Genomic DNA, 576,716 nt, shown 5'->3' on the forward strand with positions numbered 1-576,716 from the left:
GATTCTTAATGTATAGGGGATTCCAGTGTTTGAGATTACTGCCTGGATTTGCAATCCATTTCATAAAATGTTGAACAAGAAACAACAGCTTCCTCCCTCTTCAAACAATCAGTATTACTATCTTACTCAGTTTTTACTACAGCAGAATACCAGTGAGATCAGCCATTTACTAAAAAATATTTCATAAAACAGCTCAAACTAAAAATGAAGTCAGATAAAAAGTAAACTAAAATAAATGGTGAGCTTGCTATTTAAGCTGCTTAACAACTTGAATTAATCTAACTTTAAACTTCGTCTTGCTATTATCTTAAGTTGATTGAATGTACTAGTTAGAGTTTTCTAAGATCCAGATAGACCAGTAACTAATTGCTTAATTTCTTCAAAGCAACTTGAACTTTTAATAAATAATCATAATAAGTTACAGCAACCATTTATTCTCTGCTATATGCTAGATATTTTACTTGACTTATTTTTAATCTTTACTGTAACACATCTAGGCAAAATATTAATATACCTATTTTACAAAAAAGGAAACACACTCAGCAATTTTTAGGGACCCAGGAGCCAGAATTCCATTTCTTCCAATTTCCTTCAATGTGTTCACGATGTATCAAGTAACTCGTTCATTTAGTCAAGCAACCATTTTAGCTGATTTAGTCACCGATTCAACTAATAACATTTACTCATTGTCTTAGATTTGGGAGGCATAGCTTGATAGCTGCAAGGATTATGTTAAATGTCAGTGAAATAATGGAATGTGGATTGGCTCATTTCATCTTAAAGATCCTGCTCACAGGGCACCAAACATTAAACTAGTTTTAATAATTAAATTGATAGACATTTCCTGGAGCAAGAAGCTGTGGCTACATTCTGTAAGTTTGTTGGGTAATACAAAACATTGTGTGGGTGTGCAAAAATCAAGCACACACTGCTAATGAAATCATTATGATCAAGGCTGAAGAGGCTTCACAAAAGAAAAACAAAGCGTCGTTGAGTTACTGATCTGTCCAAGAACAGGATTGAACCAAAGTGGGGTGACCATTCTGTGACCTTACTTACTGTACCTTTTGTTGACCACGAGTAGATAGACCAAAAAGCTACCCTGTGTTGAAGATGACATTCCTTGTCCCCATTTCCTAATGGCAAAATTTTTCACTCAAGTCATAGAACAAGAAGTCTAATGTTACCATTTAGGAATGGCATATCTCTTTAAGCCCTTCTCAGTGGCTTTTATGGCAATGAAGAAACCAAACAGCACATTTTCCTTGCCATCTTACACGCTGTTTTTAGTCTTTATCTGGCAGCATGCCTAGAGTATAAGGGTTTGTCTCTAGATAGATCTTTAAGTCTTTCTCCTTGCCATTTACCATCACTCAAATACTCTCATTATCAGTGGATATCTTAAACTCTGGGTTACACCTCCTTTTTATTCTACTTCCAGAAGTAGAGCTTCTAAAACTGGTGCTTCTATTAATTATACCACTCAGCTGATCATTTGTCTGTCCCTAAAGACGGAGTTGAAAAGACAACAATTTCGGAAAGAAAAGGAAAGGTAAATAATCCAAAGATAGTTTTTATGTACAAAACAGCATTACCTCTACTTAATATAGCATAAAATTTAATGCTCTACAAAGGAGTCTAAGTTCCTAAAAGTAAAATTATTTGCATATTTCAATATTAGATTCCTTATTTTGCTTACACAATTTTACACAGGCCTCTCAGATAGTTGCAGTGTCTTTAATCTCATGTTTTCCTTCATGATACTCTCTCTAACGAACATCCCATAAGTTTCTCACTCTGCAATATTTCCATTTCTAGTTCTTCCAATTTTTCTAAGGCACAAGTATAGAAAAAAATGCTTAAAGGAAACTTAATAAGAGTTACCATATTTCTGTTAAGTTTCCTGACGACATGTTAATGTATATATGGGGAAATAATTTATATAGATGAAAGGGAGAAATCATATATTTCCATTATCCTTGACAGTATCATGAAGGGCTTCAAGAAGTAAGTGGCATTTGAGTTGACTCTTAAACTTGGTTCAGTGGTGGACCAAGACATTCCTTGTTTAATAATAAGATGAGTAAAGTCACGGGAGAAGAAAAGTGAATGGGTTATCGGTGGCCTGCTGAGTTCTCTGGTGGGATTTGAGTATCAGTGTATCTGATATAACTATATCTGATATAACTCACTTTTTTGCTCAAACAAGCCTTAATCAACTAATCAATGCCTTGGTAAGATGGCATAATTCATCCAGTCTCTCCATCCAGTCTCACTCTTACATGTGCTACCTGAGCTGCTACAGCTTTACAGCCACAAATCAGTCACTATGTTGATATTCAACCACAGAACTTTCCAAAGTAAACCTAAATGAAAAGGTGAGCTGCCTCACTTTCTTCTAGTCTGGAAAGAGAGTTGGCCTTAGACACAAACACCTGGAGGCTAAGTGGCTGGCAGCCAGGAAGAGATGGCAGGAATGGAGACAGATGTCATCTGGGATGCCCATTCTGGGATTCACCCATGACAGTTCCCACTGCTTTTTCTTTTTCTAGCTCCTCCTCCTTCTTGTTCTCTCCCTAAGAGAAGAAAAAAGATTAAAGAAGATATTTGTCCATCTGAAAATAAACTAGCTTTTTCTCTCCACTACTGCTCCTACAGAGGTTCTGTAGGACACAGAAGCCAACTGCATCTAGTTTGATGGAATGTTATGCTGCTGAGCACACAGAGGAATACATTACAGAAAAATTCATTTTGCATGGTAAGAACTGGCCATGGGCTGTGTCCATTGAAGTGATGTGTCATAAATCTAGTGGCATGTGGCATTTCACATCATGGAATACTCCCCACATCATTGCCAGAATTTCTGGTGCAGCTAGCTTGAATATTTCCTGTCTACTCCATTCCTACTTCTAATGCCTGGTGACTGAAATGAGGTTCTCTATCACCTCTTACTTGAAACACTGCAAGAATATCTCAACTGATGATGATGGTGATGATGATAGCTAACTTTCGTTGAGAGCTTTCGATGGGTCAGGCTTTTTTTCTTTTCTGCACATTCATCTTTTAAGAACTTTTACTTTGAAATAATTACAAATGTACAAAAAAGTTGCAAGAAGTATGCAGAACTCCTGTACAACTTTTTTTCCCAGATTCACCAATTTTTACATAAGTTTGCAATATTTGCTTTAGTATTCTCGTTCTCTTCTTCTCCATATTTTTCCTAAGCAATTAAGAGAGTTAGTTGTATAGATAATGCTACTTTACTCATTTACCTTTCAGTGTATATTTTCTTCAGTGTATAAATGTAGTACAGTCACCAAATTGAGAAAATTAACATTGATACTTTTTCTAATCTCAAGTCCATATTCGAATTTCATCTATTTCCCTGATAATGTCCTTTATAGCAAATTTGTCCACTACAGAATCCAGACTAGGATCATAAATCACAGTTTTCATGTCTCTTTGGTCTTCTTTAAGGTGGAATCTTTACTTGGCCTTTCCTTTGAAGCATACAGGCCAGATATTTTATAGACTGTCTCTCAATATGGATTTGTGTGATGTGTCACGTGACTACATTCAGGTTGTGCGTTTAGGGCTGGAGGACCAAGAAGTGAGAATGTGTTCTTTTCACAGTGTCACATTGGAGGCACATCGTCTTTATTGGTGATGTTAGTTTAGATCACTTGGATAAGGTATTGTCTGTTTTCTTCTCTGCATAGTTAATTTTTTCCTACTGTAATAAATAATCTATGATGAGATACTGCAATATCATATAAATATCCTGTTCTTCATCAACTTTGCTCCACTAAATTTAGCATCCATTGATGATTCATGCCTGAATCAATTTCTTTCTGTGATGTTGCAAAATGAGGATTTTCTTTTTTTCTTTTCTTTTCTTTTCTTTTTTTGAGACAGGGTCTCGCTCTGTCACCCAGACTGGAGTGCAGTGGCACAAACATGGCTCACTGCAGCCTTGACCTCCTGAGCTCAAACTATCCTCCCCGCTCAGACTCCTGAGTAGCTGGGACTACATGTGCACCCAGCTAATTTTTTTTTTTTTTTTGAGACAGAGTATCACTCTGTCAGCCAGGCTGGAGTGCACTGGCAAGATCTCGGCTCACTGAAACCTCCACCTCCTGAGCTCAAGCAATTCTTTGACCTCAGCTTCCTGAGCAGCTGGGATTACAGGCATGTGCCACCACACCCAGCTAATTTTCTTGTATTTTTAGTAGAGGCAGGGGTTTCACCATGTTGGCCAGGCTGGTCTTGAACTCCTGACCTCCGGTAATCCACCCGCCTCAGCCTCCCAAAGTGCTGGGATTACAGGCATGAGCCACTGTGCCCGGCCACATCCCGCTAATTTTGTGTGTGTGTGTGTGTGTGTGTTTTTCTTGTTTTTTTTTTTTTTTTTTTTTTTGCAGAGACAGGGTTTCACCATGTTGCCCAGGCTCGGGAAATGGTGATTTTTTTTAAACTTCATTATTCCCTCTATATTAGCTGGCTTACTACTGTAAAAGCAAGAGCTTTCTCTTCTTATTTATTTATCTATTTATTATTATAGACTCACGGATTCCTGTTCTTTTTTTTTTGGATTCCTGTTCTATTCAGTAGACAATAATCCATTACTTCCTTATTTATTTTGATGGAAGCCTCTTCAAGCTGGCTTCATGTACCTTTTGACAGGCCTTCATATTTTTGGGAGCACTTCCTCACTTTCAGGCACTGAAGATATTCCAAGCTCATAACTTTTCCTGCTCCAGCCATGAAATCTGTAGGGTATATTTTAAACACTTTATAAATAAATAATTTCCCAATAAACCTACAGGATATGTACTATTAGCATTCCCATTATACAGATGAAGGGATTAAGACACAGAAAGGTTAAATAAATACTCCTAAGTCATAGCCTTATTAAATGGTGAAGTCAAATTGTTATTGCCTCCAATCTTGTGCCCACTCTCACTCCCCAGCCCCAGCCAAATTTATTCTCCACAAAGTTAACAGAATGATGGATCTCAAATGCAAACACTGAATCTCTACCACGCAGCAATACCTTAGTACCTGGTATTCACGCATTAACTACTTGTTGAAGTGAATTGGTTTAAACTGACAAAGAACTAATGAATAAATCATATTCCCACTTTCTCCTTTGCCATCTTTCAGTTATCTGGCCCAAGGATCATAAAAGAAATTCCTAGAATGAAATGGGAAGAGAAAGTGAGGATGTTGTCATACCTTTTAGGACTGACGTAAAGATCCCTCTTTTGATATCTGTCACTATGGCCAGTCTGGATCTACTTATCCCCTCTGCATAGAAGAGGAAACTTCCACCTCTCCATCTGAAATGCTGATGTAACAATCTCTCATTATACTCTCCTACATTCTCCTAACTCTGAGAACCTTTAGCTTCTTTTCTCCAAGAAAATATATAGCCCTTATGTCCCTAAATTTACACTCAGCCTGTCACCCACTTTGTGTCTTCATTTCCTTCTTTATCTAACTTAGACCCAATGGTTTATTAGCTCAAATACTCCCAAACATGTAGTCTTAACTTCCAAACTCTTGTTACCCTGCAAACTCTCAGATCTAGAAGAACCCAAGCATCTCACTCCCTCACTGAAATTGCTGAGCACTTTTGGAGAAAATTACACAATGATATGGATGGTTGGCACCACAAATCTCCCTTGGCAAGGTTCAGCAATCTTATGACCTGATCTTGATCAGCTCCCTCTCCTATTCCCCTCAACAATGATTTTAAGCTTTTGCCTCTCTCTTTATGGCCTTTCCCTACCATCCCCTTTCTCTGAGTGCCTCCTACAACTGGGAGAAAATCCAGTGTATCAAGCAGCATCCACATTATTTTCTCAGCCCCACACCACCATTTAATCCATATGTATGCCTGCCTTTACTTTCCTCTTTATGTCTCATTGAGGAGGTGACTTTTAACTTTTATAGAACTTAGCTTATGCTCTAAATCCCAGCCTCTCCTACAACCCTCTAATATTCTTTCATTAATTTCTTTTCTCTTTTTCTATATCGTTAATCTCCATTAATTTATGTCTTCTATTTTATTGCTTTATCTTTAAATATATAAGCTCAGTTCTTTCATCTTAGAAAGCAAAACATGCCCTGATCCTACATCTTCCCTTTATCTACTGTCATATTGCTTTTTTTCCATGACTAAGATTCTTCAAATTAGTTTACACCCACTGCCTTCACTTTCTCACCTCCCTTTTGTTCCTAACCCACTTCAATCTTCATCTACCCATGCCTTGCCACTGAAACTGCCTTCTCTGAAGTCATCCATGACCTCTTAGTTGCTAAATCCAATGGGCATTTTTCAGGCCTTATATTTTTTGACTTCTCCCTCCCTCCCTTCATCTTCTTTTACCTTCAAAAATATTGGTTAGACATTGGGGATACCATAGTGAACCCAAGATACCAGACCTTGTCACCATGGAACACATAGTCTAGCTGGGGAAACAGACATTAAACCAATCATGACATAATTAACTATTAATGAAGTATAACTGTGATAATGATGCAAAGAAAATTTAAATGTTATTATGAGAATAGAGAATGTAGCTTAATCTAGAGGGGAAATGGTCAAGAAAAATTCTCCTGCAGAAGTGGCATTTAAACTGAGATCTGAGAAATGAATAGCAGTTAGCTAAGTTACAGATGGGGGACAGTGGAGGAAAGAAGAACCTTCCAGACCGAGGAAACAGAATGTGCAAAAGCTCTGAGGTAGGACGAGGCTATACTATTTGAACAATGTAATGGTGGACAACATGACTGGATTAAAGAGAATAAGGGGATTCCAGATGGGGCTGAAGATCGGGGGACAGAAGTGAAATCAGTCAAGGCCTTAGAACATTTTAAGAAATGTGGACTTTATCTTAAGAATGGTGGTGGGTTTCCATCAAAGGATTTTGAATAGGAATATGAAGAGATCAGATTTGGCTCCAGAACCCCCAATGGTGAAGTCCAAATAAAACTAGGGTGGTGGCAGCTGAAACAGAGAGAAACATATGGGTTAAAGATGCATTTAGGGGCATAATTATTAGGCCTTGGAAATTTATTGGATTTGATACCACTTGTGGAGGCATTGGGGATGAAGAAAAGAAAAATAAATATCAAGGATAAAACCCAATCTCTAGCACAAGCAACTGGGTGGATGGTAATACCATTTACCAAGACAGTGAACACAGGAGAAGGTGTTTCCTCAGGGGTGAAGATCACGAGTTTAGGGTGCCTCTTGACCTATAGAGATGTCTACTGGAGAACTGAATGTATAGGTCTAAAGCTCAAATGTAGGTTCTAGGCCAAAAATAGAAAACTGGGGAATCGTCAGCCAATGAAGGGTAACTGAAGCCAAAGGACTCTATAAGATTGACTGTGGGGAAATGGAAGAGTGAAGAGGGAGAAGTCACATGTCTACTCAGTCACACATACCCTCTGACCTCCAGCCAGGCTTAACTACCAGTTTTCTGTATGGCCTTATCTTTCTCTCTTTTTTGTTTTTGTTTGTTTGTTTGTTTCTTTACACATACTATTTCCTCCTGTCATGCCTTTCTCCTCACCTCTGCCTTAATTCTTATTTATTCCTCAAGACAGTTCAGGTGCCAGTTCCTCTACAAAGCTTTTCCTTCTCTTCCCCTGGTCACGTAGTTGCCTCCCATTCATTAGATGTTGCTTCTATCAGGTCTTATAATTCCCCAAAGATATCTGTAAAATAGCAGTTATTACACTGTAATGTAATGTTAGTCACCCTGCTAGACTGTAAATGTCTTGAACACAGAACTCTACTTATATCTCATTGAGTCTCAGGGCCTAGCACAGGGCCAGGCACATAATATTTCTCAATGTGTACTTGAAAGGAAGCAAAAAGATTCTTCTAGGAAAAGTTTCCTATGTGAGTCATAGAATTCCTGACTATTAAAGCCAGAATGGACCTTGGATATTTTCTACTCCAACCTATTTTGCAGGTGAGGAAACTGAGGCCCAATTACAGAGCTAATAAGTGGGAAACAATATTTAGAATCCAGTTTTCCTGGCTCTCAGCATAGTGGTCTTCCCATTACCTAATAACCAACAAACCCATTGAGTAAGCTATTTACTCAATGACTTGCCCATGAAAATGTATGCTGTGTGGGTCTTTTTCAAACATGGAATATTAAATGATAACTATACAGATGCGAATATACAAGCAATTAAAGTGACCTACACAATATAGAACAAATGGAGAATCTAAACTAACAGAAGTGTTGAATTCTTATATGATTAATAAAAGTAGAAGATGTTAAAATTTTATGAATTGTTCACATGAGGTCCTGTCTAAGCTTAGGGGTAGGGGTGGTATAGGATGTTAACTATCCCATTAACAATAATAACTGGTATTTATTGACTGCTCACCATGAGCCAAGTACTAGGATAAATTTCATCATTCATTAATTCCTTTGGTGAGCATGTGAAAGCCCTATGAGAAGTTTGGAAGTGTGAGTTTGCCTAGGGTCGTGTAGCTGATGAGAGGCTGAGCCAGCATTGCGACCCAGACTGTCTGACTGTAAAGTGATGTGTGAAGCTGCTGAGCTCTCCTGCCTTCATTATTTAAACCTGTGTGTACTCCCTCCACTTAGGCAGCTCTGGTTGCCACCTTCTTCTCTTTGCCAGTCTCTTTTAAAAAGGTTAAAAGGGGAAGAGTTGTCCAAAGTCATCCCTAGTTGACAGAAAATAAGTGAAATAAACTATTCTCTCTTTCCCAACCATCTACTTGGATCTGAAAAAAATATTTAAATGAAAAGATAAAAATGTGTTACACATTCATAAGCTAGGTTCCATTATATTTGGTTTTTTATTAAAAAAAAGAATATATCATGGTGCCCTTTCTATTTGTCTGTGTTTCCCTGTAGTTTTTGGTGTTGGTGCTCTTGGATTATAAACTCTAGATGGCAGTGATTAAGTTAAAGTTTTGTGCGGTCTCTGGACCATGGTATGTATATTGCATAATACATAATAAACACTATTTGTAATTATAATAAGGGTGAGTCTGGAAGCGGTAAACAAGGGTATAAAATACATCTTCCTTATGGTTATTATTCCATTTATATGAGAAGTCCACTAAATTCACTGAACCATATCAGGCCACATCTGTTTGAAAACCTACCAGTTTTTACGAACATTAAATAAAACTGGTTAGACTTAATGACCATTTATCATATTCATACAAAAATCATGAAATGGAAACTTAGCAGAGAGGAGGCCATTGATAAAGAAAAAAAGTTTTAAACACCAACAGGTTTGATATATTATTTTTTATATTTAAAAAAGTCAAGTATCGGCTATTTTTGCTCCAGAACTTTCTGTAATTGGCGGGTCTTTTACTTTTGCTGTTGTTTTCTTTCTTGCCTGAGTATTAACCTAAGTAGCATAGATTCAGAAAACATGCCCAAAATATTTATACATGTATTTTCTCATGAAAGTTAGATATTTGAACCTTAAGAGAAATAGCTTGGATGAAAAATTTTACCACAGGGAGAAACAGCAAACAGCCTTAAACAGAATCAAGATAAAGCTGGGGGAGGTGTTGGCTGGGAAGAGGGGGAGGTGACAGGAAATGAAAAAAGTTCTCCCAGTTTCATTTTATAGGTGAAGTAGATTCTACTTGGATTAGACCTTCTAAGTGACTATGACAGAGGGTAAAGAGAGGTGGAAAGGAAACTTTGAGTGACGTTTCTGACAGCAGGCTACAGAAATAACAATTTGACAGAAGGGGCCATCATAAATATAAGAACATCTCAGGCATGAATAGGACTTCTTAATGTAAAAAATATGGAGCATGTGTAGGATTCAATTTGGGGTGAAGAGAAGAGCCAGGTGGGAAGGTTACCTAGAAGCCAGCTATTAGTGTTGAAGTCAAGGAACTCTGGTATCCATTTAAATATTCCTGGTGAACATTTTTTGGAGATTTTGAAGTATCTTTCTCAGTTATTCCTATTTATATCTAGTTCTAGCTTGATTGACTGAGCTGACGTGTAACCAATAAATAGAGAAGTTTGGTATTTCTATAAATACAAAGTTTGTTTTTGTGCCAATACTGGCATCTATTTATCCTGCAGGTAGATGATAGATCTCGTTTTTGCCTAATTAAAACAGACATCACAGATCAAGAACAGATCTTCATGTCAGCAAACAGACCAATCACTCTCTTCTTGTTATTTAATAAGAGTTTCATTATCAATGTGCTGGAAGGAAAAATATTAGTAAAAATTCTGCATATAGTATTATAAATACTACTGTATTATAGAGGGCAGAAAATGGGAAAGCACCATATAATAAGAAAAATTGGCCTGAAGTTAAAAGCTTTGGGATGTTGTCAAAAACCAGAGCTAACTAGTTTTATGAATTGGACTAGTCAGTTGCCATCATTAGGCCTCCAATTCTTTGCTGGAATGATAAGAGAAGTTGTCCAAATTATTCCTAAAGTCCACCATTCAGCTCTGAAACTCATGACAAGTAAATATTCTATTTTGAATTTTCATTAGGTTAAGGATTTAACAATAAGCTGAAACAGGATGACTAACCCATAACATGTTCCAGAAAAATACGAAATGACATGTTGAAGAGCATTTAAATTGAACAAAACAGATTTGTGTGTGTGCCACTATTGATATACAAATGTTGAATGTGTTTTACTGTATCTACTGAATGTGATTGATAGGAGAGGCATCAATTTCAAGGTTTGTGAATTTAAGTAAATTGTTGTCAGTGGTATAGCTTCTTAAAAAAATTATATCTTTACAGTGAACAGACAAATTGAGACAGGATATACATAAAGCATCAATTTAGCACAAATATCCACTTACAATTGTGAAATATATATATATATGTAGTTGGGAGTTTTTCAGAAAATTTGAGGAGCATTTTTTAAATTGCTTATGCTTTTTAGAATGCTTAGCATTTCTGTTTTGAAAACAACTTGTCTTCCTTTTCAAAATGTATGTGCGAAGCTGGCTCTGATGTCAGAATGAACCATTTTCACAGGATTGGGTCAGCTCCCACTCAACATTTCTTTTACAGAAAAGAAGCCGGTGATGAGGCAGTATTTGAGCTCGTTAAATCTCAAACCCCCAGCGTCTTTTCCAAAGCACTACAAAACTCTTACATGTATAATCACGAGGAGGAAAAGAAGAGAATATAGTTTGTCTTTAACTAAATTATTAAATCCTTGTTTTGACCCTTTCCTTTCTACCTTGATGCTTTCTGCCTCCACCTTTCATTTAAATTTCCTCACTTTGGGATGAAAAAGCATGAGTAAGTGTGGTGCATAAAAAGGAAAACAAGCAAATAAATAGAAAACTTGTCTTTTCATCTCTCCCATTGCTGCTTTCTTTTCCCTCTCATTTCTCTCTGCATCGAACTTCAATTGTGTCTATTTAAATCCTTCCTATACCCAGGATATTTTAGGTTTCCAATATTTTTAAACGGAATAAAAATAGTTTAAAAAATGTTAAATGCATGTCACAAATATTTTACAGAAAAACTTGCTTTGAAACATAAGTGAATATCAAGTCGGGAAAATAAAAGTTTTCTTCACAAAATCTATAAGTGTCTTCCTTCACTTTAAAAGGTTTTTAAAGCTTATGAAGGAAGCCACTGGAAGCAAGTTCATGTTTAGCAAGACTAGCCAAAAAAAGAAAAAGAAAAGAAAAAGAAAGAAAATAAACTGATTTAATGGGAGCCCACCCTGGGTCTAATTTCAAAGTTTCCATTTATGTCATGTCAGATTTGGGGAGACTGAACCCTCATTGAATGCACTGGGCTGACTCTCTCCCATGCCTGATACCCAGGGTTCATGACTGCAGTTCCTGGCACAGTCATAAATATTCATACCTAGACTAATAATTTGCAAGCCAAATTCATTTGGCTTTTTTCACCTCATCAATCTTATAATTAATAAGGGTGGTGCTCTTGTTTCACTTTCCTCCAAAAGAAAAGATAAATGAAATAAAGAGTCATCCTGTAAATTTAAATAGGAGTGCCTCTCACTGATTAAAAGCTGATGCTATCATATAATGGTGGAAGGGGAGGCTTCAGCTATTTCTCTCACTGGTGGCTGGGGCGAGGTGAGGAGGTGGTGATGGGTAATGCAAAGGAAGCATTTCCAGATGTGGCAGCATGAGCCTTAATCTGAAGAGTTTGGTTATCTATTAAATAATGCATAGGAGAACGTTGAGATATTATGTTAGAAAAGAGTTGTAGGATATATATTTACAAATTGCACTCTTACCTAGTATTTTGATAGATGGACACTTAATGTAGCTGGACATTGAATGTAGCATGCCAATATCCAGAGAATTGGATTCTGAACAGCCTGCAGTTTCTGCCTGCAGTTTAGAAATTTAGACATATTTTAGAAAATTGTTAAAATTTGCTGATCTTTGAGTCTTCAAAGTAACTGCCTTTGAATTAGTATGATAGCTGTGTTCCTAAATCTAATTGGAAAGACATGGTTTCCTCAAAAACATTAAAGGAGGTATATATATATCACAAAATAATTTTACAAATAAATCACAGTACATACGACACAATGTAAATTGTCTGCTCCTATTGGATTTTCTAAGATCTTTTATAGCAAAGCAGGAGAATCAAATTGAACATAATTTTGAAATAAAAGTTTGATAATTGAGTTAAGCAGCTTGATCTTGTCAATCACCTGTGACCTTAATCTATTTACACTTCATTTAAACATTCAAAAAGTCCCAAGGCTCATGGATAAGCTTCAAAGTATGAACAACGGTCTTCACTCTGTTTTGGTGGGCAATATCAACCCTTTTGAGCAGATTATTTAATCTGTTTTAAAATTAAGAGACCTGGATAAATAAAGAAGCAGGAAAAGCTTAACTCTGCAGTTAGGTATTCACTTCTAACTTCTTTGAGGGTAACTTACTTTAAAGATGTGATTATCTGTTATTTTTGTGTATTGGTTAGTTAGCTTTAAGAACTGTTGATACTTGAGCTATTCCTGAGACCCACCTAATTTATGTAAAGGCAATGGAAGGGGATACTGGGCACTCTTCATATTCTTTATCTTTAAAGCTTGTATTTAATTGTTTCATTCTTTAAAAACCGACTGTGTTCAGGGCAGTCCCTCTTTAAACATGTCTAAGTGCATTTGCACAAAAGATATATTTTACTTCTTAATTCTATGTGAATGCAATTACACATGTGATTTACTGCAAAAAAAAAAAAAAAAAAAAGAAAAGAAAAGAAAAGAAAGAAAGAAAGAAAGAAGGAAAAAGAAAAACTGCTTTCCTCCGCTGACCTTTAAAAGAGGAGGGTAAATGAGAGAGAGAGAAGCAATACTGACTGACTGGGCCTCCTAGTGTTTCCCCGACCTGGTCTAGTCAGCGGCTTCCGGGATGAGAATGGTCTGAGATCCTAGAGGCCGTGGTGATCTGGGTAAGTGGCACAGGTGGGGACCCCAAGGCGCCTTTACAAGGAGTTCTCAGCTGGTGGGGGAGCTCCGTCCAGGTTTCTTGTAGAGGTGTGGAGGGGGCTAAGAGGGAACTATCTTGTCCTCACCCTCTGTCGAACCCTTCTCAACTTTGCTTGGCTGAGGGGGATCATCTTGGAAAACTCACGGTTAGGTAATAAAGTCTCTTTCCTCTCCTACTACTTTTCAAAAGCAAAATTAGACCCACTTAGAGCTTGTGGGTGTTTCTGGGTCCTTGCTATTGATCTCCCGGGTCACCAAAACAACTCAGCAGCTCCTGCAGGTGTGTCCTCCGAAGGCATGGGAAGAGAGATCTAGGAATGGCAGAGGCGCAGTGGGAGAGAAAGAGAGAGAGGGGAGAGGGGAGAGAGGAGAGAGACTGGCTCTGTCACCCTTTCTCCTGCATTCTAAATCTGGCTTGAGAGAGAGGAGAGAGAGAGGACAGAGGAGAGAGACTGGCTCTGACAGTCACTCGTTCTCCTGCATTCCAAATCTGCTTTTGGAGCCAGAGGCAGCCCTCCATCCTGGTGCCACCCAAATGCTAGACTGCTAGATTGGGCTGGGCCTGAGCACTGCCGAGCGAGCTTCTCTGCGGGCTGAGCGCTTCAGGAGTTCGACGCGGCCGTCCTCGGCGCAGACTTTCTCGCCGGCGGACGTGGGCTCTGGTGCAGTCACACTGTGGCAGCTCGGAGGCGCCCGCCCTACGCTGCTTCTCCAGGTCCTGAGAGTCGTGGGGTCCTGAAGACTGGATCTCTTCCTAACTCCATTCCCAAAAGCCCGCGAAGAGCGTGGGGGAGGGGGAAAGTGAAAAGCACCCTTCACCTCACCCAACCCCCACACCCTCTGTGAGAGGTGGCACTGCAAGGCCCACAGACGGGAGGAGCCTTGCTCCCTGGCCTGCTGCACCCCAGCTTCCTGTCTCGGGGGAGCCAGCTGTGCTCCTCCTCAGCCGGTGGGGGCGGGGGGGGGAACCGAGGGGGGTTTGCAAATGGATTTTTGCTTGTTTTAACGTTCTTCCCTTTTTTGTGTGAATCCAGCTGCTGTGGAGGCGGGCGCGGGCGGCGGGGTAGGAAGGACTGGGATAGGATCGGGTCAGGGAAGAGGAGACAGCAATTACAGAGCTTTGTGGATGTTTGTGAGCACACGTGCCTAGGTCACCGCATGCGTGTTTGTGTGTGTGTGTGTGTGTGTGTGTCTGTGTGTGTGTGTGATGGGGTGGGGGAGAAAGAAAGAGAATGTACAAAGCTAAGGAACCCTAGACCAAATCAGTTTGTGGAGCTCAGAGACACGCATCAAACCCAGCTACTGTCGCCTCACCTAGGGGTCTGGAATAGACACACCTATTGCTTGGGGTTCATTTAACCCTTTTTGTGCCTCAGTCCCAAGAACTTTCTTTGTTTTCCAGCACCGGGGAGAGAGGCTGTCGGGAAGAGTGGGGCTGGAGTGGCCGGGCAGAGGTTCACACTAGAGAGCTGGGCTCAGGGGTGCTGGGCTCTAGGGTGCTGGCTCAGCTGCCAGTGCTCACTCCTCTGGCCAGGCGGCCTGCCCTGTCTCCAACTCTTTCGTCCAGGTGAGAATGAAGGGCTTTCTTTGCATCGATTTGGGTTTTCTGTAAGAAGGGAAATTATGAGTTGTGATATTTTTATTTTTTAAAATGACGCCTGCTTGAGATTCTGTTCACCTGGCAAAGTGAAGAGTTTGAAGCTGAGAAGAGTTTGAACAAATGAAGCTGAGAAGACTTTGGACAACGCCAAATAAATACTGTGAATGATAACTTGTGTTAAGGCTAAAACTTTTGCACAGTGATGGGCACTGGCTCATTACTGGGATAGAAATAGCCCTCACAATACATTGTCTATGTATGTACACAGTGTCCTCAGTATCTTCAACATCCCAATTCTCTTGGGTTTCAAAAGGTGATTGGGCTGACACAGTCCAAGAGCCTACTTCTGTGTGTGTTTCAGAGAAATACTTTGGATTAAATGGATCAGCATGAAATACACAAAGACAAGCAAAATAGAGGAGGGGGAGAGGAAATTAACATTAATTCTGAGAGAGGTGAGGAGAAAGGGGAACAGGGAGAAAGAGAGGGAGAGGAGGAGCAGGAGGGAGGGAGGAAGAGAGAGATTTTTCACACGTGCAGACCAAGGGCTTTGAAGCCTTCGACCCTGACCCCCAAACCCAAGTGCATCTCACAAAACAGGTTCGGCTCATATTTCAGGCGGTCTCCTGGCCAGGCGTCCGCGGTCCCCGGGGCCTTAATTCACTCCTGCCCTCTCTGCACAATGACTTTCGAACCTGGGAAAATAATTGCATTAGAGCAGATTACTTATCCGTCTTTTTCTGTTCGACAGAAGTCTATTAAACTCAACACAGCCATTACCAGCTGAGCTCTAGAGCGCGCCTTCATTAAGAAAATTAAAATCATACTTTTGAACCTAAGCAACGCCTGCGCAGGTCTCAGGAGTCCGCGTCAAATCCCTGTATTTTCGAGAACTCGATTTTTCCGCGAATCAATGTCTGCTTTTTGGATACCGTAGATCAGGGTGTAAAGATTGAGTGTGATGACAATTTCTCGGAAGATAGGGACGTCTGAGCTCTGGAAGTACCATCTCTCTTCTCTATCCCTACCCCCTCCTCCAGCCGCCTCCTTTCCTGGCGTGGCTCTTTTCCCGGGAGCTTTCCAGTTAGAGGCTGCACACCTGTCCGGGCGTGTCCCGGGATTTGGGTAGCAGGTGGGGGCGGCTGAGGCGACATGGAGGGGATGGCGGGTTCAGGGCCTGGGAACCCCGGGGGTGAACTTCCTCAGGTGACGTCTGCGGCCGGAGGCCCGCACCGAGTGCACGTGTTTCACACACGCGCGCGCGCACACACGCACCAGAGCGCGGCGAGGAGACTGTCCCCCTCCATTGCGTTTCACAGCGGCTCCGGGACCAGTGTGGCCTGTGAGCCTTTTGTCCATCCGGGCGTGGGAGCCTGGCCTGGGAACAGGGCAGGCCGTTGCGTATGCCTCGGACCGGGAGCTTCGGTCCCTTTGGCGGGGTCTTTGGCCTCTAGGGGCCTATCTGGGTTTCCTTCTTGGTTTGGTAAGAGCAGCAGTAGCGCCAGGTACGCCTTGGAGACTGTAGGCGGAATCGCTCCAGCTCCTGCTCTCTCCCGCGCCCCAGCCCCGGGCGGAGGGAACAGGTGGGAACCGCGGGCTGGAAGGAGGGAGACGTCCCCTACCTCCACTCCGGAAGCCTCGGGGTAACGTCTCCCATTGCTCTAGCGGAGTTCAGATCTCCAATTCCAGTTTCAACTGGAACCCTCACCGGGTCTGTCTGCTCAGTTAGGAGGGGGTGCGTTTGCATTGATTTTTTGTGGCATCTGGAAATTTGCGGTGTTTCAGGAATAAATTTTAGCATGTTTTTCTTTTCTGTTAGCCACTGCCCTCCGTTTCTGCATTTTGTTTTTTAAAATATTAATGACTGTGTATGTCTCTGAAAGGTCCACCCAACTCAGGACTCTAAAGGAAACATAACGGCTTTTGCACATTTTGGGGGCGTCTTTCCTTAGGGGTCTAGGAGCAGAGAGGTGCTGCTTCCATTTTTGTCAGAATGCTCAGTCATAGAGTTCTCACCCCCTCTTTCTGTCTAATACGGCTTTGGGGGGTTTGTGAGGGGAAAATAGCACCCCCTCCTCCTCCCTATCAGCACTCAAATACAGGATTAGGTGGAGTTACCTGAAAGTGTATATATTGTTCCTTGGCAAGTGTTTAATTCTCTTTCTCTCCATTTCTATCTGGTACAAATGCCTACAAAACTCCATTGACGAAACTCAACAAATAGATGTGGACAAGAGAACATCTTTTACATCTCCACAGCTTTCAACTCGCTAATTGGTGAATATTAAAAATATTTTTCCAGGAAAAAAGAAAAACAAACAAACACACCTACACTGCTGTTGCTCGTGTTTTCTTCTCACCAAAGGTAGACACATCATTGGATTTCTTTTTCCTTTGTAGCAAAAGATGAGGAAATCAGAAATGAACCGCAGCCTTTTAACAGTAGCAATTCCAAGACTTTTGAAACAGTTTTCTTTGCTTCTGTTTTCCCTTCTTTGCCCTTAAAGCAAAACAAAAACAAAGACAAAAAAGGAAGAAACATCATTCTTAGTGAAGAGTTTATTTTGTTGCCACAATAAAGGGATGGGGGCAGTTAACAGCTACTTGAGATGGTAATGCTTAGTGATCCCATTCTTTTACTCATAATCTTCAAGTGGTTTAAGATTAATGGCAAGGGGTGTTTTCCGTCTCTTCCTAAGGACCTTCACATTAATTTACTTAGAACATTGACCAGACTGTCAATGTCTCCAAATTTCATTAAGTCAAACAGAGACAATACAATGAGATGATCATATTTCCTTTATATGTGAGAGAAATATTTTTATTTGGATTCAACTGCTATGAGGGACACCCCCTTTCTTGTCTTTATTATTTTGTTTTCTTTGTACAGATATGTAGATAGCTATATATAGATATTTTGTATATATACCCACATACGTATATACATATATATTTGAATAGACTCATATGGTCTGCAGATAACTTCCCTTCCACTTCTGAGCTTAACGAGGACCTTTCAAACAGTCAACCCCCGTTGCAGGCAGTAGATTCTGCTTCCCCAGAGCAGGATTTATATTTAAAATCAGTTTGAACCCAATGGACTTCCTCAAAACAGACCCCCCAAAATGATAACAGCTTGGAGTATCAATATTTAACTTTACCTCAATTGTCACACAATAGCCCCAGCAAATCTTCAAACACAATCAGACTGAGGCATCACTTCACTGGCCTGAAGACCGGGTTGTCTCCCACCTCTGCCTTGCCCTAGGAGCGCTGGTTCTAGGGAGTCACCGGGGTCCCTGTCCCCTCCCTGAGTGTCTCCAAAGATGGGAATGGGGGTTGGAGAAGGGGTGACACAGGGCTTCTGGGAAGAAGCGAAAGAGGAGAATGGATTTTTAAACCAGAAAGTCCTGCTACTCTGGCAAGAAATTAAAGTCCAGAGACACACCTTTCCCTTGCTGTCCTCCCTGCCCGTGTTCCTTCCCCCGCGCCTCATTTCTGAGCACTGTTTTAACAAAATCCCAAAATCCGGTACTTTGGAAAGCAAAACCAAAAACTCCCTCAGAAACAAAAGTCGTTCCGCGGTGTAGATTGACACTCGTTATGTGGGGGTCTGGTTGCGGTTGGAAGACTTATCCGAGTCAGGGCTGCATTGCCAGCGCCTTTCCCAAGAGTGGAGGTTGGCGGTGCAGGCGGTGCGGCTGCCAGCCTGAGATTGTTCCGGCTCTCGTTACCTGTGCGCCCTCGCGTTACATGGTGCTCATAAATCCCGCGGCAGATTAACTGGGAAACCAAGAAAATGCCTCTATGCACCGAACCGTTGAAAAAGAACCAAAATTCTCTCAAATAGTAGCAGTCTCACACCTTGCATTGGACGTGAAACACTATAGTAAGATCAAATGTCAAAGACATCGGTTATTTTGGTGCACTTCAGCTACCTTTTCCGTTTCCAGCAAAATTGAGAAGTACGACCCCAAAAAGAATAGACACACCCATGGAAAAGACGTGTGTGTGTGTGTGTGTGTGTGTGTGTGTGTGTGTGTGTGTGTAGCTATGGTGACAACTTTTAAACACTTTTTCTGCTTAAAAAAAAAGATTCGGACAGGGTCTGGTATTGCTTTGCGTTGCAGGAAAGGGTCATTCTGGACAAGGAACCGTCTGAATTCCGAAAGCTATCCCTCAAGACTTTTCTAAACAGTGCGAGTTTCCTGGGAGTTTAATTTTGTGAGGATGCAAAATATTGCTTTGTATTGGCCTCTTTCCCCATCAGATATCCATTTTTAAAACGTCTACAGCATCTATTAAAAACATTTCCTTGGACTCGGAATCTGCAGTTCTGCAGGAAAAACAAACTGTAGCGAAAACGCAGAGAATACAGAGATGTAGAAAAAGGAAAGGTGTCCTCTGCCAAGGCTTTTGATAGTTTATTCCCCAGAGGCCAAGCGAAGGTGGGGGGGTTCCTTCGCATTTTATTATTATTATTATTATCATTTATTCATTTAAATGTTCAGTCCTTGACAAGGTATTCCCCTGCCGCGGGGTTTTGCTGGAGAATGGACGTGGGGGCGGTGGAAGGAGTCAGTGAAAGGTGGGGTGCGCAGAAAAACAAGATTCGCTTCGCAGGGGGCTGACCCGCAGCGTTCTGCTCTAATTGCCAGCAGGGGGCGCTCTGATGTTAGCTCTGGACTAGACAGCAGAGCCACTCTGTGCTTGCAAGACAGGCTTGGCAGTTTCACGCAGCTGCAAAAGGAAAGGGAGGGGGGATTGTAGTTCCTAAATCCTCAACAGCTATTCCACTTGGGTTATTTACCCTCGGTTCGAAATGCTTCTACGTCTCACTTTACCTACCCATCCCGCTTATAGTGCATCCCGTTCCCCATCCACCTCTTTCTTTTCATCGGCATCTACGCACCACATGTATAATCTCTCTCTCTCTCGCCTTGAAATATACATTAATGCAACTTATTAAATGCGACGATGAATAGTCAACATTTTTTTCGCCTGTTGGTTCCGCTGATCCAAGCAGGATTTATTTGCAGATCTCACGTCCAGGAGCCATAATGCATGATTTTTTTTTTTCCTTAAATAAAATTGGTCAAATGTTGACAACCTTTGAGCCAATCTAACACTCAAGATTAGTGATGGGAAACTAATGAGAAAATATCAGATCGCCCAGCCTGAGGGCTGCCAATTAAATCTTCGCTGATTGAAAAATAAAAGCGGACTTGGGGTGTGAGCCCAGCTCAACTTCATCTATTAATTTAACATGTTACCGGGTTTATGCCTTCTCTTCTCTAAACAGCTTCCCGTAATACAGCTTTCTCCTCTTCATCCCTCAACCTAAAAGCCAAGTGTTATTTCTCAGAATATTTCAAGTGGTCCAAATCTGGATGATCATTTCTTACATGGTAAATATTAGGCCTTTAAGCAATATGATTTAACTAATTAGAAAATTTACATCATTAAGTCTCAGGGAGAGAAAAAAAAAGAGAAACAAATCTGCCAGTCATTTTAAAGGAGACAGGCACTATTGAAGTGTGAAGAAATCGGCTCTAATTCAAAAAGGCAATCGGGCAGAAAAAGCCCTCAACATTACCCTGCTAGTTATTAATCAGAAAGGGCTCTCTCCTCCCCACACCTCCTCCCTTCTAAGCACTGAGTTTAAGTTCGTTTTTTTGTCAGTGGCCCATGTCATATTTATATTGAGGTTTTGTCTGCTAAAGGATTAAAATTTGAAAATGTTTCAATAAGAGGCAAACAGAATCCTCAAAGCGAAAAATATCCACAGAATCACCTCTCTTCCAGACAAGTAAACTTGTAATAAACAATTCTCACGCCCCTCTTATTTTTTTTAATTCTTTCGTCTTTCTTCCCATTAAGTTCCTATTTTGAAACCTGCTTGGTGAGAACTAGATAAAGTCTTTGTGTTCTGCCCCCCTCCCCCTCCTTTCTTGCATCTCCTCCCTCCTCCAAAGCGAGAAACTTAGACTGAAAGCAGAAAAGTACAAATACATTAACAAAGCCCCACTCACTTGATAAAAAGGCCATGGTCTAGGCTTACATGTCAGGAATCTAAGGGAAGGGGGCTCCGTTGGTGGGTCTACAGACAGAAGGTGATGAACTAGAAATTTCCCCCACCTATGTGTACTATTCAATATAGTGTGTGGTTAGAGAAAAAGGAAGGCAGGTGGGTGAGAATTATTTTAAAGTGTATTGTGGTGTTGTGTGGCTTTTTCTTTCTTCTCCTCTTTTCTATTCAGCTTAAAACAGCAGCCTCATTATATCTAGGTGCCCCTTCCCATCATACTCTTACTTAAGCCCTTGGTACACCACACACATCGCCTTTTCCCTAGTCTTCTCATTCCCAGCAAATTAACAGAAGAAGGAACTGCAAAAGGAACTTTGTGAGTAGTTCCATTTGGAAACCCAGGCCCTTCCTGGCATCTCTGAGGATTTGTTCTTAAACGGATATTGGCCTCAAAAAATGTAATAGCAAGCCTTAGATATTCAATTTCCCTTCATTATTATTTCTTCTTAAATTATAAAGAGGTCCCAAAGGCTCATTTTTCTGCCTTGTCCTATTCTTCTCTAATTATGTTCCCTCCTGGCCTCATTTTCTTCTCCTCCTCTCTGCCTTACTTTCTTAAAGTTTCACTACCTTGCTTCCCATCAAGTCTCTGGGCCTTAGAATTCTCAAGTCTTTGGGCTTCTGCTGACCTTGAACAGCTCCCAGCATTAATTCAATGCCATATTCCTGGTTACCAGATTTCAACTTTGCAGGAGAGAGCAGTAGCAGACCTGGGCTATTAACACACCACAGTTAATTCTCTGCGGGAACTTTTACTAGGTGGGACTTGTGGAAGGAGAAAACGTCTGTAAACAGTGCATGCTCCTGAGGGTGGGGAATGATTTCTGATATAGAAGCCAGAACACATAAAATATGGCCATATTGGTGAAAGAGCCAGTTCCGAGTTAGCATTTGGTTAAATAAGGAGAGGGAAGAGAACAGGGGGACCCTGGGAAGAGTTTAGAATGCTCCCCAAATGCAGCTCCTTTTCTGACCATTAAAGAGCAGATGTGAGTCGAACGTGCTCCCCTTTGAGAAAGATTAGAGTAAAATGGACCCCTCCGTCACTTTCAGGAGGCAGGACACAGGGAGGTGAAAATATACAAGACAATGGCCTCTGGCGCTGGTGGGCTTCCTTGGCGGGCTCCCCACCTTTTGCCCCGTCCCTCTTACAACCCTTCTTACCTTTGTTGCTTCAATTTGATATGAAACCATGGGATGTTCCTGGGCTAGGTTCCTCGAGAGGAAAAAGACCACGAGAATCAACCCGTCTCCTGCATCTACTCCGAAGTCAAGAGCATTACAATACAATTTACAGCGCCTTTAACAACTCGCAAGTAAAGCATTAAAATTCGCTTTAATTGAGAAAATATTGATTTTTAAGTCTAGAAAAAGCGAAATCGTAATTTAGCTTCAAACTTTCAGGCGAGAATATAGCGTATTATGTCGCCGTATAATGGATCCACCCTTTCCGCCCATGCAACATCACATCTTTAATTGCTCTACTTTATGAAGTGATAAAGACAAAAGATAACCCGACTTAGGCAAACGCTTTTTAAAAAGAGGACCTAGAGGAATTTCTTTTACCAGATACTTGTAGAAAGAATTATCTCCTTTTTTGAAGCAGAAAAAAAAAAAATGCCCAAAGGGGAGGAAAGAAATAAAAAAGAAAAACCACAGACTAGTCTGAAAGCAACTCACATTAGCAAATCCGTTGACATGCTCTACCAAAGGAGGGATGAAGCCAACATTTAGAGAAAATGCATTCACGGACAGAATTGCATCCTCCTTTAAACGAAACAAACCTGGGTCTATTTTCTTACTTTACTCCTCCGTCCTTTTTTGGGGTGGGGTGGGGGGCGAGGGGAGTCAGAGGGGGCAGAATCCATTGGTGGACAGGGAAGGGAAAGAAAATCAGGCTTTCTATGTTATTTCTGTATCGGTTTTTGGTATTATAGAGGAGTAAAGAAGTTTTTGTGTGATGGTTTTTCATTGATCAGTCACTCTGAGCTAATGTAATTATCCTCATCAATAGGAGGCTGCAGAGAGAATCATTATGTGGGTGACATTGATAAATGATCGCCCAGGAACGGCCCTCTCGCGGGCAACCCCCACGTCTGACCCTCCCACACACACAATGTAGTCATAGAAACACCTAGAGAACCTCGAGCCCCGCCGCGGAAGAGGCAGGAGAGGGAAGAAAAGCCTCGGGCGGCCGAGGTGGGGGTGGGGGCGAAAGGGGACGGCCAGCCCCAGATCCAAACCAGTTCCAACGACAAAAACAGCCAGCGGCGGGGGGCGAGGGGAGAGGGACGGTCTCCCCACCCGGCGGCCAACCCTCCCGCGCACAGTTGCTCACAACAAAGTGAAAATCCGCCCTCCAGACGGACCCATTCCTCCACACCTTTTCCCATGTGTGACCTCACTACCAACAACATCTGATGTTTGACGAGACACATATTCAAAGGGGTCTCTCCAAAGGAGTTAAATAATTAGGTCACAAAACTTGTAGGCATCTAATTCTCACGCGAGTTTACCCCGCTCCCCAAACACCAAACAAACCAACCAACCAAACCCATCTGAAAGAAAACAAAGGCAGCATCTGGGCGACACCCCCCTTCCTGCGTTCCCCCCAGTTATTTACTGGGTGACCCCGTCCTTTCTCTTCACCTCCTCACCCAGCGCCTCGGATTATGAGATAATGGATTTTGCGATTGTTCTTGTCAGGGAAAAAAATCTCCACAGAACCCCACGTTTTCATCTTTCAACTGTTTTATTTAAGCCAATGGGAAGGTATTGAGGGCAGTAATTGATTCATAATGATCCATAAATCGATGTCGGAAAGCGGGGGGAGAGGGTGGAGGTGTACTAAGAGTATGGGGGGGTGGCGATGCTGTTTATTTCTAAAGCTTCAACTAAAGTAGCTTTGACACTGTTGGGGCTGGGGGGGGAGGAGCTGTTGGGCTCTGCCGGATCATCCATCATTCCTGTCACCCAGAGTCTGCCCGGAGGAGCCGTAGACGCAATCTCCCTTCTGTCTCTACACCGAAACTATTAATATTAAAACCTCCCTTCAAACACTGCCCCGACGGTCTCCATTCTCATCACAATCTGACCGGCCTCCCCCATCAGACCAGCATTTCCCCCGCGCGGCACTTTCTCCCAGCCCCGGCCCCGACGGAGGGGGCCCGCCCCGGCGCGCGACGCCCTGAGTTGATGACTGCAACTGTAACTGGGACGGGCCCCCCGTGCCCCCATAGTTTGCAATACGTTGGTCTAACTCTAACACACGCGCCCAGGGAAGGCCAGGTGAGGGCCAGGGTAGCCCTCTGCACGCCCCTCTGCCGCGGCCCAAGCCTCTGTCCTGCCTCCTCCTAGGCTCCAGGACGCACGTCTGCACCAACCCCGCTGGGTGGGCGGCGGGGGCTGCGGCCGCGAAGCTGGGGTCACTCCGCGCATCCAGACACCCGGACACCGGACTTTCTAACTGAGTGGCAACTTGTAGCGGAGGTCCAGGCTCCTTATCAAATTGCTGGCCTGCTAGCTAATGGAGAACTTGTGGAGGATCCCTGTCCAGTCCCTTTGAAGGAAGGTCCCTCCTTTGACAGCTGCTAGAGATATTAGCCACATTTCCCTTCCCAAATCTGCTCCGGGTTAACAGGCCCGCGGGGGCGGGAGGGGGTGAGGAGGCAGGAGGATCCTGGTGGACTCTAACGAGGGTGAGAGCTGAGGGGCGTGAGGGGTGCTGACCTAGGGGGTGGAAGAGAGGAGGGGTGGACGGAAGACACAGACTTTCCTGGTCTTTTCTCTCTTTTTCGTTTAAAATGTGGCTTCTTGCTCAATTCCCAACCCTTAACAGATGGCGACTGCAGTTCTCTCAGAATTTCTTAAAGAAAGGGAAACCTTTGGAATTTATTTCTGCTTTTGCTTTTTCATATAAATAAAAAAGTGTTTTTATATTACTCTTGTTTTGGAGAACATAAGCAATTTTATTCAGACTACAGTATTTCCTTTAACACTATATGGTTGTCAAAACACCATTCCCAGTTTCTTTGCTTTTGACAGCTGAGTCTTTCTTAAATATACCCAAATCGGAACTCTTTACACTAAATAGTAAACCCGAGATAGGAGCAAGTGCCTTCCGGGGTGGTGTAAAAAAAGCATTATAAAAATTGGACAAATCTATCACTTCTCTGTGTTATCATGGGGTTGGGGGTGGGGGAGAGCAAGGTAATGCAAACAAATATTACAATTATCATTCATCTCCAAATATTTAAGAAGGTTAAAGTTAACATGATAGGACGTGGGTTTGACGAATAAACTAAGCATGAGATGACTTTATTCATTAAAACCAAGAGTTGAGAGCTCTGGTCTCTAAACTTCAATGAGATAACTTGATAATTGCATAAAACACATCCTAAACACGAGCCAATTGCCAAGGAAACCCTTCAGAATTTACTGAGTGGAAAGAAAAAAAGGTTCTTTTTCCCACCTGATGTGAGAGTTGATTTATAATGGGGAATTTTCATAGTTTACATAAAAGTATTTAAAGTAAAAATAGGCAAATATTTAAAATTTACAAAAAGACTTCATGTAAAATAGAATAGCAAAAATGAGAGGGAAGCTATCTCTCTTTCCCAAGTGGCACTGAATTTCTCTATTAAGTTAGTTTGTGTCAGAAGCATTATTTCTATGTTTAAACAGCAACACAACACTTAAACTGAAATGTATTTGTAAAAATTCTACCTGACTAAATATAACACAAAACAATAGAAGTGTATTTCCTCGTTCATTTATATAGAACCTCCATAAATGCTGTCTGAAATGGAAAGATGGAAGAGCCCCAAATAATAACTATGGATTTCTTCCAAGTTTAAGTTTGCAGAGATGATGAATAATTTCCTTAGCCGGTTGACATCACATATCTAGCCAAAGTATATGACATTATTCTTTCTAAACAAAGATTCAAAATTTAAGAGTTAAAAAATTCCAGGATAGTATATTTATTTGAAAATTGAGGGGACATGCCTCACCCTTTTTGCACACTTTAGCAGACATTGTTTGTGCAGTATCAATAAGCTAATGGTATAGATTTCCAGGAATGTTGCATAAAATTTTGAAAATGGCATTATACCGTCCATTTTGTTTTGTTTTGTTTTCAGAAAAAAGTTTAAGTTTAGTTATCAAATCATCACACTAGCATCCCTGCACATGGATGTGTCTGAAATAAAAATATACCACAATATAATTTATAAAATATTAATGATTAAGTAATCTTTTAAAGTCAGAATTTCAAACTCCATAGAAGTTGTTTACTTATCTATGAACACCCATATGTAAATTTTCATTTACATATCCAACAATATTGTAGTAAGACAGGCAGAGGAAAAACACAGGCAGATAAATTACCTTTGAGCACAGACATTATTTCTTATGTTGTAAAATTAACCCTGAAAAGTCCTTTATTCTGGCAGAGGATGCCCATGAAAAGCTTTATCTGAAAGTATATATTTTTTAACGTCATGCATCTAAAAAGGAGGTTGAGCATGTTCAAGGGGATCTTTCAACCTGGCTCATCATGTACACATAGTTTCGTACCTTTAGAAGTTTTCTGCTGGTGGAACTTATAGGTCAAATAGACATTGAAAGGCTATAGATGATTACCTTAAAAATTATTGATGAGTTTAAAATATACTCAACTGCTGGGGGGAAAAACCTACTTTTAACACTGTATAGAGTTGGCATTGTGCAGTCTTGTCCTAAAACCATTAAAAACGCAAAAGCCTAACAAAAAATCAAAAATGAAATATTTATTACCGCTTTTTGTGACTTAACACCTTTTTTTTTTTAACATAACGTCACAGTCCTCATACAAGTATTTTAATGTAAATTTGACAAAGCTTAAAGGTAACAGCATTTTCTTCTAGTGAGGAACACGTGCTGAGAAAAGAAGAATTCATGGACATACAATACCAATTCCACAGCAGATCTGATACTAGCAAAAACATTCTTTTTTTTTTCAATTGAGGTAAACACATAGAATATCTAACATGAAACAATTAATAGACCGAACTCTGTACGAAGTTTGTTACAGTATTCTCTTGCTCCTTTTTATCCCCCAAGCTTTGAGTTTCTGATAAAGTCCTAGTTATGGTTCAATGACCATTAATAACTTTTTTTTGTGTTGAGGAAAGCTGCCCAACTTAAGATTGTTTTGTCCACAACCAAGGCTCAGAACTCCTGGAAGAAGCTCCTGCTCTGTCTTTAAATCTTCATTGGCAAGCTCTTTGAAGAAGAGTCCCCCAAAAATAATAATAAGAATTGGCTTATGAAGCACGAACTATAAAGATCTGTTTGAAACTAAAGGACACATTTATGGAGGAACAAAGGCCGGGCATGAAAACACATTCTTGAAGCTGGAGTTCGAGTGATGAGGTTCAGCCAAAAGTTCATCATGATCTCCAGTGTGGTTCTTTTCTCATTGGCCCAACAGGTTTAAAATATATACCACAGTCTCTCCTGGATGGTGAATTCACTGATGAACCAAAACAGTCATTCTTTTGGGAACAACACACATAGTGTGGAAAACAAGGATATATTTTTTTTTCTCTTCTAAAACTATTTGAGGCAACATAACGGCGTGATCAACAGAAATGTACAAGTTTAACTTAGTTCCTATATTTATACTACAGTAGTTATAACTCTCGGAGTCTTTTTCCAGAGGATCTTTACATGGACAGAATTGTCTCAGTCAGCCCATGATTTCACATTTGTGTTCTTGTTGCATTGGTCCTCTGTTGCTTGATGAAAAATGACAAAAGTAAAAAATAATCACAGCTGTCTGGAATTTCATATTAAGTGTCAACATCTGGTCAAAGTTCAGAAAGTCTTAAAATAGTTTTTGCGTGTGTTTCCTTTTCCCTTGAGTTCCCTTATACTATTGGGCATGAATGTCCATAACCTGTCCGCCAACATTGGGATCTACAGAATTTAACATTGTGGGGCTCTGTGCTGACATAGTCATTCCAGGGTGGGTAGGGGGTCCTCCGTGCATCATCATGGCTGGGTGGTGGGGATGGCTTGGCAAATATGAATGCATTGGGGGTCCATGTCTTAATTGAGTAGGGTGTGGGGTCATCTGGGGAGGAGTGTAACTTGGCTGTGCCATACTCATTCCCATAGGACCACCCTGAGAAACGTAGTCCCCTGGCATGCTCTGCAAACCTGAAAATAGAGAGGGAAAAAGAAAGCGGGTCAAATTCCTAAACATTTTTATACTTTACCCATCAAAGATGAAAAGAAAAAAAAAAAAAAAACAACAGACACTGCAAATCTTATACCTAAATTTAGCTGCAGATTCTTGCCAATGTTTGCAGACATTCAAATTGTAGTTTGCATTTAATTTCATCGCACAGCAGTATAATGCAACACAACAGAACTAAATATTTAATGCAACTAAATGTCATAAAGTGGAACTGTTTTTCAAAATGGTATTCAGTACATTTCTTTGATAAATGCAATAAGAATATAAATTTTGAGTCGAGTTTTATCAGTTAACTGTTGATAGATCATTTATTTTTCTGTGTTGCATTTGTAGACCTGGACAAAAATTGTAGATAGTAGAATAAAATAAAATTGACATCTTATCATATCTATATTTCCTCATGAAAAATTTATTACACAAAACATTACAGCATATTCATTTTGAAGAAATGAGCTTTTACGTGTATTTAAAATGAAGCCCCCTTTTTGAATTAGAGGCATTCCTATAGCAGTACACCCAAGAGATTGTAAAGGTCAAAGGTAAGAAGTCAATGTGAGGTCATATGACATGCCCGGTAGTTTATCTCTGAAAATCCCCCCAAATAATGCCTTGATATTAGGAATAAAATGTAATAAATGTAGAAATTCTCAATTGAGATATGCAACATTCAAAGTTATGAGTTAAATGGTGGGAAGTCAGCAATTGTAAGGATTCTGATTTCTCTTACAAGTTACCTGTTTATTGAATTAAGGTTATATTTACTGTTGCACATCCCCGGATCTAAAAGGACAGCTTTATTCACCTCTATTTAACCTCCAGTGCATACAGTTGAAAAGCTGAACAGATGTTTTTGACACTGTAAGCTGGTAATCTAAAGGCTTATATGCTGCAGTCATTTTGTTAAGTAGATCCGCAGTCCATTATTAACAGAAGTGGCAAAACCATCTAAAGACAATAACACAGCCTGCATAGTCCCAGCTCTCTGTTTATTCTACCACAGCAGCCTGCTCAATGGATGATGATAATTAAGTACCAAATATACCATATTGTGTGGCTGCATAATCAAATCAAGAGAGGATAATATTCTTCTGTATTAAGCTATTAATGTAATTGGTCATGAAGCATAAAATATGTTATGTAATTAAATAGGCTAGAAATTATATGGCCTATATTAAGAACTATCCAAGCTGAGCAAATGTTTTCTCTATAGCTGTTTTAGGGAACATTGCTTTCTACATTTTTTGACTGCATTAGTAAAGGAAGGAAGGAAGGAAATTGGCTTCATCAATGGTGTGCCGTGGTGACCCCCTGAGCTCCCCTATAAAATGTTGGCCTCTATTTACATATAGAGAATGATTTAATCAAGGTACGTGTTGTTATATTCAGCCTCATTAAACAAGGAAGTTTCAATGTTATATGAATTTTTTTATGCTCTGGTGTCTTCAGCAAAGGATATATCTTGTTGGCAGACTCTGAATTTTTTTCAGATGTCAAAAACACTTGAAGCTTTAAAGTCTAATGGGTTTCTTAATCCAACTGCAGCCATTCAGCCTCAGTGAAAAATCCATTCCTTCATATTCAGTTGCTCCTAAATGTCTTTCCCTTTAAATTTATTGACTGACTTTCCTGTCTTTCTGTCTCATGTCGGAAGTCAGTAGGCACATGTAAAAAATAATCAAAACACACCGACTCCCTAGTGAAGAATCAATGGTGTCACTGCTGTCATATATCTAGACTAGGCATAATGAACTGCAGCATTTCATCTTTGCATATAAGATAATTTGGGCATCAATCGTATTCTGACAGATTTATGTCACTCAAAGGACAGTTCTACTTTTCCTTTTTTTTTTTATCGCTTCATTGAAGCCTGCTTAATTTCTCTCAGTCAACTGGTGCCCCCAAGACATTATTTTTATTCTTAAATGTCCAATATCTGCCTGATGTCTGTGTTTGTGCACATTGGGGCCACAGTAAATAGGCTAAAAGGCAGTCCCACCTGCTTAAAACACACGCAGGCTTGTCAGTTGGCCTTTTCAAAAGTGCACATCAGTGTCATCTGTGACTTCAGAGATGGGTGATATATATTTAAAAACAGGTCCTTAGTTTGGAAAGGCATGCAGTTATGGGCAAGGAAAAATAAAATGGGGGCAAATTATAAAAAATAAAATAAAGTCTCTGAAGTGATAGTGAAGACAGATCGCACCCGACTGTACTTACTTCCCCCTTGCTTTGCGATTGCTTTACATGATGAAGGTTACATGTAGTGCCATTGCCCATCCATGCCCATATTCATGCCCATTCCACTCATAGGTCCTAGAAAGGAGATAAAATCCAAGAAGAGGCCGGAAAATCAGCAATAATTGATGGTGAAAAAATAGAAGGAAACTCAGATTCCTTTTCACTTATTGCCTTGGTTTAAAAAGAAAAAAGAAAAAGGATGTGTATGGGGCAGAGTATAATGGTACTGTGGTAAAATCTTTACTTTTTCAAAGAGGAATTTTTTCCCCCACCCAATGTAAAGAAAGCAGGCAGAGCAGGCAGCAGGCAAATGTTAAACCCACCATGACAGTGGGATAGTAGAGTGGATGGAGAGGCTGGTGGAGCAGGTGGCACTTCCCAGGGAAGCCCAGAGGCGGGATGAGCCAACCTACCTGCAGGCCGGATCCCCATGTGTTGCTGACCATCCAACACAAAGCTCCCCATGGGCTGACCCTCTGGACTATATGCTGCTCCTTGGCTCACTGAAGGATCAAGAAGAAAACCTGATTGTGGTCATTCGAGGACACAGAGGAGAAAGAAGAAAAGATATACCAAACAATCAGCAATTGTTCCCGCTGCAGCACTGAAACGTTATAGCAACAATGTGGTTGGCACTCTACAAATGGGGGTGTGGTTTGTCTGAGTGTCTTGATGACTGAGTGAAGGTGTGTGAGTAGCTTTAAAAATGTTCTGGAAGAAAGACTTCACTGGCCAGTTTCCCAGGGGGTTCGTCCTCTGCAGCCCTTGCTTTTTTACTTATCTCTTGATTAGGGGGACGAAGGCTGGAGAAGTTAGGGGTACCCCATATACAAATATTGCAATGTACCATTTGGTTGGGATTCTCTGAGGCTGCCATCTCTGGTGGCTTAATACAAAATGTTCATATTTTACACAAACATTTTAAACCTGAATACAATTTCACAAGGTTAAATAGACTCAATTAAAAGCTTGCCTTTTTATTCACACCAAGGAAATATAAACTTAGTAAATATAATATTTCCATTGTTTTATGTTCTTCTCCCTAGCCTCCAATAGTGGGAACATATTTTGGCGTTATTGGGGAAATTTTGCCAAAGGATGACTAATTTTCACAAATCCTTTAAAGCGAGGCCACAGGTAAAATCTCCATCAAGTTTAACACCGTTGTTAGTGGCAGCAGTCATCACCCCAAGGAAAACTGTTTTTCCCTATAAGCCTTATTGCAGGAGACCACAAACCCTCAGTAAACTGAGGAAATGTCTGTTTCAAAATAAAACGACTTGGAGTATACCAGGAGGGTTCTGATAGTACCATACAAAAACTGTTTTAGAGAAATTGAGAGAATTCTGAGAAAAGCTCACATGTATTTTAGCAGCATGGATGTGAAGCATTTTATACAAAGGTAATATTCTTTAATAAAAAATAATGGTGGCAATGCAGCAAGTCAGGCTTTAATAGGATATTATGAATAGCCAAAGCAAATGAATGGATACAATAAGTTTAACAGCAGATGCTACAGAAAGGAAAGCCTAGCATACACCAAGGAGCTGTGGGTAACAGAAAAATGAGAGTGTGCTAATGATTGGATGCAGACAAGCAAGGGGTAATGCCAGAGCTCACAAACACGCTGCTTGTGGCATTAATACCTGTGCCCAATTACCAATTCAGAAAGAAAATAAAAAGCAGTGTCAGTAGAGTCAGGGTGGGAAATCTCCAATTAGCACCACTTACTGAAGTTGCTTCCTTGAGTGGGATTCTGGGGACATTAAAAAAAAAAATCCAGAATGCCTGGTGGAAGCACTTATTTATCAGATGAGGAAACTACTGGAGTATAACTTGATGAGGATTTGTGCCTGTGGGACATAAATATAGATACTACTTGGAACTTGCCTGCTCGATTTGACTGGTCAATCATGGGCTGTACTATTCTTCTTCTGGCATTAATAAACCTGAAAGAGAACAGAGAAGTCCAGTCATCATACTCCGTTTCTGTACTCTGCGAACACCTTTGCATGAATGCTGAGGAGCACAAAATACAGTCAAATCTCTTCTGAAAATTATCTTTTCAATTTAAAGGTGATTTTCCCTTTCAGCGTTCAAAAATAGTTGACTGGGTAATCTCCGTCGTCACTGCGTAGTCAACTCCAAAACAACTTGCTAGAAGAGCTCAGGGACGGAATAAAGTTCTCCATGAGAAAGCTTCTATTAACTTCAAATTGTGCTTCTGCTTCTTGCACAAGTAGGAATCTGGTTAAAGTTCACAGGCTGGAAGACTTTCCCCCTTTCCCTAGACTCCCCGTGATAGGGAGACCCAGCTTCCCCTTGCAGCTGGTCATAAATGGAGACCAGGCTCTAGCACTCGGCTTTCACAAGGTATTGTTAGGTCAGCAAAGCCATCAATTAGGCTGTCTGAAGTTTTATCACCAACACAGCAGTAATAAGTGCTGGCCAGAAAGACTTCTGCTCTTCGGCAACTCCTGCAGTTTAAGCCTGTAAAGTTAGGGGTCATTCAGAGGTCAGTGCCAGCTGGGGGCAGCCTTTCCAGCCTAAGCTGGGACACCCAGGGCAGAGGATAAGGTAACTGCCAACCATAAACCCAGCCACCTTTCAACCCACTAGAAAGACAGAGCCTCAGGTACACATGTTTGATATTAGAGCTCAAGAAACGTTTGCAAATCAGGTGGTGGCTGAATCGCAGGAATGCAAAGGAGAAGCAGTTATTTCATCTAAGAAGCCTGGATCTAATTTTGTTGGAAATCCAAAAATAAGTGCCTACTTCATGTTACTTTAATGTTTAATAATGCCCATCAAATATTCATGTACAAACAGAGTAAGATGATAAGAAATCTCCTTTATTTCTCCAAATTTAATAAAAACAAAACAATTTTCTACCATTTGTGAGTTACCCTTGTCCCTGTGCACTTAACGACGTGTATTCCCCACACATTTGAGCTCATGCACACGATTCACTGACCACGCATTTCGGAGGAGCAGGGAGCATCCAGCTAGCTTCTCCCTAAAAATATACCCATTGATAACATCTGTCAATATTTCCAGTTTCAGATCTTAAGCACAGGGGGACTTCATGATTAATGAGTCCACCTGGGGCCACAGGCAGGAACTGAAAACTCACTCTTTGAAATTAGCCAGAAAAATTCAGTGTGTGCTGGCAGCTCTGTGTTCCGAGGAAGCTGAAGTCCCTTTGGAGGAGGACAGTCAGGCCCCACTCGGTCGGGCCTCCTGTGAGCACTCTGGTGGGAATACAATTAAGCTGAGGAATAATAGCTGGGAGAAAACCAAAGGAGTCTTTTGCATATGGTGTTTGTTTGCAAAACAATGGACTTCTTTATTACTTAAGAAAGTGTAGCTCAGTTGTCAAAAAAGAAAGTGATCAGCTATGTAGAGGTGAAAACAAAAGGAGAGTTGAAACTGCATCTTTCTTCCCACCTGTCACCTGAAATGTTGCTGAGGAATGAATATCTGACTAGATCACAAAGACTTCCAGAAGCATCCCTCCTCCAATCAGAAAAAGAACTTAATTATCTACTCTTTCCCCACCACTTTTACAGCAACCAAGGAGGACTGACCTGATATTTCCACCCCAGGAACCGTTTTTATCAGCTCACCTTGAAACCAGCAGAGATGCTCAGGAGGGTCAGAGAAGGCTCTTCTCCTTGAAGTTTCTAATAGAGGACAACACTCGGCAGGGGTTTTACCCCCTTTTATGTGCTACTAATCCTGGTTTTTGTGTTTTGCGTTTTTTATTTTTATTTTTTTTTCGGTATAGGCTAACTCTTCGGGTAAAACGAATTGCTATTTTTTTCCCTTTTTAATTTCACTCTTTTATTCTTTACATCTGGAGGTTGTTCCCTTATTTATGTCTTTCTCTCCAGTTCCCCCAAACACTCCCTTACTCACAGAGCTGCAAGGCATCATGGTTCTTAGTTCTCAGCAGGAGAACTCCACACTGTCTTCAAACAAATACTTACGGGGAAGGTTAGAGGTTCACTCAAAGGTCATTTCTTTGGATACTAGTCAGAATGTTTACATTAGTAAAAACGAGGTCCGCTCAAAAGGTTGTTCAATGGGGGACACACAACAATGCAGAACATTAAAAAAGCATTCTGTGAGCTAGCAGGTCTTTATAGAAGCACTGAACTTGGAAATGCCACTCCAGTATAACATTTTCAACTAGTTACCATGGCATGGACTGGATGTTCACTAGCAGTTATGGCAATGGCCTTTCTTTACCCACTTCTCCTAAGCAAATATGAATAGAAGCCTCTGAAGGTTTTCACTAGGTCCTTTTAAAAAGGGTCACAGAGATTTTGCTTTTTTCACTTGGGCACCATTTAGCCTCTCTGGATTTTTGTTCTCAAACAATGTTTTTGATCCATAGTGCTATTTCTTGACAGATTCATAATTCTACCACATTCTTTCAAATCACACAGAATTTTAAAAACATATGGGCCCCAAATTTTCAGAAATCTCTTAACATGCAACTCCTGCCAATTGTCAATTCCCCTGATCTTGGGATATTTTATTGACATCATAGATATTACTATGAAAATTAACAATTAATGAGCTGACTGTAAGAAAACCCTGACATTAAAAAATGAAATTACCGCCTCCTACCAGTACTGATGACTCAGAGGCCACTCTTAGAAAATACACTGACATACATAACATGGAGCCATTTAAATTATAGACTAAAACAAATCAAACTAGAAATAATTTTTATTTATTTAATATTTGTAAGATGAAATTTCCATATATGGTCTTTTCTCAAAATTACATGAAATAAATTTTTTTCCACATCTTCTAATCTATATTTTTTAGAATGACCTTTTTCAATGCTCAAGTAGTAAATAGAATATCAAGCTTTGATTTTACGTAAAATTTGAAGAAGCTAAGTTGAAAATCAACTCATCTTCAGTCTTTCAAGGTTCAGGCTCCATTCATATGGAAAAATGTAACTTGCTGGTTCAAAGACAAAAGACTTGTCTTAAAAAGACTCAAAAGGTTCCATGGATATTAAATGGGCCTTATAAAATAACATTTTGATGAGTTAAGTGTAAATGAATCAGACACATATGGATTAAGTTATCCTTGAATTTCACACGGGTTTAAAAAATAAGGGGAAAAGAGGGTCTTGGCAAAAAACATTTTGGACTTTGCCAAACCCAAAACATTTGAAAAATTGCTGAAGACATCCAACTAACCAAAATGCAGCAAGCTGCACCCAACTTTAATGAAAACCCCCACAAGTTATTTCCAATCCAAAGACTGTTAGATTTTTCATCTGTATCTGATATTAAAAAATTCTCTAAGTTTTAATGTCATACCAGAATGATTTCGAAGTTGCAGGCATATAATCTACTTTTCTATCGGTTTAAACAATTTAAGTTACAAAGTCTTCTTCAATATTAAACAGTTCTTAAAAAACATTCTGAGTTTTTTTACAACTTGTCCATAAAATGTACCAGTAAGCTTAGTGTCTAGCTCTATCTAGATTTCACTTAGAAAAAAAATTTTCATTAGCCTCATTGTGACTTTTTTTAAAGGGCTACACATAATTTCATTAGTGAGTCCTTAGGGAATGAATACCCTAAAGAGCCCTAGTTCCATTGATTTGTATTGAACACAAAGTTAGTATCCAGGCCCATACAAAAGCTTGGGAGAGTATCTACTAAGACTATCTACTTTTTCTCTAAATTTTACTTAAGTAGAAAATGCATGAGTATGTGTGATCCTTAAAAATTATATACTAAGACTGTTAGTTTAAAAATAACTTAATTATAGAAATAAATTCAATGATGTTCCAAGAATCACGAGGCCTTTCTGACTCAACTCAGAGATGAAAAAATACATTAAAACAAATAAACCCAAGGTAGCAAATATCACTGTAATCTCATCTTACTGCCTTGCTGAAGAGCTATTTCCCAGAGACCTCTCCTGTCCTCAGAAAGTCTAAACTTGGTAGCTTTGCATACTTTTCTACAACTGAACTCTGACCATCATGATTTTTCTTTAAAGACTTTTTACTCCGAAGTATGGTTCAGATTGATAGAAGTAGATTTAGGTGTCATTCCTGTTTGTTGTTGGTTTCTTTTCTTTATTCCTTTCTTTCTCCACCCCCCAATCTTTTTAAATGGCGGATAAATCCCTTCTTTCTGGTTCACTAACTTCATGCCACACCTGGTAACCAACTCCTTTTGGAGGCATTCCTTTTGTTAGAAAGTGCAGGCCTCCATGGAGTTACCTGGAAAGCTGCCATCCCTGAACACTCTGAGGAGGAATCAAGAATAGCTGGAATTGAAGATTCTGCATGGATTGCTTTGCGCAGGGAAGGGGACTGAACCGTTGAAGAGAGATCAGATCAACTGGGGAAAGGCGTAGGTAGCTCAGTGACCGGGGACCTGTTAAAACATGAAAAGGCCCTGCTTCCCTACTGTCCCCAGCCCTGGGACCCATCAGCCACAGTGCTTATTCACAGCACTTGCTCCTGGCTGGTGTTTCAAATGATGAAACTTCAGCCTTGGCAAGTCACTTATCAAATTTCTCCATGTTTTCTTACTTTACAAAAAAAGCAAGTATTTCTCTGTGCTATGGTTACAGCTGAGAGTAGGATTTTCTCAGTAAGATACATTAAAATGGTTAAATCAGTGAATAAGGCAAGCTTAATGCCTTTGAAGATGAACTTGGGCACGCAAATGATGGAGTCATGTCGCAGACATAAGTTTTCCACTGGTGACCAGACAATGGCTCCTTTCTCACAGACAACCGTGAGCAAAGTAAGGTAAATGAATGAGATTCATATGTTACTTAGGGACAGACTCATGGATCATAATGAATTTCCCTAAGCAATAGTTTGATTTATAATTTGATAGAATACTAGATTTGCCTACACCTTTAAAAACACATGAACTAAATACTAATAAATTTATAATATAAAAACATGATGTTAATCTGGAATCACAACATTTTGTACCTTTATGAATATGGCTTGAATAATGGAGTGTTCATGCTGACATAAAAGGCCCTGGACAAAATTATCAAGTAAGTGATGGCCTTCTACTGTCTTCTTTCAATATTCTTACTTTCATCTAATTCTTCCCTAAAGTTACAAGGGCTCCTGGAGGTTCTTTACTAAAATACTCTACTTTGAGCATGCCCTTCTCCATTATTGTTGTATACTCCAGACTTATGCATAGAGCAATACGGTGAAGAGCATGGGCTCATGTCCTCTGCCCTTTATTTGCTGTGTGAATTTGGACAGTTCTTCTTAACCTTCCCAAGCTTCACTCTGTTTCCTATCTGTAAACTGAGGAAATAACTGGGCCTGGGTGGTTTTGAGGATTGAGGGAGATTTTGTATGCAAGATCCTTAGCACAATGCCTGGCACATAGCAAGCTCATTAAATGTTAGCTTACAGTCAAAATGCACCTATCCAATGCTCCTAAATAGCTCTGTTCTCTCATAGATAGTAATTAGGAATAGGTGGGTGGCTGTTAAACAAATCTATGCTGGATTGGCCACAGGGTAATAACTGTGTTGTACTCCTACAGGTAGCGTGTGTTCATATCGCCGGATCTTTCTAAAAATCGGAGTTTAATCCAAATGTACAATGCTATGGTGGAGATTTTAGACACTGGGGCAGGCATCTGCCTGCAGGGGTGGGAGGTGGATAGGGGAGTGAGCTCTTTTGGAATCACACTCTCTGTATGGTTCTCTAGATCCTTGCTACTTTACATGTGTGCCATGGACCAGTAGCAACATCACCTTGAGCTTGTTAGAGATGCAGAAATACATTACCGTCCCCATTCCTGTGCTACTGAATCTGATTCTGCATTTTAAAAGATCTCCAAGGGATTTATGTACATTTAAGTATGAGAAGCCTTGCTCTAGATCACATATCAAATTCTAGTGCTCTGCTTAAGAATAGAAACTTGCAAAGATCAAGTTTTAATTGTGAATCTCAGCTGCAAAAAAATGCACATACTCTTCTCTTTAGGTATCTTAGATCTAAACAGCCTTTTACTCACTTGCCTTGGGCAATAAACACTTTATAATAATTTAATTTATTGTACTCCATCTGTACCTCTTAAAGGAAAAGCTGGGCCAGTAAAATGTTTTTGTGAAGACTGTTAACAGAGGCTATCTCTCAGGCATGGATAGGAGAATGGTAGATTTCTATCTTTTTTTCCAAATAATTCTGTACTGTTGGAGTTTTTAATAAATATAATTATTTTTATACATAAAAGAATTTTTAAAGGAGATCAAGAAAATTTGTTATCTTATTTGACTAAGGTTTATATGGGTAACTGTAGGGACCTTTTAATTAAAATATTTGAGAAATTTCCCCTCAGATAGGGAATTATCTTTTATTTCCTTTACAATATTGAGCAACAGTAAACACTATTCCATGAATACAATCACACTTGATGGCATGTAACAAAACATCCCAGCAGGTTACGATTTTGAAGCACTGTTACTCTTACAGAATGCCATCAGATTATTCATATGTAGCTATTTATCATGCACTATAAAAGTGATCTTTCAAAGCTATTTGAAAGCAAGGGAGGAGAAAACACTCAAACTTCCTTAGCTATTCACATCTAGGATCTATCCTCTTAAAGATAAAATCCTAAGTCAATAGACATAAGTTGTAGTATATTACCTCATCCTGTACATGATTTATTGCAGATGGAAGTCAACTAGAAACTGAATTACTTTGAAACTTTTACTACTGACATTAAAATTCCAGATCTGGATACCTACACACCTTACAGTGCTTCTGAAAATAACTTTTTGCAGACACAGAAGGTACACCTACAAGTTTATTTAACTCTATCAACATAAAAAGCAGGCACAATCATTTTCAAAACTACTGATTTCTAATTACCTATTCTGTATCTGAGCACTGTAGCCTGACCTGGCTTTGCAAATCAACCAGTCACTTCACAATCAGTTGCACACATTCTTAGCCAACTCCCATTATGTTCCTAGCCATTTTACTGTAAGAGGAAAAGATCCCAACAAATCTAGTAGCTTTTTAGCTTTCATGATCACCTTTGATTGAAGTATTAATTCTCTATCCTACTTCTTAATGGAAACCACCTAAGCATTAACTGGCCAAAAATGCACCAAGCTGTTTAGCAATTATGTATTAGATATGTTTGAAGAGATCAAGGTGCACTCACATGCCCTGTGCTATGGATATGTCTCTGATTAGCTTGTCATCTGCTCAGAAGAAGATGTAGGCTGATTCTCCCATACAGTCTAGCAGGCCAGCTGTTAGCTGCCTGTCAAGCCCTCAAGTGGACAAGTAGTCCAGGAGCAAAAATGTCACTCCTTTGATCTGGCAAGGAGCAGCTGCTGATTTATAGAGTAGGACTTTGTTCTTCCGTTCTATTTTACTTTCTTTCCTAAGGCAGAACCACAAAATCCAGGAGAAAAAAAAAGTGCCGTTCCCAGCAACATCAACAAGCTCTGACAACTGCAACAGGGTTTTTCTTGGCCCTAACAAAGCTCTCAGGCATCTCCTTTGACGCTCACCTTTCCCCCTCCCCTTCCTCCCACCCCCACCATTTTTTGCAATGCAGTAGTTATTGTTTAATTCAGCTTCTGTAAATGGAATGGACTGTGGCCAGCAAGCCTGGGGCATAAACACACCTGTATGAAAGAAGCCTTATTGTAGCAACCATCTACAAGGAAGCTCGCATGAACCACACGCTCCTGAGTTCAGAAAGAATGCTCCATTTTTTCTGACAGCAAATTTTACCCTAAGTGAGTTTCTATTTTTGGTGCCACCAACCTATGATGACCACATTTGAACTGCTTCCTTTCCAATGGCATTACACTCTTTGAATCAAAGAGATAAAAGGATTACATTTTCTTCTTTTTTTTTTTTTATCTGTGAGCAAACAGATCCATCAAAAATGTTTATCCACTGCCTGTAATATCAATCATTGAGAGCTGGGTAAACGTCCAGAAAGGCTTTAGCAAATGCATTATCAAAGATGCTATAATGTTGATTTCATTACCACTGATTTATATTGACATGACTTTCCCCGAGTAACTTACGAAGGAGAAAAAAACCAACAACAAAATCTACATAAGACATGTGCATTGTCTTGCTAAGAATTAAACTGGTTTCAAATGCATAATCCTGTTCTCAACAGATAAATCTGTCAGGCTAGAGATGCCCTATCAACCAAGTGGGACATGCAATAATGCTTTGAGATACACTGTGAGAAGTCATCAGCCACATGTATGTAGGTATATGTATGTGTATTGTGTGTGTGTGTGTGCACATGTACATGCATGGAAACACACACACACAGAGCAATAAACTTTGCCAGAGATGAATTCATTAACACCTGGCTCAGTTTTCTGTGCTGCTGCTGAAGTAGGGGTGATAAGGACACGCACAGACACATATACACACATACATACAGACAGAGTTACCAATTCTAGGATATTTAGACATATTACTGCATAGATCAAAGACAGGAATTTTGTCGGGGGGTGGGGAGGGGTGGAAATGCCAGAAACAAAGGAGAAAAGAATGGTTGCTAAACATTCTCACTTCTATTATACTCAATCATGCCATGTTCTAGTGTTTGCTCCCTTCCCCTCTATCTAGGGGAACAGAGATTTTTCTCACCCTCATTTCTTGCTTTAACCTACATCACCCTTTGGCCAGTCAAAAGTTACTAATCACCTACCTCCTCCACGTTCACAGAATTGTATTCATAGATGCTTTCTCTAGGGGCATGTGTGTGTGTTTCCCAATGAGAGACTGGGTTTGGCATGGGAAGAGGGCGGAAGGTAAAGCTAGGTATAAAGGAGCAGATATAATGTAAGGCTTATTTTCATCCTGTTTTAATCCTAAAAAAAATTAGACCAAATAATTTTTAAGGTCCATAGTAATCTATCTATGTGTCACACATTGGTAAATCTTCCATATTCTATACTTCACATAAGACAAATTTAATGACAGAATATAAGACAAAGTTATATATAAAATTATCAATACATACATATATAGTTATATGAGTTTCTTTCTCCATATATATGAAAATGCAAGTTATGCCTTTAAAGATTTTTATTTTCCACACCCACAGAAACAAACTGAAAATCACAATTGGAGAACACACAAATAATTACAAGTCAAAATAGTCCATAGTCAGTAAATAAGTGTCATGAAGTCAATTAAAGAAGTTAAAGATAAAGATTAATTTCAAATTCTTGGAGGAAGAAAGCTGAAGCAGATTAAAAGAACGTGGAATGTTGGAAGAAGAGAAAACAAGGAAATGGCATGCTGTAAAGCACCAGTCCAGACCGGGGCCGATGTTGTGCAAGGGAGGATAAAGGAATTGAACTCTGACTGGCTCCCAGCTTCGATCTGGAAAACATGGCTATGATTAACACGCAATCTGGTAGAGGTTCTTGAGTGATAAATTGAATTCTTGAAATTCCTAAATGGTAGAATGATAAAATATGGTGTTTGAGGAAGATCTTTCCAAGAGCTATGTATAGGATGAACTGAACTGATGAGAATCTAGAAGCTGAGAAGATGGAAAGTTCTTGTCCAATCCAGGCAGAAGAGGGAAACAAAACGAGCTCTGATTAAGGTGGTAGAAATGAAAAAGAAGTAGGGTATTTGGTTGGGAGAACTGCTGATAAATTAAACTTAGATGAAAAAGGAGAGATACAAATACAAAAGATATTAAGAGGATAAGTCTGAGAATTTATGTTTAGTATGTTACGGTGTATAGTTGATGAAAATTGGAAATAGATGAGAAATTCCTATTTGTTGTGGTGGGAAGAGGCAAACTCAATTTTTCAAATGTTACCTTTGGTTTGACAATAGGACTTTCAGGCTGACAAAGTATGTCAGCCACTCAAGAAAAAAAAAAAAAAAAAAAACAAGGACAAAAGAAGAGCAAAAGGTAGGGACTTAACTTCAAAACGTCTAATTTCTTCCTATTTTCCAAGCTACATGAATATTCCAGAGCTGCAGGAGTAGGTAACAGGATAAACTGCCTGCTGGCTACCTCCAAAAAAATTACTTCCTTCCTCTTCCAAATTATCCTGTAAATTTTGGGAAGTTCTTTATCTGACCATGACTGGCCAAGTCGATTGTTAGTAAAAACCTCTGTGGTCAAGGCCTTGTTTCTAATAGGACCAATTCGCTTTTTCTTTACATTTTGAGTTAATTTGTGCAACTAGATTTAGAGGCCAATGATAATTACATACATGTTACACTGGGTGTTGCTACACAAATTACGTTCCACTCCTTACTTAACGAAAGTAAGTTTAGTAATGGAACTTATCAGAGAGTTTTTAAAACTGGAATAGGAAAATCTATATAAAAGACTATGTATTTTTAAGCAATAGCATAAAACAATCAAGGGTGGGTTTTCTCCAGGTAGTGACAACTAATTTAGAAGAGAATTGATAGGACAAAGTGTTACATTTAAAAGGGCCTCCATTAAGTGTGATGGCTTCCAAATTGTGTCCTCCTTTCAAACCATATTTTTCTTTTTAAATGGGCTTTTAAGGTGAAAAATATAGCACTTCACCCAAAATGGTGTGGAAACAAATGGTTCTCAAGTCTCTATTCTTCAACTCAGGCCAAACCACCCCAACACACCGGCAATCTAAAGCCACTTGGAGGGAAGGTGCTGTGCATGTGAATGTCCCCGTGGGCCTTTCATTTGTCTGGGGATCTCTTTTTTCTAAAGCAGCAGGGGATACTTCAGAAGACCAGATTGGCATGCCAGAAGTGTTTGGATGGACCAGGCTCTTATCCTCCTCTCAATTCTCCTGCTGCTTTAAAAGAAAGGATGTGGCAGAGGACACATTTGGAAGGTGGCAACATTCTTAGGGCCCTTTATCAATACCACCGCTTTCTTTAAATTGTAGCTTGGTCTCTTGTTTGAGAGGCTGAGATTTTAGCACTTTTAAAGGGAACCATAAGTGAGAAATCTCCTAGGTGTTAAACTTTAGAGTGGCTTCAACCCAAAATATGAAAAAATGAGATTAAAACACAGAAAGTCAAGTAATATTAAGAAAAAGATCCAACAAACAAAATATCATAAATATGCATACGTATATTCTTTCTGTTTAAACCAAATGCTATTTAACCAGTTTATACTGGCATCTAGTAAAGGTGCCAATGGGGAAAAAAAAATCAAAGATCTAAACAATTTTAAAACTCACTTTAAATAAATTATAGTTCTAACAGCTACGCATCTAACAATAGCTTTAAAAATTATTATGAAAACATATTATATTATGTCAGAAAGCAAAAAAAAAATCTATTCATGAATACATGACTTAATATCCTCACATTTATGATGTTCACATATCAAAGACCAAATTCCAAATAAAATTTCCTGACTGCCTTTTCTTAATGACAAATTAAACATCTTTTACTTTGATTTGACAGCCGGGTGGCATTCTGTATCTTCTCCAGAGATGTTATACGCAGTCTTTCCAATGTGACGGTATTATTACCCCCAAAATTTTCGGCATCATCCCGTAATCATAAAAGACATAAAATATATCTTTATAAACCACAAGAGACCTAGCAAACCAGCAGTTATGCCACATCTGCTTTAGTCCTTAAATATTTTAGCTTTAGAGGGTTAGTTAGTGGATTTTCCCCCCGATTTGTGAGAAATAGAGACATCAACCTTTGATTCTGACATTACCCACAAAGCCGTCATCTACAACAGACAAAAAAGCAAACACACTGTACGGCAATTTGAAAGAATTTTTACAGCATATTCAGATTTCACATCTCCTATCAGAATTTCCTAAGGTGGTTTAACTTAATTTTTAGAAATAGAAATGATGGCATTTCTATTTTCTATTTCCACTTTCACAATGCAGATAAAGTAGCAACACTATCAAAAAATAACTTGGCTGGGCACGGAGGCTCACACCTGTAATCCCAGCACTTTGGGAGACCGAGGCGGGCGGATCACCAGCCTGACCAACGTGGAGAAACCCCGTCTCTACTAAAAATACAAAAAAGTATTAGCCGGGCATGGTGGTGGATGCCTGCAATCCCAGCTACTCGGGAGGCTGAGGCAGGAGAATCGCTTGAACCTGGGAGGCGGAGGTTGTGGTGAGCCGAGATGGCGCCATTGCACTCCAGCCTGGGCAACAAGAGTGAAACTCCATCTCAAAATAATAATAATAATAATAACAAAACAACAACAACAACAAAACCTTAATTTAGTACTTGGTTTAACTGCCACAGATTCTTTAGAGTCAGGTAACGTACAAATAAACAAAAAGCAATTAATACTTTTAAAGTTAATGTGCTAACTAACCAGGACAACACTATTCCTTTGGCCTGGGCTGGGCTTTCTGCTATGGCCATCTGGCTAACACACCCTTCAAAGTGCTTATCACAGAAATCTCTTTGAGGCAACTTCCCTGGTTCCAAAGTCTGATTAAGAAGCACTTCCTCAGTGGCACCGAGCTAATATGCCCAACACAGTACTTATTCACAATTGTGATTTACTCGTCTGACTTTCCTACTAGATAGCCTTAGAGAGCAGGGGCCACATCTTAAGTTTTATTATTGACACTGCGTCAGGAATATAGTACACCCTCAATAAAATGTTTGTGAGTGAATAACTAAATGAGTGAATGAAAATAGGGTTCCTTCATCTCGGATATAACTTAGAATTGAGAATAAAAGAGCCCTGAGTTTAAGGATTTTCTTGTTCTCATTTTATAAGAGGCACAGCTGAATCCTTGATGAAATGATTTGCCCTGGAGCGGGACAGAACTAAGGTGGGAAATAACTCAGGCTTTCTGGCACTGGTCTAATTATTTTTGTACTCACAAACAACTCAAGATACAGACTAGAGGTATTAGTTAAAGGTGCGAATCTATCTGGGCATTAGAGAGGCCAGGTAAATCGTGGGTGCAGATGTGACTTGGAAGAAATTGGGCCTCTGGCTTTTCTAGGCTGGCAGGCAATATGCACAGTCCGGGACATAACTGTACTGGGGATGATGGGGCAGTTGACTCAAGTGGAGAGGAATGAGAACTGAGATCAATGAGGTGTTATGAGTGTGTGTGTGGGGGTGGGGGTGGGGGGTGTTAGGAGAGAGGGATAGAGAATAGAAAGCGAAGGAGGAAGATTTGTGAGACTCAGAAAGGAAAGGAGACAAAGGAGAAATAGAGGCACTTTGAGAGGCCAAGGCAGGAGGATTGCTTGAGCCGCGCAGTTTGAGGCCAGCCTGGGCAACATGATGAAGCCCCATCTCTACGAAAACCTTAAGAAATTAGTCAGGCATGGTGGCTTGTATCTGTGTGGTCCCAGCTACTCAGGAGGCTGATGTGGGAGGATCGCCTGAGACCAGGAGGTGGAGGCTGCAGTGAGCCGAGATGGTGCCACTCCACTCCAGTCTGGGCAACAGAGCCAGAACTTGTCTCAACCCCCAAAACAAAAAGCTTTTTAAAAATATTTTTTTCTGATATCTTTGTAAGCACATTTTGCTCCCAAATGTGCTCTGAGGAACTCTAGTCAATAGGTATTTCCCCAGAATAGGGGCCTAGGTCAAAAAAATATGGAGAAAACAAATGTGAAGGTAATCAAAGTGAAGTCACTTTCTCTGCTGCAGATTGTGTCACAGCCTTTAATAGAGTGATATATATTACAGATCTCCAAGAGAAGGTGATGGTACAAATTAATTCCTGACTCTAGTTGTTCAGATTTTGAGGGGCACTCGGGTTCCAAGGATGTGAAAAGAAAATGAAGCGGCATCCTAATTTTTAACATAAATTATATTTTTAAGCCTTTTATCAACTTAAAAATAGGCTTTCTTTCCATCTTTAGATTTCCCCAAGTCAGATTCAGAGATGAAGAACCACTTGTAGGGCTCTTGTTTATATCTAACCTGTTCATAAGTACCCCATGACTACCCCAAATATGACACCTTGACCCCTAAAATGTGCTGTGGCTGAAAAGGTTCTTTAGAACTTTTCTATCTCTTGCTGGGCGCAGTGGCTCACGCCTGTAATCCCAGCACTTTGGGAGGCCTAGGCGGGCGGATCACGAGGTCAGGAGTTCAAGCCCAGCCTGGCCAACATAGTGAAACCCTGTCTCTACTAAAAATACAAAAAATTAGCCAGGCATGGTGGCGGCGCCTGTACTCCCGGCTATTCGAGAGGCTGAGGCAGGAGAATGGCTTGAGCCCGGGAGGCGGAGGTTGCAGTGAGCTGAGATCGCGCCACTGCACTCCAGCCTGGGTGACAGAGCGCGACTCTGTCTCAAAAAAAAAAAAAAAAAAAGAACTTTTCTATCTCAAAGGTAATTTGATTATTAGGGAATTATATTAGGCTTAAATGTTTTCTCTACCTTTTCCTTTCCTTACTTTTCTCATATTTTTCCTACTCAATGAAATATTTTTAAAAAAAAGATCATTGGGTATTTTACTATGCCTAAAATGTCTGCTTCAAAATAGCTGTTTGAAACCGAAGAATAATCTTAAGAATAACGTGTGTGTGTGTGTGTGTGTATGTATATATACATATATATGCATACATATCACATATATACATATATATTTTCAATACCTTCTGGATGTTTCATTAATCAGAACTGTGACTGAGCTGTGTGTGGCCATCTAACTTTAGCATGTCTGTTACATGTGTTGGAGACACATGCATGTAGAAGGTAGGAGGAGGTAGGGACAATGTTAAGAGGAAGGAGAAATGAGAAGAGGAAAGAGACAGGAAAAGAGGAAGTGCTGCTTTGGATAATGTATAGCAATGTACATCAAACACTCCCAATCAATTCTACTTTCTTGTTTACAGAGCTTACAAGTACAAAATCAGCTTTTACTTATAACTGTGTTAAACACCACCTGCCTGCCCTCTGAACCTCGCTGTCCCGAGATGAGGTCAGCCCGGCGAAGGGCTCTGGTTCTATAAGCAATCCTGTCATTCAGGCTAACAGCAGTGATTCACTCACAGGAGGCAAAAATGACTCAATTGTTGGGCTTATTGACTCCAGGGAGCACAGCTACTCTATTATTACCATGGAGTGCAAACACCCTGAGCTCTGTTTTGGTCCACTTAAAATTACTATTTGCTGTGAAGAATTGGCAAAGCAATTCTTAAAATGATGGGGGTGAAAGTCAGGCAAGCGCCATTATGGGCTTTTCCTTCTGTTTAAGCAGAAGTAAGCAGTACAGGACTCGTTCTGAGCCTGACCCACTTATTTAACCTTTTATTCACTTTGTTGTATTAACATATATTAACTGGCTATATAAGCCCTAGGGGGGATAAAAAAACCTCATGACCAAATTATGGTTCCATTTTCATGGGTAACCTCTCCTTGGGTGGAAATTAAACCCCAATATAAATACATTTTAGGTGCACACAAAAGTGAGGAGGAATGCCAAAAACAAATGCTGGACAACAGTCCTGCAAAGACCACAGCAACCATGGAGTGGCTGGGTAAATTACACACAAGAGGAACTATTTGAAAAACCAAATACATTTAATTAAATAAGTTACAAAATTATTTTCCTATCTCTTATCTACTCCCCTTGGTTAATATCCATGACATACTGATGTTGCATAATTGCTCTTATGGAATGCTGCAGCTTAGAGCCGTAATGAGCTGCCTTTGCACAAAGGCAGCAAAAGTGGTTTCCCTACAGAGTTATCTTCTCAATTATTTATACTTGCAACACTTTCACATAATGGCAGTTTTAAAATCAAACAAACAAAGCAAACTGTACAATAAAGGAAGGAGGCAAGAAGGTGCAGGGACCTTTTCCTTTCTTTTTTGAACACCAGAAGGGATGGGCAAGCCACATAAAGTCAATGAATTTGGTTCCTGGAAAAGTCTCAGGGGCCTTGCAATGAGGCGACATCAAAGCATTTGGAGATTGCCACCTTGGTGAGAGATTAAACATGCTCTGCATACCTGCTTTGCTTTTAATCTGTCATATCTAAATATATGAAGGAATGCAAACTTTATTTCTTCTGTTTGTAAGTTTGTCTTTGAAAATTCCTAATCAGAAGACTTGCTACTCACCCCCCACTCCTGAAAAAAAAAAAAAAAAGAAAAAAAAGGTGCTAAACTGTCAAAGTGATGTCAGTGTAAACAGAAAATGGTGCTGTGTGTTGTACCCGTCCCTCAGGCTGTGGAAGGGCTTGAAGGTTTTTAATAGTGCTTGTTTCCACTGTCCGCACCTGCCTTTGGTTAATCACTCAAAAACTTATATACAGCAGAAGAAAAACTCCTTGGCAGTTATACCATATATGGACATACAAAATAACACAAAGGGTATATTTAAATTCTAAGGCAGAACTATACTGTTGTTTCTAATATTTAAATTTGGTATACATTTGGAATGAGCTGCTTACTGCTACCATCCAACTCAGACTTACTCGGTTCTTAGCGCCTAGCTCAGTCTCCTGTTTAGAGTGGATGCTCAATAAATGTTAGCTATGTGATGTTTTCAAGTTAATCCATAGATGTGGTTGCAGATTATATTTTTATATTTTAAAAAATTAAAAGTGAAATTTGGACACACATTTTGGACCTGCATAACATTGATACTTAGTTTGATTCTCCATTAAACAAGCATAGATTTTGGCCTTTAGGAAACAGTTAACAGCCTCTACTTAAACAGGTATTCCACTTCAATTAATAGCCACTCATATATCTGTGACTTAAGACATTCATTAGCAATACCAATGAAACAAAGCTTTTACATCACCTACTGGCCGTTTCCAAATAACAGAATGTTAAAGCAACTATTTCCTTAAAGTCCTATGGGAAAGATTATAGAACAGAGTAAAAAAAATAATTTTAAAAACCTCAAAACTTATTTCTTACAATATGCCTACATGCACATACATTGAATTTACACACATATGCACCTATTTTTCACAAATGTGTCTTGTGACCTTAAATCCCACTTGACTTCACACACTCAGGGGGAGAAAAAAAAAAGCTTAAGGAGATTTTTTTCCTCCTAAGCACACAGGTCAGAAGGAAAAAAATACACCCTGGGGAAAAGAACTCAGACCATGATACACAACCCAGCTGAGGTCATGGAAGAGAAGCTCTTGGAACTGAGCTGGGATCCGCCATCTTGTTTTGCTTTGCCCCAAGAATCAAACTAAACTGATATCATATTGTGTCCACTTGCTGCCACTTAAAGTTGTTCTTCCTATGAAGAGCTAGGAATGAGCCATAGTTTCTTGGCCACTTCCTTTCTTCCTGCCATCCTCACCTCCAAGGTCAAAGCGATTGGTGGTATGGTGGGATCTGAGGGGTTGGCAACCTTGCAGCTGTGGCCCCAATTCTACTTATCAATATAAATTTACACCCCACTGTTGGTCTCTGAGCAGCACTAGCCACCAACAGTACTGAAAATGATCTTTCTGAGGATGTACATGTGTGGTTATGAACTGGACAAAGGAAGATGGAGAAGCGTAAGAATCCAAGGAGAACACAGATGATAATAAGAAAACTCTTGTGCCAGAGTATTCAAGACACATCTCTGCTGTAGGCAAATATAAATCGGACTGAACTTTGGCATACTGCAAATATGTCCCATGACATGCATAATATACTTTTCAAAAATGTTAATGCAACAACTGGTATGTGATTAATTGCTACGTGAAAGATTAAATACTGAGGTCTAGAAGAGAGTTGGGTAGTTTTTGCATTTTCAAATATGGACAGGTTCTGAAGGGAGGTCTCAGTTTCTGAGTTTCCCATTTGAAAAGTGCTCCCTCTGGCAGTAAAAACTGATGTGAAGGTTAGTAGAGGATGGGGGAAAGTGACTTGATTCTGAGAGGCCTGGAGAATAAAACCAAAAGCTGAAGTGGAGCCGAGAGGGTGTGGCTTTCATCCCTGGGAGGGCTCTGGCTGATGGGAATAGAAATTGCTATCAGTGGCTTGAGGGTAGTAAGATTATATGGCCCTCAATTCCCAAACGTGACAGAGTCATAAGAAACCTTAACCTCTATTTTTTTTTTCCAACTTTCCTCAACCGCAGCAACACACTCTTTCGCAGAAGGCTAGCCAATTAACCAAGCATTAAAAAACCCCACAAATCTATACCAATAGCTTTGCAGGACAAAAAGAAAGACGTGTGAAGTCAACACGTGTTGTTATAAACAACGTGAGCCAGGATGTTCAGGAGCCAAATAAATTGAAATAGGCTATGACTGAAATAAACAAACAAACAAATAATCAGAAGAAATGAAATCTCTCTCTCCTTTCCTCAAGTATCCTGTGTATGTTCTTTTGCATTTTAATTCTCAGCAACAGGCCTTCAGCTTCTCCGTGACTGGTGCAAATCTGATAAGGGGTTGGCACAAATATACTGAGCCTAGTTTACAATTTGTTTTGCAACTTCCCTTCCCAGATAAACATAGTCCAAGTACAACTTCTGGGAAAAAAAAAAAAAAAAGTTGTGTTTACTTGTCCTGTTATTAAGATTTTTATTTTTTTCTCCTGAATGTTCCCTCAGGATGCTGGCTTGAAACCTAGAAAAAGCTTGGATTTCAGTTTCAGTCTCCAAGGTATTCTACTGTTCAGCTGGGCTGTGTGCTAGGAGGGAAGCTCTCTACCTTGCTGATTTAATTAACAGGATTCTTTTCATTATTATGGGGATTTAGTTTCTTCTTGCCTTTCAGTGTTTGGGAAACACTGATTTATGTTTTATATTTTGAAGGAAAATTTATTGTTCTTTGACAGCTGAGGCTCTGTAAATCCCTGGCACCAAAAGGACCCCAGGGAGGTGTCACAGTTGCCTTGCCCTGCCCACCTATATGCTGTCATCTCAAGGGCCCCCTCCAGAAGTAAGGAGAATCGTCAGCTGCTCAGTGCCCAACCCACTCCTCCTCCCACTGATCATTATGCCAGCAGGGGTTGGCCCATTCCCATTTATGAATGGTGGTATCACGGATTCATTTAAGTGAAGCAAACAGTCCATGAATCTGACCTGGATTTAGTCTCTTGACTAAATAGGGCTCATTGAGTCAAGTGGAAGTATGTGCTGTACTTACTATGATAACCATGGCTGAACCAAAATTCAGGGCAAATGTTGTAAAGATGAGGATGCTTAGGAGGACAGCAAAACAAAATATTTAAAGTTAGCACTATAGAAAATCTGGCATAGATGGTTGTCAAGCTCTATTGGGTTATCAGTCTTCTAAACTACACAGTCCATCAAATTCTGACTTGGAGAAAAAGTGAAACATGTAGTGAAAACTCTGGTAGCTAATGTATATTTTAGGTGAAAAATTTCAGGTGTCAGTTAATGCTCATAATTTTATTACATTAAAGAAGTTTCCTTTTCTTCTTCTTCTTTTTTTTTTGTGGTAAGAGACAGGGTCTCAGGCTGGGCGCAGTGGCTCACGCCTGTAATCCTCGCACTTCGGAAGGCAAAGGTGTGTGGATCACGAGGTCAGGAGATTGAGACCATCCTGGCTAAAACGGTGAAACCCTGTCTCTACTAAAAATACAAAAAATTAGCTGGGCGTGGTGGCGGGCGCCTGCAGTCCCAACTACGCAGGAGGCTGAGGCAAGAGAATGGTGTGAACCCGGTAGGCAGAGCTTGCAGTGAGCTGAGACCGCACCGCTGCACTCCAGCCTGGGTGATGGAGCGAGACTCCATCTCAATTAAAAAAAAAAAAAAAAAAAGAGACAGGGTCTCACTTTTTTGCCCAGGCTGAAGTGCAGTGGTGTGATCATAGCTCACTGTATCCTCAAACTTCTGGGCTCAAGCAATCCTCCTGTCTCAGCCTCCCAAGTACCTAGAACTACAGGTGTGCACCACCACACCTGGCTACTTTTTAAATTTTTTTGTAGAGATGGTAGCTTGCTATGTTGCCCAGGCTGATCTCAAACTCCTGGCCTCAAGCAATCCTCCCACTTCAGCCTCTCAAACTGTTGAGATTATAGGTGTAAGCCACTGCGCACAGCCAACAAAATTTCCTTTTTTAAGGGGGCTTCATAATTCATAACTTGCTTTCATCCATATTATTATAATTAACATTTATTGAGCTAGACACTAAACTGAATGCATACATGTATCCTCTTATGAAATTCTCACAAAAACCCTATGGAGTGGATAACATTATCGGCATCCCCATTTTCTGGTTGGGGAAACTGAGAGTTAGCAAAATCTGATAATATGCCTAAATTCACCAGTTAGTAAGTGGCAGAAGTGGCAGTCAGATACACTCATGCACACATATGCGCACACACACATACACGCATGCGTGCAAATGATTGGGGGCTAGGAAATTAGGAATATTTAGGGTTGTTTTTCCTGTCTTGTCAGGAGAGGCCTGCAGCTGAAAGACCTTCTGGGAACCAACAGCAACCGGATCACAAGCTATCTTAAACCCAACAGACTCTTTATCCGCTATTTCCCAGTCAGATAGAGAAATTGAACCAATTATTAGAGCAGACACATAAAATGGAGCCTTGGAAATTACTTCATCTCTAGAAAAGTTATAGACCAGAACTTTTCACTTATCTAAATTTGAAAGCCAGTAGGTTCTAAGGAAGAATATAGAAAAACATAGAATGTGCATGGAATTCTGTAGTGGTTGGCATTTTAAAGTCTTCAAAATTAAGAGAAATTAGTGTGGGAATGTGGTCCAGCTGGTGAGGAAAAAAATAAACGAAAGTAAGCCTTTACTCTGAACCTGATTCAACAGGCCCATGCTAATTTTCTCATTCATCAGTTCTAAGGGTTATACATGAATAGTGCTTTTGAAATTTGAATTATCTTTGTTTATTCAGCCTGTCCATCAGGATCCTTAAATGCAGACTGTAACTGTCCTAAAAATTCCGACTTCTTGAATTGTCCTACAAAGGAAATCCTAAACAGATTTTTATCTCCAATCATACTCTAGGGAAACACCTGGGTAAAATGTCACCTAAGGGCACTAACTCATCATTGTACTGAACACAACCTAAAAGAGTTTCAGGGTCAATGACAGAGGGAAGCAAGAGAACACTTGAAGCAAATTAACACAATGGTGAGAAGTCCATACCAGAGACATGAGTAGGAATTCTTTACACACAGAGAGAATTTCAAAATGGTAGCCTCGCTTTGCTTATCTCATCTCTATTTCACCTAAAAGAAAATTTTCCATTATCTTCCTTCAAATGGTCTTCTGGTTCCCCTGGTTCATCTCCTTTCTCTTATTAATAATCTTTGATTGCCTGCAGAAATTCTAGAAGTCACAATTCTTGATCCCCTTTAACAAATATTTATTCAGTGTCTGCTGCCTACTGGGCATTGCATCAAGGACCTTATCAGGAAGTAAATAGAGAAGAGACTGTATAACAAGCCACATTTGTCAAATAAAAAAAGCACTAAGATTGGGATTAATTTCACATCTTAGGGATCTCTGAATTTAATTAAAGAAACAAGACATACAGCCCTCTATCCATTAAGTTTTGTGTGATGAAAGAGGCAGCACAATTTAATGAAGACTATGCGATTTGGAAATCTGGGTTTGAACTCTGGCTATATCTCTTACTGAGTGATTTTGGACAAGTTCTTTAACTTTTCTGTGGCTTAATCTCCTCAAATGTAAAATGAGAATAAATTATATAGTCTACTTCAAAGACTTAACCTGAAGATGCAATGTGAAGTCCAATTTGTATTGTAAAGACATCAGAACAGTAGGTGAGAATTACAAGGAAACATATTTAAAAAATTCTACAAATAAATGTTAATGCTTACAATCCTGTAGACACTGCAAGGCATACATGGATGAAGAAGATTTAGTCTTGCTCTCAGAAAGGTTGGAGTTTAGCGGTAAAGCAATAACCATGCAATAAGATGAAAGAGTCTCAATGCCAGAAGAGTGGCCATGGGTGTGCAGAAAAGGTGGAGATAACCTGGATGAGAGCGGGAGGAGGAGAGGAAGCTTTGGGCCCTTCCTTGAAGGATTCTGACAGGAGGGAATGGGAAGGACAGAAGGAGAGAGAACATACCAGATAGAGAAAACTACTTAAGTAAATGCACAGATAGAGCAAGTACTCCTAGTCATAAGCTTAGTAGAAAAGGTACCGGACTGAAGTTAGGTGGTAAGTTTGAATTCTGCTGGTGCAATTTCTCAGCTACATGACCTCTCTGACTCACCATTTCTCATCTGTAAAATGGAGATGATACCTACCTCGTAATTGTAAAGATTAAAGATTTTAGGCCAGGCACATTGGCTCATGCCTGTAATTCCACCACTTTGGGAGGCCTAGAGGCAGGAGGATTGCTTGAGTTTAGGAGTTTGAGTCCCAGCTACTCTGCAGACTGAGGTGGGAAAAATCACGTGATCCTAGGAGTTTGAGGCTGCAGTGAGCTATGACCATGCCACTGTAGTCCAGCCAAGGTAACAGAGGGAGACTCTGTCTCCAAAAATAAATAAATAAATAAAGATTTATCCAAATAATGGGCATATTTGGATAAATTTTTGGACAAATACTTGTACAAATATTATCAATGTTTTATGTACTTAAGAAATTTTGGAGGGACAGGCACGGTGGGTCACACCTGTAACCCCAGCACTTTGGGAGACCAAGTTGGGTGGATCACCTGAGGTCAGGAGTTTGAGACCAGCCTGACCAACATGGAGAAACCCTGTCTCTACCAAAAATACAAAATTAGCTGGGCGTGGTGGCACATGCCTGTAATCCCAGCTACTCAGGAGGCTGAGGCAGGAGAATCTGTTGAACCCGGGAGGCAGAAGTTGTGGGAGTCGAGATTGCGCCACTGCACTCTAGCCTGGGCAACAAGAGTGAAACTCCGTCTCAAAAAAAAAAAAAAAAATTGGAAACAGTAATTTAAAAAATCCTCAATATTACCAAAAGAATTCTGATTAGTGGCTAGTTTATGTGTACAGTGGTCCAGTCATAGCACTAATTTCTATAATCACCTAAACATTGGAGGATGAACATTAAAATTTGTGTTATTGACTTGCACTTGGTATTTTATCTACAATGACCCATTATTAGAATGTAGATGAAATAGAGCAAGTAATAAGTGAGATAGCCTGAATTTTAAGCTATCTTGCTAGATTTTGTCTTTCAGAGTATCATTTTCTCCTTCCACTGACATGGATGAGCATAAACACAATAGGTGGATCTTTATTTAGAGCTCACAAATTATTCGTCCAAATATTTAGGCACGTAAGAACAACATACCCTTCTAGTTATTGTTCCTTGAAGTCAAGGATGAAGGAAGTTAAACTACATAGTCATTGGAGCATGGATACTGATGCTGGAATAAGAAAAACAAGAAGAAATGGAGGCTGGAGATTAAAGTCCCAGCAACACTTAGCAACCTATACTGCTTTTATTTATTTATTTATTTATTTATTTATTTATTTATTTATTTTTATTTTGACAGAGTTTCACTCTTGTTGCCCAGGCTGGAGTACAATGGCTCAATCTTGGCTCACCGCAACCTCCACCTCCCGGGTTCAAGCGATTCTCCTGCCTCAGTCTCCCTAGTAGCTGGGATTACAGGCATGCGCCACCACGCCCGGCTAGTTTTGTATTTTTAGTAGACAGGGTTTCTCCACATTGGTCAGGTTGGTCTCGAACTCCCGACCTCAGGTGATCCACCCGCCTCGGCCTCCCAAAGTGCTGGGATTACAGGCGTGAGCCACGGCGCCCGGTCTATACTGATCTTCAGGTACCACCTTTTTCTTTTTATAAAAGAATTCTTAGAGATCTTAGAAGGCTAAAGGGGAGAATGATGCAGAACCTGTTTCACTGATAAATAAAAACAGGTCTGCTAAAAATCCTTTAAGTTGAGCCCACATGGGATGATGACTTACGGATCACAAATGTGGGAAAATGGACCTCCATGCTTCCTTTGGCAGATAACAATCTCTTATTTCTCATTTTCACCAAATGAAGACAGTAGGAATACAGTCTTGACTTAGTGTATGAGAACTATACTCTCTGAATCACCTGTGTTCTGAGGATAAAACAATAAAAAGTTATAAAGTAATCAAGTCCTTAAATTTAAAAAGAAAAACTACTATGGAAGTCATGTGGAATCTGTTGTTCTACATCCTTTACCTAGACTGGAACTGACCAGTCTGACAAATATGGGTGGAAGCTGAAATTTAACCAGCGCTCACGGCCGGGAGGTAACAGATCTTGTTTTCTATTGGTAAAAGCACACCCCAAAGGTTTCAGAAGGGCCAGGAAAAAACAAAAACAAAAACAAAAACAAAAAAAAACCTCTGTTGTTCATTTTTAACCTCGAAGAGCCAAATAAATCTAGTAAATTCTCCATTTGTTAATCAAACATGGCATATAAAGCTTTCTAGGATGCAGCCCCTGTAGAATAAAGCTGCCAAACCACCTTGGATAAATTTTTAATGAGATGTTTGCCTTGATGATAGGTATCACCAAGAAAAGGTATCTTGTGATGCCTGTGAAATATGTAGGATTGACCAGAGGCAGCCCATGTGACCCTGAGGATTACATCAATCACAGGACCAAAAGAAGCAGCATGGAAAAGAAAATGCGAAATGATCAGTTCCAATAGAACATGAAGCATAAACATACATTCTGTTCAAGGGACAGCCACCCAGCTTGTGTTAGAAGTCATTAACTATACTCAGACTCAGTTTTCCTGATACCGTATGCTATTTCATGTGGTTTGAAATAATTTCAAGGAAGTGATCTTCCTAGCATTTTCAAGGAAAAACACCAAAGCGCTTAGTAGTCTCTGATTTTAACTTTGGGAGTTGAAGGTTGCTTTCTGCCTCACTGTCGGTCTGTCTTCTCCTGATCCAAAGTGGGAAAGAATTTGGTTCACCCAAAGTGTGCCCCCACCTTTTGTGTTGTTCCCAGAGCTTGTGTTTCAGCACCACTTAGCATAACTCCATACTTAAAACACAGTGTGGAGCCTGATACGCTAGTGACCTCTTGGCATTGTTGAAAAAAAAAAAAATGAAATGTGAGTGGTCCTGTCAAGATGACTACATTTAGATAGTCGGCACTAAAACAACAAGAAACAAAGACTCAAGTGCTGGTTGGAAGGCTCGAGGAAGAGCAGCTATAAAGAGAAACCAAAGGAAGCCAAATGATGATTTAAACATCGACTTAGTTTGCCCTTACGTACGAGGGCTTCCGTGTGGGAAATCTCACCCTCCAAGGTCAGACATGATGAGATATTCCCAGAGTATCCAAGGACTTCCATGTTCACTGATGTGGACTGATATGGAAATGAATATGCTTAAATAACATTTTGGCTTAGGGATATCATTTTTGTCTGGCAAGTTTGCCTTCCCAATCTTAAAAAATTAAACTGAGCTCTTTCCACAGGATAACGCAGCACATAGAAAAGAACTGGAAGGAGTAGAAGGGAGAGCATTGGTCTGTTAGAACCTAAAGGTTTAGTTCCAGTCTGACCCCGAGGAGCTTTGCAACAGTGAACAAGCCCTCAAGCCTGGAAGAGTCTGTGATTCTTCATTTGTAAAAAGGGAAAAACCTTGTTCACTTCACAGAGCTGATGTGAGAATCAAGTGAGACAGCATATATAAAAGTGCCCCGAAAACTGTAAAGGGCTATAAAATATAAGATAGTGTGGTAAAGAGGTATTTTTATACAGAATCAAAAGGTTTTTTTGTGTGTGTGTTTGTTTGTTTTCACCTCATTTTACGTTTTAACTACTAAGATCCTTTTTTTTTTTAAATGTTACATTTTACGGGAGTTCATCTAAAAGGGCAGAAACAAACCAACAAAAAGTCCTTGAGGAGTATCTACCTCTACTCCTGTTTTCTGTATGAAATTCTGTAAGTCCCTTTGGAAACCTCAGTAACTTTCTTTCTTTCTTTTTTTTTTTTTTTTTGTGATGGAGTTTTGCTCTTTCTTGCCCAAGCTGGAGTGCAGTGGTGTGATTTCAGCACACTGCAACCTCCGCCTCCCGGGTTCAGGCGATTCTCCTGCCTCAGCTTCCCGAGTAGCTGGCGCATGCCACCACACCCGCCTAATATTTGTATTTTTTTTTTTTTTAGAGATGGGGTTTCACCATGTTGATCAGGCTGCTCTCGAACTCCTGACCTTGTGATCTGCCTGCCTTGGCCTCCCAAAGTGTTGGGATTGCAGGCATGAGCCACCGCTCCCGGCCAAACATAGTATAACTTTCTACGCAGTGTTTTTAGTTATCTAGAAGAAAGTCTCCTGCCATGTAAGTCTTTAATATAATCTGAAATTAATAATGTTCTCTGGAAACAAACAAAAAAATCTTGCCCACAGACAATATTTATTCTTATGAGTTGTCAATCTCCTTAGCAATAATATGTCACAATTTTGTCTGCTGCAACAGAAGAAAAACAAGCTGCACACACAATACAAAATGCGCTTAATTTCTGGAGGGCACAAAAGGTACTTGCAATGTCACCTGAATTAAGGCCATTGTACAATGAACCAAGGAGGAAGCAATGCAAGTATAGCAGTTTTCCAATGATCTTGATGTTTTCTAATTCTGGCCTACTTTCCCTTATTCTTTCTGATGATATCATCCTGTTCTAAGGTTCTGAGCTTTTTTTTTTTCTTTTTACTTTTTGTCATATATGTTCATTCTGCTAGGAAAACATGGCTTAATGTGTGCATTTGATACCAGGCTTACAGAATGCAAGCTTCCAACCAACTAGTCTATGGCCACCATACATCCTTCAGGAAAAGTCAAGCTATCCCTGATGCCCCATGATTCAAGCTGTGCAATGTCTTCCAAAGCATTCACTCTGAACTGAATGAACACCTCCCAAAATGCATTAATACAGTAATAATCCTCACAGAAACTGGTAGATCACCACTAGCTGAGATTCTTTAGTATGACCAGGAAGCATGTTGATATAGATCATGCGCTCTGCAGAGAAAGAGAGAGAAGAAAACACAAACAAAAGTCTTTCCTCACTGAGTCCTGTCAGTTTCCCCCAGCATGTAAAAGGTCCTGTCCCAAATTCCCTCCCATGCGTTCTAGAGGCTCTCCTTTTGTTCACCTTGACACACTCAAAAGGGAAGCACAAAATACCGTAGCTGTTTTAAACAGCAAGCCATGCCATGTCACCTCCCTCCATACAGGTTTGGCTGAAACATCTGTGGGAAAAGGGGCTGCAGAGAATTCAGTGAAACGTAAGCAATGAGAAAACCTTTCTATCCTCTTCAATTACTAAAAAATGGGAAAGGAGCATCATTTTCAAAGGAACAAATGCTACACAAGACATGCCCTTTAAATCCTTTTTAAGGTTCTGTGACCTGTGAAACTATCTGCAATATCAGCAGGAGAAAGCCCTTTCCAGAACAAATGCCCATGTTTTATGTGTACTGTATTTGCTAATCATTACTTCATAAGCAAGAGTAGATATACAGTGGGCTATAAATAATGGCGGGAATATAAAAGTGAATTGATCTGTCTGGCTATCTAGTAATACTCCTGGCACAAGACCAGTCTTGAATGGCTGCCAACTACCACAGAGCCAGCCAGTGATTTGTCTGGGGGTCCTGCCCTGTCAGGCAGAAAACAGTCTTAAAGCTGAACTCCCACCACTGTGTGCACGGCTGAGATCGCGGTCATGAACATTTCTTGCAGAGTTCCCTTTCACCAAATCAGTCCAAAAACCACTTAAAAATTTTGTCAGAAAAGAAAGCAGAGAAAACAATAGAACCAAACCAAAGTTTAAAATTCATAAAGACCTTAAGAATCCAAGCTGGGGTCATGAGAGAAAAATATGAAATACACATAGGCAGCCAACCTGAATTATAAAGGGCGCCAGTGAGGACTGGCCTGTCGTCCCAAAGGTTATGAGAGTTAACTACATAGACTTGCCGCGAACCTCAAAGCATACGAGGCACCGAACTTGACCATGACTGGCTGTGAGCTTACGGGAGCGGACCTGCTGGGACTTTCCCATGGAATCAATCCCTGCACAATTCTGGACATTTTAGCATCTAGGCCCCACAAATCGGGTCAGTCTCAACTCCAAATGGATGAGTTTCCCTGACAAAGAAGTGGGGTGTCTCCGCAGCAAGTGTGACAACCAGAAATATTTCTAATCAATCTCTCTTGCAAACGGAGATACAGTTATGGATTGATCATCACCTTCCTTAATTTCCTCTCAGGCTCCCACCTTCACCCCATCCTCCCTTCTGGAGTAGGTGAGTCTGATGCCAGAACTGGTGGCCTGAACTACTTCTTCCTGCGCATCAGCACTGCAAGACCGCCCGGGCAGCACACTCACCTCGGGACGCCTTGCAGGGATGCAGTGACTGTCTGGCACTGTTTCTTGTATCCCTCAAGGCTGTCTCCCAAGTTCTTTGTAAGGGCAGCCCTAGCTCAAAAAAACAAAAACAAAAACAAAACAGGAACAGAAAGAAAAAGAGAAAAAGAAAAGTAAAAAAGGAGAAAAAAAGAGAAAGTCCTATCAAATGATGAGCTCAATTCCAGCCTTGCTAGGTGCACTTGACTCCCAGCCTCAGGCAGATGAGGGCTCCGCCTGAGTGTTTATTATACATGGGCAACGTCCTTACGAAGAGATAAAGTAACAGAGAAGGCTTTCATGAAGATGGAGGGGCGCACCCTGTGAATCAAGAAGTTGCTAATTATTTAAGGATTGGCAAGTTGAATTTCCTCAAAGTGATGCACGTTTATGGCTCAGAGACCACACAAGGGTGAGGCGGCTGCTTTGTTTGGATATTTTTTCATTTTTTTTTATTGAATTTCATAAATACCAACCAAATTCAAACAAAACTGATTTAGATTTCACCTCGTCACTTAAAATATATTTTGTCGAGTACAGTCTGTGCAGTAATCCTCTGCTATACTTTAATTTGGTTTTAATTTTATAGGCCCTGTTTTAACTGCATATTTCCAGACCTTTATTTCTCTCACAGCTCTTAGCAAAATGGTAGCTCATAAACACAAGCTCTGCTGTATAGACTTTGCATTTCATCCCAAAGTATTTCCTTTTTTATAGCCGTGGTCTTTCCATCTTAGTGCTGTGAGCTTGGGTCACAAATCTCTCTGCTATTCCAGTGTGTGACATCTTCGCTCGTTTGCCGCTGCTCATTAACAAACAATACTGCTGTGAAATTGGTTTAATGACAAAGTAATAAAATTGCTATTCTGCTCACAGATTGCCTGAGGCACTTTGAGCTCCTACAAGGCTTACTGTGGGTGCCAAGATACATTAAGCTGCTTATTCGTAAAAACTGCATCATCCGTTTTTTCACAGGTTTTTTCCCTTTCCTATCCAGCCCCGCTTCTTTTTATCTTCAAATAAAAAGATATATTTGCTTATGTTCTTCCAGGCTGTCAAATTTTTACTTGCATGCATATTTCTGGAAAATGAAAGTATATTTCATTTCCTTTTTTTTTTTTTCTTGAAAGGTCACTCTGTCCCTACTACAAGGTTGTCCCTGGACAGAACACCTACTGCATACAACATTAAAGCAGACTTATTTTTGTACATTATGTAAGTCAGAGCCAGGGTCGTTGGAACCTATTTTGGGAGAGCAAGGGAATGAAACTATTTATGGAATGGTTTTACCTTTTCAAAAAAACAAGGTTTGGAGAATCCTTACAATTTCTCTCTTCACATTAAAACTGAAAATTTTAGATGAAAACAACCCACACGACTCTGGTGGTGACTATTCACATTAATATTTTATGAATAATAAAATACGTCTGCATTAAAGCAAAAATCTTCAGCAGGCACCTGTTTTCCATAATGAATTACATGTTCTGGGAAAGTAGCCTTTTTCCATTTGTCTAATGCCCATCCAGACCTGAAGATTTACTGCTGCAAGACAATGGGGAAATAACCCAATTGCGGTTTGACAGGTGGGCAGGTCTTGATAATTATGGCCAGACATCTTAACACTGTGCAACTGATGTAAATAAACATCCAAAGCACAGATCAATATTGCTTTCCTACTTTTGCATTTTGAACAACACATGCTAGCAATTTACATCCTTTCTCTCTTTCTGGCTGATTGGAAAGGCTGCATTCATTTAAACACATTGCATGCGTGCACACACTCCACATATTTCATTTAAAAGTATTCAATACACCCCAACAGCCAGGACTGTACTTTATAATCACATTATAGTCACCTGCTGGTATATTTCTATTAATTATGTAAACGGATATCTCAAGAGCTCCAAAAAGCATCTGAATTGGCCATTTGAATACCTGCAATACCTGGATGATAAATTTAAGGGAAACACGAACCAGGTTGGCAAAAATACAAACTGTCCAGAATTTGGGCATCTTTTCTTCCTACCGATGTGCTTGGCATTCTTTACAATTTCATGAACTGTAGGTGCTTCCTCTTCTACATGCATCTGACCTCATAAATCTCAGCAACTGGAGATTTTATTACAGCAGCCAAAAGATTTGCAAGGCCTGCCAATCCTGCTGAGAGGCTAGCCCCCCTGAAGATGAGAGAGGGTCTGATGAGTGATGATGGGGGGGTCTGATGTAAGGGAGCATATAAACCAGGGGTACAGAAATAAGTGGCCTGAGGAAGCAAGGTGAACTGTTTCCACAGAGAGGATCTGAGGGAGGCAGGTAGAGAACCTGGAAAAAAGGCAAGAATGGGCAGAAGGAAACGAAGGAAGGAAGGGCTCTGATGGGAAAATAAGGTGAAAGGAAAAAAAGAAACTAACGCAAAGTGGGATTACCATAAAATAACATCTACATGTTGTTTATTCTCATCTTCAGACCTTGTTAATCTTTGAAAGGAGATGTTATGTACTGTTTCAAGAGCCCTGTATGAGTTCATTAGATGTGTTGCTTCTCTCACAGCATCTTGACGTTAACACCTTTTTCTTTTTTTAAATCTTTAAGAAATATGACAGTCGGAGGGATGAGAAAACGTGTTTCTATTTTAATATAAGAAACAATAGACTATAGAGGAAGTGACCAAGGAAACTCTCTCTGGGATGTAATGTTAACTTAAATCTCTGAAAATAATGTCTGTTCCCTTCTCTACATGTGTTAGGATGTCCACAATAAGTCATTTTCTCTGTATTTAGAAGCCTGTAATAGATCCTGTCAGCTGTTTGTACCTCAATGGTACACATTATAAAACTCAGGTATTTAAATTTAAATATTTGATAAATAACATAAATAAACAAATGCTTAGAGGAAGGAAAAAATACTGCTGAAAAAAATATTTACAGCCGGCCAAGATTTCTGGTTTTCATGACCATTTTGCTGTGACATAAACCACCATCATTTAGAAGCCATGAAGTGCTCAAATTACCAGAGGCATTTGTCTTTATTTTCAGAATGCCTCTGTGAAAATACTCCAGCATCAAAAGCATTAAAAATCTTATGAAAAACAAAAACGTTGCATAATAGTAAGATGAACTATTTGCAGAAAGGGAGTATGAAATTCCTGAAATTCACTTTCTGTGCTATCTGTTAAATAATGCTATTTATTAATCTCCTACCATATGCAGAAAAATGTACAGGGTTTTTCCAGGAATAGACGGAGAACAGAAAATGTGACATAACAACAATTAAAACAACAACAGTAACAAGAGTTACTTTTTGGAGCTCCTACCAACTGTCATACAGTTCTCACAGTAATATTCTGAATCAAAATCATTATCCCAGTTTGATGGATGAGGAAGCTGAGGGACCAAGTTCAGGTCCAAACCGATAGTTAATAGTGAGGCCAGATGCAAACTCACATCCTTTATGTTCCAAAATCTCTCCTTTCTACTGTATCCTACTGCCTCTTCATAAGAAGTGATTTAAGAAAAAGTACCAAATACTACCTGTGTGTGTATGCAAACTATTCTTCTAAGTAATGTCAGAGAGTTTATGTACCCTCTGTTACCTAATCTTGTATATAAGTGGAGATTTAAAAAGATGTGACCCATATTTGAGAAGAGTCTTCTGAGGAACAATTAGATAACATAGAAGAGTACTTAGATATTTTTTAAAGAATGGTATGATTAGAACACAGTCAATATTGTTTTTCTTGGCTTAGTTAGAACCAATTGAAAATAGTATCTTCTATCTTCCCCTGTGGGCCAATTCCTTCATTCTGGATGGCTGAGGACTGCACCATTAACCCTCATACGCTCTTGGAAAATGAGTGGCACTGCTTATAAAAAAAGATCAAAAAAAGAAAGAAGGGAAAGAAAGAAAAGCAAAATAAAATAACTCACAGTTCATGTCTAAATGATCATAGATTATTCCATTATAAACATTTTAAATAAAAACAAACAATAACTAATTATATAACTCTTCTGTCTTCCTCAATAGACTGGAAACTCCATGAGGGCAGGGTTGCAACTCTGGTTTGCTGATGTCTCTCTAGCGCTTAGCATTATAAATATTTGCAGACATATTACCAATCAAATATTCATATCAATATAAGAAATCTCTCAACTTAAAGACATGTTACTTACATGTGTCTCATTCTTTTCAACAGCTGAATTTCACTGTAGTGAGTCAGTAAGATGAAGGAAGAAGTGGAGGAACCAGAAAGGAAAGAGCTCCCTTCCAAAGACCAATAAATATCAGCTCTGGCCAAGGCAGTCTGCTCTGACCTGTGGGTATGGAGTATAAACTTCCTTGTGCATGCAACTATTTTTCTCATTTTAGATTTTATTTTCTCCCCCAACTGTATGGAGTTTCCCTACATTTTGAGATGAAATTTGTACGAGAGTATTGTGTAGGCTTTTGTGGGCATGTTTGGGCCTCTGCATATAACTATAACATTAAACTTCAGGGAGAATACACTCCAAGTTCTAAACAACTGATGTAATAGTTTTGTACTTGTGTCATTTACATTTGATTCTGAACTGGAAGCACCATGAAGGCAGAGGGTCCGCTTTGTCCCACTTCTGAATAGACCTCACCTAGCACAGCTCCTGGCACCATGGCAGGTATTTATGCAATGGTAGATGCTTAAGGAACATTAGTGGGCAGACTGAATATGTGGTTTTGAAGGAGGCAGCAAACCTATTTCTCCAATTATACTTGATGTGGGCTAATATTAGGATTGGTTTGGATTTTCTAAACATACAGAGATTGATGACAGAGGTGACAACTCAGCAGAAAATATCGGTTGTCAAGAAGAAATCAGTTGAGGATTAAAAGTTATCCACAGAGGCCCGGTGTGGTGGCTCACACCTGTAATGCCAGCACTTTGGGAGGCCAAGGTGGGTGGATCAGCTGAGGTCAGGAGTTCGAGACCAGCCTGGCCAACATGGTGAAACCCCATCTCTACTAAAAATACAAAAATTAGCCGACTGCCATGGTGGGCACCTGTAATCCCAGCTACTTGGGAGGTTGAGGCAGGAGAATTGTTTGAACCCAGGAGACAGAGGTTACAGTGAGGTGAGATCGTACCACTGTACTCCAGCCTGGGTGACAGAGTGAGACTCAGTCTTAAAAAAAAAAAAAAAAAAGAGAGAGAGAGAGAAAAAAAAAGTTATCCACAGAGAATAAACCACAGAGATATGTAGAGCTGATTGCACAAGGAATGGTTATATAAAACATTAAGGGTCACCCAGAAATAAAAAGGAGCTGCCAAAGTACCACCAAAGAACTCCCAGTAATACCAGGAGAGGTCACTGAGGCTGGCAAGGGTCACTAAGCCATGGGTAAAGGCACAACCAAAGGCTCTTCCTTTATGCACTTAAAGCTGTAAGTTACGCTGACAAGGTGCAAACATATAGGTTTAAAGACCCTCGATGAGCGATATGCATTATCGCTCATTCCTCATTCCCATGTCCTCGGCGTCTAGGTTTTTAATTTATTTTGTTGTTTTGTTTCTGAGGTTATGTTTAGCACATTTAAAAGTAGCCCATTAAAAGAATTTCCAACTTGTTTCTGAAGTCATAAGCAAAAAAAATGACGAAAGCTTTGCCAAAATACCAAGGTTGTTAAAGAAGAGGAAAGATACAAGACTGGGACACTAACTTTAAATGTAAACATATACTGTTCATGTATGCTCATCATATATACGCACATCTTTCTATAAGTACAAACATGAGTTATTTTATCTATCACATTATATAGCAGGTGAAATACAAAAGTGAAATTAGACCTCTCTTTGTGGGTTTGATATTGTTTTTAATTACCCAGTTTCCACCACTCTGAAATAAACCACGTAGTTCGAAAGTTGCCTGAGTTACCTGCCTGGCAATGGTAGGCATCAAAATTGCAGTGAGTAAGTGGTTTCCTTCACACTCCCAAGTTTCCACATTTTTTTCTGTATTGGTTCAGCCCATTCCTAATGTCTATGTTTGAAAACATTCCTAGAAAATTTCCTTTCACTAGTTTTGATAGATTCCCTGACTTCATTCCAATAAAGAAAATATAACTCATCTTAAAGTAATTGTCGTGAAGGACAGTCAAATGATTAAAATTTGTCATCAGCCAAGAGAGGAGAGAAGAAAAAAGCCTATAGCAGCAAACTCAGTATATCATGGGGGAAGACAAACAAACAGTTAACATATTGAAAATAAATGCTGTTTTGTACAGAATAGCACAACCTTGATGGGTGTACTACTGTATCTGAGGCTGACATTACTTCAAGACAACAGAGTAAAGAATTTTTGCTACCAAGGCGTTTCTTTCACTTAAAATTCAAATCAGAATACAGCTTTTGTGTTGTAACTTTTAAAATATGGAATGGAATGAAGCAGAAGTTTGTTCAAAATAACACCAGCATAATCTTAATGGCATACAACAAAATTGAAACAACGTTGATGCTTGCTTTTTAGAAGCCACAAAGCACTTCTATTTTGTAAGGCCCTGTGACATTGTTGCACATTTGAAACAACAATGGCAATTAGGGAAGTGCCCCGGAAACCAGAAAAATGCATATGGGGTTGGGCCTATGCATCACAGAACAGAATCAATCTTCCTAATTAACGACAAATTAGCAATCCCAAAATGAGTGGGATCAACCTGTCTCCACTGGCCAAGAATCATGCTAAGTATAGAGCTTTCTCTAAGTGCCTCTAAATTACATTTACACCCATATAAAGTAACATTCTTTTAATCTAATACTACATTAGTGTCGCTATTCTTAAAGTTATTACACCGTTTAAAATTTCTATAGATAGGCGGACAGATAAACAAATTAATAGACAGATATGCAGATAATCAGACATTTCACAAAGAGGGACGCTAAGGTGGTGACAAATCACTGAAAGGCAGTGCACAAAATCCCTATTAGCATGAAGCTCACCAAGGAAGAAAAGTTTATGTGTAATAGTGATATTCTTTAAGATCTAATGGCTGTTTAGACATATACTATATTTTTTTTAACATACAGAGATAAACGTTAGGAAAAAAGTCACCATTTAGAGGAGAATAATTATAACCAAAGCAGACTTAATCGCTAATGACTGAAATAGCATTTTGCTAAAATTGATGTGCTGTTGGGTGGTGCCATTCAATATCCATGTGTTAAACATTGATAAGAGATGCCGAGTTGCATGACTCTGAAGGTGCTGATCACAGCGTTGTCTGTGCATATGATGCGCCCTGGAATTGTGCAGTGTACAGAGTGCTCAGGCCTCTATAGTGGCCCTGGCTGTACCATACAGAACAAACCAAAAGGTATTGCTCATAATTTTATGAATTTAAAATCTAATAAAGTGAGAACCATCTGTTGCCATTTTAAAAATTCAATTAATTTAAATTTCATCCACCAAGAAAATGAGGAATAGTGATTATGGTCTTTTTTTAAGATTAGTTAACATATTTCCACCAAACTTATTAGAATAGGAAGTTTCTTTGTTGTTGTTGCTGGCTTTTGTTCATTTGTTTTTGGATTTAATTGTTAGAGGGTCCATTGAAGGGCCCTAAGATTGTGGGCAAAACTGTATGTGTGCATGTGTGTGTGCACGTGTGTGTCTGTCTGTCTTCTGTCTGTCTATATGTACATATTCCTCTGGGGATATGTGGGTTTCATTACATTGTCAGAGAAGTCCATGACCCAGCAAAGGTTCAGAACTAGTATATTACAGCCTATTGTTAAATGAGGAAAAGCTTTGAGTGGTATGTTGAAGGTGGCTCCGAGTAGCCAAAAAGTGATGGACAAAGGAATTCATAGCCTCTTGCTAGAAAGAGATTATTCAAAATTTGGAAAAATTTGCTCTTCCAAAGATCAGACCTTGACTGAGGGCCCAAGTGAGTAAACAAATGAGAACTCTGAAATCTCTCCAGGGTAGCCCATTAGTTTGACATGAAACACACGCTATGTTTGGGCCCCCTTCTCTCAGCACCCACAGTGGACAATTTTAGAACAGACTTTAGGGTCTGATCTGAGAGGGGCGGGATAGTCTGTTGTACTCCAGAGTGAGTCTCAAAGCTGTAATCCTGCTGGGCATTTCCAGTCTGTGCTGCTAGTGAAAATTAGGTGGCTAGGCTCACTTTTGAACTCACTCTTGAACAAGTAGGAACACTATCTCAGCATCAGAGCAGTGCGGCTTTCTATAGGGTCTGTGGTCTAAGAAAAAAGCCCTAAAAATTAGAGGGTCTTCCCAAGGCCACTATTCACAAAGACTGGATATGTGTATACATACATACCCATACACATATATGTATAGTTGCCTGAGAATCTAGTCACTGAGGAAGGACATCTCCATCTACATCATGGAATTTTAATCTCCTCCATCAAGTCATTTTGCATTTTTACATAACCTGCATGGTTTAGAGACCATTGAGAAATTGATACCTCAGAAAGAGATAATCCTTTTTAATGAATCCCAGACTCTAGTGCCAAGTATTCTTCTTCCCATTTGTTTAGCATTTATGTGTATGTGTGTGTGTGTGGTGGGGGTGGGCGGGGGGCGGAAATTTGGAGACACAGATTTTTAACTTATTCAGAAGGGATTAACAGTGAAATCGTACTACCTGTTTCACATTTTGACTTGTGAATTGAGTATCCTAACGCTTTTTGTTTGACTCTATTTATATGACTTTCCAAAAGCCCCTGAGAAAACCACTTCAATTTATGCATTGGTTTACTTCTCTGTACAGAAGAGTAAGTAACTCATAAGGGTGTTAGGAAACTAAGTCTTGTTGGTAAAGTGCTCTTCTAATTGGTGCGATACAAGTGGTGATTATTATTAAATGGTTGTCACTGTCACCTCTGCCTGAAGCCACCCCTATCTTTAACATTTCTTTTATTTTTCAAACTTCCTCTTTTCAACATTAATAAAATATTTGTCAGCTATGCATATCACATAAATGCATTAGGGCATAAAAGCTAACATTTTCTTTTAATTTTAACAATGTGCATACTATTGGTAACGAATATTGAAAGAAATACAATGCGTAAGTAGATTTTACACCACATTAGAGTTGTCCAATTTCTCATGTTTAAAATTTTTCTGCATGACTAGAGCCAGGAAGAAATACATGCCAGCATAATTATATGAACAGTTGAAATTTAAACATATTGAAAAGGAGAGGAGAACATATCCACCCATTTGTGTTTTTTTTTTTCCTCCGTAACAATTCCAAAGATGAGTAATTTCTTTTCATAGAGTCAGGCTGAAGGCACAAAGCTTTAACATTCAAAGGAGGGAGGTAGGGGGAAAAGAAGCTTTTTTAAGTACTGTGCAAATCAATACACAAAAAATTCTCAAGATGATAGTTTAATTAAAACGTGCACAAGGCAATTCATCAGCCTCTTCCCTTGGTGTACTAGCCTCTAGAATTTGCCTTCTGCTTTCTGATCCCTGATGGTTTTAACTTGAAGGCATTTAAAATACCGTTCAACGGGCACCTTTCCACTTATCTTACATTCCTTGTTTTTCTTTATAAACAAGTAATTGTACTGGCTTTGTGATGTTTGTTATGCTTCATGCTTTTTCATCTCCTGTATGAGCTTTGCCTAGCATGAAATGCTGTCATGCAGTGAAATTTACCTGAGAGCTAAAGGGAGAAAGAAAAATCTTCCAAGTGTATGTGGTTACAAGTTCATAGCCAGCTAAATCACTGGCAATTTTATGCTACCAGTTATTTCAATTTAGATGTTTGTAAAAGTACATCTAAAAATAAAATAACCACTCCCATAGTCATCAAAATGAAAAATCTGCTTGGATTAGAATACATTGTAAGTTGTTTTAAACTACCATGTGGGAATGTTAATATTATTCAATTCCTATTATATAGTGTTCTAGGGATACCTTGGCAGAGACATAAAGCTACTGAACTCTTGGCTCCTTAATAGTTTGACTCCCATTGTAATTGCTTTGTTCACTCGCTGCCCTGGGTCTTCATAATTGGTTAGAGTCCAAGGTCACAGATTCAGTATGGTAGTGGGAGCCACTTAGCTGGTTGTTAAGTTTCCAATGGTAGCTTGTTTTCAGTTAGTATTATCTTTTTTCCAGATTGAGAAATTCTTTTTTCTTTTTTTTTTTTTTTTTAGCGGAGGAGAAATTCTTCTTTTCATTAAATAATCTAGGTATGTGCCTATGATGTTTTTGTTCAGCCTCCCTCCCCAACTTCTGCATACAGCAATTTTTAAGCCAAAAGCCATCCAGTAATATATTCAGCCCAAACCCAAACTAAATTTTTTGAAGACTTGTTGAGGTTCCTTAAATGTTGCATTTTTTTTTAATTACAAATATCCATTTGGATGGACTGTAAATATTTCATTTAATAAAATTTGTTTAAAACATCTCAATTCAGTGTCTTAGTTATTAATTTTTCAAAACATTCATGAACACAAAAATCTAATAATAATCAGGAAAGAGAGAGCTTTAACTTTTCTTAAAACCAAGGTTACAACAGCAATATAAAGTTACGTAGAAAAGAAGCTCATCATATGATCATACTGCATCCTTTAATGTATTATTTTTTTCTTTCTGAGATAATTTAACAATTGAAATGAAAAAACTTTGGAGGCAGTGTGTGGTGTATTAGAAATGACTCTGGATCTGGGGCCTTGATCTGTTTGACTATGGCTTTATCTCTAATGCCCTCAGAAAATCATTTTCCCCCTCTGTATCTCAGTTTTTTTTTTTAAATAAAATTAGAGTTTTAGGTTCAATTATCTAAAATATCTTTCCCACTTATAATTTATTTTATTTACATTAGCCAATATTTAGCTCAGTTAAGAGCTTCACTTTATAAGCAACTATTCAGAATTGACAGGAATATTATTTTACATTATGAATTCCCCATTACCTGCAAATAAAGCATTAGTACCATTGAACAGTTTTTGCTGCTCAGATAAGACCCTTTAGGGCATCTTTTAATACAGACATCAAATATTTTACTTGCTCTGTCTGCATTTATTCGATAAGTATTAGGTGAGTTTCCTACTATGTACCAGGCACTATGGCAGGCACCCAGGATCTTGGATGGCAAATCGACCACAGTTTCTGCCTGCAAGGAGTGGGAGGTGCATTTTCTTTCTTTTTTTTTTTTTTTGAGATAGAGAATTGCTCTGTCGCCCAGGCTGGAGTGCAGTGGTGCGATCTCGGCTCACTGCAAGCTCCGCCTCCCGGGGTTCACGCCTTTCTCCTGCCTCAGCCTCCCGAGTAGCTGGGACTACAGGTGCCTGTCACCACGCCCAGCTAATTTTTGGTATTTTTAGTAGAGATGGGGTTTCACCATGGTAGCCAGGATGGTCTCGATCTCCTGAGGGAGGTGCATTTTCTTAATGGAGCAAAACTTTTCTTCAGTTAGTTTGACAGTTTCTATAAAGTTGATGGTAAACAACCATTTCTCCTTTCCTGAGCACAGGCTTGTCCAAAAGTGAGTGCAATTGAGTTTTGGTAGAGGAATGTGTTCCTGAGAACCATGTGAAAGATGTATTATAAAATGTAGTTCTACTGTAATTATGAACTGACTATATTTGATATTGTATTCAATGCACTTCTTTAAATAAAGATTTAAGAGTCACAAAATAACATATTCTCATAAAATGACTCAACCTGTTATACTATTCCTTTTTATTATGAATGCCCAGTTTTCTGAGGAAATTGTACAATTTTCATGTATTTCTCCAAATATAGTCAGGACTGGATGGATAACAAGGATGATTCATTCATTGCATTCAAGGGGAAAAGATAACTGTTTTCAGAAGAATTTCAAACTCATTAAAAAGCATTTGTTTGAGATCCAAGGGTTCCTCTGTATTAGTGTTAACCAATGAGAAGACCTGACAAGGAATATGCTTATTTTTGAAAGACTTCTTGATACAGATGAACTTTGGCAATAACAATATGTCAACACAAACGGTGAACAAGCAACCCATGAAAGAGGCCCTTAGGAAATAGATTGTTTAGTGAGTGGGTGAAGGAAAGACTGATTAAACTGTGTTTTGAGGTGGGATATGATATTGGAGGTACACCACAAATGTCCCACTGATTTATATATTTAAATAGCAAAGGTATAGTGACTTGCAGATTCTCAAATTTGTCCCTCCCTTGTTGTTTGGTCAGGAATTAACAAAATAGACAGTCCTCAAAATATCAACGTCTAGAGTCACTCTAGACAACCTTGACAAATGAAGGTGACTGGGTGAAGAAATCATTTGGTCTGATCATCTCAATAATTCCAAATTCAATAGCTTTTTGTGAAACGCTACATGTAACTTTGACCTGGTATGTGAGTTTGTTTGCTCTTCTGAATAGGGGTATCTACCTTGCAAGAAGGGATTTAAGAAACAGCTTATCAAAATACCAGGATAAGGCACTGTGCACAGTTTCTACATAAAAGCTAAATAAGATATACTTTTTATAAGATGGTATTTCATTTTTCACTACTGCTGCCTTTTAAAAATTTATAAATTGCTATGAAAGTGACAAGCCAAAATTGTATGAATGGTCACTGTTGAAGCAAATTACTTTAGAGTGGAACTCACCCACAGCAAAATGTCTATGCTTTCCACAGCCAGATCAACAACATACTATTAGGAAGATTTTTGTTGTTGTTGTTTTGCTGTGGACCTGTTAGGGATCAGGATGCTACAAAGAGAAACAAACAAACAAAAAAAAACCATGATGTAATTCCACACTCTTAAAAGACTTTTTACCCTCACAACTATGGAAAATTGGGGGTTGTCTATTTGAGTCAAAATTTTTATGACACAAAAAGTTTACTCATTTATTATCCTATGTAAACTTGCAAGAGGAAAGGCAGGCTTCTTACTTTGCCTACTATTCCATTTTTATGAAGAATTTTGTGCTTTAAATAGATGTCAAACTTTTTTTTTCTCCAACCCTAGTTGGTCTTTCCACAGTTGGAGATTTTAAACGATGTTTGAAATTTGGTTCTATATAGCTTTCTGCCTTAGGAAGGTCCTCTATGCCTAGATATGGTATGTCCTTTTCAGGGACCCTCTAAATCAAAGTGTGGCTTTGCCCCTGCGACCCAAGCTCCTCCAAGCACCCGCTGTCACCAAAGCCTCCTCTCTTTTTCTGGATGAGCTCATCTGCTCCCAGGACTGCAATAACATCTATACCCTCAGACCTACCTTTCCCTCCCCTTGTGCGGTCCCACAGTGCTTCCTGTTATTCTGACCTCTTTCCCTACAGGGCTCATCTTTATTTTATGCTACCTATTGTGAAAACAAAATCATCTTCCCAGAGAAACCATCAGGCCCCACTCAGATCTGCTGTCATTGTGGAAAGAATCCCCAAGCCCCTGCTCCCAGGGGCCAGAGCCCAGAGTTGTAGCTCCTTTTTCTATTTTCGTCCCATGCTGAATTAGCCACCAAAACCTGCCACAGTTATAACAATAGAGATAAAATCGGTTTCTTTTTCTTCATTTTAATAGCTAAATCTCTGATTCAGGTTCTGTGTAAGTCACCTATCATCTACCACGACTGGCCTCTGCATCTCTTGTTCTAATCAATTCAAAATACAATGGTTAAAATCGTTTTTCCTCTCACTTGCTTTGGCTAGACTTTTATTTTCAGTTCACAGGCTTAGAATCATAAAATATTAGAATTTTAAAGATAGAAAGGACCTTAAAAATCACCCAGTCCCCATTCTCTTATGGACGAGGGAATAGACACTGAGAAAGGCTAAACTGACCAAGATCACACAAGTTGTTTGAGCTGGAATTAGACCCAAGCTGCTGATGTCCAGCCCGTTCTCTTTCACGCACCACACTGCATCGTCTTTTGTCAAACACTGAACCTTCCTCCATGCTGTCCCCGCTGCAGCTCTGTGGACAGGGGTGTCAGCCTTTCTCACTGGACCTCGTGCACTTGCAAATGTCTTTCTCTCATCAGGCAGAGCTGGTTCCTCCCAGACTCCTTTACTCAATTTCCCTACTTCCATGGTCTCTCGTACTATTTCCATATGACTACTAAAACAGTTCTTCCTGATTCAAAACTAACTTCCAATCTAATCTCCTCCAAGAAAATGCATGCTAATAGCTACCCTCTCACCTCAATAACTGGCTTTCATGCATGTTTACTTCTCCAGCCCACTCTCTAGCTTATTTGAATTCAACCCAACGAAAAGTTATGCATACCTACTAAGAGTTATACACTGCGGTTCTGAATAATCCCTTTGTCACATAAAAGGCAGAAAAAAAATCCCAAAGCAATCTGGCAATTATTTCAGATGGTCAACTAGTTTGGAAACAGAGCCAAAGGTCAGGGCTGTCACTCATAAAACACAACCTACTTTTATTCTGGTGTGATGTCTAGGAGAACCATTTTCTCTTTGGATCCATTTTGCTGTCTTTGCAAGTGTTGCTATTGGGCTATGGAAGAGTTTCTAGGAAGGTCTAGCAATAGAGGTCCTTATTTTTTTTTTTTAATTTGTTAATGATTTACTGGTGTTATTGGGAAAATCATACCATCTCCATGATGTGCCAATTTTCTCAAGAAATTGTACCTGTTTATCCTCAGAACAAATACAATTCATTGTAATATACTGCAAGGGGCTCGCCCACAATTGCTTAATAAAATTGTGTCATTAAAAGTATTATTTAAAATTAGTGAACTACTGCCTGGGCTGGAAATTTTTATTGTATAAAGATTTTCTGTTGTAATGGGATTTGACTTATTTATAATATCTAAAATTCTGAATTCACCTCATCACTAACTTGATGGTAAATTGGCAGGCATTACTTACTTAGGGTATGGGACGGGTAAGCTTTCCTTCTGTGGCCAAATTATTGGCAAGTCTTTCATTAATCAAGTGGAAGATAAATTGCGATGGCAGGATATTGGTTCCCATGGATAATCTAAGGACATGACACTCTTACATAGTAACAGATGCTCAAATCCCTAGGGATATAGCATCCTGAAAATGTTACCCTAAGTAGGAGCTACAAGTACTGGTTGCTGAGATGGAACCAAAGTATGGATGTGCCTTATCTGCAGAGCTTTGGAACTGGGGCATTTTTTTAGTCTGTGGGTTATGGCCCCATTTCCAGGAAAATCTATCTGAGCCTAATGTAACCTAGCAAATCTTTCAAATGAAATAGTCTTGCGGGAGGCAAGTTGTCAGTTTCTGACATATTATTTAGAGCTCAGTTCAGGTTTCCTTCTTTCTTCTTTCCCTACTTAAACCCCCTGCTCATTCTCCATAAGCGCCATTTTCTAATTAAGGAAAATGAAATTTGTAATGTGTAGAAGGGAGACATGACCTCCCTTGCCAGCCAGTCTCGCTCCTCCCTGCACACCATTAAAAATAGAATCCAGGGGTGGTTGTTTTTTTAATTGGTATCACTTTGTCTTTAGTGCAAAACACATGGCAATAATTTAGTGAACTCCAGTGTTTCTCTTGTGGCAAATTGATAGCATAATTTTATTATGAGTGGAACAATGACTTCTGGGAGCAGGAGAGATTCTCTCAGAACTACACATAACTCGGTTGACTAAATGTAATACTTGGAGAAGGTAATGAGAATAGAGCCAGGGCTCAGCAAGGACTAGAAGATTTCAGTTTCTCACTCCTGTCAAAAGGCTACTCAATAAATCATACCTGAAGCTTATTTAATGTCAGAAGCCAGTAAGCTGACAAAGTGCATTGGGGTGCTCACCTCAGAAAAGGCACACGGAGTCATGTGATCTCTGGTCCCTGGACTTGATGGGGTCATAGAATCCATCTATGGATTTTAATAAGTAACCTATTATGTTCCCTTTGGTGCTAATTATTTTACACATCACTTGTTTCCTGTTTACTGACATTGCTTCAGTAATTTCATTATGAAAAAAGAATCACAAGGAAAGTTAATCCCTATGACTTTTGCCATTCTATTCCACAGGCAGTTTCTGCTTTTCTCCCCCTCCATTCTTCTTCTGCAGCAACCCATTCCACCTAACACAAACACGGAAACACAGAATCCATGGGAACATCACAGGATAACAGGAAACCTGCAATGAGCAAAGCCAAGCAAAGAGCTACCCTGAGTTACACAGATCCAAGACTATCAGGATTTAGTAACTCACGGCTAAGAAAGTATTTGGAATTTACCCTAACTAACCCAGCCTCAGGTCACCCAGGAAACCTGTGACCAAATTCCATGGTGCTAATTTCTACAACCTTTATGAAAAGGAAATTTGCCCATGGGCACTCAAGAATCCCTGTGCATCCTTTTAACTGCATTGACAAAGAAAACTATGAGAATCAGATCAAAACAACAACCACAACCACTACCACCACCACCATGACTATTTTGCCCACCTCCTTATGCATTGTGTTGCATGCAGGTTGAGTATGCTTATCCATCAGACTACTGGAATCAGAATCTTCTCTTTTGGAAGAGCGTATTTTTCTGAATTTTAGAAAACCATGTGCAGAGATCAAGAAAGGTAGCATGTGTTTTATAATTTTTAAGTGAACTAATATCCAAAATCTAGGTTCAAAATATAAGACAGTTTGACTTTGAAATTACCAAAATGTCAATACTGGATAGGTAAAAGTATACAAACATCTGTGACCATCTCTGTAAAGGAGATCAATCTATCAATCACGGAAAAAGGATTTCTCTAGCAGGCATTCTTACAAGATACTCTTAGTCAAGGAAGACCCATTCCTTCCTCAAGAATTGAGTTGAAACCATTAAGCCAAGACCATTAAAGAGATTTTTCACGTGTGGGTTTTGAAGTAGATTTGAATCCAGATCTTTGGGGATTAATTCACTATTCCATCCACTCCTTGAGTAATTACTGCTAAAGTTGGTTGCTTATCTAAAGGCTTTAAGGAAGTTTGGAACTTAGGAGGTCGACATTAAACAGCCTGAAACCTCAGCCTGCAGGGACTTATCTAAAAGATAAAGTGTATCTAGAGACACAGGGAAATCTCATATCTCTAAATGTTTACCTTGCAAAGGAAAAAAGAGAAAGAACCTTGCATGTGTTTCAGCCTGAGTGCAGAATTAAGGATTCTGGATGAGGGCTGGGAGTTAGCTGAAAATCTCCACCGAATGATCAGTCAGCAATGACGATTCTGATTTATGCACAAAACCAAAACAAAACAAAACTGGAAACAAGGTTTTCTATTATAATTACAGTAAAAACAGTGAAGTAGGAAAAAGACTTGGAGAAAGCAATATTTTTTACAAAGTAAGGCTCTATGTATTTTTCTACCCAGGTTTCTAATAATTTTGCAGATTAGAAAATGATTTTCCTTATTTAGAGAATAGAGGGAACAATTCTGAGTGTCGCGAATTGGGCGGAATTCCTGGAGTAAGCACCAGGAAGCGCCACCTAACCGATGCTCACTCTCTTATACTTGAAAAATCCAACACAATGAAAACAACAGCAACAACAACAAAACAAGTCCTCAAGATCACGAGGTTAATAGGACCTACATTTACTCATTACCAGAGCAGATTCTCAATTAAGTAATTTTTAGAAGGCTGCTCTCCAGTGAATCAATGCATTGAATGAATGAGTGAAGTGAAAGAGGATCTGGTCTAAAGACTATTCATAAAGCACTTATTTCTCTGAGAGTGAATTTTTGGAAAGAACTTAAAGACTACTCAATACTGTGGGTAATGGAAGAAATGAGAAAAAAAAATTACTGGTAAAGGCACCACCATAGTAAAAAGGACTGAAGATTCAGAACCAGGCTATGGCCCCCAAGACTCTTATTTTTAAGAGTAAAAAAATTAGAGAAAGTAAACAATATGATATTGGTATATTCTGATCTATCTTTTTACCTTCCTTTCAATAGCTTCTAATTTAGGGGCTTGTTTAAATTTTGCATTTACAAGCCCCCTTTCTATTTTCTGCCTTCTAGAAAATAAGTTAGAGGGTAATTTGAAAATTCCTTTTTTAAAAAAATGTTTTTTTAAAATACAATTTTACTTTATCCATCTGTGACTGGGGCTAGGAATACTTACTGAATCAGTTGCTATGGGATAATTGTGTAATATTTGCAATGAGTTATCTTCAACTTTTTTCCTGTTTAAAAATAAGTAAATCGCTAAGTCAATATCATTCTTTTAAATCATGCAACCCACTGAAATATAGACTTTTGTTTCTGTGTTACTTTGAGAAACCATGTAGATCATGCCAATTGAGATGGATAAAGGACTTATTTGAGCAAACTTTGTCTCCCATCCAAATACTGGTATAATGAAGTGCAGAAGTAGGTAGAGGCTTGTGCCTAACACAGGACTTGTCTGGAGTTTATTGTCTCCATCAATGAAAGAGAGGAGGATAATTCTAAAAATCTTCAAATATCAAAAAGGGTCTACGTTTTTGGCCAAATTTCTTTCCATATTTAGAGACTCTGCAAAAAATGGTTACTTTCAGCATGAGAAATTTTATCTTCCAAAAAGTTCTCATTTAAATATTTTCTTTAAGGGGCATTTTTTGGAACTGTTTCAGAAACTTGTTGCATTCCTTTTTTGTTGTTTTGTGTTTTCTCTGTAGCACTGTACTTTCCTCTAAACTAGGAACTTTTTTTCTCCCCTTATTGGCATTCCAACCCAGCAAAGAAATATGCATCCTGAGATAATGCTGCCAGCTTGCTATGAAAACCATATTTCATTCTTTCTTTGCAGAGCAAAAGGGAAAAAGCACAAAGGAGCTGGTATAATTGAATGTAAAGGATTGCAGCAAACCTCCCCTTTGAGTCCCCTCGCTGGCATTCCCTTCCTTTATTTCCCCCTCTACTCCTTTTGTTTACCACTTTTAAAAGGCTCTTGCTGAGTCTTAGCTGCTTGCCCAAATTTGGTCTGAATCTAAATTTCTGGAAATGGTACTCCCATCTCTACAAGATAGAAGGGTGTCTAGAAATGCTGGTCTGACACCGCAATGGATTGGAGGCACAGCTGCCTAGGTACAATAAATACATCCAGTGTTCGGCTCAGTGTGGGAATTTCATGAATCTGCTGCAGGAAGTAAAATGGGAAGATACGGTAATGCTTCCTCTTATTCACAATTGGTATGCCATGTGTCAATGCCCTGGTTACCCCCAGTTACATTTCCTGTAGACAGAGCAAAATGAAACCCACTTAAATTTCAGGGCGATCCCTCTGGTTAAACATTAATAATGTGTGTTTTTCTTTTAACATCTTTTAATCTCTTTCCCCGCCTTCTTTTGGTTTTCTTCTCAGAAATAATTGTAGGTCTCCAAGAAATGATTATATGACCATGGAGACAGAATGACTGGAAACTGGACAGAGATGCAAAGAGATTAGAAACTCTACTGCTAACACAAGCCCAGTTATTTCAACCCATGAGTGACTGTCGGCAAGAAAATGCTCTAGTTTAGCAAAAGACTTCATGGGGCTGGTTGGATTCACACCCCTTGGCATCTCTGCCTCTTTCCACGGCCACTGATTTTTCTGGCATAGGAAGTGATCTGAAAGAGAAGCATTTTCACCTAGAGCTCACCAAAGCTTTTTTGTATTCATTTCATCAGCATCGGCAGTTTCAGCACATTAAATGCTGACAATGAATCTAGCACCTGGCAAATCTGACTTGAGATTCAAATGGATTTTTATTCAGAAACATAGATGTTACTTGGAAATAATCACTGAAGATGGCAGCTATGCGTTTAACAAATGGCCGCGGTGGAAATTGCTGAGCAGAGAGAGGATATTTAGTCCAGCAGGCTTGTTCCCTTTAGGTTTATCTCGACCCCACCTCCCTGGTTTATCACTCTATCCTTCAATCCTTTCTCTCTTGAGATAAAAGTGTCCAGCTGTCTCTGTACCTCATTTAGATTTCTTGCACCACTGGCCAATTATTCCATATGTTTACTATGAAATTATTTTCCTCAATTCCCAGCTTACTCTTGATGTCCTAATATCACAACATATTTCCTGGTGTCTGCTCTCCTTGCAGTGGAATGACAACATACACACCTTTGAAAATGACTTTTCTTTGCTGTAAAGAAGTGCAACCTCTTCTAGCACTTACCCTGCCTCCTACTAATTAGGCTTCAAATTGGGCTTGGAGATTCACTGACCAAGGCCTGAAACTGACCCTCTGTCTTGAAACCCACCTAGAACACTATTATTGCCCTTCAAGTATAAGCAGCAAAGAAAAGCATCTGGGCACCCAAATCTATCTGGGCTGATGGATCCAGGAGGCAAATGATTGCTTTCCTTAGGCTACCACTCAGTTCCTGTCCATATTTTAATCAGGGCTGAGAAGTTCTCCTAACAATGCTACCTTTTATTTTCAGAGCACTTTTAACCTACAACATGTTTTCACACACAAATTCTCCTTTTGTGTCAGCATCATTCCATTTCACACCTTAGAAAACCAAGTCACCTGGGTGGTTAATGAGCCTTCCTGAAGGGAAAGAGAAGAAGGCTAGAAAGGGAAACTGATTCTTTTCTCTCGGCACAGTCCTTTAATCGTAATTGAACAAGCTCCTATATATTCTTGAAAAATTCATCAATGGGGCCAAATGGAAACAGGTAAAGCAAAACTGCCACTTTCCATGAAGAAGTCATACAAAGTGGGTGTTGATTATTAAAAGCTGTTAGACGTAGAATGATTGTTGTGAGACCATTTTGATGGGAAGGTGGGGCAAACAGGACACAGGTATTTAATCTCAGCTTGAGAGGCCATTATACAAAGGAACTCTCTGAACCATCTTCAACTGGAAAGTTCTTTGAAATTTCAGTTTCATGCTTTTTTATCTGGAGGCCTGGAGACAGCCTTCTATCAAGAAAGTAAATCCTTTATTCCTAGTATACCTGTATACTGTCAATAAGTCACCCTGTGTGTTGTGTTTGTTGGTATACAACTAGGCTGTAATTACTGCAGTGACATGAGTTTTTAAAAGTACAGTATTCCTTCCTTTTAAAATTAATCTGGAAATAGGAACATTTAAGTTAATATTATAATTCTGATATAGCACTGAGAAAAGTTACATGAGAACATGGAGATGTCTTATAATTTTCCTTTGTAATTTTAGCTTAAAGGATTTTAATTGTCAAAGACTTTCCTCTATTTCAATGATTACTGTTACTAAAGATGTGTATAAATGCAACTCACCAAATGACTCAAGCAAGGATTTCCTCATTTAAAAAATAACCTTCTTTGTCTTTTGTCAATAAATGCTTATAAGTATGTCTCCTGAGAAAATACCAGAGTGTTAATATCCAGAACTTTCTTTCAAAACGCCTAACCTTCACAGTTATTTGAAGCCACTTACCTCCTACAGTTCCCTAATCTTACCTCCCTGCCATCAAAGAACTGTAGAAAAAAAAAAAAAAAACTATCATCTGAGAAGCTACAAAAGTCTATCTTTGTTTAATACAGAAGTTATGCACAGTAAGTTGTCTGCACTAAATTTTTCCCCCTTAAACATGCCTATTTACCCCTGGAAGAAATCTCCATTCCTATTTGTAAGCTACTTAATGTCTTCTTTATATCATTGTATGAAATCATGTTTCTCTTTCATTTTTACAATTACTTATTTTAACTATTTTAACAATAGCTATCTTACATGCCAGCACCATACTGACCACTTAGCATGCAGAGTTTCTTAAAGTCTTACAACTATATGAGATATATATGACCATTATCTCCATTTCACAGATGAAAGCACTAAGTCTTAAAGGGGTTTAGTAATTGCTGAAGGTCAAACATCTATCAAATGGTGGAACCAGGATTTTAACCCCACACGGTCTGATTCCTGAGCCTGACTGCTTACCCATCATGCTATATTACCTTTAGAGCTTTAATCAATATTCAGTCAAATTACACCATATTTGCTTTTCCATTGCAAGGAGGTTATTCAGGTTGAGGATATTTGGTTCGTTGCTATTCCTCTCTCCTAACGCGTGTACTTTGGTTGTTTTACAGCTGATTTGACTCTCCACCAACTGACCAGCATAGAAAGTGAGTCTTATCACTTGTGATTAGCTTTGACAGTGAGGTGCACACATTGAAGATCTGGTTATCATCTTTTAAAAGAAAGTCTTAATTAGGTGATTGATGATTTATGGACTTCCAAGAGTTAACTGTAGGAAAAAATGACTGAGTGTCATAAATTTCACTCCTTTCCTGAAGCACATTTGGATTTGGTTGCATCATCACTTTCTGCATACTCCCTACTGTAAATACACTGGAAAAGTCCATTAAGATTATTTCTAGCACTGACTGCAAAGACACAAGGCATCTTTAATTCTCTTAATTATCTCCTAAACTTCCTTTTTGCTTATTTCTTCTAAAGTTCATCATTACTGGCTGATATTAACAGGTCTGTTTTTATTGCTTATTGCTCTCATCAAGTGCGTGAAGCCATGTTCCATCGCTTGTTACTACAGATGTTATTTCTCAGTGCTGCTTAACTACCCTGACCTTGTGTGGCCTTTCTATATTAAGAGGTAAGTGAGAAGCAGAACCAGAACCGCAAGTCTTCCATGATTGTCTGATTTTTATGCTTTTTTACTGCTCTAATTCCTTGGGTGCAAATCTTGCAGCACACAAGCCTAATTTCCTGGTCTCAATCGGAGAAGTGGGCATTATTTCCTAGTATAGCTGACTGAATGAGTTTGTTTAGGAACTACACTCTGATCCCCTCTGCTTTTTGACTGAGCACTCTCAGGGCCTGGAGAAATAGTTTCTAGTCCACTCTTCTCATCTCTCTTAGTGATTACTTTGTAGTTAAGAACAGTGACTGTGAGGTCTTTTGAAAGTAGATTGAATAGCTTTCTCTGTTTTGAAGCTGACTTCATCAAGGCATTGGGCAAGTTCAAAATGCACTAAAATAAGTGGTGTTCACTTTCAAATTTCTTTCTGAAATCCCCAGAAGTTTGGGCCCTACATTAAATTCTTGGTAGTTTTTTAGAGGTATTTGCTATACTATCCTCATGAGTAACACCTTATTATCAAAGTTACGGTAGCCGTTAACTAAGACTTGGACCCGAGGGCAGGATTATAGGATTTTTCTGAAGGAAGTGTGAAAATTAGGAAGATGGAATTATTTTGTAGAGACAGAAGTGTCAACGTTTATGCTGTATTATGGGAAGTATGCTGTGTGACAGACTGTCACATCCTAACCCTTGGCATTCTGTGGCAAATATGGCTCAAATAATAGAGAAACAAGAAACCTAAACTCTCACACTCACTGAACTCCGTGTATATGCCTTGGGGCTCAATGGAATTCAGAAAGGAAGGGTGTTCTTTCCAGTTCCAGCCAGGTGTCTAATTGTGGGAAATGCTAGATTGTAGATTCTAAAAATTCTTCATTCTTCAGGTGCGAAGAGTATATCAAAAACTATAGGTAATGGATGATAAGGAACAGTATTTTCAAAAAGAACAAGATCAAATATCAATGCCAAATATCCATGCGGAAATTTTATTTTTCTCAGAAATTCCCATCACAAGCTCCCTCAATTGCCTCAAATGTACAAAAATTATGATTCTAAAGCAATGTTAACTGCGTCATGGACCAATGTGTATATATTAGCTCAGTCTGGTAATCAGTATGCTATAAAAGAATGTGCAGAGCAAACAAGTCTCCTGTAGTTAACAAAGAATACATTTATTTTACTGTTTCAGACCACTGATAACTTGTGCTAGGAACATAAATGAGAATATGTATGTTTACATATATATTTACACTATGAAGCGCCTATCAATGTATAATCACATACACATCCCCCTCCAGAGGGGGATGTACTGCCTTTATTCCAAGTTTTTGGTCTAAAGGGTGTCTTTAAATGTACACAGTTCCAATCTTTAGAAGAAAATTAAAGTGAATTCAAGTCTGTATTGTCTATCTTTTCTTTCTGCCTTTCTTTTCAGGTTAGCAGTTTATTTCTGCATTAATCACCCTGACAGAAGCAAGGCAACTCAATTTTCTGCTTCTGTAGGTAGGCACATCACTTTCTGTACAGCACTAGGCATGAAAAGGACTGCAGCTAAGCTTTGGTTACTGGTGTAATTGAAATGCTATCCACACTATAGGGTGCATTAAAGTCAGATAACGGCAGTTCCTGTGGCCAATTTAAGTAGCTTGACTTCCCTGGGAAAAAAAAAAATTGCCTGACAGATAAGGCAGACAAACTGGCTAATTCTCCAAGCATGTCTCTCATTGTGATCCTAGAAAAATGAGAAAAAAATGAATCACAGAACCACAAAATCAATTGACCCTCGGGTAGCTCATCAGGCAGCGAGCCTGATAAACCTAAAAGCTTTGTTAATGTCTGCCTGCCTGTATCCCACAGATAGAGCACTTTGTAAATGAACCTGCTTTGATAAATATATTAAGGAAAGCTGTGAATAAAGGCAGAGACTTCTCATTTGTAAATACAACCTCTGCTACATGGAATTAGAATGATAAAATGGAGTTCCATGTAATTAAGTTTGTATAAGGCCTGAAATCCGTGCAAATACTTTCCCTGAATTTTGAAAGAGAACTGTCAGTTCAATTAATCTGAACATCACCCCAAGAATGTACTGAACAAAATTAAGCTGCTGATAAAACCTGGGCCAGTATTTTGATAAGTAATTCCTATATCATTTCTTGGCCACTGTGATCATTTTATTTAATCCTCTGCCCCTCCTTTTCCTCAGTTACCCTCTAAGCCGTGTACAAAGGGTGGATGGTCCATACACCAGCACGGGAGTAATCTACCAAATCGCAAAAATGGAAAAACCTTTTCTCCTATTTAAAAAAATATTAGGGTAAATAAATTTCTATTAGGAGATACTAAAAAGCCTGTATCTACATCACCGCTCAAAGCCAAGACAAAAGAATCCTTTCCAGAACTGGTAACTCCGTATGAGGACTGTGCAAAAACCCGCGGAGTGACTACTTTCAATAGGAATGACCTGAACAGAATTTGTGGCTCAATTCGAGAATTTTAAAGCATCAGAGATGGGAAAAGTGAGGTGGAGAGGAAGAGTGATAGAGAAGAAGAGAAAAGAAAGAGGGAGAGAGAAAAAGAAAAGGAATAAATCCTACAAAAACCATTTCCCTAGGTTACCTTTTCCTCTCCCTAATCACCCCTTTCACACCTCGAGGTAGAAACACAGAAGTTATCCTCCTCGATTTCATTTGTTTTAGAAAAAAAAAAAAAAGAGAGAAAACCATTATTTAGAAATCTCATTTTAGCCATGGGAGAAAGACATTGATTTTTGGGTCACTCACCAGTTGTTTACTTGGAGAATTGTAAGTCCTGTGTCTTGCGCTAACTGTTTCTTCTGCTCTTCGGAAGGGTACGGATGCTAATGGAAAAACAAATGTTTTAAAAGATGGATCAGAAGTTAAGAAAGAGTCACTTACTTCTAAGAATAAAACCACCGTTGGTGATTTCTTTAGTCTATGGCTTGATTTTCCTACTTGCATCTTTTTTATCATGTGTTGAGAAATGTGGGCAGGGACAAGAACCCAGAAACCTGTATTAGCAGCCCCATGTTTCTGTCATACTCTGTAGGGCCAGCAGTAAAAAGCAAGGAGTTTAAGTTATGCAATTTCTTTAATCAGTCAGAATGCAAAGCACTTTTGTGATGGTGTCAGAATTTTGGTCATCTAACTCGCTTCTGTTGCACTAAAGGAACTGGTTTCAGGCCCCTTTTACTCTCCTCCCTAGACAGCCTATGTAAAGCCCTTATTCTAAATTATCTTTGTGAGATGGCTCAATATAATCATCCTTCTCTAGTTAAATTTGAGATTATTGACAGTAAAAGTTTAGAAAGTGAGGTAGTATATAATCACAACTATTCTTGTAAGCCATGGCAACTGATTCAATTACAACACAGTTTACTTACAGTATATTTATGTTGACTCCTTTATGGGACAACAGAAGATTCTTTCATTGTTACTGTTACTGCTCTAACAGGGTCACACCCAATGATCACACAGCAAAAGGAGCCAATTATGTGCAATACTTCATATAGAAATTTTACATTTTACCTTCAACTACAACAATAAGAGAATGAAGCCATAGGTTTTGGTGTTTTCTAATTCTTCACTTCCTATCGAAATTCACCAACATTTATAATGAACAGTTCTTCCATTATCAAGACACTTTCCTCTCTGATTCTAAAATCAAGGATTGTTAGTTTAGACCCATACCTTTATTTTAAAAGACACTGTACTGGGTATACATAATTATGAAATATGTCTATTAAATAGGTCCCTGCTCTAAATTCACTGATTTTCTTAAACAAAAAAGTAAACTTTTATCTAGCATGTCAAAGTCATTCATAAAGTAGAAAGCCTTTTGTAATAAATACTTCCCATCAACATTATTAGAGGGTGACATTAGGAACAACAAAGTATTCCATTCAGAATATTCTAATCATTCCAGTATTTGAGAGAGTGAATGTTTTTCAATCATCTAAGATTTTATTCTTCAGGTATTTCATCTTCTATAATAGCGTACATTATCCAAAATGCGCACAATTACTTATTAGCAAACCCAAATGCCATTAGGTTAAACAAAATCCCCTGTATAGCAAAAGGGGTTAACTAGATTTGTATTAATATAGAAGCCAGGCTTTTAATATTCTGCAAATGTTAACAAAGAAAGATGATAATGTTGAGTTAATATGGGTTAAGCATAAAATGAAAATAAATTTTTCTGATTGCGAGGTGTTGACACTTTTTTGGCTAGGGCCTCCAGCCTGTTCCTGAAAGCTGTGTAATTACAGAAGGCTTTTCCCCTCCTTTCCCCCTCCTGCTTCGAGTCTACCCACATTAGTAATGACCCCTTCACTGCTTCAAAAACCACTAATGGTCTTCAGCACGGGCAAGAAAAATGAACAGGATAAATTGGAATCCACAGTCAGTAATTTGCATCCTATGAGGCTGCTTTGGTCACTCACACTCATTCCTGGTCATCAATCGTTGCCTGTCAGGTGCTGCACTCTGCCACCATGACAAATACTCCTCCTAACACTCTGATTCGTCCAAACAATGTAATTGTCCTCCAGTCTCCTTTTGGTAATGGAGATAATGAATGACTGCACAAACAAGAAGGATTGCTCATCACTGACGCCAGTGTGGCTTCAAACTGGAAAAGGCCTGGAGTACAAATTTTAATGGACTGAAAACACTGGTTGGGGTGGGAGGGGCGGTGGCAAAAAAAATGTAAAAATCCTTTCTATTATGGCATTTTCCTGCCAAATTCAGGGGAGTTGCACCCTTTGACTTTTTGACCCTCCAAGATTTTTAGAGCCTAGGTTTATAGGTTATTTACCCAACAGAAATATATTTTGCAAATAGCACAAATTAAAATGAAAATAAGGATGCATCACAAGAGTATCTAGATCTGCATTGGTAATGTCTTCCAGTGTGCTGTTTCTTTATGCAGTGTTTTTGATCTTTTTTGTGTGTTTAGTCTTGCTCACTGTTCACTGTTGTGATGCATTTGTCCAAGGCAGTTTTGACAAAATGTGGGTTGTAGAGTCTGTCTGTCTGTCTCTCTCTCTGTGTGTGTGTGTGTGTGTGTGTGTGTGTGTGTGTGTGTGTGCATGTGTGTTTAAGCGAGAGAGAGAGAAGGTTTAGATGAAATAAAGGTTTAGGGTGTAAGCAGAATAGTTGAAATGGGAGATTACTGGAGAGCCAATTCCTTCAAGTTTGATTGTAAATTTTGTAAATTCTGATTGAATAACAATAATTCTTTCCAGTGTTTTATTAGAAATTTAGTCAAATGGCCACAGAATTACATAAACAGTGCATTTTATCTTGGGAATCCCTGAGCTGTACTTTCACTATGAAGGCAGTTGCAAATTCCATCCACAATCATTAAAAAAATTGGTACCTTACCAAAATTCACCTTGCACAGATGGCTTTTTTTTTAATTAATAGGGAAGACCATAATAACTTTAACTTATTTAAATAATGGTCTGTGGTTTTTGAACATTCATGATTCCATGCCCCTTTTATACATGGGGTGGACTGTTTACCTCAAAGTGCTCTGGCAATCAGCCACTATATTTCTAAAATTAAAAAGGGGATTGAAAACAATCAGCTTTCAGAGGAATTGGAACCATGACAATGTGTTTTGGATTAATTTACAAATATATGTATACATTTAAGGCCAAACTGTGGAACTAGAGTATTTCTACTACATGATCTATCATATGCATTCTTCTGCTTTATTAGAACAGACATCCTATTGAAATAATAAACATGGGAAGCCTTCACTTCTTCTTTGATGTATATTACTAAATGTCTGACTGGCTCAAATTTAAAATAAACTTTGGTATGCTTGCACTTGAAAACTGGAAGTAGACCACAAGCAATAATTTGTTGTCAGTTTCCATATTCTTGGACTAAAGCTATAGTTTAGTCTGTTCACTGTTGGGGGCCAACCCACTCTAGTCCAGTGGCCCAGAGGTGGCTCAACTTACTCATAAGAGCACACGTCATTGTAACCTGATAGCAATGATTAGGATTCCCCTCATCAAGAAAGAGCCAGCATAGGTTAAACTTTTTCACATCTCGAAAGAATTCTAAAGCCACTGTTGAATAGAAGTCAATCACAACAATCCTCTAACTTTGAATATCAACTGACAACTGTTCAAAAAGCTAAGAAGACATGTATGGCTTATGACTTCACGTAGATAGAAAATGTATTGTAATTACCATTCTTCTAAGGACTCATTTGAAAGCAAGCTATCTTTATTCAAGATAGTGACCTTAGGCCTTCTTCTTTTTAATTTTCCTTTTGGGGTTAACTAGGTTTGTCAAGTACATGGAAATAGATCTACAATATCCTTGGAATACATCACTGGGACTTTTTATGGGTGAACCACCTAATAGTCAACTTCTTTTGTGATTAACCCCTCTGTGATGATATCCAAACTGAAACCAATTTATCATAAACTTTATTCTGTGTTAAAAGAATTTATATTGATGTTTTGAAATTTTAAGTGATACCTCAAATCACCTCATAAATTAGATATGTACAATGAATGAAAAAGCTAGTATCTGGAAGGCTAAAAATTTGGAATTAACCTAAATGTCTATCAACTGGATGACAGTTAAATAAAATGTGAGGTTCTCATGAAAAGGTTGTCCCCATATATTATTGAGTAAAAAAAGCAAGTTGTAGAACAATATGTATCATTTATTTCTGATTAATAAATAAATAAAATATACACATATCTATGCTTGTAGCGCAAAAAAAATCTGGAAAAATATACACTGAATCATGTTGTGTAGGGCATCGAGTAGAAACTTTTTGTTTATATACTCCTATATTGTCTATGTGTGTACTGCTTTAAATAATTTTAAAAATATAATATCAATTTTAAAATTATAATTAATTGTAATTATATATAATTATATAAATTAATTATAAATTAAATATAAATTAACTATAATTTATATACTTCATATCTTTAAGAAACTATAGTCACTTAACTTTTTTATACAATGAGATATTCTCTTGCATTGTGGTAACTCTTTCATGGACATTTTTTAAAGCAAGACATCTCCAAGATCAGTTCTGCCTCTTAAGTTACCTTCCTACCCTGTAAGTCTGACTCACTTGCTGGTCTACAAAGCTGACCAGATGAGTGCTGACTGAACAATGCACAATTTGTCAAGTTACTTCTGTGATAGTGTAATACAATCATTTAGATAATGGTCAAGTAACTTGTTGGGTAGAGTCTTAGTTTGAGTACATGCGTGGAAACTGATCATTATGCATGGAAAGTGATCATTATGATGACCACTTCCTTTTCTTTGCTCCCCTCCAAGGCATATATTTTATAGAGTTAATCCAGGTGACCTTCATTTTGATGATGCCACTCATTCATGAAACCCTCTAAGTAATTTCCCTAATGTGGATAATAAAAATGCATTGGGCAGATATCATTTATTGATCTAGGACTATGCTTACTAAAATAGGGTACAGGCAGACATGCCAAGGACTTAAGCCCTGAATAAATAAACGCATCTTCCTGGAATGCCAAACTTATTCAATGGTCCTTAATTTAATACCTTTTTCTTTTTTTAATACCTTTTTATTCTGTAAACAAGAATTCCTATGCTATGAATAGAATATATATTTTCGTGAATTTTGAAGATAAAACAAGAAACAATTAAGATATTTTAAACCAATCCCATCCTTGTAGTGGAGGACAATCACCTTTCCACTAAATTCCCATAGCAATTTACTTGGTATTCATAATTTTTAGCTTTTCATTGTCATGCTTTATTTATATCTCTGTTAAGTATAACTTCCTCAAGGTAAAGCCTTGGGATTTTTAACTTTTGTATTTCTCCCCCATTCTTTCTCAGTGTCTCTAAATATTTGTAGAAAGAATGAAAAAAATTAGACATAAGTTCTCATTCAAGCTTTGTTACTTTAAACAAGACTGTGCTTGGGACGCAGTCTCTGTTATGGTAAAATGAGAGAAGGTTAACAAAGATATACATGGGATATAAAACACCTATAGAAGTTGTAATAACAAGGTTTGTGATGCTTAATTTTGAATCTCTCTGACTCTCTTTCTCTGACAAACATATACACAACCCTCTCAAGTTGTCTGAGCTTCTAGCCAGTACATCAGGATGTAGTAAAAATCCTTTGCTATTCTACTGCCAAGCTAACTCCTGTTTCTACCTGAAGCACTTCTGCATGAAACAGTATGTATCTCTTGATTTGTGTTTCTATATTCAAATTTCTATATTTTCTGGATGTCTCATCCTTGTCTCTAGCTGTTGAAATCAGAACCACAAAACATTAAGAGTCAAAAGATTTTGGGGCCGGGTGCGGTGGCTCATGCCTGTAATCTCAGCACTTTGGGAGGCTGAGGTGGGTGGATTAAGAGGTCAGGAGATCGAGCCCATCCTGGCTAACACGGTGAAACCCCGTTTCTACTAAAAATACAAAAAAAAAAAAAAAAAAAAAAAAAATTAGCCGGGCGTGGTGGCGGGCGCCTGTAGTCCAGCTACTCGGGAGGCTGAGGCAGGAGAATGGCGTGAACCCGGGAGGCGGAGCTTGCAGTGAGCCGAGCGACTCAGTCCAGCCTGGGCGACAGAGCAAAACTCCATCTCAAAAAAAAAAAAAAAAAAAAAAGAGTCCAAAGATTTTTGGACAGAACTTGATCTGAGACCTAATTTATGTAAATAAGGAAACCGAGGCTCACAAGGCTTAAATAATCTACATCAGGTCATATAAATTGGCTTTGGTAAGAGTTGGGATAACCACCTGCTATCCTAACATTTAGTGGAGGACTTTTCCACTCTAACATTAATATTTTTAATTGAAATACCACTTCCCCTTTCTTTTTGATAAGAGTGCCCTGATTTTAATTTAGGGATGTAATCAGTGGTGGCTAAGTGACTCAAGTTTAGCCAGTCAACACAGATAATCATGCTGTTTGCATTAAAGATGGAACCCAAGTTAGGTTAATGGGAGTCAGTTATGAAACTGTTAAAAGTGTTGTTTTTTCACTGGGGTTACTAAGTCAGTAAAATGTGTGCCTGGAGTTACTAATGGCTATTATTGTCACTGAATGAAGAGAACTTGATTGAGAATGAAGCTCATGCAGACAAAAGCAGAGCCAACAGATACAGAAAATATATTCCTAACATCGTTTCTACACCTATAAACTTTACCTAAAAGTAACCACCTTTTACCTTTCAGTCACTTCAGCCAATAAATTAGTTCTGAATAATAAACATAGACCGATTTGGATTATGTGGACCTTTTTCAGTTTATTCCCTTTTCCCCTCCAGCTAGAAATGATTGTTAAAAAAAAAAAAAAAAAAAAAGGAGAAGCATGAGGAGGAAAAGGAGGAGGAAGAAGAAAAAGGAAAAGAATAAAAAAGAAATGATTCATTTTGCTTTAATTTCTATAGCAATACAGATTCTGGTCAAATAGCAAAAACTTTAGAATTGAAGATTTTTTAAAAGTTTATCAGAGTAGTGATCCCAATAGATTTTTTAAATCATAAAATTTGAAAGATAGAGGCTTTAAGCATGCAATGTACATGAAAGTGTGAACATTTTGTATCTAAATTCGAAAAGCAAATGACAAGGTGGAATTTTAACAATGTTTCTTAAAATGACCATAGAGAGTAAATTTTAGCATGTTTTTTGTGTAAAGTTGAAACTCTAAAGTGAAATGAATATAAATTTGATAATCAAAATACCTGAAAAACACATTTAGACTCAATAACCTTACAGCAACCAAAGGCTGTGATAATGAAAAATAATACAAAAACTATTGCAATCATCTGGCTAATTTAGGGTTATTTGAATTCAGTAAAATTCCCTTACCCGGCTGCTGAAGGAGAGTATATTTCAAATGGTGTGGGATCAAAACATTCCCCTCCATTTCCACGATTCTGGCATGTCCAAGCCCTACTAATCCATCATAGTTCATTCAAACAGTGGAAAACCCTCCCAAGCCAGAAGTAGTCACTCCCCACAAACTTCCACAGTGCTTTCTTTCCTCCTCTCTTGTGTTTTTATTCACTTCATATTGTCTTTTATGTATACATGTGCACCTGTGTCACATCCCTCACTGGACTGCAAATCATTTGAGGGCAGAGTTAAAGAATTATTTAACCTCAAACTTTCTACAGCACTTAGCTCAGTATTTCCTACAGAACAAGTGTTCAATACATACTTGTTACTGAATGCATTAGTTCTGAAATTGGTGCTGTTTCCTGACAGAAAGGACTGGCTGTGCCACAGATAAGATGCATAAGTACTCAGATGAATATGGAGAGATTGAGACAATCATTTAACTGTTTTATGAACACAATATTCGGATATTTGAAAACATCTCTGAATTTTTTACTTTTCATCCAGATGTTTGGTGTTATGGAAATGCAGGCTTCACATTCAAATTAGTAATGTTTTTTAATTTAATGGCAGATGTATATTTGGGAGGAGGGGAAAGTGACCATTTCAGGAAGATTCACTTCCATTTGAGTTTACATGGAAGTAAATAGATTGAATTATAATAATAGCCTCCTATAGAATTCAGAAAAGGTTTGAGAGATGTTAATAATTGTCAGATCCTAAGAAATTAAAATGTTTGGTGGATACTGAGAGCCACAGTGGGAAGGCCTCATTAAAAAGAGCAAAGAGAAAAGCATACTCTCTTCTGTAGATAAGCTAAAGGAATACTGAATGAGCCTGATGGATTATCATCCAAAGATTTTAAGAACAGTTATTAAATTTATTATTAAGATGTAGATAAAATAGAAAAGCGGAGAAGGAATGTCTTAAGACACCAAAGTTAATGACTAAAAGGAAAAAAGGTGAGTACCTTAGGATAAGGAGAAACAAAAACATCTGCAAGGAGAAATGTTACATATACATATTCTAACAGAATCAAGTGAGTTTATATGAATGGCAGTGATGGAATTAAGTGATGGTCCGATACCACCAACACTCATTTTACCTCTAAACTTCCAAAAAGGCAACAAAAATATTGCAGATAAGATTCAGAATTTCAAGCATAACAAATATAATTATTTTCCTATTGACTGAGACTTTAAAGCTGAGCACAATCTTATTTTGAATATAACAGAAATATATTCCCAAGGCTAGAGAAAGATAATTTTTATTTAACATTTGTTAGGATGCTCCCATGAGCTGCTTGGCCATGCATGTTATGCTGCCTACATGGCTAATGGGTAATCTTACTAAATGAGCCAAAAGCCACAAATAAGGCCTTGACTCATTTAACAATCATTTCACATTTCCACACTATGACCAAATTAATATTTTATGGGGCCACTCAATTCTACGGCCAGACTACTTTTCCAAAAAATTGAATTTTGTACTTATTTATTTTATGGGTCATTTGTTGAAATAGATTTCAAAACAGGTTTAGGCTATTTAGATTTTTCAGTGAACTGCAAAAGAAAAACTCAGATTCAGAGTTTTAGACCTAGAGAGGATATTAGCGGTCATCTAACTCAAACTTCTTATTTTATGCCTAACAAAACTGAGGTTGACGGAGGCAAAATGGCTTGGCCAAACCTCGCTGGCTTTCCTCTCTTTTAAGATGTCCCTGATTTCTCCAGTGAAAACAAATTTCACACACATGATCTCAGAGAACACTCTTATGGAACATCTTGTTTCTACCTAGGAATTATAGATGCCAATATCCAGATTTTTTTCCTGCAAGTTACGTAACACCCATATCCTACGTCTTTCTTTGCCACCCTATCTTTCCCCGTTTGCCACACTGCATTACAAATGCTTGCCTGTTTGTCTGTCTTCCCTATTAGACCATATGTGCCTTGAGAGTAGAGACTGGCTATCCGTACTTTACTACCAGAAGCTAGTTCACTGCCTGGCATTTAAGAGGTAACCAATAAATACGTGTTGAACTAATCAAGTTTGAAAAGGTGACAAGTGAATTCTTTGCATCCCCAAAATACTATTTTAAAATTACAGAAAGGGAAGTTAGTGGAGGTAAAAGCCAGATAGAAAATGAGAAGGAAGATTTAGGAACACAAAGAGGCAGAAAATACCAACTTTTTATCCACATCAAAATTGAAATAGTGAAAATCAGCTCTTACTTAAAACAAGAATAAAACTTTATACATGTAAAGAACTGGGAAGAAATGGCAAATCCAGATGGTGACAATGACACACTATGGAAAAGAAATAAATGCATTGGACTTTTCATTAACATTTAATTTATTCATTTTAAATAGGCTAAGGGATTGCTTTAAAACAAGAGTCTGAAGTATGTAGCAGAGAGTTATATAATGTCTAGACAACTGAGATACTTGTATCTAATCTTATGACAACAATCCTACTTAACAGGTCCAGACACAGTGCCTTATGAGACTGAGTTAGAAGGAAATGAGGATTAGTGATTAGTCCATTACAACATTTCTTTAGTAACAGGAAAAAAAAGTCTAGGTGAAAAAAATCTGGGGCAAATATTAAGGAATTATTAAGCAACATTAAAAGCTATAATAAATAATTTCAGTATGTCCTGTTCAATTTTACTTGCACAGATTATGCTATGAATAATTTTGTCTGATTTACCATAAGAATGCACTGAAGGTCTAGTTGGACAACAGATAGCTAACATGGATTTAAAGAGGAAGAGGTTGTTTAAAGAAGCTGAGGGTTATCTTTTTTTTTTTCAAAAAGGTTATTATCTCTAGAGTAAGCAATGGAAATGTGGATAGTATCTTCTTTGCTCATCTCAGAGTATGGGATAACAGAATGGGGTTAATGATAAGTTTAAAAGTTATAAAAACAAGAAGGAAGTAGCTGTAAACTAATGACTTCTTGTGATAGACAGGAGTGGTTAAAAGGAGAACCTTCGTAGTGACTGACCATTTCTTGCACCATATTATGGAGAAAGTCTCAATCAGGAGGGCTAGGAAACACAACCCCTTAATAAGAGTTAGTTCTTTCATTTTTAAAGTTCACCAAGACAGAAAACTCTAAGGTATAAAACAACAGCATTAGGAACTTGGCTGAAAGGTTCAGAACTACTTTCTTTTTCTAACATACACAGAGAGCTTCTTTCTGCATATAAATGAGTGTTTCATACAAGTAGACACTTAGACGAACACCCTAAGAAAGGCAGGCTCAAAACAGCTGATATTTTTTCTGTTTAATTATAGTCTCATATTCTTAAAATGTTTCAGAATTTATCTGACTTTTAAAAACACATGAGAAGCATCATTACCAGTCTACCACAAAATATGACAAAGTAAAACAAGATATCACCCAAGTGTTTACCTTAGTTTTGTTCTGCATTGTACTAGTAAATAAAGCAATCAACTATAATAACCAACCATAATAAGAAAGCTCTTACCCAGGCCATCAAAAAAGGTCAGTTAGCAGTATTTGTTTTGGAACTCCCCACAGTTTTATCTTATCAATTTGTTTTTCCTTCCCTTTTTTTTAGAACAGCCTCTGCAGTGAAAGTTAAACTAAATCAAGATGGAGACAGAGCAAGGTACTGCCACAACATTGTCTATCTTTGGGCCCCATTACTATTTTACCTAAACTACAATGCATGAATACATTAAATATAAAGTATTTCTGAGCATATAAAAGAAAATCACTTTGTGAGTTTCTAATTTGTATATAGACGAAATCAACTGATTAGTAAATGGAGCACCTTCAAAATGTCTTTTCATCATACCTGTGAACATGTATTTTTCTGGTAATTATAAGATCATAAACCATCTAATCTACACCATAACCAACCCCCCCAAAATAAATATACATATCTTCATGATCTGGATATCTACGGACTAAACATTCACTCGTTCAAGACAAAAGTGATTAAATACTAAAATATCAAACCACTTGATAGTATTTAACCTTTTGCCACCATAATGGAATGTAATGCTGAGTAAATACAAATAAATTGGAAACTTACGGACTAAAAGAAAGTACAGACATAAAATTAAAAGTATTCTTGGCAAAAAATAAGGCTACATGCTGATAATATGTTTATAGTTTACTTAAATATTAATATGTGGCTTTTTTTTCCTAATTTGGACAAAAAAATCAGAAAATATTCAGAAAAGGCTTTTCTTAGCTTGGGTAAACAAGTTGACCTCAGCAGAAAATAGTCTAATCATCTCTCTACTATATTTGCTTCTATTCATCAACTGGACAAAAGAAAGAGAAATAATGGTGGACATATTTAAAATATAAACATGTGAAGGTATACACCAGCCATATTTTTTTAATCCATTTAAGCAGTAAGATTTGATAGAAAGCAATAGCTATTTCTTATTCCTCCTGATTTGTATATTAGAAATTAGTAGTATATCTTTATATTCTTAGAAATAAATAATTCTGTATTTGCAAAAAAATATTTCTTACAAGGATTTAGGAAGCCCTGAAAATGGCTGTCTCCACAAAAACAGAACCTTAAAAGGACAAATTTTTAATGCAGCTAAATTCAACTGGTATGAACCACTATGGCCAGCAACTGCTTTGATTAGTTGAGCATTCATTCTGACAGCTGGTGCCTGTTAAATAGTTTGAATTGTTGGTTGCTGTTAAACAATTGTTTTTCTGAATGATGGTCAAAACTCTCTAGCATTTCTGATGCCTGGTATGTTGTGGCTTTCGCAGAAGAACTTAAGTTTGACCCATATCCAGCATAATGTGAATGGCATTCATATATCAGAATAAGGTGAGTTAACCAGTTACCCATAGAGTATGATGCTTTTTCATCTGAAACAAGGTATCTGTGGGGGATTGCTTCCAGGACTCCCTCAGACACCAAAATCTGAGGATGTTCAAGTCCCTAATATAAAATGGTGTAGTATTTGCATATAACCTATGCACATCCTCCTGTATACTTTAAATGATCTCTAGATTACTTATAATTCCTAATAGAATGTAAATGCTATGTAAATAGTTATACTACACTTTTTATTTGCATTTTTTTTTTACTGTCGCAGTGTTATTTTTGTTGTCTTTTTTTTCATGAGTATTTTCAATATGCAATTGGTTGAGTCCCCAGATGTGGAACCCGCAGACATAAAGGTCCGACTGTAGCCTGAAGTACTGTTTAAAGGTATCTTGGCTACTCATGTGTTACTGACTGAATCATATACATGATTAAAATATTTAATTTAAATACCTTTATTTCAGTAATTGGAAATATAACCTCATGCAACAGAAGCTGAGTGGGTTTCATTCTCTAAGTTAGCAAAACACTTAAGGATTGCCACATGGCAAGAAATAAGCCAGAAATGGCCTTTAGACTCTAAGCAGAAAATCATTAAGCAAATCTAAGATACTATTTGTATGTATGTACCATGAAAATATTGATTATGCTTTATCTAAATGAAGACATTTACTGACAGGAGGTAAGAGAGGATAGTTTTTAGCAAGAGATTAATAGGAGGAATGAAAATTATCTCAAAGAGATCAAAAGTGTGGATAGAAATCACCATTCAACTCAGGACTCTGGCTCCCCATATAAGAGTGAAACTTGGCCAGGTGCTGTGGCTCACGCCTGTAATCCCAACACTTTGGGAGGCTGAGGTGGGCAGATCACCTGAGGCCAGGAGTTCGAGACCAGCCTGGCCAACATGGTGAAACCCCAAGTCTACTAAAAATACAAAAAAAAATTTAGCCGGGCATGGTGGCAGGCACCTGTAATCCTAGCTACCAGGGAGGCTGAGGCAGGAGAATCGCTTGAACCTGGGACGCAGAGTTTGCAGTGAGCCGCGATTGCGCCACTGCACTCCAGCCCGGGTGACAGTGCGAGACTCCATCTCAAAAAAAAAAAAAAAAGAGTGAAACTTGGATTTGACCTGGATACTGAGGAAACTATACTGACAAACTCTCCTCCATTTAGCACCAAGTCTGACCTAGCAGAAACTAAAGGAAAGACTTTGTCAGTTCAGGTATTTGTAGGTGTAAAATTTTCATACAGTGTAGAGCACAAACAGGAAATTAAGGAAGAAATGCATAAGCCACTATTTTATAAAGTCTTCATCTTCTTTCCAACCTAACTAGCCAATTTTGAAATGGCCTGGGAACATACTACTACAAGGAATGAATAAACCTATCTTCATTTTATTGTTGTGGTATTTGTACAATTCTACGAACATTGATGGATAGCTGCCTCATCCCAGGCGAGATCTTTAACAAGTCAGGTGACTGGAGCAATGTAGAAACAGAGATTGAAATTAGCATTTTGGCATTTGACTGGTTATGCTTTCTTTTAATTCTCTCCCATAAGTTCCTGAACACATTGTCTGTTTTCATTTTAAGTGAATGGAATGCTAAAGATGTTATAGAAGAACCTAGAACTACACTCTCTGGAGACATTACTTTCTTTTGGACATTTAGGACTATTAGCCCTAAGTTATTGTAAGCATAAAACCTGTCAGCAAGGGAATTCAACATAGACTGTGCTTTACTGAAGTAAATGCAAATTGAAATATCCTAAGTTGAATCATGAAGGGAATTTGCTGTTCGCTAAAGTGAGTCCTTTTGTAAGATAAATAACTTTCTTGCAAAACAATTAATACTCCCCAAAGGACGAATGCTTTTCTGATTTCTTTATGAACAAATCTAGATGTTTACAAAAAAATGCCAAATGAAACATTCTGGTGGATTTACTAATAAGCACTTGGATTTTCTCTTCTGTGTTCCGTTCATTGCTGTATGTCCAGCTTCTTAGGAAAAAGTCTAGGAGAGCAGTATAGCTCAATAAGTATTTTGTAAGGGAATGAATATTTCTTCAGTGCTTGACCTGAGTCTGAAACAGGGAATGTCTCATTTAGAGTGCACAAGGAAAGCAAGGGAAATGTTAGTCTTTACCGGTAATTCTCAAATTAGCAGTTAGAACCACTTAGTTGGGAGGAGACTAATGACAAGGGGAGGGAAAAATTCTGCATGTTACAGATTTAAAAGCATATTCTCTATCAATTCATTTACATTAATGAAAATCTGGATTTTTTTCATGAGAAATTATATATTTCTATTAGCCCATATTGATTCAGAAAGAAGGGGAAAAACCTGTAGAAAGCCCCATAGAACTTGTCATAATAGTCTGGGCAGAAGTACATGACTGTCATTCCAAGGCAGTAACACTTTCCATAATTTAATACCCTAGTGGATAAACATTTGAATTTAAAGTGTAGATACATTTTGGAAACACTCAACCAACTCAGGAAACACATGTGCTATGGTGTCATCAGGTCACACTTCAGGTGGAGCTCTGGGAAATTTTTTGGAAAATACTGGCAGAAATAGGTTGGAAGGAGGGAGAGAGAACACATAAATCCATTAGCAATTGCATTTATAGCTCTTTCCATCTGTCATTTTCAAAGCATTTTTCTAATATTAGCTGCTGAAGTTCTAAGTGCACATGGCTCATATCCATTGTCTCATCTCACTTGATAAAGGTAAAGAACCGAACGCAGGAAGCATTTGTGACTTATTACTTGTTTGTGATCCAGGCAGAATTAAATGCAAGAACTTAAGCTTCGAGTTCTCAATTTCTTTCCCTATGTTGAAAATCCATGAGGCTAACTACTTCCTAGGAATAATTATTTGTCTTTTAACAAAATCTTCATTCTTATTCTTCATATAGATTAGGGAGAAACTTTGGATATGAAAACATTGGTGATGTTACCCATTCTAATATAATCTATTACACTGAAGATTTGATTATACCAACTCAAGGCAAGCAAGGTCAACTTACAGATAAAATAATTATGTGATATTGGCAAGATGTGATTAATTATATGAGGTCTACAGTTGCCATCAAAACAATGCAAGGCAATGAATTTCTAAGGTATTTTAGTTTTGTGTAAGATTTAGTAATTTAACTAAACTCATACCTCTCTGTCCCTCCAGAATGTAAGTGATACTATATCTGCTCATGGACAACACAAGTGGCCTATAACATTTAACAAAATTGCCTAAAGAAATTAAAAGCCAATAACTGTAGGATGAATATGGAAGTCCTGAATAGTTCCACCATTAGGTCAGTTAATTTAAACTTTAAAATATTTATATGTCTCCCACCAGAACATAAGCTTCTTGAAGAAACTTGAAAGAAACAATTAGGAAAATTTCATGGAGCAAACTTTTCCCTAGCCCAGGCTATAGTTGCACAAGAGAGTTGGGGATCTAGAAACTTCTGTGGCTAATGTCTGCAACACACTGCGATAATGACCAGGAGACTAACTAGTCATTCAAGTGAGAAAAAGCTTTGACAAGTCCAAGAAAAAAAGAGCTCACTGTCATTCATTCTGGGAAATTAAAACAAAAACAAAAACTTATAAAGAAATTCAGGCTATATCTCACGAGGGGAAGAAGAAACTAAAAAAGATTAAGAGACAAAGTGAGCTTATACACATTAGAATAATATATGCTCAAATCTCTGGAGAAACTCTATTATATCACAATTAATGCAGAAACTGCAATCAAGCCAGGCTAATTTCAATAGATTCCAAGTTTTGAACAGTTCCTAGGCTATCCAAGTGGGAATTTGGCCAGGACGCTGGGGTTAATAATTCATTTTGAGGAGGGCTAATTCTTTGGGAAGCAGCCCACTCTGCAGGAGGAAACATTTGGCCCATATGAGCAAATTCGCTCTTTGAGATCACCATCTATTAGCTCCACAAGACACCATTTTTAGGGGGAGAAGGGGGAAGTAAGTTCACTTTCTCATACATATAGAAATATTTATCATGTTTTCAATAAATATATATTAATGTCAGAGAAATGGCTCAAGCATACACATTCTCAAGGAATAATTTTACAGTAACTTTTAATTACCATGATCTTAGTATCGCATCACCAGACGAGTATTATGGCTAAAAGTAGGGGCTTTGGAATCAGACGGTCCTGGCTTTTAATCTTGGCTTGGCAGATTACTTACTGTAAAACCTTGAAGGAGATACTGAATCACCCCAGGACTTGAGTTCTTCGTTTATAAAATAGGAAAATTAATGGTACCTACCTCATAGAGTTCTTATGAGGTTTAAATAAGTCATGTATTAATTGACCAAATGGATATTGAGTGCCAGGCACTGTTACAGGAGAGAAAAATCTCTGACCTCATGGAATTTATATTCTGGCAAGGAGTGAAGGTACTAAATGAAAAATACAGAATCTCTCTGGGGGTAACAAACTTCATGAAGACAAACAAGGCACTATACAGAGATAGAAAATAACTGGGGATGCTGCTCTTTTATGTAGGGTAGCCAGGGAGAGCATTTTGAGAAGGTGACATTTGATCATAGACAAGTGTAGTCAGAGCCAGCTAGGAAGGCAGGATGGCAAGGAGCCCAGAGCCCTACTGCAGAGTGAGAGGGGCTCAGTGGAAGGATGGGGGCTGGAGAAGTAGCTGGTGCCAGACCATCCTGGGCCTGTGGGTCATGTTAAAGGATGTAAGTACTAACATGGTGTCTGGCACATAGTAATTAAGCACATAATAAATAGTAGCTATTTATTTATTCATACTGGGTAAATACAGTCATAAATCAGAATCATTCCTTGTTTCCATTGCTCTGTCATGTAATGGGAGTTTTCTACATCAATCCTGTCATCCTCACATAGCGATATCCTAACACATTTTAAACGCTCATGATATCACTAGTATTTGTAAATATAAATATTTTGTGATGTGTGGTTATTCAGCATCTTATTTTCCTGTTGGTGGGTCTTAAAAGTGATTTTTTAAAAGGGTATGTTAATTGAATGAGGTGAGATAGGATGCAAAAAAGAATCTTCAGCTGGGACACACATAGAGGGAAGATGGATTAGGACAGTGTCCTTTGCATTTTCCCCAAGAACACCAGAATGCAGGTATTTTCCTTATACTAAGCTGATTTGGAAGAAAGTCTTTAACTGATCTTCATGTCTCTAAATTGACTACAAATTGGCCCCAGCAGTCACCACCTAGCAAGTACACAAGACATCAAATGGATCATTCATACACTTCCCAAAACCGGTATAGCTCCATGTCACCAATAAAACAGATTCTTGGCCTGCACTCTAAGGCCTTTCACAATATCCCAAACTATCTTTCCAAATTTATATCCCACTACTCTGCAACACAAATATAAAATCCTAACCAAACCACATTGTCTTCTCTATTTTATTCCTCTATTATTGCCACCAAAACCCCTTCCATCTTGCAGATATTCAAAATCTCACCATTCTTTCTCTCCTCCCCTTTTTCTATACACTGTGTTTCCCAGTCCCTCTATACCTCTCCTCCCCATGAATTGGGCATGACCATGCAACTGATCACTAGACAAAGGACTGTGATTAAGGGTATGTGTGCTATTTTGGGGGCTGAAGAATTCACTTGCTGCTATGAACTCCCCTAGCCCTCTCTATTGCCGCTGCAATCATGGAGGTACTTGTTAAGAGTGTGGTGTCACAAAGTGGAAGAAACTTTACATGCTGAGCTTGTATAAGGAGGACAGCCAGCCTCAGAGAATAGCCTGAACTCACCACTGATTTTGTGTGCCCAAGAAACAACTCTTTTGTGTTAAGCCACTGAGGTTTTTGGTGCTATTTGTCGAAGCAGCGTAACAAATCCTATTCTGATTGATATACATTTCTTCAAGATCCAGCTTCTTGATCACTACTTTGAAGTGATTTTTTCTTTCTCTGTGCTTCTAAAAAAATCATACGGAGAAAATTTTCTTTAGATGCTGGTTAGAAATTTCTTTGTAGGAAGAATCAGCTCTATTGAAAAGGATCTTTGATAAGCCTGTGGGTTGAAAAATAGGGGTTGAAATAAATCCCCCAGGCCTGTGTTTCTAATGGCAGGCAAGTTTCTTGTCAAAGCAGGAAGCTACTCAGCCTGAATTGCTGAGAAGCTGTGTTGAGAGCTGCCTAGGAGAAGAGGTGGAGAGGCGATTAAAGTTAAGAGGCGAGGCCTGGGAAGAGATTGCATAAAGGGAGTTTTTCAAGTGATACGTGTGCTATGTGATGTGACACTTCCCCTTGACACTAAAAGTCTTCAGCAAAACTAGAGAATTCACAAAATCCTTGATATGACTGGATTTCTTAAGGAAGCTGATGAAGTGGCTGAATTTTGCATCAAGGCTATGTTGGTTTAAAAGCAATTCACTTGTGCAGTCAAAGGAATCAGCTGATATCTGGGTCACACTTCATTTATATTATTCATTTAGGAGAGATATACATTATAGTACTTGCATTATAGAAACTGGGGGGTAAAGAGTAAGGTTCTCAATAAAATGAACCATATTTCACGCAACTCTTTAATTTGCATGTGCCTAGCTCAGAACTGTATAGTTGAGGATCTCAGTAAAAAAGTATCTATTGAAGAGATGATTGCTGCAGATCAAAACCAGTCCTCCTCACTTCGCTTTCTCATCTTGAAACGTAAACCGGCCATCATTTAGTTCTAGTTTATTTGGATTTTTTGTTAAAGACATTTGAAGAATATTCTATGACATTGCAGTCATTTTTACTTGTTAAGTGGTAGCAAGTATTTTAAGCCTTCATCAGCCACAACCTTCCTAATGGGACATTGTTGTATTTCTTCTCTTAGTTTGCACTCTTAACTGCATTTAATTATCTGAATTTTCTCAGGATGAAGAAAAAGAGCTCCCATAAAGGGTGAGAATTGAGAGGAAATGTAGATAAAAATGAATTTCACTATCTCACTTCCAGTTTATCTACTCTGTCATCAACATTAAAGTCCTGTTTTTGTCTCTTCAGAAAACCACATGACATTTGAGAATCTTCTCCTCTACTGCACAAATTTCAAAACCATCTGGAACACCTTCCTTCCTTCCTTCTCTCCACCTCCCTATTCGTCCATCCTTTTCTTCAAACACGAAAGTGTTTTTTCCTTATTTGGCTCACTCTTCCTATGTTTCTGAGCTCTTACATTCTATCTTAATTCTTTAGTTATTTAAAGGTATTGTTTATATGAGAACAAACTTATACATACATAGGAAAATTTGAAATAAATAATATTTACAGATAAATCCTCTGTAGTGTATATGAAAATTAAGAATCAACTTTTCTGACTTCTAATTTCAAATACTAATGAAAAGTAAAAGGGCAAAGATCAAACCAGTATATGTACACAGGAGGAAGCACTAATACAATACATATAAATCTACTTTTAAATTAGTATGTTTGCATTCTCAGTCAAGAAGACTCATGTCTGCTCCTTGTTAGTAAATTAAACTCACAATTACAATCTTTGAAGATCTTCCCATAATGAAAAACAATGTAAATTGCAGCTCCTCGTAACTTAAGACTTGAGAACAATGTCTTTTTGGCTTTTTTTTTCTTTTCGCAAAAAAAGTACAGATATAAGAAAACTATACAGGGCCCTTGTCTTCAAATATTTAATACTTCATTTACTTTTTATAGCTGGAGAATTCTGGATTATTGACACTGACTCTGTAAATAACCTAGCTATATAGACAGTCACGTTTACAAAGATTGAATGCCTGGTTAAAATGCTCAAATATAATATAGTTTTGTTTAAAAATGCAAACATTTGGTCAGGCGCGGTGGCTCACGCTTGTAATCCCAGCACTTTGGGAGGCCAAGGCGGGAGGATCATGAGGTCAGGAGATCCGGACCATCCTGGCTAACATGGTGAAACCCCGTCTCTACTAAAAATACAAAAAAATTAGCCAGGCGTGGTGGCGGGCGCCTGTAGTCCCAGCTACTCGGGAGGCTGAGGCAGGAGAATGGCGTGAACCCGGGAGGCGGAGCTTGCAGTGAGCCGAGATCGCGCCACTGCACTCCAGCCTGGGCGACAGAGCAAGACTCCGTCTCAAAAAAAAAAAAAAGTGCAAACATTTGTGTGTGTGTGTCTCATGCACACGCACACACACTCTGCAGGAAATTAAAGAGCGCCAATATTTGAAAAATCTCCCTACAAGAAATCAGAGAGTGCCCACGATTTGAAAGAAAATCTGGATTTCAACATTATCCTTTGCTGTACAAATCAGTGGAAGTGTCCACATTACTGTCTCCAACATAGCACAAGGAAAGTGATTCCCCTCCCAGACAAGAGGTTTCTGACACTTGTCTTTATTGCCCCATCATAAATTCATAAAGGGATGTCCGCTGTAACCAGTTGGCAAGTTCACTGCATAAACATCAACACCAATTTAATGACTGTGTACACATCGTAAACTAGAGAATCTTTATACAAAGAAATCAGATAAATCAAACATGAGCTGAGGCTAAGGAGAAAGCAATTAAAGCTTTAGGTTAAGGTGGCTGCGGGAGGGCACTGTGTCACGTTAGAGCAGAGAACAGAAAATGTGTTAATACAACTGCAGTATGTATAATTAAATTAATTAGTAATATAAAATGTGTTTAAAGCAACATCTCATCAACAGATTAATAGATAAGAAACTTTTAGAAGTTTTAATTTTCCCATTGTATGTGTTCAAAGAATAGGAAAAAAAAAACCCTCTGAAATTTCCTAAGGGGTTGATAAAAATAAAATTGCTGTGGTGGTGGGCTTGGGGGGGTGGGGGATGTAAAGTCGATTTACCTGCCTCTGGCTAGTAACAGGAAAAAGGAATAATCAGAACATAAAAACCTGTTTGGCCATATTTCATCTCCTTATAGCATATTGAAATGTTTTGGCGCCAACTCATCTCATTCTAATACCTCGAAGGCTGGTATAAAACACCTTTAAGGCACATTGTTTTCTGAGCAATTATTTAGAGTCAATGTCTAAGAAATGCTTAAGCATCACCTGGTAATACAAATTTTAAAGTTATATTTAAAACACCCAAGGAGGTTTTTACTGAACAAAAATTAGATTGCCTATATGCCAAAGCTCCTCATCAACTGAAAGCTGGAAGCTAAATTTGGCCGTAAGAAACTGGCTTGGAACTTCAGAAGTTCTGGGGCCAAATTCAGCCCTGTATTACTTGTATGCCTTGTTACATTAAAAAAAAAAAAAAAAAAAAAAAAAAAGGGCTGTTCCAGTGATAGCAAGCATTCCATTTATTCATCTCAAAAGCAATAAGATCCTAGAATGGAGCCTTCATAACACAAAATGCTTTTAAGTTTTCCCTGAGGGGAACACAATATACACAATTCATGTAAAAAGAAGAAAAATGAAAGCTAAGTATTTCAGTTAAGGGTCAGAAATCAATATTTCCTTAACAGCCTAAGCAACATGCATTACTCTTAATACAAATACTCAGAGACTTTACATTCTTCATAAAGGGAGATTTTCACATAATTGGGGTTGAAAGTGGCAGAATATGCTCTCCCAACTTAGTTTCTATTGCTGCAAAATGGAAAAGAATATATTTGGACAGCATTTCACTGATCCCTGTCATCCTCGGTTAAAACTTCTTACCTAAATGTCCAAGTGTGGAGCAACACGTAACTAAATTTTAATACATCTCAATGGAATATGATAAAGACATTGCAATATCAATAGGAGAACAATATAGTAACAGAAACTATAAATGTAAAACTAACTTTATTGAAGAAATGAGAATATGGTATTTTTCAGGTGGCAAAATTTTTTCATGATGTTCCGTTATGCTGTCAATAAAAAGTTTTAAAAAAGAAAAACTTCTGCCTGAGTAGCACAAAAGTAAGTTATGATAAGATGTAGTAGGAAGAGAATGAACCTTAAGAGATAAAGTGTAACTAAAAGGACTGAGTTTAAAAAAACAAACATCCTGACTAGCTGGTGAGCATTAACATTAGTCCTCCTTCTGTTCTCCAGAATGGAGCCAGAGTGATCCCTGCAAAGGACCCGTGTGATTTTGTCACTCTACTGCTTGGCATGCTTCAGTGGCTTTCCATTATTTTCAGGCTGAAGACGAAAATGTTTATCATGGCCTTCAAGGTACCCAATGATCTGGTCTCGAACTCCTGACCTCAAGTGATCCGCCCACCTTGGCCTCCCAAAGTGCTGGGATTACAGGTGTGAGCCACCGCACCTGGCCAATAGAAACTATTTTTAAAAATTCATTTATGTGTCTTATGCCTTTTAAAATATTTTTTGTCCTGTTTTCTCCTTCTTTCAATAGTGTACTCTGATATGATTCAAAGGAACCCCAGGGACCAACACCTCTCCTGGTTTCCAAAAGACCTTAATTTTACTACAGTTTAAGATTCAAGTGTATAACAAATTCTTTTTTTCTAAAGCAGAATTTAGAGGAATCAGTTGTGACAATTCATAGAGATACACTTTTTTTTTTCTGTGCATGAAAAGCAGTAAAGCCCCGACTCCTGATTTTGAAACCAATTTCTCATATCAAAAGTCTACACATCTGTTGAAACTGCCTCTATTGCTTAGGACTAAGAAACAATTTCTTTGTATGGGCTGACTGAACAACTATCTTTTAAATCTCTTAAGTATGTACTAGAATTAGTCTGTGTTTGCATAGACATCTTTTACTTGTCGATATACACCAACACAGCTGTGGAAGAAAGACTAAGCTTTAGTTTCCACTTGGCCATCGGAAACTAAAGTCACTTAATCTCTCTAAGCCTCAGTTTGCTCATCTATAAAATAGGACAATAATACCTGCTTTACAGGTATTTGGGAGGATTAAGTAAGAAAATGATAGAATCATGCTGGATAAGCTGTAGAGCATTTACAAATAGAAAACATAATCAAGATTCCACTTAGCTTGAGGATTCAGACACAGAGTTTTGCAGAGTGGCCAAGTCACAAAAGGGCTCTTCAAAGGCTTCTACTCTCTGGTGTGACACTGGCACAACACCTATTGCCCCGGTAGAAAGACCTTTATTTCAAAATGTTTCACTAGGAAACAGTTAAAAGCTGTTCTTTGGTTAAGCGCACTGACTCTTATTTGGATGCTGCTGCCTCTTTAAAGCTTAGATCTGCATTCTTCTAATGGAGAAAAGGAGAGTAGGCATAAAACTATAGAATAAAGAGCCTGGAACTTAGTAGGTGTTATAAAACATTGGTTTAAAAAAGAAAACATGAGTGAATAAACCCAAAGCGTTCATCTATTTTAAATTATCCGAATTGCCATGGTAAAATACAAGTTGTAATTAGAAGAATCAGGTTTGGTGCTTTGCACATAATAAGAGTTGAAAAAATAAAGAGGATGACTGGAGTAATGACGTTCAAATAAGAAGTTAAAATATTAACACTAAAAAACTGTAACTGAACTTTTAATTAAAAAAACCCTAAAAACTAATGACATTGTTTTCTTCTTATTTAAAAAAAAAAGCCAGTATTCCACTTGAAATGTTCGTGAGATATACAAATCCACTGATTTCCAAAATTAACCTTATGATATTTAAAGATGATATATGCCTTGTTGTCTATGGATACCTGCCAGAACTTGTACTTACGTATTTCTAAACACTTAATTCAGCAATATTTCACATCAATTTCCCCCTCGATTTTTCTAGCTATCATGCCTTGAGAGCAGTTCCTATCTTTGACCTTGAAAACTCTCAATAAAAATCAGTCACATTTCCATTTCCTAGAAATTCGAAGAGTGTCACCAAACTTTCAGGTACAGATAAATTCTTGTCTGGTTATCCTGTATTGTGAAATGCCAGCTCTTCATTATTTCAGAACATTCTATATCAGGGCTGATATTGAATCTATAATTTTGTGTTTTAAAACACCAAACATCATAGTGAAATTCAAAAAATGAATTTCAGAATTCTGAGTGTTCATATTTCAAGCTCCTACATAGTTCGTTTATTTTTTCTTTCCATCGAGCCACAGAAGTTGACCCCAGTAAGACCATTAAGTCCACTGATTTCATTAGTAATATTTTTGTTCACACTCCAAAAATCAAATTGTTCATATTCCAAAAATTAAATAATTTGGTTTATCAACATTTCAATGATTTTCCATATTCTCCCAAATTATTTGAGAGCTATGACATACCACGTTAACATTTACATATGAAAAACAGAAGCAAAAAAGCAATTTTCCTAATAGAAGGCATTTAATCACGTTGAAATAAGATCTTACCTTACAGGGCTGCCCCTCAGCCCACCTTATACTTTCTGGATGTTTAAGTCTGTGGCTTTGACTTACATGGGTTAACGTCCTCTGTAAGCTAAATCCAGTATCAGATGGATATGGCATGAGGAACCAGCCAGCATGAGGAACCAGGTCCTACTGTTAAATCTGCGTGCCATGTTCAGTTGAGAACAAAACAGTCTTTCCCTAGTCTCTGGTTTCTCTGGCGTTTTGGGGTGAGAAAATAACTGAGTTTAGGATAGACACACTCATCAGAATTGTTCTTGAAACCCTTTGCATTTCAATCAGTGCAAAATGCTTTTTAAATATTCCTGCTAACACGTGCCCAAGAGAGAAGAGTCGGTCTCATATTTTCCCAAAGATCAAAATATCAAGAGATGGGAAATCCCTCCATAGAAAACCTTATTATCAAGGCTAAGGCAAGCACCTGGGGAATTAATAGCTGACATACCTCATTTTAAACACCTACCATATGTTCATGGAAAATATAGCCACGTTACTTATCACTTTCTGTTTTCCTTTCATTGGTTTATGTTTTGCCTTGAATAAAAACTGCATGAAAACATAGTCTTATGTTACCAGGTATGTATCTCCTCCGTGGAATAGCTCAATAACATTTTTAGTGTTTTATTTATGCAAGCAAAAATGCTCCTCAAATCAGTGCAGCTTGAACTGCTTGAAGAATGCTTTTTGAATTCCAGAATACTGAAGTTTTTTCTAACATCACTCAGGTACAGATACTTCCCAAAAGGCCTGTGACTGCCTTTTCCCCTTTTTGTTTTTTAAATCCCATATCTGTGTTTCAGTTTTCTTTAAATTTATTCATAGTAGAATCATGAAACTTCTTAAGGCCAGGCGGTGGGTTTATAAAAAATAAGGGTTTTTTTTTTTTTTTCAGAGTTCCATGAATTTACTGAACGTCTACCATGTGCTAAGCGCTCCTCACATACACCTGCATCAATTTTTCCCTTCTTGACAACAGTCTGAGAAGGTAAGTGATGTGCTTAGGTCACAAAGCTAGTGAGTGGTGGAGCTGGGAATCTAACGAGGTTTTGGTTTTTGTTTTTACTTCCAACTGTTTGTTGTTTTGGCTGGCACACAATAGACGATGTTCATGTGCACAGCCACTCCCAGGGTGAGTCCAAGGTGAGATGACATTAAGAAAGCAAATGTGTAGGCAGGAGGAATAATTTCAAGAGATCTATCGTACAGCATGGTGACTACAGTCAAAAACAATGTATCGTATACTTGAAAATTGCTGAGAGCAAATTTTAAGAATTATCACCACAATAAAAATAAAGTATGTGAGGGAATGCATATATTAATTGGTGGGTTTAGCCATTCCACAATGTATATGTATTTCAAAACATGATGTACACTGTAAATATATACAATTTTTATTTGTCAATTACAAAATAAACAATTTTTTAAAGTTTCTACCAACACTTTATAAGTAAGGGAAATTAAAAGGAAAAGACAAGTAATTATAAAGAGTTTTATTTTATTTTTTTTTGAGACAGAGTCTCGCTCTGTCACCCAGGCTGGAGTGCAGTGGCGCGATCTCGGCTCCCTGCAACCTCCGCCTCTCGGGTTCAAGCAACTCTCCTGCCTCATCCTCCCACATAGCTGGGATTACAGGCGGCCACCACCATGCCCAGCTAATTTTTTGTATTTTTAGTAGAGACGGGGTTTCACCATGTTGGCCAGGCTGGTCTCGAACTCCTGACCTTGTGATTCACCCGCCTTGGCCTCCCAAAGTGCTGGGATTACAGGCGTGAGCCACCGCGCCTGGCCTATAAAGAGATTTTTTTAAAAAGAAAGCAAATGGAAATGTAAGTGGGTAAGAGTGGCTTCTTCTGGGCAGAACTATATCCATATGTATATTATATTATATTATTATATGTATATAATTATATTATTATATGTATACTTATACATATATATCATTGGAAACATCAGTTCTTAAATACTATGACACACCACAACTGACAGAGACTGAAGGCACAGGTGCTATATCTCTGTGCCTAGGAACCTAGACAAATAGCAGCAGATCTAAGGGTTGATACTGAATTGCTTATACATTTGCAGAAAAAAATTAACAGATTAATAGAAAATGATCATTTTTGTTTGTTTTCTAATATGATCAATGGAGACATGCAATTCAATATTTACTATCCACCTACTATGGGCAAGGACTGTAAAGAGGAGTAAAACACAATCCCTGCCTTCGAAAACTTAAAAACTCAAATAGGGGCCAGGCGCAGGGGCTCACGCCTGTAATCCCAGCACTTTGGGATGCCAAGGCAGGCGGATCACCTGAAGTCGGGAGTTCGAGACCAGCCTGACCAACATGGAGAAACCCCATCTCTACTAAAAATACAAAAAAATTAGCTGGGCATGGTGGCGCATGCCTCTAATCCCAGCTACTCAGGAGGCTGAGGCAGGAGAATCGTTTGAACCTGGGAGGTGGAGGTTGCAGTGAGCCACGATTGTGGGATTGCACTCCAGCCTGGACAACAAGAGCAAAACTCCATCTCAAAAAACAAAACAAAACAAAACAAAAAATTCAGGGGAGGTGTGGTAAGTGTATATATATATAACAATTCAATAATAAAATTTTAGAACCAAAATTCAGTTGAGGAAAAACACACTTTTCAAGAATGTTTTATATACTTATTTAAAACCAGGCTTCTCATAGCATCAATATTAAAGAAAAGGATTTAAATCAAATCCATGAAATACATAGCAAGAAATGAGACACACTGAAACACAAACTTAAAAAAAATCTTGTTGATTGGAAGGAATGGGGAAGTAAAGTAGCAAAGTGTTGAATAGCATAGTTTTTGACATCAAAGAGAATCAAGTTCAAGCTCCCAGTTGAATTTACTATTCATGTGATCTTGGGTGAGTCCAGGGATCATCACCTACTAGAAGGAATAATAATGCCTACAGCACAGAGTTGTCATATTAAAGAAGATAATTCCTGTAGTAAAGTATTTAATAGCATAGTGCCCAACACACAGTCAACTAATAATATTAATAAATATCAATAAATATTAACTTAGCCACAAAAGGTCCAATGTGTTAGTTAAACTACAACAGCTGACACAGAAAGCAGGAGCCTTTTATTTACAGAACTCCCTATCTCTAATTCCTAAAGATAAAACTTAGAAAAGGCTGGTTGATCTTTATCTTCTTGAGTGTTTTCTCTCAATAAGGGCTGTAGTGATCACAGGCCACCACACAGTGAAGGGCATTCAGCATCAAAAGTGTAACCAGAGGAGAGCCCAGGCAAACAACCTGAATTCCACTCCATTTACTGCTTGCTGAGCAACTACTATACACAAAATACCCTGCTTAGGATCTAAAATTACCCAATTGAAAACTTTCCTTGCTAGCCCTCTAGAAAGGCACATGTTCTACAAGGACATAACTTTAACCTGTGACAAGTTTTGATAAGCAGTTATTTTCTGGTGAAACCATGGATTAAATGTACCTCCTCTGCATTTGGTAAGATGATACATTATAAACAAAAATTTCTTAACAATTAATCCATGTTTCTTCTCAACAATACAAATTTGTTTCTGGTCTTCAGGCCAATTAATTTCCTTGGCATTTACAACAACAACAATAACAATAAGGATTAACCTTTTGTTAAGTGCACAGTATGTGCCAGAGACTGTGTGTTAGGTGATTTACATTTTTGCTAATCCCTAGAGCAATTTACAGATGCAGAATCTGAGATGTTAAATGACCTGCCTGAGGTAACACTGTCAGTAGTAGCAGAATCCAGATGAATTGAATGCAGGCCAGCCTGGCTCCAGGATCTGTGCTCTTATCGCTGTACCACACTGGTATTGTGCTACAGGCACTGAAGTGTGCTTTTTATTGTATCCTTGCTTCTTACATGGATTGTTTTATTTTAAAATGCTAAGAAAATGTACTAATTACCCAAATAATGAAGGTTTACTGTAGAAAAGTTGGAAAAGAAGGAAGAGCAAAAAGAAAACAAATTAAGTCTCAAATAATCTACCATCCAGAAAGGGCTAGTATTTTGTGTCTTTACCTCCCAAAACTTTTTCTTTCCATACTTATTTGAATTTGTATCTTTTACAAAAAAATCGGCTCATACTGCATATACTCTTTTCTAACTTGCTTCTTAAAAAGTTAATAAACATTTTTCCATATCAATAAAAATACATCTCTATTACATTTTGATGGCTGCATAATATTCCACAATATGGATGCACCATGATTTGTCAAATTTGTTTCCAGTTACTAGACTGACTGCTTTCAATGTTATGGCTAAAATAAACATCATAATCAATATCTACTTACATTTTTGTTTATTAGATCATTAACTTTTAAGAAAATTACTGGAGGTAAAAATAAAGGGCCAAAAGTATGCATTTTTTTAAAGATGTTTAATTCTTTGGAAAGGCTGTACAAACTGAGAATCCCTCTGAAAATCTGAAACTTGAACTGCTCCACAATTTGAAACTTTTTGAGCACTGACATGATGCTACAAATGAAAAATTCCACAGCTGACCTTATGTGACAGGTCTCAGTCAAAACACAGTGAAAATTTTGTTTTGTACATAAAATTATTTAAAACATTGTATAAAATTACCTTCAGGATATTTGAATAAAGTGTCTATGAAACACAAATAAATTTCATTTTTAGATTTGGGTACCATCCCCAAGAATACATATATTACATATATGCATATATTCAAAATCTGAAAAATTTTGAAATGCTAGGCACTTCTGGTCCCAAGCATTTCAGATGAGAGATACTCCATGTAAACACTCTTCAGCATAATATGAAAGTGTCCCTCTCCACATCTTTGCCAACATTGGTGCTTTGGCGTTTGCCAATATGATAGGTGAAAATGACATCGTATTTTAGTTTTTATTTCCTTAAGTACAAGTTGGGATAAACTTTTTTTTCATGGTTACTGATCACTTGCATTTTTCACTAATGAATTACCTAGTGGAGTCATGTCAGACGCATGTTTAATTTGATTGCATACACTCAGCAACATAATAACCTGTATGTAATTAAAATTACACTTTGCATACATTTCCATTATTATATATAATATATAAAAATATATATAATATATATGAATTACATTTTACATTTATTATATAAATATATATATAACATATATATATTACTCTAAAGGATTATATAAAAACCCCATACAATATAGATATTATTAGAAATTTAGGAGATTTTTCCTTAACTTTGAAAATTCTCCATTTGTCAGTTTATATAATAAATATATATAATAACACATATATATATTACTCTAAAGGATTATATAAAAACCCCATACAATATAGATATTATTAGAAATTTAGGAGATTTTTCCTTAACTTTGAAAATTCTCCATTTGTCATTTTATACTCTAATTCAGAATATTTATGAAAAAGATATGCCTTACTAAGTTTTACAAAAAGATGTGCCTCTATTGTATTAAACTCCCAATTCATTTTTGGGGTACTTTTTTCTAACTTATTTGTAAGAGTTCTTTACATATCAAAAATATTAACCCCTACTTAGTCACATGTTTATTGTGAATAATTCCCCTCAGTTTGTCATTTTTATTTTAACTTTGTTTATGATACTTCTTGCCATACAGAAAATTTAACTTTTTAATAGTTATATATATCTGTGTTTTTCATCCCTGACATCATGCTCTGAAAGACTGCTATATTAGTTCGTTTTCACGCTGCTAATAAAGACATACCCAAGACTGGGCAGTTTACAAAAGAAAGAGGTTTAATTGGAATTATAGTTCCACATGGCTGGGGAGGCCTCACAATCATGGTGGAAGGCAAGGAGGAGCAAGTCACCTCTTACATGGATGGCAGCAAGCAAAGAGAGCTTGTGCAGGAAAACTCCCCCTTATAATAACCATCAGATCTTGTGAGACTTACTATCATGGGAAACACCTGCCCCCATGATTCAATTACTTCCCACTGGGTCCCTCCCACAACATGTGGGAATTCAAGATGAGATTTGGGTGGGGACACAGCCAACCCATAACAATTTCTTAAACTTAAAATTCCATAACTAATATATTATATCCTACTAATTTTGTTCTTTTATTTCTTACACTAAAATTTTTAATTCATTAGGAATCAAATGACATAATCCATTTTGTTTTCTCCCATTTGAAATGTCATCTTTATTTTCAAATTAATTTTATGTAAATTTTGGTATGTGCCTATACTGTCTCTTCTGTTCCACTGACAGGCACCTTCATTTCAGTGCCTGTTTAAAGCTATCTTAATTACCATAGCTTTATAATATGTATTAATTAAAGTAGGACAAATATCTTAACTGCTCTTTTAAAAATCTTAGGCTACATTAGCACATTTATTCTTCAAAGTAAAACTTAGAGTACTTTTTGTCAGGCTTCTCCTCAAAATCTTCTTTTAAGATTCTGATGTGTAGATTGAGAAAAATTGTAATCTTTACAATATAGCCCTTCATTTTTTTCAAGTTTTCTTTTATGTTCCACAATTTCATTTGTAATTTACTCCAAATAGAAAATGAGCATTCCCTTTTAAAATTATTTGATATTATACACTTTATTGTGATTTTATCTTTTTATTACATTCTTTTATTGCTGATTAAAAAAGCTATTGATACTTGCATATTGATTTTGTAACCTAATAAACTCATTGTTTTGAGTAGTTTTTGTTTGATTCTTTTTATTTCATTTTGTTCTTTGTTCAGGTAGGCAATTATACCATTTACTAGTTATTTTAATTTTTTCTCCTTTCTGGTACTTACACTTCCAATTTTATTTTTTATTTTTTTCCTTTCCTGCATTGACTAGAATTTCCAGATAATTTTGAGAAAAGCTGAGAAACTGTAGCTCCTTATTTATAGGGAGACTAGGGGTTCCTTATCCGATATGATACTAGGTATTATTTAAGGTATACAGTGTGAGGCTTTGATATGTGAGTGGGCGTGTGTGTGTGCGTGCTTGCATGTGTGCATGCATGGTGAGAACATTTAAGATCTACTCTGTGATGGTTAATTCTAGGTGTCAAATTGACTGGGTTAAGGAATGCCCAGATAGCTGGTAATACATTATTTCTGGGTATGGTTGTAAGGGTAGACATTAGCATTTGAATCAGTCAACTGAGTAAAGGAATTCCACCCTCATCAATGTGAGCTGTCATCATCCCATCTGTTGAGGGCCCTGACAGAATGAAAAGGCAGAGAATGGGCAAATTCTCCATTCTTGAGCTGGGACATCATTTTCTCCTGACCTTGTATATCAGAACTGCTGATTCTTGGGCCTTCAAACTCCAAGACTTACACCAATCCCCCAAAACCCCCAAGTTCCAGTTCTCAGGCCTTACATGTTGAACTGGGAGTTACACCATGGGCTCCCCTGGTTCTCCGGCCTTTGGAATTGAACTGAATTATGCCATCACTTTCCTGTTTCTCCAACTTGCAGATGGTATATCATGGGGCTTCTCAGCCTCCATAACTGCACAAGCCAATTCACACAATAAATTTCCTCCTATATATATATCTCTCTATATCCTATTGGTTCTGTTTCTCTGGAGAATCCTGACTGATACATACTCTCTTAGTGAATTTCAAGTGTACAATACAGGATTACTAACTACAGTTACCATGCTGTACATTAGATCTCCAAACTTACTCATTCAGCATAACTGAAACATTGTACCCATTTCTCCCAGCCCATGGCAATCACTAATCTACCCTCTGCTTCTAGGAGTTTAACTCTTTTAGTATCCACATATGAGACCATGCAATATTTGTTTTTCTGTACTTGGCTTATTTCACCTAGCATAATGTCTTCCAGCTTCATCCATGTTGTCACAAATGACAGGATTTTCTTCTTTTTTAGTGCTGATTAATACACACATTGTAAGTTTGTATGTACAATCATTTTCTTTATTCATCTGTCAATAGATACTTAGTTTGATTCCACATCTTGGCCATTGTGAATAATGCTGCAATGAACATGGGAATGCAGATATTTCTTTGACATACTGATTTCATTTCCTTTGGATATATTCCCAGAAATGAGATTGCTGTATCACATGATAGTTCTATTTTTAATTTTTCTGAGGAACCTTCATACTATTTTCCATAATGGCTATACCAATTTACATTCCCACCAACATTGTGTCAGGGCTCCCTTTTCTCCACATCTTTGTCATCCCTTAACTCTTCTCTTTTGATAATAGCTGTCCTAACAGGTGTGAGGTAGTATCTCATTGTGGTTTTGATTTACATTTGCCTGATGATTAGTGACACTGAGAATTTTTTCATATACCAATTGGCCATTTGTATGTCTTCTTTGGAAAAATGTCTATTCCAGTTTTTGCCCATTTTTCTATTGGGTTATGTGTTTTCTTGCTATTGAGTTGTTTGAGTTCCTTAAACACTTCGGATATTATCTCATCAGCTGTGTGGTTTGCAGATATTTTCTCCAATTCCTATAGGCTGTATATTCACTCTGTTGATTGTTTCCTTTGCTATACAGAACCTGTTTAGTTTGATGCAATTCCATCTGTCTATTTTTGCTTTTGGTCCTTATGTTTTGGAGTCATATCCAAAAAAATCATTGTCCAGACCAATGTCAAAAAGATCTTTCCCTATCTTTTCTTCTAGTAGTTTTACAGTTTCAGCTCTAATGTTTAAGTATTTAATTCATTTTTAGCTGCTTTTTGTATATGTTATGAGACATAGTTCAATTTCACTTTTGTGCATCTGGAGTTCAGTTTTTGCAACACCATTTATTGAAGACACTATATTTTCCTCATTGTGTGTTCTTGCACCCTTGTTGAGGATTAATTGACTGTAAGTGCATAGATTTATTTCTAGGTTCTCTATTCTATTTCATTAGTCTATATGTCTGTTTTTGTGCCAGTATTATACTGTTTTGATTACTATAGCTTTGTAGTATATTTTTAAAACAGTCAATATGGTGGCTCCAGCTTTGTTCTTCTTGCTCCATATTGCTTTGGCTATTTGGAATCTTTTGTGGTACCATATAATTTTAGGATTGTTTTTTCTATTTCTAAGAAAAATAACATTGGAATTTTGATAAGGATTGCAATGAATCCATGGATTGCTTTAGGTAGTATGGACATTTTAACAATATTAATACTTCCAATCCATGAACACAGTATATCTTCCCATTTATTTGTGATTTTGTCAACTTCTTTCATCCATGTTCTACAGTTTTTTAGTGTACAGATCCTTTGCCTACTTGGTTTATTTTTTTCCTAAGTATTTAATTGTTTTAGATGCTATGGGATTGTTTTCTTAATTTCTTTCTCTGTTCCTTGTTAATATATAGAAACACAACTGATTTTTGTATGTTGATTTTGCATTCTGCAACTTTACTGAATTTGTTTACTAGTTCTAAAAGTTTCTTGGTGGTGTTTTCGATATATAAGATCACAAGTTTTGTACATATAAGATTATGTCATCTACAGAGAAATTTTTACTTCTTTCTTTTTGATTTGAATCTCTTTTATTTCTTTTTCTTGCCTAATTGCTCTGGCTAAGATTTCCAGTACTAGGTTGAATAGAAGTGGTGGGAGTGAGTTTCTTGTCTTGCCCTAATCTTGGAGGAAAAGCTTTTAACTTTTCACTGTTGAGTATTATGTTAGCTATAAGCTTGTCATATATGGCCTTTATTATGTCAACATATGTTCCTTCAAATACTTCTTCTTTATCTACTGAGATGATCATATGATTTTTATTCTTCATTCTGTTAATGTTGTATGTCACATTTATTGATTTACATGTGTTGAACCATCCTTGCATGCCAAGGATAAATCCCACTTGATCAGGATGTGATCCTTTCAATGTGCTGTTCAATTTAGACTATTTGTATTTTACTGAGGGATTTTTGCATCTGTGTTCACCAGGCATATTAGCTTGTAATTTTTTTCTTGCAATTTCCTTGTCTGGCTTTGGTATCAGGGTAATGTTGACTTCATAAGATGAGTTTGGAAGTGTTCCCTTCTCTTCCATTTTTTGCAAAAGTTTGAGAAGGACTGGTGTTAATTCTTCCTTAAGTGTTTACTAGAATTCACCAGTGAAGCCCTTAGGTCCTAGACTTTTCTTGTTCAGAAGTTTTTAATGACTGATTCAATCTCCTTACCGGTTATTTGTCTGTTCAGGTTTTCTACCTCTTCATGGTTCACTCTTGGTAGGTTATATGTTTCTAGGAATTCATCTCTTTCTTTTAGGTTATTTAATTTATTGGCACAAAATTGCTCATAGCAGTCTCTTATAATCTTTTGTATTTCTGTGGTATCAGTTGCAATGTCTCCTCTTTCACTTATAATTTTATTTACTTGAGTCTTTTCTTAGTCTAGCTGAAGGTTTGTCAATTTTGTTCCTTTTCAAAAAACCTACCCTTAGTTTAATTGAACTTTTCTATTATTTTTCTTCAGTTGAGAGAATTTGTGATTTTTTTCCCTCTTATACTCTTGACTATCACTTTTATTTTATTTGTACTTGATCTTTCTTAAGTAAGAATACCTATCTGTTGGTCCTCCATTCTCTGTTGTTCATATCATCACTTTCCTTCTCCTTTTCTTTCTATCTTTCTATCCTTCTCTGGACCATCATGGGAGATTTATTCAAATGTCTTCTTCCATCACGTTCTGATTTTCTACAGGATCAGTTCTGTTCTTGACTGTTCTCAATGAGTATTTTAATCTTGCTCTTGTGCCTTTAGCTTCCTTACAATCTTCTTTCATCTTCTTCTGTTTGCTTTTTATCTTCTTCTGTCCTTTACCTCATCATTTTACTTTCTATTTCATATTTTTGCCTTCTGATAGAGGCCTTGTTTTCTTGTAATACAGTATTCTGATGATCTTTTCTGGATCTTGAATTGGAGCATCCTCAGGTGTGTTATTTGCTTTATTCTGATTAGATGTAGCACTTAGAAAACTGAAATTCACAGTCCGCACTGCCAATATTTTTTCCCTTCTATGTCCCACTTCCCACACTGGCTTTCTTATAAGGATTGTATTTATTAGAATGCCCTGCACCACTGTTAACATCCCCCTACTTTCTGTTCATTTGCTTCCTGAGAATTTCAATATCTGTTTGTTATAGAAAGGTCACAGTTGAAGTGTCGGGAAAATGATAATCTCTCAAAGCAGTTCCCAAGAGCCAGAGAGGGGTTTCTGCTCAGATTTCTGGTTGGCACAATTCCTGGTTCACTAGGTCAGCAGGCAGATGGTGACAGAGTTGTGAAGCATATTCTTACCTCTCACCATACTAATTCTTTTATTCAATAAAGAGGTATGGTATGCTATGAGTGGAAGCTCTACATGCCTTATAAATAGGACCTATTTCTCCCAGATTCTATTGGTATTAGTTTCTAGCGCCACTGTAATTTTTTATTATTTCTTGTGTTTTCATGGGCATTGAGAGATAAATTATACTGGAAACTGCTAGTCAGATCAATTTTGATATGGTTCTTGTTGACCTAGGTTTTCACATAATTTTATTTGGGGGATGATCAAGTCCTCCTTTTCATTAGCAAAAATTAACCACTTTTGTAATCTTAGGTTTCATACCTCTCCCTAGTTAAACATAATCTTGCCTTCTGTATTCAGCTGTAGCATCCAGGTTAGCCTTTATTTAGCCAAAGTCTTTCAGCTCCGAACTTTCTCTTTAGTACTCTGCTTTCAGATGCTGAAACTGGGATACTACAAACTGCATTTCGCCTTTGCCCCAGGCTTCCTGTTAGACACTGCAATTAGGGAGCACTAGAGGAAGACTGGAAGGCAGGAGGAGGGAAAAAGAACTTGCTCCTTCCTGTGCTCTTAATGTTCCACCCACATTGCCTCAGCAATGGTACTTTACTCTGGCAGCTACACAGTTGGTTCCGGCTTCCAGCTTCCTTCAGTGCTCCCAGAGTCAACTTCATTACTCTCACGGGTATCACAAGTAGTCTGGCAGTTCTCTCCTCAGAGATCTGAGGCCCAGCTCCTGAGGTATCAATCCCAGCACTAGCTGGGTGGCTTCCTTTCTCAGAGGACCGAGTCCCAACTCCACAAGGCTCCTCCTCTGGCCTTCTAGGATCTGCTGACCCCCACCTTTTCCTTTTGTCCTCTCAGCCCTAGAGAAGGTAACGGCTTTCAAAAGCGTTATCTTGTTTCCATTGTGTTCTGTTTTGCTTTTTAAGATTACTAATGTCCCTTTCACCAAATGCCTATGTTGAATGCTCTCTGTGAAAATAACTAGTGTGATTTCTGTTTTCTGACTGGACTGTAACTATTACACAGGATGCTTTCACAAAATATCTGTGAGCATAAACATTTCAGGAAGCCAGGCCAAGGGGTGTGTGGAAGGTATGCTTGGAGATATGCTTGATGATGGTAAAGTGTGTACCCCAAGATTTAGATAAGAAAATAAAACTTTCTGGACTACAGTACTGCCAGATCACTCAGTGTGGGGTGGGGTGTGTGTGGTAGAGAGTACACACAAGGAAATGGGAGATGGTCAGGTGCCACGGCTCACAGCTATAATCCCAGAACTTTGGGAGGCCAAGGCGGGTGGATCACTCAAATCCAGGAGTTTGAGATGAGCCTGGGCAACATGGCAAAACCCTGTCTCTACAAAAAGTACAAAAATTAGCCAGGCTTGGTGGTACATGCCTGTAGTCGCAGCTACTTGGGAGGCTAAGGCAAGAGGATCATTTGAACCTGGTATGCAGAGGTTGCAGTGAGCCAAGATTGTGCCTCTGCACTCCAGTGTGGGCAACGGAGCAAGACCCTGTCTCAAAAAAAAAAAAAAAAAAAAAAATTGTAGATTTCAAAGGTAAACTTCTAAAACTTAGAAATTTTACCTGCAGCAAGCCCTTCTTGGGGTGAAATGACACTGGTTGTAAACTTTTCAAAGGGAAGTCAGAATCAGGTTGGAGTTCTTAAGAAGAGCAGTGTCTTTCATGGGCTGGGGTGAAATTATGATAAAATGAACTGGCTAAATAAATGGTCACTGAAAATGAGACCAACTCTATCATAAGACACTTAATAACATCATAACACTTTGATGGCAAAGAAAAGGCATGTCAGCTGAGGGGCTGAAAGTCCCTTAGTTCCTTTTCTGTTCACAGGGATCATCTTCATCTGATCTAAATGAATCTCAGCTATGACCAGTTTTTTTTTTTTTTAAACACTTGATTCAGTCACCAAACTGACCACTGGGATTAAATCAAAGAAGACGTAACACTCAGTTTCAATGTTGAGAATACTGTTTGCATTGAACATCAGATCTATACAAAATTTTGGTTCAGCTCTTTTACAATTTTTGATAGGTATAATATTTTACTTTAGAAATGCTCATTCATGTCACTGGAACAACATTTTAGACTCTTAAAAATGCCACAGAGTTGCAGTTATGCAGGATGAAAAAGTCTAGAGATCTAATGAGGACTATAGTTAATCATGTTGGATTGTATACTGGAAATTTGCCAGGAGTAGATTTGAGGTTCTCTTACCACAAAAACAAAGCAAAAATAAGAAAAGAAAGGCAACTATATGAGATGATGGATATAACAATTTGCTTGACTGCACTAATCACTATATATATGTGTATCAAAACATCATGTCATATACCTTGTATATAATAAAGCTTTTTTTAAAGGCCAAATACTTATTATTATCCAAATGAGTCACATCAGATTCTTTTTTGAGGGGAGGAAACTTTATCCTTTGGGGAACCCCAAATCAGTATGTTTTCCTTGTTTATCTATTTCTTAATTGTATTCCAAATACGAGTTCAGAGACAATGAATGTTAGCTGACATTCCTGTCACTTGGCTTGATAAACCCTTCAGACAGCAAAAATATTGTTATTTCTTACAAGGGTCCTCTCTAGACAATTGCTATGACTTTACTTGTTATAATAGATAACAGTCCTGAGGAAAATAGTTTGCCTTGGCCCAGGATAGAATACCTTAAGGCACACTGCATAAGTCATTACATAGTGGATTTGTAGAAAGAAGGAAAAGATTTATTAAAGCAGAAATTTACAATAAATACCCATTAGCTATGGAAATATCTTAAAACAATAACCATCAACCATTCTTTCATAGGAAGATAACTCTTTTCTGTCTCTTCAATTCAATGAGATGTTCAAGATTTGGCAGTTCCCCCAAACAATAATTTGCATTCATCTAAGAATTTCTGAAGCATTTTAAGAGGGTTAATTCATTATCTTTTATAATATAACCAAAACTTACTTATTACTAGATCATCTTATCCCTTCTGCATGGAACAAGACACGAAAGTAACATACAGAGGAAAATCTTGCATTAAGAAATGAAAAAAGGCTAGCAAGAAAAAAGGATGGGGTCCTGTTTTGTAGATATTGAGATCCACCAGTGATTACAAAGACAGCCAGCTTCTATAAACACATCTTTAATTAATCCTTTAACTGTCAGACTTCAAAACACCACCATTAAAATAATATTTCTTCTTATCTTCAGTGCTTGACATTTCCTTCATTTGCTGACTCATTAACCATCAGAAAACATGCTAAACACAAAGAGTCATGTTCTTTGAGAGTTAACAAGTCAGGACAGAACTAGAGAGGTTAAGTGACCAGTTAGACAATTTGGAGGAAGAACCAAACTAAAGCTCATGGTTTTCCTGTAAATTTTCAGCCCAGTGGGATTTCTGCTTGCACTGCCACTGCCCAGCTGCCACCTTATCATGCAAGTGACCTAACTCTGTCATTTATATGCTCATGACAGTATTCGCGTTTGAAAATACAAGAGGTTTAGGTTTGGTGTAGGTTCGGCTTGGGAGGGTAGTAATATTTGCCTTCAGGACTTCTTCTTTCAGCTTCAATTCCCTTGCATACTCGTGTGGACTTCTAGTCACACAGGGTCAGCTCGGACTACAACTGCCTTAGGCCCAGATATGGTCTCTGCCCAAGGTTCCTTTACTTCTCCCAAGCCATCAAAACTCTTCCCTGAGATCTTCTCTTTGAAAATGAATGTTAACATTGGTCCAATCACATAAATATAGCTACTATTACAACTCTAGCAGTGATACTGCACTTCTATTACTACGGGCTAACTCATGTTTACAGAACTATGTGCCACATTTCACATAATGGAATAGCTTAATTGTTGGTTTACCAGCACTTATTTGGCAGTTGCCAGATGTTTGTTGACCATTACATGACAGTTGTTTCTGTAGTGTAAGTACAGTGTAGCAACATGCCAGCTTACTTGTTGGTAGTCCCCATTAGGCTGTAGGTCACTTGAAGTGGGGGCATTGTATCTTCATTTGGAAGCAGTTTTGTTTGTTTGTTTGTTTGTTTGTTTTTTGAGACAGAGTCTCACTCTGTCGCCCAGGCTGGAGTGCAGTGGCACAATCTCGGCTAACTGCAAGCTCCGCCTCCCGGGTTCATGCCATTCTCCTGCCTCAGCCTCCCAAGTAGCTGGGACTACAGGCGCCCGCCACCACGCCCAGCTAAATTTTTTGTATTTTTAGTAGAGACAGGGTTTCACCATGTTAGCCAGGATGGTCTTGATCTCCTGACCTCGTGACCCGCCCACCTCGGCCTCCCAAAGTGCTGGGATTACAGGCATGAGCCACCGCGCCCGGCCTGGAAGCAGTTATTTTTGTACACACTCCCCAAAGAAAACAGTTTGATTTAAAGTTTAAATGTATTGATTCAATGAGTAAGTGAATCCACACTTTGTTGAATCTGCAGAAAAAAAAAAAACTTTGTCTAATATTAAATCAGCCAATAGAGCTAGTGTGGAAATTATAAATTTGTTACTATTAAAATAAATGATAATTTTGAGTGACTAAGCTGTGAATGGAGTCTCTTGTTCACTTAAATCATTTTCAAAGTACTTCCTTTTGGCATATCTGGAAACATTTTATTTGAAATTATTATTTTGGTTTGAATTTTTACCTATCAAAAGAACTAGTCAAAAAAGAAAGATGAAAGAAGGCACTAAGTATATACAGTTTATTGGTATAGTTTAGTGGGCTTTCTTTTTTTTTTACAGCTTTAAGATGTAATTCACATAACATACAATGGACCAATTTAAAGTGCACGATTTGATGTACTTAAGTATATTGTAGATTTTAAAAAGAAGCAAAAACTTAACATTTTTAGTACAATAATTTCAAGTGTGAGTGCCAGAAAGGGGGATAGGGCTTTTCAGGAAAAAAAAAAGACTGATATTGAGAGCTATTAGATAAATTTTCTTCTGAGGGAGGATTTGAACCTCTGAAAATCTAGGAAATGTAAATCCAAAATGTGCTAAACACAAGACTATTAGGCTTTTTCCTGAAATGAATAAATGAATGTGAGCTTTTGCCTCTTTATTTTCTGTGAGTCAAGGGCATGTATAACTATTTTTCAGCTTTACCTCATGAAAGCTCTGAGCTTTCCCTTCATGTTAAAATATATTATTTAACATTTGAGTATGTCAACACCACATTAGGCACTTTAAAGTACAGAATTAGCCATGCTTCCTACTCAGGGGACTTGTCTACTAAGCATCAGACTAAAGCAAAATGCTCTAGAATTCCCTCACATCAAGCAATCCATAGAGTGATATTTTCCCTTAATTCTTCTGTAAAATCAATGAGATTTTTCTCTCTTTTTTTTTTTTGTGCAAACTCAAAGGAACACTCTTTGATTTAACATATACCTTTAGAAGTTCTGTTTGGCACATTCCACATCTTATTCTTTTATCATGGGACAGAATCAGTGACTACATCTAAAATTAGGCCTATTAAATGTGGTTTCTGTCACAAAGCAAAAGGAGTTCCCATTTTCACTAATTCTGTCATCACCTACATTATTGTAGGTGGGATATTTAAACAAATGAGAGCTTATTTCTCTCATGCATCTTCATAGGGTACACTAACTTAATAAGGTTGATGGTATAATGCAGTGAGAGAGCCTGAAGAAAATAAATACAAAATGCTTTGATCTAGGCATACTTTTGCAGTGTAAAAATAGTTGGAAGTAAAATTTTTAATTATGCTATAGTCTAGGATGCTTTGTGAGCATTAGAAATATAAGGCAAGTACAAAGTATTAACTCTTAAAGCTATCAGGCTACACTCTTTAATCTAAGATGATTAAAAGTACATATTAAAGTGTTAATTTTCTTTTTTTTTTTCTTTTTTTTTTTTTTTTTTTTTTGAGACGGAGTCTCGCTCTGTCGCCCAGGCTGGAGTGCAGTGGCGGGATCTCGGCTCACTGCAAGCTCCGCCTCCCGGGTTCACGCCATTCTCCTGCCTCAGCCTCCCAAGTAGCTGGGACTACAGGCGCCTGCCACTACGCCCGGCTAATTTTTTGTATTTTTAGTAGAGACGGGGTTTCACCGTTTTAGCCAGGATGGTCTCGATCTCCTGACCTCGTGATCCGCCCGCCTCGGCCTCCCAAAGTGCTGGGATTACAGGCGGTGAGCCACCGCGCCCGGCCTAAAGTGTTAATTTTCAATCGAATAACTTGTTTAGTCACTGAATTGCTAGTCGGCTTCATTTATAGTTTTACCAGAGGCTCCTTAAACTTTTTGGTCTGCCAGATTAACTCTGCTTGGATAAATATACTATAATCAACTAGATTAATTAGTCAAATTAGCTTAGTATTTCTTCCTCAATACTTAGAAGTTGAAAAGTTCATAATGTTGAAATTAATAATTCAGCATCAGTTGCTAAAGTTTTTTTAAGACTAAATGTAATAGTGACAAGTGTTACAAATTCAGAAATATTGTAATTAAGCAAGCAGATGTACATTTTGAAATAGTGCCTCAATGAATATTAAAACATCCTGAATAAATTCTTGCTAGAGTTTAATTTGGTGATATAAATTGTTGAAAGAAATAATAAAATTATTAGCATACAGTGTTTTCTAAAAGATCTCATTGTCATTTACTGTAAATGGTGTTGTCAACATGCTAGTTCATAGATATATTTGGGAAAACTTGGCCCACATGGTTCTCTCATCGAATCTAGGGTGTTATTTCATGGACAAAAAGATCTTATCTTAAGATATTAGGCCTTGAAACTGGGTCTTTGAGTTTTTTCTACCAGAGAGTGTAGTAGTTTCTCAGAGCAAATACTCGTGAAATTAGATAATTTCATTTTGCAAACAATCTGGAAAGGATTTGGAGAATGAGGAAGAGGGGGAGAGAAGGGGGGCGATGAGAGGAATCTACTCAGGTTTTCTCGCACGGATTTTGAATTTTGCCTTGAGATATTTAGAATTGAAATAATCAAAAGGTAATCATATTACCTAACTTTGGATAGAAAACATAAACGAATCCCAAATTTCTAATACTTACCCTTCCTGCTAAAACTATGAGTCTTCCTAATGGAGAACAAATAATGAAAAGTTAAATACCCTGATTCCACCACTAATTCTTTTAAATTATCTGTAGCTGAGGATTGTTACACAGTCATTTTATCTTCAAAAAACGGCAGCAAAATGTCAATGAATAGGTAGTAGGAGGAGTTCTGGAAGGATGAGCACACCAATAAAATTATTAAAAACCAGAGGTAAGTGAATTATTACCTGGATTTCCTTTCATATGATTGGAAAGAAACCCATGAGAGTTTAATTCTAGAATCTTTTTCTATTTTATAAATATTTAAATGAGGCAAAAAGAAACTTCTAGAATTCCGGTATTTAACTAATTCTTCTACTGTACTTTCATTTAAAAAAAGTATTAATCCACTTGTCAAAGTCTCCTGGGGCATCATATCATTTCTTATAATTGTCCTTTATATTCTAAATGGTAGATGGATCTCTTAGTATATTTCTTCAAGGTGAAGAAAATAAAATGGAAGCATTTGTTTTTCAACCAAAAGATAACTATCAGAGGAATGATGCAAAGTTTGCAATCTGATGGTTTTTAAGGATAATTTTAAGCTCGTCTTAATCTTTGAGACTGGTTACCTCATTTGTAAATAAGGAATATCACCTCCTAGATCCCTAACAGAAAATATTTGTATATTAAAATATAAAGGCTGTGTGTATGTGCTGCACTATCAGGCACAACAGTTTGGGGTTAAGCATTTTCAGCAATCTTAAAAGTCAAACTCATGTAATCCATTATAACTGAATCTACAAATGTCTTCAGGTAAATTCAGAAGACTGAAGCAAAAGATTTTTAGCCCAAAAGGTACCTTCTACTGAGGTTCTTACAGAATGTCAGAGTGCTTTAAATTATGGTACTAATAGAGAGAGATTACATATATATAAATGTAGACATTTTTACGAACAAAATCTTACAATGATAGTCTTGTTACCAGGATCAAACAGAAGCTCAAACCAGCTACCTCCATAAGGTGTGAAGTTGAGATGATTTTCAGGGTCAATAAAGCCAAAGTAATTTTAGATTGAACGCTTTGTTTTCCAAAAGAAAAAAAAAGTATGCACATCTCTATTCATGATGTGTGTGTGGGTGGTATAGTTTTGAGAACTTGAGGAGAGTGGTGCTTGGTATAACCTAGGCAGCAAGGGAAAGCATTTAAAAATACTGTCAACGATTCTGGCAGGAAAGACTGTATAAATATACTGTAGACTCAAACATAAGTGAGCTGGTTAAAAAAAGAAAAGAAACTGCAAAGGAAAACTTCAAAACTTCTACCCCCATGATGAAATAAATTACATAAAGGAGGAAGTTATCAAGGGTTTTCATACCCACCATATACCTAATTTCAAAAGCCTAGTTCTTAAGGAATTTTCTTTTCAAATCTGAGGATTCAGTATTCAGCCAATATAATTGGTCGGATAGTCTTAGCATATTTTGTGAAATCATTTATAAGACTACCAAATGTCTTGGGAACTTTTCCCTCTAATCACTCCTGAATCCGTCCAAATTGGTTTTAAATTATTCCTTTCGTAATGGTAAATTTTTATTACAAACATGTTTTTTACTCCAATTTAAACACAGATATGTCAGTTTGAAGTTGAAATAATTAGATCCTACATGGTTTTTCATGCAGCACATTATTATATTATATCAAAAATCCTATCCCATCATGGAAAAGATGTGAAAGGTTTATATAAATTCCAAGTTAATTTATTTCATTAAATGGCTTATACTGTGCATGTAGGTGTGCATTTATTTTCAAGCACAAACATGCAAATACATAGAACCATGAATTATATTCCACAGCATCCCTTTTAAAGTGCGTTTTTTCTTTTAAAAATCTTTACATGAATAATATCCACCATCATGGACGTTGAACACTGATGATTCTGGCTAACGCTTTTATCCTTTGCTTGAAATTACAGGATCAGTCTAGCCAGAATTTATGAGAACCAGACCTCAGACCTCACATAGCTCACATATGAGACCATTAGGCATCTAACTACCTCTGAACAATTTCAATGCATTATCTCGCCTTTTCCCTGGGGCACAAACTTCACTCGTCCATACTTTTAATATATTTTGTCTGCATGAAGCAGATCGAGTTATTACATGCCAGTGGATCACAACTTACAGAAATTTCATTGCTTCCCAACGATGCAACAAACGTCTCTGTTCTCCTCCCTGATATATGGCTGAAGGGAAATGGTCAATACTGCAAATGTCTGTAAATTATCTGGCGGTTTTATGTAAAGTCTATTTGATATTTTTACTTAAACACTTTAAACATTTTCATGCATTCCCACCCATAGACACTTAACCAAGGAAGGCCATATCCATGCACTTTTTTTTTCTAATTGCATGCCACTTCAAATGAACTATGAAAGTGCCTAGATAAATGAAAACCACCTAACTTTTACTTTCTCCAGTACATTCCTGATTGAACATCTCTTGTTTTTACTTACATTTTGATTTGCAGGTTTGTAAGTCTTACAAGCCAGAAATTTATTTGTTCTTCAAAAAAGAAATTTAGTGATCTAAGATTTAAAAATTAATTGATCTCTGAACTCTCCTAAACCTTTTACCTGGATTAATGGCAAAGCCATTACGTTCTTTTCTTTCATTAGGGTTTTTTTTTTTCTTCAGCAAGGCTGAACAGGAAACAAGGGTGATCCTATCCTGTCCCTAGAGGCAGTTCATCAGCTAGCTCAGTTTACAGCTACTAAAAAAAAAAAAAAAAAAAAAAAAACAAAGAAAAGAAAAGAAAGAAAGAAAGAAAGAAAGAAAAAAAACCTAGAGGTAAGTAGCACTCAGAAATGTTGTGCTTTATCATGAGGAACTATTGCGGTAAGTGAGCACACAATAGGCATTTTTCTTGTTCGACTTGAATCTTTGTATTATTATTTTTCATTATCCATTCTGAAGTTAGGTTTCTCAGACTTCTGGGCTAGTTAACCATTTCCTCTAGTCTGAGATATATATATATATATATATATATATATATATATATATATATATATGTATATATATATACATATGTGTATATATATACACACACACACACATATATATATACACACACATATATATATATATATTTTTAAATATTGGTGAATAATTATGCTACTTAGGTTTTCCCAATAAAATAATTGGTAAAGGAAAACCAAGCTACTGTTATCTAAGACAATTTTCTCATTTAGTTCCAAACTAAAACAAACAGCAATGAAAGGTCATTAGTCTCACAGACTAAAATTGTTTTGATGAAGGCCAGCTTTCCATTCTGTTGACAAGCGTCTCAATTCTTTTCAACAGCTCTAGGTGTTCACACTGGAAGAATGTGGGGCAGCTTTGGGGCAGTCATCAGCCTCAGGGAACCAATGGCTCCTGGTGACAATTTGCAGAGCTGCCACTAGTCAAACTGTTCCTCCTCCCCTATTTTTTTTATCGAGATTGGGAAAATTAATAATGGAAATTTGTTCTTAGTGGCAGATTTGAATACAAACACTGCTTGAATTTCTGCTGCTGTATATTGTTGTTTAGCAATAATGAAGTCTCATCATAATTACGTGTTTCTTCAGAGTAAAGTCAAGGAATTTAAAGGGATCTGCAAAACTTCCAAGATTTCCTCCAAGAAGGCACTGTTTCTTTCTTAGTAGGTCAAATATCATGGCCCAAAATGGAATCAGTAAACAAGAGACATGGAGCAGATGGAACGGAAATGGAACCTCTGAGGATGACCTGACTGTCTCATAACTTCTATGCTGGCTTAAGAGCTGAGGGCTGACCAGCCTTATGATTAAAGGCCAAGACCTAAACTGCATGATTTTGTCCCATTGTCTTCCCAGCTAAAAATAAGAATCACCATTTCTTAACCAGAAATGGGAGTAACTCTCCATATTACATACTTGCATTCAGGCCTCCCCTTACCATTTACTCTGAGAGGTTTTACTTGTCAAGTCCTCTAACCTTTCCAAAACTGGATGTCAAACAGAGCTGTGAATCACTGAAAGGGAAGCCCTCAAGGGCTGGAAGGGTGAATTCAAACAGCCTCTGAAAAGTTCAGGGTAAAAAGCATTGTATAGGAATAGCTCAGGGATTTAGAAGTCGGGAAATATAGGTTCTATTTCGAGCTATGCCTTGAGCATGTTGCTCTCTTTACAAAAATTGCCAGATGTGAGAGGAAAGATTGCTTACTTTGTGGAGTGTTTAAGGAATTCTTAATCAGAGAATCTGATTAAAGTTAAGAATGAAACTCAGCTAATGGCTTTTTTAAAGCAAAACCAACAAACAAACACACTGGGCTGACAAGCTCTTTATTTTTCTGGGTTAATTTTTATTGTCTGCCCTCAAACTGAACTGCTTTCCACCTTTTTTGAGAAAGAATGAACATTTTGCTAACTTTGAGTTAGGAAAGGGAAAGGAAATCCCAGTGTCACAGGGTTGGAAGGGCCCATGGATAATACATAATTCAGTATCTTAGCCAATTCTTGATTTCTCTCTCTCTCTCTTTTTTTTTTTTTTTGAGACAGAATCTTGCTCTGTTGCCCAGGCTGGACTGCATTGGCGCGATCTCGGCTCACTGCAAGCTCCATCTTCTGGGTTCACGCCATTCTCCTGCCTTGGAGTAGCTGGGACTACAGGCACCTGCCACCACGCCTGGCTAATTTTTTTTGTATTTTTACTAAAGACGGGGTTTCGCCGTGTTAGCCAGGATGGTCTCGATCTCCTGACCTAGTGATCTGTCCGCTTTGGCCTCCCAAAGAGCTGGGATTACAGGCATGAGCCACCGTGCCCGGCCTTGATTTCTCTCTTTACCACAGGTGCCAAGGTACAAACGTGCATGGTTTAAGCAAATTTAGGAAGATGAAGCATACCACCTGCACAGGCAGTTCATTCCACATTCAGTTTACTGGTGCTTACAAAGTGCTGACCGAGGTCAGGCTGAAACCTGTGGCCCTGCACCTTCACTGATCCTTGCCCTATCCCCTGTCATATCACAGAGCAAGCCCAGTTGCTTTCTTCCACATGGAAATCCTTCAAACACTTAAGGACACTGTACTGTCCCTTTAGATGTTCTCTTCTTCAGTTCGAGCATGCACTCTTCCTTCAGGCCATTTTCCTCACGACGGGCTATAGGTTGTTCATGTCCTCCTTAAAGGTGGATCCCATAAATGGTACCATAGTTTAAAGCCAGTTTGATCAGCACAGACTACGACTTTTACCATTCTGGATATATTGTCGTAAAAACACAAAGTTTTTTTTTTTTTTTTTTTTTTTTTGGTCTTCCTTTGTCACCTAGGCTGGAGTACAGTGGTGCAATCACAGCTCACTGCAGCCTCCACATCCTCCCACCTCAGCCTCCCAAGCAGCTGGGAAAAGAGGTGCACACCACCACACCAGGCTAATTCTTTTACTTTTTGTAGAGATGGGGTCTCGCTCTGTTGCTCAGGCTGGTCTCAAACTCATGGACTCAAGTGATCCTTCCACCTCAGCCTCCCAAAGTGCTGAGATTACAGACATGAGCCCCAGTGCCTGGCTAAGGCTTTTCTTTTTCTTCCAAATCATTCCATGCTTACTGTCAGCTAAAATCTCTCCTCTGTTACATAGCTCCTGTCTTATATTTGTATAATTAAATTATGGTACTTAAACACTCTTTACATTTATCTTCTTTACAGTTTCATCTGGTTAGGTTGGCCCATTGTTTCAACCCATTCCAAACTATTTTCGGCCATAAGAAAGACGCTAAGGACTTCATAAACTGCTTGAAGCGTACTGCTCTGAGGGCTTCCGTATTACGCCAAACGTTTCATTCATGCAAGAGCCCTGTGAGGTAGAGATTCCCCTCCTAACTTAGTTGATGAAACTAAGCCTGGAAGATTAAGCAAATTGCTGATGGTCACACTCCAAGTGCTGGCTGAAACCAAGATTCAAATCTTAAGCATTCTAACTATACATGACTAGTTCTTGCCATTCTTCTGTGCTCTTTCTTAGGATTTCTTTGGATTCTGTTTCTGACATTTAACACGTTGGCTCTTTCTTCATCTTCAGGTAGAGTTATCAGTGTCCTCAATCAATTCATCATTTTGAAAATAATTGCGTATAACTGGCCTGAAGACAAAGCCAATTGAGCTCAGGTGCTAGCAATCTCTTTGTGCTGTCTTTCATTACAAAGCCATCCAACGAAACTCTCACTGGCCAGTAATTTTTCATTATGCTCACAAGGACATTGTTGGCTCATTTATTTAATATATAGAGTGTCTACTATATGCTAGGATCAGTGTCAGACACTGGGCATACAGCAAGGAACCAAACTGACATGGTCATCACGACAACCTTGTCAGAGGTCAAGATAGGTCTGGTTTAATTTACTCATAGTAAACCATGCTGACTCTTAGTGATCAATGCTTCCTCTTAGTATGGAAGGAACTGCCACAATGACACTTAGTTTGCCTGCCTAGGGGATGAAAATTAGTACTGAGCCCAGCAAAATGAGCAAGGTAAGGGCATGCAGAACAGTGCCATTAAGAGTGATGCTGCTCTGAGAATCATAGGCTCCAGCCTATGGTAGCAACTTGACCCATCCTGCAGGGAGTTTTCATTTTTAAGAACACAGGGCCAAGTTTTCATGTTTCCAGCTGCATGACAAGTATCTCCTTTTCCCTGTAACCATTCACTGACAACAAACGCACTTTTCCGAAGGCAAACACCTACAGAATTTGCTTAGAAGATAGTCTGTGAAAACTGATCAAAGTGAAATTTGAAAGATAACTGTGGAAAATAATTTAGCTTCCATTTATTGAGCAGCTATTATGTGCTTGGCACTGCATTTCACACTTTTATTTATTTTAGTCCTCATAGTAAGCCTACTGGGAGTGTAATTTTTAAACTCCTCATTTAAAATTTTTAACATGCTTTTTACACATGAGAAAATGGATGCTTGGAGTGATCATGGCACACAACTGGCAAGTCAAAGAGTCACCAGGCCTAGAACTGACTCCAAAAGCAATGTTCTTCCTACCTCCCACATGGAAACAAGTTGTACCCTTTTTATCTTTGAGTTATTAATATTCCAGCAAGGAAGAGTTTAAAATATCAGGAGAAAACAAAAGAGCAAATCTGGCGTGATAGCTAAGGCAATCACCTCATTATTATAGCCAATAATTTCTTTAGGCCTCAGTGTCTCAATTGGTTGAATCAATTAATAGGACCTATGTATCACAAGGTCATAATTAAGAATGACTACAAAGAGGTTTTTTGAGAAACAGAAGATTAGGGCTGCTGCTTTTAGGAGCCACTCTACTTCCTTCACTGTCTGCTTGATGGTATTTGAACTAAGCTAAATAGAAAATAAGGTCTTTACATCCTAATAAGGACTGGAGGTCTCTTTACCACCATTACCCAAGCTTGCCAGCCTCAACTGCAGTGAGAAGATTTACTCTTCATCTTTCTGCAACCACAACCCCTACACTGAAAATGGCCAAGCTTTTCATGTTTCCCAAGGAGCAAACCCCAGTCTTGATACTACTTGAAGATGATCTTACTACTTAAATGAAATAACCAAAGTCAAAATGAGCTTCCCCTTTTTTTCTCCTCTTCGTATCGCTAATTGTATTTACTCCCACCCACTGTCAGAGAAAGAGCCATTCTTCCACGTTGCCAAGGCTATTCTTCCTATGTGTGCCTTTGATTTTCCCCCACTTATTTTTCCCATCAATTTGCCCATATTCTCCCATCCCTTGAATTTTCAATCTCTTCACTTCTACCAGATCCTTTCTTCTTGTTTACAAACGTGCATGAGCATACCGTATTCTTTAAAAGAAGAGAAGCAAAAAACAAGCAACTTTTCTCAGCTCCGCTCCCTGCCCCCTCCCAAGCTAGGATCCTCTCTATTTTCACAGGTCTTGAAAGAAAAGTCCACTTCCGGACCCCCCACTCTGTCCTTCCCTTCTTGCAATCTGGCTTCTGCCCTTGTCACTCCACTGAGACTCTACAGACCGAAAGGTCACCAATGACTTCCTCACGACCAAATTCATTGGTATTTTCTCCCTTTGGTCCCCTCACCCTTCTCTGTCGACCTTGATCTGTTGATTATGCATTTCTTTTGCATTAACATTTATTTAGCAACTACCTGATGCCAATCACAGGGCTATACTGGGGGCTCAGGCTTCAAGTAATCTTTCATGACTAAGAGAAGAAGTATTTTCTCACTTATCTTCTTAGTTCTCTAGTATCTTCTTGGGCCTCTCTAGCTGCTGCCATTCCTAAGTATACTTTCCCAAGGATCTATCCTTGGCCCTCTTCTCTAGAGTCCTCAGTAACAATCTCACCACTTCAGCTACTACCTTGGACCCTTGAGAATCAGAGGCTGATTCTAAATCTCTTCCTACTCCAGCCCTTTAGTTCTGCATTTCAAATGCCTGGTACATGCTCATATACTGGACTCTCATTTTCTCATAAACCTACTCCTGTTTTATTTATTTGAATAGTTACTGGCATTCTAATATAGTCAGGCCCAAAACCCTAGCAGTATGTTGGATTGCTTCCCCCTCTTTCCCTGTTCACCACACTTAGATTGCCAGAATATGCAGATTCTTCCTCCAGACTATTTCTCATACTTATCTCCTCACTTCCATTTCCATTGCCCTAAGGTAGAAACTCATTAGCTTACACTTAGATCAGGCTTTTGCAACCTTTAGTCATTCCCCTAAGGCCTTCAAGATTTGGGAAATATGGGCAGATCACATGCACTATATTATTTATTTAATATTTTAAATTTACTTGACCTACATTGTTTTCTTTAGATTCATCCATGGCAATAGTTTATAGAATAAGAGGTTCGATATACAAATTATATTTTTAAATATGTACTTAAACCTATGTTATTATTAAAATCTGAATAGCACTTAGATTTGCCATACGTGCCACAAACCGTACATCATCCGTACTTTGTGAAACACTTATTTTTATTACACAAAAGCCTTGTAATGAGTATTCTATCTCATTTTTTTTGGCATTTCAACCCATCTGATTAAACTTTTCCAAACTAATTGTTCTGAATTATAACAATATTCTGTCTGTTTCTTGCTCAAAAACTCATTCTCCACCCAATTATATCTGAAATCCTTAACCAATGTGGTCTCTAGTCTGAATAGACCTGCCCTCCCAACATCATTTCCTGTTGCTCAGGCAGCCTTATCTCAGCCTTGATGGAAGCAATGCCTGCTAATCACTGCTTCCCATACATTCCCTGCACCGTCCTGCTGGCTCCAGCCCCCACCCCCACCCCATCACCTGCCTTCAAAGTTCTCCCTCCTCCTCCCCGCTTCTGCAGCCTCCTTAAAACATCTACTAATTTCTTCAGCTGGAAGTAATCTTTCCTTCCTCCAACTCCCATAGCCCTGTACCCATAGTTTTCTTTTGACACTTTTCACTTTTTACTTTTAATTTATGTTACATATTCACATTTTATCTCTCCTACATGTGTTTAAATTTCTTGAGGGCAGGCTGGGTTCTGACTCATCTTTGCATCCTCCTTTCACTTAGTGAAGTACTTGCCCGCAGAAGGAAAATAAAGACCACTAAATATTGGTGAATAAATGAATATACGGTCAGGCAACATTTTGGTTTAAGTGATTTTGATTAGTTTCCTCATCTAGTAGCATTTTTTTCTTAATAATTCATCTGTATTTTAGTGGTAGGGATTAATGAAGGGGGTGAAGGAGCTTCGTATATTTCACATCTTGGCCCACTTTTTCTTACATTTACTTTCATTTAAACGAGACAATGAAATAGATGTAATGAAGTATTTCCATTATATAGTTGCACAGGAAAGGAGGCTGTTTGGAGTGAAAACTAAAGTTTTTATTCTTTTTATTTTATTTGCTTTCAATTGGAAGATTTCTAAGAAGACAGTGCTACAACAAAATTTGTTTTATTTTTAAATTTATTAAGTGCACTGTTTTTATCAGAGCCATCCTCCCAATACCTAAGTAATATGGAAAGTCTATAAAACCATGTCTCCTGGAGGGCTCACTTACCTCCACAAAGATTTTTCCTTGAATGACTGACCACAGCTGCAGGACAGCCTTGAGCATTTAGTTTGGCACCCACAGAGGGAGCCCAGAGCAAACCAACCTGCTGCACAGTGAGACAGAAACACCCTCTGATTATTCTGCCCTTTTAGCAGAGACCCTCCCTCTAGCCTAAATGGACCTGCACATTCTGATTTCACTGGGCCATAGACTCTGCCATAGACTCTGTGTGATACTCCAGAAAATACTTCTCAGAAAGCTGAAAGCTTTGCATTCATCAGACACTCACTTTTGCTCAAATATGATATGAATAAGTCTTCCAGGGTAAACAACAACAACAACAACAACAAAAACACCACTGGCTAAATTTTCTGTTTTAAAATTGTCAATATTTTAGACTTCATACATTTTGATTTTTTTTAAATTTAGAAGAGAGGGAAGGCAAAGTAAAAAAAAAATCAATAAAAGGCAAGAGTTCTGTCACTTAGATACGAACATGTTGGACTCCATATGACACTTGCTGTAGCCATTAGTGAGAAATTAGTAGTTCTTACTAATATCAACAGGCCATTTTATGTACTAAGAAGTGGTCCTGACTTTTGAAATCTTCTTCTTTCTCCAAATTTCTTCCTAAAATATTGTTCCCCATGATACAGTGTGCTATAGACTGAATGTTTCTGTCTTTCCCAAATTCATATTTGGGGGTTGAAATTCTAACCCCCAATGTGAGGATATTAGGAAGTGGGGCCTTCCAGTAGGTGATTAGGTCATGAGGATGGAGCTCTCACAAATGGGATTAGTGCCTTTATAAAAGAGACCCTGGAGAGCTCCCTCACCCCTTCTGCCATATGAGGACATATTGAGACGGCTGTCTCTACACCGGGAAGTAAGCCGTCACCAGACACTGAATTTGCCAGCACCATCATCTTGGACTTCCCAGCCTCCAGGACTGTGAGAAATAAATGTCTGTTGTTTATAAACTGAATAGTTTATGGTATTTTGTTACAGCAGCCAAAAATGACTGAGATGAAATGTAAATGAGCAATTAAAATTTCCTTAACTGACATGAGAAATCTCAGGTTGGCTTTTGGGCCTCCACAACTACTGGATGACTTTAATTGTTGGTCATGCCTAGCAGTTTCTACTTACCATTCCAAAGCTAAAAACAGGGAAAAAAATACTTTTAAACAGGTTATGAAGTGCTCTTCCTGTACTCAAGAGAAATAATTATCTATACCAAAATCTTAGGATAACTAAGGGCTTTTCTTGCTCAGAGAGCACGTGAACTTGATAATTCTCTGCTAATAAGTGCTGCCATCTTGAATACAGTGCTAGAATCAGAATTCTAGCAATAAATTTCAACTGTGATGTTCAAGCACAAAACAGCCTGAGCAGGTGAGGCCCTTCATTGCTGTAGGCATTATCAGCCAATTCTCCAGGAAAAGGAAAATAATCTTCTATGATGTCAGGAAACGTCATAGACTCACAGAATAATAGAACTGGAAATGGCCTCAATAGATGATTCTGTTACACGTGTCAGCATGCCCCATGTGCCCCATGTGCTTCAGATTGAGCTGCTTGCTCTTTGTACACGTCCACATCTCTGCCTCAAGGCCTGTCATTAGCACTCTTGATACCGCAGACTGATAGTACCCATGGAGATTCCAGAACAAGACCCAGACTTGGTCAGACAAAGCCCAGCAGGATCCCTTGCATAACACTAAGATCATGCCTTGGTAGGCTTTGAGCCACATCAGCCAACAAAACACTACATGGCAGATAATGTTCCATCAAGATTATAATCTAGTGTTACAATCAAGATTATGAGGCATGTTCCCAACACAAAGAAAAGATAAATGTTTGAGGTGATGGATATCCCAATTATCCTGATTTGATCCTAACACATTGTATGCATGTACCAAAATACCACATGTACTTCCCCCAAATATGTACAATTATGATATACCAATTTTAAAAACACAAGAAAAAAGATTATGGGGCAGAGAAAGTCATGTTGGAGCCTCTGGTTGATTTTACCTGATGTTCTAAAAAATTCCAATTCATAAAAACCATGTTGAAACATCTACTATCAAAAGCTTATTTAACTTGCCTTTTCAACATCATGGCTACATGAGCACACTGTGAAAGAAGTCATGTTCATTAACGCATGCCCTCACCATGATGTTATCCAGCCACTCCTGGTGAAAGTGAGTTTTTCTGTAAGTTCGTAATGAAATATAAAGCTGATTAGAAAAGTCAAAGGACATTTTTAGGAGAAAGAGTAAGATGATAAAAAACGAATATGAGAAAAGTGAACAGTGGGACTTCAGCAGGGAGTCAGTTGCTCAGTTGACTTAACTGAAAGCACGAATGGAACAATCTAGGTCTCCAGTGAATCCTCTGAGGAGCTCAAAGCTTTCAGGTGTGGTGGCAGCAACACCTCCCTCCAGGGACCAGCATGTCACAGTACCATTCCTGCTGACGCACCACCATCCAGACATTATTTACTAACTAGTTTACTGCATTCTGTAGGCCAGTCCTACCCATCATGATGGAACTTTTTTTTTTGAGATAAGGTCTCCCTCTGTCAACCAGGCTGAGTGCAGTAGCGTGATCTCTGCTCACTGCAGCCTCCGGGCTCAAGAGATCCTCCGCCTCTCAGCCTCCCAAGTTGCTTGGACTACAGATGTGCACCACCATGTCCACCTAATTTTTGTATTTTTTTTGTAGAGAGGAGGCGTTGTCATGTTGCCCAGGCTGGTCTCAAACTTCTGAGCTCAAGTCATCCGCCCTCCTTGGCTTCCCAAAGTCCTGGGATTACAGGTGTACGCCACTGGGCCCATGATGTAACTTTTGACAATGAGTTCCCAACACTAATTTGATTCCTATAGAAGAGGAATTTAACGGCATGACAAGTTATTTCTACGTATGTAAGTGAATGAATCTATTACACATCTCTCAATGAAATGGGGGGTTCTGTAAAGCACTTAAAGATCCTTTGGGAGGTGGAGTACTGAATCATTTTTATTGTTATACAATTACTTATAATCTTCTTCCCTTGTTCTAAGTATTTGTTTACATAAACTCTGAAACAAATAAATCTTGCCTGTGCATAATACACATTTTTTTTGCACTATTTGGACCACTGATTTTTCCATTTATTTAATTTTTTGAATGCTGACTTTTGATAGTGATTCAGCATTGCTACTGTTTTTCATACCATAAAAAATCATTAAACTGTTGACAGAAGTAAAGATAATTAGCTATAAATAATTCCCAAATTAAGCCATGGCCTGGCAGTATCTCTTTCCCTCTGAAGGATACAGAATGTTTGGGTATCGTAACCATATAAATTAATTTCACTTTATGCAAATGGTTACAATTTCTATTATCTGGAGAAATTAAGATGTCAGCTTTTCTAACACTTTCAGGGGTGTGACCTTATATCTTCTCCATCACAGCTTGATCCATGGTCTATAAACTATATTGTTCACCTTCAATCTATGCAAGTCTACTTTAAATCACTCCTTCCTTCATTACCTATCTTGTCCCTGTTCTCTACTCACAAATATTTGATAGCTATATGCGTCTCTTAATCACTAGGGCTAGTGCCAATGAAATTTTTTCCTCAAAAATCTTCCCTCTTACAACTGACGTAGCTCACTAGAGATGCAGAACTGTTCGTTGTTCACCTGACAAAAACTTAACTTGCTTCTTCATGGATAAGCCAATAACCATGTTAAATGCCTGAATAAAAGTAAAAACAAACTCCTGTTGGCTAAGTTTTTAAAGCCATTCTGTTGTAGCTTCATGAAAACATGTACTGCTTCATGTACTCTTTCCAGGCCAGACCCAGTTTTGAATGTATCTTTTTTAGAAGGAAGGGGTTGGAAATTGTTAAATATATATGAAAAGACTAAATCTGTGTGTCTTACACTGATAGCCGAGGTTGTAGGATCGTCTGCCACCTTTTACTAGCTGAGTAAGTCTAGACGAATATATTTAATCTCTCTGGGCATTATGTACTTGCTTAACATGTGAAATGAGAATAATAACAGTGTATAAGGCTGACAGTAAGGAATTAAACCTCTTTTGAGCATCCTTCCAACTTTAAGGATGGGTCCAATTTGTCTGAGGGCAATCCGATTTCCTTGCCAGTGTGACCAACTTCTGGCCCACATGAAAAGACTTTTGCTAGAGGCTTCTGGGAAGCCTAGCTCTCAAAAGAGATCCAGCCAGGTATATTAGAGCACAGCTGTAATCTCAGCTATCCAGGAGGCGGAGGTGGGAGGATCAATGGAAGCCAGGGGTTCAAGACCAGTCTGCGCAACATAGCAAGGTCCCATCTCAATAAATAAATAAATAAATAAGAAAGAAAGAAAAAGAGAATTCACAAGAAGCCACTTGGACCTGAATAAAGTGGCCTGTAGCCCTGGCAGTCATGTTACAACTATGCAGAAACCCTCCCTGAGGGTGGTGCCGGCATGTGAACAAAGAGCAGCAGAGACACCCTGGGTCTCTGGGGACATGACTGAACCACTGACTCTTGGAGTCCACCATACCACACACCTTGGAACTTCCTCACTATCCTTTAAGCCAGTTTGTGAAATATTTTTCTGTTATTTTAAGGCAAAAACATTCTAACTAACACAGCTTCCCATCACCTTTTTGTGAATACACACTTGGGGACCACTGATTTAGAAAATTCTCTGTTCCTCATTCTGATTCTTTAAAACTTCAATTTTAAAAACGCCATCTAAGATTAATGTCCATAAGCCTTTGCTATGTTAATAAAGAGGCAGTTGGTATTTTTGATAAATATCCTTGATGTTTCATCAGTATGCTAACACCTAGAATAATGTTGTCTGCAAGAGGTCTGCAGACCTCTAGAAAACAACTTTTCAATATATAGCAAAACTTAATGATTTTAAAACCTAACATTCTCCTCTTCATGTAAGAAATACAAGGGTAGGCTGAAACGTCTGCTATCAATAAGGATACCTTTTTAAAAATGTTAAATCGAACGCAGAGAATTAAACAGTAGAAAAGTATTCATTTTAATGCTACCATTATCCTGAATATAGCCGGTCAATGAAAGAATGTTTAAAGAATATTTCAATTTTTTTCCACTAGATTATTTTTAGTTTAATCACCAACTGCCTACAGATTATCTAGCTGGCTTGCTAACTATAGTTATATTCGCTCTAGGACAATGAACTTGGCGTTACATTTTTGACTGATTTATAAATTAGTAATAAAATCAACCCAATTTAATAAACCCAATGTTTTTAAAATGTATTTCTACCTATTTCCCATAGTTGGAAGTTTTGCATTTGTTCTCAAGTTTCACCAATGACCTTTGAACCATTTTCATGGATTTGTAAATGAGTGTAGGTGAGTAAAAGCCAGCAAAGATAAAACACAAAATGAAGTCTGCCATTTGAGATCTTTCACAAGAGTCACTTTCCTTTCAGAAAATTTATTCATTTAAGTCTTCTTATTTCTATAATAAGTCACCTCCTCAATTTTCCTATAATATTTTAAGTACACGAAAAGTTGAGTGGGATCTTTAGATAAAGACTTTCACTCACTTTAATATACTGTCAAAGTGATTTTTAAATATTTCAGAAAGTTTTTAACTGCTAAAAGGTAAAAGTTTGCCATTTGCTAGAAAATTATCAAAACTATTTTAGCTTATTTGGAGCAGGCATTAAAGTTATTGATTTGGGGGGAAAAAGAAAGAGCTAAGTATTTTTAAGTGAAGCATCACATAAGTGCCAGAACGCATTATAGGAACAAACATAAGAAACGACATTTTGTGCTGCACATATTTAGGTATAAAGGAGAATTTTCAGGCTGAGAATAAAGCAGAATGGAACCCTAAACCAGTAAACATATCTCCCCCCTCTTAAATTATCACTTTTTTCCATTGATTGAATTCCTTAAGATAACCCATAAAAGTATGGTCTCTGTGACCATAAGAATTAAAATAAGGGTCAGGCGTGGTGGCTTACGCCTGTAATCCCAGCACTTTGGGAGGCCGAGGCGGGCAGATCACAAGGTCAGGAGATAGAGACCATCCTGGCTAACACGGTGAAACCCTGTCTCTACTAAAAATACAAAAAATTAACCAGGCGTGGTGGCGGGCGCCTATAGTCCCAGCTACTCGGGAGGCTGAGGCAAGAGAATGGCATGAACCTGGGAGGCGGAGCTTGCAGTGAGCCGAGATCGCGCCACTGCACTCCAGCCTGGGCGACAGAGCGAGACTCCGTCTCAAAAAAAAATAAAAAATAAAAAAAAATAAGATGTCAACTTGAGCATAAACCCAATATAAATTTGGTCTCATCTTCACATTAATACATTTGGGGTTCAGGTTTGTTTTGTTTTGGGTTGGAAATATTTATTTCATTGACAAACAATTCCAGAGTGCAAACATTTGTCCTGTTAAGCTGAAGCCAATGTTTATTTTAGCACTGCTAGGATACCTAAGTGTTGTGTAAATGGGAAAATACTGGCTGGAGAAACATTTACACAAAAGATTGTGTCTATTAAGACAATGAAAGTGTTTTAAAATATATCCTTTGGAGTGAGTTTATGGCAATGAAGAATTACGCTTCAAATATTATGAAGTCATTCAATTTGGAAAAAGTATTCTAGAAACTTGCTTCCTAGTCTCTCTGATACTTCACAAAATTATCCTTGGAAAATTTAAAGATTTCTTCACTTCTTCAGTCTGCTATTGACAAGGATCTGGAGATTGAAAAGGAGGGTCTGAAAAAAATTGATTTGGGTACAAAAAATATAAATGAATGTTGACAATTCTAACATGTGTCTACATAGATACACAGAGTAAATATGGATATGAATTAAAAAACTAAATCAGTTAAACTAGCACCTAATGTATTTAGTGGTTGTTCAATAAAAGCAGAATAAGTGAATAAATGAATAAGAACATTGAATTAATGTCCTTACAGTTAATGGAGGTAAGGGAGACACACCCCATTTGATGTGTTCTAACCCATGCTTTTCACAGCCTGAAAAATAATCCTGGAAAGCACTGTGGGTTTTTTTTGTTTTGTTTTGTTTTGTTTTGAGACAGAATCTTGTTCTGTTGCCCAGGCTGGAGTGCAGTGGCGCGATCTCGGCTCACTGCAAGCTCTGCATCCTGGGTTCACGCCATTCTCCTGCCTCAGCCTCCCGAGTAGCTGGGACTACAGGCACCCACCACCACACCTGGCTAATTTTTTGTATTTTTAGTAGAGACGGGGTTTCACCATGTTAGCCAGGATGGTCTGGATCTCCTGACCTCATGATCCGCCCATCTTGGCCTCCCAAAGTGCTGAGATTACAGGCATGAGCCACCACGCCCGGCCTATTTCTTTGTTTTCAGACAGGGTCTCCCTCTGTACCCCAGGCTGGAGTGCAGTGACATGATCTTGGCTCACTGCAACCTGTGCCTCCTGGGCTCAAGAGATCCTCACCCCTAAGCCTCTGGAGTAACTGGGACTACAGACGCATGCCACCATGCCTTCCTAATTTTTTTTGGTAGACAGAGGGTTTCACCATATTGCTCAGGCTGGCCCTCGAACTCCTGGGCTCAAGCAATCCACCCCCATCGGCCTCCGCCAGTGCTGGGATTGCAGGTTTGAGCCACGGCACCCGGCCAAAAGCACTGTTTTAGATGAATCTCCAAAGCTCCTTAGCGTTATTCAGATCAGCTGTTTAAAATGAATTTTAAAACTTAATTGAATGGGGGTTGAGGGTGGATTTATTGCTGATCTAGCTTTATCTCTTGCTCCTTCCAAACTCACATTCACATCTCTACTTCCCTCACCCAAGAAAAATGTCTAATTCACAATATTAATTGCACCCAAAATGATTTAGGGAGCATAAGACAAATCAGGTCCAAGTTCACAAACACCGTCATTCTTATCATATCTCCTTTTGCCCATCTCTCTGTATTTAGCTTCAGGTTTAGCCACTGTTCTCCAAATGAAACAAAACAATAGTCTATTGCTCCTTACGAAGACATGACAGGGAAAGATTTATTGAACTGGAATGTACCTGAAATGTCATGTAGTCTATAGACCGTCCTCCAGATGAACACATGTAAATAGCTCTGTATGTAAGTATATTTTGGGTTAGGGATATTATATCACACAGAGTAAAAGCTCACTTACTAAATTTAGATACGTAACTTTTCAAAGTAGTTATCTCTTGTCTCCACACAAAATTCAGTCATGCAAATCTTATTCATTTCCCAATTTGTCACCTTCAATGATGACCAATTTCAGATGCAGTTGAATTATATAAGAGTTGCTTGGATATAAGTCCAAGATAGTTGAAATTTTCCAGGATAGTTAATTATACGCAGACATTTCAAAATAGAAAAATGAAGTTCTTTATTAAGATACAAATGTATATAGATGCAGAGTCCAAAAGAATTAGCTTTCTTGATTAATGAAAGTGTGTATTACTGATAATATGATAGAAACTGAAAAAGAGACATGTGCGTTGTCAGTAGCTGCATTTGACTTAAATTCTGTGAGCAATATGAAAAAAGATTATGTTTACAGACCAGCATCTATCAGTGGTTTTTTTTTTTTTTTTTTTTTTTTTTTTTTGAGATGGAGTCTCATTCTGTCACCCAGGCTGGAGTGCAGTGGCCTGATCTCGGCTCACTGCAACCTCTGCCTCCCAGGTTCAAGCAATTCTTTTGTCTCAGCCTCCTGAGTAGCTGGGATTACAGGCGTGTACCACCACACCTGGCTAATTTTTGTATTTTTAGTAGAGATGGGGTTTCATCATGTTGGTCAGGCTAGTCTGGAACTCCTGACCTCGTGATCTGCCCACCTCAGTCTCCTAAAGTGCTGGGATTACAGGTGTGAGGCACTGCGCCCGGTGGTGGTTTTACAGTCCATAGATCCCTATGTGAATAAAGATAGTTGTGGCTTGATTCATTGCCATATGTTTATTAATACCAGGTTTTACCTTAGGCTATTGGTTACAAACCTGTGTAGCAGTTTTTATTCAAGACAGATTAACACTCCTGACAGAGGGATCTACTCATTGATGCAGTTTTGTGGCATCAACACAATTAACTTTCCTTCATTGCACATCAGTGGCATGTTAAGTTTTTCCTAACAACCTCTACGGATGCATATAATCTCATCACAATATATGAAGCATGTCCAATAAAAGGAACATTGATGGGTACTTTGGTTCAATATAGCAGCAAGATTTTATAGAGGCTGGACCAAAGCAGGTGAAATTTGATCATTAAAACATCTCCTTGTTCCTCAGTCCTTTCCCAGTGGTATGGCCATGTTAGAAACCATAGATTGCTAAGAAAGAAGTGAATGAAGAGATGCACTATTTGTTTGCAAAGAAAGCATGCTTCCGTTTTTATCACTAACTGAACCTCAGAATCTAATCATGCATCCTATTCATAGGCCTGTTACAAAGTAGTCCACAGGTGACGTGTGCCCACAAAAAGGTCCCATGAATTTCACTGAGAAAATGTTACAATTCTTCCCCTATTTTGCATAGGTTCTACCTTACCACACTTTGCTTGTTTGTGTGTATACATGCATGTGTGTGCATCTATATACGGCCTATTTTACATATATTTGTAATATCAATATGCTACCTAGGGTACTACTATATGGCCATTTTTGCCAGCATGCTAGTTAAGATTGCCCTAATGTGTACAAATTCAATTACATTAAATTCTTTATTAGAATATCTTTAAATAATTTACTATAAATCTAATTTGGATTTGCAAGTCATTGACTATATTTTTCAGGTGTACATATGAAAGGTTAGAATAATATTTTTTCAATGTGGCTTTTTTTGGCACTTTAGGTATATATTACAGTATATAAATTTGTCTACCAATGTTTACCTCCTGCAAATGCATATTTCAATCTCAGTGACCCTAAAAGCTTGACAGTATTTGGGTTTTAAAAGGCATGAAATTATTTAAACAGAAAAAAAGAAGGATGAGTTCTGGAGGAGGGGACCACACAAGAACGCAAGTCAAAATGTTGATTCTTCTTCCCTAGGACTCTAGAGGTAGTGATGAGAGAAAGGAAACTGGCTTGGAAGATTTCATGGAGTCCAGGAGAATCCTTCCACTGAGAGTGCCAGATGGCACCTTACAGCAAAGCTCAGCCTGGATGTGAGAATAAGGCCTGAAGAAACGAGAGAGAAAGGATCTTACTTCTGAGGAACACAGAAGAGCAGAAGAGAGGAGAGGAAAAAAGATGATTTTAAGGCCAGGCACCGTGGCTCACACCTGTAATCCCAGCACTTTAGGAGGCCGAGGTGGATGGATCACCTGAAGTCAGAAGTTCAAGACTAGCCTGACCAACATGGTGAAACCCCGTCTCTACTAAACATACAAAAAATTAGCTGGGCATGGTGGTGGGCGCCTGTAATCCCAGCTACTCCAGAGACTGAGGCAGGAGAATCACTTGAACCCAGGAGGCAGAGATTGCAGTCAGCCGAGGTCACGCCTTTGTACTCCAGCCTGGGCAACAAGAGCAAAACTCCAACTCAAAAAAAAAAATTATATATATATATAATATTGCTAATATATTACATATATATATAATACATATATATATTCTAGGAGGAACTCAAACAGCTCAATGAATTCAGAGCTTTGGCAATGAAATAAAATTAACAACTACCACTCCTTATAACAACTTCTGGGTTAAGCAAAATAGAAATGACTATACCCATTTTACAACTGAAGAAACTGAAGCTCAGAGAGGTGAAACAACTTGTCCATTTAACCTGGTTTCTTAACTGGACTAACCTGGGACTGATATTCCTGGCTTACTCCTCTTTCCAGTATAAGCAGGCCACCTTACAGTATACTTGTGACAGTAGAGACAACATTTCTGTAACTTCACACTTGAGCATACAAAATCTCCACTTGGTGAAGAATCTCAGGGAGGAAGATATGGGCAAGAACCCAGGGAAACAAAGTATCTAGAGACTTAATGGCAAGATGAAATTTTGGAGGCTTTGAGTGGTGGTGGTAGAATGTTAACAATAGCAGAACACCAGGAAGCCTGTTTAAGGGTGCTTTGGGTCCATTTTGTCACATTGCTTCACAAACTACTGTGATCTATTGCAAAGAACTTCTTAAACCCACTGCTTAGATATATGTGAAGCGTAGACCCAGTTACAAGACACAAAACCACAAGACCTTTATCTGCACTTCAAAGTCAGCACAAAAACAAGGGTCGATTATCTCCCAAATTGCCAAACTAATTCTCAAAGCCCAAATGCTTCCAATCCTAAGTGTGGATGCAGTACTATATCTGAGAAAAGAGAATGACTGTGTGGGGAAATGACATCATAACACCAAGATGATTGAGCCACAAATGGAAAAATGAGCTCTTCCCAAAAGAGAGAAAACAACTGATAAAATAGTGCCAAGGTTTGCCTAAAGAGACAAGAGAGAACATCTAAGAATGGGGGATAAAAATCTACATATGTTGTTTTGGTGTCTGACACAATCATCCTAAACCAAATGCATTTTGATTTGAACTTAATTCTGGAATTTTTTATTGTTTAGACCCAAGAGATTTCAATGGCTGATGACGGCACTCAGGCAGGTTTCCTGGACCATCCAATCAGAAGTCCTCTCAAGTTTGGTAACACAAAGTCCAGCTTCAGAGCACAGGTTACTTCAATTATCGTCTCCAACTGTCACTAGGTAACACTCAAAAGTTCTCTAAATGCCAAACAGGAAAGGGCCTTAGGGGGCATTCCTCAACGGATCACTCCCTTCAGGCACTTAGGTCATAGGTCTAAGGGTTTTTTTTTTTTTTTGCTCCTTATCAGCACCATAGATTTTTAACTATGGACCTGAACAGATTGGGATAAAAGGAAACACAACTGTACCACCAAACTCTCATTCTTTTTAATCATAAAAGTACTTAATTCAGAAACTTTAGGGGAAACAAATTCTTTTCTTTCCCAGAATCAGAATTGCACTGACATTGTGGCCCAACATGTGACTTGAGCTCAAGTATACACTAAAGTGAAAAGCTATTGTCAATATTTAGCGGAACGCTATGCCATGTCGGAGGCAGTATCAGCTTCCTAATACCAAAAGAAAATTCACGTATCACAGGGCTACTGAGAAGAAGTAACGTGCAGCCCCAGAGGGCACAGATTTCTGCTTTATGTAAATCAGAGCCTGTCACGGCATGCATGATTCACTGCTCAGGGTGTACTCTCCTGTGACGAATGAGTCCCGCTTAATTTGGCAGTGATTATGCGGGTTGCTGGCCCTCTAAACCCCTTTGAACTTGTAATTGCTGCTGGTTTAAATAATGAACATTAAGGGGAGTTGAATTCATAAAACTGTAGATAATTACATTTTTTTTCTTTTCCCCCTTTGTTTTGGTGCAGGAGTATATCCACACACACACACATGCACACACACACACAAACACACTTCTAAGGCCACCGATCACTGTATCATGCCAGGATGTTATCGAAATAAACTGCAGTCTTGTTCCAGGGTTGGTCAGGGAGGGCAGATTTGAGGTGGGGGAAGTGTGGGGTGGGTGGCAGGGGGAGCATCTGGGAGCTGTGCAAGAGGAAGATCAGAAAGGCCTGGATGCTCTAGGAAAGGAGGAGCAATGGCACTCATGAATATTCATAGCTAGTCACATCTGTAGCAGGCTTGCTTTCTACCTTTTTTTTCCCCCTGTGCAGTGCAACATAGAGCACCAGTGCAAACAAAAGGAGGGAATTTTGCAGCTTCACGAGGCTCTAGATATCCTCGTGGTGGTGAACTTTCTCCATGCTTTTACATTCTACATATGGATTTTTAAAGTATATAGTAGGAGATGTGTATATCCTTTCTTTCTATAACGAAAGAAAACCATCCTGTCCCCACATTTATGAAGTGGAAGAAATCACACACTCCCACAGCACATGGATGACTCAAAGCCAGTCCTCCTTTCCCCCTTCTTTCCCCAACCATTGGTAAAAATCACCCAGTATTCTTTGATCCAGGAAAAAACAAATTTTGATTTTATTTGGAGAAAAATGAAACGTTACTGATGGGAGGGGGCAGAATCCAAAGTTAGCCAAGTCAGCTAGCTCTTCCCCTCCCTGAAACAACAAAGAATGAATGATAAATTTAGCAGCCTCATGTTCAGTTTTCAAACAACACTGCTGAGATTTATAGCTTCACTGCTCCCATGGCAAACTAAGCTGCACACAGAAAGCTATCTGTTTTTGATTTCACTCTGTTTTCTCCAGTTTTTGTTCTTTTTTCTATTTGCAGTGTTTTTTTTTTTTAACTCTACATTTTCTTTTTCCTGGTGTGAGTCGAATATCAAAGGCTAGTGCTGTTGGTAAGCCTCCAGTTTGCGAGAGCCACTCAATGAGATGTTATTAAACCTGCGTCACAACATGGCAGACGGTGATTAATAGCAACTGTATCAACGGTAGCAACTTAAAAAAAAGTCCCTCCAGCAGCTCGAAAAGGGATCAGTGAAGTAAGAATAAGAAACGTCTGCCAGAACCCAGGGCCCAAGATGTTCTTAGAGAGTAGAGTACCCTGGGATTGTGTTTGACAGAAAGAAAAAAGAAATTCCTACTATTATGCATATAATAGGAACTTTTGCCTTTAACTAAGTCACTTATACTTAAAACAGCTACACATTATAAAACAGCTACACATTAATTTAAAATGAAGTCTGTGTACAGCTTAGGAATCATTTTATTGATGCAATGGTGTCCCCCAAAATAACTAGCAGATGGATTTCCACCCCCTCAATGAAACACTGAAACAAATTGCAGAATTGTCAAAATTTTATCGTGAAGGCACACACTCTATAAAAAGGTTGATTTAAGTGAATTGTAAATTTGCTTCATTGCACAATATTTTTCTAAAATTATAACCGGAAAGTATTCTCTGTTTAATTTTTTAGCATATCCTTTCACAAAACACATCTGCTGTGAAGTATTTCTAATTTGTGCTAACTGCTTTTTAACAAACACACACTTGTCACTATGCCATCTAGTTTTATTAGGGCAAAAAAGTACATTCCCCTCCAATCTCTTTGTAATAAGGATTTTGACCTGTTTCTGATGACGCAAACCGATAGAAAATAATAAAATTGTTTGAACATCAAACACGAGTGACACATAGGAGGTTAAAAAAATGAGGAAGAATGAAAATGCAGTCAAACCAGAAAGTCAAAGAGAACATGGTAAAGGAGACGAAATGGCTATAATTGTGGAGAAAGAATAATCGTCTACACAGAGTGTGGGCGGGGTTGGTGGCTCATCCCTGTAATCCCTGCACTTTGGGAGGCTGAAGTCAGAGGATCCGCTTGAGCCCAGGGATTCGAGACCAGCCTGGCCAACACAGCAAGACCCTGTCTCTACTAAGAGTAAAACATTTAGAAGTGAACTGGGTATGGTGGGTCATGCCTGTAGTCCCAGCTACTTGGAAGGCTGAGGTGCAAAGATCGCTTGAGCCCAGAAGTGCAGCGAGCTATGATGGTGCCACTGCACTCCAGCCTAGGCAACAGAGCAAGAACCGGCCTCACACACAAAAAAGTGCCTGATTATATCTCATTATGAGAAAGGTAATAAGCAGACTAAAAAAAGAAAAATACCGCTAACTAAGAGATAGACCAACCACAGCAGGGAAGGAGGACAGGATGCACTCTCACTCTGAGTGAAAATGGAGATCACCTAGCAACAGTACAAGTCCTCTTTTTATTCCTTCATTTATTTCTATCTCACACCCCTCTTTTGTGTTCCGTCAAGCAAAATGGGATTCTATGGTGTTTAGGACAGAGGTGAAACAATGACACCAAAAATTTTGAATTTATTTTACCTTCCAAATTATTAGGGAAATTTAAAAGTATTTGTCCCCTTAAAGGGCCAACATAGTGATTAAGAGCCAACCTCCCCCAGTATTTAATGCAGGCAATGTGGTAAGTGCCTGGCCCATCATTATCTCCTTTGTCCATCCTAACAACCCTAGGAGGAAGTATTATCATTATCCCTATTTTACAAAGATAAGAAATGGAGACTGTTAACAAGTTAAATAACTTGTGCAAGACAGCTCAGCTAATAAGAGATATTGAAGCTCCATCCAAGCTTTCAGTCACTCTATGATCACTGAATATTTTCTTTATATGTGGAATAAAAAATCCATATGCTCAAAATATTTTACATGTTAATCTTCATGGAATCATAGAGAGCAATAAGAAACAATTACTGGACCTTGCCGGCATCTAAATGATCCAAGGAATGTCTTCACTTCTTTACAGCATAGGACCTTGCGCATGTGCTTCAGAAGAAGGAGAAACGTGGCAATCTAGCCAGTAAGACCCACATCATCTCATCAATGTTTTAGATTTATTATATTATGCAACTTCAATCTATCAGGCTTATAATATACAATTTTTAAAGTAGTGTTGGTTTTTGTGGAAAATGTAAATAGTATCTATACATGCAAAACAAATTATTTCATTTATATAACTGAGTTATGAGAACAAAAATTATTATTGTGTAAGCTGATTTGGAGTCCGAGTATTAAAGGCAATGAATTTTACCACTAGAATTTAGACTTCTTGAAATACCTAAGAATCCAAGTAGATTTCTACCCATTCATTCATAAACAAGCAAATAAAAGAAAAAATTCCCTTATAATGTACCAGTACAACAGAAGAAACTCATGACATCAAGATGGAAAGATGATTATAATTTGATAACTCCACTAATGGCAGGGGGTAAGGCACACATAATACAAAACTTCCAATTAGCCTCTGCTTCTCTCCTTAAAAACAGGCCAGGGAATGGAGAAGTCTGGAGTGCTGTGGCCCCATCGCTAATGGTTAAACATACTCTGGGTAATGACAGTCCCAAACATCACCCAGCAGGCCAGGTCGGTCATTGATGGTCCCACACTACATTAACTCCAGCTTCAAGCCAAGAGGACTAGTCCCAGACCACCCGCAGCTATAATTTATGTCATGGGGTGAGGGTTGGAATGAGAAGAGAAAAAGTAATTATTGAGTACCAACCTTGTTCAAGAGAGATAGACTGTTTTACATATTCTATTTTTTTCAGTTCCACCCCACCCTGACAATCTGACCCATTTTACAGATGAAGAGTTAAAGATGTTAAATAACTCATCCAAATAAACAGCACTAGTAAGTAGCCTCCTGTGAATCAAACCAAAGTCGATCTGAGCACAAGTATTGCATGAGCTACTAAGAATTTCTACCTTTCTGTTTCACCCCTTGTGTAGAAGAGGCATAAGAACTGAAGGTCATGGGGCAAGTCACTGTCAAAACTTTGATATTTTTACATTCTTTTTGTCTACCACCCCTGTGCTTTCTCATTCATCTTCACCAAGCTATGTCAATGGAATATGCATTGTATCTGTAGTGCACAGATGACAATTTAAATGAGTATTTGGGAGTAGTATTTTGCTATAGAATCATGACGACACCACTTCTTCAATTAAATTGCAAAGCATTCAGGAACTTAAAGTAAATGACTCTCTAGATCACTCATGGGGATAAATTTAGAGCCCCAAAGAGAAAGCAAAATATCTGGTTTGTGCACATGCATATGGCCCGTAGAGGGTAGGGAGAGCATAGTGTGGGGAGGAAGAGAGCTGCACATGGTGAAACGCAGGGCCCAACAGCAGGCCCTGGTCTTAGGTGCTGCCAGGTTCATTCCAACTGCTCACAGTGTGGATTTCAAATATAATCCAAACAGAAGTGACAAAATCCAAAACCACAGGAGCAAGCACTGGCTTTCAAGTGCTGTGGGAACAGAGACATTTGTTTAAGTAACCACTGTTTTAAAATTGCATACATAGTAACACCAAAATAAACAGCTTGCGATGCTGTTTATTTTAAGATACACAATAGTAATGTAAAGTGTGGCATGCCCCAGATCCGGGGAGCTCGAACATAATTTACAGTTGTAGAGAGCCCTACGAGGACTCAGCTACACGCCAGGACTGTCTACTTCCTGATTAGATAACAGCGAAGGTCAGAAGGCATTGCTTTTTGTGCAGCAAAGAGCCAACAAGCCACCACAAAGACCCTGCTCCTCCTGCTCGCTGTGAATTATGAATCGGGTCCTGTGGAGAGCGGGGTTTGCCAAGTCTCCTCTACAAAGCGTGTATTAATCACAGGTCCTGAGGAGGGGTCAAGAGCACAGTCTGACAAACCGGGAAATGAGTCTCGTCTGCTGACCTCGCTTCCCTCAGTCCTTACCCTCCCTGATCTAAAACCCAACCAAAGAAGGAAAAGAAAGAGAGGAAAAAAATCCTGAAAATACACAAGCTGGTTGGGCGCCGAAGCATATGTAAAACTGAACTCTAAGGAAAAGCAGCTAGATCAAACAAACCTTACACATAATCAAAATAAGAACTCAATTTGTGGCTTATTTTAGCCAACCGAATAGTCCTCCCCACGCCTTCTTTGCTCCTCTTTCCTGCCTCCATCCAGGTGCTTTGAGGAAACATTTGAGGGATCTTTATCTCAGGTTCTCTACTCCAAGATAAGATAGTATTTTAGAGAGCTTTATTAGTGCCTGGGTCTAGCAAAGACCTGTAATCCTAATGGCATTACTCTTGGCATTCTGGTCTTTTTTTTTTTTTTTAATCTCACCACAACCTAAATTAACTTGCCTCGTTGCCCTCATCCTCACTGGCTGTGTTATGGGGGAAAAAAAAACCCATAAACCTTTGAACTTTTCCATACACATAATTCCATATCCTTGATTTTTTTTTAAACTTATGTTTGTCCTAAAATATTGTTAAGCTAAAAACTCTGCTCTGAACTGAATTAAGTCCTCCCAAATTTTGTGTGTTGAAACCCCAGCCTCCATATGATACCTATTTGGAGATAGGGCTTTTAGGAGGTAATTAAGGTTAAATGAAGTCAGAGGAAATGTTATGCAGGGACAGGGAGAAGGTGGCTGTCTGCAAACCAGGAGAGAGCCCTCACCCAACAATAACCCTGCTGCACCTGGCTCTTGGACTTTCCAGCCTCCAGAACTGTGAGAAAATAAATGTCTGTTGTTTAAGCCACCCAGGCTATGGTATTTTGTTATGGCAGCCCTAGCTAACTAATATACTCTTCTACTAAAATTATTCATTTTTCCTCCTTACCAGTACCTCTGGAATTAAGGACAAGAAACTAGACTGTTCTCTCTTCCCTTTCTTCCCTTATTGCCTGCTCCCAGCCCCTACCTAAGACTTTCCAGCCACTTTTCTCATGAAGCTCACAGCATTTGCTTTCTTTCCTCTTCACAGTTGTTGAGAGAAGAATGTTGACTTTTAAGCCACTCCCTCTTTCCCCTACGACTTATGTACATGCTAGAAAGTTCTCCATCCCATGGCTTGCCCCTACTTTTGAAAACTCCAATATGTATGACAAAGGCCTGTCTAATATCTTGCCTGTCTCATTTCCAATGTTATCCATCTCTACTTTATCAGCAGAAAATTCATCAAACAGAGATGTTGCACCTCCAAGATTACAAACCTAAAAATGTTCTTTCTCTGCTTCTCTGTTTCTCTCTCTTATTCTGCACCTGGACTTGCAACCCCTTGGTGGGTTTCCAGTGTTCCCAGTGTGTTACCACACTTTATTTCTCCCCCTTAGCCAACATGGTTCTTTATTAAAATAAAATTTATTATTCTGTATTATCAATGCAATACACATTACATAGAAACTTTCTAATATAAAAAGTAAAAATGTCACCTAGATCTCCCTACCCAAGGATAATCATTCATATGTTCTGTGCATATGTCCATATATATTTTCTCTAATAAAATTAAAATTATATCATAAATACTGCCTTACCCGGTTTACTTTGCCTAGCAACACATAGAGATTTCCCCTTATCTCAAAATACTTTTGGAATATAATTTTTAATGGTTACACAGTAGTCCATAACGCTCCATAACATTCCATATCTCCTACATTTGAGAATATAGGTGACTTTCAATTTTTTATTATAATAAATATCTTTATACATAATTTTGCATAATTTTTGTGTACTTTTAGAATTATTTCTTCATGACAAACTCCTAGAAATGGAATTACTAGATCAAAGAAGAGAAAATTTTTAGTTGTTTTCTTTTTTTAACACATATTACTAGTTTATATTCCAGAAAGACCATGTCAACTTTTATAGTCATTATTAAGTTAGATATTTCCTTCTACCCTGGACAGTGCCAGATATTATAATTTTTTATTCTCAGTTTCCACCAAATAAAAATCTCTTGTTGTTGATTTTTAAATTTATTTGGTCCCAACCTTGGCCTCACAAGTGGCTGGAACTAAAGGTGCACACCAGCACACCCAGCTAATTTATTTAACTTATTTTTATTTTTTTGTAGAGATGGAGTGTCACTATGTTCCCCAGGCTGGTCTTGAAATCCTGAACTCAAGAGATCCTCCCACCTCTGTCTCCCAAAGTGCTGGGATTACAGGCATGAGCCACCACACCAGGCCAATGCTGAACATTTTTTAAATGCTTACCAGTCATTTGTATTTCAGCTTTTGTGAATGGACCTATTCATCTTTTGACTTTTTATTCACTTCATTGTTTTTTCTTTTTTTTGAGACAGAGTCTTGCTCTGTCGCCCAGGTTGGAGTGCAGTGGCGCAAGCTCAGCTCACTGCAACCTCGTCTCCCAGGAGGGAGCAATTCAAGCAATTCAAGCAATTCTCCTGCCTCAGCCTCCCGAGTAGCTGGGACTACAGGCGCCTGCCAGAACACCCGGCTAATTTTTGTATTTTTAGTAGAGACGGGGTTTCACCATCTTGGCCAGGCTGGTCTTGAACTCTTGACCTCGTGATACACCCTCCTCGGCCTCCCAAAGTGCTGGGATTACAGGCGTGGTCCACTGTGCCCAGCCTGCTTCAATTTTTTTCTTACTGATTTGTACAATGCTTTATTTATTAGGGACACTAATCCTTTGCCTGTTATATAATGTTACATATTTTTGCTAGTTTAGTGTTTTTCTTTATTTTGTATATGCTGTTTTCTTGGCATTCAAAAGCTCTTAATTTTCAAATGTATGTAATTTAATCTATCACAGTTTTTCTTTATAATTCCTTTGCTTTTACTCTCAAAACATTTCATTAAACGAAGGAAAGAGAAATAGTCATGTCTACTTCAAAAAACTCTTAAATGTATATTTTGATGAAGACTACTGATGATTTTTTTCTCAACTGACTTGAAGTGATGCCTTTAAAATTAGTAAATTTCTTTCTATATTTGGGTTGATTTGTGAATTCCTATTTTGTTCAAATGATCATTGTGCCTATTGTGTCAGCCAGTGCCACGTCATGTAGCTTTATGATACATTTTAGTAATTCTCAGTGCACAAGCTCCCTCATTTTTCTTTTCCAAAAATATCTTGACTTTTCTTAGTTGTTTTATTATTCACATGAACTGTAGGATTATTTTTCTGTCCCAGGAAAGATTATCTCATTGGAATTCTTACTTACTGGTCTGTCATTTCAAAAACTGCTCTAACATCTTCCCTCTCCTCCCCTTGTTGATCTCACCCTTAGGTTTTTCCTGTTGTCTGCTTTAGTCCCTCTTGCTCTTTGGTGCTGAGACTGCCTGAGAAAGGATGAGATGATGTGGAGAGAGTCCATTCAGCCCGGCCCTTTTTGCTCCAAGTCTGCATTTCCGTGCCTTCCTAATTCACTCTCCATCACCCTCGCCACAGTTCCTAGTCATAAGTGAAGAGAAGCTTTTTCCTGACCTCCCTCAGCTTTCTTGCTATCTTTACAAAATGTTTGTTTCTTAGTACCTTCCCAGGTGTGCTTTGGTCCCCATCTTCACTGGCCTCCTTTTCTCTCTCTTTTTTTTTTTTTTTTTTTTTTGATGGAGTTTTGTTTTGTTGCCCAGGCTGGAGTGCAGTGGCACTCAGCTCACTGCAACCTCCGCCCCCAGGGTTCAAGCAATTCTCCGGCCTCAGCCTCCCGATTAGCTGGGATTATAGGCACCCAGCTAATTTTTGTATTTTTAGTAGAGATGGAGTTTCACTATGTTGGCCAGGTTGGTCTTGAACTCCTGATGTCAGGTGATCCACCCGCCTCGGCCTCCCAAAGTGCTGGGATTACAGGTGTGAGCCACTGCGCCTGTCCTGTCCTTGATCTTTCTACAGAATCCACTTCCTCTACTTTGAAACTCCTTTCCTCTTCACATGATCTGATTATGCTCCTACTGGTCTGATGTCTTTATCTCTGCTCACTACTTTCTTTCTCCACCTCTTCACATATAGTCTTCAAAAAGACTCAAACCCCGTTCTCTCTCTGCACTGTCTCTTATTTTAACCTTTATTCAGTGCCATGGTTTCAAGTATTACCTCTACAAAGATTAGCTCCAACTCTCAAACTATAGTGCCACCATTTTCAGCTTCCACAGAAGTTCATCCACCTGGATATCTGGCTGGTGCGTCTAAACCTAAGGCCTCTATATACCTTTAGAAGCTTTCCTCACTCTTCTCCCATTCATATTCTGTGCTTTCGTCTAACTGAGCTGTAACATCTGAAATCTCTGTATGTAGAATCAAAGAAAGCCTGATTAAGCATCCAGATTGAAACTGTCTTCAGGGGAAAAATAAAATTCCACTTATCACTTGCTGCAATGAGACAATTCTGTCTAGTACCAGACTTTGCCTTCCTTGGAATGGGCCTATGAGATCGCCATTTAGAGATGTAAAACAATTCTTCTCCACCAGCTTGACCAGGATGAAAAATGGCATGCTGATGGACAGTTAATTCTCAGGATGAAGAGTTTAGGAACAAAGAACAAAGATGCCCAAAGCCCCAACCAGCTTGCTCCAAAGCTGTAATAACACAAGTGACAATACGTTTATTGTGAAGTTAGTTTGCAGTCTTCCAGTTCTTTCTCTTAAGTTTGAGTGTACAAATTCCAAAAGTTACTTTGACTCATGCTGCCACATATGAATGGTCTGTCAGGTCTTTTGCCTTTCTCTTGCACATGTGCTATGTGTAGGATTTGATCCCCATTCCAGACTTAGGGCAAAAGAAACAAGTGCAATACTTGTCTTTGAAGAGTGTGTCACTCACATCCAAGTTCAGGTTTCATGGAGCTATGACAGAGCAAACTATTTCAATGGATTATATGAAAACATTAATAGACACCAGTTTACACTTGCACAGTATTTTGTCCTTCTCAGAAGGCTATTTCTAATCTTAGCTAACCCTCAAAACAATGAGGTAAGAAAACGAGCACTCAGATAAATTAAATAACTTGCTCAAAATAATCCAGGGAGCAAAAGGCTGTGCTAAGACTAGGACACTGGTCAAATCTTAATTTGGTCCTAACTCCACTGCTTCTGGTATATATATAACCTTATACATGGTAGAGATTTCTTTCACCGTGCCCTGAAATGTTTGCTTTTATCAACACAAAGAGTTAACAGATTGTCCTCACTATCTAAAGGTAGGAAAGTCACTTTTTTTTTTAAATGAATTACAGACATTTCTATTGTCTGCTCCAACCACAGAGGTCCAACCATAGAGTCATGAGAATTTAAGCATACCTCTTTTTATGTAACTGATTATATATACATTTTAAATAAGCATGGGGGTATTTGGAATAGCCATGGACAAACGGGTACAAGTACATAAGGACCAAAGAGCATGAAATCATTTTTCTGTCAAACTTGCTCTGCAAAAAAAAAAAAAAAATCAAAAATTTTAGAGGATTTCCAGACTGACAACAAAGGTCATATTAAAAACTAATGCCTTTTCACACGATCATATTTAATTACATTTAAGTGTTTTACTAGAAAACATAAAACCTTCAGGTCTAAGCTCTAAGAGGGGTTTTTATCAAAGTGCCATCAGGTAATCCATGAGATTTTGCTACACAGTTCTAAATTTATGGCTTCACAGAAACTAACAGAAAAACTGAGCCTATAATTGAATAATAATGACCCCATGTTCCCATGTTCTCTTACTACTTTAAAAAAAAAATCACTGTGAGGAAGGGTTTAAAACAAGTATAGCAACTCATGAGCTGCCTGCAGGTATCTTGAAACACTGAAATAGAACCTATAACTTTTCACCATGGGGAAAAAAAATAAGGTTGCTTTTAAAGAGAGTCCCAATGTGTCACCAAATCTACAGGGAATAATCTAGCATTCATCTTTTCTATTGATAAAAGCCTTTTTCTTTTTAAAAGACTAGTGTAGCACCACCCCGGTACACTTGGGTTGTTTTTTGTCAGCGTACGATGGGATCACACCATGTATTCTGGGTAAGAAAAAAGCCATTTTCCAATTCTAGTGTGGCCTGAGTCATGGGAATATACTTTTCCAAATTATTATAGAATTGCCAAATATTTCCAAGACAAAATTAATTCTGGAATATTTGTGATTGCAGGAGAATGATGCAAGAAGTCAAATAAAATCTAGACAGTTATATTATAATGTGATAACAGAGGTATTTAAATTAACAGCAGCAACAAGATTTGATGCTGGGATTAACAAGAGGAGATCTTCATTATCTGGCTATGTCAGGCAAACCAGATATCAGCAGATTTGGCGGGGGGAGAGTGGTGGCTGGAAGGAAACTAATTAGTGGCCCATGTTAATTTTCTATAATGCTCAGAATAACTAGATAATAATATTCTCTTCATTTCTTGTCATCGCAGAATCCCATGACAATATCTCTTGAGTTGTAATTTTTGTGTGTGTGGACAATCAAGTCAGATTCAACAAATATTCATGTTATCTATTATAACCAAGAAGTAAAACTATAGTTTAAGAAAAATTATCTGCCATTATATTGTGACTTGACAACTTATCCACTATTAGATAAAAACAACTTAAATTTGTTCTGGCAGATTTGGGACTTGGCAGTTCAGAATATGAATAGCAAATGTAAAAGCATGAAAATGGCATTACTATTATGTTTTAAGAGGATAATACACCTTTAAAGGGTGCCAGTGATTATTCTGCATACTGTAAACAACTGCTGCCAATCAATTTAGAAAGTGGCACACAGCACCTAAATGTAATAAGGCAAACTCCATTCAACCACCCTAATGCTTCCTACCTAAGTCACTATTTCTTAACAGGAGAAATGGGGCTGGATATCATCTTTACACTTCATAATCTGTTCCAAATTGCAAAAACAGACTACAGCATGGAGAAGGCAGGACATTTCCAGGAGTCCTCTGAAATCTGTGCAGTAACACTTTCTAAAATCGAAATTAGTCTTGAATGTTAGGGTCACTTTATGACCCTATCCTGCAGCAAAGCTGAGGGACAGTCAGTATTCTCATAACCCAGTCAACTTACCCTGTAATTCCCAATCACTCCACTTCTCCATGGAATACACTTGCAAACTGTGGTCATGTGGAACGAAGAAATGGAAATTTTCCCTATGATCTGAATGAATATTCAGGGATTTCACTAAATAGCATTTAATGGCACTCTATTCTTGGAGTTTTTAAATAGCTGAATATTCAATATGCACATGCCTTCTATGTTCCTTTATTCAAGGGTCCTCAATTCCCCATCTCCTTGAATTCTTTAACATATTTTTAAACAATTATACTTCGAGTGATATTTTATGAAATTGGGTGCTAAACTTTGAGCTAATAATTATTTTGGTTTCTTTTTGATGGTAATTTAATAAGCCTTTCATTCTTCAATCTTTTCATTCAATTCCTTTTTTTTTTAAGTAGACTTTATTTTTTTAGATCAGTTTTAGGTTCCTCAAAGCAAAACTGAGAGGAAGGTACAGAGATTTCCCATAAATCCCTGGCCCCACACATGTATAGCCTCCCCATTATCAACACCCCCTACCGGAGTAGCACATTTGTCACAACTGATGAACCTACATTGACACATCATAATCACCCAGAGTCCATACTTTCCATTAGGGATCACTCTTGGTGTTGTACATTCTATGGGTTTGGACAAATGTATAATGACACGTATCCACCATTGTAGTATCATCCAGAGCAGTTTGGCTGCCCTAAAAACTCTGTGTTCTGCCTATCAATTACCTATTTTTAAAATGTATCTGCCAGTTAGTAGCTCATAATCTGGGAGGTAAGTTTCTCAGTCTATCTGAGGTGAACCTCTTTTTAAACAGGATTGTCTGATGTAATTTGAAATATCTTGAAACGTCTTAAAATGTTTTTGCATTGAGGAGACTATGCATTTCATTACCCCCATGAAAAGCCATTGCACCACCACTGTACTGGCAACTTTACCACAATGTCACTCAGAACCATGTGAACAAAGGCTGCTGAATCCCAAACACATCAGTCTTTCCATGCAGAAGCCCTCATAATCCAATTCAAAACACCAAATTGGGACTACAAGTAAAAGGTTATGACATAGCAATATGCAATTTTTCCCCCTCAAGAGAGACAAAGTAAATTCAGTTGCAATTTTCTCTCTTCTAGAGGAGCTTCTAGGATCCAACACGACATTAAATTTTTGGCCTGTCTCTTTAATTTGAGAAATTGTAAAAACGACAACAGATGGCACACAGAATTGACTTATGTCCTCTATTCTTTACTGAAGAAGGGAGTGAAGAGAAACTTTGATAAAGGCAGAAGCTACAGTATGCAGGTCACTATTAAAATTATCTGGTGGCTCTTTGGACAGCTAGCATCAGAACACTCAGGCTTTCATTTTTAGACATTCTTTAAAACTAACCAATACTGTTGCAGGTTGCCACTGCTGATCACAGCCCCAGCACTCAGCACCCTCCCATCCCAATAAGGACATGACGGATGTGCCATTAGCTCTGAACCTCAGCAACCTCTGAAATTACCCTTCTGCCCACCCCTATCTCCCATCCCCACCCCTCAAAATCATTATGAAATAGGAAGAACACTCAAGCTTACAGTTAATTGGAAACATTGCAAAAGAAGAGGAATGCTTAGGACAGCATGTCCACGGGAAAATAAATCACCCAGCATTGTAATTTAATGCATTGTGACATCATTTCCTGAAATTAAACAGAGATGACACCAGTTCAGACGATCTCTAGTATAAGATTCCATTCAAATAATTCACAGATGTTTTCTCCTGGCAAGCAGGAAAACAATGCAAAGGCTAAGGCTAGGGGCGGCCCCACTATGCTGCATGTTTGTGGGAAGCTCTCTCTGCTGGTACTTTCAGCTGTGTGTTCTGCATGTGCATTTCCACATAAGTATTTCTTAGGAGACTCACTTGCATGCATGTGAACATTTGCAGCTCTGAATATGAGAAAGACCATCTCTTACTGTATAACTAAGGTCAACATTTCCTATTTGGTATTAATTTGGCTCATAGCTATTTGTATTATGTAGACCAGTCTCAGAATCATGAAGGCCCTAATTTCCAAGCAGAAATAACTAATGTCCATGAAATACTGGTTCAATTAACCATTCAAGATCCTTAAAAGATGTCTAATGATAGAAATTATCACAGTGTCTCCAGGGATACATTTGTGGAAATGGACAAGTGGAGAAATTGGGGGTGCAGGATGAAAGAGGTGGGTAGCACTACATCTCTAACCCTTGGTGATACATAAGCTCTGAGCGGCTTCAAGCAGCTAGAAAGCCAAGCACACAATCAGAAGACCAGAATACCTAACATCTGTGCAGCACGTTACAGTTTACAAATTGACTGCATCATTTGAGCCACACAGCAACCCAATCAGCTAAATAGGGCAGATAACTTTCATTTTGATGGTAAGAAATAGGTTCAGAGAGGTTGAATAATATCACAGAGTTCACACCTAAGGCTTCCAAGTTCACAGCTGGTGATCCCTTTTTTAAAAACCATTACCATGGCCAAGTGCTGTGGTTCACACCCATAATCCCAGCACTCTGGGAGGCTGAGGTGGGAAGATCAGTTGAGGCCACGAGTTTGAGACCAGCCTGGGCAACACAGCGAGATGCCGTCTCTACAATCAATCAATCAATAAAAAATAATAAAAACCATAACATGCTGTCTTGCAGACAGCCTAGACTTTCACACTCTAAGGAAGATAGCAACTCTATATTCTGTTCATATCCTGGAAGACAAATGGTGAAAGAGAGCATTCTCTCTCAAAAGTAGCCCCATTGGAGACATTCTGAACTACTCCATAGCCCATTTCTTCTCCACCTTCCACCCCATCCCTGAAAGTTCACTAGGATGCTCTGGCTTTCATGACACCAGGACTCTCTAATGCTATCACCTAGCTTCAACAAGCAGCCACCAAATGTTAATATGGATTTCGGAAGGCAGAATGTAGACCATGTTCTCTCCTACTGAGGGGTATTTCCATTTTTTTTTCTTTTTTTTAGGCTGGAGTGCAGTGGCACAGTCTCCACTCACTGCAACCTCTACCTCCCGGGCTCAAGCAATTCTTGTGCCTCAGCCTCCCCAGTAGCTGGGACTATAGATGTGTGCCCACACACCTGGCTAATTTTTGTATTTTTAGTAGAGACGAGGTTTCACCATGTTGCCCAGGCTGGTCTTGAACTCCTGGCCTCAAGCAATCCACCCCCCTTGGCCTCCCAAAGTGCTAGGATTACAGGCGTGAGTCATCGCCCCCAGCCTGGATATTATTATTATTATTATTATTTTTTCTTTGAGACAGGGTCTCACTTTGTCACCCAGCCTGGAGTACAGTGCCGTGATCATGGCTCCATGCAGCCTTTGACTCCTGGGCTCCACCTCATACTGCCAAGCAGCCAGGACCACAGGCATGCACCACCATGCCCAGCCAATTAAAAAAAAATTATAGAGATGGGGTCTTGCTGTGTTGCCCAGGCTGGTCTCAAACTCCTGAGCTTCAGGCATTCCTCCCACCTCAGCCTCCCAAAGTGTTGGGGTTAAAGGCATAAGCCACTGCACCGGCCATATTTGGGATTTGTTTGGCAAAACCTGGTCTCTACATCTCTACAATCCCAGGAACAAATGTGGTAACTTTGGATGCCCAGGTCCATTGGTCAAAGCCTTCTGCTAGCCATTTAACTGGATTAAAATAAAAATTATAGTTACTTTATATATGTACTTATTATAAGAATCAGGCACAGGGCTGAGTACTTTACATTATTTCACTTAATCCTTAAAATAACCTTACCAGGTGGAACTAGAATTATTCTTCTTCTGCAGATATGAAAAATGAGGCGCAGAGAGGGTAATGGCTCAAGATCAAAAATCTACTGTGTTGCAGATTCCAGGCCCTGTGCTCTTAACCTCGACATTGGACTGCCTCATTTAAGAAAGAAGCCATCTGGATCTGCACAAGATAAAGATAACTAGTCAAAGGGCAAAATAGTCTAAGTCTCTCTGTTTCTGTTTCTCTTTCTCCTTCCCTCCCTCTCTCCTCCCTTGCATATGTGTGTGTGTGTGTGTGTGTGTGTGTACATTACAATAACAAATTTAAGATGACTAAGTTTACGGTCATATGGTCTTGATGAACTCGGTGGAGAGACAGGTTTCTCTAACATCACATGGAACTGAATATACTTATAACTTGGGTGCACTGTCTCTGTAGGATGATATCCTTTATAGCACATTTTTATTACCAAACCCAGGCCTTGACAAAATCCCATAAGTCAGATTCTAATAGGCAAGTAGTAAAATGAGTAAACACCTGAGAGGTGGGCTTCACCCCTCTCCCCAACCCCCAGAGATATGAAGAGGGGACAAAGCATTTTGTCATGAACAAAAGGCAGAGGTTTTAGAATCTGTAGTTTCAAGGCAGCTGCATACATAATATTACATCACTTTGTGTGTGTGTGTGTGTGTGTGTGTGTGTGTGTGTGTGTGTGTGTCTGGGTTTCATTCCGTTGCTTAGGCTGGAGTACAGTGGTTCCATCCTAGCTCACTGCAGCCTCAAACTCCTGGGCTCAAATGATCTTCCCACCTTGGCCTACTGAGTAGCAGGGACCACAGGCATGTGTGCACCACACCCGGCTAAATTTTTATTCTTTTGTAGAGATGGGATCTCATTATGTTGCCCAGGCTGGTGTCAAACTCCTAGCCCCAAGCGATCCTCCCCACTTGGCTTATATCACTTTTAAAAGTAAAATTTGCTTCTGATTCTGTAACACACATCTTTGAAAGAAGTCCCACATCTGCTAAGTGTGAGCTTTATCCCTATGTTTTCAAATAAGAAGACCTTCAGCCAGAAACTGGTATGAGCAAGTAGTGTCTTTGTGTATGAGCACTTCCTGTTTCTAGTCCATGATCAAATATATTATTTGCAGCACAACTGGAGGAGCTCTTGAAGGTGGCAAGTGGAGGTGCCCGAGGGCCTAATTGAGCACATTAAGGGCTTCTTGGCGTGGAGGAGTTTTTTCACGTCAGCCTGGGTATTATTGCTTGCTGTTTCTTTCTTTATCTTTGAAGTCAAATAAAAACAGTTGTAATGGCAGGCTTACTTTTATGATATCATAGTCTCCATGTGCTAGCAAAAGGAATGTACTTCTCTAGGATTTCCCTAAGTTTTTGTCTGTTTGTTTGTTTGTTTTGCCATTGGGTACTTTCCAGCAAAGGCACACACATTTCCAAGAGATTCTTTCTTCAATCATCACTGGATTTCTTAGCTTGAGAAGTTAGGCAGTGCCATCAACCAACGGAAGAGGGTAATGGTATACAGAAAGTTTTTGCTAGTTGAATTTCTAAAAATATATAGATAGATTTATTCTGTTAAAATTATTGTGAATTTTTTTAGAGGGGATATTTGTAAGGGGCATTTTGAAAATAGGGTAGTTCGAAACAAAAAAATTGAGGCTAATTATTAATATTTAGCCCCAGATTAAGCAAATTCAGAATGCTTAATTCTGACTATGGAAACGGTTTATCAAATCACTTGATTTTTTAAATGCCACTTTGGACTTTGTTTAAATATTTTCCTCAGCGTAATCAATTAGTGCAAGTTTGTTACCTTTCCCCCTGAAGTTGGTGGTGCAAAGGAATTTGAGAGATTGTTTTAACTGTTACAGTTGGAGTGGAACTTGTTCTTCCAAGAAAACTGAGGGTGAATGATTTTTGTCATATTGAGACTAAGACTTAACAATTGCTACAGTTGGCCTTTGTTGAGGTAGGTTTTTTTCCACCTCTGGGCCTTTTGAGGTATTCAGAATAGGTGACAATAGCTTGCAGTTGAGAACATATGTAGAAAGACCCCTGTGGCTTATTGGGAAAAGTTGCTCCACGCTGGTTGGGTGTTTGGAAAAAAAAAATACAACCAGAGTTCTTTTATGTTCTGCTAGTTAATGAATGCATGAATGTCAAAATGGGCCAATGGCCCATTCAGGGGGCAAAGCCTTGGCAGCCCCCTTCTTTAAGAACACATCCTGAGATGCAAAATACATTTGCTTAACAAATTAAAATAATGAGATAATTCAATTAGCTTCTTTTTTAAAAAAGAAAGAAAAAAGGGTACATCGGGGATTATTGTAATACAAGAACAGGTCACACTGCACAAAAGGGAACAAACCAGTTTGAAATAATGTTAAAGAGACTAATAATGGAGAAATGCATATTGAATCATGCACTTGTAAAGAAATTTACATGAAATAATAATTTAGACTGCATCTACTTTCAGTGAGCTAGAGCCAACATTTCACTTTGAAAGTCGAAATTAATTAAATGACAGAAAAATATAGTGGGGCATCTCTAGTTCCAAGGACTTCCTCATGCCTGTTAGTGCATGTAAGAAAAGAAATCTAAATTAACATGTCGCTAGTTAGGGGTCTCTATTCTTGGTTTCTGAGCTCAGAATTACAGCTGAGTAAATCTTTCAGCTCATTAAAGATTGGAAAGTAAAAGTTTTACAGGACCATCCTCATCAAAGTTACTGAACCTCTTCTCTGCAGTGGGGTGAAGTGTGGATGAAGAAGGAAAACATTTTCAAAGAGCAAGCAGAGGAGAATTTCCTAAAGCTACAAGGGAGGTGCAGAAAAGGCAGAGGAGCGGCACAGAGAGAAAGATGGGAGACAAAGCTAGTGGGAGAAAGTAATGAAAGGGGCATGTTGTGAAGAAGGTCAGGAGAGAAATAAAGCAGTTAGTGAAAAGCAAAAGCAAAGAGAAAGGGGGAAAGAGAGGAAAGAATGACCCATGAGGCTGGGACCGGGCATTGCTCTGACTAAATGTCCTTGAGCAGAACCAAAACCTAGGAGCATGGGAAAGGAGCTTATCCATCCTGCAACGTGTCCCTCTCATTTGAAAAATGGGGAAACAGAAAGTCCAGGGAACTTAATGGACTTAACTGAGGTTCAGCCAGTACAGAGGATCACAGAGCATGAATGCAGACTTCCCAACTCCCCCAGCTTAGGCTATTTGAGTCCTCTCTCCCAACCTGGAGGACAGGCAGTCATTAAAAATTTGAGTCGGACAGAGAATTCTGCACAAAGCCTTGCATACATTCAACTAGATGAAAGCATTCTTGAGGTGACTACAAGCTCTTACTGTTAGTTCGTAGCACAGCAGAGGTACAACAAGTGCCCAGAAATCACCAGCCACCCACAACTCTAATCGGTGGCCATGGTGCATGCTGGGTGCCGCCCTGGGCAGGGAGGTGGGAGATAAGGTATTAAGGGCTCCTGACACTCCCATGTGAGATTCAACTCACAAAATACAGGTGGTAAGGCTTTCTATATTGGGTAACACGGAGCTTTCAAAACAAGAAAAGAAAACAGCACTTGGCTTCTCCGTATTTCTCCCTTGTGACTCTGAGCGTATTGATGGTGGAGACTGTGAGATTTCTATGCAACTGTTAAAGGTGATCGTCATTTTGGCAAAGTCATTGTAATGTGGAAAAATCACAGAGTTGGGGACTTGGAAGTCTCGGGCCCTTGTCTCAGCTTGACCTTCAGCTAGTAACTTCCCTTTTTGGGTCTCTGTTTCCTCATCTATAAACAGAGCAGCTGCATTCTCTAAGGTTCTACTGTTCTCTGACATTGGTTTTGATGACAGAGAGGTTGAAAACACACGTAGCTGTTTGCTTGGAAAGCAGCTGTTGAAGTGTTTATTTTCGACCAAGAAAGACCAAGCATGGAGGAGGACAGAGGGAGGGAACCAAACAGGTGAGCTGGTCAGGAGAAGGCAGCTGGCCTGTCATCCGCAGCTACACTGCCGTTCTTAGTTGCTACTCTAACCAAACAAACCTTCATTTAAAAATGAGAAACCCCTCCCCTCACAGTCACTCGACTTCCAAATTAAAAACATTTTACAGGTTAGTAAATCTCCAGCTGAGGTGATGTAGCAAAGAACAGCTGTGAAGTAATTTTGATAATGATGAGAATAATAACCACATGGCAAGGTTCAGGGCTTTGCTGTTGCAGCTTCAGTGCTCCTGAATAGATAAAAGTGATTAAATACTCCTGATTATCCCTGACCAATATGTAATGGATTTACAGCCCTTTCAATTAGTCAGTATTTGCTTAGGACTCATTATTTTGTCTTTGGTTAAGTAATCAGTCCAGAGACCGCATGTTCTGTCTAATTCCTCTGAGCCGAGTCAGTGCAGGGCCCTGACCTTTGAAATGGCCATAGCTGCAAGGCAAGAATAACCACTACCACAGCTGCCTCATTGGTTCTCCCAGCTAATCCTGACACCACAGGCCAGATCGATACACCTTAGTTTGCTACTAATGTCCTTACATCAAAATGGCCGATTTAGGAATGTGAATCTATCACTTTTCCCTCCCCACCACTGCTCCACCCCTTGCCCTTTGTAGCTCTGCAAGAAGAGCCCATCAGCAGCCACCACCATAAATAAAAGTGGAACCTTGTCCTGGACCCATGACACTGTAACTAATGTCATTCAGCATGGCAACACACAAGTTGGATAATCAAAGAAGACCTTCAGCTTTCAATGTGCTACTCTATTTTTAAGTATTAGCCTAAATAGAATGGCCTGAAAACAATATTATAGCAAGAAGCAACCTCTGAAATTTTTACTGGTTTCCCAGAATTTCCAAATGAACAGTAAAATATAAGCATGCCTAGTTTATCTGTAAAAATATATTGTAATTTTTTTGTCATAAGAGTCTTAGAGTCAACAGTATGTATCCACACATACAAGGATTGCAAACAGGAAGATAAAGATAAATTGTTACTTTTAAAATGTCTCACATAGTAAAACCGTTTCCAGAAGTGAACATGGTTAGCTTTTAAGATAATGGACTTGAGCAGCTAAAAAAAGAATCTTTAATGTCCACCTTGCAAACAAAGGCATTACAGCACCTATAACCCTTCTGAATTTGTCATATAAATACATGACATATTTGTAAACTGCTTCAGCAATTAAAGCTGCACCTGATATTGTGAGCTTGGACATGCATGTGGCAAGGTGCTTTTTTTTTTTTTTTTTTGGCCTCCTAGAGGAGACAGCTTTCGTTAACAGTGTAATCAGCAACGTTTATGGATTTGTGAGCTCCTTACAGCCATTTCCCTTGGTTGCTGTTGCAGTATCCGAAGTTGCTCTCATACTTTTAGCATAAATAACAAATTTACTTATATATGCTGTTTAGGGTCTTAGATCATTTTAAATAAAGTCCATTCCCAGCTTCTTAAAACAAAAACCTGCTACTTTCTAGAGGGTGCTCTTTGGATGGTAATAGTTGATGAAAAAAAAAACTTTAACTAGTCTGTTAGTCATCAGATTTCAAGAATAAGAAAATAGGCACCTTAGTTTAAAAAAAAATCAGTATGAGACCGTATAACTTGCTAGCAAAACAACAAAAACTATTTTTTTTTTCTCTTTCATCTTGACTTACTGTGAGATGCTGGAAGAGCCATGCTCTCATGATATTTGTTGCTACTTTGGGGAAAATGCCTCTTTTCTTCTGGCGTTTTTTGTCCTTATCCGGATCATCATCGTCACCTGTACCAGGTGAAGCTACACTGTTGTCTAAACCATCCCCTAGTAGAAAGAAATAAAAATACATTAGAGAAAACATCGCAAGGTGCCAACAACAAGTGCAGCTAATGATGAGCTCAGCTAAGCTTGTTGAAAGAAATCCATTAAGCGAGTATATTCTCTTTCATTAAAGTATAATTGGAGACACAAATATGTAAAAGACAAAATTAAACCAGGCCTCTTCAAATGTTAATTTTGTGTGTCTCACACTTGCCCATATCATTAATTCAATTATAACTGTGCACTTGACACAGTGCAGTAGCTCTTTGTCAATTATGGAATCCAATGTGGGAAAACCGCCATCAGAAAACCTATTCAGTGGAAACGCATCCCCATGCCCAGAGTGAACACATACTGTAGGGTAATCAAGTTAAATGTTCTGTAGTCTATATATTCTAGGCTGCCTGCATAGGTGACAGTAACTGTGTCACTGTTCGTTGCACATAACGCACTGCCTGCTCAGCCCCTCCTAGAGCTGTCACCTCCTAAGCACGCACATTCGCACACTTCTCATATGACCCTGCACTCGGCATTTGCATGACATGAAAACTTTTAGCTCTCTGCACCACTGATCATTATCATGAAAAAAAAAAAGATACACATCAAGGTAGGGTGCTCACTTAATCAGAAGTTTCTATCAACATCTTTCTCTTCTGTGCTTTTCTCTGGCATTAATTGTGCATTAGCAAAAATCATTTACTTTTAACAGTCATAGTTATTTTTTCTTGCCCTCTGGCAAAAATGCCTTGAAAGCCTGCCTGGAGGGCATCTAAATTATGTATCTGAAAAACTCTTCTGGCAAGGCATTGCAGGACCCCTACTTTCTTAAAATTCATACGAGCACGTCTTCCTGTTTTTGGGAAGGCATCAATCAAGAGCAGCAATATATGCCATATCCCTACATTAATATTTGAACTAATAACTTTAAAAAAAGGAAAGAAACAAGATCCGACTTGTGGCATAATCAAATGCAAAATAAATGAAGAATACGGGGACAGCACTGGGGCTTTATAGATGGCTGTGTTTTCCTTGCACATCATTAGCCTGGAGCCACACGAAAGAGGAAAACAGAGAAGTGGAGAGTTTATGCTCCCTGCTGGTGTTTAAGAAGCCAGGGTCCTGGAAGGACATCTGGGAATTGCACTGAGATGGGGGTTTTTGTAATTTAAGAATAGACATTCATTAGCAGTAAATGCCATAAATCCCATGCTAAGTAAAAACCTTGTCCAAGAAAGCCTAAAACAATAAACTCTGTGCTCAATGTAGCCTGAGCTGGATGCTCTGTAGCTTTCTGAGGAATACTAGAGATCCATCAGCTCATTCCCAGACCTGCTCCCTCCTCTCGGACTATGCTACAGCACAGCCATCCTGCCCACTGGGCCACTTGCCTTCTAACTTCTGGGTCTGCTCTGTGGGCTTCCCTGTACCTGTTCTTTTCCTTTCTTGCCAAAAAACCCTCAACTTTCTTTGACTAGAGAAGCAGAAAAGCCACAGCAAAGAGCTGGCAGATTAATTTTATTGACATTTCCATTTTCACTGCAATGCGATACCCTCCATCACATGGAAGAGATGACCCTCACTATTTACAGACTGACAGGCCACTTCATTACAACCACCCTGCCCCAAGGCAAAGCAGCTCCCTTCCATCTGCCCAAACACTAGAGCATGACCCCGAAGTTGCTGTTCTCTTTTTCTTTGCCTTCTGTTATGATAAGAAAAAAGGGACCCCATATAGTCAAAGACCGAATCAGTATACAGTGAAACAAAAGGCATTTGACTCTTTCAATACTGGATAATATACAGTCTAGTTTTCATCTGTCACCCTCCCTGCACACCCATGTACACCGGAGTGTCGCCTGGACAAGGAGACACACACACATACACGCACACCCAAGCTCGTGCAGGGACACGTGCACACGCTTTCCACCATGCCAAGGAACTGCTGCAAGGCAAATTCTCACCCACACTAATGGCTTCTGACTGCTCCTTGGCAACCCTAGCATTTTAACCTGGGTGGATGTGCTCTCCAAAATACAGACACTGGAGCGATCTCATCAGCTGTTCATGTGACACAGATGGAGAGTGGCTATTAGGAGCCAGGCAGTGGGCCTTGGGGATCTGAGGTGCTGTTCTGTAGCCTGAGGCAATTTTGAAAAGCAGTACCCGGAGATGAGGAAAAAAAATCCACACTGCAAGTGCAAGTTTGAAGTCAGTCAGTCTGTCTGTCTACCTACCATGGATAAAGATATCTTTGTGTGTAATATGAAATCTATGTAGGCTATCTGAATGTACATTTCAGATAATGTATGTATGGAATAACTCTTCCTTCAGTGTCTTCCAAATATAAAAACACACTCTGTAAACAATGCCTGTGTGTATATATTTCTTTCTAAGCACATATGGTTTCTGTGTATATGTTTAAGCTGAAATTGTCAGGATTTTGTTAAAATCTCATTTAGCTTTTTTTGATAGATTTTTGAATGCACTTATTTTAAAAGGTTAATGGCTTAATTGAAGGAAGTTCAATGAAAAAAGTCATTTGCCTTTTTAACCCAATCAATGACCTTAAAAATGAGAGACAGCATTTCCACAGTGCATCTTTTCTTTCTTAAAAGCAAAGAGGGCTGGTAACACCTTCGAACTTTATGATTCACTATATTTAGTGCAAGAAAAAATATAGCTAGATTGAGCATCCTTTGATGACTGACTTAAACTGGAGAAGACAGGAGCATCACATAAATTTTAATATAAAGCAACCCGTTGTATATAAATGTAAAATATTTGAATTTAGATCCAGTGTAACAAATAATTATAAACAATAATGTGTCTAGTTTTGTATTAATGACTACATACTAGACACAAAATTTTAAACTAATATATGTTTATACCTCTATAAAAAGAGGAATTTTCCTCTCCCAAACACAACAATAAATACAATTGTTTTTTCCTCCAATGGACTGTGGACCAAATCCAGCACAGAGAACTAACAACAGCATAACGAAAATTTTTGAAAGACAACTGCGTGAACTGCAACCTAAAATAAAATTTTGCAGCTGATGCTAGAGTTAGTAACTCAACATGGATATTGGTGTTTTTTTTTTTTTGTTTTAAGGCTGTGTATGTGTGTGTGTGTGTGTGTGGTTGTGTGTATAAGATAGTTGGCAATCCTTGGCACATGTGCCAAATGAGTTTATGTGCTGAAAAAGGTATGTATACCAGCACAAATGCACGTGCCAAATGAGGTAAGGAGATAGCATCTGAAGTTAGGATTCAAAATTGTGGAATCCTTGCGGGCAGTTAACTGTTTCTTGCTTATCTTTTGATTATGAGAAGATACCTCCATGCCTGACTCAGAACACATAACCAGTGATTGTTGGTTGGGTGAGTAAATGACTGAACTTATCAATGAGCTTATGCAAGGGCCCTCCCCACTTTTTGCCAACCCCCACGGTGGGGCAACTGCACACACTATATACCTAAAGGGTGAAGGTCTTGTTCCTCTGGAACAGCTGAGTGGGTTACGTATGTGCACACAGTAACTTCTAAACATGCCAGGAACAGAGCTTCTTTGAAGAGCTGAGTACCCACAGGGCTTTTTTGCAGAGCTAAACCAAAGGCCATTCCATCAGCATTGCCACCTCTGATGATGAAAGGCTATATAAAGAAATACTGGGCATGCTTCTTTTGAAAGGTTGCTAATCCCTTGACCAAGGGCATAGTCTAAGTTTTGGGTAAACATACTCAAAATAAATGTGCATTAGTGAAACATATTGTGTGTGACCATGGAAAGGAAGACTCAAGGCCTGTGGACAGATAAATCGGAAGTGGATTAAATGATCAGAGGAGATTGTTAAAAACACAGGTCCCCAGGCCTCATCCCAGACCTACTGATTCAAAATGTCCTAGGGCGGGAAAAAGGAATTTGTAATTTCAACAATTCCTTGGGTTTGCTTATGCAATCAGAGTATCACTGATGCTTTAACTGGCTTTGGGAAGCCACTGACTAGATTATCTAAATTGAAATGAGATGCAGCCTCAGGAACAGGTAGGTAATTAAAATCCTACTTTACTCCCATGAATGAGGTTAGCAGCCACAGTGAGTAACTGCAATCTGGCCTGGGCCTTATTCACTGTGGGAAAGCCATGGTGTTCTAAATCCCCATCCTAGTCTTCTGGTAGTAAGGGTTAAACAGAAAGAAAGAAGCTATAGAACATTGGCTCTGTGCATTGGCACTAGCTAAAAAATTGTGAGAAATGCAAATTCTCAGTCTTAGCTGAGACCTACTGAATCTGAAACTCTAGGTGTGGGGCCCTGTTAATCATCCCTGCAGGTGGGTCTGATGCCCACTCTAGCTCGAGAACCACTGCCATAAAGCACAGAGAACATCCCCTTGGTTTGCTGTCCTCCTTTGTTGCTGTCTGAAGGCCTGAATCTAATCCCTGGGTCCTCCTTCTGTCTTAAGACTCTGAAGCATTTTGAGAGCATCTCTAGCTGGATTTACACCTATGCTCTCAAGGAAGTCACGCATGCTTTCCTTAGCTGAGCAGATTATGCTCAGAACACAACATTGCTCTGGTAGGTAGCTCCAGCATACACCTACTTAAAAGAGCAATAATGAGAGTGTCTAACTGCAGGAAGCTAAATCCTGGGATACCATCGGCATCTGGGTGTAGGCAAATATCCATATCCATAGTTGTGTATCCACTGAATCAAGGAAGGACGTCGGCACACTATGAGAGGATCCTCAGATGATTGATTCTAAATTCTAGTTCTAGAATTGATTCTAAATTCTAAGTTCTAGACCAGGCTTAATAGTTAAATATGTTCATACAAAATATATGTGCACCTGGGATTACAAAAAGATTTAAAAAAAGCTTAAAAAAAAGAAAAGAAAATTCTCATTCATAAAATTCATGGTCATAAAAACTACCTAGGCAGGCTTGGCATGGTGGCTCATGCCTGTAATCCCAGCACTTTGAGAGGCCTGTTTGGGAGGATTGCTAGAGCTTGGGAGTTTGAGACCAACCTGGGCAACATAGTGAGACCCTCTCTCTACAAAAAATTAGCCAGGCATGGTGGTGAGCACCGCAGATTGAGGTGGGAGGATGGCTTGATCCCAAGAGTTCGAGGCTGCAGTGGGCAGTGATTGCACCACTGCACTCTCGCCTGGGCAGCGGAGTAAGACCCTATCTCAAAAAGAAAGGAAAAAGTCAACCATCCAGGCAAAAAGATTCATCTTTTGGCATATTGCTTTATTCCATTTAGCCAAAAATCTTTATTTTGAATATCAAGCACATGATTTGGAATGAAAAAATGATAAAAGCAGTGATGATGTGCTATGATGAGTCTGATACCACAGGGATGTGGCCTTCTTTCTCCTTGTCTTATCAGAAAAACATTGCAACAACCAAGACAGTCCTAGTCCAACTTCTTCTACTTACCCCATCCCTGCCAAAACTGACATTTACCATTGAGGAAACTGAAGCCAGGAGATTAAATCCTTGCCCAAGATGCCACAGCTACACATGGTCAAGGATAAATTGGAGTCCAGGCATGGCAACTTCAAGTCAGTGCTACCACCACTGGTATTCTCACATTAACACTGTAAATTATCTTTTACTTTTCAAAGCATCACCTTGTCTGAACACTGTTATCAATGGCAGATCCAAACAATGCTTGATTCTATAGGAAAAGGTCTAAGCACAGAGAACAGATTAGTTCTGGGACCCTGGGGTTGGGACTGAGCTAGACCTGGTCCAAGTTGGCTTCAAATAGAAATGTGCTAACTCTTCTCCAGAAGTCAGCCAGTTCCTGCAAGAGCTTTAATTATATTTGAGACTCAGAATTTTCATAACTGGTTTAACACAGTCCAAGTGAAGACTCTGACATGGAGAGCACCGGACTGACCCTCAGAGTCCAGAGATGCTACCAATATTTGAGCCTACTGTCCATGAAGTAGGATCTCATGGGCTTTGATGTCATCACTGTGCAGTACTATTAAAAACTTCATAGAACTGTGATTACAACGATATATTCACATCCTTTAAAGTCACTTTTTAAATAATAGAATAATGCTTCTGCGACATTTGGCACACTGTCAAACAAACACCTAAAACTGACCTCTCAGCCATGTCTCTTCAGAGAAATAAGACAAATTAATATGTATTTGGTTAACAGTACTGGTACTTCTTTTAGGGAACTTGTGGTACATTATTTAATTCTCATTTCTCCCTAGTTCTAGACCAGGTTTAATAGTTAAATATGTTCATACAAAATATATGTCAAGGAAATAAAGAATGATAGCTCATCTGGAGGAACAAGACTTTTTTTCTGTCTCTTTTTGTAGCAATAAAAATTTACCATATTCATTAACATTTTCATTTTGCACAATGTAAGTTCACTAATTTTATATATACACAAACATAGGTAGACAGATATCAATATTGATATCTTCCAGACAACCCATTTCCAGGAAGTAGGTATACTTATGAATATAAAGATACTTATATGTGTTATATGCTATTTTAAACCTAAATTTATGTAAATTAAATTGTCACTATTTAAAATACTTCAATTTGTGCACAATTATTGAAATATATTTGTAGATGAACTTAATGTTTTTGCCTATAGTCGGATACATATATACATTTACATATGCAAATTTCTATAGTTCGTAGGTGTTTTCAGTAACCAGTTCTCTATCTCTAGAACACCGTCCCCTCCTTTTTTTTTTTTTTTTTTTTTTGAGATGGAGTCCTACTAGCTCTGTTGCCGGGCTGGAGTGCAGTGGCGCAACCTTGGCTCACCGCAACCTCCACCTCCCTGGTTCAAGCGATTCTCCTGCTTCAGCCTCCCGAGTAGCTAGGATTACAGGCGCGTGCCACCACGCCCAGTTAATTTTTGTATTTTTAGTAGAGACGGGGTTTCACCATGTTGGCCAGGATGGTCTGGATGTCTTGACCTCATGATCTGCCCACCTCGGCCTCCCAAAGTGCTGTGATTACAGGCGTGAGCCACTGTGCCTGGCCCGTCTCTTCTTTATCCACACTGTTGTCACTTTCATTATGATCATTACCACAAGTAACTTCCATTGGGCACTTGCGATGTTCCAATCCTTATTTAATCTTCACAACAAATGAATAAAACCATCTCCATTCTACAGATAAGAAAACTGAGACTCAAAGAAATTAGATGACTTGTCAAAGGCCACACAGAAAGTGTCCTCCAAAGCCCATGCTCACCTCCTCTATTCCTTTCCTCAAGCTGCTGGGAGAAGAAGATGTGAAGGGTGAAGCTAAATTCTGGATTTGCCCTCTCTGCTAAAGAAATAAATGCCAAAAGAGAGGCCCTGTATGTTCACATTTATGTCCTAGAGAGACACGGGATGACAGTACACTTAAAATTAAATATGAACCGAGAAACAAGCATCTCATAATTTTTGCACAGATGAGTGTATCCAATATGAGCCTACCCTTTATCTACAGGCTTATGATTATTTCCTGTGGATCTAAAGCTCAAATTAAATATGATTTTGAAGCAGAAACATCTGCTGAATTTTAAAGACTTTTCTGAGCCAAGGGATCTTTCAAGATTCCATACCTTTAATCCTTCCTGTTGGCCTTGAATGCCCTTTCTCTTCATTTTTCTTTCCTCCTTTCCCATTCTTCTTTACTAGCAAACTCCTATTGAACCTTTAAAACTTAGTGAAAAAGGAATCTCCTTCATAAAGCTTTCCCCGGCTCCCATTAACAGAGCTAGTGTGCTATGCTCTCTACTTCTTCAACAGTTTGTTCTTACCTCTGTTATTTACTTTTCTTCTTGCAATTTATCTGTTTACTAGTTTGTCTGTGAGCTTTTGCTAGTTTGTCTGTCTGTGAGCTTTTGCGTTTCTGATTCCCAAGCCCTGAGAAAGAGTAAACACTCAAATGTTAGTGAAATGTACAGTTTGATATCAAGAGCCTCTAGATATATTAATTAGAACCTGATGAGAACAAATCTGCTTTGAAGAAAGCGCCCAGGAAAGAGATTCCCTGGCTTCTAGTAGTCACCAAGCCTTAGGTTCCCTCCCTCCACTCTCCCTGCCCTATCGGCACTAGGTTATCACCCACCCAGTGTTTCACTGTGTGCATATATGCAGAGATGATGTGAGACACATGTCATACACTGCTTATAGAAATGGTGCCCTCCACCTCAACTCTGCCCTATTCCAACAGGGAAGAGAGAGTGCTAGGAGAGAGGGAACTGCCCACTGCCCAGCTTGTTTGGGTTATTCAGAAACATTACAGTTAAAAATGAAGTATAATGTAGTAATGGAACTGCAACACACGGTATTTTATGGACTAATTTTCCGTCATCACTTCTTTATGCCCTTTTCCTCTTAAATATAGTACTTTGAAAACAGGATTACAACACACTAAGAGCCAAAAGGTATTTTCTTTCAGCGGTTGTCAGGGACTACCTTCCAGGAGTTTAATTTAGGGCACCCCACTGAGAAACCTGCATCAGGATTTCAAATGAGATTAAAAAAAAGAAGAAGAAGAAGAAGAAGCTTTTGCTTAATTCTGCTTTAGAATACAGCCTTGCAAAACTTGCTTTCCAAAAACCATCAGCAAAGTAAATTTTTTCCTACATGCAATTTACCTTTTTTTCACATCAGATCAGTTGAGGGGAGGGGGCTGTAGACCCAGAAACACGGGGAGGATGAGGGGCCAGCAGTGAGACCTGCTAATTACTGATCTCTTTTACTCTCCTGCTGTGCTTAACTGTCCGGACATGTTAAAGTGAAATTTTTCTGTGATTTTTCAAGTGATTAGTTCATGGCCCGCTAGCATGGAGGGAAGCAGAAGAGATGAAATGCTTTCGTTTACATGCAACATTTACTAACTGTGAGGGTTTTCCGACATTAAAGAGAGGACAGTGACCCAGGCCACCTTTTTCACACTCAAAAGGGCACTGAAAAAACAAGTCTTCATCGGCTTACCTCAGGCTTCCCTGGTCCTGAACACCCTCCCCCCGGGGTATGAGCAGAAAGGGAAAAAAAGAGGGGATTTTATGCTCCTTTCTCTTCAACTTTTCAGGCGGTATAAGCAGCATTTAGCAAATTCAGCCTCAAATGGCTCCAAATGCTCGGAGCTGCAGGGGCTCATTCTTTGTTATCCTCCCTCTATTTACACAGGATTTACGCAGGCTCTCCACTGAAGAGACCGAAAGCACTTCCATTCTCACTGGCTTGGCCAGCCCAGACTGTGGCTGCTGCAGCTCCACGCTGGCCTGTGATGGGAGATTTCTACAACCTGGAGAAGGCAACAAACTGCTCACTAACTCAGTGATCCCGAGACAACCTGGCTGGTACAGGCAGCTGCAAAGCAGACAGGCCTGCAGAGATGAGCTAACCTTCCAGAAGAGAAAGGAAAACCCAGCCAAGGCTGTGCAAATGTGCGTCCAGAGACAAATAACATGCACTTTAAAATATGCATCTATATGATATAATGGAAAGTGGTGGGTGAAAAAAAAAATTCAGACTGCAGCTTGGATGAAAACCACTTCACCCACTGGTTGGAAAAATAAAGTGTAAAAACAGACAGATGGACACATATGTAAATGTGGCTGTGTTTTAGGCTTTAGCTGGCAATGTGAGTGTCGTAGTATAGTTTTGCACGCCTGTATTTTCCATATCATGTTGAATCCTGTTAACTGTTGAACAGAAACATCCTCATACTGGTCCTTGACCAAATCAGTCCCCTCAATTTACCCGTTAGGAACCATAAAATGGCTTTGTTTATTGACTGGAACAGTCTAATCCTTTATAGCAGAAGAGAATGAAAGCTTCCAACACTTTTAGCCTATTCTTCACTAAATGTGGTTATTCTCGTTTAAAAAATATATATATATATATATATTTAATTCATTGTCATTTGAAATATATATATATATTGCTTACCAATTTTAAAATATTTAAGAAAGGATCTCTGTTCTCCTAAGTCTCCCATTGAATTCTCTAAAGGATACTGACTGACCCTAGTAGAAAAGTACATTCCTCTGCCATTATAATTCAGCAGATTGCTTAATCTCTGTGGTGCAGGATAAAAGAATGTACTTGTTACTCAGTTACCTGATAAGCACATATAAAAGTACAGAGTATGTTCTGAAGTTATTCACAGTACATCATAATAAAGCTCTTCTGGGCACTCTAATGATTCATTTTTAGTGATCTCTCAAATGCCCTTTTCCACAGTTAACACTCATATTTTATTAAGGTAGAAGGCAGGGACAAATGTCCACTCAAGTCCCAGCTCTCAAATTTGACTCAACTTGCACTACACTACCTAGAGCTAAAGCTTTTTTTAATGTTCTGTTCACCTCCCTAGAGTGGCATTTCAGCTAACAGAGTTCACAATCCTTCAGCCCTAAACACAGAAGGCTGCTATCTTCAAGTCATCCTAGGAATGTGCCAGATACCATCATTTCCCTCCTGTGATACAAAGAACCAGAAAGGGAGAGAGACCAAGAGAAGACCAACCTGATCAAGTTACCAAGAGCCCAGAATGCCCCTCTCAGGAGGTTAATCTTTGAACTGGTAAATGTTATAATTAGGAGCCTTGAAGTTGGGCTGAGGCTGGCCATTGAAATAAAGACCCTAAAAGAGAAAGTATGAATGGATCCCATCTCTTTCACCTAATAGTTTGACACAACGGTCATGGTTTTTATGGAAAATTATACAAAAATGAGTTGTTATGATATATGAGTCTCATTCTCACATCTCCTACAGAAGAAAAAAGGTGGTCGGAGGGATGTGTCTTCCCAATTTCACTTAGCTATGTTTCAGTACAAATTGTGAAAATTATGCAAATAACAATTTTGGCACCTTTGCTAGAGGAAAACATTATTAAATTATGCTCTAAGTATTTTGTCTGCTTTAGTAATTACTCTCATGTAACTGTAAATATAAATAGCTGTTATTCTGTTTAAATTTTTAATCATGCAAAATATTGTCACACAAAATGTCCTTCTGTTGCAGTCTAACTGGGATTTTCTTTTTTAAAATATCCATATTTAACTGAAGTGGACTATTTTTAGCGTTGTGAAGTGTTTTAGTAAAGATAGCTGGCTAACATCTCTGAATCAACAGGTCTTTCAAGGAAAGATATGGCCTTTATATTTGCAAAAAGAATTTCCTACAAAAGGCCGTTTATATAAAACACATTTTTAACATTTTAAACTAAAACTAGAATATAATTAGTCTGCTTCCAAAAATGTATTAACTACATCAAACCTATACTATATGTTTTAGTATAGATCAATAATAACTATAGGATTTTCTAACTTATTGTCTCTTTTATCATACTTTAATATTAAATGAAACATTAAATGTCAGCTAAGTATTTATCAATAATAAAATTTGTTGGAAGAAATAACAAAAAAGCAAAGTTCTATCTGTAACAGAAATTATTTCATTCCATTTTTAAGAGTCCTTACTTCATTATCAAATTTGCTATCTAAAACAAAAATAAGACAATACATTTTTATAACATAAAATGGTTGATCAGTTTTAATTCCTAAGATGATATTGCTCTGTGAATTTATATCAGCAGATATAATTTCAAAGAGCAGAACAACAAAAACGAAGGTTTTTTGAATATTTCTTCCACTTTGCCAACTATTGTAAAATGAAAACAAAAGAATATTTTAATAAAAGTGTAACTTCGAAACTTTGAAAGTTAGTGTGAAAAAAACCCACAATAACTCTTTATCTTAAAAGATAGCCGTCTCTATAATAATAATGTTAACTAAGATAACTAGTTAGAGATATGTATCAACATGCCCTTTATGAAGTTTTTAGGAAGCTAGTGATAGTTACCTATAGAAAAAATGAACAATAGTATTATGGAGTTGATGACTGGTTTTAGGTGAATACTTTTTAAACCATTAACACACCAAATTTGGAACATATTTGTTAGCTATTAGAAAACTATATTTTGAACATTTTTTCAAAGAACATTTTCATACAATAGAGTTTCCTAATCAAACTTTGAATTTTTGTTTAAGAAGTTTATAAATTAAATTGCTAGCACTTTAAAAGTAAAGTGATGCATTCAGATATTCCATTATGATGATTGCTTTAAATAAATGTAGTGCCATTATTTGAGACCAAGCAGATATGTTTTTGTAATAGAATGCAAATGAATATCTACAACATACACATAATAGCCCTAGAGAAACAAATACTGTGTGGCTGCTTAATAAGAATAATCTAGGATAGCACAAGTTGATCATTCTTCGTATAGCCTATACAGGAAAGAACAGCAGACACTGAGGCCCTATAAAGTACATGGAAAATGGAAAATGACTGCTAATGGGTGTGAGGTTTCTTTTGGGGTGATGAAAATGTCCTAAAATCGGCTGTGTTGATGATTGAACAACTTTGTGAATATATTAAAACCACTGAATTATAAGCTTTTAAGGGATGAATTGCATAATATGTGAATTATATCTCAATAAAGTTGTGGTTTTGTTTTTTTTGTTTTTGTTTTTGTTTTTGTTTTTTTTGGAGACAGAGTCTCACTCTGTCTCCCAGGCCGGAGTGTAGTGGCTCAATCTCGGCTCATTGCAACCTCCGCCTCTTGGGTTCAAGCAATTCTTGTGCCTCAGCCTCCCGAGTAGCTGGGACTACTGGTGTGCGCCACCATGCCTGGCTAATTTTTTGTATTTTTAGTACAGATGGGGCTTCATCACGATGGTCATGCTGGTCTCGAACTCCTGAGCTCAGGCAATTCATGCACCTCGGCTCCCAGTGTGCTGGGATTACAGGCGTGAGCCACCGCAGCTGGCCTTTTTTTTTTTTTTAAGACCAGATTTTGGCCTCCCACTACAAATAAGCATGCTGGAAGAAATGTAAAAGCCTAGTAGTTGAACTTGAAGGTATCCATAATTTTTTCTGAATTGCTTCAAACAATGTGATTTCAAGGCCACTTACTAATCTTGTCTTAGCACCTTGTGTATGGACAAATATATGTACTTGAAAAATTTGCAATAGATATTATGCTGCTTATATTACAAAGATATGCATTATAGAATATATTACAAAGATATGCATTATAGAACATATATTGACTTTCATACTAAAATTAATCCTTCTCCACTCTCAATTCTATTGCATCACAGCAAAACCCTAGCCCAAATATTTGCTCTTCCAAGGCTTACATTAACACTCAGAACTCCAGAATACTTCCACAAACAGATACACACACACACATCCCACATCCCATGCCTACATTTCTACCCAATTATTGAAAGCTCCTTCAAGTCAAAAACCATATCTCTTTTTCTCATATTCTTAGAACTTCATATATGTTATGGGTATAGTTTGTGCCTAGGCTTTTATTAAATGAATGGATGGAGGGCTCTCTTATTTCTTGAAATATGCTTTTATGCCTTGTGGGTTTATATCTAAAACTTGGAAACAGAAACTATCTAGAATGTTTGTCTCTAAGAGGTGTAAATTGGCCATAGAGTTGACGTGTCATAAATTTCAAAGGCATTAACTTGTAAGATACACTCCATGGAAGAAGCAACTTTATTGAAACAGACAATAGAGAACAGGGGCCCTAAATTAGGAAGAGTATCCGACATACTTTTCTAAATATCTGACATTTTTCTATTTCTCTGGGCAGTTGTACTACTTTGTTTGTACACTGGAGACTGGCTTCTGATGCAGTCCTTGTCCCTCCACCCTGCCCCTCCACTCCCTCCTCACATAAACACAGAAGCACGTACTCATGGGGGGAAATGGTGATGTGATGGAAGAAGCATGAGTTTTGGAATAAAACAGATCTTGTGTTGAATTTTCAGATCTATTTCTTATTTATATTTGTTAAGACTAGTCAAAGTGAAAGAGTGTGAGTGAAGAAGAAATGAAGAAACCTGTGACTGGTTTTAATCAATTAGTTGTAAACACCACTGCACTTGGACCAGCCCCAGATCTATTCCTTATTGGTTGAGTATGACCTCAGTCAAAAGATTAACCCTCTGAACCTCAGTTTCCTCATCTGTGAAACGGGAAAAATTACATATACCTGACAGGTTAACCATAAAAATTAAATGAAATCATGAGAGAAAGAGCTATTACTTATATTGTGTCCCCACTTTGTACCCAATGCTTTATACTTATTAACAAACTTAAGGACTTCATACACAACATCTAGCCTCATGTAGTACCTGAAATAGCAAAGGTGCATCAATAAATGTTAGTTATTTCTTTTCTTAAAACAAACCAGTTTGAGTGGATAAACAAACTGTGGTATATCCACACACTGAAATACTACTCAGCAACAGAAAGGAATAAACTACTGATACCCCCAGCATGGTACATTTTGAAATCATGCTAAATGGAGAAAGCCACACGCAAAAGGCCACATACTGTATGATTTCAAATATATTAAATTCTAGAAAATGCAAACTTATACATAATGACCAAAAGCAGATCAGTGGTTACTTGAGGACATATATAGAGGGAGGGAGTGATTAAAAGGAGTGTAAGGAAATTTTGGCGTAATGATGGAATCGTGTAGTATCTTGATTATGGTGCTGGTCTCGTGAGTGTATACAACTGCCAAAACTTATTAAATTGTACACTTTAAATGGGTGCAATTTTTGTATGTAAATTATACCTCAGTAAAGTTCATAAAAATAATAAGCAAAGTACAGTTAAATCATCAAAAACCTGTTATTTGGCATAAAACACATTTTGGTGGAAAGTACAGCATTCAATACAGAGATGCTGTAGTGGGAATTCTCCCAGTAACTGCAGCAAAGTTCTGGATGATTTGGGGCAGCATTTGAAAGAAGCTGTGAGGAGAAGCTCAACATAATATTTATGAATGTGTTGATTTATATAATTTTCTTTAACTTCATAAAGATGTAAGGTGGGTGGTCAGAATGCACTTGGCAGATTTTACAAAAAATATCTCCATTGTTCAAATGTCATTATAAGATATATTGTTAACGAAGAACTATCCAAGTTGCAAAAAAAAAATACCGATAATAACTTTGAAAGATAATAAAAGTAATTCTTAATAAATTGCTTTTTAAAACTTTCAGGAAATTCAGTCTTAACCCATTCCTTCTAAGTAAAATATCTCACACCACACTGGAGATCTTAGACAATTTCAGAGGAAAACCACATCATTCATGAAAGACTGAGCACTCTCAAGATTAAGAATTAATGGAAAATACAGAAATAATATTAGCCCTTGCCAGCCTGCTCCATGCCTTCAGATAAATCCCTGAATCCACCATATAAGGATGAAATGGAAGTAACATTTGTGGACTGTCTACTACATGCCAGTTTCAGCAGGCTGTATCTCAACCACAGGACAGTTCAGAGTTTGGTAGTGTAATTCCTATTTAATATAAGCAGAAACTGAAGCCAGACAGGTTAAGAAACTCGCCTAAAGTCACGTGGCTAGTTGGTAATGCAGCTGGGTCTTGAACTCTAAATCCTGAACTCAAGTCCATGCTCTCTACTCACCACACAGACTCTATTCTTACACAGAAATGGAATTCATATTTTTAAAGGGTGGGTGAAAGGTGGGGCAAACAATGCCTTATGGCTTTGAACCTGGATAAGCAGTCACTTACTATCGGCCAATTATGGCCAAGTGATCCATCTGACTTTTGAGATGTGTGATATTTGGCACATATTAGATAATCGATAAAGGTTAGTTCCATTCCATTCTCTTTTTCCTTCCTTCTTTCACTTATTCGAAAGACCCATTCACATAAGAAAAATGAAAATAGAGTCACCGCTGGTTGAAAAACACATTTGCTTTATAAAAATATCTTCTTCCTTATTCTTCCGAAACTCATATCTCAAAACGGCACAAAAGCAAAGGGTCACGTGTGCTACTACTTAAGTGGGAAACATTTTCATACCTGATTGTCATCCATCTTTTTCTCCTAGAAAGGTGAGGAGCTGAAAGCCATGTAATTATTAGTTTGCCAAGACATATCCCCATTCTGCCATGAAGAAAGACAACTCGAAGGGCACCAACACGGCTTTATTCAGATCCTGTTAGCTAATAAAACAGGAACTGTAAAGGTTTTTGTTTGAGAGGAAAAGTTGTTCAACCTTTTCCCAGGAAAGAAAGGAAGGGGTTTGCTTTCTCAGTAGGTTTATTCATATACCTGTGGTAAACCAGCCTATGAGAGAAGTAACATCTTTGCTGTAAGATCAGACCTAAGAGCTACCAATCAAATAGCAGTCCAACCTTAATATGCTGATACAGCAAATTTCCGGATCTTGATCACACTAGGCTAGGGAGTCATTCTTCTCAGTGATAAAGTTGGCGAATGCACTCTTGAGAAGATAACAAATTAAAAACCGGCTGACTCGACACCATTTGAGTGAGGAATTCACCGCTGACCCAGTAGAACACAATTTCTACCACCAGTCAGTAATCACTGGAGAGGGGCCAACTTCACTTCATAGCTGTAAAACTATTCCTAACAGAGGGTCTTGGCACACTTAAAACATAACTGTCCGATTTACCTTATGCACATCTACTGAAGTTGGTAATGACTTCCTCAACTATTTATATTCTGAGTCATACTGTGTGTGAAGGTTCAAAGATTCTCAAGCAAATTTCCCAAAACTGCTGTATTATTTGGGAGAAAAAATTCTCCCAAAAGTGCTGTATTATTTAAATGATAAAAAATGTGAAAACAACTATATAACCAAGAGAATGTTTTCATTTTGAAAATATATTTTAAAATCTATAGAATTTCCACTAAAATATCTAGTTTTTCTATATATATGATGGGAAATGAAGTTGATATCCTCTATACATCAACCACAAGACATGATAGGGAGATAACTATTGGATTAGTTATTGTGAGACTTATGTTCTAAACTTTGAAACATGTGATCTTGGATAAAAATGCCTCATATCTATATAATAATTTTTCAGCTGTCAAATAATTCTTTTCAATTATTGATTACCACAACCAAGTGTAGGGGCATAGACTGTTATCCGCATTTAACAGATAAAGCGAGTGAGGTCAAAGTTTTCCTAACTTCTTGCCTTGCCTGTAGCACTTTCCATTACTTATGGCGTATGATAATATTAGGCTGAACCAGCTGAAATCACTAATATTTGACTTTTTGATCTACCAAAATGGCAATTCCATAAAGCATTATTTCCAGCTTTACTAGCAATTGTAATAAGGCTTTTCTTTTGCTTTTTCTATTTTTCAATTTGCTTGTTTTTTATGTCTAGCCTCACTCTCACAATCTCCCTCAATTACATTCTCTTTCTGTATTGACCAGATGAAAAAGATAAAGTAGAAATAAATTCTAAAAATGGAAGCCCTGACCTATGAGAGGCCAGTGATTTTACACACAGAAAACTTGCCAATGAAAAATCAGGAGGTGGGGAGACTTTGCATGTTTTTAATTGTGTTTTGTTTTGTTTTGTTTTGTTTTTTGAGACAGGATCTCTGTTGCCCAGGCTGGACTGCCGTGGAATGATCACGGCTTACCACAGCCTCAACTTCCCAGGCTTAAGCGATCCACCCACCTCAGCCCCCTGAATAGCTGGGACTACAGGCATGTGCCACCACACCCAGCTGATTTTTAAAATGTTTCTGTAGCGATGGCGTCTCCCTATATTGCCCAGGCTTGTCTCCAACTTGTGAGCTCAAGCGATTCTCCTGTCTCAACCTCCCAAAGTGCTAAGATTATAGGCTGAGCCACCGTGCCCAGCATAACTTTGTGTGTTTTTAAAGAGGGATGTAGAAAGAAGCCTGTTTGTGATATTTAGAAAAAGGAAGTATTCCTGTCAATTCTAATTTCAAATTTCAACAGCAGTAATTAGCATTGAGAAATGATTAGCGTACATTCTATTATATGCCGCTAGAGAAATTTTCACTCTAAGTGTTTTCTAGAATAACGACAGCATTAATACAAAATAATATTTATTGAGCACTTACTCTCTTCCAGACACTCTGCTAAACACTTTATATGAATTCCTTTGTTTAATTCTCATCATCCTATGAGAGTTGACATTTTCCACATGAAGAAACTAAGGCTTAGAGAGGTGGAGCAATTTGCCCAAGGTCTTATAGGTAACAGTGCAGAAACAGGGATGACACCAATTGACTGCATCCTATGATGGCTATCTCTGAGAGCTCAGAGTCCATCTGTCCAGAATTTCCCATTCTCCTATAAAACCTCATAACATTTCTATACCCTATTGAGTAATTCATGCCAAGATTTTGTGGTTGATCAACTTAAGACAATAGGAAATATACATTCGACTATGAACGTAAGCATCCTGGGGACAGGCACTGGGGTTTTCCTATCCCTCCTTACTCCTAGCACATAGAACAGTGCCTGGCACATCATAGGCACTGATGAAATACTTGTTAGAAATAAAATAAATATAATTCTTCCCTGTGTGTGTGTGTTTTTCCCCCCACTTCCTAGAGCCTCACTTTCAACTGTTTTCCTCATGAGAATGTGGAGAGCTCTCAACATTAAACAACATTACTCGACTTCGGAAACCTTCCACCACTGCCACAGCCACCACCACCTTCAACCTTGCTGTAAGCAGTAAAATTGATTCATCTCACTGACAAAAATGTGATAAAAGAACGCCAACCACAGAGGTGGAGAAACCACTCCTTCTCCTTGAACAAATGCTGCTTTCTGATGCCCCTGATTGCTTTTCTTTTCTCGCTAAGGTTCACTAAGTACGGAAAGCTCGGCCCTGGTGAATATGGGTCAGGTTTGTAATGCAACAACTCCACCCCTTTCATTACCATGGAATCAGTTAACAATCCTGCTAGTTCTACCACAAAAAATAAAGTAATTGGTCCCAGTGGTTATTTAGGTGCTGCGGAAGTCTTAAAAACACTATTATCTCCCGTAGTGATTTGCTAGCCTTTCCATACTCCAAGCAGCACATTGGGACTTCTAAATTACATACCATAATTGACATAAAATATCTGTCCCATCAGTGAATATCTTTATTAGCATCAAAATCACTCACAACTAGTGTTCCTCAATGTTATTAAACATAACTTGTTCTAGGTGTTGCTTTACTAATTAGTCAGGATGAGCCCGAGGAAGAAAATCTGGGTCATGTTAAATTAATTGGAATGAGCATGAAAATTAGCAGAGCAAACTGCATCAATTTTCTATAGAGAGTCTTTCTTCATGTTGAGAATAAAAATGGATATTATGAGGCATTAACCAAACTGCCTTCTGTGACTGCCAAGAGGTGTGTTACAGTAGCCCAAAATATCATGCTCGCAGATTTTCAGAAGTTAATGAGACATTTCCAGGAATGGTAAATACATGGTGTTAAAATGGGTGTGCCTCTGATGGGAAAATGCCAAGTCATTTCATGTTTATTCAGGCATAACAAGCTCTTCAAAATGAGCATAATTTAAGAGGTGAATAGTGCAAAGAGGGCTAACATTCAACTAATTTTCCTTCAGAAAGAAAAGATTAAATTGAACAAAAAAAATGAATTAAGAGGTTTACAAATCAACAAGTCAGCCACCAGGACGGCAGCTTCGCCTGAGCACCGGCTCGGCAGCCCCCGCCAGAAAGTTTTCGAAACATGTCCCGGAGGCAGGGAACAAAGCGAGCAGAACTGATTACAGCCCCGCTCACTGCCTTGTGTCTCAACTCTGTTTGGCTTCCTAATGAGCTCACTAAAAACCTAATTCATCTCCCATAACCCTCCTCAGCCCTCCTTGAAATCCACCATTATGGAAATTATAGATGAAACATTTCCAGGCTGGGTTCAAACCAGTGTGTCTTCAACAGGCGGGGGCCCTGACCCCCACCCTGGGCACAATGGAGCAGGGTCCAGCTCCGAACCGCTCCCGCGGCAGCTTCCAGAATAAAGAGGCCGAGCTAGGTTAAGACTCTTTCTCAGGGTGACAATGATTTCCGCCTTAACGCCCTCCCTCCCATGAATGTGGGAATTTCGTGGGTTCCACAGTACATAAAATACAAATTGTAATGCAGAAGAGGAGAAATGAGTTGTACTAATGACAAATAGCTGAAACAGGCTAATGTGAATTCCCAGCCTGTTCATGAGGAAACTCCCCGGGTTCCTCATTACATGGAGTCAAATCCTCACGGCACCTAGCCTGTAACTGGAAGATTACCGAATTGATGGATCCTTAGTTTAAAATGCAGCTGTTTTATTCTGCTTTAGTAATTAATTCTTTTTCCAATACTCTATTGATTAAGCGTAGACCCTGATAAAGTTCAAACTGAGAAGAATCTCTCGTGGCGTCCTTAGTTGCTCGGGAGAGTCAATGAAAACTTCCTACAATTCCACCTGCCTCCTCAGAGTGCTGATCCAATGAACAGAACAGTTTTTTTCTCATAAATTAGTCAGGCCATGTGGAGCTGTATTAGCTGATCGTTGCTTTTGTCTCTCTACTTGCTGACTTGCTTTTCAGTTTTGCTGGCCTTTGTGCTGTCACACACAAAGTCGGAGTGCAGCTGCCATTCTGAACCCAAACCAAGGTAAAGAACAATTCATACAAACTACATTTTTCCCCCATTTTCTAAAGCGGCAACTCCCTGAGCAGTAAAGGGCTCAACGGGGCCTCCTGGGACCCAACTAGCTGAGAAATCAGTGCCAAAGCATGCAGACATATTGTGGAACTGAAAAAATAAATAAATAAATAAATAAAGTAACCTATTTTTTTCAAGGCTTTACTAGGCTTTTTTGTCTTTTTTCCCCCCGGTAGAGTTTGTGCTACCCTATTTTCAGCAATGTTAAGCTCTCTACTTTGTTTTCACAGAGAACATCACAGAATGACAGACGACAGGGTAAAGAGAGTAATCAAGAAGCCGAGGCTTGTATCCTGTGCTGGTCAGGTGGCATCAGAGAGTTAGAGAACGCCTATTAACCACACGGGCGTGGAGTGTAACCATATATAAATGGCCATTATAAACACAATGGTATTTAGTAATAAGAGGAATCACCAACATGGTGCTTCTTTTCAAAGGGTCACATGTACCGGGGATCAATGTTGGTGAGTAAAACAAGCACGATAACAGAAAGTTTCTCAGGTTACAGCCCTGTACAATGGATTTTTGTTCCTACGAAGATCATCGCTACTGGGAATGCTTCTACAGCAATGGACTCATTCTTTTCTCCCTACTCCCCCCACACCCACCTAAGGCCCCCAAAGGATCGTGCATGGGCTTAATTCCCTGCCTGAAAACAGGTCAAGATGTGGGTTCCAGCCCACGAGCTGGTAGGGAGAACAACTGATTTCTCAAGTCACCTGCAACACACATTTATAGGATAACTCATATTATTTTTCACTCTATTACACAGGGTGGGAGTAATAGTAAAGGTCTGGAAGAATTTTAGGAAACGCTCTCAAGTTTTTATCGTCTGATACTACAGTCAAAGCGAAAACCAAGCTAGATCCTGTGAGCAGAGAAGCTGGGGCTGTTTTCAACGTTCTCTCCTGGGCCAGGGCTGAGAGTACATTCCCACCTTCACAGCATTCCTTCCTAGGTCAAAAGGTCATCTCTCACAGACGTCTCCGGCAGACACTCAGTTGTCAAAAGGTTGTATCATGTGATCTGTGCAGTCACCACTAACAGAGCTCTTTCCTCAGTGGGCAACAAACTTTGCAGGTCTAAATGATTTCTGCATTAAAAATGTGTTTTCCTCTTTCTATTACCACTTGTCTCTTTAATTTCAAAACAATGAGGACAGCAGTGGCACCAAATTCATCAGCAAAGGCTCCACAGATCACCTGGGTCAAGATTCCACCACTTTTACTGGGCATATTATGAGGAAAAATAACTGCCAGAGGACATGTTGATTTCCTGCATTTCCAAAGAAAACAGAGGTGACCCTTTTCCAGGGGATTTCTTTCAAAAGGAAAACCCCATTTTTAAAGCAAACATACATATTTTGAATAAATACAAAATTACAAATAGAAAAAAATGATCTAAAAGAAAAGACTGTTCTGTAAGAATCATTAAAAAATTAAGATAACTTTTTGATTAATGCATATATTCACTTGTATTTAAATGACCAACAATCTACATAGTTTATGACAAGGTACAAAAACAAAAACGAGGAGATAAGTTTATTTGCCCAGTGCCCAGAACTGATGCAAAGTTTGCCCTCAGTGATCTGTAACACACAAAAGGTCCCAGTTACTAGGGGAGCAGACTGCTTTTTTATTTTTTTAATTTCCTGCTGCCCAGATGAATAATATAACAATTTTCTCATTGTCGTGGATTGTTACTTAGAGCAGCTTGAAGCTCTCACATGCAATCCAGAATGAGTCATTTATTTCTAGAAGGGAGTCAAACGAGTCTATCAACATTGCTTCTATTTATAAATTATATATTTAAGAGTAAAGTAAAATAGTCATGGCTGACATGTTACATATGGGAGATAAAGAATTACAGGCTCTTTCAAATTATTTGGCCTAGTACTAAGCAATAGAAGCTAAGGACACTGATAATTTCTGTACAGCTAAGCATTACGTGCACTTGTTTATTCAAAAAAGCTTAATTAAATAGCCTCAGAAATGGGATCCAAGTTATTACATGTCTTTAGGATACTGAGGCTTGCAGATAAATAAAATTTTCCTAAGTGTACTGCCTTCTTTTTTTTTTTTAATTAAAAAATGTACTTTTAGGCAAGGTGTGATGGCTTATGCTTGTGATCCCAGCACTTCGGAAGGCTGAGGTGGGTGAATCAGTTGAGGCCAGGAGTTAGAGACCAGCCTGGTCGACACAATGAAACTCCATCTCTACTAAAAATACAAACATAAATTAGCTGGGTGTGGTGGCACACACCTGTGGTCCCAGCTACTCAGGAGGCTGAGGCAAGAGAATCGCTTGCGCCTGGGAGGTGGAGGTTGCAGTTTGCTGAGATCATGCCACTGCACTCCAGCGAGAGTCTGTCTCAAAAAAAAAAATTCTTTTTTTAGAAACAGGGTCTCACGCTGTCACGCAGGCTGGAGGGCAGTGGCATGATCATAGCTCACTGCAGCCTCCATGAGCTATGATACGGTCCTCAAGTGATCTTCCTGTCTCAGCCTCTCAAGTAACTAGGGCTACAGGTGCATGCCACCATGCCTGACTAATTTTTTAAATATTTTGTAGAGCTGGGGGTCTTGCCATGTTGCCCAGACTAGTCTTGAACTCCTGGCCTCAAGTGATTCTCCCATCTCAGCCTCCCAAAGCACTGGGATTACAGGCATGAGCAAACTCTCTAAGAGTTACATTTTTCAAAATTCATTTTGGGCTTCAACATACCACCTTTTAGCTACCTTGGATTAACAGGAACTGACAAAAATACATATTCTTAAGAAAGTATATAGTTTTGTTTGGTGTAATCTACAAACTTTAAGGTCTCTGGTTCTACACACTTTTCTTAGGGTAGGTATTTCAGTGTTCTACAAACCGTATCATGGAGTGTTCAATTAAGCACATATTCTACATTGACACTTTAGTTCCAGGAAGTTATCGTGTACCACCATATTTGCCAGTTTAGTATCTGTAACCCCTGAACGTGTGCTCTATACGTTTCATGGGGTGTTTGGAAGGTAATTGAAAATAAAAAATTATGACACAGACTCAAAAAGAAAAAAAAACTACATGAGAGAAGAAATTGGTTTCTGAACTTTTCAAATAAGACTGGGTGGGACCCAGCTAAACAAGGTGAATAAAACACATGTTTATGATCTCGTAATGATTCTAAGCTCATCACCATTTCTGTTACTGTGAATCTGATGCTTGGCATTTGGCATCAGCTACAGAGTGCAGGGATTCGGTACAATTCTAACAATTGTAGAGAATGGCCCTAAAAATAAGAACTTGTGGGCTGGAATCATGTTTTATCTGCCAAGGGAATCTGGGAAGGAAAACAGGTGTTTAATAATGAAGTGGTATGAATTTAATTATCATCTACTTTGAGGGTATCACACACTTGGCAGCCTTATCAATCAAGGAAGGAAATTAATGAAAAAGTTAAGAACTCTCTACAGAGAATACATGATGCAGTTAGTAATTTTAAATAGGCATGGTTAGGTCCTGTACAGATTTGTATCTGATCCTCTTAGGGGGTGCGGCTACCCAAGGCTGCATTTTTCATCCTGTGGTATTACCTTACCTGAATATAGGACTCCAGCTCTAGATATCCCATCTATAAAGTCAAAATAAACCTTCTCACTGGGTGCACACAAATATTCTTCTAACTGTAGCAATGAAGAAGGGGTCAAACAGACGGAAGATGGGGATTAAAGGGATTGGGATGCCTTCTTGAAAGGCATCATGTTAAAGTGCTGCAATATACCAGGTGCCCTAAGAGAAGGTCATCGAGGCCGGCAGAAGTGTTTAAGGGCAGAGATAGCTAATTAAATTTCACCCAGGAAACAGACTAGTTTCTATAATCCATAAAATACTATACAAAACAATGACTGCACTCGTATTTATAAAATATCTTTAACATATAGGTCTTTAGGGTAAAATCACCAAACTACTAAGATGAGGGTTTGTAGTTGCAGAGGTAGCCGCACTAAAAATTTACACATTAAGAATATCTTCAGAAGCAGCTGGTTGCCATGTCTACCTTGTTAAGTCATTCATTAGGGACTTGAGCTAGCATAAAATCTTTCAATACTTGCCTTTAACACTTTAAAAAATCCTAAATGACAAAATTATTTCTTTGAAATAAATTATAAAAGGAGGCAGGAATTCTGGACTTTTGGGGAGATGGTTGTAGAAACTAAGATTTACAGTCACCAAACGAGTTTTTCTGAAACTTTTCAGAAGTATAGCATTTCCTCTTAACTTTCAAAATCTGGATATCTTCCTATAAATAAAATGGCAGCCATAAAACATCTTAAAATAACTTTTCAAAAAATCTTAAAACTGTTTGAAAAAAGCAAGCAGGATATTTTAAAAATTAATATAATTTAAAAATTTCAAAATAAAATGTTTTATTTCTTCAAGTAAATGTCTTAGGGGAAATTATAGCTAGACCAGAACTTGGAGCTCCTGACACACTAGTGTCAGTCATCAGCTCAGAAGCCTACTAAAGGTTTTCACGCTGCCTGAGGAGCAACAAGTTATAATAAAAGACTCAAGAACTTTCCACAGATTCAGGTGCCCAGGTAAGGCAGTGTGACCCATGACTCACAGCTCTCTGATCTCCAGGCCAATACTCTTTGCATGTGGCACTAACTTGACAAGCTAGTCCTCCCTCTTACTGATGCCCTTGGCATAATTTCAATGCCCAGCCTAGGAACAGCAGGGGCCTAAGTATCATTACAGTGTGACAGATTCTGACTTGTTTTCTTAGAGAAAAAGAAGGATTGCTAAAGTAGGCCAAGAAAATCATTTGTGAATGTCCCTCCTTCTATGTCAAAACTTGTAATAAGCAGTAGAAATCAATAAAGTTTTAGTTGCAAAAACATAAGGCCACAGAAGGGATGGTATACTCCAAGGATGTAGTCAAAGAGACAGAAGGAGAGATCTTTCACAAAGAAGACGGAAACGTACAACTTTACTGTCTTCTTGCTTTGTCAGTGATCTTGTCCTACGATCATGGAGATTGAACAGGCCAATATTTAAATCAAAACAAATATCCATGCTCATCCTCTACAACTTCCCAGGAGAAATTCCAATCAGATCCTTCACAAATTCTAATTTTATCCTAGTGAGGGCAACTGTATGGCATCAAATTTACATATAAGGACCCCTGAAGAATTTAACCAAATTTACCTTCTTCTGTTGAATTCTGTTATGTGCCATATGTTTTTGGAATGTATTTTTAAAAATTGGAAACCAGTGATTTCTGTGCCTTAATCATCATCCTGTTCATCAAGATCAGTAGCTTAGAAAACTTTGTTCACTTGACACTTGAAATGATGTCAGAGAAATGTTCATCTTCAAGGATGGGGTAAGACGTCTCTTCAGTATGGCAATTCCAAACTATCAGTAATTTTCTAAAACCATATATGGCATTACAAGCCTGTCACCAAATCAATACTTACAGGGTGGATTTTTAGAAAAGAGCTGATCTCCGTTACCATTATGACCTAGAAAGCATCAAAACAACTTTACTGAAATGTCCAGGCATATGATAGAAAATACCAAAACCCACCTGAAGCTTTCAGAATGAGGGAACATCTCTAGCCCATATTTTAGGTCTGACAACAGGTATCTAAGAGCATTTTGTTTTTTCTTTTAGAGATAAGGTCTCACTATGTTGCTCAGGGTGGACGCAAACTTCTGGCCTCAGGTGATCTTCCTGCCTCAGCCTCCCAAATAGATGGGATTACTGGCGTGCACTACTGTGCAGGACTGCTAGGTATCCGACATCATTTGACAACTTTTCTTGCAGACAGGGTGTGGTACCCTGGTTAAGTGTCTGGATTTAGGGATTAGATAGACCTGATTTACAATCTTAGCCCCACCACTTTCTAGATATTCCAGGTAAAGGGAAGTTTCTTAGTCTCTCTAAGCCTCAGTTTTCCCAACTGAAAAACCCACACAAGCTTATGAGGATTAAATTATACTAAACGTACAGCACAATGTTGGGCATAGAGTAGCTGTCAAGCATTAGCTATAATAATGATGATAATCTTGCTATTGCTGCCATATTTGGGTATACATATCATAGGTACTTTTCCTTGATCTAGCACTTTTTTCTGTCTATCAATGGTAATAATCAAATAGAACTGAGTCTCAGATTACGATAAAGCTAGTATCTGGAAAGATGGTGATTGAATTCCAGATGGCACTCTTTAAAATTTTTAAACAAGAAATTAGTTCACATATCACATTAGCTTTTCTCCTTCCTAATAGCATATGACACTATAAAGAAGCCATGAAAAATGAACTAATATAAAGAGAAAATATTTCTTCACCAATGGGTGTTAAGCTGCAAGATCTGTGTTGAAATTCTTGCTTAAGTCAAACAGTTCTTAGGCTAGAACTGGTCAAGATTTGAAACAAAACGATTTTTTTGTCCCATATATGAAAAACTTGATCAGAAGGATTTTATGGTGGGTTAAGTAATGATATGCGAAGACAGCATTTAGTCTGTAAAAGCAAAAACTAAATAGAACTTAAGGTCCAGTGATAACTTACACATTATCTCAACCAAAATAAAATAACATATTTTAAAACTTAAGATATCAAAAGAGAGAAAATACCTCATTTGTGTCTCCATACAATATATCAACTAAATAGAAAACTAGGAAATTAAAGACATCTGTGTACATATCCACTTATTTTCAGGACAGAAAGCAAACCAGCAATGCAGATACTACGTTAGTATATAATGCTGATAAGAAATCTCTATTTTTTCTATTTTTCTTTTGTATATTTACATAAAAACATATTTACAACGTAAATATGTAGTAATATATATGACCCCAATTGTAAACAAAAAACCATATCACTTATAAAAGTTTAAAATAAAAAGGACATTATGAATAATATTAGCAATCCTTACAGCAAATGATACAATAAAACATATTTGCACAGGCAAAGTGAATTGATTAGTTACATTTAGGCTAATTTCTTACTGCTATGCAAAATGGAATACTATTTTTGATTTTCATTAGTCAAAATAATTGAATAATTGGTCAACTTTCAAATTAATTTTAACTGTGTAGACACCATCGACATTGTCCTAGAACTTGAGCAAAGGAAGGTTATAAGAACACTTACGCATGGGAAAATGGATTGGATTGGAGTATCAAAAGCCATTGTCTTTAAGAAATCCTGAAACTCTATAGGTTTTAAGAAAGTCAGGATTAACTTCTCTTTAAACCACAAACCCAATCCAGTGAGTAAAAATCAACAAACAACTACAACATTTCTAAAGAGGGAATAAATTATCTATTGTCTGGTATCATTTCTTAGGCAACTAATTCCCATTGAAATGTTGAGCCAAAGATAACTAGATATTTTCAAAATGTGCTTTTTAGATCTTTAGCACAGAAAACTTTGAACATAGGATACTACGTGATTTTGAAATTATGCTGAAATATCATTCTCATTCCTATGATCACTCATGATGTAATATTTTTCAGAAGTTTTCAAGATCAGGTCAACTAGAGATTAGAAGTACTTACATAGTCTCAATTCAAAGTATGCCCTTTCAAAAGTGCATAATGTAAATTCTGGAAGCCCTTAGGTAGGTGGCAGTTTAAGCACTTTATATAGTGAACTGCTGGCAATGAAATGTAAGGTCACAACATCTAGACATGTGGCTTCATGCTTTTGACACTACTATAGGCACTGAGATACATTTCTGGAGATTTGTCAGGAACAACCCTGGAAGTCAAGAACTAAAGAGAGTGTCAAGAAATTCTTTAGAGGAAAAATACTGCCAAAGAGTTGAGAAAGCCCTGATTGGCTCTTTTTTATTTTGTAGTGGGGCAAAAATAACTCTCTCAGAATACTGAGGATACCTTTAAGTAATTTCGGAGCTCTGAAGAATTTGAACAACACGTGTGACTGACAACTGTGGTTTGAATACTGCAGAAGCACCTTTCAATTAAAGAGTGTGGTTTTATTTTACTGCTTCAATATTTCAAGCCAGATAAAAACAAGATGCTAAGCCAATTTATAACAAAAAAGAAATCAACTTGGCTTAATTTTTAAAGCCCATCTAGAGAACACTTCCAGTAGGTTACAGAGGTGATTAAGCGGTGTTGGTGAGCAAATTTAAAAGAAAATTGAAATGAGCAGCTTTGAGAAAGTCCTTTTTTATTCACACAAAAATATCTTTTAAAAACCCACGATATAAAATATTCACTAACTCTTCAGTTTTTTGATCCAGTTGAATGTGTTACTAATGGAATTGGCAGACTTTCTTGGGGTAGCAGATCTTATTATTCCCAAAGTCAGTGGAGGTTTGATGCAAAGAGCAAATGCTAAAACACAAATAAGCATTTTTACTTATATATAAGTTGATGACTATGACATAGGAGTTTTGGAAAGTCCCACAAGAGAAGTAGTCTCATTATCTTAGCCTTCAGCACCTCTTGTATTCTTTGCCATTTCTAAGAACAAGGAGAAGATAACTAACCCTTTAGAATTGCCAATTTAATTTCTAATGGCTCTCTTTTCTAATCAAAGTGACCCTATGGATCTAACCAATATAAATTGGAAAAATAAAAAAAATTGGTTTTTCAAAGTGTAAATCACTGATTTAAAAAATCACTAGCAAGAGGCTTATGATGGCTCAGGCTCCAGTTTAACTTGAAGAAATAAAAATAAAGGGTTGTAATAAAGAAATAATAGAAGCGTGGCAGCCTTTTGATTAGAGAAATGACATGAGGGTTTTAATGACTTTCTCAGGACAGTCACTTGCCTTAATTAAATTTTACATCATTTGTGAACTGAATACCTTTTATGCAAAAGGTAAAGAACAAGAAAATTTTAAATGGCTTTGTCTTCATTCTTCTGCTTCCTCTTTCTATCGTGACAGTCAAGTAACTGACCCTCTCCAAGGCCAAGCCACTTCATCTGGAAAATGGGGATAAATCTGAAAAATTCTGGGGGAATCAAACAAAAATTTATGTAAAAATGCATTAGAAACCTACATTAAGAAAGGTAACACTAAATATACAGTATTCCTTTGCAGACATAACTTGAGTTTTAAATAATATCATTTGAAAAGTAATAGATACAGCATGCTAGAGTTGGAGAAAACTTAGAAATCCCCTAACATCCTAATCACACAGAAATGTGAGTCCATGAGAGCTTAAAGAGATAATGATAGTATTAAGAGCAACTAACTTTATTTTTTGTAGAGATGTGGTCTCACTCTGTTGCCCAGGCTGGAGTGCAGTGGTGTGATCATAGCTCATAGCAACCTCAAACTCCTGGTTGATCAAGGGATCCTCCTGCCTCAGTCTCCTGAAGAGCTGGGACTATAGGTGCATGCCATTGTGCCCAGCTAACTTTTTTGTTTTTTTTGTAGAGATGGGGTCTTGCTTTGTTGCCCAGCCTAGTCTCGAATACCTGGCTTTAAGTGATTCACCTGCTTTGGCCTCCCAAAGTTCTGGGATTACATGAGTCACCATGCCCAGCCAGCAACTAACTCTTTTTTTTTTTTTTTTTTTGAGATAGGGTGTCACTCTGTCACCCAGGCTGGAGTGCAGTGGCATGATCTCGGCTCACTGCAACCTCCATCTCCTGGGCTCAAGCGATCCTTCTGTCTCAGCCTCCCAAGCAGCTGTGATTACAGGTGTGCACCATCATGTCTGGCTAATTTTTGTATTTTTTGTAGAGACAGGGTTTCACCACGTTGTCCAGACTGCAGTAACTAATTTTTAACAGATGGTTATAACGTGCCAGGTATACATTATCACCTTATGCCTTCCACCAAATTCCTTTACAAGGTAAAAGCCTAGTTTATAGGTAGTAAAGAATGGAACCTTGCCCAGGCTCTCCCACCCTTATGTCTGAGCCCATAACCTCCAGGCCTCCTAAAGCTGTCCCACGTCATACCTCCAACTGAATTGGGGCTAACTAGAAGGCCCACATTCAGACTCTGGTCTGCTGAGCTCACTTTCTTCTGGTCTTTAGGCAGAAAACAGAAATCAGAAATTAAAAAAAAAAAAAAATTAGAATGGGACAGCATTTGACTGAGTACCAAACCATGGTACACAGGAAACTGAGAATTTTGACCTCATACTTCTCCCAGATTTGAAGCCTTTTCCTGAGACTCCTTCTGCTCCAAACCCTGCCCATGTTTGTATGTCTGTGTTATAAAACAAACAAACAAAAAACAGAAGAAAATAGAGAAAGAAAGTGTCTTGAGCTATTGTTCTCTTGTTTTAAGAAATCATATTATACTGTATCCTGAAATAGAAATTTACAGAAAGTGATAAGTGATGTGGGCTTAAAGTTCAAGCTATGGAACCAAAACTAATAAAGCCGGTGGTCACATGCATATTATTATCACTTAATTGCTATTATTATTATTCACATTTATGGAGCATATTGTATTATAGATGCCCAACCCAGCACATAGATCTTCAAATATATTATCTAATTTCATTCTCACACCATTTCTATGAGACAGGCATGGTTAACTCCATTTTAGAAATGAGGAAATTTAGGCTTCGAAGAATTAAATCAGTCACCAGAGGTCACATTGCATGTGGGAGTCAGAATTCAGACTTAGGTCTAACTTCAAATTTCATGCTCTTAAGAACAAAGTTATGAGCATTTGAGTTTTGAATTATAATCTCTCTATAAAGTGTGGAATCACTTCCCTTAAGTTTGCAGGAGTTGGAGGAATCTCAAGCCATGACTTTGTATCCTGCTTTCTTCTACCTATGACTACTCAATTCTACCTAATAAATGCATCACAGATTTGGTGACTGACGCTTTGACAAACTCAACAAATTTTGGGAGTGCTAACATCCCTAATGAGGAACGAAACCCTATGTCAATGCTAGCAAATTCTAAGTTGTCACAAATTACTAGCTATTAACCAATCGTCAAATTGCAACAATTTATTCAACCAATGTGTATTTATCACAAACTAAGCACTGAGCACTCCGCACTCATTATGAGGGTGCTACACAGAGCTGACCTACAAAATAAGCACTAGATGAGTGGCCCTCCATAATCAAGATTGATTTTTCAATTCTTGTTTTCCTTACCTCCTACTGGCAAGTGTACCATAAAAACTAAGCAAATGTTACTAGACAACATGACTAGAAAGAGGTCAGGTTTAAGTAAAATCTTTTTTTTTTAGGAGTTACCTCCATGCACATGAAAAAGTTAAGTCACAGCTTCAGAGATTACTGTCTCTAGGGTAGAGATGTTATATAAGGTAGGAAGACGTCCATGAACTTCATTTTCCACTTTCACTATCTGCCTACAAAGCAGCAGGTTTCAAGGTCCCTATCAATGTTCAAAGGGAAGCTTCTGTGATATTTCTGCATTAAATGCCCAACATTTAGTATAACATACCAATGTATAAAAGTACCAATTTTTCCTCTAATTTTTAAAAAGTCTGACACATTATTTTTGCTGTAATTTTACGTTAGCCAGGGCCCAATTTCTTTTTTTCTTTTTTGCCAGCTGAAAGCAACTCATATTTTATACTGGCAGAAAATGAGCATCTAGAATTCCTTTTAGAACAAGAAATAGAGAGAAAACTCTCATCCATTTAGTGGCTAATAACTATGCTAGGATATGTAGTGCATGTGTGTAGAAACATCAGTCTGGTTGGATAAAGAAGAGAAATTCTGTTTCTACTCTCAGTTTTTTAAGGTGATTGATGATGTTAAAGGTCACTGATTCTCCCAATATGTCTATGTTCCTATGTATAAAATAGGAAGAACATTCTTTAGAGGTATTGCAGTTTTCTGAGCTAACTGCTATGAAGCGTTCAAAATCTTGCAGAAAGTCTCTTGACAAACAAGACAAAATCAACTTTTTCTCATCATATGGCAAAGATAGTCTTAACTGTACCACAAGCCTCTTCTTGGTCATTTCAAAATTGGAGAGACAAGGTATACCCAGCCTAATTCTCCTTCCCACAGCCAAAAGGGGGTGTGACACATCCAAGTGGGCAATCCCCCCACACATTACTGAGGGGTAGAATGTAGGAATGCAGAAGAGTTTCACCTCACTTGATAACCAAGAGGGACTGTAATTCTAGACCTCCTGAATGCCCCGATCATGACAAAAATACCTTCTGGGATCCTCCAACAATAAGAGAGTCAGCGAAAAATTTATGGACAGTAGATGCAACACCCATCAGTGGCAACCAGTTCTAATATTTGCTAAACCAGAGATCTAGGACAGTGAGATGTAGACAAGGTGGGGTTTTGCAGCTGTTTCCCAGAAATTTCCCATGGGTGGACAGTATATCCAGTCCATTGCTCACCACCTGCAGCAAGCAGAACCAAGCCATCCACTCCAAATGAGGAAAGATTGTTGTTTTCTCACCTCCTTCCTCTTTCATGGATTTGCCACCCAACCTCCAACTCAATGGCCGCTTAAAAAAAAATGCATCAAGCTAGTTGTTAATACAATTCATGTCAAGAGTAAAAGTCTGCTGGGATCCTCATTTATACATTTTAGAGGGTGTAACCAAATGTGCTTACTTTTAATGAAACACTCAAGGGATATTCAAGGCACATTGTTTGATTAATACAATGAAGAATAACTACATGGAGAGCTGGGTTAATGGAACATTCTGCACAAGTATAGTGGAAGTCCATGAGACTTCTGAATATAAAGGAAGTTATTTTTACACAATTACAATTGAAAATTGATCCTGAGCCCATGCTGACCCACCTCTTAAAAACAAGATGCAGGAAGACTCCCTACAAAATTAAACTCTATCCAAAGGTACTTCAATGAGAGAAGCAGAGTCCCGGACCACATTTTCCAGAGTGTGTTCTGAGAAAGACTGGCCCCCAGAGATAATGCATAAAAGCGTTTCAATGGTTAAATGAGTCTGGAAAGCTCTGTCTCTCCACACTTTGCAGACTTGAAATGCATATTAGCAAATTAGGGGATCTGAACATTCCTGTAGCAGAGGATACCCTGCTCTACTGCAGCTTTCAATCTATTTAACCACAAAGTTCTTTTTTGTTTCTGTTTGTTTGTTCATTTAAAGTAATGCCTATTTAAATATTCTTGGAACCATAGTTTTCTAAATATTGAAGAAGATATATTTACTCAATCCTGTTAAGTCATCCCTAGGTGTTAATAATTGCAACAATGCTAAAAAAATTTATAAAAATGTGCCCTTGTGCCCTGTCTACAAGTTTCTAGAATGGTGTCACATACATGGGATCTAAGGAATCACAATAATTTAAGTGCCTAAAGTACTTTAGAGAGAATGTCAAAGCTTTATTTTTTTTAAAGAGCTATTTGAAATTTGCTTCTTCCCTCAAAAGAATATCCAGTCTTTCAAACAGGCCGTATTTCAGGGAAGCATACGGGTCTGCTATTTTGACCATGGAGGACATAGCAGAGAATTTGTCATTGGTATTCAAAAGGAAGGCAATTATGTCACTACCCCCATTCAAAATTGTTCAATAGGTCCCTATTACCTAGCAAATCAAGCACAAACTCCCCAGTCTGCTATTCAATGTCCTTCACAATATGGACCCAATCTTCCTTTCAAAAAAAAATAATTATTATTGAAGGCCTCCTATATTATTGTAGCACAGTGGGGGCTAGAAGAGGGAGGAGATGCCTAAAACATAGAAACTGTCCTCAAGAATCTTACAGTCAAGCAAGATAATAAGTAAGTCATGTAACCAATTACTGTAGCACCAGGGGAACCTCGTGTGTCCGAAATGTGTAATCAGACTTCAGAGGAAAAGATCTGCTTCCAACTAGAAGTCCGGGCTTGGGGCTTGGGGCCAGGCTTAGAGTAGGTGGATGCTTTTCTAGCTTTACAATTCATAACTTCTCTTTTCCAGGGATTCATAACTTCTCTTTTCCAGGGATAAATGTGGGATTTCATTTTTAGTTCTTCATCATGATGTTTGTTGCATGGGGTCAGTTTTCAATTATTTTGAAAGCAACTTTTAAATAAAACATATTTATAACATTTACTTACTATGAATGAGGCATAAAATTACTATCATTTTACATAAATCACCTCATTTAATCCCTACTTTCCACTCCAAATCTATTAGATTAGGTATTATTTATTACCCTCCTTTTACAGATGTAAAGTGAAGGATGGGAGATTTGCCCATGATAAGTGACAGATCTGAGGATATAAAGGCACGTAGGCCAACACTAGAGGCCATACCTTTAACCACTATGCTACATTGCCTGTGAGTGCTCTATGCCCCAAAAAGAATCATTATTCACCCAACATGCATCAAGCGTTTCCACTTTGACAACTTTGCATGTGCAAATGAAATATTCTTCCTCCTCTTCTCTACTGGTTGGTAGATATGCATACTTCAAACACATGGCAGGGAAAAAGAAAACTACCTCGACTATGGTGCCTGCACTGAGGGAGAGACCTGCATGTTACTGTGGACTTTGTCCTCTTCCTTTCTCCCCACATGTAATGTCAGTCCTCTCCCCTCCAACTCTACTGCCAATACTTTCATTCAACACGCACCCACCTTCTAGACTATTAATCTATATTCTATATGGAGTCTTCTTTCTCTCAAATGTATTCTCCACATTCTACAAGAGTTATTTTTAAAAATGTAAACCCCATCATAAACTCCTTTTGCTTAAACTTCTTTAAAATGAGTTATTCACATCCCAGAACAGGGTTTCCCAGGCATATGGCCTGGAAAATCAGATTCCCAGCATTTCCCACTGGAAAGTCCTGGTTGTGTAATTCCTGTGGTCTGTGGTGTGCCAGGGAATCTGTATTTATATGCATCTGAGGAGCTACTTATCACCAGGAAAGTTTGGTAAACAGTGCTCTACAGGATTAAGCATAAGCTTCTTAGTGTGGTAAAAAAGGATCTTCATGTACGCACCCACTTGCCTCTCCAGCCTCTTTTTTTTCACCATGCATTCTCTCATACAAACAGCAATATCAACCCAGTTGTTGCTCCATGCACAATATACTGCATCACACTTATGCGCCTTCGCGCTGGCTGTTTTATCTGCTCCCTGCACCTTCCCTACTTTTTCCATTTGGAAACACCCACTGAAGGCCATCAAAATCTTTATTTATTTATTTATTTTGTATTATACTTTAAGTTTTAGGGTACATGTGCACAATGTGCGGGTTAGTTACATATGTATACATGTGCCATGTTGGTGTGCTGCACCCATTAACTCGTCATTTAACATTAGGTATATCTCCTAATAATATCCCTCCCCCCTTCCCCCACCATCAAAATCTTTTAAAACCTTCCGAATTTTGTGAAGACTTCCACAGATGTTTCAGACAGAAGTAATCACTCCCTCTTCTGAAATACCTTACAACCTATATGTTAAATGCAACATTAGAAGCATGTGTATTTATTCGTTTACCTTTCTGAGTTGCTTACTAAATATTACCAACTTGCTGAGGAAAGAGATCACATCTTGTTTGCTTCATACCCTAGAACCCAGGACAGTACTTGACACAATTATATGGTCCATAAATGTTCAATGAAGAGAATAATTTTGGGGCTCCACTATTAGTCAGTCACCAAAATGGACTTTTTAAAAGCAAGTGCTAATTTAATCCTAACAACTGCCCTATGAGACAGTTATTATTCCCATTTTACAGGTGAAGAAACAAACATTCAGAAATATTGCTGCTTGGAAGTGGCAGGGCAAAGAGGAATGTTCAGATCCACCTGCTTCCAAAACTGCCGTTTAATCTGCAACAAGCTCCCCCTATAACTGAGTACCTGCCATGTGTAAGAGTTACTTGCACATTTGTCATGGTACTCCCCCCACCACCACATACACACACAAACACACATCTTGGGAGAAGGTAAGCCGTTGAAGATAAGGACCCTTGTGATTTCCATATTTTTATTCCCAAGGTGCCTTGCTCAATGAATATCTTTGTGTATTAAATTTAAACAGCCTACACTAAGAAGAGGTCTTGAGAGAGTGAGAGCTCCCTGACTCCAGAGAGTGGTGTGCATCTACACATCAGCCCCAGTGTGTGACAACCTGTCAGAAAAGGACATCCATGAGGTAGAGTCCATAAGCTTCCAATAATCAATGATTTATCAACTTTTTTTCATCTTTCACATTTAGTACATGGAAATTTTGAAAGTTTTATTTTAGTGGATGGCATTTGTTACAAATGTTAGTTGGAAGAAGAGATATGAAATTTTACACTCCCAGTCTACTTTCGTAAATCTTCAAACTTATAAAAAAAGAATGATTGGTTTTGAGGCAAGAGTCATATCTCCAGCTGGAAGGGTTAAGGAATAAGTGTTTTGATTAAACAAATATTTCATTGACTAAGATAAGGTACTTATCTATATTTTATATGAATTTACAGTCTAAATAATTATAATTTGGCTAAATATATATGTAACTGTAAAATTCTCCTGAAAATTATTTAGGTTTTTTTCTGGAATGATTTGGAACATATTTCAGGAGTGGGTAGAATCTCAGCCTCTGTAATAATGATCGTTTATTGTTCCACTTGTGAAGTATAGAAAATTCCAACTGAGTGAGTTCTAATTAGATAATGGAGGATGGAGACGTTGCTCTGTGTTTTCAAAACACGCCTCATATTTTAGCAGATAGAACAGTCTATTGGTATTAATACTACCACCTTAGATGTCCTATATCTGAATTGTGGCATTCCACTATCCTCAGAAAATAAACTCTAATGCCTAGTCATATTTTTGCCAAACTGAGAAGAAAAAGGCTCTCCTGGCAACCAAAAACAAGAAACAGAAATATTACTTCACTGTGTATAATAAATCAAAAAAATTAAAAAGTTCATGTTATACCCCAGATGAAAAGCTTGTGGCCTCCCTTTATGTTAAAAGATAAAATGTACAAATAAAAATTAAGACCCATGAATGGAAACATTAGATTTCTGGAGCTTGGATTTAAAAGATCATCTAATTCAATCTTATTTTACAGGTGAGCAAAAGTCCAAAGAGATTAAAGGACACAGCCAAGGTCATATAGCTAATTAATGTCAGCATAGGACAAAGGGAAGAGAGAGAGTAATAAAGGAACCAACGGTTACTGGTTCCAGGCAATGTTATTTGCTGAACACATGGAATCTCTCTTAATATAAGTGAGATTATATTAAGCACTTCACTTTCCAGATGTAGTGACTGAATCTGGCAGATATTGAGTAAAACTGGGATTGGAACTCATGTCTCTCTGTCTTCTAGGTCTGTGCCCTTTTCAATGCAATCATGACTTTTGAGCATAGGTCTCGACTCATAGTTCAAGATTCTAGACAGTAACCCATGTAGATGAAAAAGAACTCACTACAAGGTTTTGCTTGCATCACCAAAAATAATTATATTTGCCCAAATGCAAACTATGAAAATCTGGAGGACATGTGTAGAAAATCGACAACAGGAGGTGGGGCCTAAAAATTCATGAAATACTTCCAGGCTCCTTTACCTGTGTGTGAAGACCCACCAATGACTTCCATGAGGTCAATCCTATCCTAAACAACACTTATTAGCAAAATGGATCCTGAGTCCATGAGAACTATTTGCCACACCAAGCAATTTTCCACTATTAGATATACCATTACATTTAAAGACATCCATCTATACATTTTGTATAGATAACATAATGAAATTGCATCTCCAAATTCTGACCATATGCACATAATATAAGACATTAAAGGACAAATAAGTCCCATTTTAAGTACTATCTTAAAGTAATACTTAAAATAGAAACCTAAAATTTAAGAACCTACCTACAACGAAATAATGCTAAGTTTGAGCTGATGGTCCATTGACATATTTAAGACAGTAATGAATACAACATAAGTTCAGTAAAACAAAATAATTTTTATCTCTTAAAGATGTAATGGAATTTGATGGAATATATCCATACGTTCCAAAGAGTTCATTTATGTTCAGGCACACATCAGTGAACCAATACACACCAAGTTTTGATCAACTTATACATCTTAAAAAAGGAAAAAAGAAAAATCTGTGGATTTTGTTTATTGCTTCAAAAATGGACATACTAATGCCAGATAATCGAAGAAGTGATAATCTGCACCTTGGAAAAGCAGGGAGAGAGAGAGAGACTAGGAATCAAATAATTACAACGCAGTGTGAAAGATGTTATAATAGAGGTAAAAAGTGCCATGGGAGTGCAGAGAAGGAGCCACGGCCTCATACCTGGGCAGATCAGGAAGGCTCACAGAGAAGATAATATCAGAACAGGATTTTCATCTGTACGAATTTCCAAGGCAGGCAGAAGAGAAGGACACACTCCCTCTAGGTCTCTTTCATTATTTTTTTTTTCGAGACCTTGTGTTCCAGCAAGCTGAGGAAACTTATTGCTGTATAGCAGGGATACTAAAGTGGTTCACTTTCATTTTAATGAGGAACTAGATTTCAGTGAAACCCCGTTGTTGCTTTTTTGCTGGTCCTCAGAAAGATAGTGAATAACTCAAGACTACCGAGGGATAAATTTGGTATATAAAAGTGGTGTATATTATTGTCTGCTGTGACATAAAATATTTTTAAAGGCCAAATTAAAAGCAAATTTCCACATGTGAAAATAAAAAGTGATTCTCCTACTACCCTCCTCCCCAGCAAAAAAGCAATAAGACTTTCAACAAACTCTCTGAGGGTAGAAATCGGAAAGAAAGAAGGGGAAAAAATAACATGGCGTCATCACAGACTATTCTTCTGAAGCAAAGTAAAGACAATGAAGGGAAAAATAGAACACGTGTATTACAATGTATAGCACCATAAGGCTGTGTTTGGTGCTCTGGAGGGCTTCAACAAGTACTGTTCAGCCAAAAATCAATTGAAAAATCAGCATGATAACAGAGCATGAGTTGCCCTATAATAGCCTTAAGACCCCCAAGGCTATGTGAGTCCCTTTCATCTGGCACACAGCACTGACTCTAGGGGACCCTCACTTCCCCTCCCTGAGTCCTGTGCCCATCTGTATTTCTTACCTACTGCTTTACTCTTCCTTAGAAAGCATGGCTGACAAGGAATGATGATGTTTTAAAGTGGTTTTTGAGAATTTTTTCTTTTCTGCTTTATTCTCTTCCTTGACATTTGCACTTAAATTTATCCTATAATATGAGTCATAGACTATTTCCACAATATTAAATGGTCAGCTGTAATCTCTGAGTCACCTAATGAGTTAATAGTCTTATGTTTTGCCTTAACTAAACTGCCCCTTAATAAAATCCCAGTTCAGGCTTATGCAAATGTGACATGTAAGCAATTCACAGCATTGTTATAAATATACATATATATTTCATTCCAAGATTTCATCTCAATATTTCTTCAATCACTTCCTCACAATGTCTGGTTTGTTCAATTTATATTTCTCCTTGGCATTTGGTGCAGACCCCCAAAGATAAGATACATCTGTCCCTTAGTCACAAATCTTGGCATTTTTACCTTAACTCAGTCGTGAAATGATTGGTTGAAAATTACCTTGCTTATTAGCAGGATTTCCTCATAATAAAACATTTTATTTCCAAACTTTCAAATTTGACACGAGATGTACTAACTCAGTAGTGACATATCAAAGCTCAAGGAGGACATATAAATACCCTGATCCGTGTGAGGAAAGGAGAAGCTAATTGGAAGTCAGCTTCCCTGTGATTATCAGCTTGTTTATGAGGAGGGAGGACTCTTCTGAATGGCACTGTAAACTCATCCCTGATTATGGCGTTAAAACCAGAGCTCATTTCTACAAGTTCCCCGAAAGCCCCCTACCCAATCCATTTTGTTTAGTTATAAAAGGGTTGTGCATTGCTTTCAGAGAATGACAGTTTTTCATGCTTTGATTTTCTCCAGTTTCAAGAAAAATTAATCAGTTGCACAAGCCAGTTGTCAGATTTCACTTCCCTCATGGCAGAAAGCACACATATTCATTGTCTGCTATAAGAATAAATTTTAGTAATTTTTCCCCATGTCAATATGAATATTAGACTGACCCAATTAATATGAAATGCTTCTATGGTGCTGGAACAGACAGTGCTACAGAAAGAGCCATTTGCACAACCTGTTCATGATTATGGGCCATAAGGACACAAAGATGGCACACACATTTGTGGACCATCTGAATTCTTATACCGAGAGGGGAGGGGGAAGGGGGCGCGGCATGACGTTAGCTTGACTGTCCTGGGTCATGTTTTTTAATCCAGAGTATTGGACATGTAACACAGCAACAAGAGCTGATCATTTTGTTTAATCACCTTTTGGATCTTTGCCAGATGGTCTCTATTGAGAGCGCTGCAAACAGAGAGAGATGAACTGCATCTAACACGCCACCAGAGCTTTCCCGTAAATGTCTGAGAACTGATTCCAACAAGAATTTAGTCTCAGAGCAGAAAGGGATACATTTAAAAACTATGTGCATTAACTATACTTTTCCCCATAGAATCCTCACTTGGCATGAATAATTTACCCACTCTTATGCTAATGGGATCATGAAAGTATCCCTCTGTCTTTAGTGCAGCTATTCTCAGCTTTCAGTAATTACCCCACCCAGTGAAAATAACATGGCTTCTGCATTGAACGGCTGACTCGTACCTGACAATTAGAAAGATCATGGCTGACAGTGGAAGAGTCTAGAACTGGACAGAGAAACCCTTGTAGCCCAAGGAAGAGCAGAGCCATAGAGTAACACTGGCCGTGAGTGGGAATGCATGCCGGTGAGAAGTGGCAAGAAGGGTAAAAAGAAAAATTCTCCACTGTCAAGCTTTTCTTTCTTTGACTTATTATCGAGATTTTACTTAAATAAAAATATGGTTCTCTTTCAATTACCAGATGTGAAAGACATTCATGACCAAATTAATTTTGAAAAAAAAAAAAAGCAATATCTAAGGAAAAAAACCATAGTTACCATTAAAGCACATCTCCATTAAATATCTATTTCACCAGAGTTTTAAAAAAATCTAAATAATGAAAAATCCTTTGCATTTTGCTTTTTGGAAGGAAAAAAGGATTGCCAGGAAAAAACAACCAAAAAAAAAAAAAAAAAAAAAAAAAAACACCAAAAAAGAAAACTCATTTTCTACCTCTGTCCACAAAACTCCATGTTAGGTAGTTCACTGTGTAAAAATTATCAGGCTAAAACATCTGGGAAAGAAAGCTATGAAACAGCAGGGAACGTGGCTGGTTTATTGTTTATCTTTTGTTTATGAGGCAGTATTCAAGTTTAATTACTACTCTAAATTAAACTCTAACTGGCATCAGGAGACATCCCTTTACATGACTCAGTTAAAAAAAAAATCTAGAAATCCCAAATCTGGGTTTCTCAAGTAAGTTGATACATATAGGAAGAAATTACTCAAAATTAACAGCAATTATAGAAACCTTTTAAGCATTTATGGGCACCATTACATGCTCCTAGAGCATTTATTTATTAGAAGAATTTAATTTTACTTCTAATGGTTACTACTCTAAAAAGTCTTGAGAAAAATCAACAGAAAATCTTTGGATGTTTGCTGATGGTTAAAGAATGGCATTATTTTAAATTTTATTTGGGGGGAGAAAAGAGAAAGAAAATGCAATGTAAATAGTCCATATACAACAGTTTATTCTATGGCAATGTTCAATTATCAATTATAGTCTCACAGAATTTTTTTGACACAATTAGGAGGACAGGAAGGAAAAAAAATGTCATTGTATTTATCATAACAGTAAGTGACCAGTTTTGGATGAACTTAGCTCTAGGAAAAATAAAAGTTAGAAGCAACTAGCAAAAGATTATGCCAGATGGCATCTGTCATATTGTATTTAGGGTTATTTTAAAGAGATTGCCGCCACTATGAAAACATTCCATTGACAGAGTTTTCCTAGACTGAATAAGAAATCCCAGTAGAACATATTCAGGACCCACAGTAAGTGGGTTTGAAGCCCCCTCCTCCTCTTTAAATATATAACTGGAATACTTTGGTGGGAAAAAAATACTATTTTATAACTATAACATGTATTATAAGCTCAAAAGTGCAATACTATCTTAGACATTTGCTTACCTATAAACACTTACATTCACTACTAAGGAGATATTTGTAGGTTTCAACACCATGATTGCTAAACAACTGTATAATACATAAATAAATATCTAGCTATGAGGAATTCTAGCCTCATCGCCTGGAAAATAGATGGGGACATCAACAGAGGGACGTGGTAGGTGGCAGAGTTAGGGAGAACTATGCTGGCTTGTACAGCCCTGTGTCCTGAAAGATTAGAGCAATATAGATTCTAGAATGCTAATGTATTTAGGTTAACTGGGTCTGGCAACAGTATGGTTAACGTGCGTGTGGTGTGCAGTGTGAGCTCAGCAGTTACTGGGCCAACTGTCTCGGTATTTCTGGGAATCCTGCCTATTCACAGTGCAGGGATTGTTCAATTGCTGCAAAATGTACAAAATGAATTTTACAAAAATGAATTGTAAGGAAGGCCCCATTACAACGATTTTACAGCAAAGATGTCAACATCAATTTTTCTTTCATGCATAGCTAATGATTAAAACAGCATATTCCATTTGCCTAAGACAATTTATTTCATATTGGCACATCAAAATATTGAAATACAAAGTTATCTTTACTCTACCCTTTTTATTCATTGCGGCTGAACCCATACCATTGTTCAAACCAGGAAAAATAAAACAAACTTGGCACGAAATACTTAAAACAAAGGCTCATCAATATTCTCCAATTTGTCAACATCTCAATTACAGCACTGGAAAAAATGTAAATTTCATGTGCTCTAAACACTGAGGGGTCTATTCTCTTGCCAATTCACATGCGTAACTCCCATCAGCGTTAATGGGAGCTACACAAACCCATCAATAATAATAATACTTTGTACATATATTGTGTCTTTCATCTAAGGCTCTCAAAGTGCTCTAGGAACAAGGGGCTGCTTCCTAGTCGTTACTCTGGCAAAATACACAGTGAAATACAAAGCAGCTTTTGACTCAGCAGGTACAGAATTAGGGATCTCTAGACTTATTATCAAACCCCATTTTACTGATGGGAAGCCAGACACAAAGAGGGCCAGTTACTTCCCCAGAGCCCCAAGTCTGCACCCTAATTCCATCCTTGAAAAACCAGATTTTCTTCCTCCGTCTAATGTGACTAACAAGACAAACTCCCTTCCTTTGGCTGCTTTTAGCAAGAGAAATCAGTGAATGAAAAGTCTGGTTCATATTTATATAGCTTACTGTTAGACATGTGCTCTTTGAAAGATAGTAAAGTCAGGTTTCACATTTTACCAAGTTTATTTCTTAAGATATTTTAAAAATGTGATATACATTTTTTCTCCTCCTTTTGGTTCATTGCTGAAACACTATGGAGGAAAAGATGAACTTTCACCTGTGTAACTGTAGCTGTTTCACTATCAGGTCATAAAACAAGGTATTTTTAGGTTCCAAAGTAAAGTTTCTATGAATCATTATAGTAAACATAATCACAAAAATTATAAAGCAACATAAATACATGTATTGTTTTATAGCATGTGGCTATTAAAGTTTAATTTAAAATGTGTATGAAAACATTGTATTTAGTACAATTCATCCCTATTTTTTGTGTTTATCATAATTTGTTTTGAAACTGAATCATTTTACAGTTTTCCATATGCCTGTTTTGCTAATAAATTCTGAATGCGAAAACTCTTTGCGAAACTACAAACTTGATTTCCAATGAAACATTATAATATATTTAATACTAAGGACATAAATTTCTCTCCCACGTTTTCCATTATACATCAACCCTAAGATTTAACCTAGGATAAGCATATGCGATTTCAGTCAATATCTCTGTTGACTTTGCCCTGAAGCAGATAATTAATCTTTCCCACTGAAACTACTCTGGACAATTCGGTGGGACAAAATATCAAAATACCTTGAAACCCTGTTTAAAAGACTAATATAGGCATGAGTATGACAACATACACTCAAGTCTGGCCTTCAAATTTTAAAGTCTGCTGTAAAAAGCCAGAATGCTCTTATATATGTGTTTTAATCACTGATGTGGTAAGCCAGGTAGGAAATTTTCTATGCCAAAATAGTCCCCATTTTATAGAAATCATACCTTTTTTTTCTTTCAAACTTCGATACAGTAAAATGACTGACTTCCTAGTACTCATACACATAAGCTACCATGTCCATTCTTTAATCCCGCAGAGACATGATTAAAGGAACAGAATCCTACAGGGATCAAATCCTTCAGCATTGGATAAGTGGGTGCATCTACCCACAGCACAGAAGTTTGTGTGATTGTTTTTACCTATATATCAGTCTCAGAATTCTTCTCTTTCCTAAAAAACAAAACTAACTAACCGAAACGCTAAAACTTTATGCTTTGCTCGTTATTACAAGTAATCCCCACTCCAAAACCTGGGTTCTTCTTTCTCCCACCTCCTCTTCTCTCTGGCCCTTTCTTGCTATCTCCCTTGCCATAACTCAACTAACCCAACAGAACCAGTCAGTTTTAAATTTCAGTTGGGACCTTGGTGACCTGTTAATGAATCTACAGAGAGGAGAAAAACTCACAGTGTTGAGTTATGCCTGGTGTTGCTAGCTGACTTGGAGTCAGAAATGCTTGAAGCGTTAACGTAATTGCAAGAATGTGAAAAATGAGGCGCTGGGCTCCTGAGCAAAGCGAAAGGTCAAAGTGAGCCTCACACACAAGAAGTCTCTGGAAGATAGCCTCATTAGACCATTAAGTCGGCTTCTCCTTTTCCCCTCTTTTATACAATGTTTAGAGTATTTTGTTTTTATTAATAGATACATTTCACCCTTTGTGTCGCCGCAATTTGGGGTGGTGGGAAGGATGGAGTCATAGAAAGCTTTCCAGATTTAACCATGCTGAGAAGTCCATCACTGTGACATGGAACCACAGTTAAGTCATTGCTTGCAGATCCATTGACCCTATGTACCAGTTACCTTGAAAATGCCTTATAATTTACTTATCTTTTATATAGAAACTAACTGGTAAAATAAAACAGTATATAAAACAGTATATATTATATAGGTGCAAGTTGCAAGTTCTTCCATAATTTGCCGTCTGATATGATTCATCGCTGTGTTAGTTTCAATTTGCTTAAACCTAGATTCTAATTTGGACCCATTCACAAATGAATGGCATCCTAGAAAGGACATTTTTCTAGACTCTTCTAGAACCTCAGAAATCCAAAATTCCTAGTCAGAAGCTTGGAGGACAAAAGGCACCCTACTTACATCAACACCCTCTTTTAAATGGCATATATAACTACAGCTCGAGCTGTTAAACTGTCCTCTACTTGGAAGCCTGTCTAAGACTTAAATATCGTGGCCATAAACACAGTCATAATAGAGATGAAATAGACCTAGGAGATCAGACACCATCTAATGTAAAATATTAAAAAGTAAAATCTATACACTTCCCTGGCCCACATTCAATAATGCATCTTCCTTTAAATTATCATTTTAGCCATAGATGAGTCATTCCTACCAATATATAATTGCTCTCTGTGCAATAGGTGAGTTTTAAATAGTAAAATTTATTCTAAATTGCACTAGGCTTCCTCAACATCTGCAGTTGATGTCCCCCTTGCCCTCTGATTATTCTAATTTTTAGGACTTGTGACAAAAGTCACCATGTCAGCTGAATGGAAATGGGGACAAATAATCCTCTAAGAATTTCAAAATCTACCTTCCCAAGATAAGATTCCATGTAAAATTCCACAATATTTCCAGAGCTAATAAGAACAGATTTTTAAATTTTATGTGCTTTAGAGGCATAATTGCTTGATTATAGAGAATGCTTATAGTTGATATTACAGGCAAAATATGCTATTTATAGCACAATTCAAGCTACTGCATCACAGCAGTAAAGCAGGCCTGTGATTCCACTTATACACACAGAAATAAAGTGTAGATAACCAAATTTGTAAAAGAATTGGCAGAACTAATCAATTGTTATTGTAATGCCTACTTAAAGATTAGACAGCTCACTTTGATTTCTTTTTTTAAGGAAAGTAAGTTAAGAAGAGGAAATACTGTCTCTTTAAATAGCAGCTGATTCTACTCCCTAACCTGCCACTCTCCTGTTTACATGGCGGCAGATGTACTGATATCATAAAATACTGAAGTTATTTTAGTCATGCCTACTTTGCACGAGGAAAATGTTTGACCTTTTACCTTGCTCACTGCTGTTGTCTCCGCTCTGGGAAGCATGGCCCCCACTGGAGGGCCCTGGGGTGCCTGCTGAGTGGGTTGAGGTTGCATCATCGTGGTCTCGCCAAGAAGAAGGGTTCTGATGTCAGGATACCAAGGAATTTTTCCACAGTTACCATTTCAGCCATCAATGAAGAACCAAAAGGAACGGCACAGAAAGAGACAAAAAAATGTATACATATTAGTATTTGTGGCAGTAGGCATATACGCATGCCATGTTATGGTGTGCTGTCTTTTTAGTAATAGGTATATAAAAGAAAAGATGTTCTAGAACTTGATGTGGTGATGGTTACACCAGTGTATATGTTGGTTAAAACTAATTTAAGTGTATACTTTAAATGGGTAAATTTTATTATATACAAATTTAAACCTAAACAAAGTTAATTTCTAAAGTAAAAAAAAATTATGAAAAATGTAAAAGTCATTTTTACTCTCGCTATCTTAATTAGGGTACATTCTACTAAGAAATAGGTCCCGATGCTCTTGGACACTCAATACTTCAGAACATTCACATCTGCAAAATTCAATGACTCCATTAAAAAAATTACAGGCTCCACAATGTATGGGACAGCCCTTGACATCTTTCAAATGCATTGCCCTAAAACAACCTATACAAACTCTCAAAATTATCAACTGATTGACTATATAACCAACAAAGGTAATGATATTAATCACTGTATCAATACCTAATAAATTATTGATTTTTGCTTTAATTTGTAGAAATAATTTAAAAAAAGGAAACATGTGTGAACTACTGTCCATCTAGTAAGCTAGAGAGGAGTTTCACTTGAGCTTCATGGAAGCTTGAAATTCACTGAGCAGTGCTTTTTCCTAGAAGAACTACTTGTTTCAAAGGACATGCAAGGCAAACCAAGAGTTATAGCTCATGCTACTTGGCTGAGTATATTCTTCTTCTGTTCCTCCTCCCTTTTCCTGATCATTCCCAATGCCCTGCTGTTGCTTAAAGGAAAACAGGAATTCTAATGTACAGGAAGGACTTTATCAGCACCACATGAAGGCAGGCAAGAGATGGAATTTCCTCTGGCAGAAACGGAGAGGAGGAACAGCATACGAAACAGTCCAGCCTTAAAGCCAGAGCTGTACACTTGTCACCTGCATATGACGACTTCAATTAAGCCCACAGACCTACTGGCAAGTGAATGATTTGGGGGCCAGAGGAAGGGGCAAAATAGTTCCTCAAAACCAATCAAAGTATACAAAGTATATACCAATCTAAGTATATACTGAAGTATACAAGGTATACACCAATCAAAGTATACAAATTTTACAAAGTATACACCAATCGAAGTATACAAATTATACACCAATCAAAGTATACAAAGTATATCACTAAAAAAACCAATCAAAATATACAAAGTATATCACTAAAAAAACCAATCAAAGTATACACTGTTTCTTACTAGAATTGGTAAATAAGAATTCAGACAGAGCCACGTGGGTATAGGCAACAAATAAACCTCTTGACCAAGGGAAAGTAATCTTGCCATGTTGCCATTATGTATAGTTCATCAAGAAAAGAAGTCAGTCTGTCATTTTTCTCAGCATCAACTCTACAGTGTACATATAGCATGGATGATGTTACCAAAATAAAACAAGAAACCAAGGTGAGAAAAAAATAGGGAAATGTTCTTATTTGGAACTACAAAACTTATTTTTCCCCCTACAGATCTGCAGCAAACTGACTGTGAATTAATATTTGGCATTTTTGATAGATTATGAAATAATAATCCAGAGCTCTATGGATTAATAACATCTATATAAAATAATGATACTGGCACTGCTATCAGGCAAGCAATTGATTCAAAGTGAAAACCCTGAGCAGAAATTTTGTGACTACAAATATGGCACAGGTATAGATCTCTAAAATAAGGATATGTTTGAGAAAGTAGATTAGGGAATGAAATTGAGTAGAATAAAATAAAAGTCAAGGTTTTCTGCTGCCTGTAGAAAGACAAAGTCATGCCTGTGAGCTCTCTTTTTAATCTAAGTTAGAAACCACTCCAATAGTTTCAAGCAAAAGGCAAACAGAATACAGGGGCTCCTCAAGCTTTGAAGCCTCTTCGTGTCAGCTGTTTGCCGGGCGGTAATGAGATAAAGAGCTAGAAGAATTACATGGAAAAAAAAAGAAAGAAAAGAAAAAGAAGCAATAGCATGGTGTGAGTTTAGTCCTGCGACAACACAGGCTAGAGGCTTCTTTTAGAAAATGCAATAGCTGCAACATATTCACCTAAGCTAAACTTTTCATTGTACACAGCAATGATGTTAATTTTATGCACTGCAGGCTTTTTATTAAGCTGGCTGCTATAAAAGCTCCTTACCCCTCATGAAAATTATAATAATTAACCACTAACACCTCAACTATGTTTTAAGGCAAATGTCATCCAATAGCTATTATATAATCGTTTATATGAAGCCGGAGCAAGTCTTTCTGTTTAGGTGCTGCATTGATTTGAAGGGATCACTCAGAAGGACTTCCTGTAACTGAAAACACTGGTTTGTCCCTATCAGCTAAACTGGTGCTGAGTTTTCAAGTTAGGCCTCATTCGTTTATAATTCAGTGTATTTCTTTCAATGGTATCTGAAGGAGATGTTTTCTAAAGTAAAGGGGTGAAAAATAAGCCACAGAAGCAAATATTACTTTTAAGAGCAGCTGGTTCTTCCAAATAAATTGGGTCTTTGGTTTTCTGCCCATTCCCAAAATATGCTTAAGTTCACTCTTTAACCTACCATTCCCTTATCTCTTCCCTCTTTTCTTTCTCACTCTTTAAAAATGCTCTCCTGAAAAAGTGTCATGTTTATTTCCCATAGAGTGTCTCAAGTATTATGGTCTTGTTTGAGAGACTGAACACCAACTAAGGACTATCACACGATAGTCATCTGATTTGAAAGAAGGAAGAACAGATAAATCCCTCTGGGGTTTCAAGGCTGAGGAGTTACCACAAGTTGTTTGTATTGAGCTACACAAGGTGGTGATGTGATCATATACAAATACAAATGTTGATAATCTGGTCAACAAAAAATTGTTCCTCCTTGGTCATAAAAAACTGTCACTGACATGGATGGACAAAACCTATTACTTTTAACAATTTGTTTTCCCTGAGATTAAAATATTTGTTTATATCACAACTCCTTTCTTCTATTCTTCCCCTTAGAGTTTACAAGTTTCCATCCTTCAAGAAAAATGGCATGGCTTTCTGCCAAATTATATGCAGAAGTTTAGTGAATCCTGAAACCAAAGTGACATACAAAAGCATGTAAAAACACATGATGCAAGTAGAAAAATAAAGAGAAACGCTCGCCGGGTGCCCGTGTATGACTGAGCATTCAGGTATATGCATGCCACAATATATGTCCTGTTCTCCAGCCAAAAAAATCATGAAGACACCCGAGGGCAAGGAGTGAACATGTTTCTATTCCCAGTGGCTTTGGTAATTGGGAGTCAAATATGGTACTCTTCTTGCTCTTACGTAATTGTGTTACAGAGCAGTGTTACCAGGAGAAAAGCAGTGAATACTGAGTGGAGCACAATAGAAGGAGATGGAAAATAGATACAAGAAGCTAGGTCTCTAGGGGCAGTATTTTCTATTTGCTGGGCTACAGACTCACAGCTGATAATGCAAGTTGTAATTAATATAAAAGCAGGAGACAATATGGGCAGAGCTTGTAGTAGTGGGGCCACAGGAGAGCGCTCTGCTGCTCTACTCTGTTTCTCATTTACACACAGCTTTCCCTAGAAAACACAATTGTGCCAGTGTTTTCTCCCTTGAAAGTTAAAAAAAAAAATTGATTTAGCACTATCATTGAATTTTGCTAAATCTAGAAAAGAGCATAGAGAGGACAGGAGTCTCTGGGCATAGGAAGCAAATCATATGTGTGCCTCTCTTGTTGAAGTTGCAGATACACTGGAATTGTAACATTTTAAACCATTATGGCATTTCCATGAGGGACCTACCTATAAGAGAATACTTAATAAGTCTCGGTGAATTGGTGTTATTTCCCTATTTAAATGATTCCACATGGCACATGGTTCTTCCATGGGGCCAGTGGGGTGAAATGTATAAAGTGTTTGTAAATAAATACAAAACTGAATGGAGAAGTAAAATGTATGAGGCTTCAAGGAGAAAAGCAAAGGCCATGCCACATACAAGTTCTATCTAAAATAATCTGAAACTCATTTTAGATCCCAAATGAAAAGGCAATGCAGTGGACATGGTATAGGAAAGAAAACATTAGATTGGAATTAAGATGCTGGCATGCCACCTCTCACCAGTCAGGTGAACTTAAGCAAGTGATGTACCTCATTTCTATGGGGCTCATTTCCTTTATCTCTTTAAAATTAAGAAGTTAGACCAGATAACTTCTAGAACCTACACAACTATATAACATCAAGAGAAAAATTACATGTAAACTTGGAAAATAGAATAAAGTAACTCAGGGTATGTGCTCATAGGTAGAGAGTAATAGTAAACATACATAAAGATATTTTAATCAGTAAATGAAGCATGTACAACTAATTTGACTCAATATATTTAAACAACAAAGGGAAGATATACTTGTATCAACATACATAATTAAATTACTTATTTCCCATAACTTTATAATGTTTTAACTCCTAATTAACATTATGCAAAAAATATTTTTAAAAATAAAACAAGGACTCCTATCTTGGGGTACTGAAGTCTACAAAAGTTAAAAATGTTAATTGTGTGGTTTGAACAAATGTTGGAATTTCAACTCCGGTGTTGTAAAGTTGACATAAGAAGTCAGGAGACCTATGTGTGCTTTCAGAACCTGGACTCACTCTTTAAAAATGTAAATAAAGCTGGGGTCCTTCCCTCACCTCCCCACTTCTACCTCTCTATTAAGCTTTGGGATTAATATGTAAGCAACTCTCACAGAAGTGGCAAGCACCCTTTGCAAATGATTTCTCCATTTAGTCGAGCAACTTTTAGAGAAGACAGAAATGTCTTGTATTGTTGGTGTAATGCCATATTATAAAATGCCTCTTAAAACTTTGAATTGTGTTGGGATATTCCATAGAACATTTAGTATTAAAAAAAGAAAATGAATTAAAGAATGCCAATTTTCAAAAAATCTGATAGGGAATGTCTATGTGGTTGTCAATTACAACCTTTGTTTAATTTCATCTCATCACAGTTACACTGAAAACATACTCCAACTGCACAGTCTAAATGATTTAAATAGTATAATTATTCTTAATGGGGAATTAAGAAAGCTAACAACCACCAGAAACCACGCAGCAGCAACACAACAGAAAATCCACGCACCCAGCCATGCTTCCTTGAGTTGGTGGACAGAGCTCAGAAGTAGAACTTTATCGGAATAGGCCCCAGAGGCTTTGAATAGCATACCATAAGGTCTCACCTTACACTAAAACATAAGAAACTAGCAAATAAAATAAAGCATTCATATTATTATCCAATTTCATTATTTCCCCCTTGATATTCTATAGAACAACCACTTGAACCTATCCCACCCCTCACTGTCACTTCCCTCTAATTTTTCAGGTAGTAATTGAATTTATCTAGAGTCACTTGCCCATATTCTATCAGAAATAAGATTCTGGAGAGTCTCCTCTCTGACCTAACCCATTTGAAAAAACAAACAAACAAACAAACTGTGTCAACATAAACTTGATATATTCAGAGATGCAAAAGAAAACACCAGAATATCTTCATTTAAATTACAGCTTTCAACATATAAATATACAATAAGTTTTCTTTTCTTAGTGGTGTTAGTAGATCCAGGCAATTTTAAGGTATCTGCTATTAACTGTTAACAGACATAATTGTATTTTCTTTCCTCTACTGAATTCTTTCAAATAAAATAAAAATGTAGCTCTTTATGACCACTAACTAGGAATAACAATATAATTGTATAACTGTATTTGCTTCAAGAAAATAGAGCTTAGCTCAGAGAATATACTTCAAGCAAGTAGATTTCATTTGTCTGAACTTTACATGTAATATCTTTACATGTAATATCTTTACATGTAAATGTGAGGATGTATTTTCTTTGTCTGTACTAGGTCTAAATATCTGATCTAAAATTGTGTAAAATAGATAATGTGAGTATCACCTGTTATTCAGGAACTCCACATGCTAGAAAAAGCTGGTCATTTCACAGCAGTTTTCAAGTTGAAACTTCTTTAAAAATTGTTTTTTAGACATATTTATTTTAAACATGATAAATTTGAATGTCTAGGAAACTAACATGAACTGCAGCTGGAAAACAGAGTTCTATTTCCTTCGACTATTATATATTTTTTTCTCCCCAATATTCCAAAAATATTGTAATAGCTCTTTCCTACCTATAAATATTATTATTATGTTATAGTAAAAGACAAAATACATTATAATATTAAAAACATAAGCATGCATTATAAATTTACTAAATACAACGAAATTGTAATCAATATTGCTTATTTTATTTTCTATTTAATTCCAAACTTCCTCTTTCCATTACACCCATCATATGTAAGTGTTAATAATAAATGAATAAACTCAGTAACCTCACTGAATGTAAGGAATGGAAAGCAAGAATATTATGGTTGTCTTCTTCTAATGCATCTGTTATATCAAATTATTTATATAACTTTATGAAATGTGAACAGGATTTACTAATAATATATAAAACTTATTCTTAAGTCTGCCAATATACTTGCTTTGAAGATATTTATATTTATTACTTTTATTTATTTACATTTTCAAATTCTTTTAAAGAATACTGAAACTATATTGGTACCTAATATTTTGCTTCTGATGCATTTCTCTCTGCTTTTCTCTCTCTCCTTGCATGTTCCTTCCTTAAACATGCACACACACGAGTATGCACACACACACACAATGAAGCTGGATACCACTTAATAAGAGTAGAGGTGTATGTGTTTTGGGGGTGTCAAACAGCTGTCACAAACTGTCACCTCCACAAGAGAAACCTTGGCATACAACAAATTAAACTACACTTCTTTTTTAGCTGTCATTATTCATAGCCAATAAGTTGAAATGCTCTCAGCATTTCATGTGCAAATAAAACCAAGAGGAAGCTCAGATCAGAATAGTGGGCCAACAGATAAAACAAGAAAACAACGCGCTGTCTGGGCCTTTCTGAAGTGGCTCATCATCACCCCTGCACCAGTGTTCACCAAATGAGATCCAGCCTGGGGCAATGTATTAAATATGCATATCAAAGCAAATGAAAAATAAACCTGAAGATTCAAATTGGGCACATTTACATGCTGAAAATGTCCCACTCACACCACTTTTCAGGTAGTGGTTCTTTGTTATTTTTACTTTGTGTTTGGCTAGGGGGTTGAAGGAAGGCAACTTTGTAGAAGAGGCTGAAAAGCATAAGAGGATTTGCTTTGAAGGGGGAAGCCTGGACATGAATACAATCAATACACCTATGGTACAAAAGTCTCAAAAATGGTGAAAACTCTCCAAGGTTTTCTCTCATGTCCCTGCATAAAATACAAGTCTGTGGCAAATCTCTCCGTTTTCTACTTGGTGTGCTGGTGGAACAAATTATTGCTTCCTTTCAAAACAAATAGCAGGGGGCTAAAGTAAAAATGTTATAGTTCAGATCTCTAGGAAATAAAAGGCTTTAAATTATGACACCCAATGAAGTGGCAAGCCCTCATGGGTTCAAAATAAATCAGTTGTCATATTTACTTGACTGGGGGCCTGAAAGGAGAGCAACAAATGTTACAGTTGACTCTTTTATCCAAAGATGATGATTGATAAATTATTAAAGCACTATCCTCTTAGGTACAACTTCCTTCTTGAGTGGATATTTAAATATTACAATAGTCTCATAAATTGATATTGTCTATCAGCCAATACTTTAAACAGCCTATTTTATCTTATCTTTTCTATGTAAACATCAACATGGTCTAGCTGTATACATCCACTGGAAAAAGAGTTGCCAAGAAACTGTTTTAGAAAACTAAGTAGTAGGTACTCCTAGAAATATCATGAGAAAAGCTTTTGGCTCCGAGAACTGTGAACCTCTCATTTTACAAACCATGTAAATAGATCCCTCCCCAGTCTCCCAATAATGTGAATAAATATAAATATAGAAACAGAAAACAATGAAAATAAACACACAAAAAACAACAAATGTAAATATTTCTTAGGTAGTGTCATGCCTCATGGACCACAACACACTGTGGAGCCACAGATCAGCAAATAAACTTTCCATAACCACTGCTGCATCCTTTTGATTTCATTACATTCACTCAATATACAAAGGAGATCACCAAAGATTCCCTCACCATGATGGAAAAAGGTAAGGGTAAAGAGATAAGAATAGGAGCCTTCAACACCGCAGTATTTATTCTGTCACAGAACTGGATATCCCAGACTGCGGTTTTCTTTTCTAGACTTTTTCTAACTTTTGTTCTTAGGCTGGCTTCCCATACAAGTGCAAAGGTTAATTATGAAAATCTATGACTGCATATTTTCAAAACTTTTGTCTGGAGCAGGGGAGAGAAGAACCTCATAGAAGGTTTATACTAAGGCATCCCAATTCATTTCTCATACCAGTCAGGAATTGGGATGGGAGGTAGGGACAAACTGCCTTCAAGCCTTAATGCCTGTTTAACTCACACGGAGTGTCAAATTAATATTTCGGCCACAAAGTTATTAAACTACAGCTTATATTATTTAGGCTGTGAGTTCAACTGAATGTAATCTATAGACACCCTGTCCCCCATTTCCAGGCTTGAGTTCCTATAAATAAAACTGCTGTTCACACCCACTCTTTAACCTCGCCACTCTTGCCTTTCCTACCAGCTGCAATCTTTCTTCTCTTTGCTTCTTTTTCAAATTTTCAGTCTCACTACATATGCTTTTTTTTTTTTTTTTTTTTTTTTTTTTTTTTTTTTTTTTTTTTTTTTTTTAGCATCAGACTCACTAGATTGGTTCCAAAATAGGATTAGAAACAGAGAGAATAGAAAGAAATCTCCTTTCCTGGCCTGACATACACAGTCATTTCTTACTATACTCTCCATCCTCATTCACCAACTGTTAAAGTGTTAAAATTCAACCACTAACCTATGGTTACTCAATCATAATTCCCTTCAGCTTTCTGTAATACATTGTTAATAATTGGTTCATCAAGGTTACTGTCTTTTATTATGAAGATGCTTCAGGCATTTGGCAATAAGTCCCTATTCTGACAATAAGTTTCTATAGCAAAAGCCCTGAGAATTGTAATGTGTTTGTTCACCCCTTTTATTTCGAATGCAGTGCAAGATTGCCAATAATTCTCAGAATTGTCATCTCTGTGACATACTAGGAAATCAGCACTCACTCAATTCTCTTTCATTCAGTCCTCTCTCTCCAGACCAGTCCAGCTAACTGTCTTGCTTCTTTCTATCCCTGCTGCACTGATTACACAAAATTAAGAAAGCAGAAAACACAGTGGTGACTATATCAAACAGAATTTGCGAACACCCAAGTCACCAAATCCAGAAAACTTTACACATTAAGAGCACAAATCACTCTATCAACTCTGGTTTTTTGGCTCTCAACATAAATAGGAGGGGGTCCAAGAAAGGAGAAATGAAAATGAAGGGTATGGCAGAGAAAGCAAGAAAGAGAAGAAAAGACCCCAAAAGAGACGGAGTCATTTAAAAAGAAAACTAAATCAGTGGAGCTAGATGTTAAAACAAGGTTAAAATAATGCTTTGCCCAGTGGCCTTAAAAGATTGCTAAAGGCTAGCAGACTTACATGGTCAGCGAGATTTGTGGAGGAGCCTGAAAGTTCTTCATGATCTGACTTGGAGCTGCCGTCTCTTTCATCAATGACGAGGTCGATGGGCATTTTCCCCTTCAAACAGCTAATGTATCGGTGGCAGAAGTTATCGCACAGTTCGTGGACCTAGAACGAAGGTCATGGTGGAGGGTTTAGCTCATGTTGTTGTTGTTGTTGTTTTGTTTCATTTTTAGAAAGGAAAAATACCAGGTTGCAAGGTTACATTTGCAAAGAGCAACAGTGTGATGTCTTCCAAACTAACTCTAATTAAAGGGTGTAATAGTTGAAGGCAAGGAAACAATAGAGTAATTGTTGCAGCAGATATTATTCTCCAGAGACTTCTCTGAGCAACAAGTTACAATAGAGAGAGAAAGAAACAGGACTGGAAATAACTGGGTTCAGAGTGGGAGTCCAGGGAATTAAATCTGATTTGATAATAACATCAAAACATTACAACATTGGAGCTGGGGAGAGCATTAACGTTTGTGATTTTATAAGCTAGGGGTTTCGTATGTTTCCAGGGGAAAGTAATTGAGCTGCAGAGCAATGTAAAGACACCCAGCAAGGATGATTCACTCTGCCTGCACCTAATGCAAACCCAGGGCCGAGGGTGAGCTGAGCTAATAAAGATGCAAGCAGGCTGAGTGTCCAGTAACATAAATGGTTTGCTGCATTTCAAAATAATCCTGAATGCCTGAGGGGAATATTGGGGAGGAGGAGGCTACTTTAAAGGCAAGGCTGTCCTGATTCACCCACCCTCTGAGCCCCTGTGTTGAGAAGCGAGTTGAAGGATGGACATGGTTACATGCTCAAAATCTCCAGGTGCTCAATCCCTCACACTAGAGGTTTGTTAAAAACATCCCAACTCAACTAGGAGAGGGAAATGGTTTAATCAACACGGGGAGCGTTATTTCCTGCTTACCTTTTCTAACTCCAAAAGATGAAACCTTAGTACTTGTATTGCTTGTATCATCTGAAAGAAAAGTTCAGGGAATGGAGTTAGAGCTCTGTGACTCTGAGGTCCTGTCTTGGGGTTGGGAGTGGGGTGAGGATGGTGGTGAGAAAGTTGGGCTGGGGAGAAGAAACGGGCAGGTGGCCAGGAAAAACTTAAACATCAAGAAATAGTCAGAAAAATCAAGTGATTACTGATCATCTCTGCCTCATTGGCCACGGGGTAGGAATCTGACTCAACCTGAGCATAAGCATTAATATCTTTCCCCCTGATGTTCACTGTGCTATTTGTAAGACTGCTTTCCTCGGGCCAGGCCTTTTTTCTCCTCTTAGTCCTCTTTAAACATCCCCTCCCTCGACCTCAGGACAACTTTTTTTTTTTTCCTTAAAAAAAAAAAAAAAAAAAAAAGGTCCCTTCTCAGGATAGAAAAAGCTTTTTAGAACAGCATACCCAGCGAAATCCTTCCTCACTAAAGAAGGAAATACTCAAGATGAATGCTGAGGCAGGGCCTTTGAAAGCGGATTTAAGTACTTTTAATATTGAAATCGTGCAAATTAGCAAAAGAATCGCACCTAAAAGTGGCCTGCGCTGGCCTGCCCCTCACCGCCCCCCAGCCCCCACCCCCAGCCCGCCCTCAGCCGTGCCAGTGGTTACATCCTTCGGGTTAGCCGCCCGGGGCTCGGCCGCCTGCCCCGGCAAACAGAGGAAATAACTCACTTCTCGCAGTTTACTCCTGGGGCCGAGACCTGGGAAACATCCCCTGCTCGCGCTCTCGGCGCTCGGTCTCCCGTTTCGGCCTCCCTGGGCTTCGCTCCCCACCGCGTTCATCCTGCTCCTCGCTCGCCAGCTCCCGTGCGGGGGCTCTAAGCTGCTCCCTTCCTCCCTCTCTCCCTAGAGCTCCAAAAGAGGGTTCTGTTCTAACTCCCCAGAGCTCCAGCAGAAAGTGGGTGCTTCTGGGCATGGGAGAGGGCAAAGGCTGGGGAAAAACAAGGAACAGAGAGCCTTACCAAATTGTCCAGCTCTGGATTTGAGGAAAAAAGTGGCTTTTCGGCGCGAACCTGTAAGAAACAGAGAGTCAACTTGAACGATCACCCCATTTAAAATAAGAAAGCTGAAATGTGAGAATGGGTACGGTGGAGGGCAATGGCGGAGAAGAGGAAAGGGGCTTTGGCAAAATACAAGAAAGAAACTGGTGCCTTAAATTAGTGGAGTCCCTGAAGAAGAATCAGGGCATTCTGGTCCTGGCCCCATTAAGGGGGACCTGGTACGACTAAGCTGTAGCCAGGAACTCAGGGTCGTTCTCAGGGCCTCGAGTTCCATATCCAGCAGTCCAAGAGGCTGTGGCTCTCCACTGCTGCCTGGGACCGCTCGGAGAGGCGCCCAGCTTCCTTGCCTCCCGGGCACTCCCGGGTCCCTCACAGCCCCTCTCCCCAATTCTTGTTCAAGTAGCTGGAGGCGGGGGAAAAAGGCCAAGCCCCAGATTAGGAGCAGGTCAACTTTAATTCGAGGGTCGACCCCTGTATTCCTGCTGGGGGGGAAAACAAACACCCATATTTATCTCCACTTCCAATTCGCCCCCAGGCTCAGGGATGGGGAGGAGGCGTAGAGAGCGGACTGGGCCAGAGGAACAGATAGGGTGTCCCTGGCCTTTCCTCCTTTCAAGTAAAGCTCCGAGGAAAGGGGAGGGGTAGTGAGGGACTGCCCGAAGTTGAGTGGATCAAGAAGGCTGGACCTGCTTGGCGAAGACCGCGATGTCCTCGTTGAAGGAGTCGGAGGAGCAGACGTCTCCGCCAGCCACTCCAGGTTCCCGGGGAGTGCAGGTCGCCAGCTCGCACTTCTCAAAGACCAGAGCTAACAGAGGAAACAACGGGTGCCTAACGGGCAGCGCCACGCAGAGACACACACACAGAGACGGGGTGCAGAGGGGAAGGAGCAAGAACTGTAATCAACAAGTTTGGAGGGTGTGGAGTCCTTCTTTAATACAACAGGCACGCACCACACTTTACAACCCTTCCTCCATCAGGCGAGCCTAAGCCAGAAACAGAAAGGGAAAAGGGCCTGGCCCTCTCCCGCAGCTCAGAGGTCCCTCAGATCTGGCCAGAGAAGACCCCGGCCACTGCAGCCCGACAAATAAAAACAGCCTCAGTTGGAACGTAATGAAACATCCGAGACGCTCAGGCAGTCTGGAGCCCGAGTCGATTCTGATCCACTCCCCACACTACGGAGGCCGCGGAACCAACCCCTGAGACCCAGCCCTGACCTCCCAAGAAGGGAACACTGTGTGAAATTGAAAAAAAAATAGTTTTAACTCTGCATTTTAATGGGCATTTCAGACGAGGCCAAAGGCTTCACCTACATACACACCGGAGTGACACTTCATAAATGCAAGAGAATGCTCTTTTAATCTCTCCACCTCCTTGCCTTATAAACTTGTTTGCTCCTGTTCTACTAAAGCCACAGTGTGGGGGCCAAAATAATAGGAAGGTTACACACTGGAGAGCTTCCTTCCAAAGACCACATTTCTCCCAGCGTTGCAGCAGACAAAAATAAATAAATCGTGTTTTAAAACTTTAAGTGTGCGTGCGCGTATGCCCTTTGTGTTCCTCCGGGCGGCTTAGCCACACTTCGGGATGCTTGCGGCCTCTGGCTTGGGGCTCAGTTGCTGTTTACCCACTGTCCCCTCCCCTCGGCATCCCGTCGCTTTGCCCACCTACCCTCAGCCGGAAGAGCTCGTGTGGTACACGTTAGGATCGTGCATCTCACCCCTCGCCAAGTGCTCTCAGAATATAAAATAATTTCCAGCCATCTTCCTTACTCCCCCTAAGAGCGGCTCCAAGCAAGCAAGAGTCCCTTCCACCTCGCTGCACTTCGAGGTCTGCCCCCTTTATTTACAGAGAATTAAGAAGTGGGTGATTAGGACTTCCTGGCCGACAGAAGCAGCCCTGATCCCAGCTCAAGCTGCTGTTAGTGACTCCCAGACCCTCAGTAGGAAACAGAAGAAAAAAAAGTAAAAAATAAAAAAACCCAAAGTTGCTTCTCATCGGCAGGAAACTTTCTCCTTCGTCAAGGCCTCTGTTAGGGAGCCTGAAACGAGCAGTCCTGCGTCCTTTGGCCAGGAATCCTGTCCTCGGGGAGAAGGCCCCGGCAAGATTCTGGGGACTCAGTCACTCCAGGCTGTGGGGTCTGGAGTGGTCGGGCTGTGAGAGCGAAAGAGGCTAGTTCTTCGGGGCTTTGACTCCAGGGGCAGAAGAGCAGGCCCCCTCCACGGTCCCTTCCTAAGGCAAGCGGCGCCCGCCCCCCACCATACAGAAGTAACTCCCCACTTAGTCGTCCACCTTCCCACCCCCACAGAGACAAACACACACTCTCACACTCACACACAGTAAGCTGGGTCCGGGGGGTCAGTTTACCCATAGATCGCGTCCTTGTCCCGCTTCAAGGCGTCGTTGACAGCGGATCCCATACTGGCCGGCATGACATTGGGGTGCGGGGCGTGCGCGCCGTAGTGCTGTGTGGCGTGGAGCGGCGGCCCGTGGTTCAGGTGGTGAACCGGGGGGATCGGCCGCGGCGCGTGAGGGTCTCCGTACATGGAAGCGGGAACCCCTACTCCGTCCATCCCGCCGTAATGGGGCAGCTCATCGTACTGTCAGAACCCGGGAAGGGGGAGGGGGCGCAGGAGGTGAGGGAGAACAGAGGAGGGGGGTGGAAAGGGAAAAAGAGCAGGGAGAAGAGGGCGAACAGAAAAGAGAGGAAGGGATAAAGATGAGAGAGAGGGAGGGAGGTAAGAGAGAAGAGAGGAGGAGGAGGAAAAGGAGGAGAGGGGGAGAGAGAGAGAGAGAGAGAGAGAGAGAGAGAGAGAGAGAGAGAGAAAATAAAAATAAAAACAAAGTCAGAAAGGAGAAAAGTACCGAGCACAAGTTGAGCACACAGAAACCAAACCAGCCAAAACAACGGAGTTAAAAGTTGTGAGGAAAAAATGTTATTAAATTTAAAAATGAAAAAGCATGAACCAAGAGCAACGTTTAGAGAAGGAAGAGGAGGCGGCGAGGCCGGGGATTTGAGGGGGCGCCGGGAGGCCCCGCTCCCGCCGGAGGCAACAGAACCGTAGCGAGCCAACGGAGGGAGAAGTGGAGTTAGTGTGAGGAGGAAGCCCCGGATCCCACCCCTAACCCCCCTTCGCCTCCTCTGAGGATCCAATAAATCAAAAGGCGAAATGAAACAAAATAAAGAGAAGAAAAACGCTAATAATCAGCACGAGAACGCCGAGGACTAGGAAAGACTAGGGCCAGTGCCTCCCCGGGGGCAGGGAGCGGAGGGTGGGGGGGCGAATAACGTGAAAGTTACCAGAAACATTATTTAGCAGCGGATTCCCTGCGTCCTTGTCAATTTCAGAGACAAAACAAGCAGCCCAGGCTAGTAGTCTAGGCGGCGGCGCAGCGGCTGCGGCAGCGCGGCCCCAGCGGCGGCCCCGGCGGCGGCTCCTACGCAGCCCGTGCCCGCCCCGAGCCGCGCGAGCCACGGCGGCAGCGGCGCAGCAGCGGCAGCAGGAGAACCGGGGGAATCGCGCTGCTGGGGTAAAAGCTGGAGCGAGGCGAAAGCGTGTAACGATTGCACACGCACACACACACACCACTCACACGCACTCGCCGCCCGCCCGCTCGCACAGCGCTGGAACACGCGCGCCCAGACACGCACACACGCACGCACACACACTCGCACACACGCAGAGGCACGGGAGGGAAAGAAGCCGATGAATAATTTTGCTATTTTTTAAAATACTGGCCGCCATCATCAAGCAGCGAGCAGCAGCAGAAGCGTTGAAGGGAGAGGAGGCATCGGGACAGGCCCCTCTTAGGAGAGGATTTATATCTAGGTAAGTGTTGGAGATTTAAACCTACCCTTTGCGCCATCAGTCTGCGCTCCAATAAACTCCTGGATGTGTCGTATATTTAATATCCCAGTCCGGATAAGAAAGTGATCTAGGCTGAAGATTCCTTTTTTTTTTTTCCAAACCAAAGAGACTTCTCCCAATTCTCCAATATGCTATTTTTTAGGGGGGAAAAAAAGCCCAGTCTAGACAACGAAGAATTTTTTTTTCTGTGATATTTCTTCTTTTTCTCTTTTTTCCTCTTCTTCCTCCTCCTCCTGATCTTCCTCCTCCTCCTCCACCTCCTCCTCCTCCCCCCTCCCCTCCTCCTCCTCTTCGGTCCTCCTTTCCCCCTCTTTCTCTTCTCTTCCCCTCAGTTGGAAAAAAAAAGAAAGAAAAGAAAAAGAAGAAAAAGAAGAAAAAAATTGTCAAGCCCCCGAACTGAAGGTTACGAGCGGCCCGTCAGCAGCCCACATGTAACCGAACTGTCGTGTTTCATGGCTTTTTGCCACTCCAGCTGTCAATCAAAGCCCGGAATGTCAAGGTAGTGAATGAATGATGGTTGATGATGATGAAGAGGAGGAATCTTTCAGACCCGTTTTTTTCTTCCAGTAAAACTCCGCGAGGGGTTTCTGCTTCTTGAATTTTTTCCTCCCCCCTCCCCCCTTTTTTAGCTTTGCCCCCGCGGTATCTATAATACGATCCTCTCTCTTTAAAGTATTGTTCAAAGAAAGCAGTGAGAAAAATCAAGAAAAAAAAATGAATAGTTTGCAAAAATTGGACTTCCTCCCCCCCTTTCCTGGTAGGTATTTTGTCTCTCCCTCTCTCTCTTTCTCGCTCGCTCGCTCGCTCTCACTCGCGCTCGCTCTCTCGCGCTCGCTCTCTCTCGCTCTCTTTCTCTCTCTGGGAGATGAGTGAGTGTCAGTAGGTGTTGGCAGGTTGGCTGCTGCCTGGCTTATTGAAGAGCCTCAGTTTGGCGGCGCGGGTCGGCGGCGGGAGAACGAAATGACGGAACCCGGAAGTCGTGGTGGCCATAGCCCGTCGTACGGCGGAGACACATCCCGGGAGTGGGGAGCGGGAGCGAGGAGGAGCGCGCCGCGCCGAGCCTCTGATATGCAACGAGTGCGATCGGACAGCCCCGGCTGGGGGGGTGGGGGAGGCGGGGGGGCGGGAGGGGGAGGGGAGGCTCGAGCCGGGCGGACCCGAGCAAATCAGCAAGCCTGCTCCTCCACGGGGATGGGGGACGGCGGGGGGGAGGAAAAGGAGAGTGTGTCTGTGTGTGTGAGTGTGTGTGTATGTGTGTGCGTGCGCGCGTGTGTGTTGCGCGCGCGCGCGCGCGAACAGGGAGAGAGGGAGAGGGGGAGAGAGAAGAGGACAGGGAGAGCGCAGAGAGGAAAACTGCAGAAAACCACAGGGAAAGTACGGTACCGCCTCAGATCTTTTCATTTAAAAAAAAAAAAAAACTTACTTCTAGTTCATTTTCCCATCACTCCCGGCTCCTGCCTAACTGGGTCTTGCCGGGGACGTTTGGCATGGCGCTCTAGCTTTTGTTCCTTTTAATTCCGCGGCCTCCCTCTCCTCTGCCCGCCGATTACAGCACCCCGAAGGCTTCCTGCTAACGTCCAAGGGCAGCAAGCTCTGCAGACGGTACCACTGCCGGGCTAAATTTTTTATTAAGTGGCACTTTCTTTTCTGCGCAGATCCAGCAACCTTGTCAATACTCATTTTTTTCCAGGACCAGAAGAGACCAGCTTAACTCAGAGCACACTCCCTCCAAGCGGTGCGGACAAGGGGCCACCCCGAGAGTCTTTGGGGGCCGCGGCGGAATCGGGAGGGAGGAAGTGAGGAGGCAGTCATCTGGGTCCGATGTAGCCAAAGGCGTGTGTGTGTGTGTGTGTGTGTGTGTGTGTGTGTGTGTGTGCGCGCGCGCGCCCGCGCGCCCGTGCGCGCGCGCGACTAGTGTGCGTCTCCAAAGTGGATCTCACTCAGAGCTGGGAAGCACAGGAGGAAAAGACGGAGAGAGTGGGGGAGAAAGAAGTTGCCGGGCGAGGAGGAGTGGCCGGCGCTCACAGCCCAGCTTTGTTGTGGTCGCCCGAGGCGCAGCGGCGGGCCGCGGTAACGCCTGCTAATGGCTGTGTTAATTACACAGGGGCGATTTCGCGGGGTCAGGGAGATGGGGCCAGCTCCGAAAGAACTTTTCCAAAAAGGAAAAGGAAACGAAGGGAACTACCCCACACCGTTTGGGTGGAAACTAGTTGTGGCCGGTGCCCTGTCCTCCCTGGCCCGAGCTGCACCAGGCTTCACCTCTGCGCGGCTGGTTTCCCGGCGGCCGCGCGTCAATCACTACGAGCCCGGAGTTGGGGGCGGAGCCACGGTCACCCCGCGCAAGCCTTGCCGCCCAGCAGCCCCCATGCCCCTCGGCCCCTTGTGGCGCGGCCGGGCGGACAGGCGCTGGAAGCGCGTCCTCTCCCCAACTTCTCGCTCTCGCCCTCCCAGTCCCTGGCCCAGAGAGTGGAAAGCGGACTGTTGTTCTCCAACAGCCGCATCCCTCCCCAACTTTGAACCCATTCTGAGAAGTGGAGAGTAGTGTCTTCCGCGAGCCGCGTCTAACCGACTTTCCCGCGGAGGGAGGGTGGGATGGGGGAGGTTGATTAGAGAGAATAAAGTACTCTGTGTGTGTGTTGTGTGTGAGAGAGAGAGAGAGAGAGCGAGAGAGAGCGGGGAGGAGGGCGGGTGGGAGGGCTCTTTTTTTTGGCCCCCGTTCCATGTTCCCTGCTTCACTGTAAGCTTTCGAGCAACAGAAACTAGGCTAAGATTGCAGCCTGCAGAGACTCCAAGCGGAGTCGGAGAAATTTGGCCTCGTTTTAATAGGGCTGAGGAATGAACTCCGGAGGTCAATAAAGCCCTCCAAAAATGATGAATGATTGAGCACCTGTGATGATGATAGTGATTACCAGAGCAATTAAACAGTTTGATTAAATGAGCCATCATAACAATGATGTCTGCGGGAAATCGGCCCTCACATATAAAGAAAGATAGTGCGAAGGGGCTGGCAGAGGCGCGGATAGCGCGACGCCAGGGAGAGGGGCTGCGGGCCGCGAGGTTTCTGCCCAATGGCCCGAGCAGGGACGGCCAGACTCACGGAGCTTCAGGGAGGAGAGTGTAGCCCAGGTTTTCAGCCACTCTTTTTTGCCGGGCTTCAAGCCTGCTAGAGCCGACGGGTAGGAAATCTGAAGGTTGGGGGGAGGGTACTTCCTCCACGTCCTCTTTTTTTTCCTAGAAGAACTCCAAGATTAAAAGTATCCTTATTTGTTGCTGAGTTGCTCGTCGACATTTAAGAGAAGGTGAGTAAAAAAGAAAAGAAGATGAAAGAGAAAAGAAAAAGTTGGTCTCCAGAATTTTATTTCAATCGACAGTTACGCGAATTCAGTTTAGCCGGGACCGGGAGGTTTGAGAGTGCGGCGGGGTGGGGAGGGGAAAAAAACAAAAACGCTGCGGAGCGTTTTCGACTTTGCAAAGCTGTTGATGTTGGTGGGTCCAAGTTCCCGGTGCAGCGCCGCTGGCTGAGAAATTTGTACTCAGTTTTTACTCTTCTAATTATTCTTAAATTCAATTTAAGAATTTAAGTTTATCGTCGCCAATAGGATTATTGTTGTTTTAAATGTCTTGTTCAATAAGTGCCAGTTACGTTTCTTTTTAAAAGAAATTCCTCAGTGTCCTTGATAAACCTTTTTTTGTAAAGATCAACTTCATGCGGAACCTCTGCCTTGCAGGGTTTAAACATTCAACATTGCTACCTTCTGTTTCTTTTTCTGTTTTTATAGTGATACTGTAAAGTGAGTTAGCATCTCTATAGCTTTCATTTAGAAAAACTTAAGTCGCATTTTTAGAAAAATATTCCTTCCCTTGCAGTGTGAGTAAAAACAACTCAGACAGATTGATGATTTCTATATTTTCTTTTCTTTCTTTATCTTCTTTTTCTTTTTTTCTTTTCTTTTCTTTTTTTTTCTTTTTTTTTGAGACGGAGTCTCGCTTTGTCGCCCAGGCTGGAGTGCAATGGCGCGATCTCGGCTCACTGCAACCTCCGCCTCCCGGGTTCAAGCGATTCTCCTGCCTCAGCCTCTTGAGTAGCTGGGATTACAGGGGCGCGCCACCACGCCCGGCTAATTTTTTGTGTCTTTAATAGAGACGGGGGTTTCACCATATTGGCCAGGCTGGTCTCGAACTCCTGACCTCCTGATCCACCCGCCGCGGCCTCTCAAAGTGCTCGAATTACAGGCGTGAGCCATCGCACCCGGCCGATTTCTATGTTTTCAAACAATTGTAAGCTAATAATGAGTTGATTATCTGGTGATAATCTTGGGTTTTACAAAAAAAGAAAAGTTTAAACTTTATTTTCATGTGTTTTTATCAGATGCAGAAGGCATTTTTAACCTTAACGCCTTTCTCTGTCTCTCTCTTTCATATTCTTAACTTCTTTTGCATTTTATTGAATACATTAAAGCAAACAACAGGAACAATATGGTTAGGTGTAGGAGGGAGAGAGAAATATGACATTTTAAGATATTGTCAAAAAGTCATATTTAACTTCAACGACTTTTAGTTAAAAAAGTGTGAGAGTGTTGAAAGTGCATTCCTACTGGAGGAAATCTATGTCTTTTTAAAATTTGCCAGTTGTCTCAGGGGAGAACCCAGAATTTCTTTGAACGAAAGAGATCTTACTGATCTAGTTGCATGTCACTTATGAAACTGTTAGTTTAAAATAGCAGTCCTAGTGTAGTGGATTACACATGAGGAGATCAAGTTGGAGTCGATTCAAGGTATTGGTTCTTGGTCAGTCTGCTGAATTCAAAACACTATTACCTTTAATCAGCAACTTGCGGGTGTTTTATTAATAGAGCTGAAAAAGGCTCATCTAACATATAAGAATTTCCTGGTTTCCCTCATCCCCAATTTTCCAGTCCAATAGAAGCGATTCCAAAGGAGTAGGGTACCCGCACTTACTGATTTCCATCCTGGTGGCATTTTGCTAATGCCCCATTGTCAGCGTTGGCACTCCCACCCAGGCTTCCAGGCTCATCTGCTCTCCCATATTTGGGGTGAAAGGAAAGTAGGTGGGGCAGGCCCGGGAGACAGGCACGAAATGGGGGTCGCAGGAGGTGGCACACACCTCCGTCAACAGTCAGCTCCTTCTGCCCAGGCTGGAAATGGTTTTAACAGGCGGTAAAATTTCATCTTGCGGTGTCAAATTGGGGTCATTTTGGGGTTAGAGTTCTCAGTGTCCGAGAGGAGCTGTCCAGCTGCGTGGGGACTCATTAACTGCAAAAGATCTGTTTCAGTAAAAACAATTCAAAGACAATCAGAAGGCTAAAGACCCTCTACAAATCGCATTTTACAAGTGCCCCAGAACAAATATGGATGGTGAAACCTATTTCTTCAGAATCCCAAATCAGCTACTTAGCTCTGGAGTGGGGGTGGGGGTACTGCATAAAAAAGAGGTGAAAAGGAGGGGACCAAGCGGGTGGGGACCAGTGGAAGGGGGAATCGGGCCTCTCAAATTTAAGAGTCTGTTTTTAATCACCTCTTTCTTATTGAAGCAGCCCCAAGAGTTCTGAAAACTGCTACTTTTCTATTTTTCATTTTCTTTTTTTGAGCCAACATGGAATGCTATTATAGGTAACATTTAAGATTTAAAAGGAATAATTGAATTCCACTATAGTCCCTTAATTTGAAGGGCATTGGCTTTATGGGGAGTGTTTAATTTGAACCAAGAATTTATGAACCCAGACTCTAGGTGAATTTGCCCACACTCCTTAAGGAGCTTGTGTAGCTGTTTCTTTTTCTTTTCCTTGAAAGTTATAGCTTCTTAGCACAGATAACTTCAAATTCCTCAGAACTGAGAAGTCCAAAGTGTTAATCTGTGTATTAAAATCGCCAGGTTTAAATCCTTTTTGTCTTCTTACAACAGTTAGAACAATTGACGCCTTGCTAGAGAAGCAAATAAGTCCAACCTTAATCTTATCTGTAACTTTATTTAATGTTTTGATTTGGAATATTTTGGATTAAGCATATCTTTAAAAACTCTGTAAGGTTAATTTTTATTCCGGGAGGGAAGTTCTCTTTACTGATTTTGAAAAAAGACATGAATTATTACTTTGATTTTCAAAAATTCCTTCAGGTAAAAGGAAAATTCAGGTTTAAAATGAGAAGCTAGATATGTGAAATGCCAGAGATTTTAGGATAAAACCAAGTCAATACTTAAAAGTAAAGTATCATTTGAAAGAAATTTTATTTCTTGCATTACTGAACTGAGCAAGTAACAGTGATCAAAAATATGTTATTCTCTCTCCATCTCTCTCTCTCTCTGGACTCCACTTCTGTCACTAGGTCTTCTCTTTCCATCCCCAGCACTTTTCTTTGGGTTCTGAATGACACAGTGATTTTTTTTTTTTGTAGTCTAGTTATTTTCTCCAAGCGTCTCAGAGTATTTCTAAATTGTTATTCAAGGAGTTTGATTTCAGCCCTGCAGAAACAGCCCTGAGCCCAGCATCGCTGGGACAAAGGCAGAAGGGGCTATCTTCTGTTCAAGACCTGCTGGCTGACAGTTGGAATTTTTGATATATATTTTATTTGGCGTTTCCAATAACGTGTTTGTCTTTCCCTCTCCACCCCTTGCAGCCATCTATTACTTTTAAAACATCCCTTCTCCATAAACATCGGCTCATCCTTGTGAACTATTCTTGACCTTCCCAGCAGTGTAACCAGCAGCTCTGAAAGTTGGCCTAGAAATAATTCCACTGGCTTCCTTACCTGTTAACTTTACTCACTCTTCCTAGCTGGGATCAACAGAAGGAAGGGGACTTTTTTGTTTGCTTTTGTTGTTGTTGGTGGTGGTGGTGGTGGTGGTGGTGGTTTTTGGTTCTTTGGTCCTTTTCCCACTTAAACTTTCTATAATGATTTATTCTCCGCCTCCTCCCATTAATAACGTTTAAGCACCCCACACTTTATTTTTTAAATAAAATGGAGTAAAATTATTATACTTTTTTCCTTTATGCCCCCTTTTCTTTTATTTCTCCCAATTTTAGGGGCTTCACCATCTCATAGAAAGGACTTCAATAAATAGCCCTCTAGCGCTATCTGGCGGGGCTCCAAACACGACGTGCGCTTGCTCTCACTGTTTCTTCCTCCTTCCCGCGCTCTCTTCTTTCCTCTCTTTCTTCCTCTCTCCTGCTTTTTCTCTCGTCTCTTCCGCTCGATTGTTTTCCTCTTTTTTTCTGTCCTCCTGCGGCCTCTTGTCTAGTTCCTACCCCTACTTCAGCGCAGGCGGCTTGGAAAGCCCCGGCCAGAGGCTAGTAACTCTCGCAAGTGGGAGATGCTCTGGCGACGGATCTCTCTTTTCTGATCCCTCCTCCCCCTTACCCAGCGCGGATCACACACATCCTTTGCCTTTGATTAGCATCTTAAAGTTGCTTAGCGTGCCGCTTAAGTCCCAGCGTCTCAGCTGGCGGTGGTTTGGAGAGGCTTAAAACTGCATTCATGAAGTTTGGAGGAAAGAAATCAGACACTGGAATTCAGGGCTAGGAGCCCAGCTCAGTTTTAGGTCAGAAGGCCGAGTCTCAGTGCGAGATTGAGGAAGGGTCGGGGCTTAACGGGGGAGGTGGGGGTGGCGGGGGGGGGAACAGCACGGCGCGGCGCCTAGCCTGCGAGATGGAGTCGGAGTGGGGGTGCGAGCGGTCCTCCACCGCCTCTGCCCGATCCGTACCTCACAATGGACTGCTCGAGTTTGTATCTAGGCCTGTCCAGGATTGTTTACTCCTTCAATTAATCAGCTTTATCTCTTTTCCCCCTCCCCCCACCTCCACCAAATCTGGAGAGGAGTGGGAAAGAACTGGAAAACTCACAGGGCAAAGAGAGAAAGCCAACAGTCATAGTGCGGGAGGAGGCACGCCTGGGATGCAATACCCAACAGTCTCCTCCCTGCTTTCCTGCAATTTGCAGGTCATTGTCTTTCTTATTTGTAGCTTTTTTTTTTTTTCTTCAGTAGCCGGTAAACAATCGAACGCCGGGTAGGGAGGTCAGAGGGGATGGGGCTGTGGGAGAGATTCTACTCAGGCTAGGTGCTTTAGATTTGGACCTGGCTGTGTCCCTACTTTATTAAAATTCTCATGTGGCGCGCGCTGTCTTCTCTCTTCTCTCTCTCTCTCTCTCACACACACACGCACATACACACACAGCCCGAGAGAAATTTCCAATCTTTGAGCAAATCTCTTCCATCTAGTCCTTGAAACAGAGGAAAGGACATGGGACCTGAAGGAGAGTTATGATTGAATTTTCTAAAATTTAGTTTTGACATTGCAAAGTAAAAGTGAGGACCGTATTCCCAATACAGACCCAGAGGGTGGTTATTTCAGGTGAGGGGACCTCAGCCTGTGACGTCTATGATCAACCAGACAAAGACCCCTTCCTAAATCTGAAGTCCCACCCCCACCCGTGGCAAACATGGAATACAAGGGAGGGGAAGGATGGCACAATAGTGGGTTCTGTTTTCCAAGAACTGCCCCCCACCTCCATTGCAGAAGGAAAAAAAAGCACGGTTCGGGTGTAATTAATTGGGGACTGTTATTAGGTCATCATTAGCCAAGGTACAAATAATAGCAGCACATTTTTACTTAAAATTGACCAGCCCCAGAGTGATAGATCGATTTGGAGTATAAAAAGATGTATCAAAACATCAATGTCGATTATTTGAAATATTGTAGTCGAATTTTTTTTATTGCTTCATCGGTTAAGTGTCTGAAAATGCAGTGTTCAAACATATATTTATGTTGTCAATACTGTCAGAACTGTCAGTTTTACTATACTGGATTTGTACTATATTTCAAATATGCTAATTTACATAAAATGCCCACCCTAGGATTCCCCCCCTACACCCACCCCATCTCTGGAAAATCCGTGTCAGTTTCTTCAAAGGATTCAGCAATCTTTGCCTAAGCTAAAGTGTGCACTACCTCTTTTACTCAATTTTCCACATCGGATTACATGTCTTTTTCACCATCTCTAACTTTCAAAGAGATCCTTCTTCCTTTCTCCCCAATTCTGCCTACTCTAACCTCTTCTTCAAAATAGTACTGAGGCACTTGGAAAGCTTCGAATTTAAATATCCACATCCCAGCTCCAAATATACCATTGGAGTAAAAAAACGGAAAAACTGGACTTGAGTGTACTTGGCCGCACTCGGGTAAACCAGGCTTCACCAGGTAGACGTTCTCATACCGTAAGGGTCCATCATCAAATTACCTGGCAGATTGAAATCTTCCAGGGAAAATGAATTTGGAAATGTAAACACCTTTTCTTTCTTTTTACTTAAAAGCCTCGATGGTAGAAAAAGAAATAATACTTATAAATGATCGGCACGTTTTAACTTTAAAAGCTTTTGAACTCAAGTGAAAGACACACGTTGGAAACAGAATTGATAGTTTTAATTCTACCCATTTTCACCTGGCACATCAGATCAGTGGCAATCATTTATTTTATGGGGTGTGGAGGGGAAAGGGATAGAAAGCGGATAGAAAGCTAGAATCCACTGAAGTCCCTGTCCTAAAAATCTCAGAGAAATTAAAGACTTATTGAAACACAAACATTCCATCGCTCCATACTCTCCGTCCAGATGAATTGAAACTTATAAATCCACGCTCTCCCCAATTTTATGTTTTTTATTTATTTTTTTTCAGGGTTTGATAGGAAAGATACCCAAGTCTGATAGGGAAGACAGGGCCACTTCTGGACTAGCTGTGAGGATGTGTTTTCATTTCCATAACACTGAAGCACTTTCTGTAAACCTTTTGATGTACTTAAATAAGTCTATTTGGACATTTAAAGAAGCTACACATACAAACATAGCTTGGCTTTTTGCCGTCAATCCCAGCATTAAAAAAACATTCATAATCTAACTGAGAAGCTCTTTCATACCCATCCTTCTTTCAAATAAGTAAATAAATAAAGAAATAGAAGTGCAAACCAAAGAAAGTTTCCAGCGTGCATCTGTACGTCTTCGTGTGCGAGTTTATAAACAACTTCCAGTCGGTACTTGGGTGTTACCTCCCTCCTGCCACACACCCCAAGGCAGAGGCATCGAGGGATCGCCCCCAGAGAGCTGTGTTTACTTAGCTTGTTTTAAAAAAAATCTCGCCGCCATGTATGACAAGTGTTACTGCAAGAAATTCATCAGCCTTCTACAGATACTTCCAGTTTTGCTGTAATGATCTGCAGAAGAGAACTGCCATCACTTTCTCACATCCCAAGGTGTTGCAGGAACTCAGAGAGAGGGGAGAGTGGCTGAAACGCTTAATTACCGGAGGCGAAGGAGGGGCGCGCGGGGGACCGAAGGAGAGGGGAGTGAAGAAGGAAGGTCCTTTACCAGGCTTGTACCTGGAGAAAGCTTTGAATCGCTTCTCTGCTATATTTGGAAAAGGTATGCTTGCTTTTTAAAAAAATGCCTTTAGGGCAAAGTGATACCCTTGTGTAATAATTAACTCAGACAATAAAAATAATTGGAAAATCAGTTGGAATTTCTGAGTTTTTAATTACGTTTAATTTCGTACTAAGCCGTAAAATTACGAATGCCCCTCAATTAAACACTCTCCTCTTGTAAAGCGTTTAACAACAATTATTCCTTAATCAGTCTGAATGTGAGTCACAAATGGTGCTTTTCCACATCAAAGAGACGTCCTTCCACGTTACCTTTTAGTCATAAGTAAGAGGATTAATTCCTATAATTAGAGGGATAAATATGTGCATAAATATATCTCTCACCCTCTCCTTAAAAAACAAAACAAAACACTTTCACTCTGTGTGATACGTGGCCGGCTATGGTAGGGTAAGTGTTTGTAATCGTCTGCCTCTGCCCGGCATCCCTTTGCTGACGGGTGACTGGAACGGAGGAGACGCCGCGCGAAGCGCAGGGCCCCAGAGGGACACATGCACAGAGGCGCACACACGGGTCAGGCAGGAGGCGCAGAGTTCGGGGGCCCGGGACTCCACCAATTCCAGTGCGATCCTCCCCAGACAATAACCCACCTCCCACCTTGGCCCTGCCCAGCGCAGCAAGACAGTTGTCTCCCTGTCGGTCTGCTTGTCCAGAAGAGCGGGGTCCCTGCCCTAAGCCCCAGCTCCAGCTTGACTCTTCAGGCTACAAATAAAAATTGAGCGTGACCTTTTAAAACTCCAGTGTGAATATCTCATTTACCTAATGACTTTATGTCACCTAGGAAGAAGGTCAATTTCCTCTTAACCTTTTCCCCGCTGCTGCAGTAAGCATTCTTCCCTAATCAATGGTGGCTGGAATAATCAATTCCCATTTTATGATCGCTGACAAACTCAATCTCAGGGCGGGGTGTGAGAGCTGGGGGTGAGCTGGCTCGGGCCGGGACAGAGGTCTCTCTGCGTACGCCCCGCTCCGCCCGGCGCCAAGGGAAGCCGCTGTCTCTTCCGTCGAGTTCTGAGACCTTGGCAAACTTCCCTCCCCCAACCGCCGGCGTGACTTCTGAGTTGTCACTAATCCGAACCTGATATTCACCAGAGCTCCTTCGGTCACCGACAACGCTCCCCGCTGCTGCCGCGGCCTCCCGCCCGCCCTCCTCGGCGTGTTTTCATTTCTAAGTCTACGGGCAGGGATTGCCCCGACCCAGTGTGTGTGTGCGTGTGTGTGTGTGCGTGGTTTCATTTACATTTTAAAAATCATTTTTGCGTTCTTCAGCGTGGATCTCAGCACTTTCCCTGTGTCTCAGGCCGACTAACTTTGCATAAACAAAGCAACAACCGAAGCTCATAGTGGGTGAAATCTTGCGGGGAAATGAAGGCAACCTGGTGGAGTTCGATCTCTCTCTCTCTCTCTCTCTCTCTCTCTCTCTCTCTCTCCCTCTCTCTCTCTCCCTCCTCTCTCTCTCCCTTCCCCACATTTCTTCCTCTTCTTTTACCTTCTTCCTCCACTCCCCCCTCCACCCCAAATTCAGCTATCCTAAACCATAGGTTTATCAGATACCACTTCCTCCTCTTTTTAAATTCTTCAGACCTGCCCCAGTCTGGGGAAATTACTGGGCAAATTACTAGATCAGAGCTATTTTGAAAGCTAATTTGGGGTAAACTCACCGTTCCTTATCTTTGCAGGGTTTAAATATGAGCCGCTCTCTGGTTCTAATCCCTCATAAAGTAGAAATTGACTTTTACACATGCAGGGCCTATTTGAAGGGGGGAGGTCTCTTAACACTGGTTCACCACGGGTCACTGGAAACTTCTCCCCCTTATTCCACCCTAATCCCGTTTTCACTCACTACCAAGACACTGAAGCCGCTGATGATTAAAGCAATCTCAAAAGTCTTGCTTAGCTAGGGTTCAATGGCAGGGAAATCATTTTCCTCAAAAAAAGACGTTCTGTAGCCAGGTTTTTGAAGATTTCCTATGAAGAGTCAATCTCTCAATACTGTATTACCCAGTTAGTTAAAAGGGAACCCCAAACTGAACTTTCTCTCCCAGAGCGCACTCTCAGGCCTGCCTTGCCTATGGGGATAATCTTTAAAAAGGTAATCAAACCATTCCTTTTCTTCATTCACAGATCCTCTTTACTTGTAGGCAGACATTCTGCTAAAATCGGAAAGTTTTCCAAATAATCAAAAACAAACATATAACTCTTCCACTTTTTATCCTTCACTCTGGTGTAAAAAGCAAACAAACAAAAAGGGCCTTTGAGTTCGAGGGGAGGGATATCTGGGCCACTGTTCACCCATGAAAGCTTCCTACATCCTGTTAGTAATGAAGATGGCAAATCATGGCACTTGCCTGAAACTTTCAGGTTCCATTCTTGCATTGAGCCTCAAGGTGCTAGAGTGTGAGGGGCAGTGAGAACATGCCAGGTTCAGGACCTGACCTGGGACAGAAGCACTGAGTTCTCAGTATTGTCATTTTCCTCTTGCTTCATACCAGGAAGTAGTTTTGCAACTCACACTGAGTTAGATTCGAGATTTAAACGGTTGTCGAAGGTTGGTCCAGCCCTGAGTCACAATTTATAACACCCTGGCTTTTAGAAGATTTGCCTCATATTCCCAACAACTGAGTTACAGACCATCTTAGACTACAACCTGTTTGTAGGCCAAAAAGTGCTTGTACATACAGGAAGAGTTTCCCATTACTAAGAGTACTGAATGGGTTTTTTAAATCTCTATTTGACAGAGGAGCAGACAGATTGGGGATAGGGCCCTTGACCTCAGATAATTACTTCAGTCGTCCCTCTTCAGCAAATTTAATTCTCACGCAAAGAGTAATTAACAACCTCTGACTATTCTATGAGAATTTCCTTTCCTTTTCTTATCTTAAGGACCCTCATAGGAATATTGAAGAATATGTTTAATGGTAGTTTTTAGTTTCACTGCATTTAAACATTTTGCCTTCTGCTCACTTCTTCCATAGTCTACTGGAACACATTTAACAGAGTCTTGGGCTGTGTTCTGACTCCAGCACATGAAATTGGAAAATCCAGTCATCAATTTACTGCCCTTCCTACTCTCCACCTTGACCCCAAGCAAAGCTATTCACTAGACAACTCTTCGTCAATGGAAAATTCCTTAAGTTTGCTTAATGAGGAGAGAATGTCAGAAGAAAGAAAAAATTTTAATAGTAAAAAATGCCATTCTCTCCTTTTGACTGCCTGACAACTTTGTCTCTACAAGTGTCTCATTCAGGGTTACAAATCAAAATTACATGTCAGGATACAAGCCACAGTATTGGAACAGGAAGAATGAGCACACAGACCACTAGCTTTTCAAAGGCGACTGAGGTCTCTGCAAGGCTCATGTCCTAAATGGAGAGACATCTTATTCAAACATCTCTAAGGGAGAGGGTTGAATCAGATCACTTCTGAGGCTGTTTTTAACCCTAGAAAGACAAAAAGGGACTCCAAGGGCTAAAAAGCCATCAAGAGCTCAGGCTCTGGAGTCTGACGGGAAGGGGCTGAATACTAGGTCTGGCCTGTGCTGATTGTGAACTCTTAGTAGTCACCTGACTCCTCTAAACTCTACTAACCTCATGCATAAACTCAGCATAACAATGGTTGATATTACTGGACACATTTGTCAGCCCCTGCAGGTCCACCCTTTACTTTCCCCCTCCTGGTTTGTGCCCCTGAAGGCTGGTACGGATGGTTTTAGAATGGCCCTTGTTTCCTCTTGGGCTTGCCTAGAGTGGGCAGAGCGAGGTCTGGGTGCTGATTCCCAGGGTCCCTGAGGGCTGGCTGCATTCCAGCCACAGCTCAAGCAGTCTTCTTCCCAGAGTTCCATTTCTGGATTTAGGTAACAATGTCCTTCTCCAGTACTAGCCTTGGGGCAGTGTACTGTCCCTCGTGGTTTCCTAACACCCTGCTCACACCTTTTTAATAAAGTTCCTTTATTAAGCTCTCCTCAAATTACCCAATTTGATGTGTACCATCTGTTTCCTGCTGGACCTTGACTGATACACCTTATAAACGTGTTTAGAGGATTAAAATTAAATGAGATAATGCATGTAAAGCACATAGTGCAGTTCTTTGCATATAGTAAAAGCTTAATAAATAGAGCTTTTATTTATTTTTACAATTATCATTTTGTGCAACCCTTTCATTTTATATAGGAGGAAATGGAAACTCAGAACTGTTAGGAGAAGCATTCAAAGTCTAATTAACTGAAGGTAGTAACAATCCTGGGACCAAATCCCTGAACTGCCTGCTTGAAGTTCATTGTTCTTCCCTCTGCATCTTGTTGAGCAAAACAGATGAGAAAGGAGGGAACTCTTATTTTCATAGATGTTGGAAAAAGGGTTAGACGAGCTAGAGGCAGAGGTGTAGGAGGTAATAAGCATTTTCCATGTATCATTGGGCTTGTCCCTGCTAAATTACTGCTGAAATAAAGGAATGCCATTGCAATTTAGAATCCAGTGATTTCAATAACAATAAAATGGGTATGTAACAGGGGGCGCAATGTATGCTTGACAGGTTAAAAACAAATTTATGAACATATAATTTGAAGTTTTATCAGGAGGCATAATAATGTTTTAAGACTATATAGGGTACACTGAAATTAATTTTTAAATAAAGGCTGATTTTTGGATTAGCAGTGTAGAAGTATGAGCTTTATAATTCTTTAAAATATAATACTCTGCTGTGAACTCATATAGAACCAGAACACTGAATCCTGAGCCAGAGATGTTCTGTAATGTAATAGCATTAATAACTGGATAGAAAATATTCAATCACTAATTCCTACATCCATTCAGTCGTTCAAATAGATATTCATTAAGCTTGCAATATTCTCTAGGTGCTTTTATGAGTGTTGACATATAAAGATTAATTAAATATATTCTCAGCTTCAATGGGTTTTTAGAGGAAAACAGAGGCAGGCGTATAAAAAGATTTTGGTATGAACAAAAGTAGAAATATACCTAGGCTACTATGGGAGACTTAAAGAGATTGAGTGGGGTACGGGGAATTGAGAGTAGAAGAGGCTTTCTTAGGTCAGAACTAAGTCTTTGCAAGAGTCATGTGTTTCATTTCAATTACATTTTAGCCTTCTATATTCTTCCAAATTATCAATGATACTAATGAATTAAGATTTAGCTTTTATTAGTATATACATTAGTAATAAAACCAAAAAAGCACATACAATATTGCATTACTTTTTACTGTAGGAGGTTGGCTGAGGTATATGTGGAAACAGAAACATTTAAATAAATTTTCCCTTGGTGACTAGAGTGTATGATAAGAAAAGTAGAATAAACTTCAAAGGTGATATTATACAGAGACTCACTTGAAAAATGCCATCTTCAGAGATTTCATTCATGTACTTTACCAATTGTGTCTTATTTGTATAATGAATTGGACCAGGCTTATTTGAGATATAGATATACAGTTTGAAAACTAAGTCGGAACGTATTTGTGAAGAAGAAACATGAAGTAGGGCCATTTGTTTTAGGACCTAGGATGCATTCATATACAATTGAACATACTAATAAATAGAACACAATTTAAGCAGGTTATTTGTTTTTACACAGTCTTTACAAAATTGGTTATTTCTCTCTCAACGTTAATTGATGCCTAAGTATAATTTACCATGGTAATGCTGCTAAATATTTGTGAATCTTTGTTGAAGTTCAAACTACAAAATTACATTATCTTGGCTAATTCTCATTCAGGTTGCTCTTGTCCACTTACCCTGATCATCCCCACTTGGTCCACTGTTTTCTTGTCCACCTCATATCCCCAAATCCATTCCCACTCACATTGTGTGTGTGTGTGCACGTGTGTGTGTGTATGCACACGTATATGTCCGTTTTAGCCACCCACATCTATGGCTACAATGTGGAACTGAAAATTACTTTCAACAGCTCAAATGTAGAGATTCAGTTTTTTTAAACCCACTATATTACCCTCTGTTAAATACAAAGGATTCTTTCTTCCTTGTGGCCCTTATTGTGTTTTCTGGTTTCTTGATTATTTTCTGCCAATTCATTAGTCATATCCTGATTTTCTTGATCTTCAACCCACTTTAATAAATGTATTAAACTGTAAACTAATACAATTAATACATGTATCTTTTAATTTGCTTTCCTGTTTTCAAAGTAGTACATATTTACTAAAGACAATGTAGCAGGCCGGGCACAGTGGCTCACGCCTGTAATCCCAGCACTTTAGGAGGCCAAGGCAGGCAGATCACAATGTCAGGAGATCGAGACCATCCTGGCTAACACGGTGAAACCCTGTCTCTACTAAAAATACAAAAATTAGCTGGGTGTGGTGGCGGGCGCCTGTAGTCCCAGCTTCTCAGGAGGCTAAGGTAAGGCAGGAGAATGGCGTGAACCCGGGAGGCAGAGGTTGCAGTGAGCTGAGATCGCGCCACTGCACTACAGACTGGGCAACAGAGTGAGACTCCATCTCAAAAAAAAAAGACAATGTAGCAATGCAGAAAAGATAAAAGGAAAGAAATGACCAATGAGCAAAGTATCCAAATGCAATTGCTGCCAAAATTTTAGTGTATTTTGTGTATTTTTTTAATGCATAATTTCTTACATGTAGTTGTAATTGCACTTTGCATACAATTTGCTCAAGTATTCAAATTCCTTATGACTCTATTTAAATAGATGTCATCAATGAAGTAAAATGGTTTACTTTTTCATTCCACTGTTACTGGGTACTAAGTTTATTTATACATAGTTTTCATTTTTATATGTAATTCTGTAATGAGCATCTTTGGGTATGAAAGTTTTTCAGAATTCAGGATGATTTCTTAGAATGGATCCCTGAAAATAGACCAGAGGATATGAACATATTTAAGTGTGCATCCCAAGGCCTCTCTCACTTTTGAACTTTCTGTCATGACAAAAATTCCTTCCTTTTCATTTTTTGGCTTTCTTCCCCTAGGGTAACCATAATTCTGAATTTTTGGTTAATAGTTTTGCTATGTGTGCATTCCTGAACCATATATATTTAATATAAATTATATGTGATACAATGTTATTGTATATATTATTAATATATTAACCTCTCTCTATATATACACAGTCATGACAATCTCCATATTAATCCCCAGTCATTTTTGGTTCCTCTTGAATAGTCCATTTTTGAGGGAAGAAGTCCTCAGAGTGTGCAGTTCACATCTATGCTCTAAATTCAGTTGTCCTCCTGAAACAATCCATTTTCTGTGGAGACTCATTTCTTTGACAATAACTCATTCTCTTTTCCCCTGCTCTCCCACTGTCCCTCTCTCTATCCATACTTTTCCTTTCCTTTCCTCCTTTCTTCCTTTCTCTATGACACACTCAGTAGCCCCTAACTACTCTCATTCCTCTTGTTCTCAGATGACTTCACTTCTTGCTCTACTGAAACCAAGGATTTCTGATTTGAGTTTTTTCTAATATTCTCTTATTTCCATCTGTTATTTCCCATCCTTTTAGTCGTAACATTACTCTGATTAAAAAATGATCACTTATTATTTTCTTACTTTTATTTTTAGTAAAACATGTGTTATATTCAAAAGCATACATATAACTACTTAAATGTTACAATGTTTAATAATAAAAGAAACATTTATAAACTAGCCACCAAATTTAAGCAGGGAAACATTGCCTGTACTCATGTGTTCCTTCCTTTTCATTTTTTGGCTTTCCTCCTAGGGTAACTACCATCCTGAATTTTTTGTTAATAGTTTTTCTATGTGTGCATTCCTGAACTATATGTACTTAATATAAATTATGTGCAATAAAATGATATTGTATATATTATTAATATATTAACCTTTCTGTATACATCTATATTTGTATTGTATGTATACATATTCCTAAACAATATATTGTTTCATCTTGCTTTTTTTTTTGTAAAAATAGTATCACACTCAAGTTACTTTTTCTGGGTTCCTTTTTTCTTTCAATGTTGCATTTTTAAGATTCTTTTTTGTGTGTATAGTGATAGTTCACTCTTTTTCTTTTAAATGTCTGCTTGATTTTCCATCCTGTAATTATAATACAATTTATTTGTCATTACCTCCTGGGTTGTTGTCATTTTTTGTTGTTACTAAAAAGAGTTCTGCAATAAGCATTCTGGTATGTATCTCTTGATGCTCCTGTACAAAGATTTTTCTAGATTTAGAGTATCAATATAAGAGTACATTTTCCAATGTTTTGGTATTCAAATGCTCAACTTTCCAAGATAATGTGAATTATTTTCCAGAGCGATTGCACTGACTTACACTCTTGCTAGTAGTACAGAAGACATCTTGTTGATCTACAACCCTTTCTCCTAACACTTGGTAATGTTTGACTTCTTTTTCTTTTTGCCAAGCTAATCTGGTGAGTGTAAAAAGGTATCTCACTGTGGCTTTGAATGTGCATTTTCTAAATCACTAATAAGGCTGAACATCTAATATGCTTTTTCTTTATTTATATTTCCTCTTTTGTGAAATACCTGTTTATTATGTATTTCTCCCATTTTTATATTGAGTTTTTTAATTATTAATTTTATAAATTCCATATTGCAAACATCTTATTCCAATTTGTGGCTTTTAATTTTATTTGACATGTGTTTTGATACACGGGAGTTTTAAATTTTACTGTAATTTAATTTATCAATATTTTCTTTTATGACATGCTTTTTGTGTCTTGTATAAAAAATATTTTGCATTCTGAACTTAAAAAAATGTTCTATAAAATTTATTAACAAATTTGATTGTCTTTTCTTTTTATACTTAATTCTTTAACAACAGGGAATTGAATTTTGTGTGTAGAAGTGAGGTAAGAATCCCTTTCATTTTCACTGTATGGATAACCAGTGTACCAACTCCACCAACTCCATTGCTTTCCAAGTATCTTCAGCCTGCCTGTCTCGTATATCAATTTATCTACAAATTCTTTGGGCCTTCAATGTAGATACTAGATAATAATATAGTCTACAGAAAATGACAGTTTTATTTCTTCCTTTCCAATCCTATTACTTTCTTTCTTTTTTGCTTTTTTTTTTTTAGTTTATTTTTGTTTATTTTTGTTTGTTTGTTTTTGTTTTGAGACAGGCTATTGCTCTGTCACTGAGACTGGAGTGCAGTGGCACAATTTCTGCTTACTTGAGTCTCGACCTCTTGGGCTCAAGTAATCCTCCCACCTCATCCTCCTGAGTAACTGGGACTACAGGTGCATGCCACCATGCCCAACTAATTTTGTTTATTTTTGGTAGAGCTGAGGTTTCACCATGTTGTCCAGGCTGGTCTGGAACTCCTGAGCTCAAGCGATCCACCCGCCCTGGCCTCCCAAAGTGCTGAGATTACAGGTTTGAGCCACTGTGCCCAACCCTCCTTTTCGTTTCTCCTTTCTTTCTTCCTTCCCCAACCCCCCTTTTTTCTTTCTTTCTTTTTTTTTGAGAGAGGGGTGTGGTCTTATTGCCCTATCTGGGACCAGATCTCCAGGACAATGTCAAACCAAAGCATTTCTAAATAGCGGACATCCTTATCTTATTATTAATTTGAAATTCTTGTTTATAGCCTTTCTCCATTAAGAAAGTTATTTACTGCAGTTAATTGATAATAAACTTTATCAGATGAAGGAAGCTGTTTTCCTCCATGCCTAGTTCACCAAGAATTTAAAAAATTTAGTGTTAAGTTTTGTTAAATGATTTTTCTATATGTAATAAATATTTTTTCTCCTTTACTCTGTTACTGTTATTTTATTTATAAACTTTCTAATATTAAACTATTCTTATGGTTTTGGTTATATTGAAGTGTATAATACTACACAGCCAGGTTTAGGTTAATAATATTTGCTTAAGATTTTTAAATTTCTATTGATGTGAGATAACGAACAATCATTTTTCTTTTTTCTTTAAATTTTAAAAAATCTTCTTTGCCTGGCCGGTCGCGGCGGCTCACGCCTGTAATCCCAGCACTTTGGGAGGCCGAGGCGGGCGGATCATGAGGTCAAGAGATCGAGACCATCCTGGCTAAAACGGTGAAACCCTGTCTCTACTAAAAATACAAAAAATTAGTTGGGCATGGTGGCGGGCGCCTGTAGTCCCAGCTACTCGGGAGGCTGAGGCAGGAGAATGGCGTGAACCCGGGAGGCGGAGCTTGAGGTGAGCGGAGATCGTGCCACTGCACTCCAGCCTGGGTGACAGAGCGAGACCCTGTCTCAAACACACACACACACACACACACACACAAATCTTCTTTGCCTAATATTGGTAACATTTGATTGGAGTTAGGGAGAGTTTCCTCCCATTTCTATTCTCTAGATAACTTAATATGTGATTGAAATTATGTTTCTTAAAAATTATGTAAAGTTAACTTTTTTAAAATAATATTGGCCTTCTTTTACAAAAAACGATTCTTAACTACAGATTCAATTTATTTAATTGAATAAAACTAATAAAATAATCACTAGAAATTATTTTATTAGTTTTGGTCTCAGACTCCTGAGCTCAAGTGATCCACCCACCTCGGCTTCCCAAAGTGCTGGGATTACAGGCGTGAGCCACCACACCCAGACAGTGTCATTGAAGTTTTTAAACTTATTGCATACTGGTAGGCAATAAATTTAAATTAGATTCTGCTGTGCTTTTTTTTTCCCCCCACACTTCCTAAGTTGAATCCTTAGGTGGCCCTAACGAATACTAGAAGAAGAGCGAAGATGTCATGGAAAGGATACTTGGATACAATCTCATTTGTCCCTTTCCTGTTGGTCAATAATCCCAGGGACTCTAGATGTTTTTTTCACTTATGATTGGTTTGCAGCTAATTTTGAAATATTTCTGAAAATGAAGTCTAATGAAATCTCTTTAAGGATCCTATTTCAACTGTGAATTAAACAAAAACTTTTAAGTTAGAGATACCCATCCACTGTGGGGAAGTCAGAATTTTTATTTTGAATCAGTTGATTTCTAAATACCAGTTATTATTGTTTTTTACTCTGTGTTTCTGTGTGTGTGAGAGACTATTGTGTGTGAGAGACTATGATTTATGAAATTCACATATATGAGTAAGATTGACAGAGTATGGATTCATGAAAAGTATGTGTTTTAACAGAGTATGGATTCATGAAAAGTATGTGTTTTATGGCATTTGAAATATATGGGCTTTTTGGTACTGGTAGTAGCATTTGGTAGTTCTAGATTTTTGAAAATCTTCTGTAAAAAATCCATAGATTTATAGTTAGCCACGGTGTCTCCATTGTTGGTTTCAAGTATTGATATTTGCTGGACTGCAGGATGGATAGAGGAGCTCCTCCTTCAGTGGGCTATGAATGTCCTCCATGTAACAAGTGCAAGACCACAGTCACAATGGCCCTCAACACCAGTTGATCAAGTCTCAGTTTAGGAGGACCAATAAGAAAACCACATATTTTTGCTACTTTTATTCCAGTTTTCAGCAACACCGAAAAGGACATATTTTAACATGCTGTAAAGAAATCTTCAGCAAAATAGGTAGTGACTTGACCTTCTATATCTTAAAATACATAGTTTTAAAAAATAACCATAAAGCTGAGATATGATAAAGTTAGATTCTCATGAAAATAAGTTAAGCAACAAAGGGTCACCCCACAGGTTAAATTTAGTAATTTATTTACCCATACATCTTTTAAGAGCCACTTTTCCTGAGAGGCATGGTGGTGTAGTAGCAGTGATGCTGGCTAGGGAATCAGATGACTTGCTTCCAAGCAGCGTGACCCTAGGCATGTCTCTGGCATTATCTGTGGCTGGTTCTTTAGATAATATCTAAAGATGTCTCCAGATCTGTGGTTCCATATATTTTAGAGCAATACACAATTACCTGGCTTCTTTTCTCACTGCTTATTCAAAGGAACACTAGAACTATAATCATGAGAGCTCCTGATAAGATTTAAATCATGGATAGCTGGAGGCAGATGGGGTGGGAAGGGGGTAGAGAAAGACCAAACTGATCTGGGACCATGAAAAGTGCATTGTTAGATTTTTAGCTGAGAATTGCTTCTTTTGATCATATAACCTATTATTCAGGTTCCTAAGAGATAAAGCAAACTAGATCTGTCCTTATATAGATAAAAAAAAGAAGCGTAAAGACACCAGCTTATTTTTAGGTTATGTATATCAAATTAAACTGGTCAGCTAGAAATAGGAACAAAAGAATCGTAAACCAAATCATAAAATAAGTTTTACTTAGATTCATGCCATTGGATTAGATGCATGTGTTGCCATTCTACTTTAGGTTGTGATTTTCCAGGACGTGAAGAATGTAAAATTCAGAGTACATTTTGAGCGCTAAAATTCTGTAAACTGCGGATCTGAAATGAGGTTACAAAAGCAAGACAGGGGTGCCCTTGCTTTGAATTCTATTTCTACAAAAGCAAAAAGAGATGGCCGGGCGCGGTGGCTCACACCTGTAATCCCAGCAGTTTAGGAGGCCGAGGTGGGTGGATCACCTGAGGTCAGGAGTTTGAGACCAGCCTGACCAACATGGAGAAACCCCATCTCTACTAAAAATACAAAAAATTAGCCTGGCGTGGCAGTGCCTGCCTGTAATCTCAGCTACTTGGGAGACTGAGGCAGGAGAATTGCTTGAACCCGGGAGGCAGACGTTGTGGTGAGCTGGGATCGTGCCATTGCACTCCAGCCTGGGCAACAAGAGCGAAACTCCATCTCAAAAAAAAAAAAAAAAAAAAAGGCAAAAAGAGCTGCTGGTTATTTAGGAGACTGGAGTAATCTTGGAAGATGTGCTCTGAATCTTTTTTCTATTTTCAGAAAGACAGACACATTGTGGAGATGTGGCTGGGCTACTGACTTAGAAAAGGCAGGAGGAGTTACAACATGTTTATATGCTCCTGTAAACTCCGGCACTGGACTGCTCTTTAGCCTGCCTCCCTGAATCAGTTAGAATGTTTTTGGCTGCAAGTAACAGAAAACCCAATTCTAAGTGGCTTAAGCAATAAGGGAATAAAGTTATGCCATTGGCAAGAGGTGGGGCAAGCTCCATCTCTCATTCCCTTCAATTTTCTTGGCTCTGCCATCTTATGTGTATCAGCTTTATCCTCAGGCTGGCAGCCAGATGGCTGCAGCAGCTCTGAGCCTCTTATCTTCCCACAACCACACTGAGAGGAAGAGTGCCTGTTTCTCTTTCTCTGGATGCTGTTGTGGGAAGATGTGTGAAAAAAAAATTGAGAAGACCCCAGCAAACTTTCCCTCATACCTCATTTGAATGACTTTTTGGAAGGCTTAACCATGGATCCTGAGCCAATCATTGATTAGACCTAGCCCTAGAGTTGGGAACAAATGCTTTAACTGTTATGCTGATATACAGTGGAGGAAATACGGAATAGATTTTGAGAAGACAAAGTTTGCTTACTTTAAAGTATAATTGATGAGAAACTAGGTACAACTCTGGCAAAAATTGGGCTATGGAAATAGCAGCTCCATATTGAGTATTGTCTAACTGCCAGCTAGTATGCTGAGCATTGCATTTGAATAATCTCATTTAATTCTCATAACAATATGAAGTAGGCACAATCATTATTAGTGGGACATCCCTGTTTCCTAGATGAGGAAATTAAGGTTCTTAGGGATTCAGGAAATTTACTATGGTTTACAAAGCAAGTTAGTAGTAGGATTAAGGAACATAATGCTAAAACCCTTGTTCCTAAGAGTTTTCTATCTCCCAGGGAGGAGTCCTCTGATTCATGGGTCAAAAATCAGCATGTAACAAATTGGTTAGTTACGTGCATAAAAATAGCATCCTGTAAAGGGGTTTACCTGATAGATAGCTTTGGGTAGCATACTATGGGGCCCAGTGAATCTGTGATGTTTGGTTTTCAAAATTGAGGAAATAATAATGATATCAACAGTCATGAAGAAAATGATAAATTTGGGAAAACATGAACTCTTTTAGACAGAGTATGTTTGTTTAAACACATCAATAATAAAATATGACAGCAAAACGTTTTTGTTTAAAATAAAAATATTTGCTTTCTAAATAAAAAATAACTACAAAAAGGTTAGATAGCAATTTAGTAGCATTTGGAAGGAGATCATATCACCTGACGGATTATCTACAATTGAGCTATTATGAGAAATTTGTAAAAAAGAAACATGTTGTTGGCTAGATGGGATGAACTGGGACCTGTGTTTATTTTTTTGTGTAGAATAATTTAGTAAATTTTGGGACAACTTTATCATGCAATGGAAGGCAATAGGTGACCAGTGATTTCTCTACAGCTTAAAACAAAGTTTAAAAATTGAGCATGAAGAAAAGTAAGGAAATCTGCAACTATCGTATTGTAAATGCCATGAAGTATTTTTCTATTTTAGCTGCTGGCATGAAACATAAATATTTGAAAAAATTTTTTGGCAAGGTAGGGCAGTTAATTGTTTGGATTTTCTTGGAAATCACAGTTGAGTCCAGAAATCAATTACAAAAGTGGTGTGCTTTGCTCCATTTTTTTTTTTATAACAACACTTTTCATTTGTTTCTGAACAGGTTTTGCAAGAAATCCATTCTATAGGCAGATGGCTCCCTGCTCTGCTGTTTTGGAGCTTCAATCACTAGTGACATGCCTGCAATCCACAAAGTCCTGGGTGTCTCCTTTAGCTATCATCATCTGAAAGACATCTAAAAGGGTTTTTTAGTGCTTGAGAGAATTAGGTTTCATTTCTGGCATTCCACAATGTAAGTGGAAAAGTTGATCCACACTGACATGAAGGGCTCAATTCTGCATGAACTTTTTGTTTTTCCACCAGAAATAATCCTTTCCTTTTTTTCTTTTTTTGTGTAAGGCTCAAGTTCATTTAAAACTTGTTGACTCTTTCCTAGAGACATATAGCTGAGCAAACTAAATCCGTCCCACTGAAACTGACATCTATTAGCAAAAGGATGATTATTTTTAATACTAGAGACATGTTTACAGAATGACTGAACTTGCTAAGCGGCAAAATACAGAGTGCACTGAGACCAAGAAAAGTCAATCATCAACCACTCCTGTTGTTTTAAAATAGACTTAATATGCTTTTAAAAGAGTATTATTTCAATAAAATAATCCACAAATAAATACAAAACAAAAGGGCAAATGTAGAGACATATTGCAAGTAAGCATGCATACCAAAAAGGTAAGTGCAAATTAGATTTGAATATTCATGAGTCACAAATCATTGACAGTTTGAAATAATGCAAAACAGCTTTATAAATGAGGTTAAGGCAAGGGACATCAAAGAAATGCATCGTTAAATCAATAGCAGTTTGTGCATATACTTGTAAATTGCGGTTACAAGTTTTGTGACATGGGAGAAAAAATACTGTGTATCTGATGGAGGAAGACACATAAATATTCCTTTTGTATATTGTATTTTTGCAATTCGTCATGTACTTGGAGCCCAGCCAGGTAGAGAGTGGTTGGACATCATATTCCCTCACCAAGACAGAGTTTTCTTTTCAGAGACAGAGTGTCAGGCCTATGCCTGAAGAGCGCTTGCTTGCTCTGCTAAACAATTCAACATGCAGTGACTTCTGTAGAGTTGCTTTCCAAAATAAAGATTAGCATCTAGCACACATGACTTTAGAGGCTGGTCAACTTTAAATCTCTTCACAGTAAAATAACTTCAATTGTAGAGCATACTGTCTAGTGGTTGTTTTCCTATTTGGCAGGGAGCAGATGAATTCAAAGTATAAGAACAATTTGTAAAAATACTTTGGAATGATTAGAGATGTGTAGCCATTACTTTTAAAGGCAAAAACTGCAACTTTGCACCAACCTAATACCTTATAGGTAACCTTGTAATTTAAATAAAAACATTTTTATTTTTGTTCAGCAAGTAACTATTAATTTGATGCAGATCTTTTTTGTACCAGTGGCTTTTTGGTGTGTGTGTATGTGTGTGTGTGTGTGTGCATGCACGCGTTGCATACGCATGCAGTGTGCGTAAGAAGAGTTGTTTGAAATGATAGGACTTACAGATCAAAAACTTGTTTAGGACTTACCTTAAAGCAGAATCATTTCCAACTGATTTTTTCTCATAAGTTTATATTTGGGTTACTATCTTTAAGTTATGATGTATTTCTTCATGATACTACTCTGCAAGCCTCTTTATTGCTTTCTGTCTGCTTTTTTTGATGACTGAAGCTAGAGACATCACATGAAAATCATGGCATACAGTAGCACTAATTTTTGGAAGAGGCTGGGGAATTGTGGTCTGTTTAGAAAATTAATCTATATCTTCTGGCTAGACCATGTTTCACAACAGACATTTAGATTTGGGAAGTGAAATGCAGATGAGGCATAACCAGAAAGAGAGGCCTCTGTACTGTTGCCAATTTCCTACTCCACTAGGAAAGAAGCTAAGATGACTTTTGTATGGTTAATAATCAAGAATATCCATGATTTCCAAAAGCTATGGCCTTGAATTTTTTTTTTTTTTTTTTTTTTGAGATGGAGTCTCGCTGTGTCACCCAGGCTGGAGTGCAGTGGTGTGATCTCGGCTCACTGCAAGCTCCGCCTCCCGGGTTCATGCCATTCTCCTGCCTCAGCCTCCCGAGTAGCTGGGACTACAGGCACCCGCCACCATGCCCGGCTAATTTTTTTTATTTTTAGTAGAGACAGTGTTTCACCGTGTTAGCCAGGATGGTCTCGATCTCCTGACCTCGTGATCTGCCCGCCTAGGCCTCCCAAAGTGCTGGGATTACAGGTGTGAGCCACCGCGCCTGGCCGGCCTTGATATTTTTTAAAGGTCTTTATGTGATGTCTGCAATTATAATTTTTCAGTATTGATTCAGGGCACATTTAGCATTATATTTGTAAGCCATATATTGTTATATTTGTCCTATAGCTAAACATTTCTTGACTGTCAAAAGTTATTAACTCATTTGATCTTAGGAAGTATTTCTATTATTCCTTTCAATAAATGCTTTGTCATGATATAGTATCAGACTATTTAAGTTATCCAAACTTCTTTTATTAATTGATTAGCCACAATATTTGATTTAATGATTACCAGTTGTAGGGGTCTATACTGGCAAACACTATTGTTTTTTTTTCTCTAACTAAATTTATTTCCATTAAGTCATAGTTACTAAACTTTCTTGACGAGGAGGATAATTTACAACAGCTATATACTTGATGATTTTGATTAAGTCTTTCTATGTATGTGTGTGTTAATATATGGTTGGTTTTTTTTTTTCTTTTTTTGAGACGGAGTCTCCCTCTGTCCCAGGCTGGAGTGCACTGGCGTGATCTCGGCTCACTGCAAGCTCCGCCTCCCAGGGTTCAAGCGATTCTCCTGCCTCAGCCTTCCAAGTGGCTAGGATTACAGGCATGCACCACCATGCCCAGCTAATTTTTATATTTTTAGTAGAGACAGGGTTTTACCATGTTGGCCAGGCTGGTCTCGAACTCCTGACCTCAGGTGATCCGCCTGCCTCGGCCTTCCAAAGTGCTGGGATTACAGGCGTGAGCCACCGCACCCAGCAGAATATACAGTTTTTAAAAATCACTTAATCTGTAAATTAAAACATAACATGTTGAACTCACCAAGGAATCTAAACATTATTATTCTCCATCCTTAACAATCTACAGAGATAAGAGACAAGTCATTTCAGGTTTTCTTCTGCCTTTTTTAACTGAGGGAGATTTTTACATTGAATTTTGATTTCTAGAGCAAGAAAGTCCTGACTAGTCAAGGCCATCACTGAGATAAATTTCTTTAACCATCCCCCTTGTGTTGGATCAAGAAGTTAAAGAATCTAGGAGCTGTCATTTTTGGTAATTCAATATCTAAATGAAAGAAAGATAGAATAAGATAAAAGACTTACCGTTGATTCTGAATTACTTAACAATGAAATACTGAATTCCAATGAAGTCTTACGAAAAAGAAACAGTCTCTCTCGATCCTAAATGTCACCTTGAGAGACCCTTGGACCTCATGCTCATTTTGCTATGTAAATAGAATTAATTTTATCTTGAAAGAACAGTGGAGTGACAGTTAAGGGGCTTCTATTTTCTATTCTGCCACTAACTGCTACTATGAACTTGCATAAGGTACTTCAAATTCTTTGGATCGCTGTTTCCTCAATTATAAAAGAGAAAGTTGGTCTAGAACTGGCAATTTCCAAACTGTGCCTCTGAATCCTTAGGATTGCAAGGAACCAGCAGAAGTCTTGACCGTTCACTTTTTTTTTCTGGTTTGCATATGGATCTTAGCAAAATTTAATTTGAGGAAAGGAAAATGACTTAAAAAGTTTGAAAAACATTAAATGAAAAAAATTGTGAAGCTGTATCTTGATTTGATAATTCTAATCTGTAACCTATTTTGTTTTGTAACTATGCTAGAGAACATTGGAGTGAACAGAATTGTCATATTCTTGGCTTCTACTTTTAAATAGAGGTTGTAAAAAGAATTCCTAAACCGTATAGAAAGGAGGGCTAGAAAACACAAACTGGAAGGTGAGATCTTAGTACAATTTTAACTGAGCTTATATGTGATGTCAAGACAACTGCTGAACATGGTGTGCACACCTCTCAGCCAGGTCTGCTCTTTCCCTGGGCCACAATGCTACACAGTCCCAGGGGGCACCACCGTGTTGGAGTTTAACTGAACAGTGCCCTTGAATGATGTTGAGCGATGCATCGCCTATGTGGCTTATAGCAGGCGTGGCTTTTTCATCATTTGGTCAAGAGCTACTTCTATTTCAAGGTCTACTTCAGAGATCCTAGCATGATTCACACCCTCTTACTACCTCCTTTCTTCAAAATTAGTTTCTCCCTCCTTTGTGATTTCAGGGTATTTTGTGTTAACCTTTTAAAGAATGCTATGCCATTATATTATAGTTAATAGTGTTTGGGTGCCCATCTCCCTTGTTAGGTTTTGAGCTTTTAGAAGGCAGGAGCTGGGTTTTAATCTTATTTGAATTTTTTTTTGTGGTTTTTGTTTGTTTGTTTGTTTATTTTTTGGTTTTGAAACAGGATCTTCCTTTGTCTCCCAGCCTGGAATGCAGTGGCACAATCACTGCTCACTGCAGCCTTGACCGTCTGGACTCAAGTGATTCTCCTACTTCAACCTCCCAAGTAGCTGGGACTACAGTCATGCACCATCATGCCTATAAAGATAATTTAATTTATAATAAATTATTTATACAAACAATAACATTCAGTATATTTTTCCAAGACCTTGATAAAATATGATAGTGGTATTCTTTTCTTGCCATATATACTCAACCATTCAATTCAACCAACAAATACCATGATGATTGTGTGCTACTCTACATGTTAAGGGGGTGTCATGTACAAACTCATCCAGGGAGCATGGGAGTTAATAAAACCTATACCTTTCATAATTAAAATATGAGGCAGTACATGATTAGTGCTGTATTATAAGTGTAAACCAAAGTGCTTTGGAAGCTCTAAGGGCTTGGGATTAATTCAATGATTGCACATAAAATCAGTTTGCACATAAAATCCCTTTGGTTTGGAGCAGTGGGATTTCAGCAGGCAAAAATATACAAGGGGCAAGGGCAAGTGCAAGGTACAGCATGAAGATGATGGGGATTTTATGGTATGTGAGAATGATTACATAGTAGATACAGAAATAGTATAGATTTTGCAGTAGTTGGGAAGAAGCCTGGAAAATTAGGTAGGATTTAATTATGGTATTAATTACTTAAATACCATACTAAAAAGTTTAGAATTATTTCCCTGAAAAATTGGAACTCATCAAAGGAGAAGCAAAAGAAGAAAAACTTGGATTTACAAAGCTTAGTCTGGTAGTATCAGGCAAAATTAATTGAAGGGCAAACTTTGAAGATGGGGAGACCAGGTAAGCAAAAGATAACCTGAGGACTTAATTTGGAATATAGCTATGAAAAAGAAAGGAGAGAATGAATGTGACAGTAAGATAAAGAGTAAGAAGTTGAAAATATTTCTGAAATACACTGAATAGAAGATATGGAAGTGGTATTGTGACAAATTATTACACAAATTTTCAATCTGCTAATATTAATTTTCAACACCTTTGGTGCCTCCAACATTATTTAAAATATTAAAGAAATTAATCATTAGTAATAGTCATGTTTATTGTTTACTGAAGTGGTAATGTTATTCTTAAATCTGTTGTCACATTTGTCACACTTGCCATTAGGTAATCAATCTATCAAGGGGTCTTATTGACAATTCTTACAACCAATGCCTTAAATATCTCATTTTCCTATTTTAGGGTCCAGGCTTGGAATGTTTCTTAGTAACTTTAAACAGAATTCAAAAACACCCATATTGATAATATATGTAAATTTAGAACACTCTAACTTTAGTACAAAGATGAGTTGTCATATAATATTTTATTTAAAATAATCAAAAGCTATTATACTTTGTTGCTAAATTTTGACTTAGACACTCCTAAGTGCTGAAGGAATGCCCCCGTCTTAAATTTTAAAAAGTTGACTCCAGGGTCAACAGTGTTGGTACAAGATACAGAGATTGAATCTGTCACGGGGAGATGTCCTGGAGAAGAAAAAAAAGCAGGTACATACTTGCAGTTATTTGCTGCTGAGTACATACAGAATTGGATTTCATCATTTATTGGTGGTGACTGGGGCTGCCGGCCACTTTGGAATGCAGAAAAAGGAGGAGGAGGATGAAAGGGACAGGATGCCTCAGGGATCCATCCCCTGGTCTCATTCTTTCTCTTATTCTCCAGTCCCTCCTCACCAAGGACCCCGGGACACACGCTCTACTCCTCCTGTAGGACTTACTCATCTTCAGATCTTTGAGACATGGCTGGTGGAGTGGCTTAGTAATTTGAGGGATCTTTCCCTTAATAATATACTAAGAAGCTGAATAATCTGCTATCTAGACACTGATCCTATCTTTGGGTAAGGGGTCACAGAAACCTTGTAAGTTAAAAAAAAAGTGTTAAAAAAAAAAACGCCAGAAAAGGAGATATAACACATTTTCTTAGAAATCCTTTCTGGAATCCAAAATCTTTTCCTATATGAGTTGAAAATATTATCTATTAAAAGGGCAATTTATGTGTAGAGCATCGAATAGAATTATATTGATATATGTAGGTAAGAATATTTTTATTCTTCATAAAATACTGATATTTTTGTAATTGAATGCTAATAATAGAGATAGTAACTACAGAATTGGATCCCATCATTTATTGGTGGTGACTGGGGCTAATGGCTACTTTGGAATGCAGAGAATATTTATTCAATGTTGATTGAATAGACATTAAAACAGAAACATTTTTAATTGATCAATATTGCTTATATGCCTCAATTTTCTCAAATGTTTTATTGTATTCTTCCAAACAGATAGTACTCAAAATTCCTATGAAGCATTTTTTTTCATTTAAGAAAGGAGAAAAAAGAAAGGGGCTGATTAACACAAAATTCAGAATAATCTTATCTATGCAGGAAAAGAGGGAAGAGGGATGGACTGAAGAGGGGTTCAAGGTTCCAAAGATACTGGTTAGCGTTTCATTTCTTAAGTTGGATACGAGATACACAGATGTCCACCTTATTTATTTACTTACTCGTGTTTTTGCATGTAAGCTACAAATGTTATTTTGTGTCTGTTTAATATCTGATAACATTATTTAAAGCAGATAATTGTAAGACATGGTACAAGTAATGGTAATGACATAATTATTTAAAAAAATAATGACACTGCTGACATCCTTTAGGGCTATTAGGGCTATGGAACTAAGCAATTGGCTGTTTTTCAAAGTGTCCTGAGTTTTCTGTTCCAATCTATTAAATAAATAAGGTATTAAATACTATGAGAAAACTGAAGTATAAAAACAGAAGAAAGACCTAAATCCAGTGCTAAGGAATTGCAGCTCCTTCAGTGACTCCTTGCCTGAGTGGGGCTGTTTACACATACAAGGACTCTGTCTTCTGTTTTACACAGGGAAAGACTGCTGACAACTAGCATTGTGGGGTATGTTTGCATGGCTCTTTCCAGAGTTCAAATCAGAGCACTGTAATTCAGCCACATGATGTTAACCACTTGTCCCTAATTTCGAAATTATTATGGCATCATTTTCTTTCAGAATTATCGATTACTGTTTATTTATTGATCAAGACTAGTAATAAGACCCAGAATGGTAAAGAGCCGACTCTGTCCTTGAAAATGTTCAGAAGAAGCACCAGTGGTGTGTATTTCCTCAGGAATTCAGCTTACTGAGCATTACTCTGTGTTTGTTTCTATCCTTCCTGTTCAATCTTTGTTTTTCTTTTGTCAACCCTATTTGCTCTGAATAGTTGAAAAAAACATCCTAGGGTTTGTTATAAAGTGGGATCCTAACTCATGCTGAATTAAAAGTAAACTACATGCCCTGGGTACATTCATGACCTTAGTTCTCTTAAAACTGAAATGGAGTGGAATCGGTAGCCTAAAGGTGAAGCCTTTAAATCCCTTTATTACCCAAACCCTTATAATCTCTTTGTTTTTAACAAAGTATACACAAGAACGGTAGCAGAACTTCCCAGTTAACATGTCGAGAAATCTCTACTCAGATAAGAATCGAGCTCTTTGGGTTTACTCTTTTTGCAAAATATTTAAAACCTAGAGAGATCATTTAGATGTTGTTTATTTTGATGACCAGATAGATTCTTTTGTTTTGTAAAAGCCACATGCCCATTTTGCCTTCTTCGGGAATTTTTGTTCTAGCACCCTATCATTATTTGCTACCAAACTTCATATCTTTTGTTTGAAGCATCTGAAAATAAAAGTAGTTGTTTAACTAATTTTCTCTTGAGCTTAATTTGGCAATTATCAAATCACATTTGTCAATACAACCACTGAATCAAATGTGACCTAGACATCAACATTTTAAAAAGCCTCCGTAACCTTATGTATTATTTCAAGTTATAGTAGCTACAAGCAAAATCTTGATTGGATCAATAAGAAACAAAAATGTGCTCTCCTCTGTCATTTCAAAGTCATCTATTAAAACAACTCAAATATAAAATTTAACTACATTGGAATACAAATAGAACAGCATAATGAGGCTTATGTTTAGAAATGCAAAGAGCATTCTGAAAAGTATTTTAAGAAGAATTAATCTAATTCTCACTATTAATATTCTTCCATCATTTGATTTTTATTCTTGGACATGTGGATGCTATAAACAATACAATGTAAGATTTATAATGCTTTTTTTCTTTCTTTCTCTCTCTTTTCTCCTTTCTTTCTCTTTCTTCTTTCTTTCTTTCTTTTCTTTCTTCCTTCCTTTCTTTCTTTCTTTTCTTTCTTTCTTTCTTTCTCTCTCTCTCTCTCTCTCTTTCTTTCTTTCTTTCTTTCTCTCTCTCTCTCTCTCTCTTTCTTTCTTTCTGTTTCTGTCTTTTCTCTCTCTTTCTTGTTCTATGTTCCCTTGCATATAGTGAGACACTTCAGAGAACCCTATTTTTTCTTCAGACACATGAAGATGATGTGAATATCAAAATGATAGCGAGGACCCAGGAAGAATAACGCATGAAATAATAATAGGTTAACTAAACTCATATACTAGGTTCTTGGTAAGTATGTAGTATATTATTAATAACTACTTATTTACTCAGAAATCATGTTTGTTTTTTGGAAAATACATTTTCTGCTTCAATTTAGAGTAATACTTAGTTTTCTTTAACTATTGAAAAGGCATTAGCAATATTGTATTGTATGTTATACTTAATGGCCATTGCCAAAGCTACACAGAAATGTGTAAGATGGTTAATTAATAGCATTAATTTTGCCTTATTATTCCTTGTGATTCCAAACACTAGAAAATACCATTGATAGCTTAAAAACTGTTACATATGGCTGGAACCCAAAGTTATTTTTTTGCCATCATTGTAAGGGATACTGTGCATCTTATATATCTTGATATCCTATGTACAGAAAGTGACATCTACTGGAGAAAGCAGAACTGAATATTTACTTTCCAAACTATTTTTTCTGCCAAACGTCCAGACAAGTTGCACTATCTTCAAGATTATCTGAAACTTGTAAAACAAAGAAAGATTTTACTTAGTTCAGTATGGTGTAAAGGCTGGTTGGTTTTGATGGTCATTTTCTTAAAGCTGCCCTGTGGGAAACTGGTTATGGGGCCCACACAAATTATCTCGTAAGAAACACTATTGAAGATATCTGGAAAACACAACTACAGCACATTCCCTTAAGAATGAAACTGAAATTCTAAATAACTGTAAGCCATTGAGTGGTGGATTTGAACAGGACTCCACTGTAACACTTTGTCTGAAAACCTTTCTGGAAAATATGTAACTTCTTTACATGGCCTGGAAATAGGAGTTGTAAAACAAATATGAGATTAGAATACATAATATCTTTCAGGTAGAAAGACATTCCCCTATGCTATCTTGTAACCTAATGATTATTTGTTCATGTTAATAAGATGTGTCTAACTTCATGATCTAATCAAACTGATGTTCTTAGGGAATGGGGGAATACTAACCAGGTGTTTTTCACTTGTGGTCAAAACTAAGAAATGACCTAAAGCCCTGAAAGACAGAAATGATAACAGCTTTATACTTATGACAATAATTCCCATTCTTTACGTAATCACTTTCTCTTACATGAAGGGCAAAAGCCTTTCCTATCTTAATGGAGGGTACTGTGGTGGCCATTTTCAAGACTTTAATGAGTGAGGCACAGCTACATTTGGCTGGTTCATGAACATCATAAAACTATAATAATGACTAGAAGTCCTGTTTCTTTGATTCTAGTCTGTTACCTATATGATAAAGGTTGCTTCCATATTTAGATTACGCTATATAATCCTCCGTAGTTTAATGTCAGATTTTCTACATATGACTGTTATTATTATTATTTTAAATTTTGATTTCATTTTTGTAGCAATGCTCTCTCACTCCCTCTGCTGGCCTTGTTAATTAACAAAACCAGTGCCTAAGTAGTCCTGATGGGAATCAGTGATACCAAGTGGATGACCCATAGAATGCACTCTGTTTTGTGTTGGGAGCCAATCAGAAAATCACGTTGATTGGCCTCCGTATGAAACAAAAAAGGCCAAGAGAAAATTTGTTGTGGGTAGTGAAAACAGAATAGCATGCTTATTTTTATAGTTTTAAGAAAGAATTTAATGAAAGGGATACTTCACAAATCTTAAAAATGTGCTATTTTTCAAAGGAAGAATACCAGTTACCCACATTCTATTAAAACATATATGTACTTAGTAAAAGGCACTCAAAACAAGGTGTATCAATTTTGTATTTCAGTGTTTACACACTGGAGGGTTAAATGAAAGGTTGTCTGGCTTCACTGGTAGGATTCTGAACCTGGATTAGATATACAGCTGTCCAATGGATCAGCTTCCCACATCCTAGAGTTCCATTATGGAGTTACAAAGAGAATGACAGCACTTGGCAAGTCCCAGGCCTAATCATAGCACAGAGAAGTGACTTTTGGAAGGTACATTACTAAGCAATTAGGACCCATTTAATAAATTACCTCTTATGGAACACTTTGAACCCTAGTGGTCTGAAGAGGTTAATGCACCTCTCACAACTGAGTGCTACTCAGTTTCCAGGGGTAACTTCAAGGCCACAGCTAATCCAAACCTTCTTCTCATCAATGGCCTCTTACTCTTGAGCCACTTCTGTAGTCTGGCATCAGTAAGCCCACACACTTGCACTACTCCCCTCTGCGTGCCAGATGCTTCATTTTCTTGCAGCTGAATCCATTGGGCGCAGTGCTCATGAGGCCAAAAGACTTTGTGCTGCACATTAACTTCCTCCTTGGGCTTTCATGCTTCTTATTTGGGAGTCTTTCTGTTTCTCTTATTTATAGAGAGTTTTAACTTCTGGATTTAGTTTAAATGTTACATCTGATGTAATATACTTTCCTCCAAAATTGTTGAGTAGCAACCACATTTTAAATGAATCCAATACACAAAATTAGGCTTTAGGATATTATTAAATTTGTAAAAAAAAAAAAAAAAAAAACCCACAGTAGATGTATATTTGTAAACTGGAATCTTAACTATGGTTAGACACTAAGAAAACATTTAAAATATAACTGTAAGGGAGAAAAAGCTTTGTTTGATGCTAGAACATAATTAGACGTTTTAGGGTTTTATTTTAATTTAAATTCAACTTGAGTTTTTGGAATGAAAATGCCAATGAGACACTAAGAACTTTTATTAAAAAAGATGGCCAAAAAGTCGAATTGGAAAAGATAGAAATATGAAAATATTCCTGTGCATTTATAATGGCTGACATTGCTATATCATGTCATTGGTCTGCTGAACGATATTCCTGTAAACTATGATCAAAATCGTCATGATTTCTAGCACATTTATTTAATGTTTATTCTATCCAAGTCTCTGCTGAGAGCCACAGGAGACGAATAAGACAGGGCCTATGGCTTCAAGAAACTTAGAACTGTATTGTAGAGCTAGGATTTAGGTACATAGAAAAGTAAGCATAACAAAGGGAAGATTACAACGGATGCCAAGTTTGTATTCACACAGGAATTCAGAGAAAGAAGCGGAGTCTCTGCTCAAGAAGGTTTGATGGAGAAAATAGAATTTGCTCAAGTCTTTTGTTAAGATTTTGATAAGAAAGCTAAAAATTAAAAAATAAAATGCTCCAACATTGAGAAGTAATTGAAGTTGCCTTTACTGTGTTTGTGAATGTATTTTGTGGGATATGTTTGAGGGGAATATGTTTGGGAAGTAGTTTTTCAATACAAGAACAGACATTAGTGAGCTTTGTGAATGTTGTACTTTATTACATACCGGAAAAGAAATAAGATGAAACACATTTTCAGTCAAATAACGTAATATAATATGAAAAGTATTGCTTGTTGTCAGCCTGATAATCAGAATATATTTTAACTTTTTTTTAAAAAAGCTAATAACTATAAAACACCAAGATAAATTTTCCTTGAACATTCAGTGATTCACTGGATGAGTCATACATTTTAAAAATTTCTGCTATTTTCAGTGTACCTTGAAAATTTTCCATATTGTAAACTATGTTTTCTTACATGCCTATAAGAAACAAAAACCATGTTTGGAAATCCAGTGTCTACTTGAATCTGGAATATTAATGCAATGTGGGTTTATATGGTCTGAAAGTCTTGTATATTTATGCCATGTGAGTTGATTAGTATCTAAACTTTGAAAAATATTCAGGGTAGAAAAATTATAAATTATTTGTCATGTCAGAGTTTAAAAGGTTTGTAGAAAGACCTGGGTATTTTGTAGCACACAAGATGTGATATGCCTTGGGTGTGACTTCCCTGGTTGTGTTTTGAAAGCAACCTCTACTTTAATAAGACAGTTGTGAATCAACAGTCAAACTAATTTTTGATTACTGGTAAGTGAACATTTAAAACTGGAGCCCCACTTTTAGACGTGGTGGTGAGATTATATTGGTCTCCATTCATATCTAGAAGCACCTCAGTCTGATGGTTTATTCTATACGCAAGGCATTACCACATACAAGTCTCCTTGCTTAACTCTTGTATTATTCACAAGAATGCCAGAGCAGACATATTAATACTAGTCTGCAACTGGCATTATTCCACATACTCAAGAGTTTTCATTCTGGGATAAGCACCATTCACTGAAGGCAAAAAGTAGCATAAGTGAAAGAAAATCACATTGCCTGTTGCATTTTCCTTTTTTGATGACTAAATGCATCCAAACTATGGATCAGCAAACCTTTACTGAATGCTGATTAAATAGTATGATATAAACTATTCATGCTATAGACATGTGCTGTACAGTATGGCTCCCACTAGACACATTGCTATTGAGTCCTTGAAATGTGATTATTGTGAATTTAAAGTGTTGTAAGTGTAAAGTATACACACAGTGTTCAGATACTTAGTATGGAATGGGAACGTAAAATATCTCATTAGTAATTTAAAAATGTTGATTACATGTTGAAATAATATTTTGGATATATTGGGTTAGATAAAACTATTAATGAGATCGATTTGACTTGGCTTTAATTTTTTAACCTGGCTACATAAAATTAAAAATTACAGATGCGGCTCACATTCTATTTCTTTTGGATAGTGTTGCTATAGACCTTCAGAGAATGGACCCAGAAACAAGTGCTGAAAAATACGAAATACTAGAAAAACAGATGAGGTCTCAGCTGAGTCTTGAATGACATAAAGGCTTTGAATTAGAAAATGAGAGAAGGCTAAGTGTGTTTTTGGATAGGAGATTAAGATAAATAAACTGGTGTAGAATTGTAGGTGTTAGAAACCAAAGGTTTACTTTAAGTAATAGTGCAGAGTATTTGGTTATCTTATAAAGGGTGACAAATTCTGAGCACTTACTACCTTAATAAACATAGTTATCTACTATTGAGTCCTTAGAATATGAAGTTTGCATACATAAATTTTCATTTAAACTCTACAACAATCATATAAGGCAAGGTTTATCGTATCAATTTTATTTTATTTTATTTTATTTTTGAGATGGAGTCTTGCTCTGTCTCCCAGGCTGGAGTGCAGTGGCACAATCTTGGCTAACTGCAGCCTCTGTCTCTCAGGTTCAAGTGATTCTCCTGCCTCAGCCTCCCGAGTAGCTGGGATTACAGGTACCCACCACCACGCCCAGCCAGTTTTTTTGTATTTTTGGGAGAGACGGGGTTTTGCTATGTTGGCCAGGCTGGTCTCAAACTCTTGACCTCAGGTGATCCACCTGCCTTGGCCTCCCAAAGTGCTGGGATTACAGGCCTGAGCCACCGCACCTGGCCAAGTTTTATCATATCCATTTTATAAGTGAGGACACTGAGGCTTAGATAGGCTTCCTGAATTACTGAATATCATACAAGTAGGAAGGGACTGAAACCTTGAGTGTCTAACCTCAAAGCTTGTGGTTTTAACCACAGCATTGGAGACAGGTTCACCATGAAGCTAATGGAGCTTTACACTTCCCCCACACTTGTATGTACGACTTCCACGGGGAGGAGCTCAATTAATGTGTTCCCATGGTCATACGCTTTTGTAAACTTTGCCAAATTAAACCACTGTCACCATATCAGTTATAACTGCTGGGACTGTTTCGACTCTGATCTCCCCCAATCACACCTCCCTTTATGCCAGGCAGTGATGGATTGGCACTTTGGGGATTTGGCTGAAGAGAAAGTTCAGCTGGTTATAAACTTGGTTTGGGTTCAGTGAGTTACTTATGTGTTTCCCAGTTCCTTTGATGTATAATTACTTTTTTTTCCCAGCCCTTCCAAGGTATGAATGGCTATCAGGAGTATTCTTACTATCCACTCCACCAGCTCATCTGGGGTCTTAACCAAAGCTACAGAGCCATTTGCCACATTGTAATATTAACTTGATTTATGATATCAGAAGGACGTAGGTCATGGAAAAAAAAAGAAATGCTTTAAATATAAAAAGCTGGAACTTGTTTGTGGAAAAGCCTAATTCCTGGATGTATAAAATTATGTGGAGAATTTGATTCTCATTGAAAACTAGTCAAAATGGAATATACTTGATCTAGCAGCTTATACGATTATAAAATGAAGCACATTAATTTTCTTTTTTGATGTGAATCATGCAAAGTAGAGGTTAATAATTCCTGTGTTTGTAGACATAAGCCTGTAACAAGACTGCAAATATGGAGTATGACTGTGTGAAGTCACCTGTTTTTGCATCCTAATGTATGAGATTTTGTTTTAGCCCATCTGACACACCTTGTTTTAGTGGTTCCAGATGACGAAACACATCAAAACTGCCATTGACAGAGCAAAATGGGCCAAAGCTTTTCTAAACCATTAAAAAAATTTATTAACAACACTGTATGAAAGAGGGAAAATTATTGTCATATGAAGAAGTATGCAGCCAAAATGTGGCATTTTAGAGGAAGTGTCAGGCAGTTAATGAATATAAACGTTATATTATTTTTCTGGATATTGTGATGTTTGTGGTACTTGTCAGCTTTTAATCTTTGTAATTTGTCATGAATTCTTTTTTATCTTAAAGAAATATTTTGGACCTAGGTTGACACTGACAGTTATTTCTTACAGACAGTCTCCCAAATAGTATATGCTTCAGGCATTACAAGACCTGGATTTATCCTTGAACTGTACTGTATAGCTTCACAGGAACTATGGTGGGTTCTGGGGAAACATATATTAAATATTTAGAGGTCACAAAACCCTACAGAATGTGTGGAAGAAAGTCTGTCTATTATGCTATTGATTCTTGTAGCTTCCCTTTGCAGAACAGTGGATCAGACAATGAGCTCTCCATTTTGCAACTTGAGAAAGTGGAGCCTAGGCAGATACCATATTATGTATCCCAAATTCAGCAGCATAGGCTGATATTACATGCATTGGCATCACCGAGATTAGACTGCTTTCTACGGTGTAGTGATGCAGCAATGAGATCACGGCTGGTAAAAGAGAGAAAGACTGAGTGAAGGAGGGTAGGAAAAGGTGAAGGAAATAAACGAACATTTACTGAGGGCCTTACTCGCATCAGGCCCTGTATCCTTCCTTCACTTTCACGTGATTATCTTAGTTAATGAATCTTCAAGTGTCTGTAATGTATAAAGAAATATCTATGATGCATTACATTCTTACTGCCTGATTTTATGACTTTTCTGGGCTGCTCATAGTCCAATAGGGAATGAAGGTAAAGCAGGAGGGCTCTGGAATCACACCAGAAAGTTCAGGTAGATGGAATCATAAAATAAATGCACCCACCACATCGAATAACACTGCAGAGTGTTATTTCCTTGAGAGTACAAATACTTTCTTCTCTGGGGAAACATCACCTACTAAGCCAAAGACCTGTAATCAGTCACTATGGTGTAAGATACATGATCTAGTTTTGCAAAAAATAATTCTTTCTTCAGTCATTTAAGAAAACAACTTAACTTAGATTTAGAAATATGCATGTTGCTAATCATAGCGGTGTGAAGCAATAGTTCTGATTCATGTTTCTTGAATCTTTTTTCATATGTGTTCCTGAATTTAACATCAAACACTGGGAGCTACAAATGATTTTTTTAACTGCCAACCAGATTTCTTAGGATTCAGGAATGCATGCCTGCCAGGGAACATTCATAATTGTATTTATATGCTGGATCAGTACTATTTTTGTGACCTTTACATTCAGAGACCGACAGAATTATACAGGTCTATCTATCTGCTTGGTGTCATCATGAGTGAGGAGGAGCTCCCAACAAACACTCTGAGGAAATAAACATAATCCTATGAGCATATCTCCTCTATGTTCTTATTTTGCATTATACACAGTAGATATGAATTATATCACCCCCTTCCCACATTCCAAGCCACTACTTCTTAATGTGGCTTTCTTTGAAACAGTTCTTAAAATTGCTATTCCTATACTGCGGGCAAGTTGCTTTCAAATATTGTTCAATGGCTTCATTACAGCATTCTCCTTTTTGGAAATTAGCTTCAAGTATCCTCAAAGCTCTCATGTCACACTTTTCTAAAAAAAAAAGAAGATGGTACTTTATGTAAATGATACATAGAATCATATGTGAGCAGCACAGTGCAAGGCATTCTACATGATTGAACAACATACAAACAGACGAGAAGAGATTTAATATGAGTCTGTAGTCCCTGGATTCTTGTATCTTGTCATTTTGGTTTTTTTTTTTTTTTGGAGGCTACTGTTGTCTTCAATGTGGTGAGTCTACATGAGGTTAAATAAACATGATGCAGGCAGGACAATGGTGAACATGCTTCAACTTGGGGTGCCACCCTCAAAGCATCCTCTCAGATCGTGCCTGAGACAGAATTGCCATCTGATGGCTCTTACCTTAAGGGTATACTAAATGTCCTCAAAGACACATCAGAAACAAGTAGCCACGACAAAATATTTGCCTTGAAAGGAATGTTATATATGTCCATAGCAGATTATATTTCTGCTGTTACAATGGAGTTTAAAGAAGAAAGTAATTTTTAAAAGCCTATTTTATAAGCACATTTTCTGTAAGATGTCCCTTTTGTTACTTTAGGGTCACCTATCTAAAACTGTAATGGATTTAATCCATTTTTAACTTTCTGAATGGAAAAGTTTAATCCAAACATTTAAAGGTTTGATCTCTAGGAACATTATCCAGGGATAATTATCAATGAAACTTGAGGAACCAAGAATTTGGCCTGAGTTTGATCAGTGAAAATTGTCTGAGAGCTCGGTTTCAGTAGAGCGAGTTGAAGTCATCCAAAAATAATGCCATTATTGCACCATATTCAACCTCTTAAAATTAAAGTCATCTATTGCCAAAGAAAACTCTGAAAATTAAATGACAGCAAATTTTGTTCATTGAAATTAGAAAAAGGGCTGATATTGGAGAAGACTATGGACATTTACTAAATTAAATTTCATAAAATTTCAAATGATATGTTTCAACCCAACACTTTTTGGAACTTTGAACACTGGAGAAAAATAGTTACTTTTATTATTAATTTACATATAAGTAAATTATGTAGAAATATAAATATTTTGAATTTTTCATTATCTCCAATTTTGTACCAAGAATGAAAATTTTAAACAAGTGCAGCTAGAAATGGTTACACCTTTTTCTATGACACCTTACTCTATGGATGATTCACTGAAATTAAAGCTTTCTGCCTGGTCTTGCCTGACACCCCCCAACCTCCCACCTCACCCCACTAAATGCTTCAGAATTACTCATTGCAACCCTGGCTTAGTGACATAACTTTCCCCTGTCTTGAGAGTTTTACACTTAGTCATGTAATCATAGTAATTAGTAACTTTTTTTCAATGTGTAGAAAGGAAAGTTTAAAGCAAAAACAAACTAAAAAGCTGCTGGTATACATGGACATATATATATATATATATTTTAATTTTTTTCTGAGACAGAGTCTTGCTCTGCCACCCAGACTGGAGTGCAGTGGCACAATCTTGGCTCACTGCAACCTCTGCCTCCTGGGTTCAAGAGGTTCTCCTTCCTCAGCCTCCCCAGTAGCTGGGATTACAGACACGCACCACCATGCTTGGCTAATTGTTTGTATTTTTAGTAGAGATGGGGTTTCATCACGTTGGCCAGGCTGGTCTCGAACTCCTAACCTCAAGTGATCCACCCACCTCAGCCTCCCAAAGTGCTGGGATTACAGGCGTGAGCCCCGCACCCAGCAAACATGGTTATATTTTGAATAAGAGTTCCAGACCAACTGCATAATAAAAGAATCTGAAATTGAGCAAGTGAATCATTTTTAGGAACATACTAACAATTTATTTTTTATTGCCAGATTTAGATCCTGTTCAGTTTTAGTGTTTACATCTTCACTCCAGCTAGAAACCGAGGCCATGCAGGCATAGTAGCCGGTAAGTGGCTATATATAAGGGAGAAAAAGAAATGAGTTTGATGGCACATGTCTGCTAAAGTCTTACTTTCATTTTTATCAAAATTGTCAAATAATCAGATCACATTTTCTTAACTTTGACTGTTGAACTGTTATTGGGCCTCTTTTATGAACTATCTGTATTGAAGTATTAAAAGAAAAGACTAAAAAACAATGCAATATCACCTACTTCCAAGTTTACAATCTTGCATCTGCCACTAATTTATGACTGGCTCTACCAGATTCTTCTCTCTTGGAACCAGTTTACTGCTCTTTGTTTTCTTGTTTGAAGTAGAGGGATTTAAGTGCAATGGGTTTGTTTGGACTTTTACAGTGTTGATCTTATCAACCTTTGGGATTGTTTGTTTCTAAACTCCAGGCATCAAACAAAGGTGGAACTATTGGTCAGGTAATTTGAAGTCATAGATGGGGATACTCAGGTGGCAGTTTGTTTTATCAAACTAGTGAATGTGAAATAATAGTTTAGAATTAAAATTTAGAGCTCATTTAAAAATGATGGAATTCTGAAGATTTGGGTTTAGCTTAAAAACATTTCCCCAATGATTTTTCAGTTTTAATGCTTAGAAAATATTCGCCACTACCCTCAATCCTTTTTCTACTTTACTGTTCTTTTAGAAGAATTTTGTTATTACTCAGATAGGAATTACTTTCCCATGAGCAAGTTATTATAGATTTATCTAAATTAAATCTCATTCCATTTAAATTTTTCCACCTAAGATCTTCCACTGTGCTTGCAGTTCTTTCTATTTTGGTATGCTCACAGCTATTTACTTTTTCCATCAGGGCATTAATTTGGACATTTCATTTAGCACTGGCCCTAATCCTATCCCTATAGAACCCTACTGTCCCCAATTGAATGACACATTACTAATAACTGCTTATTATTTATAGTCCATCAGTCAATTTGATAATAATTCTAATGTGACAGAATCTTACCAATGTCTCTCTATTCGTTTTTATTTGTTTCCAATAGAAATCTTGGGAATTTGAGGAAGCTGCTTATATAATCTTTATTAAATAGTCTTTACTGTATGTTTTGGATAGAAGATGGTATATTTGTGCCATTTTTTAATAGCTTAATGTAAAATTATGCTGCTTGGAATAACATCCTTAACATAAAGCACCATCTAGGGCAAAGAAAAGTAGGGGGCGGATTTGGCATCCTATTTTGGAGAACTTGCTGTCACTTTTACTGCCTTTGGTGTGTCACTTAAAGGTTTTCTTGCCATAATCATCTCCAGACCACTTTTCCTCCCACTCAGCTTTGTAGAAACTGGGGTAAAATGTATCCCAACTCTATGACACAGTGAGAATAACATGTAATAACAGATATAAATAAGTTTGGAAAATCAAAACCCTATACATACTATCCTTTTATAGGAAGATGACTTTACTAATCCACTCTTGGATGGATGTGCATTGTAGGGGCTCTGATACTTTATGCTATTTCACCTGCTTCTTGCAATATTACTGACATATATGTATTAATACATGGAACATGTGGCACGTGCTTGTGTTTTTCATTTGTAAAATGAGAGTATCAGTTATCTTAAGGGAATATTTTAACGCCAAACTCATTGTTATCAATGTTATATGTTAAGTTGGAGCATGCAGATTTCCAAGAACTCTTAGAGAGGAGTTATTGGAGGAAAGACAGGCTCTTCAAGAAAGAAGTCTTGGGTATACTCATATACTGTGTAGGAACTCACTTCGTTAGTTATTCTCTGGTTCTCTAGTGCTGTCAATCTTCCTTTCTCCTCTGTTTCAGTTCCCACAATATTCCAACAAATGAAAGCTTTCTGTTGCCCTCACAAGAAGTGTAGGCTTGAGCCTTCTATTACATGCACTTGTATGTTAATCACAGCACTATTCACAACAGCAAAGACATGGAATCAACCTAGGTCCCCATCAATGGCAGGTTGGATAAAGAAAATGTGGTATATATAAACCAGGGACTACTATGCAGTCATACAACGAATGAAATCATGTCCTTCGCAGCAACATGGATGCAGCCAGAGGCCATTATCCTAAGTGAGTTAACGCAGGAACAGAAACCAAATACCACATGTTCTCACTTATAAATGGGGGCTAAGCATTGAGTACACATGGACACAAAGATGAAAACAATAGACACCGAAGACTACTAGAGAGAGGAGGAAGAAAAACTACCTATTTTGTACTATGCTTACTACCTGGGTGATGGGACCATTTGTACCTCAAACCTCAGCATCATGCAATATACCCATGTAACAAACCTGCCTGCATACTCCCTGAATCTAAAGTAAAAGATGAAATTAAAAAAAATAAAAAATTTAAACATTTGACTATCTGATCTGGAACCACTGTTACTCATTCTTTTCTGCAATCTGGTTTCCAGTTTTTATCATTCCTATTCAATAGCTCTCTTACAAATCCCTTATAGCTTTTATTGATGGAGTGCATGGAGGTAAATACGATGGAGCTGAGCTTTTAGAAAGCCACTTAGAATTGTGTGTTCTTTAGGATTGGGCTGACAGTACCGAGGGTGCCACCTTAGTGCTCCTCGCTGGACCATTTTTGAAAGATGGATGGGAGCAGCTGCTCAAAAAGATCCCAGAGTGCCACAAAAGCTCTAGAGCCTGGAATTCCTCAAAGCAAGTCCAATTTATAGATTCCTACATTCATATACAGAAAACAGGTAAGGCCTTGAATTGAGATATACATTTCCCCAACCAATAGCCAAAAGCCCCTCTGGGATCAATTGGAGCAGCAATAAATGAACTGCTTTTCCTTCTAAGTTCTAAGATCTAGGCCAAAAGTGGGAGGTTCATAACTCCAGGAAAAATCCAGAGGAAATTACAATGACCCCTAGTTTGTGCGAATTGACGCTATCACTGTTTTTCTATTTTGAGTGTAATCGAGGTCATTCTTTGTCCCCCACAGTTTCTCATGTGTGAATGAGAAAAATACCAAGGAAAAGCTTTAAATTACTCAACAACATAAGAACTATTCACTACAAACTCCACAACAAACAAGCATTTTCTCTTGGAATTTTGAGAAAATGAGAAAACGATTAAGGAATGCAAGCCTCTATTAAATTTAAGGAATGAAATAAATTCCTAAGTATTGTGAAGACATATGTAACATGAATCTCAGAAAAGAGTCACAAGGATGGTTAAAGAAACAGGAAATTTTACATATTATAAAAGGTGGCCAGACAGGCCGGAGAAATAGAAAGTAGCTTGATGGAAATCTTTAGCTTTTTGAAGGCTATAGTGAAATCTGCCAAATAATAGGAGAATAGGAGGTCACACTGTGAAATTAATAGCCAGGAAATTTAGAACAAATAAAACATAAATGCTTTTGCATAGCATTTAAGCAGCCCATGGCACTGATTATTGCAGGAGGTCAGAGTTAAATGCTGTCGAGCCAGAATTGAAGAAGAGCGTGGTAACATTGTCATTCTCACCATCATCATTTGCAGTTAGTTGGATGATGATTCGGTTGACTTCATCCTTTGCTTTAGAATTTAATTATGATTGCACTTTGTGGAAAGCTAAGAAGGATGTAAGACAAACAGCAAAAGTAGAAGAAGATAAGGACCCCTCTCTGTGAGCCTACCCCTCATTACTGAACACAAGAAAAGTATTAGATGATGCTGACAACTGCTGAGTTTCCAAATCTTGCAGATATTTGGGTAGTATAAATCTGGAGAAGTTTGTACATTCAAATGTCCCATCTTCAGGCAGGCATTGTACAATATTTTTGTTAAATTAGAATTTCTTTCGATTTACAAAATTTATTTGAAGAGGGCGATTTCTATTATTATCCTCCAATTTAATATTTAGCAAATCATTGTTTTCTTCTGATTTGTTAACCCTAGCTGGGACCCCATACACAGTATCTTTGGAAAATATAGGATTTGATGATGATGCTATTGGTCCATGGTGCTTTGTCATTTTCCATAGCACAAAAGCCGCAACGCCTCGAGCGGACAAAAGGTAATTAGTGCATCAAGTATTATAGCAGTGAAGCCCAAATCCCAGTTCAAGAAATGAATTTATTCCAGTTCACAAAATGGATCTTAAGTGTGACTTTTCATTTTGTCGTCGGCCATAATCAATGCCTAGTCATTGCTTATCACTATTTTTTAAATGCATAAGCAAAGAACAGAAAGATATGTGGGTCCCCCTTTTTACTTCTCCACCCACAGGATATTATTGTCAGGTTGAGTTAATGTTCTACCAGGAATTACTTGGTGTGATGGGGAGGTAAAAAGACAGGAACATTTAATTCTTCGTTAATCTCTTTCTTGCCATAATTAGCAAAGGTGTAAATATTAACGCCTCTGGTTTTAGTCGTGAGTTGATACTATCATGCATATACTTGCTGCCATGGAGGCCACATTCTTCAAAAACAACACCTGACCATTTCACCTGGCATCTTAATTTGTTCATATTTTGGCTGCTAAGCATTCTGCTTTTCTGCTGCTGTATTATAAACAATTTTGTTCTGTTAGTTTGTATTATTTTTTATTACCTTTAAAATTGTTAGGTTGAAATAAACACTATGGTTTTTGGGGTCATTCTTTCTCTCTTTTTTCTTTTTAAATGAATTCCCCCCATGAATAATTTTTTTATTTCGGTATTTTCATTGTAATCAAGGTTATAATTGACAGCTTTATAATACCAGGGGGCACAGTTGAGGTCTCTTTCGCTTTTCAAACATTCTTTCGATCCACTGCAATGACTGTTTTTCTTTGTTTCTTTGCTGTCTGAGAAGAGGCAGAAGATCAGAGAGAGTTCCTGGCGGTGGTAGAATATTACATTCTATTGTAACTAGTAGTTTACATAGACTGTGCAATGAAGTATTCTGTGAAACAATTGGAAATGACTTTTCCTTTTCCTGTGCATAGCCAATGTTTTCATAAATCTGGAGGAAAGCCTTATGGTTTTGAAATCTGAAATATTTGTATCCACTTTTTAATTGTTGATGTCAAACCACCATGCTGGATATTTTTAGTACCTATCCCCATGACTGATGGTGTGTGTAGAAATCAGAAGTGAGGGTATCACTGCTGGCAGAACTGGAGTGAATTAGAAATTCCATTTTCAAGACATTTTAAAATATTCACTTTTTAACCTCCTTTTAAAGCTACCTCTTGCTGTATTTTGCAAGGGTGGGGATTTAATGCATGATGCCTACACATGTGTACATAATATTCTCTACCTTTTGTCTTTAATATTCCTTGGTTTTTAATTATTAAAGATAAGTATTTGAATTATAAATATTCTAGTTATACAGGAATAGGCAAAGCAGGCATATACCCTCAGGCAAAATTCTTCCATTATCCATAATCCTTCTGCCTCCTGCCTCCATTTCTCTGCTTCCTATCTTTATGTCGCCTCAAAAAACACACAGAGGCATTCTTTTAAACCAAGCTTCTCCTCCCCACTTAAACCATAGAAATCCCTTCTCAATATGTATAGGGGCCTATTCCTTGAAGTGGGATGTCATACTTGTCCTAAATATAATAAAGTGCTATCTTCAAGGCATTTCTGCATCCAAAACACTCCCCAGAAACCCGCCGAGCCCTCCCATCTATCCAGTCTGAATGTCACAAATCATAGCCCAGAAACTGCTTTATAGTGAATCATTAACACTGTCAGGAATGACTTGGCAGAGAAAAAAAGCTTTCCATTAGAGAACTGAGGGAGAATATACAAATGACAGCATTGTCATTTCACTCCTATTGTTTTATAAAGCTCAGAACTGATTAGTAAGAGATTATTACGGAGGACTATGACTCTGTATTTCATATAGAGTATGCATTGTGTTAGGTGTTTTTACATATCCCCCTTACATCTTAGGGCTTCATGGTCTATTTTAAATAAGTTTTGTTTTTAAAACAGTGCTTGCAGTGCTGAGGAAAGTTTTATAGCATGAATGAAGGTACACAAAATGGGTATGTGGATGTTTGCAAAATAGCTGACCTGATTATTTGAAAGTGAAAAGCTATTTGTGTGGCCACTTGCTTGGGATTACAGTCCTGATTCTTTTCCCCAGCAGGGATGACTAAAAAGGACAGAATGCCTCACCACAGATGGGCAAGAATGAGTTTGGATGAGTGTTCTCTGTCTTTGATGGTGGGTCTTGCATTGTTTTGTGAAGTTGAAGGCAAGTAGGATTTGGAATTATTTGATGCTTGTATTTACCTGGGCTTATATTCTCCATCATTAGAAGAGCCAAGTTGGCTGATATTCCTTTGCCCCCTTTACCTTGTGTGGACATGTGTAGTGAATTCAGGGGTATGCTGCCCAGATTCCCACTGGGATGGAAGCACTCATTTCCCCAGGGACCACGGTGTTTCTTGCCATTGGCTTACCCTAGGAATTTCCCTTTGCCAAAGGCAGCTTCTTACCCCAAGTTACATCCCTTCCCCAGGACCAGCCTGAATCCAGTAGTGAATCCATGCCTCAATTTGAGATACTTTTGGTGGGCTATCCCAGCCTCAGAGCTCCACATGAGATGGGTGGAAGCCTCTGTTTTGACTACCTTACAGTTCAGCATCTCTCTCTGGCAAGTCCCCACTCTTTTGCTCGCTTACACATGTCATATCTGAGAGCATTCTCTGATAAACCACAAATCTCTGCTTCAGTGTTTGTTTTATAGAAAACTCAACCTATGACACTTGATAATGAGGCTGGTCTTAGAGGCAAACTCTAAAAAGGGATTTTGAAGTTGAATTATTTGCTGGCTGGTTCATAATCAGAACTCCATTACTGGTGGTAGGGTAGTGATGCAACTGTGAAAATTTTCACTAATGTTGAATTTTGATAGGACACGAGCAGAAAGAAATGTATCACAAAATGCAATATCTCAGGTGTTTTAGACTTTAGGCGTAGATAGTAATTAAAGGAGTATAGCACTGGATAGCTATCTTTTGAAGAGATGGGGTCTCCCTAGCCCAGGCTAGTCTTGATCTCCTGGGCTCCAGTGGTCCTCCCATTTTGGCTTCCCAAAGTGCTTGGATTATAGGTGTGAGCCACCATGCCCGGCCTTCTGGATAGCTACTGTTGCAAGTTATCCATGCATTGGAGAAGACATGAAAGGCCGAGGGAGATTAATCACCAAATTAAGGTGACGTATAAAAGCCAGAGGGCCTCACTAGCAGCATATAAAGAGACTCCTATCTCATGCAGCTGGAGAGTGAAAAACCTGAGGATCTCACTTAGGACTTAACAATATGAGCAGATTATCTCCAAAGAAGGCTGAACTTTTAACGTTCAAGTTGTCTCTGCAAAAAATTTGGGTCCTGATTGTGACCCTGGGTCAGTATTCTTTTAAGTCTCAAATTACCAGATTTTCCTGAAGTCTCCAAGTCTACAGAAGTGGCTTACTCTTCCCTCTTAAAGGCTAATGCTCCTCCCTTACTCGAAGAAATACAGAGGCCTCTGACCAAGACAACATGTGCCCATTCCCTCAGAATCGATTCCTACTTCTCTTCCTGGTTACCAGACCAATAACTAGAATTATGTCACAACATATTCTAAAATGGTTAAGTGTCAGGCCTGAGGAGCTGCAAGACCTAGCCAATATGTACCTGGGAGGTCCAGAAGAGTATGTATGGAAACTGGAACCTGGAGGTGTTGAATTAGGGGGTAGAATATAAGGAACATAAAAAGGAGTGAATTTGTTGATATGAGAACATTTTTCTGGAATGAGGATATAATACTCTGTCAAAGAACCCAATAGAAGGAGCTAACATGCTATTTAATGGCACTTTGAAGCTTACAGAAAGTGATGGCTCATACCAAGCAAAGTAGAAAGTGCCATAGCAGATGATAGAAGGACTCAAGAGAACCAGTAAAATGGAAATACTATAGTGAATATAGTAGACTAGAAAACTAAACTAAACACCTTGAATGTGCTCCATGGAAGTGCTTAGAGGAAACTGTTTACCCAAATAATGAGGAATGAGTTGGAGAAAGGGACATGAGTATCACAGAAATGCTCAATGACTGCTCACTGAAAGCCAGAGCTCATGGTAGAAGGTGCTGTTACAGAAATAGCTTTCTCAGTAGTAATAGGAATGATAAGATACAGAAGTAAGAGAGGCCAGGTGGTAGCACTTCATCTATAGCAGCAAGGAATGCACAATTTTCATAATGAGTGACAAGGTTGGAGTAGCAGCCAGAGAGTCCTTACCTGCAGAGAGCTATGGAGACAATTAATGGAACCTAGGCCACCAGGGGCAAGACAGGTGAGAAGCTGACAAGGGCATGCTCAATTTATAAAACAAAGAAATTCAGGGAGGGACAATCACAATGCTGAGAGCAACTGCTCCAGTGAAAATTCTTGATCCCTTGCCCAGTTTCTAGATCTGAGCCAGTTTTCAGACCCGGAATTCCTGAGGGAGGACCCTGCATCATCATAAAAAGTACATTCACTAATGATCCTCTTAGTCCTTTCCCAAAGGACCTCTGTACATTTACTTGGGTAACTGTTTACTGGGGAAGGGGATGACCAAGTATTTTAAGGGCTATTGATCCAGAGACCCAAAGCATCACTATAACCCCCTTAGTATGAGGATCTTTAGGGCCTGGAAATATAGTTCTGGCTTAAGTAGCAGCTCAGAATAGATCCACTGGAGCCACGAAACAACTCAGGGATTATTTTCCCAGTCCTAGAGCATATACTTGGAATGGATATTTCTTGGTACTTGGTAGAGCTACCACATTTATTCTTTTGTCTATAGGATTAGAACCATCATAGTGGGAAAGCTAAGTGGAATACTCTGAAATTGCCTTTTGTCACAGACAATAGCAAAAAGGAAACAATATTATATACCAGGGCAAATGACAAAAATAAATGCCACTCTTAAAGATCTAAAGGACCCAGACATGGTGGTCCCAATTATGTCTTTATTTAGTTCAGTGTTCTGGCCCTTGCAAACACCAATTGATCCTGGAAGATGACACTGAATTTCTGTAAACTCGACCAAATAAAGCAATTGCAATGCTGTACCAAATGTGGTATCTTTGCTAGATCAGATTTACATGGCTTCAAGTACATGGTATTCAGTGATTGATCTGGTTAATGTGTTTTTCTATCTCTATCAAGAAGATAGAATAGAAGCAGTTTGCACTCGTGTGGAATGAACAATATATATTTACAGTCTTTCCCTAAAGCCATGTTAACTTTCCTATCTTCTGTCATAATATAGTCCAAAGGGACATGATGCCGAGCATGCATCTCATTGGCTTGCTACATTGACGACATTGTGTTAATCAAGCCAGATAAACAAGAACTGGCAAGTGTGCTGTAAACCTTGGTAAGACACATGCATTCCAGAAGGTGGGAGGCAAACACTCTGTGAAGACTTAGGGGTCTACCAAGCCAGGAAAGATTTTAAGGGTCCAGTAGTCTGGGGGATGTCAAGACATTCCCTCCAAAGAGAATGGAAAATTATTACATCTTACATATCTCACAATGTCTGGTAGGCCACTTTGGGTTCTAGAGGTAGCATATTCCAGACTTGTGAATATTGCTCTAGCCTATTTACCAAGTTACACAGAAGGTGTCCAGATATGAGTAGGGTCCTGAGCAGAAAATAATTCTATAGCAGGTCCAGGCTGAAGCACAACCAGCTCTTTAGCTTGGGCCATGTGACCTGGCAGACTTTCTCATATTAGAATTATCAGTGCTGGAAAAAGATGCTGTGTGGGGGTTTACAGCAGACTACAATAGGAAAATCACAATATTGAACCCATGAGTTCTGAAGCAAGGCCATGTGATCTGTAGGAGAAAATTACACACCATTTGAAAAATTGTTCTTGGCTTTCACTTGGGCCTGATACTAACTATTGGATACCACATGACCAAGTGGCCAGAAGTGCCCATCATGATCTGAGAACTCTATGACCTGTCAAGTCATATGGTCAAGTGGTCCCAGAAGCCATCTAAGATGGAAGTAGGCCAGACGCGGTGGCTCATGCCTGCAATCCCAGCACTTTGGGAGGCCAAGGTGGGTGGATCACTTGAGGGCAGGAGTTCAAGACCAGCCTGGCCAACATGGTGAAACCCTGTCTCTACTAAAAATACAAAATTAGCTGGGTGTGATGGTTTGCACCTGTAGTCCCAACTACTCAGGAGGCTGAGGCAGGAGCTACCCAGGAGGTGGAGGTTGCAGTGAGCCCAGATCAAGCCACTGCACTCCAGCTTGGGCAACAGAGCAAGACTCCGTCTCACAAAAAAAAAAAAAAAAAAAAAAAAAAAAAAGAAGATGGAAGTACTGCATTTGTGGTTGGTTAGGAACTGGCAGAGCCAAAGGGCACGATCAAGCTCCTTGAGGAGGTGGGCCATATTCCTGTGAATCTACCACTGTTATATTAGTGCCTCTCTCTTAGCTCATGCCTCATGCCTATGGCTATATGGGGGTGACCCTTTTGACTAGCTTATCAATCTCATCCTGAAAACCAGTGGAAAGGGGAAGTCTCCCCAATGAACAGAGTTTTAGATGATGTAGTGAAGGGTTATTCTCTTTGTGTGGAAAGAAAGGAGTCCCAGTGTTAGAATATATATAGCCTTATAGTGGCAAAAAGCTTGACTGTTTGGTGAAGGTCCTGGAAGGAGAAAGATTGGAAGGTTGGCATCAATAAGCTTGGTGAGGGTTATGGAAATGTGAGTATGGTCATGGAGTGTGAAGGCCATTATATCACAAATTGACACTCACTGGGGCATCCACTATGGAAAATGTACTAAACAACCAAACAGATGGGATAACAAGCCAGTGGACATGAGCCAAGTCTCTGTCATTGGCCACTCAAGTATTGGCACAATGGGCATATGAACAGAATAACCATGGAGGCAGGAATGGCAGCTATGCAAGACGCAAGCAGCGTAGGATCCCACTCACCAGGGCTGATAAATAATAGCAACTATTGTTGCCAAATGTCAAATCTGCAAGCGACAGAGATGGATGCTAAACCCTCAATATAGCACCATCTCCTGAGGAGACAAATCAGTCATTTGTCAGCAAGTTGATCACAATTCACTCCCTCTGCCCTAGAAATGCAACAATTCAGGACAGGCATGGTGGCTCACGCCTGTAATCCCAGCACTTTGGGAGGCCAAGGCAGACGGATCACCTGAGGTCAGGAGTTTCAGATTAGCCTGGCCAACATGGCGAAATCCCATCACCAGGCATGGTTATGCATGCCTGTAGTCCCAGCTACTCAGGAGACTGAGGCAGGAGAATCGCTTGAACCTGGGAGAAGGAGGTTGCAGTGAGCAGAGATCACGCCACTGCACTGTAGCCTGGGTGAGACAGTGAGGCTCTGTCTCAAAAAAAAAAAAAAAAAAGAAAAAAGAAAAGAAATGCAACAATTCGATTTGAGTATAATAAACAATATTTCATATTTGTATATGCCTTATTGTCCACAGGGCCTGTATGAATTTTCCACACTGCATTGCAAATTACTGTAAATTTAACATCTTAAAATACCACACATTATCCCATCATTTCTGTTGGTCAGGAGTCTGGGCACAGATTAAATGGGTTTTCTGAGTCAATGTCTCATCAGCCTGACCTGCAAATGTTGACCAGGACTGTGGTCTCTCATCAGTGGCCTGACTGGCGAAAGATTCATTTACAACCAGCACCACTATCTGAAGGCCTACAGAGTATTTAACACTCTGACACAGACTCTCATATCACATTGCATTAGACCATGATTTATGTGCAGTGGACACATAACCTTAGGATTCACTGGTCCTATCACGTCCTGTACCATCGAGAAGATGCTGGCCTGAAAAAGCAATAAAATAGCTGTTTGAAGGCCGTTTTATGATGCTATGTACCCAAAAGGTAGAATACATTAGTCTGAAAACCAAAGATAAGAGAGAACTTTTTTTTTTTTTCACCATCAGTCCCAGTGACTTGCTTGGGAATTTGCATTTTCTGTCCCCCAAAACTTGCGAAGTTTTGGGGTCCTGGTTCACAGAGGGGAAATACTGTTACCAGGGTCTATGGCAAGCATCCCATTAAATTTAAGCTACGGTTGCCACCTGGTCACTTCGTATTCCCCATGATGGGAAAATAGCAGACATCTAGGGTTCTATGCCTAGGTGTCATAAACTTATTATTTGAAGCCAGTGAACCTGAGTTGTGAAAGAGGTTGACTGTAGCAGATGCTGTGGTGTGCTGCCCAAATCCCTCTTCAGGACCAAGACACCCATCCCCAGCTACCAGGAGTGTTGCCTGCTGATGGCTCACAGCTGAGTTCAATCCAGAGCTGATGCTCTGTGAAGGCAACCACTTTGCCCCAGGTAACACCCTCTCCTTGGGGGCAGTTCCCTTCCAATGACTTTTCAGTGTAGAAGTACAAAACCCTGGCTGTCTTAACTCAACTTGGGCATTTATGAAGGGCCATCCCAGATTCAGAGCAATAGTAGGAGTGCCTGAGGCTTCTGTTGTAATTTAACCACAGTTCCAATCTTCGGCTACTTCCTTCACTCCCTGACAGGTATCTTACTGGAGGATATTCCAGTTTGGTTACTTGCAAATCTTTGCATGCAAATGCAAACCTGCATGCATATCTTTGTCTTAGGACTGCTTCTAAGGAACTTGACTTATAACAACATGGAACTCCCAGGGTGAAGACTTTTGATAGAATAAACTAAATTGTTCCGTAAAGTAAATTGCCCAACAATTTGCTTCTCTTCATTGATATGACAGGTTAGTTGTTCTGGGAGCTTCAAGAATATATTCTGTGGGCATGGACTCCTCTGTGAGAATATTGTCACAAATTACTGAAGATATTTTAAGAAATATTTAAAAATGGAATATTATTAATTTTTTTCTTTCATTTTGTTTGGCTGAGACAACATATGTTAATGCCATGAAATGTTGCAGTCTCTCTGCATATTAAGTATAGTAAAAGAAGCTGGTTTGATCAATATGTTTTCTACAAACATGCATATTATGTGTATTCTATAAATTAAATTTATCACCTCCATAAAAGGCAATTGCACCACATTTTGCATATTTAGCCGTCCATGAAGATAAAAATATATTGAACCACAAGTGGTTAAACATAATAAAAGCACACCGTCCTATGTAACACCCAGCTAGGCAAAGGCAGACAGAACTAATCCAACTTGACACTGCCGAGCTCTGCCTCACCATCTTGCTCTTGGCGGAATTCCCACTGAAGTTCATATGTGCTTTGCTAGAGTGAGGACGGTGGGATGGAGTTCACAGCTTTCTTCCAGTGGAAATATGTGCAGGTCAGAATTTACTCCTTAGGTTTATTTCTTACCTCACATTTGAGTACAATATTTTCAGGTGAAAATTCAGCTAGTTGTAGGTAAAGCTTTAAAGAAAACAGAAGGGGATAAAAGCATCTCAAGTACAGCATTCTCTGCTGGTAATCAATTGCGTTGCCTCACCCCATTTTTGATATGGCTCTCAAAGGTGATATAGGGTATGTGAAAGACCTCCTATGTATAGAAAATTATCACTCAGATTCAGTCAACTAGAAACCACTTTAGTCAGAGAATTAGCTCTGTAACATTCTGTTTCATAGCAAAGAATGAAACAATTTACTCCTCCTGATATTTCTAAAAATATTTGAATTGTTCCTAACGTTGGAACTAAAACATCTTTGAGTAACTATGGAAGAATGAAGTGTTCCTCATTCTTGCATCTTAGAGCAAGACTAGATTCTTATTTGAAGACAAAGTCATTTATAGGACATTTCATCTTTCTTAAAGATTTTATTCCTATTACAATTATATAGATTCAGGATGTGGTCAATAAGGAAAATACAATTCAGTCACTGAGATGCATTTTATGATCTTTGAATAATGTTGGAAAATGGTTGTGTTATAATGTTATCTGGAAAAAAGAGGACAGAAAAATGTATATATGGTATTATACACATGCTATATATTATAATGTACTTGACCATTTCCCTACTGTGAAACATATATGTGCTTTCTAATTCTTCATGAATAAAAATACTGCTGTGATGAACATTTTTGTGCATAATATTTCCCCACATCTTGGGTGACACGTGAAATCTGGGGAACAACTGAATCAAAGATATGGGCACTTTAGTGTTTTAGCATTTTGACATTTGTTTTCTGCCGCCTTCCTAGGAATGTATGAAAGTATTCATTTCATCTTACATGGTGGAACTGAGTCTGAAGGATAAAATGTATATGAATCTTGCTTTATTGTTTGTTATCGATCCAAATGTTTTTCTGAAATAAATAGCATACATATACTCAGGAGGGTTCTTAGCCAAACAAGTTATACTGAACAAAACTAAAAGTGAATACACCCTGAAAATTTACCATTCTTGACTCAGCAGAAATCTGTCTCACTTTTATATCATACACCATATATATTTTATGCCAGTTTGAGAAGACAATGCTTTGCATCATAAATTGTGAAATATAGTCCATTGAAAATAATAAAATGAATATTAAACTATATAGTTTCTCAAAAAATGAGATTTGTTTACAAAATTCTTAATGATTTCTACCAACTACCTCTCACTCCATTCACTCAAAAAGTACTCTATTTCCAATGGAGGTAATGTAAGGGAGAAGGGGGAGGAAAGATAAGATTCAATGACAGGAGATTATGATTTTGGGTTAGTTCTTTAATATGACAGGAAGAAATGAGGGGAAGCAAAGGAACAGAAAAATAAAGTTCCTTCAGTACTGAGTAAGAAGACATAATTTGCTGTATTCTCTTTGGTTTACTATGAATAAGCTTTAATTCCTTTCCCCTTTTGTCCCCCTCTTCCCCAATACCCTGCAAGTTCTAGATCTGAAGAATTTAGCACAAGAATGGGTCTATATTCAAGGGACCAAAGCAAACTTCCAACAAGCACACAAATTTTTACACGGACAGAAAGATATTTACACGATCTTCTTCAATTATAAACTCCATCTGAACCACCAATCCTAACACAATTCAGTGCTTTACTCCACCTTGTGTGTGTTTTCATCAGACTATTGTGTTTATGTGCGTTTGATTCACACTGTATTTATATGATAATCCCAACATCTAAATAATAAAATATCAGAATGCAACGAATATGGAAACTTCAAATTCTAAAGGTATGATCCTTGTGCATCATACGTTGTATCATATGGCAAAGATATTCTACAAACATTCTTGATGAAAAATTAAATTAGTAAGGTTATATGTGAAACTGAACAATTGGTCAACTTTTTTTAGTACTAATGTATACCCGTGAACCTCTGATCACAACTGATTTTCAGTTTTTTTTGTTGTTGTTGAAACGGAGTCTCGCTCTGTTGTCCAGGCTGGAGTGCAGTGGCACGAACTCAGCTCACTGCAAGCTCCGCCTCCTGGGTTCACGCCATTCTCCTGCCTCAGCTTCCTGAGTAGCTGGGACTACAGGCGCCCGCCACCACGCCCGGCTGATTTTGGATTTTTGGTAGAGACGGGTTTCACTGTGTTAGCCAGGATGGTCTCAATCTCCTGACCTCGTGATCTGCCCGCCTTGGCCTCCCAAAGTGCTGGGATTACAGGTGTGAGCCACCACTCCTGGCCAATTTTCAGTTTTTATTGAATAATTAATTTTAGTAGGTAACATACATTTTAAACTTCTAGGAGTGAAATATTATGACAAGAATGCCATGAAATAACTAACACAGACAATAGGCATAAACCATGATTATCCAGAGCAAACTGGGACATATTGTTACCCTGTTTGTAGGACACAAGGAGAATTGTCGCCAGGGCTGGCTATGTAATTTGTAGGGCCCATTGTAAAATAAAAATTCACCTTGTTAAAAACGTATTAAGAATTTCAAGGTGATACAATGAGATACCATCTCACACCATTCAGAATGGCAATTATTAAAAAGTCAAGGAACAATAGATGCTGGTGAGGCTGTGGAGAAATAGGAACGCTTTTACACTGTTGATGGGAATGTAAATTAGTTCAACCATTGTGGAAGACAGTGTGGGGATTCCTCAAAGACCTAGAACCAGAAATACCATTTGATCTAGCAATCCCATTACTGGGTATATACCCAGAGGAATATTAGTTATTCTATTATAAAAATACATGCACATGTATGTTCACTGCAGCACTATTCACAATAGCAAAGACATGGAATCAACCCAAATGTCCATCAATGATAGACTGGATAAAGAAAATGTTGTACGTATACACCATGGACTACTATGCCACCTTAAAAAGGAACAAGATCATGTCCTTTGCAGGGACATGGATGGAGCTGGAAGCCATTATTCTCAGCAAACTAAAGCAGGAACAGAAAACCAAATACCACATATTTTCACTTATAAATGGGAGCTGAACAATGAGAACACATGGACACAGGGAGGGGAACAACACACACTAAGGCCTGTCGGGGGGTGGTTGCAGTGGGAGGGAGAGCATCAGGAAAGACAGCTAATGCATGCGGGGCTTAATACCTAGGTGATGGGTTGATAGGTGCAGCAAACCACCATGGCACACATTTTCCTATGTAACAAGCCTGAACATCCTGCACAGGCATCCTGAACTTAAAATAATAATAAAAAATTTCAAGATGGTGATGACAGAGCATTAAATCAAGTGCTCTGAGTGTGGGGTCCTGTGTGAGTGCACAGGTCACATGCTTGTGAAGCTGGCTCTGATGATTACCAATATTAACATATGTGTGTTCCAGAGCTTTTCTTTCCTCACCAAATAAATGTCAACAAATATTTTTGTCATTTTATTTTTTTCAATTTTAAAGGCATCTATGATCATTTTGTGAATTTAAAGTTAATTGTGTATAAAATAAAATTTAGCATTCTTGCTCTTTGATGGTAATGCATGCCTGCCTGCCTGCCTGCCTTCCTTCCTTTCTTTTCTTTCTTTCTTCTTCTTCTTCTTTTTTTTTTTTTTTTTTGACGGAGTCTCACTCATTTTGTCATCCAGGCTGGAATGCAGTGGTGCAATTACAGCTCGCTGCAAACTCTGCATCCTGGGTTCAAGTGATTTTCCTGCCTCAGCCTCCTGAGTAGCTACGATTACAGGCATGCACCACCATGCCTGGCTTATTTTTGTATTTTTAGTAGAGACGGGGATTCATCACTATGTTGGCTAGGCTGGTCTTGAACTACTGACCTCAAGTGATCCACACACCTCGGCCTCCCAAAGTGCTGGGATTACAGGCGTGAGCCACTGCGCCCAGCCGGTAATGCCTATCATTCTGGCACATGCCTTGGAATGGAGGGTTAAAGGAGAATGAAATTCTAGGAAGTTCACATTTAAAGAATTGAAGAGGATTTAGTCTATTTTTTTTTCAGAACTAGCTAGTGTTAACATTATTAATGTGATCTTTTCTTCTAACGATTTGAGAGAGTGCTCTTAAATAATTAGAAAAAAAAGTGTCAGTTTAAGAAAGAATCATAGGCCAGAGATGGTGACTCATACCTGTAATCTCAGCACTTTGGGAGGCCGAAGCAGGAGGGTCACTTGAAGCAAGGAGTTTGGGACCAGCCTGGGCAACACAGCAAGATGCTTTTCTAAAAAAAAAAAAAAGAAAATATGAAAATTAGCTGGCCATGGGGCATGTTTCTGTAGTCTCAGCTACTTGGGAGGCTGAGGCAGGAGGATTGCTTAAGCCTAGGCAGTCAAGGCTGCAGTGAGCCAAGATTGCACCACTGCACTCCAGCCTCGGCGACAGAGTGAGACCTTGTCTCAAACAAACAAACAAACAAACAAACAAAAAAAAAGGAAACATCTAAATACCTACCTACTAGGAAAATATGCAGTAAAGAATGTTACACAAACATCTGTAAAACACATAGAGAATCACAACTAATGCAGAAAAAAATGGGGACAAAAATGGGAATGAAATAAAACCAGGATTTACTCAAGAGGCAGCTATACTCCTGGGACTTTGATAAAGTAGCTGAGTGGCAAGCGGCCATCAGGTGCTACTGCTTAACTATAAGGAGCTTGGCCACAGAGATTAGGGGAGATCACCTGGCAATTGAAGCCCTGTTGATAAAAAGAGTGGCTTCAAATGGGGCCCATGAACTCAAAAAGGAGAATCTCTCTCTGAGATGATTTGTCTGAGTCCCCACTGAAATCTCTTCTCAAATTGTCATCTGTATTGTAATCCCCCCATGTCAAGGGAGGGACCTGGTGGGAGGTAACTTGATCATGGAGACAGTTTCCCCCATGCTGTTCTTGAAATAGTGAGTTTTCACACAATCTGATGGTTTTATAAGGGGCTCTTTTCTGTTCTCCCTCTCTTTCCTTCCCTCCCTCCCTCCCTCTCTCCATTTTTCCCTCTCTCTCTCTCTCACTCTCTCTCTCACCTGCCACTATGTAAGATGTGCCTGCTTCCCCTTCTACCATGATTGTAAGTTTCCTGAGGCATCCTTATCCATGTGGAACTGTTAGTCAATTAAACCTCTTTTCTTTATAAATTACCCAGTCTCAGGCAGTTCTTTATAGCAGTGTGAGAACAGATTAGTACACTATCTCCCCCTTTTTCTCTCCTGAAACGAACACATATAAACAAACTAGCTCTAAAACAAATGGACAAACAAACACAAAGTCTAGGGAGGGAAGCTGAGGGAAAACAGTGGTATCTGTGATTGATTCTCACTAGTAAACATGGGTCATACCTCTTGGATTAGTATTGACTTTTTTTTTTTTTTTTTTTTTTAAGACTGAGTTTTACTCTTCTTGCCCAGGCTGGAGTGCAGCAGTGCAAACTCCGCCTCCTGGGTTCAAGCGATTCTCCTGCCTTAGCCTCCTGAGTAGCCGGGATTACAAGTTCATGCCTCCACGCCCAGCTAATTTTTCGTATTTTTAGTAAAGACAGGATTTCATCATGTTGGCCAGGCTGGGCTCACACTCCTGACCTCAGGTAATCCACCCACCTCGGCCTCCCAAAGTGCAGGGATTACAGGCATGTGCCACCATGCCCGGCTTAGTATTGACTTTCACATGACTATTTTTTACAGTGCTATATAATGGAAAAGATGCCTTATTAAGAGATACACAGATCACCACCCTCATTCAGTATGATTTCCATTACATTGGAAAGGTTCATTGACGTCTGAAACTTTAATTACACATATTTTTACCTGTTGATAAAAGTCTGAAATTCCCCAGTAAAACTAAAATGAGGGTCCACTTATACGTGGATTTTTCTTCCACCTCTGCCACTCCTGAGACAGCAAGACCAACTCCTCTCTTCTTCCTCCTCTTCCTCAGCCTACTCACTCATTGTGAAGATGATGAGGATGAAGATCTTTATGATGATCCACTTCCACTTAATGAAAAGTATATGTACTTTCTCTTCCTTATAATTTTCTTAATAACCTTTTTTCTCTAGCTTACTTTATTATAAGAATACAGTATATAACACATATAGCATACAAAATATGTGTTAGTTGACCATTTATATTATCGGTGAAGCTTCTGGTCAACAGTAGGCTATTAGTAGATAAGTATTAGTGTTGACTCCCCAATAAGTATTTATGGGGAGTGAAAAGTTATACACAGACTTTCAACTGCATGAGAGGTCACTAATCCTAATTGCTATGTTGTTCCAGGGTCAACTGAAATGACCTTAGAGCTGTGTTCCAGAGTTTCTACAGAATTAATACTGGAGACATTGTAGTATTAATATAACTCTGTGAGGAAAGTGAATGTCTTTGCCTTGTTTACCCTTTCAATGAGTCTGATTAAAATCTATTTTTTAGTTCCAGAGTGGAAATATAATAGATTCTCTCTCTTTCTCTTAATCTAATATATATATATATATATATATATACATTCTCTCTCTCTCTCTCTTTCTCTTTCTTTTTCCAAATGAGTAAATGAGTGAACATAGGGACAGAAAATATGGACAAATCTTGTCTACTCTCAAGGCCCAATAAGAATGAAAGGGAAGGATCTTGATGAAAGGAGGACAGCTATTTATCCACCATTTAGGCATGCAGGCTTTGGAGAAGAGGAGAAAGGTTGTCATCCCACTGGCCCTCAGAAAGATGGGCCCTTTCTCATCAACCAGAGGAGGGAAAGGACTACCTTTAGTGTGTCAAAGCAGGTCAATAGCAGCCACACAGGTCGGGCATGAGTCCTGTCTCCATGGAGCATTCTTCCTATGGAGTGGCCACATTGGCAAAGCCCAGCTGCCTAATCACAGTGGCCTACTAAACTAAGATAAAGGTTAGCAAGAGATTAAGGAATGAGGCAAAAAATTTACTGTTTTAAGTTTAAAAAATAAACCTTTTTTTAAAGGCTAATGACCAGACAACTCATATTTCAAATATTGTATTGGTGCCTATATTTAAACAGCATATTTACCCAACTTGCACTAACCACCGTTGTATCTAAAACCTGCAGACTTCAACCACCTTATGGAACAGTCTGGTACCACAGAAACTGTGGTAACAAGTGGTATTTGCTTAGGCAGCCTTAGGTTCCAGGAAAGGATTGAGCTTGAGATGTAACTAGTGCAAATCCTTTATGCTACTTCATTTCTGACTGTATCAGAGGAGCTCCATGGAGAAAGCAGGACTCAACAGAGACAAGCATGGAGAGAAATTAGTGTATGACTATGAGAAGTTGCCCTCGAGTCCTATGCGGCACGGCCTATGTGCATTTCTAAGCTGTTGAGATTGAGAACTGTGCCAAAAATTTTGTTCAACTTGTACGAAATACTTTGCACAGTTTTAAATGGCTTTAATCCCAATAATAAAGGTCTGTTTTTAAAATACACTCTAATAAAAGTCTTTTCTCCATGATGTGCTGTTTAAAGGTGAGATTCAGACTCTAATTGATAGAAATTTCCAAGCAGGTTCATGTAAAACGTCTAATGCCGTGCACAGGTATAGGCTCCCAGTTATCCTAATTGGGAACCTAATCAGAAATAGTCACTTTGTTCAGAAATAGCCTGATGCTTTTTTTTTTCTTTGACTCTTATTGTATTCAAGTGTTCTCCTTAAAATATCTGGAAAGCTTCAATAAGTGGTTGTAGAGTGTCCTAAGGAGCACCCTGGAGAATTAAAGGAGAACCAGATGTGGGATCCATCCTAACTATGAGATTTGGTACAAATCGCTTGCCTGTCTCAGCCTCAATTTTCTTGAACTATAAATGTAGATAATAATATCTGCTTGGCCTACCTCACAGAGTATTATAAGGCCTACATTAAATTATATTGGTCAAAGAACTTTAAAAAGCGCTATACACTTATAAGTATTTTTATGTTTGTCAATAAGAAGGAAATGGTTCACTGAATAAAGGGCAAAGTTAAACCTTGCACTGTAGTTGCTATGACTGCATAGTCCAATTCTTTTGAATAGTAAGATATTTTAACTTCAATCCTGGGGCTTTTAATATAAAAATGAAGTAAAAAATAAAGGGATGTTAAGTATTATTTTAAAGAGGAATTTACTGTGATAAACTTCAAGAACCTTACATTCTTATTCACTTCTTTTTCCTCAGTGCCTAGACAGTATCTGACATATAATGGTTACCCAATAAATGTTTAATGAATAGAACGTGAAGTATTTAAGCATCATTTATAAACACACTCAGTTTATAGAGCTAAAACTAAGACCTAAATCCAATTTAAATTGGAATTGTTTTTTATATATTAAAATATTGACACAAGTGAAGAGACTGACCTGCTGAAAGCAAAGAGTTTTTGTTTGACAGCAGGTCTTATATGAAAAGTTTTGTTTTTCATAAATATTTAAGGAAATTTTATTTATCCTGTAAGAAATTTATGTTTGTCTGCAAGAAAGCGGTGTTCTTTCGATGCCTATTATTGTCCATGCAACATACTAGGTGTTTTTTGCTTATTTTGACAAAGGCACTTGGACTTGTTAAAAATTACATTATCCTACATCTAAGTAAACACACATTCCAAGCATGTTGGGGCAAACCACTAACTACCCATTTAAAAAAATCTTCCCATTTGATTTTCAGAGAAAAAAAATGGAAACTGTCCGTTATGATTTAAATCTGTCCTGGAGCATTTTCCATGAGTTAACACAACTAAATTGTAAATCTAGGAACAAATAAACGAATACCCAAGTGGCTTTGAACAATTGAACCATTGCATGGTTTGCAGTGGGTGCATCCTTCTCCTCAAGCCTGCACAATAATTAAGAGGTTATCATGAAAAGAAACCTAGGACAATGGCATGAGAGGGAATGCTAAAATACTAATGAGAGGAAGAACCCAGGACAATCTGTTTAATAACTTCACAGCCATTGTTCACATCAGAGTGACAAACAGTATAATATGGTAGAGCTCTTGTGTCCTCTGGCTGTTCAGCACTGCCTCCACACTTCTTTACTGTGCCAGAACTACTTAGCTTCTTTTTATAGCCCTCACACACATTAAGTCGACAAGCGACAGAGAAAGCCTGCCATTGCGGCATAGGAAAAATAGGAGAGTGATGAGGAATTGGGTCACACTGGTCAGGGGATAAAGATAAGTCTCAACTAGACATATTAGGGGTAAGACAGATAACTGATATAAAACTCAGATATTTTAGTCTTTAGTTGTATGTGTAAGTAATAATCAATGTTGTTAGTTCTGTCCCCCAAACCCCCAGCTCAGATTTAGGCTAAAATAGGGTTTTTGTTTTTGGTTTTTAATCTAATTATACTCAGGTGTATTACAATAACCAGGGCATTTGAATTAATGGAAACAAATGAAATTAATCTAGAAAAGGTGACTAAAATCTGTCAAAGTACAAATTTTAGGATGTGCCTTTTGTTAGGTGTGCAATGTTATACTGAGGAATGCTAAAGAGTCCAAGGGAAGAGTGCTTAGCACTTTTTTATGCAAAGATGCATAATTCTAACCCAGGCACTCATTCATTGCATTGCTCAAAGAGACCAGGAATCAACAACCTACATGCCTATGGGGTACAAGTGTAATGCATAAATGCATATATTTGGCCAGATGTAAAATTAAAAGGAATGCAGGGATTTTGCTACTGTCCATAATAAACTAGCCTTCTCACAGAACAAATGTAAAAGATTCATTAAAGAAAAAAAGCACACACCACACACACACACACACACACACACACACAGAGAGAGAGAGAGAGAGAGAGAGAGAGAGAGAGAGAGAGAGAGAGAGAAAATAGCTGTTTGAAGGCATTGGAGCAATCAAAGCATCCAGAAAAAAGGGAAACACCTTTAGATGAGCCAGACCTAATCTTCCCTTATTCTATTCTTTAGGTTAGTGGTAGAGTTGCAGTTACTTAAGGGTTACAGAGTCTGCTGCTTCCAAGCGTGGAGCGTATAGGCTGAACTGAAAGTACTGGTTTAGAGCTAGAAGTAGTTTCAGTGGGCTGCGGAGACAAAATTTGGGGTTAAGGGTTACCAAGACAGCCAGGACTTAAGGGACCAAGATCCTAGAGAAAAGGAAACTGCAAAAAAGTCTCATGATACATGTGGAATTCAGAGGCACTTGTAACTCCTAAGCTATACTTGAGTGAAGCTAAATGCCAAGAGATAGCTAAACCAAGTAGAAAGCAAACTGTTAAGAAGTAGATAGCCAAATGAAGATTTGGCAGTTTCAGAGTTCTGGGGAGACCCAATCTGAAGTTCTGGAATGACTGTGGAGGAGGGGCTATGAAGCCACCTTGGCTTCAATTGAGGGTCCCTGAATATCTGAGCCCTAGGACCAAAAACAAACAGAAATACACAGCTTTGAGTAGATCAGAGTAATCGTTCCATACTCTACCTGTCCAGAAGATTAAATTTCTTTCTTTTTTTTCTTTTAGAAGGAGCCTCACTCTGCCACCAGGCTGGAGCGCAGTGGCGCGATCTCGGCTCACTGCAAACTCCACCTCCTGGGTTCAAGAGATTCTCCTGTCTCAGCCTCCTGAGTAGCTGGGATTATAGGCACACTCCACCACACCCATCAAATTTTCTGTATTTTTAGTATATATATATATAAAAAATAGTTCTCTTACCTCAAATCAAACACAAAATAATCAACTCCAGACAGATTGTAGATGTAATTGTGAATGATTAAACAATAAGGCTTCTAGAGCAGGGATCCCCAACCCCTGATGGGTCTGTGAGCCTGTTAGGAACTGGGCTGCACATCAGGAGGTGAGCCGTGGACTAGTGGGCATTACCACCTGAATTCTGCCTTCTGTCAGATTAGCAGCGGCATTAGATTCTCATAGGAGAGCCAAGCCTACTGGGAACTGCGCAAGCGAGGGATCTAGGTTGAGCGCTACTTATGAGAATCTAACTAATGCCTGGTGATCTGAAGTAGAATGGTTTCATTCAGAAACCATCTTCCCTCTCCTGCAGCAAAGGCTGGGGACCACTCTTCTAGAGGATAACATAGAACATGAGCAGAAAATTATGGCTTGTAAGCCAAATCCAGTTTACCACCTATTTTTGTAAATAAAGTTTTACTGGAACACGGCCATACCCATTCATTTACATATTGTCTCTGGCTGTTTTTTTGCTACTTGAGAGTTGAGTGGTTGTGACAGAGACTATATGGCCTGCAAAGTGGAAATATTTACTATTTGGCCCTATACAGAAAAAGTTTGCCAATATCTGATACAGAATAATATGAGAATATTGTCATGTTGTTATAAGAAGGAAAGAGTTCTTAAATAACTACAAAAAGTGCAAACCTTAAGGGAAAATATTGTTAAGTCATACTTCATTATTATTAAACATTTCTGTTCATTGTAAGACATTATTAGGGAGAGTAGGAGAAGGTATTTGTAATACCATGTATTCAACATAGTATTATTGCTCATGGTTTCCTATCTCCACTCCCTTACTCATCCATCCCTCTGGAAAAAATGTACTTCTCAGCTCCATTGACTTTGGGCTGAAATTTATGACTCGCTTTGGCCAATGATTTGTAAATGGACATGACATTTTCCATGACTGAATAGAAGATGCTTTTAGAGACATTGCTAGTTTCTGCTAGCTCCATCTCTTGCTTTGACTTTCAACCATGAGAACTGGATATCTCAGATAGTGGCTCCATCTTCAGCTTGTTTCCTAGAGTGAGAAGACACATGCAGCCAAGCTGAACCAAGGAAAAATGAGCCTAGCTTGAACTAGAGGAGTCCAGAAGAGCTGTAAATGAACTGCAACCAACACATAAAGTGAGAATGAAATATACATTTGTTGTTATAACACTCTGAGATTTTTGAGGTTGTTTATTAAGTGGCATAACATTGAGGAAGCTAATACATAAACAAAGGAAATATTCATTAAAATACCCTGGAAATCAATGAGAAAAATAAAAACAACCCAATTTGAAAATGTGTAAGGCTTGAATATCCTTAAAGGAGGGTACCCATTTGGCCAAGAAGCATGTATCAAATTGTTCAAAATTCAACTTAAATGCAAATTAAAACTAAAAAGAGATATTGATACATGCCCTCCAGAATGGCTAAAATAAAATTAAAAAAAACCCTGGCAATATCAAATGTTGACAAGGATGTGGAACAACCTTAACTAATATATCATGTTGGTTGGAGAATGAATTGGTATAATCACTTTCAAAAACTACTCAGCAGTATCCATATCAATATATATATCACCCTATAACCTAAAAATTCCACTCCTGGAAATATATTCATTATAAATGAGTAAAAATACACAATAAAAGACATTTGTAAGAATATTCACTGTAGCATTATTTGTAATAGTCCTAAACGGGAAACAATCTAAATACTCATCAATAGCAGACTGGATAAATTGTGGTATATTTATTCACCAAAATATTATACAGCAATAAAAAAGAATAAACTACTATATCAATATAGATGAATATTTCTATTTTGAGCAAGAGGAGCCGGATGCAAAAGCATATACCTTATCTGTATATTCTACAAAATTCAAAAACAGGCAAATTAAATTTGGGGGATTAAAACTAGTCAATGTTTACCTTTGGGTGTAATAAGCACTGAGAGGGAGCATAAAAGTATCCTGGGGTGCTGGTAATATTCTATATTTTTATCTAGATGGTTACATAGTGTTTTCACTTTTAAAAGATTATTTGAGCTATGCACTTTAGATTTGTGAACTTTACTATATGCTATACTTTGATAAAATATCTATTTCAAAAAGAGAGCTAGGGCCTTTGCATTAGTCCATTTTCATGCTGCTAATAAGGACATACTCGAGACCGGGCAATTTACAGAAGAAAGAGGTTTATTGGACTTACAGTTCCATGTGCCCGGGAAGGCCCACAATTATGGCAGAAGGTGAAAGGCATGGCACATGGCAGCAGACAAGATAAAAGGGAGTTTGTGTAGGGAAACTCCCCTTATAAAACCATCAGATCTAGTGAGATTTATTCACTATCATGAGAACAGCACAGGAAAGACCTGCCCCCATGATTCAATTACCTCCCATCAGGTCCCTCCCACCATATGTGGGAATTCAAGATGAGATTTGGGTGGGGACACAGCCAAACCAAATAAGCCTTTAACTGAGAGAGTTTGGGGGGTGGGTGTGCATGAATTCTCTTTCATACACACACACACACACACACACACACACACACACACACATCCTTTGAAGGAATTCAAATGAAACAAAACAAAACAAAAACATTTTGAGGGATAAAATTAGCTTATATGCCTCCTGCTTAAGGAATTTTACTTCATTCTGTACCAACTAAAAATTGAAGATGATTTTTTTCATTTATGTAAAAATTATATTAGGCATAAAAGTCAGATAATATATAAATAATTTATAATGCCTTCTATTTTATATTCAAATCTTGCATTCTAAGAAAAATATTCAGTGGTAATAGGTCCCTAGTGATACTAACAATTGAGTGCGAACAATATTTTAGAACTGTATTTCCATTAAATATAGAGTCAGATATAAGATCCACTCTTAAACACAGGGCACAGGAATGTAAGATTCACAAGGGCTGGTATTGTATTTTGTCTTATACATGGTTCTATGCCAAATTTCTAGAAATTTACCTTGCTTGTGGCAATAATAAATATTTATTGAATTAATATAAAATTGGGTAATTATTTTATTCAGCATGGATAATTATTTCATTCAGCATGAATAATTTAAATGCTGTAGTAAAACTGAATCTTTATATTCTTATGTTCCTTAAATTTCCAATTATAAGACTGGCTTACAAAATACTAATTTCTGATACTAGAAAAATTGTAATGTTCTAAACATATTGTCAGTTTGCAGGTCCCACATTTCAATTATTGTTGGATTTCTCAGAAACTTTGTGCAAACCAATCCAACAACATTTTCTAAGCACTGAATGTGAGAGTAATACTGAATAGAGCCTGTATGATATGGTCCCTGTCATCGTTTTGTGGAAACAGAACTTCTACATGAAACTAGTAGATATAAAACAAAACAAAGACAACAGTTTGTAATAATATGGTAGACTGAATAAAATTAAGTGCCAGTGTATGTGAGCAACACAATGGGGGCTGAGGTCAGTCAAGAAAACAATCCTGGCAAGACTTGTCATTCAAAGAAAACATTGACCTAGAGGTGACTTTTGAAGAACTAGTAAAATTTGGACAGTCATAGAAAAGGGGCAAAGATACTCAGCAGACAGTGGGGGAAGGCACAAAATGGCAAGGTCTCTCAAGATTAGCTTGCTTATATTAGAGGACACACATGGGGAATAGACGAAGACTGGAAAAGCAAAGCAATTCCAGCTATGAGTGATCTAGCACAGTGCTTCTCTAGCACAGCATATCTGCGAATCATCTTGTTACAATGTTGGTTCTGTTTTCACAGGCCTGGTGCGGGCCCAAGATACTGCATTTCTAACAGTAACACCAGTGCTGTTGGTCTGTAGATGCACTTTGAGTAGCAAGGGTCTAGAATGCATAAAAAGAAGATTTGGAATTTGATATGATGGAAAAAAACTTTTATAGGCCTGAAGAGGGAAAGATAAAGGTAGATTATGGCACTGATGAAAACAGTAATGACAATAATAACATTTATTAAATTTTTACATAAATTATCTCCAATTCTTAACCTGGTCAGTTAAAGAAGCAACTACCAAGGAGTCAAGAATATCATTGTAAAAAACAGGGGTAAAGCGGGAGACAAGGACTTTATTCAGGTAAAATAAGTCAGAGAGGACCAAGAAAGTGATGAAGACACAATGTGCCATGGCATGCTCTGGGGTTTGCTTTGGAAGCCCATATCAATATTAAAGTGTTGATACCATAGGGTTGCCTTGATGGTCTGGAATTGCTTTGAAGCAATCAAACAGACCTCCGCCTGAGTTTGCAATATCTTCCTTTATATTCATAAAAATCCAGGTTATATCTTTGCTTCATAAAGAAAAATGCTGAGACAACTTTCTTCTCTTTCAATTATTTGTCAGCATTATCCTGTTAGTAAGTTTGCCTCTGGTTTGTAATTACCTGGTGTAATCGTCTGAGTTCACATTTGGGACCTGAGATGTATGTTAGTTACCCGCAGATTGGGCACTGGAATACCAGGCCCTCGCCTGACGAGGCAGAATACTTTGAAGTTTGTAGATAGTAAAGAAATACATAGACTTTTGAATGCAAAAACAAGGACAACATCTCCTAGGTCTAGTTATGGTGATGAGTAACTTGGCAGCAACTTAGAAGATTAAGAGTGAAGTGCTGCTACTGACCACCCTACCCTTTTATGAGTTCAAGGAAAGTGCTGGCAGACTTTCTTAGGATAGATAAATGACCTTCCCTGTCAACGCTATTCAGAGGTTAGTGTCCTTGGGGAAGAGGATCTAAGGCCAGATGCATGTAGGATATGCTCTCTGCTTCTGCTTAATTTTCTGCTGCTAATATATGAATTTTCAACATGTGTTTATACAGCTGTCTAAATCCCGAGTGCTTTGTGCAGGAAAGTAGGAACTGTAGGCAGAAAAAGTCCTCTTTCAAAATTAGGGTAGAAAAAAGATACCCAGGTCCCATTAATTTGCTTTATGAAAACAGAATTTTAATATTGGCTAAAGCATATCATTTTTGCTCATCTTAAAACACTGTCAGTATCAGATGCACAAAACTTTCAGGTAAATAATGCAGGACAATGAGAAACCTATTCATCTTTTCATTTGTGCTTAAACAATTAGAAATGATTTTTACTTATTTTTTTTGTCACAAAGAAATACGTTATTATTATATAAACTTTGTAAAATACCAATACATGAAGGAGAAAATAATTGCTTGTAGGTCCACAACTCGGTTATCATTTTGGTGTGTGTTCTTCCAATCTCTTTTCTATGCATATTTGCTATGTGTCATAGCTGTCAATGTTCATATTAAGTTGAATCCTGCTTTTGAAACTAACATTATATCAATTCTTAACACAACAGATGCAGCCTTCTAGGGGCATTTCTTATTTTGTAATTATCAAGCATTTAACCCTTGAAAGGTTGAGGAATTACATTAAATGAATAGTTCTATTACGTAGAATACACAGCCCAAGAAACAGCATTTTCTTTAGTGTTAACACTGTATTCAGTTTAAGACCTTTTTGGCATGCATGAATATTTCTATGAGATCTTTAAAGGGAGATTGTATTGTGGGGAGGTAAGATTTTTTTCACTGAATATCCGAATTTGTGTAATAATTCATATATAAGATTCCAGTTAATAAGGTAAATCTAGCGTTTGGTATAGAAAAAAAAAGAGTTGGGATGATTTTTCTCCTCACCAATAACAACCATGGCCTGAATTTTTTTTTAATTGAAATACATTTGAGAAGTATCTGTTCATATCCTTTGCCCACTTTTTGATGGGGCTGTGTGTTTTTTTCTTGTACATTTGTTTAAGTTCGTTGTAGGTTCTGGATATTAGCCCTTTGTCAGATGGATAGATTGCAAAAATTTTCTCCCATTCTGTAGGTTGCCTGTTCACTCTGATGATAGTTTCTTTTGCTGTGCAGAAGCTCTTTAGTTTAATTAGATCCCATTTGTCAATTTTGGCTTTTGTTGCCATTGCTTTTGGTGTTTTATACATGAAGTCTTTGCCCTTGCCTACGTTCTGAATGGTATTGCCCAGGTTTTCTTCTAGGATTTTTATGTTCCTAGGTCTTATGTTTTAGTCTTTGATCCATCTTGAGTTGATTTTTGTAAAAGGTGTAAGGAAGGGGTCCAGTTTCAGTTTTCTGCATATAGCTAGCCAGTTTTCCCAGCAACATTTATTTAATAGGGAATCTTTTCCCCATTGCTTGTTTGTGCCAAGTTTGTCAAAGATCAGATGGTTTTAGATGTGTGGTGTTATTTCTGAGGCTTCTGTTCTGTTCCATTGGTCTATATATCTGTTTTGGTACCAGTACCATGCTGTTTTGATTACTGTAGCCCTGTAGTATAGTTTGAAGTCAGGTAGCATGATGCCTCCAGCTTTGTTCTTCTTGCCCAGGATTGTCTTGGCTATGTGGGCTCTTTTTTGGTTCCATATGAAGTTTAATGTAGTTTTTTTCAATTCCATGAAGAAAGTCAGTGGTAGCTTGATGGGGATGGCATTGAATCTATAAATTACTTTGGGCAGTATGGCCATTTTCATGATATTGAATCTTTCTATCCATGAGCATGGAATGTTTTTCCATTTGTTTGTGTCCGCTCTTATTTCCTTGAGCAGTAGCAGCAGTTTGCAGTTCTCCTTGAAGAGGTGCTTCACATCTGTTGTATTCCTAGGTATTTTCTTCTCCTAGTAGCAATTGTGAATGGGAGTTCACTCAGGATTTGGCTCTCTGTTTGTCTGTTATTGGCGTATAGGAATGCTTCTGATTTTTGCACATTGATTTTGTATACTGAAACTTTGCTGAAATTGCTTATCAGCTTAAGGAGATTTTGGGGTGAGCCAACGGGGTTTTCTAAATATACAATCATTTCATCTGCAAACAGAGACAATTTGACTTCCTCTCTTCCTATTTGAATACACTTTATTTCTTTCTCTTGCCTAGTTGCCCCGGCTGGAACTTCTAATACAATGTTGAATAGGAGTGGTGAGAGAGGGCATCCTTGTCTTGTGCTGGTTTTCAAAGGGAATGCTTCAAGTTTTTGCCCATTCAGTTTGATATTGGCTGTGGGTTTGTCATAAATAGCTCTTACTATTTTGAGATATTTTCCATCTATTTTATTGAGAGTTTTTAGCATGAAGGGATGTTGAATTTTGTCGAAGGCTTTTTCTGCATCTATTGAGATAATCATGTGGTTTTTGTGATTGGTTCCGTTTATGTGATGGATTACATTTATTGATTTGCGTATGTTAAACCAGCCTTGCATCTCAGGTATGAAGCCGACTTGATCATGGTGGATAAGCTTTTTTATGTTCTGCTGGATTCAGTTTGCCAGTATTTTATTGAGGATTTTTGCATTGATGTTCATCAGGGATGCAGCCAACAGACATATGAAAAAAATGTTCATCATCACTGGTCATTAGAGAAAAGCAAATCAAAAGCACAATGAGATGCCATCTCACACCAGTTAGAACGGTGAACATTAAAAAGTCAGGAAACAACAGATGCTAGAGAGGATGTGGAGAAATAGGAACACTTTTACACTCTTGGGAGTGTAAATTAGTTCAACCATTGTGGAAGACATTGTGGCAATTCATCAAGGATCTAGAACTAGAAATACCATTTGACCCAGCAATCCCATTACTGGGTATATACCCAAAGGATTATAAATCATTCTACTATAAAGACACAGACACATGTATGTTTATTGCAGCACTATTTGCAATAGCAAGACTTAGAACCGATCCAAATGTCTATCAGTAATAGACTGGATAAAGAAAATGTGGCACATATACACCATGGAATAATATGCAGCCACAAAAAAGGATGACTTCTTGTCCTTTGCAGGAACGTGGATGAAGCTGGAAACCATCATTCTCAGTAAACTGTCACAAGAACAGAAAACCGAATGCCGCATGTTCTCACTCATAAGTAGGAGCTGAACAATGAGAACACATGGACATAGGGAGGGGAACATCACACACCAGGGCCTGTCGGGGAGTGGGGTGTTAGTGGAGGGATAACATTAGGAGAAATACCTAATATAGGTGAAGGGTTGATGGGTGCAGCAAACCACCATGGCACGTATACACCTATGTAACAAACCTGCACATTCTGCACATGTACCCCAGAACTTAAAGTATAATAAAAAAATTAAAATACAGATTTTTAATAATTTATACACAAATAAAATCCATTGATTTCACCAATGTATAGGCTGCTGAGTTTTGACAAATGTCTACAGTCATGTAATTGTGACCACAATCAAGATATAGAATAATTCTGTCACCCTCAAAAGTTCCTTTGTGTCCATTCCCAGACATTCTGTTAATACCCCCAGCCCTAGGTGAACACCAATCTGTTCTCTGTTTCTATAGATTAGTTTTGCCTGTTCTAGAACTTTATGCAAATGAAATAGTATATGTTCTATTGTGTTTAACTTCTTTTGCTCAGTAAAGAGAGAGAGAGAGAGAGAGAGTGTGTGTGTGTGTGTGTGTGTGTGTGTATAATAGATTCAGGGGATACACGTGCAGGTTTTTTGCCTGGATATATTGCATAATGGTGAAGTTTGGGTTTCTAGTATACTCATCACCCAAATAGCGAACATTGTACCCAATAAGAAACTTTTCAACCCTCACCCCTCCCACACCCTCCCTCTTTTTGGAGTCTACAGTGTCTATTATTTCCCTCTGTATGTCTATGTGTACCCATTGTTTAGCTCCCACTTCAAATAAGAATATGCAGTATTTGATTTTCTGTTTCTGAGTTATTTCACATAGGATAATGGCCTCCAATTCCATTCATTTTGCTGCAAAAGACATGAATCATTCCTTTATATAAAGGCTGTGTAGTATTCCATGGTGTATATATCCAGTTATCTATTGATGGGCAGTTAGATTGATTCCATGACTTTGCTATTGTGAATGGTGCTGAGATAAACATACAAGTACAGGTGTCTTTTTAAAAAAATTTTTTTGCAGGAACAAGATCTTACTATGTTTCTCAGGCTGGTCTTGAATGTTTGGCCTCAAGCGATCCTCCTGGGTCAGCCTTTCCAAATGCTGGGAAAACAATTTCTTTTTCTTTGGGTAGATCACTAAAATATTTTTGATTCATTCATTTCATTTTATATTTTGTTTATTTCTACTTCTGAGTAGTGTCCCATTTTATGGATGTTCCACAGTTAACCATTCACCTATTGAAGGGTATTCAGACTGTGCTATAGACTAAATGTTTTTGTCTCCCCTCACACCACTCAATTCATATGCTGAGACCTAACCCTCAATGTGATGGTATTAAAAGATTGGGCCAATGGGAGGGGATTAGGTCATGAAAATGAAGCCCTCATCTGTGGAGCTATGGGATTTTTCCATTGCAGTGGTTTTTTACTTCCCCAGGTAGATGCTACTGACAGTGGATTTATGCCTTCATAAGAGAGACCCCAGAAGGCTTCCTTGGCCCTTCTACCACAGAAGGACACAAGACAAAGATGGCCATCTATAAATCAGAAAGTGAGCCCTTACCAGACATCAGATCTGCTAGTGGCTTGGTCTTGATCTTTCCAGACTCAAGAGCTGGGAGAACCAAATTTCTGTTCTTTATAAGTCACCCAGTTTATGCCACTATAACACCATGAACAGACTAAGACAGAATGTTTCCAGATGCACTTATATATAGGTTTTTGTATGATCACATTTCTTTTACATTTCTCTCTTTAGTTGTGTTGAGTCTACTTATGAACCCGTCAAAGACATACTTCATCTTGTTACCATGCTTTTACCATGCAAGTCCATTAGACTTTTCCATATACTGGGTGAAATTGCCCTTCTCTTAAAAACTCTGTGTACTTTCTAAAATAGAGCCATTAACACATTAAGGATTTTTTGTATTACCTGTCTGATATTTTCAACATCTGGTTTATCTGTGGGTCTGGTTCTATTGATTGCTTAGTCTCTTGAAAGAAGATTTTCTTTTGAATGCTGACTTTATATGTAGAACAGTGAAGACTAAAGTCAACAGCATTTATGCCTAGAAATGAGCAAGCCTCTTCTGCTAATTATTAATGCTGGAGTTGGCATCAATGTACTCAGGATTTGAGTTGCATTTGTGTTTTGCTGATGTGGTTCCTCTGAATATCTTCTGTATACAATCAATTGCAAATTTCTCTAACATTGTCTTATATATATGATATAAGCTGGGTTACTGGAGGATTTTTATAGTCCTTTTTCTTCATCTTCTACTTTTGTTTTTCTCTGAGCTTGTGCTTAAGAGGGAGTTTTTGTCTCCATACTCTTGCTCCTTTTGCAACAGAAGACTGCCATTTCTCGTTACTCAGTGCTTCCTAGCCTAGAGGTGGTGGCAGAAGTGATTCTCTGTGTCCCAGCCCAGCCTCAGTTTTAGGCATGCCCCCCATTCTTGGGCCTCAATAGTTGGCTCTCTCAGTGATCCTGCTACTCCTCCATGTGGTAGCTGAACTCTAACTTGGGTTTTGTGTGGGGAAGAGTTTTATGCTACCTCCTGGCCCCCACCAGCTGTAGGAGACCATCAATAGTTTGGGCCCAGGATAGGTTTCTATCTCTTCTCCAAGGGCATAGAATCTTTTTCTTTTACCCTTTATCCAGAATTAATGGGTCTTCACCTGTTCTCTGGGAACAACAGGTCTGCTGCCCTTTGCCCACTGACTTCTAGTTTTATTCCATAGAAGAGAAGAGCATAGTGCAGCTATGGGATTTTTCCATTGCAGTGGTTGTTTCCTTCCCCAGGTAGATGCTACTGAGAGTAGATTTCTCTGGTCTCGTGCCCTGCCCGCACTCTCTTCAGTGCCCAGTGGATATCAGTGGAAAATAACCTGTAAGAGGTTGTGGACTCTTCTTGAGTCTGCAACAATCAGAGATTTTATACTCTCATGCTAATCTACAGTGATCCCCTAGAACTTTGTTAGAAATTTTAGGTAAAATCTGCTTCACTTCCATGGTGCTCAGCATCTATTTGCACATAAACTTAAATACATGTGTGAGAAAAATATTAACCTCCAAGTATTGAAAGACAACCTTGTAGGCATCAGAACTACCCATTTCTCCATTCCATGGCTTTTATGCTTTGTAAGGAAGGCTTAGTAAATGAATGACTCTTCTAACAATACATCGAGTCCCTGCATTAAATAACCACTGAAATTTCATAGCATTTTTATTTCATTTTATTTTATTTTTTTTGAAAACAGTGACTTTTCCCTTCTTTCTTCTTCTTAGTTCTTGAATATGTAAGTAAAGACTCACATCTTAGAGTTGGTCAAGCCAAATAAGATGATAAATTAAAGTTTATTTAACTGTTTTGGAGATTTCATTAATCTTTCTCTTTTTGAGGCTGTCATTAATTATTTTTAAATATTTGAATTAGTTGTATTTATCATAAATTAGAACCAAGACCCATGAGAATTATGCATTCTCATGGAGGATGCAATTAAAAATGTGAAACAAAACAAAAACAACAGCTAGCACTTCTGCAAACCCAGCTTGCTTAATTTTTCAAAGTACTGTTAATAAAATCAGCATAACTGATTTGCATTTGTGAGTGGATAAATGGATATTGGAAAAATTTTTTTTGTGGTTAGAGCAAAATGAAATAAGAAAGCAAAATTCCTTTACAAATGTGTGTGTGTATATATATATATATATATATATATATATATATATATATATATATTTCCTTAAAGCAATTCTGTTTCAAGTTGAGCCTGGAGGTAGGTACCCTCTGAAAAAACCCAAGTATTTCCACCTGAATGAAAAACCACAAGTTTTTCATTCCTAATGCTTGACTTCTACCTAGTTTCCAGAACCTTTGCAGCTACTATTGTACCCTCTTGTCAGGGGCTTGTAGGATTCTTCTCTGGAATTCACAATAGCTTAGGAGGGGAGAACTAAAGATACTGACCTCAGCGTTACTCTGATAAAACAACTAAGCCAGATCATTACATAGTGAAACTCACGGTTTCACTTTTACAAAGCCCATTCTTCAAATCAATTTATAGAGCTCCACTCTTAGATACCAGTAGGAAATCAAGAATCATGGACATTCAAGGAAAGCCTTCAATGTGAAAGCTGGAGACACAAAAGAACACACTGAAAAATGCAACCTGGGGAAAAGAGAACTTAGGCTGGGAGAAGAAAACTTCAAAAAACGATCATTGGTATCCTCCAAAAGATAACATCATGCATCCTTGAAGTAAATAATAGGTTACTATAAAAGGAGCATCAGAGAGAAAACGAGTTATTGAAAAGTAAAGAACTGATAACAGAAATGAAAAAAAAATGTTAGAAGATGAGGTGAAGAAATCTCCAATAAAATAGATGTAAAAGGCAAAGAAAAAAACAATATGATTGAAAAGAAAATTAGAGGACCCTTTCAGGAGTTCTAGAATGTGAAAAAAATGGAAAAGAGAAAAATCATTAAATCATTCAAGAAAATTTTCCTAAACTGGAGCCTTTCTTGGTCGATTTTTGGTGCTATTTAGGAGGAGCCTGATAAATATTGCACCTTCATGGATTCCTTAGGGGATCTTCATTCAAGGGAAATTGCCAATGACAAGTTAGAGGTAGCACTCAGTCCTCTTATTCATTGGAGAGTTTGACACACACAAAGCTGTCCTTTTGAAGCCTAAAGAACTAACATGGAAGGCGTTAGTAATTATAATTTGCTCAGAATTGAGCACAGTGTATGATCACATGCAGTGGAAATCTAGTAAATGGTCATTGACTTGTGTTATTCCATGCTAGCCCCAGATTATGCCTGACTGGAAGTAGGTCTTTAGGGGTTGTTGCTTCTGAAGGTTACTTTCTCAGACAGCAGCTTAGTTGAAAGGGATTTAGGTTTAAAATATGTCTTATGAATGGTAAAGGCATTTTTCTAAATAAAAAAAAGACTCAACGTTGCAGATAAATTTTTCTTAAATTATGAATTTAGTATACAAAAAATTTTACAAAGGTATACAAATTAAGTGACATTTAATTTGTCAAAAGGAACAAAATTATATTGAATTGGATATGCCCCAGACATTCTAGGCTACCTGCAGTTGCCTTAGATTATACATGCAAATAGATAAGATCAGTCTTCAAAGTCTCTTTTAAACACATTGAGAAAGGATCATTTATGATAGTGAGTAATAGGGAAAATGATTTCCTAGGGAAATTTGAAAAATATTTGTAAGACTACCACTTGGAATAAAAAGTTTTACTTTTGTAATCACATCACAAAAACGTGGATATATGGATCACTACAAGACCAGCAATGCCAACTTAGACCATCTTTCTTTCTTTCTTTTTTTTTTTTCTTCTGAGACAGAGTCTCACCTGTTGCCCAGGCTGGAGTGCAATGGCGTGATCTCTGCTCACTGTAACCTCCTCCTCCTGGGTTCAAGTGATTCTCCTACTTTAGCCTCCCAAGTAGCTGGAATTACAGGTGCACGCCACCATGCCTGGCTAATTTTTGTGTCTTTAGTAAGGATGGGGTTTCACCAAGTTGGCCAGGCTGGTCTCGAACTCCTGACCTCGTGATCTGCCTGCCTCAGCCTCTCAAAGTGCTGAGATTACAGGCATGAGCCACCATGCCTGGCCAGACCATCTTGACATGATTATATCCTAATGTATCTTCTCTTTTTTTTAACTGAATTTATATATCACTATTTATATGTCTGGATCTTTTCCCATGTTTATTTTCTGTGGTAATGATAATTTATGTTCTTGGATGTGAACTAGACTTGGAATATTGAATTCAATTTGATCCAGAGAGTCAAGCAGACCATATCTACCTTTACACATTTGAAATTGTAGCATTTGCCATTTCACATAATTTTGTTGCTTTGAGCACTTGGAAATTTCTCATTCATACTGCATTTTGGAAGTGTGGAAAGAAATAAAATGTTTGTATGTTTTCTTTGAGATAGGATTTATTCTATTTTCCTGTTCTACTTGTAGGCAAAACTATAGTTGGCCAGTCAGGCAAATGCTGTTGTGAATGCAGAATTAGATACCAGTTTTCTAGGAGAACTGAAACAAGAAGTATTTTATTGACATCCAGGTAGATTTCAGCTTCTTATCCTTCAAAGTCACCCAGACCTCTGGCCTGGCATTTCCTTAGAATCTCTCTGCTTCCTGCTTCTGTACTTGCTCTTTCATTTTTGGTTTATTCTCTACTTCCTTGTTGCTCAGAAATACTCCAACAATGTTTGCAGCACTGCTGAAGAGTGAAACATTCAGATTAACAGTTGGAATTTGTCCTGTTCAACACAATTATTGATTGGACAGTGTGGGAAATGAAATGTAGTAAAGCTAGGAGAAACTACTACTTTTCCTGATAAACACAACTTGTATATTTAAAATTACTTCTAACACACGAGTCCTTCTTCTGGAATCTTTACTGAGTGGTATTCCCTGTAAAGAGAATCTGATCATCCAATATGATTTCTTGTCCTGATTTCTGGGTTATGTAAACACATTTTGTTTGAGATGCTACTTAACGATTCTTGTCCATGTATAATGTCTTTCTTTTCTTCATTTCTTCCCGCCTTCCTTCCTAAACAATTCTTAAGAACGAACTATGTGTGAAGAACTAATTGGCTAAAACTTTTACGCTTGAAGAACTTACAAGACAGTGTGGGAATCAGGGATGTGTGAAAATAATTATAAATAATACAAACTACTAACAATTGTGGAGATTCTTTTATCTGCTGAACACAACTAAGATCACAGAGAAACTCATTTAATCCTCAAAGTAACTCTAATATTGCTCCCATTATAATAGATGAGGAAATAGGTCCGCAGGCTTTGGGTCCTTGACTTTGGTTGAAAAAAGGAGTTTCTTTCTTTTTTTTCCTTTCTTTCCTTTTTTTCCTTCCTTCCTTCCTTCCTTCCTTCCTTCCTTTCTCCAAAGCACCGGGATTTTTGCACAATGACTCAACATCTTTCTAAAGGCAGACATTTAGGTCAAAGGTAATAGGTATACTAAAAGAGGTACAGATCAAATCCCCTGGGAATGAACAGAAGGGATGTGGGTAGATGGAAAATGTGGGATCAGGAAAGATTTTGTAGAATACATGCAGATTAAATTGAGCTTTCAATGACATTAGGGTGTTGTGTGTGTGTGTGTGCATGCACGTGCATGCGTGTCTGTGAGTCTGTAAGACACCAACAAACTATGCTTCTGGCCTTGAGGAAGCTGGCCTTCTTTCTGAGTATATTCATAGCAACTTCATCTGAATCTTGTCTGAGCTCCATTCTGAGGCTACTAAAGTCTGGAGACAGGCCAGGCATGGTGGCTCACGCCTGTAATCCCAGCACTTTGGGAGGCTGAGGCGGGTGGATCACGAGGTCAGGAGTTCAAGACCAGCCTGACTAACATGGTGAAACCCCGTCTCTACTAAAAATACAAAAATTAGCTGGGCATGGTGGTGCATGTCTGTAATCCCAGCTACTCTGGAGTCTGAGGCAGGAGAACTTCTTGAAACTGGGAGGCAGAGGTTGCAGTGAGCTGAGATTGTGCCACTGCACTCCAGCCTGGGCAACAGAGCAAGACTCCATCTCAAAAAAAAAAAAAAAAAAGGTCTGGAGAGAATAAATGGTTGTCAAAGATCACACAACTGGTTATTAGAAAAATACAAATCAAAACCACAATGAGATTCCATCTCATGCCAGTTAGAAAGGCAATCATTAAAAAGTGAGGAAACAACAGATGCTGGAGAGGATGTGGAGAAATAGGAACGCTTTTACACTGTTGGTGGGAGTGTGAATTAGTTTAACCATTGTGGAAGATGGTGTGGCAATTCCTTAAGGATCTAGAAGTAGAAATACCATTTGACTGAGCAATCCCATTACTGGTTATATACCCAAAGGATTATAAATCATTCTACTATAAAGACACATGCACATGTATGTTTATTGTGGCACTGTTCACAATAGCATGTATTGTTTATTGCAGCACTATTTACAATAGCAAAGACTTGGAACCAACCCAAATGCCCATCAGTGTTAGACTGGATAAAAAAAATGTGGCACGTATACACCATGGAATACTATGCAGGCATTAAAAAGGATAAGTTCATTTCCTTTGCAGGGACATGGATGATGCTGGAAACCATCATTCTTAGCAAACTAACACAAGAACAGAAAACCAAGCACTGCATGTTCTCACTCATAAGTGGGAGTTAAACAATGAGAACACATGGACACAGGGAGGGAAACATCACACACTGGGGCCTGTTGGGGGGTGGGGGGCTAGGGGAGGGATATCATTAGAAGAAATACGTAATGTAGATGATGGGTTGATGGGTGCAGCAAACCACCATGGCACGTGTATACCTATGTAACAAACCTGCACGTTCTGCACATGTATCCCAGAACTTAAAGTATAATTTAAAAAAATAATAATAACAGGTTGCAGTAAAGGAGCTGGCCAAAACCCACCAAAACCAAGATGGCCACAAGAGTGACCTCTGATCGTCATCACTAATACACTCCCATCAGCGCCATGGCAGTTTACTAATGCCATGGCAATGTCAGGAAGTTACTCTATATCGTCGAAAAAGGGGAGGCATGAATAATCCACCCCTTGTTTAGCATATCATCAAAAAATAACCATAAAAATGGGCAACCAGCAGCCATCCGGGTTGCTCTGTCTATGGCGTAGCCATTCTTTTATTCCTTTACGCTCTTAATAAACTTACTTTCACTTTGCAAAAAAAAAAAAAATCACATAACATATTAGAAGCAGAGCCAGGACTAGAATGAGCATCATGTTTCCATAAATATAATTTTAATTGGCATTTATTTGTATCTTTCTTGGACCCCAATTCATTATAGCCCCAAATCAGTTCAAAAAGTTGATTCAGAGATTTATGCCCTATTATTGGGGCCACTACCAGTGATTGACTTCCTGTGTCTAAAAGTATACTCGTATGAGGGAAATCACTGTACTACAATTAACACTAAACATAGAAGCACATAATCAATATGTGACTAACATTGTCAAAGAAACTACTAGCCATCAAATATTTTAATATAAAAAACTTCAGGATATTATAAAAAGTAAAAAAAAAGATGTGGAAAAGAAGTCTTTTGAGGTAATAATACAAAATCTGAAGAGAGTAGGAGTCTTTACTTTGGGGAGTAAAAGGTTAAGACATTATCGATGTGTCAAATGCAGATTGTCATTATAATAGGAAAGACAGTCCACCTCCACTTTTAGCTCTGTGCATGCTCAATAATGTTTAAATATGCACGCTAGAGCTCAGAAGTTGGTGTTAGCAAAAATCAATTATATTCACTTTCTATATCTGAAAAATCATGAAACTTTCTGGAAAAAAAGTCCAGCTTATAGGGCTTCATAGATATTGGTTTTATTGTTTTAGTTTTGGGGGAAGACAAGGAATGTTATTTCATTCACAAAAATATCTCCCTCTTTGTTTTTATGTAATATATATATACACACACACATATATACACACATACATTCATATCTATGTGTGTATATACAAACATATAATATTTATATGTATGTATATAGTCATATGAAGTTATTTAATTTTGTGCTATAAACAGGAAGAAAAAGTTGATTTTGTTAATTATATTTGCTTTAATTATTTAATTAGTGTTCATTATTTTATGACTTAAAAAGTTCAGTGCAACATAAAATAATGAATGACTTATGTGTAATGTGGAAGCTTCTGAATAACAAGAGCTTGAGTAATAGCCAGCAATATTTTTCACTGGAAGATAAGAGGACCTACTTTTAAGTTAATTCACCATGATCAACCATGATCAACTGTGGTTTACTCCTGGGATTCAAGGTCAGTTCAACGTGCACAAATCAATAAATGCAATTCACCACATGAACAGAATTAAAAAAATATGATCATCTCAAGAGATGCAGAGAAAGCTTTCCATAAAATGCAACATCCCTTCATAATAAAAATCCTCAACAAACTAGGCATTGAAGGAATATACCTCAAAATAATAAGAGCCATCTATGACAAACCCACAGCCAACATCCTACTGAACAAACAAAAGCTGGAAGCATTTCCATTAAGAGCTGGAACAAGATAAAGATGTGTACTCTCACCACTCCTGTTCAACATGGTACTGGTAGCCAAGCCAGAGCAATAAAGCAAGAGAAATAAATGAAAGGCATCTTAATAGGAAAAGAGGAAGTCAAATTATCTCTCTTCACTGATGATATGACTCTATACCTAGGAAACCCTATAGACTACACCAAAAGGCTCCTGTAGTGACAAATGACTTCAGTAGAGTTTCAGGAAATAAAATCTGTATCCTGATATCAGGATACAAATCAATGTACAAAAATCAGTAGCATTTCTATACACCAATAAAGTTCAAGCTGAGAGCCAAACCAAGAACACAATCTCATTTACAATAGCCATACACACAAAAATACGTAGCAATACATTTAATGAAGGAGGCAAAAGATCTCTATGAGGACAACTATAAAACACTGTAAATCAAAGATGATACAATCAAATGGGAAAACATCCCATGCTCATGGATTGAAAGAATCAATATCATTAAAATGTCCATACTTCCTAAAGCAATCTACAGATTCAACGCTATTGCTATCAGATTACCAATGCCATTTTCACAGAATTAGAAAAACTATTCAAAAATGCATATGGAACCAGAAAGGAGCTCAGATAACCAAGGCAATCCTAAGTCAGAAAGAACAAAGCCAGAGGCATCACATTACCCAACTTTAAACTATATTGCAAGGTTACAGTAATCAAAACAACATGATGCTTGTACAAAAATAGACATATAGGCCAGTGGAACAGAATAGAGAATCCAGAAATAAAGCAGCACACCTACTACCAACTGATCTTTGATAAAGTCAACAAAAATAAACAGTACGGAAAGGACTGTCTATTCAATGAATAGTGCTGGGAAAACTGACTAATCATATGCAGGAGAATGAAACTCGATCCCTACCTATCACCATATACAAAAATTAATTCAAGATGAATCAAAGACGTAAATGTAAAGACCTCAGACTATAAAAATCATAGAAGAAAACCTAGGAAATAATCTTCTGGACATTAGTCTTAGCAAAGAATTTATGACCAAATCCTCAAAAACAATTGCAACAAAAACAAAAATTGACAAGTGGGACCTAATTACATTAAAGAGCTTCTGTACAGCAAAATAAACTATCAACAGAATAAACAGACAACCTACAGAAATGGGAAAAAGTATTTATAAACTGTACATCTGACAAAAGACTAATATCCAGAATCTGTAAAGGACTTAAGCAAATCAACAAGAAAAAAACCAAACAACCCCATTAAAAAGTGAGCAAAAGACATGAATAGACACTTTTCCAAAAAGAGAACTAAAGATAGAACTATCATTTGACCCAGCAATCCCATTACTGGGTATATACCCAAAGGAAAATAAATCATTCTACCAAAAAAAACCACATGCACTTGCATGTTCATTGCACCCCTATTCACAATAGCAAAGTCAAGGAATCAACTTAGATGCCCGTTTATGGTGGACTGGATAAAGAAAATGTGGTACACATACTGAGATACCATGTCACACTAGTTAGAATGGCAATCATAAAAAAGTTAGGAAACAGATGCTGGAGAGGATGTGGAGAAATAGGAATGCTTTTACACTGTTGGTGGGAGTGGGAATTAGTTTAACCATTGTGGAAGACAGTGTGGCGATTACTCAAGGATCTACAACTGGAAATACCATTTGACCCAGCAATCACATTACTGGGTATACACCCAAAGGATTATAAATCATTCTACTATAAAAACACATGCACTCTCATGTTTATTGCAACAGTATTTACAATAGCAAAGACTTGGAACCGACCCAAATGCCCATCAATGATAAACTGGATAAAGAAAATGTGGCACATATACACCATGGAATACTATGCAGGCATAAAAAAGGATGAGTTCATGTCCTTTGCAGGGACATGGATGAAGCTGGAAACCATCATTCTTAGCAAACTAACACAAGAACAGAAAACCAAACACCACATGTTCTCACTCATAAGTGGGAGTTGAACAATGAGAATACATGGACACAGGGAGGAAAACATCACACACCAGGGCCTGTCAGGGGGTGGGGGGTCAAGGGGAAGGAGAGCATTAGGACAAATACCTAATGCATGCAGGGCTTAAAACCTAGATGACGGGTTGATAGGTGCAGTAAACTACCATGGCACATGTATACCTATGTAACAAACCTGCACATTCTGCACATGTATCCCAGAACTTAAAGTTAAAAAAAAAAAAAGAAGAAAATGTGGTACATATGCAGCATGGAATACTATGCAGCCCATACAAACAGTGAAATCATGTCTTTTGCAGCAACTTGGACGCTGCTAGAGGCCACCATCCTAAGCAAATTAATGCAGGAACAGAAAAGCAAAGAACGCATGTTTTCACTTATGAGTGGAAACTAAATCTTGGGTATATACAGATGTAAAGATGGGAACAATAGACACTGAACATTCCAAAAGGAGAGAAGGAGAAGGCCAAGGGCTTTCTATTGGATACTGCATTCACTATCTGGGTGATGAGATGAAAAGAAGCTCAAATCTCATGCAATATACCCTTGTAACAAATTTGTATATATACCCCATGAATCCAAAATAAAAATGGATATGTTTAAAAAGGAAAAACAAAGAGTGATCTGTTTTTCATTTATAATAATACATTAAAATTTTTGTTATTGTACATTTATAGCATACACAAAATAAAATAATAGTCTAATTAATCCATTTGTCCCCATCACAAATTGTCTTCAATAATTGTCCAGTTTTTACTAATATTGTTTCATTTATCATCCTCTTCTACATTTTTATTTATGCTAGGATCTTTTAAGGAAAATGCCATATGTCATGTTATTTCACTTTAAGTACTTCACTATATATTGCTAACAGATGAGATTTTTTTTAAGTGTAGCCGCAGTATCACATTACCACATCTAAGAAAATAACTTTATCATCATCTAATACCTAGTCTGTGCTCAAATTTCTTCAATTGTTTAACAAATATCTTTTAAAAATAGTTGATTTGTTCAAAAAGAGCTCCAAACAAGGCCAAAGCAAGTATGCTTTATTGGGTTGATATTTATTTTAAACTTCTTTTAATCTATAACAGACTCTCCTTTAAAAAATGTTATTTATTTGGAAGGAATAAGGCAATTTGTTCTGTGAAATAACTTATTTATATCTAGCTAATTATTTCCTTGTCATGGTAAAATAACTTTTTTTAAATCTACTGTTTTCCACAAATGGGAGTAAAATGTAGTTGTTTGATTATATTTGAAATATAACTCATTTTAGGATTTGTTAAGGAATCTTAAAATAACTCAGTTTAAGATTTGTTAAGAAATGCTTGCAAAGACAATTGCCAGTATGTTATAGAATTATTTAGTGCCTCAGGTGAGTGAATCCATAATTTTTACATTCAATAAAAATGAAGTATGTTTTACACATAGTAAAATGGACACATGTCAAATACTCAATTCTATGAGTTTTGACAGTTCTATGCAGTAGTCCCCCTTATCTACAACGGATACTTCCAAAACCCCTAGTAGATTTTGAAACCAAGGATAATGCCATACCTTGTGTACTATGTTTTCAATTATACATACATACTAATGATAAAGCTTAATTTACAAATTAGGCACAGTAAGAGACAACTATAATGAATAATAACATAGACCAATTATAACTATGTGCCAGCATCACTACTCTTCCACTTTGGGGCCATTAATAAGCAAAAAAAAAAAAAAAAAAAAAAAAAAAAAAAGTTACTGGTTACTGAAACAGAAGCATGGTAATAACACGAGTTTATATGGTAACCAAGATGGCTACTAAGAGATTAATGAACATATGGGTAGCTTCTACAGAGTGGATATGCTAGACAAAGGGCAGATTCACGTGCCAGGCTAAATAGAATGGGGTGGCGCAAGATTTCATCACACTACTCAGAACAATGTGGGATTCAAAATTTATGAATTATTTATTTCTAGAATTTTCCACTTAATATTTTCAGACTGCAGTTGACTTCAGGCAACTGAAACTGCAGAAAACCCAAATTTGGATAAGGGGGCCCCTATTCTCTCATTTACTCACTACCCAAAACAAGATATAGAACATTCCCACCACACTAGCAAATTCCTTTATGCTCCATCCCAGTCAATCCTCTCTTCCAGAGGCAACCACTTTCGGATTTCATTCACATAGGTGAGTTTTACCTGTTTGTCAGTTTATATAGACGGCTTCTTTTTCTTAACATATTGTTGTATGAATCAGTAATTATAACCTTTTTACTGCTGAGTAGCATTGCATTGTATGACTATGCTTCAATTTGTTTATCGATTTTGTTGATAAAGATCTAGGTTGTTTACAGGTTTTGGCTACTATGAAAATAGCTTCTCTAAACATTCTTTCTGTTGGCTTATATTTTCATTCTTGGATAAAAACCAAGGTGTGTGCTTGGCTAAAGATATCTTCCTGGAATCTAAGAAATGTTTGGCTCTTCTAAGGTTGCAAAGCTACTTTCCTCTGCTTTCTTCTGGAAGGCTTATGTTTCTAGCTTTTATGTTTGGGTCTATAATACATTCTGAATTGATTTTTGGGTATGGCATCAGATAGGAGTCAAAGGTCTTTTTTTTTCTTCTTCACACGATTGTCTAGGATTTCCAGCATATTTTGTTAAAAAGACTTTGATTTCCTCAAAGAATATTGTGTCTGTTGAAAATCAATGCATATTTACATGTATGTCTATTAACCTGTCCTTATTCCAGTGAAAACTGTCTTGATTACTTTAGCTTTTGAGTAATACTTGAGTTCAGATGGCGAAAATTCTTTTAAATTCATTTTTCTTTTCAAGGTGTTTTGGATCTCATTTACATTTCCATGTAAATTTCAGAATCACTTTGTTAATTTATTCAAAAAATATTGCTGGTACTTTGTTATTTTTGCGAGAACCATAGATCAATTTGGGGAGAATGAATATTTAGCAATATAAAGTCTTCAAATCAAGAACATGATCTCTCTCTCCATTTATTTAGATCTTTTAAAAGTTTCTTAGTGATGTTTTATGTTTTTCAAAATGGACATGATATACATCTTTTGGTAGATTATTTCTAGATATTTGATTTTTAGGGATGCCTTTATAAATGATATTTTTATAAATTTAATTTTTTGGACTAATATAAAGAAATAAAACTGATTTTTGTATCTTAATCATATAGCTAACAAATGAGTTTAATTTGCGCATTAGTTATAGTAGCTTTGCCTCCCCCCTCCACTGTCACCCATGTATTTCTTAGGGTTTTCTATATAACTATCATATAATCTGGGAATAAGAACAGTTTTCTTTTTATTACCTTTCTAATCTGTATGCCTTTTGTTATATTTTCCTGCCTTATTACACTGACTAGAATTTTGATGAACTACAAGGTTAAGACAGTATGTGAGAACAGACAATCTTGTACCATTAGGGAGAAAGTAATCAGTGTTTTGCCTTTAAGTTTGATGTTAACCTTAAGTTTTTAATGATGCCCTTTATCAAATTGAGAAAAATCTATTTTATTTCTAGTTTACTAAGAACTTTATCATAAATATGCATTGAATTTTGTTAAATACTTTTTTGCATTTATTATCATTTGATTTTCATCTTTATTCTGTTAATGTGATGAAATACATTAATTTTAGACTGTGAAATCAACTTTGCATTCCTGATATACATGCCATTGATTATGGTACATATCATCTGTTTCATATATTGTTGGGTTTGGTTTAATAATATTTTGTTGAGGATTTTTGTATACAATCATGAATGATTTTTATCTGTAATTTTATCCTCTCCCCCTTTTTTGATTTTGTTTTATAATTTTTTACTGAATTTGTAATTAAGGTTATTGTGGTTCCATACCAGTCAGGAAATATTTTTTCTTCTCTATTTTGTAAAAAAGTTTTTATAAGCTTGGTATTATTTCCTCCTAAATGTTTGGTAGAATTCTTCATTTAAACCATAAGGGCCTCAGTTTTTTTCTGGGGCAGTGAATTTTATTTCAAATTATTTACTCTATTAGATATAGGGCTATTCAGTTTTTCTATTTCTTTCTTTGTCAGCTTTGGTAACATGTATTTCTCAAAGAATTTCCATTTCATTTAGATTGTTGACGAGATTGACATAAAATTGTTTAAAAACCTTCTTATTTTAATAGCTATAGCCCCTATAGTGCCATTCTCTCTTTCATTCTGAACAATGACAATTGGGTTTATTCTCTCTTGTTGTTGTTTTTTTTTTTTGGCCAGCCTTAATAGGAGCTAACATTTAAGTTGTTGTTTAGTTTCTGTATTTTTTGTTTTCTATGTCATTACTTTATTTTTGTTTTATTTCTTATAGATTTAGGAAGTACAAGTGCAGTTTTGTCACTTAGATAGATCACACAATGGGGGAGCCTGGGCTTTTAGTATACCATCATCACCTGAAGAGTGTACACCGTACCCATTAAGTAATTTCTTATCCCTCACACCTCTCCCACCCTCTCCACCCTTTCAAATCTCCAATGCCTATTATTCCACACTCTATGTCTATGTGTACACATCACTTCACTCCCACTTATATGTGAGAACATGTGGTATTGACTTTCTGTTTTTGAGTTATTTTATATAAGATGATGGTCTCCAGTTCCATGCATGTTGCTACAAAAGACATGACTTCATTCTTTTTTTTTTAAATAACTGAGCGGTATTTGATTTATATATATACCACATTATATATATTATGTATATACCACTGTATACACACACACACACACACACACACACACACACACACACACACACACCATATTTTATTTATCCTGTTATCTGTTGATAGACACTTAGGTTATTTCCATATCTTTGCTATCGTGAAGAGTGCTTCTATAAACATATGAGTGCAGCTATCTTTTTTGATATAATAATTATTTGTCATTTATTTTAAACATTTCTTCTCTAATCAGGAATTCAAATATAAGTTTCTCCCAAGCACTGCTTTAGCTGTATCTCACAAATTTTTGTATTTTGTATTCTCTTTTTGAAATGGAGTCTCGCTCTGTCACCCAGGCTGGAGTGCAGTGGTGCGATCTTGGCTCACTGCAAACTCCACTTCCCGGGTTCAAGTGATTCTACTCCCTCAGCCTCCTGAGCAGCTTGAACTACAGGTGCCTGCCAACACGCCCAGCTGATTTTTGTAGTTTTAGTAGAGACGGGGGTTTCACCATGTTGGCCAGGCTTGTCTCAAACTCCTGACCTAGGTGATCTGCCTGCCTTTGCCTCCCAAAGTGCTAGGATGAGAGGTGTGAGCCACCATGCCCAGCGTATTTTGTATTTTCATCATTATTCAGTTTATACTATTTTTAAAATTTTCATTGTGTTCTTTTTTTAATCACATGGGTTTTTAAGATGTGTATGGCTTAATATCTTCCAAAAGTTTGAGGCTTTATGCATAGCTTACTGGTTTCTAATTTTATACTCTTGTGGTAAGAGAAATATTCTGTACAATTTCATTCTTGACAGTTTTTCAGACCTCTTTTATGACCCAACATATAATCTATTGTAGTTAAGATTTTCATGTGAATTTCAAATGGATTTATAATCTGGAGTTGTGTAGTGGAATGTTCTATAAATATTAATTTGTTCAGTTTGGTTGATAATGTTATTCAGAGTTCTTATATTCTTACCGATTCTTTTTTATTGTATTGGTCTATCAATTACTGACAGGGGTGTTGAAGTCTCCAACGATTATTATGGACTTGTCTATTTCTTCATTTAGTTTCATCAGTTTTTGGCTCATGTATTTTTTTAAACTCACATATTTAGTTTTGCCAAGAACATGTAAAATCTACCATTTTAGCAGTTCTCAAGTACACAATACATTATTATTAACTATAGTCAACATTTTGTACTATAGATTTCTTAAATTCCTGTCTAATTTATACGTTATACCTTTGAACAGCATCTCCCTAACTACCCTCCCATTCCCACCCCTAGTAACTACCATTCTACGCTCTGCTTCTATGAGTTTGGCTCTTTTAGATTCCACACATAAGTGAGATTATATCTTATTTGTCTTTCTGTGCCTAGCTTATTTCAATTAATGTAATGTCCTCTAGTTTCATCTATGTTGTCAAAAATGACAGAATTTCCTCATTTCTTAAGGTTGAATGGTCTTCCACTTTGTATATACACTACATTTGCTTTATCCAGTCATCCATTGATGGAATTTTAGTTTGATGTATTTTGAAGCCCTGTTATTAAGTGCATATATATTTGGAATTCTTATTGCTTTTTACTGAATTGTCTCTTTTATTTTGAAAACAGTCCTCTGTATCTTTTCTTGTCAACATCTGTTTTGTCTGACAGCCACAATAGCTTTTCCACTCTTTTCTTTCAACCTGTATCTGTTGTCTATATAGTGTGCAGTGTCTTTATCTGCACAGTATAATTATAGTGTATTTTTAAAAGACAACATATAGTGGAATCTTGCTCTTTAATCCAGTCTGAAACCTCTACCTTTTCATAAAATACATTTATAGCTAGTGTAATTCTTTATATAGTTGAGTTTAATTCTATCATCTTGGTACTTATTTTCAATTTACACTATCTGATCTACCTCTGTTCCTCTTTTTCTACCTTTGGGTTAATCAAATTTTTTTTGGAATTCCATTTTGTTTTCTTAGTTGTTGACTATTTTTATTACTTTTTAGTGTGTGCTCTAGAGAGTATAATATTTATCTTTAATTTATTACAGTCTACCTCCAACTACTACTCTGTGAACGATTTAAAAATCTTACAACAGCATATATTTATCCTTCCTCTTGTCCTTTGTGCTTTCGTTACATATGTAACTTTTTTATGTCTTATTACCCCAAATATGTTGTTGTAATTTTTCTTTAAATTGTCAAGTCTTAATTGTGTTAAATATATACGTATAGAAATGTGACTTATGTACTATATATTATATATAAAAGTTACATATTTATGTATTAAAAAGGGTTTTTTTTTGGCAAGGATATGGAGAAAAGGCAAAGTTTAAACACTGTTGGTGGGAATGTAAACCTGTTCAGTCCCTGTGGAAAGCGGTATGGAGATTTCTCAGAGAACTATCATTCCATCCAGCAATCCCACTACTGTATATTTACCCAAAGGAAAAAAAAATCATTCCACCAAAAATACACTTGCACCTACATGTTTATTGCTACACTATTCAAAATAGCAAAGTCATGAACTCAACCTAGGTGCCGATCAACTGTGGAATAGATAAAAGAAAAAAAATGGTGCCTATATAACATCGAATACTATGCAGCCAAGAAAAGATAAAATCATGTCCTTTGCAATATCATGGAGGTAGCTGGAGGCCATTATCCTAAATGAATTAATGCACAGAGAGAAAACCAAGTATCACATGTTTTCACTTGTAAGTGGGAGCTAAACAATGGGTACACACAGACATAAAGATGGAAAAAATAGACACCAGGGACTCCAAAAGTGGGGATGGAGGGAAGGGTGGAAGGGGTGAAAATCTATCCATTGGGTACTGTGTTCACTATTTGGGTGATAGGTTCAATGGAATCCCAAATCCCAGCATTATGCAATATAGTCATGCCTGCACATATATCCCCTGAATCTAAAATAAAAGAAATTAAAAAATTTAAAAATATTTTAAATATTTACCTAGATAGTGGATAAATATTAATTTTTAATTTCTTTTCTGGTGGTCTTTATTTTTTTCATACAGATTCGGGCTTATAAGTTGTATCATTTTCTATCATACTGAAAAATTTCTATTAGAACATCTAATGGAACAGAGTTTTGAGAAGTATCCTCTCTACTTTGTCTGGAAAGTTTTTATTTTGTTTTTATTTTTGAGGTATATATTTGCTATCTACAACATTCTATTTTTTGCTTTCAGTACTTTACAGATATATTTCATTGTCTTTTGGTCTCCTTTTTTGAGGAGAAATCAGTAATTATTCTTACTATTCTTTTCTTTTGTATGTAATGTGTCTCTTTTTTCATCGCCATTCTTCAGATACTCTCTCTATCCTTTGTTTTTTAGTAGTTTGGCTATGTTTTGCCTATAGTAGCTTTCTTTGTATTTATCCTACATAAGACTTGCTAAGTTTTTTTTTTTTTTGACTCACAGGTTGATATATTTCATTAATTTTGAAAAATTCACAGCCATTATCTCTTCAAAATAATTCTTCTTCCTCATTCTTTTTCTGGAACTCTAACTATACATATATTATATGATTCGATGTCTTTAAATAGGTCTTGGATTTCCTGTTTAGTTTAAGATTTGTTTATTCCTTGTATTTTAGTTTGGATGATTTCTATTGTCCTGTTTTCCAGTTCACTGATCTTTTCCTCTGACGTGTCCAGTATACTCTTATGCCTATTGAATGAATTTTGCTCTTCTTATATTGCTCTAACATTTCTACTTGGTTCCTTTTTATAGTTTTATATTTCTTCTAAAACTTTCAATATCTTCCTGCATCAAGTTTTACTAGATTCTGTAACACATTTATCATAGTTATTTTAACATTTTTGTCAGCTAAATCCAGTGTCTGGGTCATCTGTCAGCCTGTTTCTGTTGATCGTCATTTCTCCTATGCATCACATTTTTCTACTTCTTCACATGTTGTATAATTTTTAATGTAAGGCAGTCATTTTGTCTCAAGAATAGTAGCTACCACCAGTCAATGGCATTCTCTTCCTCTATCAGGCTGCTAGGATGGGTGCTGAGTCAATCTAATCTGTAGTTGAGCTGAACATAAGCTTAGTGGTAGATTTAGTTAGATGCAGTTCACCACTGGAATACTTTGCAGTCAGGAGTAGCACTTTCCTTTCACCAAGTCCTGAGAAAGAAACACCATAATTTTCTCGAGATACTCCATGTTTTAAAACTCAACTCTCCAATTTTTGAGTTACTGGGAATTACTTTTGGTTTCCAGACCTGTCCTGTTTTTCTGAACCTGAGGAAATCTCTGTCTACCCTTCTGCCCTGCTTCCAGCCTTCAGTGGGATACTACTGTCTTGAAGTCAGTGAAAGGTACAGTTAATATCCTGTGCAATTCAGGAGGAATCTCTGTCCTACTCACCCACCCCTTCCCACCTCCTGCAGCCTTTGGTATCCTCTGTCTTCTGCTTTGGTTAAGGCCTTGTTGCTGGAGAGGAGATCTCTGTCAGTTCTCTTTTTTTGCCCCCACTCTTTAGCATATTGTTCCCATGAACTTAGTGATGGACTCATGGAAAAGAGTTGGTGGGTGGGTACAGATTCACTCTGTGAACCTGGGCTAAAGGAGCTGGGTTCCTTGAGATGGCAGTCTAACACACTAACCCACATTCACCTTTTGTTAAATGTGCTGGTTTCTTCTTACCTCCCTCAATGGAAGATGAGTTTCTCTTTCTACTTCTACTGTAGTTCCCCAGCAATAAAAGCAGCCATGTGATTTACTTTTTGGAAGGACTTGTCCCTTTTAAAATTTAATTTCCTTAGGTTTTAAAAAATCATTGGCTACTAAAAATACAAAATTAGCCAGGCGTGGTGGTGCATGCCTGTAATCCCAGCTACTCGAGAGGTTGAGTCAGGAGAATCACTTGAACCCAGGAGACGGAGGCTGCAGTGAGCCGAGGCCATTCCACTCCAGCCTGGACGACAAGAGTGAAAGTCTGTCTCCCAAAAAAAAAAAAAAAAAAAAAAAAAAAAAAAAAAAAAGAAGGTATAATTTGTACTTTTATCAGTTGTGTTTCAATTTTTAAGGTGGGGCTAATTGTGTTAGTTTTGTTGTTGCTGTAAAAAGTTACTGCAAATTTAGTGTCTTAAAACAACACACATTTATTATTTTATAATTCTGGAGGTAGGAAGTTTGAAATGAGTTTTATGGGGCTAAAATCAAGGTGTTAGCAGGAGTTGCATTTCTTTCTGAGGCTCTAGAAGAGAATCCATTCCCCTCCCTTTCCCAGCTTCTAAAGGCTTTCTGCATTCCTTGGCTTATGGTTCCTTTCTCCATTTTCAAAGACCACTATTCCAGTTCTGTCATCACATCTACTTCCTGACTTTGACCCGTTTCCCTTCCTTTCAGAAGAACCCTGTGATTACGTAGGGCCCACCTATATAACACAGGATAATATCTCCATTTCAAGAGCCTTAACTTTGGGCGCCTGTAATCCCAGCTACTCGGGCGGCTGAAGCAGAGAATTGCTTGAACCTGGGAGGCGGGGGTTGCAGTGAGCTGAGATCGTGCCACTGCACTCCAGCCTGGGAGACAGAGTGAGACTCCGTCTGAAAAAAAAAAAAATCCTTAACTTAATCACACGTGCAATGTGCTTTCGTCATTGTATAAGTCCGTTCTCATGCTGCTATAAAGAAATACCTGAGACTGGGTAATTTATAAAAAGAGGTTCAATTGACTTACTGTTCTGCATGATGGCTGGGGAGTCCTCAGGAAACTTGCAATCATGGCAGAAGACAAAGCAGAAGCAGGCACTTTCTTCACAAGGTGGCAGGAGAGAGAGTGAGTGCCAGCAAGGGAAATGCTAGATGCTTGCAAAACCATCAGATCTCGTGAGAACTCACTCACTATAACGAGTGCAATTGAAACATATGAAATGAATTGCAACTGATTAATTGAGAACAGCATGGGGGAAACCGCCCCCATGATCCAATCACTTCCCACCAGGTCACTCCCATGACATATGAGGACTATGGGGATTACAATTAAAAATGAGATTTGGGTGGGGCACAGCCAAACCATATTGGTCTTATAAGGTCACATAATTCACAAACTTCAGAGATTAGGAGATGGACATCTTTAGAGGGGAGTATTATTCAGCCTATGGTAATGGTCTACTGCAACTTCCTATTTCTTAACAGAAATTGGATGATCAGGACATTATTTTAAAAATATTTTGTGTATATCTTTCACAAAGAAAAATCTTTTATAGGTAATGCAATAAAACAAATACTTCATCATAGTTTACAGCTAAGCATTTCTCCTTTTCCATAGTAAATCAAAGGAGAAAACCTGATTTAGTAGAAAGAGCACAGGTCTTAGACACAAGACAGACTGCAGTACTAGGGCTTGGCTTTGCTGGTATTGCTGCTTACCTGTTTTGACCCTTTGTTGGTTCAAATGTGGATTGCTATCCTTTACTGTGCTGTGATTATTACATTCAATGCCATGGATAAAGTTCTGATTACTAATAACACAACAAATTACTCAACAAATGAATGTTCATTCACTTTTATTTTTTCTTTAATTTATTAAAAATTAGAAGAATGAGAATAGAAACTTAGAAGTGTAAAATGCATTAGCACCAATGTCAAAGTTGAAAATTTTCCTTTGGAATACTTTTAACTATTGTTTGTGAACTTCACCTTGTTGGAATAGGGATTTGGCTCATTGATAGGAAAACACATACAGGTTTGAAGAGCTGTATGCCATATGATTGCATATGATGCCACAGGGATGCCAATCATATGGCATAGAGCTCTGCATCCTCCCCTCAATGCAGTTCAGCCTCAGTATACAGACATGGTGGAAATATGTCTATGCTTCATTCTTCTGACCCTTACTTGTTTCCACAGCAATGGCCCCAGAAGAAATGTCCCTGAATATAATCTTGTGTCATTGTCATCAGACTAACTTGGCAATGAATGGTTGACAGAGCAATATCAGAACCGCATATACAAATCTTCCCTTTGTGGGCAGTTTTACTCCTAATGACTACCTACCCAGCACAATTAGTCACTTCAGTACCCTATATTTGAGAACTATTCACATGCAGTTTATAAATAGCTGGCATAGAAAAGTGCTTTTGGCTTAATAATGCCCTCTATTTTAGATGACACTAAGTACCCTGTTATTGCTAGGAAAATAAATAATAATATACTTTATATAAAATGCAAATTCCAGTCCATTATTATAGTTCATCCTATGGGATAGGGTTGAGACAACATAACACTTAAGTAAAAGTATGAGTGGTAATTATATCTTTTAACTTGTCTCATAATTAAAACAAAACCTTTATAAAAGAGAATTTTACAGTTAGTTTATAACATCTCTAGTATATTTTCGTTATGTCCATTTTTACATTCTGAATAAAAAATCTACATGAAAATATTGTGTAGCATCAATTTCCAAGCACAGCTGAAATTGACATGTTGCTTTTACTTCCTTCTTCCCTAAACAAAGTTCATGCATAGGAGCGAAGCACTTCCAGCCACTCATTTATCCTGATGGGCAGGCTGCAGAACATAGATATAGCAATCCGCTTGCTGATTCTTGTTACACATTGGGAGTTATGGAATAGGTCTCAGCAGGTAGAAAGCTGTGCACCCACGCACTACAGAATGCTGTGATTACAGCAGGTAGGTGGCTCGGGTAACAGGAAACTTCAGAGAGGTGGGAGTTTGGCATAATGTGATGTGTGATTTATTGGAGTTTGTGGGGACACACACTATAATTGTATGCTTGGTGTAACGTCTGATTGTTGTGTCTTTCATACCCTCTGGAAGCCAGCCCCCCATGTAAATGATAACCCACTGGAGCTTTTGTTGTGAGTGCAATTGAAACATATGAAATGAATAGCAACTGATTAATTGAAGCAGGCTACATTTTTGGAAAACAAATCAAAGTGATTTGCATGAATCACATTATTTGTTACATAATACACTTTGAGGACACAAATTACCTTTTTAAAGCCTAAGACACATATATACACAGTGGAACAAACAGAAATATAATAAACTGGGCTATAACCACATAATTCACGTTGAATACTGGATGCCAAAACTGATGTGAAACAAATGATTTTCCAATAAACGACTCAGGCAGAGCCATATCTGTTCTAAAATTTCAATTGAATATTATTTATAATACCAATAATTCTTCACGATTGTTAACCATGGGATGATGAAACAATTTGTATTACATATTAGTTTGGGGGGTTTGTGTATTCCCAAGTTGGGAACCGATTTGTAGTCATGTCCCAGATGTGGTAAATAAATAGTAAGTCTGAGAGAGGTACTTAGATGGAGGAAAACTTTCAGGGCTCAATCACTTTTGTCTTTTTCTAGTCTTGAATAAAAACTGAACTAGTAAAAATAGTGTTGTCAACTTTAAAGGCAAATATCATCATCATCATCATATCTTTCTCTGGGTTTAATGTCTATAACAGATTTTAAGAATAGTTTACTTTATTATTTTTCTTATACTTATTAACTGTATTATATATGCTACTAAAAACCAGTCTATGCAAACACTAAAACAACTGATTTCAACCTTTATTAATAACAACTTTTAGTATTTAATTATTTTTCTTAGGTGTATATTACATATATGTATGTGTATATGTGTGGTACATATATTGTCTCAGGTGTATATTACATAAACATGAGTGAATATTCTTAGAAAAAATATTCTTACAATATATTAAATACACAAAAGCATATTACAAAATGGGATTGTACCAAATATGTTGACTTGTAATTTTCTTTTTTACATAACAAAAGATATCAAATATTTTTCAATGTCAACAAATATCCATCTACATCATCATGGAATACCATTTATTTAATCAAGTACTTCTCATCCTAAATTTGCTTTCACTCTAATAAATAAGGTATCAATAAACATCCATATGCATAAATCTAAACACACTTGTTTTATAATTTTGTTGGAAGAAATTTCTGGAAGTGGAATTAGTGAATCAAAGTATATGCAGATTTTGAAAGCTTTGATTCATATTACGAAAATCACCTTTCAGTAAGCTTGTATCAGAAAGCAACCCCCCAATTTTCTTAAGTTTTATAACATCCAACTACAAATGTAAGTATCTTCTATAGTCTTTTCCTCCAATTCTTCTCTTCCTTCTTTCCCTTTTATTCCTCTCTTCCTTTAGACAAAGAGCAAAGCACCTTAAGTGCAAAAACTTTTCTCACTTAACAGAAATTTACTTAATCAAATGATGAATTTAAATAATTTCTAATCTGTGTATTAATCTACTCCAGGAAAGAGAAGCACTCATCTTTAGAATTTTAAGTTTCCATGCTTTTATTTCTGTCCCTGCCATCTTGTTCCTGTTAGTGAGCCCATTAAGGGCACTTTCTTAAGGAAAATCAATATATAGACTTTAAATGTTATTTCATTTCTTATAAAAGGAAATGAATATACTGTAAAGCTCCTAGACCCAGGTTTTGATTACTAAATGTCTAAAGAGGGTGCCAATCATTAGTAAGTTGAGAATGAAATGACCCATAGATTCTCTCTCTCTCTCTCTCTCTCTCTCAATTCACTAGTTCTTGTCAACTAGGGGTTCACCACCAGGAAAGCAGAATGTAACCCAACAGATATTGGCTTGAGCCTTCATTGAAGCTTTTAGTCTCTAATTTTTTTTGTATGTGTTTTACTCCTTCTTGAAAAGGATATGTTAAAATTTAAATACGTATGAAATTAAGAGATTTTGAAAGAAATACAGAATGTTTAGAAGAAGTAGAAAATGAACAAAAATAGTTGTCATAAGTGGAAAGTTAGAATTTGGAGAACTTTTCGCTAATTTAAAAATGTTAGAAAATCTCAGAATTTTTTTCCTTTAAAGTGTCTACAATTATATGAACTAGGAAAATTGCATTCTTGAGTTTCTGTTTTCTTCTTATTTGTTTAAATGATATGATATTCTAAGATAAGCACAGTTGCATTGATAGTTGTTTTATTTTTAGCATTAATGATTTTTAGTAAGATGAATATTTTCTCTTAAATGTGCATTTGAAGGTTTTTGTGCATGCAATTCTAATATATGACCATATTCATCACTAGCTTTTTTTTTTTTTTTTTTTTGCCAAATGTGTTTTCATCTTAATGATACAGACACACTGGGGAAATAAGTTTTTTTGTTTTTAATTAGAGTGGTCTAAGGCAAAATTGTGACCAAAGTGGGATTGATCTTAGGTGCCTTTTTAACTCTAATTTCCTCATTTGTCATTTAAAAATTATTGGATATATATAATATTCTAGTCATTGTGATAGGATAAACAAGATAATTTATCTGATCTTAAAAAGTTCTCAGCCAGGAGAAATGAGGGGAAACTTTCTTGGATTAAGGAGACTTCCAGGAAAGAACAACTTGTGCAAAGATTGGATGCAAGAAGAGCATGATACTTTTAAGGAACTGCAAGATTAAGTTGGAGTTCTTTCATTTCCTTCATTTAACCTACTGACTCCATGATATGGCTATGCAGGGATCCAAATCCACGTGACTTTCCCCTTAAGCAGCAGACTCAGATCAGGATCTTTCTGTTTTCTCCTCCCTTTTCATGAAAATTTTCTCCATGGTAGCTCTTGGTTGGAAGGAAACTAACATCTCTGTGTGAATATTCACCATTGACTTATAGGAGATTGCACATGTTATCTTTCTTGGGGCTAGCCATACACAAAATGAGGGGCAGTGTCTAATGGGCCTTTAATGGTAGAATTTCAGGCAACAGCAACCTTGTTCTGGAGGTATTTTGGGGCCTCTCAAATTGCCCCTCCTAAGCAGCATTTATTGTCGCCACAAGTAAGGCTAACTGTGCTTAAAAGAAATCCTGTTAATTTAAAGCTTTTATAAAAAACAAAAAATAAGTATATCCAGTTGTGAGTGATACCTATGCCAATATATAAGAATTTGCTGTAATGTTATTCACATATCTATTAGGAAAACAGGTTTTCTTCTCTGTCTGATTACCTTGCTAAGTACAGGTAACCACCACTGACTTTGGTGATTCTCCGGACAGTACATAGATACACTCACTCAGAGAATAATGGCTGCAGTGATTTAAAACTGAGCTTCCTGTCCCATGAATACATTGTGGGCTGGCTGGCATGTGTCTTTCTGCTAACACACCTGTGGATTAAGATGTTTCCTATTGTAGGTCATAGGGGCTGGCGCCTACAGAGCTCCTGGTTTTAGCTTAGGCTTGTTTTACACATTATTGGGGATTAAACTTGTTGGTGCCAGTTCTATCTTTCCCATTAGATATTCATTAATAAAACTCCAGATGCCCATTATTCATCACATCATAACATACTGGATGGCAGTTAATTCACCTAAAGTTTTCATATTTGATAACTTCCTTATTCATGTTAATTAGGTTACTTGGAATTTTCCATCAATCATGGCATCTCAGGCTTTGGCTCTTCTGAAAGAATTCATTTGTGAGACATATATTATACACTAGATGTACACAAGCAAAATTAAGTGTAGGATCCAATTTCAAGGATGACTCATGTCTGCTTTGACTGAAGTGGAGGGCACAATTTTGTTCCTTGGTAGATTCCGCCTCAAAAGAGAAAAATAAGGCTGAGAGCAATCACCTTTACCTCAGCTCACCTTACTCAAACCCCTGTGATTCATGGTGCTATGAGAAACAATTTATGTTCAAGGAGACTTTGAAAGGACACTTATTGCAGGGAGCAGCGTGAGGTGAAAGCATAAAATCAGAGGGTTTGGATAGTTGAGTTCAGATCTGGCACTTTGAGTAGTATTGAGATTTTGTACTTTTATTCCTCATCCGTACACCCTAACAGCTAGAACTAATGTTCTCTTTGGATCATCCCAGCTCTTTAATGTAGTCGAAGTCTGTTAGCAAGAATGCTTGAGGTTTGGGGAAGTGTCATGTTTATTCTCTCGGCCTTCCTGTAAATATTCCCCATTTCTATTCACCTATATTCTCCATTTTAAAGAAATGCATTGTTCTTTTATTCACAAGACTGTTTTCTCATTCTAACTTTAATCTAAAATGCATGCTCGGTTCTTCTCATTGTGACATAATTAAAGAAAATAGAGACTTGAAAAGAGTGAGAACATTGGTGGGGTGTACATTTTGCCTTTTGTCTACTGCTATCATTAGGAATGGTTACCACTTAGATACAGCATATTCCAGTGAAAGAGAAACTCAGCAGAGGACACAGGCTTAGGCTGCCTTTGTCCATGGTGCGGGGTGAGCACCTGAGCATGCTGTGGTTGGGCTATAACTATAGCTGTGTCTGCTCACTGGGCAGACTCAGCAGGCATCCTACTGGTTCCCGTTTCTTTGAGGTCAAGTAAATAAGTGATTCCTATAGCCCCAAATTTCTTCTTATGCCAACATGCTCCCAGGATACTAAGTAGGTCACAATAGGACCCAGATAATAATTCATTTCAGGTTTCCAGGTTGCTAAGAGCACCAGCGATTTTCCTGTGTGTGGCCTGTATTCTCTTCAATCTTGTTCAGCTATTTCACTTCTGAGGTCTTGCTCTCAGATCTGCATATATTTACATGTTTTAGTCTGTAAGCTTTTTAGCTACAAATTACTTAAAATAGAGGTCAGCCTCTGCCAATATAATTTTCTTTTTTTCCTTATTTGCTTACTCTAACAAATAAATAAAAACATGAATAAGAAGAAGAAAAAAATGAAGTCTTTGTATAGAAGTCCTTTAAGTATGGCAGTCAAGACAACTGTTGTTTTAATATTTCTACACAGAGGGCAGCATTGTATCTCAGCTTCTAACATGCTTTGCTCTAAGCTGATTTATCCCTACTGTGGATAGAAGGAAAATGGTACAACTCTAGGGTTAAATGACTTGTGATCTTTCCCAGTTAGGCTGGATTTCAAGACAGTATAAAGACTCAGAAAATTTTTCTGGACACTATTAAATCACTAACAGTGCAATCCGGGTTTCTGATATTCTCATCTTTGTTTTGTTAATAAAGTATGATCAGTAAAAATGAGTGGGTGCGGCCTTTCTACCTTCAAGGTCATTGTGACTCTTAACCATCAAATCATATTTTTATGGTGATATTTTTCTTCTGAACTTGCATTTTTTATATTTTCATCTATCTATTTAACTCTTATGTTACTATTTTAAAAATTACTTTCAATTTCAGTCTCCTTCCAGAGTTAGTACTATAAAACATCACTCGAACTTTTCAAATACTTTCAGTTTTGTTTCCTTTTTAATGTTTACAATCAAAACTTTGTGCATGGGTTTGGGAATTAAGAAGAAATACTACCAATTTATAAATTTAGTAAAATATCATGTGTTACACTTGTACTGCTAGCCCATATGGCACGTTCGTGGAAATTAGAAGAGGTCTCTCTTCCCTTAAGACATTTTCCTGCAGAACAATAGTCCTAATAAAGAAATCTGTGATGACTATGAATGGTTCTTCCTGGAGCTGGCCAGCACATAACCTGTACCACCATGTACAGGATTCTTTTTTTTTTTTTTTTTTTTTTTTTATTGGAGTCCTTAACTTTTAAAAAACAATCTTTAACTAAGCATTGTTGTCCTAATTGTAACTGTACAGTTTCATCAAAGGAATGCCATCTTCATAGATTTACTAGGACTACTGAAACTTGAAATGCAGTTTGAAGTTTGATAGGAGATAGTGCTCCACCAATGACTGCAATGATCGCTAGCTAGGGTAAGAAAAATGAATCCCTCTCTTAGGCTGTAATGTAAAGCTGCTTTACTCACTGAAAAACAGCAGAGGCAAGAGGCCAATCTTTTCTGAAGAGATTGCCTCCAGAAAAACGGAACCCCCATGTTAAATAGAGAACTCTGTCATACAAATCATGCACTATAGTGCATGATTATTTGGCACATTATAATCTGCATTTGTGTAGTATTTAAAAATACATCTGATGATTAATAAATCATCCATGTGTTGCACACGTATGTTTATTGCGGCACTATTCACAATAGCAAAGCCTTGGAACCAACCCAAATGTCCATCAATGATAGGCTGGATTAAGAAAATGTGGCACATCCATAGAATACTATGCAGCCATAAAACAGGATGAGTTCATGTCCTTTGTAGGGACATGGATGAAGCTGGAAACCATCATTCTCAGGAAACTTTCGCAAAGACAGAAAACCAAACACCACATGTTCTCACTCATAGGTGGGAATTGAACAATAAGAACACCTGGACACAGGAAGGGGAACATTACACACTGGGGCCTATCGTGGGATGGGGGGAGGGGGGAGGGATAGCATTAGGAGATATACCTAATATAAATGACGAGTTAATGGGTACAGCACACCAACATGGCACATGTATACGTATGTAACAAACCTGCACGTTGTGCACATGTACCCTAGAACTTAAAGTATAATAAAAATAAAAAGTAAAAAAAAACATCCATATGTAATGACATATGGATATCAGAAAAAGGTTCTCTGAATAGTACTTACATCTGCAGGGTAGAATATTAATATGTTTCCAAGGCTTGATTCATATTCTATTTCCAAAATCTGAACAACAGTAGATCAAATGTTTACCTGTATTAATGGCTTAAGTTAATTATCCCATTAGTTCTCAGAAGACCATAATGGAAATCAAAGGTTATGATCTAGATGTAATGCCTTTCTAGTTATATCCTATTATATATTAATGCTTTCGTTAGGGCTTTCTGGACAAAGTATAAAAAAGTCTCCCCATTGTTTACACTAGAGGATAAAGTCCGAATGCTTTAGCAAGGCACACAAAACTTCCCTGGCCAGGTTTACCATCTAGGCCTTTGTTAGTGTAAGCAGTTGTGTGAGAGGCCTGGGTTGTCTTCTGAGCAGGGAACTTCAGAATCTGGCTCATGCTATGAGTAGAAGAATGAAGGGGAGATAATGCTTGTGTCCTCCATAAAGGTGTGCTCAAGGATTTGAACTGAATTGGAAGAGGACATTCTACCATTAAGATGAGGTAGAACAGGAGAATGGGTTCTGAAGGCAGCACTTGCAGAAATTTCTGACGACTAAACATAGTCTGTGGGCAGAGTGTATTTAAAATTTTGGACACTTCCCTCTTCAACTCTTTCTCTCATAACTCCCACCTTCACTGTATTTCAGCTGTAACAATTGGTATTTTTCCCTTTGCCTTGAAAAATCTTTCCATCATCTTCCACCTTATAAACATACTTTTTAAGAACCAAGTCAAACTTTACTTCTATGAACTATTCCTTTCTGCTAAACCTTATACAAACTTTGATCGTGGCATGTATCCTAAGACACTATAAGTATTTATTTGCAGTTGGCCTCCTCTTATAAACTGTTAGCTCATTGAGGGCAGGACGGATTCTTCTTTAATCGGTGTATCCCTGTGGATGGAACCCACACTCAGTAAACTTTGTGGAATAAATAAATGAATAAATAAAACTTCTCATTATTGATATCTATACTCTGTTCTTATGCCAAAAAGCAGTCCCAATTTTATCATTGAGCCACAAGTATTTATGGGAACCTTCAAGGTACCAAAGACTCATGCTTGCAGGTATTTTGGCAGATGCAATAGCTTACATATGAGACACAGACTTCATCATGGATAAATTTGCAGCTTAATTTGGGAAACAAGATATATGTTTATGAAATCAGTAGGAAACATAGAAGATAGTGCTGATTTGTTTGGTAGAAACCGAGTTAGTAGTGAGTAAAAACAACAAGTGACCAGTACGTGGTTTGAAATAACTCCTTCTAGGAACTCCCTTACTATTAAAGCCTTGTGCTGGAGTAGATAAAAAAATAAAAGATCATAAGTGTGAAAAAAGAACCTCTTCATATTAATACTGGAATGAGTTTGAGTACTTAACAAGAGACAGTCGAAGTCCCTTACAACCCTGAGGTTTCTCATAACTATGATACAATAACCACATTGGGATAGATGATAAATGTCACTCCAGGAAAAGGAAGAATATGATAATATCTCAGAATATGTCTCTGTCATCAGCACCTGGGTCTCCTGGAGAACAAGCTAGTGGACAGTTGCACCAGTTTCTAATTTCCTCTCCTTTCATTTTGCTTGAGACAATGGTGTTTAGTGTCCAAAATAGCCTTGGGAATAATTTTGTTCTTTCTCTTCCCAATTGGATTGTGTACACATTGCACTAGTTCTTACCGTTGAGGTGAAATTGCTAATCAGAAATCCCACAACCTGTGGTAGGCCATTGCTAATCAGCATCACTCGTGTGGAGTGCTTGAGTCATTATTTGAAGCTGATTCAAAATCATATGATAATAAATTTCCATTTCTATAACCACCCATATATTTTCTAGTGTCACCAAATAGTTCTTTTTTTTCACAGTTTGTGGGGGATAATTACTTTCCTACGATGCTAGCCTATGAAAGGAAAAAAAAAAAGAGAATGTTATTGCCATCATAGTGCTGGGATCCCTATCATTTTATTTTTTGATTCCTACTTCACAGAAATAAGGACTGACAGAGGAGTGCATGACTAAAGAGCACTTTCTGAGTCAAGCATTTTAGTTCAGCACCCTGTGGCATCACTCACATCCAAGCCATGTGCTGAAATGGTGTGTGTACTTACAGTTCTGCCTAAATGTGGTAATTAAAGGGGGGAAGAGCCATTTGTTTCTTTCCTTTGATTTTTCAAGTTGAATTTATTTTTGTGTGGGTAGAAAAAAGAGAACATATATTAGCAGAATTATTTTTTTTTCCATTTGTACTCTCATTTAGCTCAGCCATTTACTTCATTTTCAGATTATCTGTATAAATAAAGCCATTAAGGAAACATGCCTGGAGCAAGTAGAGACCATACAGACTCATACAGAGATGGAAATGCAGATGAGAGATTTTGTTAGCTAATCAGCTATCAACTGTTTTGACAAAGAAATGTATGGTTTTATTAAAATACCTGTATATATTTCCTTGTATACACTCTGACTCTTATTGCTGGATATTTCTGTAGAATGTGACATTCTTTCAAACCTCTCTTCAGCCAGTAAGTATTGCTGACAACAATCTAGGCTCTGGCACTGTTTGCGGTCACCCCTGGCTGCTAAGGGGAGCAATCTAGACCCTAGCACACTGCAGTTAAATTAAATTATCATAGAGATACAACATACACTGCTACATCATTCTAGCCATGAACACAGGATTGAAAAAAGATTGATAGACTACAGGAATGGATCAACAAATAACTATGTGGGTGGTGCTGTTAGATATTTACTTCTGCAAATATTGATGTACATAAATGGAATGTTGCTTAAAGTTTGTATTTTCCCTAAAAGGAAAGGGTTGTTTCTACCCATAACTATCAGATATCAAGTATTAATGACAATGTGTTCATGTCTCCCACACATGGGCCCATGGGATATCTGGGGTAAAACTTGCTTTCATGTAGCTAACCTGAAATAATCATAGGATGAGTTCACAGGCTCTGTGTGTTTAAGACTATTTGTTATTCTTGGAAAATGTTGCAGAAATGACCCATTGGAAGATGATCAAAAAACATGCGTCTTTTGCTCAGCCCTGGAATATGGACCGGCATCTTTGAAAAATAAAAAGAGATGTAGTCGTAAAATACATAGGGGTGTGTCTATAATTATAGCCACCATTTAGTGTAATACATTACAAGAAGCAATTGCATGATGACACTGATATTTTTGTGTTTGTGGATGAAATATATAAATATTTTAGTTTTGAAAATCAAATGAACATGTGTTTTATTTTTTATTTTACTTTGTTCCAGGATACATGTGCAGAACGTGCAGGTTTCTTACATAGGTATACATGTGCCACGATGGTTTGCTGCACCTATCAACCCATCATCTAGGTTTTAAGCCCCACATGCATGAGGTATTTGTCCTAATGCTCTCCCTCCTGTTGCCCCACACCCCTTGACAGGCCCTGGTGTGTGATGTTTCCCTCCCTGTGTCCATATTGAACATGTGTTTTAATAAAAGAAAAGAAGTCGCTTAGTATTTCAACATTTAACTCTTCATGTTCATATTGAACTTCTATGCACGAGTCTGAACAGCAAAGAAGTATATAAGACACAGTCATTTCTTTCTTATTTCTTTTTTTGAGATAGAGTTTCACTCTTGTTGCCCAGGCTGGATTGCAATGGCACGATCTTGGTTCATTGCAACCTCCACCTCCCGGCTTCAAGCGATTCTCCCACCTCAGCCTCCCAAGTGGTTGGGATTATAGGCATTTGCCACCATGTCCGGCTAATTTTTTGTATTTTTAGTAGAGACAGGGTTGGCCAGGCTGGTCTTGAACTCCTGACCTCAGGTGATCCACCTGCCTCAGCCTCTCAAAGTGCTGTGATTACAGGCGTGAGCCACTGCACCTGGCTTCACAGTCATTTCTTTTAAGAAGATCTAGAGGGTGAGACCAACAAGTGATATAACTACAGATATATATAAAATGGAAAATTTTAGCCACATAAATCTTTGAAGTACACGAACATTTATTGTTTTGTTCATAGCTGGGATAACTACAAAGTCCTCAGCTGATCTGGGCATTTTGAGTTCCAGTAGGATACAACATACCTACAGTTTTAATTGGTTTTCAAGAAATTCATCCAGATTGTAAAATATGATAGGTAATAATAATCATAAAACTGGACAGAAAAAAGTTCTTAAGGGCTCAGATTAAATGAGTTAAATCACACCATCCTGAAATAGGTATGTGTCATGCAGAGGCAGTAAAATAAAAGAAGTGTGTATGTGAAGAGAATAAAGTGAGACACAAATATATTTTTATTGTGTATTAGTCTAATAGTAGAAGTGTTTCTCTGTCTTTTCTGTTTAAAAAATAGATGGTAGGACCTCATATAGTGATAAATTATGAAATAGCGTGTATTCCTCTCTCATCCCTATTTACATTGGCATGTAAATTTTTTGCTATGACTAAATAAATCAAACACTAACAGCAGGTGTATGTCAATGTAGCTCTGAAAAAATGGTGCTGGTGCTTATGGCTAATAAAAATAGCTGTAATTAATATTACATCATGAAGGTATGGCATTGTCATGCTCAGGAATATTGGTTATTATCAGCTTTCATAGTTGGAAGAGAAAATCTTTTCAAATGGATGAATTGATGGAAACAGAGAAGATTCAAGTGCCCACATTACTGGCGACCAACTAATTTACCTAGCATGATTAAACAAGAGAAGCCTTAGTAATTACCTAACTCAATTCCTTTATTTTACAGTCAGGAAAAAAATGTAGTTATTTTATTCATTCATTCAACAAATATTTATTGAGTGTCAACTATGTGCTACTCATGTTCTAGGTGTTGGGAAGAGGCCTAAGAACAAATGGACAAGGATCTTTCTTTATGGAGCTGGCATGGTTGATTTGGGAAGGCCTCTTTGAAAAGATGGCATTCAAGCTGATAGATTAATGACAAGAAGCAGTCAGCTGGCAAAGTTTGAGAGAAAAGCATCCTAGGCAGAGTTCCTATTAGTGAAAAGTTGTAAGGCAGGAATAAGCCATGAATGACTGAGAAACAGAAAGAAAAAATGTTTTCTGTGGCTTAAGCATACGGAACAGGGGATCATGAAAGTTGAGGCAAGAGAGACAGGCAGGGGGCAAACATGTTAGCTTTATAAGCCAGGGTAGGAAATTTTGGATTTTTCTCTGATAGGCAGCCATTGGAAGATTTTTAAGCAGGAGAGTGACACAATACACATATACAGTGAAACGATACAGCTACTGTGCAGAGAATGGATCTAAGAAGGCAAGAATGGATGAAGAGTAGCTGGGTAGCCACTGTGTTAGTTCAAAGCACAGATGGTTATCTGGACTATGAGGATAAAAGCAGAGATAGAATTGTTTGTGTATAAAATATGTTTTAGGGCAGAATTATCAAGGTTACATGAAAAATTGGATGTTGAGGGTGAACCAAATGTAGAAAATAAGAATCACTCCTAGGATTTTAGCTTGCATTGCTGGGGAGATAGTGCTGTTTTGGTTTTGTTTTTTTGTGTGTTTTAAAAATTGTTTTATTTTTATTTTTACTTTTTATTTTTCGAACTTTTATTTTAAGGGCAGGGGTACAAGTGCAGGTTTGTTACATAGGTAAACTTTTGTCATGGGGGTTTGATGTACATATTATTTCATCACTCAGGTATCAAGCCTAGTACCCATTAGTTATTTTTCTTGATCCTCTCCCTCCTCCCACTTTCCACCCTCCAAAAAGCCCCAGTGTGTGTTGTTCCCCTCTATGTGTCCATGTGTTCTCATCACTTAGCTCCCACTTATAAATAAGAACATGTCATATTTGTTTTTCTGTTCCTGTGTTAGTTTATTCATTATTCTTTGCTAAGAATAATGACCTCCAGTTCCATCCATGCCCCTGTAAAGTACATGATCTCCTTTTTTGTTGTTGTTGTTGCTGCATGGTATTCCATGGTGTATATGTACCACATTTTCTTTATCCAGTCTATCATTGATGAGCATTTAGGGTGATTTCATGTCTTTGCCACTGTGAATAGTGCTGCAATGAACATATGCATGCATATGTCTTTATAATAGAATGATTTATATTCCTTTGGGTATATACCCAGTAATGGCATTGCTGGGCCGAATGGTATTTCCATCTTTTGGCCTTTGACAATCGCCACACCTTTTTCCACAATGGTTGAACTAATTTACATTCCTACCAACAGTGTATAGGCATTTCTTTTTCACCACAATCTTGCTACTATCTGTTATATTCCGACTTTTTAATAAAGTTTCCTTTTGAATTGGGAGAGACCAAAGGAAGAGTAGGATTGGGGGAATCTCGTTTTTTGTTTTTGTTTTAGATATATGTTTCATACGGCTATGTGGAAATGTCACATAGACAGTCGATGTTAAGAGTCTGGCTTATGGATGATGATTAGAACCACGTGACTGAGCTGAACGAATTCAAAGCGGCTAAAGCATGGATAGATGGAGAAGAAATAAACCAACCAAAAAAAAAAAAAAGCCCAGGACCAAACGGATTCACAGCCGAGTTCTACCAGAGGTACAAAGAGGAGCTGGTAACATTCCTTCTAAAACTATTCTAAAAAATAGTAAAACAGGAATTCCTTCCTAACTCATTTTGTGAGGCCAGCATCATCCTGATACCAAAACATGGCAGAGACACAACAAAAAAAGAAAATTTCAGGCCAATATCCCTCATGAACTTCAGTGCAAAAATCCTCAATAAAATACTGGCAAACCGAATCAAGCTGCACATCAGAAAGCTTATCCACCATGATCAAATCAGCTTCATCCTTGGCACGCAAGGCTGGTTCAACATACACAAATCAATAAACATAATCCATCACATAAACAGAACCAATCACAAAAACCACATGATTTCTCAATAGAGGCAGAAAACGCCTTTGACAAAATTCGGCACCCCTTCATGCAAAAACTCTCAATAAACTAGGTATTGATGGGAAGTATCTCAAAATAATAAGAGCTATTTATGACAAACCCACAGCCAATATCATACTGAATGGAAAAAAGCTGGAAGCATTCCCCTTGAAAACCAGCACAAGGATGCCCTCTCTTACCACTCCTATTCAACATAGTATTGGAATTTCTGGCCAGGGCAATCAGGCAAGAGAAAGAAATGAAGGGTATTCAAATAGGAAGAGAGGAAGTCAAATTTTTTCTGTTTGCAGATGACATGATTGTATATTTAGAAAACCCCATCGTCTCAGCCCCAAATCTCCTTAAGCTGATAAACAACTTCACCAAAGTCTCAGGACACAAAATCAATGTGCAAAAAATCACAAAAAGTCCTATATACAAATAATAGAGAAACAGAGAGCCAAATCATGAGTGAACTCCCATTCACAATTGCTACAAAGAGAATAAAATACCTAGGAATACAACTTACAAGGGGTGTGAAGGACCTCTTCAAGGAGAACTACAAACTACTGCTCAAGGAAATAAGAGAGGATACAAACAAAAGGAAAAATATTCCATGCTTATGGATAAGAAGAATCAATATCGTGAAAACGGCCATACTGCCCAAAGTAATTTATAGATTCAATGCTACCCCCATCAAGCTACCATTGACTTTCTTCACAGAATTAGAAAAAATACTTTAAATTTCATATGGAACCAAAAAAGAGCCCACATAGCCAAGACAATCCTAAGCAAAAAGAACAAAGCTGGAGGCATCATGCTACCTGACTTCAAACTATAGTACAAGGCTACAGTAACCAAAACAGCATGGTACTGGTACCAAAGCAGATACATAGACCAATGGAACAGAACAGAGGCCTCAGAAATAACACCACACATCTACAACCATCTGATCTTTGACAAACCTAACAAAAACAAGCAATGGGGAAAGGATTCCCTATTTAATAAATGGTGTTGGGAAAACTGTCTAGCCACGTGCAGAAAACTGAAACTGGACTCCTTCCTTATACCTTATACAAAAATTAACTCAAGATGGATTAAAGACTTAAACATAAGACCTAAAACCAGTAAAGCCCTAGAAGAAAACCTAGGCAATACCATTCAGGACATAGGCATGGGCAAAGACTTCATGACTAAAACACCAAAAGCAATGGCAACAAAAGCCAAAATTGACAAATGGGATCTAATTAAACTAAAGAGCTTCTGCACAAAAAAAGAAACTATTATCAGAGTGAACAGGCAACCTACATGGGAGAAAATTTTTGCAATCTATCCATCTGACAAAGGGCTAATATCCAGAATCTACAAGGAACTTAAACAAATTTATAAGAAAAAAACAACCCCATCAAAAAGTGGGCAAAGGATATGAACAGACACTTCTCAAAAGAAGATATTTATGCAGCCAACAAACATGAAATAAAGCTCATCATCACTGGTCATTAGAGAAATGCAAATCAAAACCACAGTGAGATTCCATCTCATGCCAGTTAGAATGGCATTCATTAAAAAGTCAGGAAACAACAGATGCTGGAGAGGATGTGGAGAAATGGGAACACTTTTACACTGTTGGTGGGAGTGTAAATTAGTTTAACCATTGTGGAAGACAGTGTGGCAATTCCTTAAGGATCTAGAACCGGTAATACCATTTGACCCAGCAATCCCATTACTGGGTATATACCCAAAGGATTATAAATCATTCTACTATAAAGACACATGCACACGTATGTTTATTACACACTATTCACAATAGCAAAGACTTGGAACCAACCCAAATGCCCATCAATGTTAGACTGGATAAAGCAAATGTGGCACATATACACCATGGAATACTATGCAGCCGTAAAAAGGGATGAGCTCATGTTCTTGCAGGGACTTGGATGAAGCTGGAAACCATCATTCTCAGCAAACTAACACAGGAACAGAAAACCATACGCCACATGTTCTCACTCATAAGTGGGAGCTGAACAATGAGAACACATGGACAGGGAGGGGAACATCACACACCGGGCATGTTGTGGGGTGGGGCAATAAGGGAGGGATAGCATTAGGGGAAATACCTAATGTAGGTGATGTGTTGATGGGTGCAGCAAACCACCATGACATGTGTCTACTCATATAAGAAACCTGCACGTTCTGCACATGTATCCCAGAACTTAAAGTATAATAAAGTGAAAAAAAAAAAAAAGAGAGAGAGAGAGAAGAAATGAAGGCCTAAGGACTGCAGAGGAGAAAGAGCCAGCGATAGAACCTGAAAAGCTGGATTAGTGAGTGGCATGCTGGGAAAAGTAGGAGATCATGGTGTCATGGAAGCCAGAAAGATGAGAATTGATATCTATGGCAAATGCTGCTGAGTTATCATTGGCTTTGGCAAAATGAAAATCACTGTTGGTTTGTCTGAGGGCACCCAGGTAGAACGTGCTTAAAGTATTTGTGATCTTCTTTTCCCCTCTACAAAAAACAGAAGTCTGGATTCTGATTTTGAGGACTTCTTTTACATGTTAGTTGTATATCAATTATAAGGCTGACCCATATCATTGGAATATTGGATTAAATAAGGTTTTATATTAGCTTGCTTTTGATATCTTTTATCAGTTGAAGTTTTATCTACATTGTCTTATAACAACATCTGTTTTTTTTCTTTTTTTTTCTAAATAGGAAAAGAACCAAAATTACCACGTCCCTTTAAAGAAAAGAGAAACCAGGGCAAAAGTAAGGTGATAGGAAACTTCTATAGGTAGTTGTTGTGAATTCAGTAATTAATGAGACTGAAACATGAGAATAGCTGATTCAGTTCCTATTACCCTTTTTGGATTCAGGCAGGAAAATGATGTCAAAAACATCTACTTCTGGAGCTCTCAGAAGTAAGCTGGGTATCTTTCAGGTAATGAAGCAAGACACATGGGCTGTTGTTTCCTGGAAGCTGCAACAATCACCGAAGTTTTTAGAAGAGAAGAGCTTATCTACAGTTTTCCCCTTCCTATGGTAATCCATCTTCTCATCAAAAATGATGAAACACAGTCAGCACTAAAAAGATCTAAAATAATTAAAAAAATATTTCTCTTGGCCAGGCGTGGTGGCTCACACCTGCAATCCCAGCACTTTGGGAGGCTGAGGCGGGTGGATCACTTGAGGTCAGGAATTTGAGACTGGCCTGGTTAATGTGGTGAAACCCCGTCTCTACTAAAAATACAAAAAGTAGCTGGGCGTGGTGGCGGGTGCCTGTAATCCCAGCTACTCGGGAGGCTGAAGCAGAAGAATTTCTTGAACCTGGGAGGCAGAGATTGCAGTGAGCCAAGATCGCACCAGCACACTTTAGCCTGGGCAACAGGGTGAGACTCCGTCTTAAAAAAATTTTTTTTTTCTCTGAATTTTCTACTTATGGAAGGAGTAAAGTGAGTAAGTTGGATATACTCTGCCAAAAATGCTGCTTCATTCAGAGATCCGAAAACACACCTGATTCTGGTGATATCTAGAACAATTGCATAGGATCTAAGTTCAAAGAACTTGACCCTAGTTAATTTGTTTTATAATAAATCCAGTTTATTAGAAGGACTTCAAAAAAGATTATTGCTTCTCCTGTTGAATCTAGGATCATGCCAAAGCTTCCCTGACAGACAGTACCTGACTCTTAGAGGCTTAAACTCTAAAAGGTTTACAACACTCCTCACATCATACATAAAATATGACCTGAATGTAAATAAATCTCTTCTATTTTTTTTTTAGACACAGGATCTTTCTCTGTTGCCCAGGCTGCTAGGCTGGAGTGCAGTGGCGCAGTTGTAGCTCACTGCAGCCTCACAGTCCTGGGCTCAAGTGATTCTCCTGTCTCAGCCTCTCGAGTAGTGGGACTACAGGTGCTCGCCACCACACTTGGCCAATAAATCTCTTCTTAAAGTAAGCTTTTGCTTTTTCCTTAATTTTCTGCTTTTTGTCAGCCCTATCCACTGTCTCCTTACCCCATGCTCAATTTGGTATGCCTGTAGAGGAGTGAGCAATATGCAAAAGAGAATTTATAGGAACATGCATGGAAGAAGCAGCTAATACATTAGCTGGAGTAGGTCTTGAAGAGAAATCAACAAACTAGCTCTTCTTAGACAAAGAAAATGAGGCCTACTGAAGGTTCCACATCCCATTGATGATGACATCAGGTGGAAATCCAGGGAGAGGTGTGTCATGGTCACATGAACTGTAGCTGGCACTTTTTTTGGATTGCAACATTTGAGTGTCAACTGAGTGATACAACTTAGCACTTCCAAAATATGACCTAAGACCAAAGGTCATTTCATCTCAGTCCATGTAAATAGAAGTATAGCTTCCAGGAAAAGTGGCCAGACCTCTTCAAAATTATTACATTTTGTTCTGAGTGCGAGATTTTAAGAGAATACTCAGGGGAAAGAGAGGAGGCAATAGAAGTTAAGTCATATGAGAAATAGCCCTGACAACTAGAAATGTTAAACTGGGCTAAAAATGCCTCCTGGAAGAGAAGGAGTGGAACAGGAGGTGAGAAAGTGAAGATGACACCTGTGTGGAATCAGCTTATTCTGCAAGACTAAAAATGTGTATATACTTGAAGGAAGTGGTATTCTACACAGATTAGGAGCGCAGCCTCTAGAATCATACAGAACCAAGTAGTTCTCTGTTCTTGTGGAAGTTTCTTAATGCTGTCTTGATTACTTCATCTCTAAAATGGGTTGATAATACTTAGAATGAATTTAAACGACATGCAGGTAAAGGTTGTATTCCAATGTCTGGTATTTAATAAATGCTAAATTGATAATAACTATTATTATTATTATTATTAACTTTTTGTATTCCTAGGAGAAGAAGGTCTCATTCAGGGTAAGTTTCACATCACTGAAGGAAGTCAAAAGAAAACACAGATAGCCATTACATATGGATGTTGCAGAGAAGAATTCATGCACTGGGTGGACAGCTAGGAAGTCCCCTCAAATCAACCATACAGTAGTATTATGACTTTGACCTTCTAGTCAGTGTTTTTCCTACTTCAGGAGTGCACGGAAGATCAAAAGTATGATCTTAAAGCAATTCTTGAACCAGCAAAGTGTGGATTTAAAAACAGGAACAAAGTCATAACTCCCCTTTATAGCTCCCCTGTGCTGTGTCATTTCAATGCTCACAAAATTCACCCAATAGTTGTTTTCTTCTACGTGTCTTCAGCCTTATCTGCCCAGCAACTCTGCTGTAATTATGATCCATCTACCAGATGTTCGAATCAGCGTTTGGTTCTTCTTCTGACTCCACTTTACCTGCAGAGAAAGAGTGTATGATGAATGTGTTGGCTGGCATAGAGGGAGAAGGGGCATATATGGGAAAGAGAGAGATCTAATAATAGCTAAAAGAGAATAAGTGGAGGTGAGGATAAGCTCTAAAGTTCACTATTTCCAAGATTAGAATAGGAGGCACAGAGCTCTATTTCCTTAGCTCTAAGCTAGCTGTCTGCCTTCTAGATTTTAATATACTAATTTATTTTTTAATCAAATTAAATTTACTTTTTTGTGACATTTAATGGGTGATCAGTACCAAATGGTCATTTGACTGTACAGGTCCCTATCTCTCATTCATATTTTTGTTGAGGTAAAATTTCAGTTTTGAATAATGCAAAGGATTTTCTGGAGGTTTCCTTCATGGTGGTGGGAATAACAAACACAGAACTAGCTTTGCCTTGGCAGGGAGGCAATTCCAGCCTGTTGGGCCCTGGTGATGTAACCTGCTGGAGGAGACTTGTTACAACACCCAGGTTCTCCTGGCCCTCATTGAGAAGCTGCTTGGTGCTGATGATCAATATACATGACGGAGATGAGGCTCAGTGACTGGAAAAAGGGTGATAATGCTCTCATCTTTATTTTGCAAAAGATAAAATGAAAGCCGGAAAATAAGGGATTTGTGATCCCTAAAGGTTAAAGTTGTTTGTTATCCTGGTATCAGACAGATCTTTAAATATTGACTTTCATAGTCAGTGTACCCAGATCCTTGGACTGGAAGCCCTGGCTATGTTCAGAAAGGAAAGGGTAATTTTCTCAGTAGCCTTCCCTGAACTATTTTGAATAATAACAGAACAGGCCCTCCTTTGCCAGGTAGATGACTATTTATCTGGCTTTGTCAACTGATAAATTCAGTGATTTATGGGACTTCAGCTGTCATCTTATCAGAATAACATGTACTTCTTTGGATTATGCAACAATCAGATTCTTTCTAGAAGGAATTTGGAGCAAACCTAATAAAATAACCATGATTTGGGATCAAAAACCTTTTGCGTTTTCCTCCTCTATTTCATCTTTGGGAAAAGAATGACATACGAGCTGTTTGATAGGTGCACAGCAAGATGCTGTGATTGAAGTGATCAACTACATTATATGAACTTGCAATAACACATTATGCAAAATAGAAAAAAATAAAATTCAAACCAAACACATGTGGTCAAAAATTGCATTGCTTGATAAAAACAGACTTTCCCTTTAACTAATGAGTCTAGAGGATGTATTTACAGGGCTATCAAAACAATCGGAAACATCATAAGGCATAACATTTGTTTGCCTTCTCAGGAAAGTAACTGTGCAGGCTTATGGATCATCTAAATTAGACTTCACTATTTTGATGTCCTTGCCATTTGTTCTTTTAAATTTCCAGCTTAGGGGGTATATTCGCCATCAGCGTGCATGTGTAAGTACCATTAAGGCTAATAGGAATTTGGTGCCTGAATCCAAAGAAAAATCTGTCTCTGAGATGGCATTTTGCACGTGTAATGCACAAGAAAAATAACTAAAAAAAATCGATTTCTCTCCATCCAAAGCATATAAAACAATTATATTAATTATAAGTACAAGATAAAACACTTGCTTGTGGAATTTTAAATCAATTTAATACATTTGCAATTTTACGCATTTCTCTTGCTCAAAATTGCCTTTCCCAAATATGTTGTCTCAGGCTTTGAAGAACCTAGTGATGAATGGAAATCAAGAGAAATAGGAATGGTGGGAGTGCATTTCTCAACACAGTCTTCATTTATTTATATTCTGCAACACATGCACCCATGATGTTTCAAACTTATTTCCACCACATTCAAAATAAAACCTGGAACACAAAACAGCTTGCCTATATTTTCTTGTTTAAGACTCTATCTCCTGAGCTTTCCTTTGTATCTCAGTTCCTAACCACATAAGACATTTTCAGGCAAGAGTCGGTATTCAAATGAGATGTTAATTTAAAAAATTGTTACATCCTTCTGTTTATTTTGGTAGAAGGGAAATATTGGTTCTTCGAGTTGCATTAAAACCTAGATAAAAACCAGTTTTTATCTTTATACATCTTTCGGAAAAAAAATTCTACCTCAAGAAATTTCTTTAACAAAGAGAACATTATTTCAGACTCTAACATTTCTGTCTGCCGATTATCATTAGTCATAAGCTAAGCCCTGCACTAAATGTCTAGTGAGCACAGATAATGTTCATTTTGTCTGGAAGACAGGTTGCCGCCTGTCAAGGAGAGACGGAATAAATGACAGGTTTTGACTCTGTGCCTTGCAGGCATATTAGGCTAAGAAATCGCCAACATGATGAAAAATTATTTTGTCAAAAATTTGTAGGTCACCCATCATTGTCTAATGTATTCTGTGATTAATTGCTAGCATAGATCAGCATTATGTCTTTCCAGTGAATCGCTTAATTGTTGCCTGCTTCATGCTCTTAATGTAATGATGAGGCATCTGCTCCTTTCACATGTGCTTTTAAATGCCAGCTTTTGCATCCAGGTTACAGGGTTGGTAATATTCAACTTAAAGAACTAGTTCAAATTAAAACTTCAGGACCGCCATCTCTTTTTGCTTTTTATGGGAGCGTGCGTGGAAGGCTGAGTGTTAGTGTTAATGTATGTAGATTTTATTTCTGATGAGTGATTATTTGACTGCTCATTTTAGGAAGATTTATGGTGTGCTTTCTATCTCCTGACTGCAGTGCTACTCTTATCTTTAATAAAGGAGATGAGGACATTAATCAGCCATTGTCAGGGCTCCTGACTAAGACATTAAATGTACTGTATGAGATAGGTAAACACGCTCCAGATCCTTCTCTACTCCACTAGATCAGGCAAAAAAACACTCATTATATTTATCATAATTTCACATCTGCTGTTTTTGAAGCAATGTACCATGAGGCCATAAACTGTATTACAACTGTGCATAAATTCAACTGATTTGTGGCTGGAGTAACTAATTCCTAAAGTACATTTTAGAAAAACAAGCAGTGAGCCCTGAAATTGCAATTCCATAAAGGCACTAAATTACTGACTGCAGAATCAAAAATTTGCTTGATGTGATTCTGCAGTGACCATTTTATAAAAAGTGACAGTGCGCCTGTGATTGAGTCAATAAAATAAGGACGAGTGAGCTGTACACTCAAACAAGATTAAAGAGAAAGGGAATGACGGAGAACAGACTCGTGGTGTACAAATCGAGAAAAGCATAACGTCTCCCCCAAAATGGCTGACGGAGGCAACTATTAATAGCAACAATATTGATTTGTCAGTAATCTTTTCATTATTTTGGAGGTGAAAGAAAAAAATGTAATCTGTCTCTCTTTTATTCATTTCACAGCATAATAGGGAGCATACTTAATATTTAACTAAATGGATTTAGAAATAATTTTTTTAATTGCGGCAATAGCTATTGACTTAAGCTTGCCATAATATTTTCCAAAATTGTAAAGGATATTTCTCTATGGGTTATTTACTTGTCTTCTTGGCTTTTAAAGGTGTATGTCCAAGTAATCTCTTTGTTAGGGCATCTTGCTGTATTTGGGTAGAAAATGTGTGTGTGTGTGTTTGTGGAGGGGGGAGTGCAGTGTCTATTTCTACATGTGCTTTTGTCCTTGTGTGTATGCCTCACTTAATTTCTTACAAACTTGATCTGCACCTGAACTTGCTATAATGTCTTCTCCAAACGAGAAAGGAGAGCAGAGAGTGATTCGTACAGGACAAGTAAAACCAGAAACACCATTGTTTTTGAAGACAAAACACACTTGACATTTGTGAAGATGAAAGCCCAAGGCAGACCTGACACTTGGAATCCTGAATAGAGAGGTGTGAGCCCACAAATGAAACCTGCTCAGGGTGGCAACCACGTATGTTCTCCTGGAAGTAGGATGTGATTATGTGATTATTTATTAACTGGAAAAAGCAATTTAAGAGAAAAATAAATGGAACTGGGCTTTCATTGCTTGGGTTTCTCAAGATATACATCGCCTTTCACCAATTATTTCATGCACCTCTGCTGTGGTGGTAGAAGTGCCACCGACGTGCTTTTGTTTAGTTTGACTATGATACATATGCATTATTTGTTTAACATTCTGTGTTTGGAGGCTCCTTCTCACTGAATGTTGGCAATTATTCACTACCCAGGGCAAATTGTGGAGGGCATTTACACAGAACATATTTTAGAGTGGTATAATCCTATTTGATTTTGTTTACAGAGGAATGTATTTTGCCATATTTTATCCTTCTCCCTGGCCACTATCCTGGTCAACTTTTATAACTGCAAATCTGGAGCTGGCACACTGAATATTGCTCTATTCTTTACATATAATATCAAGTCAAAAATGGTTGTGTTCATAAGGCATTGCATAGTTTCTATCTAATGGTATCAATCTGTGCATCTCAGAGCGTTTCTTTTCCTGACATTATTACTTTACTGAAATTAAGCTTGAAACAATCTGATGTCAGATACTGTATATCTACTTTTATTGCCAGGCTTTCTGAGCCCACCATATTGCCAGGACTGCATCTCATTTTAGATGGGTTTAACCAGATATATATTCTCAAGTTTATTGAGAGTTGGATAGATTACATTTCCCATACTCAAAGAGCAGGCTGGTCCTTTCAGTGCATTTTATAGAACAAATGTAAATTCCCATGCTGCAGTTGACAAAAATTCATGGTTCTTTTCTTAGTGTCAAAAATAAATCCAGCATAGCATTGGAGATGAGTGAGTGTGGTATAGTGGAGCAGGCTTCAGTTCACCCTTTCTGATTTAGCAGCAGTTTCGATGTACTTGAGAAATCTGTAAAAGTTCAATTATTATGGTCTAGCCAAAGAGATTTGCTCACACAACAGAGCTACTGTACTTGAGAATGAATTGTAAGACTCAATGAAATGCAAAGCACTTTCTGAGCATAGCAAGCTCTTTTACCTTCCATCTCCATTTTCCTCCATCTTTTCCCCATCTACTTATATCCTTACATGAAGCTTATTCTGAAGGCTTTCACTGTAGTTAAATAAAACACAAGCATAAAAAATTGCCAAATCACTCCATTAAAATGCAATAAAAATTAGTCTTTTATTACTTGTAGGAATTTATATATTTAGGAGGTACAGGATATACAAAAAATAGCAATCAAATAAATTTATTAGCAGCTTGGCTTGATCAGTTTGTCAAGATTGCTTACATATGTATGCCTTGGAAAGGCAGAATTATATGAAAAAGGTATTTATAGCTAAAAGTAAACCAAACACACTGAATCATGGAAAAAAATGCTCTCAAATATCATGCACTTCATCAACACAACACAGCTTGTGGTCTGATTTTGCTTGTGGACTGATTTTGCTTAAATGCGAGAGCAGGTTCTTAAAAACACACAGCATCTCCTTCTATATTTATATTCATTGATTTTAATTTTTTTCTTGGTCAAAGCTAGGGGTTTCCTCTTATTATCCCTCAAAAATTAATATTGCTTTTAGAAAAAAGTGAAAAAAATCAGGAGTATTCCGCAAAAAGAATGTAGTCTGACTACTACAAGAATAGTCCAAGTATGTCTGCTCTTAACATTTTTCTTTCATCATGTCATTTTGCTTTACCAAGGTTTGAGAAACGGGTGTTGGTGCATTTTGGAAAAGGAAAGACTTACATAATTGCCAACAAGAAGAATGTGATCAGTCTTTCATAAGGAGGAAGTTCTAGCTCCTTATAGTCACATTTAATCTCTTATTTATCTCCCTGGTGAGCATTGTAAAGAAAATTTTGTGGCATCTCAAATTAAATTCTTCCTCCACGTATCAGTAAAGTGAGGACAGCCCTTTGTTACATGGAGAAGACAAGTCTAGATACATACCTTCCTCAGCCACACACATACCCACCATACATATGAAATACACAGACATGGTACATTATTATTACTTTACAATCAACTAATCTCCAGTATTTATGGTGTGATTATAAAATAAATAAAAAAATGTAAAACAACAGTTATTTCAACTTTGTAAATTTGCATGAGCAGAGCAGCTAAGAACAAATAATCCTGAAAATGTATCACATCTAAGTGACAGTGTTTTATATATTGGCAAATAGTAGTCCAAAGTATAATTACAGAGTCTAAAATATAATTACAGAGCTTCTGAGACATTATGCTTTATGAAAATTGATCATTTAAGAACATAGGTTTGCCCGAATTGAGGACGGTATCTTACATTCTCAAAGAAATTCATGGGATAAATATTTTAATATATATTTTTGGTGTGTACCGGATCTTACATTCTCAAAGAAATTCATGTGATTAATATTTTAATACATATTTTTGGAGGGTACTGTAGCTTACATTCTCAAATAAATTCATATAATAAATATTTTAATAAAGATTTTTGGTGTGTTCATTACATGTCAGGCACAATCTGATGCACTATAAGCTTTTCGGATTCCATCAGTGTTTACGCTATCCAAGGTGAAAATAATGAAAACCCTGGGTAAAATGTTCTGTTATAAATATATACAGAGAGAAACTGTCGTAAGGGTATGATCAATGGAACCCTGAACCTCTACAAGCATTGCAGAAGATATGGAATTTGCATCAATACTTAAATATGCTGTAGCTCTGTCCGTTCGTTTATTCATTTACTCATTTAATAAGTATGTATGAAATGCCTATTATGTGCCCGGCACTGATTTGGTTCTAGGAGTACAGCAATGAATGACCCAGGATAAGTCCATGCCCTCCTACTGCTCACAGGGAAGTTGAATTCCAACGAGGGCAACTAAACTGGACTTGGTTAGTCTGAGAAGGCCACCAGGAGGAAGTGACGTCTGAAGCATCCCACAACGTGAAGGACAAGGAGCAGCCGAGCAGGTGAAAAGTGGGAAGGTTCTGAGAGTGAGGGTTGTCCTTAAAAGAGTATTCTCAAGTGAGGGAATAGGCGATGTGAAGGCCAGGAGGTGAGAGGAAGCAAGGGCTACTCTAAAAACTGGGAGAAGTTCAGTCTCTCTGAAGTGAGGGTGAGATGGAGAGAAGGCCAGGTCATGTAGAACCAAGTTAAAGATCTGAATATATCTTTCATGGCAATCAGAAACTATGACCACGCTTTAGATAAGCAAGGGGTGATCAAATTGTCATTTCATAAAAATTACTTTATTGTAGTCTAGAAGAGTACTCTCCAAACATTTTCATCACACACTCCCATCAGTAAACATTTTTGAACCCATCTCAAATACAAGAATATTTCTTTCTTTACTTATAAACATTATACTGGTTCTGTTGTGCTAATATATTAAGTTTATTTTTAAACAATACACAAAATTAATATGCAAAAGAATGAGCTCTTTGTCAGATGGGTAGATTGCAAAAATTTTCTCCCATTCTATAGGTTGCCTGTTCACTCGGATGACAGTTTCTTTTGCTGTGCAGAAGCTGTTTAGTTTAATTGGATCCCATTTGTCAATTTTGGCTTTTGTTGCCATTGTTTTTGGTGTTTTAGTCATGAAGTCTTTGCCCATGCCTATGTCTTGAATGGTATTGCCTAAGTTTTCTTCTAGGGTTTTTAAGGTTTTAGGTCTTACATTTAAGTCTTTAATGCATCTTGAGTTAATTTTTGTATAAGGTGTAAGGAAGGGATCTAGTTTCAGCTTTCTGCATATGGCTAGCCAGTTTTCCCAACACCATTTATTAAATAGGGAATCATTTCCCCATTGCTAGTTTTTGTCAGGTTTGTCGAAGATCAGATGGTTGTAGATGTGTGGTGTTATTTCCGAGGCCTCTGTTCTGTTCCATTAGTCTATATATCTGTTTTGGTACCAGTACCATGCTGTTTTGGTGCTGGAAACCATCATTCTCAGCAAACTAACATAGGAACAGACAAACAAACCCCATATGTTCTCACTCATAAATGGGAGTTGAACAATGAGAACACATGGACACAGGGAGGGGAACATCACACACCGGGGCCTGTCAGGGGTGGGGGTTTAGGGGAGGGATAGCATTAGTAGAAATACCTAATGTAGATGATAGGTTGATGGGTGCAGCAAACCACCACAGCACGTGTGTAACTATGTAACAAACCTGCACATTCTGCACATGTATCCCAAAACTTAAAGTATAATAAGAAAAAAATAATTTTAAACATTTTAAAAAAAGAATGAGCTAATTTTGAAATGTGTCTTAGAAATTTTAAAACAGAATTTCATTTTTTAAACCCACTGATGCCTTCAATTTCAAATTGTAGATGTTTGTTTTTACATAGAAGATGGTTGGTTTTGGTACGTCCTGCTGCTCATCATTGCATCATTTTTATCACATATCATTTCAGTGAGGCCTTCCCTGACCATCTCATTTAAAATTATAAACCCTTCCCTGTCATTCCCCATCTCTCTTCCCTGCTTTATTTTTCTCCTATTACTTTTGAGTGCCCTATGTGATTTACTTATTTAGCTTATTATGTCTCTTTCCCCTCTTCCCCATGAGACCAGAGACCTGTCATTTTGTCCACTGTCATATGCCCTGGGCCTGGAATACTGCTTGGCCTGTAGTAGGTGCTCAAGAAATATTTGTTGCATGAATAGGGTGAAGGTCGTTATCGCAATTGTGGATATTAACTCATATTTCCAATAATCATATTGATAATTTTGAGCCTTTTTGCCTGAATTTGTATTCAACTTGTGTGAACTATGATGCCTTCAATTAGGAATAAGAGGAATGCTTGCCTGTGCTTGCATTGCTCATGTATCTTCATACCACAGTTTTCCTTTTAAAACCAGAGGGTCAGGTTGTGAGGGTTAGCTTAGCTAGAACTAGATAGTGTTATCTGGAAGCCTAACTGGGTAAGTGCAAACCATTATATGCTGGGAGAGGCTGAGTGCAAATGTGGGCAGGAGGGCCCCCCTGCCCTGTGGAGGCCACAGTTTGCTCTGTCTCCCTCTTGAGCTGGGATGCACAGCCCAAGAGGGAGGTTGGTCTGAGTGAGGTTGTTAGTGTCAAACCATATATTAAAGTATTAATAAAGATTGATTTCCATTAATTTTTAGATACGAATCAATGTAAGTAGAATTCCTACTGTGTTCTCTCACTTCAGTGGCCCACTGAGTGCTTTCAAGAGAACCAGGAGAGAGATTGCATCGAGGGCCTGGCTGAGGGCAGCAGAAGGGTAAGGACTGATCAGCTTCACCTGAGGAAGTCTGGGTGGGCAGTCTTCCAGGCATTCCAATTTGAAGGGTTCAACCCTTATTGGGAAGTATTTTTCTGCTATGCTTATTGTTTTTAAAAGTTCAAATAGGCCACACCCTTCATCTATTACACCACTACTTTGCCAATGTGTAAAACAAGTCACTGACATGTGACAATGAACATTTTTAGGATTGTCTGTTGTTAACCATCTCTGCTTAGCAGAGAACAAGTAGACTGAAGCTTACAATTATATGTATAGAGATTTGCCCATGGTGAGAATTACTACAATTTAGAATGTGTTTCTAATAGTTCCCATTCCTATACTGTGGTCTATGAGGAATGATATAGGTGGGCTCTTACTTGGCACAACATTTCTTTGGGTTCGTTCACAATCTGAGCTCAGGAGAAACTGATTTTGTCTTAATAAAAATTCTATGGAGACCATGGCCTTGATTCACTTCAACTGCTGGAAGTACAATCGATATTCTGAAATAGGCAGGTAAAGCATTTCCTATTTTAAAATTGCTTGTATTATCTTCCTTTTTATTTTTAAAACACATATTTTTGTTGGGAAGCAGATACTTTGCCACTCATTCCAGGTAAACGGTGAATAGTTGATTGTATCTGCCTAATTCCAGCTGATGAAGACCATGCTCAACAGAAAGAATGGTGCTAGAAATAAGTAGTTTTAAACTTGTGACTTGGCAGCACTATCTACTTCTGAAGGAGGTGGGCCATTTGTAGTTTACCCACCGCATAGATTTTGTACAAAAGCCTGAGTTAACTGGTCCCACATTTATTGAAATGGTCTTCTAACATCTCTTACAGATTGATACCACCTCCACGAACAGCCTTGCTGTTGGTCCTGTAATCCAGCTACACAGGGATAGTTTTAATGAGTTGTTAAAGTCCCTTGTCGCCTTGAGACCCAATTATTCAAACTCAGGGACTGTAATCTAATTGAATCATTTCAATAAGAAATTATGATTTTCATCTAAGTTTTAATGTAATGCACTCCAGTGGATTACACTGAGGTTATTCCAGCATGCTTTCAACTTTTGCAATAAAGACATCTCTATAGTCACAAAGCAGGGCCAAATCCTCATATGTAGCTAAGTTCTTTCAAAGTGGAGGGCACTCTTTTACCTAGTCTCTTTCTGAGTGTGCTTCTATGCCATGTTTGCCCAGTTCATGTACATATGTGCATGAAACAGGACCAGTACACTGAGCTTTTTATGAAGTGGTATGTTGCATACGTGCTGAGTGATCTGGACTGTGCGGAGCTAAAGCATTCATTTGGCCATCTTGGCAATCAATACTGACCACCTCGACTGTATGCTTCAGTCTGGAGTCTGCATTAATTACAAGGGTGACCACAGTGAAGAATCAACTGTATCAGGATTCTATTTATATTTTTCAGATGGGCACAATGTCTTGGTCAACATTTAACATGGACTGTGCTCTGAAAATCTGAGCTATAATATTATAACTCATAAATTCAATGGGCAAGGGAGAGAAACAAATAAAAACTTAAGGGTCCCAATTTCCATAATAAAGTATACATAAGACTATATTTGTGCTATAATTTTGTGATTTCTAACATTTTTCTTATTGTGGTAGAAGGTACTTCTACAACTTGGACCGAAATTTCAAAAAGAGAAAAAACATTAATCATATGCTAATTAGCATGTATCATTAAATGTTATAGAGTGAGACAGGAAGCCTTCCTCCTTATAAATGGCTCATTCCATTTCTTCTACACTGTCAGATATTTGGCCATTTCTCTCTCTGTCTTCTCTCTGATTCCGTTCTTTGCTGTGCAGACTGCAAAATATAATAACTTCTAAGCAGTGTGTAAAACAAAGTGCTCAATTCACTTTATTAAAATATCCAATAATAATTGATTTAAAGGCAATAAAATGTGTTCATTAGAGGGTTTATATTCAAGAAATATTGAAAGTATACCTAAAACTGTCACTTTTATTGTGAATGAACAGGATAATATAATTTGAAAAGAGTGTGATCATACTAAAGATTTGTCCTGCAGCATTATCTGATAGCTCGTAAAGTGCTGAAATTTAATATGATGCTTTCAGTCAGTTTAATTGAAATGTAATTGCCACTTTGGGCAGAAGGTTTAGATCTGATCAATAAAATATTAAAGATTTTGTGCTTTCGCTTGGAACAGCTCCTTTAGTGATGCATCAAGAGGACCCTATATTTTCGGAAATATTTGTTTGTTGTAGTTCACACAGTGCTCAATATCACTTTCTAATCTGAAAGTTTTAATGTGCTGTGCAGACAAATAGTGGAAATAATAAAGCAATAGTTGATCCATTTAATTACAACACGATGAAAGAAATAACGGTCACCTTCAGATTCATGAGAAAGGCATTAATGTAAAAGAGCAATAAATATTTTGAAATGTCAAACCTCAGAAAGACAGAGTCCAACTTGAGCTGGGTTGTAAATCAGACTGAGGGAAAGACCTTGAAAAAAAGATGGTTCTTTGGTGTTTTAGAAATAATTACTAATACAAAAAGGGTAATGATGAAACTATAAATTACATTAAAAAGGGCCATTAGAGGAGGATTAGTTTATAAAGCTGAGAGGTGGTTCTTAAAATTGTCCTTCTGGTTATTTCTACTTTTCATTTTATTCAGGAACCCCCTGCTCAATTATCTGATTATTAATAAATTAATTGATCACTACTTTGCAGTTCAAATGCTAAAGTCAACTTTCTTCTTTTCAGAGATTCCCATGGGATTTCCATATTACTTATATTTTAGGAAGGAAGAAAGTTGAAGATTTCTTAAGATAGGTGAATAGTAAACTGAAGAGTAACTTTAAGCTAAGTTATGTCTTTACTAATATGTCTTAAAATTATGATTTCTTTTAGATCACTATGTTCCAAAGATGACTTTGATATTCCTGTGGCTATAATGCTTTCCAAATGACCTTTGGCATAATTCTTTTTCTAATGATCCCTTATTTCCTGTAGAACTTTTCAATAGCTTCATGTTTGGGAACATATATTTCTTTACTCACCACTCTCCTATGAGATTCTAAGTTCAATAACATGGTATGTTGTTTTATTTGGTTCATTATATCTCTGAAGTATAAATATGTTTTTTGTTTACAACCATATCTAGTTAACTGCATAACAAGACTAGTTATCTGTAATGACCTAATCACTCTTTTCTTCTCTATCCACCTCTGTCCCAGATTTCTCTTAATTGCCTGAAATCACTATAGTTTTTAATCTTACTACCTTATTGCAATAGATCATTTTATTTTGAAGTAGACACATTTTTTTCCTGTGACCAGTCAAAAAAATTGTATTTTTGTGATATTTAGATGCTGGACATGTAAAGGACATTTAGATTATGGACCCTGGGAATACAACAATGTCTAAGAAAAACATTCCTAGCTCCAAGGAACCTAGTTTCTAGTTGCTGAGAGACAATAAACATACATACATAAAGAAGGCAAATTAAATTCATGACAAATACAGCACTATGAAGGAGATAAAATAGTTTAATTGGGAGTGGGTGACTGGTGTGTGTGTGTGTGTGTGTGTGTTTATGTGTGTTTATGTGTGTGTGTGTTTGTATACTAGCAGCTTTGGCTCCTTTTCTGAGGAGGTAGCATTTAATGACAACAGGAGGCAGCCTTGTAAGGATTTTGGAGAAGGCATTCCAGGCAGATGAAATAACAAATGTAAGAATACTAAGACAGGCATGAGCCTGATTTTAGGGTACATGCAGAATATTAGTGAGGCACTTATGCAGTAACCAAGGTGAATACTGGGAAGAAATGACATCAAAAGGGAGGCAGGGATGAGATCATGTAGGGTTTTGTAGGCCATAGTGAGAAGTTTTGACTTTATTTAAGTACAATGAGAAGCCATGGGAAGGACTTAAGCAGAGGCAGGCAGGTAGTAATGGAATGTGTATATGTGTGCCTATTGGGAAAACCAATAGGTTTGCTTGGTCCCTGTTAAGTTACAGATGCCAATTGTGATATATCAAGGAGGCATTTGGATATATCAAGTGATATATCAAGGAGGTAGTTGGATCTAGGAGGTTAGAGCTCAAAGAGAGGTCTTAACTTGGAATATAAATTCAGTTTTATTAACATATAGATGATACTGGAAAATAGATGGGATTATTTGAGAGATTATAGGTAGAGAAGAGAGAATCAAGGAGAGGGCCTTGGTGATCACTAGAGATCTAGATTTAGATCTGACAGAACAGGGGAAGCCAAGAAAAAAGATTGAGAAGGTGTGACCAGTGACAGTGAAAGAAAATTAGGAAAGTGTGGTATTATTGAATGTGAGATAAAGAAAATGTGGCATATGTACACCATGTAATACTGCTAAGCCATAAAATGGAACAAAATAATGGCCTTTGCAGTGACATAGATGGAGATAGAGGCCATTATTCTAAGTAAGGTAACTCAGAAATGGAAAACCAATATCATATGTTCTTACTTATAAGTGGGAGATAAGCTATGAGGATAAGAAGATGGTGTTTAAAGTAGGTCACTGTAGATCACTGAAGACCTGATTCCTTCAGTGGAGTGATAGAAAGGATTTGGTGCATTGAGAAGAGATTGGGGAGATAGAAATTGGAGACAGTGAATATAGGTGTGGTGGCTCACACCTTTAATCCCAGCACTTTGGGAGGCTGAGGCGGAGTCAGGAGTTCAAGATCAGACTGGCCAACATGGTGAAACCTCGTCTCCACTAAAAACACAAAAATTAGCCAGGTGTGGTGGCGGCACCTGTAATCCTAGCTACTTGGGAGGCTAAGGCAGGAGAATCGCTTGAACCCATGGGGTGGAGGTTGCAGTGAGCCAAGATCACGCCACTGCACTCCAGCCTAGGTGACACAGTGAAACTCCGTCTCAAAAAAAAAAAAATTTGGTGGAATGGGAGCAGAGAAATGGAGCAGGGGCTAGAGAGATAAATGGGTTCAAGAAAGATATTCCTTTTTTTTCTTCTCTCTCTAGATATTCTTAAACATATATTTTCTCTCTCTATATTTTCTACATATAAGAAATACATTTCTCTCTATATTTTCTCTATATTTCTCTCTAGATTTTCTCTATATAGGAAATATGTAAAGAATTGGCTCACATGGTTATGGAGTCTGAAGGTTTCAGAACCATTTGGCAAGCTGGAGACACAGGAGAATGGATAGGGTAAGCACCATTCAGAGTCTGAAGGCAGGAGAAGACCAACATCCCAGGTCAAAGACAGTGAGGCAGGGAGAGCAAATTCTCCCTTACTGAATCTTTTGTTCTATTTAGGCCTTCAATAGATTGGCTGTGGCTCACTTACACTGCAGAGGGCAATCTGCTTTACTCACTCTACCAATTCAAATGTTAATCTCTTCCAGAAACATCCTCATGGACATAGCCAGAATAGTGTTTAACCAAATATCTGGGCATCCAGTGGCCCAGTCAAGTTGACACAAAAAGCCATCACAGAAGGCATTAAACAGACAGCTTTGAGGAGAGAAAAATTTAATTTAATAGGCACACAAATTATCATCATCATGTATTAACTTTGTAATCATTTATTAAGATTTGTAATCATAAATAAAGGGAGTCATTAAGTGTGGATACGTGATTTTCTCCAGCAATGCTCAATGATTTGTTTGCAGACATTGATTAAATAAGTTAATCAGTGTTGATGCATTGCCAGCTTAGTACAAGGAGGGCAAATGGGGCAAATGGGGCAAGTTAAGGATGTTCACAAGGGTGTGAGTATAGTGACCGTGCAATCTAGGCTGGATTAGGAGGAAATTGAGAAAGTCAGTGGCAAGCTGGAGAGTGAAATAAGTGGTGGGAACCACTCTCACTAAAGTCATAAAATTATGACAGTATTAGCATAAGTGAACTGAAAGGATATATAATGATAGAAGATGATTTCCAGAATTTTTTTTCTTCTGGAACATAGAAAGGAACTAAAAAGTATTAGGGCCTTCTGTCCTATGGATATATAATGTGCTTAAACCTATTGATTTTCACAAATAGTGAAATATATGCAGGTAGGATATATCAGGGAGAAGAGGTGTCAATATAAGCAGCTTATCTGAAGCATGTCCCTTGAGATAGTGTGGAGGTCCCTTCCAAATCTCACGAGATATAATCCCCAGTGTTGGAGGTGGGGCCTGGTGAGAGGCGTTTGGATCACGGAGGCAGATCCCTCATGAATGACTTGGGCCATCTCCTTGGTGCTAAGTGAGTTCTTGGTCTTAGTCCACATGAGATCTGGTTGTTTTTAAGTGTGTGGCAGCTCCCCACCTCCTCTCTCTTGTTCCTGCTTTCCCCATATGATGTGCCTGCTCTCACTTTGCCTTCCGTCATGCTTGTAAGCTTCCTGAGGCCTCCCCAGAAGCTGATGCCAGAGCTATGCTTCCTGTACAGCCTGCAGAACCATGAGCCAATTAAACATATTTTCTTTATAAATTACCCAGTCTCCAGTATTTCTTTATAGCAATGCAAGAACGGCTTAATACATCCCTCAACTCATAGGCCCCTGTAGACCTCAGTTTTATACCTGGAGGACCCTTTTGCTAACAGATGACTGTTGAGGTTGCTAGGAAGGCTCTGTTTATTCATTTCCTCCATTCCTACATGGTTGTTGACTGTAAATACCCTGGGGACTTTCACACAGAGTTTTGGAGTAGGTCATGCTGAAGATCTCTGAAACTTCAGTTTCAGCTGTTAACAGTACGATCTCAGCTGGCAGCACAGAAAGTCTCTTGGATCCAAGGGATTCCAGACAAAAGCAAAGGTAAAATTAGAAAGTGAACCCTAAATATGCAGATGGAAAAGGCACATGTTTAAAATTATTGACCAGAGGTATATAATAGAGTGTTTCTTCCCTGAGACCCTATTTTTTGAGCTCACTAGGTTATTTCTTTTTTCTCACTTACTTCTTAAGTTCAGCCACCCTGGAAAAATAAATGATAAACCACAAATCAATTCAGTTTTAACAACAAAATGACCACCTGGTTCATAGCTTTGTACTAGGCATCAAGATATAGACCAATAAAAGTTGGTAAGAGATATGAGCCCAACTTGAAGAAGTTTACAGTCTAGTGACCTAACAACTGAATAATTTCCACCCCATCACAGTCAATAAATATTGAAAACCCACAGCAACAAATGTGTAAAGGGTACTATTCTTGTTTGCTCCTGGGAGACAACTCATTGTGCAAATTAAGAATCCAGAGAGTCAGGATAAAGAACCAGAAATATTGTTAAACATTCTGGGAGACTGAACTAGAGCTACAAGGAGCTTGCTGAGCACCGAATGGACAGAGTCATATTGCCTGTCATTCCTAACCGTGTGTGTGTGTTTGTGTGTATGAGTGCGTGCGTGTGACTGACTTAAGTTTTGGCTTCATAGAATTAGTCTATTAAACACATTATTATGTTTATGATAAGGATATTGTTCATTATATAACCCAGCACCTTATTTGTGTAAACATTTACAATTTCTAGTTGGTTGCATACAAACTAGTTGGACCTATTCATGAAAATTGGCTCATTCTATCATGTATTCTGAAAATTGTAAGGTGGCTTAACTTTTTTTTCAGTTGGCTGCCAGAAATCTTGGAGCCAAATTTACGGCCCATCTCTAACAAGCATATAGACTCCATAATATGTTATTGCTAGCTTCCTTTTTAAAAAAGCAGAACACGTTAATCAACACATCATTCAATCATTCAATCAATCAATCACCTTCATAAATAGGAGGCTAATGGCTCAAAGTGCTTTGGAATCCCATGGAAGCTGAAACCTGTACACAAGCCTACAAGACCTTTCTAAACCGCCTTAGAGCTCTGCTAGCCTAATTCAGAGCTTCGATACCTCCCCAAACTCCTGTATTCAGATTCTCTCCTGTAATAACTTGAGGATTGTCCAGCTAATGCTGACGTTATTTGTCCTTGCCTTCTCAGAAGCAGGCCTGATTTAGAGTTTGAATTTGTTAGGACTCCACAACTACTTTCTTTTTTTTTTTTTTTTTTTTGAGTATTTTATTTTCTGTTGTATCAATTCAAGATGTACAACATGTTTTGATATAGATATCTATAGTGAAATAATTACTACACGCTAGCCATTTAACTTATCCATCACTGTTTGCAGTTTATTTTTTTCGCCACACTCTACTTTCTAAAGGGCATGCTAAACTTCTGGAATTCGTATTTGAAGCTCCTCATAGGATTTTTTTTTTTTTTTTTTTTTTTTTTTTTTTTTTTTTGGTGAGCAACAAGGCTGTTTATTTCACCTGGGTGTAGGCAGGCTGAGTCCGAAAAGAGAGTCAGCGCAGGGAGATAGGAGTGGGACCGTTTTTTGGGTAGGTAAAGGAAAATTACAGTCAAAGGGGGATTGTTCTCTGGCGGACAGGAATGGGGGTCACAAGGTGCTCAGTAGGGGAGCTTTTGAGCCAGGATGAGCCAGGAGAAGGAATTTCACAAGATAATGTCATCAGTTAAGGCAGAAACAGGCCATTTTCACTTCTTTTGTGGTGGAATGTCATCAGTTAAGGCAGGAACCGGCCATCTGGGCATATACGTGCAGGTCACAGGGGATATGATGGCTTAGCTTGGGCTCAGAGGCATGACATTCCTGTCTTCATATATTAATAAGAAAAATAAAACAAAATAGTGGTAAAGTGTTGGGACAGCAAAAATTTTTGGGGGTGGTATGGAGAGAATGGGCGATGTTTCTCAGGGCTGCTTCGAGCAGGATTAGGGGTGGCATGGGAACCTAGAGTGGGAGAGATTAAGCTGAAGGAAGATTCTGTGGTAAGGGGTGATATTGTGGGGTTGTTAGAAGAAACATTTGTCATGTAGAATTATTGGTGATGGCCTGGATACGGTTTTGTATGAATTGAAAAACTAAACGGAATAAAAGAAGGAGAAAAACAGGTATTAAAGGACTAGGAATTGGGAGGACCTAGGACATCTAATTAGAGAGTGCCTAAGGAGGTTCAGCATAGCCTTGCCAGCAAAGATTATTTATTTACTTTGAGAGTTAAGAGTGGCAGTTTGGGGATAGCACCAGGAGATATCAGCTGTGATGGCTTGGAGAAACAGTGTAAACTGGTAGTGTAAACAAGAGCAGGGCATTTATGAGTAGTTGAGAACGGTGAATAAGAGTATGACTAGACAGAAAATAGTAGGGATGACAAGTTTTTTGGGGCACAGTCTAGGTTGGTCTAGTGTCTGGGACGAGACTGGGGCCTAATAAAAAGGAGCATCTATACAGGAGCTTAAATGGGCTGTACCTTGTAGCATTCCAAGGACAGGCCTGAATTCTGAGAATGGCAAGAGGTAAAAGTATTGTCCAGTCCTTTTTAAGTTGGAGGCTGAACTTGGTGAGGTATGTCTTTAAAAGACCATTAGTCCGTTCTACCTTTCCTGAAGATTGAGGACGGTAAGGGATATGAAGGTTCTACTGAATACTAAGAGCCTGATAAACTGCTTGGGTGATTTGACTAGTAAAGGCTGGTTTGTTATCAGACTGTATAGAGGTGAGAAGGCTAAACCAAGGAATTATGTCTGACAGAAGGGAAGAAATGACCGCGGTGGCCTTCTCAGACCCTGTGGGAAAGGCCTCTACCTATCCAGTGAAAGTGTCTACCCAGACTAAGAGGTATTTTTGTTTTCTGACTCGGGGCATGTAAGTAAAGTCAATTTGCCAGTCCTGGGCAGGGGCAAATCCTTGAGCTTGATGTGTAGGAAAGGTGGAACTGCCATCAATAAACTAAATGTGATCAGGGTGAGGAACAGGGAAGAAGGAAATATGGAGAAATGGGGTGAATGTCAGGTGGATCAGAGAGATGCAGTCATGAGGGTCAGGTGTGGTATCCAGAATAATGTGGGAGGCAGATTAAAGTCCGGGCCAGGAACAATGGTAATTGTGGGAGACTCAACAAAGAGTGAGTACAGCTGAAGGAGCCAGGGAGCAGAGCGTATATGCCTCAGGTGTGAGAAAGAAAATAGATTTTGGAAGTTATGAGAGTTGTAGAGAGTGAGTTGAGTGTGATTTTGAGGGCCTCTAAAACTATTAGGGCGGCGGCAGCCACTGCACGGAGACATGATGGCCAGCCTAAAACAGTAAGGTCAAGTTGTTTGGACAAAAAGCCTACAGGACACGATCCTGGTCCTTACATAAAAATTCTGACTGTACAGCCCTGCACTTCAGCTGTGTGTAATGAAAAGGGTTGGGATGAGTCAGGGAGAGCTAGGCAGTCTTTAAAGCTGTCTTCAAGGAACGGAAAGAGAATTGGGGAAAGGATTTAGGATCTATGGGATCAGCTAGGTTTCTTTTTGTGAGTTTATATAATGGTTTTGTTAGGATGGCAAAACCAAGTATCTAAAGTCGAAAGTATCTAACCATGCCTAGGAAGGAAAGGAGTTGTTGTTTTGTAGAAGGTGCTGGGGTTTGAGAGATCAGTCGGACATGATCAGCAGGGAGAGCACGTGTGTTTTTATGAGAATTACGCTGAGATAGGTAACAGATGAGGAAGAAATTTGGGCTTGACTGAAGTAATGGGGGCTGTCTGTGAAGCTTTGCGGCAGTACAGCCCAGGTAATTTGCTGAGCCTGATGGGTGTCAGGGTCAGTCCAAGTGAAAGCAAAGAGAGGCTGGGATGAAGGGTGCAAAGGAATAGTAAAGAAAGCATGTTTGAGATCCAGAACAGAATAATGGATTGTGGAGGGAGGTATTGAGGATAGGAGAGTATATGGGTTTGGCACCACGGGGTGGATAGGCAAAACAATTTGATTGATAAGGTGCAGATCCTGAACTAACCTGTAAGCCTTGTATGGTTTTAGGACAGGTGAAATGGGGGAATTGTAAGGGGAGTTTTTAGGCTATAAAAAGCTATGCTATAGCAGGTGAGTGATAACAGGTTTTAATCCTTTTAAAGCATGCTGTGGGATGGGATATTGGCATTGAGCGGGGTAAGGGTGATTAGGTTTTAATGAGATGGTAAGGGGTGCATGATCGGTTGCCAAGGAAGGAGTAGAGGTATCTTATACCTGTGGGCTAAAGTGGGGAGATACAAGGGGAGGATGTGAAGGAGGCTTTGAACTGGGGGAAAAGGAGGCATGTAGCCCAGGAATAGTCAGGGAAGCAGATAATTTAAAGTGTCTCAGCCTAATAAGGGAACTGGGCAGGTGGGGATAACTAAAAAGGAGTGCTTAAAAGAGTATTGTCTAAGTTGGCACCAGAGTTGGGGAGTTTTAAGAGGTTTAGAAGCCTGGCCGTCAATACCCACAACAGTTATGGAGGCAAGGGAAACAGGCCTTTGGAAAGAAGGTAATGTGGAGTGGGTAGCCTCCGTATTGATTAAGAAGGGGATGGACTTACCTTCCACTGTGAGAGTTACCCAGAGTGTCTGTGATGATCCTGTAGGCTTCCGAGGCGATTGGGCACTGTCAGTCTTCAGCTGCTAAGCCGAGAAGATCTGGGAAGGAGTCAGTCAGAGAGCCTTGGGCCAGAGTTCCAGGGGCTCTGGGAGTGGCTGCCAGGTGAGTTGAACAGTCCGATTTTCAGTGGGGTCCCACACAGATGGGACGCGGCTTAGGAGGAATCCTGGGCTGCGGGCATTTCTTGGCCCAGTGGCCAGATTTCCGGCACTTGTAGCAAGCTCCTGGGGGAGGAGGTTCTGGAGGAACCCCTGGCAGCTGCGGTTCAGGTGTTTGGAAGTTCTTGTGTGCTGGAGATGTGGCTGGGGTTTGTCTCACAGTGGAGGCAAGGAATTGCAACTCAGAAATATGTTGCTACTTGGTTGCCTTTACTCTATTATTGTACACCTTGAAGGTGGGGTTAAATAAGTTCCTGTTGTGGGGTTTGAGGGCTGGAACTTAATTTTTGGAGCTTTATTTAATGTCGGGAACAGATTGGGTAATAAAATAAAATGTATATTGAGAATAAGACGGCCTTTTGACCTTTTAGGGTCTAGGGCTGTAAAGCCTCTCAGGGTTGCTGACGAATGAGCCATGAACTGGGCTGGGTTTTTTATATTTGATGAAAAAGAGTCTAAACGCTAACTGATTCGGGAGAGGTGGGATAAAGAAAAAGGAGCATTAACCTTGACTATGCCTTTAGCTCCAGCCACCTTTTTAAGAGTAAATTGCTGGGCAGGTGGGGGAGGGCTAGTCGCGGAACCAAACTGTAAGCCAGTTGGGTGTAGAAGGGGAGGTGATAAAAGGATTATAGGGTGGAGGATCGGAGGCTGAGGAAGAATCGGGACCTAGCTCGGCCTGGTGAGGAGGGGAGAGGTCAGATGGGTCTGTAGAAAAGGAAGATTAGAAAGACTCAGCGACGCTTGGGGTTGGGACTGAGGGGACAGGCGGGAGGGAAAGAAGGAAGATTTGGGACGAGTTGCATTGGGAACAGAGACTAGACCTATGTGTAAAAGAATGCCTGGACGTCAGGCACCTCAGACCATTTGCCCATTTTACGACAAGAATTATCTAGATCTTGTAGGATGGAAAAATCGAAAGTGTCGTTTTCTGGCTATTTAGAGTCATTTTCAAGTTTGTATTGGGGCTAAGCAGTGTTGCAGAAGAAAATAAGATGCTTAGATTTTAGGTCAGGCGAGAGTTGAAGAGGTTTTAAGTTCTTAGGAACACAGGCTAAGGGAGAAGAAGGAGGAATGGAGGGAGGGTGGAATGTTGCCTATAGCGAAGGAGGCAAGTTTAAAGAAAAGGGCAGAGATACGGAGAAGGGGGTGGGGAGCAGCCAAAGCAGGTGTCCCCGCAATTGACTTGCCACTAAGGGAACATGGGTGAATGATCAAGGCAGGCGTCCCGAGGAGATCAGACACCAATGGAACGTGGGTGAACAATCACAGAGGCGTCCCTGCAGTGATTAAACACCAAGGGAAGGCTGACTTCCCGAGTCCGTGACCGGCGCCAGAGTTTTGGGTCCACAGATAAAATGTGTCTCCTTTATCTCTACCAGAAAATGAAAGGAACTGAAATGAAGAGAAGGGAGAGACTGAAGTGTGGCAACAAGATTGAAAGGAGAAAGAGGTTGAGGGATAGTGAGGGAGGCTGGAGAAGAGAGTAAAAAGAGGCCGCTTACTGGATTTAAAATTGGTGAGATATTTCTTGGGCTGGTTGGTCTGAGGACCAGAGGTCGTAGGTGGATCTTTCTCATGGAACAAAGAGCAGGAGAACAGGGGATTGATCTCCCAAGGGAGGTCCCCCGATCCGAATCACGGCACCAAATTTCATGGGCATCTGTGTGGAGACCACCAAACAGGCTTTGTGTGAGCAACAAGGCTGTTTATTTCACCTGGGTGCAGGTGGGCTGACTCCGAAAAGAGAGTCAGCCTCTTCATAGGATTTGTCTGTAACATTTGTATGTTTACTTGGGAATATTCTAGGGCCCTCCTTAGAATTACAGTTTTTGACTGATTCCATTAGCTTTTTTTTGAGAATAAAAAACTACAAGAGATATACTATTATTAAATGAATACTGGAAATACAAAACAAACTAGAAATAAGAGGAAACCTTTCCTGATTCTACCACAGAAAGACAATCGCTGCTAATGTCTGATGACTTTCCTCTTTTGTTTTTCATTCATAGACTTTTCTGGTAACGGTTTTTCAATGTTTCAAGTGTGCTCCAAATACTAATTGCTATGTCACTCTAAAAGTGTCTATTGTGTGATGAAATGGTGCAATGGTTAAGAATGCAATCTCTGGAATGAGACTGCTTTTTAAATGCTGTTTTTTTGACTTACTAAGTGTGTTTCATCTCAGGCAAGTTATTCTAACATTGCATGCCTCAGTTTTCTCATTTGTAAAATGCAAATAATAACATCCACATCTGTCATGGCTCATGCCTATAATCCCAGCACTTTGGGAGGCTTAGGCAGGAGGACTACTTAAGCCCAGTATTTCAAGACCAGCCTGGGCAACATAGTGAGATCTCATTTCTACAAAAAATATAAATAAAATTAGCTAGGCATGGTGGCACGCTTCTGTGGTCCTAGTTACTTGGGAAGTTGAGGTAGGAGGATCACTTGAGCCCAGGAGGTCGAGGTTGCAATGAGCTGTGACTGCATCACTGCACTCCAGCCTGGGCAACAGAGGGAGACTCTGTCTCAAAAAAAAAAAAATACTATCTACCTCAATAAGGTATTGTGATCATTAAATAAGTTATTGCATATGAAACACATAGAACAGTGGCTGGTGCATAGAAAATGCATGATAAGTTTTAGCTGATATTAATTAGCATGGTTTCTATATATTGGAAGGATATTTTTCCTGTAGTTTATATATTCAAAATTTTATTACAAAAGGATCTACAATGAACTCTAACAAATCAACAACAAAAAAAATCCCACCAAAAAGTGGGCTAAGGACATGAATAGACAATTTTCAAAAGAAGATATACGAATGGCCATAAAACATATGAAAACATGTTCAACATCACTAATAATCAGGGAAATGCAAATCAAAACCACAATGAGATACCCCCTTACTCCTGCAACAATGGCCATGATAAAAAATAGTAGATGTTGGTGTGTATGCAGTGAACAGGGAACACTTCTACACTGCTAGTCAGAATGTAAACTAGTACAACTACTGTGGAAAACAGTGTGGAGATTCCTTAAAGAACTAAAAGTAGAACTACCATTTGATCCAGCAATCCCACTACTGAGTGTCTACCCAGAGGAAAAGAAGTCATTATATGAAAAAAGAGACTTGCACACATGTTTATAGCAGCACAATTCACAATTGCAAAAACGTGGAAACAACCCAAATGTCCATCAGTCAAAGAATGTATAAAGAAACTGTGGTATATATCTACAAATATATGTATATATATACAAATATATATGTATATTTCTTTATACACTCTTTGATTGATGGACATTTGATTGATGGACATTTGGGTTGTTTATATATATACAAATATATATGTGTATATATATACATTTGTGTATATATATACACACATATGTATATATTCATATATACATATGTATATATACAAATATGTGTATACACTCATATATACATATGTATATATACAAATATATGTATATACATATATAGTGTTTATATCTAGATATATATCTAGATATGTAATATATTCATATGTATATAGTATATATATCTAGATATATGGTATATATCTATGTATCTATGTAATATATACATATGTGTATATGTGATATATATGTAATACAAACATATGTATATGTGTAAATACATACATATGTATATGTGTAAATACATATGTATATGTGTAAATACATACATATATAGTGTATATATCTATATAGATATATAGATCCATCATATATAGATCTATAGATCTATATATGATGTGCCACCATCTATATATATAGATAGATCTGTAGATCTATATATGATGGATCTATATATCTATATAGAAATATACATATAGATAGATCTCTATCTATATATAGATCTATAGCTATATCTATCTACATATATAGATCTATATATCTATATCTATATATAGATCTATAGCTATATCTATCTATATCTATATAGAGAGCTATATATATGATGGAATACTGCTCAGCCATAAAAAGGAATGAATTAACAGCGTTTGCAGCAACCTGGATGAGATTGGAGACTATTATTCTAAGTGAAGTAACCCAGGAATGGAAAACCAAACATCGCATGTTCTCACTCATAAGTGGGAGCTAAGCTATGAGGATGCAAAGGCATAAGAATGACACAATGGATTTTTGAGACTCAAGAGGAAATGGTGGGAAGGAGGTGAGGGATAAAAGACTACAAATAGGGTGCAGTGTATACTGCTCGGGTGATGGGTGCACCAAAATCTCACAAATCACCACTAAAGAACTTAGGTAACCAAACACCCCCTGTTCCCCAATAACCTATGGAAATAAAAAAAAATTATTACAAAAGGATTGTTAAAATATAGAAATACAAAGGAGGTTAAAAAACAGTCATTATAAGTAGCAATTTGAACACGGAGGTATAGCTACTATTCATATTTTCATATATATCCTTCCAAAAGTATATTTTATACTGTATTTGGATGTTACATAAAACCCTGGGCATGGCTCTGCTAATACAGTAGTCCCCTCTTATCTGCGGTTTCACTTTTTGCAGTTTCAGTTACCCACAGTACAGTATAATAAGTTATTTTGAAAAAAGAAAGAATGCATTCGTATAACTTTTATTACAGTATATTATTATTATTCTATTCTAGTTGTTAATCTCTTATTGGACCTAATTTCTGAATTAAATTTTACCATAGGTATGTATGTATAGGAGAAAACAGAATCTACAAAAATGGTACTATCATGGTTTCAGGCATCCGCTGGGGGGTCTTGGAACATATCCCCAGGGATAGGGAGGGACCACTGCAGATATAATTAACCTGGGTCTACAATTAATGTGATTTATTCTACTGGTGATGGGAAGTGAGTCAGAGAGGCCACCAGTCACTCTGACATGCATCATTTTAGTTACTGATTTTGGCATGTTAGTGAAATTTGGAAATCAACAAGATTTTGATAAATACCAGTAAACAAGTTACTTAAAGAATATAACAATAGACAGTAGACATCCTCATTAAAGCTTTTGTGTATATTCTTTTAAAAATTATATACTCAACATGGTAGTCATTTAAGGCAGATTATGTGCTAAAAATTCCTCTATGAGCTGAGGACATAGTTTACTGATCTCATGGAGGTAATGTAATAATGTATTTTCTAATTCTGGCATTCAGCAAATATCAGCTTTGCTGTATCATGTTGTAGCATAAGTCAGATTTTAGAATTTATTATTATTTTTTTTTGAGAGAGAGTCTTGCTCTGTTGCCTAGGCTGGCGTGTAGTGACATGATCATGGCTGACTGCAGCCTCAACCTCCTGTGTTCAAGTAATCCTCCCACCTCAGCCTCCCAAGTAGCTGGGACTACAGGCGTGTGCTATTATGTTGTGACTGGCTAATTTTTATTTTTAGTTTTTGTAGAGACAAAGTCTTGCCATGTTTTCCAGGGCGACCTTGAACTCCTGGGCTTAAATGATTTGCCTGCCTTAACCTCCCAAAGTGCTGGGATTACAGGTGTGAGCTCCTGCACATGGCCTTGGAAATGTTTTAATGAACATATAATTTGGTTCATTTTGGAGGACTATGGCCTGTGTCTGGGCAACAACAACCCAAGGAATTGCTACTCTATGCTTTCTTACTCTTTTGAGGAGTGTGGTAAAATGGAATTCAAGTTCTGGGACATTGCTTCAACTTTTTACTGGAAAAGTCCACGCAGTTTAGTAAAACACAGATGTGCCATCTATAAAAAGAGATGTACAAAGAGATGTGTTTTGGAATTTTATAGGCCTGGTTTTAAAGCTGGGCTTCATCATTTACTCACTCTGTGAACTTGGGTACATTATGTAGTTCTTTTTGCCTCATGTTTCTCATCTATATGACAGTAATAATACCTGTCTTGTAGGATTTTTCGTGATAATCATATAAGATAATGTCATTATGAAGTTTGCAGGCATCTGTGGGTATTGCTGCTACTGTTTTCAGGAAGCAGGAGGACCTCTGGAAGCCCTAGATAGCATGATAAAGCAGTCCAGGAGCTTTGTTACTGTCTTGGCTCTAATGTCACAGACAACTTCTTCAAAGTTTGGAGTGGAGGCAAGTTGCTTTATGAGGCCATGTGACCTCAATCTGACTAGGGGTCGGGGAGGGATGGGTGGGAATCACTCACCCCTAATGTGAACAACAGCAGAAGGCATGGATAAAGTCTAAAAATGGATTGTTTTTAGTATCAGTGTGATTGCAGCTGGGATATTTACTTTTGATAACTGCCAGCAAAGAATAAATATATTTAAATGCTTTCACCTCCTCCTTGCCTCATGAGGCTTAATAACTTACTGTTTCTTGTTTATCACTTTATTGACTGAATTAATCAATTTTTCCCCCATCTCTACCAATGCTCTATTTACAGTGCTGCGAACTGGCACTATTATGGAGTCCAAAAGGCAGCTCTTCTTTTATACAGATTTGGTAAAACAGAAGGCTACAGCTGAATTCTGAATTTAGAAAAGAAAGAATGTGTACTAGAGAATTAGGATGAGCAATGGAAAATCCTTTTCTCTTCTTATTTTCTTGTGCTGATTTGATTCAAGACTAAGCCTTAGTTTTCCTATCTCTAAGACAAGAATATTTTCCTACCTTGTTATCGCTGAGGAATGTGGAGAATTTGAATGGTGAAAGATTTGATCTTAGCAGCAAGAAAAGAATAAATTGCTCACTTAATAAATTGCCAGGCCACTTGGGTACTATTTAGTAGATTACCTTTTCCAGAGCACTAAATGATAGTAAATGGTAAATGGCAGTAACTGGAAGAGTTAATGCAGCTTTGATCTCTTGAACTGAGTCTCTGTAGTTTCCTTAGAATGAGATGGAATTATTTCTTTCCTTTTATCTGAGGCTCGGTAAACCCTTGAAAAAGGAAGACATTATTACTTTTTTCCATCTTGCATGACCATTAGAATAAAAGGGACTTTATAACCCTACACATACACATATACACACTGAAAGTGGCCATTACAAACTCCTTAAAGAATTCTTTTAAAAGTACCATTTGTCATTCGATTAATTAAAAATGCTTACTGAGTACTGACTACGAGCAAGGGTTTGTGCTGGAGGTGCAAGGGGGCATGTGGAGGAGGAGGCCCTGTCTTTTAGCTACTGGAGAAAATACATTCTCAAGGCTCTTAATCTCATTCTTTCAAAAGGCCTGACAATGTACCAGTTTGCATCCTAATACCTATTGCTGGAAACACAAATGATGAAGCATGTCAGACCCAGGAGAGAATCAGAACCTGGGACAGATAAATCTCAAATTGAGATCCTTCTGACCAGTCAGGAGCTGGTGATGGCTAGAAACAATATAAAGGATATCTGTTTACCTGGTGACAAACTTGTAACAGTGTTCTCTTGTGTGGTGGGCTGTTCCTAAGGCAAAGTTGAGGCCCAGGGCAAACCCCCCGCTGGGCACTACTGCAGAGTGTGCCTTAGGTCTTAGCTCTAACCGCTCTGTTACTAGCACTATGCTGGACGCCTCTGCTGTGGCCAAGTGTCAGATTCAGTCTGGGAGGAAAGGATGCATTTCCTAAAGAAAGCTCATGGGTCTTTCTTAGTGTTTCTAAAAAGAATTTTCCATGGACTCTGTGAGAGATTTCAAGTCAAAGTCATGAACTATCAAGGACTACCAAATATCAGGGCCTGGCAAGGCAGGCAGGTCAAGGGGGAAAGGAACTTCCCAATTTCAATTGGATTCTGGTAGATAATCTAACTGACTTCCAGAAGGTATGGGGCACTCTGACTGGCAAACATTGTCTTCTTAATGAGAAAAGTAATATATGCACCTGGTTCAAGAAATGGAAGCCCCAATATACACACAAATACCCACATGGTTCAAAAATCTAAAACCTGGTTCTATTACTCAGAGATAACTGCTCTTAACATTTGGTATGTTTTTCTATTTTCTAATTTGGAATTATGTTGTATATTTAATTTTGCAGCCTGCTTTTACACACTTAGCAGCATATTGAATACATTTTCCCAAGTATTATTCTTTGAAAATATTATTTTAAATTACTACTCAGTTCCCCTCTTACTGGACATTAAGACTGTTTCCTATTTTTTCTACATCAATATGTCATCAATAATTGTTTTTTATTTGTAAGAACCTTTGCTTATTATTTCATTAGATTCTTAAAAATGGTATTACTTGTTTAAAAAGTATTGGTTTTCAAGGCTTTTGCTATATTTTTCCAAATTGTTATCTGGAAATATTTTAGTATTTTACACCCCACCAACTGCAGGCTTTTAAAAGAACTGTTTGATGACTGACATTGGGCTTAAGTGACCTGGGTCCAGAGAAAAAAATTATACAATTCACTATAACTTTGAGTTTCTTTATTTTTTAGTAGAGACTTTCCCTTTTCAGAATGAGTTGGACTTCACAACTTTGGGTAGAGGACAGCTTAAATATACAGACTATTGTATATTTTGTACTTCTACTGTCAGTTGGTTAAAAAGTGATAGATACATAAAATTTTACATATGCATACATACACACATGCACATCTATAGGCAGAAAAATTTTATATCTAAAGATAAATTTGTTGTGTTTTTATGAATCTAAGAATAAGATAAAAATACATTCCATACACCCATGCTCATTACTCATGTATATAGTTGCTGATATATATGAAAAATCAGTATAAAGTATTGGTGTGATTGTAGATATATCACACCAATATCACACAACAGCATACCTAATATTATATACTAGTATTATCACACCATGTATAACATTTTATACCTGATGTCAACTCAATATGTTGAGAATATTTTTCTAATTTCAATGTTTTCATTTAACTAATTTTTAGTGACTTCATAGTACGCTGCTTGAGAGTATGCCAAAATGTATCCAAATTACCCCCACTGTGAAACATTTAAGCTATTCTCAATTTTAGGCTATTACAAACACCTTTGTATATTATCATTCCACACATCTTTAATTATTTTATTAAGTTCCTAGAAGTGTAATTTCTAGATCATGGAGCATGTATAATTTTAATGTATTTGAAAACTATTTAAAGATAACCAGAAACAACCAAAAAGGTTGTTCCAAAGTATCTTCATAAGCAATAACAGCATTCCATGAGCAATGATAATGTGGGAAATTTGTAATACACAGTTAAACTTTTATTTGTTGTTTCATATTCTTATATCTTATCTCATTAGTTTTCTATTGCTGCTCTAACAAATTTCCACAAACCCAGGGTCTTAAAACAACACACAGTTATTATCTCACAGTTTTGTATGTCAGAAGTCTCATGTGGGTCTCACCGGGCCAAAATCAACATTTTCAGAAATCATTATTCTGCCTACCACATTGTCTTTATTCCTCTCATTGCTCCAATCCCTGTGTCTTTTATTATAAACTTCAATATCTCTTTCCTCATTGCTTCCAATGTGGACCCAAATCTAGACATCTTGCTTCAGACATTAGTATTTAATTCAGGTCTCAGTTCTTAATGTGAGCCTCCCTTGATCATTTACTAAGCAGTATAGTATTTTAAGATGACCGAGATCATTATCTTATTTGTTCCTTAAGTTTTAAGCTTCTTCTCTCCAACGGTACATTTTTCATTTCAAAGCCATAGGAACTAGTGCCACTTTCTCTCTGTACTGATAACACAGGATTAAAATTGTTGAACCAAATGGTCTTCTATTTTTTTCCCTCTCCTCCTAATTTATCACAAGCAGATGTTCTACCAGAAGTTGGGAAAAAAGATTTCTAGCTGATGGGCAGCACCTCTACCTTGTGGAAGATTCATTGCCCTGCACATTTTGAATCTGCTGACAAGAAACTTGCAGCAGAAGTAATCAGAGTCCTCACAAGATTGATTTTTGTTCCCTGCTGGCATATGGCATAGAGGGTGGAAAGGCTCTCATCTCTCAAACTAATCTTAACTATTTAGAAGCCATTATTGCTGGATTACAAATCATCAGAATACCCCCTTTTTTCTAACAACATTATTTATTAGCAAGACCTTCCAATTAGTCTTGTGTCTTGGCTTGACACTCTTCTTAAAATCAACCCTGAAATAAGTTTCGTCTTAAAAGTAATGCAGTTAGCACCATTGCTTTAATTGCACAAGCGTTAAGCCAAATTCCATTTCCAGTTCACATTTAAAAATAATTCAGACCAAAATGCAAATTGAATCTCATCTTCAGTTTGTAAGAAATGCTTAAAGTCAACTTGTCATGAAGAAGAAATTGAATCTATTACCTGTACTCTCCCAGGAAGGAAGATGTGTCGAAAGGAGAATAGTGAGATTTAGCTGATGTTTGGCTGATATATGGGTATATAAAATCTTAAGTAATACTGATAATGTCACACAATATTGTAACATATATTTTCAGTTGAACATTATAAGACAATAAGGCATAAATGGAAATTAAAGGGAAAAACCTGAATGGTTGTCAGGGAACACTTTTTCATTCAGAGAATCATAAACATATGGAATGGTGTGTCAGGCAAAGTTTCTGAAATGAGACTATTGGAGTAATTACAAATTGGATTTATATTTCCAGGACTGAAGGGCACACAATGGGAAAGAAATTTGAGTCAAATGATTTTTAACCACCTCCCCAAAACACCTCAAGAAAATGTATTTCACAAGTATTATCTAAAACTATGAAGCATCAGAAAGACAGAAGCGTTTAATGCTTTTAAAAGGGAGCTATTTCACTGAAAAGAATTAGGTAAGAAAAAAGAAATAAGGAGAAATAATACAAAGACTGGAAGGGGATGATCCAAGCAGGTGTGAGGGAACACTTAATGGAAAACTATTGAAATGAAGTAGATTTATTAATTCAATTTTACAAGTCCTGATTAAAGGTTGAAAACTTGGCCAAAGTCACCTTAAAGGCTTTCTGAGATGTGGTGGATGATATTTTTAGCTAGTTACCCTATTTCCTCCATAAGTCTTATACCAAAGAGTCAGTCTTTACTCTTAAATCCAGTCTACCTTGTAACCCCCCATCTTCTGTCTCCTTACTCAGAACAAATATTGCTATGATCAGACCAAAACACTAGCCATTCATAAACACAGCATATGCTGCTCCCCATGACTGGGATATATTCCCCTTGTCTCCAGGTACTAAATTTCTTCTAATTCCAAATTCACTCCATCTCAAAACCTTTTCAAATCAGTCCTCTTTGCTACTTAATAAAGTTAGCTGCTTGCATCTCTGTGCTTCTTTTCAGAACTTTGTTTTTCCTCCATTAAGCACCTATCTCATATGTCCACGGGCTGCATATTTGTCTATCTGTCTCCCTCACTGATTTAGATCAGGGAGTAAGTCTTATTCACAAGGAACCGTGAGCACCTAGCCTGCTCCCAAATATTTGATAGTTAAATGAATGATTTAATTAATGAATATCTGAACATTTGAGAAAAAAAACCACTCTGGGATACCAGAATGGCCCTAGAATTTATAGATAAGTAGGCATAACTTTTAAATTGTTTACATTATTTTATTGTAGTGAAATTACATTGGACTAAATATTGGTTGGAATAACTTTTTGTTATGAAAACATTTTCATTATTATGACTTTAAAAAATTGTAAAGTGTACTATGTTAATGTAATTTAGTAGAAAAAATTTAGAAACCATTGCTAAATTAATTTGCAAACATCAGAAATATGAAAAACAGTATAGTGTATATAGTTATACCCTTTGTTATCTAAGTCTAATCTCTTACAAAAGAAGATAAGACTGAAAAAAAGGGAAATGTTAGATCTAATCCATATTAAGTAAGGTTTTAAAAAATTTTGTTTGACCTTATATGCTCATTAGTAAGTATGGAAAAATGAGATTTACTAAGCTAGACAGAAGACTGGGGAAGGACTGGCATGAGAGTCTGTAGAGCTGCCTGAATTTACGCTCTCCAACCTCAGGGTGGTACTATCTCAGAAATACTCTCAGAATCCAATATCATCTTCAGTAAATGAAATTGTTACACGTGACAAGCAGAATTAAATTTAATTAGGATAAGAGAAGCTCAGTGCTCTTAGGGTAGACTTTTGAAATTAAAACAAAGAAGAGACGAATATTCTCTTCCCTTGAAAGATGCCTCCCAGAGGTTGCATATATGACTTCTCCTCATATCCCATTGGCTAGAAGCCAGCTTCATTAGATTAAAATTAATCTATTAGATTAAAGCTAATTGTAAGACAAGCTAAAACATTTGCTGTTTGAGTAGTGTGTGCCTAAAAATTAAGTATCTTCCTACTTCACATAGAACTGATAGTTAAAAACAGGTGGCAGCAAATAAGTACGTATAGCCAAAAAATGGAAACAACCCAAGTGAGCATTAATAAATCAATGGGTAAACAAACTGTGGCATATACATACGATGGAATATTACTCAGCTATGAGAAAGAATCAAATACTGGTACATGCTACTATGTGGCTAAAAATTATGATAACTGAAGGAAGCCAAGCACAAAAGGTTACATATTGTATGATTCCATTAATGTGAAATATTCAGAATAGGTAAATCCATAGAGACAGAAAGGAGATTGTTGGTTGCCAGGAATTAGGAGTGGAGGAAATGGCTAGCAACTGCTTTGTGGCCAAGGGGGTTTACTTTTGGGGTGATGAATGTTGTTTTGTAACTACTTAGAAATTTTGTTTGCAAAAACCTGAATGTACTAGATGCCATTGAATTATTCACTTTAAAATGATTTATGTTATGTGAACTTCATCTCAAAAAACAAAAGCAGAACAAAACCAGACAACAGCCTTCAATAATTGGTATTGGTTGATAAGTGTTAAATGCTGCAGGAACGTGAAGGAGAATGAGGAAGACTAAAATATGTTCACAGAGTTTGAGCAGGAAGAAGTCTTATTTTTACTCCTGGGAAAAGAGTGACTCTTTCTCCAGCTTGTGAGTTTTATAAAAAATCTCTTTTCTTTTCCTTTCTTCTTTTTCTTTTTTTTTTTTTTTTTTTTTTTTTTTTTGGAGAGAGAGAGGATCTTGCTTTGTTGCCCAGGCTGTATTTCTGTTTCTTAAAGGGCAGCTAACCCAATTACTTTCATTTTCTCAGTTTTCACCTTGGTAGTTTTGTAATGCCTCAACATGGCGAGGCTGAACTCTTCTCTGTGCATCTTAAGCTCTGGTAGAAGGCCACTAGAGAGCAGCTGGTGGGAGAAAAGCAGCAGCTATTTTGTAATCCTCACACACTTGTGGCTTATCTGTTGGCTCCACCTTCTTGGGATCATCCTTTAGCTTCTCGACTCCTCGGGCAGGTGTGCATGTATTTAACTACTGAGGAAGGGCCCAATTTCTTCAGGAAACCTAGGCCATCAAGGTCAGAGGCCATGAGAAGCGACATGGGTTTCAGTCTGTCCTTATAATAAGGTCCAACTCGTGCTTGTGGCTTCTAGCTTTTTGCTTTCACCACATTAAATCAATTTCCCTTCCCCATGTGCTGCTCTGTGAACTTCAAGCTCCAGTCTCAGACAGGACAACAGCCTTCAGAGACTATTTCGCTAGCTCACATAATTGCATGAAGTCAAATCCCCGTAATAAATCTATCAATCAGTCTATCTATATTCTAGCCATTCTGCTTTTCTGATTGAGCCTTGAGTGATATAGTACCCATTACTCACTTTCTGACATTAAACTTTTACCTCTTCACAAACTGTCTTCTCACTAAATATTTTATTTTCAATTAATTAGAATTGCAACCTGTTCCTTGGCCTTGGCAGAGAAGAGGGTGTTTATTTGAGTTTTCCATGTTCAAAATAAAACCAGATAGAGAACTTACTATAGTTTTTTAATTTAGTTGAAAAAAATGCCATCATTCATGAATGCATGATCCAGCAATTTCACTCCTAGGTATATACCAGACAGAAATTCATATATATATATATATGTATGTGTGTGTGTGTGTGTGTGTGTGTGTACACATACGTATTCATGGATATATATATATATATATTCATGTTAAAAGGAAAACCTTAGATAAATTAAATTTAACTGAGCTTAATTGAGAAAAGATGTATTCACAAATTGGACTGCCCCTGAACCAGAATTGGTTCAGAGAGGCTTTGGCCTGCCTCATGGTTGAAGAAGGTTTATGAACAGATAAAGGAAAGTGACATATAGAAAATGGAAGTGAGGCATGGAAATAGCCGGATGGGTTACAGCTTGGCATTTGCTTTATTTGAACACAGTTTAAATAATTGGCTGCCTTTCATTGGTTGAAACTCAGTGATTGGCTCAAGAGTAGGTTACCATAGAGAATGTGACATGGACGCGGACAGTTTTGGCTGATGTGAAAGTTCACATCTTTGGCTCCTTCCAAAACATCAAGATGGCAAGAACTGCCGTTTGCAACCTAATCTTGGGAAATCCTCCTTCCAAGGTTTATGGCAATATACGAGCTGTGGCTAGCAGATCAGCAGATCGGTTCTGATTTCAAGTCAGAGACTTTTTATCTTGCCTTTGGACTCTGGAGAAAAATACTTTCTTTACGAGTGGTCACAAGAAACCATCTGAAGAATTTCAGTCATTTGAAGCCTCCGTCTCTTTTTCTATTCTCAGCTAGAAGCATAAACAAAAAAGGAAGGTTTAAGAGTATTCACACTCAATAGGTTTTAGGATAATTTAAATATAAAAAATTGATTCTATTATACTTACACATTAGGTATAATTTATGATTTCTTTATTTAAAATCACATGTAGCAGATTGCATCATTTATAATCCTCTCAGAGGGAAACTTCTTGTTTAAACAGCTCTATGTGAATTTATACTTTTATATTTATAAATTTAAAACCATAAAAATTTATAAACGTTTCTTCTTTATAAATTGCAATTTAATAGATTATTTCAGAAAAACCTCTTGGAATGATGACCTTCCTTAATACTGGGTGATATGTGAATATTTTTTTGTAGGGGAATGGGATCTCACCTTGTCACCCAGGCTGGGGTGCAGTGGTGCAAACTCAGCTCACTGTAGCCTCTACCTCCTGGGTTCAAGTGATCCTCCTGCCTCAGCCTCCCTAGTAGCTGGGACTAGAGGTGTGCACCACCTGCCTGGGTAATTTTTTGTATTTTTTGTAGAGATGGGGTTTCACCATGTTTGTCAGGCTGGTCTCGAATTCCTGACCTCAAGGGATCTGCTCGACTTGGCCTCCCAAAGTGCCGAGATTACAGGCATGAGCCACCGCACCCAGCCTTGATGTGTGGAATATTTGAGAGGTCATAAGCAGTGGTTTTGGTGATACTATACTATATGAATCAGTAAGAGCTCATCTTAGAACCTGTTTTGCAGTTTTAAAAATTAAAGACCTACATCATAGGGTTGATGTGAAGAAAGTTTTATTTTTCAAATGAGTATTTAATGAAAGTATACACAACCAGTGTTGGGTATACAGATACTTCTCAACTTACGATGGGTTTATGTCCTGATAAGCCCATTGTGAGTTGAAAATAGCAAAAGTTGAACATCATAGCTTAGCCTACCCTAAAAGTTCTCCGAACACTACGTTAGCCTACAGTTGGGCAAAATTGTCTAATATAAATCCTATTTTATAATAAAGTGTGTTGACTATCTCATATAATTTTTGAAGATGATGCTGAAAGTGAAAAACAGAATGGTGGATGGTTGTGTGAGGACTTGAAGTATGGCTTCTACTGAATGAATAATTCTAAAGTTGAAAAATAATAAGTTAGAATCATCATAAATCTGTTTCCTCTAAGTAGTAAAGATGAAATGATAAAAGAATGTTTTTCCCACCTAAAAAACTATGTTCTATACATGCAGATTAGCTAGTTTCTGCCTGTTGAAATAGTATATGATTATTTTATACATTGTAAAATGGAAGGAACTTACTTTATTAAACGTAACTTTGATACAAAAAAATGTAGAAAACTTCAAATAAACAAACTGATGATGCATCTTAAAGAATAAGAAAGCAAGTGAAAACCAAACCCAAAATTACCAGGAGAAAAGAAATAATATCAGAACAGAAATAAATAAAATTGAAATGAAAAGAAATAATACAAAAGATCAATGAAACTAATGTTAGTTTTTGAAAAAATAAACCAATTGACAAAACTTTAGCCAGACTAACTAAACTAAAAGGGAGAAGGCAAATAAATAAAATCAGAGATGAAATAGGAGACATTACAACTAATAGCATAGAAATTCAAAGGATTATTAGAGGCTACTATGAGCAGTTATATGCCAATAAATTGGAAAACCTAAAAGAAATGGACAAATTCCTAAACACATGTAACCTACCAAGACTGAACCATGAAGAAATCCAAAACCCGGGCAGACCAATACCAAGTAATAAGATCAAAGACATAATAAAAAGTCTGTCAGCAAAGAAAAGCCCAAGACCTGACGGCTTCAATGCTAAATTTTACCAAATACATAGGGAATTCCACTCAAATTATTTCAAAAAGTAGAGGTGGAGGGACTACTAAACTCATTTACCAGGTCAGTATTATCTTGATACCAAAACCAGAAAAATATATCAAAAAAAGAAAAAAAAAAAAAAGAAAACTACAGGCCAATATCCCTGATGAACATTGATGCAAAAATCCTCAACAAAATACCAGAAAATTGAATTTGACAACACATTACAAAGATTATTCATCATGACCAAGTGGGATTTATCCCAAGGATGCAAGAATGGTTCAACATATGCAAATCAATCAATATGATATATCAACAGGATGAAGAAAAAAACCATATGATCATTTCAATTGATGATTAAAAAGCATTTCATAAAGTTCAACATCCCTTCATGATAAAAACCTCGAAAAACTGGGTATAGAAGGAACATACCTCAACATAATAAAAGCTATATAAGACAGACACATACATACTATTACACTGAATGGGGAAAAATGGAAAGCTTTTCCTCTAAGATCTGGAACAAGGCAAGGATGCCCACTTTCACCACTGTTATTTAACATACTGCTGGAAGTCTTAGCTAGGGCAATCAGAAAAGAGAAAAAAATAAAAGCATCCAAATTGGAAAGGAAGAAGTCTAATTTTCCTTGTTTGCAGATGTTAGGATCTTATATTTGAGAAACCTAAAGACTCTACCAAAAAAAAATTGTTCAAAGTGATAAACAAATTCAGTAAAGTTTTAGGATACAAAACCAGCATACAAAAATCTGTACTATTTCTGTATACCAACAGCAAACAATCTGAAAAGGAAAAGAGAAAGTAAGATAAAATACCTAAGAGTAAACTTAACCAAAGAAGTGAAAGATCTCTACAATGAAAACTGTAAAACATTAATGAAAGAAACTGAAGACAACACAAAAGTGGAAATATATTTTATGTTCATGGATTGGAAGAATCAATATTGTTTAAATGTCCATATTGTCCAAAATGATCTACAGTTTCAGTGCAATCCCCATAAAAAAAAACCAATGACATTCTTCGCAGAAGTAGAAAAAACAATCCTGAAATTTATATGGAATCACTAGAGACCCAGAATAATTAAAACTATACTGAACAAAAAGAAAAACAAATTGGAGGAATCATATTATCTAACTTCAAATTATACTACAGAGCTATAGCAACCAAGGCAGTATGGTACTGGCATAAAAACAGATACATAGACCAGTGGAACAAAATAGAGAACCCAGAAATAAATTCACACATCTACAGTGAACTCATTTTTGACAAGGATGCCAAGAACATACATTGGGTGAAAAGTCAGTCTCTTCAATAACCAGTATTGTAGAAACCAGGTATCCATATTCAAAAGAATGAAACTAGACCCCTATCTCTCATTTTATACAAAAATCAAATAAAAATGGATTAAAGACTTAAATCGAAGACCTCAAACTATGAAACTACTACAAGAAAACATTGAGGAAACTCTCCAGGACATTGGCCTGGGCAAAGATTTCTTGAGGAATATCCCAGAAGCACAGGTGACCAAAGCACAAATGGACAAATGAGATCACATCTAGTTAAAAAGCTTCTGAACAGCAAAGAAAACAATCAATGAAGTGAGGCGACAACTCACAAAGTGAGAGAGAATATTTGTAAACTACTCATCTGACACGGGATTAATAACCAGAATGTATAAGGAGCTCAAACCACTCTATAGGTAAAAATCTAATAATCTGATTTAAAATCTGATTTAAAAGACTTGAATAGACATTTCTCAAAAGAAGACATACAAATGGCAAAGAGGAATATGAAAAAGTGCTCAATATCATTGATAATCAGAGAAATGCAAATCAAAACTACAGTGAGATCTAATCTCACCCAGGTTAAAATGGCTTTCATTCCAAAAGTCAAGCAATAACAAATGTTGGCAAGGATGTGAAGAAAGGGGGACTCTTATATACTGTTGGTGCAAATGTAAATTAGTAAACCACTATGGAGAACATTTGAAGGTTCTTCAAAAAACTAAATATATAGTTACCTTACAATCCAGCAATCCTACTCCCAAGTATATACCCAAAGGAAAGGAAATCAGTATACTGAAGAGATATCTGCATTCTTATGTTTATTGCAGCACTGTTCCCAATAGCCAAGATTTGGAAGCAACCTAAGTGTTCATCAGCAGATGAACCGATAAAGAAAATGTGCTACATATACACAATAGAGTACTATCCAGTCATAAAAAGGAATGAGATTCTGTCATTTGCAACAACATGAATGGAAGTAGAGATGATTATGTTAAGTAAAATAAGCCAAGCAGAGAAAGACAAACATTGTATGTTCTCACTTATTTGTGGGATCTAAAAATCAAAACAATTGAACTCATGGAGATAGAGTATAGAAGGATGGTTACTGGAGACTGGGAAGGGTAGTGGGGGTTGGTGGGGAGTGTGGATGGTTAATGGGTAAAACAAAAGAAGTAGAAAAAAATGAGTAAGATCTAGTATCTGATAGCACAACAGGGGACTATACTCAATAATAATTTAATTCTACATTTAAAATAACTAAAACAATATAACTGGATTTTTTGTAACACAATGGATAGATGCTTGAGGAGATGGACACCCAATTTTCCATCATGTTATTATTACATATTGCATGTCTGTACCAAAATATCTCTGTACCTCTTACATGTGTACACCTACTGTGTACCCACAAAATTTTTTTAATTAAAAGGAGATAAATTAAATCCTATTCAGGAGACTTATAGGGTAGGTATGGTTTTATGAACCAGGAGAGCATTTGCTTACCTTTTTAGGGTGAATATTCTAAGAACCCTTACATTTGGGACTATGTTAGTCGTATTTTGCAAGACTGTTTGGGGCCCTGGAGGTAACACAATTATTTCATGTGTGAATTTATCGTGTCTCCCAGCAAGGTTGTAAGCTTTGGCAAAGGAAAAAATGACATATTTTTTTCTTCCCTTATAGTACCTAAAATAGTGGAATAATACAGTAAATACAGTATAACATAGTGTTGACTATGGGGTGTAACACAAATGTAGTAAATGCTCAATACACATTCTACTTGTAGTTTTACTACTGACCACTATGTCTTGTCTTCCCAGATCACTTTATCATGCAGAAGAACTGAATCACTTAAAGTAAGACTAAGAATAAAATGTGCAGTAATAAAGTGTACCCACGAAAAGGAATTATTGCTAGAGATAATAGAGGTCAACAACATAATTATGAATTGTGTTAGTTTTCATTTGGTTCTGTAACCAATTACCACATACTTAGTGGTTTGAAATAACACAAATTATCTTGCTTTCTATAAGTCAGAAGTCTGGAAAATGGGTCTTATAGGGCTAAAACCAGAGTGTCATCAGAACCGAGTTCCTTCTAAAGACTCTGAGAGAATTCCTTCTTTGTCTTTTCCAGCTTTAGAGGCTACCTTCATTTTGTGTCTGGTGGCCACTCCAGCAATGCCACAACTCTTATCTCTGATTCCATCCTCATATCTCCTACTGACTCTGACCCTTCTGCCTCCCTCTTGTAAGGCTTCTTGTGACTATATTAGACTCATCTAGTTCAGAATAATATTCCCATTTCAAGATCCTTAACTTAATCACATATGAGAAGTCCCTGTTGCCACGTAAGGTAACATATTCGTTTGTTTTGAAGATTAGAACATGGACATCTTTGGGGGCCATTATTCTACCTACCACACAAGTCAATATTTGCTTAGAGAGTTTGACATTTTTAATAATAGGAAATGCAAAATGTATGTCTTTTCATTTTGCCACATAAAATCAAAGATATCTGGATTAAGTATGTTTGGAAGATCCCACAATGAAATGTGTTTTGATGTTTCAATAGCAGATGTATCACCCAGGGACACTCTCTTTAGAAAACAGCAGGAGCCTCCTGCCTGCTCTTTCTTCTGGCTTAGAATTCATCTTCTCACCAGCTGCCAGCTTTAAACTACAGTGAGCCTCTCAGTTTACGGTCCTTTCAAGCTAAAATCTGTTACACTAGTAGAGAAATTGCAATACTTATGTAAATCAATAATTGCAACGTATATAACACCATAAATTCATAGCATGCCTAGAGAGTTACTAGCTGCAACATACGTGTTTGGCATGTTTAGCCTGTCAAGCAACCTATACAATGTAACTCATTTGCATACATACCTAGGTATAGCTTCAATTTTGACTCATTTTTAATAAAGATATAACAATTCTGGATTAAAAAAATTTAAAAATTATTAAGAAAACTCTGTTCAAATAATCTAAATTATGTTGTAAATATTTTAGGAAGTTCTTTAGGTCTTCAACATGGTAACATTTCTGAGTAAGACTGCAAGCCTCTTAACAGAGCTTTTGCTCCCCCTCTCTGACTCAGATCTAAATATAAAAGGTGCTACTAGAAACTGGAAGTGGGCTCAGTGGTGATGGTTCTAGGTGACCCTAAGCTCTAGAGTTAGAAATTGTATTTTCTCTGTTAATTTTAGCTCCTGTTTCTGTGTTAGTGTTTAAAGTTAATCATACCTTTGTTTCCTGTCTACATCATCTAGGGCTTGCATGGCAATAGTCATTATTGATTTGTCAAGTAAGTTTTGAGCACCTATCTTGTTGGGTCAGTGTGAAAAACTGAAAATACAATGATGAACAAGCCAGGATATGATGTCTACTTCATTAAAACCTAGTCTACTGGGGCCAGAGGAGGAAGGATGGTCTTGACAATGGTACCAATAACACGTCAATATAAATACAGTTGTGATAAGTGTAGCTGAGAGAAAGTACAGATGAGCATAGATAGCAATAGATTTAATCCAGTTGGAGGATGAGAGAAGATTGCCACAAGAAAGTACTTTTTGGCTGAGGTGGGACAAACAAACTCTATTTGAGGATATTTTTTTCAACTAGTCATTTTCTCTTCTAGTACATCTATATGATGAAACTTGACTTGGATCTTCTGGTTTACTTCTTGCACAATCCTATTTTCTGTGGCTTCTGTGCAACAAAGACATGGTGCCATTCATCATTGTTTCTCCGGGGCCTATACTCATCTTGGCTTTGGAAATGCAGTTAAAGCAGGATCAGATATTTGTATTTTGACAATATACAGGTCTTCTTTATCTATTGAATTCATTCTTCTTGAATGTATTGAGGCTCAATTTAGGAGGTTTGATTTTCAAGTAGGGTTTGTCTGCAGCTCTCTCTCTAGCCAAGTGACAGATTTCATGGCAGTGCTTTCTGATGTGGGGGCTATTTATCTCTTCCATTTGGAAAACCCATTTCCAGCAAGCAAAGAGGAAGACCAAGCCAATCTACTTTTATACTTGAATGTGCCTTTACTCCCTTTGTTGTGATTATCTCACTCAAGTTATGAATTAGAACAACTTAGTAACCCTACTCAGCATGTTTCTCAAGACTTATTTCAAGTAATTATATGCATCTCCTCATAATCTAAATTGGTAAGCATTTCTCTAGAAAGTGCTGTGATATGTTTTACCATTGTATAAAAATTTAAACTGACAGATTGATGATTGAATTTGGTGTTTCATGTAAATCTCCAAAGCTACTTTTTGTTATACTTGGATATATCTATGATGTTATAGAAGAGAAAACTTCATCTTTCATTGTGAGAAGACATTCTACTAACATTGGGAGACTCTGTTATTTCCTTGACACAATCTAGAGCATAATTCAATTCCATGTAGCCATCCTGTGAGGAGGGACTATGCTTACTGATTAAGAGCCTTGGCTGGAAAGTAAGATACTCTGGATCTGAATGTCAGCCCTGCCCATGTCAGCTGTGACCCTGGCAGAATTTTGCAGCCTCTGATGTTCTGTTTCCTCAAAAGAGATAAACAATTGACCTATGGACTTGTTGTGGTGATTAATTAGGTTACGCATTGCACAGTGCCTGGTGCTTCGTAAAACACTCGATGCTATTATTATTAGTACTGAATGTTACACCACATCTTAGGTAGTATTGTAGATGCTGGGTCTCACAATTAGGGAGGTTGTGGTGCTGGAGGAGTGACATATAGTACCAAGCGAATCACAGATCTTGTATGGAGAAGTGGGGAAGAAAAAACTACCTGGGATTAGAAGGTGGGCAGAGAAAAGTGGATTTAGAAATACTTCTCAGGTCAAGTGACCTTTGAAATAATTCTTGAAGAATAAAAAGTATTTTGCCTGTGGAGCAGAGGGAGAAGAGCTTTGGAGGCAGAGGAAACATCAAGAGAACGTGGAAAGTATGTTGGTAAGCAGGAAATGACAAGGAGCACAATGGGACTTTTGCATTCAGGACATGCTGGGGAGGATATGGCCAGGTAAGTTGGGGACAAGTTACACAAACAGTGAAGCCCTTGTTCAGTACTGAAATCCAACCAGATGAAATATTGCTGAGAAGGGATTTCAGCTAGTTCAAGCAGCTCAGTGACAGCATATATCACAACGGATAAGTCTATATATTACCATTTGTCAGAGCTATCAAGCTATCAAAATATTCTCATTCTTAGCTATGGTAGTTTACATACTTTATTCAGTGTACCAAAGTGCAATTTTTACATGCTTTCTGAGGGTCTTAGAACCATGCATTTTCTCCAAAATATACAACCTTCAAACTGAAAGTAATCTCAATATATGCTGCCAAAATCATGTGAAATGAAATCTTATTTTGCCAGCCCTAACAAAATTGTGAAAAAGGTCAGGCTTGTCTTTCATTTTTTCATTCTTTGTCAATTTATCTCAATCTATATACATGCCTGTAAGATATATCCTGAATTTTATCATGTCTCATCACTTCCATAGTTATCACTCTAGTCAAAATCGCCATCATCCCTTATTAGGACTATTGGAACAGCCTCCAAGATGGTCTCTCTGTTTTCACTCTTGTTTCTTTATTCTCTATTCCATAAGCAGACAGAGTGATCCATACAGAACATAAATATAATCATCTTGTTTCTCTGCTCTCCCCCACAGTGGCTTTCCATCCCACTGAAAAGAAAATCCAAAGTGTTTACCCTGGTCCCTTTCTACCTCTCCAATTTCACTCACTGTTCCCTGGCCACACTGGACTCTGCTCTTACTTCAACATGTAAAAAACATTCCTCTACCCCCGCCACCCCAAAACAAGGATCTTGAATTTGTTATTCTATTTGCGTTAGATGCTTTTCCCCCAGATACTGGTAAAGCTTGCTCCCTCACCTCATTGAGCTCTCTCATTGGAGGGACTTTTCCTGATGAACTAAAATAACATTTCCTCCCACCACCAGTTTCACATCCATCGTAACACTTGACCCTTGAAATATTACATAATTTTTTTTTATTTTTTTAGCTTCATTATTCCCTGCCAGAATACATATCCCATGAGAGCATGGACTTTGGCTCACTGCTGTATGCATAAGTGGCTATGTTCTAGAACATAGTAGATGTTCCTTAAATATTGATTGAATAAATCCTGGTGACTTTCACTTGTTTCTTTTATTTCCCTTACATTTATACCTCACTTACCCAACCATCCAACCTTTCACACAGACCCCAGGCATTCTGAGCTGTTTCTTCCTTCTCTTCCCCAAAGTCCCATATCTGTCAGAACTAATTGTGTTTTCTGGCCAGCCCCTCTGTTCCAGAAAATTTTCCCACTCAAGTATCAAAATATAGCCACTCTGAAGTGAGATATTTAAACTTTTCATGTTGGAAGGCACATGAGAAACTCATCCTTTATCATATAATTGCTGGTAAATGAAAATGTGTGTTCTCATTCCAAGGAGTATTTGTATTTTAACAGCAAATATTTCCTTAATAATCAGAATGTCTAATGAAATTGTGTATTATTTAGCCTATGCTATAGACTGAATGCTTATGTTCCCCCAAATTCATACGTTGAAACCTAGTCCCCAGTGTGATGCCAATTGGGAGGTGAGGCCTTGGGGAGGTGCTTAAGTCATGAGAGCTCTGCTCTTATGGACGGATTTAGTGCCCTTATAAATAGGCCCTAGAGAGTGGTCTTGCCCCTTTCACCATGTGAGGATGCAGGGAGCAGGAGCCATCTTTGAACCAGAAAGTGGGCCCTCACCAGATAGCAAATCTGCTTGTGCATTGATCATGAACTTCTTAATCTCCAAAACTGTGAGAATTAAAGTTCCATTGTTCATAAACCACCACCCAGTGTATGATATTCTGTTACAGATGTCCAAATGGACTCAGACAACCAATCAGTAGAAAAAAAAGGCAACTGTCGAGGAACGACTTTCCCAGAATTTTTCAAATCACATCATGCTGGTGCTCATACTGTGTTTTGTCTTAAGTCCAAAAAAACTGCTCTAGGGTGAAATTTATATCTGACACACGTTTGGTTCTACTTAGGAGGCATACAAAGGTATTCCTGAGTTAATCAATTTATGAACATATACCTACCTCCACATTAAGAATCAATAATCTTGATACCAGAAATATAATTTTCTCCAGAACTTTATAGTTATTGAAATTTTCTTTGAATTTTTCTGCTTAAGGGAAATTATAAAATCAAGCAGTTCATAAAAATTCACATTTAGACAAATGAATTGGGAATCTGATTTGCTTACCAAAACTGAAGTAATGTAAAAGAGGGAAACTTTATTGACACAACAAAAACATCCCAGTATTATTCAACATTTAAACTACTATTATCCTCTAAACGAAAATTCCCATTTCTGTTCTTTCTAAAGAAGTACTCTAGAACTAGGGAGAAATAGACAAATCCAAAATTATAGTCAGAGATTTCTTTGACCTCTTTCAATAATTGATAGAAGAAGTTGACGGAAAATTACCAAGGATGTAGAAAACTTGAATAGTGTGAACCAACTTGACCTAGTTGACTTTTATAGAAAACTGACAGCAGCAGAATACACATTATTTTCAAGTGCACGTAAAGCATTTATCAGGATACATCATATTCTGGCCACAAGTTTGGTTAAGTTTAAAAGGATTAAAATCATACAAAGTTTGTCCTCTGACCAAAATGGAATTATATTAAAAATGAGTAACAGAAATATATACAGAAAATCCTCATATCTTTAGATATTACATAACCTACTTCTAAATAACTGAGTCAAAGAAACATTACTAGAGAAATTAGAATATATTTTGAACTTAGTAAAAAATTATAGCATATCAAAATTTGTGGGGTGTAGCTAATTAGGTATTTACAGGAAAATTTAATACATTAAATGCTCACATTGAGAAAGAAGAAAAGCCTCAAATCAATGGCCTAAATGTTCACTTTGAGAAACTAGAAAAAGAGCAGTAAATTAAGTAAGCATAAAGAAAAAGATAAAAAATATAGGACAATAATCAAGGAATTAGAAAACAAGAGCGAATATCAATGAAAACAAAAACTATTTCTTTGAAAAGATCAATAGAATTGATAAACCTCTAGTGGACTTATCAGGAAAACAGAAAATATGCAAATAGTCAATATCAGGAAGGAATAGCATTATGCATTCTTCAGATATAAGTATAATGAGAGTATACTATGAATAAGCTTATGTCAATAAATTTAACAACTTAGGGGAAATGGACCAATTCTTTGCAAGGCAAAAACTACCAAAGCTTGCTCCAGAAGAAATTAACTACCTGAACAGTCCTTTACCTATTAAAGGAAGTGAATTTGTAGTTAAAATCTTCCCACAAAGAAAACCCAAGTGGCCCAAGTGGCTTCACTACAAATTCTACCAAACATTTAAAGAAGAAATTGTGCACAAACTCTTCCAAAAATAGAAAAAAAAAGAAAAGAAACACTTTTCAACTCATTTTTTGAAGCCCGTATTACTCTGAGAGCAAACAAGACAGACACTAAAAAAAAACAAAAACTAGAGATTGGTGTTCTATATGAACATAGATGAAAATAAAGTCTTAACTATTAGCAAATAAAGCCTAGAAATATATAAGAAAGATAATTAATCATGACCAAGTGGAGTTTATCTTAGGAATGTAAAGTTGGTTTAACATTCAAAACTGAATCAATGTAATTAACTATATTAACAGATGAGAAAAGAAACCCGTATGATCAGCCCATTGATGCAGATGAAGCGTTTACCAAAATTCAAAATCCATTTATGGTAAAGACTTTCAAGCCTACTAAGAAGTGGGGAACATAGTCTGGCTAAAGGCAATTATGGAAAAAATCTATAACTACCTTTATACTTAATGGTGAAATACTAAATGCTTCCCCCTAAAATTGAGAACAAAGCAAGGATGACTACTTTCACCACTTTTATTCAATATTTTACTGGAATTCCTCGCCAGCACTTTAATGAAATAAAAAGAAATAAACATCTACAGATTGGAAAGAAAAAAATAAAAGTATTTCTCAATTATCTGTATAGAAATTCTAAAGAATTTATAAAAGAATGGACACACATCTAAATTTAACAATGTGGCATGATATAAGGTTAAAACGTAAAAATCAATTTTATTTATATAGATCAGCAACAATCAACTGAAAATTGAAAATAAAGGAATGATATAATTTAGAATAGCAAACAAAAACATGAAATACCTGAGGATACATTTGACAAAATATTTGCAAGGCATGTACACTGAAAACTACAAAATATTTCTGAGAGAAATTAAAAAAACTCAAACAAATAGAGATACCATGATTGTGGATTAGAAGATGCAATATTATTAAGAGATTAATTATCCCCAATTTGATCAACATATTTGGCTTAATTCTAATCAAGTCTAGCAGACTTTTTCAAAGACAGTACAAGCTGATTCTAAAATTTTCATGTATATGCAGAGGAACTAGAATGGCCAAAACAATTGTGAAAAAGTAAAGTCCAAAACTTATACTACCTAATTTTAAGGCCTAATATTAAGCCTCAGCTTTCCATTCAGGTGGTTTTCCATAAAGGTAGAAATGTAGGTTAGTGGAATAGAAGTTGATTAATTAATTTTTCAAGGTGGGTGCCAAGACAATTCAATGGGGAAATTATCTCATAAACAAATGGTGATTGAACAGTTGGATTCACATGTACCAAAAAAGAGAGAAAAAAGAGAATCTTAATTCTTACCTCAGGCCATATTCACAATTTAACTTCAAGAAGATCATAGACTTAACAAACTATAAAAGTCAAAACTATAAAACGGTAAGTGCAAGAATATGGAAAACCTGGAATTCTCATACATTGTTGGTGTAAATGAAAAATGGTACAGCCACTTTGGAAAATAGTTTTGCAGTTTCTTAAACAAAAGGTATACTCATCATATGACCCAGAAACTCCATTTCCAGGTATTAACCCAAAAGAAATGAAAACTTATATATACATAAATACTTGTACTTGACCATTCATAGCAACTCTTTACAATAGCCTCAAACTGGAAACAACCCAATGTCCATTAATTGGTGCATGCACAAACTATTTTTGGTATATTCATAAAATGGAATGCCATCCACTATAAAAAGGAATGAACTACTGCTACACACAGTAACATGGATGAGTCTCAAAAGCATTATGCTAAATTAAAACAAAAAACCAAAACTATCACCCACAGAAAGCAGATCACTGTTTTCCAGGGGTTAGGGGTAGAGGTTGCAAGAAGAACAGGAATAATGATGGTAATATTCTAGATCAAGATTATGGTAGTGGTCATATGACTATATACATTTGTCAAAACTCATTGAATTAAAATTGATAAGTTAAAATTGGTAATTTTTGTTGCATGTAAATAATACATTTGTAATGCTGACAGAAATAAGAAATAGAAAAAAAGACAAAAAAAGTCAGTACAAGTCAATACATATACAAGAGACTGGTCAGACTATAAATAAATTAAATTAGCTTAGGAAGAGTAGACTGGGAATAAAAGGCAGGATCTCTAGGTTACCAGAAGTATGTTTGAAAGTACCCTTGATTGTTTTCTTTCCTCATTATCTAACTACTTATTAAACTAGCACCTAGGATACCATAGTGCATCAATAACATTTATTCAATGTTAGATGACAGGTAGGAAAGTTAGGAACTACAAACTACAGTGAAACTGTCTTTACTCTTGAATGAAAATTCAAAAAATGGAAGAGAGTTTGTTGACATTTTTATCTATCAACTTTTGGCTGTCATCTTCCTGGTGGTTTGGCTTCTTATGTAAGCAGGTAAACCAATCAAAGTGATTTGTTCCTGCTACCAGTTTAGTTTATATGAACAAACATTTAAATTAGTCGCTGTGGGCCAGCAAGACACAAGAAAATGGTGGGCTTCATCCTGATGCCGTCACAAGTTTTGTTAAATGTCCAATCTTATCAGGCTTTCTCAAAGCCATAAACTTAAGCATAGCTGACTCTATTGCTTTTGACAGCATAAAATACATAAATTGAAAGTTCATGAAGAAATATGAACTCTGAGACCTGTTTTATTATTGGGTATTTTTTATTACTATTAACTTTTTGGTAAATATATCTCTCTTTTTCTTATGTGGTACAAATCAAGAGAAGTATCAAAAATGGTATCTTAAGAGATTTTTAAAATTTCTTCCTTTTCACTTCATAAAATTGCATTCTTTAAATTTTTTTTTCCTGAAAATTTCTTTTCTAAAACCTAAGGCCTGCATTCTTAGAATATCACACTAAAATTTTAGGTTTAAGATTATTGTCATCAATTGAAATGAAAGAATAAGAGAAAGTTTAGGAGTTTACTCATTATTATATGGAAATTTTTTACACAGATGAATATTTATTGTATAAAGTTAGAATAAAATTCATATATTCCACCAGTAGGCATCTGTAGCGGACATCTGTTACTTCTGTCTGCCCAGCAACGATTCCCTCTTCTTCCAGTAATAGCACACAATTTACTTGGTGTAGCTCCTTCTCCCCCATTGTGTGCATTCTTCATATCAGTCAAGGCTGCCTGCCCTTTACCAGCCAAGGGGCACAGGATTCAAACTAGGCAAATCTGGTTCTTTTTTTCGCTGGGAATGTTGAGCTTTAAGTGAAATTTCCCAAGGATAAGCTAAGTCTCCTCTAAAATGGTGTTCTGAAAAGACTCACGGAAGCCATTCTGGTTTCTATTCTTTTAGAAGAAAATATCTTCAGCTTTTCCTTTGGATCTATAAGTTCTTCTACATATCCTTCTATTGAATTCTTCCTTTCTGCCCAAGTTACCAGTATCAGTGTACTTAATTAATTTACCAGACTGTTGCTTTCAACTGAAGAATGCTAAGCTTTAAAATCTCATCATTATCTCAAGTGATTTTTTTTTTTCCAAGTGGAAGGTGCATCTAATCCCCTGGCCTGTCAGACCCAGAGTTCTATGTCTCCAAGGACCTTTGTCTCCACTTCCCGTGAGCAATGTACTCCCACTGGTGCACCCGGATCTCAGCATCACCTGAATCTCCTCTTACTCCAAAATTATTAGTTCAAGTATGTCACTTTCTCTGGTGACAGCTTTTCCTCCTCCCAGTTTACTAGTTTAACTACTTCCATAGTCTCCTCTTTCCAGATGCGGAATTTTCCATAATTCTTTTAAGAATGAGACCCTGCTCAGCTCCATCTCCCCTGATGCTCATACCTACCATCACAAAGTCCACATCAAATCTAGCTCTAGAATATAGATCTCCAGTCTTATGCTGGGATCAGCAGAGGATCAGGGAAGGGAATCCGGGAAACTTGGCTGCTCTGTGTACAATCTTCCACTCAAGTTCTTGTGTTTTCAGCCTTACCATGCACAATCTTCAAAGACATTTGGTGTTTCAAATCCTGCGGCTTTTCCAAGGGTCCAGAGTAGGAATTGGCTTCTTTTTGGTTCATCTCTTCTTTCCAATTCTTTGACCTGGAAATTTAGGTTTCCAGGCCAGCAAGGGCAGTTACTGCTATCTAGTCTACAATGTTTTACCATCTTTATGGTCATAATTTCTCCCTATTTCTTCATTTTTAAATTCACACTTAAAATATTTTAATTACCATTTAAATGAGATTACAGAAGAGAGCAGAGATAAGTAGGTATATAACTTACGATGTTTACCAGGGCAGCAGTTCCTTTATAGACTTTCCAAGCTAGGAAACATCTTAATCCCATGTAGTTAACACCTATATTTCCTTCCTCTTGTACTGTCATCTGTATAATGAATACATTTTCTCTCTTGTTCACCATACAGGGTTATTTGAATATCAAAGAAAGTAAAGTATTTGAAGGATTACACAAATTATAAAGTTTTATGCAAATATGGGCTATTTGTTAGTAATTATCGTTTCATCCTCCAATTTTTATTGAGCATCTAATAATAGTGGCAATGCAACAGTTCATAGCTATTTAGCACCTGCCATCTGCTAGTTATTTTGCTAAAAGCCAGGATTTTGAGGATGAAGAAGAAGAAATGGTCCTTATTCTTAAATATGTCAAATCTAGGAAAAGAAACAAATATATAACAAAGACATGTCCTACATTTACTATATTTATTATAAATATTTTCATAGTTTATTACATATATAACATAATAGTACTATAATATATGTTACCTATATGCCAATAGAGTTTCATAAGCACAGTACCCACAAAAGAAAAAGAAAGTGTCTAGAGTCAGAGAAGGTCTCAGAAAGCTGATAATATATGATCTACATCTTGAAAGATTAGCAGAAGTATTCAAGGGGAGAAGTGAGTAGCTAGGAAAAAGTTTGTGCAAACACTCAGAGGCATAAAAAATTATGCAGTAGCTGGAAGTTTCACACAACTACATTGTAGAGTACGTTTAGGAAAGTGGAAGGACATGAGAATCTAAAAAGTGACTGAGGTGGCCTGTGCTGTGACCTCTATGATGTCTGAGACTAGTGAGAAGCAATCCTGTTTACATTTATAAGAACCTCTAATGAGGAGTTTAGATTCATTTAACATTTAACAACTCTTATAAATTTGCTTCTTACCTGTAGCATGAGACTGTCTAAAGCAGTTTAATTTCAACATTTGTTGTTCTATCTTGAGTGGATAGTTGGCCACTGTCCTCTATTAACCACAGTCAAAGAGCAAAAAGAGAAACCTCTACATCCCATAATAGTGTTTATAAATTATTACATAGCCCCAACGAATCAATCTTCACCTGAGTTTTTCTGCTCAATACTTCCTAAGTCTTCACTAATCTGTTAAGTTCAATGTGAATTATGAGTACTTCTCTCCTCTGAGGCCTCTAAATGCCCCACGTTCCCCTTGGTTGAGAGAATCCAGAACTTGATACAAGCCCAAGGAAGAGTCTGTTCCTCACATACCAGGGACATTGTTAAATGACAAATCTGGAATTAAACAGATATTTCCAACTCATAATCAACATAATATGAAGAGTGCTATGAAATGCATTAGTAGGTCTTTGGGCTGCGGTTTCTTCAAGATGCACTAAATGAATTCTTAGGTGTTTACCAGCTTCTACGTACTGGAATGTAACATGTACATTGCTATTTAAAATCTGCAGGTAACTAACAGGTGAATAATTTCATTTCACTAAAATTTAATTATGATGTCTAGAGACCAGTGTTAGCAATATATTAAAGCATTTGTATTTTTATAAGGAGAGATTTGATCAAAGCATAAAAGACTTCACCAGAGTATCCTGAGAAGACACAAAACATCAAATGTTAATAATGAATGTTGATCTACCATAAGTTTAATGGTTTTCCCTGGAGACCATTTTAATTAGTAGTTCATAGTGTGCAATTTCTTCTAAAATGCATTAGGACTTTGTGATTTTAATGACTCCCATCATATCAGGTCACTTCCTCTGAGGCCTTGTAAAGAGCCAGATGTTCTTTTCACTTGTGCTTTTGCAATTGAATTCTATATGACTATTCTCTTGCGAGTAAATTCTCTGGAATGGATACAGAACCATCAACATAAACTGCCATAACCTAGGTTTTCTCACTGGCCTATGCTAAATAAATATCCTTTGGGAATGCTGCTTATAATGTGACATCTCAGGAGAATATTACTTGACAAATTAAAAGGAAAACCTTTTGTTTCACATAAAGGTAGATCACACACGATTGCACTAGAATTTTATAGCCATTGTTTACATGACAATTTATTTTAAGCTTATTCGTATATATATGAGTTGTATATACATATGAATTATGTATATAAATTACATATATGTGTTTATATACATATATAATTTTATTTCCAAGTGTTTTGCCTGCTGGACAAGATATAGTGATGCTGACAAACACTGTATTTAGTAGTTTCTTTTGTAGTACCAAGGAAAGACACATTTTAGAATGTATTGATGAATTGGTTATAGTTTTGGTAAAACTCTTGTAGCCAAACCTAAATGATCACAGTGTGTCTATATATCCCCATTTTTAAAAAATTGCTATTTATTTGTCAAAAGGCTTTTGAATTTAATAAAGAATGGCAATAACTGGTATATACATTAATTCAAAATACTTTCCCATTATATGTAATTGATATTATACTATTAGTTCATTTTCATTCTGCTATAAAGAACTCCCTGAGACTGGGTAATTTATAAAGGAAAGAGGTTTAATTGACTCACAGTTCAGCATGGCTGGGGAGGCCTCAGGAAACTTACAATCATGGAGGAAGGCAAAGGGGAAGCAAGGTACCTTCTTCACAAAGTGGCAGGAAGGAGAAGAGCAAGCAAGAGCAGGGAAAACCACCTTATAAAATCATCAGATCTCATGAGAATTCACTCACTATCACAAGAACAGCATGGGTGAACTGCCCCCATGATCCAATCACCTCCCACCTGGTTCCTACCTCAACAGGTGGGGATCATGGGGATTAGAATTCGAGTTGAGATTTGGGTGGGGACACACAAAGCCTAACAATATCAACTTGATCATTTCATGTCCAAACTTCATTTCAGTACTATTTTTAAACAACACGCATTTATAGAAATTATTTCTTGCATATCTAAATTCTCATAATATTCTGTTGAATTTCTATCAACAAAAGAATAAGGATGCTGTGGCATAGACGAGTTGCCATCCTTTAGAGTAAATCATGAATTATCTTGTGATATTTTTAATCCAAATATAAACAACTAATTTTTAAAAACTTGGGGTGGTTGAACTAAATAGTAACACAAGTTTGTATTTAAGAAGACTGAGAGAAATGAAAGACATTGGATGACTTAAGAGTCCAGAGTATGGAAGAAATTAAAAAGTTGTTGATAAGTAAGCCTCCTAGCTAATAACCAGAAAGAGCAGTTAGTTGGATTTGACATTAAAGGATTATAAAACTAAGCTTTATAAAAATGCAGTTCTTAGGCATATCTGGCCTAAGAATGGCTTTACAACAAAATCTCACTTACTACATTTATTTCCAGAAATTTTTGAATACAGTAACCAAAAAACCCTACCAAAAACCTCAATGCAGAAGCGCTACCCTCTTGAACCACATACTTCACCAAAAATTTAAAATTTAAATCATAGATCAGAAAGACAACTTATAAATCATCGAGTCCAATCTTCCCTTCCTTTCATTGCACTTCCCCACACATACACCCAAATGTAATTTACACTTCAGTAAACTTAGGTGAGGAATTTACAGTTGAGCCTGCAGAGAAACTAAGTGACTTGCTTAAGGAAGACAGAATAGTTTGTGGTTAAGAATATGGCTGATAAGATTCAAATCTTGGCTCCATCACTTACTAGCTGTGTGACCTTGAGCAATTCACTCAATTATTTTCATGCCTCAGGTGGCTTGTCTGAAAAATGGGAATAATAGTAGCACCTAACTCAGATTGTTTTGAGACGCAGGTGAGCAAGTCTGCATAATGCACTTAGCATAGTGCCTGGGGTATAATATGTGCTCAATAAATATTATTTTAATTCTCTCTCTGCAATAAATTACTTGTGTGCTGTTAGGCAACTTACTTTAAACATTTTGTTACATTTATAATGATTTGTATTACACAATTGTTTATTGTTTATAGTCTGTGTTCCCCACTGGACATAAAATTCCAGGATGGCAGAGACTACATCTATTTTAAACATTAACATATATGGTGGCTGGCACATATTAGGTGCTCAACAATGTTTCTTGTTATAAAAATAATGTTACTGGCCGCGCGGTGGCTCATGTCTGTAATCCCAGCACTTTGGGAGGCTGAGGCAGGCGGATCACAAGGTCAGGAGATCGAGACCATCCTGGCTAACACGGTGAAACCCCGTCTCTACCGAAAATACAAAAAAATTAGCTGGCCGTGGTGGTGGGCACCTGTAGTCCCAGCTACTTGGGAGGCTGAGGCAGGAGAATGGTGTGAACCTGGGAGGCGGAGCTTGCAGTGAGCCAAGATCGGGCCACTGCACTCCAGCCTGGGCAACAGAGCGAGACTCCATCTAAAAAATAATAATAATAATAATGTTATTATGATCACAACCCAGATAGTGTTGTCTAAAGGATTAGATGAGAGAATGCAAGTAAAGCACTTAGTACCATGTTGGGAACTCAAAGAGTAAGTACCTAATAAATGTGTGTGCTTGTTACTGTTGCTATCACCATAAGCCTCAAAATTAGTGACAGAAATGCAACTGAAAGGAAGGTTTTCCAGTTCCCCACTAATAGTTAGCCAGTGATATTAATTAAATATATGTAAGGCAGAAAAACTAATTCTTCATGTTAAAAAGTCTATTTTGCAAGGCTATTCTACAGTTGATAATATTGCCTAGCAACAAAATCTAAGGAAGAGATGTACTTTGCTTGGCTTGGATAGCATTATAACAACATTACTAACAATGACAAGAGCAACAGCAACAGCAACAACAACAGACTAGGTAGCCCAGATTTTAAAGTAGAGAGATATTTCAAAACCACTTGAATTTTGGTTTTTCTTGAAAACATAGAAGTTAGGCACAAAAGGCTAACACCCTCACCTGTCAACAACTCAGTGGGAGCTCTGAGATGGCCCCCCTCTTTCTATGGGGTACTTGCTCTTCAATTCACACGTGACCCCTGGAGGCATTGGTGTTTGGGACCCCTGATTTGAGTCTAGGGCTTTTCAGGATTAATGTGATTTTAAGGAATTCTGGATGTCTTTGTAGTAATCATTTTGATCCACATAAGCAACATCTTTTGTGTGTGTGTGTGTGTGTGTAGCAGAAAAGACTTTTATTTCTGTTGGCTTTTTCATCACTCCTCACCTTGTTCTTGTTTTATACAGCATCTGATAGCAAGTGTCAAGAGAAATTTAAAATTATAGCTCATTTACTCTGGTTAAACATAAGGAAGGAAAAGCAATTACCAGAGTAAAATGATGGAATTAAAGATTCTTCTTGCAACCTAGTTAGGTATTTAGTGTTTGATGAGTGCTGGAAAAGATAAATACATTTTTTTTCAAGGAGGACTGTGTCAATCTGCAATCATGAATAAAAGACTCTGAACATGATTTAGATATCAAACATATGGTTTGCAAACAAAATCAATCTTTCTCTAGGCAGTAAGAGTTAGTTGACAATATACTGTACCTCTTTTTTGTTACTAAATTGGAAAATGTTTTTTTAGTGGTGAATAAATTTCTTGCACCAACAACAGTTTTGTTTTTGGTTTTTTAATATATATATATATATTTTTTTTGCAGAGGAAACATGCTACAAGATAGATGGCGCTTTAGAAGAGACCACACAGATGGTCTATAGAAAATCTTACAAATATAATCCCATATAAACAGCGTAAATGCATTCTTCATATGAGGATAAAATGTTAATTAGTTTGGTTTAATTACAGATTTGTTACATGCTAAAGTATAAATTTAATGGATTGGTGATTCAATTTGATAGATCATAAAAAATAACTGTGAGCATGTTACTGATTGTTTTGCTGACTAACCTAACATGGATGCCCTATGCATCTTTAATTCACCTCTGGTTCAAAATGTGCCTCATTCATAAAGAGCCCATCTAATGATCAAACATACTTAATTCATGCTAACATGAGAGATGTGGATCAGTCTTTCTTTAAAACAATCATGTAGTCATTGTATTATCTTTCACAATACTTCATAAGAAAGAGTCACAAATTAGTACTGGTGTCTCTAGCAATATAACATTCAGTAATGTTGCTATAATTTTGTCCTCAAAAATTTTAAGAAATATGATTTTAGGAGTGAGTTGTAGTTATTTTGCATTTCTGATGAAGGCAGGAAAACAGGGAAGAGATACTAGTCACATCAGCAAAAGACTGAAGAGGAAAACTTTTGAATCAAGAGCATCTTAAGATATTGGAATGAGTTATTTAAGGAAGCTGTGGGATCTCTTGCTAAGATTCTGAAAGATATTATTGGTGTGGGATGATGAAGTGTCATTTTGTTGCAAGGCTGTAGATTAGACCAGACCAGCTTTAGGAATACATTTCATAAATGATTATGCTCCCAAACTTCTTTCTATTTTAATGAGTTTTCATCATTGGCATTCACACTTATCAATGCTATCAATTCCTCCTAGCCTGCTCACCTATTGCCAGTTCTAACAAGCGTGCATAATAATTCCACGTCAACAAAGATTGCAACAAAATAAACACCAAATAGAAAAATGGATAAATTCAGTACTGATATTTATTATTTGTGTTATGTCATTTGGTCATGTCTATTTTCTTTTTTTTAATTTAATTTAATTTAATTTTGTTTTACTTTAAGTTCTGCGATACACAATGGCTGAAAATTTTTGCAATCCATCTGACAAAGGTCTAATATCCAGAGTCTACAAGGAGCTTAAACAAATTAACAAGAAAACAAACAACCCCATTAAAAAGTGGCCAAAAAACATGAACAGCCACTTCTCAAAAGAAGACATACATGAGACCAAAAAACATATGAGAAGAAGCTCAACATCAGTGATTATTAAAGAAATGCAAATTAAAACCACAATGAGACACCATGTCATGCCTGTGGAAATGGCTATTATTAAAAAGTCAGAATACAACAGATGCTGCAAGGTTGCAGAGAAAAGGAATGCTTTTACACTGTTGGTGGGAGTGTAAATTAGTTCAACCATTGTGGAAGACAGTGTGGCAATTTCTCAAAGACCTAGAGGCAGAAATACCATTTGACACAGCAATCCCATTACTGGGTATATACCCAAAGGAATATAAATCACTCTATTATAAATATACATGCACATGTATGTTCATTACAGCGCTGTTCACAATAGCAAAGACATAGACTCAACTCAAATGCTCATCAATGATAGACTAGATAAAGAAAATGTGGTACATATACACCATGGAATATTATGCAGCCATAAAAAGGAATGAGATCATTCCATTTGCAGGGACATGGATGAAGCTGGAAGCCATTATCCTTAGCAAACTAATGCTGGAACAGAAAACCAAACACTTCATGTTCTCACTTATAAATGAGAGCTGAATGATGAGAACACATGGACACATTGGGGGAAATAATACACACTGGGGCCTGTAGGATAGGCAGTGTCAGGGGAGGGAGAGCATCAAGAATAGCTAATGGATGCTGGGCTTAATACCTAGGTGATGGGATGATCTGTGCAGCAAACACCATGGCACATGTTTACCTATGTAACAAACTTGCACACCCTGCACATGTACCCCGGAACTTAAAATAAAATAACAACAACCGCAAAAAGAAAATTACATTAGGAAGAAAATAAGGAAAACAGAATTAGGTTTTCTTTTCATGTAATGTTTTACATTACATTAAGGTATAAAATGCTTGTATGCCAAATGATTTAGAGTTCACTGAAATATTATAAATCCTTTTAACTCATGGTCACTAACAAATAAACATATATCTTTTCATGGCTTAAGGTAGGAATTTTGACAAAATTGAAGGAAGAACATCAGTTCTTCTCAGCCCTTGCTTTTGAAAACAGTTTTGACCCAATTTTCTCTTATATTTCTTGGTTAACACAAATGAAACACTGTGCTTATTTCTATTTGAGGTGTTGTTACAATTTTTTGGTCATGGATCTTTAGTTTTCCTCCTTAAAATAACAGAATTTCAGAAAACCATCAGTGACTAACATTCTAATCCAGTTATGGAAATAGGACATGACCCAGAATGGCGATTATTAAAAAATTGAGAAACAATAGATGTGGGCGAGGCTGTGGAGAAATAGGAATGCTTTTACACTGTGGTTGCGAGTGTAAATTAGTTCAACCACTGTGGAAGACAGTGTGGCAATTTCTCAAGGATATAGAACCAGAAATAACATTTGACCCAGCAATCCCGTTACTGGGTATACACTCAAAGGAATATAAATCATTCTGTTATAAAGACACAAGCACATGTATGTTTATTGCAGCACTGTTTACAGTAGCAAAGACTTGGAACCAAATGCCCATCAATGATAGACTGGATAATGAAAATGCGATACATATACACCATGGAATACTGTGCAGCCATACAAAAAGAATGAGATCATGTCCTTTGCAGGGACATGGATGAAGCTGGAAGCCATCAATCTCAGCTAACTAACCCAGGAACAGAATACCAGACACTGCATGCTCTCTCTTATAAGTGGGAGTTCAACAATGAGAACACATGGACACAGAGAGGGGAGCAATACACACAGGGGCCTGTTGGGTGGTTGGGGGTGCAAGGGGAGGGAGAGCATTAGGACAAATAGCTAATGCATCTGGGGCTTAACACCTATATGACGGGTTGATGGGTGCAGCAAACCACCATGGCACATGTATACGTATGTAACAAACCTGCACATTCTGCACATGTATCGCAGAACTTAAAGTAAAACAAAATAAAAGGATGCCCTCTCTCACCACAAACAAATGAAAAAACATTATTAGTCACTTTGGACAGTATGACCATTTTCACAATATTGATTCTTCCTATCCATGAGCATGGAATGTTTTTTCATTTGTTTGTGTCCTCTCTGATTTATTTGAGCAGTGGTTTGTAGTTCTCCCTAAAGAGGTACTTCACTTCCCTTATTAGCTGTATTCCTAGGTATTTTATCCCTTTTGCAGCAATTGTGAATGGAATGGGAGTTCATTCAGGATTTGGCTCTCTGCTAGCCTGTTGTTGGTGTATAGGAATGCTGGCAATTTTTGCACATTGATTTTGTATCCTGAGACTTTACTGAAGTTGCTTATCAGCTTAAGAAGACTTTGGGCTGAAACAATGGGATTTTCTAGACATAGAATCATGTCATCTGTGAACAAAGATAATTTGATTTTCTGTCTTCCTATTTGATAACCTTTGCCAGAACTTTCAATACTGTGGTAAATAGGAGTGGTGAGAGAGGGCATCCTTGTCTTGCGCCAGTTTTCAAGGGGAATGCTTCTAGCTTTTGCTCATTCAGTATGAAATTGGCTATGGGTTTGTCATATATGGCTCTTATTATTTTCAGGTATGTTCCATCAATCCTTAGTTTATTGAGAGTTTTTAATATGAAGGGATGTTGAATTTTCTGCATCTACTGAGATAATCACGTGGTCTTTCTTCTTTTTTAGTTCTGTTTAATGTGATAATTCACATTTATGGATTTGCATATGTTGAACCAATTTTGCATCCTGGGGATGAAGCCAACTTGATCATGGTGAATAAGCTTTTTGATGTGCTACTGGATTCAGTTTGCCAGTGTTTTATTGAGGATTTTTGCATCGATGTTCATCGAGGATATTGGTCAGAAGTTTTCTTTTTGTTGTTGTTGTATCTCTAACAGGTTTTGGTATCAGGATGATGCTGGCCTCATAGAATGAGTTAGGGAGGAGTTCCATCTTTTTTATTTTTTTTGGAATAGTTTTAGTAGGAAAGGTATCAGTTCTTCATACCTCTGGTGGAATGCAGCTGTGAATCTGTTTGGCCCTGGGCCTTTTTTTCATTGTTAGGTTATTTACTGCTGCCTCAATTTCAGAATGAATATTGGTCTATTCAGGGATTCAATTACTTTCTGGTTCAATCTTGGGTGGGTGTATGTCTCCAATAGTTTATCCATTTGTTCTAGATTATCTAGTTTATATGTATAGAGGTGTTTGTAGTATTCTGTGATGGTTGTTTGTATTTCTGTGTGGTCAGTGGTAATATCCTCCTTACCATTTCTGATAGTGTTTATTTGATTCTTCTCTCTTTTCTTCTTTATTACTCTAACCAGAGGTCTATTTTATTAATTTTTTTCAAAAAACAACCTCCTGGATTTGTGGATTTTTTGAAGGGTTTTTCGTTTCTCTATCCCCTTCAGTTCAGCTCTGATCTTGGTTATTTCTTGTCTCCTGCTAGCCTTGGGGTTTGTTTGTTCTTGGTTATCTAGTTCTTTTCATTGAGATGTTAGGTTCTTAACTTGACATCTTTATAGCTTTTTGATGTGGGAAATTAGTGCTATAAATTTCCCTCTTAACACTGCTTTAGCTGCATTCCAGAGATTCTGGTACATTGTCTCTTTGTTCTCATTAGTTTCAAAGAACGTCTTTATTTCTGCCTTAATTTCATTATTTACCCAAGTGTCAATCAGGAGCAGGTTGTTCAATTCTCATGTAGTTGTGTGGTTTTGAGTGAATTCCTTAATCTTGAGTTCTAATTTGATTATGCTGTGGTTTGAGAGACTGTTTGTTATAATTTCAGTTCTTTTGTGTTTGCTAAGAAGTGTTTTACTTCCAATTATGTGATCACTTTTACAGTAAATGGCAATGAGAAGAATGTATATTCTGTTGTTTTTTGGGGAAAAGTTCTGTAGATATCTATCAGGTCCTCTTGATCCAGAGCTGAGTTTAGGTCCTGTATAGCTTTGTTAATTTTCTGTCTTGATGATCTATCTAATGTTGACAGTGGGGTGTTAAAGTCTCCCACTATTATTGTTTGGGAGTCTAAGTCTTTTTGTGGGCCTCTAAGAACTTTCTTTATGAATGTGAGTGCTCCTCTATTGCATGCATACATATTTAAGATAGTTTGCTCTTCTTGTTGAATTGAACCCTTTACCATTATGTAATGCCTTTCTTTGTCTTTGTTGATCTTTGTTGGTTTAAAGTCTGTTTTGTCAGAAACTAGGATTGCAACCCCTGCTTTTTTCTGTTTTCCATTTTCTTGGTAAATTTTCCTCCATCCCCTTATTTTGAGTCTATGTGCGTCTTTGCACGTGCATGGGTCTCCTGAAGACAGCACACCAGTGAGTCTTGGCTCTTTATCCAGCTTGCCATTCTGTGTCTTTTAATTGGGGTCATTTAGCCCATTTATGTTTAAGGTTAGTATTGTTATGTATGAATTCTTGTCATCATGATGCTTGCTGGTTATTTTGCAGAGTTATTTATGTGGTTGCTTCATATTGTCACTTATCTGTGTACTTCAGTGTGTTTTTGTAGTGGCTGGTAAGTTTTTTATTTCCATATTTAGTGCTTCCTTCAGGAGCTCTTGCAAGGCAGGACAGGTGGTGACACATTCCCTCAGCATTTACTTGTCTGAAAGGGTCTTATGTCTCCTTCACTTATGAAGCTTAGTTTGGCCAGATATGAAATTCTGGGTTGGAAATTCTTTTTTTTAAGAATGTTGAATTTTGGCCCCCAATCTCTTCTGGCTTGTAGGGTTTCCACTGAGAGGTCCGCTGTTGGTCTGACAGGATTCCCTTTGTATGTAACCTGGCCTTTCTCTCTGGCTTCCCTTAACATTTTTTTCTTTCGCTTCAACCTTGGAGAATCTGATAATTATGTGTCTTTGGGTTGATACTCTCATGAAGTATCTTACTGGGGTTCTCTGCATTTCCTGAATGTGAATGTTCAAATTCAAATTCAGAAAGTTCTCCTGGATGATATCCTGAAGTATGTTTTCTGACTTGGTTCCATTCCTCCCTTCTCATGGAGTATCTTACTGGGGTTCTCTGCATTTCCTGAATTTGAATGTTCAAATTCAAATCCAGGAAGTTCTCCTGAATGACATCCTGAAGTATGTTTTGTGACTTGGTTCCATTTTCCATCTTTTTCAGGTACCCCAATAAGCTGTAGTTCAGTCTCTTTACGTAATCCCATATTTCTCAGAGGTTTTGTTCATTTAATTTTATTCTTTTTTCTTTATTCTTGTCTGCCTCTTTTATTTCAGAAAGACAGCCTTCAAGCTCTGAGATTCTTACCCCAACTTGGTCTATTCTGCTATTGATACTTGTGATTGCATTGTGAAGGTCTTGTGTTGTTTTTTTCAGCTCCATCAGGTATTTATGTTCCTCTCTAAATAGGCTATTCTGGCTATCAGCTCCTGTATTATTTTATCATGATTCTTAGCTTCTTCACATTGAGTTACAACTGCTCCTCTAGCTCAGCAAAGTTTGTTCTTCTGAAGTCTACTTCTGTAGCCTACTTCTGTCAATTCAGCCATATCAGCCTCAGCCCAGTTCTGTGCCCTTGCTGGAGAGGTGTTGTGGTCATTTGGAGGAGAAGAGGCTTGGGCTTTTAGAGTCTTCAATGTTTTTGCGTTGATTCTTTCTCATCTTCATGGGTTTATCTACCTTTGATTTTTGAGGTTGCTGACCATTGAATGGGGTTTTTGTAGGGTCTTTTTTGTTGATGTTGATGTTGTTGTTGTTGTTTTCTGTTTGTTTGTTTTTAACAGTCAGGCCACTCTTCTGCAGGGCTGCTGTGATTTGCTGGGGTTCTGCTCCAGACCCTAGTTGCCTCAGTTTTTCCCATACCTAGAGATATCACCAGTGAAGGCTGCAAAATGCAGACGACAGCCTGCTCCTTCCTCTGGAAGCTCCATCCCAACACAGTAGTGACTTGCTGCTGGCTCAAATGGTTCTGTAGGAGGTAGCTGGAGACCCCTGTTGGGAGGTCTCACCCAGTCAGGAGGAAGAGGATCAGGGACTCAGTTAAAGAAGCAGTCTGGCTGCTTTTTGGTAGAGCAAGTGTGCTGCACTGGGGGGGGCCCTTCCTTGTCTGAATTGTTTGTATTGTCCAAAGCCAGCAGGCTGGAATGGCTGAATTGACACTAACCTCAGAGATGGCAGCTGCCCCTCCCCCTGGGAGCTTTGTCCCAGGAAGTGATCAGAGCTCTGTCTGTAGAACCCTAGCTGGAGTGGTTGAATCCCCTGCAGGGAAATCCTGCCCATTGAGGAGGAATGAATCAGGGTCCTGCTTAAAGAAGCAGTCTGGCCATGATCTGGCAAGGCTGCTTTGCTGCACTGAGGGGTGCCCTTCCTTGTCCAAAACATTTGTATTCTCCAAAGCTGGCAGGCTAGAATGACTGAATCTACTAAACTCGAGAGATGGTACCTGTCCCTCCCCCAAGAACTCAGTCCTGACTCAGGCAGACTCTAGCCTGTTGCCTTTGGCTGGCTAGAATTCCAAGCCAGTGGATCTTAACTTGCGAGGTGCCGTGGAAGTGGAGCCTGCAGAATGAGGCTGCTTGGATCCCTGGATTCAGCCCCCTTTCTAGGGATATGTAGGGATGGATCTTGCCGCAGGTCCTGGGGCCAGAGTATGTAAAACTCCTGGGTCTCTGTGTGTGCCTGAGCGGCTGCTCTTCAGAGACCCCACACAGCTCTGTGTATTGGACCCAAGGCCCTGGTGTCATGGGCTCAAGAGGGGATCTGATGCATAGGTTGCAAAGCTTCATGAGAGAAGCATGGTTTCCTGGGCAGGGTCGCACAGTCACTCACCACTTCCCTTAAGTGGGGTGGGGGTTCCCTTGGCTCTGTGCTGCTCCTGGATGGGCCATCACCCCACCCTGCTTTTTCTTCATTCTTTGTGGGTTGAATTATTTGCCTATTCAGTCCCAATGTAAGAACGTGGATATTTCAGTTAAAGGTGCTGAATTCACTTACTCCTTTCATTCCTCTCTGTGAGTGCTGTGGACTGCAGTTGCTTCTAATCAGCCATCTTGCCCCCTCCAACATTTTCATTAGATTACTTAATTTTACTACTCTGTTGATGAGCAGTAATTGAGTTCCACTTCTACCATTTCTAAAATCCCATTCAGATCTTGTTAAAATTTTTCTAAACATTACTGATGTTTTGTTGGTGTAGGTATGTATTTGAAAGACTTACAAACATACTTGTTCATTGCATAGTAATCTAAAATTTGTTTTCAATACATAAACCTAAGGAGGTTGTGTCTATATTTTTCTAAGATAAAATATCAGATATTTCCAATAATTGGAAGGCTAATAATGATTGAACCCCAGTTCTGTCTCATATGTTAGATATTTCTTGCCTTGTATCTCTTTAGTTTATTTATTTATTTATTTATTTATATTTTATTATTATTATACTTTAAGTTTTAGGGTACATGTGCACAATGTGCAGGTTAGTTACATATGTATACATGTGCCATGCTGGTGTGCTGCACCCATTAACTCATCATTTAGCATTAGGTATATCTTCTAATGCTATCCCTCCCCCATACCCCCACCCCACAACAGTCCCCAGAGTGTGTTGTTCCCCTTCCTGTGTCCATGTGTTCTCATTGTTCAATTCCCACCTATGAGTGAGAACATGTGGTGTTTGGTTTTTTGTCCTTGTGATAGTTTACTGAGAATGATGATTTCCAGTTTCATCCATGTCCCTACAAAGGACATGAACTCATCATTTTTTATGGCTGCATAGTATTCCATGGTGTATAACTGCCACATTTTCTTAATCCAGTCTATCATTGTTGGACATTTGGGTTGGTTCCAAGTCTTTACTATTGTGAATAGTGCCACAATAAACATACATGTGCATGTGTCTTTATAGCAGCATGATTTATAGTCCTTTGTGTATATACCCAGTAATGGGATGGCTGGGTCAAAAACTATTTCTAGTTCTAGATCCCTGAGGAATCGCCACACTGACTTCCACAATGGTTGAACTAGTTTACAGTCCCACCAACAGTGTAAAAGTGTTCCTATTTCTCCACATCCTCTCCAGCACCTGTTATTTCCTGACTTTTTAATGATTGCCATTCTAACTGGTGTGAGATGGTATATCATTGTGGTTTTGATTTGCATTTCTCTGATGGCCAGTGATGGTGAGCACTTTTTCATGTCTTTTTTGGTTGCATAAATGTCTTCTTTTGAGAAGTGTCTGTTCATGTCCTTCGCCCACTTTTTGATGGGGTTGTTTTTTTCTTGTAAATTTGTTTGAGTTCATTGTAGATTCTGGATATTAGCCCTTTGTCAGATGAGTAGGTTGTGAAAATTTTCTCCCATTTTGTAGGTTGCCTGTTCACTCTGATGGTAATTTCTTTTGCTGTGCAGAAGCTCTTTAGTTTAATTAGATCCCATTTGTCAATTTTGGCTTTTGTTGCCCTTGCTTTTGGTGTTTTAGACATGAAGTCCTTGCCCATGCCTATGTCCTGAATGGTAATGCCTAGGTTTTCTTCTAGGGTTTTTATGGTTTTAGGTCTAACATTTAAGTCTTTAATCCATCTTGAATTAATTTTTGTATAAGGTGTCAGGAAGGGATCCAGTTTCAGCTTTCTACAAATGGCTAGTCAGTTTTCCCAGCGCCATTTATTAAATAGGGAATCCTTTCCCCATTGCTTGTTTTTCTCAGGTTTGTCAAAGATCAGATAGTTGTAGATAAGTGGCGTTATTTGTGAGGGCTCTGTTCTGTTCCATTGATCTATATCTCTGTTTTGGTACCAGTACCATGCTGTTTTGGTTACTGTAGCCTTGTAGTACAGTTTGAAGTCAGGTAGCATGATGCCTCCAGCTTTGTTCTTTTGGCTTAGGATTGACTTGGCAATGCCTTGTATCTCTTACACTGTATCTCTGTCCTATGCTTCTGTCTTCCTTTTCTACTTTCAAGGGGTCATGTTATTATCTGAGAGCCATCTGGTTAACAGAGTTTAATTTCACTATTTTAAGGTCTGTAGCTTTAATTCCATCAGCAAAGATTCTTTTACCATGCAATGTAGCATTATTTGCAGGTTCCAGGGATTAGGACATTAACATCTTTGGCGGGTCATTATTCTGTCTACCACAGGATATTTTATCTTAAAATGGTTTAAATTATTGCATAGGACCTTGGCTATTGTATTCTACTAAACCTACTTTTCCTTATGTTGGACAGAGGCTCAAGAGGAAGATTAATCAGCTATGAAAAAGATGAAGTAGTAAAGTCCATACTTTCTGTGTACCTGAAGGCAACTTTGAATTGTGGTTTTATTGCTTAGAACAGAAAAATAGTTTTTATACATATTTACTTTTGCCGAATATAGACTTCCTGGCCCATACACTCCATTTGCTACTGCAGAATAAGATGATTCTAATTCAAAAAGGATAATGTTGGTTTTAAAAAAGTATAAAATAGAAATGACTGTTTTCACAGTACCATAAATGTAAGCATTGTTATACTAAAAATATTACTGTTATGAGACCAACTCACGCACTTCCAGCCTTAGATAACACGTAGGCCTTCCAGAGTTTCCAGACAATGATGTTTTGAAAAACAATATTGTGGACTGATAAATAACGGCAAATCCTGAAGGAACATCTTTCACTTTGATGGTTGGAATGTCAGGTCTTCCAAAGTTGGATAAGGTTCTAGGGTTATCCTGACTGTTGATTAATTGCCAGAAGAGTAACTGGAGCCGGAGAATTCCATTAGGACCCTGACATTTCATATCAGTCATTATTATTCTATGATTTAGACATATTTTTGAACATTTCAAACAGCATATTTCCTAGACTAAGGAGTCCTCTCCCCAATCCTGTAGACTAAATCCCTGACTATTGACCTAATTATAATATCTTATTAAAACCTAATTATAATATCCCATGTTTAATTCCAAGCAATAAACTTGGACTAAAGGAAACAACTCCAACAATGATGTGGTGGTTGAGATCATTTGAGTGGCAAGTATACAATAGACTCAGGAATTCAGCCTTTGTCTGAGAATCCCCCAAATAACCAGGGCTTAATAGGAGGTAAGATTCGTAGAGGCCTGGGGAACTGTGAGTGGGGAGTAGATTTTAGATCTGGGCATCTGCCGTGGAAGTACCCCGATTTTGGGTCTTTAGTCTTTGTACTATTTCATTTTCTTCATTATTGTCTTACAATTGTGTACTCTCTAGGAAATTAGTCAGAATGCATAAGAATTATTGAACATTTTATATTCACTTACACATCAGAACCACACTTAGATTTCTGTGTAAGGAGAATAGATAGAACTCAGTTAAGAAAAGAGAGTAGGAGAAAAGGAAGGATTCAGGAGAAAGAGCTCACAATAACTGAAACTCTAAGATCTCTAATTGTAAACATTCAGGGCACGATGGAACTGCAACTATGAAACTGAACTCATAAACAAACTCTGAGTTATAGAAATGAAGAGCATGAACAGTGAATATGAGTAAATGGGAGTCAAATGGGGGAGAGGTCGCTAAGAGCCAGAGGAAATCTTCCCAACCTGATCAAGCAGCTTAAAGTTCAGAGATTTTCTTCACCCTGACAATAACAACTCTCAGAATGAGAAACACTGCTTTAATTCATAATTTCAATGACACAGGAAGTCATTATTTAAATTTTCTTGTAGGGTCAAGGATTCAGAGGTTGACTTGAAACTACAAAGCATGTTAAACTCCTTTTGCAGGGTTAAAGCCCTCTATATCTACATATGTTATACCATATATATTGACTACACGGATACAATTTGTATGTAATTCCATTCCCAAAAGTCATGGAGGAGGCAATGCATCTTATACTCAATTGCCACCAAAGAGCACAAGAATGAATGCTTAAGTCCAGACACTGATACATCCCCCTAAATTTTCAAAGCATGGCTTGTGGTTCCAGCCCCCTGACTCCCATTCCCTGTAATGGAAGTCAGGTGGCAAAACTCTAACGCAAACTCCTTGGAAATCTAGAAGACGGCATAATGATGTTCTTTGTTTTCACTACGGAAACATTTATATGGGACACAGGTTCAACTGTCCATGAAATGATGCACTAATCTCCAGAGTTCACAATGTAATTTGGAGTATATTTTCTTCTCCATGTGCATGCAATTGTGAAGGTAATTGCCACCCTGAAGGTAAAGAATGCCAAGTGTCCCTCACATAACACACAGCTACATTCTGAACTATCTCAGAGCCAGATATTCCCTTTTTGCCTCCAGAAAAAGTCCAGGGAACTAGCTTGCATCTAAACTTTTTGCATGCAGCCTTTCTGGAGAACACCCAGTCTTTCCTTGACAAGGCTTGTTGGTTTTCATAAACTAGTTTGTTCAATAATCAGTTCAATTTCTGGCCTGAATAGCATCATTGATTTAACTCAATAAACCAAAAAACAATTCTCTTGCCTCTCAGATTTATAAATTCTACTTGTATGCCACAGATATTTAAAATTTAAAAATTAAGCCAGCTTAAGAATAAACAGGGTTAGTTTTAGATATGCTGGGGACTTATCAAATGCAATGTCAAGCTTCATGACTGAGATCACAAGTCAGAAAGTCTTCTATTATATTCAGGAAGTAAAATCACTATCTTACTTTGTGGAAAGTACATTTTTAGAAATTAAAATTAAATGTGTAAAAAAGGGGCTATCTTAATTTTCAATAGCTACACCCATGATCTCACTACTTAATTATAGACAATTCTAATACTAATATTAAACAATTTTTAACTGTATGTGAAATCCACTACAATTTAACTGTCCTATACAACCTAGCACTCAGGGACACACAGTTTGATATCTATTTCATGCCTGATTTTTCTCTTCTGAACTTGACAAAGCACTTCTCAAGGATGTAACAGAAGTATAAGACAAACTTTTCTTCCCTCATAGCACCTGACACAGAGTAGGGTACATTACAGGAGCTCAATAAATGTTTGTGCCTGTATTGATTGATTGCTAGCATTCTGCTTTGTGATTCCTTTTAATATTTCAGATGCAGAAAGGTCATTATCATAATCATTGTAAACGTCATTTATCTGTTTATGACACTGTTCTGGGTGCTACATAAAATTTAGCAGTGAGATCTCAAAACTATAGGAATAACTGAATGGACATTGACAGACACACTCATCAGGAAAGATGGCACATGGGGTTAGAGTTTGGAGTGATTCACCTAAACATTTAAAATTACATTCATTGAATTTATATAATCTACTACTTCTTTCCAAAAATAATTTCAAGCATCTTACAGCAAAAAAATGATAAGGTTATAATATAAAATAGGATACCTGGACTAATGTAAGAAACCAGTAGAATGATAAGAGAGCGAAACTGAATGAAGAGAAAGTGAATTTCCCTGCAGTTCTGGCAAGGAGAGAACTACCCTAGGCCAGAGTTTCTCAACTCTGATGCTGTACCATTGACATTTTGGGCTGGACAATTTCCTACTGTGGCAGGCTGCCCTAGTGCATTGTAGGATGTTTTCGAGCAGCATCCCTGGACTCTAACCACTAGATGCCAGTAGTGCCTCCCTTCCTCCCCTCCTGTTGTGATGACCAATAATGCCTCCAGATCTTTCCCCTCATTTGAGAATCACTGCCTGTCTCATTTCATTTAGGCTGCTATAACAAAATATCTTAAACTGGGTAATTTATAAAAAACAGATCTATTGCTCACAGTTCTGGAGGTGAAGAATTTCAAGATCAAAGTGCCAGCAGATTTGGTGTCTGGTGAGGACCTGTTCCCCAAAGATTGCACCTTCTGTGTCTTCACCTGGTGGAAGGAATGGAAGGGGCAAGGCCACTCCCTTCAACCTCTTTCATAAGGGCACTGATCTCATTCATGAGAGCAGAGCCCTCTTGACTTAATGACTTCCCTAACAGCCCCATCTCTTAATACCATCACCACTGGGGTTAGGTTTCAGCATACGAATTTTGGGAGAACACCAACATTCAGGCCATAGCATTCTGCCCCTGCCCCCTCCAATTAATGCTTTTTGCACATACAAAATATATTCGCTCCATCCCAATAGCCCCAAAGTCTTAACTTGTTCTAGCAAGCTGTGTTCTTGCATGCTGTGTGTCTGCAGAGTTAGTACCACATGAATGCTGCAATGATTTATTTCTTGTACTTTTTGGAAAGGTGGCCTGAGCCACACCTAAACCTGTTTGAGCCACAGCTGGGGCAGTCAAGGAGCATTACACTGGAATCCAAGGAGCAGAACCTTGCAATTGTTCTACCTCCAAGGCCTTGGCATTCTGGGCCTGTCTGGGTGGGGCAGCCACACAGATCTTGGAAATGCCTTTAGAATTCTTCCTCCATCATCTTGATAAATAGCATCTGACTTCCTTCTAGCCATACTAATTTCATTATCAAGCATTTGCTTGGCCAAACACAGGGTATTCTCTCTTGAACACTGTTTTATATTAATTACAACATGGTCAGGTTGAGAATTGTCCAAATCTTTAAGTTCTGTTTCATTTTAGATTAAGTTCATTTTTAATTTGTTTTTCTCTTCTCGCATTTTGCTATAAGTAGTCAAGAGAAGCCATGCTGCACCCTCGACACTTTGCATAGAGATTTCTTCCACCAAATCTAGTTTATTACTCAGAAGTCTGCCTTCCACAAAACACTAGATCATTAACACAGTGCAGCCAAGTTTTCTGCCACTTTTATAACAAGGATTATCTTTCCTCTAGTTTTCTCTGTTTCCTCTGAATACTGTTCCTCATTTCCTTCTAAGATGTCAAAAGAATGGCCTTTACCATCCATATATCTACCAACATTCTAATTATAACCACTTAGGTAATCTCTAAGAAGATTAAGGCATTCTCTGCAGCCCTGCTTTCTTTCTGAGACCTCACCAAAATTATCCTTAAGGTTATTTTTTATGGCAATATAGGCTTTTCCTAGCCTGCTCCTCCAAACTCTTCTAGCTCTTGCCAATTACCCATATCTAAAGCTGCTTCCACTTTTTTAGGTATTTGTTACAGCAGCACCCCAGTTCTCAATACCAATTTCTATCTCAGTCTGTTTGGGATGCTATAAGAAAATACCTTAGACTGGGTAATTTATAAACAACAGAAATTTATTGCTCACAGTTCTGGAGTCTGGGAAGTCCAAGATCAAGGCACCAGTAGATTTGATGTCTTTAGTAGAACCTATTCTTCATAGATGGCACCTTCTGTGTCCTTACGTTATGGAAAGGAAAGAAGAGGGAAGGAAGCTCCTTTCAACTTGTTTTATAAGGACACTCATCCCTTTCATGAAGGTGGAGCCTTCATGATTTAATCACTTTCCAAAAGGCCCTTTTAGTATGATCACCTTGGGGGTTAGGTTTCAACATATTAATTTTAAAGGTAAATCAATATTTAGACCATAATGTTACCCTAGGTGATCTAGCTTTCATTTTAAGGATGGAGAAAGTTCAACTCAGTTCTTGGGGTTTGGGGTACATGAGAGAGACACAATTATTTTGTGACATTTATTTTTGAAACAAACTTTAATAAAACATGAACAATTTTAATTGATAATAATAATAGCTAATATTTATTGAGCACTAATTATGAGCCAGCTGCTGAAGTAGGTACTATACACACATGATCTCATTTACTCCTGCATATTGATCTCAGTTATTCCTGGAGTAGTATTGTGATCCTTACTTTATAGCTAAATAAACTCTGACTTAGATTAAGCAGTTTACCCAAGGTCATACAGTAAATGGCAGCTTTGGGATTCAAACCCAAGCAATGTGAGATTAGAGCCACCACTCTGAGTTATCAACAACAGCCTTATGGAAATATTACATTGCTGATTTTTGCATGGCTCTCCTGTAAAAGTAGAAGATATGAAATTGAAGCACAAACTAGGAAAGGCAATTAACAACTCCTCAATAGGCTATTGAAAGCAGTCCCCAGTCTACAGAAGTAACTGAGTGACAGCTGTCCATACTGTATGTTGGTCATAATTGCAGATGATGCTATGTCAGAGTAACAGCAAGGAGGCTGCCTAAATTTCCATGTCTTTGTCTACTTGTCAAAACTTGAGTATTGACGGGACTTTTCATTTGAAGTATCCTAGGATTTAACTATCTTTTTTTTCCCATACATTTCAATAAAATGTTGTATCACACTGTGGAGTGAGAGGAAATCTGAAAAAGAGCTCAGAATTAAACAGATCCAGGTTGAATCATGGTACTAAAACCTACAGCTATGTAACTTTAAAAAACTATTTGACCTCTCTGTTATCTGTAAATGGGTGTATGACTATATATAGAGTTATGCCTCACTTAACAACAGTGATATGTTTTGATTTCATCATTGTGCAAACATCATGAGTTTACTTACACAAACCTGCCTACACGGTAGTAGCTTACTACACTTCTAGGCTATGTGATATAGCCTATTGCTCCTAGTCTACAAACCTGTACAACATGTTACAGTACTGAATATTATGGACAACTATAACACAATAGTAAGTATTTGTGTAACTAAACATAGAAAAGATACAGTAAAAATATAGCATAAAATATTTAAAAAATGGTACATCTATATGTGGCACTTACCATGAATGGAGCTTGCAAGACTAAAAATTACTCTGGGTGAGTTGGTGAGCGAGCAATGAGAGAATGTGAAGGCCTAGGATATAATTGTACACTACCATAGACTTAAAAAACACCATGCAGTTGGATTAAATTTACAAAAATTCTTTCTTCAATAGTAAATTAACTTTCCTTGTTAGGATACTGGTAAGTAAAAAAAAAATGTTAGCCTTAGCTTACTAATTAACCTTAACTTACGAATAAAAGTAATTCTTTTACTTTATAAACTTTTTAATAGTTTTTAACTTTTTTCTCTTTTATAACAACACAGTTCAAAACAAACACATTGCACAGCTGTACACAAATATTTTCTTTCTTTATATGTGTTCTATAAGCTTTTTTCCATTTAAAAATTTATTTTTACTCTTTAAAGTATTTTTGTTGACACTGCAAACACACACATTAGCCTAAGCCTAAACAGAGTCAAAATAATCAACATCACTGTCTTCCACCACCACATCTTGTCCCACTATAAGGTCTTTAGGGACAATAACATACATGAAGCTGTCATCTCCTATGAGAACACTACCTTTTTCTGGAACATCTCCTGAGGGACCTGCCTGAGGCTATTTTATAGTTCACTTTTCAAAATAAGTTACAAGGAGTACACTCTAAAATAATGATAAAAGTATAATATAGTATTAACACACACATAAACCAGTAACATAGTTGTTTACTATCACTATCAAGTATTACATACTGCACATAATTGTATATGCTATACTTTTATTCAACTGGCAGTGCAGTAGGTGTGTTTAAACCAGCATCACCACAAACACATGAGTAATGCATTTTGCCGCAACATTATGGTGACCATTGCTAGGTGATAGGATTTTTTCAGCTCTGCTATAATCTTATGGGACCAGCATCCTATATGTGGTCCATCATTGACTGAAACATTGTTATGAGATACATCACTTTATATATTTTCAGAAATGTCATAAGAATTATAAACATATAAATATAAATATTTAGTAAATATAAACATTTAATAAATAAAATTTATTAATTTTTGTATAATTTTAAAATATTTAAGAAATACAATTATTTGCTATATTTGTTTTGGGAAATTTGTGGAACTTAATATAATGAGAAGAGTAGTAGTGATAATAGTGGCAAATTCCAGTGCCATTTTTTCCCAGGAAAACATATCTTGACAAATACTCTACTTCTGCAGGTGGAAAAAAGCCTTTGGTTTTTGTTGACTTATCAAATATCAGCTCTGGTAGCAAATTTCTACTCTACTATTTCTACTATTTCCAGCTCTGGCAGAAATTTCTAGTTCAAAAGAGCTAAACTACTTTATCAGATCATAAACTCTTTGTGATCCCTGCCATTGACCCACAAGAATCACTTTCACTCTTTTCTTTCTTATTAGGCTATTAACAGAATCAAACTATGACTCAAAGATTAGAAATATTTATGCCGACTTGCTGAATACCAAATAAATGTCTAATTTTTGACTGATGGGTAATTAATTTCCCTCCTTTGTTATTAATTTTCTGTAGTTTAGTGGATTATGAAACGCATGCAAAGGATGTTACAAAGCTCTCAGTTCTAAACCGAGTCATGCATAAACACATATTTTTGGTAACATATTTTAAAAATATGTATTTCTACTTTGATAATGGTGAAGTGCTTCAGCAAGTATTCTTGAGTACCTACATAGGCCATGCAGGAAATTTAAGATGTATAAAATTCAATTTAGCTGCTGTCAACAAACCTATAATTGCTAGTATAAACAAGACACATGTAGACAGCCTTGGAATGTGCTATAGGAATTCAGAAAAGGAGGAGCAAGAATAAACTGGAGACATTGTGGGAGGCAGAGATAGTAATACACATCCCTTTTTAAAAAATGTAAACCATATATATGACATATATATGCACAGAGATATATACACATAAATGTATACCAATACCATATTTCTACCACACAGACGCACACTCAAATTTGTATATATTTTGTAGTTCTTTATTTTATAAAAATGAGATTATTCTGTATTTTTTGTGGGCATATTTATATACCAGTGTGTGCAGGTCTTTTTCATTATTTCAAAAAGTTAAATGATATCATACAATATGGATGTTCCATAATTCAAACATTTTCCTATTTATGCTCATTTAAGTGGGTTTTCACATTTCTTTTTCCATGAAAACTGCTATAAGGAACATTCTTGCTTTCCTATGCAAGCGATTCTGTAGGCTATAGTTCTAAAATGGAATCCCTGGATCAAATGGCATGCATATTTAAAAAGCATTATTGGCTTGACCAAATTAGCTTCCAGTAAGTTGCTGCCATTTGCAGTCCTATGTAAATAGAGCTCTTTCCTCCATACCTGCATAGTATCAGTCTCTTTTATTTTTGCTAATCTAATAGGTGAAAAATGCGATATCTGCTCTAAAGAGTGAGATTTTAAAACTTTGAATGACAAGTAAGAAACTGAATCCAGGAAAATTCCTTTAGGAAACTATTATTCTAATATGACAAAGTTAATCAAGAAAATGAAGAGATAGGCTGTTTTAAAGCAGGGTATTCACACCACAAAATAGAATTGATATGGGCTAGGGATAGGTGTGTAAGAGGATGACATGCCCATGAAAATAAAGCACAAAACCTGCCAATATTTGAATACAAAGGCATTCTTAAAAATTTATCTCCCTGAAAAAGTGATTTATAGGTCTGTCTTCTAATTTTGCCCATCCCCTTAGGGCTTTTCCTATTCTTATTCTTACTTTTACCTTCATACTTTTTCTCCAGGAGTATCCTTTATCCTTAACCCCAAGATATATGAAAATAGAATTATATTCCGTTTGGAGTAATAGAAACAGGACAGCTGAGTAACAATGCAGGTCTGAGTTACAGAGATAGTGGTGGGAATGAAGAGGAGAGGATGGATACTAGAAGGCACTGAGGATGTATATTCAAAAGACTTGTCATCTATTGAGTGTGTACTGTGAAAGCAAATTATGCTTTAGGAAGAGCTGCCAGCCTACGGTGACTAGAACAGTCTTGCTGAGATTGAGAACACAATAGGAGGAAAAAGTCTGTGGAGGAAGATATTCAACTTGAGACATGTTCAGTTTGAGGTGCTGTGGATGCTGGGACATTCACAGGAGATATATTGAAAATTCTGAGCTACATTTCAGGAAATCAATTACATTGAGTAATATTCGAAGTTATTTGCCTGGATATAGACAACGACAAGAAGAAAAGAGGGCCAAGGTGAAAGCATTTGGAAGTATCTACCATTAACGGGTAGGCTGAGAAGGAAAAGCTACAGCATAGTGAGAAATATTGGTAAGGTGGTGGGAACTCCAGGAGAACTTGGAAAATGAATTCTTTCTGAATCCAAAATATGAGAAAATTTTAAGAAGAAGCCATTTTTTTTTTTTTTTTTTTAAACTGCAGGCCGAGTGCGGTGGCTCACGCCTGTAATCCCAGCACTTTGGGATGCCGAGGTGGGTGGATCACGAGGTCAAGAGATCGAGACTATCCTGGCCAACATGGTGAAACACTGACTCTAGTAAAAATACAAAAATTAGCTCGCTTGGTGGCGGGCACCTGTAGTCCTAGCTACTTGGGAGGCTGAAGCAGGAGAATTGCTTGAACCAGGGAGGCGGAGGTTGCAGTGAGCTGAGATCATGCCACTGCACTCAAGCCTGGTGACAGAGATTTTGTAAAATGAGAAAGTAAGGATGTCATTGGAGTCTTCTGAAAGAATGGTGTTCAAGGAGAATAATGTAGAATGCAAATTGCAAGAAATCAAGGGAGTAGCTTGGGAAAATAATTCTTTTTAAAAGTTTAGCAGTAAAGAAGAAAAAATACAATTAATACTTCTATAAATAATGCAAAACTATTATATCTAGTTTGATCATTTCAAGGAAATAAATATAATTCTGTGAGGTCAGTAATGTTTTAATGAATTACATTATGTTTTTGCCCTTTCTTTTTTAGAACTCAGGGGCAGAAGGTTGAGTATAGTACTTAAAGCATTTCTCTGGTATGATATTATTTATTACCTTATTCTGTTTTCATTATCCCTGACCGTAATACTTATACCTTTCACTACTCCCTAACACTATTTCAATGACCCCCACAAAAATGCTTCTTAAATGTCTCTGAATATGTATATACATTTAAAAATATACAATGGGCTTTTGTCTATATATCTGTGAGTTACATAAATATTATATTATCAGTATTGTTTTTTTATTTTTGTTATTCTTTTTCACTTTAATTTTAGAATCTCTTCTTAGTGAAAAAAAAATCCCTTGTTTATTCCTTCTAACTATTGCAAAGTATTTCATATGATGTGCCCTCCATATCTACTTTCAATTCTATGATGGATATACAGCTTGCTTCTAACTTTTCACCATCACAAAGTTCATGGCAATGAACATTTTACATCTCTCCACTCATGAGCTTACACATGAATTTCTTTGGATTTTATGTCTGGGGATGGGGTGGCTAGGCCACTGGGTATTTGAGTACTTCATTTTGCAAGCAGTTACCATATTATTCTCCAGAATGGCTGCACTAGTCTAGACTCCCAACAACATGAGGGTACTTGTTTGCCCACATCTTTAATAAAACTTACCATTCTCTGACTTTGTGGTATTTGTCAGCTGATAGGTATGAAGAGTTATGTTATTGTTTTACTTCATTTTACATTGTTCATCTAACTGGTGAGAAATTGCTTTGAAATCTGTTAGTCCTTAATATTTCATCTTCTCTGATTGTCTATTAATTTTGTTGGTCTGTTTTTTAATTGAATTTTCTATCTTTTTATTGTTGCCTGGAGGAATTCCTCAATATACTAAACTGTAGTCTTTATTTTTAACTTTTATTTTAGAATACTTTTTCATTTACAGTTCAAAGAATTTCAATATATACTCATCTCACTTTCGCTAATATTAATATATTACATTAGTTAAAAAACAGGAAATTATTAGATATTAAAAAATAGCTTTATTGAGATATAATTCATATACCATACAATCAATACATTAAAAATGTACATTATTAGTATATTAAATTATTAGTATATTTGCAGAGTTGTACAATCATAATCAATTTTAGAATAATTTCATCATTACAGAAAGAAAACCCATACTCATTGGCATCATTCCACATTTCCACTCAACAATGTTATAGCCATAAGCAATCACTATTCTATGTTCTGTCTCTATAGATTTGCTTATTCTGAACAGTTAATACAAATAGAATCACAAAACGTGGTTTTTGTGACTGGCTTCTTTCACTTAGTTAATGTTATTGAGGTTCACTCATGTTGTAACATGTATCAATGCTTATTTTTACTAACAAGTGATATTCCATTGTATGGAATTTTGTTAACCCATTCATCAGTTGATGGAAATTTGGGTTGTTTTCCAGTTTTAAGCTATTATGGATAATAGTACTATAAACATTTGTGTACAAGTTTTTATGTAGATGTATGTTCATATTTATTTCGGGTGTGCATTTAGGAGTAGAACTGCTAGATAATACACCAACACAATGTTTAACATTCTAAAAGACTGTTAAATCATTTTTCAAAGCAATTGCATCATTTTACATACCCATCAGCAATATATGAAAGTTCTATTTTTTCCCCATCTTTGACAATGCTTGTTATTATATATATTTTTAAGTATAGCCATCCTATGGATATGACAGCGATATCTCATCATGGTTTTGATTTGCTAGATCATTTCTTTAGAGAAATGTCTATTAAAACTATTTGCCCATTTTATCTTTGATTATTTGTCTTTTTAAGTGTTCTTTATATATTCAATATAAATCTGAATTTGTCAGGGTCTCCAGAGTGACAGAACCAATAGGATAGATAGATAAACAGATTAGATAGACAGATATCAAGAGACAGACAGAGATATATATAGAGAGATGCATGAGAGGTGATTTATTAGGGGAACTGGCTCACTCAACAATGGAGACTGAAAGTCCCATGATAGGCCCTCTGCCAGATGGAGAACCAGGGAAACCAATGGTATAACTTCAGTCTGAGGCTGAAAATCTGAGAATCTGATGGTCTGCTGATGCAAGTCCCAGAGTCCAAAGGCCAGAGAGTCTAGAGTTCTGATGTCCAAGGGCAGAAGAAAGGTGTGCCAACTCCAGAAGACAGAGAGGGAATCCACCTTTCCTCCTCTTTTTTTTTTTTTTTTTTTTTTTTTAAATCCAGGCCCTCAGCCAACTGGATGGTTTCCACATTGACGTGGATCTTTCTTTGTTCACTGATTCAAATGCCAATCTCTTCTGGAAACACCCCCACACATATCCAGAAATAATGGTTTACCAGCTGAGTATCCTTCAGTCCAGCTGAGCTGACACCTGACATTAACTACCACAAAATCCCTTATCAGATACATGATTTGCAAACATTTTATCCCAATCTGCGGGTTTTTTCACTTTCTTGATGGTGTTTTTTGAAGAATAAAAGTTTTTAATTTATGAAGTCTATTTTTCCCTTTTGTCATTTATGTGTTTGGTTTTGTAACTAAGAAGCCATTGTGGAACCCAATGTCATGAAGATGGACTTCAATGTTTTCTTCTAAGTGTTTTATAGTTATAGATCTATGATCATTTTAGGTTAATTTTTTATGTACAGTGTGTATGGATATGAACAAATTTTGTGTATGGGTTTAACTTCATTCATCCTTCTGTCTATGGATACCCAGTTGTCCCAGCACCATTTGTTGAAAAGACCTTCTTCCCCCATTGAATTGTCTTGACTCCTACTTAGTTTTTTAACATTATAAGTATTTTTCCAATCTATTTTCCTGTTAATTTTGTTTATGGTTCAGGACAAATAGCTAATGCATGTGGGGCTTAATACCTAGGTGACAGGTTGTAGGGGCAGGAAACCGTTGTGGCAAACATTTACCTGAGCGTTGCACACATGTAACAAACCTGCACATTCTGCACATGTCTCCCAAAACTTAAAGTAAAATAAAATTAAAAAAGAAATTAAAAACACTAGAAATTATTAGTACATAATAACATTTCACACATAAATTAGATTTATATGTAGTAAGGAAGTTGTAGTAACAGAGCTATGAAGCATGCTTAGTTTCAGGAAAATAGTTTTTCTCAATTAAAAAATTTGTTTATGGTATCTTTACATAAAAATACTTGATAGTGTGTAATCAAAACCATTAATATTCCTCCTTATGATATTAGTTTTCTTAAAAAGTTTTTATCATTTCTAAGGTCACAAAAATATTTTTCTATAATTGTATCAGCTTTATAGTTTTAATTTTCACATTTATGTCTTTAATTTCTCTTCAGTATGCCTCTCTATGGAGTATAAAGTGTATATTCAATAGTATTTTCTCCATATGGCCAGGAAGTTAAGAAAAAACACATCTTTTCAACAGTGGGATACGTGATCTCTCTTGTTCAAATTTATAATCAAAGGCTTGATAAATTTAGAAAGTTGTCTCATGTTAGAATAATACAGCATCTAGGTTTCTCAGGATAAGGTAGATGAACAAACTCTTATAATGGTGCATCATTGATAAAATTTTCTTGTAAAAGACATTTGGCTAAAAGAAATGTTTTAGATCACAGCTAGTTTGGACATTGGTGTTCCTTCTCTTGAATTCGCAAGCAATAGTGAAGTGATTGAAGTAAAATTCACCCAATACTATTAAAGTTATTCCTCAAAGTCCATATTTCATTGCCTACAAAGGATTATGAAGTAGTCCCAGGTCTGATTATAGTTTCTTTTGCCACAGATTTTCCCTGCTATGTATTAAACAGACCACATCGATGTCATGCCACTCACCCACTAAATTAATTATAATCCACAGAAGGAACTTGAAAGGACGCCCAAGTGTCTTTAATGTATTCTTTGGAACCATTATAGTCTGTTTTGTTAAGTCATTAAAAAAAATTAGATAATATATTGTGGTCTAGTCGATGATTTCTTTAGATCTGCCTTAATCTTCTGGATACAGTTGACAATGCTTAAAAATAAAAACTATAACAAATATACAACCTTGAAATCCTTAAAAAGTTAGCAATGAGAAATACTTTCAAGTGACAACTGATTTTGATAGCAGATTTTTTTTGTATCTACTTGTAATTATTTCAAATGTAGATATAATGGCACTTTTAAACAGTGAATTAAAAAAAGAATTCAGTCACTTAAGTTGCTAAATTTTTAAGGCAGAAAAGAATTTTTCAGAAATGTGTAGAAACTAGAACTATGAATACATTTTGCTTAAGAAAAAATGTACTAATTCTAAAATCTCCCAGTGTGATGACCTTAATATACACTCTAATACAAAGCTTTATTTTAGGAAAACATTCTAATGAATATTTTTATTAGAATAAAGAATAACAAAACAGCAGCATGTTTTAACTCCTTAGAGATTTATTCCTATGAATCATTTATTTGAAAAGTCCACAATGAGGTAAGACTTTCCATATAGTGTATATCACTTACTTTTTTCTCTTTGCAACACTTAGATAGTTCCTTTGGAGTAAGTGCTACAAGTTGTTTCATTTACTGTTTTTAAATAATACAATTTTTCAGTTCTGAAGAGTCAGGCCAATGAGAATGTACTCCAGGAGACCTAAGTGAATGATGGTGTATTTATGAGTGAACACTATGAATCTCATAAATCGACAGAGAAATGGAAGATAAATGGGCTTAGAGCTTAAAAATCTAAACTATATGTATAAAGTCAAGGGATCTTGGTAATGAACCCTCACGAACTCTTTCCAAGTGCACATGTCTCAGTTTATCGAGATACTTTGCCTCTCTATAAGAAACTCATTGAAGACAAAATAGAGGCTCTTATTTTATACATATATTGTGTAGCACCTTGAATTTGGCATGAGTTTGAAGTGAATCAGTAAAAAATTTAAAAATAAGCAGTATTAGGAAAAAAGACTAAAAGAAATGAAGGAATGTGAGTGGAAGAATATTAGAGATTTTCAGACTAAAAAAGCAAAAGTTAACTATTGGCCTGATTGAAAACTATAAAGTGTGAATATTGCCATAAAGTTCATGGGCATATTCCCCAAATTTCATATTATTAGGTTTAAGGACATCTCTTGAACTTGAGTTAGAAAAATTTAAGACAATATATGAAAGAACTATTTACACAAAGCAATAAAGATATGGCACACAGTACTCTAGGGAGTCATACTGTTAGTAAATAAAAAATAATTAAAGATTTTAGAAAAGATGCCAGTGGGAAAAAAGTAATCCAGTCATTTTGCCTGCACGATTCTTGGTCCCTCCTTTACTCTGCACAAAGTTGGCATTTATGTGTGACAGTAACAGAAAGAGAGTCTTAGACATGAAGAACTTGACAAGCAAAACACTCAGGTATTTTTCCTAAAATACTACTACAAAAGACAGTTTGAAATAATGGAGGGACATGCAAAAAGAAAAAAAAACCTCAGAAATGGGAGAACTATACTGTTTAAAAAATGTCAATGGATATTAAAACCATGAAACAACAGAATTTAGACTAAATATCTCCTAAAGATTATTATAAAACAAAATGGAAGTCCTAAATACTTATTTAAACTGAAATATAAGATAAAATGTAATAAGGAACCAGATAAAATATATCCCAAATAATGCCAAAAATCACTGCAGAAGAAGGTCGGAGAAAAAAACAAATCATGCCAATGTCTTTAATGTCCTTAAGAGTCAAGAAGGAGAGTTAATACATATTGCTTAACTTTCAAAAATAATGATCAGAAGAAAATAACTTAGAGGTACAATTTAGAAAGTAAAAAGATTGAGGATAAAATCAACAATAACACAATTTGTATAACACACATAAAATAAAGTAAACATTCTTACAACCTCAGAAAGCATTATGACAGATATAATATTATAAATATCAGGTTATTACAGTTAAAAAAAAAAAGGTTAAAAGGTATCCTACCTAAAAGTCTATGAACTGGTCACAGCAGCTCACGTATGTAATCCCAGCACTTTGGGAGGTCAAAGGCGAAAGAATCACTTGTGTCCAGGAGTTCAAGACTAGCCTGGGCAACATAGCAAGGCCTCATCTCCACAAACAAAAAAAAATTAGCCAGGCCTGGTGGCACATGCCTATGGTCCCAGCTACTCAAGTGGCTGAGGTGGAAGGATAACTTGAGCACACAAGGTGGAGGATGCAGTGAGCCATGAGTGCACTACTGCTCTCTGGCCTGGGAGACAGAGTGGGACCACATCTCAACAAACAAAAAACAAAATAAAACAAAACTGTGTCTTTTCTTTACAACCTATCATTTAAACAAAATGACTAAATAGGCAAAAAAAAAGCAGGGATTGTAACATCAAAATAGTGGAAATCAAGGCAGCAAGTAATAGGAAAAGAGAGTTGATGTTTACTGATAAAACGTAAAATGCACAATGAATACATGGGTCATAAATAATTATGTAAAAAATAAATATACCAAGTATAGATTTTAAAAAATATGTGAGATTGACAGAAATATATTGGTTTTGGAGAATTTTCAAAAGTTGATCATGAATAAACATAAGGTAAACTTAGTTAAATTCACCAAAGCAGAAAATTCAGAAGGTAGATTTCTGCAACAAAGAAATATCACTGCAAAATTTTAACAACTTTAAAACATCAAATTCAAATCAATTGAAAATTTCAAAGCAAAAAAAAGTTACTAAATAATTCTACTGTCAAAGAGGAAGTCAAAAGTATAATTGTTGAATATTAAAAATCACAATAAATCTACAAATTATAAAAACTCATGAGATACAGTTAAAGCTGTAGTCAGACTCAAATTCAAAGTTTCACATGCTTTCTTTTTTTTTTTGGTTTGGTGCAGAGTATATTTTTTGTTGTTGTTGTTGTTTTTTGTTTTTTTTGACTTGTTTACTTTATTATTATTATACTTTAAGTTTTAGGGTACATGTGCACAATGTGCAGGATAGTTACATATGTATACATGTGCCATGCTGGTGTGCTGCACCCATTAACTCGTCATTTAGCATTAGGTATATCTCCTAAAGCTATCCCTCCCCAATACCCCCACCCCACAACAGTCCCCAGAGTGTGATGTTCCCCTTCCTGTGTCCATGTGTTCTCATTGTTCAATTCCCACCTATGAGTGAGAATATGGGTGTTTAGATTTTGTTCTTGCGATAGTTTACTGAGAATGATGATTTCCAATTTCATTCATGTCCCTGCAAAGGACATGAACTCATCATTTTTTATGGCTGCATAGTATTCCATGGTGTATATGTGCCACATTTTCTTAATCCAGTCCATCATTGTTGGACATTTGGGTTGGTTCCAAGTCTTTGCTATTGTGAATAGTGCCACAATAAACATACGTGTGCATGTGTCTTTATAGCAGCATGATTTATAGTCCTTTGGGTATATACCCAGTAATGGGATGGCTGGCTCAAATGGTATTTCTAGTTCTAGATCCCTGAGGAATCGCCACACTGACTTCCACAATGGTTGAACTAGTTTACAGTCCCACCAACAGTGTAAAAGTGTTCCTATTTCTCCACATCCTCTCCAGCACCTGTTGTTTCCTGACTTTTTAATGATTGCCATTCTAACTGGTGTCAGATGGTATCTCATTGTGGTTTTGATTTGCATTTCTCTGATAGCCAGTGATGGTGAGCATTTTTTCATGTGTTTTTTGGCTGCATAAATGTCTTCTTTTGAGAAGTGTCTGTTCATGTCCTTCGCCCACTTTTTGATGGGGCTGTTTTTTTCTTGTAAATTTGTTTGAGTTCATTGTAGATTCTGGATATTAGCCCTTTGTCAGATGAGTAGGTTGCAAAAATTTTCTCCCATTTTGTAGGTTGCCTGTTCACTCTGATGGTAGTTTCTTTTGCTGTGCAGAAGCTCTTTAGTTTAATTAGATCCCATTTGTCAATTTTGGGTTTTGTTGCCATTGCTTTTGGCATTTTAGACATGAAGTCCTTGCCCATGCCTATGTCCTGAATGGTAATGCCTAGGTTTTCTTCTAGGGTTTTTATGGTTTTAGGTCTAACATTTAAGTCTTTAATCCATCTTGAATTGATTTTTGTATAAGGTGTAAGGAAGGGATCCAGTTTCAGCTTTCTACATATGGCTAGCCAGTTTTCCCAGCACCATTTATTAAATAGGGAATCCTTTCCCCATTGCTTGTTTTTCTCAGGTTTGTCAAAAATCAGATAGTTGTAGATATGCGGCATTATTTCTGAGGGCTCTGTTCTGTTCCATTGATCTATATCTCTGTTTTGGTACCAGTACCATGCTGTTTTGGTTACTGTAGCCTTGTAATATAGTTTGAAGTCAGGTAGCATGATGCCTCCAGCTTTGTTCTTTTGCCTTAGGATTGACTTGGTGATGCGGGCTCTTTTTTGGTTCCATATGAAGCTTAAAGTAGTTTTTCCAATTCTGTGAAGAAAGTCATTGGTAGCTTGATGGGGATGGCATTGAATCTATAAATTACCTTGGGCAGCGTGGCCATTTTCATGATATTGATTCTTCCTACCCATGAGCATGGAATGTTCTTCCATTTGTTTGTATCCTGTTTTATTTCATTGAGCAGTGGTTTGTAGTTCTCCTTGAAGAAGTCCTTCACATCCCTTGTAAGTTGGATTCCTAGGTATTTTATTCTGTTTGAAGCAATTGTGAATGGGAGTTCACTCATGATTTGGCTCTCTGTTTGTCTGTTATTGGTGTATAAGAATGCTTGTGATTTTTGTACATTGATTTTGTATCCTGAGACTTTGCTGAAGTTGCCTATCAGCTTAAGGAGATTTTGGGCTGAGACAATGAGGTTTTCTAGATATACAATCATGTCATCTGCAAACAGGGACAATTTGACTTCCTCTTTTCCTAATTGAATATCCTTTATTTCCTTCTCCTGCTTAATTGCCCTGGCCAGAACTTCCAACACTATGTTGAATAGTAGTGGTGAGAGAGGGCATCCCTGTCTTGTGCCAGTTTTCAAAGGGAATGCTTCCAGTTTTTGCCCATTCAGTATGATATTGGCTGTGGGTTTGTCATAGATAGCTCTTATTATTTTGAGATACGTCCCATCAATACCTAATTTATTGAGAGTTTTTAGCATGAAGCATTGTTGAAATTTGTCAAAGGCCTTTTCTGCATCTATTGAGATAATCATGTGGTTTTTGTCTGTGGTTCTGTTTATATGCTGGATTACATTTATTGATTTGCATATATTGAACCAGACTTGCATCCCAGGGATGAAGCCCACTTGATCATGGTGGATAAGCTTTTTGATGTGCTGCTGGATTTGGTTTGCCAGTATTTTATTGAGGATTTTTGCATCCATGTTCATTAAGTATATTGGTCTAAAATTCTCTTTTTTTGTTGTGTCTCTGCCTGGCTTTGGTATCAGGATGATGCTGGCCTCATAAAATGAGTTAGGGAGGATTCCCTCTTTTTCTATTGATTGGAATAGTTTCAGAAGGAATGGTACCAGTTCCTCCTTGTACCTCTGGTAGAATTCGGCTGTGAATCCATCTGGTCCTGGACTCTTTTTGGTTGGTAAGCTATTGATTATTGCCACAATTTCAGAGCCTATTATTGGTCTATTCAGAGATTCAACTTCTTCCTGCTTTAGTCTTGGGAGGGTGTATGTGTCGAGGAATTTATCCATTTCTTCTAGATTTTCTAGTTTATTTGCATAGAGGTGTTCGTAGTATTCTCTAATGGTAGTTTGTATTTCTGTGGGATTGGTGGTGATATCCCCTTTATCATTTTTTATTGCATCTATTTGATTCTTCTCTCCTTTCTTCTTTATTAGTCTTGCTAGCGGTCTATCAATTTTGTTGATCCTTTCAAAAAACCAGCTCCTGGATTCATTAATTTTTTGAAGGGTTTTTTGTGTCTCTATTTCCTTCAGTTCTGCTCTGATTTTAGTTATTTCTTGCCTTCTGCTAGCTTTTGAATGTGTTTGCTCTTGCTTTTCTAGTTCTTCTAATTGTGATGTTAGGGTGTCAATTTTGGATCTTTCCTGCTTTCTGTTGTGGGCATTCAGTTTTATAAATTTCCCTCTACACACTGCTTTGAATGTGTCCCAGAGATTCTGGTATGTTGTGTCTTTGTTCTCGTTGGTTTCAAGGAGCATCTTTATTTCTGCCTTCATTTCATTATGTACACAGTAGTCATTCAGGAGCAGGTTGTTCAGTTTCCATGTAGTTGAGTGGTTTTGAGTGAGTTTCTTAATGCTGAGTTCTAGTTTGATTGCACTGTGGTCTGAGAGACAGTTTGTTATAATTTCTGATCTTTTACATTTGCTGAGGAGAGCTTTACTTCCAAGTATGTGGTCAATTTTGGAATAGGTGTGGTGTGGTGCTGAAAAAAATGTATATTCTGTTGATTTGGGGTGGAGAGTTCTGTAGATGTCTATTAGGTCCACTTGGTGCAGAGCTGAGTTCAATTCCTGGGTATCCTTCTTAATTTTCTGTCTCATTGATCTGTCTAATGTTGACAGTGGGGTGTTAAAATCTCCCATTATTATTATGTGGGAGTCTAAGTCTCTTTGTAGGTCACTGAGGACTTGCTCTATGAATCTGGGTGCTCCTGTATTGGGTGCATATATATTTAGGATAGTTAGCTCTTCTTGTTGAATTGATCCCTTTACCATTATGTAATGGCCTTCTTTGTCTCTTTTGATCTTTGTTGGTTTAAAGTCTGTTTTATCAGAGACTAGGATTGCAACCCCTGCCTTTTTTTGTTTTCCATTTGCTTGGGAGATCTTCCTCCATCCTTTTATTTTGAGCCTATGTGTGTCTCTGCCCATGAGATGGGATTCCTGAATACAGCACACTGATGGGTCTTGACTCTTTATCCAATTTGCCAGTCTGTGTCTTTTAATTGGAGCATTTAGTCCATTTCCATTTAAAGTTAATATTGTTATGTGTGAATTTGATCCTGTCATGATGATGTTAGCTGGTTATTTTGCTCGTTAGTTGATGCAGTTTCTTCTTAGCCTTGATCGTCTTTACAATTTGGCATGATTTTGCAGTGGCTGGTACCAGTTGTTCCTTTCCATGTTTAGTGCTTCCTTCAGGAGCTCTTTTAGGGCAGGCCTGGTGGTGACAAAATCTCTCAGCATTTGCTTGTCTGTAAAGTATTTTATTTCTCCTTCATTTATGAAGCTTAGTTTGGCTGGATATGAAATTCTGGGTTGAAAATTCTTTTCTTTAAGAATGTTGAATATTGGCCCCCACTCTCTTCTGGCTTGTAGAGTTTGTCCTGAGAGATCTGCTGTTAGTCTGTTGGGCTTCCCTTTATGGGTAACCCGACCTTTCTCTCTGGCTGCCCTTAACATTTTTTCCTTCATTTCAACTTTGGTGAATCTGACAATTATGTGTCTTGGAGTTGCTCTTCTCGAGCAGTATCTTCGTGGAGTTCTCTGTATTTCCTGAATCTGAATGTTGGCCTGCCTTGCTAGATTGGGGAAGTTCTCCTGGATAATATCCTACAGAGTGTTTTCCAACTTGGTTCCATTTTCCCCGTCACTTTCAGGTACACCAATCAGACATACATTTCGTCTTTTCACATAGTCCCATATTTCTTGGAGGTTTTTTTCGTTACTTTTTATTCTTTTTTCTCTAAACTTCCCTTCTCGCTTCATTTCATTCATTTCATCTTCCATCACTGATGCCTGTTCTTCCAGTTGATCACATCAGCTCCTGAGGCTTCTGCATTCTTCATGTAGTTCTCGAGCCTTGGCTTTCAGCTCCATCAGCTCCTTTAAGCAATTCTCTGTATTGGTTATTCTAGTTATACATTTGTCTAAATTTTTTTCAAAGTTTTCAACTTCTTTGCCTTTGGTTTGAATTTCCTCCTGTAGCTCAGAGTAGTTTGATCGTCTGAAGCCTTCTTCTCCCAACTTGTCAAAGTCATTCTCCATCCAGCTTTGTTCCGTTGCTGGTGAGGAGCTGTGTTCCTTTGGAGGAGGAGAGGCACTCTGCTTTTTAGAGTTTCCGGCTTTTCTGCTCTGTTTTTTCCCCATCTTTGTGGTTCTGTCTACTTTTGGTCTTTGATGATGGTGATGTACAGATGGGTTTTTGGTGTGGATGTCCTTTCTGTTTGTTAGTTTTCCTTCTAACAGACAGGACCCTCAGCTGCAGGTCTGTTGGAGTTTGCTAGAGATCCACTCCAGACCCTGTTTGCCTGGGTATCAGCAGTGGTGTCTGCAGAACCACGGATTTTTGTGATCCGTGAATGCTGCTGTCTGATCGTTCCTCTGGAAGTTTGTCTCAGAGGAGTACCCGGCCGTGTGAGGTGTCAGTCTGCCCCTACTGGGGGGTGCCTCCCAGTTAGGCTGCTCGGGGATCAGGGGTCAGGGACCCACTTGAGGAGGCAGTCTGCCCGTTCTGAGATCTCCAGCTGCGTGCTGGGAGAACCACTGCTCTCCTCAAAGCTGTCAGACAGAGACATTTGAGTCTGCAGAGGTTACTGCTGTCTTTTTGGTTGTCTGTGCCCTGCCCCCAGAGATGGAGCCTACAGAGGCAGGCAGGCCTCCTTGAGCTGTGGTGGGCTCCACCCAGTTCGAGCTTCCTGGCTGCTTTGTTTACCTAAGCAAGCCTGGGCAATGGCGGGCGCCCCTCCCCCAGCCTCGCTGCCACCTTGCAGTTCGATCTCAGACTGCTGTGTTAGCAAAGAACAAGGCTCCGTGGGCGTAGGATCCTCTGAACCAGGCATGGGATATAATCTCCTTGTGTGCCGTTTGCTAACACCATTGGAAAAGCACAGTATTAGGGTGGGAGTGACCTGATTTTCCAGGTGCCATCTGTCACCCCTTTCTTTGACTAGGAAAGGGAATTCCCTGAGCCCTTGTGCTTCCCGGGTGAGGCGATGCCTTGCCCTGCTTCGGCTCTTGCAGTGCACTGCACCCACTGTCCTGCACACACTTTCTGACACTCCCCAGTGAGATGAACCCAGTACCTCAGTTGGAAATGCAGAAATCACCCATCTTCTGTGTCGCTCACACTGGGAGCTGTAGACTGGAGCTGTTCCTGTTTGGCCATCTTGGCTCCACGCCCCCTCCCCTCTGGCCCCCGATACCATCTTAACAGCAGTCAAAATGGCTATTTTTAAAAAGTCTGTTTGGAAGGCCAAGGCAGGAGGATAGATTAAGGTCAGGAATTTAAGATCAGCCTGGGCAAAATCGCAAGATCTGTCACAACAAAAATTAAAAACTAGCCTGGGATGGTGGCACATGCCTGTAGTCCCAGCTATTTGGGAGGATGAGGTGAGAAGTTTGCTTGAGTCCAGGAGTTGGAGGCTGCAGTGAGCTATGATCATTCCCCTACACTCAAGCCTGGGTGATAGAGTGAGACTCTATCTCAAAATTATATACATATGATAAAATTATATCATTAAAAATAAATAAATAAAAAGCCTAAAAACAACATATGTTGGTGAGGGTGTGGAGAAAAGTAAACTCATACACTATTGGTGGGAATGTCAATCAGTCAAGCTCTATGGAAAAAATGCTGAAATTTCTCCAGTAACTAAAAGCAGAACTACCATTCGATCCAGCAACCCCCCTAATAGGTATACATGCAAACAGAAAGCAAGCATTGTATCAAAAAGATACCAACACTCATATGTTTATCACAGCACTATTCACAATGGCAAAGATATGGAATCAACCTAAGTGTCCATAACTGAGGGCTGGATAAAGAAAATATGGTGTATATATACCATTCAATACCAATCAGTCATAGAAAAGGATAAAATCATGTCTTTTGCAGCAATGTGGATAGAACTGGAGGCCATTTTCCTAAGTGAAATAACAGAAAGTCAAATACTGCATGTTCTCACTTGTTAGTGGGAGCTAAACAATGGGCACACATGGACACACAGAATGGTATAATAGACATTGGAGACTACAAAAGGTAGGAGGATAGGAGGGGGGTGAGAGTTGAAAAATTACCTATTGGGTGCAGTGTTCACCATTTGGGTGATGGGAACACTTAAAGCCCAGACGTCACCACTATGCAATACATGCATGTAAGAAACCTGCACGTGCACCCCTCAAATATATATAAATTTTTAAAATGTATGTATCTATATATGTACATAATATATGTATATATATATATAAAATATATGTGTATATATATATATTCAAAGTTGGATAGTTTGGTACTATTGTGAATAAGATTTTTTCCATGTATGTGTGTGTATATATATGTGTGTGTATATATATGTGTGTGTGTGTGTATATATATATATATACACGCACATATATATACATGGAAAAAATCTCATTCACAATAGTACCAAAATATCCAACTTTGAATAAAGTTAATAAGTATTAATAAATAATAAATATTCAGGAACTTTATGCATAAAATGTTACAATTTCACTAAGGAACATAAAAAATGAATAAATGCACAGTGAGATTAAAAATTTTATAGATTTCAATTTTTCCCTAATTAATATATATATTTAATGCTCCTCCAATCAATATCACATTGGAATTAACTTTCAAAGTTGGCAAAGAGTTTTAAATTGGATTTGGAAAAATAACTATTAAAAATTTCAAAAAACAAAAAAGTGAATTTCAGCTGACAAAGAGTTCGGAAGTCAAAACTTCCATACTTACAACAAGAAAATTCTGAACAAATTGAAATTCAATGATGTTTCTTGGAACCATAAAAGATCTGAGGCCATATCATAGGGCAATCCTCCACTGTGAAATCTAGGAAGACAGGTGCATCCAGAGGGATATTAACAACTAAGATTTGCTTACTGGCAGGAGCAGCCACTGGAGCCATAAGCTGGTAGAAACAGTTAAATGCTAATTTTACTTATTGCTGGAGGCTGAGGGTGGACTCATGTGAGAACAGGAAACTCCTGGGGGCTGTAATCTTCAGACAATACCAAACTTTCATATACTTTCCCCTCCTCCAAGATCCCCACCAGGTTCCAATGTTGAGGATCTGAGAAAGATCTACTCCTGGTTCTGGTAGGGGAAGGAAAGAGTAGCCATTATGAAACATACCCAGAGTCTTCTGTATAGGAAATGTGTACTCTTTAGGGAAAGGATTTTGCCTGAGCTGAATTCTGAAAACATCACAGTTAGAAAGGACTTCCTCTTCATTCTATTTGCCCCCAGTTTTCTGGTGTCACTTAATGGGAGTAGACACAGTCAGCAGAGAACAGGGCTCCAAGAAAATCACTTAGAGGTTGGATCTGGGGCAGGAAAAAAAATTACAGGGCAGTGGGAAAATTAATACCACTGGAGGGAGGACAGAAATACTTGTGAAGATACAGCCCTAAGACACAGAACTATGAAAAGACTGATGCTTAACTGTTAGATTATAGAAAGCTCTCCCCCCACAATACCTTGCCACCACATCAATAGGGTTCTAGTGTAATAATTACAGCTGAAACAGCTACATGACACATACTCTTTCTGAGAAGAAGTACTCAAAGAAGTCCCAACTTAAGGGGAGAAACAAGCAAGGAAATGATAATTTGAAGACTCTAGTACCTAAACATTAAATACAACCTAATTCCTAGATAGATTAACATTCATTCTCATACTAAAGGTCTATTTTCTTCAGTTTTTATTACCTGATAGAACATGTTCTGCTTTCAACAAGAAAATTACAAGCATGCTAAAGGCAAGAAAAAACAGTTTGAAGAGACAAAGCAGCAATCAGAACTAGACTCAGAAATAAAAAAACTGTTGAAATTATCAGGCAGGAAATTTAAAATAACTATGTTTAATAAGTTGAAGTTTCTAAAGGAAAAAATAGAAAACATGAAGGAACAGATGCATAATGTAAGCAGAGAGGTAAAAATTCTAAGAAAGAATAAAAGAAAATGTTATAAATAAAAAGCACAGTAACAGAAATGAAGGAAGGCTTTGATGGACTCATCAGTAGTGTCAATATGGCAAAGGAAAGCACCAGTGAACTTGAAGATAGGTCAATAGAAACTTTCTCAACTGAAAAGCAAAGAGAAAAAAGATTGGGAAAAACAAAACAAATCATCCAAGAACTGTGGCACAAAATCAAGAGGTATAACATAAATGTAACTGAATTAGCAGAAGATAAACAATAGAATGAAGCAGTGTAAATATTTGAAATCAAAATAGCCCCAAACTTTCCAAATTTAATGACAGACAGTAAATCACATATCCCCAAACCTCAAAGAATCGCAAGTAGAATAAAACAATAACAACAACATACACTTAGACATATTATTATTATTATTATTATTATTATATTATTATACTTTAAGTTTTAGGGTACATGTGCACAATGTGCAGGTTAGTTACATATGTATACATGTGCCATGTTGGTGTGCTGCACCCAGTAACTCATCGTTTAACATTACGTATATCTCCTAATGCTATCCCTCCCCCCTCCCCCTACCCCACAACAGGCCATGGTGTGTGATGTTCCCCTTCCTGTGTCCATGTGTTCTCATTGTTCAATTCCCACTTATGAGTGAGAACATGCAGTGTTTGGTTTTTTGTCCTTGCAATAGTTTGCTGAGAATGATGGTTTCCAGCTTCATCCATGTCCCTACAAAGGACGTGAACTCATCATTTTTTATGGCTGCATAGTATTCCATGGTGTATATGTGCCACATTTTCTTAATCCAGTCTATCACTGTTGGACATTTGGCTTGGTTCCAAGTCTTTGCTACTGTGAATAGTGCCGCAATAAACATACATGTGCATGTGTCTTTATAGCAGCATGATTTATAATCCTTTGGGTATATACCCAGTAATGGGATGGCTGGCTCAAATGGTATTTCTAGTTCTAGATCCCTGAGGAATCGCCACACTGACTTCCACCATGGTTGAACCAGTTTACAGTCCCATCAACAGTGTAAAAGTATTCCTATTTCTCCACATCCTCTCCAGCACCTGTTGTTTCCTGATTTTTTAATGATTGCCATTCTAACTGGTGTGAGATGGTATCTCATTGTGGCTTTGATTTGCATTTCTCTGATGACCAGTGATGATGAGCATTTTTTCATGTGTCTGTTGGCTGCATAAATGTCTTCTTTTGAGAAGTGTCTGTTCATATCCTTCACCCACTTTTTGATGGGGTTGTTTGTTTTTTTCTTGTAAATTTGTTTGAGTTCATTGTAGATTCTGGATATTAGCCCTTTGTCAGATGAGTAGATTGCAAAAATTTTCTCCCATTCTGTAGGTTGCCTGTTCACTCTGATGGTAGTTTCTTTTGCTGTTCAGAAGCTCTTTAGTTTAATTAGATCCCATATGTCAATTTTGGCTTTTGTTGCCATTGCTTTTGGTGTTTTAGACATGAAGTCCTTGCCCATGCCTATATCCTGAATGGTATTGCCTAGGTTTTCTTCTAGGGTTTTTATGGTTTTAGGTCTAACATTTAAGCCTTTAATCCATCTTGAATTAATTTTTGTATAAGGTGTAAGGAAGGGATCCAGTTTCAGCTTTCTACATATGGCTAGCCAGTTTTCCCAGCACCATTTATTAAATAGGGAATCGTTTCCCTATTTCTTGTTTTTGTCAGGTTTGTCAAAGATCAGTTGGTTGTAGATGTGTGGTATTATTTCTGAGGGCTCTGTTCTGTCCCATTGGTCTATATCTCTGTTTTGGTACCAGTACCATGCTGTTTTGGTTACTGTAGCCTTGTAGTATACTTTGAAGCCAGGTAGCATGATGCCTCCAGCTTTGTTCTTTTGGCTTAGGATTGACTTCATGATGCACACTCTTTTTTGGTTCCATATGAAGCTTAAAGTAGTTTTTTCCAATTCTGTGAAGAAAGTCATTGGTAGCTTGATGGGGATGGCATTGAATCTATAAATTACCTTGGGCAGTATGGCCATTTCACAATATTGATTCTTCCTACCCATGAGCATAGAATGTACTTCCATTTGTTGGTATCTTCTTTGATTTCATTGAGCAGTTGTTTGTAGTTCTCCTTGAAGAGGTCCTTCACGTCCCTTGTAAGTTGGATTCCTAGGTATTTTATTCTCTTTGAAGCAATTGTGAATGGGAGTTCACTCATGATTTGGCTGTTTGTCTCTTAGTGGTGTATAAGAATGCTTGTGATTTTTGCACATTGATGTTGTATCCTGAGACTTTGCTGAAGTTGCCTATCAGCTTAAGGAGATTTTGGGCTGAGACAATGAGGTTTTCTAGATATACAATCATGTCATCTGCAAACAGGGACAATTTGACTTCCTCTTTTCCTAATTGAATACCCTTTATTTCCTTCTCCTGCCTGATTGCCCTGGCCAGAACTTCCAACACTATGTTGAATAGGAGTGGTGATAGAGGGCATCCCTGTCTTATGTCAGTTAAGGGAATGCTTCCAGTTTTTGCCCATTCAGTATGATATTGGCTGTGGGTTTGTCATAGATAGCTCTTATTATTTTGAGATACGTCCCATCAATACCTAATTTATTAAGAGTTTTTAGCATGAAGGGCTGTTGAATTTTGTCAAAGTCCTTTTGTGCATCTATTGAGATAATCATGTGGTTTTTATCATTGGTTCTATTTATATGCTGGATTACATTTATTGATTTGCATATGTTGAACCAGCCTTGCATCCCAGGGATGAAGCCCACTTGATCATGGTGGATAAGCTTTTTGATGTGCTGCTGGATTCAGTTTGCCAGTATTTTATTGAGGATTTTTGCATCAATGTTCATCAGGGATATTGGTCTAAAATTCTCTTTTTTTGTTTTGTCTCTGCCAGGCTTTGGTATCGGGATGATGCTGGCCTCATAAAATGAGTTAGGGAGGATTCCCTCTTTTTCTATTGATTGGAATAGTTTCAGAAGGAATGGTACCAGCTCCTCCTTGTACCTCTGGTAGAATTCGACTGTGAATCCATCTGGTCCTGGACTTTTTTTGGTTGGTAAGCTATGAATTATTGCCTCAATTTCAGAGCCTGTTATTAGTCTATTCAGAGATTCAACTTCTTCCTGGTTTAGTCTCTGAAATTTACGGAAAACTAAAAACAAAGAAAAAAATATTGAAAGGAGCCAGAGTAAAACAGAACCCCTTCCCTACAGAGGAACAAAGATAAGAATTACAGCAAACTTCTCATTAGAAACCATGAAAACAAGACAAGTGTGAAATATTTGAAGTGTTAAAAATTATCCATAAATCTTTAATACCATATCCAGCAAATCCTGTAAGGTGAGGAAGAAATAGATTTTCTTAGACAAACAAAAACTGAGGGAATTCACTGTTAGCAGACCTTCTCTATGAGAAATATTAAAGAAAGTTTCAAGACAAAAGAAAAATAATACAGACCAGAAACTTGGACCTACATAAGAAAAGAAGACAGAGAGAGGAAAAATAAAATATTTCATTTTTCTAATTCTGAATTGTCCTGAAAGATAATTCTTTGTTTAAAGTAATAATAGTAACAATGTATTGAGTGATTATAGCATGTGGATAAATGAAATAGATAACAGGAGGTAGGAATTGGAGATACTCTGTAATAGGGTATATGTAAGACACATGAAGCAATGTAGTATATACAAAGTACTAAAATTAGTTCATATTGCATATTATAAACTCTAGAACAACTACTATTTTTTAAAAATATATTTGAGGCTGGGTACTGTGGCTAAAGCCTGTAATCCTAGCACTTTGGGAGGCCGAGGCAGGCAGATCACAAGGTCAGGAGATCGAGACCATCCCAGCTAACATGGTGAAACCCCATCTCTACTAAAAATACAAAAAATTAGCCGGGCATGGTGGTGGGCGCCTGTAGTCCCAGCTACTCGGGAGGCTGAGGCAGGAGATTTGTGTGAACCCAGGAGGCAGAGCTTGCAGAGAGCCGAGATGGCGCCACTGCACTCCAGCCTGGGTGACAGAGTGAGGCTCCTTCTCAAAAAAAAAAAATATATATATATATATATATATTTGATACACTAAGTGAGGAGGTAAAATAGCATCATGTAAAATGTTCAATAACACCAGCAAAGGCAGAAAAATGAGGAGAAAATAAATGTAATGAATAGAAAACAGTCACAAACATGGTAGATAATAATCTAACTGGATCAATAATCACTTTAAATGTGAATAGTTTAAATATGTTAATTAAGTGACAGATTTTTAGAGTGGATAAAAAATCCCCAATTATATGTTATGTATCTATTAAAATCCATTTTAAGTATAAAGAATTAGAGAATTTAAAAGTGGGGGAAGTATGTAATAATACAAGTGTCAATTCTTTATAGACACTTTTATTGAAGACATAACAATCCTAAACATCTATGCACCTAACAAGAAAGCATCAAAATATATGAGGCAAAAACTGATCAAACTATAAGTAACTCACTGCTATAAAGACTTCAGCACTTCTCTGTTAATAATTGATAGATCAAGCCATCAGAAAATCAGTAAAGGTATACATGATTTAACATCACTCTCAAGTGACTTGATCTAATTGACTTTTATAGAATACTCTTGCCAACAACTCCATTCTTCTGTAGCTCGTATGGAACATTCATAAAAATATACCATACTCTGGGTCAAAAAATATACTATAACAAACTTAAAAGAGTGGAAACCAAAGTATGTTTTCAAATAGCAATGGAATCAATTAGAAATTAATTACAGAAAGACAACAGGAAAGTCTCCAAATACCTAAAAATTGAGCAACACATTTTAAAATAATCTCTGAGTCAAAAAAAAAAAAAAAAACTTCAAGAGAGATAGGCTGGCAAGATGGCCAAATAGGAACAGCTCCAGTCTGCAGCTCCCAGCGAGATCGATGCAGAATGTGGGTGATTTCTGCATTTCCAACTGAGGTGTCCGGTTCATCTTACTGGGACTGATTGGACAGTGGGTGCAGCCCAGGAAGGGTGAACTGAAGCAGGGTGGGGTGTTGCCTCACTCAGGAAGTACAAAGAGTCGGGAAATCTCCTGCCATAGCCAAAGGAAGCCGTGAGGGTCTGTGTACGGTGCACTCTGGTCCAGATACTGTGCTTCCCCTATGGTCTTCACAACCTGCAGACCAGGAGATTCCCTCTGGTGCCTATGTCACCAGGGCCCTGGTTTCAAGCATAAAACTGGGCGGCCATTTGGGCAGACACTGAGCTAGCTGTAGGAGTTTTTGTTTCTCATACCTCAGTGGCACCTGGAATGCCAGCGAGACAGAACCATTCACTCCCCTGGAAAGGAGGCTGAAGCAAGGGAGCCAAGTGGTGTGGCTCAGTGGGTCCCACCCCCACGGAGCCCAGCAAACTAAAATCCCCTGGCTTGAAATCCTTGCTGCCAGCACAGCAGTCTGAGGTCCACCTGGGAAGCTTGAGCTTGGTGGGGAGAGGGGCGTCCACCATTGCTGAGGCTTGAGCAGCGGATCTCCCAGCACAGTATTCAAGCTCTGATAAGGGTCACACTGCTTCCTCAAGTGGGTCCCTGACCCCCGTGTCTCCTGACTCAGAGACATCTCCCAGTAGGGGATGACAGACACCTCATACAGGAGAGCTCTGGCTGGCATCTGGTGGGTGGGGGGGGGCCCCTCTGGGATGAAGCTTCCAGAGGAAGGAACAGGCAGAAATCTTTGCTGTTCTGCAGCCTCTGCTGGTGATACCCAGGCAAACAGGGTCTGGAGTGGACCTCCAGCAAACTTCAGCAGACCTGCAGCAGAGGGGCCTGACTGTTAGAAGGAAAACTAACAAACAGAAAGCAATAGTATCAACATCAACAAAAAGGACGTCCACTCAGAGACCCCATCAAAGACTAAATGTAGATAAATCCACAAAGATGGGGAGAAAGCAGTGCAAAAAGGCTGAAAATTCCAAAAAGCAGAATGTCTCTTCTCCTCCAAAGGATCACAACTCCTCACCAGCAAGGGAACAAAACTAGACAAAGAACGATTTGACAAATTGACAGAAGTAGGCTTCAAAAGGTGGGTAATAACAAACTCCACTGAGCTAAAGGAGCATATTTTAACCCAATGCAAGGAAGTTAAGAACCTTGAAAAAAAGGTTAGACAAATTGCTAACTAGAATAAGCAGTTTAGAGAAAAACATAAATGACCTGATGGAGCTGAAAAACACAGCACGAGATCTTTGTGAAGCATGCACAAGTATCAATAGCCAAATTGATCAAGCAGAAGAAAGGATATCAGAGATTGAAGGTCAACTTAATGAAATAAAGAAAGAAGACAAACTAAGAGAAAAAAGAATAAAAAGTAATGACAAAGCCTCCAAGAAATATGGGACTATGTGAAAAGACCAAATCTACATTTGATTGGTGTACCTGAGAGTGATGGGGAGAATGGAACTAAGTTGGAAAACATTCTTCAGGATATTATCCAGGAGAACTTCCCCAATCTAGCAAGGTAGGCCAACATTCAAATTCATGAAATGCAGAGAACACCACAAAGATACTCCTTGAGAAAAGCAACCCCAAGACACATAATCGTCAGATTCACCAAGGTTGAAATGAAGGAAAAAATATTAAGGGCACCCAGAGAGAAAGGTCGGGTTACCAACAAAGGGAATCCCAACAGACTAACAGTGAATCTCTCTGCAGAAACCCTACAAGCCAGAAGACAGTGGGGGACAATATTCAACATTCTTAAAGAAGAGAATTTTCAACCCAGAATCTCATATCCAGCCAAACTAAGCTTCATAAGTGAAGGAGAAATAAAATCCTTTACAGACAAACAAATGCTGAGAGATTTTGTCAACACCAGGCGTGCCTTAAAAAAAAAACAAACTCCTGAAGGAAGCACTAAACATGGAAAGAAAAAACCGGTACTAGCCACTGCAAAAGCATACCAAATTGTAAAGGCCATCAACACTATGAAGAAACTGCATCAACTAACGGGCAAAATAACCAGCTAGCATTGTATTCACAGGATCCCATTCACACTTAACAATATTAACCTTAAATGTAAATGGACTAAATGCCCCAATTAAAAGATACAGACTGGCAAATTGGATAAAGAGTCAAGACCCAATAGTTTGCTGTATTCAGGAGACTCATCTCAGATGCAAAGATGGAATAGGCTCAAAATAAAGGGATGGAGGAAGATTTACCAAGTAAATGGAAAGCAAAAAAAAAAAAAAAAAAAAGGCAGGGGTTGCAGTCCTAGGCTCTGATAAAACAGACTTTAAACCAACAAAGTTCAAAAAAGAAAAAGAAGGGCATTTCATAATGGTAAAGGGATCAATGCAACAGGAAGAGCTAACTATCCTAAATATATATGCACCCAATACAGGAGCACCCAGATTCATAAAACAAGTTCTTAGAGATCTACAAAGAGACTTAGACTCCCACACAATAATAGTGGGAGACTTTAACACCCCACTGTCAATATTAGACTGATCAACGAGACAGAAAATTAACAAGGATATCCAGGACTTGAACTCAGCTGTGGACCAAGCAGACCTAATAGACATCTACAGAACTCTCCACCCCAAATCAAGAGAATGTACATTCTTCTCAGCACCACATGACACTTATTCCAAATTGACCACATAATTGGAAGTAAAACACTCCTCAGCAAATGCAAACGAGCAGAAATAATAACAAACAGTCTCTCAGACCACAGCACAATCAAATTATAACTCAGGATTAAGGGGGATCACTTCCAAGATGGCGAAATAGGAACAGCTCCAATCTGCAGCTCCCAGTGAGATCGACGCAGAAGACAGGTGATCTCTGCATTTCCAACTAAGATACCTGGTTCATCTCATTGGGACTCGTTGGACAGAGGGTGCAGCCCATGGAGGGAGAGCTGAAGCAGGGCAGGGCGTTGCCTCACCCGGGAAGTGCAAGGGGTTGGGGGATTTCCCTTTCCTAGCCAAGGGAAGTGGTGACAGACTGTACCTGGACAAACGGTACACTCCTGACCAAATACTGCACTTTTCCCACAATCTTAGCAACTGGCAGACCAGGAAATACCCTCCTGTGCTTTGCTCGGTGGATCCCATGCCCACAGAGCCTTGCTCACTGCTAGTGCAGCAGTCTGAGGTCAATGTGCAACACGGCAGCTTGATGTGGGTAGGGGCATCTGCCATTGCTGAACCTTGAGTAGCTCACAGTGTAAAAAAAGCAGCTGGGAAGCATGGACTGAGTGGAGCCCACCACAGCTCAGCAATGCCTACTGCCTCCATAGATTCCACCTCTATGGGCAGGGCATAGCTGAACAAAAGGCAGCAGACACCTTCTGCAGACTTAAATGTCCCTGTCTGACAGCTCTGAAGACAGCAGTGGTTCTCTCAGCATGGCGTTCGAGCTCTGAGAATGGACAGACTGCCCCCTCAAGCAGGTCCCTGACCCCCATGTAGCCTGACTGGGAAACACCTCCCAGTAGGGGCTGACAGACACCTCAAACAGGCGGGTGCCCCTCTGCAATGAAGCTTCCAGAGGGAGGATCAGGCAGCAATATTTGCTGTTCTGCAGCCTCTGCTGGTGATACCCAGGCAAACAGGGTCTGGAGTAGACCTCCAGACAGACCTGTAGCTGAGGGGTCTGACTGTTAGAAGGAAAACTAACAGAAAGGAATAGCATCAACATCAATAAAAAAGGACATTCACACCAAAACCCCATTTGTACGTCACCAACATCAAAGACCAAAGGTAGATAAAACCACAAAGATGGGGAGAAACCAGAACAGAAAAGCTGAAAATTCCAAAAAACAAAGTGACTCTTCTCCTCCAAAGGACTGCGGCTCCTCGCCAGCAAGGGAACAAAACTGGATGGAGAATGAGTTTGACGAGTTGATAGAAGTAGGCTTCAGAAGGTCGGTCAAAACAAACTTCTCTGAGCTAAAGGATCATATTCTAACCCATCACAAGGAAGCTAAAAACTTAGAAAAAATGTTAGATGAATGGCTAACTAGAATAAACAGTGTAGAGAAGACCTTAAATGACCTGACAGAGCTGAAAACCATGGCACAAAAACTTTGTGACACAACCACAAGCTTCAACAGGCAATTCGATCAAGTGGAAGAAAGGATATTAGTGATTGAAGACCAAATTAATGAAATAAAGTGGGAAGACGAAGATTAGACAAAAAAGAGTGAAAAGAAACAAACAAAGCCTCCAAGAAATATGGGATTATGTGAAAAGACCAAATATACGTTTGATTGGTGTACCTGAGAGTGACGGGGAGAATGGAACCAAGTTGGAAAACACTCTTCAGGATATTATCCAGTAGAACTTCCCTAACCTAGCAAGGCAGGGCAACATTCAAATTCAGGCAATACAGAGAACACCACAAAGATACTCCTCAAGATGAGCAACCCCAAGACACATAATTATCAGATTCACAAAGGATGAAATGAAGGAAAAAATGTTAAGGGCAGCCAGAGAGAAAGGTCGGGTCACCCACAAAGGGAAGCCCAAAAAACTAACAGCAGATCTCTCTGTAGAAACCCTACAAGCCAGAAGACAGTGGAGGCCAATATTCAACATTCTTAAAGAAAAGAATTTTCAACCCAGAATTTCATATCCAGTCAAACTAAGCTTCATAAGTGAAGGAGAAATAAAATACTTTACAGACAAGCAAATGCTGAGAGATTTTGTCACCACCAGGCCTGCCTTACAAGAGCTCCTGAAGGAAGTACTAAACATGGAAAGGAACAACCGGTACCAGCCACTGCAAAAACATGCCAAATTGTAAAGACCATCGATGCTATGAAGAAGCTGCATCAATTAACAGGCAAAATAACCAGCTAACATCATAATGGCAGGATCAAATTCACACATAACAATATTAACCTGAAATGTAAATGGGCTAAATGCTCCAATTAAAAGACACAGACTGGCAAATTGGATAAAGAGTCAAGACCCATTGGTGTGCTGTAGTCAGGAGATGCATCTCACGTGCAAAGATGCATAGGCTCAAAATAAAGGGATGGAGGAAGATCTACCAAGCAAATTGAAAGCAAAAAAATGCAGGGGTTGCAATCCTAGTCTCTGATAAAACAGACTTTAAACCAACAATGAGCAAAAGAGACAAAGAAGGCCACTACATAATGGTAAAGGGATGAATTCACTAAGAAGAGCTAACTATCCTAAATATATATGCACCCAATACAGGAGCATCCAGATTCATAAAGCAAGTTCTCAGAGACCTACAAAGATACTTAGACTCCCACACAATAATAGTGGGAGACTTTAACACCCCACTGGCAATATTAGACAGATCAACGAGACAGAAAATTAAAAAGAATATCCGGGAATTGAACTCAGCTCTGCACCAAGTGGACCTAATAGACATCTACAGAACTCTCCACCCCAAATCAACAGAATATACATTCCTTTCAGCACCACATTGTACTTATTCTTAAATTAACCACATAAATGGTAGTAAAACACTCCTCAGCAAATGTAAAAGAATGGAAATCATAACAAACTGTCTCTCAGACCACAGTGCAATCAAATTAGAACTCAGGATTAAGAAACTCACTCAAAACCACACAACTACAAGGAAACTGAACAACCTGCTCCTGAATGACTACTGGGTAAATAATGAAATTAAGGCAGAAATAAAGATGTTTTTTGAAACCAATGAGAACAAAGACACAACATACTAGAATCTCTGGGACATATTTAAAGCAGTGTGTAGAGGGAAATTTATAGCACTAAATGCCCACAAGAGAAAGCAGGAAAGATATAAAACCGACACCCTAACATCATAATTAAAAGCACTAGAGAAGCAAGAGCAAACAAATTCAAAAGCTAGCAGAAGGCAAGATGTAACTAAAAGCAGAACTGAAGGAGATAGAGACACAAAAAAAACTTCAAAAAATCAATGAATCCGGGAGTTTGTTTTTTGAGAAGATCAACAAAATTGATAGATCGCTAGCAAGACTTGAAGAAAAGAGAGAAGAATCAAAGAGAGGCAATAAAAAATGATAAAGGGGATATCACCACCAATCCCACAGAAATACAAACTACCATCAGAGAATACTATAAACACTTCTATGCAGATAAACTAGAAAATCTCAAAGAAATGGCTAAATTCCTGGACACATATACCCTCCCAAGACTAAAGCAGGAAGAAGTTGAATCTCTGAATAGACCAATAACATGTTCTGAAATTGAGGCAATAATGGTCTACTAACCAAAAAATGTTCAGGACCAGACACATTCACAGCCGAATTCTACTAGAGGTACAAACAGGAGCTGGTACCATTTCTTCTGAAACGATTTCAATCAATAGAAAAAGAGGGAATCCTCCCTAACTCATTTTATGAGGGCAGCATCATCCTGATGCCGTAGCCTGGTAGAGACACAACACAAAAAGGAGAATTTTAGGCCAATATCCCTGATGAACATCGATGTGAAAATCCTCAATAAAATACTGGCAAAACAAATCCAGCAGCACATCAAATAACTTATCCACCACCATCAAGTTGGCTTCATCCCTGGGATGCAAACCTGGTTCAAAATATGCAAATTAATAAATGTAATTCATCACATGAACAGAACCAATGATAAAAACCATGATTATCTCAATAGATGCAGAAAAAGCCTTTGACAAAATTCAACAGCGCTTCATGCTCAAAACTCTTGATAAACTAGGTATTGATGGAATGTATCTCAATATAATGAGAGCTATTTACGACAAACCCACAGCCAATATCATACTGAACTGGCAAAAACTGGAAGCATTCCATTTGAAAACCGGCACAAGATAAGGATGCCCTCTCTCACCACTCCTATTCAACCTATTCAACATATTGTTGGAAGTTCTGGCTAGGGCAATCAGGCAAGAGAAAGAAATAAAGTGTATTCAATTAGGAAAATGGAAGTCAAATTGTCCCTGTTTGCAGATGACATGATTTTATATTTAGAAAACACCATTGTCTCAGCCCCAAATCTGTTTAAGCTGATAAGTGACTTCGGCAAAGTCACAGGATACAAAAGCAATATGCAAAAAAACACAAGCATTCCTATATACTAATAATAGACAAACAGAGAGTCAAATCATGAGTGAACTCCCATTCACAATTACTACAAAAAGAATAAAATACCTAGGAATCCAACTTACAAGGGATGTGAAGGACCTCTTCAAGGAGAACTAAAAACCACTGCTCAATGAAATAAAAGAGGACACCAACAAAGGGAAAAACATTCCATGCTCATGGGTAGGAAGAATCAATATCGTGAAAATGGCTATACTGCCCAAGGTAATTTATAGATTCAATGCTATCCCCCATCAAGCTACTACTGACTTTCTTCATAGAACTGGAAAAAAGTACTTTAAAATTCATATGGAACCAAAAAAGAGCCCACATAGCCAAGACAATCCTAAGCAAAAAGAACAATGCTGGAGGCATCAGGCTACCTGACTTCAAACTATACTACAAGTCTATAGTAACTTAAACAGCATGGTACTGGTACCAAAACAGATATATAGATCAATGGAACAGAACAGAGGCCTCAGAAATAACACCACACATGTATAACCATTTGATCTTTGACAAACCTGGCACAAACAAGCAATGGGGAAAGGACTCCCTATTTAATACATGGTGCTGGGAAAACTGGCTAGCCATATGTAGAAGGCTGAAACTGGATCCCTTCCTTACTCCATATATACAAAAATTAATTCAAGATGGATTAAAGACTTAAGTGTAAGACCTAAAACCATAAAAACCCTAGAAGAAAACTTAGGCAATACCATTCAGGTCATAGGCTTGGGCAAAGACTTCATGTCTAAAACATCAAAAGCAATGGCAACAAAAGCCAAAATTGACAAATGGGATCTAATTAAACTAAAGAGCTTCTGCACAGCAAAAGAAACTACCATCAGAGTGAACAGGCAACCTACAGAATGGGAGAAAATTTTTGCAATCTATCCGTCTGACAAAGGGCTAATATCCAGAATCTACAAAGAACTTGAACAAATTTACAAGAAAAAAATCCAAACAACCCCATGCAAAAGTGGGCGAAGGATATGAACAGACACTTCTCAAAAGAAGACATTTTTGTGGCCAAAAAACATATAAAAAAAAGTTCACCATCACTGGTCATTAGAGAAATGCAAATCAAAACCACAATGAGATAACATCCCACCCCAGTTAGAATGGTGTTCATTAAAAAGTCAGGAAGCCATAGATGCTGGTGAGGATGTGGAGAAATAGGAATGCTTTCACACTGTTGGTGGAACTGTAAATAAGTTCAACCATTGTGGAAGACAGTGTAGTGACTCCTCAAGGATCTAGAACTGGAAATACCATTTGACCCAGCAATCCCATTACTGGGTATATACCCAAAGGATTATAAATCATTCTACTATAAAGATAAATGCACACATATGTTTATTGTAGCAGTACTCACAATAGCAAAGACTTGGAACCAACCCAAATGGCCATCAATGATAGACTGGATAAAGAAAATGTGGCACATAGGGCTCGGCGCGGTGGCTCATGCCTGTAATGCCAACACTTTGGGAGGCTGAGGCGGGTGGATCACGAGGTCAGGAGATCAACACCATCCTGGCTAACACGGTGAAACCCCGTCTCTACCAAAAAAAATACAAAAAAAAATTAGCTGGGTGTGATGGCGGGCACCTGTAGTCCCAGTTACTCAGGAGGCTGAGGCAGGAGAATGGCGTGAAGCTGGGAGGCGGAGCTTGCAGTGAGCGGAGATCGCGCCACTGCACTCCAACCTGGGCGACAGAGCTAGACTCGGTCTCAAAAAAAAAAAAAAAAAGTCTCGAGAAATTAAAAATTATTTTGAATAAAACTATAATGAAAATACAACTTATCAAAATTTGTGGGATGAGCCAAAGTAGTGCTAAAAGAACATTTATAGCATTAAATGTATACATTAGAGAAGAAGGAAGATGTAAAATTAATAATCTAATCTTACATTTTAGGAAGTTTGTGAAAGATGAGCAATTTATTCCAAAAGCAAGTAGAAAAAAGAAAACTAGAGCGATAATTAGTGAAATTGAAAATAGGAAAAAATAGAGAAATCCACAAAATCATAAGCTGGTTTTTTAAAAAAGATCAATAAAATCAATGAACTTCTAGACAGGTTGGTAAAGGAAAAAAGAGACATATGAAGATTGACAAAAAGGCAAAGACAACCTCTCCTGCCATGCCTATTCAACTTGGTACTTAAAGTTCTAATGAGCATACTAAGATAGGAAAAAAAAAGTTATACAGATTGAAAAGTAAAAATAAGATTTTTATTCACATATAAGGCCATTGTTTATGTCGAAAACCACAAAAAATTTATAAAAAATTCCTGGAATTAGCAAGCAATACAGCAAGGTAGTAGGCTACAAAGTCAAATACAAGTCAATGGCCTTCCTTCATACTGACAATGATTAATGATACTTTGAAATTTAAAAAAACCTATTATTTACAACAGCACACAAAAAATAAAGCATTTAAGTATACAAATATAATAATATATGTATCGGATTTGTATGAAGATAGGTACAATACACTGATGAGAGAAATAAAATAAGATTGAAATAAATAGATATTATGAATTCATTCCATCTTAATTCATTAAAAAAATTTTTTTTATTATACTTTAAGTCCTGGGATACATTTTCAGAATGTGCAGGTTTGTTACATAGGTATACATGTGCCATGGTGGTTTGCTGCACCCATCAACCCGTCATCTACATTAGGTATTTTTCCTAATGCTATCCCTCCCCTAGTCCCCCAGCCCCTGACAGGCCCCGGGGTGTGATGTCATCCGAATTCATTTTGAGACTAGAAGATTATTATTAAAATGTCAATTCTTCCCAATTTGATCCATAGGTTCAACATGATCCCAAAAAAATCCTAGCTAGCTGTTTTGTAGATATCAACAAATTGATGCTCAAATGTATGTAGGAAGGCAAAGAGCCTGGCGTGGTCAACACAATAATAAAGAAAAACAAAGTTGGAGGACTCACACTACCCAAATTCAAGACTTTCTATAAATTTATAGTAATCAAGACAGCATAGTATTTGCCTAAGAATACACACACAGATCATCAATAGAATGGAACAGAAAGTATCGTAATAGATTCACATAAATATACTCAACTGATTTTTGACAAAGGTATAAAGGCAATTTAATAGAGAAAGAATAAGTCTTTTTCAAAAAAAGGGTATTTGTAGGCAAATCTATTCCTTACTTAAAAAATAAACTCAAAAGAGTTCATTACATTAATACAACATAAAAAACTGTAATAAAAGAAAATATAAGAAAAAATCAACATGGGGTTTGGGGATAAGTTTTTAGATACAACACCGAAATGATGAGCCATGAAAGATAAAATTGGTAAGTTTAACTTAAAATTAAAAACATTTCCTCTTCCTTTTCATTCTTTTAACAGAGAATGAAAAGATAAGTCACAGAGTGGGAGAAAACATTTGGACATTACAAATTTGATAAAGAACTTGCACCCAAAATATATGGAAATATCTTAAACCTTAACAATAGTGAAACAAGTAAACCAATTAAAAACTGTCAGAAGATCTGAACGGATACCTCACAAAAGAAAATACAGTTGGCAAATAAGCGTATAAAGAGATTTTCAACATCATTTATCACTGGACAAACGCTAATTAAAACACCAAGATACTATCACACATCTTTTAAAATTGTTAAAATTTAACAAAACAAAACAGAAGCAACCTGACAACACCCATGGCAGGTAAAGATGTGGAACTAGAAAAACTAACATTTATTCCTGATGAGAATTAAAAATGGCCCAACCCTCCTGGAGAACAGTTTAGTTCTTCATTACAAAGCTAAATACAGCCGTATTAAATGACTCAGCAATCATACTCTTAGGCGTTTGCCCAACGACTTTGGAAACTTATATCCACACAAAACCTGCACATAAATGTTTATAGCAGCTTTATTCGTAAATTCCCCAAACTGGAAGTAACCAAGATGTCTTTCAATGGGTGAATGGATAAACAAACTGTGATACATCTACACAATGGGATACTATTTAGTGATAAAAAGATATGAACTATCAAGCCTCATATAAACATGAATTAACTATAAATGCTAAGTGAAAGAAGCCAGTATGAACAGGCTAAATAACCTGGAAAAGTAAAACTGTGTAAAAGGTAAATGTGTCAATGATTGCCAGGGGCTTGGGGAAGGAGGAGGGTTGAATAAATAAAGCACAGGAGATTTTTAGTATGATAAAAATATATTGTATGCTATAGTAATGTGGATATACTATGCATTTGTCAAAGCCCATAGAACTTTATAGTACAAAGAGTAAATCATAATGTATGCAAATTAAAAAGAATTGAAGAGGTAAGAGGATCCCATAATGGAATGCAGAATGTGAGAAAAGAATCCAATTGTATTACAAATGTAAAAAATGACCTCACTGATAGAGGTGTAGGGAAAAAGTGCTGATAAATATATATCTATATCGATCTCTATAAAAATTTGTAACAGATCTTGAGTTGATAAACTTTCATAGTGAGTAACAAGCTTTTATTGATCAATAATAAAACACAAACACTCAATTTTAAAATAAGCAAACTACATAAACACTTGTTCAAGAGAGAAGAAAAACCAATTACTAATAAACTTGGTGAAGCAATTTAGAATCTCAGGAAGAAAAAGAAGTAAATTTAAAACTACAAAATATCATTGCCCCCCCTTTCAAACAAACAAACAATTTGAGTAAGAGAATGTCTGGTGCTCAAGAAATATAAATGCTTAACCTTGAAACACAGATTTCTTACCACTTTTGTTCTCTAGCCTCAAACTAGGATCAAGTAATTCAGTACACTTGGATGATGTGTGCACCAAAATCTCAGAAATCACCACTAAAGACTTATTCATCTAACCAAAGACCACCTGTTCCTCAAAAAATTATTGAAATAAAAACAAAGGCAAATAAAAGTAATTTAGTACACTTAAGAGAGAGTAATTTATCTGAAATTATTGTTTAGTATTAGAAAAAATGGTAATGCTATTTATAATATGCAGAAAAGAGTAGAGAGGTGAAAGCAAAGCTAACCACTTTCTTGTCTCTGTTGAATTAGATCCAATGCAGAACTGATTTCCTCGAGGGCCTCTAAATATTCAGAAAATCAGTGTCACCTATATTGAAATATAAGTTCTAAATCTCATCTCCCAAACAAATAGAATGATATTTATGATTTCTCATTCCTTTGTTTTTTGCACTACAAGTCTCTGTCAGGCCAAATAATCACAAGTAGAACTAATGTTTCCTTTTAACTAGTTTGTGGCTTTGTAAAATGACTTTATTTTAAATTTATTTTTTGTTTTTATTAATGAAGAAAAAAGATGGTGAACTTTCATTCAAAGATACAAAAATCCAATGACTTTAGAGAATATAAAGATAGATTTTTTTGATTACTAATAACAGGGAAATAACTATCAATATAATAACATTACACTCTGAACTGGGCTTCTTAGGGGCATGACTAATTGTCTATTGGGGCAATAAAAATAAGACTATAGAAAATTCAGAGAGAAGGAGTGTTTTGAAAGTAAAATAAAACAAAAATAAGGCAAAATACTGAGCATATTTACCTAAATTGGCCCAGTAGGAGGCGAGAATCTAGAAGAAGCTCCTAAATAATTATCAGTACTTGGTCATCTGAATCAAGATACAGTACTCTTTATAAATGTCAGATTTTTGTCAGTAACATTTTTTTTCATTTTTCCATCTAGTTACTAGCTCTTAGAAATAAAATGTTCTTCCTATTTTCTCTTCAATGCCTCAGTTTCTATCCTGCTTACCACTTAATTCTATTAGTCTAGATACTTGCCTGTCATCTTACACCATATAGGTCAATGGTGGAATTGCACTATGGGTAATATTGAAATTCTTGGAAATTTCTGAAGAAGCAACTTGCAAAAACAACCAGTGAAAGCAATAGAAACATTTGAGAATCTACTTGCCTTTTAAGTCACTCTAAACACTTTTTATTGGATTGCTTATCATAGTTCTCAAAATTGATTGTATAAGAGCTCTCAGACTATACAAAGAAAGTCATGTAAGAGCATTTACACGGAAAGTCATGTGAGAACATTTATAACAGCAGGTTATAATGGCATTATCAACTCACAATATTAAAATGGAAAAGCCCAGATTTTAATTTTTCCCAGAGCTTTAATATTGCAATTAGGCTATATAAGAAGTAGAATAATTGTATTGTCTAAATATGTAGACACAACAGTGTCCCCTCAAAATCATGGCTCAAAATCATGGTTATTAATGCCACACATTATTCACTCAAGTGTTACAATGTAGCAGCTGCCCATAATTTCGTACTGTGGGACTCATATTCAGGATGTGAGTAGATTCTTTGAGACAAGTATCCATAGTGTCACAAAAACACCTGTCCTCATGGAGTTTTCATTCTCATGGTGAGAAGCCAACAATTAATAATTAAAATGCATAACACATCAAAGGGTGATAAGTGCTTGGAGAAAATGAAACAGGGAAATGGGATAATTGCTAACCCGATCACTTCCAACACTGAGCAATTTCCTTCTATAGAAGACTCAGTCTAGAATGTAAAATCTTTCCTATTTTTGATAAACTTGACAGCTTTTCCAAGACACTACTTTTAGAAATGAATGTGTAATGCCACTTATCAAGCACATATTCCTTCTTGTGTAACATCAAAGAGCATCAGTATGTAATGTATAAAATATATTTTTACAACTGGTGGGATGAGAGAGCAAGTTAATCACTGTTAGTTCCTTTGCTAGGTTCTTTTTTTTAGCTGCTGGGGATGAAATTGGTTGGGAGATGATTTGGTGAAACACAGGTTGGCTAAAGGTCTTACCCACCTGGTTTACCCTTTCAGGAAAAATAGAAAAAAAGTCTGTCTTCTTATTCAGCAGTTAGTCTTCTGTGGTCATTAAATGATATGAACTGTAATTCCCATCATATTTCTAGTGTGCCCTAATGATGTCACTCAAATGAAAATATTTTTCTGTACGGCAAGAGTGATGAGGAAGGTAGAAGCTTTGGTTTCAATTTGATTTGATGATTTTATATAGACCCGCTATGAACTTTTGCAGTCATTTATAACAAAATTCCCCCAAGATACATAAATCATCAGACCGAAAAATTAGTGTCTATCTAAACAGATGCTTCTATTTCTAGCCTACATGACAAAACAAAATAAAACCTGTAAGAGTTTTGTATGCCATTCGTTTAAAATATATGTAGACTCTAAGGTACACTATGACTTCTCTCTTTCTTAAATTAAAAATAATAGGTATATTAAACAACCTTACTAAAGTGCCACTTGTAGCTTCTCTTACTCTGCCATCATAACCTTTTCTCATTTGGTAAAATGACTAAATGGAATGAATTCTTGCTTGTATAATTTGTGCTTTCCTATTTTTTCCTACATAGTTTGAGTTCTTCCTCAGAATACTCGAATTAACGACAAAATTCTTCTTGGCTGAAACTTCCCTTAAAACAGTCTTTTCAATTTCATTCTAACCTCTGCACAAATGAGACAGCATTTGAAAAATACCGTCTTTGTCATGGGGCCCTTTTCTCTAACACCTAGAAAACCTTCTGTTACTTACAATAGCAAGCCTACTTACAATGTTTGTCATGTAAGATTTTTGTTCTAACTCTTCAAATTTGGCCGCAACTATCACATAATATGAGTATGTTGTCCAGTCTGGCCAGTAATCTCTCTGTGTAATAATCATACCACTCTTTTTTTTCACTATGTGAATTTGCTTAAGATGCTTGTGTTGCTTGGAATGCCATTTCCTTTCCTTCATTCTAATTCTGACCCATATTTCAAGACCATAGTCTTCATTTATTGTATCACGTGAACACAGTGCAACAACACTTGAGCCCACTGTCGCTGACCAGAAGAATGTCAGCTGAACATTGAAAAAAATCCACGCTAAACCAGAAACGAGACATTTCCTGTGGAGAAATTATTTTCTCAGGTTCTTGATAAAGAGGAACTAGAAATTCCTAAGATAATCCTATTTTGTGCCATTTATAATTTGTTATATGTAAATATGCCTGAGTTAATTGTCTAGAAATAAATATGGAGTTCTTATTCCAGAGTGTAGATTTAGATGAGGTCATTGTCACATAATTCTGTGGTTTTCTTCCTAAAACAATCAAAGAGGACTTCTAGGTATTTTTATAGATAGATATCTGAATTATGTGGATTTCATATGATTATTACAACCAAACTCAGGTGTCCAGTTGGGTGAACAGTAAACACTAGGATAATGCTGGATTAAAAATTACTTCTGAGAGAATATGCTAGAGATTAAAATTGAACATGACAATTATGACCTATAAGCAAAGGAGTACTGATAGACAGTGTGTTATTAACCAAGAAAATAACTTAGGTATTTAAGAACTTGAGCTAATGGGAAAGAATCAGTATCTCTCTTCTCCCCCCTTTCCTCTCTCTCTCACTCTCTGCCTCTCACTTTGATGTGTATTTTTGCTACATGATTTACAAGCATTACTTTAGATCAGTAGAAGACAACTCATAATATCATATTATTTTATTATAGTAATATTGTGGCAGTACACATACATCACACTAATAAAATGAATACTAATAACAAGAAATTTGACTTAAAATTCATGACACAATAGAATAGCTCAGGAACAATTCAAAACAATGACAGTAACTTCTTTCTTTCTTTCCCTATATGCTATTTTTTTGGTAAGTGGAATCCATATTCCCACACAAACTAGACTTACTAAACTCTTAATAGCATCCCCATGGTTTTGCTTCTTACTACAATGCCTTCACTGATTTCATCACAGATTAAGCATAATAACAAAACATCGTTTGTCCTCAGGAGCATGAACTGTCTGAGGCTATTTCTGCATGCACAGCAGCCTCATTCTTAAATACCTGTCTTAAGTATGTCAATCTACCCACCAGCTTTCTGCCAGGAGTATGACTGCTGTACATAAACTTTCCTGATGCTAATTACCACAAAGCATCCAATTCTTTTCCTAACAAACTTTAAATATCATAATTTTATTGTTACCCCAAAATGGTGCTTTCTGCTTTGACAACATAGCCCGAGGCAATATTTTTGGAAGATTATCTTGGTGCTGCTCATTTACAATCCATGAATTTTTTTTCTCATTTAAGGAGGTAGTATATATCTGTATCGATGAGGAGTATTTTAGTTGTATATATAATAGTGGCTGTACAAATAATAGTGGCTGAAACACAAGGACTTATTCTCCACATAAAAGAAGTCAAGAGGCTGGCTGGGTGCGGTGGCTCATGCCTGTAATATAAGCACTTTGGGAGGCCTAGGTGGGTAGATCATGAGGTCAGGAGATCGAGACCATCCTGGCTAACACAGTGAAATGCCGTCTCTACTAAAAATACAAAAAATTAGCCAGGCGTGGTGGCAGGCGCCTGTAGTCCCAGCTACTCAGGAGGCTGAGTCAGGAGAATAGCGTGAACCCAGGAGGTGGAGCTTGCAGTGAGCCGTGATCGTGCCACCGCACTCCAGCCTGGGCGACAGAGTGAGACTCTGTCAAAAAAAAAAAAAAAAAAGTCAAGAGGTTAAGCAGGCTAGAGGTGCTATGATGACTCTATATTTTTATCCGTTATCCTTAGCACATGGTTCATGTACTCAAGTCTACCACATGGACCAAGGTTGCTGGCTATGGGAGTATTTCACGCAGCAAGAAAGAGGAACGGAAAGGGCCCAAAGAAGCATATATCCCAGGAGAGTCAGCCTTCCAGGTACTCCAATTCATTATTTACATTCGCCTCTCAGCAGGGAGAATGGGAAATGCAGTCTTTTTGCTGTGAGGATTGCCGCTTTCTGCTATTAAAAAAGAGAACAGATGCAGAATAGGCAAATATTATTTTTTCCCATATTACTTTTACCTTTTTAAGTTCCTGCTGGTTGAAGCCCTTTACTGCATGTCCAAATGGAAATATCACAACCTTTGGAGTCAGCAGATCTTGCTTCAAGTCTTGAACCTGCCCCCTTACAAGGTATGTCACCTTTGGTATACCATTATCTCTGAATCTTGTTTTTAAGATGGAGATTTTAATAATACTATTTCATGAGATTACAGTGAAGAACAGATATCATTATATATATATATATATATATATATATATAAACTAAGCTACTTATAAAGTACCATTGTATATTTAATATACATATTAATAGTTCATTATATACTAGTTAGTTATGATTGTTATTGACTTTTATGTGTGCATTTGGAAGTTATTTGCATTAACTAAGAGGACTATGAAGAAAAAAACCCAAATAATTATGTAATTCTGTGTTCTCTAAAGTTGTTTATTCTTACTCTGAAGAATGCAAGAAAAAATACTAATACTTTGATCTATATTAAATTAAAAAAAAACATGTGGAGAGCAATAGGAGTATTGGATACCACAGAAAATATGTTGAGTTTGCAGAGTAAAGAGGGAGTCAAACTTCCTTCTCTTCACAAACTTCTGTGAGGCTAGTGCTAATGAATAAGCAGTTTTCATGTATAGCTCTTAAAGAAGAGACTGTTGATTATCTATGAAACATCAATCTACTCTACTTATTTTTTTCTAAAAGCTTTGCTTTTACTCCTGAATTGATCCCTTTCCATAGGACTGAACAATAATATTCATTACAGCAATATGGAAGTTGGTAAATATTTCTTATCAATTGATTATATCTGCTAAATATTTTCTCTACTTATTTTTCTCATAGTAAGGTGCATGGTTAAGTAAGGGATTTTTCTAGTATAATTAGTATACTAGAATGATAAGTTGCCAAACAATAGTCTATTTTCCCAAGAAGAAATACTAACAATTAATGTCTGTGCATATAGTTCATTCGATTTAGTTTACAGGACTGTAAAGTTTAGTAGAAATGCATACTTTTGAAATGGAAAAGTATTTTCTTGAAAATTTTTCTTTTGTAGCTCTCTTCTGAGTTTGTGAAATTGGTTTATATATATTTATGTTGACAAGTGATCTTCTATATTTCTTTCGTAAAATGTCTCCTGTCACAGATGAAATGCTAGTACTTTTAATATGTAAAGCATATTGCAATCAATATTGCAAATACCAAGGACCTAAATAGACATAAGGATGAAGAATATAGGCAGAAAATTCTCTGGCAAGACTAAAACGTGTTTCAAGAAGAATGGAGTAGTAAACTGCATTTTAAATTCTGCTGAGAAGTTAAGAGGAATGAGTGAAAAATAGCCAATTAGAAGGAGGGAGATTGTTGCTCTCTTGGATGAATGCAATTTTGATGGAGTGGAGGAACAGAAGCCAGCCTGAGATGGACTAAGGACCAAGTGATGGTTTCAGAAATGCAGACTGGAAAGACAGACAATGTTTCTAAAAAGTCTGTGAAGGTGAAAAACCTAGGGATGTTGGCTCTGGTAGACTTCTTGGGGATATAGCAGAGACAGAGACCTTAATTAGTTATGCCTACTTCTGAGAAGTTGGCAGGAGATAGGATATAGATCAGACGTGGAGAGTTTCACCTTGTAGAGAACAGATGCTTTATAAAAATTAAAAGCAGAGGCTGGGTGTGGTGGCTCACACCTGTAATCCCAGCACTTTGGGAGGCTGAGGCAGGTGGATCATCTGAGGTCAGGAGTTCGAGAACAGCCTGGCCAGCATGGTGAAACCCCATCTGTACTAAAAATACAAAAATTATCCGGGTGTGTGGCGGGCGCCTGTAGTCCCAGCTACTCTGGAGGCTGAGGCAGGAGAATCACTTGAGCCCGGGAGGCGGAGGTTGCAGTGGGCCGAGATCGCACCACTGTACCCCAGACTGGGTGACGAGAGCGAAACTTCATCTAAAAAAACATAAAATTAATACCGGTGATATAGAAAAAATAGGGATGCAGATACAGGTACATGTTTATATTTCATAGAGGGAAGCTGAGGTAGTTTCCAACTGGTTTGAAGGAAAAATCCAGATTCGAGATTATGAAAAGAATAGTGAAGAAGAGAAGTCACAGAAGACTTTGAAAATATTTGTTTTCAGTAAACCAAAGTTTATTGCGGCACTACTCACAATAGCAAAGACTTGGAACCAACCCAAATGTCCAACAATGATAGACTGGTTTAAGAAAATGTGGCACATATACACCATGGAATACTATGCAGCCATAAAAAATGATGAGTTCATGTCCTTTGTAGGGACATGGTTGAAGCTGGAAACCATTCTCAGCAAACTATCGGGAGGACAAAAAACCAAACACCACATGTTCTCACTCATAGGTGGGAACTGAACAATGGGAACACTTGGACACAGAAAGGGGAACATCACACACCGGGGCCTGTTGTGGGATGGGGGTAGGGGGGAGGGATGGCATTAGGAGATATACCTAATGTAAATGACGAGTTAATGGGTGCAGCACACCAACACGGCACATGTATCCATATGTAACAAACCTGCACATTGTGCACAGGTACCCTAGAACTTAAAGTATAATAAAAAATATATATATATAAAAGAAAATAAAGAACTAAGAACAACAACAACACAAAAAAAGAAAATATTGAAAAATGTTTGCAGTCTCAAGATGATGAAGGAATATTTGGCCCTTACAAAACATAAAAAGAAAGTTATAAGGGAAAAAGACAAGTTAAAATAAAAACTGAGAAGAGTGAAAAGACTTAAGCAGACTAAGAATGTTACAGCAAAATTTAAGTCTTCTCTGGAGTAAATAAAGAGCAGAATAGAAATAGCACTGTGGAAGTTCAATTCAATAGCATGAAGGAAACAAACTGCAAACCACCAAAGCTACAGACCAGAGTACCAGCGGCCCATGGTAAGGAGGCCTGAAGGCCCCAAAGCTGTCTAGCCCCTCAGAGCGCTGAAAATGGACCCACTAGGAGACTGATCCAGAAGGAGGCCTCACACTGAGTAGAAAGTTTTGGGAATGGAATAATAATTGAGCAGGAAAAGACAATAAAGAGAAAGGAAAGCAAATGTCTAGACCAAGTGGGAGAGGAGACAGAGGTGGGAAAGCATAGCAAGTTAGACACTGTATTATTGAATACTATAGAAAAGGGAGCTCTTTGAAATTACAAAGGCTTGTCTGAACCCCATATTGATCTGTGCTGGTGGTTTTCTCATTCATTTAAATTAAAGATTGGCCCACATACATAGAGCTAGAGGTCAGTTCTCCCATGCTGGGGAGAGGCATGTTGGAGAAACAGATCTAGATAATAGCAACGAAACTCACTATAGCTCTTAATATTAACAGATATTTTCTTTATTCACATGCATACACATATACACACAAATACCTTATATATAATATTGTATTTTATATACAGTATTATATCTAGTATTTATGATGTTACATATTATTGTGTGTATATATAGTATTATATATAATATTATATTATACAGATAATTGTATTATATAAATAAAATGCAATATGGGAGAAATACCCAACTCCATTGAAAACAGAAAATTCAGGATGCATAAATTTTGAAAAAAAAAAACACCTTGTATCCTCCAGAGATTGAAGAAGGTACTGCCCTTATAATACAAAAGTAGAAAGCATAATCAATGTGCAAGAAACAATTATTTTAAAAATCGAAATTTAACAGAAAGGCTTTTGAAAAATATTTCCTGGACCACAGAACTAAAGAATTAAGAGATTAAGAAATAGAGAGAAATGGTTGAGACCAGAAAATGTGGCCAGAAGGCCAATGTGCATGTTACAAGAGTTTGGAAGAAGCGAGGACAAAAAAACCTGAACCGGAAGAGAGACTAAAGTTGTCTTTTTTTTTTTTTTTTTAAAGAATAAGGAAAATAGCTCCAAGGAATGACTTGTTATTAGATTGAAATTGTTCACTGTGTTGAGCAGGAAAGATGAGTAACACTTAAGGTAATGAGTATCAAACTTGTCCTTATGGAAAAAAACCCAGTTACTCATAAAGGAATAAGAATTAAATTAGCATCAGATTTCTCATCAGTAACATTGCATTACATTCAGTGTTCTGAACGAAAATCATTTATACCTACAGTTCCATACCCAGCTGAATTTCATATTCAGCCGAATCAAATATGGGGACAGGGACTCAGAAAATTTACATCAATACAAATCAGAAGACAAGAAATATAAGAACATGAGCAACTAATACAGGAAACTCGGAGGAAAACACATTCCAATTTGAGAAAACAATGTCAAAATGAGAATAAGCCAAGGTATTCATGGCAGTCACTTATTACTAAGGAACCTGTTTTTCTCTGAAGTAATTTAACTAACTTATCTCAGAATAGGCAGTATCTCTAAATCCTAACTCTTTGAAATTTCAATTTCGATGCCTTGAAATGATGCTCCTTGAATGTAGTAAACACATTTATGAAATATTCCATTCCTAATATAAAGATATTTGGTATCAACTTTCTAAGTGGCTAAATTTAGCAACTTCTCTGTATACCTGAGAAAACTGGAGGCAGAGGAAAGCCAGCGGAGAGCCAGAGGACTCACCGAAACTTTGAGATTATTATTTCACTTTCTTTGATTTGTTGTTGTAATATTGATAGCAAATAGTATTTCCAAAAGTAGTTTTTATGAGTAAGTGTCCTGTAATATTTATTAGCTGCAAACATGGTGGAAATGTCTAGAGAAAGAAGTACTTACAATATATGGCCCTGGGAAAGAACAACACTTTCCAACTTGAACACAGGCTCATCTGTTCATGCATGTGGACACACCCACAGGCACACAAAACGCCAGTGCTGCATTGTATCTCATCTGGCTCTTCCTAGTAATATGAGAACTTGTCCATCAGATTGAAAATCATTATCATAATGTTGTCTTCCTTTCCAGCAACAAATTGAGTGACATATTTTCATAATGACTGTTTGATTTATTAGGTCACACATATGAGAAAAGTATGTTTTTTAAATAATAATTTTAACTTCACACAATTGAAGCATGTTTGAAAATCTTGTATGCCTGAAATGGAAATGATTCAAGTTGGAGTTATGGAAGAAAAGTAAAAAGTTAAGGAGCTAACAGTATATTTACTAATCACCTGAATTGTAAGACTTTGCTATATCCTGCAGTGCACATAAAGCAATTTATACGAAGCTAATTTCATTATTTCAATTTTCTTCTGATATTGGCTATTGGTTGTCTTGTGAAGAGGGTTCATAAAGCTTCTTTTCTCCACCCTCACCCTTCACTTTCCTGTTGTCCTTTACTAGAACACCTACTTCATATTACACACACACACACACACACACACACACACGGAGGAATCAAAAGCAGTACAACACAAGTGCTCTTCTATCCATCCCAATCGGGGCAGATTTTAACTTCATTAAATTGCTGTCATATGGTGGCTGCTGACATGCGTCAGGCTTGGAGAGCTTCACTCATCAGGTATTCTCTAAGATTGTTAACAAGAACAGCAACTCTCATTAGGGGTTCCCCAAAAGCAGCTAATTAAGGGACAAAGGTTGCTCAGATTGTGACAATTACACCTGTAAGGTCCCTGTAGAAACACCCAAATCTCTAACAAACCTATGTTTGGTTGCTTAGGACAAGAAATAAAGAGCTCGTCCATTAAAAAAAAAAAATGAGAGGCAGAAACTGTCAACCATTTGAAAAGCTTTACGAAAATGATCATCCAATTAGTGGCTATGATCAAATCAGGCATGAACTCTCTCTGGATGGCTCCATAATTTTCCTTCTTGCATGGTGTAATTTCATATAGCTCAAATGAACTCGTGAGAGGTAATTCAGTTCCAAACAGTTTTCTCATCACTGCTAATTATACTAATACATTGAAATGCCTCCTACAAAATGCATGAGCCCTTTAAGCCACCTCATTAATGTGATATAATTTTTGCCAGAATATATATCAAACCTATTATCACCACAGGTTTCTTTAGCATTTTTTTTAAATGTCTATCAAAAGCTTAAAAAGTAGATTTCATTGGGCTGGCCCTCTCATAATTAACTGTTTCTTTGAACTACTGTTGTCTATTGTAGTATTTTTCAACGGCGTTAACAATCTTCAGTATGATATGCCCCAGATCCACTAGTTTCTTTTTTTCTCTCCGAGTATTTGATTCCTTAAATCTTTTCCGTTGTAGCTGATTCTTTAAATGGCAAATGGTGCATGCAATAATGTGCAAAAATGAGTTACACAAACTGAAAGCAGGGGTGTAAAAAAAGCATCATCTGAAACTAAAATAAAGACAGATTTTATGGTATTTATGTCAGTTAATTTAACTGCTGGTAGGGGCTTTTGTTGAAACATGAGTTAGTTCCAGTGTTTAACCTTGCAGTATTAATTTATGCTTTATGGCCTGAGTACTTTATCATTCCCTCCTTGGGAAGACAGTTATCTCATTAGCCAGAATTTAATGAAATGCAAGGATACACTTCTTAATTTCAAAGATTACTATAACACAAATCAGGTGTAAATCTCAGACTGACTGCCCCGTCCCTTGCCTGTTTAAAAAAAGAGAGAGAGACGGGTTCATTTTGCAATCATATCACAGAAATTCATCTGGTAGAATACATTTCATCACAGCCATCCTAAAAGCATCTCTCATCTGTAAAAGTTGGTTTAACTTTGCATCCAGCAATATTGATGGCCCTTTAGCTACTATAAAGTTTCCAGGGTTGACAATTCATTATTCATCACCACAATTAAAAAATAAAATGTTGATAAAATTACCAATTCCCTAGACTTATTCAAGCATGGGCATGAACTCTTCACATTTTGACTAAACGCAGTCTCATAGATAGTACCATTATATTTTTTACAACTGTAAAAAATCAGCTAATTTTTAAAATTAGCAGACATTTTCATGGAGAGGGTAAATATGACCTGAGATTTAGAATTATTGAATAAACACACACATATAAGTTTAAAATATAAGGCATATTATCTGTCTTAAGGAAGCAAAAACATTTAGGTTATAAAGCTGTCCAGAATGATCTTTGCTAAGAGTTCTAAGGCATCTGAACATTTAAATACTCTACCAACTGGTTGCCGATCCTGGCACAGATTCTCTACTTTTGTGTTTCTTGTTTTTTGCTCATGGAGTCTCCTTTGCTGAAATGCCTCTTCTTGCCTGTTACATCATCTGTAGCATAATCCTGGGCCTGTAACACCATTTGAATCACCTATGATGAATGTCTGATGTTCAAGTTTATTTGAGAACATTGCATGGTATTTAGGTTCTCTTGGAAATGAATGAATGAATACAGGGATGCTTGGTGTATGGATACTTTGACTATTAATTTGATGTAACTGTTCTAACAATGAAATAATAAGGAGCATACATATTTTTTCATTATATAAACAACATAAAATAAGGAGAACCCAGTGACTGAGTGACTTTCTTTGATATGCTAATTGGGGAAAGAATTCTTTCTAGAAACTAACAGTCATTTAAAATCATGCACTTAATTAGCTATATATCTTGTGAGAGTGTGTACGTGTGCATTCTGTATGAGAATGTGTGTTTGTCTGTTCATGTTTGTTTAAATCTCAGCTCAAAACACAAGATTTATCACAGAGATAGGCTTTATTTCAAGGAAATGGCCAGTAAACTCTTGCATAGGGATTCATGATATTTAGCTCACTAGCTATAGGCATTCTTTTTCTAATATTTTTATATATGCCTACACCTAGAAATTTGAAAGTAATAAAACATGATGTGAGGCATCGTAACTGACACTTCCTTGATCCAGAGCCAGGTTCTTTGGAGAAATAGCATGGAACCTTGATCTGAGTGTGGGATTTGAATTTAGACAGACGTGCATCCAAATCATGGCTTCCTGGCTATGTACTATGAGAAAAATTACTTACATTTTTCTCATATGTAAAATGAGATAGTTAAAACTTACTAATGTACTTTAAAATAAACTTTATTTTTTAGGGCAATTTTAGTTTTACAGAAAACTTGAGGAGATAGTACAGGGAGTTTCCATAAACCCAAATCCAATTTTCCCTCTTAATAACATCTCATTTTAGTATGACACATTTGTTTCAATCAATAAACAGTATTGATATTATCAACTAAAGTCCATACTTTATTCACATTTCCTTAGCTTTACCTATTGTCTTTTTTTCTGTTCCAGGATCCTACCAAGGATATCATGTTACATTTAGTTGTCATGTCTCACTAGGCCACTCTTGGCTGTGATTATTTCTCAGAATTTCATTGTTTTTAATTATTTTGACTATTTTGAGAATTATTGATCAGGTATTTGTAAGATGCTCCCCTATTAAAATTTTTCTGATGTTTTTGTCATAATTATGGGTTTGGGGAAGATGAGCACAGAAGTGCAATTTTCATTATAACATATCAAGGACACATATGATTAATATTACTTATCATTGTTGATGTTAAGCTTGATCATCTGGCTGAGATCTTCGTAACATTTTGACAGGATTAAGCCAAGCAGTGGCATGTGAAGATACACCCAGCACAATGCCTGGAGCACAAGAGGGGTTCAATTACCCTTGAGTCTCACTTGTCTTTCTCACCTATACTTGTATTAAATTGTCATGATTTTTTTGTGCCTTGGTTATGGTATCACTGGTATATACCTATGTCCAAACTCATCAAAATGTATATACTAAATATGTGCAATATTTGGTATATCAATTATATATCAAAAAAGCCTTTAAAAAAGAAAGTAGATGTTACCTATTAGCTGAATTATGAGCAACTATCTCCTCCACTATATTCATCCATCAATTTATCAAATGTTCAGGAGCTATAATGTACTGGACAAAAACACCAAAGAATTTTTATTTCTGGATTCTTAGTTCTTTCAATACACTTCTGCTTGGCCTTAGGAAAAGTAATGAGTCTTTATCTTGATCTAGGCTTTATCATATATTTATTCACATATATTCAAGTACCTACTGTAAGCTGATCTTTGCCTTTGTTGAGCCTGTCCTCTGACCCCACACACCAGGTTTGCACACTGTGGCTTTTCCTTTCATAGCCATCAAGGTACAATGTCCGCTTGAACCCTGAGTTTCATGCAAGAGGGAACCACACTTGTTTATGGGGTATCCCCGACACTTATCACATGGCTGGCACATATTAATGCTAAAATACTTTTGAATAGATTAATGAATTAATTTTATGATGGAAGAGGGTCCTTAATATTTATTTTTAAATTTAATTTCTCAGAGTGGTAAAATGGGAAAGCATATTCATGGGGATTAAATGGTTTGCCCAAAGTCATACCAGTATGGCTCAGTGCCAGGCCTTGATACTACCTCTTTCGATTTTGTGTGCAGTGTCCTTTTCACTAGAAAGAGATGTTTTCAATCAAGGGTCTATGCTAGGTAATGTGGGCATATAAAGATATATAATCATATCTATTTCTTAGGGGTTAGAGGATGAATTAATGTATTTCGAAGGCAGTAGGAAAAGAAAAGGTGCTATGAAAGTATAAAGTATTATTAATACTGAGTGTTGGAAAGACATGATTGAATTTTTTAAGAACTAGATATATTTAAGAAAAAAGAGTTCCCAACCAACCTGTCTCAGAATATTCTACTTCATGTATGAAAAATGCTTGAAGAGGGACAGTTAGAACCAAGACCTCGTTTATGAGCCAGAAGCTGACTGCCTCTCTATGGAGCACAGTGAGTTCCCCAGACATCCCTCCAGCCCCAGAGCAGCTAGTTTTAAAAATAATTCCAGGCATTTGGTAATAAAACAATAGCCAATTGGAGAACTTGTTGGGATTTATTTCATTTGGAGGATGTTAATGAGTTTTTAAAATTTAAGCAAGTGGTCGGAATAATGTATCTCATGCCAAAGCTCATAAGTTATTAAACAAACGTGAGTTTACTCAGTTGGAAAATAGTAAGACATGGTTGAGTCTACATAATTTCCTTTTTAACTCTCATGACTCTCTGAAGAGCCTACTCCATGGCTTCCCTTACCTCAAGTTGAGTCTATCATGGGCTCAGGCCAGAGGCAGAGTCTGGTTCTTTAGACTGTATTGAATGTAAAATTTCCAGATCAGCCTGGTTTCTGGACATGACTGTTATTCCCCCATCAGTTAACTCCCAGTTCATCCTAATTCTTCTTCTACTTTTTTATCTGACCAGTTATAATATGGATATCTGTTAATAGTAGTAAGTGCTTTAACCGTTGATGCCTGAGAGGGGTCAGTTTGGAATTTATTATATTAACTGGTTAAAGAAGTCCCAGATTTCATATTTGAGAGGTTTCTTTAAAATTGGTAGTATGCTGTTTGCTATTTCTTTTATTTAATATGTATGTTTAGAAGTGGATTTAAGAATCAAAATGAGATGGCATTTTTCATTCTATCTAAATGAATAATTAGGTAGATGAGTTATCTATAGATCATTTATCTGTTAGAAGATCTAACAAGAATGCCAAAAAGCTTGTTAGGAAATATTTTGCAAACAAACGGACCTAAAAATAAGTTTGATTTTGGTCCCAATTATAGTGACTTCTTTGGAAAAGCCATTTTTGTGGAATTCAAGCTGCTATCTATCACAGAAACAGTACTTAGGATCACTTGCATTTCTGGAACCCTGTGCTGTACTATTATCTGTATTTACTGCACTTTAGGAAGTAGACCAATGTTTATTATACTAGATAAAAATTTCAATAGATAAATAATTTAAGTGCTTGTCTCTACTAAACAATTTTAATTCAAGCAATGGGTTATATGAGTTTGCCAAGTAATGAAGAAAACCCCTTAATTTTCTTTATGTGCTTTGGAAAGTAATTTCAATAGATGACAAATTTACTCTTCTTTTCTGACTTAAATTTCTCTTATGTATATCCAATGATAAATATTTTATTCCACTGATATTTTATAACTTCATATGCATCATTTTTGAGGTGGAGATTGCGAAGTTCAAACAGAGAAGAGATGTTGGAGTAAGATGATACCTTTTACTGGGAGCAGAAAGACTGCCCATTAAGGTCCCATCTGGGCACTAATTCTGCATCAAACAATTTGACCATTAGCTCTAAAAGATCTCCCTCCACATAAACAACATGGAATTTATTTCACATCATCTCACCCCTAGTTGCATTAAGTTTAAAATGTTGATTTATTTGGTTGGACTACTGACAACTGTAGACTGAGCTGACCATAAAACTATATTTAGATGTAATTCTTCAAAAGGCCAAAGGGTAACAATTTATCCACTTAGTCTTGTAGGAATTAATTTTTCGATTTGACTATTCATAGCATCATTAATGAAGAAAAGCCGCAAGAGAAAACAGACCATTTTCAGGAATGTGATTCAGAACATTAACACCTTAATTTACATAAAATTAGTTACATACTGCTGCAGTAATTTAATTTGTTTGACCAGTACTTTGCAACTGTGAAAAATAGATTCAGAAAGGCCAAACAAGGAGTTCTATATATTTTCTCCAAATGACTAGTCTCAGAATAATATGAAAGAGAGAGAATTAATTACAAGACGATTCAGAATACCATAGTGGCAGCTTTGGAATGCATGAATTAGGAATACATTCTTCTTTTATTCCTTCTTCTTCAAAAATCGTCATAAAATGCCCGCTTCATGCCTGAAATAACTTCCATATTTTCTCCAGGTTTCATTACAGTTGCATAAGTAATAATAATAAAACCAAGAGTGTATGATATGCATTGTTGTCAGATAAAAACCTAAATCAATCTAGTTTTACCAATAATAACATCACTTAGTATAACACATAGGTGTTAAGCACAAAATGGTATAACTAATATCATATATTGTTAATCTGTTAACATCCAACACTTAACCACTCTAACTTCTAGATGTGAAGCATAATTAATTTGAACTTTTAATAATTAGATGTTTGCTTTTAAAAATTAGTCCTTTGTGAACATAAACATCAAGGTTTTCCATTTTTCCTATCTTCATAGTTTTTCCAGCTTTTAAAAATATTTTGCACGTCAAATATATTTTCTACATAAAAATATATTTATAATTCAAAATTTCCTTATTATTAATATCACTTACAGCTGTACTTAATGCTTCTTTCCACCTAATATGCCTTATAAAGGTCCAAATTATGACTTCGTATGTGCGATTTTCTTAAATTATAGTTTTATTTTAAGTATCCACTTATAGCCAGGTTTAATTGATGAGGGTAACCATTTCTTCATTTTCTCTCCCACTAGCTATGGATTTGAGGCTAAATTATTTTAGCTCTGCTTTATATTTTTGATGTAATCAGAAAAATCATTTGTTCATTTTGTCTATTAAATGCCTGGTCTGCGAAGTGATAGTATTGATATGGTCGGAAGTATCCCAGGTTGAGGTAGAAGGTAATTGCTATCTAATAGTCTTTGTTTTACTGACAGCATTTCTATTTTGAAGTATTTTTTGAATTGGCTAATTAAGTTTATCTTTTGAATATATAGGACAATTCTTAAGTTATTGTTGATACCTTCCCTGTCAGACAGGTTATATATCATTTTCAATGCAGGGAAGAAAAAGTTTTGTCATTCACCTGGTTCTGTGAGAGAACAGTGAGGATTAACAACAACGAAAACCATATAAAACATTGTAAATACTTTTTCTTTTCTAATACATCATTTTCCAAATTTTAACTGGATCTAAACTGTAAACTGAATAATATCTTTAAAGTTATCCTCTAGTCCCATTGCCATGACGATATCTCTTCCTGATAACTTTCTAAAATAGAATGCAATGTGGTGGGGTGTTTTGAAATTCAGGGAGCTTGGATTTGGTTTTGATTTAGATTTAGCCCAATGACTTTGGGTTAGTTCACTAATCATTTCTGAGCCTGGATTTCCTCTTGGGTGAAATGAGGGTTTTAGATGTGATGGTCTGTAGGATCTCTTCGGGTTCACTAAACTCAGCATTTGATACGGTATTTTTGTTTGTTTATTTGTTTGGTACATTTAATTTTTTAAAGGATGACACAGCTGAATATAAGCAGGATTATGGACATGACTGAGGTGGAAGGGCAGTGTCATTTTAAAAGGTGAGTTACAGAGAGCCACCTACTTATGTGGTGAAGGAAGGTGGGCAGAGGAGCAGAAGGACACAGAGACAAGCTCTCAATTGCCTTGCTCTATTTTCATTGATTCTTGACTTTAGTCTTCTTTCTAGTAGAACACCAAGACAAGAGTGCTATAGAAGAACAGATTATTCAATTTCAAAACTCACTTTATTGAGATTATGTTTTGCTACAGCAAATTTGCCCCAGGAATACGTTATAACATTGGGCAAATGTTGCACTGTCTTTTGAATTTGGTAACCTTGTATTTTACCATGCCTTCCACTAAAGAAAAAATCAGCCACTATAATCACAAAGCTTTGGATTCCTAAAATATAAACACAATGTCTGCTTCTTTCAGTGTATTTATGTCATTGCTTTGACTTTATTAATTAAAAAGCTCCCTTATGGAAATAGTATGTGTCCCCACAATTAAGTTTGCCTCAAAATAAACCAAATTTCAAAAGGATCAAAATCAATGAAGATAATTTAAAAAGTAGAAAATGACTTCCACAAATCAGCTCTCTGGCGTAGTGTGCAATACTCTATGAGCCCTGGAAAGCTTCCTCATCTAGTCATTTGTGAGAGTGTAGGTCAAATGATTTGCTGAATCTAACTTTTATTGATCAGATGCTGTTTTACGGAGCATGCGCTGAACATTATTGGTAAAATGATAAGACTTTTCTTGAATAATACATGGTTTGTGCCTTAAGCAGAATGATGTTAAATGTGTGCGCGCACACACACACACACACCCCTTTCAAACCTAAAATGGAGTAGACAACTGAATAAAAGAGCAAACTTCCATCGTAGTACAATAGTAATGTGGAGAAACTGAACTGTTAAATCAAATCCATGAAATTCATTTTCTTTGTACAACATTAAAATATATCCCAGAAAATGGCAGAGCAATCCAATAAAAGAACAGGCTCTGAAAAGAGGAATTTGTTTGCAACAAGGTCACACATTTAATAGAGTTCTACAGTTTTGATCACATTTAGAATTCTATTGCTCTTTGTTAAATTTTCTCAGAATTTTTCAAAGTTTTTGTCATTTCTTTGAAATATATGAACCTTTTAACGTATAGATAATTTATTCAGCACCTACATTTAAATGCTCCGTAGGTGTAATTTTTCTATTAAGTTTTCTTCCCTAGCTGCTTTTACTTTATCTCAAATAGATTATTTGGGATAATCATTGTCAACAAATTATAACAGGACTGATCTGTTAGAGGATCAGTTCTTAGCTTCATTTCAATATTTTAACGATTTGCATAATAATTTTGCAGGAAGGAAACTTTCTGTGACTCATTGTTTCAGGAAAATGGTCAGAATACTTTTAATATTATTAATTGTATTTACAATAGAACAGAAAATAATTCTAATATGAACTTATGAATATGAACATGAGGCTGTTTATGCCCCTGCATTGTTATTTTTCCCAGAAAATGTCTGAACAAATTGAGGGTAATTAAGTATGAATGAAGATAGTTATGTTATTTTTCAAAATGAAACAGACTTTCAAATAGCTCTAAAGGCACAAGCTTTTTTCTATCTTTACTAATATTACCAATTATAAAGATTTATTTTATCCAGAGAATAATATTTTGTTTACAAAAATCCATAATTATGCTTAATGTTGTGTTAGAAAATATATTTTTACCTCAATCTGAACTACATTAAAAGTGTTCTGCCTTAAGTCTGTAGTCAATTATAATTGTTTGGTAAAAAATATTTATCTGTGTAAGGATATAGTGCTTATAACAGGAGTTCTCCGATAAGCATGCAAATTTTGGCTGAAAACTACAAAGAGAAAGAGTGTTTTCCTCGTGTACATTTTCTGCATTCTTTTTCCTTTTTTTAAACGGAGAATATTGGGCTGTTTCCAATTAAATTGAAATGTGGCATGGAAGTTATCAATCAAATGTAATTATTTTGTGCAAAACAATATCACGTACAAAATTAGCATGTGCAACAGGGGAAAAGTGTCAGAACATATCAGTTGTTCCTGGGACAGCTCATCTCTTGTTGAAGTGATGAAATTCTGGAAGCATTGTTCTGGGCTGCCTGGTATCACCCACTTTGGCCCTCTTTCCTCAGGTTCATTTCCCTCAGTGGCTGCTTTTGGGTGCTTTCTGTACAGGATGCAGAAGGGGAATCAGAACGGAACTGTGTAAGGTCACCAGTACCTTCTTCATGGTCCTACCAGGAATCCTTACCTCAATCTCATTTAGACAGCACCAACTAGCATTCTATGTGTAGAATTTTGGCAGACGGTGATAGAGAAGGTAAAGCGTGATTCCACAGTTTCCCTCATACCATTTCCTCATCCTTCTCTGCCACACACATCTCATGTGCAGCAGGACTCTGGCTGCCTGAGGCCTCATGCATCGTGGCATCCGGTGGAGCTTGGAAAGTCTTCACAGTTGGCTTTGGGCCTGTGCCTTCCAATAGCCAGCATCCTCAACAAGACCTTCGTGATTCAGCCTTGCCCACTTCTGCTGTGTCACATGCCTTCCATCCCACTCCCAACCCCAGGCACCTTGACTCTGATCACTCTGACCTTGTCTCTGTTTCTGATGCATGCTTAGCTCTTTCTCAATCCTGAGTTGCTGGCATCTTTGTCTCTTCCTAGAAGCCTCTTTATATCAGTCCTCACCTGTGCCAATATCACTAATCCTTTCAATTTCAGCTTCACAATCATTTTCTCCAAGTTGCCTTCCTCTGATGCCTCATTCTAAATTATTTTTATTTTTATTTTATTTTTTAATTTTAATTTTATTTTATTTTTCTTAGACAGAGTCTTGCTCTGTTGCCCAGGCTGGAGTACAGTGGCACGATCTCTGCTCACCACAACCTCTGCCTCCTGGGCTCAACCGATTCTCCTGCCTTAGCCTCCTGAGAAGCTGAGATTACAGGTGTGCGCCAACATGCCTGGCTAATTTTTGTATTTTTAGTAGAGCCGGGGTTTCACCATGTTGGCCAGGTTGGTCTCAACCTCTTGACCTCAGGTGATTTGCCCGCCTCACCCTCCCAAAATGCTGGGATTGCAGGTGTGAACCACTGTGCCTGGCCCTCATTCTAAATTTGATTTTCCCAATAACTCCATTAAGTTAATCTTTCTCTTAAACACCCTATTTTTATTCTTCACAATTCTCATTTTTCAATGATTCGTGTAATGCCTGGTGCCCTGATTATTTTGTATGCTACATAAAGTCAGGGATATTTCTTTTCCACCACTGTATCCCCAGCACTTATTTCAGTGTCTGATGTTTAATAGGTACTCATTAAATTTTGTCAAAAAATTAAAATAGTTAATGTTAGAGCCATAGATTGAAACTAAGACATCTATTCTTACTCATATTCTTACCCCACCATGACCAGCCTTCCATTAATAGCTACAAAAGTAAGCCACGCTAAAGAGGTCCATCCTGAAAGAATAGTGGTTTAAATTTTACTACCTGGCAGCATATAATTTTTTTTCTGATTTTTAAAATCTTGGATTTAATGACTAAAATAATCCTTTTTGATAAACCCTTGAATGTTTATTGCATAAGAATTTATATCAGAATTAAGTTGGGTTAAGTACTAATCTTAAGTTTCTCTTACCCAAACAGTAGGAAAAGTCCTTCATGACCATCATAGTAATAAGCCCACATTGTACACAGCATGGAGGCATGTTGGGGGTAAGTGCAAGATTTCTCATGCTAACAGACGGAGAGGTGAAACCTCACCTTCATTACCCTTTTGCCTTACAATGCTGGGCAAGCTTCATAAATACTTTGGGGTCTCTGCTTTCTTATCTGTAAAACAGAGGTTAAAAATAGTACTTATCCTTTATATTACCTGTCTGTTTTATTCATTTCTCTATCCTATCTGCAACTTTGAACAAGGTTTGTCTCAATACATATGTTAATGAATAAATAACTTATTGGATAAATAAATATTGGACATTGCATGTCAAATATTTAATAGAAAATGTTTGATATATTCAGGCTATGACTTTTATTATTATTATTACAGATCTATATCTGTATCTACCTATGTATTATACCCATTCCAGTGTCTGATACAAAGTAGGAGCCCACTAAATTGCAGTATGATGTAGTAGGAAGATTTTACTAATAGAAATGACCCATAAAAATTCAATATGTTTTCTTTAATAGACACAACTCCACAGCGAAAACAAGTGGATGCTCATACTGAAGGCCTCCTCTGATAGAGTGTATAGAGGCTGCCAGTAATTATTCTCTATAATTTTCTTATTTCTACTCTAAAATCAGTGCTCAGTTATTCTCTTTTCTTATTATTTAAAATGATATTATTTCTAAAAAGATAAACTGACTATGCCAAAAGCAACAGGGTGAACAAATCACTTTCATAGTATTTTTCAAGCTATGAAGGAATAAACACACATATAATGTAATGTATAAAACCTATATAAATGTGTTGTAGGTCATATACGCAAAAAGGAAAGGTGAGGAATTTTAAAATATTATACATATAACTAACAACAGGAGACCACTTTGTAGTTTGCAGGATGTTTCCAAGGGATCTCCCCATTTCTTGTACCCTATTTTTATCACTATACATGTGTCTCATTTGTAAATGGTTGCTTCATCAATTCAAGATTTATTACAGCATCTTGGTAGAGAATTTGTGATGATTTCATCAGAGTTTTGACATAGCTTCCCTGGTGTAATTACTGTGGTATTCTAAGGAAATCTAAAAATTATACACATTTGAAGCTATTAAAATTATACATTATATATTTTGGCTGTCATTAGCAACATGATACAATCATATCTTATGTGGTAGAGTCTATATAACGTTCATTCTTGTTGGGTAGACATAATCTGAAAAAAATATGAACGCAGCATAACCTTATATATTTCATAGAGGATAGGAAGTATTACTAAGTGGTTAAAAGCACCGGCATTGGCATCAAAACTCAATTTTCTCATCTGCAAAATGGAAGTAATTAATAGTAACTCTGACAGAATTGAGGTAAGGATTCAATGAAATAACACATGTAAAATATTTAGCATATTACTTGGCTTATTTTAACACAAAGTGTGTGTTAATGTCACAATCCTGTACAGGAAAAACTGAGGTGTGAAGTGCATTTTGTTATGTAAAGTATAATGAGTGTTGTAGAATTGAAGACCACAGAAATGAGGAAGCATCATCACTTCTTTCCAAATTATCTGTGAATATTTGCATAACTAATAAGATTTCAAGGTAATGGAGTGGGTTTGGCTAACTAGGAAGGTAGTAGGTCAGGAGAACAAAACCTGGCAGAAGGTTTAGAGTAAGGGATGGGAGGAAAGGCTGCATATTATAAAAATGTGCCATAGGATTTGATGCTTGTGAAGTGAAAATACTCCCTTGTAATAAGTTACTGGTGGCTGCTGTTAATTTGAAATTTAGTGACAAGCCAAGATGTTGCTACAGTCAGATGTTGATCTACAGAGGCAACGGGTCCAACTTCTGGAGAATGTTTTTTTTCTATCTAGCAGTAATTTAAGCAGTGTGAAAACCTGTGCAAATGCTCTTTTGGGTCATTATACTTCTGCACATCATCCATAATATATTTGGAACTGGTAACACATTAGCCTTGTTAAATGTATTGGTTTTTCACAACTCATTTTTGAAAACATCCACACTTTATCAAGGCTGCTCCTTAAATCTAACATATTTATCATATGGAATTTTATTTATCAAATTTTATTTGCTGACAAGGGAGATAGACATGATTACAATGTTTAAAAAGATGTCGATTGATGTGAGAAAAGAAATGCAAGTCCTGGGCTGGAAGCTCAGTGGATTGGAGAAATGTAAACGTCTCCTACATTTTATCTTCACATGACAAAATACATTATGGTCAAAATAGGATTGTCTCTAAATTGCAGCTTTCTAACATTCTAAAACCTGCATAATATAAGCCAATGCTTTTGGTTAGGCTTTTAAAAAAAATTTAAAAATTCCTTGAGGAACCATTTTGTCATAAATGCTACTAGGTCATTGTAAGCCTCTTCTTTCTTACAAGACTCTTTTCTATGTAGTTATTTCAGATACATTAAAGCCAATTATAATTACCTTGGCTATATAAAATAACACCTCCTTACGCAAGGAGGATGTGATGTATGGGGTGCAACATATACTGGTGTCAAAAGCAAGTTATTTTCATCAGACAATTATAGTTGTCTTTGACATCAGGCCTCCATTTCCCACCAATTAGTACAAACTGCAGGGTGCAATTCTAGAATTCTGCAGTGCTAGCAGCTAGTGGTACTAAGTGGAATTTAAGGCATTTAAATACTGTAAGGTCCAATAAATATTCTGCTTTAACTTCCATTGGTTCAAATCAATAGTCTGTGTTGTCTGCACATCATTTTTCCTCAGCAAAAAGGTGCATATGGATTTTATTTTTTGTTGGATGTTAATTCTTCTTGTCAATAAAGTGCTTAATTTTCATTTTAACTTTATGTCTCTCCTGCATGCCACTGAACTGTGTATCAGGCCAAACTTACAACCGCTAGTGGGGATAGAGGTGGATGTCAGTGGAAGATGTTTGCAGAAAGGAAGTGCTCTGGAGTGAAAAGTAAAATTGACTTTTTATTTTTGTATTCTGTTCAGTTGTACAATTACTTTATATTCTTTAAAATTATTATATTGCTGAGGTAAAAACAATGTAAGCAAACCAAATGAGCATTGCTCAATTTTTTTGAGCATTTTATTTCTCATTTGAGAATTACATGAAAGAAAACATATGTGACTATAGGCTAGTGAGACTAAGGGATAAGGATAGGATGTGTAGATTAACCAGTTATTTTGCCTAACTGGCATCTACAAGCAAGGCTGCCTCATTTTTTTTTATTATACTTTAAGTTTTAGGGTACACATGCACAACGTGCAGGTTTGTTACATATGTATACATGTGCCATGTTGGTGTGCTGCACCCATTAACTCGTCATTTAACATTAGGTATATCTCCTAATGCTATCCCTCCCCCCTGCCCCCACCCCACAACAGTCCCCAGTGTGTGATGTTCCCCTTCCTGTGTCCATGTGTTCTCATTGTTCAATTCCCACCTGTGAGTGAGAATATGTGGTATTTGGTTTTTTGTCCTTGCAATAGTTTGCTGAGAATGATGGTTTCCAGCTTCATCCACGTCCCTACAAAGGACATGAACTCATCCTTTTTTATGGCTGCATAGTATTCCATGGTGTATATGTGCCACATTTTCTTAATCCAGTCTATCATTGTTGGACATTTGGGTTGGTTCCAAGTCTTTGCTATTGTGAATAGTGCCGCATAAACATGCGTGTACATGTGTCTTTATAGCAGCATGATTTATAGTCCTTTGGGTATATACCCAGTAATGGGATGGCTGGGTCAAATGGTATTTCTAGTTCTAGATCCCTGAGGAATCGCCACACTGACTTCCACAATGGTTGAACTAGTTTACAGTCCCACCAACAGTGTAAAAGTGTTCCTATTTCTCCACATCCTCTCCAGCACCTGTTGTTTCCTGACTTTTTAATGATTGCCATTCTAACTGGTGTGAGATGGTATCTCATTGTGGTTTTGATTTGCATTTCTCTGAGGGCTGCCTCATTTTTATTTACGAAATCAACTAGATTGATCAGCTATTTTGGTAACTGTTAATATGTTTGCGTCTCATCAGTTTCCAGCATAACACCAGACTTTTTTTTTTTTTTTAAAGGAACAGTATACAGCCAGGTCTTTAAGTGGTTTACCCTCACATATCATTGTCTTAATTTACATTACTTAGGAGATTTAAGTATTTTCCTTAAGTTTCAAGATTTCAAATATTATATAGCCAACAATATTTTTTAGGCATTGTTTCTAGAGTTCAAATATTGTCCTTTCATGCAAGTCACCTGAGAGTTTTATAAAGAAATGTACAGTTAGCTGTCTGTATCTGTGGGTTCCGTATCAATGGGTTCTGCATCCATGGATTTAACCAACTGAGGATTGAAAATATTTGAAAAAAATTGCATCTGCACTGAACATGTACAGATTTTTTCTCGTCATTATTCCCTAAACAATACAAAAACTATTTACATAGCATTTACATTCTATTAGGTAGTATAAGTAATCTAGAGATGACTTTAAAGTATGTAGGAGGATATGTGTAGGTTATATGCAAATATGCTACCTTTTACACAAGAGACTTGAGGATCTGCTGATTTTGGTATCTGCAGGTGTCCTGGAACCAATCCCCCATGGATATAAGGGGATGGCTGTACAAAAAGGAGATGGCCTCATTTTCAACTGGGATCTAATACTCCTCCTCAAACACCAAGAGTATGAAGCTATCCAAAATTATTCTTCTTAAAAAATACATGTAAGTCCTCTCAATGGGAGAGGACTCTGTTAGGTGGCATTGTAAGTTATGGGCCATGTGGTCTGTTGCAGCCGTACAAGATTATAGGTGGGACATAGAGTCCACGTGGAGAGTGAGGGAGAAAGATTCTGCAGAGTTGTTCAACAACACTGTGTCCAACGCAGACTAAGGCAGTTCACCTCTCCTTCTGCTCCAAGGGTCAGAAGCGATTTTCATACTTCCCAAATCCCTTCTGCTCTTTTTCCTCAAGGATGTTTATACGAATTTTGGAAAGAACACTATAGGAATAGCGTGTAGCTCATACACTAAAAAGAAGTGGAAAGATCAGTCACAGATGGGTATTGGTCATTTTTTCATTTATTCATTTAGTGTTTATTGAGAAACTACTGAGAGTGTGACAATGTGGAGATGAATCAGAAGTGGATCCTGACCTGAAGAATTTGTGGCTTAGGGCATCTGAAAGAAGCACATAAATAACTATAGTACAATATAATGTCTGATTAGTGCCACAAGAAAGTCACATGAGGAAACACTACAGGAGTGTTCAGAAAAAAAGGTGAATACTTGAATGGACAATCAGATAATTAGCCATTCCACTCATGGTCTGAGTGGTTTTTGATCTAGTCCCTTGGTGTTTCAATTTCTCTCTACTCCCAATATTAGGGAAAGATAGTTGTTTTAAATATGAAACATTATGTGTGAATAATAGTGAGTTTCTCTGCAGTGAAGTGTCAATTTAAGGTGTTGTATTTCTAGTAAATGAACCACTTTTAGTGGTTGCAAAATAAAATATACCTATAAAAAGGGAATGTACTTATAACTCCTTGATCATCAATAATTGTTCATACTACTCCACTTTGGGCAAAATCAACCCAGACGAGAGTACTTTATCCCGAAAATTTGTCACATTATGCCTAATAAAACCGATAGCAGACTAATTTCAAAGATAAAGACCTTAAAGTAATAGTTGAACAAGAGATAGGAACTGTCTGTCTTTCTCCCAGGGTTTGGGGCAGGAGGTAGCTAGGTCTATATAAGCAGCTCCTTTTCTCTTCCTAGAGTAAGAGGAAGCAAGTATTATCATGTGATTTAGACTTGACTTGTTATAATTATTTCCAGCGTCACTCACTTTCCGAAATCTACCAGAGCACCTAACCAGGCATTGCATTTAAGAGTTAACAGCATTATGAAATCCAGTTTATGAGTCTGAATATTGTAACCACCCTGCACCATAACCTGTGGTTCAAAAGACATCCTAGTAGCAGTCATCCTAAACTCAGGCCCCTGAGAGAGGGGAAAGCAGTGTTTTTATGAAGCAAACTATGGCTGCAACTTTACTGTCATTTTAGCTCTTCCTCAAATTTTCCTTCTCCCAGAATACTCTTATGGAATCTCATCAGTGCAACAGCTTCCTTTCGAGTGGCACTGAGTGTATCTTGCCAATGGTGCATGCAGTATATAAGCTCATAACACCCATTAGCATTAATGGGAGTTATCCGTGTAAATCCCCTCACATCGATTAGAGAATAGGCCCCTTTTGATTTTAGAAATCTTTCCTGTGAGGATTTCCCATGTGTCTAGTATGGGCATATAAATGGCCATTTTATTGTATTAAATATGTATCACATCCATCATTTTTAATGCTGTGCTGTGATGAAGGCTTCTCAGTTCTGGGATCAGTTCAGAAAATATTTAAACTTGGCAAGCTAAACAAGCCTCAGCTAAGAAAGCCTAAGGGCCCCATTCAGAGGAACATTATCTACCATTTATGCTTGATTTAAAAGACACACACACACACACACACACACACAACTGAAATTACTCAGAAAAAAACTGTGGACAACATTGTTTTTGACTAAATTACAGGCTTTTAATATTCATTAGCAGTGACTTTTCCATTATTCAGCCAAGAAAATCTGTACACAAACCAAAACCAAGACAGGGAAATTTACAGACAATGGCTGGTGTTTGTTAACAACAAAACAATACCAACTAAAGAAGGTCTACTTAGGTTCTGACCTAAGGTGGCTCTGTTGAGTGATTCTCTCCCTGATCACGACATTCATGTAGAGATTAAGAGTGGAAAAGAAATAAAATCCATATTTTCCCCATTGTTATTTTATGAATTGTAACTTTGCTACTAGAGAGTGGCTATTTGTAAGACTCCCAAAGCAGAGGCAGTGTGACATTGTCCAGGGGTGTAGACTGAATGCATCATTTACCCATAGACCTATCTTAGCCTTTGGATGGTCTTGCTTTCTTCAGCTAACCACAGTTTCTACCACTTCCAATTGTATTGTAGCACCTCTCTTCCTACACATTCCCCTGTTTGCATAGTAAGTCTTGGAGCTTGACCGTAAGAGTTTGATCCTGGCACTGCCCATCCTAGTTGTTTGTCTCTAGGCAAGCTATGTAGACTCTCTGATCCTCAATTTCATTCTCTGTAAAATGGGAAAATAATACGTTTGTTCAAAGATTGTGGTCAGAATAACATGAGTTAATGTTCATGAAGCCCTAGCTCAGACTCTGGTACAGAGAAGGTGTTCAACATATGGTAGACGTTATTATAAAATAAGTACGAAATCGTTATAAATGGGATGTGGGAACAGGCTTTAGAATACATGTACTTACTGGATCGGTCAACACTGTGGGTAGGATTTCTGGCCCTACTGCCTAAGGTATAGGAGATGCAAGCGAATGTCAGCCTCACAGGTCTGAAGAAGCAGCCCATTTCTCAACTCCAGCTTTAAGAGCATATTTACATTTTACGCAGTACAGAGACCATTGGAAATCCCATCTCATTAGCATATATCTCTGGCCACGTATATTTTGGGGGAATAAGTATGTCCTTATGGTAAAGCTGTTGCAGCCAATAGGAGAAAAACAACCTTGGCTTTGCTAGAGCGAAAGTGCGGCTATGAATGTCCAACTACCAATTTCTTTGTTAGGGAAAGGCTTAGTATGGCCACCTCCTGCTTTTTGCATTGACCAGATAATGTTTCATATAAGTAATAGTTTGGCTGGATTCATTTAACTCATTCAAGGGGTTTATGTGTGATTATATGTATTCGGTATTTCTTAAATAGATCTTAGCTTATTCATCTTTTCTTTTCCTTCCTTTTATTTTCTCCATTCTTGGAATTCCTTTGGGTCTCTAAGAGAACATTGACTTACTGGATCTTCTTTTAGACTCCTCCTTATAATGTATTAACTCTTGCCGAATTAATCGACTCTCTTTTTAATCAGCTGATAAAGAGAATGTCTTCAGTTTTTATTTTTCTTTTCCCTTTTCTCCTTTTTTTTTTTTTTTTTGAGAAGGGTATTCAATTCACACTTAAACATATTTCACAGCCTTGGCGTCATCATGTACTTTAAAAGTCTCCGTGGCCTTTTCAGACCTTTATTCCCTTCAAGGCTTTTACAATGAAAGGAGACTTCCAACCATGTCCAGCAAGTCATACCAGACAGCATTACGTAGTGGAAATTGGTGACATTTACAGAAAAGGAATATTAGGAGGACATTCGTGGGTTTATTTGTTAAGATTAATGGGTTAGGATTATTAAAGATCTAGTTTTTCATATGTATACATGTGGGTATGTAAAGATGGGGGTTGCGGATGGAGGAGAGAGGCAGGATTTAAGAAGACAAAGGCCTAAGGCAATTTACATTAGGGTTTACAATGGTTTTGCTGCAAGCATGCAGAACTAACTGGGTTTAGATTAAGGCAGTCTAATTAGTGTCATGTCAAACTGGCAGTGATCATAAGACAAGAGAGAGGTCACTCTTGTCATCTTCTTGGTCTTTTGCCCTTAAATATAGAGCTGCATAAAGTACAATCTCCCTCTTGTTAATGGAAGCAGAATATGTATAATCTGCACATGAAATGAAAAGAAAATGTGTAAGGAAATTTCTTTTTCCCATTTCCTCGTCAGGAGCTGTGAATTTTAGTGCGAATTAAAGTAAGGCTAATTCTGCAGTCATCTTCTGACCTGTCAGGGTAGCTGTCACCCTCACGTCTCTCAATGCAGGTCTTTAGCTTCTTCTTGCTGAGTGCAGCCTTTGCCGACTGACAGAAAAATACCGACCATGACAAGAAAAAAGAACATAATGTCCTTTTCACCCATCACTACTCAAAATTGCTCAATCTTTACTGACATATTATTATACATTGTTTCTCTGAAAAAGCACTTGCTTTCTTTTTTATATAAAAAGTACAAAACTTTCAAGAGACAAGAAACTGTTCTTTAGAAAAGATTAAAGCCTGTAATTATTTTAAATTGTCTATTAATATGCAATATGTTGCCCTTTAATATGAATAAGGTGTAGTGAGGCGCTTGAGTCATTAATAGGGCGCCCACTCATGCCTCTGTAGTTTAGGATCTGTCGCTTCTTTTATTACGGACCCAAAGGCGCCATGGTGGGATCGGCTGCTGTGTTTTGAGACCAATGTCCCAAGCTTGGAAAAATCTTTAAAAATGTATTGAAGACTAGATGAAAAACCACCCAGTTACTAATAAATGAAGTCAATAAAGAGGGTTGGAAGTAAAATTTGAAGCTCTTCCTCCATCTTTTATTTTTCCCCTTTTATGGAAAAAAGGGAGCACCTCACTTTAAAATACATTATTGGCATCTGTGAAATGCACAATAAAATATTATTTACAGTGAGAAGAAAAAGCATCAAGGGGTATGTGGACATATTGGAAGAGAATGTCAACATATACGGTGGCAATGAGTCCACCAAATGCAGATTTTAAAGCATCAGCGTGCAGGCTCATCCTCCATTAATGACAACAACCCTCCATTCCACCTCGTGTTGCCAGTGCCTCAAACAGTGGGGTGAGTTTGGGCTTACTATATCTAGGTGCAGTGGAGGTGGGTTTAAGGTGAGCCTTCTATTGTAGCTACCAATTCTCTTTCCTGTGATGAGTCCGGATTCTCAATAATCCTAGACAATTACTTTAGGTCCTAGTAGGTTCTTGTTTTGAAAACAATATAGAGATCAAGTACTCACTACAAATAATTAACCAATAGACACAGGAAACACTTAGAAACAGTAGTGTTTATTTCAAGAGGCATAATCTGAGGTATAAAAATGCACTTTGCAGTGGGTACTCATTTTAATAATTTGCAATATTTTTTGGATTATCACCAAGATTATTTTTATTTTTTTTTAACTGAGGGAAATATGTGTTATTTCATCACGTGACATTTCTTTGAAAAATCTTTCTTGTCTAGATGTGGACCTTAATGCATTATGCAAAACCCAGGGATTTAGATTTTTGACATTGCATACACTCACAATATATTCTAAGTGGAGACATTATATGCTAACTTCTTGTGAAATCCTGTAGCAGCTGCTTGGTTCATATAATATGTTGAAAAATATTTATGTAGTTTGTTTTCTTTTCTGTCAACCCTGGTATCTTATGAAAATTTTTTTCAAATGGCCAGTAGCTAAAGTAGTGACTTTAGTTTGACTTAATATTATGCCACATTGACAGATGAAAACTCCTTCTAAAAATGTCATTTGAGTGCTCGACTAATTTGCATTTAGCTCGAAAGCTTTTAGTGCTTTGCACATTCACATTATAAACATTTGGGTGAACATTAATACCCCAGCTAAACAAAAATGCTATTCACTCCAACCATTTCTTCCACTACATAAAAACTATAAATGATTCTCCTACCAAAAAAAAAAAAAGAATGCAACCCGAAAATCAATTATAGTAACTATTTAGAAATGTAAAGGAAAGGCAGTAAAAAAGTGACAAAAAAATCTTTAATTGTAGGGAAAATGTGCATCTTTTTTTCCCCCAACATGTGAATAAAATGCATTTCCTTTAACAATCACAGTTACAATAGATCCATGCATCTCACAGGAAAAAATTGACAATTTGATTATGACTTGTACTTTTTGCCGGGGCCATGAAAGTGGTTTATGTTTGAAATGTATCAGCTGGAAAGTACTTATTACTCATAAACGCTCTGCTATTTCACTTTCTGCAAAGTGAGCTGTTAACAGATACAATTTGAGCAGAATAGCCAGAGGAGGCCTTTTGATATGCAGAAGAGCTGACCCGCGTGCTGAGCCTTTAATTGGGTTTTTAATTTTCCAGGCCATCTGACAATATCAAACATGATCCCAGTGCTTGAAATGTTGATTGGAGGCTAAGAAGGATGTACTACAACATGGCATTATGGAGAGAAAGAGGAAAGAATGCAGGTAGAGAGGAAGACACTGAGAGGCAAATCATCTGCCTGGTGATTTTTGCTGGTTTTAGAGAATATTTCCAAACAGTTTAGCATTTCATTTTAAATGATGAACATCTGATTATTTTGTAGTTATAGTGAAGATGTTTGAAAATATTTCTAAATTATACACCTTAAGCTACTTAGCTAAACGGATCTGCTCAAGTGAGAACTGGAAAAAAAGCATCCCGCAATTTAACATGTTTTCTTAGGCAAACCTACAAAAGTAAGAAAGTAAGGTTGTTGAGAAAATGTTTGATTAATTTGCAGTTATTTAATGTTTTCTTTGAAAAGCTCCTGAATCACAATTCTTGTTTTCCAATTATGAGTTTCTCTTTTTGATAAAAATGCATACGTTAAAATGGTCATTTTATTCAATGTCAAGTAGGTGCTCATTTATAGCTATCAAAACGCTTGAAAAAGAGAAGCATATGATTTATTTTGGCTTTGGACAGATTATTCAGTAAACACTTTTTTTATTTGCTCATTTGTAAGGCTAAAGCAAAGAATAAAATCTAATTTATTATTTTATTAGAAGTGGGTATCAGAGTGATGCAGGACTGTGGATTTAAGAAATCTGTAAATCTCTTTAATAAAGGCCTGGGGAATTATTAGCAAGGACAAATGTAAAATGCTTGACAGTTACATTTCTAAAAGAAAAACACAATAATCTCATTAAAGAAATTACTGACAGCGGCTCACAGATGTTAATGGTTGAAGAAACAAAGGACACAATATCAGAAAGCAGATTATCTTCTTCCCCTTTTAGAATTTTACTATCGATCTAACTTACTGTGCACATCGAAATAACAAATTTCAGTTTTTCACTCAAGAATTCTCTTTCTCAGTAACAATAGGTAATTTAGAATAAAAAATATTTTTATACAATGGCCACTAGAATTTAAGCAGAAAGAATTGTTAAAGTCATTAAAGGAAGAGGTTTGTATAAAAATGATACTGAACTATGCAACATAACAACCATAAGAAAGACTGCCCTGAAAGCAAATAATATTTACATTATGGGATAATACAGATATAGATATAATTATACATGCATTTATATATATATATATATATATATATATATATATATATATATATATATGTCTTGAAGGCTATTTAGAAAATCATTTAGATATATGTGGTAAATTTATAGCCTCAAGAACTAGAATTTTATTTTTTCTTTTTTATGCTCACTTCCTCTTATTAACAAGGAATGAGTGAATTATTCACTTAAATGAAGGTCAAAATCAGCCCAATAAACAAGGAAAATGTTGTGTTTTAACGGAAAAAAATAGCAGCTGTGAAATATTACCTATATTATCTCTGAAACAATCTTACTAACAGAGTAGGTGATTGGGTTCTATTTAGGTCTATCTAGTGCTTTCTGAGATATTTTGTGCAATACACCAAATTATGCTCTGTAACCTGCTGTATTACATTATGCTGAATACTACTCATGTGGATCAAAATTAAGAAAGACGGTGTGTACACTTAATTCTTTAATCTTTCACCTGAGCCTCTTAAATGTTTCAGAGTGCTGAAAGCTGCACACTTCTCTAAGATGTAGTAAATATTCAATTATGTCCATTTTGTACTTGAGAAAATGAAGGCACTTAGAGACTACTGATCGGAATAATGTTTTCAAATGTGTTAATACAGCTAAGGAATCTTAAATCCTGGGCAGAGAGTCACTGGGCATACCACCTGACAAAGACCTCAACAGTAAGTATGTGAATCCCAGCACACTGTGGGAATTTAGACAAGCCACTGATTGACATTCTTTCTGAATTTTGCTACATCTAAATTCAAGATCAAATTGTTTGAATTTTAGGCACAACTTCTTTGATGGGGGAGAATATGGAGAAACTTTGGAATACCTTTTCAAGTATAGAAAGTGATATCTTATGCCTTAATGTTGTATTGACTTAAAACTTAATGTGCAGATAAAAATTCCACTCCACATCATAAGTTGAGAGGTATCTAAGAGAGTTGTCAAACTATACAGTTAATTTTGCCTAGAATCCCTACTTTGTCAAAGTAAAATTTTACTTGAAAGTCTTTATGATTTATAAGTTAATTTTTTTGTGTAATTTGGAAAAATAACAGGATTTAAATTTTTCATATTTTTACCTCCATTCTAAAAAGAACTGATTATAGTCTTTAATTATTTAATCTTTGGGTTGTTGGTACAATAAAAGAGAGGTAAAGTACCACCAACCCAGAAAAAAAAAAAAAAAAAAAAAGGGTAACTCTATCCTGGGCACGTGAAGCAGTCTAAATAGCTTATATATTATGTTTAGGAAAAAGTTTTCTTAGAAACATTTTTATATAGGTCTCGTTCCTAATCTTAAATATTTTAACGTACAATAGTTTCTTGCAAACAACGAGAATGGATTTATATGGCCGTTCCTGATACGTTGAACTGATTTAAGGGTTTGTAAATTTATTTTCTGGGGACCTGAGCCAAAAGAACTCTTACAGGGTCTAACAAGAATCATTCTGTAGCAGAAACTACTCCACAGACTAAACTTAAGTAAATGTAGCTATTCTCACCCCTGGCTACCTGCAGATGAGAATATAGAGATGACTTACATTCTCCCCAGAACCTTTCTGGTTGGATTAGAAAGGGGCAAAAGATCCCAGAAGACATGAACAACAGTTTGTTTTTCCACACTGCCCAGAAAAGAAGAGGTTACATTATGGAGCACCAACTATATGCTTTTATGTATGTTGCCTCCTGTGATTTTTTTTTTAAGTAGACTTTAGTTTTTGGTTTTAGATTCATAGAAAAATTAAGAAAATAGAATGGAAAGTTTCCATATACCCTGAATCCAGTTACTCTGATTGTTAACATCTTACATTAATATGGTACCTTTGTTACAATTATTAAACCAACATCAACATACTGTTATTAACTAAAGTCTCTACTTTATTCAGTTTCTACCCAATGCCCATTTTCTATTCCATTCCAGGATCTTATCCAGGATACCACATTACATTTAGTTGTCATTTTTCCTTTGGCGTCTCTTGGCTATGACAGTATCTCAATCTTTCCTTGTTGATGATCGTGACAATTTTGAGATGTACTGGTCAGGTATTTTGTAGAATGTCCCCCTCCTGGAATTTTTCTCATGTTTTTCTCATATTAGACTTGGGTGCCTCATTTGATTTCAGTCACAATCCTATTGGGTTGATATCTTGCAAATGAAGAAACTGAAGTGAAGAGAATTGAAGTAAATTAACCATGGCTACACAGCTAGTGAGAAATCTGTGATGCCAAAGCTTGCGTGTGCTTAGTTACACTGCACTGGCTTTATAGCTATTATACTCTTATGTTTAAATATGCCCTATATTTGTTTATTTCATTTATTTCTATGGGACTTACTTTGTTTTCCCATATGAGAGGTGTCTACAATTGCTTATTTTGCCAAAGGAAAAAAATAAACAAACAGATAAATAAAATCTCATGGGAATACAAATTCAGCATGAGGTTTAAATAAAGAAAAACAGTCAGGTTCACATTTTTTTCTTGGAAGTTAACATAGTTCACAGCCTTCGGCAGACTCCATTGCAGTGTTTTTTCAGGATCAAATTAAAATAGTGTAACTATCTATTTCCCTTTCTTCTGCATCTGATTCCAGGGTAGACAAAACCCCAGGGCCAAACTTTATAGATCAAGTGGTATTTCAGAAGCCAAGCTGCTCCCTTAGGCATCATGGTTTACTTAGAGTACTTAGATGGCCAAAAGGTCAGCTTCTGGGAGGTTAAAACAAACCAACCTAGATGTGTGGTGGTGGGAAAATTTGCTTCATATTGGATACTACTTTTGCCACCTCTCCTGTTCCTGCCTTCCAATGTCCAGTTACCATAACTATTGATCAGACAATGAGTTATGAATGGAGATTAAAAAAAAAAAAACAAAACTCATCCTCCAAGAGACCTTTTGTAGGTCATTGCTTTTGTGTAGAAACAGTGTTGGGGACATGATCTACCTGTGGAAACACAATTGGTAGCTACACATGACAACAGAGCTACTTGAAGGGACTTAGCTTAGGAGCTTTTAAAATTCACAGAGACCTAGGTTCCACTCTAAGCCAATTCAATCAGTCTGCAGGACTGTGGCCTTAACCTAAGTATTTCTGTACTGAGAACCACTGACCTATATCCATCCAAAAAGATTCCAAATAATCTTTTATCAAGAGGCATTTAACTAATTGAGGACATGCCAGTTTCTAGGTATACGGGAATGAATAATACAAATATGCCTGCTGTCCAGAAGAGAATAGTCTAGTAGGAGTGGGTAATAGAGCAGTAATCAAACCACAGTCTAATGGTGGAATAATGAAGGCAGCTACAATATGCTAAGGGAATATTCTTTAGTAAGTATTCTGTAAAACATCAGGGAAGCAAATATAGCTAGTTGAACCAATGGTATCATTTTTCTGTAAAATGTGAGGAAAGTTACATGACTCCTCTGAGCTTGTTTTTTTTTTTTAAAGACTAATCTACATTATATCTAAGGTTCATTAAACATGTATTTGTAGGAAAATGTTACTGGGTGCTAACTGTTTAACAATGACTTTTGGAGTACTATCAGACACATAGTTAGTTTTCAAGTTGAGCAAAGTTTGGTACCCATGTAGTTAACTGACGAACATTCCAGATAAGCAAAACATTCATACATACAGAAACAAACAAATTGGTCATTTTTCCCAATAACTATTGCTGTGAATTAAAACAACATTTTGCTCACGAATCTGCAATTTGGACAAGGATTGGTATAACAGTTTGTCTCCGCTCTACTCATTACCGGCTAGGAACTGGGGACTGGAAGCTGAGACTATCTCAAGTCTATTCATTCATGTTGATGTAGGTACTAAAACAGGTGGGAGGATAGAGCAGCCTAGGACTTCTTGGGCATCTCCCTCTGTGTCTAAGTAGCTGCTCCAGAATGGAGGCCCAGAGTTCAAGGTAGCTACCTGTCCCAAGAAAGCCGGGGATAGATATGTCACCTTTTCTTACCCAGACTTGGAAGTCATGCAATGTTATTTCCACTGACAAACTCCCACGCTGGCATCTGGGTTCCTGATTGGCTGATGGAGCTCCTGATTTGACAAAGGGGCTTGGCTCCTTTGAGTGACCTAGAGCACAAGGAGTGTATTAGTCCATTTTCATACTGCTATGAAGAAATACCAGAGACTGGGTAATTTATAAAGAAAAAGAGGTTTAATGGACTCACAGTTCCACATGACTGGGGAGGCCTCACAATCATGGTGGAAGGTGCAGGAGGAGTGAAGACACATTTTATGTGGTGGCAGGCAAGATAGTGTGTGCAGGGCAACTGCCCTTTATAAAACCATCAGATCTCATGAGACTTACTCACTATCACGAGAACAGCACGGGAAAACTCGCCCCCATGATTCAATTACCTCCCACTGGGTCCCTCCCACAACACGTGGGAATTACCGGAGTTGCAATTCAAGATGAGATTTGGGTGGGGACACAGCCAAACCATATCATGGGGGAACTTGTCCATTAGTTTGGAATTGTGTTCTTCATAAAGACTGAGGCAAGCAAGTTCTGTGAAATAACATCTTTGTTTCTTGGTGTGTGGTGTGTGTATGTATGTGTGTATATATATAATATATATACACACACACATATATATATTTTGAGAATAAAACTTTATTTAAAAAAGGAGTTAAAAAAGAGTCACTAAAGCCAACCTCCATTAAAGGGAAGAGAAACTATAATTCACCTTATTGTGGGAGGAGTCAAAATATTGGCATACCATAATTGCCGCTAAACAGCAGAACTTTCTATATGATAACATTAGCTTGAATACGGGGTTTCTTTTGACCCTTTAGCTTTATATAATCAATGCTTCTAGTAGGTGCAGAAGTCAGCCAATACATAAATAATATTAAGGCCTATTCAAAAGAAATAATAGCTGCTTCCTTCTGATGGTAATTTCTGAAAAAGTTACAAGCCAGTGAAGTAAAACTAATAACAATATTTACACAATATCTATATGCATTACCATGTGGCCACTAGCAAACTTCACATTTTTTTTTTATCTCATTCAATCCTTCTAGCAAGTCTATAAGGTAGGTACTGGTCTTGTATTATCCCCATGTTGGAGGCTCAAAAAGGTGAAGAAATTTTCACAAGGTCAAAAAGCTAATAAAAGGCAGACTAGAGATTTTCACCAATTGGTTCTCACTCCAGAGACCAATGTCATAATAGCCATAGTAACTTATAAAGTTCATAGTTGCCCGCATATTCTGGATGATAAACTTGTCCACATTATTTATAAGACTTATTCCTTCCAAGGAAATTTGAAGTTGTGCTAACTCTTATGCTCCATTCTCAAATTTTATTCATGTTTTTTGTTGTTGTTGTTTTTTTTTTTGAGACGGAGTCTTGCTCTGTCGCCCAGGCTGGAGTGCAGTGGTGCGATCTCGGCTCACTGCAAGCTCCTCCTCCTGGGTTCACGCCATTCTCCTGCCTCAGCCTCCCGAGTAGCTGGGACTACAGGCGCCCGCCACCGCCCCCAACTAATTTTTTTTGTATTTTTAGTAGAGACGGGGTTTCACGTGTTAGCCAGGATGGTCTCGATCTCCTGACCTCGTGATCCGCCCGCCTCGGCCTCCCAAAGTGCTGGGATTACAGGCGTGAGCCACCACGCCCAGCCTTGTTCGTGTATTTTTTAATGTGACCCAATTTATACTCACATTTGACTTTCCAGATTAAACATTATTAAAATATCACTAGAGATCTCTCTATAAGAACCAACAAATATAGGTAATCACGGATTCTGTGTCTTCTGAGTGTAGGAAACCAAAGAACCTTGTCGTCTGCTGTGCAGGATTCATATTTGTACCCTGAGTGGACACTGAAAAATCTGTAAAGAATATATGAAACTCGGTTTGAAATGAGTATGTTCCCCTTTAAGTATATTCTTTTGTCTACTCTGCATGGTGCTTTGTCAAAAATGTCTGAATCATTTAACATCTCATTTTTGCATATCCCTATTTTGTTTGATGAAAGTAGATGTGATATAAGCAATGAGGAAAGAAAAACTTTCCGAGAAATGCACTCCCCTATACTCCCCTGCTCCCAACATATGATTAATCATGTTAGCAATCGAATGTCTTTCCACTCAGGACTGCTGCAGTCTCCATCCAGGGGAAGGAATTGGGTGTTTCCAGAGACTCCCATTGTGAGGCAGAGGCAGCGGCAGTGCTGTGTGCTCAACTGCCCAATTAGGTCATGGGACAGCCTAGGGAATGAAGAAATAAGGGTGTCAGGTGACCTGGAGATCGGGTAATCAGTCTAAGGCAAGGGGGATGGGAGATGGTTGAGTAAAGGGGGCAAAAAGATGGGGTGGAGGGAGAAGAAGAGTTTTACAAATAAAAACTACTTGAATAATGTAACACATAAGAACCCAGGTCTTCTTCCTATCTCTCTATACACAGCTGGATGACTTTTAGGTAAAAAAACAATTAATTCAGAAATATATCATGACCCAAATTGGGTTCTTGCTATTTCATTTTAAAGACTGGAAATCCAATGGGTTAGATATCTTTTTTGCCTACTACAATTTCCCTGTATCCTAGAATCAAATAATTAATGATTATTAGTGATGAATATGCTCAATAATTCATTTAGTAAGTGATATGGAGTCCTTAAAGCTATATGGAGTCCTTAAAGTATATGATTCTGGGGACATGAAAATGATTACAATTTAGCTTTTGGCTTTGGGGAGAGACAGACAAATATATAAACGTTAGCACAATGTGATGAATGCTGTAATAGATGCACAAACAATATTAGGCAAGACAGATGCACACCGACGCTATTGGAGAAGGCTGTTCAGAGGTGGACTGGATTGCAGAGGATAGAGCAGGTGTCTTCTGCAAGAAAAAAAATTCCAAGATGGAGGGATCAATGTGCGGAAGGGTGCAGAGAATGTACGTGGTGCATTTAATACTGTAGTTCAGGGTTTCTGGAACTAAAAGTGTGTGGCATGGGAGATAGGCTGGTACAAGTGTCCAGGCTAAGAAATTTGCATTGTGTGTTTTGGAGTGTCAGTCATAATATTCCCTAGTTCTCATTGTTTATAATAACTCATTAGACACAGCATAAATCTAAAATTTATCTTTACAATGTCTTAGTTTTCTCATCTGCAAAATGGGGATGATCATTTTAATTTTTAAATTTTCAGTCCTACTGCCAATGCCTAATTCAAAATTTCATTACTGCCTACCTATTCTATTGTAATAATCTCCAGACTTCCTCCCCGGACTTCAAGCTTTTCCTTTATTTAAAGAATTCTCATGTCATTGCCAGATTAAAAACGAAACAGAACAAATAATTTAAAAAATACATTATCATCTATCTTCAGTACCTCTCCATTTCCCAAAGAATAAAGTCCAAACTTTCTAAAAACGTAGATAAGACTTTCCACTAACTATTCCAATCTTATTTTAACTTATTTTATAATGTCAATTTTTATTTTAGATTCAGGGGGTACATATGTAGGTTTCTTTACATGGGCATATTATATGATGCTGAGGTTTAGGATACAAATGATCCCATCGCCCAGGTAGTGAGCATAGTGTCCAACCTTTGCCTCCTTTCAACCCTTGCCTCCCTCCTATCCTCCCTGCTCTAGTTGTCCCCAGTGTCTGCTGTTGCCATCTTTATGTCCATGAGTATACAATGTTTAGCTCCCACTTATAAGTGACAACATGTGGTGTTTGATTTTCTGCTCCTGCATTAATTTGCTTAGGGCAATGGCCTGCAGCTGCATCCATATTGCTGCAAAGGACATGATTTTGTTCTTTTTTATGGCTGCATAGTATTACATGCTATATATGTACCACATTTTCTTTATCCAGTCCACCATTGATGGGCACCATTGATTCCATATCTTTGCTATTGTGAATATTGCTGCAATGAACATACGAGTGCATGTCTTTTTGGTAGAACAATTCGTTTCCTTTTGAATATATACCCAGTAATGGAATTGCTGAGTCAAATGGTAGTTCTGTTTTAAGTTCCTTGAGAAATCTCCACATTGCTTTCCACAGTGGCTCAACTAATTTGCACTCCCACCAACAGTGTATAAGTCTTCCCTTATCTCTGAAGCCTTGCCAACATCTGTTGTTTTTTGACTTTTAATGGTAGCCATTCTGACTGCTGTGAGATGGTATCTTATTGTGGTTTTGATTTGCCTTTCTCTGATGTTAATGATGTTGAGCTTTTCCTCATATGTTATTGGCTGCTTGTATGCCTTCTTTTGAGAAATGTCTGCTTACGTCTTTTGCCTACTTTTTAATGGGGTTTTCTTTCTTTTTGCTTTCTGAATTAAGCTCCTTATAGATTTTGGATATTAGACTTTTGTCAGACGCATAGTTTGCAAATACTTTCTCCCATTCTGTAGGTTGTCCATTTACTTTGTTGGTAATTTCTTTTGCTGTGCAGCAGTTCTTTAGTTTAATTGGGTCCCACTTGTCAATTTTTGTTTTTCCAACCTTATTTTATTTTATATTCAAATACATCCCACACTCCTGCTTTGTTGGGCTTTCTGATCTATTATATTCTCTGGCTGATATGGTCCTTCCATTTTGGATATCTCTTCTCGGTAAAATAATGGGAAAAATATGTACTTCATAGAGTAATTGCATAATTGAGAGAAAACAGGAAAAAAAAACTTTTGTAAACTCTGCAAGTATATGTTAATGTGAGTGATAATGTGGAGCTTTCAAAAGCAAAATGAGAAGTAAAACAACTACAAGCAGAGTTGGCATATGGCCCACAAGGTCATCTACCCATTGTGTGATTATGGACAATTTCCTAAATCAAACTCTAATGAGTGTATCTATAGAATTGGGGATAACATTAACAATCTCCACATCATGGCATTGTGAGGCGGTTCAATGAGATGATATATGTGAAAGCAATCTGAAAAGTATTAGTAGTCTGTGGCTATGCAAATATTGATTATTACTATTTGTTTCCTAAATCACCATGACCACTCTCTATTCTATTAGAGTTATTTATGTACATGTCTTATAACACATAGGAAATTGTAAGAAATTTTAGGATGAGATTTTAATCATGTTTATTCCCCCAGAGAATAAGTAAGTGAAGCTCCTAAGGTCAGTGTCTTTCTTATCAAAGCAACACGGCTTGTGTTTTATGGCAGAGCAGTCTGTGCTTGCAGGGCAGGGCTGTGTTCTGTAATCACAGATGCCTTCTCTGCTTGGGCGTTGTTACCTACGGGGTAGTGTGGGTGAAAGACTCACTTATCTCTTACATATATTTTAGTCTCAAACATCTGAATCATTAGAGGAAAATTCCTTTGCCGTTGCTCATCCGTATCAGTGGAGTTCTTCCTCAGATTTTTATAATCACAATTTCCCACGTTGCTATAGTTGCACCCCTCAAATTCATGCAATGTTCCCTCTCCAGTATCTAACCCAGCAATGTACCAGTTATTTCCTTTTACATTATAACCTACTGGAAAAATTCAATTTTCACATCTGTCTGGTGGACTTTGACTGATACTTTGCTCTCTATGTCGATATTACTGGGAATTCCACGCATGTAAAACTGAATAGTGCAGAATGAAAACCAAATGTTAAACTTTAGCTATGACACACGGAGCTTCTTTTTCTATTACACGATTATTTTTAGAAGCTATTTCTATCACTCAACACTTATTTTATTTTTGCATGAACTACATGAGCTCTTATTACTTACAAGGCTGTGCTTCTGAGTCATCCCTAATCGATTAATGTTATATACTGAATGGACAATTGGTTTTAGTTTTTTCTCATTAAATGTTGCCCATTTCTAAGACTTACAAATTAATGGCAAGCCTAGCATTGGAATCTAATCTAAATACCCCTTTTTAATTTGAAAAATAAGAAATATGAAAGTGTCAAGAAAAACTGTAATGTGTTTGCACAAAACTGGTGTCATTACAACTAATAGCCTTAAAAAGTCTGTTGGTGATTTATGTTGCAGAAGTTGTAACAGGTGCTGGGGGCAGTAATTTTCCTTCTCATGTCCTAACAGAAGTGAGGTACCTGGGAACAGACATTTACAAGCGGATAAACTTTTGGTGATTTTTTTTTAACAAGGCAAATCAATTGCTTTTCAACTTTTAAGTGATTGTTGCTGTTTAACATTATAGTTATTTGCAAAATACTAAAACAAGACTTGCTCCTATTTGACAATATCCACTTAAACAGGATGTACTGAATTCTAAATCTTTTGAGCATAGGCTTCAAATGTGGGCAAAATCAGAGCAGGAGTAGGACAGGGAGAAATTAACATGGGCTGAGCACTTATTATAACACATCTATTATAATACATGTGCCAAGGGATTCTCTCACATTATTTCATTTATCTCCTGAATAACCTTGTGAGGCAGATTGGATTCTTCCACTTTACAGATGAATACATTGAGACTCAGATTTCAGACTTGTCAGACTCCAAAGCCCAAGCTCTTTCTACTTCACGAAATGGATGGAGCCCATGAATTTTTCCCCACACAAGTTTGAATCAAAGAGAACTCTCATCATAAAAGAAACTTTGTGCAGTTTTGCCAATGTTTCCAGTCTTGACCACACATAATAGTGACTTGAATTTGGTGAAACCAGGATCTCTCTAATAACATTGTAATATACAGACACAGTATGTTAGGTGAAAATATTAGCCCATTGCCCTGATTTCTAAAATCATTGGATAAATAGTCATTATTCCCAAGAAAAATTGTATTCCCTTTATCACCAAATGCAGACTGACAAATTACATTCATAAAGTGGATATTAATTGGAAGCTTGTGGCCTAGGGAGTGCAAAGAGGATGGGATTAGAAATAGACGCTGGATACGGGAGGTAAGGGGTGGAGAGTGCAAGAAGGACAGACAACTACAAATAGAAAAGTTCAGGAGGAATCTTGATTGTTACTTCCACCAGCTTTTTACAGATGAAGATACTAAGGGCAGAGTTTTGCAGCTGACTCAGTTTTCACTGGACTGCAGGGTTGGGTTTGGAATTCAGACTCCCATCCTTGAGAAAGAAAGCCCACATTTGTTGGTTTGTGCCATTTTACAATGTAATGTTAGCAGAAAGTTCTCGTTGTACAGTGTCTGTGGGTTTAAGGCCTGAATAGATCTTTGGGATTTGAAGTTATTGTGACAATGACAGCCCTAGATTATTAGTCTGATCCTGTATGGAGAGTCAGATTTCTCTGGGCACTGAAAATGATGCTACTATTACTACTGCTACTAATACTACTATTACCATTTCTTGTAGGTAATATATAGTTCACTGGAATTTACAAAGTGTTTTCTTATCCATTTGACCTTTATAATAGCCCTCTGTAGAATTATACTAGAAGGTAACATCCATGAAATGACCATGAAATAATGTTTTAGTACTAATAAAATTTCAAGTTGACATCCTTGCTTCTCAATTCTTGATATCTTTTACAGCATTTAACAACTAATTCAAAGTTTTCTTATCTATAGAATGAAGATACTAATATCTTCCCTGTCTATCTTTAGAACCATTGATTAAATCAAAGGAAACACTATTGAAACACTGTTTAAAAAATGCTCAGGAAACTGCAAATTTTTATTTTGTTACTATTGTTGGGATGCACTCATTTCACAAAAGCTCCCTGAAGGAAGATATGTACATCTTGTCTGTCTAGAGAGGGAGCAAAATATAGTGATTAGAACAGAGACTCTGGAGATAGGCAGCATCAGTATGATTACTAGCTCTGTCAGCTACTAGCTGTGTGGTGTTGGGCAAGTCACCTAGGGCAAGTCACCTAACCTCTCTGTGTTTTAGTTTCCTTGTTGGCAAATTAGAAATCATAGAATTCACATAGGATTCATGAATTCATGTAAGGATTGAATGTGTTAATATATCATAAAATACTTTGAATAGTCTTCGGCATATACTGAGTGCTGTATAAGTATTGGGTCTTTCTATCAGCTATATTGCCTTCAGTATGGTCTTGTACTTTGTAGATGATCAATATATTTTGTTGAATATATAAATACAGTAATAAATATAGAGCAGGTAGGCTAGCTGATATTCCAGAATTATAGAAAAGAGACAAAAACGGTAGAAACAATTTGCCTCACCGTTTAGTAAAATAATGATGCTCATAGTGATGACTTTGAGACATCTAGAAAAGTTAAAAATAAGCTCAGAAGCCTGTGAGCCAGATAGATAAATGCCAGATTTTCCACTATGATGTCGACATCAGTTACAAAGTACTCTTGCAAGTATGACAATAAATCAGTGATGTACATTATAATCACTCCAATATATATAGAGAAGAAGATCTAATACTCAGGGATGTTCATTGGCCTGAGGTCACTTGGTATTGTGTAGATGCGGGAATCCAGATTTTCGGAATCAGGTGCATTTCCCACCACCTTTGACTCCTTTCAAAGCTGAGCTTTTACCTGTCAGAAACAATACTGTGAAACCACATCACGAAATCATTTCCACCTTTTTTTTCAGTTTTCAGACTTCTCTTTGTCCTTCTAACCAAGAGAAAAAATGGTGGGAAGTGGGAGTGGAGAAGAGAACAAGCATTCAGTGAGCACCTCATCGGGATCAGGCACCTCCTATTGCATCTGATGTACTCTTTTCTGGAATCCTGTAGATGGGGTAAATCAGCTAGGGCTGAGTGAGTTAGCCAAGACTGCACAGCTAGCAGATGACAGAGAAGAATCTACAGCACAGTATGACTTCAAAGCCCGGTTCTTTCTGCCTCATAGGGGGACTGCTTCCTGCAGCCTATCCCTACAGCGAGAGCTACTCTGAGCTCTGTGTGAAGCAGCTTTGCACTCACAGAACAGCCCTTGAGAAACCTCCTGATATTCTGTGATGACTGATCTTTTAGCAAAGCAGGAAGCCTTTGCCGGGACGGTGCCAGACCTGACATTTTATGCCTTAGTATAGCATTTCTCAAAATGTGAAGTGTGAGCTACAGATTCTTCTTATTAAAATTTTAATAGTTGCATATTTATTTTAGTGTTTTAAAAATATGAATAGTTTTATAATCAGAGGAAAGAATAATTTTCCCCTGTAAAGAATTTGTTAAGTAAAACATGTATTGGCTGAAGAAAAACATGATGTAAATAAAATATAGGTGGTATGTGGACATGGCAAAAATCATGGAAGGAAATTATGACACCAAACCAATTATACTGAAGGATAGCTACAGTTATCAAAACACAGAAAAATCAAATTATGATATAGTTATATATGTGCATCCTTAAGACATTAAATAACTAGTTCTAGAGGAAGGTCTAATAACGATTGCAATTTTGCAGTCGTGATAAGCATAGATACCATTTTGAGATACCTGCAGCGACATGTGGTGTGATATGAAAGTCTCCGTGCTTTCTCTTGGTTCCAAAGTCTCAGGTACTGTGAATACCACTGTGCTTTACTGCCTCTCTTTATAATTGAAAGAAATAATACATCTCAGTTAGAAGCTGGTGAAATTAAGATATAATACTTCCCCTTTCAATGTTCTTTGAATTAAGAACCTCTTGTCAGGTGTCCAAATGAACTGGGTTTAAATCTCTCTGCTAGCACGTAATAGCTGTGTTACCTTAGCAAGTAATTCCGGCTCTCTAAGTCCCTGAAGAGGGATAATGACAAGGGGAATTTACAGAGTTTATGGGTATGTAGTGCCGAAATTGTGCACATAAAGTACTTGGTACTGTGTTAGAATTCACTAAATGTTGTAAGTTTGCTCCTAGTGCTCCAGTGATGGGGATGGGTGACCATTCAGCCAGCAGAGGCTGCATTCTAGGAATGCAGCCTTTTCATTTCCTTACTTTTCCCCAAAGGGCTCAGATAAAATATTTCATTGTTCTGGAGGAAACTCATGATCCCATTAAATGGGCTTGCTTTTATTTACACTTGCACTTTGTAAAAACCAAATAATTCAGTTGAGGTGTGTATGTGGAAGAGGGGATGACAATATAGGTATTAAACATACCTAGTGATTTTAGGGTATGTAAGAATGGGGAAAAATGATGTATGCAGAGACACTGATTGAAGAGTAAGCATTAGAAAGTGATGAAATTAAAAAGGGGAATAGAATGTACAAAGGTATTTTGTAAGTAGAGAAGGTATCAGTATTTTCTCTTTCTAATGTACTACTCTACTGTGCTATTGTTCTAGTTTGGATCGATTCTATGAAATAGTTTCCTATTATGGGTTAGAGAGATGCAAACTCCCTCATGATCTGCTCCACTTTAATGCTTTTAAAGTGAGTGAGTTTAATATTAAAAATGAAAAATGTGCAGGCAGATTTTATCTAATGGGAATTTGTCCACTTTGCTTCTTGGTAAAAACCCTGCATCAGGAATGAGATTTGGGAAGAGTTGAGATAAAAGAGTTTGAAAATAGTTATTGATGAGATGTGATACTTACTGTTAAGTAGAAACCATGAAAGATCATTCCCAGTTCAGCTGAATGGGAAGTGAACAGTCACATTGCTCTTGTAATGGGGCTGATATGCAAGTCTTTGGAGAGGATGATATATGTGAAGAGAAGTCCATGGAGAGGACATTATGATATCAAGACAATGACAAAACAAATTTCAATGCAAATCTATAGAGACCATATTACAATGTCAAGGCGATGGCAAAATGTAAGTCTGGAGAGACCATTTTACAATGTCAAGACAGTGGTAAAACAATGTCGCTGAAAGATTATTGAGACCACATTGCCATGTTAAATTACAATGTCAAAACATTATCATTGCAAGTCTTTAGAGATCATGTACCTCTTTTAAGATTATAGCAAAACAATGGAATTTGAAATAGCAAACAATGGAACAAAGGAACTTTATCTAAGTTCCTATTACTATCAAGAAATGATGGTAAAAATGGAAAGGCAAGTCAAAAGGTTGTTAAGGAAACATAAACAATGACAAGCACTAAGAATGTGCAGTACATGCAGTTAGGATTCGACTTCATTGTTGCTTTGAAGAGAGTAAAGGCTCTCATGTAGAGATGTAGAAATAAGGTTGGAAAGCAAGTATAGCCAAAGGCTGATGGGAAGTCAGGGGTGAAAGAGACTGAGGTACAAGAGACACATAAGCAGCTGATTTATAAAATTTGAATCACACTCCTCTTCCCTAAATAACTGATTTATTGTTTTAATTATTCACGAGTCATTCTCACGACGTGAACTTCACAAATCCTTGGTTACTGAATCCTGCATTGCCTGAGAGCTTATTTGTGATGTAACGTCCATCACCCTCTGTTTAAACTTATATTCAGCTAATAGTTATTACTAGGTGTCAATCATTGTGCTAGGTACTTAGTTTCCTCATGGGCAAATGGACTTTTCTTTTTTCCTACAAAGCTGGGAGGAGTAAGGAAGCTATGGATACAAAGGTGCTGTTAGCAAATGGGATGTGGAAAGGGGGCTTTCTAATTGCAACCCCAGTGCCCTCTTTGAGAATTTGAGCACGCTGCCTCACTAAGCTATGTTCAAGCGCCTTTTTTTTTATTATGACACTAAGTTCTAGGGTACATGTGCACAACATGCAGGTTTGTTACGTATGTATACTTGTGCCATGTTGGTATGTTGCACCCATTAACTCGTCATTTACATTAGATATATCTCCTAATGCTATCCCTCCCCCTTCCCCCCACCCCACGACAGGCCCTGGTGTGTGATGTTCCCCTTCCTGTGTCCAAGATTTCTCATTGTTCAATTCCCACCTATGAGTGAGAACATGCGGCATTTGGTTTCCTGTCCTTGCGATAGTTTGCTGAGATTGATGGTTTCCAGCTTCATCCATATCCCTACAAAGGACATGAACTCATCCTTTTTTATGGCTTCATAGTATTCCATGGTGTATATGTGCCACATTTTCTTAAACCAGTCTATCATTGTTGGACATTTGGGTTGGTTCCAAGTCTTTGCTATTGTGAATAGTGCCGCAATAAACATACGTGTGCATGTGTCTTTATAGCAGCATGATTTATAATCCTTTGGGTATATACCCAGTAATGGGATGGCTGGCTCAAATGGTATTTCTAGTTCTAGATCCCTGAGGAATCACCACACTCTCTTCCACAATGGGTGAACTAGTTTACAGTCCCATCAACAGCGTAAAAGTGTTCCTATTTCTCCACATCCTCTCCAGCACCTGTTGTTTCCTGAGTTTTTAATGATGGCCATTCTAACTGGTGTGAGATGGTATCTCATTGTGGATTTGATTTGCATTTCTCTGATGACCAGTGATGATGAGCATTTTTTCACGTGTCTTTTGGCTGCATAAATGTCTTCTTTTGAGAAGTGTCTGTTTATATCCTTCGCCCACTTTTTGATGGGGTTGTTTTTTTCTTGTAAATTTGTTTGAGTTCATTGTAGATTCTGGATATTAGCCCTTTGTCAGATGAGTAGGTTGCAAAAATTTTCTCCCATTCTGTAGGTTGCCTGTTCACTCTGATGGTAGTTTCTTTTGCTTTGCAGAAGCTCTTCAGTTTAATTAGATCCCATTTATCAATTTTGGCTTTTGTTGCCATTGTTTTTGGTGTTTTAGACATAAAGTCCTTGCCCATGCCTATGTCCTGAATGGTAATGCCTAGGTTTTCTTCTAGGGTTTTTAAGGTTTTAGGTCTAACATTTAAGTCTTTAATCCAACTTGAATTAACTTTTGTATAAGGTGTAAGGAAGGGATCTAGTTTCAGCTTTCTACATATGGCTAGTCAGTTTTCCCAGCACCATTTATTAAATAGGGAATCCTTTCCCCATTTCTTGTTTTTGTCAGGTTTGTCAAAGATCAGATGGTTGTAGATGTGTGGTATTATTTCTGAGGGCTCTGTTCTGTTCCATTGGTCTATATCACTGTTTTGGTACCAGTACCATGCTGTTTTGGTTACTGTAGCCTTGTAGTATAGTTTGAAGTCAGGTAGCGTGAGGCCTCCAGCTTTGTTCTTTTGGCTTAGGATTGACTTGGCAATGCAGGCTCTTTTTTGGTTTCATATGAACTTTAAAGTAGTTTTTTCCAATTCTGTGAAGAAAGTCATTGGTAGTTTGATGGGGATGGCATTGAATCTATAAATTACCTTGGGCAGTATGGCCATTTTCACAACATTGATTCTTCCGAATGTTCTTTCATTTGTTTGTGTCCTCTTTTATTTCATTGAGCAGTGGTTTGTAGTTCTCCTTGAAGAGGTCCTTCAAGTCCCTTTAAGTTGGATTCCTAGGTATTTTATTCTCTTTGAAGCAATTGTGAATGGGAGTTCACTCATGACTTGGCTGTTTGTCTGTTATTGGTGTATAAGAATGCTTGTGATTTTTGCACATTGATGTTGTATCCTGAGACTTTGCTTAAGTCTCAGGATACAACTTAAGGAGATTTTGGGCTGAGACAATGGGGTTTTCTAGATATACAATCATGTCGTCTCCAAACAGGGACAATTTGACTTCCTCTGTTCCTAATTGAATACCCTTTCTTTCTTTCTCTTGTCTGATTGCCCTGGCCAGAACTTCCAACACTATGTTGAATAGGAGTGGTGAGAGAGGGCATCCCTGTCTTGTGCCAGTTTTCAAAGGGAATGTTTCCAGTTTTTGCCCATTCAGTATGATATTGGCTGTGGGTTTGTCATAGATAGCTCTTATTATTTTGAGATACGTCCCATCAATACCTAATTTATTAAGAGTTTTTAGCATGAAGGGCTGTTGAATTTTGTCAAAGGCCTTTTCTGCATCTATTGAGATAATCATGTGGTTTTTGTCTTTCGTTCCGTTTATGTGATGGATTATGTTTATTCATTTGTGTATGTTGAACCAGCCTTGCATCCCAGGGATGAAGCCAACTTGATCTTAGTCGATAAGGTTTTTGATGTGCTGCTGGATTCGGTTTGCCAGTATTTTATTGAGGATCTTCACATTGACGTTCATCAGGGATATTGGTCTAAAATTCTCTTTTTTGGTTGTGTCTCTGCCAGTCTTTGGTATCAGGATGATGCTGGCCTCATAAAATGAGTTAGGGAGGATTCCTTCTTTTACTGTTGATTGGAATAGTTTCAGAAGGAATGGTACCAGCTCCTGTTTGTACCGCTCGTAGAATTCGGCTGTGAATCCATCTGATCCTGGACATTTTTTGGGTGGTATCCTATTAATTAATTATTACTTCAATTTCAGAGCCTGTTATTGGTCTATTCAGAGATTCAACTTCTTCCTGCTTTACCCTTGGGAGGGTGTATGTATCCAGGAATTAATCCATTTCTTCTAGATTTTCTAGTTTATTTGTGTGGAGGCGTTTATAGTGTTTTCTGATGGTAGTTTGTATTTCTGTGGGATCGGTAGTGATATCCCCTTTATCATTTTTTGCGTCTACTTGATTCTTCTCTCTTTTCTTCTTTATTAGTCTTGCTAGCAGTCTATCAATTTTGTTGATCTTTTCAAAAAACCAGCTCCTGGATTCATTGATTTTTTGAAGGGTTTTTTGTGTCTCTATCTTCTTCAGTTCTGCTCTGATTTTAGTTATTGCTTGCCTTCTGCTAGCTTTTGAATGTGTTTGCTCTTGTTTCTCTAGTTCTTTTAATTGTGATGTTAGGGTGTCAATTTTAGATACTTCCTGCTTTCTCTTGTGGGTGTTTAAAAGACACAGACTGGCAAACTGGACAAAGAGTCAAGACCCATCAGTGTGCTGTATTCAGGAGACACATCTCATGTGCAGAGACACACATAGGCTCAAAATAAAGGGATGGAGGAAGATCTACCAAGCAAATGGAAAACAAAAAAAGGCAGGAGTTGCAATCCTCGTCTCTGATAAAACAGACTTTAAACCAACAAAGATCAAAAGGGACAAAGAAGGCCATTACCTAATGGTAAAGGGATCAATTCAACAAGAGCTAACTATCCTAAATATATATGCACCCAATACAGGAGCACCCAGATTCATAAAGCAAGTCCTTAGAGACTTACAAAGAGACTTAGACTCCCACACAATAATGGGAGACTTTAACACCCCACTGTCAGCATTCAACAGATCGAGACAGAAAGTTAACAAGGATATCCAGAAATTGAACTCAGCTCTGCACCAAGCAGACCTAATAGATATCGACAGAACTCTCCACCCAAATCAACAAGAATATACATTCTTCTCAGCACCACATCGCACTTATTCCAAAATTGACCACATAGTTGGAAGTAAAGCACTCCTCAGCAAATGTAAAAGATCAGAAATTATAGCAAAGTGTCTCTCAGACCACAGTGCAATCAAACTAGAACTCAGGATTAAGAAACTCACTCAAAACTGCTCAACTACATGGAAACTGAAAACCTGCTCCTGAGTGACTACTGGGTACATAACAAAATGAAGGCAGAAATAAAGATGTTCTTTGAAACCAATGGGAACAAACAGACAACATACCAGAATCTCTGGGACACATTTGAAGCTTTGTTGTATATGAAACTGTGAGAATACATGTGATCACTATCACTCATCTTCTAGGAAACTAGATTGGAAATCCAAGGCTGTGCACCTGGAACAGTATCGTGGCTTCCCTGAGATTATTCATCTGTTTAATGAAAGAAGTCGCTGTGATCTCACAGGCCCTCCCTTAATTCTAAGTTTGGTTTCCAGAATTAACTAAAATGTTTATGGTATATATGAACAATTAACTGTGAAAGCCATTGTCATAACCCATTCTACCACACATCCAAAATAGGTACCATTGTTCTTTATAGTATTTCATCTATGTTAAGATTTTTAGGAATGAATTTTTTTATAGACTTTTAAGTTAAAGTAATAGCTATGAATATATTTATCATATATATGAATATATATTCAGACCCATAAGTGTATATATGTATAAATTATACATACATATATATCCAATGTGTGTGTATATATGTATATATATGTGTGTTTTATTATTTTTGCTCTCCTTTAGAAAAAATCTGATAGTTCTATCATTATGAATTCTAGGGGTCCACAATCTTCCTGAAAAATCAGTTTGCTTCTGCTTTCTCATGTTGGCTTTTTGTTTCTATTTGTATGTATGTGTGCATGTGTACATTATGGATTATAAACTTAAGATTATCTTCAGCAAAGTAGACCTATGGTCTTTTGCTTGTGGGGTAGAAGGCCCATTTCTCCTGAGACACTTTTTGCTTTTGTCAGTTATTAATGCCAATGATTTTATCCATGGCCTTTCTAGAGCCTCGCAGCTTGTAGGATCTCAGCTCTGATTCCATATACTATGTAGGCTCAAGTCATCATCCATTGTTCCTACATGAAGGTTAAAACCCAAACCACTGGCTTGTTGTGCCTGGAGTGATTCTCTCTTGGTTATCCTCCTGTCATTTTCATCTTTTTTTCTCCCCTCCCAAACTCCTTCATAAGATTATTCTTCCTTAGTCTGTTCTATAATTATTGGCTTTCCCCCAAAGTTTACAATGTTCAATATTTACCTGATTATATAGCACTCTGTTCACCCCAATCCCTCAGAAGTATACCATCATTTCCTATTAGGGTGAACTCTTTACCCAACTCCATGCTTCCATACCTTTACTCTGTTCTTCATACTAAAGCTTCAACTTAACTGAGATAGAAACTTGGCAACACTTGTTTTAAAATTCTTTGATGGTTCCTCCTTGTTCACAACACACAAACACACACACACACACACACACACACACACACACACAGACATTTAGACCCCTTTTCATAGCATGTTAACCCCTTAGGATCAGTCTCCTGCAGACCCCTTTCAGTCTCATCTAACTCTCCCATGCCTAGTTCTAGCTTTCTAGCCATTTTGAATTGTTGGTTGGTCTTGCTCTTTTTTAGCTTGCTTTGCTTCTGTATTCACTGCTCCTTCTGTTTAGTGTTTAGTTAACCAATATGCTGTATATATTATTACAAGATTTTAGATGGTTACATTTACCTTGTTTCTATTCTTTTTCTTCTTGTACTAATAGATATGATGCATTCAAAACTTAAAAAAAAATCTATGATACATTAGTGTAAAAGAAATTAGACTTCCTAGCTCACAGAAGCATGCGCCCTAGAAAGTTATATGGTTGCTATAAAACATAGCTCTGACCTCTCCTATGCACGTTATTTGTCCTTTTCTCCAATAATCTTTCCTAGCATATCAGTTGTTATATTATTTTAGAGGTAAGGCCCATGATTGAAAGGATTACACTGGGATTATACTATCAGTGACACGAGTTCCTCAATAATCATTGATTTACCAGTGCATTCTAGAGAATTTAACATACCTCTACAACAAGCACATGCATTTGGAAATATGCTATTTCAAAATAATAAAAATGACAACTCTTAGGCTGCTGACAATACTTCCACTTTCAGGAATAAAGGCATTATTTTGACCTTCTTCAAGGCAGTAAGTACCCCAATTTTGTATCCCAGTTTTATTGGCTTTCCTTGTATCCCAGTTTTATTGTATCCCAGTTTTATTGGTTCTCCTTTCCTCAGTTTACTCATCTGCAAAATGGGGATAATAAAGGTACCTATCTCTTGCATTATTTGGTGATTAAATGAATTAATGCCTAAAAGTACTTAGAACAATGCCTGGTAACTGAGTAAAAATTCAGTAAAGATGAACTTATTATTGTTATTTTCCTCATCTTTTTCTCATTTTATCAGAGAAGATTTTAAAGAAAAAATCAATATTTTAAGAGATAATATACATGTTATCTTTTGGATCTCTCTTACATTCATGGTTAACTTGGAAAATAGGGTCTCCTATTAGTCATGTATTCTTTGGTATAATTTAAATACATTGTTTATTTTTTCTGATTTGTGATAATTATGAAATGAATATTGTTCCTTAGTAAAGCCATTCAGTCATCAGCAACCATGGCAGGAAGATCTGGAAAGTAGAAGGCCTCTTAGAGAAATCAAGAAAATGTTTCTGCCATTATTGTGTAAGGTCACTATGGTGACCACATCCCATGTTGTTTTCTACCCACCCTTAACTGCTGAGAAAATTTGATATTATTAGTTACTTCCCATAACTTTATATTTCTTACACAGTGATAAAAGATTTAAGAAAAAACATATGATATTCTGTTATTTTTCTCCCTTCTCCAAGGCTATGTATACTTTTCTATAACATCTTGGGAATATATGAAATACTAAGTAACATAAATTTAATGAATATTATTCATTAAATAAATGATTGATCTTATCTCCAATATCAACTGAATATCCTGAAACCTCAAAACTCCTTGGACAGAAACAATGGTTCAAGAAGTAAAAACTCTAATTTGCTTTTTCTTTTTTCTTTTCTTTTATTATTATTATTATACTTTAAGTTTTAGGGTACATGTGCACAATGTGCAGGTTAGTTACATATGTATACATGTGCCATGCTGTTGTGCTGCACCCATCACCTCGTCATTTAGCATTAGGTATATCTCCTAATGCTATCCCTCCCCCCTCCCCCCACCCCACAACAGTACCCAGAGTGTGATGTTCCCCTTCCTGTGTCCATGTGCTCTCATTGCTCAATTCCCACCTATGAGTGAGAACATGCGGTGTTTGGTTTTTTGTCCTTGTGATAGTTTACTGAGAATGATGATTTCCAATTTCATCCATGTCCCTATAAAGGACATGAACTCATCATTTTTTATGGCTGCATAGTATTCCATGGTGTATATGTGCCACATTTTCTTAAACCAGTCTATCATTGTTGGACATTTGGGTTGGTTCCAAGTCTTTGCTATTGTGAATAGTGCAGCAATAAACATATGTGTGCATGTATCTTTATAGCAGCATGATTTATAGTCCTTTGGGTATATACCCAGTAATGGGATGGCTGGGTCAAATGGTATTTCTAGTTCTAGATCCCTGAGGAATCGCCACACTGACTTCCACAATGGTTGAACTAGTTTACAGTCCCACCAACAGTGTAAAATGTTCCTGTTTCTCCACACCCTCTCCAGCACCTGTTGTTTCCTGACTTTTTAATGATGGCCATTCTAACTGGTGTGAGATGGTATCTCATTGTGGTTTTGATTTGCATTTCTCTGATGGCCAGTGATGGTGAGCATTTTTTCATGTGTTTTTTGGCTGCATAAATGTCTTCTTTTGAGAAGTGTCTGTTCATGTCCTTCACCCATTTTTTGATGGGGTTGTTTGTTTTTTTCTTGTAAATTTGTTTGAGTTCATTGTAGATTCTGGATATTAGCCCTTTGTCAGATGAGTAGGTTGTGAAAATTTTCTACCATTTTGTGGGTTGCCTGTTCACTCTGATGGTAGTTTCTTTTGCTGTGCAGAAGCTCTTTAGTTTAATTAGATCCCATTTGTCAATTTTGGCTTTTGTTGCCATTGCTTTTGCTGTTTTAGACATGAAGTCCTTGCTCATGCCTATGTCCTGAATGGTAATGCCTAGGTTTTCGTCTAGGGTTTTTATGGTTTTAGGTGTAACGTTTAAGTCTTTAATCCATCTTGAATTAATTTTTGTATAAGGTGTAAGGAAGGGATCCAATTTCAGCTTTCTACATATGGCTAGCTACATATTTCCCAGCACCATTTATTAAATAGGGAATCCATTCCCCATTGCTTGTTTTTCTCAGGTTTGTCAAAGATCAGATAGCTGTAGGTATGTGGCGTTATTTCTGAAGGCTCTGTTCTGTTCCATTGATCTATATCTCTGTTTTGGTACCAGTACCATGCTGTTTTGGTTACTGTAGACTTGTAGTATAGTTTGAAGTCAGGTAGCGTGATGCCTCCAGCTTTGTTCTTTTGGCTTAGGATTGACTTGGCGATGCAGGCTCTTTTTTGGTTCCATATGAACTTTAAAGTAGTTTTTTCCAATTCTGTGAAGAAAGTCATTGGTAGCTTGATGGGGATGGCATTGAATCTGTAAATTACCTTTGGCAGTATGGCCATTTTCACAATATTGATTCTTCCTACCCATGAGCATGGAATGTTCTTCCATTTCTTTGTATCCCCTTTTATTTCATTGAGCAGTGGTTTGTAGTTCTCCTTGAAGAGGTCCTTCACATCCCTGGTAAGTTGGATTCCTACGTATTTTATTCTCTTTGAAGCAATTGTGAATGGGAGTTCACTCATGATTTGGCTCTCTGTTTGTCTGTTATTGGTGTATAAGAATGCTTGTGATTTTTGTACATTGATTTTGTATCCTGAGACTTTGCTGAAGTTGCTTATCAGCTTAAGGAGATTTTGGGCTGAGACAATGGTGTTTTCTAGATATACAGTCATGTCATCTGCAAACAGGGACAATTTGACTTCCTCTTTTCCTAATTGAATACCCTTTATTTCCTTCTCCTGCCTAATTGCCCTGGCCAGAACTTCCATCATTATGTTGAATAGGAGTGGTGAGAGAGGGCATCCCTGTCCTGTGCCAGTTTTCAAAGGGAATGCTTCCAGTTTTTGTCCATTCAGTATGATATTGGCTGTGGGTTTGTCATAGATAGCTCTTATTATTTTGAGATACGTCCCATCAATACCTAATTTATTGAGAGTTTTTATTTGCTTTTTTTTTCTAAATTTGTTTGCAAGTTTAGAATTCCTTGTCTACATGTTATAACAACTGGAGCATGAAACTGCGGATTTTTCCCTTGAAGAAGCCCAGTACTTTGCTTGAAAAGCAATCTACTTCCTTAAAGTATCTTCTTACTTCCTACTGTTGATTATAGTAGAAATCAAGAGATAAATTAATCCAAGTAAAGATTTAGTCAAGACACTAAGTTATTCTTAAATAACCAAACAGTAAAATTAAAAAGTGATGGAATGATTTTCTACAGTTGACTTAAACAGTAGCACAGACATTTTTAGTTATGTCTTTCAGAAGTAAAGTTCATTTTCCTCTGCCACCCTCATGTTCTCTATTTCAAGGATCTAATTCTAGGCACTATTTTATTTTTATATTTTTTCCTACTCATTTGACATCTTTGGTATTTTGGTTTGTTTTTTCTTCAACTTTTTGTTTTAAAATAATTTTAAATTTACAGAAAAGTCACAAAAGAGTACAGAATGTTCTTATATAACTTTTCATCCAGCATCCACTAATCATCCTAGTTAATGGTAGTACCAGTATCAAAAGAAGGAACTTCAGATGGGTACAATTTTATTAATTAAACTAGAGACCTAAATTGAATTTTACTAATTGAGCCACTAATGTTCTTTTCCAAATTCAGAATCCAATCGAGAATTTCACACTGCGTTTAGTCATCTTGTCTCCCTAGTTCTCTCTAGTCTTAGTCTTTCCTTGAAAATTATATTATAAAATGTCTCTCAAGTTGGGTTTGTCTGCTGTTATCTCATAATTAAATTCAGGTTATACACTTTTCGGCGAAAAAAAAAAAATCTCACCCCAAATGCCATCCTTATCAATGTATTATATCAGGGGTTCTTGATGTTGATATGTCTCGTTAGTGATGATGCTAACCTTAAAAAGTTTTTTATTTCAATAGCTTTTGAGGTACAAGTGGGTTTTGGTTACATGGATGAATTGTATAGTGCTAAAGTCTGAGATGTTACTGCACACATTGCACCCATTGTACTGGTCCATTTTCACACTACTATAAATAACTACCCAAGACTGAGTAATTCATGAAGAAAAGAGGCTTAATTGACTGACAGTTCTGCAGACTTAACAGGAAGCATGACTGGGGGCCTCAGTAAACTTACAATCGTGGCAGAAAGTGAAGGGGAAGCAAGGACCTTCTTCACATGGTGGCAGCAGAGAAAGAGAGAGTGAGGGGGGAAGTGCCACACAATTTTAAACCATCAGATCTCGTGAGAAATCACTCACTATTATGAGAACAGCCTGGGAGGATATTCGCCCCTATGATCCAATCACCTCCCACCAGGTCCCTCCCCAACATTGGGAATTAAAATTTAACATGAGATTTGGGTGGGGACACAGAGCTAAAATGTATCATTCCACCCCTGGTTCCTCCCAAATCTCAATTCCCACTCACATTTCAAAACACAACCATGCTTTCCCAATAGCCCTTCAAAGTCTTAACTAATTCCAGAATTAACCCAAGAGTCCAAGCCCATAGTCTCATCTGAGACAAAGCAAGTCTCTTTCACCTATGAGTCTGTAAAATAAAAAACAAGAGTATTATTTCCAAGATACAATGAGGGTAAAGGCACCAGGTAAGTGATCCTGTTCCAAATGGGAGAAATTGGCCAAAATAAAGGGGCTATGGGCCCATGCTAGTCAAAAACCCAGCAGGGCAGCCATTACATCTTAAAGCTCCAAAATAATCTCCTTTGACTCCACGTCTCACAACCAGAGCATGCTGATGCAAAGGGTGGGCTCCCAAGGCCTCGGGCAGCTGTGCCTTTGTGGTTCTAGATGGACAGCCCCTGCAGCTGCTTTCACAGGCTAACATGGAGTGCCTATGGCTTTTCCAATGACACAGTGCGAGCTGTTGGTAGATCTACCATCCTGGGGTCTGGAGGACAGTGGCCCTTTTCTCACAGCTCCACCAGGCAGTGTCCCAGTGGGGATTCTGAGTGGGGGCTCCAAACCCACATTTCACCTCCACAGTATACTAATAAGAGGTTCTCCTTGAGGGCTCTGCCCCTGCAGTGGACTTCTGCCTGGACATCCAGGTGTTTCCATACATCCTCTGAAATTTAGGCTGAGGTTCCCAAACTCCAACTCCTGTCTTCTGTGCACCCACAGGCACAACACCACCCTTCAGAGGGTAAAAGCCACCAAGGCTTGGGGCTTGCCACCCTCTGAAGACATAACCTGAGCTGTACATTGGCCTCTTTCAGCCATGGCTGGAGCTAGAGCAGGTAGGATGCAAGGCACCATGTTCCAAGGCTGCACAGAGCAGCGGGGCCCTGGGCACAGCCCACAAAACCATTTTTCCTTCCTAGACATTCATCCCTGGAATGGGAGGGGCTGCTGTGAAGGTCCCTGAAATGCCCTGGAGACATTTTCCCCCATGGTCTTGGTTATTAACATTCAGCTTCTTGTTACTTATGCAAATTTCTGCAGCTGGCTTGAATTTCTCTCCAGAAAATGGGCTTGTCTATTCCAACACATAGTTATGCTGCAAATTTTCCAAACTTTTGCTCTCTGCTTCCCTTTTAAATATAAGTTCAAATTTCAGACCATCTCTTTGTTCACACATGAGTGTATGCTTTTAGAAACAGCCAAGTCACATCTTGAATGCTTTGCTGCTTATCCATTTCTTCTGCCAGATACTCCAAATCATCTCTCTCAAGTTCAAAGTTTCACAAATCTCTAGGGTATGGGAAAAATACTGCCAGCCTCTTTTCTAAAGCATAGCAAGAGTGACCTTTACTTCAGTTCCTAATAAGTTCCTCATCTCCATCTGAGACCACCTCAGCCTGGACTTCATTGTCCATATCCCTATCATCATTTTGGTCAAAACCATTCAACAAGTATCTAGGAAGTTCCAAACTTTCCCACATCTTCCTGTCTTCTGAGCCCTTCAAACTGTTCCAACCTCTGCCCATTACCCAGTTCCAAAGTTGCTTCCACATTTTTGGGTACCTTTATAGCAATGCTCCATTTCCCCGATACCAATTTTCTGTATTAGTGTGTTTTCATGTTGCGATAAAGAACTACCTGAGACTAGATAATTTATGAAGAAAAGAGGTTATATTGACTCACACAGGAAGCATTACTGGAAGGCCTCAGGAAACTTACACTCATGGCTGAAGGCAAAGGGGCAGCTAGGACCTTCTTCACGTGGTGGCAGGAAAGACAGAATGAGGAGGGAAGTGCCACACACTTTTAAACCATCAGATCTCATGAAGGCTCACTCACTATCATGAGAACAGCATGGGAGAAATATGCCAGCATAATTCAATCACCTCCAACCAGGTGCCTCTCCCAACATTGGGAATTAGAATTCAACATGAGATTTGAGTGGGGACACAGAGCCAAACCATATCACCCATCATCAAAACATCACTAAAGTATGATACATCATATGCAATATCTAGTTTTTTATCCCTTACCCCCATTCCCACCCTCTCCCAAGTCTCCACAGTCCATTATATCATTCTGTATGCCTTTGCATACCCATAGCTTAGCTCCCACTTATAAGTGGGAACATATGGTATTTGGCTTTCTATTCCTGAGTTACTTCTCTTAAAATAATGGCTTTCGGCTCCATCCAAGTTGCTGCAAAAGATATTATTTGATTCTTTTTTATGGCTGTGTAGTATTCCATAGTGTATACATACTGTATGTCTTTATCCACTCATTAGTTGGTGGGCACATAACTTGGTTCCATATCCTTGCAATTGTTAATTGTGCTCCAACAGACATACATATGCGGGTATATTTTTTACATACTGACTTATTTTCCTTTGGGTCAATACCAGTAGTGGGATTGCTAGATCAAATGGTAGTTCTGCTTATAGTTCTTTCAGAAATCTCCATACTATTTTTCATAGAGGTTGTACTAATTTACATTACCACCAGAAGTATACAAGCATTACCTTTTCACCACAACCACACCAACATCTGTTGTTTTTTGACTTTTTAATAATGGCTATGCTTGCAGGAGTAAGGTGGCATTTCATTGTGGTTTTAATTTGCATTTCCCTGATGATTAGTGACATTGAGTATTTTTTTCATATGTTTGTTGGCCATTTGTATATCTTTTTTTTTTTTTTTTAGAAATGTCTGTTCATCTCATTTGCCCACTTTTTGATGGGATTATTTATCTTCTTCCTGCTGATTTGAGTTCCTTGTAGATTCTGGATGTTAGTCCTTTGTCAGATGCATAGTTTGCAAATATTTTCTCCTAATCTATGTGTTGTCTGCTTTCTCTGCTGATTATTTCTTTGGCCATACAGTTCAATTAGGTCCTATTTATTTATTTTTGTTTTTGTTGCATTTTCTTTTGGGGTCTGAGTCATGAATTCTTTGCCTGGGTCAATGTCCAGAAGAGTTTCTCCTAGGTTATCTTCTTGAATTTTTAGGGCTTCAGCCTTCAGATTTAAGTTTTTGATCATCTTGAGTTGATTTTTATATAAGGTGAAAGACAGGTATCCAGTTTCATTCTATTATATGTGGCTATCCAATTTTCCTAGCACTGTTTATTAAATAGGTTGTCCTTTTCAGTTTTTTTTTGTATGCTTTGTCAAAAATCAGTTGGTTGTAAATATTTGGGTTTATTTCCAAGTTGTCTGTAGGTCTGCTTTTATACCAGTATCATGCTGTTTTGGTAACTATAGCCTTGTATTATAATTTGAAGTCAGGTAATGTGGCTCATCAAGAAATAATCATGTAATGTGATGCCTCATTTGTTCTTTATGCTTAGGATTGCTTTGGCTATTTGGGCTCTTTTTTGGTTCCATAGGAATTTTAGGATTTTTCTAATTCTGTGAAAAATGATATTAGTATTTTGATAGGAATTGCATTTAATATGTAGACATAATATTTCACAATATTAATTCTTTCAGGCTATCAGCATGGGAAGTGTTTCCATTTGTGTCACCCATGATTTGTTTCAGCAGTGTTTTGTAGTTCTCTTTGTAGAGATCTTTCACCTCCTTGGTTAAGTATATTCCTAGGTATTTTATTTTTGCAGCTATTGTAAAAGGAATTGAGTTCTTGATTTGATTCTTAGCTTGGTCATTGTTGATGTATAGCAGTGCTACTGACTTACAGTACGTTGATTTTGTAAGCTGAGAGTTTAACTGAATTTGTTTATCAAATCTAGGAGTCTTTTGTACGAGTCATTAGGGATTTCTAGGTATATGAGTGATGGTGATAACCTTGATGGCTTGGTTATGTTGGTGTCTGCTTAATTTCTCTGTTGTAAAGTTAGTTATATTTTTTTGCTGTATTTAATAAATATCTTGGTGGAGATACTTTGAGACCATGCGAATGTCCTGTTCCTCTTCAAATTTTTGCCTAGTGATATTGCATCTACCAATGGATCTTGCCTATAACAGTTATTACTGCGGTGTTTTCCTAATAGTGATTTTGTATTTCCCTCATTCTACTTACATATATTAACTGGAATTCTTTTGTAGGGAAGAGTCGTGTTTATTTACACAATTACTAAAGTATATCAATGTGGATTCTTATATATTTCTTATATACTTGTTATATTCTATTTTTATAATCCAGTACCATCATTATTACTTATTCATTTATTTATTTAATATTTTGCTCATATTGTTACAGGTTTGTCCATTGGGAACTCCTTCAGGTTGGCCCCTTTGTTTTTGACAAACCTCCATTCAATTGTGGGCACTTCTTTACTTTCTGTTACCAATGTCTATTCCAGGATTACCTTTTACTTTCTCAATTTGGTCCAGGAATCATCCACTTCTCCAAGGAGACTAGTTCTCTTTATTGAAGAATAATGTTTAGAAACCAAGATCTGGGTGTTAGGTGTGCTCACTGGCAATGCAGAGTCACTGTTTTTAGGTTTATTCAGGGGACGGAATTAGGAAATACATGCAATATGTGTACTTTTGTTTCTAGGTACTCTTAGGTGATAGAGCTACAAAGTATATGTATGCCAACCCATGCATGACACACATCTTTATTTATTTCTATATCTAGCTGTGTATATAAAGTAAAAAACCATGAGTTTATACTGATATCTATCTTTGATTTAAATCTAATACCACAGGGTTTGTTCTTCATTTCCCATATCCTTATTTTTAACTTCATTCTTCACTTGTGAGAAACCTAGCCCTCTACAAAATATTTACTTATTTGTTTATTTCTAGCATACATGTGAGGTAGTTTTAGAATTGCTAAGCCATATCTCTTTAAGAAACACATTTACTAATTCAAGTACAGTGTGTCTGTGTACAGTTCTTTTGGTCTTTAGTCTTAGAGCACCCAGATAAGATACTGTTGCCTCAGTTATGTAGGTTAGTTCTTTTTCTTTCCTGTTCTCAGTATGGTTATATTATTCACTTGAAATACAATTATACAATTAGGTTTATTTGCTACAGCTTATATTCTTTTGGGGGTTATCTCTGCAACCTAATTGGTTTTAATTATCATTTTGGAATGTGAAGTAATATTATGGTTCTAAAGGTCAGAGCTGTACAAAATGATACACTCAGAGAAGTGTCACTCACTCTCCATCCAGCTCATTCCCATTCCCTCTTTTTTTCTACCACTTTCTCATTTACTCTTTGTAGAGAAAAAAAATGTCTTTAGCTTCTGGTTCATCCTTCCAGCATTTCTTTGCAAAAATGAACAGATATGTGTTCTTATATCCCCTTTTATCTTGCCATGTCTCATATTATTGATCCATCTATCTTTGATATAGTTTCTTTTTCTATAAGGTTTGGAAATTCTCCAGAAGTTTTGTGTATTTAATTCCACATTATTATTATCATCAGAACTTCAAGTAGCCAATGACTCACTCTGTTAGATGTTCTTTCTCATTATTTTCGATTTACAAAATGTTATTTTTATTATTATTTCTTTTATGAGAGCTTTACGTCCATTATCTGCATTAGACTTCATTTTCAGAGACCATTTATCACTCCTGAGACAGGTCACAGAAAGATTATTCTTATTGAAAACAATTAGAAATGCCAGGCTTCACTTAGCTTCAGAAATTATCTGCTTGGAAGTGGGTGCAGAGAACATGTGTTTTCTGACCTTCACCAGGTCTAATCTGGTCCTTAACTTCCATGGCATTCAGCCTCTCCAGTTTTACATGGCTATGGGAACAGATTCCCCACAAAGAAAACAGCAGGCACACCATCAAATGACATTTCATTCTTTCTTTAATGATCTGTTTCTTTGCTCTTGGAACAAGTCTGTAAAGATTACAAGTGTGTCTCAGGGGAAAAAAATAAAAGTATAGTAGAGCCAAAACTTGAGCAAGTTCACAAAGAATCATAAGGGGGTGGACGAGGTATTAGAATATAAATAGAAAGTACAGTATTAGTTCCAAACAAATGCTTTCAAAGTCTTTGTGTGCACTGACAGCTTCAGATATTTGATGTAAATGAATTTTTCTCTAGAAACAATGGAATCTGTAGCTTGTGGTGGCACTGTTTCTTTTCTAAACCTTGCTTTTCTTTTGTTTTGTTCCTGAAGTGAAAGCAAAGCTAACTTAGGTATATATTTGCATCAGAAAGACTTCCCAGCAGCATCTATACCAGTCAGTGATCATTTTTCATTATTTTAGGTACCTACTTGTTTGCAATTTTCCTTTTTAAGCCTCCTCTCCACAAAGCACGAACACAGTACAGTACAGTCACACACAGACACACTAAAATGATGACGGCAACCAGCATGCGATTTTCTTTGACTATTAGAAAGTGAAGCCTATATCCACACTGTGTGCATTTTATGCTGTTGAAATCCCATCAGCTCATGAGAAAGTACTTATCTCCATTAATGTTACCTCCATTTGTCTAGGTGCTGTGTCAGAAATGTGATAGTGATGACTGACACCTCCTCTGTCCCACAGAATGCTTGTCCCAATCAACCCATCATTAAGGTTTTCAGAATATCCTTATAAAATATATCTTGAATCTTCTTTACTCTTTTGCCACCACTCTAGTCCAAGCTCCCTCTCTTGCTTGTCTCTCTGAACTCCCTGCCCCTGCTATAATTCCATCTCCACAAGAACCAGAATGAGTGAGTTTTTAGAATCTAAATATCATGCCATTCCCCTCATTGAATGAGTCTGCCCATTCTCACTGCCCACAGCTTTCTCTTGTACTTTGAGGGACACCACAGTTCTTTACAGATCTACAGGAAGCTGTGTGATGTGCTCACCGCTTACTCCTCTGGGTCTCCTCACTCTGCTTTTCCCCTGCTCTTGACTGGCTACAGCCATACTGTCCTTTACCAGTTCCTAGCTAAATAACTAGGCCTTTGTATATTTCAGCACCCAGAAAGGTCTTGCCTCCCTCTTTTCACCCAATTTCTGTTTGTCCCTCAGGACACAAGCTTAAAGAGTCCCTTCCTAACTTCCAGTTCAAATAGCATGTCCCTGTTATTATCTAACCAAATTATTTATTTGGGTGCTTAGATTTGTGTCTTCTTGTTCACTATAAGTTCCAGACCTGGCAGTGTGCCCAGCATATGGTAAATGCTTAATAAATACGTGTCAAATAAATTAATATGGTGGTAATTATATGCACGATCTCCAATTGTTAACTGCATTTGTTTAGAAAAATCATAAAAACTGGTGAATAATACATCATTTTCTTCCAAAGGGTTTTGCATATATGTTGGTTTTCAAATGAACCACTACTGCTCCCATTTTTATCACCATCATTACCGAGCACCCCCAACTGGAACTGACCCACCTACTTATCTCTTCCTGTGTAATGCCTTATGTGTACAACAGAGGTGGTACATACCTTGGTAGGATGATTTGAAGGATGCCTGGAAACATGGACAGAGTTTCACTTCCAATAGCTACACCATGAGATACTCACGCTTCTGACTGATGACATTAAAATTCTCCCATAGCAAAATTGTTATTTAGGAGAAATAACATTTCAGTCACTATTGACCATTATTGTCACACCCCAAGACAGAATGGCCAGCTAGTCAGAGACCAGATGTCCAAGGGAAGGAGACATAATATACATTTTAATTGGGTTGAGGAAGAATGTTAAGACATTAAGATATTCTCTTGAGGTGGGTGTACTGAGAAATTTCGGCAGCATTCCTCCCCAGAGAACCCTGGGAGTGGGTTGCTTCGCATCCCTCAGGAAGCTGTAATATCTAGGGAATGCTGAAAACAGTGGAAGTGGACCTCTGTAGGGTTAGAGTTTAGAAAACATATTAGGAAATTATACTGCTTTCTTTACTCTCTAGGGTTAGCTTTGCGTTGGCAAATTTCATTCTCATGCTTGAATTCCATGCTTGAAAGTTCAACTTTTTTCTTTCTTTTAAAAATTTTACTGAAGGAAAACAGACAGGCTAGACTATAAAGATATAAAGCGGTGAACAGGCAATTCAGGCTCCCCAGGCTGCCTGCCCTGTATGGCAAGCCGAATCTTTTACAGCTCCCTGCTTCAATCCTCATTGTTGGATATTGGTACTTCCGCAGTGGCCCTCATCTCCTGAGTTCCAGACCTGAGATGACCAGTTGAGCTGAGCAGAGGCCTGCTTCTGATCCCAACCTGCTTCCCTGGCTCTAATTTCTCCTGACTGAACACTTTTCTTTGAGGGCTTCCCTTTAGCATTCCTGTCCTAGGGCTCTATGTTGACTTCCCAGAGTCTCTCAATATAATGAATTTGAACCCTTCCCATTTCCTTGCCTTTGTAGATTTTATAAACTGCTTCAAAAATATTTTCTCATATGATCATTATAGCAATGTTTTGAAATAGGAATAACTTTCATAGATGAGGAAACTGGGTCTCTTCTCAGAAGTAGGTTGACTTGCTCCTTTCTGTTTGCCTGGACTTAATTTTTGCTAGTAGATTACTAATTGATTCTGATAAGGCAGGTAATGGCCTCTTGGGCCAGCAGCCAATTTAAAATGACTCAAATGGAAAATAACTAAAATAATAATGCAGTGTTCTAGAAGACCCCCAAACCTATAGTCTTCAAAGCCACATAAAGGAGGGCAGTGTTGAGATGGGTTTAACAAGGCATCATGATTATAGAATAAAAAGATGGTTGGTAGTAGGCACTCGAGTGAGTCTCCAGAGCCCAAGGGATTCTTCTTTTGAGTGTTAAAGACGAAGGATGTGGCTTGAACTGGGCTTCTGGTCAAAGAGAGTCTGGATTTAGTGAGTTGTCATCTAAAGCTGAAATTAGCTTCTGTTATTTGCCAGGGTTTAAAACTCAGCCCAGCAATTGTCTCTAGGCTGTTTTGGCAAATATTACAAATTTGCTACTCTTCTCCCATTGGGCTCAGGGCATGAAGCATGTGTGAAGGCTGCCAACATTCCTCTATTTGCTGGTTTCATCATAAAAGGGTATTGATGCAATGACACGGAAAAAGGCCAGTAATATAAGCCCAAAGCAACATCAGTGCACTTGAAAGCTTAATGGGTATTTCTTTGGTGATTTCATCATTGAGTCTAATTAAGTCCTCCATAGGCTTTTAGACAAACAACACTTTTGAAATCCCTGCCCTCCCCACCACCAAACTGACTTACCAGCATTCTTCTCAAACTAAATTGCATGTATAGCACATACACACACAAGTATTTCATATAGTGAAAGAAAATCCACATATAAATGTGTTTTCTGGTAAAGATTATCTATATTTGCACTTTCTTTTGAGAATCTTCATTTTTACATATGTGATGTCTTCTTTTTAATATTTGCTTACAATTGTGGAAGCTTCTGATTTTTTTTTTTCAGAAAACATGATGACAGGGTTTCACTGTACTTATGCATCTTTTGCATCTGAGGAACACAATACATTTCAGATTATAATATGTTTACACCATCCTTGGCATTGTCATCAACTTGCTGGTTTGGGATACAGAGGTCAAGCTCACCTGAGTTCCTTTGCTATAAAAAGGGACAATAGAGATTCAGAAAAAAAATAAGTGCTATGAAGTATCATAAGTCAGCGGCAGAGGAATGAAGAAAATTCTTGCCACGTGGTAGGTATGAGGGCTTTCCATACACTGTCTCATTTAGTCCTTGCCACAACCCTGTGAGGTAGGTGTTTTTACTCCTGCTTAACAGACAAGGGAACTGAGGCTCAAAGGGATTAAGTGACTTGCCTAAGATCACACAGTTGAATGGCAAAGCTGAATTTAAAACTTAATCGATCCACTTGAGAGTCCGTATTTGTTCCACTATGTACACAGCCCTTTAAATCTGAGCCAGGACTCTACCAAGATCAAGTAATTCTTTCAATCTATCCATTGAAATACTCAATCTTTTAAGGCAACTCTCAGAATTAATGTTCAATAGAAAACATGCTGTTGTCTATTCCCTGGTAGTGTGTATTGTCTAATTTGAAACTGTTTTTCTAAGTTATATTCTAGTTTCTCTAGATTTACTCCAGAAGTTGCATATAGCGAGAGGGCTATGGGGGCTGTGATTTGCTAAGTCATGACTATCAAATCAGTGAGAAGGACTTCAATTTGCAGCAGGTGTACTGAGTGATCTCTTGGAAGTGCATGGCATTAGACTCCAGGACTAACAGTGGTCAGTCTAGCGGTGTTGAAGACCAAGGCTTCCTGTTTCCTAACCCTTTCCTTGTGATTCTCTTTAAAGAGCCAACAAACCCAGAGAGAAATTTTGGATTTCTGAGTAATGCAATTTGGGTAGGAATATAAGGAAGACTAGTGAACCAGAAGTTTGTTTCCTTTACTTAGAATTGAACAGATTTTGAATTATCCAAAAATGGCTGTATTTGGCCATTCCCATATTGCTATAAAGAAATACCTAAGACTGGGTAATTTATAAAGAAAAGGGGTTTAATTGGCTCAAGGTTCTGTGGCGTCCACTTTTTGGGAACCTTCCCATCATGGCAGAAGGCAAAGGGGTACAAACATCTTTTTTTTTTAATATACTTTAAGTTTTAGGGTACATGTGCACATTGTTCAGGTTAGTTACATATGTATACATGTGCCATGCTGGTGCGCTGCACCCACTAACTCGTCATCTAACATTAGGTATGTCTCCCGATGCTATCCCTCCCCCCTCCCCCCACACCACAACAGTCCTCAGAGTGTGATATTCCCGTTCCTGTGTCCATGTGATCTCATTGTTCAATTCCCACCTATGAGTGAGAATATGCGGTGTTTGGTTTTTTGTTCTTGCGATAGTTTACTGAGAATGATGATTTCCAATTTCATCCATGTCCCTACAAAGGACATGAACTCATCATTTTTTATGGCTGCATAGTATTCCATGGTGTATATGTGCCACATTTTCTTAATCCAGTCTATCATTGTTGGACATTTGGGTTGGTTCCAAGTCTTTGCTATTGTGAATAATGCTGCAATAAACATACGTGTGCATGTGTCTTTATAGCAGCATGATTTATAGTCCTTTGGGTATATACCCAGTAATGGGATGGCTGGCTCAAATGGTATTTCTAGTTCTAGATCCCAGAGGAATCGCCACACTGACTTCCACAATGGTTGAACTAGTTTACAGTCCCACCAACAGTGTAAAAGTATTCCTATTTCTCCACATCCTCTCCAGCACCTGTTGTTTCCTGACTTTTTAATGATTGCCATTCTAACTGGTGTGAGATGGTATCTCATTGTGGTTTTGATTTGCATTTCTCTGATGGCCAGTGATGATGAGCATTTTTTCATGTGTTTTTTGGCTGCATAAATGTCTTCTTTTGAGAAGTGTCTGTTCATGTCCTTCACCCACTTTTTGATGGGGTTGTTTGTTTTTTTCTTGTAAATTTGTTTGAGTTCATTTAGGTTCTGTATATTAGCCCTTTGTCAGATGAGTAGGTTGTGAAAATTTTCTCCCATTTTGTAGGTTGCCTGTTCACTCTGATGGTAGTTTCTTTTGCTGTGCAGAAGCTCTTTAGTTTAATTAGATCCCATTTGTCAATTTTGTCCTTTGTTACCATTGCTTTTGGTGTTTTAGACATGAAGTCCTTGCCCATGCCTATGTCCTGAATGGTAATGCCTAGGTTTTCTTCTAGGGTTTTTATGGTTTTAGGTCTAATGTTTAAGTCTTTAATCCATCTTGAATTGATTTTTGCATAAGGTGTAAGGAAGGGATCCAGTTTCAGCTTTCTACATATGGCTAGCCAGTTTTCCCAGCACCATTTATTAAATAGGGAATCCTTTCCCCATTGTTTGTTTTTCTCAGGTTTGTCAAAGATTAGATAGTTGTAGATATGCGGCGTTATTTCTGAGGGCTCTGTTCTGTTCCATTGATCTATGTCTCTGTTTTGTTACCAGTACCATGCTGTTTTGGTTACTGTAGCCTTGTAGTATAGTTTGAAGTCAAGTAGTGTGATGCCTCCAGCTTTGTTCTTTTGACTTAGGATTGACTTGGCAATGTGGGCTCTTTTTTGGTTCCATATGAACTTTAAAGTAGTTTTTTCCAATTCTGTGAGGAAAGTCATTGGTAGCTTGATGGGGATGGCATTGAATCTGTAAATTACCTTGGGCAGTATGGCCATTTTCATGATATTTATTCTTCCTACCCATGAGCATGGAATGTTCTTCCATTTGTTTGTATCCTCTTTTATTTCCTCGAGCAGTGGTTTGTAGTTCTCCTTGAAGAGGTCCTTCACACCCCTTCTAAGTTGGATTCCTAGGTATTTTATTCTCTTTGAAGCAATTGTGAATGGGAGTTCACTCATGATTTGGCTCTCTGTTTGTTGTTGGTGTATAAGAATGCTTGTGATTTTTGTACATTGATTTTGTATCCTGAGACTTTGCTGAAGTTGCTTATCAGCTTAAGGAGATTTTGGGCTGAGACATTGGGGTTTTCTAGATATAAAATCATGTCATCTGCAAACAGGGACAATTTGACTTCCTCTTTTCCTAATTGAATACCCTTTATTTCCTTCTCCTGCCTAATTGCCCTGGCCAGAACTTCCAACACTATGTTGAATAGCAGTGGTGAGAGAGGGCAACCCTGTCTTGTGCCAGTTTTCAAAGGGAATGCTTCCAGTTTTTGCCCATTCAGTATGATATTGGCTGTGGGTTTGTCATAGATAGCTTTTATTATTTTGAAATACATCCCATCAATACCTAATTTATTGAGTTGAGTTTTTAGCATGAAGGGTTGATGAATTTTGTCAAAGGCTTTTTCTGCATCTATTGAGATACTCATGTGGTTTTTGTCTTTGGCTATGTTTATATGCTGGATTACATTTATTGATTTGCGTATATTGAACCAGCCTTGCATCCCAGGGATGAAGCCCACTTGATCATGGTGGATAAGCTTTTTGATGTGCTGCTGGATTCGTTTTGCCAGTATTTTATTGAGGATTTTTGTATCAATGTTCATCAGGGATATTGGTCTAAAATTCTATTTTTTGGTTGTGTCTCTGCCAGGCTTTGGTATCAGGATGATGCTGGCCTCATAAAATGAGTTAGGGAGGATTCCCTCTTTTTCTATTGATTGGAATAGTTTCAGAAGGAATGGTACCAGTTCCTCCTTGTACCTCTGGTAGAATTTGGCTGTGAATCCATCTGGTCCTGGACTGTTTTTGGTTGGTAAGCTATTGATTATTGCCACAATTTCAGCTCCTGTTATTGATCTATTCAGAGATTCAACTTCTTCCTGGTTTAGTCTTGGGAGAGTGTATGTGTCCAGAAATTTATCCATTTCTTCTAGATTTTCTAGTTTATTTGCGTAGAGGTGTTTGTAGTATTCTCTGATGGTAGTTTGTATTTCTGTGGGATCAGTGGTGATATCCCCTTTATCATTTTTTATTGCATCTATTTGATTCTTCTTTTTTTTCTTTATTAGTCTTGCTAGCGGTCTATCAATTTTGTTGATCCTTTCAAAAAACCAGCTCCTGGATTCATTAATTTTTTGAAGGGTTTTTTGTGTCTCTATTTCCTTCAGTTCTGCTCTGATTTTAGTTATTTCTTGCCTTCTGCTAGCTTTTGAATGTGTTTGCTCTTGCTTTTCTAGTTCTTTTAACTGTGATGTTAGGTTGTCAGTTTTGGATCTTTCCTGCTTTCTCTTGTGGGCATTTAGTGCTGTAAATTTCCCTCTACACACTGCTTTGAATGTGTCCGAGAGATTCTGGTATGTTGTGTCTTTGTTCTCGTTGGTTTCAAAGAACATCTTTATTTCTGCCTTCATTTCGTTATGTACCCAGTAGTCATTCAGGATCAGGTTGTTCAGTTTCCATGTAGTTGAGTGGTTTTGAGTGAGATTCTTAATCCTGAGTTCTAGTTTGATTGCACTGTGGTCTGAGAGATAGTTTGTTATAATTTCTGTTCTTTTACATTTGCTGAGGAGAGCTTTACTTTCCAGTATGTGGTCAATTTTGGAATAGGTGTGGTGTGGTGCTGAAAAAAATGTATATTCTGTTGATTTGGGGTGGAGAGTTCTGTAGATGTCTATTAGGTCCACTTGGTGCAGAGCTGAGTTCAATTCCTGGGTATCCTTGTTGACTTTCTGTCTCATTGATCTGTCTAATGTTGACAGTGGGGTGTTAAAGTCTCCCATTATTAATGTGTGGGAGTCTAAGTCTCTTTGTAGGTCACTCAGGACTTGCTTTATGAATCTGGGTGCTCCTGTATTGGGTGCATATATATTTAGGATAGTTAGCTCTTCTTGTTGAATTGATCCCTTTACCATTATATAATGGCCTTCTTTGTCTCTTTTGATCTTTGTTGGTTTAAAGTCTGTTTTATCAGAGACTAGGATTGCAACCCCTGCCTTTTTTTGTTTTCCATTTGCTTGGGAGATCTTCCTCCATCCTTTTATTTTGAGCCTATGTGTGTCTCTGCACGTGAGATGGGTTTCCTGAATACAGCACACTGATGGGTCTTGACTCTTTATCCAATTTGCCAGTCTGTGTCTTTTAATTGGAGCATTTAGTCCATTTACATTTAAAGTTAATATTGTTATGTATGAATTTGATCTTGTCATTATGATGTTAGCTGGTTATTTTGCTCGTTAGTTGATGCAGTTTCTTCCTAGTCTCAATGGTCTTTACATTTTGGCATAATTTTGCAGCGGCTGGTACCGGTTGTTCCTTTCCATGTTTAGTGCTTCCTTCAGGAGCTCTTGTAAGGCAGGCCTGGTGGTGACAAAATCTCTCAGCATTTGCTTGTCTCTAAAGTATTTTATTTCTCCTTCACTTATGAAGCTTAGTTTGGCTGGATATGAAATTCTGGGTTGAAAATTCTTTTCTTTAAGAATGTTGAATATTGGCCCCCACTCTCTTCTGGCTTGTAGGGTTTCTGCCGAGATCCGCTATTAGTCTGATGGGCTTCCCTTTGAGGGTAACCCGACCTTTTTCTCTGGCTGCCCTTAACATTTTTTCCTTCATTTCAACTTTGGTGAATCTGACAATTATGTGTCTTGGAGTTGCTCTTCTTGAGGAGTATCTTTGTGGGGTTCTCTGTATTTCCTGAATCTGAATGTTGGCCTGCCTTGCTAGATTGGGGAAGTTCTCCTGGATAATATCCTGCAGAGTGTTTTCCAACTTGGTTCCATTCTCCCCATCACTTTCAGTTACACCAATCAAACGTAGATTTGGTCTTTTCACATAGTCCCATATTTCTTGGAGGCTTTGCTCATTTCTTTTTATTCTTTTTTCTCTAAACTTCCCTTCTCACTTCATTTCATTCATTTCATCTTCCATTGCTGATATCCTTTCTTCCAGTTGATCGTATAGGCTCCTGAGGCTTCTGCATTCTTCCCGTAGTTCTCGAGCCTTGGTTTTCAGCTCCATCAGCTCCTTTAAGCACTTCTCTGTATTGGTTATTCTAGTTATACATTCTTCTAAATTTTTTTCAAAGTTTTCAACTTCTTTGCCTTTGGTTTCAATGTCCTCCCGTAGCTCAGAGTAATTTGATCATCTGAAGCCTTCTTCTCTCAGCTCGTCAAAGTCATTCTCCATCCAGCTTTGTTCTGTTGCTGGTGAGGAACTGCATTCCTTTGGAGGAGGAGAGGCGCTCTGCTTTTTAGAGTTTCCAGTTTTTCTCCCATCTTTGTGGTTTTGTCTACCTTTGGTCTTTGATGATGGTGATGTACAGATGGGTTTTTGTTGTGGATGTCCTTTCTGTTTGTTAGTTTTCCTTCTAACTGAGAGGACCCTCAGCTGCAGGTCTGTTGGAATACCCTGCCGTGTGAGGTGTCAGTGTGCCCCTGCTGGGGGGGTGCCTCCCAGTTAGGCTGCTCAGGGGTCAGGGGTCAGGGACCCACTTGAGGAGGCAGTCTGCCCGTTCTCAGATCTCCAGCTGCGTACTGGGAGAACCACTGCTCTCTTCAAAGCTGTCAGACAGGGACATTTAAGTCTGCAGAGGTTACTGCTGTCTTTTTGTTTGTCTGTGCCCTGCCCCCAGAGGTGGAGCCTACAGAGGCAGGCAGGCCTCCTTGAGCTGTGGTGGGCTCCACCCAGTTCGAGCTTCCTGGCTGCTTTGTTTACCTAAGGAAGCCTGGGCAATGGCGGGCGCCCCTCTCCCAGCCTCGCTGGGGCCTTGCAGTTTGATCTCAGACTGCTGTGCTAGCAGTCAGTGAGACTCCGTGGGCGTAGGACCCTCCGAGCCAGGTGCGGGATATAATCTTGTGGTGAGCGGTTTTTTAAGCCGGTCGGAAAAGCGCAGTATTCAGGTGGGAGTGACCCGATTTTCCAGGTGCCGTCCGTCACCCCTTTCTTTGACTTAGAAGGGAACTCCCTGACCCCTTGCGCTTCCTAAGTGAGGCAATGCCTCACCCTGCTTCGGCTCGCACACGGTGTGCGCACCCACTGACCTGCGCCCACTGTCTGGCACTCCCTAGTGAGATGAACCTGGTACCTCAGAAGGAAATGCAGAAATCACCCGTCTTCTGCGTCGCTCACGCTGGGAGCTGTAGACCAGAGCTGTTCCTATTCGGCCATCTTGGCTCCTCCCCCAGGGGTACAAACATCTTATATGACAGGAGCAAGAACAAGAGAGAGATGGGGGGAGGTGCCACACACTTCTAAACAATCAGATCTTGCAAGAACTCACCCATTACCACAAGGACAGCATCAAGAGGATGGTGCTAAATGATTCCTGAGAAACTGACACCATGATCCAATCACCTTCCACCAGCCTCCACCTCCAATATTGTGGATTATAATTGAACATCAGATTTGGGTAGGGACACAGATCCAAATCATATCCATGGCCACTATAGTATCTCACATCCCACATAATTCACATTATCATGTGACTTTGCCATTCCTCCCATTGAGAGGTGAGGTATGTGATCTCTTCCTTGAATCTGGGCTGACTTGAGACTATGGCAAGAAGGAGGCTCTGTGACTTCCAAGCTTAGGCCATAAAATGTGATATATCTTCTACCTGTTTTCTTGGAATCCTCACACTTGGAAATCAGATATTGTACTCTGAGAAAGCCCAAGCAACTCACAGAGAGGTCCACGTGGAGAGATCCATGAGAAAAAGAATTAAGCCTCTGGTCCTGACCTCTCAGCAGACAGCCACCATCACCTTGCCAGTTGGGTGAGTGAGCTATCTTGGAAGTGCTGTAGGTTGTACAATGCTCAGTTGAGTCACCTCAGCTGATAAGTGGAGCAAGGGCAAGTCTTCCCCATAATACCCTTCCCGAAGTGCCTATATGTCAGCTAAATAAATAATTGTTTTTATTCTAAGACACTAGATTTTGAGGTAGTTTACAACCGGAACAAAAGTAAGGCACAGTCATAAAAAAATGGTAGAAAAATCATTAAAAGTAGCTTATGCATTATAAATCCTTATAATTAAACACAGAAGGAATTTTCTGTTAGGAATTTTCAGTTAGTTCCTTGATTCTAAAGATAGAATTTATAAAATGTATATTTGGTGCAAAATGTCAAATGAGCATGTCTAGTCACAGAACTTATATTTGCTCATTTCTTTGAAATAAAAAAAATGTGATGCACACTGAATTAGGCCATAGATTCCAGACAGAATTCTGTGAAGACAGAAGAAAAGGAAATGGGTTGACAATATGGCATAAAATTTGCATTAAACATAACAGTAATGATAATGCCATTTGGGTATATAATTCTGTCTTTTTAAAAATTTGAAGAAATTAAAAGAGCAGTTTTAGTAGAGTAACATTATATAGTGGGCCAGAACAGTTTCTCTTTCTCTCTCTTTGTATCTGTCTCTTTTCCTCCCACTCATCCTCAACAAAAAGCTGAGCACACAAAATATCATGATTTGTTCACATGCCAGAAACAGACCAGTCTTATGCCAGTCTTCACTAGTTTTCATAAAAAAGAGTGATGAGTGTCAGCATTGTTTTGGTTATTAAATCAGTACCCTGTAGTAATTTTTCACAATTAGGCAATTGTTTCTCCAAAGCATTGTTCCATTTTCTCTATCCCTTTTTGCCTTGCCTCTACTAGGGCTTTACACTTCTATTTGTGTTATTCTCCTTGGTTTACCAGACTCTAGCCAATTTCCACCCTAAAGCATTACAGCTAAAATAACTCCCAAGTCATTTCAACCATTACGTTGATGTTATATATTCATTGCCTTTATGTGAAGTAGTCTTACCATTGCCACATTTATTTTAATAATAATAAACATTTATTCATTTATTTTTATTGCTTGCTATGTCCCAGGTTGTTTTCATGGTTCTCATTTCTCTATGTCTCTCTGTTTTCAGCACCTAAAATTCAATGCCTTGTCTTGTAACCTAAATTCAGTGCAATCCCCTCTTCATGTCACCCAGTGGTTTTCCTTTAACATTTTTTTATTACACATTTTTTTTTTTTTATTGAGCCATACTTTGCTGGGCTTAAAACTCTCCCAGGTGGCTCTCTCAGATTTATTATCCCCTTTTCTTCAATCAATTAGCACGGTTTTTCTGTTTGCTTCTCTTCTACTTACTTTGGCAATTACTGGAGTCATGCAGTAATTTATCTTGTTTGTCTTGTCTCCCCAAGAAAGAATTTAAATCATATATTTTTTCAAGGCAGGTACTGTGCCTATTGTTTTAAATTCTTCTCATTTGTTCTATAATGTGGTCAGTAACAAAAGCATGTGACAAAAAGTTAACAAAATGGAAAAACAAATGTCTTTACGATTAATATGTTAAATTTCAAATGACTGCTACTCTATGTAGAAGAAAATAGATTATGGATATTAGAAATGGGTGTGATGTAAATGTATTCATTTTAATACATTTTATTATTAACATATTTAAGTGTAGGTTGCACTGAACTCTTTAATATTATAGAAATATGTCAAAGGGAGCTTATAAAAACACAATATTTCAAAAAGGCAGATCAGGGGTGTGGCTGGCAAGATGGCCAAATAGAAACAGCTCTAGTCTGCAGCTCCCAGAGAGATCAATGCAGAAGGTGGGTGATTTCTGCATTTCCAACTGAGGTACCCAGCTCATCTCACTGGGACTGGTTAGAGAGTAGGTGCAGCCCAAGGAGGGTAAGCCTAAGCATGGTGGGACATCGCATCACCCGGGAATCACAAGGGGTCGGGGAACTCCCTCCCCTAGCTAAGGGAAGCCATTAGGGACTGTACCATGAGGAATGGTGCATTCCGGCCCAGATAGTATGCTTTTCCCATGGTCTTCACAACCTGCAGACCAGGAGATTCCCTCAGTGCCTATACCACCAGGGCCCTGGGTTTCAAGCACAAAACTGGGCAGTCATTTGGGCAGACACTGAGCTAGCTGAAGTTTTTTTTCATCCCCAAGTGGCACCTGGAATACCAGTGAGACAGAACCATCTATTATTCACTCCCCTGGAAAGGGGGCTGAAGCCAGGGAGCCAAGTGGTCTAGCTCAGTGGATCCCACCCCCATGAAGCCCAGGAAGCTAAGATCCACTGGCTTGAAATTCTCGTGGCCAGCAAAGCAGTCTGAAGTTGGCCTGGGACACTCGAGCTTGGTCAGGGGAGGGGTATCCACTGTTACTGAGGCTTGAGTAGGTGGTTTTCCCCTCAGAATGTAAACATAGCTGCTGGGAAGTTCAAACTGGGTGGAGCCCACCATAGCTTGGCAAAGCTGCTGTAGCCAGACTGCCTCTCTAGATTTCTCCTTTCTGGGCAGGGTATCTCTGAAAGAAAGGCAGCAGCCCCAGTCAGAGGCTTATAGACAAAACTCCCATAATCCCTGGGACAGAGCACCTGGGGAAAGGGGCTGCTGAACATTTAGCAGATTTAAATGTTCCTGCCTGTCGGCTCTGAAGACAGCAGTGGATCTCCCATCACAGCTGTGCTAAGGGACAGACTGCCTCCTCAAGTGGGTTCCTGACCCCTGTGCCTCCTGACTGGGAAGACACCTCCCAGCAGGGATTGACAGAGACCTCATATAAGAGATCTCTGGCTGGCATCTGGAAGATGCCCCTCTGGGACGAAGCTTCCAGAGGAAGGAAAAGGAAGCAATCTTTGCTGTTCTGCAGCCTCTGCTGGTGATACCCAGACAAACAGGGTCTAGAGTGGACCTCCAGCAAACTTCAGCAGACCTGCAGCAGAGGGACCTGACTGTTATAAGGAAAACTAAAAAACAGAAAGGAATAGCATCAAGATCAACAAAAAGGCTGTCCACACAAAAACCCCATCCAAAGGTCACCAACATAAAAAACCAAAGGTGGATGAATCCACGAAGATGAGGAAAAACCAGCACAGAAAGACTGAAAATTCCAAAAACCAGAACACCTCTTCTCCTCCAAAGGATCACAACTACTTGCCAGCAAGGGAACAAAACTGGATGGAGAATGAGTTTGATGAATTGACAGAAGTAGGCTTCAGAAGGTGGTTAATAACAAACTTCTCTGAGCTAAAGGAGCATGTTCTAACCCAATGCAAGGAAGCTAAGAACTTTGAAAAAAGGTTAGTGGAATTGCTAACTAGAATAACCAGTTTAGAGAAGAACATAAATGACCTGATGGAGCTGAAAAACACAGCATGACAACTTCCTGAAGCATACACAAGTATCCATAGCCAAATTGATCAAGCAGAAGAAAAGACATCAGAGATTGAAGATCAACTTAATGAAATAAAGCAAGAAGATTAGAGAAAAAAGAATGAAAAGGAACGAACAAAGGCTCCAAGAAATATGGGACTATGTGAAAAGGCCAAACCTATGTTTGATTGGTGTACCTGAAAGCGCCAGGGACAGTGGAACCAAGCTGGAAAACAATCTTAAGGATATTATCCAGGGGAACTTCCCCAACCTAGCAAGACAGGCCAACATTCAAATTCAGGAAAAATAGAGAACACTACAAAGATACTTCTTTAGATGAGCAACCCCAAAACACATAATCGTCAGATTCATCAAGGTTGAAATGAAGGAAACCAGAGAGAAAGGTCGAGTTACCCACAAAGGGAAGCCCATCAGACTAACAGCAGATCTCTCTGCAGAAACCTTACAAGCCAGAAGAGAGTGGGGGCCAATATTCAACATTCTTAAAGAAAAGAATTTTCAACCCAGAATTTCCTATCCAGCCAAACTAAGCTTCATATGTGAAGGAGAAATAAAATCCTTTACAGACAAGCAAATGTTGAGAGATTTTGTAACCACCAGGCCTGCCTTACAAGAGCTCCTGAAGGAAGCACTAAATATGGAAAGGAAAAACCGGTACCAGCCACTGCAAAAGCATACCAAATTGTAAAGACCATTGATACTATGAAAAAACTGCATCAACTAATGGGCAAAATAACCAGCTAGCATCATAATGACAGGATCAAATTCACACTAACAATGTTAACCTTAAATGTAAATGGACTAAATGCCCCAATTAAAAGACACAGACTGGCAAATTGGAAAAAGAGACCCATTGGTGTGCTGTATTCAGGAGACCCATCTCACATGCAAAGACACATATAAGCTCAAAATAAAGGGATGGAGGAATATTTACCACACAAATGGAAAGCAAAAAAAAAGCAGGGGTTGCAATCCTAGTCTCTGATAAAACAGACTTTAAACCAACAAAGATCAAAAAAGACAAAGAATGACATTATATAATGGTAAAGGGATCAATGCAACAAGAAGGGCTAACTATCCTAAATATATATGCACCCAATACAGGAGCACCCAGATTCATAAAGCAAGTTCTTAGAGACCTACAAAGAGACTTAGACTCCCATACAATAATAGTGGGAGACTTTAACACACCACTGGCAATATTAGACAGGTCAACAAGATATAAAATTAACAAGGATATTCAGGACTTGAACTCAGCTCTGGACCAAGCAGACCTAATAGACATCTACAGAACTCTCTACCCCAAGTCAACAGAATATAGATTCTTCTTACCACCACATCACACTTACTCTAAAATTGACCACATAATTGGAAGTAAAACACTCCTCAGCAAATGCAAAAGAATGGAAATCATAACAGTCTCTCAGACCACAGTGCAATCAAATTAGAACTGAGGATTAAGAAACTCACTCAAAACCGCACAACTACATGGAAACTGAACAACCTGCTCCTGAATGACTACTGGGTTCATAACGAAATTAAGGCAGAAGAAATAAACAAGTTCTTTGGAAGCAATGAGAACAAAGACATATGTTGGGTCTTTGTCCCAGAATCTCTGGAACACAGACAAAACAGTGTTTGGAGGGAAATTTGTGGCCCTAAGTAACCTCAGGAGAAAGTGGGAAAGATCTAAAATAGACACCCTAACACCACAATTAAAGGAACTAGAGAAGCAAGAGCAAACAAATTCAAAAGCTACCAGAAGACAAGAAATAACTAAGATCAGGGCAGAACTGCAGGACACAGAGACATGAAAAACTCTTCAAAATATCAATGAATCCAGGAGCTGGCTTTTTGATAAGATTTTTTTTGGAAAAAAAAATAGATAGACTGCTACCCAGAGTAATAAAAAAGAAAACAGAGAATAATCAAATAGACACAATAAAAAATAAGGGGGATATCACCATTGATCCCATAGAAATAAAAAATACCATTGGAGAATACTAAAAACACCTCTATGCAAATAAACTAGAAAATCTAGAAGAAATGGATACATTCCTGGACACATACACCCTCCCAAGACTAAACCAGGAGGAAGTCGAATCCCTGAAAAGACCAGTAACAAGTTCTGAAATTGGGGCAGTAATTAATAGCCTGCCAACCAAAAAAAGCCCGGGACAAGATGGATTCACAGCTGAATTCTACCAGAGGTACAAAGATGAGCTGGTACCATTCCTTCTGAAAGTATTCCAAACAATAGAAAAAGAGGGAATCGTCCCTAACTGATTTTATGAGGCCAGCATCATCCTGATACCAAAACCTGGCAGAGACACAACAAGAAAAGAAAATTTCAGGGCAATATCCCTGATAAACATGGATGCAAAAATCCTCAGTAAAATACTGGCAAACGGAATCCAGCAGCACATCAAAAAGCTTATTCACCACGATCAACTCTGCTTCATCCCAGGGACGCAGGGCTGGTTCAGCATATGCAAATCAATAAATGTAATCCATCACATAAACAGAACCAATCACAAAAACCACGATTATCTCAATAGATGCAGAAAAGGCCTTTGACAAAATTGAACACCCTTTCATGCTAAAAACTCTCAATAAACTAGGTATTGATGGAATGTATCTCAAAATAGCAAGAGCTATTTATGACAAACCCACAGCCAATATCATACTGAATGAGCAAAGGCTGGAAGCATTCCCTTTGAAAACCTGCATAAGCAAAGGATGCCCTCTCTCAACACTCCTATTCAATGTAGCATTGCAAGTTCTGGCGAGGGCAATCAGGCAAAATTAATAAATAAAGGTATTTAATTAGGAAGAGAGGAAGTCAAATTGTCTTTGTTTGCAGATGACATGATTGTATATTTAGAAAAGCCCATTGTCTCAGCCCCAAATCTCCTTAAGCTGATAAGCAACCTCAGCAAAGTCTCAGGATACAAAATCAATGTGCAAAAATCAAAAGCATTCCTATACACCAATAATAGACAAACAGAGAGCCAAATCATGAGTGAACTCCCATTTACAATTGCTACAAAGAGAATAAAATTACCTAGGAATACAACTTACAAGGGATGTGAAGGATCTCTTCAAGGAGAACTACAAACCACTGCTCAACGAAATAAAAGAGGACACAAATAAATGGAAAAACATTCCATGCTCATGAATAGGAGGAGTCAATATCATGAAAATGGCCATACTGCTGAAAGTAGTTTATAGATTTAATACCATCCCCATTAAGCTACCACTGACACTCTTCACAGAATTAGAAAAAACTACTTTCAATTTCATATGGAACCAAAAAAGAGCCCATATAGCCAAGACAATCCTAAGCAAAAAGAACAAAGCTGGAGGCATCATGCTACCTGACTTTAAACTATACTACAAGGCTGCAGTAACAAAAACAGCATGGTTCTTGCACCAAAACAGATACACAGACCAATGGAACAGAACAGAGGCCTCAGAAATAATGCCACACATCTAAAACAATCTGATCTTTGACAAACCTGACAAAGCAGTCTTGCCACTTCCCCCTTCTGCCTGCTTCTCAATGTGCCCCTGAGTCCCTGCAGCCCACCCAGGCCACCCTGTGGCCACGTTTTCGCTTGTGGGGGCCTTCTGCGAGATACCCAGGCAACCTGCTAAAAAAGCCTGGGGCATTACAGCCTGTCCAGGACAGCCCTGGGGGCTTCTGGGATGGAAGAGGCATTCTTGGGAGGCTTCCAGCATTCCCTGTGGTCTCGTTGCGTCTCCCTTCTGCCTGCCTCAACATCTATTTAATAAATGGTGTTGGGAAAACTGGCTAGCCATATGCAGAAAACTGAAACTGTATCTCTTCTTTATACCTTATACAAAAATTAACTCAACATGGATTAAAGACTTAAATGTAAGACCTAAAACCATAAAAACCCTGGAAGAAAACCTAGGCAATACCATTCAGGACATGGGTATGGGCAAAGACTTCATGACTAAAACACCAAAAGCAATGGCAATAAAGGCCAAAATTGACAAATGGGATCTAATTAAACTAAAGAGCTTCTGCACAGCAAAAGAAACTACCATTAGAGTGAACAGGCAACCTACAGAATAGGAGAAAATGTTTGCAATCTATCCATCTGACAAAGAGCTAATATCCAGAATCTACAAGAAACTTAAATTTACAAGAAAAAAAACAACCTCATCAAAAAGTAGGTGAAGGATATGAAGAGAAACTTCTCAAAAGAAGACATTTATGTGGCCAACAAACAAGAAAAAAAGCTCATCATCACTGACCATTAGAGAAATGCAAGTCAAAACCACAATGAGATAGCATCTCATGCCAGTTAGAATGGTGATCATTCAAAAGTCAGGAAACAACAGATGCTGGAGAGGATGTGGAGAAATAGGAACGCTTTTACACTGTTGGTGGGAATGTAAATTAGTTCAACCATTGTAGAAGACAGTGTGTCAAATTCCTCAAGGATCTAGAACCAGAAATACCACTTGACCCAGCAATCCCATTACTGGATATATACTCAAAGGATTATAAATCATTCTGCTATAAAGACACATGCACACATATGTTTATTGCAGCACTATTCAGAATAGCAAAGACTTGGAACCAACCCAAATGCCCATCAATGATAGACTGGATAAAGAAAATGTGGCACATAGACACCACGGAATACTATGCAGCCACAAAAAGATGAGTTCATGTCCTTTGCAGGGACATGGATGAAGCTGGAAACCATCATTTTCAGCAAACTAACACAGGAACTGAAAACCAAACACCGCATGTTCTCACTCATAAGTGGGAGTTGAACAATGAGAACACATGGACACAGGGAGGGGAACATCACACACAGGGGACTGTCGCGGGGTGAGGGTCTACGAGAGGAATAGCATTAGGAAAAATACCTAATGTAGATGATAGGTTTATGGGTGCAGCAAACCACCATGGCACATGTATACCTATGTAACAAATCTGCACGTTCTGCACATGTATCCCAGAACTTAAAGTATAATAATAATAAAAAAAGGCAGATCAATGGCAGATATGGTACTTCACTCTGAAATATGGAAATTTTAGAACAGTTCCCAGTCTCTTTAGGCTTTCTTATCAGTAAAACACAGTACTCAGATTTACATGAATAAATTACAGGTTTTGGAAAGTAATAGGAATTAGATAATGTAGAGATATGAGCTCATGGAGTTTATGGAATAGTTATTTTTCATTACTTACAGATTTGGCTCACATAATTATCTTTCCTCACTTTGCACCTTATATATTCTCATTTATTAGTGGGTTTCCCAACAATCTTCCTGTTTCTTCTCATTATGTATATTGCTTCCCAGTGGTGAAAATGGTGTTGAATGAGAACAAGCATTGTCAACTGGTGATGTTCATTGCTGTCCGTAGTCTAAGAAATGAGGCAGAGATGGATGCTCAACATATGCTTAATGCTGAGCCCCTCCCCCTTCATCTAAATGGGTTGCAACATCTTCCAAAGTTGGAAAACCATCCGAGTCAAAACATATCTACTGCTTGTTTCCTGGTAAAAGGGGCACTTTGAGAGCAGAGCCACCAGAATTAAGGTATGTTGAACTATCAGTATTTTTGAATTTCTTGAGTAATTGATACTGAACTGATTCCTTTGGATATGGCACTTACTTCATAGAGGCTTTTCTTGGGATGGGATTCTGCGCTGTGAGGATAGAGAATGTCTGAGCCTTAGGTCAAGTTTTTGTTTTTGTTTTTTCCTGGTGGCCTTTCATTGTACATACAGTAACAATGAAAATAGTTCATTGGGAGATGCAGGCAAGAGATCACAGATTAGTGTGATCTGCCTTGGACCAGGTAGTGCAATGTTGAATGTGATATCCAGGCAAGAGCTAAATATAACAAAATAAAGTCTGATTGATAATTTGTTCTGAAGTTGCGTCAACATTCATGTAGTTAAACTAGAGTTTATGGACAACTGAACATAATCATCTAGGGTTACACTGTCCAATATGGTAGCTACTAACCAGATCTGCCTACTGAACACTTGAAATGTGGTTTGTTTAAATTGAGATGTAACATAAGCAAAGAGTTCAAAGAAAAGAATGTGATATAATAATTTTTTATATTGAATGTATGCTGAAATAATATTTTAGATATACTGGATTAAATGAAATATATTATTAAAATGAAATTTTCACTTGTTTCTTTTTTTACTTTTTAAAATGTGCTTAAAACAAAATATTTTAAAAATCACATATGTAGCTCACATTTTATTTTATTTGGGCATGCTGGTTGAGAGCTTTCTATTAAGACAGACGTGGCTTTGAGTCCTGGCTCTGATCCACGGAAGTCATTTAATTTCAATAAGTCTCAGGTTCCTTCTTGAATAATAATAGTACTTACCATAGTGTTTTTATGAGGATTAATGGAGATAATGTTCGTAAGGTACTTGGTAAATTACCTGGCACAAAGGAAATAAACATTTAAATAAAAGCCTAAGACTAATATTCTGGAGATCTAGATTCTTTTGCCTACTAATCACTCAGGCAGCATTGAAGGAGTCACTTATTCTCTCTGGCTTACCCATGTATAAAATTATGTCACTTTAACCATGTATAAAATGATGGGTTTGTGTAGAATATTTACAATATTTACAGTATCTACTTGGGTAATTTGCATCACTTCTTTGTGAATCAGTCTCCTCATTTGGGAAATGATGAGGTGGATTACATTATCTCTGTGGTCCCTTTCAGCTTGAAATTCTGCAATTTTATAACTTAAATCAAATATGAAAACTTTGTCATTGCTGACAAAGCATTTCTAGCAGGTTTGACTATGGCAATGATTTAATTTAGATATGTTTCTCTTCCTGTCAAAACAGTGCGATATGATATATGCCACATCAAGAAGCCTTGTCCCAAAGACTTATTTCATAAAATAGGGAATTATAAAAGTGAATTTCAGTAACTAGCATCACCTCTGAGCCTGACCTAGTTACAGTCTTTCAATGTTTTACTGCCTACATCTGTGCAATGGGCCCAAAGAATTTGTCGGATATCTGATTATTGCAAAGACAATAAATGGTTGTGTCCTGTGGAGGAAAAAATAATTCCCATTTGAATACGAAAAACAAAGAGTATTTCTCATGAGCGTGTCTCTAAGAATGACTTCATAAAAAATGTAGCTATTTAAAAATATAGAGATGGTAACAGAAACAGATTTGTGAAATATCTCATGCTTCCAAGTACTTTGTATTTTTTTATGTACAACCTTTATATTTCCTACTGCCTGCCTTTGGATATCAGAAAGGAGAATTCTTATTTTTCACTACACACTTGATCTTTTGGTAATTTGATTCATGGGATTTTTCTGTTTGTAAACAATATTGCATGGGAACAAGTGACACACAATGTTTTTTACTGAGCATATCTCTTACTAGGCATGGGTGAACTTTGCAGAGCAGAATGGATTCTCAGCCCAGAGAGTGGGGATTATACATATAGGTGAGGTTGAATGATAAAAATAAAAAAAAATACAGTCACACCAAGAGCAGGAGAATGAGTAGAAAAGAGGCAGCAAATTCTTTGGATCTACAATATATCTAGCTTTATGTTCACTGTGTTCTTATGAGACGTCTTTCAAAAACATCAATGTTGAAATTTTGGTTTCACTATTGGGCACTTGCTATTTTTCTAAATTACTATAACCAAGAAATTGCCTAACATACTAAGAGTTATAGTGAAATTGTCTAGGAGACAAAATCCCACTCTTACCAGTAGTGTCCCTTTCTAAAGCAATTTATCCACATAAATTGGTTGGTCTTCAAATAATTGAAATTTAAATTATACTACAATGTCCCGTCTCTACCATGCCAGTTAAGTTGTAGTGTGAAACTTTGTAATGTATCACACTTTACAATTTTTCAATGTGTTTGTATGTCTTACTATATTTTATTATTTTTATCAGGATTAGAACTCAAAATCTTGGTTATCGTTAGTAGCAGAGTTGATCTGTAATGTATGACTAGCTTTGATAATATGGACAAATCCTTATAATAGAACTAGAAGGTGCTTGATGATTTGACACTAATGTAAAAGATTAAATTCACAGAAAATAAATGTAAGTATGACAAATCAATAGATGGAAAACTTTATAAATGTGGTTTCTAGCCATTATCAAAATCTGGAAAGATACAAACATTTTTTTAAATGTTTAGATAAACAGTGGGTAATATTCATAGGATGGAGCAAAATCTAAGTGACAATCCTGTGACTAGGAAAGAAGGAAATCGATCATGTGCCAAACACTACACTACACATTTTCATACATATTAGCTCATTACGCACTGATACTGTAAATAAGTTGCCAAACTCTTCATCAGTAAGCGGTGGGATAATAATTCTAAAACCAGCCCCAGCTGATGTTTCTTACATTTGAGAGCAGAAAGGAATTAACACAAAAGGGCCTCTGTGAATCTATTATCTGTAGTGACTATTATATCATAACGAACTTATTTGTAAAAATCCGCCTTGTAATGTTGGGGATTTTTAAGTTTAGAAATTCCTAAAATCCTGCTGCTGCATGACAATGGCATGCAGAAAATACAAAGAGTAGACAGCAGAACTAGGACAGTGGGTGAGCTCAGTGCAAGGAAGAACTTGAAAAAGCAAACAAGATCTCCACTTGAGATAATATGCTGTTCTCATGGAAAAAGAAACTGAGTGATAAGCCCTCAGGAAAACTGTAAACGGGTGGCCAACAGCATCTAAGATTGCTAACTCAATGGATTAGGGAAGGAAATTAATAGCAATGAGGAAATATAATAGCACAGATAGCTCATAATTTTGAGCTTCTTTTCCCATATTGCTCCCATCTGTCCTGCTGTTGCCCACTCAATGTCCAAAGCTAGTGTAACCACTGGGCAGCTGTGCTCTTAAGACAGAAGAGGTCTGCAGATCACAGGTCACTGCTGATATTTCCTTGTATCAAAAACAATGTCTAACAAGTTACACAAACTTTAATCATAGTAACCGTGATGCCCCAAGCATTGAGACAAATGCTGGGAGAAATTTTAAAATGTCCCTCACAGGGTTCATGGTCATGTGAAGGACATAGACATGAATAACCAATGGAAAAGTAACACACTTCCATAGGGGTAAAACTTAGGAAGCACTTAAATATTAATTCCCATATTGTCTTTATAAAACTGCTTAACTCCTGGAATGTCAGTAGTGTTAGGCCTCATTGCTTTTCTCTATGAAATGGATATGATGATAATGACTTCCCTTGCAGAATTTCTGTGTTGTATAAATGTACTGATATAATTCAATATATATCCACTCTCTATAGTCTTTATCAAGAGGAAAAAATTTGGTTGGGGGTAAAAAATGGAAGACAAAGAAATCTATCAAATATATTTTTATAAATAATCATTCAAACATTTCCTGAATAATTCCGCATTACTTAATTGAAAATTTAAAGTCCTTATCAATAATTTTAGCACATAAGTATATTTTTAAACCCCCTTTTTGCACAGATTATAACACTAAGAACCAGAAAAATCAAGAGAATTTCTAAAGGTTACTCAGCTAATAAGTGGCGGAGTCACGCTTGGGTTCAGACTTCTGACTCCTGCCTTGGTGCTCACATGCTTAATTTTGTATCTCAGAGTATTGGACTTGGCTAATGTCTTAGTCCATTCTCATACTGCTGTAAATAAATACCTGAGACTGGGTAATTTATGAAGAAAAGATATTTAATTGACTCACCGTTCCACAGGCTTAACAGGAAGCATGACTGAGAGGCCTCAGGAAACTTACAATCATGGTGGAAGGTGAAGGGGAAACAAGGACCTTCTTTACATGGTGGCAGGGGAGAGAGAGAAAGAGAGCAGGGGGAAGTGCCACACATTGTTAAACCATCAGATGTCGTGAGAACTTACTCACATTCATGAGAACAGCAAGGAGGAAATTCACCCCCATGATCCAATCACCTCCCACCAGGCTCCTTCTCCAGCACATTCGACATGAGATTTGGGTGGGGACACTAAGCCAAACCATAGTAGCTAGATTTGCCAGATTCTAAGTAGAAAAAGGATTATACAGAAAATGTTTACATCAGTTTTTTTGTCTGCTTAGCTTCTTTATACAATTTATTAATATAAAATACTGATAGCTGAGTGAAGTATGATATACCTAAAAATTGTCATTAAGTACTTCTGTATTTAAGCACATTTACAGAGAATTTTGTTACTGAAAGTGTAATCATGTACCTCCTAGGAGTTAGCAAAAAAAAAACCCCAAGATTAATATAATCGTATACAATATATTATTCCCTTTTAGGTTATCCAGATTTATTCCCATCAACATAAATGTATTCCTATAGATTACTGTGTATTCATGAATTGGATTTCTTAGGAGCATGTGAGCTCAGACAATTTTCTATATACACCAAAAAAGTCTTAGTCTTTGCAGTCATAGTCAATAAAGCAGTAATTTGAAATGTAAATCATAACATCTCTAAACAATATAATATAATGAATAAATATAAACATAATATAACCTACCTTTATTCAATTTAATCGGTTTGTTCTTGATTGTAAGTGAATGAGTTTGCTGGTTCCCCAAGTCCAAGTAGAAACTGTCTTACTCTGGTTCCGTTTTCCTTGAGCCACTGTGGTAAACCTTTTTTTCTGGTGCAGAAAACACACATACAATAAAACTAACATTATTGATGGACTCTTGATAAGGAAATTCCCTAAAGGTTAGCTGAAACTCAACCCCTTTCTTCACATTAAGAAAGCATATTGACATGAAAGTTGTATTTTTAAGTAATAAACTATCTCTCTATCTCATCTGTCTATCTATCTATCTAATCTATCTTTCTGGCTGTTTTCAAGCATCAGTATGTTAGGTATTATTAGTGACTCAATTTGTAACTGATCAGCTCTATCAAGGTATCAAGATTCCACTGGGATCACTCCTGCCTTAGAAGGGAGTAACATGGATCTGCATGGAGTGCAGTGGATTAGTCACTGAGGGGAACACATCACCTTCTGATGGCCAGATCTACAGAACACCTGTTATTATCTTGCAGTGCCTGGATTCGAAGTTATAGTTAACAAAGTATCATTTTGGGGGTGTATTTCAAAATTTTCATGTGTAGATCAATGTTCAGAACTTTTTAGGGTCCTGTTTCTATTGATTAATCTAAATAGTGTATACCTGTGTGTGTAGGGAGACCTAATGACAAATCTTCATCACTTAATTTTATCGTTTTGTTGATTCAGAGAGTCTTGAGTTCCTGGGATTGCTGCAGATTAAACTATGACACACTTGTGTAGAGTTAGTTAGGTCTTTGGCATCAGATAGACCAAATGGGGGTTCTGGCATGGCCGGTGGAACCCTGACCAGTGACATTTACTCTCTGTCTGCTTCCTCATCAGGAAGATGAGAAAGACGATTTTAAGGACCAAATAAGGTAATGCATATGAAGTTTTTTTTTTCCAAATTCTTGGCATGTAGTGTGCACTTAACAATAATAATAAGTGATGATTACATAATTCTACTAATTTACACCAGGATTTAATCAGCAAGGCAGCAAACACATATCTTATATTTGCCCTGTTTTGTTCTCCACAAAAGGTGAGATGTTCAAAGTGTATGATACTGCCAGCAGGTGCCTGTGCTTCATGCCTCACTAAAGGAACTTTCATGTGAATTTCAAAAGAAATTCCAAATGATATTCTTCTAAAAGAGAAATAGCTTCTGTGCATCACAACTGAGGAAGCCACTGATATACAAAATTCTACTTTCTGTAATACTGCTTTGGTATATTGATCGGTTTAACCAGCTTAACCTTTCTGAGTCTGTTACTCTTTTATAAATGTTGTTAGTGTTTGGTGTACTAGATGTTAAATGGATAGTACAGTGTATTGATTCTGAATCTAATTTTGGTTTCCAGCGTATTGAGGATAACTAAATCTGGCATTTAGAGCACTCCAATACTGCATGATAATTTTTTAAAATATTTTTTCCTGAAAAAAGACATTGTAAGCACATTTAAAGAGTTCCTAGTAAAAATTAAGTCTATGCAAATTTTTGTTATTGAAGATATCATTAGGCAGCATTGAAGAACTAAATTTATTCCAATAATCATTATAATGATGAAAAAATTCCTTGCTTCAATAATTGATTTATGCTTCATTTAAATGTACAGAGTAGTTCCAATATAATTTCTTATTAGCTCTAATGACGAATTTTAAAGTAGCATGGCTCTGAAATAAAGATGAAAATTCTCCATACAACTTATTGCATTTAAATGGAATTAATATTTAATATTTAAAAAATCATTTGATGTAAATAGCCATCATGAATCACTGCAAATATACTAAGATGTAATTAAACGCTTTTTTCTTTTCAAATGCATCTACTTGTTTCATAATAAATTATTTTTGTAATCTTTCTTCTTTTAAGCTGTGCTATTACTTTTGAAATTATTTTTAATTGTGAAATAGCATCAACTCTAAAAAAACAGCAAATTAAAATATCTCCTCCTAGGCAAATTCAAAATTGCTGAATTATTGTTTAACATTTGCTTTTATCTTGCAATTGTTTAAACCATGATAGTAAACACTCATTTTCTAAAACAGAAGGAAAATGGGCAAAACTTGGGGGAAAGGCAAGATCCTGTGATTATAAAGCTTTCACTGCATAAGACTGTGCACATAGAGAAACTATTGTTACCTAATTCTGTACTTGGCATTTTTTGGGGTGACAATATGTGTCATAAACTTGGTGGGGCAGGATTAGTATAGCTCCTATTGGCTAGATCCAGGAATCAGGCACCTAGGGGTACAGCGTTCAGAAGAGCTGCCAGTACATCTGGGAGTTCTTGAGGCTATTTCGTGGCATTGTGAAATTCAGAAGGCTGGCAGCGTGGGCTGTTATCAGATTCTCTTTGGCCCGTAAGGATCTGACCAATCTCTCTCTTTCTCTCTCTCTCTCTCTCTCTCTCACACACACACACACACACACACACACACACACACACACACACACACACACACACACAACAAATAAGAATTCGGGGGCAATCTCTAACTACTCTATGGAGAATAAACTTATTTTAAGTATATTACAAGACATCAGGACAGCAGCTCTTCTGCCTGAGTGGTAGTTCCTGAAGCACTCTGGACCCAGCTCTGTACACTTAGTATGTAGAGAGGAAAAAGTCATGATAAATGAGCCAAAAGTCCTAGTTTAGGTTCAATAACTCTCTCAAGGCCTCAGTTTTCTCATCTGTTATGTAAAATCCATGTCATTTTTCTGATAGATCCATGGAGTTCATAGACTGACGGTGTGAATGAATGCTTAAGTTAGTGTGACTAAATAATTTCATCATCTAAACCAGGACAATTTTGAGACTGCAGGAGGGAGATATTGTTAATTATACTGGTACAATATCTATAAACCAGGACCACCTGTGGCAAACAGGATCATATGTTTACTCCAGGTATAGCACTTTTAAAATTAGGAAGGTCTCTTTGACTGTAAGATGTGATAGTGGCAGTGGTGATAGTATTTGACTGTAAAGTGTGACAGTGGCAGTGGTGACAGTATCTAAAGCCTGGCTTCCAAACCCGATTTGACAAGGTATAGTGAGTCTTTCTGTGACATCAGAGGAAGGAATATGAACAGCATAACTTGTGACGTTGCCAATATTCTGATAATGAGGAGAACATACAGATAGCGATTTTATACTTTCTTCCCATAGTAAACTATGGATGACAAATTCTTGACTCCATCATCACATTCCAGCCATGACCATGTTAAGATATTTGTGTTATTCCCATCTGCCTTGAACATCCCCTCTAACCCATTCAGGAAACTAGTCTTTTTGGATGTCAAATATTTTCACTTCAGAAAGCTGGGTGCAGTGGCTTATGCCTGTAATCTCAACACTTTGTGAGGCTGAACAGGGAGGATCACTTGAAGCCAGGAGTTCGAGACTAGCTTGGGCAACAAAGACCCCATCTCGAGAGAGAGAGAGAGAGAGACAGAGAGAGAGACAGAGAGACAGAGAGCGAGAGAGCATGCTAATCTCCCTGACAAAAGTTCACAGTGCCCTAGAGGTCAGTTGCTTGAGAAAGACAGATTAGGCCAATTCCTTTTAGCATAATGGATTTGTGTAATGGCCTCCACTCGATACTATCAGGTATGGTTTGCAAGAGGGTACAATATTAAAATGAAATGGGTATTTTGAGAAAAGAATTCTTAATTAAATTTTTTAAAAATTTGAAATATCTTTATGCTTCAAAGTCTTATAGAATTTTTTTTTTTAGATTTATCTATACTGTTTGTAAAGCAATAATAAGCGAAGTTCTTTTCTACAGTTTTCCCTTCTATAAACCAGGCTTTCAAATAATGTAATCAGAAATGATGGATGTGAATATATTTGTATTTTTCCCAGTTTAATAGAGCTCATAGAGAAGAAAGGTTGTATGCTATTCTTCAAGGTTATTATCAGTTATCACTATTAATTTTGGCCAGGAAAATGAGTCTATTGAGTTGAATAATCTTGATGTTTACTTAGAGAAAATAATTTTTTATTGCTAAACTATCTTTCTTCTTTCTATCATGCTTGGAGATTAGAGAATAAGGAGAATAAGAATACTATATTTTTGTAGCTGCTTGATTTAATAATAGAGACAAAAAACTGTGGAAATTTGTGTTATTTAATCAACATTGTACAATCTGAAAAAAATCCTATCAGCTATATTAAGGTTCCCTTTTTTCTTCAAACAAAACTCTTTTTAAAGAAAATTTATTCTTTTATAATATTTTGTGTTAAGCTAATTGTTAGAATCAGTTAAATCAGGAAATTTTACTAAATAATGATCTAACTGGTTATAGGACCTTTATTCCTTTTTTTAATTTTTATTTTTTATTTCAATAGGTTTTGGGGGAACAGGTAGTGTTTCATTACAAGGATAAGTTTTTTAGTGATGATTTCTGAGATTTTGGTGCACCCATCTCTCACCATCTCTCACCCCTCTCCTGCCCTTTCCCCTGAGTCCCCAAAGTCCATTGTATTATTCTTATGTCTTTGCATCCTCATAGCTTAGCTCCCACTTATGAGTGAGAATACATGATGTTTGGCTTTCCATTCCTTAGCGACTTCCCTTAGAATAATAGTCTTCAATTCCATCCAGGTTGCTGCTGATGTCATTATTTCACTTCTTTTTACGGCTGAGTAGTATTCCATGGTGTGTGTGTGTGTGTGTGTGTGTGTGTGTGTGTGTGTGTGTGTGTGTATGTATTTATATATCACTTTTTCTTTATCCACTCATTGATTGATTGGCATTTGGGCTGGTTCCATATTTTTGCAATTGCAAACTGTGCTGTTATAAACATGTGTGCAAGTATCTTTTTCATTAATAATTTATTTTCCTCTGGGTAGATACCCAGGAGTGGGATTGGTAGATCAAATGGTAGATCTACTTTTAGTTATTTAAGGAATCTCCACACTGTTTTCCACAGCAGTTGTACTAGTTCACATTCCCATACAGGTTCTTTATTCCTAAGAATCTACAGGTGGTCTAAATTTAGGATTATCTGGTTCCACATAAGGAATATACAGTTTTTCTATTGCATACAGCAGGTGGTATCAACAAGAATAATTGCCTTAGCATATACTGAGTAAAGACTAATAAGAAGAAACTACATTACCAAACAGAAAGATGATATTCATTTCCTTGATGCCAAACTGCACAGACTTAATAACATTTTTTCACTAAAAAAATTTAAAATCATTGTATGTGATATATAGTAGAAATGGTAAGTTTAAAATCCAAAAGACTCTTCCTGGTGATTTCTAGGACTCAATTTTTCCTTTGATGTATATGCATAAAAATTATTCTCCAGCCATAGTGAAAACAATGCTGGAAGTATTTAGAGTTGTTACCTAAGTGATGCAAACACCGTTGGCCAATCTGGAAAGAGGAAACATTTCACTGACATTTGAAATTGAATTGGAAATTCCATGATTTTTTTAATAAAGAGTATTTTTTAGAGACAGTGTCTCATTTGTTTGCCTAGGCTGAAACGGGGTGGCACAATCACAGCTCCCTGAAGCCTGGAACTCCTGGGCTCAAATGATCTTCCTGCCTCAGCCCCAAGGTGCTGGGACTACAAGCATGAGTCACCATGCCTGGCCAACACTTGGTTTTTTTTTTGTAAAGGGGGTGACTATAGTGAACCACACATTTTATAAATGAGTACCATTTCAAATATGCATACACTCACTGGGTGCCTAAAGTATTTCCTATCCTTTTTGAAATTTCTTTTTTAAAACAAGTCATAGTGTATAACTTAAGGGCTTATCATCTCTTACTCTTTCTGAAAGGAAAAAAAAAACATGTGCACATAAATGGGTTTAAAATATGTTTGTTTTAAGTAAAAAAGAATGATTTAACATACAAGCAGCCAACAAACATGAAAAATGCTCAACATAATTAATTTTCAGAAAAATGCAAATCAAAACCACAATGAAATACCATCTCACATGGGTCAGAATGGCTATTATTAAAAAGTCAAAAAAATAACAGATGTTAGTGAGGATGCAGGGAAAAGGGAATGCTTGTACATTGTTGGTGAGAATGTAAATTAGTTCAACCTTCATAAAAAACCGTATGGAGATTTCTCAAAAAACTAAAAATAGTACCACCATTCAACAAAGAAATCCCATTATTGTGTATCTACTCAAAGGATAATACATCATTTATTTTAAATTAATAAATAAATAATCTATTTAAATCATTATATCAAAAAGACACCTGTACTTGAATGTTAATTGCAGCACTAGTCACATTAGCAAGATATGGAATCAACCTTAGTGTCCATCAATGGATGACTGGATAAAGAAAATGTGGAATATATACACCACAGAATACTATGCATCCATGAAAATGAATACAATCATCCCTTTTTCAGTAGCATAGATCAAGCTGGAGGCCATTATTCTGAGGGAAATAACTCAGAAACAGAAAATCAAACACTGCATGTTCTCACTTATAAGTGGGAGCTAAACAATGGGTAAACATGAACATATAGAGAGAAATAATAGACACTGGAGACTCCAAAAGCAGGGAGAGAGAGTAGAAAAATTACCTCTTGGGTACAATGTTCATAACTTGGGTGATGGGTACACTAAAAGTCCAGACTTCATCAATATGCAGTGTAACAAAACTGTACATGTACCCCTTGAATCTATGATTTAAAAAAAAAAATGATTTAGGACAGAGTTTTGTGACTTCAGTAATCCTCAAAATTTTGTTTACATCAAAGATGGTCATAATAAAACCGGATTTTACAATTGCTTCCTAATTTCAGCTGTATTATGCCATTAATCTACATACATAATCAGGGGGCATATCTTAGAATTTTTTGAGGTATTATGAATTATGAAAAGAAATGTAGCATATATTTAGAATGTGTTTGGTTCACAGATTATATTTTTATATTTTCTGCTCTTAGTTTTTAAAGTGTGAAGGTTCAACACCTCATAGTTTCAATACTAATAACAATAAAATTATATTAAATTTAGTCACTGCATATGTAGTCCTTTATTTTTTAGAAAACAACTGGGATTTTTGCTTTTATGGGGGGAGGAGCCAAGATGGCCGAATAGGAACAGCTCCGGTCTACAGCTCCCAGCGTGAGCGACGCAGAAGACGGGTGATTTCTGCATTTCCATCTGAGGTACCGGGTTCATCTCACTAGGGAGTGCCAGACAGTGGGCGCAGGTCAGTGGGTGTGCGCACCGTGCGCAAGCTGAAGCAGGGTGAGGCATTGCCTCACTCGGGAAGCGCAAGGGGTCAGGGAGTTCCCTTTCCTAGTCAAAGAAAGGGGTGACTGACGGCACCTGGAAAATCGGGTCACTCCCACCCGAATACTGCACTTTTCCGACGGGCTTAAAAAACCGCTCACCACAAGATTCTATCCCGCACCTGGCTCAGAGGGTCCTATGCCCATGGAGTCTCACTGATTGCTAGCACAGCAGTCCGAGATCAAACTGCAAGGCCCCAGCGAGGCTGGGGGAGGGGCGCCTGCCATTGCCCAGGCTTGCTTAGGTAAACACGGGAAGCTCGAACTGGGTGGAGCCCACCACAGCTCAAGGAGGCCTGCCTGCCTCTGTAGGCTCCACCTGTGGGGGCAGGGCACAGACAAACAAAAAGACAGCAGTAACCTCTGCAGACTTAAATGTCCCTGTCTGACAGCTTTGAAGAGAGCAGTGGTTCTCCCAGTACGCAGCTGGAGATCTGAGAACGGGCAGACTGCCTCCTCAAGTGGGTCCCTGACCCCTGACCCCTGAGCAGCCTAACTGGGAGGCACCCCCCAGCAGGGGCACACTGACATCTCACACGGCAGGGTACTCCAACAGACCTCCAGCTGAGGGTCCTGTCTGTTAGAAGGAAAACTAAAAAACAGAAAGGACATCCACACCAAAAACCCATCTGTACATCACCATCATCGAAGACCAAAAGTAGATAAAACCACAAAGATGGGGAAAAAACAGAACAGAAAAACTGGAAACTATAAAAAGCAGAGCACCTCTCCTCCTCCAAAGGAATGCAGTTCCTCACCAGCAACGGAACAAAGCTGGATGGAGAATGACTTTGACGAGCTGAGAGAAGAAGGCTTCAGACGATCAAATTACTCTGAGCTATGGGAGGACATTCAAACCAAAGGCAAAGAAGTTGAAAACTTTGAAAAAAATTTAGAAGAATGTATAACTAGAATAACCAATACAGAGAAGTGCTTAAAGGAGCTGATGGAGCTGAAAACCAAGGCTCGAGAACTACATGAAGAATGCAGAAGCCTCAGGAGCCGATGCGATCAACTGGAAGAAAGGGTATCAGCAATGGAAGATGAAATGAATGAAATGAAGTGAGAAGGGAAGTTTAGAGAAAAAAGAATAAAAAGAAATGAGCAAAGCCTCCAAGAAATATGGGACTATGTGAAAAGACCAAATCTACGTCTGATTGGTGTACCTGAAAGTGATGGGGAAATGGAACCAAGTTGGAAAACACTCTGCAGGATATTATCCAGGAGAACTTCCCCAATCTAGCAAGGCAGGCCAACATTCAGATTCAGGAAATACAGAGAACACCACAAAGATACTCCTCCAGAAGAGCAACTCCAAGACACATAATTGTCAGATTCACCAAAGTTGAAATGAAGGAAAAAATGTTAAGGGCAGCCAGAGAGAAAGGTCGGGTTACCCGCAAAGGGAAGCCCATCAGACTAACAGCGGATCTCTTGGCAGAAACCCTACAAGCCAGAAGAGAGTGGGGGCCAATATTCAACATTCTTAAAGAAAAGAATTTTCAACCCAGAATTTCATATCCAGCCAAACTAAGCTTCATAAGTGAAGGAGAAATAAAATACTTTAGAGACAAGCAAATGCTGAGAGATTTTGTCACCACCAGGCCTGCCCTAAAAGAGCTCCCGAAGGAAGCACTAAACATGGAAAGGAACAACCGGTACCAGCCGCTGCAAAACCATGCCAAAATGTAAAGACCATTGAGACTAGGAAGAAACTGCATCAACTAACGAGCAAAATAGCCAGCTAACATCATCATGACAGGATCAAATTCACACATAACAATATTAACTTTAAATGGAAATGGACTAAATGCTCCAATTAAAAGACACAGACTGGCAAATTGGATAAAGAGTCAAGACCCATCAGTGTGCTGTATTCAGGAAACCCATCTCACAGGCAGAGACACACATAGGCTCAAAATAAAAGGATGGAGGAAGATCTCCCAAGCACATGGAAAACAAAAAAAAGGCAGGGGTTGCAATCCTAGTCTCTGATAAAACAGACTTTAAACCAACAAAGATCAAAAGAGACAAAGAAGGCTATTACATAATGGTAAAGGGATCAACTCAACAAGAAGAGCTAACTATCCTAAATATATATGCACCCAATACAGGAACACCCAGATTCATAAAGCAAGTCCTGAGTGACCTACAAAGAGACTTAGAGTCCCACACATTAATAATGGGAGACTTTAACGCCCCACTGTCAACATTAGACAGATCAATGAGACAGAAAGTCAACAAGGATACCCAGGAATTGAACTCAGCTCTGCACCAAGCGGACCTAATAGGCATCTACAGAACTCTCCACCCAAAATCAACAGAATATACATTTTTTTCAGCACCACACCACACCTATTCCAAAATTGACCACATAGTTGGAAGTAAAGCTGTCCTCAGCAAATGTAAAAGAACAGAAATTATAACAAACTATCTCTCAGACCACAGTGCAATCAAACTAGAACTCAGGATTAAGAATCTCACTCAAAGCCCCTCAACTACATGGAAACTGAACAACCTGCTCCTGAATGACTACTGGGTACATAACGACATGAAGGCACAAATAAAGATGTTCTTTGAAACCAACGAGAACAAAGACACAACATACCAGAATCTCTGGGACGCATTCAAAGCAGTGTGTAGAGGGAAATTTACAGCACTAAATGCCCACAAGAGAAAGCAGGAAAGATCCAAAATTGACACCCTAACATCACAATTAAAAGAATTAGAAAAGCAAGAGCAAACACATTCAAAAGCTAGCAGAAGGCAAGAAATAACTAAAATCAGAGCAGAACTGAAGGAAATAGAGACACAAAAAACCCTTCAAAAAATTAATGAATCCAGGAGCTGGTTTTTTGAAAGGATCAACAAAATTGATAGACCGCTAGCAAGACTAATAAAGAAAAAAAGAGAGAAGAATCAAATAGACGCAATAAAAAATGATAAAGGGGATATCACCACCGATCCCACAGAAATACAAACTACCATCAGAGAATACTACAAACACCTCTATGCAAATAAACTAGAAAATCTAGAAGAAATGGATAAATTCCTCGACACATACACTCTCCCAAGACTAAACCAGGAAGAAGTTGAATCTCTGAATAGATCAATAACAGGATCTGAAATTGTGGCAATAATCAATAGCTTACCAACCAAAAAGAGTCCAGGACCAGATGGATTCACAGCCGAATTCTACCAGAGGTACAAGGAGGAACTGGTACCATTCCTTCTGAAACTATTCCAATCAATAGAAAAAGAGGGAATCCTCCCTAACTCATTTTATGAGGCCAGCATCATTCTGATACCAAAGCCTGGCAGAGACACAACAAAAAAAGAGAATTTTAGACCAATATCCTTGATGAACATTGATACAAAAATCCTCAATAAAATACTGGCAAAACGAATCCAGCAGCACATCAAAAAGCTTATCCACCATGATCAAGTGGGCTTCATCCCTGGGATGCAAGGCTGGTTCAATATATGCAAATCAATAAATGTAATCCAGCATATAAACAGAACCAAAGACAAAAACCACATGATTATCTCAATAGATGCAGAAAAAGCCTTTGACAAATTTCAACAACCCTTCATGCTAAAAACTCTCAATAAATTAGGTATTGATGGGACGTATTTCAAAATAATAAGAGCTATCTATGACAAACCCACAGCCAATATCATACTGAATGGGCAAAAACTGAAGCATTCCCTTTGAAAACTGGCACAAGACAGGGATGCCCTCTCTCACCACTCCTATTCAACATAGTGTTGGAAGTTCTGGCCAGGGCAATTAGGCAGGAGGAGGAAATAAAGGGTATTCAATTAGGAAAAGAGGAAGTCAAACTGTCCCTGTTTGCAGACGACATGATTGTATATCTAGAAAACCCCAGTGTCTCAGCCCGAAATCTCCTTAAGCTGATAAGCAACTTCAGCAAAGTCTCAGGATACAAAATCAATGTACAAAAATCACAAGCATTCTTATACACCAACAACAGACAAACAGAGAGCCAAATCATGAGTGAACTCCCATTCACAATTGCTTCAAAGAGAATAAAATACCTAGGAATCCAACTTACAAGGGATGTGAAGGACTTCTTCAAGGAGAACTACAAACCACTGCTCAAGGAAATAAAAGAGGATACAAACAAATGGAAGAACATTCCATGCTCATGGGTAGGAAGAATCAATATTGTGAAAATGGCCATACTGCCCAAGGTAATTTACAGATTCAATGCCATCTCCATCAAGCTACCAATGCCTTTCTTCACAGAATTGGAAAAAACTATTTTAAAGTTCATATGGAACCAAAAAAGAGCCTGCATTGCCAAGTCAATCCTAAGCCAAAAGAACAAAGCTGGAGGCATCACACTACCTGACTTCAAGCTATACTACAAGGCTACAGTAACCATAACAGCATGGTACTGGTACCAAAACAGAGATATAGATCAATGGAACAGAACAGAGCCCTCAGAAATAACGCCGCATATCTACAACTATCTGATCTTTGACAAACCTGAGAAAAACAAGCAATGGGGAAAGGATTCCCTATTTAATAAATGGTGCTGGGAAAACTGGCTAGCCATATGTAGAAAGCTAAAACTGGATCCCTTCCTTACACCTTATACAAAAATCAATTCAAGATGGATTAAAGACTTAAACGTTACACCTAAAACCATAAAAACCCTAGAAGAAAACCTAGGCAATACCATTCAGGACATAGGCATGGGCAAGGACTTCATGTCTAAAACACCAAAAGCAATGGCAACAAAAGCCAAAATTGACAAATGGGATCTAATTAAACTAAAGAGCTTCTGCACAGCAAAAGAAACTACCATCAGAGTGAACAGGCAACCTACAAAATGGGAGAAAATTTTCGCAACCTACTCATCTGACAAAGGGCTAATACCCAGAATCTACAATGAACCCAAACAAATTTACAAGAAAAAAACAAACAACCCCATCAAAAAGTGGGCAAAGGACATGAACAGAGACTTCTCAAAAGAAGACATTTATGCAGCCAAAAAACACATGAAAAAATGCTCACCATCACTGGCCATCAGAGAAATGCAAATCAAAACCACAATGAGATACCATCTCACACCAGTTAGAATGGCAATCATTAAAAAGTCAGGAAACAACAGGTGCTGGAGAGGATGTGGAGAAATAGGAACACTTTTACACTGTTGGTGGGACTGTAAACTAGTTCACCCATTGTGGAAGTCAGTGTGGCGATTCCTCAGGGATCTAGAACTAGAAATACCATTTGACCCAGCCATCCCATTACTGGGTATATACCCAAAGGACTATAAATCATGCTGCTATAAAGACACATGCACATGTATGTTTCTTGCGGCACTATTCACAATAGCAAAGTCTTGGAACCAACCCAAATGTCCAACAATGATAGACTGGATTAAGAAAATGTGCAACATATACACCATGGAATACTATGCAGCCATAAAAAAGGATGAGTTCATGTCCTTTGTAGGGACATGGATGAAATTGGAAATCATCTTTCTCAGTAATCTATCGCAAGAACAAAAAACCAAACACCGCATATTTTCACTCATAGGTGGGAATTGAACAATGAGATCACATGGACACAGGAAGGGGAACATCACACTCTGGGGACTGTTGTGGGGTGGGGGGAGGGGGGAGGGATAGCTTTGGGAGATATACCTAATGCTAGATGACGAGTTAGTGGGTGCAGCACACCAGCATGGCACATGTATACATATGTAACTAACCTGCACAATGTGCACATGTACCCTAAAACTTAAAGTATAATAATAGAAAAAAAAAAGAAATTTACTTGACCCATTAAAAAAAAAAAAAAGAAAACAACTGGGATTTTTGAGGGAAAAAATGCAAATTGCTGGATAGCAATGAATGCAGATTCACACTGTTCTCCACATCTCCTTACAGATAAGCTTACATTTAGTGAGAACTTACTGACTGCTGGGCAAGGTGCTCTGTGAGGATCCAACTGATCCTCAAGAACATTTGTAAAAGAATATAAGTAAATTATTATTCTAGGTTCTTACAAATTTTGGTTCCAATGTTCTATAGTTGTCTCATGCACACCTCAATGTACAGTGATTACATCTTGTAGAAAGCAATTTGTCTTTAGTTTACACATTCATAATTTCAATTATTAAAAAACTGAAACTCTCTTTACATAGTTGTACTTTATTTAATATATTTAATATATTTATATATTTAATTTTATATATTTAGTTATGGAATTGCAATAACTATTACTGGCATAAATAGGATTGGAAATGAAAATGCTGTTGGAAGTATGCAACTCAATTGGCATTCAACATCGCTGAGGACATCGGTCTATATGTTTTAAAGGGGAAATGAAGAATCTCCAATCTCTTCCCAGCTATAGGCTGTACAACTTTCTAGTTCTTTGTATATTTATTCTTAGAATATCTCTGAATGAAAGAATGCGTATAAATGCAAAGTAGACAAAAGGCAATGTCAAAATTACAGGCTGCTGGGTGTGATGACACATAATCTAAGTGTTGTGATTACGAATAACACGTGCTCATTAAAAATTATATATATATGTGAATATTCTAATGTGTTAATCTTTAAATATTTTGAGCAATTGTTATGTGTTTTTATACTTTTCTAAGAGTTTTCTACTGAAGCATCAAAAACATGTTGCAAATGTGTTAAGGGCCAAAATATATAACCAAATAAATTATGTTTCTTCATTCTAACATAATATTCTTAATGGTAAAAATGCTTAGGAGCCTACTCCAGAGCAATCTTTTATGTCATATGCTACATTAAAATGACATAATTAAAATATATTTCAACTGAGGTATATATTTTTGATTTGATAAAATAATTTGAAAGATGTCAACTCAAAACACATAATGCCAATTATTTTAGTAAAATAAAACAGAGGCAGTTTTTTTCTAATAAGAATATGCCTGGCCTGAAGTCACACCTTCTTGTGCATCTAACAGTATTCTCATTTTATCATATTTTTAAAATCCACACCTCATATTTTCTGTTACCTTATACGGATGGTGCTAATGACACACGTAGCAAACCTTCTATTTAGCTCTGTAGTTGAATGGATTTGTTTAATTTCAGCTGTCATATAATGTGAAAAAAAATTCTAGTAACCCTATGAGTTAAAATATGTTAGAACCATGAAAGCAAATGTTTCACAAACAGCAATAATTTATTGATCACATTCTCTGCCAGCATAAAATTAAAAGTGCAGAATATGTCCATTTGGGAAGGCTGATGACTTACTTTTCTGAATGACTTAAAAGAAACTTTGAACAAGTTTCTTTTTAAAGCAGATAAAATGAATTAAAGGTTAGGAATGTTGTTTCTTCCTTACATGTCACAAGGAATAATTTACTATGGTTCACAGAGTAGTTTCTCAGTGACTTAAATTACAAAAGAAATAATCTCTAAGTTTAATAATTAAAACAATAAAAGGATAAATAAAATATTCTCACTTGCCCTTCTGTGCCAGTCCTACACCCTTAATTATCTAGTATAAATGACTTCCTGTGTATCTTTTTTTGGTGCTATCTCCTGTGCATTTATTAACCTGTGCAGACACATGGGTTGTTTTCAATTGAGCTCTCAAAAAAACAGACTCTGAGACAGGCTGTTGCGTGTGGAGTCTTTGCAGTGAGCACTTCAGAATACACCTCTAAGATACCCACTTAAGGAAGTGAGGAAGGCAGCACTGGACAGAAGGACAAGCTGATCTTGGATGAAGTTGCAACTGATGCTTTGGTCAAACTTACAGATAAACTCTACAGGCAATGGTGCTAGGATTTTTTATCCCCACATCAGTCACTTATTGGCCAATCTTTGGAAGTAGTTCCCAGAAAAGTATAAAACTCAGAGCCATCATTAGTTGATAATCTGAGCAACTGCGGAATGGCCCTGAAGAAGGAATCTGAGTGGAGGACTCCACAATATCCTCCATGTCGACATATGCAGTTAAGATTTCCACTGATTTAATAAAAAATAAAATCACATATGCATGACTTTAGTTATTTGCATTTTTATTTAACTATGTAATGTACACATCCTTCTAAGTGAAAGTATATAGTTCTGTCTCATTCATTTTAGTGGTTACCTAATAATCATAATATACATTTAATTTGTTTTTGTTTTCTTTGTTGCTAATGCAAACAATGCTACAGTATCTTTCCATGTATGTTTTTCTGAATTTATACTTTATTAAGAATTTCATTTTACCCAATATGGATTTAAAAACTTTAATGAATGTAAAATTAACAATTTTGTTTACTAATTAATTAAATTAATAATATTAATTGCTAGGTAATTAATAATTCCAATAATTGTTTTATCATACAAATAATTTAATTAACTTGTTAAATAAATTTCCAGAAGTTCAACTGCTGAATCAAGCCCACATGTTTGTTTAAATAACCCATAGATTATTTTGCTAAATTGATATAGTACATACACTACCACAAAGTTTATAGAAATATCTGTTTAATCTGAATGTTTTCAACATAAATATATATATATATATTTTGCCAATAAGGACCAGAAAATGTTATCTGTTATTTTAATTTGTATTTTCTTGACCTTTGGCACATTTGTATATTTTTTAATGTGTTTGTCATCTATTTGCTTTGCCTACTTTTCCTTTTCCTCTTTTTTTGGTGGCAGATTTTGTTTATCTTGTTTTCATTAATATATCCTATGTGTTTTAATATTTTCACCTAATGAATTGCTTAAATGATTTTGCTTTTGTATCTTTTAGATACAGAAGATCTATGTTTGTGTCTTTTATCTTAGTTAAGAAATCCTCTCACTGCAAGGTCCACAAATATTCTGCTATAATTCTTCTAAAATCATTCTAATTTTATTCTTGTATTTATTATATATATAAAATAAATATATATATATTTAGATGTCTTGATCATATTTAGGAAGTGAAAAACAAATTTCAGAAAAATATGTATAGCATAATCATATTTTGGAAAACAAAATAAATAATTTTAAAAACCCTAACATAGTTATGTGTACAGAAGCAGATAAGTCTCTTCTAGTAAAAGTAAAGTCTGCAATAGCAAGTGCATCAAACTGCAGATGACAGCGACTACCTCTGGCGGATGGAGTTGGACCAAGGAAAGGGGAAGAATTTCATTCTTTATGCCTTTTGAGAAACCGAAAAAGTAATGATAGAATAGTGGATAATTTTTATATTCTATTTTGGGCTTTACTTTTTTGGTTAAGTTTCTATATATATATATATATATATATATATATATATATATATATATACACACACATACACATACACATATACACATATATACACACATATATATACACACACATTAATGTGTGTGTATATATATACATTTTATATATATACACATTAATTATATTTTAATTATGTTTCATTACCAGAAAATAAAATTTAAGACTTTGAGGAATCTATCACTAAGTGGAATAGTTTTGAAAATTTCTTTAAATTGAAGATGAATTATTTCTTACATTTATAGATTGTTAAAGCCTTGCCTAGGCCTTATAAAACATTCCTCATAATTATTCATCCCCTTGGGGAAGTGAGACTAGAGCAAGCTGCAAGAGGATTGATTAATGATCAGTCCTATCTGAGACTCAGTTTGCAGAAAAGGTAGGTCCTGGCAACAAATGTTTTCATTCCTGAGTCAGGTTCTCCCTTTAGGACTTCCTGCCTACATTTTTATAGTCTATCTAAAATTTTTTCAGTTTATGGTTTGAGGTAGGGATTTCTTTTTTTCAACGTAAGTTTATATATAATTTATATACAGTAAAATGTTAAGTTTAACAAATTTATGCAGTCATAACTTTCATCAAAATAAAAATACAGAATATTTTCACCACTTCTAAAAGCTCCTTCATGATCCCTTGTGTTTAATACCTTCCTTACACTCCTAGCCCCTGGCAACAACTGATCTGTCTCCTCTATAGTTTTGCATTTCCCAGGAAGTCATACGAATGGAAAAATATAGTATGTTGCCTCTTAAGTCTGGCTTCTTTCACTTAGCATAATTCTTTTGAGACTGATCCATATTGCTGTGTGTATATCAGTAATTTGTTCGTTTGAATTGCTGAATAGTATTCCATTGTACAGATACACTACAATCTGCTTAACCATTTTCAGTTGAAGGACACTTGAGTTGTTTCCAGTTCCTGGCAATTATGAAAATAATACATTGTTATAAACATTTACATACAAAGCTTTGTATGGATGTATGTTTTCATTCTCTTGGGTAAATATCTAGGAGTAGATTTTTTTTTCATGGATAGTCCGGTATCCATTGATGGATAATTTTTTTCACTACTGGTTGGAATATTGTTTTAATAAAATACTAACTACCCCTCTTATTATTCTTTTATAAGGTTTTCTTGGCAAATCTTACACATTTTTCTTCCATTTTAACTTTTGTGCAATTTAACTGTGTTTCAAAAAGCAAAGTAACAAACAAATCCTGCCCTGCCCTAATTTTGATGTTAATACATAAACATATGTAATATATATATTAATTCAAGAAAGATCTGTATTATTATGATATAAAAGTCTTCCCATCTAAGAGCATATCATGTCTCTCCATTCATTCAAGTTTTATATATATATATATATTTTTTAAGATGGAGTCTTGCTCTGTCGCCCAGGCTGGAGTGCAGTGGCATGATCTCTGCCCATTGCAACCTCCGCCTCCCAGGTTCAAGCCATTCTTCTGCCTCAGCTTCCTGACTAGCTGGGATTACAGGTGCCCATCACCACACCCAGCTAATTTTTGTATTTTTTTTTTTTTTTACTGATCATTTAAAACTTTCTTCCCAATTTCTTTCCCCCCAAGACGGAGTATTGCTCCGTCACCCAGGCTGGAATGCAATGGCATGATCTCGGCTTACTGCAACCTCTGCCTCCCGAGTTCAAGCGAGTCTCATGCCTCAGCATCCTGAGTAGCTGGGACTACAGGTGTCCACCACCACACCCAGCTAATTTTTGTATTTTTAGTAGAGGTGGAGTTTAACCATCTTGGCCAGGCTGGTCTTGAACTCCTGACTTTGTGATCTACCCACCTTGGCCTCCCAAAATGCTGGGATTACAGGCGTGAGCCACCGCACCCAGCCTCAAGTTTTATATTTCTAATTAAATTATATAATTGTTTTTTCTGAGAGGTTATGTACTATTGTTAAATTTATTCTTAGGTACTTCATGTACTTTTTGTTGTTATAATCAATTAGATATTTTTCTATTTTAATTTCTAACTGGTACATATTCAATTAATTTATTCAACAGAAACTTACTGAACACATACTTGTTATCTGGAACAGTTTTAGGTACTATCAATTAAACAGCAAATAACATCAATAAATTCCTTGTACTTGTACAGGTTATATTCAAATGGTGAGAGGCAGGATACACACACACACACAGACACACACACACATATCAGGTGGTCATAAGTGCTATGCCAATAATTTATTTTAAATTGACTTCCATGTTAGGTTACCTAAGGAAAACTACATAACTATATAATAGAATCTAATTCCTGAGTCTTGAAGCACTCAGACTTTGGGAGACAAAGAAAAATAGGCCTGTGCAGTAGACAAATAAAAAGTGACCAGTGAGGCAAGAAGGAAATTGTCATGTCTGATATCTTTAAAGCAAAATGAAGAGTGTTTTTGAGAAAAAAGGGGTGGTCAACTTTGTCTAATGCTGTTGAGAAATCAAATAAGATGAGAATATAAAATTGAACATTGAATATATATATATATATATGTCATTGCAAAAACAATAGATAAAATACTCGTTTAGCCAGGCATTCTAGCACAATATATATAATGACTCATTTAAACCTCACCATAACATGAGTTAGACAGTGGTGTTTCCTCATTTGGGAGGCCTGAAGCAGAGAAAGTTCAAGTGTTTAGGATTTCTGAAAAGCTCCTCAATGATAGGCACACAACTAAACTTTAATTATTTCAAAGAATTTTAGCTGATTCTCTAAAGTTTTCTAAAATATAATGATATAATCTGAGAATAGTGGTAATGTCTTTGCTTTTGTAGTGCTTCTGTACTGTGCATATCATTTTGCATTTGATAGAACCTCAAAAACAATGTTGGTAGCAACTATAAACATCCCTGTCTTATTTTTGTTTGAGACAGCGTCTCGCTCTGGCGCCCAGGCTGGAGTGCAGTGGCGCGATCTGGGCTCACTGCAAGCTCCAACTCCCGGGTTCACGCCATTCTCCTGCCTCAGCCTCCCGAGTAGCTGCGACTACAGGCGCCCACCACCACGCCCAGCTAATTTTTTGTATTTTTAGTAGAGACGGGGTTTCACTGTGTTAGCCAGGATGCTCTCGATCTCCTGACCTCGTGATCCACCCGCCTCAGCCTCCCAAAGTGCTGGGATTACAGCTGTGAGCCAACGCGCCCAGCGCATCCCTGTCTTATTATTAAAGATATAAGAAAGGCTTTTAACATTTCTGTATTTGACTTGCTGCTTGTTTTGGCTTTTGGTAAATACTAATTAATGTACATAGAAACGTTTCTTCAAATTCTTAACTATAGGCTTTAAAAATCAGTTAGAGCAAATGGAATTATGTCAAACATTTTGTCTGCATCTATTAATATAATCTTTTTCTCCTTTTAAATGACTCACGTTGATAGACTTTCTACTATTAAACCATTCTTGCATTTCCAGACTAAATCTGATTGGTAGCAAATGATTATTTAAAGTTAAATTATTGTATTTGTTTTGTTAATAGTTAAACATTTTGCTTTTAGATGCTGGATCTGGCTTAGTTACTTTGTAATCATATTAATATTTCTACAGAAAAGTGTTTGAACTGGACTTAGGAAGTCAGGTTTTTCTACCCAATCAATTTTTGAAAAAAAACTTTTGGTTTTAGATGTAAGAACTGTGGGAGATCCTGTATTTGTATAAGAATTTTATGCTTCTTAAGAGTTCTATCTGCATCTGATCTTATCACTTTTTCAATGGTAAAATGTTAACATCTTCTATAATTATTGGTATGCTCAAAATTTCTATTGTTGGATCAATATTTAACATTTTTATTTTGCAGGGAATGTATCCATTTTCCTCTTTTTCCATTTATTGCTTTGGTGTAGAGATGAGAAATCAATCAAGCATTGGAGTTTGGAACGTATCTAGGGTCTTGGATGAGAAAAACATCAGTAAAGGAATAAAAGAAGAAATAGACAAAAAGCTGCAAGAAAAAGTTTGTTAGAGTAGGATTACATGAGTTAAAGAAAATTTCAGATGAATTAACCTTGCTCTAGGTCCCAATTTACATAAATATTTGCACCCATTTTATCTGGACTTTAAGTTTTAGAATTGGGCTGTCCGTATTACTGGTGT

General features: G+C 37.7%; 1 protein-coding gene, 3 long non-coding RNA genes and 1 other non-coding gene across 13 annotated transcripts, besides 23 other annotated features; 1 reads left to right on the forward strand and 4 right to left on the reverse strand.

Annotated features, from left to right (window-relative positions):
* Positions 1-372: 372 nt before the first annotated feature.
* On the reverse strand, positions 373-22,463 carry LOC145845 (uncharacterized). The gene is made up of 7 exons (NR_024264.1): positions 22,351-22,463; positions 18,260-18,462; positions 17,427-17,598; positions 15,692-15,793; positions 12,290-12,386; positions 4,674-4,769; positions 373-2,576 (listed from the first exon to the last, which is right to left on the reverse strand). It is a non-coding gene; the product is annotated as an uncharacterized LOC145845 (long non-coding RNA).
* Positions 13,604-14,381: an enhancer, noted in NCBI's record as "H3K4me1 hESC enhancer chr15:37169875-37170652 (GRCh37/hg19 assembly coordinates)". NCBI's record gives its function as "activates a minimal SCP1, AML or CMV promoter by ChIP-STARR-seq in naive H9 embryonic stem cells {active_cell/tissue: H9 hESC(naive)}" and the evidence as "EXISTENCE:reporter gene assay evidence [ECO:0000049][PMID:30033119]".
* Positions 14,382-15,159: an enhancer, noted in NCBI's record as "H3K4me1 hESC enhancer chr15:37170653-37171430 (GRCh37/hg19 assembly coordinates)". NCBI's record gives its function as "activates a minimal SCP1, AML or CMV promoter by ChIP-STARR-seq in naive H9 embryonic stem cells {active_cell/tissue: H9 hESC(naive)}" and the evidence as "EXISTENCE:reporter gene assay evidence [ECO:0000049][PMID:30033119]".
* Positions 16,372-16,933: an enhancer, noted in NCBI's record as "H3K4me1 hESC enhancer chr15:37172643-37173204 (GRCh37/hg19 assembly coordinates)". NCBI's record gives its function as "activates a minimal SCP1, AML or CMV promoter by ChIP-STARR-seq in naive H9 embryonic stem cells {active_cell/tissue: H9 hESC(naive)}" and the evidence as "EXISTENCE:reporter gene assay evidence [ECO:0000049][PMID:30033119]".
* Positions 17,405-17,975: an enhancer, noted in NCBI's record as "NANOG hESC enhancer chr15:37173676-37174246 (GRCh37/hg19 assembly coordinates)". NCBI's record gives its function as "activates a minimal SCP1, AML or CMV promoter by ChIP-STARR-seq in naive H9 embryonic stem cells {active_cell/tissue: H9 hESC(naive)}" and the evidence as "EXISTENCE:reporter gene assay evidence [ECO:0000049][PMID:30033119]".
* Positions 25,134-237,241, reverse strand: MEIS2 (Meis homeobox 2). Of its 9 annotated transcripts, none has more exons than NM_002399.4 (13): positions 236,822-237,241; positions 233,897-234,129; positions 232,219-232,360; positions 231,494-231,544; positions 230,457-230,507; positions 229,511-229,660; positions 219,701-219,815; positions 172,744-172,889; positions 86,254-86,330; positions 32,558-32,616; positions 31,081-31,170; positions 30,647-30,742; positions 25,134-28,389 (listed from the first exon to the last, which is right to left on the reverse strand). In NM_002399.4, the coding sequence occupies exons 2-12, from the start codon at positions 234,100-234,102 to the stop codon at positions 30,684-30,686; spliced, it is 1,146 nt and encodes a 381-aa protein (NP_002390.1). In that variant the 5' UTR covers positions 234,103-234,129; positions 236,822-237,241; the 3' UTR covers positions 25,134-28,389; positions 30,647-30,683. The 9 variants fall into 9 exon arrangements, 8 of the variants coding, with proteins under 8 accessions (NP_002390.1, NP_001207411.1, NP_733774.1 ...); NM_001220482.2 differs by lacking the exon at positions 30,647-30,742 and adding an exon at positions 235,385-235,529; NM_170674.5 differs by lacking the exon at positions 236,822-237,241 and adding an exon at positions 235,385-236,479.
* Positions 33,733-34,321: an enhancer, noted in NCBI's record as "NANOG hESC enhancer chr15:37190004-37190592 (GRCh37/hg19 assembly coordinates)". NCBI's record gives its function as "activates a minimal SCP1, AML or CMV promoter by ChIP-STARR-seq in primed H9 embryonic stem cells {active_cell/tissue: H9 hESC(primed)}" and the evidence as "EXISTENCE:reporter gene assay evidence [ECO:0000049][PMID:30033119]".
* Positions 34,322-34,908: an enhancer, noted in NCBI's record as "NANOG hESC enhancer chr15:37190593-37191179 (GRCh37/hg19 assembly coordinates)". NCBI's record gives its function as "activates a minimal SCP1, AML or CMV promoter by ChIP-STARR-seq in primed H9 embryonic stem cells {active_cell/tissue: H9 hESC(primed)}" and the evidence as "EXISTENCE:reporter gene assay evidence [ECO:0000049][PMID:30033119]".
* Positions 84,534-86,227: an enhancer, noted in NCBI's record as "VISTA enhancer hs181". NCBI's record gives its function as "enhancer in: midbrain (mesencephalon)[4/4]" and the evidence as "EXISTENCE:transgenic organism evidence [ECO:0001131][PMID:17130149]".
* On the reverse strand, positions 108,751-108,831 carry MIR8063 (microRNA 8063). Its single transcript, NR_107030.1, has one exon. It is a non-coding gene; the product is annotated as a microRNA 8063 (primary transcript).
* Positions 155,818-156,112: an enhancer, noted in NCBI's record as "tiled region #4521; HepG2 Activating non-DNase unmatched - State 1:Tss, and K562 Activating DNase matched - State 5:Enh". NCBI's record gives its function as "activates a minimal TATA promoter and a strong SV40 promoter by Sharpr-MPRA in HepG2 and K562 cells {active_cell/tissue: HepG2 | K562}" and the evidence as "EXISTENCE:reporter gene assay evidence [ECO:0000049][PMID:27701403]".
* Positions 181,331-181,925: an enhancer, noted in NCBI's record as "NANOG-H3K27ac hESC enhancer chr15:37337602-37338196 (GRCh37/hg19 assembly coordinates)". NCBI's record gives its function as "activates a minimal SCP1, AML or CMV promoter by ChIP-STARR-seq in naive H9 embryonic stem cells {active_cell/tissue: H9 hESC(naive)}" and the evidence as "EXISTENCE:reporter gene assay evidence [ECO:0000049][PMID:30033119]".
* Positions 181,926-182,518: an enhancer, noted in NCBI's record as "NANOG-H3K27ac hESC enhancer chr15:37338197-37338789 (GRCh37/hg19 assembly coordinates)". NCBI's record gives its function as "activates a minimal SCP1, AML or CMV promoter by ChIP-STARR-seq in naive H9 embryonic stem cells {active_cell/tissue: H9 hESC(naive)}" and the evidence as "EXISTENCE:reporter gene assay evidence [ECO:0000049][PMID:30033119]".
* Positions 230,670-231,531: an enhancer, noted in NCBI's record as "OCT4-NANOG-H3K27ac-H3K4me1 hESC enhancer chr15:37386941-37387802 (GRCh37/hg19 assembly coordinates)". NCBI's record gives its function as "activates a minimal SCP1, AML or CMV promoter by ChIP-STARR-seq in naive H9 embryonic stem cells {active_cell/tissue: H9 hESC(naive)}" and the evidence as "EXISTENCE:reporter gene assay evidence [ECO:0000049][PMID:30033119]".
* Positions 234,851-235,050: a silencer, noted in NCBI's record as "silent region_6294". NCBI's record gives its function as "represses an Ori minimal core promoter by ATAC-STARR-seq in GM12878 lymphoblastoid cells {active_cell/tissue: GM12878}" and the evidence as "EXISTENCE:reporter gene assay evidence [ECO:0000049][PMID:35858748]".
* On the forward strand, positions 235,178-245,914 carry LOC124903465 (uncharacterized). The gene is made up of 2 exons (XR_007064581.1): positions 235,178-235,359; positions 235,731-245,914. It is a non-coding gene; the product is annotated as an uncharacterized LOC124903465 (long non-coding RNA).
* Positions 235,201-235,260: a silencer, noted in NCBI's record as "silent region_6295". NCBI's record gives its function as "represses an Ori minimal core promoter by ATAC-STARR-seq in GM12878 lymphoblastoid cells {active_cell/tissue: GM12878}" and the evidence as "EXISTENCE:reporter gene assay evidence [ECO:0000049][PMID:35858748]".
* Positions 236,320-236,479: an enhancer, noted in NCBI's record as "active region_9196". NCBI's record gives its function as "activates an Ori minimal core promoter by ATAC-STARR-seq in GM12878 lymphoblastoid cells {active_cell/tissue: GM12878}" and the evidence as "EXISTENCE:reporter gene assay evidence [ECO:0000049][PMID:35858748]".
* Positions 236,730-237,009: an enhancer, noted in NCBI's record as "active region_9197". NCBI's record gives its function as "activates an Ori minimal core promoter by ATAC-STARR-seq in GM12878 lymphoblastoid cells {active_cell/tissue: GM12878}" and the evidence as "EXISTENCE:reporter gene assay evidence [ECO:0000049][PMID:35858748]".
* Positions 237,710-237,849: a silencer, noted in NCBI's record as "silent region_6296". NCBI's record gives its function as "represses an Ori minimal core promoter by ATAC-STARR-seq in GM12878 lymphoblastoid cells {active_cell/tissue: GM12878}" and the evidence as "EXISTENCE:reporter gene assay evidence [ECO:0000049][PMID:35858748]".
* Positions 242,525-243,066: an enhancer, noted in NCBI's record as "NANOG hESC enhancer chr15:37398796-37399337 (GRCh37/hg19 assembly coordinates)". NCBI's record gives its function as "activates a minimal SCP1, AML or CMV promoter by ChIP-STARR-seq in primed H9 embryonic stem cells {active_cell/tissue: H9 hESC(primed)}" and the evidence as "EXISTENCE:reporter gene assay evidence [ECO:0000049][PMID:30033119]".
* Positions 246,298-246,347: a silencer, noted in NCBI's record as "silent region_6297". NCBI's record gives its function as "represses an Ori minimal core promoter by ATAC-STARR-seq in GM12878 lymphoblastoid cells {active_cell/tissue: GM12878}" and the evidence as "EXISTENCE:reporter gene assay evidence [ECO:0000049][PMID:35858748]".
* Positions 356,403-358,286: an enhancer, noted in NCBI's record as "VISTA enhancer hs572". NCBI's record gives its function as "enhancer in: neural tube[6/9] | hindbrain (rhombencephalon)[6/9]" and the evidence as "EXISTENCE:transgenic organism evidence [ECO:0001131][PMID:17130149]".
* Positions 372,180-372,708: an enhancer, noted in NCBI's record as "NANOG hESC enhancer chr15:37528451-37528979 (GRCh37/hg19 assembly coordinates)". NCBI's record gives its function as "activates a minimal SCP1, AML or CMV promoter by ChIP-STARR-seq in naive H9 embryonic stem cells {active_cell/tissue: H9 hESC(naive)}" and the evidence as "EXISTENCE:reporter gene assay evidence [ECO:0000049][PMID:30033119]".
* Positions 496,512-498,189: an enhancer, noted in NCBI's record as "VISTA enhancer hs599". NCBI's record gives its function as "enhancer in: forebrain[9/9]" and the evidence as "EXISTENCE:transgenic organism evidence [ECO:0001131][PMID:17130149]".
* LOC105370772 (uncharacterized) lies at positions 499,038-562,687 on the reverse strand. The gene is made up of 4 exons (XR_932115.3): positions 562,594-562,687; positions 555,990-556,115; positions 502,914-503,032; positions 499,038-501,104 (listed from the first exon to the last, which is right to left on the reverse strand). It is a non-coding gene; the product is annotated as an uncharacterized LOC105370772 (long non-coding RNA).
* Positions 562,720-563,361: an enhancer, noted in NCBI's record as "NANOG-H3K27ac-H3K4me1 hESC enhancer chr15:37718991-37719632 (GRCh37/hg19 assembly coordinates)". NCBI's record gives its function as "activates a minimal SCP1, AML or CMV promoter by ChIP-STARR-seq in naive H9 embryonic stem cells {active_cell/tissue: H9 hESC(naive)}" and the evidence as "EXISTENCE:reporter gene assay evidence [ECO:0000049][PMID:30033119]".
* Positions 563,362-564,001: an enhancer, noted in NCBI's record as "NANOG-H3K27ac-H3K4me1 hESC enhancer chr15:37719633-37720272 (GRCh37/hg19 assembly coordinates)". NCBI's record gives its function as "activates a minimal SCP1, AML or CMV promoter by ChIP-STARR-seq in naive H9 embryonic stem cells {active_cell/tissue: H9 hESC(naive)}" and the evidence as "EXISTENCE:reporter gene assay evidence [ECO:0000049][PMID:30033119]".

The sequence above is a fragment of the Homo sapiens genome, chromosome 15 (genome assembly GCF_000001405.40).
Source record: "Homo sapiens chromosome 15, GRCh38.p14 Primary Assembly".
Taxonomy (NCBI): Eukaryota; Metazoa; Chordata; class Mammalia; order Primates; family Hominidae; genus Homo; species Homo sapiens.

Excerpts from the sequence above, each read along its gene's own strand:
- MEIS2 (NM_170675.5), bottom strand. Across the intron at positions 219,816-229,510 it reads CCACAAATCTCGCTGACCAT|AACCCTTCTTCTTGGCGAGA; the intron begins GTAAGTCTGCTA and ends TCCTGACATCAG. Across the intron at positions 86,331-172,743 it reads GGCTCTTCCAGCATCTCACA|CATCCGTACCCTTCCGAAGA; the intron begins GTAAGTCAAGAT and ends TTTTTCCATTAG.